We start from the raw sequence: 567,658 nt of genomic DNA on the forward strand, positions 1-567,658 counted from the left end.
CAACAGCCCCACTAAAAGGAAATAGTCCACTGCAGAAAAGCTAATTCCACTTCTACAAGTATTTATCTTGTAGCTGATAATGCATTGCTGGTTCTGAAGTCAGGTGCCACAACATAGATGAACATATGAAACTGCCTTAAACGGTCCTTCTAGCCCACTATTGTCCACTAAGAAATGCTTCTCCAAAAGTCTCAGGTACTTTTCTTTCCTAGCTCTACTTACCTGAGATTCTGTTACCTGGAGCAACCAGGGATGTAACCTTTGGTACATGAAGCATTTTTTCTCACTTTGATTTAGGTTCGGTATAAGACAGGCAATAATTAGATCCCTAGCCCGGATCTAAAATTACCTCAGTTGACTTCCTGCTTTCTTTCATCAACCGCAAAACAGACCACAAAAAGATGACAATTTCTTTGGTGGTTTTGGTGAGGCTAAATTGACAGAATAAACCAAAGTTTGCCAACATCTACTGTGCCGTTACCACAACTATTTCCTGTTTTAAGGACAAAAGGAAGTCATGGTGTCTTGTCACACAACACCACTTTGTAGAAAGAGCTGACAAATGCTTAATTAGTGGCAGCTGCATTCTAAGTCTTCCTGACCAATACATTACTAATATACGTTGATCCTGAAAAATATCCTTATTTATGGTCTGAATGATCAATGTAATAATAATGATGATTTTTTTATTTATACCCCGCCTATCTGGCTGGGTTTCCCCAGCCCCTGTGGCCGGCTTACAACATATGCGTGTTTTTAGATGCCCAGCTTCTTAAATAATCTACTCATCTCGGCAGTTATCCATTAGGTTGGATTCAGCATACATACTCCAGAACCCTGGACAGGATTGTGTTTGCTGTCTTAATTCTCAAAGCATGCAGACTGAAAGTGTGTCATGTGGGGAAATGAACCCTCCCTGCCCACCCTTTCCCCTTGCAACCAATTTTCAAAAGCCTTTTTTCGTGAGGCTCCCTGTCCGAAAATGAAGTAAGTCCTGTAGGGGGAACAACGGCTTTTTAAAAAGTGGACAGTGAGAAGAGGGTTCATCTCACTCACTCACTCACTCACTCACTTTGAACCCCTCTCCTATTATTATTATTTTTTTGGGGGGGGGGGGACTCTTTTCCGTCTGAGGCCCACATTCCCTTCCGAGCAACTTTCCACAGCTAGACATAAAAGTGGACCAAGCAATGAATACCTGTTTTACTTTTGTATACTAGGCTATTTTCTGCATGCAATCACACACACACAGTCATCTCTATCCTTCGTCCAAGCAAGCGAGAGGCATTATTAGAGCTAAAGGACGCATCCAAGCCACACAAAAAAACTTCAAGGCAGGGGCAGTGAGGCCTGTGGCCTAGAGACCTCTGAGGCCTGTGGCCTGGAGACCCATTTGTGGCCTCTGGAGACTGCTGGGAGCCAGATAGGCTTAGAGGGACAACATTCAGCCCCTGCATCTGAGGCTCCACATCTCTATTACAGAGAACCAGGTGAACCCAGGTGTGGCTCACTGATGCTGAGTTGGAAAGCCACGACAACCTCCTTTACAATGACTTCACGCGACTCCTCTCCCAAGGGCTATTTCTTGTGCCGCTCAATCCCATTTTTCAGTTCCTCCCTTTTTCATTCCACACATACACCCACCTGCTGCCAACTGGAAATAACTCCTGGACTCCTGGACAGGAGTACAGTGAGGTAGTACATAGCAAAGAAAATGGCTTCAAGTTGCAAGAAAGGAGATTCTGACTAAGGAAGAATTTTCTGATGGTAAGAGACGTTTTACAGTGGGACAGCCTCCCTCGGAAGGCGGTGATCTCTCCTGCCTTGGAGGTTTTCAAGCAGGGGTTGGGTGGCCATCTGTCATGTATGGTTTAGCTGAGATTCCTTTAGCTGAGATTCCTGCATTGAAGGGGGGTTGGACTAGATGACCCTTGGGGTTCCTCCCAGCTCTACAGTTCTATGATTCTGTGGCCTGTGGGCATGTACAAAGTCTCTTTTCCTCACCCCGCTGCTGCTTGCCCTCATGACAGTGCTCCCAAATAAGCCTCAGCCCTGATGCCTCTCTCTTTGAGGAACCATTGTATAAATATAAATATATAAATATATATATATATAAATATATATATAAATATATAAATATATAAATATAAATATAAATATAAATGAAGGTCAATTAGACAAGTAAAACTTTTGTGGAATTAAGCACTTGTTGCTACTTCCTCTGAGCATTTTTAAAAACACGGTTATGACTTTCCCAACATTTGGAGACAAGCTGTCTGGATAGCCACTGAAAAGAGATAACTAATTTAAGGAACAAAAGCTTGGAGCCTTAGTTGAAAATGCTTAACAAGAGTATCTTTACTCTCACTTTTCAAGTGCTGGTATTTAGATTTTTCTTGTTCACAAGGAATCAAAATGTTCATAGCTTTGAAAAGGAAGATCAGACCTACATAGGGACAGAGATAGGGATTACTAAGGTTTGATTCTATTGGCCTATTGGCACAATAATCATATAGCTCTAAATCCACCTCTCAAGTACCATTTTTTTCTCCACAGGGTGGGGATAATCCCATCATCACAACCTTGTGAATTAGGATAGACTGAGAGGTTCAGTTTTATACTGCTTTGACTCTTTTGGATGCCTCCCCAGGACCTTTTTGGTGAAGTGGCAAAAATGTATGTTATCCCAAATTATGTCTTAAAGGTACCTGTACTTTAATTTCTTTTCAGCAGAGCTAACTGCACTTCTCCAAATGTTGTGATGCAGTTCGCCAACCATAAAATGCGCACAGAAATACACACATGTTAGGGTAAAGTGCACTAAAAATGTGCATTGGTGAAAATAGCATACAAAGGTGTGTTGCATTAGGGGAAATTAATTGCAAAGGTGCAACTATTAGGCAACGTTGGATTCAAAGACGTGTGCATTAGGAGGAGAAATGTGTGTGAAAATAACATTAAAAAGGCTGTGTGGTTTTCTTGTTTTTAAAGTCACAAACTAATGAGGAAATGGAAAGAAGACTGGAAGAACAAGAAACAGAGAGAAACCAAAACTGACAAATTTGTCCTTCCCTTGAGTTCAGTGGGGCCTACTCCCAGGTGTGTTGCCTGCACATATCAGTGCGCCCAGTCTCAGTAAATATCTCCTCAAAAACTGACTATACATGAGAGACTGTTTGATCCTCCAGCTCCATTCCTGTCTGACGCTGCATTCTTAATGGGGTGGGTGGCAAGGAAGTATGACCGTTTTGTGGCCCTGTCTCCTTTTCTGCTCTTGCGGATGTGGCAGCCATTTTGTGTTTTGCTAATCACCCCATGGCAGCCATGTTGTGACTGCCGCAAATGACACTTTCTCAAAATTCTAAATGTGTCTACTGGCCCCAAAAGGTCGGTGACACCTGGCATATAGGATTGCAGGATAAAGTTGCAAAGCTTTGGACAATTACTTGGGAATCCCATTGAACATGGCAGAACTCTTGAGTTACACTGCTCTTGCAAGTAGCCTGCTTGTCTGAGCGGTTTTAGGCATCTTGGTCACAGGGTCATATTTTCAGAACCAGTTGCTGACTCTGGAACAGGAGCATTAGCTCTAACCGGCTTTTTTAACCTCTGAAGATCACATCTTGGTTTCCATAGGATGAAACACAGCTGCTGCTGTGGGCCCCCCCTTCCATTCATTGGCTATTAACAACCTGCAGTTAATGTAAACTTGGTTCATGTTATTTTTTAGAATGTAGGCCCTAAAAAAGTAGCCTGAATTTCATATCAGGCAGTCAACTGGGTTAGAATAATATTGCCGCAGCAGGCCACTGCTGACTAAGAATGCTTTGCTTAGCAGGGCCCCAGGTTGTTCCCATCTCAGTGATGTCATTTGTTATCCTGTGTGTTTTTATCTTAATTATTTGCCTTCTTCTCCTGTTGCCTCCTGCCCCCAACTCCACATTTCTGTGTGTATTGTACTGTCAGTCATTCCTGGCAAACCTGGCAGGCAAGCGTGCTTTTCAGGATAATAAATGAATATATTTTTAATGATATTAACTGGAAATAAGATAATGAAACCAGAGCCCCAGTTCACAAGCAACATGTTCCCTTTGCTCAGTCTGTCTTTGCTTACATCAAACAAGGCAGCAGTCTTGCTCTGGAATGCGATAGTAACTGTACATGCTTGGAAGTAAGCCCAAGACCCTCTGAGAGATCTCTGGGGCCCTGCTCCTCCTTTGCTGTTTCTGCCTCTTTACTCGCCCTCTCAAGCATGTGAGTAGTGAAAAGAACAAGGAGTAAAAGCAGATGCTCCTGCCTGCCTTTGCATATTCTTTTGGATAGTAGTGCAGATGGGTCTGGCCCTACCATTAGGCAAAGTGAGGCAACTGCCTTAGGTGACAGATTATGTAGGGGATGGGGGGGGGGGGAGACAGCAGTTCCTGCCTGTTTCTCCTAGGCCTTGCCTGCTATTACTGTGTTGCCAGTTGGGATCGGGGAGAAATTTTATTCAGTTCACATTAAAACATATAATCCATCAAATTCATACTTTCTGAAGCACAGCCATCCTTAGGAATTCGCGCTCATCTGAATTTTGCGATGCAGTTTTTCAACCAATGTTTACAAAAAGTGTGCACAAAAATGAGTATCTCAGTGAAAATAACATAAACATGCATTAATTTAGCAAAATTGCTTGTAAAAATATGTACATTAGACAAACGACATAACAAAATGTGTTTCTCTCACTAAAATGTTGGTCCTTTTGATGAGGGGGAAAATTCTTTAAAAATTAACAAATTTCTGCAGAAATTTGGAGAGCTGAATTTAAGGTGGGGGGAGGATGAGAATCTGGCAGACCTGAAATTGGCAGATCCTTCTATCTCTAGTTACCAAACAGCTTGCCATTGGCCACCTAGTCTGGCCTGCTGCCTCAGATATCTCATAGACTCATAGAGTTGGAAGGGACCCTGAGGATCATGTAGTCCAACCCCCTGCAATGCAGCTGTCCCTTAAAGGGATCGAAGCTGTAACCTTGGTGCTGTCAGCATCACAATCTAATGCCGAGGAGGGTTCTATCCTGTCATTAGCGCTCAGCCCAGCCAGCTTGTTTATGTGGAATGGGGATGGGGCACCCTCTTGTCCCTTGCTTTAGGCGGTAAAATGGCCAGCCCTGGGTGCAGATTGGTCCCAAGACGGAAGTGTAAGCAAATGAGTATGTGAGACTGTGGCAAAGAGATGGGCCCATTGAGCAAGGTGCATTTATTACAGTGCATGTACAGCCACAGTGCAAAAGCCATTCATGTTTTTTTAAGCACTCGGTCTAGATAGGAGATTGTTTTTAACTTTCCTGGTATGTTGTCCAACTCTTTTTTCTAACACCGGGTCCCTTTCTGATATTTTCCTGCCTCAGAAATGTCTGTGGTGTATTTCTCCACAAAATGTTTTCCTGCAGTACTCTCCACAGTCCCATTACTGGTCCCTGTCTTCTGAAGATTTGTTGCCACGGCAATTCTTCCTTCATAAGCCCTCTTTGAGCAGACAAGCAAATTACTGGCTGCCCAGGTCCAACAAATTGCTGATTTAATGATTGAACTGAATGTTCTTTGGTTCTTGGCTTCTATTGAAATATCCTCAGCACACATGCTTATTTTGCATTCTATGTCCTCAATTGCTATGCCTTTTGCAAATTTGTAGTATTATTATTGTTATTTAAAATAAAATTGTCATGTTATTGTTTTCTCCAAACTGTCTGGGAGGGTATAAAATAAAGCCTTCATGTCACATGTAATCAGTGTTGAAATCATACACTGATAAGAAAAATATAAACATATTTTGAACAAGACCAAATCAATTTCCATGATTTTTGCAAAAACACCAAATACCCCACTGGTTATATAATGCTGCTGTTTATCACCCAGGAGTGAGCTCATCATTCCAATTAAAGGAAACATCTTGTTTTGCTCTGCTATGTTCCACTACAACTGCTTAAATGCACACGTGAACAGTATTTTCCACAGCTCAGAAGCATTGTGATTTCATAAGGCTTGGACAGAATAAGATGCTCTGAACTGGGTCTTCCTGGACCAAAGATGATGAAGGCATTTCAAGTTTGTTCTTCATTTCTTAAAAAAATACATGTTTAAAAACACACCATAAGCTTCAAGTCCTTTCTAGCCCCCAAATTACATGACGGACAATCAGACACCCCCTCAGGGTTCCAAAGAAATAGCCCAAGTTACTCTAGTAACGCCAAACGTGCAACAAATAAGCATGTAAATACAAGAAAAAGGGGAGTACACAATAGATACATAAAGAGGAGGCAGGAAAGAGATGGTACTGGAAGCAAAACATAATTATCGGCATATGGCCAAACAAGGCATTGCAAGGGAAACACAAAATTCCCAGCCCCATATTTCTTTTACAACACTAATTAAGAGGCTGGGGGCATATTAGCAAAGAAGGATTTGATGATCAAAATGAGGGTGCTGAACTCTTTACCACATCTGCTTATTCTTCCCTGCAAATGCCTCCTTGGTCCCATGGAAGTGAGCTTCACTAAGGAAATAATGGGCTCAGGGCAGGGCACCTGCAGGGGGAAATCGGCAGGCATGGAAAGGGTTAACTACCTCCACCCTAATTCCTTCGTTCCTTCACCCACTTGCCGATCCTTTTCTGTAAGTGTCCCCACCTATACATTCTTATTATCTCGGCAAACACAGGATTGGGATAGCACATGTCCCCAAGTAATGTCTCCAGGTTCACTCATAGGTTCCTTTCAGAGACTGTCACTATTTTCTAGCAGCATCCATCCCAGTTGCACAATTAAAGCTGATTTGGAGCTCTTGTGAAACAAGCCCGTTTCCCGGTGTGGGTGGGTGGGGGGAATTGACATTTTGCAATAAGGGAAATGCACTGGAAAGTGTGGGGATAACTTGTGTGGCAACGTCATCTAACCTCCCCAAACAAATCAGAATGAATGCTCACTAAATAGCCAACATTGTCTAACCTCCCTGCAAACCAATCGGAATGAATGTTCAATAAACAAGTCATCTGTAGGAACCCATAGACAGACAACTAAAAGGTGTAGGGCTGCCTGTCTCCAGGTAGACAATTTGGCCTTTAAGGGCTGAGCCTAAGGGCTCCAGAACCACTTGAGGGAGCGCAAGTGTGTTAGGCTTCCATCCTAACCCCACATACCTGGGAGTAAGTGCCACTGAATTCAATAGGACTTACTTGGTTAGGATGGCACTATTGAGGAAATATCTACTGCTCTCTGCTGGCAAAGGGAGGGGATTGAGATTTAGCAGCTGTTGTGTGAGGGCCTTTCCAGACTGTCTAGGCATGATAAATGTGCTGCTGTTGTCCATTTGGGGCTTACAGTCCAGATGTCTTCCTTTAAATTTGCATGGTGGTATTGGTAGCACTGAATGCTCTGTTTTGTTTATTAACCTAGGAACATTTTATTCTTCCCCCAAATGTTGTATTCTTCCCCAAGTTTAGTGTTGTGGTGCTGGTGCTGTGGAATGCGGCTCCCTGTCATGGGAAACTTTTAACTATGCCCAGGAGTGACACAGCTCCCCGACCTCTGTTTGTTTATTAACATATTAATTTTTATATTTGTTTTATGCCCCACCCTTCCTCATGAAGGAGCCCAGGGCAGCAAACAAACAAGAGATTAGACAATCAATGCATGTTTAAGCTGTTAGAAAAAGAGGCAGAGGGCATTTGTGTCCTTTTAGTTAATGCACATTTCCTCCCTCAAATAATCCTGACTCTGGTTTGTTAAGGGTTGCTAGGAATTGTAAAAAGTAAACTACAGTACCCAGAATTATTTGGGGTAGGGTGGGAAAACATGCTTCAAATGTGTTCTAATGGTATTGTGTGTGTGTACCCAACTTTATACTACCAGATTACCCAAGCAAATGGCTTTCATTGGCTAACTACTCTCAGGAAAAGTTTCTCACATCTTACACCATTAGGCTGCTGGTCCATCTGCCAACTGAAAACTGCTCTCCAAGACTTCAGCCCCAACCATAGTTGAGAGATGGAGAAACACTGAGGATAATCTCACGAGGCAAAGATGACTAGTACAGATGGGAGCTGTAGTGTAAGCCATCTGGATGGCACCAGGTTGACGAAAGCCACCTCAAACTAAATTTATTTTGAGCCTCAGAAATTAGTTCTGTTACTCATAGAGTATATATTTAAAACATGTTGCTTTTCCCCCAAGGAAAGCATCCACTATTCAATAACATATTTATTCAATATATAATATAATATATTTAATTGGTGGCATTTTAGTACTGCTTTTTCAGTACCTTTTTCCAGTGCCATTTTGGGGCTTGCTTCTTCCTGCTGCCCCATAAAGTGGTTTGCAGAAAAATGGGTATTGTTGAAAACAGAGCTTCTTTTTTTTGCACTGATGTTGATTCTGTCCTATTTCTTTAACAGTAGTGAGAACCACAGTGTTTTGGATCCAGATCTCCAGTCTCATCCCTGACTGAGAAACTGCATCTGCTCTCCAGAAACAGCCCTGAAATGTGGACATTCTGTACTTTAGGGCCCAGGGAGAGCCGCCTGATGCCAAACAGGTGCATGTTGTCTTCTCCTATCTTGACAATGCTGTCTTGTACATGGAACTGTTTGCAAGGAAAGACAGAAAAATCCTAAGCAAAAGCTGCTGCGCTCACCACTGGCAGAGGACACTGTGCTTTGCTAGAAGCAAATATTTTTCTTATTAACAAGTGAACGAGAAGATTTATTATTGTTGTTATTTCATGCAAGTTCAATCAGACAGAGGACAAGGCTATCAACTGCTACTAGCCAAAAGGGTTAAGCACAGCATGCAGATGAAGAAATTGCCCATTCTGTGGGTCATTGTGCCATCTTGTAGCTAGAGCCCAGATGCGTGCATTCCTGCAACATAATTAACAGCGGATAATGTTTTGCTACCCTAAGCAATTCATCTTCACAGCAACCCTAAGAGGTAGGTAACAGCATCCTGTTTAGGAATTGTGTGTTGAAGAAATTTGCTGCTCCTTGACAATTTATCTGGGGTTCCTCAATGAGAAGATCAGATAGTAAATAGCTTAAATATTTATTTCAAGAGCTATGGATGGCTAGAACAGGGTTTCCAGCTGTTTTTGGACTACAGTTCCCATCACCCCTGACCACTGGTCCTTCTAGCTAGGGATGATGGGAGTTATAGTCCAAAAACAGCTGGAGACCAAAGTTTGGGAAACCTTGGGCTAGAGGGTCCTTTCTTGAATGAGCATTGATCAGTTTGTTGCCAAGCCGAATAGATGCCGTAAAACCAATGGTGACTAGCAGAGCAGGTTTGATGTGGGACACCTTGAGTACTAATGGATTCTTGAGGCTAGCCCAAGATAAAATGGTGAATTAGCACAACATGAATGTGTGACATTCTTTTAATAATGATCAGCATGTATCAAACATCTGGGGAGAGGCCAAGGAGAGAATGCAGCCAGAGGTCAGTGTGTTAAGAGCCATTATTCCACAATCTGTGCACAATCTGGGTGTAATGCTTGGTTGGGGATTATGTGAATGTATGTTGCATCCAAAATACATGCCTTTTTGAGCTCTGTAAGTGCAACACACTAAGGGTGTGTTCACATTATCGCCTTAGAACGCAGTGTTGTCATCCCCTCCCCAAGCGTAACTTGCCAACTCTTTCCCCTCTAGCTGTTCATGTCATAAGTTAGGAATGGCTTAAGGACTCCAATTGGTGCGAAGCTGGTTTGAGAAACGGCAGTATTTCGTATCAAAGTACATATAAATATTCATTTTTTGATAACGTCATGTGAACGTGGGTTTTAAAAACATGTACTGGAAACACAGTGATTGCGCTGTATGAACAAAGAGCAGGTAAGCTCTGAAATCAAAGCAGCATTTGAGAATCAGCACATATATTGAGTAGAATCAAGTAGTAAAATGGTTCCTGCTGCAGGTGGCAAACCTGCATTTTAAAAAAAATGTTCCACACAAACCTTACCACCTACATAGAGCTGGCCCTACTGTTTGACAAAGTGAGGCAACCACCCCCGGCAGCAGATGCTGGTGGAAAGCTGTTTCTCCTAAGTCTCCCTAAGCATTCTCCTCTGCTGCCTCTCTTGAGCCTCCTATTCTGGCCTCTGTAATTGACTGCTAACCTAAACTCTCATGCTCCAAAACTAGCCAGTGGTTCTGACCTGGAGAAGCTCACATGCATGGCTGAGGTTTTCTGATGAATGTGTTCATTGTTCCAAAACCCAGCAGGTGCAACTCAACTTCCCAATTTCTAAACCAAAAATTGAAGCTCAAGTCTATGCACTCTCATGTTCTTCTCTGCCTGCCATGCACTGCATTATTATACATTATAACTGCCTGCCATGCTTCGGAGCTTGATGCAGAGTGCATTAGTAAAACTGCTCATAACAATTGCCCATCATAATTTCCTTAAAAAGCAAAAAGCACCTTAAAGGTAAAGGTAAAGGGACCCCTGACCATTAGGTCCAGTCGTGGCCGACTGGGGTTGCGGCACTCGTCTCACTTTATTGGCCGAGGGAGCCGGCGTACAGCTTCCAGATCATGTGGCCAGCATGACTAAGCCGCTTCTGGCGAACCAGAGCAGCGCACGGAAACACCGTTTACCTTCCCGCCAGAGTGGTACCTATTTATCTACTTGCACTTTGTGCTTTCGAACTGCTAGGTGGGCAGGATCAGGGACCGAGCAACGGGAGCTCACCCCGTCGCGGGGATTCGAACCTCCGACCTTCTGATTGGCAAGTCCTAGGCTCTGTGGTTTAACCCACAGCACCACCCGCGTCCCAAAAAGCACCTTAGCAATGTTTAATAGAATGTTCTATATCATAATGGATCTAGTTGTGTATTAGAGAATTGCAGTCATTCAAACACATCCAGTTACATTACATATTTGTATGGGGGAGGTTATTGGGTTTTTTTTGTTATTATGGTAAGTTTTTTATATTTATATATATCATAAATTGTCCTGTGAGCTATGGATGAAAGGTGGTATAGATATTTAGTTACAGTATTATTAATAATATTGATTGATCCAGCTGTCCCCCAAAATCAATAAAAATAAGAATACATAGAAAACTGAGGTTCTGCCCCCCCCCCCAGAAGGCCTGCCCTCCCTAACAAAAAACCTGGCTACGCCCATGCGGAATGGGCTAGCCTTTGTAGGATTGCCCCTGTTTCTTGGCTTTTAAGATCAGCCTGATACATAGACATACATATTTATTTATATATAATTCTCTAACCAGTGTTTTTAAGTGGTGACTAAAAAAATTTAAACTGCAGGTCTGTTCCCTGAAAGTAAGCCTGATTCAATTGAATTACTTCTGAGTAGACATGTTTAAGGACTGAGCTATAAAATGTTGCATTTTTCCTTAGGCAATCTTATGTGCATACTTATTTCTGGTTGTAAGCCCACTGAATTTAGTAGGACTTCTATGCACGGCCCAGCTGTATCACTAAACAGAGATGTTTGATAAACATACAAAATATTAAGATAAATGTTGCTTGAAAGGAATGCTTGGTAAAACTTTGCTTACCAAGACCTTGGGATTAGGTTACTGACAGCTGTATTCCCAATTACACCCACATTAACACCCAACCAATCCATTTGTGACTCAGTTGCTGGCACTGCCTCATGTTACGAGAATTCAAGATTGGCTACAGAGTTATGTAAGTCAATCATTCTGTCTTGTAGTACAACCCTTCAACCAAATACTTAGGGTATAAGCATGAGCAGAATCAAGCAGATAAGTGATTCATTTGCAGAGGGAAATCACTTCAGGAGGACAAGATTCCAAAAGGATTACCTACTCCTCTGTTCCAGTTGTGCATGTTTCTTTGCAAATTGCTATGCTCTGAAAGGGCAAGCCATGTTCCAGCAGCTGATCCTTTGGCGCCACCTGCTGATAAAAGGAGGCTTGGGCTGTGTACACATTACCAATTGCTCTGGCGCACTACCAGAGTTTTTGAAGCGGTCTGCACATGACATTAGCCACAATCCTTATCTATCTGGTAATTTCTTAATACTGCTGTTGTGCATGTTCAAGGAAAAATGCATCCTTTTCCATCCAATCTGAAAACATAAGCCACATGCCCTTTGCAATTAAGCTGAGGTGTGCACATTGGAAAGTCATTGCACATGTGCAGACAATAACTTAATGAACAGGAGAAGTCTGGTGGGGAAGCCAAACAGGCAATGTACATCAGGTGAAGCTATCCCCACCCTTGCTCTGGTGTGGACAGCAACATGCAAATGTGAGTTGCGACAGTGCAGGAGAAAACAACCTTGCAGCCTTTTAAGCTGCCAACATGTAAATAGCCTAGGATGGCTTTTAAAATGTGGTACTTTTGGGGGGATTATTATTGGGTTATTGCTTTTATTTTTATTTTATATACCGTGGTCTTTTTATGTGAACCGCCCTGAGACCTCCGGGTATAGGACAGTATATAAATTCAATCAATCAATCAATCAATCAATCAATAAAAATGATGGCTTTAATAGGAATTCAGGCCGAGGATGCTGAACATCATGTAGGTTGATCACTCCTTGAAATCATTGTTCGAAATGCACATAATTCTAAACACTTTGGCACACCCTGCTTTGATCCCCTCTGAGTCTGCAACCCCATGCATACTATTGTGGGACTGAACTCCATGGGTCTTTTCAATAAGCATGCAAAGGACCCAACAGGTTTGGTTCCGCCCCCCCCCCATTGGCAAATAAGGAGCCGTTTCTTCTGTCCTAATTGCAGGTCTATGGAAGGTTCCAGGGTGTCCATGGAGATGAAAACACCCTCTTGGCAGTGTGCTACCTGGCAACAAGGGCCTGGTAGCAGCTGGTGTTTTGGTCTTTTCACCCAGCAGCAGAATCTGTAGCTCTGGGCTCTTTCTAGGCAGGAGAAGCAAACTTGGTGGGGGGCAGAGATGTGAAATGACAGAGGTTATTGTGCTTCCTTTCCATCCATCAGTAAACATCCAAAGAACCACTCAGTTCACACCAATAGCCATAATCCATTGCCGTGACTTTATATTTAATGATGGCTACCATCAGCACCATGTTTTGACAGGCTAACCTGCAATCTTTTGAATTATGGTGCTGGAGGAGACTCTTGAGAGTCCCATGGACTGCAAGAAGATCAAACCTATCCATTCTTAAGGAAATCAGCCCTGAGTGCTCACTGGAAGGACAGATCCTGAAGGATGAACAACAAAGTCTCTGAAATAATGCAGAAGGGCAGCACTTTTTAAAAAAAATATGCAAGGACAAACTCCCATCCTATAACCTGGCATTAAAATAATTCTAATATTCCATAAAATGGCACAAAATTTCAACATACCAAATGCTTACTTTTATCCAAGCTAGTTAACTTGTCCATTTCTAAAGATGGGGCTTTAGAAACATAATGCTACATAGTCAAAGTAATGTAGGTCACCTTCATGAGTCAGGAATGGATCCACTCCTGTGGTCAGGCTCTCAGCTGCTTGGCCGGGCACAGCTGTAGTAATGGCTCTTCAAAGCCCAACTCCAAAATATTCACAACTCTGACAAGCATCAGTCTTGACTTTTTTATATGAAAAATCAACTAATTTTTTTTGGGGGGGGGGAGAGAAGAACCCTCTGCTACAGAGCGTGCCTTCATGAAGTAGCACTTTGGTAAACCAACCCAGACCATGTCCTCAGAGCAGTCTCACAGCTGACTTGCTTAAGCAGGAACCAGGAGAGAGGTGATGAAATCTGTCATAGAAATGAATGGGTGACTAAGAGCCCATAGTCAGTCACCCAACCCAGGAAGGCAGCATTACAGGTTTAATCAGATTTGAGGTTTGGATCATCAAAAGACATTTACATTCCCAAAGGGGTGGTGTGTCTAGCTAATGCAGCACCACCTAAAACAAATAAGTGCTTTTATATCATATGGCTCTGAAACAGCAGCATGTCACAGAAACTCAGGCAATCTTCCAACAAGTAAAGGGAAGAAACAGCAATGGCTGCCATAGGGGTGGCTAGCCTGTGATCCTCTAACACAGTGGTTCTCAACCTGTGCGTCCCCAGATGGTGTTGGACTACAACTCCCATCATCCCTGAGCTCTGGCCTTGCTAGCTAGGGGTGATGGGAGTTGTAGTTCAACATCTGGGGGCCCACAGGTTAAGGCAGGCTGCTCTAACAGTTTGTTGGACCAACTCCCACAAGCTCCAGTCAACATGGCTAATGGTCTGGGATGATGGAAGCTATAGTCCAGGTATTCCCAACCTTCGGCCCTCCAGACGTTTTGGACTACAATTCCCATCATCCCTGACCACGGGTCCTGTTAGCTAGGGATCATGGGAGTTGTAGGCCAAAACATCTGGAGGGCCACAGGTTGGGGATGCCTGCTATAGTCCAACAACATGGGGGGAGGCACAGGTTCACCAATCCTGATTTTGGATGTCAACAACTACAAAGATGGACTTATGAGGGCTTTGTGCTGGTGACCTGCAATATGTGGCCAGTATTTGAAAAGCAGGACAATGGCAATAAACCTAGTAGAAGCAGCTGCTCTTGTACCTCTTCTCAAGCTATTTTTGCCTTTGTACTTAGAAAAGAAACTGACCATCACTTTTTACAAAAAGGTATTTAATGACCTTACACATACAAAAACGAACATGTAACAAAAATACCAGTTATTGATACTCGACCTAAGCCAAACAAGTTAAGATTGCTACCATTTCAAATATACTTCAAAGAATGCAAGAACAATTGACCGGAGGTATCCTATTTGTTTTTAAATTAACCTTTCACTGCATGCACAAGCCTAGTGCAAATAGTATTTTCAACCTGCAGAGATACTACCTGCTATGGGAAAAACACTCACATCATAGAAGGGTATTCACATTTCATATATTTACTTTACCAAATGTCAGATTCAGCTCCCAATAGCCATTCACTATAATGTACTTAAAAATTAAAAAGGTAGGTCTGGTTTAAAAGAGCCATGCGAGGTTCCCTGTTTCATTTCCCCCTCAACAGAAGCCATGTGCTATCCACAAGCAGGAGCCAGCTCCAAGAACACACTTATCAGCTTGTTTGAACAGGCCATTTCAGAGTCATGTGCAAGCACAGGGAATCTCAGGATGTTTTAGCCATCCTTCCTTGCTCTGTACCTGGGATCAAAAGTTCATCATTACTGACCTGCAGTGAATTTTGAACACACCTGAGAGAAAGCGACATGCTACCAATTATGGGGGTCACTTTTCCTGTGATTTAGGATATACCTACACCACAGAAATTTGTTTAACATCCCCCCCTTCCCACAGGGTACCATAGGAATTTGTCGGTTCTGTGATGGGGATGAGAAACACTCATCCAACATCAAGAATTATTTGATGGCGCAGTAAGGGAGGCTTATGATTTAAAAAGGTGTTAGTGTAGATATATCCAGAATATGGGCCAAAGGGCCTCCTTATTGTTTCAGTATTTCTTCCTAAATTCAGCTTGCTTCAGCTGAACCTTCCAATCCTGTAACTCAAGTGGAGACTGAAGCAAGTTAAGTGGGAAAAATAATCCACTGCTTCAACTTTTCCCTCCTTGCGTGATTCTATCAATCTCCATAGCCTCTCTCAGCTACTTACTCTGGTTTTAAGTCAAAGCACAGGAAAATCGTATTTAATACCAGCTCTTACATAAATCAGACCTACTATATTTGGAACACAGTGAGATGCTATCACAGTGGATCCATCACAGTAGAGCAGGACTAAATAACAATAAATCGTTATAAGAAAGGCCTTCCCATGCTCCATTTAAAAAGTTCACAGTTGCATGTCATGTAGGTATGGCTAGTTCCCTTCAGAATGTCTGGCTGATCTGGTAACATGCTCCCAGATTCAAATCCTAACAGTAGCATGTCACAAGCATTACATTCTAAGCAGTGAAAGTAGTTATTAGTTAATTCTGCCCTTTGTTAAAAGCTCTAGATGGTCGAAGACTGGAAGAAATTTAGAAGTAGGAAATCCACGATTCCATGTACTTCAGGTACTGGTGTACCCTTGCATATAATGGATCTTTAGCACCTTCTATTGTATTTTCTCAGTAGGGGGAGGGGAGAGAGTACTGTTCATTAAGTTACCTTGATCAATCAGCTGAACTCCTAAGTCACATCAGTTAATCATTTAGCTACCCATATTCTGACGGCTGTTCCACAGATGCTGGAGATCATACATTAATACATTCATTTGAAATAGGAGAGTTCAAGTTCAACCAGACCACAGGATAATCTTTAAATTGCAAGAAACTTAGTTACTCCCCACTCTAACTAAGAATCTTATAAGATTCCCAGCTCAGATTATAAGCTACTTCAGAGGATTTTTAGCAGATCTTTGCTAGCAGCCATTGTTCTTGTATTTTCCATTATAAAGCACTGAAGAGAACCTTCAGTGTAACACTTAAATAAAAAGTAGTACAATTTAAAAAAACAAAACAGAATATGGTCATGTGAGATCAAACGAATTTTCCAAACTGAAATTCTTCATATACTTCTATTGTCCTTGATCATGGCTCAGCAAGGAGTTAGTATCCTTATCAGTACAAAGTCTTATCCAGATGAGAAATGTGCAAGTAATAATTCACGCAGATTCCTTTTTTTGCATCAATGATTTGCCAGAGACTCCCACATCTTGACTTATTTCAGCTCGCCACAGTCAGTGATGACAATCTTCTTTGAAGGCTTCCCGCTTTTGGAGCCAAGGCTCTCGATTTTTTTCACAATCTCCATCCCTTCCTTCACGTGGCCAAACACAACATGCTTCCCATCCAGCCTGCAATGCAAACAGGAATAATATGCAACAGGAAAAGAAAACTGCAGTATGAATGGGAAGGAATCTAGAATGAGTTGACTTGAAACATGGGATGATTTTCTTCTTACTGAAAAGGTTTTATTCCATGCCAGAAACACTTAAAAAGAAATAATCACACCAAACCAGGAGGAATCTTAGCAATCAGCTTGGCATTGAGAAGCTACTGCTGTTAACATCTAATCCAGGGATTCCCAAACTTGGGTCTCCAGCTGTTTTTGGACTACAACTCCCATCATCCCTAGCTAGCAGGACCAGTGATCAGGGATGATGGGAATTGTAGTCCAAAAACAGCTGGAAACCCAAGTTTGGAAAACCCAGATCTAAGCAAGCTAGAATTACAAACCATAAGCTTGAAGTGATTTTGACACTGTTTTGATGTGGCATAAAAATTGACAGATATGGCCACCGCTATGCCTCTGTGAGGGCTCTTGTGCCTAAAGATGGCATTTCTGAGCAGATGGATTTGTGGACAACCTGTAGCTCAACCCTACTGGTGCAGCACTCAGACAGTTCAATAGTTTTGAGTTCAGTGTAGTCCAAATGGGCTCTATCTCAGCGTCTGATCCAACAATCTTTGCGAAGCTCTACTCTACTTGCTGGGGTGGTGGTGCAAGACTTTTATCAGACTAAAAGATACCCAGACATTGTCAGTCAGTTAAAATTGGGTGGGGTAGGAAAGACGACATGCTTTTCCCCCTGAATACATTTCTTTGGAGAGATTTACTATTTCAAAACTACCTACATTTAAAGTGGCAGTGGTTAGGCTGGAGCATCACAGAACCTTGAACAAGGTAGATTTAACTCTAGAATGTTCTGTGAGAACTGGACCATGAGAAGAGGGCACTGGGCTTCTACACAAACGTTTTTTGCACTGACACAGGCTGATGGATAGTGTGAGACATGATTTAAAGTCTGCATATTCAGTGCAAAGTTATTTGACCCAGCCCTTAGGAGAGCAGGTAAAATACCAGAGGTCTCCTGTCAAATCCCAAATATAGTGTTTAGCCTAATCAACCAAACAGTTAAGTCTCAGAACCTGACATGTGCTAAAGCTACCAAATGCCAGCAAGCAATTCAAGGCATTTTCATTCTTATGCACTCATTATGGGATGTGTTAATCAAAGTCACTCTAGCCCTCTAGCACTCTCTCACTTGCATGTTGCGTTGATTCACCACATGTGACGATGGGAGTGACTTTGTGCTCATTAAGTGTTTGACTAGCAGGCAGGAAAACATGATGCAGTGCTCTCGGCCCGTTTTCCTCCAAATATGCATTAGGCATGTAGGAAAGTTACGTATGGGAGACAGCAATGCTATCTACGCTTTGGCAGAATTAAATAACAGTGTTGAGGCTTGTACTTATCTGACTCTTCTCAGTATGTTGCTATACAAGTATATATTTGCTATTCCTATTACAGGTGCACCAAAAGGTTTATAGGCAGAAATGGAGCTTTCTAGGGGTTGGGTGAATGTTTTCTAAGCCACACGTCTCCTTTGTAGCCTTTATACTGGCTTTTTATGGCTGCTTTTCCTCATCTGCTTTTGCATAACATGGCATCACCCTCTTTCTGAATGGGACCATTATTCACAATTAACAGAAGAGTTCTACTTTACGCTAAAAAAAAATCTAATCCTGTACTGTTTAAGTTATTCTAATTTAAAACCAGAGCTTACAGGAAGCACTTGAGGAGGAGCTCACTTCTAAATGGAAATTAGCCGGAGCCAGTGCAACAGCTTTTGTTGTTGTTGGCATCAGTCTGTCTCGAGAAATAATCGAGTGTGTTGCTGGGAGTGAAGTCAAAACACTGCAAGAGCAGTGTCCTTTCCTGGGGCACAAGCCTGGGCAGTGTGTCTAGAGGTCCTAGGCTGCCCAGACAACAAGAACCCCCTCTTGGCCTCACCGATGTGGTTCAAAGGAAAGCAGAGTGATACATTTGGCACCAGCTTGGCTGCAGAAGTTGCCAGAAGGAAGCGTACAAGACACCATTCAACCGTCTTACGAACTCCACTCTAGATTTATGTAGGATTTGCTACTTAGCCTTTTCTTCTCCCAAAGATATCCCACAAGGCAGAGGAGGTTTAGGATCAGAGTTTTCCTTCTCCTAGATAGGCTACCTTCTCAAGTTGATGATCCTCATCTGCCTCTCACTTCCCTCTAAAGCAATGACTTAACTGCTTATTAAAATGTATAAAGCTCCTATAGGGCATTTTCACAACCTATACAATTCCATTTGCTTCCATCATGCTCCTTAGCAAGGATCACAAGCATGTGCAATTTGCCAAGCTTTGAGAAAGCCTAGTTATAAAAACAAGCCCTTCCACATGTGTGTTTGCAGAATGCTTACCAATCAGTTTTAGCTGTGCAAATGAAGAACTGAGATCCGTTAGTGTTGGGTCCAGCATTGGCCATTGAGAGAACACCTGCAACAACATCAAGACAGCAATGTAACTTCACTGTACAAGAACACAGAACAAAAAAACCTAACAGGCCATTCAAGGAGTTTCTGCATGAAGCCTCCTCTTTGTTTTAGGTCCTGCATTTGAAAAAACAAGAGAATGCTATTCTCCCGAGAGTTCACAAAACATGCCATTGTAAGCAGGCAGTAAAAAGATCTGATATTGTAGTGGAAGAATCAGACACTGGCTCTGGTTTATGAAAGAATTTCCGCAAGAGGGACCAATTAATTCTATCCCCTTTGCCAGGAATCCAAGGTTACCTCTTCCCACTTGTCTATAAACCGGTTGACTCTATTGCTTTTTGACAAACAAATCCTAAGCTCAGCTTGGCAAATGGCAACACCACACACATAGCCTATTCTAATTAAACAATGTAGATGTTAAAAGGATGAATAGCATATCCGACACAGAATAGCCTATCTGAGACAGAACTGCAACTTAACTACTACTTTTTGATGGGGTAATTCTGAGGATGAAGGGAACATATGAATATTGCCTTGTGCCATCTCTTTCTTTCGCTATTGAACATGAGGAACAAACTCATGCAGTTCTGAGCTTTCGGAAGATCGTGGCTGTCAATTTCAACACAACTAATAACTGACAACAGTTTCAAATTACCACTACCTGGCTATAATATGGCGTTTTAATTATGCTTGTTTAAAAGCTCTGTCCTAGAACTTGAGACTTAACAATACCAATGCAAATAAATCTTTATCAGATTTCCATAATCTGCTTCAGACATTGGCGTGAGGCCCAGAAATGCCCTAGTCATTCTCAGAAGCTGGCCTTCTGGCTCATGAGCTTACCATACGATCAACAACTTCAACATAGGCTTGGAAATTCAAGCGTAGGCCTGCCCTACCTCCACCATCCTTTTCTGCAAACGGAACATGCAAAAAGGGGGGGGGGAAAGAGAGAGAAGGGAAACTTTGCTTACCTGGTCCGATATGTTTAAGGGTGAAGTTTTCATCAGGAAACCGACTACCGTATATTGATTTGCCACCTGTTCCGTTGTGATTTGTAAAGTCGCCACCCTGGAAGGGATACAAGTTTTGTCAAAGTACATACACATAGCAACACATGCCTGTTCTAGCTGACTAACTTATGGCCAGATAGTACAATACAAAATACTGTATTTAAAGTGGTTTTAAACATCAGAGTTGCTAGCGCCGCAGGGTGGTTAGGAGACTGACCTACGAATGAGGTGAGTCCACACTTCAAATCTCACTTCAGCCTTGGACCCACTAAGCCAGGCATAGGCAAACTCGGCCCTCCAGATGTTTTGGGACTACAACTCCCATCATCCCTGACCACTGGTCCTGTTAGCAAGGGATGATGGGAGTTGTAGTCCCAAAACATCTGGAGGGCCGAGTGTGCCTATGCCTGCACTAAGCAAACCTCTACCCTTTGCCTCCCACCTGCTCCAACAGGGAGAGGCAGCGGTGGGATGGGGGCTCTGTTAAAGTGCTCCCCCCAGCTAAAAGAGCCCCGAACCCCGCTCCTGCTTGCATGAGAGGAGCAGGACCGTGGCTGCTCAGTTGGGAAGCGTGAAGCCTGCCCTTCCCAGGGGGACTCAGGGCTGGCTCCGCTGGGGGCAGGAGCTCATGGGGCTCAGCTGTGGCAGTTTCACCCAGCACCTTGCCAGCTGGGGCCAATGCAGCTTTTTTTCATCAACACAGTTTATTGCCACACTGACGTCTGGCTCGCAATACACTGCAATGTTGAAAATTCAACATCATCCAGCCCTAGCTGTCATCATTCCTGACCATTGGCCAAGCTGGTTGGGGGGTGATGGGAACTGTACTCTAACATCACCTGGAAGGCAACAGGTTGGGAAACGCTGGCCTAGATTAATGTACCTACAAGGACTTTGGAGCATCACACAACAACAACTTTGCACCCCAGGAAAGATCAAAAACTGCTGCTGAAAAATCGCATGCTTGGTTTGTTGTCACAGGGTCGCTGCCGTCATGCCCCAATGAAAAACTAGTACACTTTCATTTAGAGGAAAAAAGGTTCCTAAGATGATTAACAGTGGGTTATTACTTGGAAGGAACTGGGAAATAATTACATCAATACCTTGGTTATACCTGAACAAGTGTGAAAGCACACCCTATAATTTAGGAGCATTTAAATTGTCAAGGTTCAGTACCTCTAATTTTGCCAATTAGCTACGTCACAGTGACTTCACATTTTAGTTATGAAATGACAGGCATTCCTACTACGAGTTTAGAAGATGAATGCCACAATCTTAAGAGAGGCTTAAGATCAGGTGCCTGCTTGGAGAACATCATAAACTCAAAATATTACTCCTAAGAATCTGTGGGAGGGAGATAAGAGGCAGGAGTTAGGAAGAAGCTTGTCATAGATACTGTGACACAAGCACCTACTGACAAATATTCCTTCTTATTTCAACACTATGAAGGAAGACTATTTGCATGTAAGAACTACTCTTTCCCTTCAACATCACGTTCTGCAAACAAGGAAACTAGACACTTTGGTTGCAGCCCATCATTAAACAGCTTAGATATTTGTCCCTAACCCTAACCAGGCACCACTGCCAGTCCTATGCTGCCTTAGATGAGGAAGAAAAAGTACGCAGCTGTGGAAGAAGGCAACATTATTCCAAAAAAAGAAGAAGGGGAGAAAGGTTTAAGGCTTGAGTAGAACAGGAACACAGTCTTGCTTCTTTGCAGATTGTTTGGTTTCCAAGAATCTGAAGCCCAGTTACTCAAGATGTAATTATTTTAAGGGCTTTCATCTCAAATGCATTCAAAGCCATTTGGCTACATACATAGTTGAAATGCACCCACTATGTGCAATAGGAAAAGCCACAATTCTCTAGGCCACAGCAAAGAAGATACTCAGATTTAACTTTGTCTCCTTTCTTTAAATCTAGGATATATAGTGGGGAAACTGGTGCCTCCTCCTGTTGTTGAACTGCAACCCCTACCATCCCTAACCATTGGCCATGCTGACTGAGGCTGATGGAAGGTCCAAGAAGATTTGGAGGTTCACAGGTTTTCCACCATTCTGGGTGTAACTAAAATCCTTTGTGCCTTATTTACAGAAATTTGGGATACATCTGCATCCAAATTAGAAGGAACTGCCACCTCACACATGCTTCAAGGTAAACAGTTTGCTGACTCAGCTAATTTAACTGCAATTATACAACAAAAATGTATACTCTTTCCAGGTTTGGTGTGGTTAAAAGACACCTGTGATATTTCTCTTTCAAATATTTATTCTATTAATGCAAACACTAATGAAGATTATGATGTCAGAGATCAAGAACAAAAGATATACTTGCTGGTTTTTCTCCTACCAAAGCTCATTACAATTCCACACAAACAGTCAGCCCTTTTCCTAACAAATGGTCCCTTTAGTGAGACAGCCATTTGTTTTAGCAGAGGTAAAACAGACTAGGATTGTTTTCGTAAGGCTTCCCCCAAAGCAAACTGGGCAACACCTGTTATTTATTCATATTAAACAATGATTTTCTACCAACTTTCTAGATGTATAAGTCTTTTCAGATGCAGTGTTGAAATAATACTCTGATATACCCGTTTCCTGCATTTGAAATGCCACATATTGGCAGAAAACACTGCACCAGAGATGCAGTTAACAAACAGCACCCTATCCCCAAACATTGCTTAAACTGCTTGTGGAGGCTCCAGTGAATATAGAAATCGTGGAGGTAAACACAGGAAAAGGAAATATTGGGATCTGCCTATGTCTTCATTTAACTTAATTTTAACTACACCAATCGCAGCTTCCAGACTTCACTGTAAATTGCAGCTTTTAAAGTCCCCTCTTTGCCCTAGTGAAATTCATTGCTATTTGCCCCACCACCCAGAGGTCCTTGGAGAAAGGACACGACAGAAAACAAAAGGAAGTAATTCATTTCATTCCTTGGGAAATGAAGGTGTCATGCCTGTTACTGATGCTCCGTCTCTCTCTTTTATTTGATTGTGCCTGGTGGCTGGAGGACAGCACTTTGAGCAGTGATTTTCCTTCAAGTCCTGGTTTAGCCAGTGGTTGACAAAGTATCTCTCAGCCTGTTTTCCACCTCCCTTTTATTTTGATTCGCACGTCTGTCTGCTGGGACTGGCTTTCAGCAGATTGCCATAAAGGACTTGGCCTGCTACATATTAAATCCTGACCCTGATTCAGGTAGTCTGTGAATGATTTAGCAACCAGGATATCCACAAACATGCAAAGTGGATCCCTTCTTATAGAGCTGAACTCCTAAGACAGACAACTCTCCACAGCTGGCTGAAAGAGTTCACTCGCAGAAGCTGTCAGTTTGCCTCCTGTAAGATGCTAGCTCCACCACCCAAGTATACAGACTTTCTGAGAATTCACAAGATTATTACATGGCAACTTGACAGCTGCTGCTGCTGCTGAACACAGGGATACAATGCAAGAACTTTCCAGTGCTGCAGCAAAGGCTTTTCCTGGAAATTGCATTTCTTCCAATTACACCTCAGCTGCTCTTTCAAAACTTCAAGTGGCTTAGTAGAAACCTCCAGTTTAATTACCTGGCACATGAAAGAAGGAATCACTCGGTGAAAGGTGGATCCTTTGTATCCGAAGCCCTTTTCTCCAGTGCACAGCGCTCTAAAATTTTCTGAGGGTGGAAAGGGGAGAAGGCAGCACTGTTACTAACAAGGAAGCTTGACAACCATGGCAAAACACTTTGTACTGCTATACAAGCAATGAAAACACAATCCATCCAATAGTGCGTGCATCAATGCAATATTCTGAACAGATTTTTAGAAAGATTTTTTTTGGGGGGGGGGGAATTATACCAGGGTGTCTGCAATGATTCCTACATTTAGTATAAATCTCCTCCTGCCACTCCTGGTTGCTGAGATTTGCATACCTGAAATCTGTAAGGGCAAAAGGGCCTTGACATTTTAGGCATGCAAATAGCTGACATCAATGCTGTGCAATTTCGCAAGCTTCAATGGAGCTTCAGCTTCAATGGAGAACCTAAGGAAAGGTGGCAAACACAGGTCTGGACTATACCGCTTCAGGTTGTGGTGGGAGGCTGACATGTCTGAATGTACACAGAAAATCAGGGAGAAAAGGTTATTCCAGGTAACGCTTCTCTCCAGGGCGCTAGTTTTCCATATGCATTCCATCATGTCAATCCCCAACTATAGACCCCAACTCAGAAACAGGCTTACCACCTGAGGGGAAAACAGGTTTTGGGGTGCAATGCTGCACCTTGGCACTCAGGCCTAAAAGGATGGCCACAGCGCCCTGTTCCATCCCTGTTGCACAGATACTTCCTGCACCACACACTAAGGCAGCTCTAGAAGGGTCAGGACCAAGGCATCCCATGAAGAACGAAGGACTGCAGACAACAATGAGTTGTCAGCAGAATCCTAGTGCATTTGGTGGTAATATTTTAGGCATACCATGAAGCTCTTGACCACAGTATTGTTGTTTATTCTTAAATGTATTTGCCAATAGATACAGCTGGGCTGTAATTACCCTTCTTGGAAATTCTTACTTGCCTCTGAAAAAATTATAGTTGCCACATTTTAGGGATTCTTTGTCTTCTGCAAGAGGGGAAATGGGGCAAGCGCACAGGCACGCTCCATTGTGCGCAGGAAACTCTTGCATGTGCAGGATTCCAATATAAAAAGATGCTGGATTTGGCCCAATATTTGCACAAGCTTATCATCTTAATGTATTTTTGCACAGCTAAAAATCAACAGCAATGAATTGATGATGGGCACACAGACTCACAGAATGACGAGAAACTAAGGCTCACAATTACAGTTGCTCAATTAAACAGGTAGGTCTACTTGAACTTGATTTAAAACACAGTCCTATACCTGTCTACTCAGAAATTAAATCCCACTGAGTCCAATGAGGTTTACTCCCAGGAAAAGTGGGTATAGGATTGTAGCCCTGGTCACGTCACGAGTTTCTATGAAACAAGGACGTGAGTGCATGTTCATACAGATAATGTTCCTTTAAAGCTCCATGTCCAAGCAACCACTCTTCTTTTTTGCTCCAGAGCTTGCCCCATGAAAACCCTCTCTTTAGAGCTCAATCAAACAGTAATCCAAACAGTAATCCATGGAAAACTTGAATTGATATTTGCTCCAACTAAATGCTAAAAGAGCTGGTTTTTGCAGGGAAAGTTTGGGGCAAAAGAACAACAACAAAAAAAGCAACTTGTACACAGAGCTTTTAAGAGAGAACATGTGCCTGGAATGAGCAGGGCAAAAGGCAAGTGTGGATAAGCAAACACAGCAAGAAATGAAAAGATCAACATTGGGTAGGAGCAGAATAGAATCAACAGAACTATTCAAGTGAAAACTCAAGTTTATGTAAAATATGAACTTGGCTCGCTCAACAATTCTCTTAATTTTAGGATTCCAAAAAGTTGGGCGTATGTAATAGACAAAAGCAAACCTGGAAAGGATCTGTGCTACAAACAGGGAAGATAAAGTGAAAAAAAATTGATCTCCTTTATACGCCTTCCCTGCAACCACCTTGTTGACTAACTTTAAGACACTATTTTTGTTTCAGAAAAAGCATTTCAATTTCCCTTCATTTTCTTACCAACATTTCATAACCCTGAAAATTCAATAAGGAACTGGCAAAAGTATTGTCCTACCTGCAGTCTTTGGCACCACATCAGCTTTCAGCTATTAGGAGGAGAAAGAGAGAGAGGGAAAACACATTATCCAATGTAATATAAAATATATAATCCATTCTTTCAAAAAAATGAAACAAAATAACACAGTATTAGCTAAAAGCAAAAAGATCTAACCTGCACCAAGTACCAACTTTATAATTCTACGATTCTATGAAAAATTAGTCAGCTCAGCAGAATTACTAGAAACCAGAGCTACACCAGCATTCACCAACTTCCAAATTCTCTGACACATTCAGAAAGCCTATTACAAACAGCCCACAATTAAAAAAAAAAACCCCAGTAGTTTCATTTTGAAACTAAAAAGGAAGAGGAAGGGCAACAAATCTCCATGTGTGAAGATTAACACACACAGCATAGAAATTTCACAACATGGAATTTTACTGCATTATATCCTTTCATCAGTTAAGTACTGTAGATTGCACTGGAGAAGGAGTTGTTAAAGATGCTTGCAATTACAGAAGAAGCAGCCCTAGCTCAATGTATAACTTTTTCATTCTGAACACCCTTGCCTGTGACCTGCTTGCTTAGCATCATGTGATGTTGTCTGTGAGCCTACTCACAATCACCTGAGGGTGTCATTAGGTCAATTTAATGACACAGGGTTTAACACTCATGGTTCTTGGAAGTGATCCTGCATGTAATTGCCTGTGGGAAGATTACAATGGAATGCTTCTCCCACATAACCTTCCCAAGAGATTCCCATATGCATGACTTGGCAAGCATTTAAGATCATCTTCTAGAAAGGTACATGGAAAAAACAAAGGAGAACCAATTTTTATACAATACCATCTCCATGTGCATATAAGCTTAATCAGATCACTGACAGTTACTTCATGTGTGAGCTGCTCAGACTTGCAACCTACAAGTGTAGCCTAGTAAAAAAATTTTTTAACACACATGTCTGCCTTCCAAGACGTCTTTGCTTTTGGGAACCTCAAACTTGTGAACATTGGATTTGGGGCACAGAGATAATATGGAGTAAAAAAGAATTGGCTCTCAAAAAGCTTCTGCTCCTGTTTACGTGAAAGTGATTTTGACTTGTCATGTCCAACCACGCTTGGAGATAGCCTTGACATTATAAAGGATATCTCAAGGATATCTCAGAAAAAGGTATTAATTGGATAAAAGTTGCTGCACATATTTGTCTTTTCATATCTCCATAAATATCCTTGGAACAATTGAGTGTGATCCGATCATGAGCAAGCATTTCCAGACCGCAGTATTTGTACTGCCCTTATCATAAAAGGTATAATGGGCATATGTAAGAAGAGCCTGCTGGACCAGGCCAAAGGCTTGTCTAATCCCACATCCTGTTCTCACAGTGGCCAACCAGAGATGCTTGTGGGAAATTGGGGAGCAGAACATGAGCCCAAGAGAACTCTCCTCTCCTGTGGTTCCCAGCAGCTGGTATTTGGGAACCTTGCTGCCTCTGACTGTGGAGGTAGAGCACAGCCATCATGGCTAGTAGCCACTGACGGCCCTTTTGTCCATTAATTTGTCTAATCTTTTAAAGCCATCCAAGTTGGTGGCCATCACTACCTGTGGGAAAATGAGTTCCACAGCCCATGTGCTGCATGAAGATGTGCTTTTATCTGTCCTGAATCTCCCAACATTGGATGCCCATGAATTCCAATGTCAGATGGAGAAAAACTTTTCTCTGGCCACTCTCTCCATGCATAATTTTAGACACTTTGATCACTTCCCCTCTTGCTTGCCTTTTCTCTAAACTTAAAAAATCCCACACCCCGCAACCTTTCCTCATAGGGGAGTTGCTCCATCCCTTTGATCATTTTGGCTCCTCTTTTCTGATAACATGTTGACTCAGATAGGAAGGGTTGCTTTGTCTGAAAAATCAGCGGGGACTTGGATAGATAAAAGCATGGCCCTAGCTAGTACAACATCAACTTCACTCCTATTTCCCACAAACACTCAAGTCCTGCAGTTTGCGCCTAATATTTTGAAGATTATTTGGTCCGAAAGAAAACGTCTTACTTGCTTCCCCTATTCATTTTCTTTAGGACCAACATTGCAACCGTGTTTCTAGTGTATGTAAGATCTGTTGTCCAATAATCCCTATTGGAATATTAAATCAAAGACTCCAGGTGATGTCAACAATAAGTGGAGTTAAGTCAGTGAGGGAAAATAGCATCTCTCTTTGGTGTACCTGTGGGATCATTGCTATACATCCTGAAAAGAGAAGGACCCTGAGGTCTCCAAGCAATACATGAGGGACCAAAGACCTTCAACAACTTCTTTTAGCCTGTCCAATACAGTTCTCCCCCAAATTCTATTACACAGATATCATTTTCTCTCTTACTCTCAGTGTAAGCCACTAAATTAAGCTCGCCAAAGGAATTCATTTCAGACTAGCAGTCCTTTTGGGGGAGAGATTCTCTCCCCCAGAAAAATCACCTTTAGAATAGAAAGGAATTCACAATTCTAATAAAAATATCTTTCCCATTTGTAGGGCACATGCCCGAACCTGAACTTAATTCCTGATTACGGTAAGTTGTCTTGACACAAATGTGAGTTCATGGTTTGTTCCCTACTATCTCAAATTCAAAAGGTGCCATCCTATGGCTGTGTCAAGCTCTTACAGCAAAGGGTATGCAAAGAAGGGTTCTCTGTAGTTGCCAAATGTTACAGAATTCCCTTTTCTCTGGAGAAATGCCAATATCTCAGTTTCTGCCTCCAACAAGTAAACTTCCCTCAAGAGAACTCTGTTGAGAAGGAATGGGGTTAACTTTTATCTTGGAATATACATACTGTATTGGCATCAACAAATACATCAAAAGGGGATGAAGGACCCATATTTTCATCAACTAAATTCTTAATTGTTTACAGTTCATTTGCTTAGAACAAAGCAGGTTGATTTATTCTAAGTAAGTGCCCTTGGCTCAAGGAGACATCCCAAAAAGGCACATTGAAAAAAGCAACGAATAGTCAAGGCTACACTCTTCAGTAGTACAAAAGCTTAATGGGTATTCTCTAGGTTGCTATCTTTGGGGCCCCATTTTTCCCTGAAGAAATTCAACAATCTGAGTTAAAGAACTTTCACCCTGTTTGTTTTATAGACGCAAGAGCTTTGCTGATGGGGAGGGAGAGGGCGTTAACAACCCTACTGTAACAAGCAGACTGTAAATTCAACAGGTGGTGACTTTCTTGCCTGCTCCTTGCAAAGTGAGAAGAACTCCCTTCCAAGCTGCAGAGTTTTGATACGTGTCATTGGATCCCTTACACAACAAAAAAACAGCGATGTCTGTTAGCAACGCTGATACAGGCAAAGCTAAGCCCCTGACAGTATAACGGTTAGAGAATTGGATATGGGGGCACCTCACTCAGCCATTAAGTTCACTGGGTGACCTTGGGCAAGCCACCGTCTCTCTGCCTAACCCACATCAGGGGGTTGTCGTGGGGATGAAATCGGAGGAGGAGGAGGAGAACCATTGAGCTCCTGGGAAGAAAAGGCGGTCTCCAAATGCAATAAATAAATAAAACAAGTTCGGCTGCCCTCCCCGAAACGCTCCAAGGGCACCTCAGGGACGCGGGAAGGCGCCAACCCCGCGCCCCCCGCTTCAAGAGCCCAGGGAGGAGGAAGCGGCGCGTACCTCCAACACGACCCGGCCGAGGGGCTGGTTGTCCGCTCCCACGTCCAGGTAAACCAGCGGGTTGTCGTCGCTGTCGCCGCGCTTGTGGTCGCTGCAGGCACGGCGGCAGGCGCGGCTCAGGGCGCCCTCGGAGGAGACCTGCAGCAGCAGCAGCTCCCCGGAGGCAGCGGCGGCCCGGCACTGCTGAGGCTGCCCCAGGAGCAGCATCAGGCGGCGGGCAGAGCTGAGCGCCAACATCGCGGCGGCTTGCCGGCGCGGAGGAAGGAAGAAGGGAAGGAAGGACGGGCAGGCGGCACCAAGCAAGCAGTCCTTCTGCAGTGGCTGGAAACGGAGCCAAACTTCGGCGCGGTCGCTCAAAAGGCAGGCAGCCGGGCGGGCGCGCGTGCGTCTCTGTGCGGAAAAGCGGCCGGAACTGAACAGCCATCCGGCGGGCTCGGGCCCTTTTTAAGCGCTTCCTCCGCCTCCGCAGCGCCCCCAGAGGCGGGAGAGGGACGCACAGGGAGCGCGGCTGCGTGAAAGGCGGCGGCAACGGCGCTTCATTCTTCGTGGCTGATTAAGCGCTTCGCCAGGGTGGGAAGCCTGCTTCTCCTCCTTTTCCTCTTCTTCCTCCTTCTCTCTCCCCCTTTCCTTTTCTTCACTGCTACTTCCTCCTCCTCCTCCTCCTCCTCCTCCCTCACTTCAAATACGTGTTTTTGCTCAGGCGCTCAAATCTCTCCTCGGGCGCTTTCGAAGGTCTTGGCGGCCTTTGGCAAAAACCCTGCGGTTGTAAAGGTGTAAGGGACCCCGGGGGTCATCTAGTCCAACCCCGAGCAACAAAGGAATCTCGGCTAAAGTAATCCACGACAAGTGGTCATCGGCCCCGCCCCCCGCTGCTTATAAACCTCCAAGGAAGGAGAGTTTTCTCATTTACTGCCGCAGGTTTGTTGTGTGAGGATGAAATGGGGCAAGAACAAACGAACAAGGACACCCGAGGAAGCCGGTTGCCCATTACTAAAACAAGCGCCTTTGCTCACCCCCTTAATGTAGGGCAGAAATGGGTGGGAGTGGCAGCAGGTGCTGATAATGTAATAGGACTTTTTTTTTTTTTTAAGTCGGAACTTGCTAGAATTCAGTTCCTGCATCTCCCAGGTGGGAGCCATTACCGTTATAAGAGAGCAAGGGAGGCGTTCATGGGGACCTCCAGCACCCTTTTTTCCGGAAAAAAAGCACTGGTAATACGTTATTATCATTATCATTATTATTATGTGCTGTACACAACAATAGCAAAGTTAAAAGCTGTACAGAAGGTGGGCTCTTACAGTCTTAAGTTGGGCAGAAAACTAAAAATGGCCACCGTCTTCCTCGGGCTGCCAGGTTAAAGGGGTTGGGGGAATGCAGCTCAGGACTTTTTTTTGGGGGGGGGAGCATAAATGTAGAGATGGGGAACCAGTAGCTCTCCAGCTTAGGGCAGCCAAACTGTTAATACCAAGTAGCCCGCAACAATATTTTGCCAGAGAAATTGTGGGCCGCACGTTGCCTTTTCACTCTTTTGGGGTTGGGCTGGAGCAAGGCCAAAATGTGACCCCCCCCCCCCACTTGCCCTCAAGCTGCCTTCCCAAAGCTGGCAAAATGAGGCACCTCAGGCTCCCCATCTCTGCCTTAATGCTTCATTGAAAACAATTAAAAGTACGGGAACTTAAGACTTTCAAGCCAAATGTATTCAGGCTCTTTTTTTACCGTCAAACTCTTGACCTCTTAAGAGCTGCCTACCTGACAGGCAGAAAGTCAACTGGAGCAGCTTTTTCAAGGAGTGGTTTTGATGTATTTGCTTAATTTGTGTACTGTGTTGTGGTGGAAAGCTCAGAGCTTATGCCAGAAGAAAAAGATGGCAGCTGAGGGCCACATCCTTTAGACCTTTGGTGCTTTGTCCCCACCACTCATGATTTATTTTTTTAAGGACTGAAGGGAACAATGGTCTTGACTCTGTGCAGAATTGCTTTCGTTTGCGAAGGGGATGTTTCCTTGTCTGCATGGAGATTTTCAGGCATGACTAGGTTGGTAGTGGTTCTGCATTGGCAGAGGGATGGTCTGGTATAAGGTGGCAGTCAGTTTCTCACTAGAGTGGGCGACACTGGCTCTGCACTGGACTGAGTGGCAGTCCAGCAATTAGGAAGCCAACACAGACATGAGCAGTCTTACTAAATGAGCCATTTCATGAAGGTGAGGGGAGAGAGACTTTGTGCTGGCCATCAGACAATGGCTTTTTCCACCTGCCTTGCCCCACCGTCCAGCCCTAGCAGCCTTTCCCAGATCATGACTTTAGGAACAGCAGAAGCAGCTGGGAAGAGAGAAGGTCAGGGAAATTTTAAAAAATAATAATTTTATAAGTTGTGTGTCTTTGCTTCTCAATTTGTATTGTGTTATGCACGGTGACTTGCTGTTATTTTTAATTGATTATAGTTTAGAAATTATTTATTGTATTAAGAGCGAATTTCCGTTTAATTATTATTTGCTGATAATAATTTTTATTGTGTACTATTGCATTCTAATGGATGGTTGAATATTACTCTATTTGATATATGTTTATTTTAAAGTTATGTTTTTGTTATGACATTTCTGTGTTGGATCAGATTGTTATAAGGTGTGCGGTGTTTGTGGTTTCTTCAACTTGTGAAATTGTAAATGAAGCTCTTAAAAGGTTCTACCCAAGTAAGAGGCCCCTATAAATGATCTCTTCCTCTCCACACCCCTGTCATCATTGAGAATATCAAATCATGTCAACAGTCCCCACCCAATAGATGGGAACCTCCCAGTTTGCCTATTTATTTTGGTTTTATGTACCTAATCAAAAAAGAAAGAAGGGGAAGAATTATTAACTATTTCTCCATTTTATGTAGGGGAAAAACCGTGCTGTGTTTTTTAATTGTTTAGCTAATTACATTGCAGTGGTTTCCCTTGACTCTACTATTTCCAGGTGAAATTATTTACATATACTTTCTCCATTATCAGGGCTAGGCCCAGAGCTGACCGAACTGTATATTTGACCTTTTTGCCTGGAATAGTGAATTAAAAAGAATTAAATGGAATTTGAAGATATCGTGAAGGTTTTGTGAAATATACGATATATAAAGGCTGTTTTGTGCCTGTCATTCTGTGCATGATGAATCCCTTTCCTGTGCCTGCCAAGAATGCTGTGAGGGTTAGACAAGGTTGCAAGAGCTGTGCCTCTTGCTGAATTGGGGCTGTGCTTGCAGCACATCACATATAGATCATATATCAGACAATTACTTGTTTGGGAGTTGTGGGCTCTTTGTCCCTGTGAGAGTTGACTGTCTGATTGACGCAGCACACGAAGTGTTTAAGATGCTTTGGGGAAATGTCATGAGCAGACTAATGATATGTTATACGCTAGTGTGAAGAAGCACGTAGTTGAGAGTAAATAGTTTCTAATCATCACATGATATATGGCTGCAGTCATTTAAATATGTAAGAGCCAAAGCCGATAATTATCTGTTGTGATACAGTATTTATATAGAGAATAAATAAGTGAAACGTTCAGGGCTGTTTGTGACACAGCTGTTTATGACGTCATGCATTTTCAGAGCGCTTCACAAGGTGTTCCAAGTGCTAAAGCTCTTTCATAATCTTTTCAGTGATTCCTCTTCCTTACCAAGGTAATGATTTGGAAATTAGCCATGTAGCAACTACATTCCATTGTTATAAGCCACCTTTCCATATAATGGAAAGTTTCATTCAGGGTTTCCCAAACTTGGGTCTCCAGCAATCTTTGGACTACAACTCCCATCATCCATAGCTAGCAGGACCAGTAGTCTGGGATGATGGGAATTGTAGTCTGAAAATTGCTGGACACCCAAGTTTGGGAAACATTGATTTAGTTTCTTGTGCATTGGAATGACCAATACCCAGCCATCCTCTGTACTCAGGTTACAACACTTTTGAAATATGTTTTTAAATTTTTTAATTACTTATAAAGGTTGATTTAAAAATAGCTGGAAACGTGTGTTCCATATATCAGAAAGTTGTGAGTACAAGATGCATGAATTCTAGGGAAAGGTTCCAGAAGCTTTGCTCTGTGTGGCTCTTGAGCTAATATTTAACCAACTTCATAGTCAATGTGTATAGGAAAATACAGCTTTAAAATGGTCCTTATGGCAAGGACATCTGACACACTTGGGTCAGGATTGGTGCTTTCAGAGACCTTTCTAGCAGTTTGCTGTTGTGATTTGTCAGTCTCTTCTTTAAACATGTAGTTGACTTCATTGCCCCTTTCCATTTAAAAAAATGTATTTTAAGAAGTTTTTTATCAGTGACAGTGACAAATTTCATGTATTTTAAAACAAGAACTCCACTGTCAGTTTTGTTTAGAAATTATTTGATAGTCTGTCAGTGCCGCATCAGAGTACTGTACTGATACCAAAATTACTAGAGCTTTACTGGGGATATGGTGATTTATTTTATTTGTGTCATAAAATTTGATTGTAAAAAACCTTGAAGCAGTTTCCAAAAAGAATTAAATAATGATAAAATACAGTTAAAAGCAGCTATTTAAAACTTTAAAATTATAATCGGTGATAAGCTTAAAAAGGGTTAACACATGTGTAAACATTCTACATGGTAGGCTTGTCTGAACAAAAGTGTTTTTAGCAGGCACCCAAAAGAGTACAGTGAAGGTGGCTGCCTGATGATAAAGATTGTATGGCATTTGCCTGCTGTTTTGCAAATTCAGGGCATCAGTTAGGGGGGAAAAATAAACATTGGTTCTGAACGGGGGCTCCTTCACTATGACCTGTTCATTGAAAATTCACTCGGATTTGGCCACAGAAAGAAATGGATATAGACCAATTTTTGAAGACAAATGGATTACAAAAAATATCCCAAGAAAGTAAATTAATGTTGAACTATAAAATATCTGAACAGGAAGTAGAAGGTGCCATTCAAAACATGCAATTAGGCAAATCTCCAGGACCGGATGGGCTGACTTCTAGATATTATAGATCTTTGAAAGAGTGGCTATTACAACCTTTAAAGGAAGTCTGCAATGAAATATTGGAAGGGAAGAGGGCACCAGAGTCTTGGAAAGAGGCGTACATTACACTTATACCGAAGAAAGAGACTGAAAAGACTCAGCTTAAGAACTACCGCCCCATATCGTTACTTAATGTGGATTACAAAATTTTTGCAGACATTTTGGCCAAGAGATTGAAAAAAGTATTGATGGAAGAGATTCATAAAGACCAAGCGGGCTTTCTCCCGGGAAGACACTTGTCCGATAATTTGAGGAATATAATTGATATTTTGGAAAAACTAGAAGTGAACATAAATACTAAAGCAGTTTTGATATTTGTGGACGCGGAGAAAGCTTTTGACAATATCTCTTGGAGTTTTATGAAGAAGAACCTACAGGGGATGGGGGTAGGCCAAGGTTTTGAAAACGGTATAAGTGCAATTTATTCAGAACAAAAGGCTAAACTAATTGTAAATAATGTGGTGACGGAAGAATTTAGGATAGAAAAAGGGACAAGACAAGGTTGCCCAATTTCCCCATTGCTTTTTATATCGGTCCTGGAGGTTCTGCTGAACATGATTAGAAGGGACCGGTTGGTTAAAGGTATACAGGTCGGAGCTAAACAGTACAAATTGAGAGCATTTGCAGATGACTTAGTATTGACGTTACAGGAGCCAGAATCTAGTACCAAAAGAGTTTTAGAACTGATTCAAGAATTTGGTCAAGTTGCAGGATTTAAGTTGAATAAGTTAAAGACCAAGGTTTTAGAGAAAAATTTAACACCAATGGAGAGAGAGAGGTTTCAGAATGAGACAGGTTTAACAGTGGTTAAGAAAGTTAAATACTTGAGGATTAACATGACAGCAAAAAATGGGAATTTATTTAAAGACAATTATGAAAAATGCTGGGCTGAAGTGAAAAAAGATTTAGAAATTTGGTCAAATTTGAAGCTTTCACTGCTGGGCCGTATTGCTGCGGTAAAAATGAATGTATTGCCTAGAATGTTGTCAGCGCTGCCTCAGGTCCTAGCTCACAGAGGACCAACGCCAGTTGCTCTTTATAAACAAAAGTCTTTATTGTGGTTCATTGTTGGTTTGACATCCGTGGCGCGCAGCGCTACGTCTGAGTCCTTAGACCGGCGAAGCTCCGTCTGACTCCTCCCCTCCCCTACACCAGTTCAAGACCCGAGCTTTGCTCCACCTCTTCCTCTCCTCCTTCTGCTCCTTTCTCCTCCGGGTCCTCCTGTCCTCTGGGGTTACCTCCTTCCTACTTTCTTCGGAGGCGGATTCTTCTGACTCCTCCCCACCCTTCCGGCGGGCTTTAGGACCTGGCTCCCAATCCGGGTTTTCTGCTGGCCCGCGCACCTCCACATTTGAACTTGGCGCGCGCGCCCAGCCGCCTACTTTCCTCCTAACGGCTACACTGCTCCCCTCACTGCTTTCTCCTTCAGGGAGGCTGGCCGGACCTGCTCTTCCCTCCGCCCCCCCACTCTCTGACGGAGGCGTGGTCAGTCCAGCCTCACTCTCTCCTCCTGCAGGAGGCTCTTGTTTTAATCCTTGGGATTCTTCCCCCCCGCTACGCTCTGGTGGGGAAGCTACCCCTGATTTCCAGCTGCCGCTTGGAGACTCCCCACTGGCCCCCCTTGCCCTGCCTCTGGGGGCCCCCTTCTGGGAATCCTCTGATTCGCTGGAGAGACTCATGGAATCTCTCTGATCACTGGCATACCCTCCTGAGCTCCCCTCAGATTGTTCCCCTTCGCTCTCCATCTCCTCCTTCCCCTGTGGCTCAGCCCCTGAGCCCATGACAAATGTTGTTTTTGTTTCAAACACTGTAAATTGTGGACAAAATGGACTGTTTCAAGAGGTGGCAGAGAGATATTTCTAAATTTGTCTGGCAGGGCAAGAAGCCTAGAATAAAATTTAAAATATTAACAGATGCAAAGGAACGAGGTGGATTTGCCCTGCCAGACTTTAAACTTTACTATGAATCAGCAGCTTTTTGCTGGTTGAAAGAATGGTTGCTTCTTGAAAACACTGACATTTTGGATCTAGAAGGGTTCAACAATGTATTTGGATGGCATGCATATCTGTGGTATGATAAGGTCAAAGCACATAAAGCATTTAAAAATTACATTGTCAGGAAAGCATTGTTTAATGTCTGGATAAGATACAAGGACTTGTTGGAAAATAAAACTCCAAGGTGGCTGTCACCAATGGAAGCAAAAGCTCTGAAAAAGCTCGATATGGAGGCCAAATGGCCGAAATATTGGGAAATTTTGGAACAAGACGGAGATAGACTGAAATTGCAGAGTTTTGAGAAATTAAAAAACAAAGTGCGAGATTGGCTTCATTATTATCAGATAATGGAGGCATATAATTTGGACAAGAAAAATGGCTTCCAGGTGGAAAAATCAAAATTAGAAACAGAACTGTTAGAACCCAAAACCAAGATTTTGTCAAAAATGTATAACTTGCTGTTGAAATGGAATACTCAGGATGAAATGGTGAAATCTGCTATGATTAAATGGGCACAAGATGTTGGACATAACATAATGATGGCTGACTGGGAACAGTTATGGACCACAGGTATGAAGTTTACGGCATGCAATGCCTTAAGAGAGAATATTATGAAAATGATATACAGGTGGTACATGACCCCAGTCAAGCTTGCAAAAATTTATCATTTGCCCGATAATAAATGCTGGAAATGTAAAGAAACTGAAGGTACATTCTTCCACCTTTGGTGGACGTGCCCAAGGATTAAGGCTTTCTGGGAGATGATATATAATGAATTGAAAAAGGTATTTAAATATACCTTCTTGAAGAAACCAGAGGCCTTTCTCCTAGGCATAGTCGGCCAATTGGTGCCAAAGAAGGACAGAACTTTTTTTATGTATGCCACAACAGCAGCAAGAATACTCATTGCAAAGTATTGGAAGACACAAGATCTACCCACCTTGGAAGAATGGCAGATGAAACTGATGGACTACATGGAACTGGCAGAAATGACTGGCAGAATCCGAGAACAGGGAGAAGAGTCGGTGGAAGAAGATTGGAAGAAATTTAAAGACTATCTACAGAAATATTGTAAAATTAATGAATGTTAGAATGATGTTGGATAGAAATTAAGTGGTTTCCAGCTGTAATGCTTTAAGGGAATATGAAAAATGGGTTGTTAATAGGTAAAAATCTAACGTTACTATTTTAAGACCAAAGATTAGGATAAACAAAGAGGGTAAGGATTTGCTGAACCAACAAATTGAACTGGAATACAAAAAAGGGAGGTATGAGGAGGTCCGGGAAACAAGCTAAGGAAAAATAAGTAATGGAAAAATTGAGTGGTTTTTTTTAATCATTTTTATTTTGTATTTTGTATCTTTTCTTTTTTTTCTTTTTTGTCATTTTTATATTTACATTTGGAAAATTTCAATAAATATCTTATAAAAAAAAAAGAAAATTCACTCGGATTTGCCAGCGTTAAGCCTTCATGGAGATTAGACTATTCCCAGTCTTTATTGAGTATTCATTATTTGTCTGCAGGGAGGTTATACAACACTGAGGATTCATAATGGTTTGCTTGTGCAGTGTTGACAATTCATTTATCCATCCTTTTTCAGTGCCTTTTCCCATTGCTTCCCGAACCACAAAAAATCCTTTAAAAAAAATTAAAATTGGATTTGTTGTAGCAAGGCAACAGCGCACTTTCAGGAGTAATTTGGGTGAGTGGGTGGCATAGCAGAGCCAATACTGCTTACCAGTAGGGAGGAGGGTGATAGGACCATGTGCCCTCCTCAACTGCTGTTGAGTGCTTTAATTCACTTTTATTGCACAAATCTAAATTTCTAGTACAGTATGTACTTAAATCTCTCCTGCAAAACACTGAGAGTCTGAAGGTGACCAAAGTCTACATTGCTTTTGTAGTCAGTATTGAGGCAGGTAAGACATGGCAAGAGATGCTGGCTCTTGCATGAGTGGAGTAGCAGTGATGAAGCTCTGATGTCAGGGAGGAAGTGATACAAACCAGGGAAGTAAAGGTGTAGATGAGGTTCAGCAACTTGAGAGCCGCTCCCGAAAGGTAGCAGGTTTGAGACTACCGTCCCTGGATCTAGGGCGGAGGGAACAGTGACAGAGATATGAAAGATGTGCAATATGAAGCCTGTTGTACCTGAGAAGCATGATTCACATCTGCATTGTACTCTGCTTTTGAATGAAGAATTTTTCAAGAATTTCTGGAACTGTGATAAATTTTCCATACGCTTAGCTGTAGTGGCAGAGTCCATTATCATGGTGCACTGTTACTCATGTGCCAGAGTAGCCTCCCTTTGACTCCACAACACTGTCTGGTAGGAAGAGCCAGTCCATCTCAGTTCTTACCGCCTTTTAGAGGTGATTACTGGTGTTAATTGCGTCTTCCTCCATCACCCATTGCTCACATGGGTTCCCCCTCATTGATCAATTGCCCTTTTAGCTGTCAGTCATCCCAATTAAACAGCATAAAAAATGGCACCACTTGGTTGTTAAACTTCAAGCAAATTCAGAGGCTGCCCACTGCAGAAGTGACCATAGATGCAAGTCTTTGTTACGTTTATTTGCCTAATGTAGTTTTATACTAGATTACAAGTGGATGGCAGCAGGAAGAGATGATCATGGCAGGACACCTGTTGCCATTGGGCTACTTTACGGGGTTTGCACTGAAACAGCATGTTGCTGTTCATGGAAGGAATATAGCGCCCAGTTTATGTGAATATGCTGTAATATTGTTGCACACCACTGCAATCTCCGAGTGGTGCAAGATTTCAGGAGTTTCAGGTGCTCACCTGGGGTTCTTGTTCCCTTTTGGGAATGAGGCACAGCAGAGTCTGTGGGTCCTTTGTGATATATGGTTGATTTACACATATATACAACCTGAATCTATGAGGGAGGGGTTTGCAGCATCAACACTCTAAGGGGGTCTTACTCCTCCCATAGCTGCAGCCTTGGATTCAAACAGAGACCATCCATTGCTCTGCCTCTCTAGCTTTTGAGCTTGCTTCCTTTCTTCTATTGTGACATCACTCCTAACCTCTCAACTCTAGCTTTATCTGTTGTGGGCAGGGGGTCCTACCAATTTTCTGTCTCCCACCAAGCCCCTTTGATCCTTTAATGGCCCATTTCCTCAATGGCAATCACTTCACAAGGAAGCTAGCCTGGCTCAATTTACTTTTAACACTATCTAGATCCAGGTTTTAACCCCTCAAGCCTTTATTAAATTCTAATGCTTGATGAATCTGGGAATTATAGGAGCCTAGCACCCACAAACGCTTAACACTGTGCATGTGGTGGTGCAAAGTAGCAGCTCATATCTGCATTGTGGGGATGAGCAGAGGAAGCATGTCTTCCCTTGTGGATAATTGCCAAAATATGTATATATGTGAATAAATCTTCTAAAGCTTACTTCAGGTCTAATGGGCAGGATCCACTGAACCAGTTTAAGCATGCCCAAGGTCGTCTTGAGTGTGCCTGCGGGGATTTCTTTCTTTCTAGGCATGTCCCATGTCATGCCATAAGCTAGTTTTGAAATTCCTCTGATTGAAAAATGTTTTTCTGTGTTATATGAAGGGCTGCTGTTCAAGAAATACCAGCCCAAAGATTATTTGGGCACTCGAAACTTTTGTAGCTTCTTTGGATCCTGGCCTTACATGATAAACCAAGAAGAACCTTACATTAGCTTAGGTTTACAAGATGCAGCTCAATTCTGGAATAAAAAACAATGTTTATTATTATGTAACTAGTTATATGCCTAATCCAAACTGTGGGTGATGTTCAGCATTTTATAGCTTTTGTAAACAGAATAACACAGCATGCTGCATGGTGAAATATTTTGAGACAATTTCTAAATTATTTTCTCCAAGGAAAACATTTATCCGCTTAGGGTGCCGTGCCAACCCTTGGCTGGCAGCAGAAGGGACTGATGTAATGGTGCAGTGCATGCTGCATGCGCACAGCCCCAGTGCGTCTACACGATGGGATGGAAGGTGTCCCTTTGATGTGCCAGCTCCCAGGCTGTTGCAGCAAAGAGGCCTAGACTGGGCCCACTGCTGTAACGTGATGGCAGCAGAGTCCACACAGGATCCAGTAGAACCGGTGGAGGCCCAGTCCCAATTCTGAAATGCCCTGTTTGAGTTGCTTCTCCTAGTGGTAGCTTCTGTCAACTATTGAGCAGGCAGAATGGGGCACTGGCAGTAGCTGGCAGAACCAGGTAGGGCTGGGAGGAGAGACATCGCCAATCCCACAGCAGCCCTAAAATCCCGAAGCTTGGGTCAGCCTCTCCTCTATTCAGGATGTTGCTTATTCTATTCTAAAAAGGTATCGGATTGGCTTCAGCAAATCTCACAAGAGACCTTGTATAGATACAGACAGTTCCTAATTTTATAAATTTCATTTCCCACCTTAATGATGTTTCTTGGGCCCAAAACACTTTGGAGTAAGAAACAACTTGTGGTAAAACTGCAGCTGTTCTGGCCTCTTCCAACATCATCAACACCACACACACACACACACACAGAGTTTCTGGTCAATTTGCATAACCAGTTATCAATGTGGGAAGAGGAAGGCTGTGAGTGAGTTTCTTTGAAGCTAGAAACTCTTGCAGCATTTTTGAAAGGGAGTATTGGGAACAATTAGGAATCATTCTTCCTCATCCCTCAGAATTTGATGAATGACTATGAACCTGCTATCTGTTACTGGAAAGTCACTAGAAAATCTAGTACTGCATCATGCCCAACATATTGCACATAAAAGAGCAATAAAATTGAGTGGCACCTATATCTCAGAGGGAACCTTGACTTACATAACTTTGGCTACAATCCTAATACCAATTACTTGAGAACAAGCCTGATTGAATTCAGTAGGACTTACTTCTGCATAGACATGATTAGGATTGTGCTGGAAATGTTGAAAGGCAAGTTCAATAATCTACTCTTCCTCAGCCCTCCAAATTTGATTGAGGACTATGATCCTTCTACTTGTTACTAAAAAATCACAAGAAAATCTAGGACAGATAACTCCCAACACAAAAAAGTACAAGAAAATATAGTGGCACCTAGGACTGCTCAGAAAGAAGCAGACTTGCATAAGTAAATGTTGAAAGGCAATTCTAATTAGCCCCTCTACATAACAATGTCTGTGGAGAAAATTGCTACTAATTTTTATACTGACTGTACCAAATGCTATTTTTCCAATTGTAGAGGGAATCTTCTCTCACAATAATTTAGGTCCAAATTTAAGTCCTCAAGCTGAGTTTTCAAAAGAGCCATGCCAATATGGAACAAAATGTCCTGAGGTATTAATTCTCATAACAATCACCTGCCGAGTCATGTGGGAAAGCTGTCCTCTCCCATGTGGCTTTTGCACCTCTGTAATTTGTGTTTTGAGTTCAGTCACGTTGGATGTTCTCAATGTTTTGGAATTCAGGATGCTAAGAGCATTATATGATGTATGGAAACTCAGAGCTTTTGTGATTGCTGGATCTGGCTGGTTCTAAACTAACCAAGAGGATTTAAGAAAAGTCCAGGGGCTTAATCATTCAATAGAAGTGTGGTATAGAAATCTCTGTATAAATTAAATTAATATCTACTTGCACATTCATTGGTGCATAAAGAAAGCTGGTATGACTTTTTTCAAGTGCCTTTAACACTTGTGTAACAGACAGAAATTCAACAGGCATGTATTTTCTCAGTATGGAAGTCACAGCAATGTCATATCATTTTCTTGTTGAATTTCTATGTCTTAGGCAACTATTAAAGACACAGGAAAAGAGAAGATTATAACTAAAATAATTCTTAAAAATATGATCCGTAATAGTGATTGCTTTCTTTTTATCTGCTGCTATGCTAATCAATATCATTAACAACTTTCTGGGTTGTGCTTTGCTATCGGTTTGCTATAATGTCATCTTCCCTCTTGCCGCAACAAAGTTTGATAGAAAGATGTTAAGTTTTAAGATAGGGCTTTACAGTAACATCTTGGGATCACCTGCTTTTCAGAGGTGAGATAGCCACTTCAGCCAATAGATTTTGAGTACCTTGAAAGGTGCCAAACACATCTGAGCCATGGGGCACAATCTGCCAGGAAGAAATGAAGAACTATTCAAGAGCTTGTTTCTTTGTGTGGTGGGATGTGCTAGTTCTCCTTTGTGGGTACCAGTCTGGCAAACTTTTATACTGCTTAACAAAGCAAGCCCTTCCTATAGGACATCTTTTGTAGTTGGAACTGTGTGAGAGAAGACTTTAATTTGGAACTTGCTCAATCTCACATGAAAAACATCAGTTAAAAATAGGACTCAGTTAGACATTTCTGGGGAAAGCAGCACCTAAAATTGTGTGCTTGTCTACTTTCTACAAGGTAGTTCTACTTGCATCTCAACGTGCAACCTCTATTTAACAGAAATGACAACAGCAGAAACCAATGTATGTCTGCTTGCTAATGCCAGCTGTGACACACTTATATACCCTCCCCAACTGTCTCTCACCAAGCTTCTTTGATCCTTTAATGGTTAAAAGAATAGTAAGCAGTGTATTTCAGATACACATTAACACCACGATTGCACATGCTGATTACCTGGCTACCTCATAACCTGTTCTCCAGGTACTGTCTGGTGTGTGTAGGTTAGCACTTGTAATTCAAGAGTGCTCACTGAACCAATTAGCAAGCTGCCTTAGGCATTCACAGGTTATGCATCATCATCTCATATACCCAAGAATGAGGTTGCACAAAGGAAACTATAGACTAATAAATGAAAATAAATACTTTTGGAATCCTTTTGTTGGTCCTCTGGTTGTAGGCATGGGAACTTTTAGAACAAACCAACCTGAAAATTTAAAATGTAGGCAGCACTGGCCTAAGGATGTTTACTTCAAGTAAAGTCCCAGTGAGTTCATTGGCATTTCGTTCCTTAAGACTGCACCCCAGTCATAAGCAGGTATGATGCACTAACTTAAAGCCCCTTGAAATAATAGGGATGGTAGCCATAACTGCTTGTGTGAGTTCTAGGCAGTACTACCAGAATGAAACTAAAGTCGTTTGTGGGTTTCCAGTTTCTCATTGGGAACTCCCTCTAACCAGCTTTGGCTTCCTATTACCAAACTTACTGCTGACATCCTTGAGGTAAATCACAAAAGAGTCTCAAAAGATTCCAAAATGAAGTACCTAAACTGAAGTAAGCAACTTTTTAAATTTCTTTAAAAATGAATGTTCCTTAGCACACAGACACACGAGACAACCATCACAACTGGGATAAAAGAACTCAAGGAAGGAATGGGGAAAGGGAACAATTCGTGGAGTGGGGCAAAGAAGGGGGTAGGGTAATAAGGCCAGGGGTAATTTATTGAGTGTGGTGTGGTTAGCGTGCACTTACTGTGTTGACATTTGTTTAATTCCAGGCACTGTCAAATATCTCATCGCACATCTCTTTGCAAAAATGTCTCTTCCCGCCTTGCTCAGGGTAAAAGGTAAGTGTCCTGCTTCATCTTTACTTTTCTCTCAGAGTGAGAGGGCAAGCGTGTTCTTAATCCAGCAGTCTAGTTTAAGTGTAGGTACATTTCTTATGTTTAGTCCTTTTCATGGTCCTTTTTGTTTGTTTGTATCTCTAATGCTGCATAGTTTGATATTTTGATTATTTGCTGTAAGCAGCTTTGGGCACAACTCAAGTTGTGGAAAAGTGGCATATAAGTGAATCCATCTTCAGTCTGTCTTCTCCCTCACATGGCTATAAGCCTGGGGCCTCTTGCTCCTCACTCTGCTCGCTGTCATCTCTGTTGCCAGCTTCACCGCCTATCACATTTTCGGGAAGATAACCTCTGCAGCAGGGTTCCTGCTGTCCTTGTGTAGACTCCCTACTTACTGAGAACCCAGATCTTACACAGGTAGAGGCAGCAGCTTCCTGCTGCACAAGTCCCTTTCTCATCACGTGGCAGTCAGTGAAATGGGTGGAACAGGTGGGGTTCTCCTTCTCATTGTCCTGTGAGGCTTGATTGCCAAGGATGGCTTTTGCAGAAACCTATTTTAAATATCAAGAGGGCAACTTCTCCAGAATTTGAATCCCAAACATACCCCGTATAATGGTGGTGAGGTTAATGAAGCTTCCAAAATCATATGTAATTAACCTCCTGCATACCTCTGTCCAGATTTTGTACTGAAGAGAATTAGGTCACATGAATTAATATGCCCAGTTCAGAATTACATCTCTAGCAGATGCTAGCTGTTATGGGAAGGGCTGTGGCTCAGTGGGAGTGCATGTTTGCATGCAGAAGATCCCAGGGCATCTCCAGGGAGCCCTGCGAAGGACTCTTACCTGAAGCCCTGAAGAGCCAATACCAGTGAAAACATCCAGAACTAGATGGGCCAACTAGATGGACATATATCTGACTTGATATATGTCCACCTGGCATGGTATCATATATTAATAGCAGTCTGTTATCTGAGTTACCAGGGACGTGGGTGGCGCTGTGGTCTAAACCACTGAGCCTCTTGGGCTTGCCAGTCAGAAGGTCGAATCCCTGCAACGGGGTGAGCTCCATTGCTCAGTCCCAGCTCCTGCCAACCTAGCAGTTCGAAAGCATGCCCCCCCAAATGCAAGTAGATAAATAGGTACCGCTCCAGCGGGAAGGTAAATGGCGTTTCTGTGTGCTGCTCTGGTGTTGGTGCTCTGTTGCGCCAGTCATGCTGGCCACATGATCTGGAAAAACTATCTGCGGACAAACTCCGGCTCCCTCGGCCTGTAAAACGAGATGAGCGCCACAACCCCAGAGATGTCTGCGACTGGACTGTCAGGGGTTCTTTACCTTTTAATCTGAGTTACCAGTTCTTATTTAACCAAAATGGTACCACCCATGCAGAAGAGGGAGGGATCAGTATGCTTGAGAGAACTGAGAGGTTTGCAAGAACTACGCAAACTCTTGGGGTGGGGGCAGTTAAGGGGGTACTTAGAAAAACAACAATTCCAAAATAGTATAATGAGGACTGAGCGTGTTGAGTGGGCAAAGAATTGACAGTGCTGCTGCTGCAGGGAAGAGGATTGTCAGCAGCTGGAGGTGGGGGCAAGAGAAGAGGATTGATAGTGGTATGGTCCGTTGGCCAGACCATGCTGAGGACCCCTTGAAATCTGTATCAGCCCTGCTTCCTGTAGTGCAATGAATCTTTCCCATAGCCTTCTTTGCTATTCATCAAGTAAATATACAATTGTGTACATAATAGGCATAGAACATGATCTTCATTAGGACCAAGCAGTATTATAAATACCAGATAATGAATTCCAAGACCTTGCAATGCTTTTTTTTAAAAGAGAAGTAGGAGGAAGTTCAGATTTACAAAACATTTGCCCACTAGTCCATCCATCATTTTCCAAATTTATTTAAGAAAAAAAATAACATGAGCAAAAATGAGAGTACTTTCAGTGTTACAAGAAAGTATATAAATGTCTAGCAATAGTCAATCTGATTTTTTTAAATACAAAATAACCACATGAACACCTAATATACAGGTTTCATTTGAATACATATTTATTAGATAAATATTAGGTTGTCACATCATCTAACTACATACAGTTTTTCAAGACTAAAAATCACAATTATTTTTTTCTGACCAGTTTTAAAGTATGAAATGATTGCATTGTACTGTACATACAATGTACAAACAAAGACAATGGCCATTTTTGCATGTTAATTCCGATTGTACTTTTTAAAATTCTCCTCTGATCACAATATCAAAAAATTGTACAAAGTATGAATTTGGTTACAATCTTTTTTATTATTTAATCCCCTTATTTTCTTCATTATTTTTGTAGCACCCTAAAAATACACAGGTGATAAGACTAGTACATTTAAGCTAGTTATTACATGAAGGGAAAAACAAAAAATGCAACAAAATTCTTTTCACAAAGGATCCAGAGTATATTACAAGAAGTGAAACAAATGTGGAGACTTCACAAACGCTAACAAACAGGATTCATTTTCCACATAAGATGGAGCTTCAAGCTTTATTTTTTTCCTGCGAAATAAAAACAATGCACATTCCAAGGAAAATGAATGCATTTCTGTTAACATGTCTCTATTTGCCATTTACATATGTACAGATGTCCCTGGAGTCTCCACTGCAGACATTAGTGTGTTTTCATAATCCTCTAATAATAATTAATAATAACAACAACAATAATAATAATAATGTCTTGGCAGTAGAAGTATAAATCTCTGTGGGTTCTTTTCCAGGTGGGTGTCTATAGGGAAACAATTAAAAAAACAAAACCCCAAAGCAAATGCCCCTGAAACAAGGATTTTTTAAAAATAAAATAAAAAAACCTTTGGTGATATAATTTTGCCCTTCAACACAAAAACAACTAATTTACAGAACAATCCTATGTATGTCTACTCAGAAGCATTCATCAGGGTTTTTTCTCAGTTAACTGTGCATAGGATTGCAGATTTCTTAAACAACATTATACCAACTTGGTGGGCCTTGTTTCTGAGAAGACATGCATGGGGTTGCTATTTATTTAACAGGTTTTCTCCACATTATAACATGATGGCAGTGAGCAGATAAGAAAAAACCATCAACCTTTTTTTGTTTTGACTATCCTTAAACAGTCCCAGTAATTTAATAAGATGCTAATGTGGTCGTGTGAGAGAGAAAGTTGGGGGCATTCTGGGTTGACTTCACAAAGGCTGCCTCTTTGATAAATATGCCCTTTGATAAACTATTACGCAAGTACATGGCTCGATCTCAGCATCTGCTTCCATCCGTTCACAAACACAGCTCAGGTAGCCCTTGTGCATAGTCAATCTGTCTCTTTCTACTAATCAGTGTACATGAAATCCACAGCTGCCAAAATGTGCATTTAACTGTTACTAGAGAGAAGATTTCATCAAATGATAGAAAGCCTTATTATACCAAATATGTTTGTCTCAGGTGAGTCTCACCTTATGCCTCCTCAACAGGAACCTTTTTATAACGATGCATATTGATTGCCATCAGCAAAAGCTAAACAATTTTGACTTTAAAATGGTTCTGTTTCCAGTTACACAGAAACCCCCCCCCCCTCAATTTTCAAGTAACTAGTTTTGATAGATGCATATCTAACAGTGGAGGAGCAATGCTAAAAAATAAAATAAAATTCAGTGCTAGAAGCTGAACAGGCAAACGCACAGTATATGGCTTAACATAGGCCTACACAACTTGTGATCCATCAAACTGAATGCAACCCACCCACCATGTATTGTAGCCTACCAGTTGCTCGACTAAGAACATAACTCTGCTGGAGAAGGGCCAAGGTTCGTCTAGTCTACTAGTCTTTCACTAGTGGGTCTCACCTGATCTGAGGTGTGTCACAACAGGAGCACTATCACCATGCAAATATATGGCAAAAGATTAAGAAATGGATCCCCAAATGCATGTTTGAGGTCCTGGGTCTGAAAGGTTGAAGACTACTGATAGTCCATCATTCTGCTTTCACAGTGGCCAATCAGATGCCTACAGGAAACGCACAAGCAGGACATGAGGACGGCAACACTCTCCTCACTTGTGATTTCCAGCAACTGGTATTCAGAGGTATTTTTATTTTTCTTTTTTCTTTTTTGCTTTTTCAACAAACAGTGGAACCGGAAGCTTTATTGCACTACTGGTGGGCCACAATACATGGCAACGACAAGTGTGTGGCATTCGGTTTAGAGCTCATAGATTGTGTGTGAGAGGCTTTTTAAAAAATTAAGAATAATGTGTCAAATTATTAGCCTTAGCTGCTCATACAAATGATTTCATTGATTATGTAAATAATGCAGCAAAATGGTGCAGGGGGAAAGCTACTAAAATGAAAAGAAAAGAAAACGCATTTTTAATGGAAGGAAGCTCTAGACTTCAGTGTCACAGTGGTGTCCCATCTCAGTTGTGCCACCATATAATAGTTGTGGCACCAGGTGTCCAATAATAAAGATCCTTTGCTATGTATATACAGGATAAGAAACTATATTCTGTACTGCTTTCCCCTCTTCTACGCATAGGCCAGCATCCTTTTCAGAGGGATGTAAGTGAGAAATAGCTTCTTTGCCTACAAAGCAGAAGTCTAGGGTGATACAGGTTAGGACAGTCACACTTCCTAGCTCATAACAATTTCTTTGCTGGGCTGCTGAGGACACTGGCCAGATGTAGAATATTTGTTGAAGAAACTGATAGGGCTAATTTATCAGAAGGAAAAATTGATGCTCCCTTAGTCCAAGAACCCTTTACAAAAAGAAAAAGAAAAAGAAAGAAAAAAGACCCGCTCCCCCTGACTATGTATTTTAAAAACACATGTATATTCAGATTGTGAAAATGTTGAATATAATAATCAAAGACAATACTAAAATATTCACAAAAGGTATTTACAACAGCAATTCTTAAAATAATTGATCTTGCATAATGAACAGCGCTTCTCTTGAAAAAAGGAACAAAATAAAAACCTCAATAATAAGGGTGGGGAGGGGAAAGGTAAATGTAGGAACATCTCTACATAAAATGTTTACAAATTCAACACTCCTAACTGGAAAATAATATAAGAACTAAAACTGCCATTTCCTGTAATATCTACAGCAAGGTGCTGTCGACTAGCATATATATATAACAAGATGCAAATACAGCAGTGGTGGTAGATGCTAAGAACAAATGCTCAAAGAATTTACAAGCATGACTTTGGTGAGGAGAGCAAAATCAGAATGAAATGCACAGGTCATGCCATTCGCAGAGGGCAAGGTGGGTGGAGTTTACACACTGAAACCAACACGCAAGAGTTCCATCTGGCACAAAACGAAAGCCTACTGCTGAAATCAAAGATGGGACTATTGGATTGGATTCCGAACAAGGGGCGAAGCAATCAAGGTGTATTATCCACAAAAAGCAATATTCTGTACACAGTAGGCAGAAGATGAAATGTTGGCCCGCAAGGGCAAAGTTGGCACACATGCACGTCTTAACACACAGGTACTATACAAAATTTATAAAGAGAGAACGACGGAGAGGACGCAGAAATGGGCCCAGAAGTGACTGGAAGCTCATGCAGGAGGGAAGCAACCACATGAGAAGCACAAATACTACGGAAGCATTGTGGCACGAGAGCCTGCTGTACGGTGGTACCAAAGGAACTTACTGTTCCCGTGCCCATTATCCTTGGAAATATATCTTTTGAAAAGAAGAGGGAAAAGGTCCTGGCAGCTAAATGATACAATAAAACTGAAGAAGAGAAATAAAAAGGCAGAGCCACATAACACAATTTGGAAAATGCAAAGCAAACCATCGGAGGGTGGGGGGAGAGATAAGGTGACTCTTATTGCAAACGTCTCCTTCAATTCCAAACAATTGTGAACAGTTTTCCCCTCTATCTCTCTCCCCGCCCCCAAATATCTTGAAGTGAGAGCTCTTTTTCTCCACACTTTTGCTACATTTTCCTGTTAGGAACGGAGCAGTGATCTAACTTCGCAGGCTACAAAAATCGAGAGCTCTTGGTGATGGATCAACGGTTTACAGTTTTTCTCTTCTCCTACTTCATATGTGAATATGGTCTGCCCCCTTTTAATAGATGGCTGCTTTATTGTCACAAAAGGCAGTAATCTGAAACCAAATCCCTTAAGAAGAAGAAAAACAGAAAGGGAAAGAGAAGGACAGAAGAAAACAAGGTGTCCACGTATCTGTGTCAGAGCAAGGTAACTACCCTTCCTCTAAGAATAGTAAAAAAAAAAAAAGATTGCTACGATTTAGAAAAGCACACTTGCCATACCCTGGAGATTCACTGGACTCTTCCACAATGGAGAAACCACTGTCTTAAGAAACAGATGCCTCCCTTGGCTGCATTTTGTATTTTTATCCTACTTGTGACATCTTTATTGGTTTTTTTGTGCTTTTTGGTATTTGTTTTCTGTTTCTGAGTTTGTTTGGCTAGTCTAAATGTGCTGCCAAATAAGTTTTGTCCTTATTGTGTCCGACAGAAGTGTACTGGGAGAGGGAGGGAAGGAACATAGTGGAACAGAGAATACAGCATTAGGGCAGGAGGGAGAGAGAACTTAATGGAAGAACACAAGTTGGAAGGACTTTCTGAAACTGGTCGCTTAGCATAGTTCTGTTGCCTTTCTTCCCTTGCTGAGACTGGTTTCTACTGGGCTGCTTCTCTCTAGGCATATCCCAAAACTCTTTTATCTCTCTGCATAATTAACAAGTGAGGTTTTCCACAGCTGCACAATCGATCTGTGAAGTAGAGTGGCAGTCTGTGAGGTCACCACCTTACTGTCCTCTTGCTTTTCCCCACCGCAGTTGATGAAGCTTGACTCAAGCAGTTCTGAGATGAAGTTAAGTAGGGAGTGTGCACCATTTGCTTAAGTTGTGAGTGTGTCCTTGTGAAAAAAGGGTGGCTTGGGATTCCTCACCGTGAAGCTACAGACTTGTCAAACAAGTGTGAGGTGTTGGGGACAAAACACAGAAGGCTTCAGTTGTTCTCAAAAAGAGAAAGAAGGTCATCATTGCTATTGCTTGGTAAGTCAGGAGGATCCAAGTATGAAAGTAGCTCATCTGGATTCGTGAGTTCTGGAAGCAGCTGGAAAAGAAAGAGGAAATTTTGAAGGCAGCATCATCACAGGGGTGAAGTAGCTGGCAAATGGCATGTTCGCTCCACATTTGCTGGCAGATAAAGCTCTCAAAATGTGTCTGTAAATTTTCTTGATGGGTAGAGAAAAGAGTCCTTTATATATGATAGCCAGCCCCAATACAGGAAGAATTTCCACTCCAGCGCTACATGGCTGTTGGCACTGCGATCCTCCATGTAACTGAAGCATTATATGGGCTCCTGTGCCAAGAAACACTTTTCTGAGTGGCCCCCTCCCTACCATATAAAAAATTCTCTACACCTACAAAAAAATCGCACGTGGTGGGGGGAATCTAGCTCGAATCTCTCTCCCTAGCATGTTGCTTTGTATGCACAGGGGAGCTTTTCATGGGGCAGAGCATTCAAATATTCACTCCCACCTGAAAAGGTGCAGTTCAATAATACACAGGGCTTCTGCCCATTTGTTTTAGCTCTAGGACACTCTGACATGCCTTGTAAGTTATTTTGTGCCAAGGTAGTACTCAAGTGTGTGGCAGAAAGCCAAGATGAGGTGGTACAGCAGCCTCACAATATTATGGGCAGTTTTCCACTGTGGTCAACGTATCTTTGCCAGCCACTCTGAGAGCCTTTACAGGTAAAAAGCAGGTTAAAAATACTGCAAATAAATAAATATGGCATACAGATAATGCGGCACATTCTGTAAATGGCATCTATGAGCTATCACCACCTTAAAAGGTTAGCATGTATATAAGATGGTCTGTAGGGGTTTCTTTAAAAGTCACACACAAATATTCTGCATTTTAGTTTCAGCTATGGTACTTCCTAGGAGAAAGTGTAAATACCATGTACAGATTAATACGTTATGATCTCACAAACAATCCTATTGCTGGAAATTCAGAAATAGTTTGTTTACCCTTTGGGTTCTATTTCTGAAAAGGTTAAATTCCACAATCACTCGCCAACTAGTTAATATAGTTAAAAGTGAATCAATGCTGCCTGGTGTGACTATGTCCAGTTTAGCTAATATAACGTGTTCCCTTTGAATCATCTGTACTGTACCTTACAGCATTCCTGAAATACATGAACAGATGTAAGTCAGATACCCGTTGAATGAAAATATTTCAACTCTGGCTTGACAGTGATTCGAAAAGGCTTGCAATTATAATTCATAGTGTTCTCTTTAGCCAAGGCCACAGAGACTGTAGCTGTATAGTTGTCATAGCCTTCACCAACAATCTCATTTGTTTTCAGGGCACCCAAGTGACCAATATCCTTGGACAAGTAGAATGTAAGTTGATATGAAACTGTGTGGGTTTTTGACTGTAATGAAACCTTTGTATGGATGAGAATTCCCCACCCCACCCTGGCACACATTCTGGAGCACTTTTCTACAAAGTCTTTTGCACAGCTGGCTGCTTTTCTTCTCTTTTCTAAGATGTCCTTCTTTTTGCAAAACCTGTTCCTTTGTTGCCTATAGCTTATTTTGTCCTAAATAGCAATAGAATGTATGGTTTTCTTGTGGACTAAATGGCATCTCCTCCTCCTAGGAGGGAAATGCATGGTTTCTGTCGCTAGGTGCCAAACTACAGCACAACCTGGTAACAAGCCTTGCCATCTTAAAACACTAGTCGAGAAGGGAGAATCATTCAGATGTTCCCATTCAGAAACAAAACACATTTAAAAATGGAAACCTATACAAGTCTGCTCCCAGACTCAGCCACAGATTTCAACATTCTGTCTGTCGGAAGAAAAATTTCTCTACCACTCAGATCTTCAGCTTTTTAACAGCTGGTTGGCCCAATAAATTATAGAACTATTCCATTCTTTTTGAAAATCAAGCCTGATGACATTTAAGTCTAAATAAATATTTATTAAAGTGTTTTAAATAAAGTAAGTAAGTAGCTGATTGCTCAGGGTGGTATTCAACTTCTAAACCCCATCCCTTTTAAAAATGTATGTTAGTCAGATAAGTGCTATATAAACATCAATAATAACGAAAATGTTTTGTGGCCTATTTCTCACACAGAAAGCTTGTTTTCCCCAAACCCGGGCCCTGCCTACCCACCCTTGTCAAGGGAAAGACACCATTTGCGTGACATGGAGTCTGAGTTGTCAGCTGTAGTGAAGAAATGCAAGAAATAATGCATAAAATGAGGGCATGTGCTATGAAAGCTGTTCCTTTCTTTTTATTTTTTTATTTTCTTTTTCTTTTTATTAATTCCTGCAGAAACTCAAGGCACATTCTAAAGCAAGCAGATGACAGAATGACACAAACTTACATCCAGCGAAGGCTCCGGCATATCAGATGTCCCCTGCCCACCAGCCTGACCTTCTAAGGCTGAGGAGGGGTTAAAGGCCAGGTCATTGTGTGGATGGTTGCTAGGAGCGGCCTGTGGCGGCTGCCGGGACGGCTGGGTAGGAGGACCGCTGTGATGTAATGGCTGCCCTGACTGGCTGCTGGGATGAGGTACGTGCAAACCTTGCTGCATGGAACTATGGGACTGATCAGTGCTGCCGGGATGAGGGATCTGCGGAGGAGGAAAGAAGCAGGAAAGGAAAAGTGAGGCTACATGGTACAAGGCTCAGAAATGGCAGGGGGAGGAAATAAAATCTTTGTCACTCTAAATTACTTTATCATTAATGCAAAACTCATATTGCAAAATGCTAGGCTTGGACAGGCGTTTGCCGCCAGGGGGAAAATAATGTGCAGGATCATGAGCCCTCAGAATTTAGGAGGTGTCAGTAGAAATAAATAAATGCATGGGATAAAAGGTAGCTTCGTAGGGGACCAAAATTCTCTTTATCCAGATCCTGCCCTGAAATTGTTAGGGTGGTGGAAAAGATGGAAGTATACATTTACTTTCATAACACAGATCTTAATCATCTGGGAGGAGAATGGCTTTCTGCACATTTCTTTGGAGTGGGCAAACTTAATCAGTTCTGCTGTGGTTTTCATTTAGTCACATCTTCTGGGCAAAAAGGCATCCCCATCAAAGAAGCAGCTCTTGACAGATGCTTCCACAGCAAATTCACCTTAAGCCAATTAAGGTACAGAAACTGAAACATGGCATTTCATGTAGTTCTCATAAAAATAAAAATACCCTCCAAATATTGCTACTGGGCCACACACAGAGATTAATGAGCATGCATGTCTGTATCTAGTGAAACGTGTGTTTGTTTCCTCCTTTTGTCCAGGCCTCCCTTTAATGCCAGAGCATGCCTTGCAAACTGACTTTAGCACCATGGAGAAAAATAAGTGCATGAATAGTTTTAAAGGATGTCCCCTACATTCAGCTGACATAAAGATGCAAAAAGATAGCATGAGCACAAAAACACAATGCAAATGAACAGGAAGTGCAAGAATTCTAGAACACAGTAGACGTATTAATATAAAAGACACTTCTATAGTATGCAATTAGTTAAATTTGGTTACAATAAAGTTGTTTTAAAACTATCAGAACACTCAAGTAGGCATTCTTATATTTTAAGTAACTGATCATTGCAGTCTATACTGCACCTATTTTGAATTATCTTGGATGTGCCAGCAGAGGTTAAAGTTCTAATTCCTTCTGGGAAGAAGTTATTCAGTTGTCTATCACTGGTGATATCACTGGTGGCATTTACTCATTTAAGGGACCCAACCACTTTCAAAAACTAGGCCCTAAGATGGACTACTTGCTTCTTCCAACAAATCAATAAATTGAAAAGTGTTGGAAGTACGATGCTAAAACTGAGATATGCATCCTTAGAGCAGCGCCCATGTGCTTTGATATACCATCCTTGGTGATAAAAAAATGATACTAGGAAACAAACTCAAGTAGCAGGGTGGAAGTAGGTTTATATAATGCTGAAACTCAGTGCTTCACCAAATTATTTATTTTTAACAAAAACATAACCATATGAGAGTATTAGCTGCATACAAATACAGGGGGAAGATCCCGGGTTTCGGCACAAAAAAAAAAACCAAAAAAAAAAAAAAACCAGGGGGAAGATACATACAAATACATTGGCCAGTTTAGCATCAGTTCTTTTCTTTCTTACAGGTGAATGCTGCAAAATTGAAGACTTCCATGCCATCAGGTGTGAGAGAAGGCAGTGCGTGCTTATACTTCTCCATATTCCAAGAAACCAGCTCCTGGTGAGCCAATTTTTTGCTCTCTACTTTCCAAAGGGATTTAAAGGAGCACGGAGGCAAATAGCCCCATTGCACATGCAGACATCTCTAAGACAGCAACATTTAATTTGCCAGTTTCGTTTGGGGTATATAGTACCCTGGTCTGCAACTAATCCTGTCAAAGGGCCACAACTGCATGGGTGGGAAGATGCAGGGGATCATGCCTTCCCTACAAATGACCTGCTGTTTTGTTTTTGTTTTAATCTCCCTCTTTCCCCTCTCCATCAATATGTAAAGCAGGAAGTTGAGGGGGAGAGGCTGTGAGAGATGGAAAAGTTAAGTAGACAGTTTCCATGCTCCCTTCTGCCATCACCTGCCCTTTTGATTTCCTTATGTGGTTGTGCCAAAGGAGCAGGCTCATAAATTGGCCCTCCCTCTCTATACTTGGGGAGTTCAATGGACCTATAGCTTTTCCTTCATGCCTCCCTCTGCCTCTCACACCTGAGGAAGTCAAAAGGGAAGGGGTGATAGCAGTGGGACCTCCCATCAGTACAGAGAGAGGGAAGAATACAAAAAGTATGTGCTATCATTTGAGAAGCCACACATGGGCCAATACCCCGTATTACAGTACACTCCAAAATGGCCTGCTACTTAGATCCTTTCCTTCCCAGCCAAGGCTGGAAACTGAGGAATCGGGTATCTGCCCTTGCAGAAGCAGGAAGATAAGACATTTCCTTTACTAATCCACCAGTACAGATGCTAATAGGCTGGGAAGTTTTTTAAATAAATAAATAAATAAACAAACACTGGGTAAAGAACATTTTTGGAAGGGCAGAGTAGTAGCACTTCATATTTCCCCCCCCCACTAGACCCCCAAGATATAACAATAAGAGCCAGGTGTAAAATACATAGTCAGAATTAAACAGGGTGCCTCTGAGCTCTTTCTGAATCTAAGGTTTTGTTTTCAGGAAATTAACAGAAAGGAGAGCTTTCTTCATTTTATTAGCCTGATATAAGTAGAAGAAATGGGCTTGTTCTTGTTGAACGTTTGGGAGTGAGACATTCTTGCTGATCTAGTGCAGATTAGGCCTGGGTGATGTATCGCCCAGGACTGGTATGAGGGCAGATCGTGATGGCGGCTGAAACTGCCACCTCTCCCTTGGCGTTGGTAGCAGAGGAACTCGGGAGCGGTGGTGGTTTCATCAAAGATATACCACTGAATGAAGCTGCCATCACAGTCTGCCCTCATACCAGCACAGAGGGAGAAGCAAGCTGCATTGGTGAGGCGTGATACAGCTTGGCTGAGGAGTGTGCCACTGCCCTTCCTTCAGCCAAGCATTTTTACGGAGATCCTGACCCACCACTGGTTTGCACGGGGGGGGGCGGGTCCATTAAAGAGCTCCTGCTCACCAACGGAGGGAGCCCCATCCTTTTCCTGCTCACAGATGAGCAGGAAAAAGATGGAGCTCCCTCAGCTGGGTAGCGGGTTGCTTCATGTCCCCCAGCTGAAGAAGCCTAACGGAGCCTCCAGCTTGTGTAAGCTGGAGATGGGGAGGGGGCTCCCTTAGACTTCTGTGCCAAGGCAGCAGGTCTGCACTTGCCTCACCCGGGAGGGTGTGCTAGGTCTTTCCTCCCGGGGGAAGGCAGCCTTGCAAACAGAGCCTGACAGGTGTGCACTTGGCTGCAGCCACCTGGCTGATTCCCTCCATCCCCAGTGCCTGGAGCAAGCTGTATTGGCCTCAGCTCTTGGCCAATGCAGCTTGTTTTGATGTTGAAAAGCCGACATCGCCCAGCCCTGGTGCAGATCACCTACAGATTTACCAGTAGGGCAACTATCTACCCACTAGGATTGGGCGATGTTGAAACAAGGTGCATCGGCCCCAGCTGGTGAGGCGCTGAGAGAAACTGCCTCAGCTCTCACGGTGGGAACTGAGGAGCATCTTGTGGGCTGGGGACAATGCAGCTGCCCCCTGCCTGCTGCTCAGCTGTGGGGCGGAAGGCCCTGGCTTCCCAGCTGAGGGATCCCTTCCTGGAAACTGCGCTTCCCTCGACAGGGAAGTTTAGAGGAGCCTCACCTCCGGATCAGAGCCCCTGCTCTGCCTGGCTGCTCCTTTAAACTTCCCTGTTGAGGGGAGCACAGCCGTGTACCCCTCCATAGAAGAGTGTGGTGGAGCCTGCACCTCCCCAGCTGAGCAGCCCTTATCCAGCTCCTGTGCAAGCAGGAACTGGGTTGGAGATCTCTCAGCTGGGAAGCGGGAGCACCTTAATGGAGCCTGCCGCCGCCAGCTTCTACAGGCCACCAGCAGGTTGGGGACTCTGTAAAACTGCTTGGCTGAGGCAAGGGCAGCAACACACGCCTCTGCCAAGCAGTTTAAAGAAGTGGAGGGAGGAACAAGCTCACACCTCACCCAGGCAGCTTGTTTCAGTCTCTGCCGTTATGAGGGGCAGACCATGGTGACGGTTTCACTCAGCGGTATATCACTGAGGAAATCACTGCCGCTTGAGTCTCTCTGCCTCCAGCGCCAGCAGCTTGTATCTCCCTCAGTCGGGCGCTGGAGGCAGAGGGACTCGGTGGTGGTTTCACCAGCGATATACAGCTGAGTGAAACGGTCATCGCTGTCTGCCCCTCATACTGGTCCTGGGCAATATATCACCCAGGCCTACTACCCACTCCTGTTCTAGGCACCGTAGGGCTCCTTTGTGTGACTCACAATCCCCAATTGAGGAAGGCCTGATATTTATGAGATGCTTAAGGGAAGACATTACAGTAAACATTTACAGTGCTTGTTACTGGCAGATGTAGTTAAAGTGCAGGTGATTCTCGAAACAAGGTTTCTTCAGAAATCCGTGATTGGTTAATTTATTACTGACTGATTTATCATTTCATGTTTTAAAATTATGCCATTGTTCTTTATGCTAGTGTAGTAGTTTTGCTTTTTAATAGCTGTCAGCTACTTTGAAGACTTGGCCGGGCATAATTTTTAAAAAATAATTCACGAAGAAGAAACTGAGAAATTATATTACTTACAGGGTCCTGCATGGGGTGACTTAGAGGTTTGTCAAGAGCTGCCATGTTACTGGGCATGTCTGGAGGGTGTGACAACTGAGGAGGCCCATGCATGAAGTCATTCATAGAAGTTCCACCAGGATTCCCGTGTGGAAAATCAAAATTGCTGTGAGCTTGGTAACTGTTACCTAGACAGCAGAAAGAGAGGGAGAGTTACTTTAAAAGAGTACTTCAAATCCACACCTTTACCCAAACACACAATGTGATCGTTGTACAAAAATAAGAGATAAGAGCTCTTATCTTATTAGGAGTTAAGAACATTACTGCCTCTTCATAGTCTAATATGTATTCTGACACACACACATTATATAAGGAAAATATAATAAATAAATCATTGACTTGTAATGTGACTGCTCGCCTAACAAAATGATTTCTGTGGAATACATTGTGTTCAAAAAGCGGAACCAGCATGTGTCAGTTAAAAAAAAAAGGTTCAAAGGCTGCTTGCTCAGGCCATCTAATAAAAATGAAAATATAAGGAAAAATGGGATGGAGAAAGAGATGCAGACAAAAACATAAACCCCACATTTAACACACACTGAGGTATATTCAGCAGTGGCCAACTGTCCCTCAAACCTATGCTAAAGGTCTGGGTCTTTTTTCTTTATTTCATTACTCCTTGAGCATCTCAGTTAAATCTCTTAACTGCAATGGCAGCCGTTGTGGTTTAAATGCTGTGAACTAGGAACAGAACTAAAACTGCTAAGTTATTTCACATAAGCCACTGAACAGGATCATGTTGAGCTTTGAAATAATAGGGCAGCTTTGCAGCTTGCCCAGAGGGGATACAGTTTTGTCAACTGAAGAGCAGCAGCTTTACAACAGTCAAGCCAAAACAGAGTTTGATGGGACTTGAAGCATCTGCATCATTTGCTTTCCGGCACAAGCTCAATTTGAGGAGAAATTTAATCTCAGAGGAACAGAAGTCATTAGCTGTGTAAGACTATTTCCTGGGGAAGCGGAGGCTTTGATCTGTCATGTAAATATAGCAGAGCCTCGCTAATTCTCACTTTGCTAATCTGCAAACCGGCTAAGGCCGGGGTGCACCCCACTGAACGCAGTGGGATTGGCTTCTAAGAAATATACATATGATCAGGTTGCATGTCTTGCAGAGCTTAGCAGCCCCCGCCCCCTACCTTTCGCAGCACTGATTTAAGAGCAGGAAGCTCTTGTTACATGTCTCTTATGTACACATCACATTTTCTATAAGTTGTAACGCAGTATGCCGAAATGTGAAGGTTAATAATTAAGTCTAAATCACCCGTGTGAAACTTGTTGATTAAAACCTTGCTCCATGATGCCTCTCCGTGGGGACCAAAGATCAGCAGGCAGAAAGGAAGGGTGGCAATTTTGCTTAAACCCTGTCACTAAGCTTTTTTTGAAAAAAAGTATTTGTATTGATTTTTACTAAATATGCAAAAAATCATTACTGGAATTGTAAAGGCACACATTTCTTTAAATCATCTAGAACAATCAGGCAACAAAAAAGGAAGAAAAATAAACAAAAACACGCTCCCATTTCATACCATCTATTTTGCTGCATATACATCAACTGTCACCAACCTAGTGCCCTCCTGGCATTTTGGGCTACAGCACCGATCAGCCCCAACCAGCATGATCAATGGTCAGGAACGATGAGCGCTGTAATGCGAAACACCTGAAGGGCACCAGGTTAGTATGTATGTGCTTCATAAACCAGCAGATAAGCATCTTCTGCACTTCTCTGCATGCCTGCACCACTGTAGAATCCTTTAAATAATTGCATCTGATGCTTACTTCTTTTGTGACACATGGAAGTTCTCAAATAGCTCTATCTCCCCTCTCCCCACAGCAACATCAAGCCATTTTTATCTTCGCTGTGTAATCTCCCTTCCAAACCATAAACAGAACACCTGTGATCCCTGTCACTCAATTTAAGGACTGCCTACTGTTCTACCAATAGGATGCTTCACCAACCTGTTTCAGATCAACTGCCTGGAAGAGGAAGATATGCTCACAACTGCTTCTGAGGTGGGCAGTAGATGGTTAGTGGCAGATACTGTTTGATAGATGCAAACACACATACTCAAAACGTTTAAACCCACCTTGGTTACTGTATTCATTGGAATTGTTGCCGCCGGGTGGAGGTGGGATTGAGGGGTAAGGTGATGGGCCTGGACCCAAAGCTGCAATCATCTCCATCACATTAGGCATGATCATCTGGCTGGGACTCATGGTTTTAAACCTCTTGGAAGGCATGCCGTCTGGATCATCTTTGATGTGAATGTCTGACTTGATTGGGACAGGCCTCCAGCTGCACGTTGGGTCAATTGTGACTTCCTCAAACTCTGAGCTATAAAATAAAAGAGGTGCTCCACACTACTGTGTCTCTTTGATACTGTACACACACACACCCAAATAGAAGTTGCCATTCTTAAATTAGGTCCACAAACCCATTATCTGAAAAGCTCTGCTTGCATGGTTCTGAACCAACAAGCATGTCTGTTTACTCAGACAAATCCACAGCAGCATAAGCTCCTTTGTATAGCCTTGCAAAACTAGCTACGCTTTTCTCGGAACAAACATACTTTCATCTGCACGCCACTTCTCTCATTGGCCACTTAATAGGACTGTCATTGATGGGGTGAGGTTGTTAACAGCAGGTTAAATACAAAGTCGCTTTACTGGGCCAAGCAGGCAACCGATGTGCCGCAAGTATAACCCACGGTAGAACAGAATCAAAAACAAAGGGATTGCACATTTTCCAATGGTAAAGTTGCACTTACTTTTGTATAGCGTTCAAAATGCCCCACATATACTGGTCAACCTCCAGGCCCTCCAGCAGAGCTGTTTTACTGGAAGAGAAGATGGCACATTTATTTACAAACATGGGCACACACATGTTCATGACACTCTGTAGAACATATCTAAAAGTCCATCCTCTGCCCTGAAGAACTTACAAGTAATATTTTTTTCTAATGTTCATAATCTGAATTTAGATTGTATTTGCATGGAGTTCATTTTGGTGTGGACTATGAAGGGGTTTAATCAGTAATTCTCAAACAACATCACTTGAGGTCTGTAGAGTGTGTGCACTTGTGAAATTCTAAGGAGGGATTGGTGTCTGAGACAGGTGGGGTCTTTTCCCAATCAAAGCAGCAGGAGACTGAATGTTCCTGGTCGTGGGCCTTACTAATTCATGTTCGATTTGTAGAAAACCATCTAATCACAGCTTCAGATTTTGCAGAAAGTCTTAACCTCTGTCTTAGGTTAAGACAGAGACTGAAAGCATCTTCAGAGAACCTTTCCAATATCAGCATACTGCTATGGAATCCTTGTACATCATAAAGGGTTCCGCAGAATATGTAATGGCACACAATTCACACAGGCATTGGCCAGGGCTGTTTGATCTCATGGTATGAGCTGAAACAGTGCCCTAAAACACTTTCAACTCTACATTTTCTTTTCCAGTTAAGAGCAAAAACGCAGAATTTGTGTAGTAGTGGTTGGTTTTCTTTTAAACACTACTGTACATTTTGCGTCCTCAATAATTTCCAGCCATTCCCCCCACACAAGGATTTCCAAGGAAAAGCCTTTATGCATTCCAAACCATTTGCTCTTCAAATGTCAAATGGGTCATCTCTCGTAAAAAAGAAAATACACACCCTGAATTTTTAAAGTGGCCTCTCCTATTACTCTCTACGTTTTCATGCATCTTATTCAATCATCTCTTATTCTTCCTCCTCTTAAAACATATAATCTCAGTGGTTGGAAAAAAAATGGTTTAAAAAAAAATTCTCACTGCAACTTATAATGAATAGCCACACTTACTTGCATACAGGACACCTCCACGTCCCTCGTTCACAGTTCAGCTGCAAGTAGGATTCCAGATCAAAGCACTGTAGAACAAGAAGTCAGTGATATTAGCTACACAACTCTACTTTCAAATTGACTACTACTAATAATAAATTTCAAGTTCCTTGAGAATTAATAACAAACACACTAAGGAGGGAACAAAGAGGACTCATTGGAATTCATGTTCATGCTAAATTTATACTGTTCTGAGGATTACTTTGAATTTGTGATCGACCAGGAAAGAGAAGCCCACACCACCCATGTATGGTGCTCCATTAGGGGCTTGATAGTTCTCCATATTTTGCTGGGGTTTGCTGCATACTGTCAAGTGCTTGGCAGGCCACAGTGCACATTCAGCTGTCACAAGATGTGCAGGCCTGCATCAACAGGACAGAAGAAGGCATTCACCTGTACATGTTTGCAGTCGTGGCCTCTTGCCGGAAGCTGGATCCGCCGGAATGTGATCGGACACTTCAGGGACACTTTGATAGCTGTCTGCTCCACTCCGTCCTCACCATTAAGAGTTGCATTGCCAGAGGAGGCTGCCACGCTGCTAAAATTCCTCTTGACTGTTCAAGAAAGATGGTGCAAGGGGGTGAGAATACAATAAATATGGGGCACCATCTTAACATTGCTGCATGAATTCTGTGCCCCATATAAAATTCCCGAGACAGAATTGTTTCAGCCCTACATTTAGCTCATTCTATGAGCATAAGCAGAGAAGATATCACTCTACTCACTTTTAGTGATACAGTGCTCGGCTGGAAGGAGGCGTTTCTTTAGTAAGCCCTGAAGTACAGAGCGCACTGATGGCCGGTGTACTAACTGCAATACGAACAAATGTGACTGTGGGGGGAAAGCAAAGAGTCAAAATTAATTCATCTGTGTGGGGTACATCTGCCATTAAACAAATCAGAGATCCTGGCTTTGGGTACTATATTTCATGATGGAGAGGCAGCTACACAGAAAGGCACAGCTCCTACCTTTAGGAATCCTTCCACCCATTAAGATCATTAGGGAAAGCGCAGTGGTTCAAGTTCACCCCAAGAGATGCACTCCACTGTCTCTCGAGACAGATGGACGCCAACACCACCTCCCACCAGCCCCAGTAAATGTGGCCATTGACCAGGGATGATGAGAGTGCAGTTTAGCAACATCTGAAGGGCCTTTCCTACTAGGGATCTGATGGAACACTGCATCACACTAAAAGCAACAGCACATTTCTTTTTATACAGCCAAACCACAGAGTCAGCAGCCGCAGCAGGCCTGGTGTACTTACACAACAGCATGCTGTGACGGTAATTTGAATGGTGTTTCTTCCTGGCTGACAGACGTGCTTTAGATGCAGCGGTTTATGCGATGTCTTGTTGTCGCCACGTTCAATGGTAAGCGGAGTTGCGTTGACGCTGACCTGGACTGATGCTGGCCAGTTGGTGTTCATCTGTCTGTCTTCATGGTGATAGCACTTGAACTGTAACTCCAAGTCTGACCTGTTATGCAAGGCGTATGTTTCGGTTGGCATAAGCAACTGCTTTTCATACAACTGGGGCAAATGTCAATTTCCCCTTGTTTCTGAAAGCCGTGGATACATTTTTCTGCCCCCTTAATTTTGTTTTGTGCAACATGATACTGTTTTAAATTATTTGACAAATAAGCACATGATACACATCTTGTATGGGCTGGTTATTTACATAAGGAAGAGTGTGGTGTTATATATTTTGAGAGTAGTAATAATATCGATACTTTACAGTTCAATACGACTTTTCATATAGTTGACCTCAAAGTGCTTTACGCAAAGGTGGGCTTCTAAGCAGCAGAGAGGGGGAAAGGTGCGGTCAGGAAGGTCCTCAAGAATTAGGATTTAGAAATGAGAAAGTAAAATTTGTTACCATAATCAAAGAGTAAATAGACAGTCTCATCCTGCCTAAATCACATTCCCTTCTGTTCACCAGAAAGCAACACTAGAAAGGTGACCAGCAGAAAATAACTGACCCAAAAGTAAACACCATGCAGCAAGTACAAGCAGCAATCCTTTCCTGGTTGCCAGTTCAGTGTTTATTGCGAAGAAACACAGGCATTTAAACATGTGTGGTCCAATCACATTTGATAGTTCCACAGGTGTTTTTGTCATTTAAACTTGGGTACATCTTCTGCCTGGTTAAAAAAGCTACATTATGAATCAGCCCTGAAATGCCACTAAACATGAGTTTGCGTAAGGTACAAGTGCTCATGGCATTATCTCACTCTGCTTTAGAAACAGGTAAGAAAAACATAGGAAGGATAAAGATGAACTGAGATTTCATTTTCTCCTAATGTGCTGAAGCATCCAGAAAGAACCAGGATTACCTGTTGAAAGCTGAAAAGGAGAGCTGAAGAATTTGAAAGATGGCAGACCAAGACAGCAGATTCTAGAGCTCTGTGATTCCCAAATTCTGGCACAGCCAGGAGGCCTTTGGAAGCTTTTGCTTTCTGCTGCTCTTAAATGCAGCTTGTTGCAACCAAACTGGGGCTTGTGGTACTGAAACAAGCCAGCTTAATAACCTGGTTTGGACAAAATGATAAGCTGCACTTAAAGGAATCAGAAAGGAGAAGTTTCTGAAGTCCTCCTGGTTACACCTGATGGGATGAGGGAGATTGTGAGCCAAACACCTACTGTGACTTGTGCAGAAGCACAGCCGATCAGTGTTGGTTTTGGATCCATGCTAGTGGCTACGAGCCGCTATAAAGCCAGTTGCAGATCTGGCCCATCTGCGCCTTCATCAAGGGTTGTTCTCCCCACTTGGCTGCCACACAGTGGTGACAGTGTGTCCTGCACACATTGCCAGTGGGCCCCATCATACATTTGGCTCCCCAGAGAACATATGTTTGGCAAGCATAACAAATCCATAGTCCCTGAAAGGCTGGGCTGGAGAGCCAAAGGTGTATTGGGTTGGGGGTTTTCCACAAGAGCAAATTCCAATCAGATCTCAGCCATATGGTGCTTGTATAAACATAAGAAAAGCAACTTGAACTAGGGAGCCAGGAAGTATTTTTTTTTATATGTTTATGGAAATATAATGGGTGGAATGTTGTTTAGTTAGCTGGCTAGAATGGGACCTTTGAGTGAAGAGCAGGCTATAAATAACTGAATTAAATATATGCTGTTATTTATTAAACGTTTTAACAGTATTTGGCATACTTATAAATTATATCTACTGGACTGTTTTTGTCTTACCATTGTGAGCTGCTTTGAGTATTGCTGTGTATGGTAAAGTGACCAAAGAAAACACAACAAACAAAACAATAGTAAACATAATAAAGACAGTCTCAGCTACGGTTTCATGTCACTCATATCTCTTGCCACTATGACAGCTGGTGTGTAATTATGGAACAGCCTCTCCATGGCGGCTTACCAGGCAACACTGCTGCAGCTTGTGCTGGAAGCTAAGACCATCTTATTTTCCCAGACTTTTTATTTTTGAGAGCCAGATTTTGATAAGACTGGTGTAACGGTGCTGTGCTATATTTTTAGGCTATTATGCTGGGGTGGGGTTTTGTTTTTATTTTTTGTTAAAAGGCTTTGAGGTGTGTCCCCCCTCCCCAAGGTATGTATGTCATTAATACTTCATGTTTATCCAAAGCAAATCTGGTTGCCACAAAGTGTGGAGCTACTCTAAGACACTCAAAATCCTAACGCTTGGGTTCCTGGTCTGCCTGCTACTATGGTGGCTGTTAATATATGTGCAATATTAAGATTAAAGCAATAAAATTCCTTCCATGGTGTTCTGTGCTGCCTGGATAACTTGTGCAAGCTAAGAAGATGGATGTGTGCGCTCTCTCTCTGAACAATAGATGAGTGAACCACCACCGTCAACTTAAATTCTTAATTTTTTATGTCCTCACAAGAGAATTAAACACAATTTTATATTGGCATAAATTATTTCCAAGAGAAAAGTTGCACGATGCATAAAGTCATAATAAAATCCTGCTGCTATAGCAGAATCAGCTAGAAGCCAAATACTTCAATTTTAGGAAACATCTCCACCAATCTTCTTTCACCTGTTCTCAGCAAAGGGAGAGAGCCAGGACTTGTCTTAAAGGTTGTATTGTTGTCTGTTAGATTTCTGAAGGAGGTGTGTACATGCTTCCGAACCACTGATTTAATGCAGTCTGGATGTCAGAATGTGACCCTACTTCCCAAGGCAAAATAGGTTACAGCCCCCCCAGCCACCAAAGGAAGAGAGCATCTCGCCTGCTATTTTGTTCTCGAGCCTTCAAGGTCTGCCCCGCGCCACTTCACAAACCTACCTCCACATTAGCGTCTGATGCACCGTGGGCCGTAGGTGAAAGACATGGTTGCTGACCGCCAAATTGTGTTCCAGCCGGAAGGGCTCTAATACGACCCCGTCTCTCACAGGGAACGTCAAGCGCAGTTCATCGTTATGGTTGGCTGGGATCGAAGAGGGAGAGAAAGCGTGAACTTTCCCTTTAGCATCTGCAGTGCGATAACAACGCATATATTTATACTGGACAATATGACACGGCTCACTGATCTTTTGCTGGGCTGATCTTACGGCCTATTCTGGCATCACCCTTCCACGCACATGCATGCAGTGAGACTGGGCTCACCCGCACCAGCCTTGCCCCTCTGGACTCCTCACCATGCCTATAATGCAATGCTCAAGTTGGGAGTTCTGTGTTTGAGAATCTGCTATATCTGACTTTACCCATCCTTTGCTAATAACTGCAAACCTGCCCCCCCCCCCCCGCTTTCATCATCAGAATAATCCTGTTATATTCCCTCTGCTCCACTGCCCAGAGCAACCCTGTGGGGAAGGTTAGACTGGGACACTATGACTGGCCAAAAGTCACCCAGTGAACACTGAGACTCACTGGTTTCCCCAGCCGTAGTTCTTATCTATTACACCATGCAGGCTCTCAGTCACTTCCCTGCCTTGAGATACAGAACTTGCTTTTGTATAGGGCAGAGAAGAAAGTTTACAGGTTTGAGTTCACTGTGCACAGGGATGGGGAAGAAAGAAGTAATGTCCTAGTGACTCCGAGGATGAGCAGCTTGTTGCCCCTGGGCCTCAGAGAATTTTATCACAGTCCCACGGGTTTTGGCTTTGAACCCCAAGATCTTCTGCTTTCATGTTGAATGATAAATCTAGTTTTCCAGCCCATATGACTACAGTGGTACCTCTAGTTGCGTTCCGCTCTTGTTACGGACTTTCAGCTTACAAACGCAGCTACGCGCGCATGCGCAGAAGTGCTTGATCGCGCAGCGCACATGTGCAGAAAAGGGACTCTAGTTGTGGACTTTTCGGGGTACGAACGGCACCCTGAAATGGATTAAGTCCACAACTAGAGGTACCACTGTATAGAGATTTGTAAATATGCAGCAACAGTCAAACTCTTAGGTAACAAATACCGCGAGAATACAAATGAAAATAGTGTTTTAAGAGGCTCTTTGGACGTTACATTCCTTCAGGATTGTCGCTTGGCAGAGTGGCTTGCACCTTGCAGCCAAACAGCCAAGATCCTACAGTTACTTGAATATGGGATCCCCCAAGGTCAGGGGAGATCCTGCATTGGCACAACTGTGGGACTGCCTAGTGTGGCTGTGTACGTCTTCCTATAGTGGCAGGAGTGAGAGAGAGCACTTGAGAACCTGGCCTAGTATCACCCAAGGAGACTTTAAATAAGGCAAATAAAGGAATATATTTATAAGGGGGGCGGAATCCACCCTCCATTTCCCATTGCTGTACACTGCAGATCTCTTCCTCCATTATGACAACTTCAGCCTGATTCTATCTACTTTTATCCAGAAATAAGTTCTACTGATTTTGATTAGACTTGCTTCCAGACAAATATGCCAAAAACTGAAGCATTTATGTTTTCTTCTATTTAGTAAACCTTTCGTAAGGCTGCCGGTCACCCCATGTATCAATGGGCAATCAACATTTCTGGCTAGAAGGCAGCAAGCAGGCTGGTATTTACCAAGCAAAGTTTCTGTGACATGCAGTTTGTGGAAAGGAGAAAGCAGGGTTTTGGGAAAAACGTTGAGGAAGCTTCATTTTTTACTTACTTGGAGGTGGTGGTAAAGCATTGATATTTGGTTTAATGTCAGGTGGGAATGGCGGTTTGACATCTTGATTAGGGGACAGGTATGGAGGAATATTGCTCCCTGGAGTCATAGGTGGCGTGGGGTTTCCTGGAACAGGGGAGTGAGGGTAATTCGCCACAGGAACAGGCCTTGATGGCTGCAAAATGGTAATTGCAATTGAAAAGAGAAGAGAAGAAAATTATTGCAAATGCCCTACAGCAGTGGAATGTGAACTAAAACACCAGGTGATGCGAACATAGAAGTATTAACACAACACGCAATGACACAGGGAAGGTCTGTACAACTCTTGATCCACCATGTCAAATGAAGCCCACCAGCCATATGTGGCAGCCAACCAGGGACTTAATCAACACCCTATTTTGCTGCCTGCCTGGGATACTATAGTGCCTACATTTAAAATAGGAAGAAGCAACAGCTTCTGGCTGGCCACAATACAAAGCTGATGAGCGCACTTTGCTTGGTGGATTAAGCTATGCAAGCCTAACACAGGGAGATCTATAATTTGAGAACATTAGGACTTCCTGGCAGCTCTTGTCAAGCTGAGAAAGCTATTGCTCGAAATGTCACCGTAATCACACAATTACATTTTCTATAAGTAACAACCGCAAAACAGTTAAGAAGCGGGCCTCCAAAACGGTGAAAAACAGGAACACACTGAGGGGAAATAGAAACAGAAGTCTGGTGAGTGGAATTATAACCACAAAGTCCTGATAAGCTGAGGCAGAGTCTTGCAACAAAGCAAAGAAATGGAAACACAAAAAAGTCAGCATTTTTAAAATGGAAGGAGATTCTGCTGTTCAAAGAGGGAAGGAGCTCACGAAGAAACTCACAAGGAGGACTCTGAGGAAAGGATGGCAGCACTCAAGGGAATAACACACAAATGAGAACATAGAAGGTGGCAGCTGTTAAAATGGCAGACACCCACAGTCGAACAGAGGCAAAGGTAAGAAACTCATTGTCTCAGAAAGTACGTCCATCAAACCCATCATAGAATCCAACGCAACAAAGCTATTACAGTCCAAAGAAGCATACCAACTGGGAAAAATGTCCTGAGGAGAGTGGGGAGCCAATAGACAAAGAATTGCTTCCAAGTGGGCAGGAAAACAAGCTGGTGGATTCCAGGAGAGCCAGCCCTCAGTTAATCTTTTGTACCTTTGACCACAAGGTGGAGCCATACCCCTTGGTGATTACCTTCATTACCCAATGAGAGAAACCGCAGCCCTGCCTCTCTCTTACAAGTTTAGTTACAAATTACTGCACACTTTGACCTTATTATACTGTTTCCTCACTCCTGCCACCATCGTCCAGTGATGTGGGTGTGGAAACACATGCACTACACAAAACAAAGCTGGAAGGAAATAACTCCGTATGGAGTGAATGTTTTATTGACTCCTTGCTCCTTATAACTTGTGGTTCTATGGTCAGTGGTCTCTCAGATTCTCAGTGGCTCAGCATTGTAAAAAGCTCAACAACTTAAACCCTAAACAAAGTTCAACAACTTCAATCCTAAAAAAAGCTCTACAACTTTCACTTCATCACATTTGGCCCTCTTTGAAAAATGTTTGGGCACCACTGGTGTATGCTGATACCATACAAGTGGTGGAAGGAAAACTGGTTTCCCCTAAGCCACAGTTAGTTGGATGGAAGCAATGCCTCTCAGGAGTCATCCTGGTACTCTTTTGCATGTTTTACACCTCAGAAAGGGGAATGCTTTCGGCCAGGGGGTGCTAACCTGAGGCCTTGCAGATGTTGCAAGACAACAACTTGCACCATCCCTGACTAGAAAGGGGGAGAAATTTAGTTCAGTTTCCATTTAAAAGTGAAGTTTCCCAATTCACCCTTTCAGAAACAATGTCAGGACTGGAACAGGGGCATCCTTCAAAATTTGCATGCCTCTGAATTTTGAAATGCAGTTCTCCAGGCAAGTAATGTGTAGAAAAGTGCATATATCATGAGTCTGTATAACATACATGAATGCCTTATATTTGGGGAAATTGTTTTGGGAGTCCAGCAGCATCCAGAGAGAGGAAGGATGGTCAACTTTGCTTTACCCTCCAACATTCTGCATGAAAATAGGGACATTTGCATGGGGTGCTCGTATGTTCATGAGGAATGTTGATAGTAATTGCTGGTGGGGCAGAAACAACCAGTGGAGATGGAGGTCCTTTGGTAGCAAACCATCTGCTCATAATGGTCAATGAAGCACCAGAAGGAACTTGGAAGAACAGCATTGCATTGCCCAGGAATTATCTTTGATTCATCATGACTCCCAGACAGCTTTGATGCTCCATCATCCCATATACAGAACCATGTCATCACATCCATCCACACTGTAGTACATGGCAGAGAGAAGTGGAGAAATGGTTCAACATCACTGGGCTGGTGCATTTTACACTATGGCTACTGTTGTCCTTACTGTTTTAGAAGTGTTATAAGACATGGAAACTTGACAGATAATTGTGATAGTATCACTCCATTTCTTAATCTCACAGATATACAAACAATGCTGGCAAATATACAGATAAGCAACAGTTGTTTTATGAAACTTGAGAAAAAGAGATACAAACTTAAGTCAACAGGAACTTACTACATTTCAGGGTGGCCCAGCTTTTCATACCAAGTAGGCCACAAGAGTACATGGACAGGGAAACCGCAGACCACACACATACGCCGGGGGGGGGGGAGGGAACGCCTCCCCTCCAGCCCTTGCACTGACTTCCCAAAGCCAGGAAGGCGAGGCACCAGACTTTGGGAAGGAAACACCAGGCTCTTGCAGGGTCCTAGAGCCTTCTGCAGTCTGATTGTTTGGGTGTTATTCAACTAAGATTTACTCAGAGTAGGCCCATTTAAATTAATGGCCCTCAGTCGTGTTCATTAATTTCAGTGGGTCTAGTTTTAAGTAAAATCTAGTTGAATATAGCTCCAAATAGTCAACTATACTTATTTACAGATTTCAGAATGGAGCTTGTGAACTCCGATTAATTCCTAAGAGATGGAGATCAATGAAGGATCACTCTCACCTTGTAATACTGTCCCATGTTGACCGTTGGAGGAGGATATTGCCCTGTGTTTTGCTGGTTTGGCATCCTTTGTCCAGGGTAGTTGGGAGATGTCAGGGGTCTGGGAGGGTTGGGAGCAGGGTACTGACCAGGCTGGGATGGAAACTGGCTATTTGGTCCATACTGCTGGTTTCCATAGTTTGGCTATTGTGTAAAAAAGGGAAGGCAAATTAGAAAGTGCACCTCCAGCTGAATGCAACTGATCTCCCTATGTAGTAGAATTGACTTCAAACAAAAATGATCACAAGCAAATGGTTTGACTTCATTATACCTTGGCTGACACTTTCAAATGTTAGTGTGGTAATTAAAAACCTAAATTGTTTAATTGCCAGGCTCTGCTGAATATTAGCAAGTCCCATCAGCCCAATTGGAGTGCTCAGGCCAAGAAAGTGATGTTTCTGATGGTTTTAAGTGTAGGGCTTAAAAGAAACATTCATTTATAAAAATGGGATAAAATCCAGTCAAAGCGGAGCACTTTAAAGTCCAGTTTATGCCCACAATACTGTAAAACTTCCTCAAATTTCTCTCACTGAATTCAATGGGACTTAAAAGTGCTTAACTCTGATGTGGACTGTTCCTATTATAAATGATGAGGCATAATTTACTCACCATCAATTATATATTTTACAGCACCACAAAAACACTGATTTTCAGGAAGGGCAGTATAAAGCACATATAAATCTTAATAGCAGTGCACAGTCTGGAGACCTAAAATATATAACCATATATATCGCTGTGGAGTTGTATGCCTCACAGAGTAAATGAAATTACCATCAACACACATCCAGCCATGTATTAAATTTCAGTGACTGGTGCATAAACCATGTGTGAGTTTTTTTGCAAATTATCTATCATCCATATAATGAAATACTACTACTACTAATAATAATAATATTTGAACGCTGCCCATCTAACTCTGGGTGGCTTCCAACATATATATATAAACATAATAAAACATTACATGTTAAAAGGCCTCCCTATATAGGGCTGCCTTCAGATGTCTTCTAAAGGTTATGTAGTTACTCATCTCCTTGACCTCTGACGGGAGGGCGTTCCACAGGCGGTGGGTGCCACTACCGAGAAGGCCCTCTACCTGGTTCCCTGTAGCTTCACTTCTCACAGTGAGGGAATTGCCAGAAGGTCCTCAGTGCTGGATCTCAGTGTCCAAGCTGAATGACGGGGGTTGGCCACACTCCTTCAGAAACACATCATCTGTATAGCATGCATAAGAGCAGGAGAAGCCTCTGCTGCTACTCACCTCTCCTGGATACGGTCTCTTCATGGCCTGCATAGGCAAAGACTGGGGACGAGGGCCAGGGTAGGCTTGCTGTGGCATCCTTTGCCCGTGGTTGAAAGGATTCATTCCAGGCGGCCTGGGCTGGTTCATGCCCATAGGTGGCCCACTCATACTGGAAGGCGTCATGCCCGCTCCCATACTGGCAGGGTTCATGCTGCCTGGCATGGAAGCCGGGCCACGGGGGCCAGGCTGGTTCATGAACTGGCTGTTGTAAGCCTGAGTTGGACCCATCTGGAAAGAGGAACAAACCTTCAACAGAAGAAGAAAAAAGAATAAAATGCGACATGCATTTAAAATGGGAGGGGGAGCCAAGTTGAAGGGAGTCGGGGATATGTCGCATTTTAAAATCAGCAAATGGGGAGGGCGGTGGGTTCCTCCGCCTCTATTTCTGCTTGCGGCAGGTGTAACTGGAATTCTAAAAGTGACTAAAAAGTATGCAAAGGTTAGTAAGTTTCTCAGAGCCATGGGAACTCCATGTTGTGGCCTGCAGTATGTTGTATACGTCTACTTTTTGTTCTGTGGTACTTTAAAATAAACTCATAATAAGTGTAAGTTGTACACTTATTATGAGTTTATTTTGAAGTACCACATAATAAAAAATAAAGGAACGCACCACTACCTACTATAGTTAGGTTTTTCAAAATGGATAAAGGGATAAAAAGTCATGAGGTAAGTTTTGGGAGCAGAACCTGAGACATTCTGCATGCATAGCATGTTCTCTATCACTGAGCTTCCCCCATTCTTGGAGAATCACCCCCTCTTACTTTTCTCCATTTACTCCTACACTCTGCATCCTGTGGTTTAACCCATTGTCATCCCATAAGAGGACCCACACTCTTATTCCAACAATTGTGTTGCCCAAATCTGATTGATAGTCCTCCCTCAGGTCTCTTTCCATCTCCTTCAGAACCTCTTTATGCTTTTGCCTAATAGTCCTTCTGCATTGGCAGGTTTTCACAGCTCTCTGGATGTCATTGGCTTTGCTGCTCTGATGTCACAGAGCAACTCACCAGCTGAGTGCTTTAAAGGCTACACAATCTAAATTTTGAGGTACGTAAACAAAACTCTCTTAAACTGAATTGCTTCATCTAATGTAGTAAACCACTAACTTCCGAAGACTTCTTTGTCGGTGCACAACACTTGAATGGTCTCCAAGAAAAGACATTGAACCCTTCTATTCATGTATGTGTTTAGAGATGAAAGGGAAGAAATGCCACTGCTTCTTTTATAGGTCAGGTGGTTGTATTTTAGAACAAAGGGCTCAGGAGCAAAGGTCTAAGACTGGCTTACAGGGTGAAAAAAATCTCCAAGGTAAAGAAAACATAGCTCTGGTGCAAAACTTCAGGCCAGCCATCAAATGTATACAGTGGTGCCTCGCAAGACGAATGCCTCGCAAGACGAAAAACGCGCAAGACAAAAGAGTTTTCTGTTTTTTGAGTCGTTCCGCAAGACGAATTTCCCTATGGGCTTGCTTCGCAAGACGAAACATCTTGCGAGTTCTTGCGAGTTTGTTTCCTTTTTCTTAAAGCCGCTAAGCCGCTAATAGCCGTGCTTCGCAAGACGAAAAAACCGCAAGACGAAGAGACTCGCGGAACGGATTAATTTCGTCTTGCGAGGCACCACTGTACAAGAGACTTTCTCTTTCTTGCTTAATCATAGAATCATAGAATAATAGAGTTGGAAGGGACCCTGAGGATCATTTAGTCCACCCCCCTGCAATGCTGGAATATGCAGCTGTCCCATACAGGGATCAAACCTGCAACATTGGCATTTTCAGCACCATGCTCTAATCTAGGTATGAACTTTTTATTTCTCAGGCCTCTCTTCCAAGACCCTAAATGAGTCTAACACTTAAGATACAGATGGTGATGTTTTCTTTTCACTAGAAAGGGGAGCTTCATAGGTTTACAAGTATGTAAGTTCCTGGTGGTGAGCTAGGAAGCTGCAGAAAACATTGGGTTCAAAGAGTGGCTGAGCAACTAGAAGCTGGGTGTGTTAGCAGCAAAGATAGGCCATCTATAATAACCAACATATATATTCAGGAACATTTCTGCCCCTTTAATTCTTTGAGATATCTAGAGAGGGCTTTGCTTCAGACTCCTTCCTTTTGTGATGCAAAATCTTCAGAACACGGCTCTTTGTGGTAGCCTTATTTATAACTCTAAAACCAACATCCCAGAAACCCCTCTATGCCATCTCATTCCTAGAAGTCTGGTTGTTTTCTCTTGGGTTTTAAAAGTTATGGTGTTTCTTACTGCTTTCTTTGGTTTTAATCTGTTACACATTTATTAATTATGGTTTTTCCTCTATTTGACTTTATAGTTCCAATTGTTACTGACAGTATATTTAACTTGTCCACCTTTTTCCCCAGAAAGGGTGATTAATGTATTTAAGAATTAAAGAAAACGAAGGAGCATTTCCATCCAGCAATCACCTGCTTCTTGCATATGCAGTACATTCCAGAAAATGGACCAAGTTTTTGTAACTTGAAGTTACCAATTATACCTAAAGCATAATAAAGGGGAAATGACTCTATGCATGATGGGAGTAGCCTGGTTCTCTTACCGGTCCATACTGATTCATTTCCTTGTTCTGTGTTTCCTGAAGGGCTGCAACTGTTGCTGTGGCAGTAGCTGTGGCTGTAGCTGCCGCCGCTGCAACTGCAGCAGCGGCGGCGGCAGCGGCTGGTTGAGTGAAATCAGCAGGCGGCCTGGTGTGGGGTGGGATCCCCATTCCTGCAGGATTATTAGGGCCTCCTGGGTAGCTAAAGGAGGGAAATGCAATTAAAAGGCATCAGTGTTCGAGCTTGCATTTGGGACTATAACAGACACAATACCGGGGGGGGGGGGGGAGATGTGCAGAATAAAAGTGAGATGATACACATATATACCAATATTTGATAATCCCCGTACAGAGTTTAGGGAATTCTGCAACTGCAGCATAACTCTGGATGCTTTCAAATAGAACTGTTGCCCCCCACAGAATTGAGTCACTTTATACTTCTCTGCTGATTTCTTCTGCTACTTTAATTCTCACACCTCATTCTAGGTGGCAATCCTTTGCAAATTCTACTCTTCTCCCCTCCCAAGAGTATCCACTGCAAACCTACTATTTACATTCATGCTCAATTCCCAAACCCACCCCAGTCCCAGCTTTCTGATTGTTTTTGTTCCCTTTCATGAATTCTGTAACTTCCGTCCGCTGAGAACTTTTGCAGGGAATTGCTTTTATCCATCTGCATATTTTCTCAGAAATGTGGTGGCTCCAGAAAAATTCACCAGGCACCCCACCGCCACATCTTCAGGCAACCTGGAGGAAGGAAGGGCTTCCCCTCCTCAGTGGGGGCAATGACAGCACGTCGGGGTACTTGGTAGGTCTAGGTGCGCCAACATAGATTGATAACAACATCAGTCTGCATAAACATAAATCAACGAGACGTGCCTGAATTGTTTCTGAACGATGCAATGTTTTGTCAGATGAATTTTCTGTGGTGACAATTCGAACGCAAGCACAATATTGTTGGGCCTCGGATTCAGTCACATTCAAAGATCATTCTCTCATGCAAAGCAGCTGTACTTGTATCCATAAATATCCTTCTCCTCCTAGCTTAGCAAAATATTAATCATGGCTAAACTGTGGTTTGTGTCACAATTTCAGAGTTAATTAAAACTTTATTTTAGGTGTTTATTAGAGTTAATTGATTGACCTAAGTCATTTGGAAATCATTTCCTGCTACTGTGATTAATTTCCCTCTGAGTCTAGACAGCCTTTTTTTTTTTTAAAGCAACTATGTAGCTTTACTAGGCATAGTTAACTGTAACCCCTTCAGACTTTTTGCGTAAGCAGAAAAAAAAATTGAGGCATGATTATCCATTAACCGTACACTATACTGTTAAGGCTCCAGCTCCTATGTTTATGTCACCCTCTTCTTTCACTGTTTTTTTCAAGAATGCCCTAAAGCTGGGACTGTGATTTTTATTCCCTTATTGCAAAGGTGATGAACAATAAGAAAAGTGAAATTTCAGTAAGCTAACCATCTTATAATTATATATAATATAGGTTCAAAGACCCCATAACTACATAACTTTCAGTAAGACAACCATTTTATAACCATATTATAGAAGGACTATAATCTCTCTAGCATGTCAGATTTATGATAGTATGGGTCTCTTGGGGTCTGATCAGATTAAGAGACTGGAAGTGGCCCTCAGGTTTGCCTGTTCTTTTCCTCATCTTGGGATGATAAGTGAGCAACCAAACCAGAAATCACCAGACTTTATTTCCATATGCAGTCTCCATGTCCTTGTGAAACAGAATTTGATTGTTATTTCATAAGGCCAGGAAGATCAAATATTCAGATTAATGTGGTTGGTCCTCCCCACAGTGAGGAGTAGGCAAGAGAAACATGTGATCTCAATGCTCACTCCCAACTCAACATAGGCATGAAGTATCAGCTGAATAGGCTAACTGCCAAGAGTTTCCTCTGTATGCATCTATATGAATATGGCATTCACTACTAAATGTGGGTTTTAAACAGGGCTGGGGAACCTGTGGCCCTCTATATTCCTGGACTACAACTCCCATAATCCCTGACAACTGTCCATGTCAGCTGGGGCTGCTGGGAATCAGAGTCTCATAGTGTCTGGAGGGCCCTGGGTTCCCTATCCCCGACTTTAAGAATGGATCAGGCAAGTTCACAGAGACTCAATCCATTGGTGCCTATTAACTGTGAGAATTAAATGGATCCTCCATCTACAAAGGCACTGTATCACCCAATTCTGGATGTTAGGGGAAGCAACAAGAAAAGCTCATTACCATCATGTCCTGCTTGTGCCCTTCCCAAAGGCATCCAACTGACAATTGCTGCGAAAAGAATGCTGGGTTGGGTCTAGCAGGTGAGTTTTTATTTGCATGTCTTACTGAGCGGAGGGAGCGTGATATGCCTCTTAGACATGTGTATGTGGTCCATGTGTTGTATGGCAAAGGACCTTGTCATTTAAGATGCTCCTGCTTAAAATACATCCATTCATTGCCTACTTACATGCCTGAGAAGTGCCAGGTTCTGTTCTACACAAACCAGCCTTACCTTCCCCCAAAGCCTCCACTCCCTGGGTAGTTGGGCCGCCCATACATGCCCGGTTGTATGTACGGCTGATTGGAGCCTGCCTTGGCCGAGAACTGCTGTTGTTGCCCAGCAAACTGAGGTGAATTCATGCCAGGATTGCTGGTAGTCATCCCAGAAGCCATGGGATTTCCTCCTGGGTTCATAGGATTGTTAGCATTTGCCATAGGATTTCCCAGCACCTGGTTGAAAGAAGAAGAAGAAATGGAAGTGGCATCTGAACAGTTCTGACAGCTCTGATAGCAGCACTCATTCCGTTACAGGAGGTGTAACTCTGTGTCAGGTTGTATGCTTTTGTGCAGACAGTAGCAACTTCAATCTCTGGCAGATCCAGAGAAAGGATCTTTGGAGGGACCAGGGGTGGGGGTGGGGAGCCTGATATCTTGAAACACCGCTGTGGCTAGATGGACCAATGGCCTGACTCTGTCTAAGGCACCTTCCCTTATTGCTCTCCCTTATTATCTCAAGTCCCTACCTATCCAGTGGTCTAGAATCTCCATGAGATCCACTAATGTGTTTTACATTTGCAAAGCAAGAATGCAAATTCAGGATCTCTCAAAGGTTAAATATATAATGAATTGGCATTAAGTGATCGCTGTTGCTTCAGAACGTAAGGAATGTGTTGCAGAATAAGATCAAGATGCACCTAGTGCAGCTTTAGTTTATTTTTAAATCCCATCAACCAGCAATTACTAGGATATCCACTTGAAATCCCCTGGTGGACAGTGGTCTACCTTCTGCCCACACCTGCACTGAAAGATCCTAAGGCTACAGGACTTGTTGCCTTTGAAAGCATGGGTGTGCCTCCTTTTGCTGCCTGAGGTGAAACAGGAAGGGGCCACCCTGCCCTGCCCTGCCCCTGCCTCCTTTACCAGGGTCACACAGCAGTACCCACAAAGCGATGACGATGGTCAAGATCTCACAGAGTACACGAGGTCTCACAAGATTTTGGTGGGATACTGCTGGAAGCTGCCCGAGGCAGCTGCCTCAGCCTGCCTTATGGGCAGACAGACCTTGTTTGAAAGCCAAATTTAGGCACAATAGAGATGGATGGATCTCTCAATTTCAGTTTCACACAGTGCCTGGTTTTTCCAGTCACTTTGCAGTTTTCCTTTGTCTAATATACGCATCTTTGCAAGCAATTTCCCCATAGAATGCATTTTCATTATGTTAAAGATGCACATCTCTGTGTGCACTTCCTACAACGAATTGGAGCAGTGTGTCACAAGATTTGGAGAAGCACAAATTTCGGACACGTGAACTTGGTAGGCTTAGTGCAAGCCAAACAATCTCCCCAGCCTCCTAGGGCCCAGGAATTGTTTTCTTTTCAGCATCCAGCAGTTCTGCCTTATCTGATCCAAAGAATGGTTACCGAGGAGAGAAGCCACAAACTGAAGCTTACCTGGCTCTGGGAGGTGTTAGTCACACCCCATACTGTAGTGACCACTGAAAGGGAGCCTGGTGGTTGATTGGTGTTTTGCTGCCAAGGAACAGAATCATACGGGAAAGTCCCATCACTGCAAAAAAGAAAATGGGGAGGGGGGGGAGAAGAGATACACCTAGTATATAAAGTCATACTTTATAATTTAAAGGAGTGCTTGGGCTGGGTGGGAAGAGCAATCTTTTAATTTTCATTCCCCAGCCAATACACTAGCTTGGTGAACTGCCTGACAGTGATAACATTTACAAAGTTAATAGCTTCTGTTTGGTTGCAAGGAGAGCAATTGCTTTTGCATCAGCGAAGGGAAGAAATACGTTTGACAGTGAAGCACAAATGCATATGACAATGCTTATGGAGGTGAATGGCAATGAAATTAGTTGAAGCATGAAGAGTTTCACTTTTGAAACTATGCTACCTGCAGAAGTGGCAAATGGCAATAAATTTGCGAAAGTGGATTTTTAGCAACTGAAGCAACACATGAAGCAAAGTGGATGCTTGGATACATTTGCTTTGCCAATGTCATTTATTTTTAAGCTCTTGAGCCACCATGGCTTTAGCTCCCTTGTCCCAGCTCAATCAGGTCTAGACTCCAGCTCTTTCTTCCTGCACTGGCTCACAGCAATCCTTTAAAGGAACGGCAATTGCTACATGAGCTAAAATTAGAATTCAGAGGGCATCCTCTCACACATTGCATAAGCAGCACACCCAAAAACCCCTATTAAGTGTTCTATGAGAGCTACTGTGGTACACAGACTAAGAATCAGCTGTGAAACAGGAAATCTGCAATGAATTTACTAGGTAAGGGTCTTCTCTCTTTTGGTCCATCATCCCAAATCATCAATCTGGGGAAAACAACACTGACCTGCCTTACAGTGGTTGTTGTACGTATGCTGAGATAAAATATATTCAAAGCACTTTGGACATTCGAAAAGCGCTGCATAAAAGCTTTTATTACTATAAAACCCTGATGTAATAGCATTACATATTTTGTGACACATGATAGCCAGGATTATCTGCCCACCCCCACAATAAAATAAACTCATGCATACAGCTAAATAGATCTAGCCTCTCTTTCTGTGAGCTTAGGTTGATATAGACATAAACAACATGCTCTAAAAAAATCCCCATGACCTTGCTATGTAACTGATCACATATGGTAGAAAACTCTACAAATGTCACAATCCATTTGCATCACAAGCAGGACCTAGATGTATGGTTGATTCCAATGCAGCTCAACAGAGCTTTCTGGAGCACCAAATCTACAGGCATGTGCACAGTCAATCTGATGGGATAACAAGGAGAACAGGAGGCCTGCACGTGTCTCTCACCTCCCTCCTCTTGTATCAGGCACAAGAGAGAGTTGGATGGTGGACATAAGAAGCCCAATATTCTCCTAACATCTCATCATGCTGCCTGTTCACACATAAATGGGAAAGGGAATCAGGGCTGTAGGATGCTATCTTGGGACCCTCCATGCACCTGCAGATGTGAACAGGCCATGCCCGCAGGCACTATATCCACTTGTAAATGTATTATTATTTATTTACTGTATTCTCAAAACCTGCAACTTACAGCTTGGTCTTTGATGTGCGTCTGCTCTGCGTTAATTGGCATACATGCATATCATATTTTTAAACTTAAATAGGTGCAAGCCATTAACATAGGAATGTAAAATATAAAATTTCAAGCTTTCCAATATGTATAAATTAAATAACCTTTGAAGACAGGTATGAATGTGATGAATAAATACAGGGGTTATGGCACTGGACAAAGTCAAGCTATCTTTTTGTTGAAGTACGATTCTGCTAACTTTGGTTGCTATGATTTCCAGTGCTGGAGCACTTGAGGCTGTTTATTACAGATAATGGAAACACTCCTACTCAAAATGTGTGTTACATAAAGCTTGGAAATGAGAGTGTACGTGTAATAATTGAAAACCAGCAGTTAAGATTTCTTTGTACACAGCATGGGGATCTAAACATGGCAACAGCTCACAATCAAAATTGACCTAGCAGGTCCTACCTGTTGAAAATGAGCAATGGACAAAAATAAAAGTAACAATACAAATGGAATAAACAAACTGGATCGGAAACATCTTCTTAACCATGATACATAATTAAGAATGCAAATGTTTATTTTGAGGGCATCCCTTTGAAATGGATATTGTGCATGACTGGAGGGGATGCAATGGGAACAGAAACACAATTTAAAGGGTGTTTAGCTTCCTCCAAAACTTAAAACAGGCTGACTTGTCAAGAGTAACAATGGGGGAAGTTTTAACATTAACTTTCCTTTGGAGGACAATGCTATTGTGGATAATTTTATAACCTAAATAAGCATAAAGACATTGGCTTTCAACTTGTGTAACCTGAAGTGGATTGTACCAATGGCATCATCACAATCATTTTTTCTTTTCTTTTTTAAGAAAAAGGAAAGAAAGAGAAAACATAAATGTGGGCTCCATGTTGCAGATTGGGGCTAGAGGTGAACAAAAATGTTGAAGACAACCACTTTAATGCAACCTGAGACTTATAATAGGTGTTGCTATGATGAAGCTACATGAGACACCAAGGACTGAAAATAATCTGTTAGTCCGTCAACACTTTTATTTAGACCCTCATTCTCAGACTAAGCTTTACGTAGGGAATACTGCACACAACATGGAAATAGGTTGCACTGTGAATACTGAAACTTGCTATCTAGTAAAAGCTATCAAGTAAATGTGCCACGAATCGGGATACTAGTTTTTATACCACAGTGTGATTTTATGAAAACATTGTAGCAAAATCTTTCCATCAATAGCACAGTAAAGCACTAAAATCAAACAATTAAAGAAACTGCAAACAAAGTATTTGCTTGCAGTCAGCTGGGACATTAGTTTTCCTCATTGTCTGGGACCATAGGTTACAGCCAATTCACTTTTCAGCCTCCTAGCTGCTGCTTCTCCACTGAAGGGGTGATTTGAAAGCAGGAGGAGAGGTGCTTAATCCTTTCCCTGCCAGCTACTTCCCCACTGCAATTCTCCCTGCCATTTTTTTCTCAGCTGGAGTGTCAGCATCATGTTTCAGTCATGAGTCTAGAACAGTGGTTTCCAATTAGCTAAGTTCTGTGCCCCCCCCCCATTTTTCAGAAGCCAAGCCATGGAACCCCTACTTTTGCAAATTTTGATACCTCTATAGTAGCTTTTGTCATGCGAATGGTGCCACGGACCCCCTACAGACTGCGGACCACCAATTGGGAACCACTGGTCTAGAATATTGGCAAGGGGGGAAACAATGGAGTGGGGTGCATGGGGAATGGAAGAGGGTGTTTGAGGGTATGGAAGCCCCACTTCCACACACAACTTTTGTCTTCCAAATCTGCTTTTTGAGAAGAGGCACCTAGGCTTTGGAAATTTAATTTGGCAGCATAATGCATTCTATCAGTCTGAGTCTCTTAAGTGTTACTGCAACTGGTGTTTCCTTGATTCTTTTATAGAACAGTCTAGTGTCTATATGCTTCACTGTAGGGTAATGCTTTCACATATTCTGCAGTCCCTCTTCACAATGCCCACATTTACTGTGGTCCTGTTCTTTCATACCCCACTCCTGCAATTACCTGCTAGGCGGTTTGCTGGGGTCTCATGCTAACAAGATGCACTGCAGGTAAGCACAGCTCCTTAAACTTCCCAAAATCAGCTAAGAAAACTCCAGTGGTCATGGGCTGGAAGGTGGAATCAGGAGACCTGGGTTCAAATCCCTAGGCAACCCTAGACTCAGTGAATAGCCTTAAAAAAACCCTTTCCCAGGTTTAGTTCTCTATGTGTACAGCATAAATAATGGTGACCCATCTCATCACAGAAGTATTATGTGAAGATAAGTGAAGTAAAAATATTGTTTCTCCCCCTGGGGCTTAGTGGGAGGGCAAGACACAAGTCTCCATTCTTAAACAACTACCCCACCTTATCCGAAATGTCCTTAGGACATTTCTGTCTGACTTTGTGTACAGTCACTGTAACTGTTCCCTATTCACATTGGCACATCTTGGCTATGAAAACACCTTTGATCCGAGAGCAGCTTTTTGCTCTGGTGCTGTTTACCCACATGCCCCACTGGTAATGCCAGTGAAGAAGTAAAGGCAACTTTTGGTGAGCTTCCTTAGGATTGAAACATGAAGCATGGATTTGGTGGTACAAAGAGGGAGCTATCAAAGGACAGAGCACTGCAGAGAACTGTTCCTGAAGAACTAAATGCAGGGAAAGAACCTGGGGATGAATAGCTATGGGTAAATCTATCTAAGTATATGAACTATCCCTTTCTGTGGCTGATCCACAGAGAACAAGGGAGTCTTTTACAGCCTATTTCAGAGCCTGGCTCTTTAGCGCAAGCTGTAGAGACTCACGCTTTCAGCTCTGGAGGTCCCCGTTTCAATCTCTGGGGTCTGTCAAGATGGCAGCCGTCACATATGCACCTATGAATCAGAAGGGAAAGTGTAGGTCCAGAATAAAAATTGAAAGCCCTAACAAAGCACATTGATTACCCTGTTTTGCATGTGGTCCTCACAATGATGTCATCTATGACCTGGGGCTAAGTTATGCTTATAGCTACTCCAGACAATGGGCAGGCAAGCACTCACTCACTCACTCACTCACTCACTCTTGGCTTTCCTCACTTCATCCAACTTATTTTTGCTTTCAAACAGGAAAATTGCAGTATTATCTAATCAGCCTCCGTTACTTTACCACCAAAGAGGAAAAGGAGCACATTAGCAAATCACAAGGCTTGATAAATTGCTAATATTTTGTTACATACTCACTAACACACAAAGAATAAGCTACAGTCTGATATGTATCTACACGTGGAGGTGCTGTTCTGAAAATACCATATTCACATTGAGTTTTCCCCTGCAACGTATAATATTCCTTATCCCATGTCATGGCATCATCATGTGCCCCTCCCTGCGTTTGACAGCAGCAGGGGCAGACTTTGGTAATATGGTGTCCTGAGCAAGGGCAACATTTGGCGCCTCCCCCCCCCCCCAATATTTATTATTTTCGCAGTAATTACTTTTGGTGCAGTTGCTTTTTAAATTGATCTTCTCAGTAGGTACTCATATAAACTGTTGTTGCCATTTTGCATGCCCTGCGCAGGGGAACATCCCACACAACCCTAAATCCAGCACTGCCAGCAGCAGCCCATAGCATGGACTGGGAGTGAAGAAAGACACGGAATGCTGCAACCATGACACAAGGCCATCATTTCTACATGTTACAGGTATAAAGGGAGAGTACTTGACATGGGGATACCTATCATCTTGCTCATAATAATACTTTTTTTATTTATAACCTGCCCATCTGCCTGGGTTTCCCCAGCCACTCTGGGCGGCTTCCAGAATATGTAGTTCTGCCCCAAGACACAAAGGAAACACTTTTGCAGACTATGTGAATTGATGCGCGAGGAATCTAAAGACATCTGTGAAAAACAGTATTAATCTCAGAGTCACAACACTGGACATTAACCACTTAGCAGCTCTGATGGGGAAACAAGTAATGCAGGTAGTAAAACAATTGGAGAGTAGAGTTAATCCATAACTGTGAGGGCTGGTGCCAGAGGCTGGCTCAGGCAGGCATGTGCTGGAGTGCAGAGCATTCTGAAAGGCCCAGTGAAGTGATTGTGCCATCGTTCTCACTCTGCCTGGTATGCCAAGAAGACTGGAGGCTTTCTCAGAAGCAAAGTGAGAAACAGCACAGAGGACTAGAGTGTATGTGTATGACAGACCAGTTGAGCATATAAGCATGAAAATCTGCCTAATACCACTGGCTCATCTTGCCCACTGTTGACTACTCATTGAAAGCAGCTCCCCAGGGTTTCAGTAATGGGTTTCCCACAGCCTTGATACCCAATATCTGTAATTTGAAATGCCAGGGACTGAACCATGTGCAAGGCATGGGCTGCCTCAGGGAGCTACAGCCGCTGTCTCCGAAGTGAGAGCCTGATAGGGGGAAAGCAGGATGGGAGGTTAGGGGAAAGAGACAGAACTAGGAAAGGAGGCCAGGGGAAAGGTGGAGGACAAAGTGAGCACTAGAGTGGACCTGATCCCCATGCCAGGGGATACCAGGTATAGCCGAAGAAGACACCAGCCACATCTCTCCCTTATGCGTCATATGCCACTGACTGAAACCAGTGTACTGTGACCAGACCAGACACACTAGACTAGAGTGTTCAACAGGGAAGACACAAGATCTACCCACTCTGGAAGAATGGCAGATGAAGGTGATGGACTATATGGAATTGGCGGAAATGACTGGCAGAATCCGAGACCAGGGTGAAGAGTCGGTGGAAGAAGATTGGAAGAAATTTAAAGACTATTTACAGAAAAATTGTAAAATTAATGAATGTTAGAATGCTGTCAGAATGAAATTAAGTGGTTCTATCAGCAATGTCATAAAGGTCTATGAAAAAATGGCTGGTTAATAGGTGAGAATTTAAAGCTATAATATATTAAGTTAAAGGACTAAGACAAAAACAAAGAGGGAAAGGAATTGCTGAATTAACCAATTGAAGCGGAATACAAAAAAGGGAGGTGAGAGGAGGTCAGGAAAGCAAGGAAATGAAATGTAAGATACGAAAGGATAAATTTGTTTCTAAGTGTTCTTTCTATATTTTTTTTATATATACTTTGCATTTTGTATGTTTTTTCTCTTTTTTATTTTATTTTCTATATTTTTCATTGTCTTTTATGTAATTTTTTGTTTTTGAAATCCCAATAAATATCATTAAAAAAAAAATAGAGTGTTAAACAGGGACTTGACACTGAAAAAAAATCATTCTAAAGAATTGAACTATAAGAAACCTGCCAATATAAGATAAAACTAACTGTAATCCAACTAACTTTGAGGAGAGCCAGTGTGGCGTATTGTTTAGTGTGTTGAACTTTGACCCAAGAGACTTGGGTTCAAATCTATGATGAGCTGTGGGTGACTCACCTTTCCTTCGCCTAACTCCTCTCACAAGGTTGTTGTGAGGTTAAATACTGCCCTCATCCCTTTTGTGTCTAAATAAAATTTATAAATTACTAGAAACGTCCCTTCCTCACCCTACTCAAATTCACTGAGCTCAGGTGAGGACCTTGGGGTGCTCTGTAGTACATCCTGTTGCAAAGAGGTAAATGTAAAGTCTCTTCTGGAATTGGCTCCTTGCACTGCTCCTTTTATGCTGGGAATCCTAATCAATGAGGCAGCTCCTTCTTACAGCTCCCAGGAAGGCAACATTGCTGTAGGAACTAGCTGAATCCCTGACTCCTCCCAGGTTGCCTTGGGCTCCAGGCATTATTAGGGCAGCATGAAAAGCAGCAACTTCCTTGCTGCCAGGATAATGCCAGAACGGGGGCTTAGATGACAAGATGCTACAGAAGACATTTCTCTTGTCTCTGTACCAGTTGTGCAGAAGAGGAAACTTTGGCGCATGCAGCTTGACAAGTCATACTACCGCTGCAGGACTGAGAAAAAATTGTACTTGTCAAGATTCCATCTTTTAAAAACCACTGAAAGCTTCAAAAGCTTGGTTCTTTATTGCTGTGTTTTTCAAACTGTTCTTCAATGAGAAAATCAGGAAACGTGGGCAAGCTGCCCAAGACAACATCTTTATCACAACCAAATCCATCCCTGCCATGCAGAGCCACATGAGATTTTTTGGTAGCATGCTTCATTTAATGGGCTGGGCCCCATGTGCCTACTTTAAAACAGTGTTTCCCATTCTTTTTCTGACCACGGCCCCCTTTCAACCTTGTTTCCTTCCTGTGCCCCCCATGGGCATAGCCAAGGGGGGCAGGGTAGCTGTCCCCCAGTAAGAGATTCTGCCCATCCCCCTAACAAAAATCCTGGCTGCGCCCATGCCCCTGCCCTACCGGTAGAAAGGTAGCTATTTAAATGTTTTGCTTGTAAACAGAACATATTATATATATGTGTGTGTGTGTGTGTGTGTGTGTGTGTGTGTATATATGTATATTTAAATAATAAAAAAGTCAGCAGACAAACCTCACAACCTGAGAGAAAAAGTAAGGTAACAGACTACGTTTGGAAGATTTATTATTATTATTATTTGTTATATTACCCTTCAGTTGGAAGAGCCCAATCCTACTAGGAATGACAGCAGCACTCAATAAACCACCCTCTTCCTTGTGTTCATTTCACCATTTACATATCTGAAAACTTCAGATTTTAAATGCTGCAGCCTTCAAACATTCTCATTATTTACGGGTCATCTTGCACGTTTATAATAAAGCAACATATACTGACTCTTCTGAAAAGCTCTTCATATACACCTCAGAAATGAACTGCAGTGAACTACAACATACCAGAAGCAAGCTAATTTAAATTTTTCTGCACCATTTAACTGTTCCTGCTACTAGTACATCATACATTCATTTTAAGAAATTCCAACTGTGCTCAAAAGTTTCAGAGGAAGAGTAAGCTGACTTCAGGAAAGAAATGATAGAATTATCTGTACACTGAGCAACTATGAAACCAGACCTCTTTTACTGCGATATATGGTAACCAGGTCAATAGATTTCTCATGATTGTGAGATGCGAATTGCACCTCAGTGTGGTGTAGTGGTTAAGAGCGGTAGTCACGTAATCTGGGGAACCGGGTTCGCGTCTCCGCTCCTCCACATGCAGCTGCTGGGTGACCTTGGGCCAGTCACACTTCTCTGAAGTCTCTCAGCCCCACTCACCTCACATAGTGTTTGTTGTGGGGGAGGAAGGGAAAGGAGAATGTTAGCCGCTTTGAGACTCCTTAAAGGGAGTGAAAGGCGGGATATCAAATCCAAACTCTTCTTCTTCTTCTTCTCCTCTCACTTACACATGCCTGAAACATGGACTTGACCCAATACGCTGGAAAAGTCACAGGACATTAACCTTCCTGTTCACTAAAGAGAAACAGGTATATCTTAACCAAACCTGCCAGCCTCTTAAGATAGTGCATGATGAGAACTGTGACTAAGGGCTCATCCACACTTGGCTTTGTTTTGCATTTCTAGCCACAGGTCTGGGCTTTGCAGGTCTGTGTCTGAGCACTTTTTATTTTTGTTTTGCCCTGGCGCATGGGTCTGTGCCTAGAGAGTGTAGGGTAAAATATATGTGTGGACATGCCCTTGTTGTGCCTTTGGGGCCCTGCCTGCTTTCTGAAGTGGAGAGTTCCAGGATGACAATTCCATGAGAATTCAATTGGTGAATTCCTTTTGACTATTCCTAGAGTCAGACTCTTACACTTGGAGGGGGGCAGTGAAGAATTTTCCTTTAGGCAGTGACTGAGGTGAGGAAGTTGTCTTCTGCTGCACTGCAGCACATGGCTTCGTTCATTTGAACCAATGGTCCTGAGGTATTGGCCTTTTAAAGGCCTTTCTGAAAGGCAATGGGACTGGTTCTAGCCCACAGTGGGTTATCTGGGCATTTGCAGGGTCAGTCCGGGACATTTTGGTGCCCACACAGAGCATCTTGTGCAAGCCTTAACAAAACAAATGGAAAATGCTGAGGATAACTACTCTGGTAGATTATACCTTCTGTTGCTCCAAGTCTGGCCCTCAAAATGGTGGCTTCACCTTGCCTCATGGCAAGATTGTATCTTCTGACTGCATTAATATACGGCTCCAAAGAAAAGCAAAAACTTAACAACTCTGGAAGGACCAACCGAAAGTTGCCAAGTAATGAGCTACTAAGATGCTGTTGGTAAAGGGGATGCTGGAGGCACACCTGGCAATTCTTTGCAGATAAATGCAGTGAGTATGTCTAGGATATCTATCAATGAAATGAAAAGAGGAATTTCTTTTTTTTTACTATGTGCAGGTGAGAGATATGCAAATAAAATTGTTTCTGTAAAACTCATTCACATGTCTCTTACATGTACTTTGTTTAATCTTCATATAATAGAGACTTCTGTGTCCCAATCTGAATTATTTCTATAGTGTTCTATTCCTAAAGCTGTTTACAACCCTTATCTCTGTTATCCTCCCAGCAACCTTCTGAGGTGAGACTAGGATGTAAGAGAGTGAGTTGTCAAAAGCCAAACACTATTCTGATGGCCAGCTGGTGTGGTGTCGTGGGTACAATAACAGAGTTAGGCCAGGGAGATCATCACTCAACCATAAATCTCACTAGATGATACCTGTGCCTCTGCCTCTACCTGTGAAAATAAATATGTAATCATGTACATCACTCTGAGCTCCTTGGAGGGGGAAGTAGGATAAAAATGTAGTAAGATAATACTTCATGGTTGAGCAAGTATTTGATTCTTGGTTCACCATGTTCAATATTTTATCCACTGCATAAAATGCTCAAAACTATACACCCCCTTGGCCTCAGATTTGGTATATTTAGACCTACAAAGCCTAAGCACAGTATATGATGAAATACTCACATGTTTGACTTATGTGCTAAGGTATGCCATGTTAGCAAATTCCGCATTGCACATCAGACAGACAAACTATGTGGTTGCTCCCAGTATACAGCCACATTACTCCTCCCTTGGTGTTTTTTACTCCTACACTATGCTAAGTTGAGGTCTCATTCAAACCTGGGCTTGTGCTTAAGCTCTCTCCTCACTAATCACAAGCTGTAGCCAAGAACAAACTCACTGTAACCAATGCAAACATTATGATCCTTAGGTGCAACCTGCAGAGCACCTAGTAGAAACTAAGGCTGCATTCCCATGACAATTTAATCCACCATGATGTTTCCCTAACTGTTAAGCTCTGCACTATATTGGAGATTTCACTTCCGGAACTATTGTGGAATATAAGACTCCTTTCCATATTATCTGCACAGTGTTTTTTTTCTGGAAGCAAATAACACAGAAATAAGCACTAAACTTCCACTATATTCAACTAGAGTTCCGAAAGTGGCTTTTACATTGTGTGAAAGTTCAACAATAATGTGGAACTTAACAGTTAGGGGAAAGCCATGAAAACAAAATGAACTGGGTTGTGGACGTGGTCTAAGTCTGCCAACTCTTTCTATTAGAGAATGTTTTCAATGATGAAGCAAAAGTATGAGCACTGAAGCAAGAGTATACCATTCCATTGGAAATCGGGTTACTAAACATTGTCTAAACACTGTGACCACTGCAGCTTATTTCTCCCCAACCCCATCTGTCTCCCCTCTTTGCTTAACATCCAGCCTGATTTTATGGAGAACTCAAAAGGTTTCTCACCATTTTGTGATACTTTAGTTGACCCTAATAAAGACCTTGACCTAATGAGGTTGTTGGTATATCCATTTGGAGAATAAGATGCTATAAATCATGCAAGCAGATGGCAGAACCTGGCCCTCTTAAATTTAGATTAGGGAAAGAGATTGAAGCTTTATTTAGAAGCTCAGTTTAAATGATTCTGGATTTGGAAGCAAAGCAGTTGGGATCCAAAGAACGGCACAATTAGTTCTACGCACCAAAGGTCTTGTGTTTCTCAAACAGCAGTCTCCACTTTTGAAAGGGTCTTTCAAAAGCAGTTTGTGATATGGCACAGGTGTCTGCTGTTTAAAGCCAAAGAAGTCATCTGCCACTGGCCATGCCCAAGTTCTTGAGTGTGCCCCAAAGAACTCTTTAGAGCCCAGCCAAGAGTGTATAGCTGAGGCCAACCCCATAAACCCTTGGTGCCCATGTAAACTCTACACAGAAAAACATACACAGCATGCTAGGAAAATGATAAAACTACGTTGGAAAGGAAGAGAGTTGTTACAGAAAATGCACCCCAGATATTGGATTTATTTATTACCATACTTTCAAATTATGGGATAGAATCACCTGCCCCCCCCTTCCAAAAAAAAAAAATTCTAATGTTGCACTCAATTCCGGCATTCAGGTAGACTATACACATCCACACATTGCTACAGCCCCCCTACGGCAAATCCCACCTGCTATTAACATCCCACCTGTTACCTGTGTTCCAAAGACACTAAAAATGCCTCACAATCATTTGCAGCTTGACATACACAATTTCATCTTTATTGCATTTCACAGCATCAGCCAGCCCTGTTTCATCCATGATTTATTCAACCCATGTGCCAGCATTCAAAGGAAATTTCTCTGTTTACCCCGTTAAGTAGCAAGGCATTAATTTTACTTGCACTTATCAAAATACCTTAGGATTCTATATCCAGTTGATCCTTCAATAATGAGGATAACAATAATTTTAAAAACCAAACCAAGACACCCACCCAGTATTCTACCATTGCCTGTTGCCTTGGTAATCCAAACGCCCAGGAACTCACTGATTATCGGTGAATGGGAATGGCATTGTTCACACCGCAGTGCCTCTGCTATGTTAATGTGAGATAATGGCAGCCAGAAGAATCCTTTTGTTCCCAGCTTTGCTGTTTATTCATAGTGCCTGGAGGTCAGCAATTGCTACAACAATCAGGAAAGGAGCTACTGAAACAGATTCCACTTCTGGGTTTTGTTTTGTTTTTCTTTTTGCCTCCAAAACCAGAGAGAGAGGAAGAAGAAAAAAGCTCTGCACAGAAACCAGGGAACTGAAGGATGATCTACAGGGAGAGTGAATCAGAGAAGGTATAGCAGGCAGCATGAATGAAGGGTTTGATGGACTTGCGTCTGTAAATCCAGCTAGTATGCTAGTATGCATGCCCAAAGAACAGCAAAAATAGCATTTGAAAAGAAGAGACAAGACACTATTATTTAGCATTTTTGCCCCCCCTACATAAACCCAGCCATGCCATGCTGATTAATCTATTTTAGATTAATTTTAATAGCTTAATCATTTGCAGTAACTAACTTTTTATTGGAATCAGTTCTTTCCAACATTAATCTATTATCACATCTCTATTTCTATTTGTATTTATTTACATATTCACCAGCTTCATGTGCTGTCCTTTCAATGAGTTCAGTGTGACATATATGGGAGCTATCAATTTTTATCCTTAACAACAAGCCTGTAAGGTGGTATGGGCTCAAAGTGTGTGACTAGTCCAGGGTCACTCAGGAAATTTCCTGGCAGAGTAAGAATCTGATCTCCCAGATCCACATCCACTCAATGTGATGCTGCCCTTGAAAATGGCCTGGAGATCACAGCCAGAGCAAACTGCGACTGCCAGACTGATTTGGTCACTCACAGCTACATCACATCCGTTATAAAAGGTATGTGCTGGCTTCCCAAATGCTACCAAGCTGAATTTAAAGTTATAGTGTTGACATATGAAATCCTGAGTGCTGCGAATCCATTATCTGAAGGGGCAATTGTCTCTGCATTGCCCAGTCCATTATTTAGGATCTGCCAGGAAAGCCCTTCTTGCTATATGTGGAATCTGGGGACCTGGTACTTGGAACAGGGCCTTCCTGGTGGTGGCAAGCCAATTGTGGAATATTATTCCCTCAAAATCTGGATGATTAGTTTTCTGCATCAGCAGAAAACATACTTCTTCCTACAGGCCTTCAGGAATGGTGAGTGTGTCCATAGCCAAATGGATCCACCTGGTTTATTAGATGAATGAACAGATGAACGAACTGCATTTTGCCTGCTGGTTTAAAGATTTTTAATTAACTTTGTGGGGTATTTTATCATGTATTTTTATTGTCATGAGCTGCTCTTTTGCTATAAGCACCCCACACCCACACAGGCGTGGCTCTTGACCCATCAGGTGCTATCCCTACCAGACTCTGGCAAGGTGAAGCCATTTGCCTCGGCAGGCAGATCGGACCCCCTCCTTGCCGCTGTCAGCCCCACGGACCTTCAACCATGCTGCCACCACAGTGCTGCTGCCCTCACTGCTGTGTCCTTGTTGCTGTGTTGTGGTGGCAGTGCACACACAGCTTAAGGCAAGGGTGCAGTTGCGGTGGTGGGGCTGGAAGCAGGGAGGGGGCTGGCATAGTGGGGATGGGGACATCATTGGGGCATTTTGCCTACAGCAGCTAAACATCTTGGGCTGGTCCTGCTCTGCACCTTAGCTCCCAACTACATCCCTTGAATCCCTGAGTTACGAGTCCACCTGCTTCCTAATCTGATCTGCATCTTAGACGCAGGTAGATTCCTCATTCAAACAAACATGGGTCTTCATGTGTTATATGAGGGGGAGACATAGGGCATGCCCAACACATTATTGCTCTTGTTGTGTTCCTGTCTGGAAAGGGCCTGAGCATCACTTCATGTGAAGGAAAACCATGACTAGATTCACGTAACCATTTTTCTTGACTGCAAATCACTTACTGTCCTCAAAACTGAATTGGGCCATAAGAGGAAACCATTTAACAATGCTACAGCTCATTATTAGAATTCATATTTTAATATTTTCTTTCTCACTCGTTTTTTAAAAAATACAGATGAACAACAGCACCAAAGCAGCCTACCCCTTCGCCAAATAAGTATATTCTTGGAGTTAACATTTATTCACCCAACAAAATTAATCTTCTCAGTTAATGTTCTCCATGCTTGATTAATCTAGAGACTAGAGAATGCTTGATTATTATTATTTTTTTTTGGGGGGGGGAGGATGTAGGGGGACCTTAATGAAAACCACCAAGTCCCACCCCCTGGCTTCCTTTCAATTTTAGCCAAATTGTGCCCACCCTTTTCTAGAAGCCTTCAAAAAGTAGTAGGTAACTTGGCAATCAAGACAGCTGTGTCATCTTCACAGGAATGATTGCAAGCACTTGATTTCTGTAGGCTCAAATGTGTTGTGAATCAAGACCTATGCAGCCTCTCCGTTTCACTATCATTTGAGGAAAAGGAAGAGCGAAGCAGGTGCTTATCAAATGATTTTACCAAAAGAAACTATGGTTTACGTATTACAAGAATGCAGTAAGTCTACATTTAGCTTATGAATTGTAAGCACTGATGTCAGCTGTGGACACAGTTCCATTTCCAGGTCATGGTTCTTTCTGTATTTTTTTAAACCGTTATTGTGTTCTAGATATGATTCAACAAACCACATAATCAAAGGGGTTCTTCCTATGACTGGTACAAAAATATTAATGTTAATAATGCTAATAAATATTAAAGCCCCTAATTGAATTAGTAGTTAATTTCATCTTCCATTTAATTTTATCAAACCTCTGGAATCAAATCACTTGTATTTTTTTTTAATAAAAAAAAAACTTCATCTCTTTATTTTAATCAATTCTGATTTCTCTAAGAAAGCATCCAAATACGATCACTGGTTGTAAGGAAATTGCCATTTAATTACTATTGAAGGCAAATTTGGGGATGATAGGAGATAAAAAAGGAGCCAAAAAGACTTGCGATAACAGAAAATGCTGCAATGAGCAGCTGTGTGTTTGCAGACATTGTTACTGACACTGCAAAGCATTAACATGTGCTATACAAGCTGCAACAAGCACCTTACTAAGTGTACAAAGCACAACAGGATAAGGAATGGCTCTGAATGACTACTAAGTAGATGTTCTTGTTGAAACCAGGACAGGGTTTGGTGTGCGCCTGCCTTCTTTAATTTACAATTGTTTTTAAAAGCTTGATTTCGTCAGAAAATTATGCTCTAATTACCTGCTGCCAATTGAATTCACATTAAGCATGTCTAGGTCTCCGCCTGACCATGCAAAGGGTTGAACTACGGGTGGGGCACACAAACCCTGCCCCCAAAGTCTCTGAACCTACAAGTCTTCTCTTCCCTGTCTTATCAGGGTTCCTGATCATGGACTGGTTCAACGGAATGCACTTAGAAATCCCCTTCAGACCTTCATGCTAAATGCACAAAGGTCTGCAGAGAAACCGTGTAGTAGCTGAAGCAGTTGGAGCTGGGTATAACATTCACCCTGGTTAAAATATTGTCTCTGCCACATACTCTCTTGCCTTAGACAAGCCTTCTCATGCTCCTCTGCAAACTGACCCGGCTGATGTGGGGCTAATTTAGATAATGCATGGGAATTGTTTTGAACACTTCAAATGTACAACATAAATGCAAAATATACATGCTAGACCTTCCTTTTTCATCTTTTCATTATTTTTTAGGATCAAAAGGAATATACTGGGCACAATTCAGCAATTTTAATTTTAAGAAGTATTTTCTATGCTGCCCTTAATTGCAAGTGTAGTTTCCCAATGTAGTTTACACACAATCCAATGAAATCAATGCATACCCAGGCCACAATTTGTTTTCAGTTCTGTACCCCTTTTACAGCTCAGCACACATAACCCACAAGCTACTTGAACATTTATTCCGAGTTTAAGACTGTGCAAATCCTAAAAAACAACAATACTCCCAGTTCTCTCTTAAGATAACTTACTAGATTTACAGAAAAGCTTTGTCTTCTAAGAAACTCTGCCTCCAGAATTTAAATCTACTGGGGACCATAAAATACTTCAGAGACTGTTTTCTCTGAACAGACTATTTTCTGTTAATCTGGGAATTATAGCAATAATAACTGGTATATTTAATATAAACACCAGCAGCTGTATAACTGAATACTGTTACCTTAGACCTTAGAAATCACATGCTCATTATACAACAAAGTTTCTGGCGGGAAATGGTACAAGTGCAAAATGTTGACATTCTCACGTGAATGCTGATAATCTCAGATGGATGTGTGTGAACGTCCAAATGTAGAAATGTCATTACTTTTCAGACACTCACCACTGCATGCTGACAGGTGACTGTCAACATTTGAAGATGTATTATTGAGCTTTCAAATATTCACAGAATTTCTCTGACAATCAATCTGAATGTGTGAATGTCACCAAAAATTGGAAAGTCACTGTAACATATTGATGGTTTCAGGACACTAAAAAGTACCATGTTTTTTGCTCTATAAGACTCACTTTTTCCATCCTAAAAAGTAAGGGGAAATGTGTGTGCGTCTTGTGGAGCGAATGCAGGCTGCGCTGCTATCCCAGAAGCCAGAACAGCAAGAGGTATTGCTGCTTTCAATGCGCAGCGATCCCTCTTGCTGTTCTGGCTTCTGAGATTCAGAATATTTTTTTTCTTGTTTTCCTCCCCCAAAAAGTAGGTGTGTCTTGTGGTCTGGTGCGTCTTATAGAGCAAAAAATACGGTACATATTTTTTCAGAATTGAAAGATCTATTTATAATATCCTTAGAAAGAGGTACTGTGAACTCTTTAATATAACTGTTAGCTAGAACATGTGGATATCACTTCCTTGAGATCATGGCCCTCAATTCTTCTGCCAGGCACCCATCAACATTTGTGGCATATTTCATATATTTAATATTCATGCAACTGCCTGGCTGCCTACTTCTAGCCAGTGTGCCAAGCTTTCTTTGTCCTAGAGCTACCACCACACATATAGAGAGAAAAGGATCGCCAAGCTTCCATTCTGTGCAACTGGGTCTCTTTCCTGTAACTTTTGAGTATTTAAGAAAACATGCAATAAATATGCCCCTGGGAGCTTATGTCCTTGCTTATTTTTTTCACTCATCACTCAAATGTGCATGGGAAGGAAAGGGGCAAAAGAGAGGGGAGGGAATCCAGATAACTTTGACTAGGCAGCAGGGAAAAAAGGACAACACTCTGATCTTTTGAGTACAATTATAATGAGGGCAGATCACAGAATATCCTCAGTGAGAAGCTTGTAACAAAAGACCACAGAGAGAGGGAAATTTGATGGGTTTGGTTAAGTGACTCTCATGACAATGTGTGCTGTGTTAAAGTGGGGACCCTTCCTGCCTTGTGGTGTAACCTTGCCACCTTGTGCTGCTGATAGGGTTAAGTGTATGGAGGAATTGTGGATCAGCAAGTAAAACAGGAGAGTCTTAGTCCTGTGGAATGCAGGATCCTAAGTGGGTGGTGGGGCTAGAGCAGGAAATAAGGGGGAAGCAAGTGATACGAGAGAGAAAGGCAGAGAGAGGTGTTAGTGAGCTGAGTGGTCAAGGACTCTGAGCAGAGCCAAATGAGAGTGGAGGGTGCTGCAGACCCGCTTCCTTGCTGACTTCACCTCTGCTTTTTGGGGTACATCACCCAAAAATGATTCAGAAAGTTTCAGGTAGAGCTTACTTTTCCAAATGACCCTCTCGACCTGCTTGTTTGCTCAAAGGATGGAGCAGAGAAAGGGAAAAGAGGGCGCCATGTTGAAATAAGCAAGTTCTCCGAACGCCTTGAATTAACAGAAAGAAAACCTGAGATCTTTTTATTTAGGAGGGGAATATCTCAGGTTATTTTTCAAACCCAATCCAAGAGCTTAGGGAAATTATTTGCTCTGCCAACCCCACCCCTATACAAGCTAGTGGAGAAGTTTTCTTCCATTAGCTTAAACTGACAAGGATGGGGGAACCCTACAGGAACAAAACCTGAGGCTGAAAGAGGAGCTCCTTTCCTCCTGGCCCTTAGCATGTAGAGGGAGGCCCCTCTGCCTCCCACATCCTCAGATTTCAGCCATGCAGGGTTTCTAAACTCCCCACGCAAGCAAATGGAATGAAGCCACTCCATTAGCTTGCATAACTTTGGGGTGGGAGGAGGAGAACCACACAGGGCAAAACTATCAATTCTTCTCCAGCTTGGATTTCCATCTTAAGTGCCAAAGTGCAAGCATTTGGAGCCACTCACTCCTTTCCATAACCCCCCTATACTGATTGGTCTCATTTGCATGCAAGGCTGGCCAAAATCCATGGTTAGGGAAATTGGCCGATGAATGCAGTTGAAGAAATCTCCACTTGGCTCTTCACTTCCTAGAGCAGGGAAACATAACCCGGAGCAGCTGGTTTAGCGTTACGTATGAACCAGTACTCATGGAGAGAAACAAACCATAAGCTCTGGTTCACATGTTAACACTAAACCAGCTGCTCCTGGGTTTGTTTCCCCACTCCAGGAAGAGAGGAGCGGCTTGTGCATTGGCTCATCTCCCCAAGTATAATTCCTGGCTACCAATGCATCTGAACATGGCCATTCCACACAGATCAGAAATATAAGAAATAATTTACTAAATAAGAGGAATTCAGCAATGTGGAATCCAAAGAGGCTGAGGTTCAAGTTTGATCAGAACACATACTCATGCACTTCACATCAGTGCCTGGTACAAACGCAGCAGAATTATAGCCAAGCTTCCAAAGATGCTTGGATTTCTATCGCTCTTCCCTGCGTATAAAATGCAGCTATATCCCCTATTTAGCAGCAGGCATTCCAGTTACACCACCGATCACAGTAACTAATGCTGTGTGTGCTCTTGGAGGGCAAAGGCCTGCATGGGACTCACCTGTGTGAAAGGGAGGGTTTCATGGAGCTCATGGGCGGCTGCATGGGGAGCTTCCCAGGAGGGTCGTTTTGCCGACTTTTCTGGTGACGCAGCAGCAAGAGTCGTCCCAGCTCCTCACACCACGACGAGAGCAGCGCTGGAAACAAAAACACAAAAGCAGTTGGAAGAATGAATTCTGTATTACAGTCACGAACACACACACATATATGGATAAGAATATTGTTTAGATATTTACCAGTATAATGCTTACAATAAAAAACCCAAGCAACTCATCACCCCTGACCATTGGCTATAGTAGATGGGGCTGATGGGAGCTGGAATTTAAGATCATCTGGAGTGCCACAGGTTCATCTCTGATATAAACTGTTTTATTAAACTTTATTCTGAAGTATTCTGCTGTAATTTCATTTGCCTTGGTGATTAAAACCTTGGTCCACCAAAATTGTGTACCATAACCCTCTTCTTCCTTCATTTCTGTCCTTTCTAGCCTTACCACTTCATTTGAAATCAGAATAGTCTCCAGTTATTATTTAAAGCAATTTTTAAAATGCAAGGCCTTATTTTAGTGTTTAGCACCCTGAGAAACGACTACATTTCATGGGCTGCGCCAAGTTTTCGAAAGCAAAATATTTTCAGCATGAAAGGAAGGCTTTGGCAACTCCTCAGATACTCCCCCCCCCCCAATTTTCCACTGTCATGTCTTTCAACATAATTCTTTTGCCAGCTACATGGTCCCAGACAATCAGAGATCATGTAGTCAGCATGATGACGTCACAAACCCAGACAGATTTGGATATGAGAAAATGCCACCATGTCCACTGATTAAGAAGTTAAGAAACACCAATCTCACTAGTTGCTGGTCCCTGGTTTAAAACTGGGTAGGTATAACAACTGAAGGGGTTGCTTAGTGAGGAAGCTCACTGTTTTTTCTTTCATTTAGAATTTCTATATCCCCTCTTCACTTTTAGTGATTAATCCCTTAAAGACAGCATGCACACTATGCTCTGGACTAATGCATTTTAAGCACAGAGAACTACTGTGAGCTCCTTCTCTCTATTAGCCAAAGAATCTGTCAACAAGCATTTGATCAAATTGTGCTCACCCTTTATCCCTGGCACATTATTACTAATGTGCCAGCAACAAAGGGCACTCGCCCTCCCTCTTTCCCCTCTCTTTTATGTTGCCTGGAGATAACAATCACTATCTAACATTACACTGTGGCCACTTGAGTTCTGAGGGGGAAAGCAGGGGGAGAAATGAACAAAGTGTTCTGGAAAAACTGTAAATGCAGCCAGTGTTGGCATAAAAGCAAATGCAGAGCACCTCCACACAAGCTGAACGCAATTACGGTGGTGTCGAATGGAAACCATCCATCTTAAGTGTAGCTTTGATGCAAGGGGTGAGTTGTTCCTCAAATGTGAGCATATAATGCTCTCGACAAATAAAGATAAAAGGAGGAAGCTGTTATGTAGTGTAGTTTCACCCTGGGCCAACAGGGGGATACTGTATATAGTTTTCACTCAGGTCTGTAGATAGTTTTCACTCAGGTCCGCGGCAGTTATTTTAGGCGGGAACTCTGGGCTGTTGTGGTTACAATGTTGACAGCCGGCTGCCTATAAATACAGGCCGGCTGAGCTGTTCGCAGTTAGTTCTATTCCAGCTTACCATAATAAAGAGCTACTTGAAGAAATCGCTGTGCCGGCTGCTATGTCAACCCACCACCTAACTCTGGCGACGAGGATGGGATTGATGGACATCAGAGCACAGCCAGATGCGGCCAGCCTCTGAACTGAGCTGAATCACTGAGCTGAATCACAGAGCGAAATCACTGAGCGAAATCACTGGGCAGAACCAATTCAGAGCTGACTGTTCTGGCTAGAGCACTGTGTTCCATCCATCGCCCTTCACGCCGGCATCGGAATCATGGCTTCACTTGTGCCTCTACCGCCGTTTGCGCCAGCCTCTGAATCATGGGACTCCTACCTCGCTCGGTTCGACTGCTACCTCCAAGCCAACGAGCTGACAGAAGTATCACAGGAGCGGAAGCGGGGCCTATTCCTCAGCCTCTGTGGGCCTGAGGTGTTTGAGACGGCCCGAGCGTTGGTTGCGCCTGAAGCAGTCCAGGCAACACCATGGGACACGATCCAAGAGAAGCTCCGCAACCACTACGCACCAAAGCCGTCCAAGATTGCTGCCCGCCATGCGTTCTACCACCGGAACCAGGCAGAGGGGGAGTCAATCAACAACTACACCACCGCCCTGCGACAGGCTGCAATGCACTGTGAGTTCCGAGACTTAGACGATGCCCTGATGGATCGAATCGTCTGCGGGGTCCGGGACATCCATCTGCAACGGCGCCTCCTAGCCAAGCCAGACCTCACGCTACAGAAAGCCATTGAGGAGGCTGTGGCCTCAGAAGCTGCTGAACGCTCCGCCCAGGAGATCCGCAAGTCCAGCAGCCCGCGTCTTGCTAGGGAGCCAGTTCCGGTGCATCATGAAAAGGCCAGCAGTGAGGAGGCATCCTCCAGTGAAGACGATGACGTGCACCAGACAAAGCGGGAGCGCAGGAAGTTCCAACAGAAGTCCAAGGGCCAACCGGAATGTGCTGGCTGCGGAGGCAACCATTCCCGTGCCAAGTGTCGATTCAGAGACGCCATCTGTAGGAAGTGTTCCAGAAGGGGCCACATCGCTAAGGTCTGCCGATCGGCTCCGTCTGACACCCCCCCTTCATCGATTCGCAAGTCCAAGTCTTCACTCCAGTCTGCCAAGGAAAGTTGTTTCGCTCTCACCAACTGCCGCTGCCCGTCTGGAACCACGATTGGCCAAACCGACTCGCCTACGCGACGCAAGCTGAACGTCACGGTGCTCATTGAAGGAGCTCCATGTGACATGGAGATCGACACCGGGTCTGCCCTGTCCATCGTGTCATGGAGCACCATCAAAAGACTGGTACCCAGAGTGTCCAAAAGGCAACTCGACTCTCACCGCGTACACCTGAGAGACTACCAGGGAAACGACATTCCCGTGGTAGGCGTTGGCCGGTTCCGGATCGCCTTCAAGGATTTTTCGGGCCTGCTCCGGTTGGTGGTGGTTGAAGGTCAGCGGCCAAGCCTCCTAGGGCTAGACTGGTTTGATGCCCTCGGCCTGGAAGTCACCGGCATCAACTGCATCTCTAACGCAGAGACTGAGGGTCTGGTCAAAGACTTTGCCGAGGTTTTTGACGGCACCTTGGGCCAATATACAGGTACGCCCATCTCCTTTAGCCTTGATCCACAAGTCGCCCCCATCAAGCTAAAGCCACGCCGGGTTCCCTTTGCTCTCAAGGCTAAGGTGGATGAACAACTGGACAAACTGATCGCCCAAGGAGTTTTGGAGCCGGTTGACCACGCAAAGTGGGAAACCCCCATCGTCACGCCTGTCAAGCCAGATGGGTCGGTGAGAATCTGCGCTGACTACAAGTGCACGATCAACAAGGCACTTCAGCAGCACGCTTATCCGGTTCCTGTTGTCCAACACCTGCTGCATTCCCTGGGTGAGGGTAAGGTCTTCGCTAAGCTGGACCTTGCCCAAGCCTATCAACAACTGCCAGTCGATGATGCCACTGCTGAAGCCCAGACGATCGTCACCCACCGGGGGGCTTTCCGTTGCCGCCGGTTGCAGTTCGGGGTGAGTGTGGCTCCTGGCATCTTCCAAAGCCTTATGGAGCGTCTCCTGCAAGGGCTTCCGGGCGTGGTACCATATTTTGATGACGTCTTGGTGTCTGCAGACTCACACCAGCAGCTGTTCGAGCGCCTCCGTGCCGTGCTGACCAGGTTCCAGGAGGCCGGGCTCAAGGTAAAGAGGGAGAAGTGCCAGATCGCCGTTCCACAGGTAGAGTTCCTGGGCTATCTTATCGATGCCTCCGGTCTTCATCCAACCACGTCCAAGATCCGCGCTATCCAGCAGGCCCCCACCCCAAAGAACAAAACGGAGTTGCAGGCATTCCTGGGGCTGCTGAACTTTTATAACATGTTCCTGCCCCACAAAGCCACAGTGGCTGAGCCTCTTCACCGACTCCTTAGCACTAAGACGCCTTGGGCCTGGGGTCATCGGGAGACGGCGGCCTTCAACGCGGTCAAGGCTCTCCTTTCTTCAGACAGTGTGCTGGTACAGTACAGTGAATCCAGGCCGCTGGTCCTTGCCTGCGACGCCTCACCTTTTGGCATCGGTGCTGTCCTTAGTCACCGTTTTCCAGATGGAAGAGAAGCACCGCTCGCCTACTTTTCCAGGACACTATCTCCGACGGAACGGAATTACAGCCAGCTCGACAAGGAGGCATTGGCACTTGTGGCTGGAGTGAAGAGGTTCCATGAATACCTCTATGGCAGGACTTTTGACCTCATCACTGACCACAAGCCACTCCTGGGCCTCCTCGCCGGTGATCGTCCAACTCCACCGGTCCTCTCACCACGCATGCTGCGATGGACTGTTTTCCTGGCTGCCTACCACTACCGGCTCATCCATCGCCCGGGGAAATCGATGGGCCATGCCGACGCCCTCAGCCGTTGCCCTCTTCCAGCATTTGTGGAAGACCCGGCTCCAGCTTCATCGCTCCTTCTGATTGAGGATCTTCCGGCAGCGCCTGTATCGGCTGCCACTGTGGCCTCCGCATCTGCCCAGGATCGCACCATCAGCCGGGTGCTCAACTGGGTGTGGAGGGGGTGGCCACAAGGGCCTTTTGCATCGGAGTTCCAGCCCTTCGCAACCAGACAACATGAACTCTCAGCTCATCGTGGCTGCCTGCTGTGGGGAGACCGCGTCGTGATTCCCCAGGGACTCCGTCAGCGCGTCCTGGAGGCTCTGCACGTTGGCCACCCGGGAATTGTCAAAATGAAGGCGTTGGCTCGGTGTTACGTCTGGTGGCCTAATATGGACGATGCCATCACTGCCTGGGTGTCCGCCTGTCAAGCGTGCCAGGAGTCGAGGCCTGCACCACCGGCAGCTAAGGGACACACCTGGGAGACGCCAAAGACACCCTGGTCGAGGGTGCACATCGATCTGGCTGGCCCCTTTCACGGCCGGACCTTTATGGTAGCGGTGGACGCCTATTCCAAATGGCTGGAGGTCGCCCTGATGCCCTCCACCCTACCGAAGCTGTCATCCGGGTGCTGCGAGGCCTGTTTGCAACGCATGGGTGTCCTGATGTCCTTGTCTCTGACAACGGACCGCAGTTCACGTCAGGCACGTTTGAGCGGTATCTTTTGGGACTGGGCATCCGCCATGCCCTAACGGCACCTTTTCATCCATCCAGCAACGGGCAAGCGGAAAGAATGGTGCGCTCGACAAAAGAGGCACTGGCGCGCCTGGACCGGGGAGACTGGCATGAGCGGGTCGCCGAATACTTGTTCGTGCAACACATCACCCCTCATGCGGCTACAGGGAGGAGTCCTGCTGAACTGCTTATGGGCCGCCGCCTCAGGTCACCGCTCGACCGGCTACACCCAGACTTTGCCGTGGCTGAACCCCCAGGCTGTGCCAACGCACCACGGTCATTTGTCCCAGGAAACCAGGTCTTTGCCCGGAACTATGTGGGGGACATCCCTTGGGTGCCAGCCACAGTAGTGGGAGTCACTGGACCTCGCTCGTACCAGGTGGCACTCGAAGACGGACGCTTGTGGCGACGGCACATAGACCAGCTTAGGCGCAGGGTTGGGGACTTGGACACTACCGAGGTGCCCCCAACTGCGCTTGCGGCTCCAGAAGAGACACGTACAGATGGCGAGGCCCCACCTACACCTCCCTCACAAACTGCCAGCGTGGAGCCGAACCAAGCCGTTTCAGAACAGACTCAGACCACTCCACTTGCGGAGGCTCCACCCACAGCAGCGGATCCAGGGGAGTTGGTTCCAACGCCACCTAGGGTCGCACCACAGCCTCAGCGAGAACTGTGTGGCCCTCCGGACTTGGCTACCAGTCCCCGGTGGTCTGGCAGAGTTTCCAAGCGCCCAACTTATTTAAAGGACTATGTTGTTGGACAGGTATCACTGTTGGTCTAAGTATGGGAAATGTAACCGATATGCTTTTGTGCTTAATTGAACCATTACGCGTAGTGCTGTATATAAGGAAACCATTACGATTGTAACTAACGCCTTATCTCGGTGGGGAGGGGTGTTATGTAGTGTAGTTTCACCCTGGGCCAACAGGGGGATACTGTATATAGTTTTCACTCAGGTCTGTAGATAGTTTTCACTCAGGTCCGCGGCAGTTATTTTAGGCGGGAACTCTGGGCTGTTGTGGTTACAATGTTGACAGCCGGCTGCCTATAAATACAGGCCGGCTGAGCTGTTCGCAGTTAGTTCTATTCCAGCTTACCATAATAAAGAGCTACTTGAAGAAATCGCTGTGCCGGCTGCTATGTCAACCCACCACCTAACAGAAGCAGTCTAATGATTCTGTGACATGAATCTGCAAAGGAGTGCCAGTAAACCTGCTTTGCAGTGGGAGACAGACAAGGGGAAAAGCAAGAAAAGGAGTGGCAACAGCAGAATACCACCTGGTTACCTGAAAGAAAGTTTCCCCTCACCAGCGTAAACAAGGTGAGATCAATATCCATGAAAGTAAATATCTGATTCATATATGTTGCAACTGTGAAACGTAAAACATCACAGCATGGCCCTCCTTTAGGTAGATGCGTCATACATCTGTGTTTGTGGTAGGTGGCTGTTTGGGTTTTGTTAAAGGAAGAATTTCAGGGAAGAGAGATATTGGAATTACTCATTGCCATCTTTTACTTCTGGGATTTTTGGACATTTGTATAAAGGCAGAAATATTATGACACCCATGGTGGGGGGAAATGGCCTGCATGTGTTAGTAAAGGCTCAATCTTGGAGTACAAGTACTTGGGGAAGTTCTCTTTCACAAGCATCACAGAAATGAACAGGAGCTCTGCAAGATCTCCCACTCTGCTGTCCTTCAATGCAACATGAAGCACATGCCTCTCAACTGGTGTTATTTTATTTTTAATACTCATAAATTGCCTCTCCATGTTAACTATGAGCCCATAGTTATGCAGAGGCATTAAAAGCACACTGAAAACAGCTAAAACGAGCAAATCAGAAGTGCATTTAAATGCAACAACTCCAAAAACTGAGTTTCTCAGTTACGGTAATCCTCAGCAAAGACTGAAGGCGGCCAGCCTCTCCACAGAGGGCAACAACCAAGGCAACAGTTTCCTGTGCTCTCATTGGCTAGTGTTTCTCAGTTTTTGGCAGGTGTACTAGTTAGAGACAGAAGGGAACCTTGGCCCCCAGAATTCAACCCACATGTGATTATTCCTCCAAAGCACCTGTATTTCTTGTCCGCTCCCTGGTTATAATTACAACAACAAAATGGTCCAAAGCCACACGTCTCTTTTAAAATGTGTGTGTGTGTGTTGATTACACAGCAGTAATGAGGGGACATAAAACAGTAAATGCAACAATGCTCTTAATTTTTTTTTCTTTTTTTGCATGAGTAATTTATATCCTGAATGTATCTAATAGTGGGACTGAAAACCCTGCAAATAATCTTTTCCCCTACTGAAATGTGAAATGGTGCCGTTATTCCTCTTTTCCACCTCCTCCAAAGTCTTTGTGACTGAACATTAAATGAGCATAGACCGGAAACAAAAGCATATCCTATCTTCTCCCACTGCCGCAGAAGAATGACAGGGAGGAAACGTAAGAGTTTCCAGACTACTCTCTGCTACAGAAGCCTGCCTCCACTGTACCAGGCTGCATGTGGCCCAGGAAAATTGAATACACACAGGCCACCCACAGACCCATCTGATGCAGCTGGATTTTGAAGAACATGACCATGCTCTGCCCATTCCAGTAAGATGAAACAAACAGAAAATTAATTTGCAGATTGCTCTATTCATCTTTAGCATGCTTTAGCTGCCGCTTTTTAGGCCCCAACTGTATTTAGGCACATCTCATCTCATTGAAACTCAAAGCACGAGAAACTCAGTATCACACTATAATGAACAGATAAAGCAGCAAGCACAAAGGACAGCCACAGATGGTGCCAACAGTCAGTTTCTCCTTCTCACACAGAGCAGCCAAGCAGCTGCGTTTCCCCCATCCCCCCCCCCCTTATAAAACAGGAGCACAGATTTTACAGATGGACCCTCTCAGCTCTACTTTCTGCTGCAGTTTAATGCCTGGATTTCAGCCCATTGCTACGCTGCATTGCTTTCAGCATTGCAGAACTGAACATTAAGAACCATCTCCCTCTTGACATCCCTTAAATGAAGAAAGTTTTGGCTGAAGCACTCAAAGACAGCCTGATCTCCACCCCCACCCCACCCCAATCTTTCAGCCACCAAGGTTTCCCCTGTACGTCACAGGACAGGGAAAGGTTGACAGTTTTAAAACTGTGTGTATCTGAAGAAGTGTGCATGCACACGAAAGCTTATACCAAGAACTAACTTAGTTGGTCTTTAAGGTGCTACAGGAAGGAAGTTTTAAAACAGTCCTACAATAAATAATCTGCAAGGCTGATGGACACAAGAGGTGGCCAAGTCTTTTCACTTGATAAAAACTCAAGACATGGTCAAACTTGGGATGCTAACTGATGGTTCTGGATAAGTGTTTCATTTTGGGGGGATTAAGAAAGAAAACAGAGCTTATTTGTGTACAAACATCTACTCTATGCAACATTAAATATTGACAGTTGAGACCTGCTTGTCAAACAGATGAAAAGGGGAGCAATCGGTGGAGAGATTAAATACCCTAATCTATTTTGTGCCTAAACAGGTACAATCTTCAGTCAAGCAAGAAAGAATCTAGAGGTTCATCAGCCTGTCCAGAAAAGTGGAAGGATCAGACAGGTACAGGTTTTAATGGATTGTGCCACATATTGCATAATGCTCCTGCATACAGAAAACAAGAAGCCCACAGAGAGGACTAGGCCAGAACCCTCCTCTCTGATAGATGGCAAGAATTATAATTCAAATCTACAATTCCCCACCTCAAGACTGAAGTAGTCTTGAACCACAAGAGCTCCGTTCTTGGAATGAACAAAAATTCTAAACTACACCTGAAAATATTTCCCACAGAATAGTACAGTAGTCAGCTAAGTTTAACTCAGTGCAGATCTATTGAAATTAGTGGGCCCAATTTAGTTGATTACCACCCATAATTTTGGGGTGAACTAAAGATGAATTAAATTCATTTTGGGACAAAACTTTGAATGATTTCTAGTTCATCTTCCAGTTCACCCCCCCACCCATTATAGTATTATAGTTCCAATACTATGTTTAGATTAGGGCTATTAACTAATCAAATAATGTTTATCTTATTATTCACCTATCTTTTAACCAAATTAAAATAGTTTTAAAATGTAAATAAATTTGCATATTACCCCAAACCTCAACATATGTACCCTTTTGATATTAAAAGAAGTGTAAGACAATTGACAATTTAATACACAACTATAGCCATTGTAATTTCCAATTACAGTAGGCAAAATAGTTCGGAAAAATAGAAACAAGGGCCTTCTTAAACTACAATCCCACCAATGAAAACTTGCCCTTCTTGTTAAATTTTTCCTGAGCAATTAATCAATCTTGACATGATTGATCTACTAACTAAAGCTCAAAACCTTCTTTTTTAGAGATCTTTAAACAAGGGTGTGGTTCCCCCGTGACCATTCCTTCCTTTCAAAACGAATACTTCAAAATGAAGAGCTTACATCTGTTTTCATGCTTATTTTATGAAACAAAACAATGGGGGCAGTTAATGCCTTCAAATCAGAAGATTTAATAATAGACAGGGCCAATAAATTCCCCCTTTTGGGGGGGGGGGAGGCAGAACCCACGATGAATGGCAAAGAGGCTCAGTGACCAGAAGTTACTGCTAAATTTGCTAATGTGCGCCAAGCTAACACAACACATGTGACTATTGATTCTGGAACCATCAGGCATAGCTGCTGGGCTGGAAAACGCTGTGGTAAGCATCTATGAGAGACTAAATGAACGAACGGACTCCCTGGAAAGTGAAATACAGAGGCTCATGGTGCTAATCTATTTACCCATTATGATACCCTAGTATTAGTTACAGTTTATCACCTCAGTAAATTACCGCCTCTTGTTAAGAAACGTGCTTCAAGGTGCGACAAACTGTTATTTATAGGCGTACACTATATTTACAGCTAGAAAGGCAGGTGAGGAAGGGGCAGGACAGCAGCTCAGTCATTTCAATGCCTTTTGCTTCCCAGGAGACAGCGGGGAAAGCACAATAGGATTACAGCTTCTTGCTGCGGTTAAGCTGCAGCAAGAGTTCAATAAGCAGCACAGCACTATTTCCTTCTTGGCTGCTCCAGGAAATCTTTAAAGAAGATGCAAGGTTTGGTTGTGATAAATGCATCTCTGCATTGATTGCTTTTCATTCACAGCAAGTGGAGCCATCCAATGCTAATGGATGCACTGCTATAGGCAAAACAAACCAATAAATGCTTCCACCCCCCTTAATGGCACCCTTTACAGATGTGCAATCCTGCATACTGCACAGTGTACTTTATTCCATGGAAGATTGCTGAGCAGTTGCAGAAACGGTTGACACAGTTGCTGCATCACGGCAAAAACTTAAATTCTGTTTACAAAGAGAGAAAACAGAGCAGCTTGGGCAAAAGAGCGTTGTCCTGGTCACAAAATAGTTGCAACATTTTAAGTGCGATACTGGAAAGATTCAAAAAACACTGTCCATCAAGCACGTATTTCAAATAGCTATGCAACAAAAAATTATTTCTTTAACTTTCATCTTTGTTATTTATCCCTTTCTCTGAGGATCACGGAGTTATGGTGTTATACCTGGAAGTATGGCAGCCCTACAGAACACTTTTTATGAGTTTATATTATATAAACTGGATTGCCATTGTCCAGAGAAGCCAAAGTGGTGCCCTTCAGATATTGTCTGACTCCAACTCCCATCAGCCTCAGCCACTGTGCTCAGCTGTCATGTAGGATGGGAGCTGTCGTCCAGCAACAATGGGTGAGCACTGTGTTACCCCCGCCATACCCTACTGCCAAGAGGTCAGAAAACCTGGCAGACACCTCTGGACCCTAGCCCACTGCCTAACCTCCTCCCCATCTACTAACACTACTGATGTTCAGCCTGGGTTCTCAGCCACATAGCCGCTTGCTGGCTGTCCCAGACAGAATTTAGAGTCTAATGTTAGACTCTAATCTATATCTAGACCCATAAGTAAATCACTGTTGGAAGTATTTTCAAAAGATACTGAACAGCCAGGACTCCTGCAGTGCTTGAAGTGAATGAAATGGCAGGTGCTCAGGACCTTTAAACCACAAGCCAATTTTCTGTAAGCACCAATATGGATTTAAGAGCTTAACGGCACACACATGGATTTCAAAATTTGCTCTGTCTTCAGCAGATTACTTATATATATTACAATGGCAGAAGGGAAAGGGAGGACGTCTAATAATGGCCTTTGATATGAATTTTCCAGAGAAGTATTCCATAAACACACTGTATATGGCAACAATTATTAATACACCACTTCTTTCAAATGTGAAAATACAACGGGGGCGCATTAATTCCTATTAATTCAGAAGCATAACATTTCAAACGGGGAAGGGGACAAGTATTCTACTGCCAAATTCATTTTCTGAAGCATCCAGGCCTCAGCCTCTCTGACCTGAGCAAACCTTTGCCTCAGACTCTCTCAAAAACATAAAATGTTTGCTCTCCCTGTCAGTTCATGGACCAACAAGGACAGAATCAGGCAGCTTACTCCCATAGACTCCAATTCCCATTTCAGTCCACAGATCCTATTTGATACCACTTGGATGGGATGGCATCAGCATGCTCTCACGCCCTCTCTGAAATGGGAGTTTGAGTTGAGGCAGAAAGTAGCCCATATTTGAAGGGGGAATTTCCCTTGATGCCATATGGCAGGCACAATTAACAGTTTTCTGGCCTTAGGGTAACATGCGCTCTTGGGGGATGTATTTGAGCAGTGTGTATATCAGACCAATACACACTCTTTCACACACAAATTTGTCACATGAACACATATAGGGGACACATGGGCACACACACAGGAGCTGATCCATACATATCTTCAGAGGAGGAAGACAATTGCCCACTCAAATGATCAATCTGACGGCTGGGGGGGGGGGGCTTCACCCACTCCAGCACTGTCTACTTTTCCCTTCCTTTTTACAACTGATGCCCAATTTTTTTTGAGGGGGTGTCACCATCCTTATTCCTAACATCTTTTCTTAGAGCACCCTTACCCAACCCAGTGCTCTCTAAATCACGGGCAGGCAAACTAAGGCCCGGGGGCCGGATCCGGCTCAATCGCCTTCTCAATCTGGCCCGCGGACGGTCCGGGAATCAGCATGTCTTTACATGAGTAGAATGTGTCCTTTTATTTAAAATGCATCTCTGGGTTATTTGTGGGGCATAGGAATTCATTCATAATCCCCCCCCAAAATATAGTCTGGCCCCCCACAAGGTCTGAGGGACAGTGGACCGGCCCCCTGATGAAAAAGTTTGCTGACCCCTGCTCTAAATGTTTGGACTACAACCCCCATCAGCAGATTTGACAGCAGTGCTGGCTGGGGCTTCTGGAAGCTATACCTGATGGAGTGCACCAGGCTGAGAAAGGCTGCTTTGGAAGCTGCTGACTACAGCATTAACTGGGTATTGTGTAAAATCTCATCATGTGCTGCTTCATACACAGCCAGAACAGAAAAGAAGACAATTGATTTCTTGGGCAGCTCTGTTAACGCCCCCCCCACCTCTCTAATTGACACGGCATCTCAATCATTGGGGGGAAAGTGTGTACCTCTGAAAGATACAGATTCAGAGAAAGAGGTGAGATAGGAAGGCGGTATTGAAGAATGCAGAAAGGATTCCACATGCTTTAAACTGCAGGACCCAACATCTTCCTCCTCCTCTAGATTCTGAGGTAGGTGCCGGGTCAGCAAATACAGACATCAACAGCTTTGAAATTACTTAACAAGGCCAATTTTTCAATGGAAAGTGCTGGTGCCTTCTAACTCAAGGATGTGTGGATAACATACTCAGACCCCATTATTAAGAAGGAAAATATGAAGGAGAAACATAATTTTTACCATTCATTACTGCCACAGTGCTTGACCCAGATATAGTTTTTAAAATATCCCTGGCCTGTTTCCAAACCATCAGTGACATCAACATAGTCAAAGCCCCTTCCCTCCGAACTGCACAAATCAAGCCAGCTTATTTTGGTTTTTTAACATAGGCACACAAAATCTGAAGGAGCTTCTTCACAGCCAATGGTACTAGGGGCCTTTGGTAACCTATGAATTTATAGTAATTTGAGATGTGAATCAGAAGAAGTTGGAACATACATAATAAGTAATTGATTTGTGCTTTTATACATTTATATTCCAACACCCAGTTTCACTCATATTTGTTTCTGTTTAAGATTGTGAGGTTGGTCAGTGAGGTTCCTGGAATCATGGGAGAGAGGGCAATAAGGTATTAATCCGACCAGCTCCGTATTGTCAACTATGACTGTTACCAGCTCTCCAATTCTCCAGACATGGGTCTTTTCCTGCCGCACCTGAAAGATGCCAGGAATTGAACATGGAACCTTTTTCATGCAAAGCATGTAATCTATTACTGAGCCGTCCTCCAAACATATAGCCCACATGGCAAAGGCCAAGTGACAGAAGATGTACACCAATCACTGCTTTAAAAAAAGAAGGCCTGGTGGTAAACAGTGCCATTCTTGTAGGCAGTGTTGCATGGTAACTGACATTAAAAATCTGGCACTCAATAGCAGTTAACATGGCATATACAGTGTCCATATTAGCCAAGCTGAATAATTAGAACCAGACAGGCTGTTGGCAGCAAATGCAGGATGCTTGCCGAAGTTTCAAAGCATCCCTAATTAGGAGGCAGAGCAGATAATGAAAGACACAACTCAGCCAAGTACAGGATCTTAGATAATTATTATACCCAACAAAGGAGATAGCAAATGTAAGAAAGAGACCATATGCACACGTATGTGTTTCTATCAAAATATCACGGAAAGAAATAGTGTGGCAGATAAAACCTGCAAAGTATTACCAGTATGAAGAGGGAGTAGACGTCTGCTTTGTGCTAGAAGACAAGCCATGCCATTAGGCAAGAAACATAGGGTAGTTTGTTTACGTTTGGAGGGCTATTCCCATACAAAATAGGTATCAATAGTTGAAACAATAAAATATGGGGTGAAATGGGGGCATAAATAATGTAAAGCGTGTTCTCCTTCATGGAGGGCACGTGTTGCGGTGGGGGCCGCCAGGACACTCCAAAGTTGGGGGGCGGGCTAATTGATTGTTGGCCACTGATGCGATTGGGGCTTCCCTTGTTGTTGGGAAGAAATTAATGTTGCCATTTATTGACTGACAGCCAGAAATAGTAAAACTCCTTGCACGAGGCTAGGGCTTCCTCTTTTCGCCCGTGCATCAGATTGCCCGTCCCTCCCTCCCTAGAATAGGGTTGTTCGCTTTGACCTTGCTATGCCTGTCATGGGGTTGTCTGCTTTGGAGCGAGGGCCTGGTAGGAATTTTGTCCATCTGGCTGATTGGCTGGGGCCATTTGGTTTTTGCCTACTGCGTAGCAAATGGTCACAACTTGTAAGGTTCGCGGTTAGGCATTGGTTTATGGTTTGGTTGGTTGAGGGGCATGGATTGGCTGTGCCTGCGCCTCTAATGCTGCTGCTGCTGCAAGGGATTCCGTTAAAGGAATTGGGAGCTAACTACTGCTTGTCCACTCTGTCAAGGGGGCTTGGGCCATAGCAATGAGCTCCTGGTTGCATTTGGGGTGAGGGCAGGTTCCCTGCTCTGCGTAACCCCCAAGTGTATTCCCCCATTCTGACTTTCGCATCGTGCGGAATGTCAGTCTGTCCCCCATGGTGGGGGCAGATAGTCACAACCAATGCGTACGCAACCACTCACAAATTTGTATTTTAATAAAGTTGTGGCCAAAATTATGCCAAAAATCTTAAACAAAAACTTCTGTGTGATGTGTGAGTTATTGGGGTGGACCTGGGGACCTCGACACGCAAATAACTGTCCTGATAGGTTAAAGAATTCATCAAGGGACTTGAACCTGCATTACCTGGAAGCTGAACCTGTTGTGGGCATTCCAAACAAGGAATGCCTTGGTAGATCACCTAGTCAGCAGAGGAACTAAGATAAGACAGGTCACCTAGCCAACAGAGGGTCTAAGAGAAGAAGAAAGCACAGAAGGAGATCCCATGTCCAAATAAATGCCTGCTCTCCTCGTGCCCTCCTTGCCCTCCTGAGGATGAGAGAGAGAGCAAGCCCAAAGCCCACACCAAATCTCACATGAGGGGAAAATTCCAGGAATAAAGGAATATCTAGAGACTCAGAAAGAGAATCCTAGGATGGAGTTACAAGTCTGGTGGCAAAGCTGGATTGCTAGTCCCATGTCTACTGTCAAGCAGGCAAAATGGGATCAGACAGGTAAGAAGGTGGTCATTTTCCTCTGCAACCTGCCCCTCCCATCCACTTTCCCCCCCAATTTCCTGGGGTTCCAAATGCCCGGGGGAAAATGGGAGGGAACAGCTATGGGGGAGGTTGCAGGAGAAAAGTAGCAGCCGAGAAAAGGAAATCCTATATTTGACAGCAGAAATCTAGTTTGAACCCAAGGCTTCATTTACATATAACCTGGGATCCTTGGTTGGTCCCACAATGGGGAGAGTCTATGTAAAAGTTTCCACCCACATGGTTCTGCTAATAAAGAGATATTAACAAAATGCACACAAGTGACACCTGACCCTTTATACAACACCTGACCAGAGACAGAGCAACTACAGAAGAGGGAACTAGTGGTACCATGGGTTACATACGCTTCAGGTTACATACGCTTCAGGTTACAGACTCTGCTAACCCAGAAATAGTACCTTGGGTTAAGAACTTTGCTTCAGGATGAGAACAGAAATCGTGCTCCGGCAGCGCGGCGGCAGCAGGAGGCCCCATTAGCTAAAGTGGCTTCGGGTTAAGAACAGTTTCAGGTTAAGAACGGACCTCCGGAACGAATTAAGTACTTAACCCGAGGTACCACTGTAGATGATTGGTGGTAACCATAGGATTCCTTTCCCCAGGCTGCTGCTTTTCTTTTGCAATCCAATCTCCCCCCACCCCCTGCTTTACAAATATATTTTTAAAAATCTCTACAGCTTAATTTGTCGAACAAAAAATTTGCTCCCCCTGGAATAGGAATTTTAATTTGAGAACATGGCCTACGAGAGCACAATAGCTTAAGGCACTTGCTGAGGAAAGATTCTTATTTGCTAACATTTAAATAGGCTTAGCTAAGCATGGTAGGAGGAGCTCATTATAAGCACTGCTACAACATTCAGTCTGACAGGATGCTATTGATTAGAATATGAGAGACATAGTAAAGCAATATAACCATTAGGGAAACAGCTCAGATATTTCAGAAGAACGATAGTGCTGCCGCTCTTGGATCTCTTTGTCAGAGCAAGAAGACGAGACTAATGATTTCAGTGACTGTGCTTTCTAAAACAGAAGATCATTAATTTGATCTAGGCAAACATTTAAACACTGCACATGCTTCTTTGGAAGTGTTTTTTTTAAAAAATGTTAAATATGAGAAAATGAACATTTAAATGTGAAAATGATTATCTCCTTACCTAGAAAAGAGAATTTGGCCACAAACAAAACATACAGAAAAACTGGAGCTTCGTAAGACATATAACACAATACAATAGAATAGCAGGTGGGATACACTCTATTCCAACTTGTTCACGAAGGACTTTCTAGGGAGAAGCCCCAATCTGGTATAAATCTTGAGTATGTATGCACTCCTACCCCACCCTGACAAAAGCAAGCCGTGAAATGGGTTAACTGGGTTTATTTGAAGCTGACATGTCCTGATACAAGGTTTATAAAGCCATACATGGCGTAGTCTGCAGACAAAGTAGATAGAGAGATGTTACCCTCCTTTCCTCATTAAGACCAGAAAGTGATTGGTGGGAGATTTAGGACAGACAAAAGGAAGTACCTGTTCACACAGCACACAATGAATTAACAATGAATGGTGGCCAGTGTCTTTAAGCATCTGAGGGAAATTCAAGGGGAACAACAATGACCTCTCTCTGCCTAACTGGTTCCTGCCTCTAGGGGGAGTAAAACCTAACCTCAAGACTTCAAAACCAGACCTTTAAATCCCGAACATCCAAAATAAATTTATACTCTACTGGGGAACAGAGTCAAACAAGATATACCAGTCCCCATAATAAATACTTATTCACCCACATACATTAGCAAGGTATATAGTCCTAACCTTAAACACACGCACATACATGTACCTTAAACACACAACACAATAGGACATTAAGAATGATGCTGGTACATGCCGTCAAAAATATACACATTTAATAAGTTATACTTCTAGACTTCCTTGAGTGATTCAACAGAACATATTACATGTCTCTCATGAGCATCCTTTATTCCATTTAAGGATGAGAGGGGAATTATTATTGCAGATCAGAAATTGTAGAACAGTTAGAAAATTAAATAGAAAAGAAAATGACCAGTAATCTTCAAGACAGGCAAAATCACAAAGTGATCATTCTGGAACCTGAATTTTCATTTATCCATCTGCTTTATAAGCCTACCACATCCTAAAGATGGGGTAACAACATACAGTACTTTATATTATTCTCCCACATTCTCTTCTTTCTCTCAAATAAAATAGACAAGACACATATAAAAATCCACCCAAGTATCAATCATGAAAACCCAGCCAAAGGTATTAATATTCTATAAACTATAGATAGGTGAAAGAATAGTCTGCTAGTGTGTTCTGGAGACTTATAAAGGGGTTTGAACCGTCTCTTTTCCCCAAGCTGGTCCAGGACACAAATTTCCTTCTAAGTCAGAGCTTTCCAAACCTTTCATGTTGGTAACACACTTTTTCGACATGCATCATTTCCACGACACAGTAGTTCAGTTTTACTACCAAAACAGAGGTGAAACTAACCCCTTTCCAGCCCGGGAGGAGCATGGGGAGCGTTCGCACAACACACCTACACACTGCAGCCGACATACAGTTTGGAAAGCTCCGTTCGAAGTCCTCTGGCAGCATTCTTTTCATTTATTTATTTATATTTTAACTTATCTTTCAATTACAATATTGGGACATGAAGGGTGCTTAAAAAATTTCCAGTTTATATACAATTTTAAACAAGGTTTAAACACAGACTAACTGTGCGAGCCTATACCAGTTTACTCAGAAGTAAGTCCCACCTAATTCAATGGGGCTTACTCCTAAGTAATCTCAACGTCTTAGCATCCTAACATCTTAGCATCCTAACATCATGTTCAAATCCTGGTATTTCTATCTCATTCTGATGCTTGCACCATGTGCTAATTAAACCCCTTTTCAGATTGGTTGTCCACTTCCCATAGCTTCTATATACATTTTCCCTTCCCATTCATTTACTCTGTTCTAAGTAACAATGCAGAAGATTTATGCATTACTTGACTGAATGCCTGATTGCCCCTCTACGTCACTTAATTTCTGCCATTGCTATTTTCCACCCCACCACAGACTCTCTGTCTATTTATTTGATTCCTTTGTGAGCTGGTGTAGGTATTACTTTAGGATCCATATCCTGTTGGAGTAACTGGACATGAGAAGGAATTAATTTCCTTCATGTATGTAAATCACCCCAGGTGCAAGGTGAGCCAAGCCATTGCTTTGGTAACAACTCAGTGCCCTGACTATATCTGTGGTTAATGCATGCCAGCTCAGCAGTGTCTGTTGGTCTGCTGTTCGTCCGTCTCTGTGTTAGTCAGTTACTTTGTATTGTATGCATCTGTAGCTGTAAACCCCACAAGCTGTATATATATATATATATCTCTGTCCAGAACTGTTTTACTGAGACTTATCTTCTGCAGCAGTAAACTATCTGAACTGGTCTTTGCTTCTGTCTGGCGACTGGTACTGGGAGCAACTTACACTGCCTGACTATCTTACTTGAGATTAAATGGGTTTCCATCTTACTTGAGATTAAATGGGTTTCCATCTCCCACCATATATCATAAAGCAAAACTTGCTGTGTATGTTGGACCATCTGGCAAAGAATTTCCCTGCCAGCAGCAACCATTGATATAGATATGGATGGTAGTGGTTAACAAAATGACTGGATGGCAGAAGAAACTTTTTGGTTTTGGACTAATATGGTTGTTGTTTTTACCAAACCCCCAGGCTAGAACCCAACACTTTAAAAAACACGCATGCATTAAAAAGTATTATCGAGGACTGCACAAAGAACCATTTTAAAGGCATTTGAGTATCATTTTTGTTCCAGATTATCTACTACAACCATAAATGCCACAATGAATTGTCAAGTGAAAACATAACTGACCGGTATTGCAAGGGGAAGTAGGTAGGTAGGTAGATATTTAGTTTATCTGTTTTCCAAAGAAAGGAAGATGCGTGTATGTGAGATAATTAGAGGCCTTCAAAGAGGAGAGAATGAAAAGAATGAGTCTATTTAATTCAATGACTGGAAGAATGAGACTATAATGAGGCATAAAATCATTTTATAAAAAGGTAAATTGGCCTTTCATGTTCCAAGTAGTCACACAATAGAACGAACTGGTCATTGCTGTGGAAATTAAATAATGTAGCAGAACTAAACAGAGAAACCTAATACTTGAGCAAACAAAATGTTAATATTTCAGGAATGAGCAAACTGCTAATTTTTATGGGACTTTCAAGCCTGTGTGAGTGTGTGTGCATCTTTTGCAAATGTAGGAGTCAACCGAGCCCCCAAACTCCCTATTCCGTTGTTCTTATTTTCTCTTTTCAAAACATGAAATTAATAATTTTGGGGGAAAAGAGATATGAAGAATAAAAAATTTAACAATTATGAAATAGTTACAAAACTTTTTTAAAAACTGGAAAGCCATGAAGGAAACACAAATGCACGAGGAAACTAAATTTGGATGCAACATGCTCAGTGCGTGTATGGCCTGGGCTCCCAGTGATTAACAAAACACCTCTAGCAATTGAGAAAGACTTGAAAAGTGTCCTGGAAAACTATGAGAAACTATGAACTGAATTTTGACACGCAAAGCAAAATAATCATATAAATAAAATAAATGCCAACCATTACACCAGAGTGGCCTGTAAATCATTCAATTTATGTCCTTTGAAGTTTTGTGTTCTTTTTTTTCTTTTTTTGGAATATCCACATATGATATTTAGAGATTTTATATATATATATATATATATATATATATATATATATAACACACAAATGAAGACTTCACTACTGTAGAGGCCATTGGCTATTAGAACAGTACATTTGATATAGCAAGAGGAATCGGCTTCATCAGCATTTGCCCATGATATTCTGAAACTGCTGCTTTCAACAATACTAGAGAAGCTACTTACTGCCTTTTCAGTTGCTGGTAGTTACGTATGGGTGCCACCCCTGAGAGCACAACAATCACTGACACAATCTCAGTACAGGGAAAATATCCAATTACATCAGGAGGTTACACAGATATGCAGTTTTTAAGGGCCAAATTCAGTTATCCTAAAACAAACAAAACCCAAAAATAAAAAGTCTATTTAGCCAGAATCCCTCTAGAATGATGATGCCCAGGTCAAGGATGACCTACTGAGCATTTATAAATCTTGCATCATTACTGAAGATACATTGTGGAAAGAAACCCAGTGCTCTGTGAGTAAGTCCCTTTGGTAGGAATACAAGCAAAAATTGTCTGCAACTAAATGGAATAGATTCTTCCTAGGTTGTAAGTAAGGTACTAAACCAAATGTTTAGGAGATAATCAAACATGGTAGCCACAGGAGCAAGCGGTTTCATAGCCAGCTGCCATGTTAGTGATCAAACACTGCAAGGTGAGCACTCTAGGTCTTTGGCAACCGATGACTATGAAAAATCTGTTTGATTTCCTAAGTGAGGTGAAGTGCGAAAACACCCTTTTAAGTGCAGGTTTTCAAGTCACCTGCCCTAACTCTGCTAAGATTTTGACACATCTTGGATGAATTTGGCATGTAATTCCGCAGTAAATCGTAACAATTGTTCTGAGATTTATTGCTGTACTTTTCTTGTCTACATGATTATATCTTTGGCTGAAGCTTCCAGGCTGTAATTGTATGGTAACTCAATGTGTTTATGACTAGTGCTTATAACATCTTTGTTTCCTAAGGCATTCTTGTTTAACAAACAAATATATAGTTCATTGGTGAAGAATAAACATACTAACAGCGGTAGGTATAATGTTAAGGTATAAGCTTAGGAAAATTAACTGGGCAAACCAGGAGGAAATGCAAAATTCAGTGCTGCAGTTTTATCTTGCCTTATGGACAGCATGGTCAACCTGTCTCTGCTTCGTATGATGTACAAAAGAACACCCCATTTAAGCTCCACAGACTGTTAAACAAAATCAAAGTATAGAATTATCTTGCCTGCATCAATTTTAGATTAAAGCTTTTACTTTTTCTTTTCTTTTTTTGGCTCAAGGGTCACACTGAGGGTTCATTGCCCCCCTGGCAACCACAGGCCAGCAAACATCTATGCACACACTCACATGTGTGCATGAAGTTGCACACATCCATTTACGGTACATATGCACACACACATACACAAAGCGAAGGGAGCATACACATACAGACAGGCAGACGTGCGTGCACACATACACATTCATACATTCAGGTATGCAAACAAGCACACTCACTCACATATACACAAACAGAAATGAATTAATTGTCTTGGAATGGTTTCTTACAAGCACCAACAATGAATTCCAATTACAGCATAGTTACAATAATGATCATGATTTTCCTCCCCCTACAAACATACTTTTAAAATGTTAGTTGACACAAATTTGCTTGTGGGCTTACTCACAGGTAAGTGTGGCCTTAGCTGCCTTGGATTGATTTACAATGGTATCCGTGTAAATCATGCTTCTAAGTAAAAGACAACAGGTGGAATAGGTGCCTAGATCTCTCTTTAGAGTGGTTGGAGAGCAGAACCGGATGGGATGGTACCTTCCTGTTGTCTTTTCTACCTTCTTGTCTCTCTCCACCACCTTCTGTCTTTGCTGGGAGGGGCAATCTTCACCAATAACAACAAAGAGCAGTCAAAAGTTGCAAGCATTGTGATGCCTTCTGCAGCAATTGAAAGTGATTGTTGAGTTTTGGCTGCCAACAGCACCACAGGCAGCTCCTGATTAGTGCTATTAATATTGCACCTGGAAGCTGAAACACTCAGTTTTGGAGGACACCTTCTGGGGTGCTCCTACAAGCCCCAGTTCACAGAAAATTAGCTATCTGAGGGCAGTTGGAGAAGCCCAATGAAACACCTGACACATTTGGGAGGGAGAGGAAACTCATCCACCTCTGTGATAAGTTTTGGTTCAAAACTGGACCATATCATGAGACCTACTGTGGGCTGCTGCACCCAATGAGCCACTAACATTTTCTTTTTCCAATCAAGGATTTTGCTGACTGATGAATGTCTATTTGTACTGGTTTCAGGTGTTAATGTGTATATTTTGTCATTATTTTATTTCTTACTCTGTGCTGCTATGAATGTTACTAACATAAGGTGATACGTTTTGTCAGTGAAGGGAGGAATGCAATTGTTTATAAAGAAACAAATAGATATTGATAATCTGATTCTGATTACAGACAAAGATTAGCAGGATATGTAATATGGACACTTGGCACTACTGAGATTTGGCCTCCCAAAGTCCCTGATGTTGACAGCTTTAGGACATTTTTAACCCACAGGGTCAAATGGACAGGAAGGCTGCAGGGAGACATTTCACAAACTCCCTGTTTAAGAAAATCTCGTTGGTTTGGGGATTTTTTGGGGGTTTTTTTTAAAGCCTCGACTATTGTAATGCTGTAGGCACAGGGCTGTTTTTGAAGACCATTTGGAGGCTACAGTTGGGTCCAAGAAATAGTACTGTGCTTTGGAAAATGGACTAACAGATTCACACACAGAAAACACACAGCACAATCCTCATGAGACTATGACACTTCAGAACACAGGCAGAGGCAACCAAAAGCCTGGGTTTGTTTGTTTATTTATTACAATTTACTATGAAAATGATGACTATTTATTACAAAAGAATGTGACGGAATTCTCATCCAGATAAAAGCTATCTATTCTTAAATTGGGCTCTATGCAATAAAGCCAAAACATTCAACAGCTACCCTTATTCAGCAGGATTAACATTTTATAGCTTCACTTTGCTTAATGTATCATCTGTAGGAAACCGTGGCTGGGATTAACGAAGTATTAAATCAGGCAAAACATGAAATTCCGGAAGAGATTATAAAACTCTAGAAGTAGTGAGTGATCAAGCTTAACTGGACTTTGAAAACAGAGAAAGAGTTCTACTTGATGGATTTTTCATTAGATTAAAACCAGATATTTACTCACCATTAGAAGAGGGGGGAGGGGGGAGAAACCCATGATTACAGAAGCCAAATAGAGGGACAAAGAGACAAAGAGACTTTAGAGACTTGTTTGTCTCTAAAGAGATATTCCAAATGCTTTTTGAAACATAGTTAAACAACCAGCTGGAGGAAAAGAAGAACTGAATACTGACTTTATTAATTCATAGCAAAATCATAATGTAGGTTGATGCTTTAAGAAACAACCCCCTTTATATTTGTCAGTTTTCACATAACTGATTTTCCTTCTAGTGTAGGCCTCCACAATCTGCAGGCTGCCAAATGCTGTCCACAAGCAACATTTTATAACCTGCCAGTTGCTTAACAACCTCCCCCATTTTGCAGTTCTAGCTAAGCAACAAACCCTTAATAAGCTGCCACCCATAGCTGGTGGGCTGCATTGGAATAATGGGCTCACGAAGGCCTGCTCTAGAGGTGTTTTGGGGGGCCCCTAAAATAAGTTTATTTTATTTTAATCTCTCCTGGAGGTTTTCTGAGCCCTAAAAACTCACTCATTAATACAGAACCTGAATTGATCAAATGAAAAGAAAAAAATCTTCACCTCTCAAGTTTGATCTAATGTATTCAAGCCAGTCTACATCTCATGCAGAATGAGGTGGTAGAATTCTAAATAGCATCACTTCGGATGCAACTTCATATAAGGATTGCTTACCCTTTAAAGATGCAATACAAAACATGCTTAATTCTGGGTGGGAAATCACAGGAAAAGGTGCAATATTTAATTCACAATAAAGGGTACCAAGTAAAGCCTGTTTTGAAATAAAAATACATGGGGCAACTAAATACAGACAGGTGCAATGATACCATTATGTATAATACCTTTTAAGGCTCCCTGATTCTGCAATAGAAAGGAAGCAAAAGTTCCAAGAATGGATAGCATAAAAGAGAATGGTGGCTCTTGTATTTATAACCTGCTTGTAAGCTCCTTGGGGCACGTTCCTGCCTTGCTACACTGCAAATTGTCAAGTACATTGGATAGGGGCTATAAGAATGAATAAATAGCAACACTACCATCACGATCTACAACATAGCCATAGGTCTTCTGTACCCTTCAACAAGACTGCCAAAGGAACACTTTCCTTTCTCCCAGTAGTCCCCAGCAAAACCTTTTAAAACAGAGTTTGGCTCAGAGGCATTTTGGTGGGTTTTAAAATCAAGTGATCAAACCTATCCAATCTGCAGCTGCTCACGTGTGCGTGTGGCTCTGCTTGGGAGGCATCTTAAAGATAAGCTGCAAAGAGCAAGGAGCGTGATGCCCTCTAATGTTTTCCAAAGGTCATGGAACTCCAGTGTCATGAAATGATTACATAAAGAGGATCTGTAGATTCTTATCTCTTTGCAGCGTTTCAGGCTATTCAAAGCTTACTGGCGCACCAACCATGGCTTATGATATAACTAAAGAGATACTGCCAGATAACAGCAGAAATAATGACATGAGACAGGTAGCTGTTCACAGCAAGGCACTGAATAGGGTCTATAAGCGAGGGCTTGTGGGGATGAGCTGTGTTTGCCGTTGCAGAAAGTGGCTGCACAAATGAAGCTTAGACCTATCCTTAGACAGTTGTATCAAGACAGCAGCTCCACAGGCAGGGGCGTCACCTTTTGCATGCAAAAATTCTTGCATCCCTGGCTGTGTGCCTCTATATATTTGCAGATTTTGTTTCTTCCTGAAGGCAATGCTTCCTCACCTGTGCAGAGATCATCAAGGGATGCTGTGGAATCTGGTGCCTAAAATATGGCCTGATGTGAGAACATAATTAACAGAGATGGAGAAGCTCTGGACTAGCCAGTTGTCGACTGAGAGATTAAGCACACTTTCAGTCTTCTCTTCCAACATTTATCCGGATTCTTTTTGTTTGTTTTCTTAACAATGCATTTTTACCAGGGTATGATACAATCTTGGAATTACTTTTAGAGTGATTTCCCTGGTACAAGTGGATGGTGAAGACAGGAGGAATTAATTTGAAATCTTTGCCCATATCTCTGTATTCACTTATTTTTTCCTCTTCCTTTGCATTACAAATGATGCTTATCTCAGCAGCGCAAATCCAGAAGTTTGTACAGAACAGAAGAGACAGTGTACATTTGTAGAAAGTACGTCTGGAAGCTTTTAAACTTCCAAATCTTGTAAGTCTCCTGGAGACCAGGGCAATTAATTCCCTTTTCCCAGATAAGTTAGACTAACAGCAAATACTGTTACCAGGGAACTCGCATATATACAGTCATTCTCATCTCTCTCTCTCTCTCTCTCTGCCACCTTTGGAAAAACTCTGCTTGACGGTATTTAACAAATACCACCCTGTTGCAAATCTTCCCTTTGAGGACAAGCTACTTGAGAGGTTTGTGGCATTGCAGCTGCAGACATTCATGGAGAAAACTGATTATCTAGACTCATTACAAAGTTGGGGCTGGGACTGAATCTGCCTTGGTCACCCTGATGGATGACCTCTATCGGGAGGGGACAGCAGAGAGTGTATCTCTTACTAGATTTCTCATTGGTTTTTGATCACTGTATCCTCCTGGTATCAGAGGTATTGTTCTGCAGTGGTTCAAGTCTTATCTCCAGGGCTGGTTCCAGAAGGCAGCATTGGATGAGTGCTTTTCAGACCCCTGACTCTTGAACTGTGGGATGCTGCAGGGCACTACATTGTCTCCAATGTTATCTGACATCCACATGAAGCTGTTGGGAGTGGGGGTTTTTGAGCAACATCTGAATCAGGATTGGCTGAGAAGAACCTGGACTGGTGTCTAGATGCAGTGGTAAACTGCTAATAAACTGAGTCTGAATCCTGGCAAGATGGAGGCTCTGTGGGTAGGTGGTTTCTAGGTCTGGCAAGCTGGTAAATTGTCTGCCCTGGAAGGGGTCACACTCTACCTGAAGAAGCAAATGCTCAGTGTGGGGGTCCTTCTGCATCCAGCTCTGCCACTAGAGGTGCAGGGGGCGAGGATTGCCTTTTACCAGCTTCTGTTGGTAAGACAGCTATGGGCATTCTTGGATCTGGATAGCTTGACCACCACAGTTTTCCATGAATTGCTGAGCTCACAATTGGATTACTGCAATGTGCTTTATTTGGATGGGGCTGGTCTCGAATGTGGCAGCTAGGTTGCTGGGGGGGGGGGGGCAAACTACCACTAACAGGTAACATGTAACACCTTGAGGAATTTGCATGGGTTCCTAATCTGCTTCCGGGCCAGATTCAGCATGTTAGTGACATATAAGGCCCTCTACAGCTTAGAGTCAGGTTACTTGAGAGACCACCTTATCCCTTATTTAATATCAGATTAATTTGGGGCAAAAAAATTAGTGTGGCTGCCTGTGGTTTTGTGGAGTAACGTTCTTGTTCAAGCAACTGAAGACATTTTTGTTCTGACAGGCTTTCCTAGTTGGATAAATGGGTCTTTGACACAAGCATCTATTTTGTATTGTTTTAGTTTTGTTTTAAATAAAGAAGAAGAAGAAGAAGAAGAAGAAGAAGAAGAAGAAGAAGAAGAAGAGGAGTTTGGATTTGATATCCCGCCTTTCACTCCCTTTAAGGCGTCTCAAAGCGGCCAACATTCTCCTTTCCCTTCCTCCCCCACAACAAACACTCTGTGAGGTGAGTGGGGCTGAGAGACTTCAAAGAAGTGTGACTGGCCCAAGGTCACCCAGCAGCTGCATGTGGAGGAGCGGAGACGCGAACCCGGTTCCCCAGATTACGTGACTACCGCTCTTAACCACTACACCACACTGAGGTGCAATTCGCATCTCACAATCATGAGAAATCTATTGACCTGGTTACCATACATCGCAGTAAAAGAGGTCTGGTTTCATAGTTGCTCAGTGTACAGATAATTCTATCATTTCTTTCCTGAAGTCAGCTTACTCTTCCTCTGAAACTTTTGAGCACAGTTGGAATTTCTTAAAATGAATGTATGATGTACTAGTACATGTTTCAGGCATGTGTAAGTGAGAGGAGAAGAAGAAGAAGAAGAGTTTGGATTTGATATCCCGCCTTTCACTCCCTTTAAGGAGTCTCAAAGCGGCTAACATTCTCCTTTCCCTTCCTCCCCCACAACAAACACTATGTGAGGTGAGTGGGGCTGAGAGACTTCAGAGAAGTGTGACTGGCCCAAGGTCACCCAGCAGCTGCATGTGGAGGAGCGGAGACGCGAACCCGGTTCCCCAGATTACGAGACTACCACTCTTAACCACTACACCACACTGGCTCTGTGTGTATCAGTTTTAGGGGCTTTTAAAAACTGTATCAGTTTTAGGGGCATTTAAAAACTGTATTGATTTTACTTTGCCTTGAATCAATTGTGTAGAAAGCGATTCATAAATACACTAGTTAAACTAATTAAACAAAACTGCACCAGGGTTATTCATATTCTGCATCACAAAAAGAAAAATTCTACAACCTACACAGGTTTGTCGTATCAAATAAATGATAAATGAATGAATGAATGAAGGGCAGCAGTCAGCTATGCCACACACTAAATCCCAGCCTTCTGACTGCTGGAATTTCAAAAGGAATTGTCTCAACACTTTAAAGCCTATCCTGACAGTATAAAGGTCTATAAACCTTTATCTTCTTGAAGAAAAAAACACAACATAGTGTGATATCCAGGATACTGACTTGTGTGACTAGCACCAGTTTTACATCCTTGTATTTATGCAGAATTACAAAATACTGTATATGTAGTTGCAGGTTTATATGTATATTGGAGCTGGATGCATGAAATGCCTTCTTACAAAATGTTTTTTCATGAATGCAGATGTAAAAGCAGCTGGATCTGCAAATCCAAAATGAGAGGAGGCACAACTCTTCCATAGATATTCCTGCAAGCTTTTTGTAAGATTTTTGTAAGAGGTATCTGTAACAAGGTAGGTAATATATTCACACATGGGTATGAAATCACTAAATGAACTTATATAGAGATTGTATGTTCCATTGACAGGTCTGATTCTTTTAAAATTCTAATTCCATTACTGCAACTGGCAGCCTGCAAGGGCATGCTGTACTAACTGCAGGTCGGGAGGCCATGATACATGTTGACAAAAAGCATTAAAGGTTAAATAGATGCAAGCCTGTAAAACATTTCAAGCTGCGCGATGCCAAGAGCAAGCATTAAACCAGCAAACACAAGGCTATTCAAGACAGGAGAAAGCAACATTCCGATTTATCGTCCTGCACTCTTGATTTCACTGGCATTTCCATCTGGATTTACAGCATATATTGGCACACTGCTAGAACCCTAGGCACCTTTTACATCTACACTAGAAGTTCCCAGTCTTGTAATACAAATAGCAGGGGGCAGGCAATGGATGGGTTTGGAGGACGGGGAAGAAAATCTGGTAAGATAATAGTTTTGGCACAATCTTAAATGTAGCTGGAATGTACTACGTTGAAATGGTTCCAGTTAAATGTAGTTCTCAGTGGCTCTCCAAAATATTTTACAGGTGCCAAAGAAAAATTAGCTTTTTTAAAAGAAAGGAAAAAAATGATTAGTTGTCACAATTGCCAATAAAGAAATATAGGATACAGTTATATGATTTACTGAGTCAATAATAAAGCATACCAAGAGGAAAAGGATGTGTGCACTATAATTACAAAGTGTTCCATGGTCTAAATCAAAACAATTACAAAATTTTGTTTCAGAAAAAGAAGATTAAAAAGTAACCTTGAATTGTACTAAAGCCAAACACTTACACAGATCTGTGATACCCAATACTCCTGAGCCACCGGCGTTCGTATATAATATAGAATTAGACTCAATGGCAAAGAAGCAATCTCAAGCATTGACTCTGGACACTTTTGGCCTACTCAGTGGCAGTGAAGGCAACAAACAAGGCATACTTTGCTGCCTCCATTGCATCCTCACTGTACTGTCTGGCAGAGCTTTTCCCAGTAGCCTAGAGTGCTCCTGTTTAGGGTTCCAGTCAGCCATCCCTACAATCTTCCAATGACAACAACAACAATTTATTATTTGTACCCTGCCCATCTGGCTGGGTTTCCCCAGCCACTCTGGGCGGCTTCCAACAAAGATTAAAAATACATTAAAATCTCACACATTAAAAACTTCCCTAAAAAAGGACTGCCTTCAGATGTCTTCTAAATATCAGGTAGTTGTTTATTTCTTTGATGGGAGGGCGTGCCACAGGGCAGACACCACCACCAAGAAGGCCCTCTACCTGGTTCCCTGTAGCTTTGCTTCTCGCAGTGAGGGAACGGCCAGAAGGTCCTCGGTGTTGGACCTCAGTGTCCGGGCAGAACGATGGGGGTAAAGACACTCCTTCAGGTATACTGAACCGAGGCCGTTTAGGGCTTTAAAGGTCAGCACCAACACTTTGAATTGTGCTCGGAAACGTACTGGGAGCCAATGTAGGTCTTTCAGGACCGGTGTTATATGGTCTCGGCGGCCGCTCCGAGTCACAGGTCTAGCTGCCGCATTCTAGATTAGTTGTAGTTTCCGGGTCACCTTCAAAGGTAGCCCCACGCAGAGCGCATAGCAGTAATCCAAGTGAGAGATAACTAGAGCATGCACCACTCTGGCGAGACAGTCCGCGGGCAGGTAGGGTCTCAGCCTGCGTACCAGATGGAGTTGGTAGACAGCTGCCCTGGACACAGAATTGACCTGCACCTCCATGGACAGCTGTGAGTCCAGAATGACTCCCAGGCTGTGCACCTGGTCCTTCAGGGGCACAGTTACCCCATTCAGGTAATTGTTTGCATTACCCCTTCCTTCCTTCCAACCAACCAACCAACCAACCAACCACAACTGACATTAAAAGGCTGCAGAGCATGTTCATTGCTCATTGAGCCATATTTGGTGGTTTTTTGGTTTTTTTGCCAGCTCCGCTCACCCCAAAAAGTTTTAGTACTTCTACATACCTTGGGATTCACCCAGCATGCTAGTAAATCCCACTGTTCCTGACCATTGGGCATTCTGGCTAGGGCATATGGGAGGTTGGGGAAGGCTACGCTTTATCAGATTGGTTCTATACAGTTCAGCACAACACAGTAGAAAGTAAATGAAGGGTAACCTGAAAACCATATTGATACAACAATTATTTCCCTCCAAAACTGATATATGGCAGGGATTTTTTTTATGCCCCCCCCTTACTGATGAATGGCAATGTAATATTAATTTACCTCACTCAAAACAAATTAGTTTAAAAGACACACCAAATGAATATGCTTAATGGTGGCAGTGCACAAGCAAGTTTGTTAATTTGTCAGTCAGTCCAAACCAAAAGAATGGGCATGCTATAGACTGTGTCAAAAGCTTGATGAACAGACTGCAAATAAATCACTTTGTTAGCTCTGCCTCACATATTAAATTACACGTCATTTAGCAAGGGGGAGCGGTTTCTCATTTAAAGTGCCATTTTCCAATTGAATGTGATAAGAGCACTTGGGGACAGTGCACAATGATGAACTGCAGGTTAAAACATTTTAAACAAACTTCAATAAAAAAAATAAAAAATAAAAACAAAATCAAAAGATCAGATACATTAGCAATGAAAGTCATATTCTGTGCTCTGAAATGTCTGCGATTTGGTCACAAGTTCACCTGTTTTTATGCCTGCCCATCATCATTATTCTTTGCCCCCCCCCCACTTGCTAGAGGTGGGGTAAAGAAAGAGCTGCAAAATCCACTTTGTGTTACAATGGAGTAGAGGGGATGGAGAGTATTCTTTCACATTCTGTGGGCATCTGAGAGAGGATGCTGCACTGCTGATGTGCAAAGGAAAAAACCATCACCGTCTCTCCTCCTCCCTCTCCTCCTCCTCCTTGAATTGCAGTGAAAGGAGAGGGCAATGATCCAGATCCTTTTCATTTTGTAGTGAAAGGGGATGCAAGAGAGGAAACCATGCAGCCTTATCAGGTCCTCCGTGCAAGTGGACAGGTGGGTGGATCACACTTCTTCTGCAGGGTACTCTCATCTCAAGCTGGAGGAAGAGGAGATGGTAGACAGAACAAGCAAATGACCCTACTCATGCAGGACTTTATGGCCACAAGCCCATCACAAGATAATCATAATTGTTACCTTCCCTTAGTTATTAATTAAATTACTAGAAACTTTACTACTCTACTCTGAGGTCCTCTAATAAAGCAGGAGGTCCACTTTCACTCATAGGCTTGGCACGATCCCACAAGGTTCAGATCTCGAGATTCAGGAACAGAGCTTGAAGCAAAGGAATGACTGCATTCTGAGATAGGGGTGGCTTTCAGAGGAAACAGATGGAGACAAAGGATCTCACCAGGCTTGTCTGGGGGTGGGGGGAGCTTGTTGGACGTAGGGATGGGGCTAAGCAAACAGCAAAATATTTCAAGCCAAGTAAGAAAAAAGGCTACCCTCCTGGTGCTGTCCCTATATATTTACACCTTCCCCTGGAGACCCAGAGAAATATATCGAAGTTGTAGGTCAAAACCTAGGGCATTGCGATCATATGCACCAAAATCCCCTGGTCACATGACTGCATAGATCTTTTTATCCTAGCCCTTACAAAAGGCCAGCAGGCGCAATGGGAAGACTTGAAGAATACAGGAGGATTTGAGAGAATCCAAGGAGGGAAAGTAGATTTGGAGAGGACAAAACAAGGAGAGACATCCGCTGGAGCTGTTGAGCATGGGATTAGGTTTGGGGTTTGACATGACAAGTCGGCAGCAGCAAGCTCATAATTGTTGCTTTTTGCCAAAGTAGGCCTTGGGAATCAAAGTAGCAGGCATGTGGGCAAGGAGGAAGAGGAAGAGAATACGGGGGAAGAAGAGAGGAGGATATGAAAACAAAGTTACTGGGAAACCTATAAATACACAGAAAACCCTCCACAAACAAATGGGGCTGGGATATATAGGAGGAAGGACAGTAACCTTTTTTGTGGAATGAATCCAGGTGGATTGTATTTTCTGGGACTCTCTTTCAAGGGGGCTCCCTACAAAGTTGTCCCCTTTTCTGTCAATTCTCTTCTGCACTAGCCTCACAAATACATGCAACCTCCTTCCCCCTGCTGGTCCTGATGTTCAGTGAGCAACTTCACAGAGCCCATAATAGACACCTTCTGTCGGAGTCTGAAAGTGGCTATTAGTATCTATAGGAGGCCTGTGCAAAGCAGCAATTGAAGAACGAGTTGCCCAAGCAATGCATTTCAGGAGGTTCCTAAAATACCACTCTTGGATGAACAGCCAGCCTGCTGAGCTGCTGTACTTGGAACTGATAGGCTGACTCCGCTGCAAGAATCCTTGCCTGGGATTAGATATAGACTTTTAAATTGGTCTTCATGAAAAAGAACAATTACTCCTGTCCATTTCCCCTAATGCACTTTCATTAGGATAAAGAGGGCAGAGTGCCTTGCTGAGACTACTTCCCCTTCCAACTGGTTCTCTCTTGTTTTATTAATTATCCACTGAATTTATCAAAAATTCTCACATCCTTTCCAAAAGGTGCTGACGTTTTTGACATCTGCAAGCCTGCAGCTGGAAGCAGGACTGATGATGTTTTCACTGATAAAGTTGCAGGGAGTCAAGCGATACGAAGCTGCCACTCTTGTTTTGTTTGTTTCCTTGGTTCTGTTTGGCATGTGTCGTGTGTTTCTTCTGCCAGTCAGAATGGGAAGCAGCTAATTCTGTTGTATTTAAAGTTCATTTCAAGGCAGTCTGTTAATAAAATGCACTTAGATCACATCCTGACGGACACATCCTGGTGCCCAGTCTGCTATTAGCCTCCACTGCTAAGCAGTAGCAGTGGCTCATGTAAACTCCGCAGCTCAGCTGAATCCACTACCATACTATACTGTGCAAGCAAATAACTCATTTGTTCCCTTCCAGTATTTTCTGTCTTTTGCATCATAAACTAGATGTCATTCGCCCTTAAACACTGATCTAATCTACTGCCTCATCTGGAGTGCATAACAACCATGTCTAACAACAGATATAGCTTTGAATGGACAATGTGATCACCAAACCATTTGTAGGCAATAAGTCTGCAGATAGCAAGGAGAGTGGCAAAGAGCGCCAACGGACAGCTGCCAATAATCAGAAACACTGTGCTGCCCCAGGAAATTAAAAGTTACAAGCCATGACTGATATTGCACTATCTTGCCACTAAACACGTAGGAATAAAAAGATTGCAATTTTTAAATTTAATATGTTATTATTAATTATCTGATTATTTTTATTTTTATTTTTATTATTATTATTATTATTATTATTATTTCCTGCAGTAGTTGCTACAGCTATTGACTGCAATGCAGAGGTGTTATTGAGGGGTCATCTACACTTACCTGGGGCTCTGTGCTTTCTGAGTATTCCCCCCCCCAACACTTTCCCCAGGAAAATCTCTGTTTTACTGCTAAATCAGAGCAAATGGCAATCTGCAGAAAACCTGATTGCCGTTTGCTCCAATTCAGAGGTAAAAACCAGGTTTTCCAAGGGAAATCACCGGGACAAAAAAACACAGCAACCACCCCTGCTCAGAAACAGACCTGAGCAGCCCAGACCTGTGCCTAGAAATGCAGAGCAAAGGTAAGAAGGGCAAGGAGCCCTGACAGTGCTTATTTGCTACAAGCTTTACATGACTGGGTATGATCCAGGGAAGTGCATTGGTGGCTTATGCATTTTCTATGAAGAAAATGTACATGGCAAAGGCTTTAGCACTTACTGAGTGGAGGGGACAAAGGAGAGAAGACAATTTAGCCTAGAATACAGTCAAAACTGGGCCTTTAAACCTTGCTGAAGAACCTTGAATCACTGAATTTTTAAAGTTGGGAAGGATCCTGAGGATCATCTAGTCCAACCCCCTGCAATGCAGGAATATGCAGCTGCCCCATATGGGGTATCAAACCTGCAACCTTGGGGTTATCAGCACCATGCTCTGGCCAATTAATCTATTGTAGGCAAGTAACCTCTCCGACAGGGACGCTGTTGGTGCTGTGGGTTAAACGACAGAGCCTAGGGCTTGCCGATCAGAAGGTCGGCGGTTCGAATCCCCGTGATGGGGTGAGCTCCCGTTGCTCGGTCCCTGCTCCTGCCAACCTGCAGTTCAAAAGCACGACAAAGTGCAAGTAGATAAATAGATACCGCTCCAGCGGGAAGGTAAATGGCGTTTCCATGCGCTACTCTGGTTCGCCAAAAGCAGCTTAGTCATGCTGGCCACATGACCCGGAAGCTGTACGCCGGCTCCCTCGGTCAATAAAGCAAGATGAGCACTGCAACCCTAGAGTCTGCGACTAGACCTAATGGTCAGGGGTCCCTTTACCCTTTAACCTCTCCGACAGAATCTGAAATGGCATCCCTAATCTTTAGTAACTTTATATGATAAAGCAGCATAATAAACAGAAAGTAAACTTTCTTTCACTACCCAATCTTTATTCACCAAAGCAATTCCTTATTTTCAAATAATTTAAACCCGCAACACAATAGCCTGTAGACATTTTTATCAAGATTTTAAGATGGTGTAACCTTTTATCTTCATTTCAAGTCACTGAAAGCTTTTAACATCTGTTACTAGAATATACGGGTTTCTTTGAATAGGGCAGTGGGGCAAGGCCACTGAAATGCACTCAACAGAGAGTCACAAAGGATCCAGACAGCTGAGTGAATGTATTTATAATACACATGTCTGGACCCAGTTGTCTCAATGATGCAGCCAATTTATCCCTATAGGCTGTTCGTACTTACAATATATAAAATGCAATGTGCGAAGAAGCCCTCTACTTAAATACACACATTTCACTCAAAGCTACTTGCTTCTCCTGATAACCCAAATAATTGTGTGGCATGGAGCAATTTACCCATGCTTTATTGCGCTGCAGGTGACACATAGCGAGTCCTATTCTTCACCTTTCTGTATGAAAAATGTGTCACCGTGTTGACAATGGAAGTGATTAGATGGCCTGTGAATGCCCTCAATTGCGATCCAGGCAAAGGTAAAACTCATTCAGTCCCACTGATTCCTACAGGAGACAGTGCTTAACACTGGCTGCATTGTACCCTATGTTACCAGGCCAATCAGCGGACTATTAATTTTTCAAGAGTTCAGTCTGAACACAACTGAGCATCATCTGAAGAACAGATTAAAATAGAAACAGCAAATTTCCATACATGGTCAGAAGCTTGACGGCATAGTTTGGACATTTCTCCAAAGATAACCTTTGGGTTTGTTTATTCGTGAAAGAGGATTTTTTTTTGGGGGGGGGTGAAATGCAGAAAGAAGTTGTGTAAAGGAAAAGTCAGAAGTAGAGGCACCATTTCAAATTTCAGGGGAGATTTCAAAGTTTCCTTCTTGGATATATTCAAGACTAAACTGCACTGTATTTAAGATAATTCTTATCCTTCAAAATTACTATAGCAATATTCTCAATGCTGATCAAAACAATCACTACTCCTTTTCAAGCAAAGGGATTTGTGCCTTTGGCAGGCATGCCTATAATACACATCTACGTTATTCAAGACCAGATGTCTGAGCCCATAGCAGCAAGTTGGGCAAGTATATTTGAATGATTTGCTTGATAGGTGTGATCCTATTCTTACCCAAAAGCGGTGCAATGATCACAAAGATGTGGTAAATCACATATATATGTATGCATGCAATTGACTGGATTGCACAAGAGGTTGTGTGCATGGTTCAAGGAATGCAATGTTCTCATACTTTGTCTCAGCTTCCACTATGCAAATGATATTGTTGCAGACTTAAACATCTGGACTGGGCCTCAGAGTTCAGAATGTGTTAGTTGACCAGAAATATATATGCTCTTAAAGAGTAATGAAACGTGGTCTGAAATACAGGAGAGGGCAGCCCTTCTCTGCCTTCTTTTCCTTGCTCCTGGCAATAAGGAATGAAGAGTCTCAAGCATTCCTGTTTTTATTAGACTTCAGAATTGAAAGGCTGTCCAACACTTAAGAGCAAATACCTACTGATAAGAGCAAATTACCTTCTTCCTACAGATGTGTGGGTCGGGATACATATGGAGTTTGTCATAAACCTCAGATTGTGGTTTGGATATTTCCTCTAGGGCTTCAAGTTATCTCTCCTGCCCGCCCACCCCTAGCATATCATCTTGTATAGTGAAAGGATCAGAGATAGAACTATTGACAGCAGCAAAATGAGGTAGCAGGAAAATATCAGAAGTGAACTCCATTAACAGGGCATTGGAGACTGACAGGGTGCTCCAGGCAGTCAAATAGTGTTCCATGATCAATAGAATCAAATTCTGCTGACAGATCAAGCAATATCAAGACTCCATAAACCAGTGGAGTTTGCATGAATAAGTAAATCATTGCAGTCTCTTCCTGGAAGTCCTGGTGATATGCCCTGCTATGAAGACAGATTGAAATTTCTTAAGCTGCCAAATAACAGAAAGCACAACAGTATTACTGAAACACAATCAGAGCTGCAACTTAAAAGAGAAGAACCCAAATTTCAACTGATGAATTAGGAAGCACCTGACGTCACCTAGGACATTAGCACCATTTCTGGTGTTAAGACTTGCTCCATATCACAAACTGCTTTTTATATTCTCCTCAGACTCAAACGTAATTTGCCATGCTGCATAGGTTTACACATATGATATTTTGTATGTAAACCTAAAATACATAAAGTCTAAATGTGACACTTTACTATTCTGGGTTACCGTTTCCATTTGAGTGTACTCTCAGTGGCAAATCCAGGTAATGACCCTTTGAAAGACATTTCTGGCAGCAGGAAAAATCTCAGAAGTACAGCAAATGGTCAATCATTCATTATAATTTTACCACCAGGAGAGGTGCCATCTAGGATTCTTCTCAAGTCATCTCTGTTAAAGAGGTTTGCAGAAATTTCAGAGATATGGGCATCTGCCATATTTTTTTGGAAGGAGGCAAAAGTAAGACACGGAAAGAGTAGAGAAGACTAATTTCTCACACACAAAAATGAGAACAGCCACTGTACTTTCTGTAACATATCTCAGGTTTTACGCATTCTAAAAGTTGGCTCTCTCTTTTTAAAGTGAAAGCTCCGTACCTGGGGACTGTGGGTAATGGGTGAGGGCAGGGTGGAATCCATGATCAGAGCCAAAATACGCGTGTCTGCCTCATAAAAAAGTGTCACACTGTACATGCATCTTTCTGTAGCAGATATATGCACATGATGTCCTCACATATGTCCAAAGAGTGCAAACTTGCCTTTAGTCTGGAAAGAGGCACCTCTCTGTCAACCTATTTAACAGGTGTTAAGCTAAGGCAGTGGAAGGAAAGCGACGAGATAACTGGCCTCTAATCACATTTACTTTGAGCTTCAGCAGCAAGCTATGCCAAATGATATTATACATGTGGGATTTTCACTAATGCTCCATATTGCCCTATGATCTCATGGAGCCAATTTCTAAACCAAAAGTACCACAATATTATGATGTCAACTATATGAAAGAGGCCTATTAACTTTAATTAGTGCTTCTCAAAGTTTTTTTTTTAAAAAACCCTCTTCTGCTTTAAGCACCAACCATCTGTTCCACAGGTGGAGATCCTCGCATGCAGTTGAAGAACTAAACCAACATTGGCATTAGGAGAGTAAAAGTGCAAGACACCTTCCTATAATCATGCACAGGGAGACCTCATTAGAACAAAGCAGCTTTTTGCCCTAAGCTGACACTATAAAGTTTGATTCAGCCTTAAGCACCAGCTGCTGGGGAAGACCGCGACCACCAGGCCCTGCTTACAAGATTCCAGCAGCATCTGTCTGGCTGCTGTTGGAAAGAGAACGTTGGGTTAGATGGGCTTTAGCCTGATTCAAAAAGGCAAACTTGCATCCTTAATTAAGACTATGAAAAGACAGAGTAGTGGATTTACCATAGTCCTCAAAAGAGCCTAGGTGTGTGCCAGACCAGCTGACTGCTTTCATATGGATGATGAATGATGTGCTCCCCTCACCGCAGCTAAACAGTAATCACTGTATTATTTTATGGCACGTTTGTGTGCCTCTTATCATTGCAGAACGTTTTCGTTTCATGAGAGCCCAACCAACTCTTAAGGTTATGTGAATTTCCTGGCTCAGGGGCTTGTTCAGCTAATTCCAACACTTTTGATAACGGGCCAGCTTTCTTCAGACATTTATCTATCTTGGCAGCTCTCTGTTGGCTTGTTCAAGCCCTTTCCAGGGTGACCTATGGAACTATTATGAAGTGAGGAAGAGAAACACAGTCCAAGGATCATGAGGCCAGGTGTCAGTGTTCATCCTCCAGGCAGACACCCCCACTTTGGACCACATGGATAACAGGGATTTCACAGCCACCAAGCATTATTTAGGTGGTCCCTGGAATCCAAATAAATGGATTAATTTCTAATCTGTTTCTCTAAGAAATCAATTTTTCTACTGCAGCAAGAGATATTGGACAAATGACATCTTTAGTGGCCATTCTCCTAGCCACACAATATCTTATCCCCAACAGTGTTTTGCCTCCATCATTGCTTTAGTCACCAAAGTTGTCTCCCTTAACTGGGATTTTCTACACAATTGTGCACAAATAATCCTCTACGGCAACTTACTATGCAGCAACTGGAAACCAGCTGCTCTGCTTCGACCAAGGAAAGGAGAACACTGGGATCTCCCAGCAATAGATGGAGGAGGAATGGGGGAAGGTGCTGGATATAAAACTATCCATGGAGTTTGCTAAGGAAGAGGGAGAACTTCAGCTAAAGGCCCTGTAGACCATGGCTACAGGGTGGTGCAGATGAAACAATCACTGTTCCTTTTCTCCTACACGCCTTTAGGAGGAAGGTGGTCTGTAAAGCAGATGGGGCTCAAAATCCACACACTTCTCCTTACTGGATGGTTTATTGTCAGAACAATCATTGAATCTGCCCCTCTCTCTGAGGGATTCACATTTCTCCAAGGGGCACATTGCAACCGATCCAAGTTTACCACTGACTGCACACCTGATAGGGAGCCATGGGCCATCTGAGCTCTCTGAGGTACGTAAAAGTCTGCAGACATACTTTTCCTGCATTCATGTTCCACCTTCTTAGGCATTACACATTTAGGTGTACACCAAAAAATAAAATAAAAAATGTGATAGTTGAAATGTGTGGCTGTCCCTGACTTTCCTGGGAGGGGCACTGACCGTCAGGAATTTCCATTGTTTATTTTATAAGATCTAAAAATTGTGTGTAAACTTTATATAGGAGGATAGTGCAATGCACCACTTTCCCCATGGAAGATGCGTATCAGCCAGGTGGTTCTCACAGAGTTCTGTAAAATATGCATCTTTGCTTGGATAAAGACGTGTAAGTATCTTAAGACACAAGTGTTACATTCTCAGTAGCCTCTGAAGGACTCTGAAAACTGACTGATGGATACCTTTTGTGTTTATAAGCTCTTTTGCAGGTCTCCTGTTGGAAGAGCTGGGAAAATCCTTAAATTGCTCTCTGTGGTACTCTAAAGAGATGCTAAAGTGCAGGAGAAGTGCAAAGGTAAAATGCTTGCTGCTATAAAAAAATTTTTTTTTGGGGGGGGGGAATCAAATTTTAAAATTTCAGTGGTGTGAAAATGTTTCCAAGGATATGCTCCCATAGAATTTGGAACAATAGCATTATGCTGGACAGCTGTCCCAGTATGGGAAATACTCCCACAGGAAGTCACAATCAAGGTAAAAGAAAAGGTGACAGTGAAACTTGCAAAGAGTGTTGTTGCACCTTAAAGACTAACAATTTTTGTCAGCATCGCCCTAGAGCCAGTGCACCAACTGGACTCATGCACCTCAACCCCGACTGGGCTAGGCGAGCTGGGAAGCACCGCCAGAGACCTCCTTTCTCACAGGAACAGGTCACAGTGCTGTGGACTCACAGCTTAGAGCTGAGAGCACCGGATTCACTGTCTCAATAATACAGTCGTTGTGCAGCAGAGTTTTGCAGAGTCTTGCAGAGTATAAACCACTCGGAGAGCAGCTCTGTAGAATGTCTTCCTTTTATTCTGTAACTACAACTATGATACAAAACTATATACAGAGCTGAATATTCTAAGCATAAATCAATGCTACACTGAGAGTCTGCAGCTGCTCTAACAGCAATCTTATCTCTAGGATCTCCAACACTCTCACTCTCTCCGATACACTGACTGACTGTCTCTCACTCACACAGACAGACTGATATGTTGCTGGGCAGAATAAGTAGATAGGCAGGACACACCTCCTTCTCTCTGGAGAGTCAGCAGAGACCATCAGGAGATGATCAGGAGATTCTTGTGTATGGGAGGGGTGAAATCTCCTCAATTTTATCATGACATCAGTTTTCATAGGTTACCTTCCACTTCATCAGGTGCATGAAGCACTAACAATGATGCTAACATGCCTATCAGTTTAGGACGATTTCACAGATAACTTTTTTAATTTTACGTGTATCAAGTTTTGGGTGTGCGTACCTCAAATGCAATGTGACAGACAGGTGTTGCAAAGACATGTGCATCATATAGGTACACTGAGCAGAGAACTGCGACTGACAGTATCTCCCTGTCAAAGTGACAATACAGTAGGGGGAAATCAGAGTTTGCCATTGTGGAATGTGTGAAATAGCCTTTGAGGTAAAAGGAAGCAAAAGAAAGATAGTTTTATGAAGGTTCAACATCTAACTGTGTGTGTGTGTGTAGATAAGATAGCTTTTCAGTAAAAAACTCAAAACGGTGATGGTATTCTTGGTTTGACCTACAGCGATTCATTCTAATGCAGTAATGTGAATTGTAATTCATGTCCCTGGCTGCAAAATGTAAGGACTGCCTGTAGGTGTCAGGGACTGGTTGGATGCAGAGGGATGGTGGGAGGAACCAGCTGGTGAACCCCCAAGGGAAAAAGGCTCAGAGTCCAGGGAGTTTTGGTGGGACTAGGGTGAGTAGTCAGAAGGCGAAGAAGACTGGGAGGAGGAGGTGAAAAGGTAGCAGGGCTCAGGGGGCAGGGAGAGTCTGTGGCAGAGAGGCACTGAAGCAGCAGTGGAGGGAGGCTAGGAAGCAGAGGGGGGTCAGGCTTCTCCTGTGATGAGAGAGTAGTCAAGACTCATGGTGTTCTTGTAATATCTATTTTACTTCAAATATAAAAGTATAGCATGAGGGAGCAGGAAGGGATCCAAGCAACCATTACTAGTCTAGTCCTTAGTTTGAAAAAGAGATACAGTGGTACCTCTAGATGTGAACGGGATCCATTCCAGAGCCCCGTTTGCATCTAGAAGCAGATGTAACCAGTGACTGCACGCCTGCACACGTGCGCGTCGTTTTTTGCCACTTCTGCACATGCGCGTGACGTCATTTTGAGCGTCTGCGCATGCACAAGCAGTGAAACCCGGAAGTAACACACTCCGTTACTTCCGGGTTGCCGTGGAGTGCAACTCGAACGCGCTCATCCCGAAGCACATTCAACCCGATGTATGACTGTACTGTAATAGATTTTTGTAGATGCCCAAATCTGCTGCTTGTCAGCTACCTGGAAAAACTCAGCCTTTTCCTTTCTCAGGCCATGCTCCTAGCTTCAGAACTGTTTGAGCATGGTGCTGACACCATCAAGATTACAGGTTTGATCCCCATATGCGACATCTGAATATTCCTGCATTGCAAGGAGTTGGACTAGATGATCCTCAGGATTCCTTCCAACACTACAATTCTAATAAAAAGTGCTAAAGAGAAGGTGAAATATCTGACAGTTTGATACATGGAGCACACCTCTGTCAAATGAAAAGTGAATTAAGGTGAGCCTTTCATTGGTTTCTTACTGGGGGGTGGGGAGGAGTAAATCCTATGATAGCTCCTGCTGCCTCCCCACTGCAGAAATAAAATCTAATCCAGACTGTACCACATTTATTTGATCACAGCTTCATCCCTTCCCCCAGTTCATCCCAGTAAAGAGTGAGGGAATTTTTTGGTCGTACCATCAAGAAAATGATATACTGAATGTACTACAGCTTGGATCAGATATTACTCTCTCCTCATGTTTAGTAAGGGGCATGCATGCACCCAGGACTCTTACCAAGATGTCTGAACAATTCTGTGAGCTGTCATACATTTTATTTCAAAAATGTATAAAGTAAAACAGCTCTGAGGAGCCTAAGATGAACTATAATATGATAAACTGAAATAATGATCAGATCTGAATGGGAAAATGAATATATGTAAATATAGTCATCATTTTTTTAAAAATGCAATAGAGCAAAAACACGTGGATGGCTAGCTCACACTTTCAGGAAGTTCCCAGGGTGAGGCTATGCATAAGGATTAACAATGGTTCTCAATAGCTGGGATCACCAGGGCAAGAGCAGGTGATCTTTGCTTCCTACTAAATGAGCAATTGCCCAAGATTCATTCCTATGGGGAAAAGTAAATTAATGTACTTTTGGGAAGCACTTTTTCTGGCAAGGCAAATTTGGCCCTCCCCTTTGAAGGCTGGGTGGCTCAGCCTCTATGGTATACAGTGGTACCTCTGGATGTGAACGGGATCCGTTCTGGAGCCCCGTTCGCATCCTGAAGCGAACGTAACACACAACTGCACGTCTGCGTGTCATGTTTTGCCGCTTCCGCGCATGCGCGTGACATCATTTTGAGCGTCTGCACATGCGCGAGCGGTGAAATCCAGAAGTAACGCACTCCATTACTTCCAGGTCGCTGTGGAGTGCAATTCGAAAATATTCGTCCTGAAGCTACTTCAACCTGAGGTATGATTGTATGCGTGTGAGAGAGGTTCGATGTACTTTTGCAAGCAGAGTTCATACAGATGCACTGCACCTGAAAGCTTCCTGCCTTCACACACCCATGCTCCATCCATCATATCAATAGACCTTTTGCTGTGATGTACACAAAGTTTCAAAGCTTTGCCTCACAGGGCTCCCACAGACCTAAAGGATATCCAGTCCAACCCTTTCCCCTTGCAGCAAAACCTTCCACACCTACGCTAAACAAAAATCCCTTTTACAACTTGCTCTGCCTCATCTGTGGCATAAACAAGGATGCCTCCTGAAGGAAGTGCTTACAAAATTTAAGGAACGCAGGTGCTTCCAGACAACAAGCCCAGTTCATGCTACAGAGGAAGGCTGAAATGGTAGCAATCAAAATAAAACAAAACCTTCCCAAATACAGTAATTGTATTATATTGCTGGGGTGTGTGTGTGTGTGTTGATACTTCATGACCCTGAATGTAGTAGTGAGACTGATATCAGAGCCTGATGCCAAGAAGGTCTACTTGGCCCCTGTATCCTCAACCTGACTCTTGTTCCATCACAAAAAAGGGCATGTTTAGTGGGGAGACCCTCCCTCCTCCCAGGGGGTGGGGGAGATAACAAAGTTCTTAATAGTATCTTGATAACTGATTAAGATCTTTTGAAAGACTGTTTCCCCCTCACACTATTTTGCAAAACATTTCTTGTACTCAGTAAATGCCACATTTATATGATTCTTCAGCCTGACACCTGTTAAGACTATGATAGCTCCCCTTAATTTATTACATCGAAAGTTCAGTTAAAGCCACTCTGGGATGACAGGACTTTGCTAACGGCCATTAAAAGGCAAGAGTTTTTGGATCAGGCCCCAACTGGCCTTAGTTCAGCTATGCATCAGTTGCTGCTAATTGCATGACCTGCACGAGAACGCTGGAATGAATCCCACCCCTTCTAAGAATCAGGCCCCAAGCAATAGGAAAAAACAATGCTCTATCCAGCCACAGAAACCTGCAAATCAAGCTGTTTATTGCAAAGCACACCTACTTCACTCAGCAAATGGATGGAGGCTGCCAGTGCTGAAACTCCATCTCAGTTAAACGGTGACGTCACTCAGGTGCACAAACCAAAACATTGGCACAGCTTTCCCTAACATGCTGCAGCCCTTATTTTGCTGCTTGCTAAGCTAAAACTGAAACTCTGCAGTGCCAGATTTCGGGTCCTATTAAGGACTGATTTCTCTAGCCAGTTGTGAGCAATCACACTCCCCCCCCCCCCAATTCATTCAATACTCAAAACTAAAACAAAACACGTCCCTTGGAACAAGCATGTGGAATTCTAGTATCTCGGTTCTTCCAGTGACTGCAGATTTTAGGCTTCCTTAACAGTCTTTAAATATATTCATTAAATGTCAACAATACAAACTACACTCAACTTTTAGATACCTTCCCAGCTGAAACTAAGAAGCATCCTTGAAAGATTGTTCATGGAGGCATGTTTGCCAAAAGCCTGATACAAAGCAATTAATTTTCAAAATGATGGCAATGATCTTGAAAGAGTTGAAGCACAACAGTGCTGCCTGATATCCCAGCTGCTTGGTATTTAGTAATCTAGTAATTTTGGGCAGCGCAGACATGCTGAGGTTGAAGAGAAAGGCCACTGTAGCCTTGCATGCACTCTGTTCACCATGGTTACTAGCTAAATAAATTAAAGTATCAACATCTTGTCAAATACCTAGCTGCACAGGGCAGGGTTTCTCCCCTTAAAATAAAATCATCCTCAGACAAAAACACACACTAATGGGGGGGGGGGACCAACAACCGCAAACCACAAACACATATCCCAACCGCACTCACACCCCCAAACCCATATAGACTGTTTCACGAAAAATGGGAATGCAATCTGAACAGAAGCTGTATAAAAACATGCCCTAGTTTGCAAGTGGAGTCCTGTCTTTCATCCCCTTGTGCTGCCTTTGCCATCTGACAACACACTTCTACCCACAATGCTCTCTCTCTAAATCTCTCTCTGCCTCACGCACGCGCAAGCACGCACCCAGAGACATGCTCTCTCTCTTGCACACACACACACACACCTCGTCAGAGAAGCTGGAGTGAGCCCACACTCACACACAACACACATGCCCCCCCCCCGCAGATGCCAACTTACCCACAAGTTCTATTTCAGTCGAAACTGGCGTCCTCCACTCCCCAACCTGGAGGGGGAAGATGTTTCTCCCTCTCTTCTGTTACAAGGAGGGTGGGGTGGGGGGGAAGGCCACATCTATCTGAAAACACTTCTAGGCAGAAAGAAAGCATGTAGTTGCAGAACAAAGAAAGCCAGGGCTACCTTAATCTCAGCAGCGCAAGGCAGCCAGTAGCTATTTTTCGAGTCTGCTCTCTCTCTCCCCCCTCTCCGAGGGCATCCTGCGCTCTCGCTCTTTTTCTTTGCCTGTCCAGCTCCTGCACAACACACATCAATTATTCATCGCTTGTCTCCCGGTTTCCAGGCAAAACCAATCACAGATGGAGCCTTGCTAATGGGCTCATGCCGTACTTGCCAACAGGCTATTTGTGCTGCCAGCGACAACCCTCCAGAGACAATAAAGGGAGAATCAGGTTCAGCTTTAGAACTTCACACATCTACGCGGACAGACCTGAAACAAGCGAGGGGGCACGCAGTGGCGTCCGCATGACATTGCTGGGAGAGGGTGGGCGGGCGGGTGTCTGTGTGCAGCGCTTGCAAATATGAAAGGAGGCTCCATTAACAAAAAAGAAAAACACCCTTCTCTCTCTCCCCCTCCCCAACGCCGCTTGAAAGGACTGGAAAGAGATGAGGAGGGGGAGAGAAATAAAGGAGGGGGGGAATCAAACACTAGGAAAATTCTCACCTCAACTGCATGTTACTGGTATTGATGGTTTCCTTTTGCTGTCTCTAGTGGTCCATCCCTTTGCTCTCCCATTATACCCATCTATCACTTACGTGCGCACGCACACTCACACACTCACACAGAGATACACACAAGCAGACACAGCCACTTTGCCAGAAGGGAGAGAGAAAGAGAACGGGAGAGGGAGTGGGGTGGGGTGGGGGGGAATCCAGGCATCTCACATTTCAAACTTGCAAGGAGGGGTGGTGCTAGGAATATTAGGACAAAGGGTTGCTCTCTGGAACGCCGCCAAGAGGCTAAAATTACCCCCCTCGATCAATTAATCAGAAGCAACACTTGTTTGAGTGTGTCTAGCAAGCCATTAAGGGCGCCTGGTCAAAAAAAGGGCTTCTGTTTGGGAAAGAGCTGGTGTACAGGGTCTCCCCGCATCCCCTATTTAGAAATACTGTTGACTAAATCCATCAAACTAGTCAAGCTAATTAAGCGTCCAGAGGAGGAAGGTTCTGCTTTTTAGGAGACAGCAGCGACGTTGGTGGCTTCCTGCGTGAAGGCAATCAGCCCGCAAAAAGGAAGGGGAGGAAGTGGACACACGCCACCTGTACCAGAAATTCATATTGGCGTAATTCTGGCATGAATCACTGTTTGAAAGGACAAAACAAAGAGGGTTGTTGCCATTTCGTCAGCTAGTACACCTGAAAAGAAGATTGAGGTGGATGGATTTGGAGCAGAGCTTTCATTTGGCTGTATTTCTCACATCCAGCAGGTTACTCTCTGGGGAACATCCAGTATTTATGCAAACCTTTATGTGCTCAAAGCTCAGCACAAACTACATGTGAGAAGCAACTGCAGTCTAATTATTTGGCCTGCGTTCACACACGTCTGGAAGCTTAACGCAGGAAAGGAGCAACACACACAATTAGAATGGAAAAAGACACTTTTACTGCTCGGCCAAATTTACAGTAATTATGGCTTTCTTTGACCTAGTTGTCATCTGTTCCACATTATTTGCCCCAACCCATTCCCCAGATCCAGAAGTGACTTGTGGGACCATTCTTGTGTCAGCAGATTATAAAATGGGAAGCTGTCAAAGGACAGCAGAACATTTAGGATACTTCAAGGAGAGTTGTGTGTATACTATAATTCTGTAAGATCACAGGGTAAAGAACCCCAAAGGATGCAATGGGTCAATGGGTCTATCTACTAACCAGGGATGGCTGTGGGCAGGATTCCTGCATTTGCAGGGGGTTGGGCTAGATGACCCATGGGGTCCCTTCCAACTCCACAATTCTGTGGTGCAGAATAGAGCACAGAATTTAGGTTCTGGAATCTCAGCTTTTTAAAAAGCAATTTTCTAGCTCTTATGGCTCAAAAATATGCTTGATAATATGTAAACAAACTCTGAAGGAATCTCAGGAGAGGTGACTGTGTAGAATTTCAAGTGGTTGAACCACAGCTCCTTGTCCTTCCCATGACTATCAGAACTATCCAAATTTACTCAGTATATTTTATACAGGTCGCAGAACTCAGATTCCCCGCCCCCCACCCAGAATGAAATATGGATTGCTTGGAAACAGTTCTAAATTTATTTATTTAATTTACTAAATCTGGGATATGTGGAGCTGTGATGTGTTGTTTAATCCTCCAAGCAGTAGATCAGGACCCTATACAAGGCATGTCAGTGCAATTACTACTGCAGTATAAACAAATCTGACATCTAGGAAGGGATGCCTAAGTTCAGGATCTGATGTTTCTTACAAAAGCACATGATCCTGAACTTGTAGATGCCTTACCTAGATACTCAGGAGCATAAAGAATCAGGGTTCTGATGTTCTGAACAAGTGAGGAAGGTGAAGAATCATAATGGAGATAAAGGAGTCCTAAACCAATTTCACTGCCCCACAAAGGGATAGTACTTAAGAGAATAATTTATGGGCTAGGAAATCCCAGTGCCAGATATATATACCCTGTGGAGCCCCCTAGGCAGCAGAATTCTTGGGGGCCCCCTTGTAAAACTAAGAAAGCTTGATTGTAAAAAGGTATGGGGCCCATAGGCCTCTCTGCCTACAGTGGTACCTCAGGTTACATACGCTTCAGGTTACAGACTCCGCTAACCCAGAAATAGTACCTCGGGTTAAGAACTTTGCTTCAGGATGAGAACAGAAATCGTGCTCCGGCAGCGCGGCAGCAGCGGGAGTCCCATTAGCTAAAGTGGTGCTTCAGGTTAAGAACGGACCTCCAGAACAAATTAAGTTCTTAATCCGAGGTACCACTGTATTTGGCAGTCCAGCACTGGGAAGTCCCCAGTTCAAATTAAAGCTGTGCCAAATTTCCAGGAGTTTCAAGGTTTAGCACAAAGGTATTGCGGGGGGGGGGGGGACGTGGATGGTGCTGTGAGTTAAACCACAGAGCCTAGGACTTGCTGATCAGAAGGTCGGCAGTTCGAATCCCTGTGATGGGGTGAGCTCCCGTTGCTCGGTCCTTGCTCCTGCCAACCTAGCAGTTTGAAATCATGTCAAAGTGCAAGTAGATAAATAGGTACCGCTCCAGCGGGAAGGTAAACTGCATTTCCGTGCGCTGCTGTGGTTCGCCAGAAGAAGCTTAGTCATGCTGGCCACATGACCTGGAAAGCTGTATGCCGGCTCCCTCGGCCAATAAAGCAAGATGAGCGCCACAACCCCAGAGTCGGTCACGACTAGACCTAATGGTTACCTATACCTTTATTGGGGAGGGGCAACACTCCAGCTGAAAGGCAGGCCACTTCTGCCCCACTGCTGGTTGTTCTGGAACTTCTTCGCTTGACATATTACTTCCAAGATAATGTGACTCTCAACAGGAAAAAATAATAATCCCAGCCATAATTTACACTCTGAACAGCAGCCTCATCCAGACTAACCCTCAACACCCAAATTACTAATATGAGGATAAAGTTGGCCACCATGCAGGACTGTAGCAAAGGTTACTGAGATCATTTATAAGAAACACTTTGAGCACTTAGCAAGAGTACTATATTCCTCTTCAGAATCAAGATAGGAATATACTGAATATTTTTTCAAGAGAACGAATTTTGGATATTTTAACATTGCTCCAACTGTACAAATTATTTACAGTTCCACATACCATACCTTTTAACAAGACTTTCAATAATAGTTTTAATGAATTCCTTATACAAGGTTTAAATTTCAAAATGGGAATTGAATCCCCGACCTTTTAAAGAACAACTACTTGGCTTTCGTTTCAAGAGATTTTCAAGTTAAAAGAAGTCATGTTTTCTGTATGGAGTGAATGATTGAAAAGTACATAAACAGGAAGCCAATGAGAGCTTTCCCCTTCTCGGAGGGAAAAGTGGCAGTTTAAGTTGTGGCCAACCAAGAACCAGTCTTTCCTTGACACAGCATCCTGTGGTAAAAAACCCACTTCCTATCCAAGCGCAACCTTCAAAAAATCTATCAAGCCTTGCCACAGATGCGCTTGAATGGGCTATCTTGCCGATTTCAATTAAAAGAACAGAAAATTGCCAAGAATGCATTTTGCCTTTTTTCTCTCAGACTAAAAAAGCGAAGAAAGAATCTCATGGCACCTTAAAGACTAACCAATTTTATTATGGTGTTAGTTATTGTGAACTGTAACCCACTTCATTTTGGTGAAGTGGGTTCTAGTCCATGAAAGATCATAGCATAATAAAATGTGTTAGTCTTTAAAGTGCCACAAGACCCTTTAGTTTTATTCCATGTTTCTCCAGCTAACGCACCTACTCATCTGGAAATTGTTACAATAGAAAGGACCAGCGTCCCTTTGCAAGCATCTGCTGTACATCACAGGAATTGTTGTTCTCAATTTAAAAAATAAAATAAAACCCACAGTATGACATTATAACAGGGTATTTGGAATGCCACTCTTTTTTATTAAAACAGAACTCATGCTCTTTTAAAAACTATAATTATGTAGACATTAGAGTTGCTCAAGAGTGCATGCGGGAGGAAGTGAGAAAATGGGTGTGTGGGGTGGCCCTCCAAGACTGAAGTCTAAAATTAGGAGTTGAGCCTTAGCCAGGTCTGTGGATAAGCATATGTTTCAGGGGCTTATATACAGAGCCCTACTGATTGTTAGATCTTTCTGCAATTGATAAATGGAGTCATGACTCAGCACTAATCACACAGGTGTTTACAGGGCTGCTCCTAAATGGTTCCACTCATTGTGACAGGTTTGGGTCCAACAGACATTAGGAATGAAGCTTAATGTATGTATGACTAAGCTTTCCCCATCTAGGTGCTGGGTTTGGATAATAAGCGCATGAGGGAGGTGCACTCAACCAAAGTCTAAGCAACAGCATCATTAGGAAGAACTGAGTAACCCTATGACCCTAATCCTGCTCTACCCATGGGCAACTACAGCCAGGTGCAACAAGTAACAGTCCCAGATGTGGAAGAGAATCCCACAATCCCATCTGCCTCAAAGGACTCACGTAACTGGTCAGTGGAGTCGGGTAACCATCATAATGCTGCTGGGTCTGCAACCGCAAGTGGGAACTGTATCCACACATAGCTGCCCTTTCGGAAGCAGAGCTGGTGCTACCACTAGGCAGAGTGGTAGAGCTGCCTGAAGCAGCAGATGCTGTCCTCAGCTGCAGTGGAAGACACTATCCCATCAGTGTCTCCAATGTTAAGAGACTCAACTGTCAATCTGGTTGGGTTCTGTATCTGGAATTGGGGGTGAGAGGTTGCCATCTGGTCAGCCTCTAAGCACAGAATGTCTTGAGTAAGCCTTGGTTAGCTTAGCCAGTGGATGACTCAGGAGTGTTATCTTAAAGGTAAAGGGACCCCTGACCATTAGGTCCAGTCACAGACATCTCACTTTATTGGCCAAGAGAGCCGGCGTACAGTTTCCGGGTCATGTGGACAGCATGACTAAGCCACTTCTGGTGAACCAGAGCAGCACATGGAAACGCCATTTACCTTCCCACCGGAGTGGTACCTATTTATCTACTTGCACTGCATGCTTTCGAACTGCTAGGTTGGCAGGAGCTGAGACCGAACAACGGGAGCTCTCTAGGCTCTGTGGTTTATCTTACTTTACTCATTTTTAAATGGTACTTTCGCTAAGCCTTTGAAATGACTCCAACTGCCTCATAGCGCTTCTCTCCCATATCAACATTTATTCAGGTGGCATTGTACAATCAAGATTTATCTATGCAATCCAGAAGGCACAAGACTGCAATTCGCTTAAGGCCTGGGCCTCACCCACGGAGCTATGCAACTAAATGGGTTGATGGAATAAAGAAGCATTTCCCTATATTTTCCATACCATGGGCAATGAGGACGTTTTTGGGAGTCCCCTGCACCTTTCAATTACAGCATAAAATGCCTCGTACGATTCAGTACATCCTAACTCTCTCCCTTGCAATATCACCTCTACCAATTTCTCAGTCAATATTGAAATGGCACTCCTGTGCTCTGAAGGGGAGAGATCACTGGATGCATGGCAGCTAGAGTTTTTCAAGGTGTAGCTTCACCCCTTCATATAGCACACTACTTTGACTTAGCATACAGTTTGGGAATCCATTAATTCAGATGCAGAAACCACAGAGCCGAATACTCATCCCTGCCTCACACTTACCAGTCTCTTTTCAAAAACACACATACCCTTCCAAGATTGGACACTATCCTATGTCAAAAGTCAAACTGAGCTGAGACTTCTAAGGAGAAAAATTAAACGCATGATCCACCAGGACTTCTACTCAAGCCCCTGATCTTGCATCCCATTCATTTCCACCAACAAAGTATGTTTTTAATAAATTTATACCCAATACATACAATTTCCACTTTAGATTTTAAAATCTCTCTCTCCCCCAACTTCCTATGCAGTTATATCCATGGTCAAGTGCAAAAGTTCAGGGACGCTTCATTTTAAAAAATGCTTCCCAGTCCGTCCCCCCCCAACTCTCCTTCTGTCTCTCTCTCTTTTTTAGTTGAAGCAGTTCACAGTAGACAAATCACTTATCTAGAAATTATGTACTTACTTTTCCTTTGACAAATCTTCAGCAGGTTTCTAATCCCACCATGCCACTTGAAATATCACTTTCTGTGATGACATTTGAGTCACAGTTGTCACATGCACCAGGCACTGTAGTTAAATGGATTAAATCATACTTCATAGCACATTGCATTTTGGACAAGGAGTGGTTTATCATTGGTAGAAATTAATCATAACAGGTCTTCCCCCCTCCAGGGCAAATTCCCAATCATTTTCAAAGATTACTATGTTTAAGCTCCAATGACGACTGTGTGTCAAATTACATCATGGGAAATGTTGTCTCACAGGGATAACTATTTAAAAGCTCCCACTGAAGTCTTTTTATACCAGGGAGGAGTATATGTCTGTATTGGGGCGGAATATTGCCATAGAGAAGAACTGGGCCAAGAGTGATGATTAGCTCCAGAACCTACAAAACATGGCTTCTGTTTTGTAATGGTAGATTTTGCCTAGTTTTTGCCTTTGGATAACACACACAAGTACACACACACATACCCCAAACAAATATTTCATATTATTTTAAAGCAGACATATCCAAAATGTACACATGTAGGCTTGAGTTCAATAAAATAAAAAAATAAAATATTACTTATACCCTGTCCATTTGGCCAGGCCTCCCCAGCCACTCTGAGTGGCTTCCAACAGGATATTAAAAACACAATAAAACATCAAACATTAGAAGCTTCCCTAAACAGGGCTGCCTTCAGATGTCTTCTAAAAGTCAGATACCTGTAGTAGTTTATTTCCTTGACATCTGGTGGGAGGGTGTTCTACAGGGCAGGTGCCACTACCGAAAATACCCTCTGCCTGAATAAGTTACACTGTAAAGGTACAGTGGGGCAATTACAAGAAGAAAAGGTATGACTTTCCCCCTACATGGACATATACCCCACTATAAGAAAAATACTTCATTTTCACATATGAAGTACAAATGTTTTTAGTTCACTGGCTGAGCTGCAGGCTATGCTATCACAGTAGGAGGCAAGAATGCTTCTGAGAGTGCTCTTCTGTTCGAATCCTGCTTGTAGATTTCCTACAGGCATCTCTTGGCCACTGTGAGAACAGGATGCTGGACTAGATGGGCCACTGGCCTGATCCAGCAAGCTCTTAAAGGTAAAGGGTAAAGGGACCCCTGACCATTAGGTCCAGTAGTGGCTGACTCTGGGGTTGTGGTGCTCCTCTTGCTTTACTTACCGAGGGAGCCGGCGTACAGCTTCTGGGTCATGTGGCCAGCATGACTAAGCCGCTTCTGGCGAACCAGAGCAGCGCACGGAAACGCCGTTTACCTTCCCGCCAGAGCGGTACCTATTTATCTACTTGCACTTTGATGTGCTTTCGAACTGCTAGGTTTGCAGGAGCAGGGACCGAGCGATGGGAGCTCACCCCATCGCGGGGATTCGAACCGCCGAACTTCCGATCGGCAAGTCCTAGGCTCTGTGGTTTAACCCACAGCGCCACCCGAGTCCCTCTTAAACATTTACTTGTTCAGATAAAAACTCTCAATAATATAAACCAGGCATACACAACCTGTGGCCCTCAAAGAACCCATACCAGCCATATATTATTGCCTCACAAGTGTCCTGTAAGAACACACTGCCTTGCATTTGGTGTTCCAGGCAGGCAGGAGAAACAAGAGGTTTATTGAACTACGCATGGCTGGTAACCTGTGTTGGCTTGGTGGGTCACAAGCTGTATGCAGGTGCTGTGCAAATTCTTGCACAGTACTTCACGATGACAGCACTTGGCCTTTATATCTGTATACTAAAAAGAGAAAGGAAAAAGCAATCACATACGAAGCAGCCAAACCAATTGAGTATGGTTTTGAGTGGTGTCTGTGTTTCAAAAAAGATGAGACACACATTCACTCCAGAAGTAGCATGAGAATGAGAGAAAAGCAGGTATATTAACTCCGTGGGGTAGCAATGAGAAACTAAGTTTGTTCAGCAGTGAGTAGAGCTCCAAGAAACAGTTCCAGGAAATAAGTGATATTTATGTTTCCCCACTGCTCTCTTAAATATAGACTGTTCTAGGGAAATAAAATACCCCTATAATCATAATTTAAAGGCCACATATAAAAATGTATTGGCTTTTTCATGTCTAAGTATGTTTGTTTTGAAGTGTAGGATTGTAATGGTAAAAACTCCTATGGAAGGTGTCATAAGACACCTGGCACATTAAGCTAATGTGGTTAATGCACACTTTTTCCTGAAGTCGACTACAATATGGCATGTGAAGAAAAGATATGGCCTGCACCAGAGTCGTGGAAAGAAGCATATATTACACTTGTACCGAAAACAGAGACTGAAAAGACACAGCTTAAGAACTACCGCCCTATATCATTACTTAATGTGGATTACAAAATTTTTGCTGACATTTTGGCCAAGAGATTTAAAAAAGTGTTGATGGAATAGATTCATAAAGACCAAGCGGGCTTTCTCCCAGGAAGACATCTGTCTGACAATTTGAGGAATATAATTGATATTCTGGGAAAACTAGAAGTGAACATAAACACTAAAGCAGTTTTGATATTTGTGGATGCGGAAAAAGCCTTTGACAACATTTCCTGGAACTTTATGAAGAAGAATCTACAGGGCATGGGGGTAGGCCAAGGCTTTGAGAATGGTATAAGTGCAATTTATTCAGAACAAAAGGCTAAATTAATTGTAAATAATGTGGTGATGGAAGAACTTAAAATTGAAAAAGGGACATGACAAGGTTGCCCAATTTCCCCACTCCTTTTTATTTCGGTCCTGGAGGTTTTGCTGAACATGATTAGAAGGGACCAGTTGGTTAAAGGTATACAGGTCGGAGCTAAACAGTACAAATTGAGAGCATTTGCAGATGACTTAGTATTGACGTTACAGGAGCCAGAATCTAGTACTAAAAGAGTTTTAGAACTGATTCAAGAATTTGGTCAAGTTGCAGGATTTAAATTGAACAAGGTAAAAACTAAGGTTCTAGAGAAAAATCTAACATCAATGGAGAAAGAGAGGTTTCAGAATACGACGGGTTTAACAGTGGTTAAGAAAGTGAAATACCTGGGGATTAACATGACATCAAAAAATGGGAATTTATTTAAAGATAATTATGCAAAATGTTGGGCTGAAGTGAAAAAAGATTTAGAAATTTGGTCAAATTTGAAGCTTTCATTGCTGGGCCGTATTGCTGCGATAAAAATGAATGTATTGCCTAGAATGTTGTTTTTATTTCAAACATTGCAAATTGTGGGCAAAATGGATTGTTTCAAGAGGTGGCAGAAAGATATTTCTAGATTTGTCTGGCAGGGCAAGAAGCCTAGAATAAAATTTAAAATACTAACGGATGCTAAAGAAAGAGGTGGATTTGCCCTGCCAGACCTCAAACTTTATTATGAATCAGCAGCTTTTTGCTGGTTGAAAGAATGGCTGCTTCTTGAAAACACTGACATTTTGGATCTAGAAGGTTTTAACAATGTATTTGGATGGCATTCATATTTGTGGTATGATAAGGTCAAAGCACATAAAGCATTTAAAAACCATATTGTCAGGAAAGCGCTGTTTAATGTTTGGATAAGATATAAGGATTTATTAGAAAACAAAACCCCAAGGTGGCTGTCACCAATGGAAGCGAAAGCCTTGAAAAAGCTCAATATGGAGGTCAAATGGCCGAAATATTGGGAAATTTTGGAACAAGATGGAGATAGACTGAAATTGCAGAGTTTTGAAAAACTAAAAAACAAAGTGCGAGACTGGCTTCATTATTTTCAGATAATGGAGGCATTTAAATTGGACAAGAAAATTGGCTTCCAGGTGGAAAAATCAAAATTAGAAACTGAACTGTTAGAACCCAAAACTAAGAACTTGTCAAGAATGTATAACTTGCAGCTAAAATGGAACACTCAGGATGAAACGGTAAAATCTGTTATGACTAAATGGGCACAAGACGTTGGACACAACTTTATGTTCGCTGACTGGGAGCAGTTATGGACCACAGGTATGAAATTTACGGCATGTAATGCCTTAAGAGAGAATATTATGAAAACGATATACAGGTGGTACATAACCCCAGTCAAGCTTGCAAAAATCTATCATTTGCCCGATAATAAATGTTGGAAATGTAAAGAAACTGAATGTACATTTTTTCACCTTTGGTGGACGTGCCCAAAGATTAAGGCTTTCTGGTAAATGATATATAATGAATTAAAAAAAGGTATTTAAATATACCTTCCTCAAGAAACCAGAGGCCTTTCTCCTGGGCATAGTCGGCCAAACGGTGTTAAAAAAGGATAGAACTTTCTTTATGTACGCAACAACAGCAGCAAGAATACTCATTGCAAAGTATTGGAAGACACAAGAGCTTCCCACACTGGAGGAATGGCAGATGAAACTGATGGACTATATGGAACTGGCGGAAATGACTGGCAGAATCCGTGACCAGGGAGAAGAGTTGGTGGAGGAAGATTGGAAGAAATTCAAAGACTATCTGCAGAAACATTGCAAAATTAAAGAATGTGAGAGTGATGTTGGATTGAAAATAAGTGGCTTCCAGCTGTACAGGATTTAAAGTTATATATAGATCAAGATTAAGGATTAGGATTAAAAAAGTTAAAGGAAATGGAAATTTGGTTTTTAAGAGGTAAAATTTAATGTTATATTATATTAAGATTAAAGATTGGGATTAAGAAAGAGGGAAAGAAATTGCTGGACAAACAATTTGAACTGGAATACAAAAGAGGGAGGTATGAGGAGGTCCAGAAAATAAGTAAATTTAAAAATAGAGATGAAAAGGTGGTATTGTTTTTAATTGTTTTCTTTTTTTGTCTTTTGTTCTTTGTTTTTTTCTGGATTATGTATTGTGTACTTTTGAATTGTGTATTTCTTTTTTATTTTTTATTTTTTATCGATGTGTTCTTTTTATTGGAAACCTTAATAAAAAATAAAAATAAAAAAGAAGAAGAAAAGATATGGCCTGCACTGAAGTCTGACTACCTCATATCCTCTAAGCAGCCACTCAGATTTCTGGGATATCTCAGTCATTAAAGCTTTTAATCTCAGGGCTGTGGGTTCGAACCCCATGCTGGGCAAAAAATTCCAGCATGGGGGGGGGGGTGGGTTGGACTAGATGATCCTTGTGATCCCTTCCTACTCTAAAATTCTGTGAAGACTCTATGAAGACAGGCTATGTTGACCAAATGCCAACTTTGAAGCAATTCTAGTAGGGATGACACACATGTGGAAATGACATGAGAGATCTAAGAAGCTTAGAAGTGAAGCAAGATTTCCCCAAGGGTTTCCCCTCTCCCCCCCCCCGGGGGGGGCACATTGGTCCAATGTCATTCAAATCCCCACTCAGCCATTAGGTGACTTTAGCTAAGCGCCCATGTGTCAAACTGTGCACAATGCTAAAACATCTTGGAATCCCATGACTGGGGTTTAAATTCTCCTCTATGACGAGAGAAACGATGTAACTTGAGGTCTATCTGAGCTTACTTAACGGAAGGGTGGGATATACATGTCCTACAAAAATAAACAAAATTGATAGGAGTTTCATGTACAGTGAAGGTATTATGTAAAATGATGATAGGAAAAATAAATAATAAATCATTGGGGAAAAGAAAACACTTACTGAAGCTTTTTTGAATGCTCCCCCCTGAAAAAAAAATATCTAAGAATTTATGAGAACAAGATTAAAAACTGCAATTAACCCAGGCTTCTCTCTTTAGTAATTATTCATATACCTGTTTAGCCGATAATAACTCCTAGCTCCAGGCTGTCTGCCTGCAGTGCTAGGACACAGACAGGAACCTCTGCGAAATTGACTTCCCTGGCTACACTTGTGCTTGCAAGAGCTATTTTCAAGGGCAGATGTACAATGTTATATGGGTAAAGGGACAAGCAAATTAAAGATGGGTGTTCTGTTAGAAAAGTACTGAAGGCCTTGCGTCAGCATTTACCTCCATTTATAAGACTTCAGGGCTTTAACCCTTTGCTTTCTATTAGGCAAGTTGCAACAAGCAAGTTACAAAAACAAGACACAGTATCTACAATATTTTAAACAGAAACAGACAGGTTTTTTTTTAAAAATGTAATGTTTTTATTGATTTAATTTTTTCCCTGGTTCCATGAAGATGCTTCCATTTCAAATGCTATTTCAGCCTAGTCCCAAACAACTAGCAGACCTGCTCATACCATCTTTGCTGATGGTAAATGAAGAAATGAGTTTGCTTTTATTTATCTCCTTTTGGAAACATCTCCTTAGGACTCTTCCCCCACTTCCAGTTGTTCTGGTCTATATCACAAAGAGATGCCCACAAACCGACTCACCACCAGCTGGTCAAAAGGTTAATGCCCTCAGCCCTCTGGCATCAAGATATCCAGTGCCACACAAAACCCCCAGCCCTGAAGTCTTCAAGTAAATAAGGAATAGGAAGAGTCCCTTCCAGGCACTGGGAAAGATTCTTACTCTTACACGTTCTACATCAGAGGTTCCCAAACTTATCTGGCCTACCTCCCCCATTTCAGGAAAAAAAACATTACTCAGAGCCCCCCTGGAAATCGACCTTCTTTAAGTGAAGAAGCAGGGCTGTGTCACAGCCTGCTTGCCATTGGTCAAATAGGCGGGCAAGCTGTGATCCACTTCCTGAGCCTGAGTGAAGCTGAAATGGGTTCACCCAAGCTCAGGAAAACCTGTTGCCTTCAGCACAACTGCCGGATCCGGGGAAGGTTACCGACATGGCAGTAAGTGTCATTACGAAACATATACGAATGGGTTTTCTTCTTCTCCCACCACCTTATTTTTATTCAATGCCCCCCAACTGCACCCGAGCCTACTTCTCCCCTGGATCATTCCAGCGCCCCCCAGTGGGTGGTATCGCCCACTTTTGGAAACACTGTACAGTACTATATAAATGAAATAAGACCATGCACCAATCAATGAGCAATCATACCGGTGTAGAAATCAACCATGTCATTCATTCAGCCAGTCCACTTCCTTCAAAGGCATGGGAAGCAAGCATACAGCAGGGTCTTTCAGGCTGTTTAGGTATGGCTCCAATCACACAAAAAGTGTTTTACATAATTCCCCCACGCATTTGCTAATGAGCCTCATATTGCATTGGTTACAGCTGTTCACACTTATTACTCCCTTGTACTTGTGAAAGAAATGATAGGATACACTATTAATAGCTTTACTACATCTGCATTTGAATGTAAATACTGAAATACATTATATAGACGTATTAGATATTACAAAAATTCTGTACAGTACAAGGGTCAAGGAGGTTTTCAAAGTTTTCAATATCAGCAGATGCTAAACAAACTTCCCCCCAAACAAAAGCTTGGAAATTCTGCTCCTAAAAAAGAGCGCCCTGGATCAGACCATAGGCCTATCCAGGCTAGCACCCTGTTTCTCAAAGCGGCCAACCAGATAGAAATCCACTAGCAGAACATTAGGGTAATGGCCCTCCGCAATTGGTTCCTCATCAATTGGCATTTACTGCCTTGGATATTGAAGATAACCTATAGCTATCATGACTAGTAGCCATTTATAGCCCTATCTTCCATAGATTTCTCTAATCACCTTTCAACGCTCTCTAAATTGGCAGCCATTACCACATCTTGTTCAATTGTTTTTTGAAGTAACATATAGTGGCTAAGGGTGTGAACTGTGAGTCAAGATATCTAAACCACGGGTGTCAAACCAAGGACCGCGGGCCGAATCCGGCCCGCCAGACCTCGTCATGTGGCCCGTGCAGCCGCCGCCGGCCGCCAGCCTTCACCTTTTATTCTCCCTTTTTTTTTTTTACACAAGAAAGCCGCCTCTTCAGCGCATGCGCGGCAGCCTACAAGCCAGAGAACGTCTGCCCTCTAGCGGCGCCGGCCGTTCTACACAGGAAACCTCCACTTTACATGCATTCAGGAAACCTCCACTTGTTTTTATATTGAGTGCATGCCATCCTGTGATGTGACAGATCCAACGGCTGCCTGAACCCTTCTCTCCTGTACTGTAAGTCCTACAGATACAACCGGCCCTTTGAGGGTGACCAAACTGCTGATGCGGCCCCCGATGAATTTGAGTTTGACACCCCTGATCTAAACAGTGCAGATTACATGTTGAACACAAACTCACTAGGTCACCGGAGGTACACCAATATTTCCTCCCTCCCCCCCCCTCTCTCTCACACACACACACGTCTTACATCTGCAGTTAATAATACTGACCTGCCTCACTGGCCTACAGTAAAAAAAAAAAAGAATATGTAATGGAGGTATGTGAAAAGTCATCAAATGTTCTAATTAAAGCATTATATTGATGCTATAAATGATTACTATTGTTCCCTTTTGATTGATACAGCATCCACAATATGACACGTTTTCCTGTGTGAACCAAATTGAAATGAGGAGGAGGAGGAGTGTTAATTTCAAGTATGGGGCTTGTGCAGGAGACCTTCCTGGTTTGTGCCTGTGGTCTGCTAAAAACTATTGCTTTTGACACATATCGTTGCACAGCCATATCAAACCACTTCACGGCATAGTTTCCAGACAAATCATCTATTCCTTGACAAGTCTTGATGTTGTTATCTTCTGGGTTTAAGAGAGGGAAAACGAGGAAGCTTCTTAAGAGCTAATCTACCAAAAACATAGTGGCTATACAGAGAAATAAGTATCAAGCAGCCTGCATTTTGAAGCACTGGCACTCATGCATTAAATCATTAATGCCCAACATGAATACACGTTAATCGCCAAGTGATGGCAATATACATTGCTGTTTGATATAGGAACTGTCAGACGATTTAAAAAAAACGGATTGTGTTTTTTCCAATCACGTAGGAGAGATGGCACAGGAACAAACTCTGATGGTCGGCAGCCACTAAAAAAAGACTCCTGCCAATATTCTCTTGTCCAACTGGGGCAAGCAAGCCAAAAGTTCTTGCTCCAGGGTGAAACTGGAGTAAATAGTCAGGTTAAGATCTTCCAGCTTTTGCTTTGAAAAAATAAAATAAAAATTCCTGCTATCCATTCTTTCCAAAAATATGAGCACAGTAATGCTGGGTGGGAATGAGACAATACAAACCACAGATTTGGAGACCAAATACTTGGAAAGGGAACAGTGAATGAATTACAAATGCATCAGAACAGTGAAACTTTAATGAATGCCATCCTCTCACATAATATGCTTTCTTCAGGCACTTTGACGGCCTTTCCACATGTGGATCAACTGCAGAGGGAGGGATAAGTTCCAATGGAATGTGTACAAATGCTCACATATTCAGCATTTTGTGAAAACTATGATTTCCATGATAAGCCATGATTACGGGCTTGAATGTCTCTTCACCTTTGTTAATTGCTGCCACTGCCCCTACCTTTTATTAATTTTGTTATTGTTTTGCTTTATTGTTTGTTTTACTGCTTTGTTTTCACTTTAAACTGTAGTGGTGGTATTTGGCTTGTTCTGAATAGAATTCCCTCTATAAAATCTGCTTTGGCCTTATATTTGGAAACCCAAGTGGCATGAAGTAACTTCCACAACCTGGGGCTAGTGCACAAGTTGCAAATCCCTCCCAGTCAGAAATATCCTGGCCACAGTTACACATGCTCTGGTAATGTTGCTTTTGGACTAATGCAATGCATTGCATATGGGGATGTTCAGAAACTGCAGTTAGTTCAAAATATAGCTGCTAGGTTGCTAACTAGAAATGGCTGCATTAAACATATCTTCTCAGTTTTAAAACAGCTGCAGTGGTTGCTGATCCATTGCCAAACACAATTCCAAGCACTGGCTTTAAATGTTGAAATGTTTCATGTTAAATGTACCTAAAATTAAGCAGTTCTTGAGCAGGTGGTTGTGAACCAGATCTAGGCTCTCTTAGAAGAAACTGATTTTCTAGATTCATTTCAGTTGGGATTTAGGCCCAGTTTTGATACAGAAACTGCTTTGGTCGCTGAGTACAATGACCTCTGTCAGGAGAGACACAGGGGAAATGTGCCCCTGTTAATTCTCCTCTACCTCTCTGCGGCTTTCGATATCATTGACCATTGTATCCTTCCAGAGCGGCTGTCTGAGTTGCAGGTGGGTGGCAATGCTTTTCAATGGTCCCAGTGCTACTTGGAGGGTTGTTTCCAGAGGGTGATACTTGGAGAGTGGTAGTCAGCACTGTGAAATCTTCAATGTGGAGTTCCTCACGGCTCAATTTTATCCCCTTTACTGCTTAACATCTATATTATGGGTAGACAAACTACCCTGGGGGGCCGGTTCCGGCTCAATCGCCTTCTCAATCTGGCCCACGGACGGTCTGGGAATCAGCATGTTTTTACATGAGTAGAATGTGTCCTTTTATTTAAAATGCATCTCTGGGGTATTTGTGGGGCATAGGAATTTGTTCATTTTTTCCCTTCAAAATATAGTCTTACCCCCCACAAGGTATGAGGGACAGTGGACCGGCCCCCTGCTGAAAAAGTTTGCTGACCCCTGATCTATATGAAACCACTAAGTGCAGTCATCTGGAGTTTTGGAGTACGCTGTCAGCAATCTGCTGATGACACTCAGCTCTACTTCTCCTTTACATCTGCAGGTGTGCCAGTGGATGTGCTGGATTGTCGCCTTGCCTCAGTAATGGACTGAATGAGAGCCAAAAAACTGAAGCTCTACCCAGATAACACTGAGGCGCTGTTAGTGGGTGGTTCCCTAGACTTGATGGATGGGAGGTGGCCTGCTCTTAATGGGGTTACACTCCCCCTGAAGGAGGTGGTGCATAAACTGGGGGTACTTCTGGATACTTTGCTGTCGCTTGAGGCTCAGGAGGCCTCAGTGGCGCAGAGTGCTTTTCATCAGTTTCAGCTAGTGGCCCAGCTGCACCCCTCTGGGCAGAGATAGCCTAACCTCTGTTGTCTATGCTCTGGTAACCTCTAGGTTAGAGTACTGCAGTGTGTTATAAGTAGGACTGCTTCTGAAGACAGTTTGGGAACTTCAGCTGGTGCAGAATTTGGTGGCCAGGTTGCTCACCCTGGCAAGATGGTTTGAGCATATTACACCAGGGGTCCCCAAACTAAGGCCCGTGGGCCAGATAAGGCCCAAGGGACTCGTTTATCTGGCCCACGGCGACCCCCGCCACCCGCTCTTACTGACGCTGCGCTGCACGGCTGCCCACTTCCGGGTCGGAGGAGCACGGGAAATAGCTTGTGCACATGCACAAGCGTTATTTCTGGTGCACATCCGGGTCAGAGGAGGCCTGTGCACATGCGCATAAGCTATTTCCGGTGCACCTCCAACCCGGAAGTGCGCCGGAAATAGTGTGTGCGCCCGCGTATGGGCATGCGCTCCCCTGCCCTCTGCGCGATTGGCGCTGGAGACACCAGCCCAAGGCGCAGTAAGTTTGCTGACCCCTGTATTACACCAATCCTGACCCAATGGCTGCCAATTAGTTTCCAGGTCCAATTCAAAGTGTTGGTTTTGACCTATAAAGCCTTAAACAGCTCAGAACTGCAATACCTCAAGAACTGCCTCTTCCCAAATGAACCAACCCAGACACTGAAAATGAGCAAGAAAGAATATTTTTAAATAGTCACACCATATATTCTCCCCACACAGAGCCCAATAAATTGGAGCCACTTGTGCATTTAGTCACAAGGCAAAGCTTCCATTTTAGTTGCTTCCATTTTTGCTTGAGAGAGTCCCTAAAGAAAAAAGGCATGCACATATAATTGGTCCTTTAAACATACGCAACCCAACACTTGGTCATTTTTCACCAGATGTTTAACTGGTAGGAAGCAATTTTGAACATCTGCCACCAACATACAAGGAAGTTGTTTGAAGACCACATGAAACTGAGAAAAATTAAAGCACTTCCAATTATGTCACATCCTATGCTGTGTGTTTAGGAGAAAAAGGAAAATAAAAACCAGAATATTAATGCTGAGTCATCTGCCCCCCCCCATTTTTAAAGCTAAAATAATGCTAATAATCATCATGGTGATTTCAAATATGATTGAACTACAATTGAATATGAGGGCAGCATCCATTTTCAACTGGATTTAATAATGGAGAGTTATCCTGAGCAACCAAAGTTATCAAGCAGAACACAGACTTTCAAACAGGGCTCATATAGACAATGAAAATGTGAATATGAGTTCTAATAACTATACATTAATAGAAACTCAAGGATTTTGGGGGCCTTCAAGTCATGTACCCACAGTAGACCTGAAAGAGGCACAACATGCAGAAAGGAAGTAATCCTTCAATTTTCATATGTGCCGCCCCCTACACACACACTGAATGACCCACATATTCTATTTCATTTCTACTTCCTTAAGGAGTCTTAAATATTTAACTTGCAGGCTGTCAGGTAAAGATTAGAAGATGTGTGTAAATGATCAGAATGTTAAACACATTATTTTAACATAAAAGTGATGATTTATTTAGCTCTCTTACCTGCTTTCCCCTTTTGAATTAATTGCTGTTGATAACTTTATTAGCTTCACTAGCAGCCCATCAATCCCTCTGGCATGAATTTTACAAAGTGGAAGAAATCTGATATTTTGCAGAGTTCCCTCTCTGGTTAATCCCTTGGCTAGTACATCAGGGCAAATTTACAATGTTATTTAAGCAGAGAACAATGCTTAAAAGCTTAACAATCAGCCCTAGCTAATTTAGGAGGCTTTACAGAAGGTCCCATGAGTAGGCTTCTTGTGTAAGGAGAAGATCATAGTGTCCTTTGCATCTTCCCCTTGGGTAGGGGGGGAAAAACTAACTACCAGTTCCTTAATGAGATAAAGCTGGGGAGTGTGTTACTTATTTATTTATGTGGTATTAAAATATGAATCACAAAAAGCCAAATTAATATACAAATGCTTGTTTAAGATGGCCAGGCCTCTTTAAATCAAGTCTCTCCTACATTTCCCCATTCTCTCTAGTTTTTGTGAGGTTTATGGCTGCACAATGTAGCTTTCAAGGTACCAGCTAACCTCACAGGGGCCCCATAGCTTACATACTTTCCTATAAAGAGGTATCTATATCTGGAATCGCACCCAGACTGCCAGAAAAAGAGCACTGAAACCATTTAAACCACCGTGGAAACATGTGTGATGAAAATTTTACACACACAAATCTCCTTTTCTTTACACAGCATTTACAAATGCTAAATACATTTCATGTACATGAGCTGCAAGTGCTCCCTATTCTGATTATTGCAATTGTTATTTTTTGCTCAATGAGCCAGTACATATTCATTATTAAACATGTATGAACAAACATTCCTGTTTTTCAAAATTCCTAGCTCCAACCCCCCCCCCATCTGCCTTTAAAATCTGTAGTCATCTTTTCCTTTCTTGCCGTGAAAGGATTATAACTAGTCAGTGTAAGCTCAGCATTTTGAGTCTAAAAGCATCACTTTGGTTATGTCCATCACTCTGCTTTGTCATCATTCTGGCTTATCCGCAACAATAACTGGTACATATTCTTTCTGATGGTTGAGCCCTAGCTAAATAAAATAGCACATTTCCAGACCCACTGCCACCCCAAAAACCCCTCTTTCAGGACTTGATAATTTGAAAAGATTCCAAAATCACGTTGCTCTAGTCCTCAAGTGAGTGCACACTGGAAATGGGAGGTATGTCAGAAAAGTTAGGGATCTATCATAACAGGTTAGAATAATAAGTGAAAGACAACCATCCATTTAACAAAGAAAAACTGGAAGTTCTTCCATAATCCAGTGCTTTTTCCCCCTAAATTTTTTTTAGTGGTGCTCCCATTTTCCTACTCATATTGAAATACTACCCCTCAATGAGGCCAAACTTAGATTCACAACATGTTTAAGGGTATGTGTACCCCTGTGTCCCCCCCCGAAGAAAAGCACTGCCATAATCTATCAGAGCTCCTTCTCTAGGTTCCCCTGACCAAGAGTGTGTGGTGACAAGGAAGAGGGACTTTTTGGTGGTGACATCTGTTGTATGGAATGCCCTCCCCATTATGGTGCCCATAATATGATCTTTTGGGTAGCATTTTTAAAACTTCTGGTTTAAAAATTATTTTATCCTTCTGCATTTTGGCTGGCTTTTAGAAACATTTATCCGCATTGTTTAAAAAGAACAAAAAGTGTTTTTTTTTAATATAAAAAAAATTACACGCAATATGTGCAGCAATAAAACTGCTAGCACATTTGCAAGCAAAGCAGGGTTTCACATTGGGTGGGGGGCTGTGTGTTGAGATTCCTGCATTGCAGGCGGTCGGACTAGATGACCCTCATAATCCCTTCCAACTCTTCGACTCTATTAATAGGTGGTATATAAAATGTAATTTAAAAAATGTAAATAATGATGATAAAGTTATCAGGTCAGTGAAGGAGCCTCTGCTACTTCACAGTCACACAGGAGACCCTAGATCAGCCTTTCTCAACCTGTGGGTTCCCAGATGTTGTTGGACTACAACTCCCATCACCCCTAGCTAGCAAGGCCAGAGCTCAGGGATGATGGGAGTTGTAGTCCAACAACATCTGGGGACCCACAGGTTGATAACTGCTGCCCCAGATAGTAGATGGTTTTCAGCAATAGGGCAAGGCCCTACATAACTCCCACCAACTCAGCAAAAAACTGGATTTGACAGGATGATACATAGCACTTCGGAAGCAGTCAAATTTTCATGAGTACTTACTGTTTGGAGAAAGTTACATTTTGGATTGCAGTATTACAGAGAACACCCAGTTGTCTTTTTAAAATATCCTTTTCACATTGCGGTCTTGTATTTCAAGGCCATGAGGCTGGTTCAATATTTCCCAGCGGGAGACAACTACCATTACAAATTCCCAACAATTTGCATCTACAGATCTCATTTTAGACCAGCAGCAAATCATTTTTTCACACTGGGATCCTAGAAGCTGCTATATTTTTTTGTCTTAATGAAATTGCTTCTGCAGTAAGCACATCAAATAATATGATTTGTTAGGGTTTCCCCTCCATGATGGAAAAGCCATGATGTTTGAAGCGAAGAAGACAAATTTGATTTAGGAGAGCTCATCATACAGGAAACCAACTGTCCCACTTTTTACTCAGATATTCAATATTCAGAATAACATCCCCAGGGAAGAACCTGGTATGCTGAAGCCTCTCCAAAATGAAGTCTGAAATGAATGAAAATGGGTTCTTATACATTTTCATTGCACGAGGACTGGTGTGGCTTGTGTTAGATCAATTGGTTCTTTTACAAAGGGTCTTAGATTAACTGATGGAAGTTCATGAAGATGACTTGAAAATATGTTCTTTCCGACTTTGGAAAAAATTCTCCAAGAAACATGTCTTCCCTTATGTGAAATTACTGGTAGCTGTGATGAAAGGAAAGGAAGAATATAATAAAGAGACCGAGTGGTTTTTGTGTGTGCAAAAACATTGGACTGGTATTTTGTATTTCTTTGTCCCATTTAAGAGATATAGTGGGCTTATTTGTCAGTGGTGTTGAGAAGTGCCTTCAAAGTTTTATTAAAATCGTTACCAGTTTTTTCCATGCTAGTATTGCTATTTTAACTTTTGGATGCATATGCATTAACTCCATGACCTCTTCAATCAATCTAGGCTCAATCTATTTCCTCGTAATTTTTTTGTTGAAGTCAAAGTTCCTTCCACAGACCACCATTCTTTCCATCCTATTTCTCCTCCCTAGGCTTTCTAAGGTTAATTTGTACTCATTATCCCATCATGCATGAGAGAATATGGAAGATGCAGCTCATTATAATGGGACAGAGGGAGTTACACTGAATCTCCCTTCCACCAAATTCTTGCAGGCAAAGATTTAGCAAGTGATCATTTCAATCCACCTCCTGGACCTGTCCATGTTCTCTCTCCAATAATGTGCCCTCACTCAGTCTTCCTTCTCCCTTCCTTATTTCACATCTCCTTCTCTAGCCTTCTGCCTGCCCCACCCCTCACTAGCTTCTTAGCTTCACAGAGTCATTGCAGGGATTAACTGAGGAGGGGTATGGACAATCTACTACTCCTTGGAGAAAAAGGTGGGATATCAATGCAATAAATAAGTTCTTCTGCTTACCTGCTTGAGAAAGCTAGAGGGGCAAACCAGATGGAAATATCCAACCTGCCATCCTGTGATCACCACGTGGATCACAAAAAGCCTGGCAAATTTTGAACACGGCTCATAGATGTTATAACTCTGCTGATATGAATACCCTCACAATAATTAGAGCCATCAAATCTCTCTAGGCATAATTAGTGGCTGACCAGGGAAATATTACCAATTTACAGAAGTGAAAGAAATCCCCTTACCCCTGCCCCAGTGGTGATTAGTCTCCATAATACCTCACACCTGGTTGTGTAAAAACAAACGATTGCTTGCATGAGGTAATTTCCTATAAGCAGAAAGTAAGAGGGGCAAGCAGGTTAAGTGACCTAGCCAAGGAGACACGTTGTAGGTTAAAAGGAAAAAGGAGGAAAGGAACTCGATACTTATTGGCTTATCATACATTAGGACTCTATGCTTCTGACCACAATCATTCTTCCAAAAGACATTTATCCTGTTTAAAGCCAATGACAAAACTGAAATTGACTCTTTTAGCTTGAAGTGATTCCACACACAGCACTGACCCAGGATTTCAAACATGGAAAATTTCAACAAAGAGGCAAGCTCATACTATGGAATTTAGATCTTGAATCAGACAAAGCCAGAGAACCTTAGTTTTAAATCAATCTGTGTCATATTTGGCATTTCTGTTAGGAAACTGTTGTTTCTTTCATCTCATCCTCTGTCTGAATCCCGCCTTCAGGGTGTATATGCCCTCCCTTTTTACTGCCAGCATGTCATTCTCAGCATATTAAATTGAGACTTCTTAGAAAATTAACACACAAAACCAAAACAGAAAACCCACAGAGACTTAGTCCACCACAAACATAAGATTCTTCTTTCTTTAAGCCACGTCCCCAGACACACTCTAAATAACTTAGGAAACAAACAGACTGAACAAACAGAGCAACCAAGTTGTGTTAGTTTTTTAAAAAGTTTACTTCCACTAAATATTACAGAAAACCTATTCAAAACTCTGAAGGGCAAGGAGCAATCTTGAAAAATTACAGAACAATGGCCAAATTGAACACTGCCCCTTCCTGGATTGTCCCACTGAAGGCTGCAGGTAGAGCTTCATACATCTGAACAAAACCAAAAACACTGCAGATGGAAAGTTGGCATACTGAAGAGGCGGCTAAAATTCTTTTTTCCTGACATGGTTGCAGCACGGTGAACCAGTCAAAGATGCAATATGTTCCACCTAAAGTGATACAGGCATGATATGACTCTTGTGACTGTACCACAAGACACATCCTTTGTAACACTACCTAATCATATACATTCAAAACTACTAAATAGTATTTTTTTTAACAAAGCTGACAATCACAGTGATGATTCAGTGGCACTCCCCTCTCACTATATTAAAAAATTAATAAAGTCACTGACTCTATCAAGGTTGAAATTTGGCTGACATCTGAAGTGAGCTGAAGGAAAGAACAGAACTGCTATTTCTGCTATCAAACATCTCACATTGAGCCTCCTGTCCAGGTGGTCTAAGATTAATTTGCTTCAGTATCTGCAAAGGTACTTTCTCCTGCACATTCCTGCCCTGGAGCTGCTCCTCCCACCACCCCTCTCCCTTTCATCTGCCTGCAGAGATATCGAACAGTGTCTCTCACTGACAAAGCTTTCGTGTGTGATCTCATCCTGCACTCAGTCGCCTCGCCTGGCCCCTGCTTGCCCTTCTGCCAAGAGCAAAGCAGCACCAGGAGGAATGAACAAACGGACCACAGCACACAATCAAATTATTCTGTAAAACATTTAAGTATAGCAGGTTTATTTCCTTCTTTTAGCACCCACCCCATCCCAAATAAGTGCCAAAAGGAATATATCTATTTTTGCTGAGACAGATCCTTTGAAAGCAATGTATCACCTTCTGTTGTTTAAATATAGAGGAGGCGGACAATGCTCCTCTTCCATGAGCACAAGGGTGGCCAATACTGTGTACTCCAGATGTTTTGGACTACATTCCTGACCACTAGCTATGCTGTGGTCCACCTGATGAGAGCTGGAGTCCAATAACATCTGGAGGGTACCATGACTCTCCTCTAGCAATCTGAATAAGCATCTCTGGATGGAAAGAGCAACAGAGGAAACCTACTTTGGGGAGAATGCATGAACTTCATATTACAACCTTACACAGGAAATATAATACAATACAAAGGATATGCATGTGACTTTTGCTTTTATTGCCATTATCTCTGAATATGTACTCTCAGAACTGGGCTTTGGCACCTGAACATGCAAAGAGCTAACGTGTAAGTACTAGAAGCCTTGATCTGGTAGCTACATGAAGAATGGGAATTTCCTGAAGGAAGGGCCAATTCAAAGGCATAGTCAACTGGGGGCCAAGGTCTGATGCAAGGAAACTGTTAGAGGGAGGGCAGGAAGACTGATAAGGAAACTGACATCCTTCCAGCTTTCAAAGGAAGTTGGTATACTTGGATATACAGAGGGTCTAGCAGGCTGACAGGCAGAAAGCAAGCAGCAATAATAATGGATATTGCCTAGGCAAAGATACATGTCTGACCTAGAGGAATTTGTAGCATTGTGAGAAGGCACCAATGAGCTACAGAGTGGTGGGGAATGGAGTCATGCCAGGACCCAGAAAGACAATACTGTCCCTACTTCTTCCATTATGCAGTCTCAATGTGGCTCAATGAAAGAGGGAGGCAGGGTAGAGTCAAACAGTGTAGAGGTCTGCAGTGTGGAAGCAAACAAGCTCATGACCTACCTGCTGTGCGGTAACAAGCCAATGCCACTCACTAACAATTGTTTCAGGACCAAATGTCATGTGTATTTAGAAGAAGCTGTGTTTCATTTACCTTCAAGGTGGGAAATGTTGCATCTGACCTCCTGCCAAGAGAGAGGAGCAAGTCGAGCGCAGAGCTTGGGCTCTGCAGTGACTAAGAGGCTGGCGTTGAAATGGGAAATCAACAAATGCATTAAGTTGCCTTTGGCACATAATAGTCTTTCAGTCTCACTTTGTTCCCCCCCTCCACAATATGGAGGGTGATAATAATACAATTCCATCTTAAATGCACTGTATGATGTGCTTCATAGGTGCTGACTGTGTGGGGCTGTGAGGGCTCCAGCCCCCACAACATTCCCCATGAAGGGCCAGGGCACCCACATTTTTTTGCATGCCACGGGATCGTTTGTGCCTGGCATCAGCATGGGCTCCTGCTGAGCGTGCCCCTGAGGGAGCCCACTGCGCCCAGCCTGGCACACTGCCCAGCTTCGCAGAGGGGCGGCCAACTCCAGAGGACCCAACGGAAAGGCCCGACGATGTGCTTTGAATACTCCAAAACACTAAGCACTATTCTTGTTAATAAAGGAGGAAATGCCAAGGCTACACTGACAAAGTAGCAGACCATAGGGCGTAACACAGGCACAACTTTATTATATCCTTCTTTCAGGATTGCACTCTAATTTTCGAATGCTTGTTCACACCACTTGACTCCTGCCCTTAGCGTTCTTAAAAACAATTCAAATTAACCACAGGGATAACTGGGGATTAGCTAGGCTAAACAAATAAGACTTAAAACCATCACTTCAAAATCCTGGTTAGCAGCACAGATGACCCCAAAAGGAATTATTTCTTTACCAAAATAAGAAGAGCAAAGAGCTCTAAAATGTGAAGACCATTAAGCTAAAATGTGGCAGAATGTCCTCTTCTAAAAAAAGATCATAACTACACTAACATGTGTTTTCTCTTTGAAATCTGAGATAAAACACTTTTCAACATGGCACTCATAGAAGTTGATCATACAGGAACCAAAGTCTGTAAAGACTTGCAAATGAAAAGCAAACACTGCAATATTGATAATTATCTTGGGGAGAAGATAAGAGAGCACTGGTCAAAATACAGTACCTGGATGGGTTATTTTGGACGGGCATCTGGGAATGCCCCCAAACACAAATATATTTGTCCCAGATGAAAAGGGCAAATTTTGATTAATAGCAAGTAACTCTGATCGTAAGAGTAGCTGACTTCCTAGGATCCCTTAAATGTCAGAAAAGATCCAAAGTAGTTCAGGAGAATCACTTCAGGTGTAGTGTAGTGGCTGAGACCTTGAGCAGAGAATTTGCCAGTTCAAATCTTACCTCTATCCTGAACTTGCTGGGTGGCTGTACCCATCCCATCTTCTGCAATACAGGCATCATAATAATAACCTGCCTTACAGAGTTGCAAGGATCATGAACGCAAATTGTTCAAGGATTGCAAATGACTTCTTAAGAACACATTCTACAGTTAATGCCTGACATGACTAAAATTAAAAACAGCAAGTTAAGCAACTACCAAGTCATTAACTTATAGAAAGTTGCAAAATGGAAAGGGATTTGAATGAACGGGCACACTTTCCCACCAATTCTGTTGAATTAATTTCACTCCAATAAACATGGAGATTAATTCAAATCCAGCTCCATTATTGTACAAACACTTGGAAGCCATTTGTTGCCAATGGCAAATTAATTTTTGTCATGACTGTGACATTTTCCTCATGCCAGTTACTTTTAAAACATTACTCTATTAGAAAAGCTGGATATGATCTATTAAGAAGATAAGGAAGTTGATCTCCCTTGTGCAATGATGTTCTCTGAAGGCCCATCATGCTAAATACAGAGCTATTTGTAACAGTTCACACAACAAGCTCCCTGCGGAGGAAATGTTTTCCGAACTGGCAGCATAGAAGTAGCACAAAATGTCAACTCTTAAAAGTGACTGGTTCAAATAACAAAATTTCAGCTCACAAAAACAAGCACACTGCTGCTGCTGTATCAGTGACAAAGTAAAAATGACTGAGGTCTTGTCTTCTTAGAAAGGCGGGTATTGGGAAGTGCAGCTGGAAGTTTGCTGTCAAAATTTATCCTGATTTTTCTCTATTTAGCCTTGACTGTATCCACGTGAAAGTATCTCTTTACAACCACAGAGCCACAAATCTAGCTAATGTATCTATATTTCTTTCTGGCGACCAAGATGCTAACTGAACTCACAACCATTTCATGGCACCAGAAAAAAAGGCAGAGAAAAGCCATACACCCTAATTTATTTTCCCTTATTGGTCTGAGAAATAGTGGAAGAAAGACACGACGGGGCAGGGTCTTAAATACTAAAACATTAGTCTTTTAACTGATGGTTGGGCTCCACAAATGGGTCACAGCTATTTTTAAAAATGCAGCTCTTGTAACTTTCCTGTATGATCCACAGTGCAAAAACTTGGTACCATCACTCCATAGAATAGCTCACTAGGAAATTTGTTAACAGCCAGATTTAAAGGAAATACAATCATCTGTGAAGATTCTGTCCAGAGAGCTTAGTGCAGCCTTTCTCAACCTTGAGCCCTTAGATGTACTACAACTCCCATCATCCCTGATCACTGCCACAGGATAATGAATTGATAATAAATAATAATAATAATAATTTAATTATACCCTACCCACCTGGCTGGGTTTCACCAGCCACTCTGGGCAGCTTCCAACAACATATTAAAATACAGTAGTCCATCAAACATTAAAAGCTTCCCTAAACAGGGCTGCCTTCAGATGTCTTCTAAAAGTCTGGTAGTTCTTGTTCTCTGACATCTGGTGGGAGGGCGTTCCACAGGGCAGGTGCCACTACCGAGAAGGCCCTGTGCCTGCCTCTCTGTAACTTGGCTTCTCACAGTGAGGGAACCGCCAGAAGGCCCTCGGCGCTGGACCTCAGTGCCCGGGCAGAAGGATGGGGGTGGAGACGCTCTTTCAGGTATACTGGACTGAGGCCGTTTAGGGCTTTAAAGGTCAGCACCAACACTTTGAATTGTGCTCGGAAATGTTGTTGCAGTCCAACAACATTTAGGGACCCAAGCAGCCTGTGCAGAGCTTGTCTGAGGCCCATGGCAGGAGTCTTGTTCTTGGCAAGTTCAGCAGGCCCCTGGCAGGGACCCCGGCTATCTGAGCCCTTCGAGGCCCAGGAAAAGTGGACCTGGCTGTCTGCCCTCTCTACACAGGCCTGGACCCAAAGTTGAGAAAGGCTGGCTTAGTGACTAATGGAGAAGGATTAAGGCAGACATCTCTTACTCCAATAACCCAAGCTTGTAAATAGTCATTTGTGTGATCTTAGTAAGAATCTCATATAGGTGATTATGCTGGGAAGTTTATAAAATCTTCACTACCACCCCTTTTAGACTTCTTCTTCTTCTTCTTCTTCTTCTTCTTCTTCTTCTTCTTCTTCTTCTTCTTCTTCTTCTTTCTAGGGCACCTTTCATTTGATGATCACAAAGTAGTATACAACAATACTTTGGGAAACAAGCCAGGGTGATAAACACAATCTGAAGTTTCCTTGCTTCTCTAAAACATAGCTGTGTATCCACAGTTTATCTGGGTTTTACCTTTATTTATTCATAAACTTTAGGAAACACCTGGCATCCTGCAAATGTTTTGGTCGACATCACGCATCAGCTCCAGCCAGCTGAAACATCCCAAAACACCTGGAAGACACCAGCTTGTCAAAGGCTGTTCTAAATAACAGCTAATACTAGCTGCCATTTTTCTGGGTCCAGAAATAATGCTAAATAATGCTAAATCTATCAATCAGAATCTGCTCCCCGTGATCATGTTGGAAGAGGTGAGTGCATGAACCCAAGGCCTGTTCTTATAATGTTTGAACTGTAATTTAGCATTGTGCCCAAACTCAGTCATTTCATTACTATTAACCAGCAAACATGCATTTGGAAAACATGTTTGCCATCAAAACATGTAGTTCTGTCCAGAAATTAGAATCATAGAACTTTACAGTTGGAAGGAATCCAAGGACCATCTAGTCCAACCTCCCTGCAATGCACGATCACAGCTAATAAAGCATGTGACGTGTTTGTAAGCAAGCCATTTTTAACTCTCCAAATGCGCAGTCTCTTTCTATGCTAAGGGAAGCAGGAGACTTTGAAAGTAACTTAGAAGGGGGTATTTTAAAGGTCCAACAGTCTATATTTCCATGCTTTACTTTGCTTTCCTGCCTGCTTTGGGATTGTAAATTTCTGTTGGGGTTCTCTCACCAAATACAACTTGCCTCAAACCTGGATCTAGGCATCCAGGGAACTTTTATTCTTTCACCCAATTTTACGAAGACGTCAACATATGTATCAGAGACTCCTTATTTTAGAAGTTTAGAGTTGGAAGGGACCTCAAGGGTCATTAGCCCAAGCCCCTGCTAGGTAGGAATCACAGGTATAGAAGAACAGAATGAAATGGGAGAGTTGGAAGGGAAATTATTATGTATAAAGTTGCTGTAAGAATCATGTGAACAACCCTTAATATTTCGAAGTTCTTAGAACCAAAACATATTAAGAAACAACACAAAGTCCAGAGATAACCACATGTACACCTGAAAGCCTAACTGACATTCCTCATCACCACAACAGTCACACACATTGCTGAAGTTTTTCCATTTTTATTTGCCTCTCCAGTCACAATGAAACCTGCTCCTTAACTGCCATAGATATTGCCACCTTCCCACACATAAACATCATGTTTAAGACACTCATCTGCAAAAACTGATATGCAACGTTCACAACACATGCATGTTAACTGCAATAGGTTTAATTGTGCATCATGTTCCCCATTTGTATTGTTGTGCAATACAAAGTAGCATTGTTGCAAACCATTCAGTAGTTGGCTTAACTGATAAGAATATCATGTATCCACTTGTAGCAGCTTTTTTCATGGATTGGATGATAATGTTTTTAAACTTGCAGTGGATACTTATGTGGAGCAGGAAATCATATTTGCAACATCCCTCCTCTGGAAATGTCAACTGCCAAAAATGTCTGTCTGTCCAGTACACACATGCACACCCAGACAGCACTTCTCTGCAGCTGGTGTGGCAAATAAATGACATAGCCTGAGGAATACAGAAAGGGAATGAATGTCAGGGGTCCTGTTTCAGTACTTCATACTAGTAATGCTAAACTATATGGCAGAAGCCTATCCATTTCCTACAGCTGAGCAAAGTGTGTCAAGATTCTCTCTGTCAACAGGCAACTGCAAGAAAGAAAAATGGATTTTCTTACCAGCTGATTTTGGCGTGAACTTGTCTCTGTTGGCTGCACAAACGGCCAGCAGCCTGTATCCAAGGTCCAGGTCAAAGCCCTGCTGTGCTGCCACTCTGCTAACAACCTGGGAAGAAGGAAGAAAGGGAATCATTCACTGAGAGTTACTGCACAGTTGTAGCAAGTTAGCCAACGTGTTTGCAGCATCACCCGCAATATAAAGAACAGTACCAAGGAGGTTTGTTGCTCTCTCTTTTTTAAAAGTCACTGTGGTTTTCACAGCGCTTTTGTGAAGCAAGATGTGCATTAATTTCTTTCTCATTTAGCCACATTGCAACAACCCTGTAAAACAGGCCACTACAATTCCTATTTACATTCTGCAGGATTGAAGTGGAGAGTGTGAGAGCTGGCACAGCGTCATCCAGATTGCCCAGGAATGAACACGGACTGAAACTTGGGTCCAAGCCGATAACACATCTATCCACTGGAACACACCATCTCCCACAGCTTTACCAGCAGAGCATACACTGAATCTGAGAGCCATCATTTTGACTTTTTGCCATGAGAGAAAGACTCTTTAAACATAAAAACAAACTACCAAGATTTAAATGTAAGCAAGTTCTTAAAGGGAATTTTAATGGAGACAGCTGTTTCATGTTTCACTATATTTGAGACTTGGCTTGAGATCTTAACTACCAGACTGCACCTTAACTACCAGAATTGCCCTGCTTATATGCACACATTTGTCTCATCATTATCAGGATGGGAAGGAAGCTGAGGGGAAGACACAGCAGATTCAGGAAGATCTTAGGTACAGGTAAGCTTGGCAGTACGTCAGGTCACATGCTACTTTCTATCTAGGGAGAAGAATGGATCTCTGATGCTGCACAGAGAAATGCTTGTACAGGGTGAGACCTTTAAAAGAGGCCCTGTGGATACAGAGTACACATGTTCCACGGGGTCTCTTTTAAAAGACTCACCCTGGGAGAAGGCCTTTGACAACATATCCTGGAAATTCATGAAGGGGAACCTAAAAGAAATGGGAGTGGGACGGGGGTTTGAGAATGGGATTGAGGCAATATACTCAGAACAAAAGGCTAAACTGATAGTTAACAATGTGGTCACAGAAGAGTTCAAAATTGAAAAAGGTACACGACAAGGCTGCCCGATTTCCCCACTACTATTTATCTCGGTTCTGGAAGTGCTCCTGAACATGATTAGAGGGGATCGGCTGGTGGAAGGGATCCAGGTCGGAGCGAAACAATATAAACTTAAAGCGTTTGCAGATGACCTAGTTCTGACATTACAGGAGCCGGAATCTAGTACGAAAAGAGTATTACAATTGATTCAAAACTTTGGTCGAGTGGCGGGATTTAAATTAAATAAACAAAAAACCAAGGTATTGGGGAAAAATTTGACAGATACTGAGTCGGAACGGTTTCAGAGGGAGACAGAGTTAACGGTGGTCAAGAAAGTGAAATACCTAGGGGTAAACATAACAGCAAAAAATCTGAGTTTATTTAAAGATAACTATGAAAAATGCTGGTTAGAAATTAAGAGAGACTTGGATAGTTGGTCAAGATTAAAACTTTCTTTGTTAGGCCGAATAGCTGCCATCAAGATGAATGTATTGCCAAAAATGTTATTTTTGTTTCAGACACTACAGATTGTAGACAAGACAGAGTGTTTCCGGAAGTGGCAGAAAGATATTTCCAAATTTGTCTGGCAGGGCAAAAAGCCCAGAATTAAGTTCAAGATATTAACGGATGCGAAAGAAAGAGGGGGCTTTGCCCTGCCAGACCTAAAGCTGTACTACGAAGCGGCAGCTTTCTGCTGGCTAAAAGATTGGCTACTTCTTGAAGATACGGATGTATTAGATTTAGAAGGTTTTAATAATGCATTTGGATGGCATGCATATTTATGGTATGACAAGGTTAAGACAAACAAGGCCTTTAAGAACCATATTGTCAGGAAAGCAGTATTTAATGTCTGGATAAGATACAAAGACTTATTGGAGAATAAAACTCCGAGGTGGCTGTCACCCCTAGAGGCTAAGGCCCGAAAAAGAGCCAATATGGAGGCCAATTGGCCAAAATATTGGGAGATATTAGAAAGAGATGGTAACAATTGGAAATTGCAGAGTTTAGAGAAAATGAAAGATAAAGTGCGAGACTGGTTACACTATGCTCAGATTAAAGAAGTTTTTAAAAATGACAAAAAGTTAGGATTCCAGGTGGAGAAGTCAAAGCTGGAAACTGAACTGTTAGAACCTAAGACTAAAGTACTTTCAAAGATGTATAATTTGTTGCTGAAATGGAACACACAAGACGAAATGGTCAAATCGGCAATGATAAAATGGGCACAGGACATTGGGCATAATATTATGTTTGAAGATTGGGAAAGGTTATGGACCTCTGGGCTGAACTTCACTGCATGTAATGCTTTGAAGGAAAATGTAATGAAAATGATATATAGATGGTACATGACCCCAGTCAAATTGGCCAAAATATACCATTCGTCTGACAATAAATGTTGGAAATGTAAGGAAAATGAAGGAACTTTTTTTCACCTCTGGTGGACTTGCCCGAGAGTGAAGGCCTTTTGGGAGATGATATATAATGAGTTAAAAAAGGTGTTTAGGTACACCTTTACTAAGAAACCAGAGGCCTTCCTCTTGGGCATTGTCGGCCAGAGTGTGTTAAAGAAGGACAGAACATTTTTCATGTATGCAACAACGGCAGCAAGGATACTGATTGCTAAGAACTGGAAAACTCAAAATCTACCTACGCTGGAAGAATGGCAGATGCAGCTGATGGACTATATGCAATTAGCTGAGATGACCGGCAGAATTCGAGACTTGGGAGAAGAGAGGATGGAAGAAGACTGGAAGAAATTCAAGACTTATCTGCAAAAGTATTGTAATTTGGCTGAATGTTGATTGGGATGTCAGAGTAGAAGTAATTGTCTACCACTAAATTAGACTTAAGTTTAAACTATACGCTAATGATCAAATCCAAGATTATGAACAAAATGATAATTTGTTTGGAAATAATTCTTTAACGATGTAAGTGTGTGCGGGAGGCGTGGGGGAGTCCAAAGTAACGATGAAAAGATGTCAAATAATCAATGTTATTTGTTTAAATATGTTTATGTATTGAAAAACTTGAATAAATATATATTTAAAAAAATAAAAATAAAAGACTCACCCTGTACAAGCAGGGACTATTATTCACATGGCATTGGACCCTATAAAAATGATCAAATGTGCTCTTCAGAAACTCAGTTATTGTATTTAGAACAAAACATGCCAATGCAGCACAATGAAAATAAGGGAAACACATTTGATTTATTTTAACCACTTATCAAAATAATGGCTTTACAATGAAGACTACAGCTTTTATGTGACCTTTGGCCATGTCCTCCAACTCACAGCTGTGATCAGATCAGCAGAACCTCCAGAATCCAAAAGTAGCCTCAGTTCATACACACTATATCATATGTGTATTATTTCTGAGTTGCCCCAACATTCCTTTAAAACAGAAGTTAAAGATGAATAGTAAGACGTTTAGTGGCATTATTTTTCTTTTCTTTTATACCAAACCTTTATTTCCAGCTACACCCTATTCTAAAGAGCTTACAATTCAAGAAATAAATTGTTTTTGTCACCTCTGCTTCAATACGAAAGACCTTTGATGAATTAAAGAGGGCACTCATTAGTGTGCAATTATCTGTGTCCAACACTAGCTTGCCATAAAACAATGATAGAGAAGAGAATGGGAAACCAAGATATGTGATAACCTATAAATGGTAATGAAATTTTCCTATTCTACGTTAACTAGTCAGCACAATTGCATGACTCTTATTAATCTGAACTGCCCTCCAGTACCCACTTTTCCTAATTAACAATAAAGATTCACAACATGAATAACACTGAGACTGATGGATGGCTAGTTCATTCCTGTTGCAATTTGAAAACTAAAAGCTAAACATCTGCCGGGGAAGCGGATGTGTAGAAATAATTCCACTTTTGAATTAATACTCCCCCCACTTAGACTGCATCTACTGTTATAACATGCATACTTTCTGTGTCAGATTTGGTTTATCAGTATAGAAGGTGCCACAAAACTCTTGGTTAAAAACATCTGATTTAGTTTTCATGTTCATATTATCTTAGTGGAAGCAGTGTTTTCTTCTTAGTTTCAACCTAACCTCTGTCTTCCTGGAAAAAAACAGTTGAGAAAACATCACTTTTTCAAGTGCTGCATTCTTTATACCATCATTCTTAACTTACAGGGCAAGCAAAGTAGAGGAGAAAGAGTGTTGGTTGAATTTCAGTGTGAGTTGCATAGCATTATAGAAGTGACATATTTAAGCTTGTCTATAAATCAGCGCTGCAAATTACTCAACAAAAGTTACTAGCTCACAAGTCCTACTGTCCAGTCCGCTTATATATAATTCTTAGGTCACTTGGGGTCTAACAGAACCAACATTTGCAAAGCTTGCTATTTTGCCTGCTTAACAGAAGTCAGTTCTTAATTCTTTTTTTTTTTAAAGCAATTTATTAAATTTTACAATAAAAATAGACATAATAAACAATGTAACATCATTCTTAACATATTTTCACATTTTCTTTGGACTTCCTCACATCTCCCGCTCCCATTTTCATCGTTGAAACATTTTTTCAGCAATTTATCATCTTATTTAAAATCTTATATCCCTTCTATATTTCAAAATCATATAATTCTCAAAAGGAGCTAAGTTTTCACAGTCTTACTTATTTTCTTAAAAAAAAAAACTTCTAAATTTAGTGGTGCTCAGTTGTTTTAGTCTAGCATCTTATTTAGCATTCGCTCAAATTACAATGCTTTTGTAAATAGTTCTTAAATTTCTTCCAGTCCTCCTCGATCCTCTCTTCTCCCAGGTCACGGATTCTGCCAGTCATTTCAGCCAGTTCCATGTAGTCTATCAGTTGTATCTGCCATTCTTCCAGTGTGGGTAGATCTTGAATTTTCCAGTGTTTTGCGAGAAGTATCCTTGCTGCTGTTGTTGCATACATAAAAAATGTCTGGTCCTTCTTTGCCACCCCTTGGCCGACAATACCCAAAAGGAAAGCCTCTGGTTTCTTAGTGAAGGTATATTTAAATACCTTTTTCAGTTCATTATAAATCATTTCCCAGAACGCCTTCACTTTAGGGCAAGTCCACCAGAGGTGGAAGAACGTTCCCTCGCACTCTTTACATTTCCAACACTTATTATCAGACAGGTGGTAAATTTTAGCAATTTTGACTGGGGTCATATACCATCTATAAATCATTTTCATTACATTTTCTTTCAGGGCGTTACATGCAGTAAATTTCAATCCATAACTCCACAACCTCTCCCAGTCCTCAAACATGATATTATGCCCAATGTCCTGTGCCCACCTTATCATAGCCGGTTTAACCGTTTCGTCTTGTGTATTCCATTTCAGCAGCAAGTTATACATCCTTGAAAGTACCTTAATCTTTGGTTCTAACAATTCTGTTTCTAGTTTCGATTTCTCCACCTGGAACCCTAATTTCTTATCATTTTTAAAAACTTCTTTGATCTGAGCGTAATGTAACCAATCTCGCACTTTGTCTTTCATTTTCTCTAGACTCTGCAATTTCCATTTGTCTCCATCCTTTTCTAGTATTTCCCAATATTTTGGCCATTTAGCCTCCATATTGGGTCTTTTTCGGGCCTTGGCTTCCAAAGGTGAAAGCCACCTTGGTGTTTTATTTTCCAGCAAGTCTTTATATTTTGACCAGACATTAAACAATGATTTTCTGACAATATGGTTCTTAAAGGCCTTGTTTGCTTTAACCTTGTCATACCATAAATATGCATGCCATCCAAAGGTATTGTTAAACCCTTCCAAATCTAACACATCAGTGTCTTCAAGAAGTAGCCAGTCTTTTAGCCAGCAAAACGCTGCGGCTTCGTAATACAACTTTAAGTCTGGCAGGGCAAAGCCCCCTCTTTGTTTTGCATCGGTTAATATCTTAAACTTAATTCTGGGCTTTTTGCCCTGCCAGACAAACTTGGAAATATCTCTCTGCCACTTCTGAAAGCACTCCGTTTTGTCCAAAACCTGAAGTGTTTGAAATAAGAACAACATCCTTGGCAATACATTCATCTTGATAGCAGCAATTCGGCCTAACAAAGAAAGTTTCAATTTTGACCAACTATCTAAGTCTCTCTTAATTTCTGTCCAACATTTTTCATAATTATCCTTAAATAGACTTAGATTTTTTGTTGTTATGTTTACCCCTAGGTATTTTACTTTTTTCACCACATTAAGTTCCATCTCATTCTGAAACCGTTCTGACTCTGTATTAGTCAAGTTTTTCCCCAAAACCTTAGTTTTCTGTTTATTTAATTTAAATCCAGCCACCCGACCAAAGTCATTAATCAGTTGTAATACTCTTTTCGTACTGGGCTCTGGCTTCTGCAAGGTCAAAACCAGGTCATCTGCAAAAGCTTTTAATTTATATTGTTTCTGACCGACCTGAATTCCTTCCACCAACTGATTCCTTCTAATCATGTTCAATAGCACTTCCAGAACCGAAATAAATAGCAAAGGGGAGATAGGGCAACCTTGTCGTGTCCCTTTTTCAATTTTAAACTCTTCCGTAACCACATTATTAACTATCAGTTTAGCTTTCTGTTCTGAATATATCGCCTCAATCCCATTCTCAAAACCCCGTCCCACTCCCATCTCTTTTAAATTTCCCATCATAAATTTCCAGGAAATATTGTCAAAGGCCTTCTCCGCATCTATAAAAATTAAAACTGCTTTTGTATTTATATCTGTTTGCAAAAGTTCCAAAATGTCAATAATGTTCCTTGTATTAGCAAACAGATGTCTTCCTGGGAGAAAGCCAGCCTGGTCCTTATGAATTACTTCATTTAAAACTTTTTTAAATCTATTTGCCAAAATGTCTGCAAATATTTTGTAATCCACATTTAAGAGAGAGATGGGACGGTAGTTCTTAAGTTGTGTCTTTTCAGCTTCCGACTTTGGTATTAATGTGATAAACGCTTCCTTCCACGACTCCGGTGCCCTCCTCCCCTCCATAATTTCATTGCTGACCTCCATCAAAGGTTGTATCAAGTAGTCTTTCAATGTCTTATAGTACTTGGAGGTCAGCCCATCTGGTCCTGGAGATTTGCCAAGTTGCATGTTCTGGATAGCTTGTTCGATCTCCTGTCGTGTTATTTTAGAATTCAGGATTGTCCTATTTTCTTGTGACAATTTAGATAATCCATTTTTTGCCAAAAATTGTTTAATCTCAACATCATCTTGCGGCCCTTGAGTGTATAGTTTTTTGAAGTATCTCTGGAAACACTTTCTAATGTCCACTGGATTCTGAATGTTTTTTCCATCAACCTCTAAGTTTGTAACAGTATTTAATCTTTGTCTTCTCTTCAACTGCCAAGCTAGCAGTTTTCCACATTTATTCGCCGACTCAAACGTTTTTTGTTTCATTAATTTAACCTTCCATTCAATTTCCTGATTTATCAATTTAGAATATTGTGTTTGATAGAGTTTAATTTCTCTCAGAGTTGGCTGTGACTTCGGATTCACTCTTAGTTTCTTCTCTAATTCTTTTATTTTATCCAAAATCTTATCTTTTTTCTCATTTTGTGTTCTTTTCTTCACTGCATTCTGTTGTATCAAGAATCCCCTCATTACAGCTTTGCTTGCGTCCCAGATTATTCTTTTTTCCACCATATTATTCATGTTTATCTCAAAATAGTCCTTCAAAACTTTTTGGGCCTTCTTGGTAATTTCCTGATCTCTAAACAAATTGTCATTCATCTTCCATCTAAAGGATCCAGTTGGTAATAGTGTCATATCCATCTTTACTGCATTATGGTCGGAGCAGGTCTTTGGGCAGATTTCCACTTTTCTGACCTTAGGTGCCAGGCCTCTAGAAATCCATATTTGGTCGATTCTTGTCCAGGTCAGTTGGGCTTCAGAAAAGAATGTTCCCTCTCTTCCTAGTGGGTTCTTTGTCCTCCAAATATCAATCAAATCCATATTGTCAGTCATTTCAAAAAAGGTTTTAGGTAGTCTGCCGTCTTTTGTAACATTTTGACTTTGTGACTTGTCCATGTTAGTTGATACGACCCCATTCATATCTCCCATCATTATGATGTTGTTGTAGTCTAGATAGTCCAGCATTGTCTCCTGCAACTTCTTGTAGAATTCCGATTTCCCTTCATTAGGTGCATAGATTCCTAATATCAGCAGTTTCTCTCCTTGATATTGTATCTCAATAGCCAAAATTCTTCCATGTTCATCTTTAAATAGGAATTTAGGTGACAGGCTCTCTTTTGCATATATCACCACGCCTCTCTTCTTAACTTTGTCCGACGATACAAATTCCTGGCCCAATCTTTTATTTATTAACACTTTTCTGTGGAGCCTCGTCACATGTGTTTCTTGTAAACAAATAATGTCCAATTGTTCTTTTTTTAATATATGAAATATTTTCTTCCTTTTTTCCGGAATGTTACAACCATTAATATTCCAGCTCAACAGTTGCAGAGACATCCTGAACTATCTGGTTATTTTTCAAGGGGTGGTATCTTCTCAGGGTCTTCAGGTTCCACAGATGCTGATGTTGGTATTGGCGTTGCCTCAGGCCCAGAAGGTAGTTCAATTCTTTTTTGAAGGTCCTCTCCGTGTGTAGACAGGAATTTGTCTCTCTCTTCCAGTGTTCTCACTTTGACCTTTCTCCCTCTAAAGGTAAAAGATAATCCTTGAGGAAATTCCCACCTGAATGGAATTGCGTTGCTCCTTAATAGTTTAACAAGTTCAGAATAGGCGGTTCTAAGGTCAAGCAGTAGTCTTGGGATATCTTTATAAATTTCAATTCTTCTATCCAACACCTCCAGTGATTTTACAAAGTGTAGTCCCAAAATCTTATCCCTTTCCTCCTTTGATCTCAATGTTATCAAACAGTCTCTGGGCCTCTCCTTCTTTATGAATCTTCCAAGTCTGAAAGCTGACACAATTTTAAAGTCCTTTTCTTCCAAGTTCCAGAACTTGGAGAATTCTTTGGTCAAAAACTCAGTTAGATTTCCTTCTTCTGCCTCTTGTAGTGATCTAATCCTTAAGTTGTTCTCCCGGTTTCGCAGTTCTATCATCGAGAGATAAATCTGGTGTTCCCCAACTTGTTTAGTGAGTGGTCTTACCTCTTGCTCTAAATTTTCAAATCTTTGTCTGGTGTCCTCAGTCAATTTCCGATTTTCTGCTGAGGCCTCCGTTAGCTGTCCAATTGCTTGTGCATTCTGTGCCACTTGTGTGGTTAATTTATTTAGACATTCTGTATTTTTATCAATCTTTGCTGATTGCGCATCTGCTTTCTTGTCCAAAGCTTCCAATTTTTCAAAGATTTTGTCTAGTACAGAAGCAGATGCTCCTGAGGCCATATCTTCCAGTTGTAACTGCTCTGCTTCGCCCTCACCCTCCACTTCTGAGGGCAAAGTAGGCACAGATGATCTGCGTGTCTGTGAAGCTGAGGTTAGAGTTGTTAGAGTTGTTTGTTTAGCTCTCCCTCTTTTTCTTGTGCCACTCATTCCAACGTTATCTGTCAGTCAAGGTCACACTGAGTTGTTCCCATGGGAATGGAAAGGTCCAGAGCAAGCAAACAGCAAAGGAATCGAAAGTAAAAAGTGTATGTAAAATCACTGTTATAATCCAATCCTCTAGAGGGAGCTTAATCTGTCTTTCAGAGTCTAATTTAATGTCCAAGAACCTTCAAATACAAATGTTTAGCAGAGTTTATAAATGGTCACCTTGTTGCAGACAGTGCTTATTTATCTCCAAAAAGAATGTTTCAAATTTAAAAGGTCTCAATACCCTCAGATTGTTTCAAGTTCCAATATACAGTATCCAAATCTGCAGTACTGACAGCTCCCTTAGTACTCAGGCAGCTCCTGACTCTGGGTTTCACCTTTTAATTTGTAATCCAATAAGAGGAGGAAAGTCAAGTGCAAATAGAAATCCCAAATCTTTAACTTAAAGTCTTTACTTTAAAATGCAAGTTCAAATAGATGCTTAGATCTGTAAAACTTAAAGTCTCTTTCTTTCAGCCTCCACTCCTCCAGCTGATTGCTTTTTTTTCAAGTTCAATGGCTGCGGAAGACGGACTTCCTGCTTCCACGTCTCTCCGCTCACAGCCAAGTTCAAGCCAATTCAAGTTTCCCTTTTAAAATCTCAAATTTCAAGTGATTCAGTCTTTTACTCACAAATTAGTTGCTTTTTCGTCCGGATCCGTAATTTAGCAGGAAAAGGGATCAGCGCTCACCGACAGTAGCAGCGCGGCTTCGCTCCTCAGGCTGTGAAACAGCTCACAGCGCCGCAACCCCCCTCCGTGTTCCGGAGCCCCTTACGGGGTTCCTTCTACACTTGGAGGGTCGCTCTTGGCGCCCACCGAGCCTCAGGACCCCAGGCTCTTGCCGCCTGGGGTTTTCCGAAGTGGGTCTCCGCTTCGAGTTCTTAATTCTTAATAGCAAGTGGCTATGTATAAGCCTGCTATAAATTCAGGTAACACAATGCAAAAGGTTTAACAACTTAATCTCTCCTATTTAATCAACAGATTAAACTTTATTTATGACAAGGAAATCACTCTGGATAACATTTCTGTGGTGGTCTCTTTGAGAAATCAGGACAAACGTATTTTCAGTTCTGTGCAGGGGTGCCAACTTGAATAAAATACTGAAAGGGGGGGGGAGGTAAGTCTGCCCAGCATAATCAATCACATGATATGGTGCATGCATGCCATCTGAATCGCAATGCCCATCAACTAGGGGGGGTAGCCCCCTCAAATATTTTATTGGGGAGGGGGCTAAGACCCCCTTGGCCCCTAGGTGTAGGCTCCTATGGTTTTGTGTGCTAGCCTTCAAATTACTCTCTCTTCTTCAGTGATGAAGCAGTACAGTGGTACCTTGGTTTAAGAACAGTTTAGTTTATGAACAACTTGGATTAAGAATGCTGCAAACCTGGAAGTAGGTGTTTTGATTTGTAAACTTTGCCTTGGAATAAGAACATGTTTCGCTTCCTGCTGAGTGTGTTCCATTTGTAAATTGAGTCCCCCGCTGCTATGGGAAAGCACGTCTTGGTTTAAGAACGCTTTGGTTTAAGAACGGACTTCCAGAACGGATTAAGTTCGTAAACCAAGGTACCACTGTAACGCTGAATTCAGCCTTCCTAGTTACATTCACAGAAACGTTTCTAGGAAGATTTTTCAAAGACAAAGGGGGGAAAGGGGGAAGTTTAAGTCTCTCCATTCTTCCCCCAACTCCTTTCCGCAGCTCTGACATTCTAGGGGAATTAGCAATTCCTCGACTGCTTCATTAAAAATAAAGCAGATTTGAACACCAGGAGGTGAGCAGAAAAACATCCATGCCTGAGTTTTCTAAATCAAGAGAATCCTTAAACATCCTCACTAAAGCACAAACAAGGGTCTTTCCCCTGCCCCTATTCTAGCTTGCTGTTTTACAAGCTTGGGCTTCTTTTAGGGATGCAGAAAACATTGTAGTATCACCATCAGTTTGCTTAAAAGATTTATATATCAATCTTTAGATGTGCTTCTGGGATATGTTACAAAAAAAGGATAAAATACAAAAATATAAATGAACTATGCTAAAACAACATTAAAAAGCCAGGGAGGGGGTGCTTTGCCCAGCATCAAAAGGCAGAACAGGCAAACTTCTCTGGAGGCAGAGGCACACGGTGGAGAACCACCAAGGACAGCTTCAATACGTAGGCAAGTTGATAGTGAAGCAAAGCTTCCTTCAGGCAAAAAGGTGGGGTATAAATATAATGATGATTATGATGATGCCAGACTATAAAAAGGCTTTAAAGGTAGAGACTAGCACTATAAATTGCACTCAGAAGCAGATTAGTAGCCAGTGAAGTTCTTTATGCAGTGGTGTAATAGGTTCAAAATGATCACTTGGAAGTGGAAAAATAGAAGCGGCTTTCTTAATCGAATGCAGCTTTCAAATAGTCTTCAAGGGTAGCCCCATGGGCAGCCCATTATAGTAGTCAATCTGAGATGTTTCAAGGGCATGGATAACTGTGGTCAGGTTGTCATGACGATCAACCCAACTCCTCTCCACACAAAGCATTATGATGTCACAATGTACATAATACATCTTATAATATATATGGGATTATATGGCGTATTTGGTTGGCAATGTAATATGCTTCTATGTTGGGGATTCCCCATCCTCCTTCTGAGGTGGGGAGGTGCAGGTATTTGGGGCTTATTCTTGGTTTTTTATGTGAGAAGATAAGAGAGTGTAGTTTTCTCTGCCAACTGTGGAGTTGGGTTGAGGGGATCCAGATTGGGAGGGTTTGGAATAGGTAGGTTATTTTGATCATTTTGATCATGGCTATTTTGTCTGAGTGAAATTCATGTTATTCCATCTCTTTAGGTCTGTTAATTTGTCGCCACAGGGGCTTGTAGTTGTGGAGGTACAATTTATTGAGGTTTCTGGTTATTTGTACCCCTAGGTATCTGAACTTGGTGTGGCAAAGTTTTATTTTGGTGACCTTAGTGAGTTCTTTTTGGGTGTGAGGAGGGGTGTTGAAGCACATAGCTTCTGACTTTGTAAAATTTACCTGTAGGCCCGACACCATTGCAAATGTGTTGAGTTCTCTGATTAGGGAGGTTGTTGTTTATGGGGTCTGGTGTTGTGACCATTAGGTCGTCTGCAAAGAGCCCTAATTTATAGGTTCTGCCTTTTATTTTCACTCCCTTGATGTCTGTGGCTGTTCGGATTCAGATTGCTAAGGGTTCCAGAGCCAGGATAAATAAGAAGGGAGACAGTGGGCACCCTTGTTTTGTGCCTCTTTCGATAGCTATAGTATTAGAATCCATATTGTTAGTTCTGCATTTTGCTGAGGCTTGGGAGTATATTTGTTTGAGGATTTCTAGGAAGTTGGGGCCATATTTCATGTTAGTTAGTACTGCTGATACGTATTTCCACTCTAAGCAATTGAAGATGTGCTGTTGAGTCATTCTGCTCAAAGGAAACCTGCAGCTACTGTCAACTGCCTTGTGGTCAAAAAATAAAATAAAAATGGCTCTCACACTCACAAACTTGCTGAGAAAAACAACAACAACCAGGACAAAAGGACATTTAAACACATGGGTTCCAGGTGATTGAATATTGGGGGGGCACAGAAAATTAAATGGCAGCCCCCTCTAGCCTCCACCCACCCCGGCTACAGACCTGACTGCATCATGGATTCTTCCCATGTGACCTAGAACCACTGATGTCACAAACAAGTGCATGGAAGACAAGACATGGCAGAGCAGCAGCTGCCTCCTTCCCTTGGTCCACCTCTCTAAGTGTTGTCTATGCTAACTGGCAGTGGCTCTCCAGGGTGACAGACAGGTGCCTTTGCAGCCTAACCTGGAAAGAGGTTTGAACTGTATGCAAGGTATGTACTCTGCCAGTGAGCTACAGCCCTTCTGTCTCCTAAAGTTAATTAAATGCACCATCTTTGCAACCATGGCGCTGCATTCTAACTCAATTAAACTAGTGGGAAAGTTGGCAGCAGTTGCCGAACGAATGCTCCATTTGCTGCTTTATGAGATCAGAACCCTTAAAGTGCACTTATAAAATAGTCTGCTCTCATTATTCTACACTTAGAAGAGAGGCAGTCTTACAAATTAAGACTGGGAGAGACAACTGGCAGCTCAGGAGCCAAGTCTAGGCCCCAAGCACGGTCCCTGAACCCCAAACCCTGTTCCTTATGCATCTTAGCCGCTTCCTTCCAAGCCAAGGTAAAGGCAAGGGGCTTTTTAATCTTCTCCACCAGTGTGGACAGCAACAGATGTTCTCGCAACGTTGTCTCTTTATTATCCATCCCACCTGCTGGCTCCGGTGCTGGATGATCCAAGGCGTCAGGCAAATGAGAGCAGCTGCAGAGAGGGTTAATGGGCCCTTTGCCCTTAGCTTGGATGGGAGTCAGTCAGTGGCCAAAACCAATGCTGTTGGTCCTTGCTTGATCCAAATATGGAACCTGTTAAACATTAGTTGCCAACTAAGGCAGTGTTTCTCAGACTTGGATCTCTAGCTCGACTACAACTCCCACCATTCCTAGCTAGCACAACCAGTGGTCAGGGATGATGAGAGTTGTAGCCCAACAACAGCTGGAGACCCAAGTTTGAGAAACACAGAACTAAGATTTAAAACTCAACATATATATATTTCTTTTTCACAAGAGGGTGAAATGATTATAAGTTGAGAGATCCAAGCTGAGAATCTAGTATGGACAAGCAGAATGTGAAAAAGAAAAGGGCAATGGGAGTAGCATGACAAGGGAAGCTGAAGAGAGGTTTTCAGGCCTGAAAAAAGAAGGGGGAAGGATGAGCAGACTCTGCAAGCTGAAATTCCAACTCCATTCCCAGAAAGTTCAGAATTCAATTTCTCCCTAGTGCTGATCCCATCATAATGAAAGAATAGCTTGCAAATGAAGATAGAAGAAGTGGGTCTGATGCAAGCTGACAACAGTTAACTACACAAAGCAAATCAGCCCACCATTTTTTCCTCATTTCTGCAGGGGCAAAAACTGCTTTTCCACACTGCAGCCTGCAAGGGTTCCCTTTATATTTTCAAATAGAAAACTGATCACTTGGCTGCAGCTTTCTCTGGTTCCCTCATCACATCACCATATTGCTAGGAAAATGTCTCTTAACCTAACTCTCCTGCTAATCAAGAGTTTAATAACCGCTAATTACAAAACTCTCAGTGAATCTCATAAATGGTAGAAAGAGACAAGTGCATACCCCCCCTGCTGGTGTCAGAACGAATTTTTCCTCATTTAATTTTGCAAGCTTTTCAGTTACCGAAAAAATGGCAACCAGCTGCTAACTCATATTGTTCTGTTTTAAGGCACTTGAGTGTGCTTGAAATTATCTGAATATTTATTGTCTTCTCACGTTTCTACAATATCTCAAAGCAACATGCAATCAAATTAAACACATGTAAAAAGAACAAAAACACACGTAAAAAGAAAACTAAAAATACCAGCACTAAACCAGAATAAATGAAAGGTGGCAACAGAAATATTTGCAAATAAAGTTTGCAGGCTGGATGGTAATTTCAGTTTTCCTTTTGACAACAAATAAAAATTTAAATGTTGAACAAGAAATAAATCAGAAACTTTTATCTAATAATAACTTGAGGTATAATCATTAAATAACCCAATGTAGAAAAAACACTCTAGAGCATTGAACACATAACAAAGATTTAAGTAGATAAGGGAATTATGTTACATACATTTCATTTTGAATAAGGTTTCTAAAGAGAAGTCCTAGATATGGTTCCTTAGAGTCAGAGTTTTCTAACATATCCTTGCCCCAATATTCAGAGGCAAATGTGGCCATTCATTAAAAAAACCAAAAAGAACTGGTAACGATGTGTCTTTAGCTATAAGACAAATTGTTAAGTTTTGTTTGTTTCTTTGTTTCCATATTTTGTTACAAAAAGAATGTGTTTCCAAAAAACGTTTTTATGCCTATAAATGGTATTAGTAACACTCAAGAGGCAGGGATACTGTAAATGGAGGTGAGGCTTGAGAATCCAGGTTGCTTCTACACTAAAACTTTTTTCTTTGCACATTATGCCCTTTTTGTTTCTGCATTGTTCTCAGAGCAGCTGGGGAATTAGTGATGAATTGTTCTTTAATTAGTCAGCTTTTGTTGGTGGGGAAGTGCCTTACTAGTTTCCATTTATATTTATTTTTCTTTGAAACCAAACAAGCATTAACAACAATAACACCAACAATATTATTTCATTTATGAATCACTTCTCACGAGGCATCCCAAAATGATTTACAATATAATTAAAACATGCATAAAACTGTATAACACACACACACACATATAATAATGCAAGAATATCAGGAACTAAAGCCAACAGTCCATCCTATACCTCCTGCAAGGAACGGAAGTTGATGAATTAAGGGGCAATTATGGGGCAATCCCCAAGTTACAATGAACAGGAAGAAATAACAGAAGTGGAAGCTACAAGAAGAAAATGTTCAATTAAAGGCTCACTAGGCCTTACTAGTACTCTGCCTCTTCCCACTAGACAGGCTAGTGTTTAAATAGTGATTTATATTATATTATATTATATTTATTTTTTAAACAGATCTGAAAAACCATGGATAAACAACACATCAAACACTGAACTGCAGTGATTTGGCAATAGCAGCTTACAAGGCCAGAACAAACGTAGCTTCAGCAGTAAAGATGTGTAATGTACACACCATTTCTGTGTGGAGATATTACAGTTGGGTGTGAGAGAATAGTGGCTTTCCTGTGGCCATTCAGCAAGTCTGTGGCTATAGCAGCTTTGAACTGGAGACTTCCTGGTTCACACCACACATTCTCAGTCACCTTACCACAGCAGCTCACTTGCTGAATATGTTTGTGTGTACACTACTATGCAGTATGTAGTATTTAATATAATGGCACCGTCCCAAACACAGCTGGATTGGGTAGGAAAGGGGAGAGGGGAGACATAGGTGGAAGGCAGAGCTAAGGCTAATGTATGCATGGTCTAAAACAGGATTGTAAATAGCCACTCAACAAGTCCTCTGAGCCAGGTCAGAAGCCCAAGCAATGAAGATCAGAAACTACACAAAAGCAATTTCCTTTTATTTCGTTTAGGCCATATGAATAACACGGATATATATATAAGCAATGGGCTTGTAAACTTTTTCATGGACTGGTAGCTTTTTTTGACTGATTTGCAAAGCCAGTCAAAATCCCTGAGTTTAGTCCTAAAGCCCTGAGGAGGAACAAATCCACCTCTCAAATCCAACATCTTCTAACCTTTAATGATCTCTTACCCCACAACTTATAGGATGAGAAAACTCAGGTGCTCTGTTAGAAAAGGGATGGCGAGGTAAAGGAAGAGGAATAAGAGGGTAATGAATCAGTGTATTTAGCTGCACAGCCTCCACCTCCTCCTCCCCAAACCAGCCATCCTTAGGGATGCAGGAAGCAATTTAAAATGCCAGTGGAAAAATATTCTGCTGCACCAGAGTTGACATACCGTCAAACAGCCCATCAGACTCTGTTCAAAGGGCCTCTGGAACGCTCTCGGATCGCCACACCAATCCAGGAGTTCTGTGGCTGCATTGTGGAAGTTGGCAGGATTCTGTAAGTGCTGGGAGAGAAGGGAAATTAAATATAATTAGGTAAATAGATGCTCTCCAACTAAATGTGTTTTAGATTAGGTATTTTATAGGTACAGCTGGCACAGGTTATATACACAGTATCTAATTTTCTCTCTCACAGATATGTACCAAAATCCGTAACCAATCCTGGCACATAACGTCCAACTGTAGTTATTTGACCTGGCTGAATGCCACCATCTGTGCTTTGGCAACTGGACCCAACAGTGTTGCTAATATACACATAGCCTCAAAGTTCTGAAAATCACAATATTTGTCTGCATATTCTCACTAGAATCCTGATAATCCTTTCACACTATGTCTAAAATCAGAGACATAGGCTATGCTTACCAAGTACTCCTTTGTCTATATACAAAGTAATAGAATGAGTTCACGTCCATCTGTTCTCTTTCCTCTTCCTTCTTGGTTACAACATTGATATGCAAAATATGCTAACAGTTCAAAGCTGCAGCATACAAATTGGACTCTCTCTCTCATATGCCATATATCCATTGTGGTCTTTCACAGTACTGAGCCCTTTTTTTTTTTTTTAACCAATAAGCACTGCAAGGTGCAAGTAGATAAATAGGTACCGCTCCGGCGGGAAGGTAAACAGCGTTTCCGTGCGCTGCTCTGGTTCGCCAGAAGTGGCTTAGTCATGCTGGCAACATGACCCGGAAGCTGGATGCCGGCTCCCTTGGCCAATAAAGCGAGATGAGTGCCGCAACCCCAGAGTCGGCCAAGACTGGACCTAATGGTCAGGGGTCCCTTTACCTTTACTACGCATTTCTTAGCCAGTGAGATCTGGCTTCACTGGGTCTGCCTCAGTCTCCCAGGCTAACTAACCTGCCCATGCCAGGATGATGAAAGGTGGTGCAAGCCCTCCTGAGCTATTCGAAGGAAGGGAGAGGTACAATAGTAATAAAGTGGAAAAAATAATAAATGGAGGGAAACTACTGCATCTAAGTATTTCAGTGACGATGACATAAGTGAACATATTGAAGATTACAGAAGAAAGATCACACTGCTTCTCCACGCTAGCAGAAAAAAGAATTTATCTCCTATTATGCCTAGGAGGAAGAAGTGAATTTGTGCCTGATGGACACCTGCTGAGTTAATGCATTCTTCACTATCTCATTCTCTGTGGGACTGACCAAATCACAGCCATGTTCTACGGAGTTCGGTTTCTGCCCTTTTACATCAAAGTACTCTAACCATGAAAATTATTAAGAAATTTGGAAGATGGAAAGGATTTTGCCCTTAAATCTCTACATAATTTGCTTTCAAACCCCTTGAGAAGAGAGCACTGTGATGGATGTTTATATATTCCATCTCTTTCCCTATCTTAAGTAATTTCTACAAGGACTTGGTATTCACTTCAGTAACTAAAGTTCTGTATATTCCTTTGGTGCTTATACAGTAAATGCAAACATAATATGATATGTACCACAACAGAGGACTATACTGCATATATATCATACAATACGTAAGGGCCTACTACACAGTAACTTCAACTGGAAAGGTGGGAGCGGCAGTTCTGTGGGCTTCTTAACAGTCCGTTGGCAGTAATGCTCACTTAACAATGATTCAGAACAATTTTGGGGGGGTAAAGCCAATGCAGTTAAACTAGGGGAACACTAAAATACATTTCTAGAATAGAAAAGCCGTAGACTAGCTATATAAAAGACACATTCTCACCCCTACCATCTACTGAGTTGTTCTCCTGAGAAAGGAAACACTGCTATAGTTAGTAGTAAGAGAAACATCCACTTCTCCTTTTTGTTCAAATTCTGCACCAGGAAAATTATTAATCAGTAAAACTAAAATAAAGAACTATTCTTCTGCATCCTGTGGTGCAATTTGCATACTGTATCCTTACTCTTACCTTATCATTTTGACAGAACCTGACTTTTTAGAGGGAACAAAGAGTGTGGACAGTAGGCATATATAAGGAGATATAACTCAGCTAACTGGAGTGGCATAATTGTCAAATCTGAGCTGCGATCGGGAAGTCCCTTGGTTAAATTTCACTTCGTGCCCTAAGTTACTGTTCCCTCAGCCCACCATCTAAATAAAACATAATACTGTTAACTGATATGTCATAATGATTACCAAGGTAATGCAAGTTAAATGCTTTGAACATCTGCAATGCCTTACATAAATACTATTACTACAGAGGTGGGTTTAGGGCAGCATGACTGGTTCTGCCGCACTGGGTGCTGAGCCTAGGGGGTGCGCAGGGCACCACAACTATGACATAGTGAAGGCAGGAGGCAGGCATTGAATGTTGGCCTCGCACAGGGCATCGCTGAAATTTGAAAGACCCAAGTCTGCCCCGATTATTATGCTTATTGGTGTTATATTTTGGCAGGAGAATTTGCCTCTCTTCAAGGCAGTGCAACAAGTCGCCCCATGAATATAAACAGAGCCTGCAGGTGCCAGTACCCAAATATTTCAGTATAGATGTTGAAAAAGGATCTGTTGATTGAATCAGCTTAAACTCAGTGCTTTCCCACAGTAAATCCATAATGTAGACTCTCCTCAATTTCAACTTAGCTGCAATTTCTATGCTGAGCAAGTGAAGCCTATTTGGTATTAAGGCTTGTCTGAACTATGTGGGGTACTGTGTGTACAGAATACCTGGTGCTTGGTAGTCTGCTGAGCATTTTCCAGACAACATTACTCTAGCAAGAGCTTCTACTGTTTAGGAGTATTGTGTTAGGAGTGAGTATTATGATTCTGGACGTTCAAACCCCTATACTGAATTGCTGAAATTGCACTTTGCATTTCTATGTGCACAGTTCAATATATGTGAAAGTGCTAGATGGGATAGGAGTAATTCTGCAGGAATCCTGGGGGAAGCTGGGAAATTGTCCATGGAATTCACCCCACCCCCCATATTTTTCCATGTGAATTGTGAATGAATGCAATAGAGGTCAAATTGGACAAGTGGAATGACTACAATGGGCCTGTTCATATTTAACAAGCCATGGCTAAATGATTTACTGGGATTATGCCTGATTACTCTTACTTTGCTCCTTCCCAGGTGCAACTGGGAGCAGCCATAAACCATGGTTTGTTGTTATATCTGAACTGTGATCATAGTTTCTCCCTAACAAATCATTATCATCATAAAGTCAACAGCAAATCATGGTTTCATGTTGAGTAGTGAGCATGGTTTGTTCAGGAGACATAAACCATGATCCTGGGTCTGAACATAACAACAAGCCAAGGCTTAATGGCTTGGTGCTCCTGTTTGCAGCAGCGTAGGAACAAAGCACGAGTGATCCTGACAAGCCATTAACTGTGGTTTATCATTATGTGCAAACAAGGTCAATGTTAGCCAAAGTTCTAATTAACATTTTTTCAGGTGACTACCCCAAGGAAGCACACAAATTTATGTGCACAGCTCTTGAGGCTTGCTAAAATAGTATGTTAACAATTCTCAGTTTCTTAATGTCTTTTTTTCATAAATCTAAATGTAACAGTTGTCATGTCTTAAAACGCTTAACGTGATTTTCCAAGTGGAAAACTGAACATTTAAACCACACTAACTACACTTTATTGATTCTTTTTTCCCTAATCAAGTATTTCTGTTCAAATACTTCTGGGAAATCCTTTCAGGTGTTTTTAGTTGCGCTTACTAAATGTAAATCGAATAAACATGCTAAATCAAATCTCCATCAATTTAGGGTAGCAGAATACTTTCTGGAAAACTTTCTGATTCACTTTTTTCTGCAAACCGTACTTTGCTGAAAGTGAGGCTATTGCCTGCGACACCCCACAAGACTAGCAGCGCTACAGCTCCTCTAACCACCCCAATGCCATTTATTTGTATAGTACTTAAAAAAAAAAAATCAGTCAAGGGGGTGACTTCTCTCTTACTGCACTGTATTTGGAAAACCTTCATTAATATCCCTACCCCAAGGTGGACTCCTTGGCAGCGCAAGCTTCAACACGCAGCGTCTTTCGCTGTTGTGCATAGTTGGGGCTGGGGGTAGGAAGCCAGGATGCAGATGACTTGGCTGGATCAGGAGAAAGGCAAAGGCAAAGAGCCAGGGAGCAGGCAAACAGACCAGACAGTATTCAGGGAGACATGGGGCTGAGCAACAAGACAAAGGAAAACAAATGACTCAGCAAGGCACAGACATGAAGCTTGAAGCAGGAGCCCAACAGAAGCTGCTGAGAGACTAGAGCCAAAGAAAGCAAAGAAATTACAGTGGCCTCATATGAGCTTACATTCCAAGGCAGAGCAGATCTGATGGCAAACGGGGCACAGAGAGTGGGGGCACGCTGCAGGAGTGTGTTGAAATGTCTTAGAATCATAGAATTGTAGAGTTGGAAGGGACCCTGAGGATCATCTAGTCCAACCCCAGGAAAATGTAGCTACCCAATGTGGGAATTGAACCTGCAACCTTGGTGTTATCATTATTATTTTTTTAAAATAATATTTATTACTTTTCCAACAATTTGAACACACAACAAAATAAAAAGAAAAAAGAACAATACAATACAATACAAAAACACTACACAACACATTAAACTAACAAAACGAAACAAAAACAGTTTAAAAAATATCAAACAATTTCAATATCTTATCTTTCATTCACTTATTTCAGTGACCTCCTCACACCTCCCTTTTTGTATTCCACTTCTGTTAATTGTTTCAGCAATTCCTTTCCATCTTCCTCTGCTTTCTATCCTTTAATTATCTTAACAGATTCTAGCCTTATTTTTTGCTTTAATACTCTATTAATCTATTTATACTTAATTCCTTATAACATTTCTACTAAAGCCATATAACTTCATTCCAACATTTTTCTAACATTCATTAATTTTACAATATTTCTGTAAATAGTCGTTAAACTTTTTTCCAGTCTTCTTCCACCGACTCTTCTCCCTGGTCTCGGATTCTGCCAGTCATCTCCGCCAATTCCATATAGTCCATCAACTTCATCTGCCATTCTTCCTGAGTGGGTAAATCTTGTGTCTTCCAATACTTCGCGATGAGTATTCTTGCTGCTGTTGTTGCATATATAAAAAAAGTTCTATCCTTCTTTAACACCAATTGGCCAACCATGCCCAGGAGAAAGGCCTCTGGTTTCTTCAGAAAGGTATATTTAAATACCTTTTTCATTTCATTATAGATCATCTCCCAGAATGTCTTAATCCTTGGGCATGTCCACCAAAGGTGAAAGAATGTACCTTCAGTCTCATTACATTTCCAACATTTATTGTAGGGCAAATGATAAATTTTTGCAAGCTTGACTGGTGTCATGTACCACCTATAAATCATTTTCATTAAATTTTCTCTTAGGACATTACATGCCATGAATTTTATACCTGTGGTCCATAACTGTTCCCAGTCAGCCATCATTATGTTGTGTCCAACATCTTGTGCCCATTTAATCATAGCTGATTTCACCATTTCATCCTGAGTGTTCCATTTCAACAGCAAGTTATACATTCTTGACAAATTCTTAATTTTTGAATCTAACAATTCTGTTTCCAATTTTAATTTTTCCACCTGGAAACCAACTTTTTTGTCCAGATTGTATGCCTCCATTATTTGATAATAATGGAGCCAATCTCGCACTCTGTTTTTCAATTTTTCGAAACTCTGCAATTTTAATCTGTCTCCATCTTGTTCCAGAATTTCCCAATATTTCGGCCATTTGGCCTCCATATTGAGTTTTTTCTGTGCCTTCGCTTCCAACCTTGGTGTTATCAGCACCACGCTGTAATCAACTGAGCTATCCAGGCTAACATCCAGACTGGAAAGGGCAGGGAAAGAGAAGAATTAACACAATGGCACAACACTTTCAACAGACCAAGGCCCTAAAACACTGAATTCAAATGTATGTATGCACTGAGTTTTAAGAAGCCAATAAAAATAGAACTTTTGCAGATTGAAATCTGAAGGGCAACACAGAGGTAGGTAGAGAACCTACCTATAGTGCAGAATGAAGTTTGAGATGTGTGACAAGAGACACTTCTTTAAGCAGAGAAGACAAAACAGATGGTATCACATGCCAATATGTTTTAGATTCTGCACAAGAGCAGTAATAGTTCAAATGAAGAGCACTCAGGGCTCAAGTTATCTTATCAAGGCACAAAAGAATGACAGCAACAATATGGAACAAAATAATCACACTGCAAGCTCTCTGCTTAGCTTGATTTGCTGCTGAAGGAAATAAGTGCAGAATCTTAATATAGGATAATGCATATTTGGGGGCAGGGTATTTTTCTTTTCTTTGAAACATGTCAGACTCTGAAGACATGGAGCTAATTTGCCATATCTTAACTGCTCCTCAAAAGGAATGTCATGCAAATATGGCCTGTTTGAGTAGCAAACTACTTAACTATGCTAAACAAGTTACTGCATTTATTTATGGGATGCCGTGCCAAATTATGAAGGCTGACTCAAGCTGCCTGTTTGTTTTGCCCAGTTACATCTGCTCTGCTTCTTGCTTTAATTGAACTGCTAAACAGCAACACAACTAATGATGTGGGTGCTGAATGAGTGCGTTTGCATTTACGTCAATCAAGGGTCGCCTAGGGCCCCTTCATATATTGCTGCAGTGGCATGGAAGCTGCTTTCTGTGGGTTTTTTCCTCTGCTGCCACGGTACTACTTAGGAATCCCAAAACACATGGGTAGGGCCAATCATGTGGGCTGATGATCTGGTAGAAAGGACCTGTGAGGCTGGAGCCACACACATGCTTGCAATATTACTGGGGTGTTCATAAGAAGATGCCACAGGGAAGCAGCCCCAACATTGCCATGGAATGCCCTCCCATCAGATGTCAAGGAGATAAAGAACTACACAATTTTTAGAAGACATCTGAAGGCAGCCTTCTTCCAGGAAATTTTTAATGTTTGATGTTTTATTATGTTTTTATATGTGTTGGAAGCTGCCCTGAGTGGTTGGGGCAACCAAGCCAAATGGGTGGGGTATAAATATAATATAAAATAAGGTAAGATAAAATAAAATAAAATGAATAATAATTGTAATGTATGAAGGAACCGGTCGAGTAATAAAATTACATACACAGTCAACCATTAGGAAAGCAGTGGGTGCCAGCCTCTCCCCAAAACTACTTGAATGACACCTCAAATTCACCCATACAAACCACTCAGAAAGAAAAAAGCAATTGCTACCAATCACCGTCAACCTTTCAAAAAATCCTGGCATTGAGTCTCAGTGTCTAAAAGTCACCCCCCCCCCACACACACAAAAATGGAGGGAAGTAGTTTGTTTCTTTCAAACTGTATTTTTGCCACTGTCTGGCAGCAACATTAACAAAACTCTTCTGAGTGTCTGATGACTGGTGTCTGCTATTCCCATTCTCTATTACTTTACATCACAATGTAGCATCTTTCCAAAGGATTTTCTTGGGTGTGGGGATTGATAAAAGTGTAACCGTGATAATGGATATGCCTTTAAGCTGCAATCCTATGCAAACTTCCTTGAGAGTAAGCAATGGAGCTTACTTCCAAATAATGCGCATCTAGGATTTGGCTGAAAATAATGTCAAAGGGACTCGGGTGGCACTGTGGGTTAAACCACAGAGCCTAGGACTTGCCGATCAGAAGGTTGGCAGTTCGAATACCCGCGACGGGGTGAGCTCCCATTGCTCGGTCCCAGCTCCTGCCAACCTAGCAGTTTGAAAGCACGTCAAAGTGCAAGTAGATAAATAGGTACCACTCTGGCGGGAAGGTAAACGGCGTTTCCGTGCGCTGCTCTGGTTCGCCAGAAGCGGCTTAGTCATGCTGGCCACATGAGCCAGAAGCTGTACACCAGCTCCCTCGGCCAGTAAAGCGAGATGAGCATCGCAACCCCAAAGTCGGTCAGGACTGGACCTAATGGTCAGGGGTCCCTTTACTTTTACCTTTAATGTCAAAGCAGCTGCGATTCAGCCACCATTGCTAGTGAGCATCTGATCATGAATTTCGTGTGTGTGAGAGAGACAAAGTGTGGGTCTGAGAGAGAGTCAAATAAAATGTTAGATGTGAATATAATGGTTTTCTCTGGACCAAAAGAAATCCATAAAGGGCTTGCAAATCACTCACTGTAATTCTTAATGTAGCTTTTTATTAGTCCAAAGCCCCAGACATTAAGAAGCTGTGTTAGCAATCAGAGTACTGTGATCTCAACCCCCTTCCATTGTATGCACAGGAAACAGTTCATTCACAAAGTCTTTCCCTTCCTCACTCCCTGACATTAATTTCCCTGGCTACTACGGAACTAAAATGGGACAGCAGGCTGAGATACTGGAAAGCATTTTTGATATGGATGTTCAGGACACAATTCTTTGTATTATGTTTGAACAACATTTTGACCCCTAGACCCCTTTTAAAAGAAGGTAGGAAAGATGTAACACACCCTGTAATGCAATCTATCTGCCTTAACTATTGAGATACCACCACAAAACATATTACACACATTTATGACACAATCCTCTATGAAGCTTGTTGCAAGCAAAAGATCAAGCATGGCCTACAATGCAATATCTGAAGCAAGCCTTCTCAAAACATTGTATTTTGCTATTTTATTTCAAGTTAAACCCATGCAGACCCTGAATATTTCCTCTATAAGTGTGAGAGTATGCGTGATCAAATAGAAGTTTATCTGTGATCAAATGGAGGTTGGCAGAAGAATGGGTATGGGTTTTGAAAGGGGCATAATACCCAGTATTTGATACATTTAGCTCAATCCTATAAAAGGGAAGCACACTCAATTTAATGGGGCTTACGCCTAAGAAAAATAGTCCATAGGGGCTGCAGCCTATATACTCAAATCAGGCTGCCCAGGCATTGAATAAATGGATACCTTGGGCTCAGTCTTTCTGCTTTTGCTCAGGAGATGGTAGAAGCTCTCAATGACCAGAGCCTTCCATTAAACATGGAAATAATGACACTATCCTGGGATGTGCAGTCGTAAATTTGTTCTAGGCTGCACTCTTAGTTTATGCAGTGCAACTGTGAAGCCCAGCAGAAACCATAATGAACAGTGCACCTAGAAGTTGGCTCTACACAGGAGCATCTGCAATGTGTGAGGTGGGGGTTGGCAGAGAAGACTGCTGGCCAGGTTCACACATCACTGGTAAGCCAAGGTATGGCTTACCACCACACTGTAAATGTGCAGTGACCCAGTGAGAAGCTCACACCCACTTTGCTCCTTTGCAGGCTTTTTATCTCACTGTGGGACAGCAGCTAAGTCAAGATGTTTTGGCTTAGCATGCCATCTGAACCCAGAACACATGGTTAAAGTTTCTCCTCCTTAACCTCAATCTGTAGCACAAACCTTGGATACAGATCATGATTAAAGAGAGGCCAAACCTTATGCTGGATGCAGTGCTATGCTAAAAAGTCCTGGGAGGAGCAAAGTGGATGCAATTTCCTCCTCAGGAGCCAGCACATTTGTGCCAAGTCCGTTTGGCTTACCATGATGTGCAAATGCAACCAAAGAGGGGGATATTCAGTGAAGTTAAAAGTCTGAAAGCCTCTCCCACAGATGATACTGAGCTGAGCAAAAGCAAATTAATTAGGTACTATGTGAGATCCCAAAAGTGTTGAAGAAGTCAAGCAGCTCCGCTGCAATAGTCTAGTTATGAAGTTGAAGCAGATTTAGATTCTGGAGACCTGTGACAGTTCCTCTTCAGCAGCAGAATGCACAGCTCCTTACAGAAAAAAGATGCATTGCAAGAAGGTTTGATCAGTCACAGAATAGGTACAAGTCTGAGGACGCAGTAAGAATAGCAAAAATTAGAGAGTGATTAAAATTAAATTAAATTACAGGAGGAGGGGAAACCAATCCTGAGCAGACAAACTGGTCACTACTGCCTTACGACATTATTACAGTGAAGCAAGGAAGGAATTATATGACAAACTGCCACGATGATTCTAACAACAGATATTTGGAAATATATGAATGAGACCGAGAGTCACTTGTCACTACTCATCAACATTTTTCTTCAGTACCACATACCAACCTGAACTGCCCAAGGTTGACAAATATCTTCTTTAGGCAAGTGGATTCTTTATGGTTCAAAAAAGAAACTGATAATAGACCCCCCCCCAACTCCACCTGTTAAAAAAAGACAATGCTGCATCATGGCTAAGAACAGCAGCTGTGGCTCACAATAATCCTTCAAATCCCACTTCTCTCTCATTTCCCCCTCCCCAGCAATTTGAGAACAATACTTACAGACCACTGGTCTAGATTTGTGTGTCCTTCTACATTGGACTACAGTTTTAGCAGAGCTGGGTCCCTGGGATAGGGTATGATATAATCTGAACAAAGACACAACTAAATAAGGTCTCTACCACACAAATAGATTGTTAGCATGTTACCTGAACACTCCTTTCTGGTTTCAATATGATTCAACCTAAGCACACACAAAGCTGAGAAAAATTGGTCTGAATGGTCCTTCTTTGGGGCAGTGGAAAATGGGCTCATTTACGGTCACTTTGGCTTGAACCATGAACTCTTTTTTGAGGGGAACCAGGGGAGTTATCAAACCAGGGCATCATGCTAGCTGTGAATGTGACCACCCTACACTTTAGTGTGTACACAGCCCCCTCCTCAGTTGATCTACACAGAGTCATTGAGGAGGGGGGGTTATTACCCCTCTGAGTTCATCAAATGATCAATCGGAGGACTAGGGAGGGATGGTTTGCATTGCATCAGGGCTACCCCAGCACTACGGCTCCTTTATATTTCTTTTTGCCACCACTGTCAAAATTTGGTGGGTTCTTGATGGTTTGCATAAAAAATCCTTGGTGGGCTGGATAAAGGCTATCCGCTCCTGTTCTGTGTGCAGCTACTTCAAGATAATTTATTTGCATTTAAAAAGAAAAAGAAAAAAACCCTAGAGAATTAAACAAGTGCAGAAATTGAAAGGAAGATCTAGAATGTAATGAAATAAGACTTCAATTAGGGTAACCATGGATGACATATACTCGGTTCCCTCCTTGCCTCTGGGGTCAACCCTCTGTGGTACCACTTCACACACAAGGCATTTTTACCCCTCCTGCAGAAAGCACTTCAAACTGCCTGTGACTATTTCTCAAATGAATATATTTTGTTATTGTTAAGCATAAACAGTATTCCAGCAAACGCAGAGTACAACAGGAGGCATTTGAAATGTATTTAGTTCTATTGACTTAACTGCACACCACCTTGCTGCATTATGCATGCAATGCAACTTAACTGGAGATAAAACATCAGAAAATGTAACAGCAACCAAGACAAGATGAAGTGTGGATAGTGTCATTCTTTGGCTTAGTCACTAGATGGCACTGGGCTGGGTAGAGTCTGAAGTTTCATGTGATTGTTCTGTTCTTGACTGAGACAGCAAAATTCTCATCTAGCTTCCTATCATGTGTGTCTTTGAAAGCTTTCCTGACAAACGCTAAGTTAAAAGGCAGAGCCATAAAACAACCAAAATGTTTTATTGCCAGTGCCAATGCACATACAAAATCAAATAAAGGAACAGATGAAATTAAACACCGAACACCAGCTGGAAAAGGACAGTTCTTGTAGTGAATCTTATCTCCAACCAGTACCACTGGTGTCTTTGTCACTTTACTCTACCTCTCCTCCAAACCTGAAGTAACACACCCAGTTAAATCTTTAAAATCTCTAACAATATCTCCACATCACCGGTGAAGCTACCCACCAATTCCATTCTTCCTCATAGGAAACGTGGATAATTACTGAATACAGACTCTTTCTAACATAGCTCCACATCCTCCTCTCCTCTTCAGTCTAGATTTTTTAAAGGAAAAAAAACCACGCAGCAAAGCCTACCTGCCCAAGGCTCTCCTCCAAAACGTAGATTGCACGCAGACTCTCCTGTTCCTCGTTGCCTGCTTGCGCTAGGGAGCCCATGGATAGATAGTCAGTTGCCAACAGAGGCCTGGTCCTGGGTGCATTTTCCACCTGCTCTCGCATTTGGGGGAACAACTTTGGACTCGAAGGAACTTTCAAAGTTCCATATGGTTCGTGATGCTGATAAGCCCTACCATCTCTCTTCTTGGGAGCCATACCTTTTCTTACTGACAGCTTGCAAATAAAAACAGAGATGGTCCGTTCAGAGGGAAAATCAAACTCAAATTTCCAGGAAAAGGAGCAAAAGGCCACAGCCAGCAATGTAATCAACCATCTCAGAGCAATCAAGTCAGAGAGGAGAGGAAAATATTGTTGACTAGCAGCAGAACCTCTCCTTTACGGTTTTTTCTGTAAGTAGTTTATCCAAACAGGAAGTACCCAACCCCCTGCCTGCCCCTGCGAAATAGCGCTAGTTAATTCTTCGGGTTTCTGTGTATTTCAGTGGGGGGAGGGGGCCATGCCATATCAGCTTCTCTGTCAGTTAGAAACCAATATCCCAGAGCAGCAAGCATGAGGCAAGGTTTCTGGCAGCTAAGCTCTAACCTGCTCAAGAGGAAATGCTCTATTATGTCACACAGACTAAGTTTTTCCTATAAAGACCACCATGCATTGTTCAAAAACAACATGGGTGTTCCACCCACCAACTTGAAAAGGGCCTGATAGAAACAGCTTGACTTCCATACCACAGTTAATAAAAACTCTTCTGACTCTTAATAATAGATTCTTTTTTCTCTAGAATGCAATGCTAAAAATGCTTTTTGCACATTCTGATAACTAAAAAGGAAAGGAAGGAACTTAACAACTTAAAAGTTGCAGAGATAGAATAAATGAGATACATCAACAAACAGGCTCATGAACCATTCTTAATCACTAAAAGGCTTCTTTCTTGTCTCCCTTGGGTGAAGTTGCTCACTTTAAATTAGCAAACTGTGAACGCGTCAGAGAGCATCAAAGCAGATTAAATAATTTTTTTGAGGACTGTTCAGGACAGGTTTGCATGACTTTAGACTAGCAATGTATTCTGGACATCCAAGTGCTTGGCAACCCTGTGCCCGGTCACATTTTTGCAATTCAAGACAGTCAGGAAAAAAGAAACGCGGGTAGGGCGGGGAGAGAGATATGAGCTGCCATACGCAATGGAGAGCTGAGTTTGGCTTAGATCAGGCATGGCGAAACTTGGCCCTCCAGCTGTTTTGGGACTACAATTCCCATCATCCCTGACCACTGGTCCTGTTAAGTTAGGGGTGATGGGAGTTGTAGTCCTAAAACAGCTGGAGGGCCAAGTTTGGCCTTGCCTGGCTTAGATGATTATGAATTGCAAAGGCCTAGAGTTAAGAAAGAAGCTTCTCAATAAAGAAATTTTCAGGCTTCCAGGTCACAGAATGCTAGGGTGTCATGAACCGGCAGGACAACTGGGAAGCAGAAGAGGAGCCTGGCAAGAGGTATAGCTGGGACTGGGACAAACTGGGGCAAGCTGAGAATGGGGAGGGAGAGGTTGGTGCGGGAAGTACTCACGGGGTGCACAGGAACCAGAGCAGCAGGACTCATCATCAGAGCCAGAGGGGCTGCTGTCTCCACAAACATGGTGGGCTCTGAGGCACAGGGAGCAGCAGGAGGGATACTCCAGGAGCTGAGGCAGGCAAGGGCCCACAACCAAGCTCACTAGCTGGCCAAGTAAGGCTCACTAGCCCTGGGAGCAGGTGTGTGATTCCTCAGTTGGAGTAGGCTTAGAACAGGTGAGGGTCACATGCCTCATCAAGCCCAGGTGCTGCAATCAGTGTGCAAAGTATAAAAGGGCAGCAGAGCTGAGGTGCTGTGTCTACTCAGCTGCCCATATTGAGGGCTTTTGGCCTTGATGCTCCTGCATCGCTATGGAACTGTGCTCCGGTTTGACTCTGGACTGTATCCTGACTGCTAGACTTTGGCCTTGACTACTTGGATTGACCCTGAACCTCGTTTCCTGACCTTTGGACTTCACTTGTGTGGACTGAACTTTGGACGTGGCACGCTGACTTGCTGCCAGGTAGGCCAGGGGTTTAGGACATAGGGTGAGCCAATGGCCATCAGCCTGGCTCAGAAGTCGTAGCTTACTGATGCTAAACCTCATAGTACTGAGCTTAGACACAGATTCAAATTAGCCAGTAACAAGACAAAACACAAAATATGGCACTAAACTGTCATTTCCAAGGGCAGCTAAATCCTCAGTCATTGTTTGTTCTAACTCCTTGGTCTGTCTTCCCTCTTGCCTCTGAGCAAGATGGTTTTTTATTGCCTGATATATGATTTTTTAAAAAGTAATCTATACACTTAATCCAGAAGGCAGAAATATCACCTTAAATAAACAGCTCATATATGGGTGGGTGCATAGGCTGAGACTCAACATATTGTTCAGAAGACCACCCAACTCTACCTAGCAAATGTGAATACTAAAGAAGTTTTCTTCCTGACTTGAAGCCATTATCTTCACATTGCTCATCAACTGCCGGAGCCAAAGAGGGCAGCCTACCAGGATGGGAGATTCAACCATGGTTGGAATGTCAGTTGAATGCCTGTGATTTGCCCGAGAAGCCAAGAATGGCTGGCTGTTATCAGTGCAGCTTTCCCCTGAACATACTCTTATTGTTGGAGAAGCACATTCCAACAGTCAGCCAGATGGGGAAAGGAGACAAAGAATTTGTTAAAGAGGTCGCACAAAGCTAGGCAGACGCTAGGATATTTTAGAAGAGACCAAAACAACGTACAAGACATCTGACTGCTTCAGCATTGATGCCTTTGCTTTAAAGCGTGGGTGGATATTGACACTGAGATTAGTGACACCACTCCATGCCTAAAAGCACCAGTGAAACGGAATCAGATTTGACTGCATCTAAAGTTGACTGTACACTTCAGACTGAAACAATACATGTGAAACAGTCTGTCATTAAGGGCACGGATAAGTGCCATGTTCCATAACATAGGCAGCATCTGTGGAAACACATATGCCAGAGGGCTGCAGCAACAGCCCTTAATTTAATTATGTACAATTTGCATGTTTTATATTACTCCTAGTTTTACATAGTGAACATGTAACAACAGTCTAACTCAAACATTTTTACACTCGGATGTGGGGGGGCGGGGGTGGAAATGGGAATGCTCAACAGTCATGGAAAAATATTGATATACGAACCACAAACTCACAAAAGCAGGACACAATGAAATCTAGATCCTCGTTGCTTTCATTGTTTCTAAATATTTCACATTTTTCCAAACACATTTATAAATGTAACTTTGCAACAAAGAGATAAATTATGCATATGGTCTGGTCAAAATGAAGCACATTTTAAAATCCCCTTGATCTAAATTTCCCACTGAAATCAACAGGACATAAATGTGTCTGTTTGAATGGACCGAGTCCCTATTTTTTCCCTTGATGAATACTGTGATTTGTGATATTTTAAGACAATCCTGTAGACTGCAGCCAAGTACAGGATGGGATGGGAGTGTGAAACTGCACAGGTTGTATATTGTTCAATTCAAGACTTGATATATGCTTGGTAAATTTTAAAAAAGAGTGAAAGGCCAAACTACTTGCTAGAACTAGCAGAGTTTCATAATGTGAGGGAAACTGAACAAATCTTTATGTTTAAGTGCTCCCACTCGCCCTTTCCCATATGAACAAAGATCAGTTTCATTTTCAAAGATGCTTGGTTTGTTGTGACATGCAAACCATGGATCCTGGTTTAAAACAAATTCTGCTTTGTTTTGTCTTTTTGCATTGTCAATTACAAAGATCTTAAGTCAGAAATCAAGCTCTTTCTAGTTGGTTTAATATATGCCTCCAAAAAGACCTCTGAGCCTCTCCTTACTGCCCATTTATATATGTGAAAAATGGAAACCAACTTTCCAGAAAAATATCTTCTTTCCCCTGAGGCCTTGCCCATCGAGCTTGATGTATCAATCCTTCAGGCAGAGCAACCTCCCAGATCTGTGTGAACCAAACTTTCAGAGCGCAGCCTCCTGGCTGTTTCCAACATTAGTCATAGAACTGTATTGTTGTGCCACCTCCAAATGTGCTCCCAACAGTGCATAACTCCCTCTCTGTAGTACAACAGGGCCATGATTATAACCCCTGGTTTTTATGTAGCTTGTTTTGTACTTAAGCAGAATTTATGTTAAATCACAATTCCTAATTTTCTTGTAACAACAAGCCATGGTTCACTGAAAGCAAAAGTGAATCATAGTTTATTCCTTCTCCCAGTTTTGTGGAAGGAGGTGGGGTAGGAGCACATGAGCCCAGCACTTTGCCTGGGCTCCTTTCTACTTGCACATGTAACACTAAACTACGGTTTAAGGTTACGTGTGAACACATTCACTAAGTTGGATCAACTGAGTGACACAGTATGGATTGCTGAGATGTTGCCTAACACCTCCTAATATAACATGAAACAAGAGTCTAGGTTCTCTCAGAAAAAGGCTCCTGGTAACAGAGAACATCTAGTTATTTCTAGCAGGGAGGCAGCCAACTGTAATCATGCATCACACTGACATTTGAAATAGGGTAATATGTTGTTGTTATAAAGTGTGTGTATAATTTTAAAAACAACATATCATCCTATTTCAAATGTCAACGTGATACACACACACACACACACACACACACATACACACTTTTCCTAAGTGTTGAACATGCTGCACTCAGTAATCCTTATACCTTCCTGTAAACTTTTATTATCATTAGAATTACTATTCTTGAATAAGAGATGAAGGGGTGGAGGCCGTCAGAGCTTACGATTGCCTAGTATGGCTGACGTGAAATTTAAGCCAGAGGTTTTTTGGCTTAGACACCATTCTTGGAACCTCAAAACACCCTACAATGTCTAGAAATTTGGGGAGCAGCAGCCTCAAAACACCCTAGAAAGCTTGGCATAAAAAAGAAACTCAAGTAGTACTAGTACATAGAGCAAGAACAAAAATGTCACAAATTGAATACAGGACAACCTTGTTTTCATAGGGCAGTCCCATGTGTCCCTACAGGCAGACAATGCAAGGTAACTGCCTCAGGTTTTCTATAAGATTTTTATAAGGGCAAATAATGTCATATTTCTAATTGTTGTGCTTTCTGTTCTGAACCTACCCTTATATTCTGTCTAATTGGGGTTCTTTCCCTCTTGAACTGAAAGGGAGAGAAGTTACACAGTTCTAAAGGGAGTCTAAAAACATTACAGCAAATGTGCTGTCTGTGTGCCAGAACATAGTCTGAGCTAAAAAGAAAGAAACCTGCCTTGACCCTCTGCTGTAACCTGACTCACTTCAAGCAGAACACAGAACATCATTTATACCGTTCTTGCAGGGTGGGGGTGAGGGGGCCACGGAGGGCTGTCTGCCTCCTTGGAGCAGTAACTGCTGCCAACAAGTCTACAAAATGTGTAGCAACTGGAAGCAAAAGCAAAATTTGCCTCTTCATAGCTTCTACCCATGGTACTAAGCATATTTCATGGCGAAATTTCACACATGTTTTTAGGAAAATACTTTTAAACATGTTTAAGTAAAGGGGGGAAGTAGACTTGCACATAGAGGACAATGGCGTGGATTTGAACATACAGGACAGTGAATCCAAACTTTCAAGACAAAAGAGAGGAACATGAGAACGCAAGGCTCAATTTCACAGAATGACCCCAAATCCTAGGATTAGGACACAGGGAGAAAAACCTCTCTGTGGTCCATGTTTCTACACCAAGCACAGTTTTATGAACCTCTATCATGCCTCCAGGCACCTTCTTTCTAATTGAAACTCCCTCTAAACATTTTCCTTCAGGGAGTGCATCCTAACAATTTGGTCATTTAATCCACCCTTTTCCAGATCTATATTGTCTTTTTGAAATGGGTAAACCAAAACTGTAAGATATTTCAAATGTGGCTGCAACATGGATAAAGGCATTCTGATAAGTTAGTTTTCCATTTTATTTCCATTCCCTTTCCTAACAATCCCCATGGATCTCAGTATTTTCAGTGAGCTATCCACCTCCAGTCTTAAGATCTCTTTCCTGGTTAGTTATGCCACCAATTTACACCTCACCAGTGCATATACGATATTAGACATTTTTGCTCCAGTGCGCCTCACTTTAAACACATTTAAATTGAACCATATTTACCATTTTGTTTCCCATTCCCTAGTCTGAAGGTATCCTTTCACAGCTGCTCTTAACCCCTTTTGGTTTTGATCACACTCAGGAACATGTGGTGCACATTTGTTGGGGCACCATGACTAGTTGCAGTAACACATATGCACTGGTGCATGTCCATTGCTCATTTGGAAACATTTTTTATGCTTACAATAGTCCAACACTGGCATGGTGTGGTAGACAACATCCGACACCACTGAAGCCAGAGTTCAAATCACCACTCAGCTCACTTAAAGTGACCTCACACCACTCACCATTTCTTAGCTTACAGAGCTGTTGTGAGTGGTGGAGACATCCACGATGCCCCAAGGCCCTTGGAGGAATAGCAGAATGTGAAATGAATACTATTTATATATAAAAAAGCCTGTAATAAAATATAAAGATGCCCATTGTCTGTGTCAGCAAATGGCAAGACAATATATATTAACATTTCCATCCCCCACTTGAGAAATAACTTAAATGATTAGAAAATGTTCACAAAAGGATGAGGTTGTGTTCAGCTTTAATGGAGTTTCAAGATCAAGAAGCAGTGCAGTAGTTAAATAAGGTCTGTTACAACACAAACGCCATGAAGAGCACAGGCTGACATGCAATGTTATGCGTGCTTTCAACCGTCAGGTTTGTCTAATGACATGTCTTTGGCTTACCTGTTTTATGCACTGCAGCCGATCGTTGGTCTGCTGTATGTGCCTGTCCATAGAATTCATTTTGATTGTCTCCACTTGGATTCTACCTGAAAGCCATTAAAATCCCTCAAGCTGCAAGATATAAAAAGAACAAGAAAGATCATTAAGACGACAAAAAGTAAAATACAGTCCTGGCAACACTAAAACGAACGAGATGCTGGATACTACACAGCAGATGTTTACCCTTTGTGGTAGTTTTTTCTATTTAAAGGGAGGATGGATGCCCTCTTGAAAGCAATGCCTTTTCATTCCAACAAGTAACAATGACATCCCAAAGTCACATAATTCAGGGGTGGCTAGCTACAAACCTAGAGACACTCTATACTAGATCCCTTCCACCAATATTCCCATCATGTCAGTGCCATCAACTCTATCCCAAAGACTCCTCCTCTTTCCCTCCTCCTCTTCTTCCTGCTTCAAATCCAGCTGCTGGTTCAGCAGCAGGGAGGGGAGAGGGAATTAGGGTGTCTGACATAAATGTCACCACAAAATGCTTTCTGCAGGCACCTGGGATGGATACTAACATCACAACATACAACAAACTTCAGTTGTAAATTTACGTTGACGCTGTGTGCAAACTACCCCCCCCCCCCACAGACACACAGAGGAATCTGCTATTGGCCTATTAGTATTGCCACTACACTGACTGGTAGCAGCTCCCAGGGGTTTCTTTCAGCTTGAGCTTGAGAGGTTTTCTGTATGCAAAACAGATGCTCCACCACTTAGCTATGACCCTTCCCCACCCTCCACAAAATGCCGGGTTCCTATACCAAAGGTTGCCGAAGCAAAGTTTCAGCATAACACACCAGGAAAGAGATGTGTTAAATGGCTAGGAACCAAATGACATATTAGAGCTAGCACAAATATACCTGGGTGGAATACTTGGTGCGACCTACAGATAAACACAGTCTCTTGCAACAGACCTATAGATAAATAGTCCCAAATGTGGTGAATATGGACAATCCCGGGTGAATTTCAGCAATGCGAAAATAGCAATTTCTCCTATTTGTGTACGTTTTGATTGCCAATGTTACCAGTGTATACTTTCAGACATTCTCAAAAACTGTTGATGACATCCCCCAAATTTCAGACATTCATTGTAGTGTATATAAAGCACAACTTGGCTTAAAGAATATCATATGAAAGATGGAGCAAGCTTGTTTTCTCCTACCGCTGAAGGTAGGACACGAACCAATGGCTTAAAGTTACAAGAAAGGAGATTCCCACTAAATACTAGGAAGAACTTTGACAGTAAAAAAAATTCGGCAGTGAAGTAGACTTCTTCAGGAGGTTGTGGACTCTTCGACACTGGAGGTTTTTAAGCAGAGACTGGATGGCCATCTGTCATGCTTTAGTTGAGATTCCTGCATTGAAGGGGGTGAACTGGATAACCCTCAGGATCCCTTCCAACTCAATTCTATTAGTCTATGGCCTACACGTGCACCTGTTCATTTGCAGAACCCTCAAAGCACCTCAAAAATTTAATATTTGAGTGCAAAGCAGAAGTATTTACTTACACGATAAATTAACCCAGACACAACACCATTTCAGCAATGATCCATTTTAAATACTACAATTTGTTCATAGGGGATAGGAGATATATAAATAAAAATAGAGCCCATGCTGTTAAAAACAACAACGTCCCCTAAAATATATATCACATTTACACATGACATCAATTGGTTCATGCAGGAATTTTTAAATTGGGTAACTGAAAGGGGAGCAGCATCAAAGGCCCCTCAAGCTCTGCCAAACACTGTAGCAGTGATTCTCCCATACTTCCAACCAATCCCTCCATCCAAAATGCAGTTGGAATCAAACCTCAGTGAGTCTATTCCAGGGGTAGGCAACCTAAGGCCCATGGGCCCAATCGCCTTCTCAATCCGGCCCACGGACAATCTGGGAATCAGTGTGTTTTTACATGAGTAGAATGTGCCCTTTTATTTAAAATGCATCTCTGGGTTATTTGTGGGGCATAGGAATTTGTTCACCCCCCCAAAAAAAAAATAGTCCGGCCCGCCACATGGTCTGAGGGGTGGTGGACTGGCCCACGGCTGACCCCTGGTCTATTCTGACCCCTGTCAGATCTCAGCCCAGCTAACATTATCTATACAGATCTTCCCAGCTTAAAAGGCTTTTCTTTCCCTCCTAGTCTACTGCAGGAGTGAGAGTCAAAGAGGAGGTCTTGATCAGGCAATGGGACATTAGGGAGCAAAATGGCTTCAACCCTGATTTTGTGAGAAATGTCTCTGTCTCTCTCCACTTCCACCCAACTCTTCTTTCTCTGACCATTTGGTTTAACCATCTTGCTACATTATTCAGTGATTAGCTTAAAATTATTTAAAAGATCTGGTCAAAACATAGAAATCACTTGGCGAAAGCCTTGTTTTCTCCAGCAGTGAGATATTCCCCACTTCCATGCTGTCAGCCAATATTATCAAGCAACTCCTGCTGGCAGATTAGGGGGCCCACAAAGCAGCAGGGAGATCTAGCATACGTGAGGAAAATGGCTTGCACTTAGTAGTAATAGGCAAATAGAAAGACTGGGAACAAAAATTACAGAGTGGTTTGATCTTGCTGGTATAGTGGGAAGCAATTTGGAGAGGGCAACACTTGAAACCCAATTCCATGGTTAGTAAGAGCAGCCACTGCAACAGCAGTGTAAATAAATAGCTAAACCTCAATGAAATGTCTGGGTATAACAAATCATTACAGTGGTACCTCGGGTTAAGAATTTAATTCGTTCTGGAGGTCCGTTCTTAACCTGAAACTGTTCTTAACCTGAAGCACCACTTTAGCTAATGGGGCATCCTGCTGCCGCTGCGCCGCTGGAGCACGATTTCTGTTCTCATCCTGAAGCAAAGTTCTTAACCCGAGGTACTATTTCTGGGTTAGTGGAGTCTGTAACCTGAAGCATATGTAACCTGAAGTGTCTGTAACCCGAGGTACCACTGTATTACTAAAGGTGGTTCTCTTCCACCCAACCCCAAGGACTTGGGACAGGTAACAATTTAAATAAACAATATAATAATGCAAAATAAAGCAGAGCTGGGGAGCCTGCGGCTCTCTAGAAGCTGCTGGACTCCAACTCCCATAATTCCTTGCCAGGCTGGCTGGGGCTGATGGGAGTTGGAGTCTAGCAACATCTGGGAGGGCCGCAGGTTCCCCACTCCTGACTTTAAGGCATTTAAAAAGTGCATTATGTAAATTGTCCTAGCACAAGCATAAACAAGCTGGTCTTCTAGCACTAGGAGAGGGGAATACTTAGACTCTTATTTGGACAAGGCTCCAGGGAAATTTTTCTCAAACTTGTGGTGGAGGATTACTTCTTTCTGAGATGGTGATGGGGGCATGTCTCATCCCAGTGCAATTCTTTCCAAATGTCTGCATTTGAAGTGTGTAGGAATAAGACCCACCCATCCCATTTTCTTAATGTGTGAATGACTGATAGGAAGGAGTTAAGGGGGAAATTAAGCAACTTGCCAAGGTCTGCATCTTTCTTTCCAGAATACTCTGCAACAGAATACTCTTCAGTGGTTCTGTGGCAGCTGCAAAGATGCTGTTAAGTAGGCAGGTTGAGGTGGAAATGCGAGCTCTGAAAAGCTGAGTCAGACACCTTTGTATGCAGGTCTAGAATTTGTTCTAAATGCCATGGCAGTCTGCAGAGTTATTACAGTGTATTCCCTACCAAAGTACCATACCATGTACATTACACCCAACAACATCCTCTAGATGATAAATGTTAACATGTAGCCTAGTTCTTTGCTGGTAAAGGCTACAATGAAAACTCATTTTTTAAAGGCAGATGTGCAGAAAGGAGAGGAGAATGGAAAGGTTCTCCCTGATTTAATGGATTAGGGGCTATATCTTAAATATTCTTAATATCTGTACAAATGCAATGCAATATCATGATCAGACCCAGAGGGTGTATGTGAGAAAAGTGTACAAATCAGTGGCAAGCATTATATCTGAAGTAGCCCCAGGAAGGGTCACAAGGTAAAGAACTGAGAGCTGTTCTCCCCACCCACCCCACCCCCAGTGCACGTAGCTTTGCAATATCTGCTCCCTCTTCTTGCTACCTGGTAGTGAGCAAAAGGAAACAATAAACAGCACAAAAATCTATGCCTACAGACAGATGGTGAAGTTTCATCCGTCAGACAAAAATGAATAATTTGCTCTATTTCTTTATATGCTGAGAGGTGTTCGCAAAGGCAGATGATTGCTATCTATTGAGTAGCTTTGATTAAGCACTGAGCTAGGCTACAAACAGGATGGGAGGGGACTACCTTATCTAATTGATCAGTTATATAATCAGATAAGAGCTGGTTCAAGTTAGGGGGTGGAGTTAACTACAGACATGTATATGAGGGGGTTAAGAACAACTAATACATTTGAAGTGCCATTCCTCCAAGGCCTGCAAGACTTGCATCTTATGTGTACATAAGATACAGAAGGATTTTCACTATATTAAACCTGTCTTTGCTTTTTAAATGTGCAGATTTGAAAAAAATGTGAATTTAAGTGGTGGGTTTGGGCAAATAGGTCTTTAATTAAAAAATTAAGGGGGTGGCGTTAAATAACAAGCCCCACCAGTGGAAGCCTGCACAAGAACATCTGCTAATACAACAGGGCTGCCCCCTACCGTGTCCTCCAATTTGGCTCAAGGGGTCAGGATAACCCTTGGAACAGCATGCGAGGGGAGGAAAAGGCAGAAAGGTAGAAAGCTGGCACTGGTGATCTGCCTAGTGCTATGTTGAATTCCTCCTTAAACATTTCTCTTCATCAGCACAATATAGAGCTCACGACAATACACAGTGTACTCTCTTGGAGCAGCTTGCTTTTAATAGCAAATAAATATTACGTTTCAATTTTGAAACTTGTTCTTTTTGTTGAAACTTCAACCTTGCCAACAACTTGTGCACCTAAGGTCAAAAATTAAACGCTTACTCATGAGCTTAATGCACAAATATCAAGTATGAAAATCTTAATTAAGAAAGTAAATTTTGAAAGGAAGTCATATGTTTCTTCCTATGCGCATTCTGTTTTGCTCCCAAGTTAATTTAATATTGTATAAATGAATACCTATCAGGGGCTTATAAAAATTCTACTCTGAGCAACCATGAATCATCCCCACTGATACACACATCACAGATGATTTGTTTTGATCGGCTTCCAAAAGCTTTATTTAGAAAGAAAATGCATGCATTATTTTGGTTTCATAGTGAAAGACACACACAACCCCCCCCCACACATATTACATACAAATAAGTGTGTGTGTGTGTGTGTGTGTGTGTGTGTGTGTGTGTAAGTATAACACAGGTATATACCAATAGTATAATACAGGTATGTAGCATTTGTCAAGAGAGACATATTAATTTATATATATAAAGTGCACAAAAAGCTTGTTGACATTTAGAGGGCTTTAGGGGTTTACGCCTTTGCTTACCATGTCCCCTGGGAAGGAAAGAGTTTCTTTCCCAAGTAAGCCGGCAGAGGTCTCCCTTCTCTACTGAAGACGAGCGAGTTTCCATTCTCCTTTCACATAGCACTGCCTTGTGTTTCTTTTAAGCCTTTACAAGTCCCTACAAATCCTCTGCCTCTGCTTCCTAACAGGGAGCACTAAAACTGACACTGTCTGTCTGACCTTGTGGTTATTGATTAACTATCTCCCCATTCGCTGCCATCTTTCACACCTCTGGCGCTAGCAAATAGAGAGCTAAGGAGTAGCAGTCATACTCCATGACAGCTATGCTCAAAAAAGCCTGCCTTTGGAGATGTGGCGGGAAGTGCCGTTTGATCAAATACTGTTCTAATGTCAAGACTAAATACCACACAGATCCCGACAACTTGTACAGTTTAATATACATTTGCTGGGCCAATGCAGCACAAATAGCAACAAGGAGGGAGGTGGAATAATTCAGGGGTAACAGCAAATATTAAAATCTGAACCAAAAGCAAAAGACAGGGAAAGATGACAGGTTACGACTATTTAATGTCACTGATTTTAGCCATGATTGATATCACAGTATCTTTTAATATTGCATTCAAACACTATCAATATACCTGTCTGCCCTAGAAACTGGGGGTTAAATCTGCTGCAATATTAAAACTGCTTTCCATAGGCACAAGCAATAACAATGGAAGACAAAGAGTATGCAATTGAGTAAAATGTGGATCTAGGGAAGCAACTTATTTCCACGCAAGCACAAAACACAGAGGGCATTAAAAATTATTCATGCTTTGCATGTTAATTTTGCAGTTTGACTTTAATTTTCTTAACGAAAAAGGTTTTTAAAAGCTATTAGGTAAAAAAATGTCAAAAATATGTTTAGCCACTTGTACACAGTAAAAATATTTGTCATAATTGGACACCTGCCTGTACCTCTTAGGTACTTTGATCAAAAGGGTAGTGTGTTTGGGGCTTTCACAGGCCAACCAATACCAGGAGGGGCTTCAACTGTACCAAGTGCCTACTAAGAAGAGGTTCCTAGGTGAGTTATCAGAGAAAAGCCAAGTAATGGAGGCAGATTTCCACAGCTGCAGTTCAGAGAAAATGAGCTGGAGGACATGACTACCCTGCTTGGACTCAGGTGAAAAAATGGGGAAAGCTCCTGAATGTTGAGGATGGGAGGCTAAGTTCTTGTAGTGTGTGGTTTAGGATATAAAAAGTCATGGGAAAGGATCAAGCATGGGTAGGCAAACTAAGGCCCAATCGCCTTCTCAATCCAGCCCACGGACGGTCCGGGAGTCAACGTATTTTTACATGAGTAGAATGTGTCCTTTTATTTAAAATGCATCTCTGGGTTATTTGTGGGGCATAGGAATTCGTTCATTATTATTATTTTCAAAATATAGTCTGCCCCCCCCCCCAAGGTAAGAGGGACAGTGGACCGGCCACCTGCTGAAAAAGTTTGCTGACCCCTGGCTCAGACAAAAGTTACCACAACCCTTAAGAACTGCTAGGCTTTAACTCTCTCCGCATTCAGGTAAACCACCTGGAGCCAAGTGAGTTTTGTAAAGCCATTTTGTACCCCACCTGGTCTGAGGAATGAGTAAGGATAAGAGGTGTCATCTCCCTTCCGTAAACTCAGGGAGTACTTCCACACAATGTCTGCTCCCTAGTTCAGAAACTCTTAATGCCTATGAGAGGTTTACCTAAGCATCAAATTAAAGACAAAACAAATCTCTTTAAATCTGGGCAAACATGAACTGGTTAAAAATAAACTGGGCTTCATTTTTACCTTTAAATTTACCAGTATGTATTACCGCTTTGTTTCAATTGTCTTGCTTTACAAAAACCATGTGCTATGATCTCAGGGTATATGGGAAGATCATAAGTAAAACAGGCACATACAAAAGTTGTTCCAAAACTGAACATCACCACACCTATGTGTGCACTGTGCATGTCTGAGTGTGTCAAGAAGGTGATTGGATGACATGAATAGTTAATACATCAAAAAAACACTTCTTTTAAGTTAAGATCCCCCCCCCCCCGATGCACTTGGAATACCATTTCGCTTCAAAAGTTGTGGGGCTGCAAGAGATTTAAAAATCCACCCACAACAACTGGTTTATTCCCTTAGTAGAAATGGTACTTCAGAAACAAAATAAACAGCATGAAAATGTCAGGTGAAAGGTCATTTTAATCATTAAACACTTGAGGGGAAGAGGAAGTCGGTTTTAATAAAGCTTTATTTACCACAAGCAACTAAATAGCTACCGTGGCTGGCTTGGGGCTATTAAAAAGGGACCAGATGCAAGGCAAAGGAAGGACTTGTCATGCCAGGAGCCGGAGAATAGATATTTGTGCGATGCGGCTTTCTATTGTCACTCTACAAATGGGCAGTAATCCCCAGAAGACTTTCTATCATCTTTGGTCTCCGAGAGCAAGCAAGCGGGTTGTGTGTGTGTGTCTGTGTGTGTGTGTGTGTGTGTGTGTGTGTGTCTGCCCGCACGCAGTCTCAGCGAGGGGTGGGAATGGATTTATTTAATTTATGGTGGCTTGAGCTGTGAGTGAGGGCGGTCATGCTGGGCTGTGAAAAGCCTTTCTGCAGCCCTGTGCTTTCTAATTCTTTTCCTCCCCCATACATGTCTATTAGATACGAACTCCCCCCCCCCAGCCTCCGCCACAACGGTGGCACAACCCCATAAGCTTTGAAAAAAAGAAGAGATGACAGCTTGCATAAGCGAGCCTGCTGGACTCCGCTGGGAGCAGGAGCGGCGGTGCGCAGAAATTGTTCAATCATCAAGCACATCTGCAGTCTGATTACAAAAGCAAAAAGGTGGCGAGGTTGGCTGTGCGGAGCAGGCAGGCCTGTGATGTGACCTATGCTAGGAAGAAGGAATGAAAATATTACACACACACACACACACACACACACAGACGGATTTTTCACAGGGACACAGCAATGCTGCATCTCCAACCAAGTGTATCGTGGCTTTCAGTCCTTGCATGCTGGTCATTCGCTGGTGCAATAAAGCTTTGACTCCTGTCTTATGCCAGTGTTTCTCACCTCTGCCCTGCCGAATTAAAATGGATGGCTTTCATATGTACTAAAAGCAAAAGATCCTCATTCCAAGAAATTGCCCTGCTTAGATGGATGGGTTTTTCGAGTTTACCTCTAACCTCTCAACATGCAAAAAAGAAAGGAAAAAATATAGGTCCATTTGTTATTGATAATGGAGAGCACACAGGGCATCGGAACCCAGTATCTTGTAACAGCGAGAGAGACTGACATAAAATTAAAGGTGGAAGTGAGGTGTAAAAAATAAAAATAAACCCCAGCAACGTATGTGGGTACTGCCTGCAGGCTCACAGCTCAGTTGTATGGACTGCCACCTCCATGTGAGGCTTACCCAAGAACTGTCACAATGGCTGTTTTTCAAGCTTTCATTGGGGCTGCCAGGTATTAGAATTTGTAATATTGCAATTTGGGAGCAGGAGAAATGAACATGGCTGATTTCTTTACTCCCCTGAGTTTATATTCTACCTTTCTTGTGACAAAGCCAGACAGCACATCTGTAATACAATTTTTAAAAAAAACATTTCCCCAAAGCATGATAAAATGCATGTTTTAAGAGGAACAACCTTCTTTGATAGGGGCACTACATAATTGTTGGGGCCACCACAGAAATGTCCAAGACCACACACACGTAAGTATAGTCAGAGTAAGTCTAACCGTACCCTCTTTTGTTGTTTTTGCCTGGCAACCTTATCTTTCCCTTAACCATGTTTTCCAATGACACAGCAGATGGGGAAGAGGGAGGGAGACTAAAAGCAGTGTCTCTCAATGAGCTCAGGTAGAAGACTTTCCCACTCTTGCTAACATGGGGTGGTATTCAACTAAGTTTAACTCAGGATAAAAGGTAAAGGTAAAGGGACCCCTGACCCTTAGGTCCAGTCGTGACCGACTCTGGGGTTGTGGTGCTCATCTCGCTTTATTGGCCGAGGGAGCCGGCATACAGCTTCCGGGTCATGTGGCCAGCATGACTAAGCCGCTTCTGGCGAACCACAGCAGCGCACGGAAATGCCGTTTACCTTCCTGTGGTACTTATTTATCTACTTGCACTTTGATGTTCTTTCGAACTGCTAGGTTGGCAGGAGCAGGGACCCAGGAACGGGAGCTCACCCCGGGATTCGAACTGCCGACCTTCTGATCGGCAAGTCCTAGGCTCTGTGGTTTAACCCACAGCACTACCTGCATCCCTTATAACTCAGGATAGACCCATTAAAATCAACAACTGACATCACAGGGGATTCTGGAGAACCATCCTGCCTTATGGAGAGAAGAGAAGAAGCAAAAACTTGGGATCTGCCCACCATGTAACTCCCTGTGTGGCCCCTCACTCCCCTCTTCTCACAACTGCCACCACAGGGGCATCTGAGGAACCACTTTTTCCTGAGGAGAGGGAAGGAGCAGAAACAGGCTTTCAAAAAGGGTCTCTTGCCCATGCTTGCCTTTTTAAAAAATTCTATAATTGTCATTGATACTCATTGTTTCAATAGTTTTTTTTTTATAAACTGAGGGCCACCTGAAAAACAGTATATAAATAGATAAATGCCATGTTGATTTGAAGCTTCAACAGAAAATGAAGGGAAACCATTTCTCTGCTCTAAGCAGAAGAAAATAAGCAAATTAGTGCAGGAAGTGATTTGTGTCAGGTTTTGTAAGATGAGATTGTAACAGCTGAGAAAAATGCAAATATTTGACAGTACCTCATTTACACCCAGCCACACATTTTTCTGTTTACACATAAAACATTAAACTGAAATTGCCCAACATATTTTCCCCCCAACAAATTATAAGAAGGGCATTGATATTACAGATTAAATACTTGTAAACATACAATTTACCACATACATTCTACAGCTGCAACCCTGAAACTGTCCAATAGGTCAAAAATAAGTAAGCCATTTGGCCCCTTGAAATAGAAACCAAAGAAGAGTTGTTATCCTTTCGTTCTTCTGAGGGCCATGTGAGTTCCTATTAGTGCCAAAGATTCTGAAAGTACTATTTCTTCATTTACAAAGGGAGAGCCTCCATCACTCCTCTGTCCCAGCATGCTTTTGTGTAATCACAAGTTCTTTTTCACAAGGTACAGTTTTAGTCTGCAAGGAACTGCCTCCATCACCCGCTTAGAATAGGCCTGCCACCATGCGCCTTAAAATACTCCCATTTACAAAATTTCCTCCTTTGCTTAATATCCTAAGGAAGAATTCAGTAAACTCTGAATACACAATACATGTAAATCATTCTAATAAAAGTAGTACTCATTTTTGTTTTTTTCTGCACACTTTCAGCACATACATACTCTCTTCTTCACCATGGTTTAATCTATTTTGAGACTGAATTTGAAACATAATTCAAGGATGCTTATCCAGACAACCTAGTTGAATTGTCCAGACAGAAAAAGCCTGCTTTTCTATTCTCAGGGGCCCCTCTATTCTCCCTGCAGTGTATTTTCCCACACAAGCCAACTCCATCTAACGTGGCCAGGCTCTATAGTAAAGCTGATGCAACCAAGCAGTAAGAGCCTCACACCTATCAATCACATTCACATAAGCACATAGAAAATATTATACACAAAAAAGCTGCAAAAGAAATCATTGAATCAGAGTTGGAAGGGACACTGAGGGTCATCTAGTCCAACCCCCTGCAATGCAGGAATATGCAATTGGCCCATATGGAAATCAAACTAATGACCTTGGCGTTATTCGCATCTCGCTCTAACCAACTGAGCTACCTGTGCAGCTCAAAGAAGTGTTCCCTGACCTGGAATCATACCCAGGCCTCGGCAGTGAGAGCTCCAAAACCTTACTGAATGGTTCAAATGTGGAATCTCACAGTCTCTCACCATTTGTGAAACTGCGCAAGTGAGACTGTGACTTCAGATTTTATGTTGTTGTTGTTGTTTAGTTGTTTAGTCATGTCTGACTCTTCGTGACCCCATGGACCAGAGCACGCCAGGCACTCCTGTCTTCCACTGCCTCCCGCAGTTTGGTCAAACTCATGCTGGTAGCTTTGAGAACACTGTCCAACCACCTCGTCCTCTGTCGTCCCCTTCTCCTTGTGCCCTCCATCTTTCCTAACATCAGGGTCTTTTCCAGGAAGTCTTCTCTTCTCATGAGGTGGCCAAAGTATTGGCGCCTCAGCTTCACGATCTGTCCTTCCAGTCCTTTCAGATTTTATAGAGACTACCTAAAATTGCCTTGCTGGCCTGTGTTCTGGTCGCCTGACATCACTGCTCCCCCTCCCAGAGTAAATGACCACGTAAGCATCATGCAGAACAGTACACTTACTGGCATGGTCCAATTACACAAGCTGTTGCTATTCCTTCCTTCCTGTTCTGCAGCCCTTATATAGCATCATCCAGCTCTTTCCTCACTATGCAGGAGAGCCCAGCCGTCCACTCACAGCCAACTCATATTTCCCTTTTAGGGGTGTTTACCAACCACTTTATTCCTTCTCCTTGCCTCCCACCTTTCAGCCTATTTAGCTGCTTCTGGATTGGCTCGTGGCCACCCAGCAGGCCATGACATCATTTCCAGGTGCCAGCTGCTGCTCCTGAAGCAAGCAGTCCCTCATTAGATCAAAGCCAGGATGTGGGATTGTAGAATATCTGCTCATGGCCACATGATCAGTTTTGGTTAACCAGCTGCCATGCAGAATCTAAAACAATACAAATGCACAGGACGAGGCATGGTCATGCCTGGCTGTGTCAGTGCACAAAGCACATTGTGGTGACATGTCAAGTGGGTTAAGACTGGCATTGAGGTAAGCTAGTCCAAATGAATCTGGATACAAAAGTTACATATCAATAGCAGAAACTAGTGGTAGGAGAAACTATTAGCTTCATGATCTGATCTGCTATTGATTAAAGCTTGTGTCAATTAATTATAATTATATAAGCATCCATTCAACAAGCTGCTGTCTAAAACCTAAGGAAGGTTCAAAAGAGAAATCCAACACCCTTTTATTAATATTTTACCCAGCAACATAATATTTTACCAGCAACACTGACCTAATTTACAAGATTATTGTAAGAATTACTCAGTTTATAATGTATGTGACACTCCTTGAACATTCCAAAAACTGCTTTATAAATCACTATTACAGTGGTACCTCAGGTTAAGTACTTAATTCGTTCCGGAGATCCGTTCTTAACCTGGAACTGTTCTTAACCTGAAGCACCACTTTAGCTAATGGGGCCTCCTGCTGCCGCTGCGCCACCGGAGCACAATTTCTGTTCTCATCCTGAAGTAAAGTTCTTAACCTGAGGTACTATTTCTGGGTTAGCGGAGTCTGTAACCTGAAGCGTATGCAACCTGAAGCCTATGTAACCCGAGGTACCACTGTACTATAAAATGGCTAATATCACTTTTCTTGCTACTCTGTTCATGGCAAGCCACAGACCTACCTTTTCAGCAATACAAAGACACAAAAGATTCCAATGCTTAATCTTTGCTTCCTCCTCCAATTATCATCAACTCCCCCCCCCTCTCTCACCCCCCCTCTTCTATTACAAAAAATTCCTTAGGAAATAATCAGAAAAAGCTCCATACCATTAAGGTGCACCCACTAATACATTCTGCTCTTTCCACAGCATTCTCCTATTAGTAATGATTACTTTCCATGTTGTAAATCAGCAACAAACAGAACTGCAGATCTTTAACACAAATATTCCTTATCAGCTTGCTTGGGAAATGCAGCAATGCAATGAATTCCTCGGAACAGACAAGCCACCACCCTGCCTCACCTTCAATATTCTAACATTTGTGCTTCTTAATTCACCATCAGGTTATTGGCTGCCATGTTTACGTTGTCCTTGTATGACGGCTGCTCTTAAGTAGCCTACAATTCATACCAAGGCAGCCCAAGATATATTGGCTGTTAGCTTTGCGCTAATTACTAACCACTGAGCAATCAAAGCCATTGTTTCTTTTACTTAATTATCCACCCCCTAGAAAAGCAATACCATTAACCAAACTTAGCAGAGTTCACTGAACACAAGAGGTTGATTCCTAACAGCCATTCCGTAGAATCACAGAATTGTACATGGCACAAAGGCCACATATACCCAAAGCACACGCAAAGAGACATGGTTATGCACCCAAAATCAACCTCACAATTCATGCTATGCAATCCGGCATGCCACATTGTATCACAACTAGAGACAGCAGATGCTTTGCTGAAAGTTTGTTTTCATCAAACTGCTTGAAATGACTTGGATAAGCAAGGCAGGTCTGGGGCAGTTCATACATTTCTACAAAGCCAATTTCTAAAATGTACAAAACTAGCATTTCCAAGTCCCTCCCCCAGTACATGGAGGATATGTGAAACAAAGCAACACTTAAAATGGTATAGTACAGGGTTAACGTTACCACCGAATGCTTACTATAAACTAAGCATCACAGACAGCACAGGTAGGTAAACCCCTTTCCTCTACCCTCAATTATCACCACCAATTCGGTTTGGGGATAAAATTATTTCCTGGCCCCAAATAGAACACAAACAATGAACATGAACAAAATCCCACTCACAAAATATTCATAAGGGAAATCTAGCAAAGGGTACCTCCACACCATTCAAACTACTGTTCTATCACTATTAAAGTGGAAAGGCAAGATCTTAAAGTTGGTAAACATAAACCCCTGACCTCCCTGGGCATCTGAGGACAACTGAGGCATCAAAAAGCCCCAAGTAGTCTTCATAAATGTGTCCAGTGATTCTTGAATCCAATGATGAGCACTGCTCTCACAAAACAGAGAGGTTACTCCATAATTTTACATATTGGATACTTAGAGACCTCCTTCAGACTTCTAGACTTCTGGTCAAGTTGTAGATATTGGTTTTTAACAAACTTGAAAGTTTCAGTCTAGATGTGCTGTGCTGTCATCAGAAGGCTACGTTGGTAGAGCATGGGATTCTTTGGAAAGAAGACTCAGTACCAACCAATGAGGAGTGACAGACTAAACTAATGGGTTATGTTGAAACAGCAAAATTTATGGGAGCAATAAGGAACCAAATGGGGGGGGGGGGAGAGACTTTATCAAAGACTTGGGAAAAATTGTGGATTATTTGAAATGTTATTGTACATATATAAATTCATTAGCAGGATTAACTTAAACCAAACAGTTAAAATTAATGCTAAAGGAAAACAAGTGAGTAATTTGTAATTGAAGTACTGAAGGAAATGCCGTATTACAAATTAAAAATATAAGTGGGGGAGTGTAAAAATGTACATATTTGTTGGAAAATATTGGATTGTATTTTTGTCAACATATTTTTGAAAAACTGAAAAATAAAATTTATATAAAATATACCATGAGATTCTAAATCCCAGGGTCCTGGGGTGGAGCCCCATGTTGTGAAAAAGGATTCCTGCATTGCAGACTGTTGGACTAGATGGCTCTCATGGTCCTTTCCAGTTCTACAATTTTATTGTTCTAATTCTGGTTATACAAAAAAGGTCACTGCCTCAGACAGCATTTTAAAGGGATTATGCAAACTCATGGGGGGCAACTCTATAAACACCTGCTAGTTATAACAGCTGAATTTCTATGCTCAAAGACAATATAGCAGGTGATAAGGATATGAGGGCTGTGGCCTTCATGCTCTGCTCGTGGCCTTCTCATAGACATTTGGCTAGATACTGACAGAAACAGGATACTGAGGTAGATGGGCTCATGATCTGATCCGGTAAAGCTCTTCTAACATAGGTATTAAGCCGTTTGCTCTGAAAGCACCTTTCCGCAGGGGCTGTGACCATAAGAATCCCTGGGGTTTCATCTAGCCTCACACATTTGTGGCTACTGTCATGTTGTACAGCTGACATGCAGTGATGTGCCATTGATCATGCTGTCTTTGCAAGGCAAGGAGATGGATTAATGCACCTATTAGATGAATTAGGGCGAGCCGATAAAGGAAGTCAGGACAGGTCACTGCATATAATGGGAAATTGTTTTTAGACAACGGGTTTTAATATCCCATTTAGTTTCCACATTTCAAAGCTCATTGTGGATTAAAAATGACAGGGAAATTGTTGTAGACCCATCCACTGTTAGATCATAACAGTATGTGAATCAGAGTAAAAAGACATCAAAACTACATGGATAGCAAATTTGGTTAGAATTTTCTCATCCTAAACAGCAACTTTAAAGGCCTCTGGCTTGCCCCAAAATAAAGATGAAGGTTATTGCCTGGGCATCACTTTTGTGATATATTAAGTATGCTATTAGAAAAATGATGTGTCCAGAAGCCTTTACATGGATCACAACTAGTATGGGAAAGTATGGAGGCAGCAGAGACCACACAGTTCAGAGAATGAAAATGGGAATTAGTCATTTTAAAATTTTGTTAATTCCCTCTTTCTGAAGTGTAATATGGTGAGCAGTGCTCATCTATGGGATAAAACTGACTTTTTGGTCCTGAATGAACAGTTTTCTGACAAAAACACATAATACATAATGTCATAGGGATATAGTGTATATATAATGCTATTGTGAATAAAGGAAGTTGCCTTCTACTGAGACAGATTATTGGGACAAGAGAGCCCAATAATGCCTATTTTAACTGGCAACAGCTTTCCAAGATCTCACAGACAAAGGTCTTTGCCATACCTGTAACCTGAGAACCTCTAAGGGACATGCCACATTGACAGACATCCTTCTCTCTCCCATTTTCTTTCAGCTTCTACTACATCCATGCCTAAATGCTCTAGAAAATACACTACTCTTTTAAAGAATATAAAAACATTCTAAGAATCAAGTGATGTAGCTGCCCCCCTAACTGAGTGTTTTTCTCCTCACTTTTGCTCCTAATGAAGTATCACATCATATATACTCACTTGGTTCTCTACTTAAAGAGATGTATGTCTATACCAGTTTGTCTTTGTAGCCACGACTGCAGCATTTCTCTCAATATTGCTATTAATTGGAACGTGGTTAAACATTAGATCGCTGTTTATGCCAGAAAGCAAAAACGGACCTGGTGGCTGTCCACTAATTATTATCCCACCCCCACCCACTTGCTCTCAGATACATGCAGGCTGTATCTGTATGAAATATGGTAGGCAAACTAATTAAAACCTGACAGATTCCATCTTTGAGACAAGCCTCCCAAGATAACAATTTGCCTATCATTATGGAGGAGCTTGATCTCCTCACAAAGGCACCTTGTCTCCAACTCCCCAACTGTCACAGTAAGTGGTTTATATTATCACACTGACTGATTTACCTAGGCTAGGCAGTACCAAGTGGAGAGCCTTGCGCTCACCCCATCCCCTCTTTTTTTTTAAAAAAAACCCACAAAAAACAATAACTACCTAAAGTCAAAAGAATTGCTCAGATATGTTCCAGAGTGGGATGCAGGGGTCTGGTTTAGTTCTCTAGATAACCTCTTGTCAAGAGCGGGCACATTAGATAAGAGATGACACAGGCCTCAAGCATAATGTTTCTCTCTGTCTCTCTCCAGCTACTAATGACTGATATGCTGGCCTGCTTCTGAACCCTCCGGATCTCTTTGACCAATTGCTGGGCAAGTTAGAACTATTAGTACATACATGCAACAGTAAGGAGCAATTACTGAATTCCGTTATGCCCAGACTAGAAAATAAGCATTTACATTTTGATCACTACATAAAGCATGATTCACAACCTGAGAAGCATTCTACTTGTAGTATCCAAATCATGGAAGTATGTGTACATAGGAGGGTGAAGAAACTGTTTTAATGGTCAAGAGGCTCTGCAACCTCTTGTTGTCCATCCTTCTCTGACCTAGTTGCACAGGTTTGTCCTTTAAGGGTATGACCACAGATACACCCCTGTGCCATTAAATCAAACAATGGGAAATGAGTCTAAGACGTCCTCCTGCTTTCTACCACAGATATACACAGCTTGCCAAATTTTGTTTTTATGCATTCAGCTAACAATTATGTTATCGGGCAATTCTGACAGATTATAGGTAGATATGTATCTATATAGGAGAGGGGGTCATCCCAAACAGACTTGTCCAATTTCAAAATTGAACTTTTAATTCCTTCCCCACTTTCTGTGCAATCTAAATGTCAGATGTGCTGTGACTACAGCAAATGAACTGGTAAAAAGGTGTCTGTGGGGTCTACTGTGTGCCCAGTTAATTTGTACACAAACAGTGGTTCTTTCTTACCAGAGCACATCACTTACCAACTCCAACAGCTGGTCCTAGGACTTGTGGCCAAAGTATAGTCTGTGAATTAGCTCTTGTACATAAATGGTTGGGGGACTTGGGTATGTTTCACCTGGAGAAGAGAAGATTGAAAGGTGATATGATAGCCATATTCAAGTATCTGAAGGGCTGTCATATGGAAGATGGAGCGAGCTCGTTTTCTGCTGCTCCAGAGGGTAGGAACCAAACCAATGGATCCATATTTTTTTTTAAAGGAGATTCCAACCAACCATTAGGAAGAACTTTCTGACAGTAAGAGCTGCTTGACAGTGGAATGGACTACTTCAGAAAGTGATGGACTCTTCTCCTTTGGAAGTTTTTAAACAGAGGTTGGATGGCCATCTATCAGGGATGAAGGTAGATAAATGCTCCTTGTTACTAATTCTGGGCCAGACTGGCTAATTCTAGAATGGAAGAGAGTGGCTTAGCTCAGAACATAACTCGGTTGGGGACACTCTTCTCATGTTAGTGAAACAGGTGTACCACACCCCTCCAGAGAACATCAGTATGATGTGGACACCACACAAATACCAAACTGCACAGGCCCTTGACTTCCACAATTCTTCTTCTCAGAAAATGATTGCTGGTATACTAACTGGATATATGTGTGAATTAGTTTATTTACATGATGTATGGGAGGAGCGCTCACCTCCCTCCATTCCTTTACAATGCAAAGCCTGGTGCCATCTCACAGTATTGTATCTGAACTGGGCTAACGATGTCAGCAACTGACATGCTTGCCGCTGAAAATCAGGTTGTCATATTTCATGGGGGGCAAATGGAAAAATGGGTCTGGTGACTAGAATATTATTTTAAAGACTACCCCCAAATTCCAACTGCTGGAAACAATTAATTTGATATGTCCTTAGCATCACAAAAAGTGGGTACATAAAAAAATATATACTACAATCTAGTATATAAATCGAAGTGCTAATTTATTAGGATTTTCAGATTTCCAAACTTTACCACATACTGTTTACTACAGCTAAAAAGCTGGTATTTCTACCAGTCAAATTTGGGAGGGGGGATTAGGAAATATTCTCCAGAATTAATCACAATCAAATGGAACAGAGGAGAAAATAGCTACAGTTAGAAAAGTAGGGCACTTCAGTGCCCCTGGCTTATCCCCTCTTCCTTCATAACACATTCTTTTGGGAGGAGGGAAGGGAAAGTGCTACTACAGAACGATTCTCCAGTTGGCATTAATAAGTGCCAGGCCAGCTAGTAATCATGCCTTCTTAAATTTAAAATGTTCACAATGTTTCATGATTGCTGAGGTTAGAAGGAAGTTCCAATGTAATTGCACATCCTCACAACTGCTTTCCAAGCTTGTGCAGACGAAACCTTGTTGTCCATTTCAGCACTTTAAAAATGTTACACTTATAAAAAAAAAGGATTCCTAATGCTACACAACCAGGATGAAAACTTTCGAGATTATGATAATTTTCTGTTATTATTCCGCGGTCATGTCTGATACCTCCTTATCTGCCTCTCTCTTGCTAAAAGACATTTGCTGATCTTAAACCTGGCTTGAATGAATAGCAATTGTTCCCATTTGGTTTTCAAGGTACTTTTTTTTTTTTGTTTGTCTACCCCATTCACTGGCCTGAAATCAGCAAGGCCTCAGATGGCTGTTGCTATGGCAACCCTGTTCATTCAACACTGGAGTATAATGAAGACAATGTGTTTTCCATTTAGATGAGTTTTGGAGCAAAAAAAGAGAGAAGACTTCTGCTTAACAGCTCCACAGAATGCAGGGTAATATAATCAGGTTTTCTGTAGTACCAGTTACATCATGGTGTGCTCCTAAGAGAGAGAATGTTACACCCACATTTAACCATAATTATGGTAGTGGTCAGATTAATCAAATGTGAGATTGTATTTCCTATGTTTTAAAGACTTTGCCAAAGAAAACAGAAGGGAAATATATTCACACCGTATTGTATGTAAAAACGGCAAATAGCCCGTTAATACTTTTTCTACTGTTGATACTTTTTTGCCTTTGTGGACTTGATAACAGACACTTCAGATATTCCTTTTAATGTGCCTCTTTTCTCAATTCTTAAGCAGGAGTGGCATTTAAACAAAAATAAATGAGAGTGGTTCAGAACAAATGTATGTGAATAATTATTGATTTTAAATGGGCAGGAAACACTTTCCCCTCATTCTAGCATTCATTTGTTTTTCTTTGAACTAGTTAAATCCATATAGTTGCTAAGCAGAATAATATGTGATGGCAGAAAATACCAAGAAACCCAAAAACAATTCTGCATCACTGAAATTTGTGTAAAATCATTTACAAAAATTGTTTCCTAAAGAGCTTCAGAAGTGGGTTCACTCCTGTCACTTCCACTTTAAGGTCACTCTTGTCTAGTTTCCTAACATTTTATAGCTACTCGGAGCCTTTCAGGTGGCACGAAATATAAATTACATAAATAGTTCAGTTTTATCTCCAACTTTTAGGAACTTCTTCTATTTATCTATTTACATTTCTTTCACAATGCCATCCCAAGGACTTTGGATAGCCAACACCATGTGATTAAAATAAATCTTTATAAAAACCAATGGAGCATTCATTGACAGTCTTTCTATACATGCCTTTGTTGACACACAGATCTGAGTTTCATACAGATGCAAATCATGCTTGAGATAGAAACTTCATTAAACTATTAGAACAGCTGGACCAAGTCTTTAATTAATGTAACAATAAAAACCCAAATCTAGACATCTCGAGGATACCTGTGCACATACAAAAGTTCCAAGAAAGTGTCCATATCTGGATGCAAGTGAGTATCACCTGCAGTTAACAGTTCTCAAAGTTTCCTTTCATACATTACCATCGTGGTTAGGTTGCACCTTCCCTATGGCTTGATTCTACATTGGTCTAGTAATGTTTGAAAGGTAGAACCTCACAACGAAACATAAGGTACTACCTACAGCAGAGTCAGTAGCTCAGATGGAGATGATAGTGTCATATGCCACATCCTATCCCCAAAATGCTGGCCACAGAAGAAATGCAACCAGCGCATAACATGTTAACTGGCTCAAAGTCAACATCACATAGGATTTATTGATTTGATTTAGTTTTGATGATATCTAGCATCTGAAGGAAATGGTCAGAGGCTAGGACTAGAGGTGGCAATATTCTTCAGAGGGCCCTGCCTATACCCTCCAGTGGGACGAGTCATCAAGTTAACCAAATGTCCTCCAGTCCACTCTTGAAAACATATTATTATTAATTACTACTACTATTTATCTGCACTTCACCCTAATCCAAAGACAAATTACAAAAAATACACTGGGTCCTGAACATATACATCTCAGGTGTTAAAGGCCAGGGTAAAGAGATGCATAATAAAGTTGCCTCATACACCTCTGTGGGAAGAGAGTTCCACAATTTAGGGGCTGCCACAAAGAATGTCCTCTCTATGATTTTATGATTCCTGGGCCAACACCATCCCTGAGCTTCTGAGGGTGCTGGAACTATCAAGAAGAGCCACCTCAGCTGATATTAACACTTGAGAGGGTCTATAGGGAGGGATGCAGTCTTTCAGATATTTGGGCCCTGAGTAGCTGAGGGCTTTAAACACTTGAATTGGGCCCAGAAACAAACTGTCAGCCCATGCAGCTGTTTCAAAACAGGGGCTGTTTGTGAACCAAATGGAACACTAGCCAGTGATCTTGCCGCTGCATTTTGGATCAATTGTGGTTTCCAAGTCATCTTCAAGAGCAGCCCCATGTACAGCATAATGCAATAATTCAATCTAGAGGCTACCAAAGCATGGGATACAGTGGCCCCGTTATCGCTGTCCAAAAAGGCTAGTTACAGTGAACCAACTGTAACTGAAAAGGGGCACTCCTAGCCACAGAGGCCACCTGAGCCTCAAGTGACAGTACTGAATATAGGAGCATTGGGAAAGAACAACTTGAAAGAGGTATCTCTTTTTTTGCGTTGTTTTTGCAAAACAAGAGGCAGCCAACTGTTATCTGCTGAAAGTAGGGGCTGGTTCATATGTGGCATGTTTGCACAAGAGGTCCATTTAGTCCAGCATCCTGCTCTCAAAGCAGCCAACCAGATGCCTGTGGGAAGCCCACAAGCAGCACATAAGCACAACAGCTTATGCTCCCTGCAACTGGTATTCAGAGGCATACTGCCCTCTGATACTGGAATTGTTGGTGCTAGAACAATTCCCCTATGAGGAGAGGGCTCCTGTTACATTCTTATGATGAACACAACTTCCAATGGTGACACACGTTTGAATAAGACATCTGTCGCCTTCCTTCCCACACAATATTTTCTAGCGCAGTCAAGTTCACACATTTAGTTGCCATTGATATACAGTTTTTAGAAAAAAGGAACAATCATGCTTTCTCTTTATAGTTCACATATTCAATTAAGTGCAGCTACAGTTATTACATTTCATAGACACACTCATTAATGTAAGAAGGGCTGATTTTTATTTCCCTTGGAAAATGTATTCAGGCCATTTAGTGTTCCAAATAAAATGGGTACTGAACAGAAAAAAATGTGTAAAGCACAATTTCTCCCATTCAAAGAGCAATCAAGCCATATTTTTTGTACAAATGATCAGCTTCAGGTTACCAACCTTTTTAAGCCAGAGGACAACTGCAGAAGTAGGCAGTGTTTTGTTGATGGTACAGAAGCTAAGAAGTTTTTCATATGGCCACCATTTTCCAATATGGAATATTATTGCAAACAGTTGGGGAGGGGATCACAAAAATCTGTTTGGAGTGAATTTGTAAGGCATGTAACACAGCAGCAATCCTAGGTTTGCCACCAAACTCAATAGGAAACCACAGCCAATCCTGGCTCTCTAATGAGAATACCTGTATGATTTCAATTATCTTATTTTCACCTTTCACATTTTTTTAGGCGTACACTTGTGAAATCTTACATGACATACTGTGTGAGGAGGCCCTTAACTTCACTATATCTGACTGTTACCTTAGAGTACGTTTGCTAGAAACAGCAGAACACCACAAATCGTTTCTTTACCTTGGAACACATGTGGAGAATTGTCCCCACACTAAAATTTCAGCAATTTTAACACTGACTCACATTATAGGATTGTAGTAGAGCCGAAAATTACAGCAAATTTGAAAGTTGACACATTTTCTGCAGCATAGTTTGACTCTGAATATATGTAAATGGCTGGGAATCCCATAAGACTTACTACTCAAGCATAAAACTTGTGCATCTCACTGTGATCACCAAAAGGCTTCTTCACAACAAAATGCTTGCAAAACTTGATATTATGCAAGTCAGGTTTGACACACCATGAGAGATTTGGTATTCAATGTCATCCATATGCTTGCTTTTTCATCTCATTCTAAGGAATTCATGGAAATTCTGGTGCCTGAAATCAGTAATGGAGTTATGGGAGCGATATTATTGGTTTGTTGTTATTCTTATTTTTATTATGTATTCTGTAGTTTTTATGTTGTAATTTTAAGTTGTGAAACACCCTGAGGATGGTATACAAATTTAATAAATAATAAGAATAAATAATAATTTTAAAATGTCAATCCAGTGTGCAGCAGCAGTGAAAAAGGAAAATTCCATGTTAGGGATCATTAGGGATGGGATCAAGAATGAAATTCATCTCTGCAATATCTGATGCAACAACATCTGGAATACTGTATACAGTCCTTGTTACCACATCTCAAAAATGACAGTTGCTTTTGGGGAAAAGGTGCAGAAGGAGTCAATTAAAATGATGAGGAGACTGCAGGAACTCACTTATGAGAATTTTTTTTGGGGGGGAGGGGCAGGTGTTTATTTTGGAGGGGGGAATCAAGAAAGGGGTGATATAATAGAACAAGGCTACTCTTGTGGTGTGGAAATGGTGGAAAGAGTCCTATCCACATCCCATGCACAATATTAGATCCCAGGGTCATTTAAGGAAAGTCAAGGGAAGAGGATACAGGACAGACAAAAGAAGGTATTTCTTCACACAACCAACTATGGATGTTGTTGACACAAACCGTGATGAGAGCCACCAACTTAAATGGCTTTAAAGGGAGTTTAGACCCATTCATTGGGAATAAGGAAACTAAATGGTTACTAGTCAAGTTAAGTCAGACATGGCCAAACTTGGCCCTCCAGCTGTTTTGGGACTACAACTCCCATCATCCCTACTTAACAGGACCAGTGGTCAGGGATGATGGGAATTGTAGTCCCAAAACAGCTGGAGGCTGTTTTGGCCATGCCTGACTTAAGTATATACTGTCTCCTCTGAATGCCATAGCACAAAATAGGAACAAGAACAGAAAAGTTATTAAGAGAACGGCAAAGGAAGAGAAAGCAGTGTCTGTATCTTATATTCTCTTAACTGTACCTTAAGAGAATATACGAACTATATATATCCTTAGTTATGTATATAAATACATTACTAATGTTACTTGAGCAAACGTAAGTTGAAATTTAGAGACATACATCTGTTGGAGGTGTGGTGAATTTGGTGTCAATTTATTATTTTGAAAATTAGATTCAGTTAGAAGTTGTGGGAAGCAATATTGAGGTATATTGATCAAATTACAGGATATAATTTACTGGAGGACCCATTGTTATACTGATAAACTGAATGGAGAAAGATGATGTTGAAATTGTAACTAGCCTGGTAAATGCAGCAAGAAAGTCTATATTGTGGGGAGAGAAGATTGTTTCACTCATCAATTTTTTTAAAGAATCTGGGACATCACTACAATGACAAAATCGACACATTGTATACAAACTCAGCTCTCCTTTGTGGAACCAAATATATTTCCAGTTGGTCAATACTTATTTTATTTTGGAGCAATATATATCTCCTTATTCACATTTTTTTCTCTAACAAAATGTGTTTTTTGTAATAGTGTGTATGGACTGGAGTATTAAGATGCTGTTATTTGATAGGATTTCTTATTTTTGTATTCTACTTCAAACAAACAAACAAACAAACAAACAAACAAAACTCCAAGTTTATCCGAGAGAATACTAAAAGTTAAAGGCATTAATCACAGTAACCTTGGTTATATGCCCAGAACCTGAGATTTTCTGAACCACAACATTTTTCAACAAAACCTTCCATATTTCGCACACTATTCTACTTGTGCCACCCTTACGACCGCTAAACACCCAACCCAGTCTAAATCCCTAATGTGAACTCTTGTTAAATGGGTGTGACATTGCTTTCATTTGTGCAGTGTGTGTGCAGGTGGGGTACAATGTTTATAGTAGTGCACAGCAATAGAGATGGTTTAATTTCATATTGCAACACCCTAATGACTTTATTGTTTCAACTCACATTGTGATTTCAGCTGCTATTACCATTTAAACACCTGTATTATCAGAATACTGTGCATGAATGGTTTCTGGATAATTTACTTACATTACAAAAGACTAATTCAATGAAAGGATGTGTTATTTCTCTAACTGTTGCACAATTTCAGTCTCCCAGTATAACCTGAAATTTACCACTAAGAACAGCATATAAAGTTATACTGGAAGATACATGGTGTGGTTTTAATAAAGCAGGTTTCAATGAATAAAAATAATGCCGAACATATAAACATAAGGAATGAATATATATATATATATATATATATATATATATATATATATATATCCTTCAAGGCTAACAAAATTTTGATTCCAGTGAATGTTATCAATAGTATAAAAAACTGAGTTCCAATGAGAAACACACAATTGATTACTATATAATGGGTTTTGTTATTATTTAAAAACCTTTTAAAAAGTTTCACCACATTTATTTATTGTTCCTTTTTGTGAAGTTAAGGATGTAGCTGACTTGGCTGAAGCAAAGTTGGTCTGGGCTCGGTCATTGTTGGAACTGCTTGAGGACTCTATGCATGGGGAAGAGTGGCATATATACTAAACAAATATGATTTGGGTTTTAGTGGGGGGTGTTTTTTTCTGGTGAAACACATGGGAAAAAATTAAAATATTCCTCAATTGGTGAGCCAAAGAAGTTATTATGCAATTTATTTGTTTGGCTAACCAATACTTTGCAAGAAAGGCTATCTACAAGTTTAGCTGCAAGATGAATGATGAGATAAACTGATGAATAGACTTAAGAACATTAGAATAGACATTAGAAGAGCCTTGACAGATCAGATCATTCCCTTTACAAAAGTGGCCAGTGCAATACCTCCATTAAGCCCACAAAGAAGGCAAGGAGCCTTCCCAGGTTAGTTGCCCCCAGCATCTAGCACTCAGGAGACTATTACCTCTAGCAATGCATACAGTTCCATTTAGCTATCATGACTAACAGCTGCTGATAGACCTCTCTTCTGTTTATCTTCTAGACAAGGACTCATTGGGAAGAGGAAAATTTGGAGGGTGCGGCATCTGCTAAAGAGCATTTTGCATCCAGTTTCTGCCAGAATTATTGTTGATGGCTGCATATAAATTAACCACACACGTTAGCAATATTGTGAGTTAATGCGCACATACAAAAAAAAAAAAAACCCTCATTAAGATTTAGGTCCATTATAAGCCTTAATTAAGAATGACACGGTATTTCCCTCCCCTCTTTGAAGGAGAACACAGATACTTGTATCCCTAGTGTATTATAAATGTAAATATCTTTGCCTTGATAGAATATTCTTCTGCTGATGGGAATCGTAATGAAGTGTTGCTTCTGTGATCTCCACATATAATGCATTATTTTCACTTCAGTATCAAGAGACACTTTCAACGTTTTTCAAGTTAAATACCGAAGAAGCTACATTTCTAGGTTGCCTTGTGTCATGTTCAGAACGGGTCACAACGAGGGCTGGATTAATCAGTACGCTCTAGGCTAGGGCCTCCACCAAACAGAGGGTCAGGTTCTAATGTAACTATTTGAGAGAGTTTCTACAAGGATAGAGGCTTATGCTTCTCTACAGTATTTATTTGCCAGGCTTGTTTAAAATTCTATACAGTGCAAAAAAGAAAGAACGGGGGGGGGGAGGTTTTTCATTAAGCACAAACCAGGAGCAAGAGGATAGCTTCTAGTGTTGAGGAAATTTCAAATTTCAATATGAGGAAGAAAACATTCATGCTACATTTCATCATTCACCTTATGGGTCATCCAGCACGAGTCTCAATTTGCCAATAGCATTCGAAGGGTGAGAAAATATGTTAATTAGAGTTATACTTTCTTTCAAAGAGGAAATGCAGACTTTCTAAAACAAGAGAGCTAAAGAATGCCTTGAAGACAAGCTGGCAAATAAATTCATGAATGTTGCTACCCCCACTCCCAAATTATTACCCCCCCCAGCTCCTGTGCACACATACCTATATTAGTCAGCCTGGCTGACTTCCTGCCTGGTCACCCATGGCAAATTCTAAGTCACCATAGATAAGTAGGCAAGTGGCTACTTATAAGCCTTCTAAAAAGATCCGGTGCTACTTCAACACAATTTAAATAATTTGCTGTTCCTCTGAAATATTCACCAAAATGTTCAGACGAAACACAATATGATGATGGGGACTTGACAAAGTCACAAAGAAGGATTTCTCTCTCCACAATGCTACTCTACTATGCAGCAACCAAAAGCATAGAAGAACCAACATGAAAGAAAAGGAAAAGTATCGCTGTGTTGGCTCCTGCTCCATGCCATTAAGACATTTATGGTGCTTATCAGTAAGATATCCAGCTTTCTTGAAGGACAGCCCTGTCTGTCTCCTTTATCTCCAGCATTACATGTAATTGCAAGGACTTTTCTCTTTCATGCTGATCTTCTGTAAATAACTTAAGATTATTAGAGCTGATGAAGCAATCAAAAAAATTCTATTCAGTATTCTCCTTTATTATGGTCTCAGGAACCATTTGAATATGCACTGAGGTCCACTGGAGGTCCCCAGACCACAGTTTAAGAACCACCAACAGGGAATGCAAATACTTGCACATCACTTGGCCGGCATTGCCCCCTTCTCATCCTTTATCCACAAGAACACTACTATTCTCCCTTAGCCGTAATGCTGGTGTTGATATCCAAAAGCCCCTTTGATTATATCCTCAGACCAGAATGAGCCCGTTTAATCATCTGCTGTATTGTTCCAGACACTCGCTATTAACTGACAAAACTGAATTTGAGAAAGGCTTCCTTTATTATTGCTTTTCCCGACATCACTTCTAATTATTTTTTCTAGCACCATGGGGTTAAGGAAACACATATACACACTGAAAAGCCTACTGGAAGTAAAACCAGAGTCAAATTCCAAGCAATGAAATCCAGTCGGATCTGCTGCTGTCACCTTGTTTTCCATCAGGCCCTATAAATGACTGTATCTTGAGGTGCATTTGCATGCTACCTTGGCACATTGCTGCACATAAATACATTACAGTAGCAAGAAAGGATGGGAGGGAGGACTGGCGGTAAAATGCATTGTAAACACAGCCCTACATAACTGGGTTGTTTCAATGCAATCCCACTGAATCTATACAGGAAATTAAATGGAGAAAAGAATTAATGTTGATATGGATTAGATCTCTGATTTGGGGTACATTTTCTCTCACTCTTACTCCCTCTCTCATTGACAGCTAAGATTCACACAACACCCCAAGCTAGGGATTGTTCTCAGTTTGTTAAATGAGTAAGGTATTGCAACAAAAGGCATTTTAACCACCCCACACACTTCCATGGAAAATGTGTATTCTGTTAAACCAGAGCTCCAAAATAATATTCTAGAATCATAGAGTTGGAAGGGACCTCAAAGGTTTGTCCAGGACAGCTAAACCATGTGCCCAGGTTTAGAAGACATGCCAAGTAAAAACATGGTTTAACACAGTGCAGCATAGTAGCAGAACCGGTGGAGAAGCAAAGTAGCCACAATCTCTACTCCAAGATCCTGGATACTTGCTGGCTTGTGATATGCAAAAAAGGGCAGAGATTTAAATAGACATTCTCTCCCCACTCTTTTATATTGCAACTCACTAGCTTAAATGCTTCAGAAAAGAAAGAAATGTGATTTAAATTTGGATTTCAGAGATGAAATTATTCACAAGACTTGAGAAAATTAATTCTGATTGCTAAGGCCTGGTAAAGTAAATGAGCTTACCAGAAGCCAGTTAAGGCTCACAAAGGAGGAGGTCACATCCGAGTTGAGTATTCTCACATCTACAGAGACTCCTGAGAATCACACACATCTTCAATCATGACACCATAAAACAGACAATCATGTCATCTCATGCTAAGCTGAAGTTCCAATGTAGCTAAGATATATGACATAAAATGGCTTTTAACTTGGTTTCTAAAGGCATCACTAACATACCCTGCCCCATCATACATAGTTCGGTCCTGCATCATTTCATACAGTTTGGCAGGAGGACTTGGTCCTTAACAAACTTGAAGTGTGTGATTACACAATCACCTTTGAAGAGGACACAGGCCAGCTGGTACATAATATAATGCTTCATAAGCACAAAACACCTCAGGTTTGATATTTAACAAAGACTTTGGAGAGCTGAATTCAAGATGATAGGAAAATTACAGACTTTATTGGGCTAGAATGGACCATTGCTGAAGTACTTACTGTCAAGGCTGTATATGTAAGCACACAGATTCTGAGGGAAAGCAGAATCTTTTGGGAATCTTTTATCTTCTACTACTTATTTTGGAAAGTGATCTGATCATCCATCTGTTCACCATAGGTTCAACCACCTCTCAAGTGATCAGTGATAAATTTGCCGTTAGGGTTCCCAATCCCAGGGTGGTGATCACTGTCAACATTTAGACTCAGCCACTATTTTGAATCAAGATGGCGGACACAACATGATTTTGGCATGACTTTGCCCCCTTTTTTGGCAAAGTCCAGCCACCTCTTGAGATATGATCACAAAACACAACACAACAGTTCCTAAGGTGGAGGCAGCGGACTTCGTCACCATGTGGATACCAGGCACCGTTTTGAATGAAGATGATGGATGAAAACACAACTTTAGTGCGCATTTTCTGGCACAAGTTTGGCCACCTCTTGAGATATCACCACCAAAATCAGCATTAGGGTTCCCAAGGTGGGGACAGCAGGCTTCACTGACTTTTGGATGCTGGGTGCCATTTTGATTCAATATGGCAGACCAAAACATGACTTTGGCATGACTTTACCATTTTTTTGGCATAGGTTTGCAAGTGAAACTGGGCTCAAGGGTTCATGTGGTGGGGCTGCCATCTTCACTGATGTTTAGATGCCAGGCTCCATTTTGAATCAAGAAGGCAGACCCGAATGTGGCTTTAGTGTGACCTCATCTGATTTTGGGTATGATGGGTCCAAACTCACAAATTGTACTGTTCATTTTACAATCCCAATATTTGTGGGTTTCTCCAAATTCCCATGCAGTGCCAGGCACTCCCAGCTAATATCACTTTAAAAGGGAAGGGAAACAAATTCCTAACCTTTATGGCTGTGAATATAAGCTTTAAAATACATGGACTGAAATTTCAGAAACAAGTGGGGGGGCTTAATAAAATTTCCAGTGGTTGGGAAAAAAGGCTTCAATGCCCTGCAAAGTGCCTTCCCCTCCTCCCAACTGCCAAAAAGCAGAATTACACAAAATAAATTATGCAGATTAAAATATGCAGAAAATAAATCATGCCATTTGTGAAATTTGCATAATTCCAACAAGTCAACTAATTCAAGCTTTCTTGGTGCACAATTTGGATTTCTTGGGCTTAGAATCTTAATTTTTTTCATGAAGCCTGTTTATAAACTGAGAAAGGGACAAAGTTCACAATATCAGACATCATTTTGCAGCCTTTGGGTTAAACAATTGTAATGTTCTCGGTACTACACAACTATAATTTGAGAGAGAGAAAGAGGAATATCTCCCCGGTGTTTTATTCTAAGTCTTACACAGCATACAAAATGTCTTCTGTTCTTATCTTTATTCATTTTTAAAGAGTGTGACTTTTTTGAGACATATCTATTACTTATGTCTATTACTTTCAACCAATCAAAAATGTTTAGAAACCAAAAGTTTATGGGATATTTTACAGAATAATTAAACAGGCAAAGAATTATAATGTACAAGAAATCCTACCATGAAAAGTATTCTTGGGGCTATCTGAAACATGGCTGAACTATATCATAGCAACAGACTCCTTTAATTAAAAAAAAAAAAAAAGAACACTAATAGCAGCTATTTATACAGCATATTTTAAAGCCTCCCACATTCATTATCTCAGTAAGCCTTACAACAACCTTACAAATGTATGTCAATATTAGTACTGTCTCTTATTACAGATATGGGGCTGAGGTTGTGAAAGTAGCTTACGTATAGTTACCTTTAAAGTAGAAGCGCAGTTTGAACCAAGAACTTTGGCAGCTCACAGTTAGCCATACATACACAAACACAAACTCCCTCCCCTTGTTCCACTTAATTCCACATTCAAAATTTGCCCAAACTGAGGGGGAAGGCAACTGATCTGCCTTTCATGCTATACTAGATATCAGTATTTAAAATTTCCTCACAACTGAGAATATGGCCATTGTTTCCATTGGCCACTGGCATAAGGGATGAGAGATGTGTTCAACAGGCTCTCTGGAGCATAGGAAGCCTTGATTTATCCAGAACCTTACTCTAAGGAGTACTGAGTGTAATAGTTAATCCAGCCCTCTTAAATAAGTACCAATTACAATTAATGTGGTAGTTCTCTCCTACTGAGCAAAAGGGGTCCTCCTACATATTAAGCTAGATAATATATTTGCATTTTACTGCAGCAAAGGTCAGAATTCATTCATTGTCAGCAAACTACCAGCAGTCATTTACCATGCAGAGTGTCTGCCTCTCCACTTTCCTTTCTGGAGTTTACCAAAGCCAATATCTGATCTGTCCCCTTAGCCTTCAGTTAACCTTGTAACAATGCCAGTGCCCTGAAAGCAATCAGAATTGCTATTCATTGATTTAGTGAGAAGTCGGGTTTTTGTACCGGGATGCATTATCGTCTCAGCATTTTTAAAAGGTCTGTATAAAATGAAACTGATAAAAATCAGCTCCTAAGAGGTGGCTTGGGGAAATTTTAAAGGATCAGATTCTGTAAAAAGCAATAAATGGACTCCAAATCAGGGCTGGGTCCATGCAGTAGAGAGCAAACCACGTATAGCTTGATGGCCATGCTGGATGATGTCTCTGTTGCACTGGATCTTTTATCCAAGTCAAGCTGTAGCTTTTTCAGTTGTCCAGGCAAGTGTCAGGACCAGAAGGCTGAGCTATAGAGAATGCTGTGTCTCTCTTCCCCATCTTTATTGGCACTTATTTCAAGCTCCTGCCTGGAGTGGGGGGAGGGGGATTACCCTCCTTGAGGTAGTCAGGCAGTGAAGATTTAAAGGAGCTGGCTCTTTCCTCATTTAGTTAACAAATTACTAACACTGGTATATGCATGGGTAGATGAGCTAGTAGGAGAAGGGAAGCTTTGGACTAGCAATGTTTTGTAATTATTTGCAAGGCTTCTTGGTCTCTCATCTTCCGAAAAAGAAAACTCCAGCACAAACATTATTCTGCTACTCAGAACCTTTTCTTCATTCCTGAAACCCTTTATGAAGGGTTTGCATACCTTCCAGCCTTCGTATACTTGTGGCCCACATATCCCAGATGAAAATAGGAACATCCCAGTGCATGACTATGTTGTTAGACCCTCCAAGTGTCCCTATTTTCCAGGGACAGTCCTGGATTTACAGAAGCCATCCCAGTTTCTCATTTGATCCTGGAATGTCCCACTTTTCCTTAGGAGGTTCCTATGTTCACCGGAGAAATGTTGGAGAGAATGGACCGACCCCCGAGCCATCTAAAGGCAGCCCTTGTATGTTTTGTATGCTTTTATATGTGTTTGAAGCTGTCCAGAGTGGCTGGGGCAACCCAGTCAGATGGACGGTGTAGATATTAATTTTTTATTAATATTATTATGCAATAGGTTGTCCCTATTTTCATTGGAGAAATGTTGGAGGGTATGTGTTATTTATGGCTGCCATACATACAGATTTTTCCAGACATTACCAGGATTTCAAAGGCAGAGGAAGGTGGCAAAAGAGAGAAACTTTCTCATGAAAGTTAGCCTCTTGAAAACACAAAACCAACTTCCAGTGAAATTAGTCTCTGAAATATTCCTTAACTAACAAAAGCCAGGGATGAGTCCATTGCGCGTGGTCCATAGATACAGTTTCATATAATTCTATTAAGAGGCATTTTATTTCCTAACAGATAATTACATGGATTTGAAGAGAACATCCCTTTCTCAGAAACGGCCAGGCATGCTCAAATCTGGAGGCTGAGAAACGTCTGATGGCCAACACTTTAATGGATCATCACTCAGCCCTGCCATGTGGACGAAGAGGACCTCTGCAAAACTCAGGGAACATTATTCTCCTCTCCCAGCCAACCACTGGAGCAGCTACATACAACTGGCATGCACATAGCACTCTCAGTTTCCATATGGTTTTCAAAAGCAGCACGAACGAGGAAAGTCAAATAATCAATAGTTCCAACAGAGTACAGTGAAAAAGTTCCCTAGGGATCCTCAACCAAGTGTGATTTTGCGACAAAGTATCTTTCCATTCTCCTTGGTCGCTAACAGTTTGAGCCACACAGTTTCCCCATTAAAAAAAAAATGGGCCCAGAGAATAGAAACTCAAGGATAACTAATAGGAAACACCTACTCTCTCAGTGAATTAAACATATTATTCCTGAGTCAGTTCTGTAAGAAACAGTCCTATCAATGGAAGCCCACATACACCCGCCCACCAAACCTTGTTGATTTAGTACTTCATTGTCACTGGTCTGCAGTGAGGCTCTCAAATGGCCACTCTGAGCTTAACAGATTTATGGGAGAGTGGTCCTCCTCCAGTTTCCCCTACAGAAACTGGTGAAGAACTTGCTTGACATCTTAATTTTGTGGGCATTAATGTGGTGCCCCCTCCTTATCACAGACAGAATGCAAAGAAGAGGGAGGAATGAAAGACAGGAATGCATCTATAAAAAAGTAAGGCTTCACATCAAAGGTGCAATGGCAGAAAAGGAGAAGAAAGTCTGCTTATGGGCCAGAGTTATCTGAGGAAAACCTGGCACACCTGCATTTGCGCGAGGCTAGGATTCAGAGAATATGTATTGAAATTGCTAAGGGAGCATTGAAGCTTGAGAACCATTATTGTAGTTGCATATATTTCCTGAATATTTTTACTACTTATATTTTACTAACCATAGCTTTTCTCTATAACTCCATAGGTAACGCCATTCTTCTCCTCTGCCTGGTTTTATTTACCATTTAAAATTGCCACCCACACACTTCCCGTATAATCACAATGGGTGGTATTCAGCAACACAGACATTCAGCAAATGCATCTCCGATCCTCAGCAGGAGTCAGGATGTGTCTGGTATTTTCAGCTCTTCTGGTTGTATTATTCTCCTCCCCCAATGAAGAACAGGACAGAATGGCCTCATAAAAGCCATTTTGCTAATCCTGCTCTAATGACTTTGCTTGCTTTGGGAGAATGATGTCTTGAGGATAGGAACCACATAAAAAGAATTAGCTGAATTTGTATTTGGCAGATTCTTTCTTTATGTTTTGATATATGTAAAGGTATGCCTATAATTGTATATTGCAATATTTTATGCAAAGTAAACAGTCTTACATGCAGACACAGCCAGGTGTATTGGGGACCCTTCTTTTGCTTGGGCACCAGGGATCCTACACTAGTCTGGATTTTGATTTGTAAAGACTGATGGCCTGTCGCTACTTTATGCCATATACAGCTCTAGACCTGGGACAAAAATCTTATCTAGACTAAGAAGGTTCACAATATATTTGCTTGTATATAGCAACTTCAGTTTTCAAAACAGATTTACAAAAAAAAAATATTCATCTCCATCCATTTTATTTTATCTCCACTTTTTAAAAGAGATAAATAATAATAATTACAACCAACATGCAGGAAGTATGAAAAGGAACACTGAATTAAAAAGCTTCAGTCCACATTGTCCCAAGCAATGGTTTAAAGTTCTCCAAGAACATGCACATGTCCTGACCTCAACTGTTAGTTTCATTTGGCCTCCCCATTTTTTGCAAAAGACAAGACATGTCTGCTTAGTAAAAGCATTGAAACCCTGTACTGCCTGCCTATAATAATTGTATAATGGCTTCTTCTTCTTCTTTTTTTTATTATTCCCCTACGGAAAATACCGTATTTTTTGCTCTATAGGACACACCTTTTCCCCTCCAAAAATTAAGGGGAAATGTGTGTGCGTCCTATAGAGTGAATGCAGGCTGCACGGCTAAGCCCAAAGCCAGAACAGGGAGACGGAGCGCTGTGGAGCACTCCGTCTCGCTGTTCTAGCTTGCGGATGGCTGTGGAAAGCCTCTGCAGGGCAGCGGGGTGCCTTCACCCCGCTGCCCCGTGAAGGCTACAAAGGCTGTACGAAGGTTGGGGGGCAGTGGGAAGGCGGCGCACCGCCTTTGCGCTGCTCCCCGACGTGGTCTTTGGGGCTGGCGGTGGGGGAAAGCAGCGCTTCCCCCTGCCAGCCCCAAAGAGAAGATTGAAAGGAACCCAAAGCCTCTGGAGCCCAGTGGGAACTCCCGCTGGGCTCCGGAGGCTTCAGGTGAATGCACCTTGAACGCACAGAACGCACCTTGTTTTAGAGGGGGAGAACAAGAAATTTTTTTTTCCCCTGTTCTCCCCCTCCTATGGTCCGGTGCGTCCTATGGTCTGGTGCGTCCTATAGAGTGAAAAATACAGTATGTTAGTAGGACAGGAAAGAAATGTGAAGCAGTTTGATTGGAGCTTCAGCTCAAAGCATTTCCTGGTATCACCAGCCTAGGTGCCACCATAGTCCCTCCAAAGGGCAGTCACATTCCCCTCCCTTTAAATTAAATTAGCTACCCTACCACTCCAATATATTCACTTTGGGGTTTTCCTTTGTTTTAAGAACTCTTTTGTTAGTTACAAAAGAAGAGGATTAGGTATTATTACAATTAATAGAAAAATTTTTAATACACTGAAAAGATACTCGTGTCAGCAAACAAAGCAAGACACTGACAATAGTTTTCTCCACTATGGACCCAATACTGGATTATTGCAAGAGAACGATTTTGAGTGAAAGATTATCCTCTGGCTCGTGATCTGGTGTTGTATTTACTAGGCACTAACAGGAATGACATGATCTAAACTGACAAGCCTAGCGTGCTTATAACTTATTTTTCTTATTCTGGCTTTGCACTTTTCACTCTCCGTGCCCCCAGCCGCTTAGAAACACTATCTTTCTTTGGTTTGTGTTTTTTTTTAAAGGAGGCTTGGTTATTCATCAAAGCATTATTTTCATATGGGTGAAATTAGGATTTCATTATCCTGAACGCAGAGTTTCCCAAACGAGAGACAGCTCTCTCCAGAGACAGAAGGAGCCTGGCACAAAGTGGAGGGTGATTGGGTGGGACTGGAAGTATTTGTGTTTGGGACAGGACAGAAGAAAATGCAGCTGTCTGCATCTCCCAGTGCACTGCATATCTGGTTGGAGGTATACTGTATAAGTGTAGGATGTAACTGCAGCCTTGTAAGGTGAATCAGTCTAAATCCAAAGGTTATACATTTTGTATGCAAATCCAATAGGTCCAATATGCAGAAGCAGGATATGGTGAATTGATTCCTGTTTCCTTTAAAGAGAGAAGCTTTCACAGCAAAATAGACCAGAAACTATAGATTATTGTCAACTGAGACATTTAGGTAGAAGCACCCACTAGGACCCAGGAATATATTAATTTTGCTGTCTGAGAAGGGGCAGCCTTACAATTTTCTGCAACAGTTTAGAAACCATATATTTTCACTCCCAAGAGTGACTATGGTCAGTCAATATTTTAACCAATATTGCCTTTTAATATAACCACTCTTTTTTGTATAAAGTGATTGATTGTTAACTTTCGTGACCCATTTACTAATTTTCTGATTGTCAATTGATCTCAATGAATGGATCTCAATTTCAAATAATGTATTTTCTGTATGAATGCAAAAGGAGACTCATGCAATCAATTCACTGCCCAATATAACTCTTCAAGTTATTCACTTCCAGGATCCACTCAATATACCAATTTGATACTCATGAGGCATGACTGGTGGACAAACACACGGTGCATTGCTCGTGAACTCTAACACAATAACTTGTTAATGAAGAATAGTAGCAAGCCAGTATCTGCCTTTTCAAGAGAAAAAAATCTATTTCTGTGGCATCAGCGCTAGAACTATCATCTCTCACCAACAATAAATTTTATGAGAAAAGCAAGAAAAGCATTTTGGTTAAATGCTTGCACAAAACCTAATGTTCCCAGAAAGAAACTCAGAATCAACCAGCCGTGTTTCTTCACAGATCAATCTTTTTTTATTAATATTATCTAACAACATCATTTCACATAAAACACATTCAGAAATGTACAAGTGTGAATTTAGTTTTATTCATTTCAAAGAACATTCTTGCTTGAGCTAGCACATGGGTAGGCAAACTGTGGCCCAGGAGCCGGAGCCGGCCCAATCGCCTTCTAAATCCGGCCTGCGGATGGTCCAGGAATCAGCGTATTTTTGAAAGTAGAATGTGTCCTTTTACTTAGAATGCATCTCTGGGTTATTTGTGGGGCATAGGAATTCATTCATTTCCCCCCCAACAAAATATAGTCCAGCCCCCAACCAGGTCTGAGGGACAGTGGAGCAGCCCCCTGCTGAAAAAGTTTGCTGACCCCTGAGCTAGCATATTGGCAGAACAAAAGGTAGTGAAATAAAAGTCATCCATAGGAGCAAATGTTGTGTGTTCTAGATTCTCTGAGCTGTTGCACTGTAGCGGTTAAGAAACTGGCCAGGAGTTACGAAATTCTTGGCTCAAATCTCATCTCAGACATGAACTCACTAGACGTTGTTAGGGAATCCACTAGTCTCTCAAACATTGCTAAGAAGCGAGGCCTATCTTACAGGTTGTCATAATAATGTATGTGAAGTGCTTTGAATACTCAGGAAAAGCTCTGGATAAATAATTATTAGGGCTTTAATCAGTTGATCTACTAGATTAATCAATTAAAAGGGTTAGCTGAGTAAACAGAGGGAGTATTAATCAATGTGAATTAAAAGCACATTAGTTTATTTGAGGCTATTTTGTTTCTGATGAGTTCAGTGAAACAGGGCATGCAAAAAGGAAAGATATCCTCTCTAATAATGAGAGGAATCTTTTTCTTTCTTTCTTTTTTACTAGTTTACCTTGCACTTCCTTCAGCATGTTAAGGATTTACTTATACTGAAAGTCCGGAAACATGTGGTTTTCGTTTAACCGCATTGAATCAGTTGGTTAAAGGCAGATATTGAATCAATTGACAATCTTTAATACAAAAATAATGCTAGTAACAAAAATACAGTAATTTGCATGTCCATTCTTTCTATGCTACAGTGACACTGATGGATCACTGCTGAAAAAAGTCTACCTTTCCTATTACAATCTAGTTTCCCGTAATTGAGAGAGGTAGAGGGTTGGTAAGAACAGAGCCCACCGTAGGGAAAGGTGAGATGAGAACACGTGGGGGTCTTTTTAAAGATGGAAACAAATCATCTTACCGTATTTTTCGCTCTATAGAACACACTTTTCCCCCTCCAAAAATTAAGGGGAAATGTGTGTGCGTCCTATGGAGCGAATGCAGGCTCCTTGGCTTCAGCGATAGCAAAGCGAAGCCTCCGAAGCGCAGAAGGAGCGCTCCGTGCACGCTCTGGAGGCTACGCATTGCTTTCGCTGAAGCCTGGAGAGCAAGAGGGGTCGGTGCACACTGACCCCTCTCGCTCTCCAGGCTTCAGGGATAGCTGCCTGAAGCCTTCGGAGCGCAGTGCGAATTCCCGCTGCGCTCCGCAGGCTTCAGGTTCCTTACACTGAAGCCAGGAGAGCAAGACTCTCCTGGCTTCAGCAGAGAGGGAGAGCTGCGCAGCGCCCCTTCAGCGAAGTGGGAGGAGAAATGGAAGGGGCTCCATTTCTCCTGCCACTTCGCTGAAGGGGCGCTGAGCAGAGAGGGGGAGAATTTTTCTTTTTCTTTTTCTCCCCCTCTAAAACAAAGTGCGTCCTATGGTCTGGTGCGTCCTACAGAGCAAAAAATACGGTACTTACAGCAGAACACCTGAGTTGGTCTTCACTCTTCCTCAAGTTCTATGAAACCTTTCTCAGTTGTTCCAAAACTGTAGAAACAACTCATGGAAAGCAGTTGTGATCAGGATCACTGAGGCAACTTCCACCTCTGTCCTTTTACACAGGGATCATTTCTTTGTTTGTAGGCTCAGTGCATATACAACTCTGACCAGCAACAGGTTTTACAGAAGGGGCAGTTTCAAGAAAGGGCAGCAGAAGGTAGTAAGTGCTATTCCCACAACCGCTGCTCCCTTTGTCCCTCTCTACCACCACTGCGCTAGGAACTGAGGCGGGGGTGGGAAGAGCTGGTTACACCCAGTGGGTCAGATTCAGCTCCAGGACATGAAGTTGCTGATCCTTAACATACAAAACTGCACTGGGATTATGCCCAAGCCACAGAGGGTTTGAATGAACTAGGGGGAAAATGCCTGCCTCCAGAAGAGGCAAAGCCTACGCCTTTCCTTTGACTTCTTATCTTTTAATTGCACCTTCACGTTTTAAGGCAGCCCGGCTGGCCACTTAATAAAAGTGAAATCCTCTTTGAATAAACCTTTATACGTACAAATAAAACCCAAATGATACTTAAGGCACAAGAAACCACACTCAGTTCAAAATGGATTTATATTCCTCGCTCGCTGTTCTTCTCCTGCCTCCGCCCCCTCCCTCTGTGCAGCAGTGTCAGGTGTCAAAATCCCCTTTCAGATAAAGCCATGAACCCTGTCTACTAAACAGGGACCATTCTAAAGCAGATCTGGGGGCCCCTCGCCATGCTCCAACTGAGCACTCATTTTGAGCAAGCTTAAGCCCAATGATTGCTATCTGAAGAAACAGCTTTTGAACTACCATCAATTTCCTGAAGAATGTATCAGTTTATTGAGCAGAGCTTTTTCAGATTTCTTCTATCTTGTTCGATAGGATTACACCACACAATTTTTATGAGCTACAGTTAAAATACTGTTGTGCCTTCAAAAGCGGTTATTCCACCCACCCCCGGCCCAAAAAAGACTGTTATTTGTTGTTAAGGCTGCCAGGGACTCACTATTACAAAGATTTTTTCTTTCTTTTTTAAGGACAGGTACAACAAAACCCATGACTTGGTAATGTATTAGATAGAAACACTTGATTGTGCAGTATTGTATTTTATTTTTTGAGGGGTTGGAGCATAATTCCCACCACGCCATCTCATTGAACATGGAAGGTAATACCTAAACTGGGAAATCTGCATATTTATGTGACCGCAAGACACTGAAACCACTAGGGCCTGGATCAAAATATACTTTCTTATTTATGCAATGTAGTCATGTAAGTAAAATAATATGTTGCTTCTTGTGGTGTATTGTCCTCTGTTAACGTGAAAATCGTACATTAAATATTGGTGGTTATTGATGCCTTCTACACACACACACACACACACACACACACACACACAGAAACTTTCTTCTTGATCTTCTGCTTATGAGTTGGGAGAACAAAATGGTTCCTTCCTGCCTGCGCCACCAAGTGCGCATCCCCTTCCATGCAAATAACATCTGAGCAGGTGGGACATTTGAATAAGGCAAATATATGAAAAATGGGTGGCAAGCTTATAGCCATTTACAAATGGTTGATTCCTGGACTGTACAAGAGAAAGCAGTCAAGCTTTTTAGGCCTACTTATGTTAGATTCCACATATACAGTGCACACCACATTCGCATGCAGATCTCTGTGAGGCACACGTGTCTGGTTGGGAGGTGCAATCTACCCCTTCACATCCTACATACACAGGAGGAAGACTGCCTGATCCACACTGGAGAAAATGGATTTTAATATTCGGGATCAGAAGAGTCAGTGTTCAAATAAATGAGGAGTGTGGGCAAACCCAAGGCATGTCTCTGACCCTATTGCATGTGGGCAGAGAAACATACAGACGACCCCTATGTTTCTGAAAGTTAATATTTTTAAAATTGATTTTACATAAATAAAAAGCAAACTAAATAAAATATACAACTGCATTCACCAAAAACGAAGAGAAACTGCAATTTACGAATATTAAACAATGTTCATGTATTTATTCATTTGTGCCTTCGTATTATTTTTGTTCCATTACAAAGGCCTCCACTTATCTACAATCCTTGCACCAAAGTCTTTTGAAGTGTGAAACTTCTATTCTTAAAGTCTGCCAAACCCCTATGTTGTCTTCCTAGTAGTAGCTGATACCACTGCCCATAAACAAGCACTCCCTAGCATCCTCAGAGACAAAAACTTAACACATATATCTTAAAAAGTCAATAACTGAAAATTGCAATTTTCATTATTCAGAGGCACAGCAAAAATAACGAAGAGTCCTGTAGCACCTTAAAAACTAGTTTATGCCATAATAAAATTGTTAGCCTCTGGGGTGCTGAAGGTCTTCATAGTCTCACATACTATTCAGGTTCAGTGCTGGGTATTCCAAACAGCGAGTGTTAAAACACATGCACACACAATCAACAACAACAAAATGTGCATGCTCTCAAGTTGGCCAGATCCCTCGCAGGGTGGGTGTTAATCCAAGAGAAAACATGACAGAAGTTCCACTCTACAGTTTGCAATGGTATTGAGCTGGAACAGGGGATATGCTTTTCAGACTGCATGTTAAGCTAGCATGTACTTAGTACAAAAGTCTATCAGGTTATAGCAAAGCATGCTGGGATAAGTGGCTCATTGCAAATATAAAAAACAGAGGTTATTTGACACTAGCCAAAGAGCAGAAGCAGACCTAAATGTGGAAGTCCTTATATGAAGCAAACCTGATTTAAGTTGAATGGACATAATTCTGAAAATAAATGCCGAGTGTGACAAAGGTCCAAAGGAACTGCTGACACCTCCTCCAGGTCACAGCAGGAAGATAGGTTCTTAATTACAGTCAGAGCAAAACAAACTTCTAGGGTTTGTCAGGCAAAAGAGACAGCCAAGGATCAACCAGCACTACTGTTACCATAGCCTCTGGATTGTGCCAGGTTTTAAGGGTGTCCTGAGCTATACATACGAACCCCTCAATAGGTGATGGAGGGGGCCGTTCCATGATCTAGCTGTGAGACAGTTACACTGCTGTGAGGCCATCACAGAAAATGCTACTTCTTGTCAATATCAGTCTAACCTCCAAAACGAGGCAGTACATGGAGGAAAGCCTCTCCCAGTGCCTCAGAAGTAGGAGGATTTGTATGGAAGCAGCCATGCCCGAAATCAGGGGTCACCAACCCATTATGTATGATGGTGTTCACTTGTCTTTCTGCACAGGTGCCCCAGACTCTGAGCTTTCGTTTTTTTAAAAAAATGCCAAGCCTCTAGCCCTCCTAGGATGAAAATTATGGTGCAAAATGTGCAGGTACCTTTGAAGTGGCTTCTGTGAAATGGGAGCCAGAGCTTGTCCACACTTCCACTTTTCCTGTGCCTAGAAAGCACGACTATGAGTGGTTTCCCGCTTTTCCCGCAATTTCTAGGCATGGGTCCGAGCGGTTTCTTTAATTTCTAATATTGGCATAGGAATCAAAAGTTGTGTGTCTCTTTTGTAGGAAATGTATAGTTTTGTGCATTCTGCAATTTCCGTTTTTCATCCCAACTTCCATTCTGCAGAAAATCCGGTTGCCGCTTCCTCCAACTGAGTGAGAAAGAGCAATTTTCCGGGGGGGCGGGGGGGAGTGGTGGGACAAGAGGAAGTGTGGCCAAGCCCTGAGTGTAGTACAGCCATCCTGTATATTTTTCCTAGTACTGAGGAATATTCTGTGTGTGTGTGTGTGTGTGTGTGTGTGTGTGTGTGTGTAGTGTGTGTGTGTGTGTGTGTGTGTGTGTGTGTCTAAAATCAATGTTGTGGGATTTCCACACTCAGGACCAGCAAGTCATAGCTGACCTCTCATGAAAAGCATAAGGTTCTCATTTTGTGCTATGCCACATTTGCTAAGGCAGCCATTTTGTACTCTGTCATAATCGCCCCCATTGCAGTTATTCTGTGACTACCTCAGAATTCGAAATGTGCCCACTGGTCCAAAAAAAGATTGGCGACCCCTTCCCTAAAGTATTGGTTTGTGTGTGATTAAGTGCTCCATTCACTGAAACATATACAGATGCTTCTTATGCTGGAACTACAATAGAATTTCACTTGTCAGTTATACTGCAACGCTAGAACAGGGCAACTTAGTACCAGATGACCGCTGGAAATAAAAACACATATTAAGTGGGTTATATAACAAGTACATTTTTGGGTCAAAGCACATTCCAACACACTGGCATGCTTTCTGCAAATATCAAACAGCTCAGCACAGTAACATTAATTTGGTTTAAAAGCTTCATTGAGTCCTGTGGTGACCTTCATGTGCTCATGAAGCCAGTGGAATTAAAACCAGACTGGTTACTGATTAGCCCTTGTATTTAATGAACCATAAATTGGCACTCCTGTTACCAGTACAATAGTGTGGACAAAAATTAATTGCACAGTGTGCTTAACCCTTCAAGGCTCTTTGAGGAAAGTCCATTAGTCAATATCCTCATTGGAAGACGATTTTGCAAGAGTTGTGTTTTTTGCTTGCTTGCTTGCTTGTTTGTTTGCAGGGAAGGTTGCAATCTCTACACAGTGGATATGGGTCACATGATGCACTCAAAGTGTTGACTTAGCGTTCAGTTAGCTGCAGATGTAACAGATATCCATTATGTGACCCAGTTCCTCACAGATCCCACCGCACAGTAATTACAGAAAAATCACCCAGGCAGAAAGAAAAATAGGCATCTGAATCTACCTACCCAAAGATAACCACTGTTCTGGAGGTTTAGCACTAATTTTAGTATATAAAAAAGGTAAAGGTAAAGGACCCCTGGACAGTTAAGTCCAGTGAAGGCAACTATGGGGTGTGGTGCTCATTTTGCTTTTCAGGCCAAGGGAGCCAGCATCCGTCCACAGAAAGCTTTCTGGGTCATGTAGCCAGCATGACTAAACTGCTTCTGGCTTCTGGCGTAACGTGACACTGTGACAAGTGCCAGAGCTCACGGAAACATCGTTTACCTTCCCATCACAGTGGTACCTATTTATCTACTTGCACTGGTGTGCTTTCAAACTCCTGGGTTGGCAGGAGCCTCTTGGGCTTGCTGACTGAAAGGCTGGTGGTTCGAATCTGCGCAATGCTGGTGAGCTCCCATTGCTCTGTCCCAGCTGCTCCCAACCTAGCAGTTCGAAAGCACACCTGTGCAAATAGATAAATCCAAATTAAATTGGGGGGAGGGGAGGCACAAATATATAACTGTCATTATAATGCCAGTAATAGTGTGTAAACACTAAAAAATAGAAAGCCCTTTCATGCAACAGTACCTGTTTCACACTTCTGGGAGCATCTGGAAAAAACCTTTCAGTTTGCAGTGGCAATAAAACTACTTCTACTGACACCAGTAGCTGTGAAAATACCTCTGCTTCTACAAATGTTGAAGATAAAGGATAACTTTGCCATAGGATGTATTACACGGCTAGATTCTTATGTGAACTGGGAAAATCCACCCTTTATAAACCATCCTTTATCAAAAGATCCCAGGGCAGTGTAAAACATTAAGAACACATTTTACAAAGCACATTAATAAAAAGCATAGTAAGACAGCATGATAATAACATAATCAGAATTTACACACCTGTGTAAATTCTACAAATCTGCACAATTACAGGGAGTTGGGGAGGCAGGAAGAAAGATGTTGACAGCAACCTTCAGTATTGGTTACAGCACCCTAAGAATCCTAGCCTTAAAAGAAAAAAAGCAAGTTTTAGCCCTTTGGTAGTGTGGTGGCAATGAGATGAGGACCATACCCCATAGCCGCCTTTGACTGGACTTAACCGTCCAGTGGTCATTTACCTTTACCTTTTACCTTGGTACTCAATAGGACTTAGTGATCACAGGAGAAGATGGACATAATCTGCATAGCATCTTGGCCCTCTGTCATAACTAACAGAAGTAGAATAAATGATGCAAATTAAGCAGATAACTGCATTTTATATACATCAAAGAATTTGCCTTCATTTAGTACAAAAATTGGGTTGTCTTGGTACAGAATGGCGATTACTCATTTTTAAACAGCAGATAACATATTTTTGTAGCTCAGCAATGTAAGAAATAAACCCCACACTCTTAGACCTACTCTAAACATGCCACCTCAAAAGTAAGTCCCACTGAACCACGCTCTTTCTGCAGCATCTCTGTGCAAAATCTCAGCTACCTAGCAGTGTGGATGCAACAATTTGTTTGCTTAGTATAGAGTTCTGCAGCAATTCATTCTGGCCTTAATAATGTTCTAGCACAGCAATCTCATGGTTCAGGTTCTCCTGGCAAGTTTCTTAAAAGTCCAGTAGCATATATTATTTTATGGAGCATACATGTTTGTTTGCTTTTGAAAAGATGAGAAGCACTTTGTCAAAGCATAAATTTGTGGTGCAAAGCACTAATTAACATGCTAAATAAAACGGGTTGTTTTGAAAAATGTCTGTGTGCACATACCCCCAAATATAGGACTCATGCAGTTGGCCATGTAGTCAGGCCAGGAGTGTGCCCTCAAATGGGAATGTATGATGGGGAAGAAATATGGGGATACAATGGCAGCATGGCCAGGTATTAACATTCTGCCCCCTGAAATTAAATTTCAGGGAGTGCCTGCCTGCCTGGTTGCCACTGACAATCCCATACATTCAACAGTATTTCTCTGTCATAGCTTCATGTTTGGCTGCAGATACAAATTCAGCTGATGATAGCATCATCTCTATGCTCTCTTACCTAAACATCTCTCTTATATTTTGTCCTGGGGGGAAACAAACATAAATTATATAAACCCATGATCATAACTTATTTAGGGAGTTCATTTTGTGAAACACTTTTTCCCCCTTCCCTCGGCACCTTACACATAAGACAGAAGAACTCCCTCTGATACCAGCCAAGCAAATGTGCTGTCCACTGATCCGAGAGTGAAGATAAAATGAACTGACAGTGTAGTCAACAAATTTCATCCAGGCAGCATTGGCCACGTGCAAACTCCACATCTATAGCTTTAACTAAGTAGCTTCCAATTAAATCCCTAGACAGAGTAGCAATGCCTATTAAATATTTCTTTCCATTTTATTTAAGAAATATATTAGCCTTTCTTCAGCTGAAGTGCTTATCCACAGTTTGAATGAACAATATAAAAAGTACACCAAAACTGGTAACAGCAGCAATCAAATTCCAGCATTAAAAAAAATCATATTAAAGCCTAGCAACTTTCCCCCTGACATTAAAAAGAGTACAGGGATGGTACCTGACGAACCTCCCTTGGGAGGAAATTTCAAAGATGGAATACATGACTGAGTAGGCTCAGTCACAGCATGCCCGTCTGATGGTGATGGAAAAGACACTTGCAGAAGATTGCTTCGGCTGAATATTAGGACAGATTCCTGAAAGAGCCGGCAATCTTTTCAGTTCCCACTTCCCAAGCAGTTTAGGACTTTAAAGGGTTAGAAGCAACAGTATGGATTGTGTTCCTAGATGGCCTGGGAGCTGTGTAGCTACTTCAGAACTGTTAATATATGCTTCCTACTTCACCCAGTCCAGGCTGGTAACCAGATGCTGTTTTTTGCATGCGCTGTAATTTCTGAATAGCTGTCCAAGGAAGCTCCGGGTATGATGTGCTGCAATAGCCTAGGTGAGGTGCTACCAGAATATGGAGAGCTTGCCAAGGGGGATTCACAGTTAGCATATCAGCCTTAGTTGGTGAAAGGTGCTCCATGTCAGAGAGACCACTTGGGCCACCGCTGAAAGGACTAAAAAAGTGCACACCTGATCTTTCCAGGGGAAATGCCACCACACCCAGAACAGCTTAAACACCACCTACCTATAAGTGGATTTTACAAGACAAGAAAGATCACATAAAAGGTGGAAATAATAAGGAAATGTCAAGGAAATGGAACAAAGTATTGTCTGAATGCAGCCTGCATGTGCTCTGTGAAGAAACATACATAGACAAACAATTCACCATAAAATTCTGCGTCCTGCATACATTTTTGCAAATCTGGACCCATCATCTTTGACACAATTTTTCCCACCCCTACAAACAAAATTACAGAATCACAGGGCAACTGTCCTCAAGGTATGGATCCTAAAAAAAATTCAAATCCAGCAATTTCTCCTACACCACACAATATTTCTGTTTCCTTTTTCTCCTGAGCGTTTATTTAGATACATGTTAACAGTGAATTTGGCCACAGATGATATACACGATGGTCTGAAGCAGAGGAAATAGTGCTGCAACCCAAGGTGTAATTGTTATTGTAAAATCTCTAATCTGTGTATTTGGAGAGGAAAAAGTAAAGGCACATTATAAAATTCACCCCTGACTTTCTGCCAAATAACCTCAATCCTATAAAATGCCTCCTAATGATCCAAATGTGATGAAGTCATTTAAATAACATAGAGAGCTCTTCTAGCAGCAGATACTGGCTGCAGATAATGTGCAGCGAATAGGATTATGTTGCTGCTGCTAAAATATTTTTTTCAGGGTTGCTGCAGTTTTATATTTAATTCCTGAGCACAGTTGATTACTCTGTTCTGTTCTGATCACAGATGTGATCATCAAGCTGGTTTAATAAGGCTGGGAGAGAGAGGGGGAGAGAGAGAGAGAGAGAAGGCTGACAGTGCTATTTGGGAGGATATTTGCCCAGCTGTAGACATATTAGGTGGGCTTCGTTAGCTACTGCTAGGAATCCTTCAGGATGCCTTACAAATTCCAGTATGAACTGCTCTGACCTTCCAGACCAATATGCAGATATGAACTTAGTTACACAAAAGCTTTCCAGTTCCCAAATGTTCCAGCACTGTTCTGAACTTATATATATATATATATATATATATATATATATATATATATATCTAAAATGTGTTGAGAGGAAAATACTTTAAACATACTTCTGATGACAACCTTCTTGAACTTCAGAGAAGTGACCATGCAGAAAAGCTCTTGACAGGTTTTGCTATTTCATGAAGATCTTGCAGCCTTTCACCTGGAAGATGGTTTCCTCTCCCCTTGGGACAAGGGCTAGGAACCTTTTTCAGCCAGAGGGTCATACTCCCTTCTACATGCCAGCAGTGAACGGGGCCAAAGGCAAAAGCAGTCAAGGCAACAAATGTGAATTTTGCCTCTGTACAGGGGGCTAGTTTCCATGTGTATCCCTCATCATCCTAGCAACCAAGAGGCATTAACAAAAGTTCAAGGGCACATTCCAGACTGACAAAAACACTCAAGGAAGGTGAAAAGCAGCGCTGGTAACGCATGTAGCCTGGACAGAAGGAGTGACTGGGGAAAGTCCATGAATGGGAAGCTTAGCAAGCAGCCTACATTCCCAAGAAGGCAAAGCATATTCTCCTTGCCAAACCATAAATAATTATCTGGAGGACAAGGGATTCCTCTCTTCCCTCTTGCCAAAACATTGCATTCAGTTTGACTGAACAATAACCGCCTTTTTATTTAGTACATTTACATCCTGCCTAGGCCTGAGCGATACATCAATACATCGCCCAGGACCGGTATGAGGAGCAGACCGCGATGTTGGTTTCACTCAGCGGTATATCGCTGATGAAACCACCACATTGGGGTGGCGGTTCCGTGAAAGTGCTCCCCCGATCTGAGTGACCCTGACGCCTCAGCAGCACCGGATCCCTTAGCTGGGATCTACGCCCCAGCTGCGCGAAGCCCAATGCTGCTGAGGCATCGGATTGCTCAGATGGAGAGGGGTGTGTGTGGAAGAAACCTCCCCACCAGCCCATCGCTCAGATTTAAAAAGGGTACATTTCTGCTCTATGTGCCCCTACTTAATGAAGTAAGGCAGGCAACCACCAGGGAGAGCGCCTTTTCAGCACCTAGTCAAGACCTGTTTACCCAGGCCTCCTAAACAACTGATATAGCCTGGACCTTTCCGTTTCCAAATCTGTTTTTGTTGCATTAATCTAGCATTGAATTTATGCTTTTATGTTTCATTTTGCATTGTTTTCGTTGCATGCCCGAGAGAGGTATTTGTGTTACAGTGCAGCACACAAATGCCAAAATATAAATAAACGGATAGACCCTACGGATACAAAGAAATGCTTGGAAGTGTGTGGACAACTCTGGGTTAAATCTTAGAAATCGGAGAGGTGGCTGAGGAAGATTTACAGTGGCTGGGAGCTGGCTTTTAATATCCTACAGAGATCCTTGCTCCTTGCCAGGTACAAAATAGCAACCAAAAGCACACACACCATCAACAACAAAAACACAAAATAAATTATGAAAAGTGGCTTTATGTAAATATTTGTGAACTGCATGTAAATTATGCAATTTTTAACCAGTTACAAAATACAGGAAGCAGTCTTATACTAGCCGACTCTTTGTCAACCCCATAGAATCATAGAATCGTAGACTTGGAAGGCTCATCTAGTCCAACCCCCGGCAATGCATGAATCTAATCCACCTCAGCCCTGTCTACACGGACTGGCAGCCACTCTCCAGGATTCTAGGCAGGGTCTCCAATTTCTTCCCTGGGGATGCCAGCAGTTGAACCCAGGGCCTTGTTCATGAGAAACAGATGCTTTCTGAGCTACAGCCTTTCTCCACTAAAGACTAATTTCATTTGCTGCAAAATTATATTAGTACCCACAACTCTCAATATGGAACCTGCTCTCCTTCCTCTACATGTCAATCAGTGCTTCCTAGGCAAATATTTCTTTCCCATTTGGGATTATGTGGTGTGAGATGTGTCTGCAATGTGAGAGGCAATATATCAGTGTTGTATTGGTGCAACTGTCGGCGGGTCTTACCAACGGAAGGTGCAGCCAAGCCTTAAGATCAGTCAGGCCATTCATGTGGCAAGCATTTCCAATACTTTTTTTAAAAAAAAACAACTGAAGTAATGAACGAAGCGCAACCAATTCTGCACACCACTCTAAATTTCTACACCTGCCAGCTCCCCTCCCCTTCCCAACTTCATATTCATATTTATATAACCCACCACACTGGCAGTAGATTCTCTCACTTCCCCCCAGCCTTTCATACCTCTGTAATCACCAGAGAGGAAATTTAACACCACAGAACTAGATTAAAGGAAGGCAAAGAAACAGATCTAAATCAACGCAGAGAAAAGGAGCCTGAACTAAGATCCAGCCTGCATTGTGAGTGTGCACTGGAGCTCGTAGGAGAGGCAAGGAAAAGAAATTTATCCATGTGTTGGGACTGCCATACAAAAAGCTGTATCATTTGCAATATCAAGGCCCAGTGAAGTGTGTAAAAAACAAGCTGGACTTAAACAACTCAGGCAAGAAAGCAATACTTTCCGAAGAACCCTCTCTCAGCAGAGATTGGCAGCAGAACAAGGAAACAGCATGTGGTACAGTTCTTTTGGGTAGATCATATAATTTGAATGAAGCCTCACATTTAAAAACAAAGCAAACAAACCCACCAACTTTCCTGCATGTGTAAACTACCTTTTCAGGAAGAAAGCTCGGCTAAAGTACCACTCTTTGACATGAGAAACTACAGGCTCATCTTGCAATTATTTTACCACAAGTCTGCAATCCTATGGACACTTACACGGGAAAAGCCCCACATGACAGAGTGCAATTTCTTTGCGAATAAGTATGTGCAGGTCAGGCTGCCAATGAAGAGTGTTTTGCACTGTATCAACGTATTAGTTCTTCCAGACAAAAATTTACACCCAAGATTTAGTCAATTGTATATTCTGTGTTGGTCTGTTATTGTGAATTATTTCTTCTCTTTCTCTTGGGAATTTGTGGCGCAACTACATAAAGCCAAACAAAATACCCAAATATATTTTCTCAGAACAGTAAGAGTTACCATCAAAGGAAAAGCATTTCTAAAGGAGTAGGCGGAGGGCCAAAAAATATCTCCGTTTTGAAACCCCTAAGTAGGCCAGAGTTCAAGCCCCACACTTAGCTACTTCACCCAGTTCATAAATTCTCTTTCTCAAGGGTGAAAAAGTTCCAGCCTTATCCTGTCTAAGAATATCAGCCTATAATGACTACACTCAGCAAAGTTGAAAAGCAGCACAACTGCTTCCTGATGCAACCAATTTTGGGTATATTGGCATCTAGCAGTGTAGTGAACCTTATGCACAGAACTAGTTTGCCATGCCAGAAAAAAAGGACAACACGTTTTGAAAATAAGCCTCTCAGTTACGTGAATCAGACCTCAGTTGGTGTTTAGAGGGAGTCTCCAAAGAACTGTGTTTCCAAGTGGAAATGAGAGAGAGTTGGTCTGAATCTTAACTGCAGACTCCCAGGAGCTAAAGGAACGAATGCCACACTCTAATTTGACTTGGGGATTCCACATGGCAACAGCAAGACTTGGGGAACAGCTCTTCACTCTAACCTCGTTTGAGTTATCATCTTTTGTTTGCATTACTGCAGCTCTCAAGATGACAGCTATCAAATCAGATTAGTGGATGTTGCTTATGGTGACAAAAATGAACCGTTGAAGGATCGAACACACAGGAGGTTTGGTTTGCATGCTCAGCTCCCCATATTTCTGATGCTCTTCTCTTACCTTTGGTTAAATGTTTTTTGCAGGTTTTCGAAGCAACACGAAATCTAGCTAAACAAGAGGTGAAAGAGGGGGATGTGCACACACCACGAGCTGTGGTCCTTCTTCTAAACCGCCCTGAACTTTCGGAGGGAGGGGAAGGGAAATTGCCTGTCTTCAGCACAAGACTGCTTAAAAACACATTTCATCAACACAGAAAGAAACACTGCCCAATGCCACCTTGTTTTCAGTCTCTGAAATAAATATAAATACCTTACTGTCAGGTGCAGGGATAAAATGAGGAGGGGGAGAGCCGTGAATGCCACCTTGAGCACCTTAGAGGGAAGGTAGGATATGAATATAATGAGGAATTAAATAAATTGCTTCAAATCCATGACTTAGCTTGAACACAAAAACATGTGGGTACCAGGAGAGATGGCGGCCACTGTATTCCCCCTATATAATATTTGAAATATATCTACACAAAAAAGCTTGTTCTATCTTTTCCTGGGCATAAAGATGTGTCAGCTAACTACTTAGGCACTGAAGGAAATAACCTAAGCTGAAGCAGGCCCAAATATATCACTCTAGCATCTGGTAATGTATGATGATGTAGTTGAGCATCTAGAGCAGGGCTGTCAGTCATAAGATCAGAGAATGTTAACAGGCCCACTCGGATTGCAAATGTGGCCTGTGACACCACAGCTGCTCTCCACGAGAGACTACCAAGTTGATCAAGGGTCTGGAAACCTTATGAGGAACGGTTGAAGAAGCTGGATAGGTTTAGCCTGGAAAAGAGGAGACTAAGAAGAGATATGATAGCCATCTTCAAATATCTAAAGGGTTGTTTCATGCAAGATTGAGCAAGTCTTGTTTTCCCCTGCTCTGTGTGGTAAGACTCAAACCAATGGCTTCAAGCTACAAGAAAGGAGATTCCGACTAAACTCCAGTAAGAACTTTCTGATGGTAAGATGTGTTAGTGGAATGGACTCCCAAAAGCAGTGTTAGAAACTTAGATATGAAAGCTAGGAGCTAAATTGCACCTTAAACCTAGGTTATGGGCGCAACAATGGAATGTCTAGGCACGCTTTTTTATAACAAGAATAAAAAGCTGAAAATGAACTGCAGCTAAAATATTGTATTCATTTTCCACATGGTCTAGTCCTTCCCCTGCCCACCCCACCCCCAATTTTCTTAAGAGGGTCTCTTTTCCCGTCTTCAGAGAGTAGCTGGAAGTGGGGAGGCAGAAAAAGGTCCTCCTTTCCTTCCACTCTGTAGTTTTATTCTGAAATCTTAGGTGCAATACTGCACCCAGAGTTCAGAAACTGCTCACGCTAATGAAATTCCCTGTCACAAAATGCATCTAGAACAATGGGAGTTTCGAACACTGTCCAAGAAAGGTGATGGCCTCCCTTTCCTTGGAGGTTTTTAAGCAGAGATTAGATGGCCATTTGTCATTGATGCTTTAGCCGAGATTCCTGTATTGCAGAGGGTCCCTCCCAATTCTACCGATCTATGATTCCATTATCTCCAAGGCCAGGAATGAAGCCAATGCTCCTAGGAGGGCAACCTGGCTCACCAATAGTTGCAACAGCTGCTATTGATAGTGTGAATTGGAGGCAAGTGGGGTTCCCACTGGTGTCAGCCTGCGGAAGGCCCTGAAACAGGTGGGGAGGAACTGAGCTAGCCTGCGATCTACTGGATCCTGAGCTGGGGTCAGCTGTTATGCAAGCTCCAGGCTCCATAAAGCCTTGCCTGGGGTGGAGAAGATGGAACAGCTCTGCCAGTAAATGTATGGTTTATTCCATCTGTGTAAGTGACTGGTACTGCCAGAAGGAATGTCTAATGATTGCAGATGGATGTGGAGGTAGAAAACAATCTTGAGTGGGAGAGAAATCAGTTTGGTTAATAAGGGGAACAGGGGCTATACAACTTTCCTTTGCAGTAATTGCACCTATTACATTCTGAGCCGGCTGCAGTCTTTCACCTTAGAAATCAACAGTTTTGAATAAAGTAAAAACAAACAAACTAAATCTCTTATTTCTTAAAGTTCAACCCCTGCCTAGAGAGCATCAGGTACAAAAAAACAAAAAAACCAGACCAGCACATAAACAAACAACAGAGTACAAATTGTCTGGACAAGCAAGAACCAGCCACAGATTGCAATAGAAATCCACCTCTTTCCTTATCCACAGCAACCACTATTGCCTGTCTCTCAAAAAGCTCTGAAACTGACCAACCAATTTGCATCCAATGAGAGAGAAGCCACAAACTCACTGACAGAGCACATATTTGCATGCTAAAGATGTCAGATTCAATTCTTGGCATTTCCAATTTAAAGGATCAGGTAGCAAGTGATGCAATAGACCACTGTCCCAGACCTTAAAGATCTGTTGCCAGTCAGAGTAAGTAATATTAGGATAATTGGGACAAAGAGTCTGACCTGGATGCTTTTCATGTTTCCAGGTGCTCTTTTTTACTGGCTGTAATAATAGTTTTGTGCTTTAATTTTACATAGGTTACATGCAGATCCAAAGGGTTGTGCCTCCCCCCCCCCAGCCAGCCTCATGTGATGCTAAAGAACCTGAGCAGATGGCAGGCAGGACCAAGGCACATCTGCTTGCTAGGATTACTGTCATATTAGACTAGATCAGCCACTCACATCGGCACAAAACAAGCAGACATTCTTACAGAAAAGGAGCCTAAGGAGAGAAAATAGGGCTGTGCAGAACCTCAGGAATGTTTGACAGCACTCAAGGCCCAGCATAGGCCTGGCTAATATGCAACTATGCAGTGTTACGCTGAAGAGGTCTACTGAGCCTCAGGCATGTGCACTCCCTCATCCCCTTCCCCCCTTATGCACACAAGATGAGACATTTCTATTCACGGTTTTTAACAAACCACAGTTTCCCATTTTGTCTCAACACGAGAAACTGTGGTTCATCAAACAGCTTCTCATCTTCATCCCTCACATGGGGAAGAGGCAGAATATGAGCCATGAGCCCAGGGCTCCTAGTGCATGGTGTCGTTACGCCTGAAATGAATCATACCAATAGCTCTTTAACTAGTGCGTTTTCTGGGCTTTCTGGGGCATCCTCCCAGGGCCACAACTGCTATTATTTTTACTTTTGTATAGTACAGTAGTGTCTACACATCTCCGCCCTCTCAGTCCTCCATTCAGACAAGCAAGAGCCATTGTTATAGTCATAGTTCAAGGACACATTTCAGACAGGCAAAAACACTCAAGGAGAATGCAGAGTAGGGTGGTGATGGTGTGGCATGGGGAGGGAAGGAGGAGTGACCTGGAGTGAGTTCTGGTGGTCAGGTACAGAGCACTGGAGGGCTGCCTTTGGCACCTGGGCCTGCAGTTCCCCATTCCTGAACTATCATGGGTATGTGTGTGCATAGTTTCAGACCAAGGCATAATGCAAAAGGCATACCAAACCACCCCCAGCTAGGGCCAACATGCCAAAAAGTCTTGCTGTATCATTCAGACACCACTTTCTGCCATTTATCTATGGTGCCTCCAGGACTAGGCTGCTTTGCTCTGCTGCATGGCAGGGCCAGCTGTGTAGCGTGCAAGATATACTTATCCTTACCCTAATTTCTTATAATGGAGCAAGAATGAACAAATAACTTGTATGCATACAACTGGTCAAAAGAGAAATATCTTACCAGAGTGTTCCACGAGCACTTCCTATCTGGCGGCAGCTAATGACTAGGCCCTTTGAAGCTTCACATAACAAGATCCACTTTCCTACAATAAAAAGGCACATTATTACCAAAGGTACCAAGCATCTGCATGCTCACAATTTGATTGCAGGACAGAATATACAATGTCAAGTACCAAAAACTGCTGTTCTCTGTCCCTGACACATCTACTTTCCCTCAATGGCACTAGGATGGCTTGCCTGCTACCCACAATGGATCTCCCAATTTTTCTTCATCCTGTGTAGCAGTTTAATGGCACCCATGTCATGTTGGGGAGAGTTATGGCCACTCCCTTGAAGCCAGGATGTCCTCTACAAAGCTGCCCCATAGGGGTGTTTCATAAATCTTCCCTGCATACAGGTTGTATTTGTGGAACATATTTTTTTCTTGGGGGGGGGGGGAGAAAGCCTCATGCTCTTGTGCCAAACCCCATGTAGCGAGAACAGGCACCTACGTATGTGAATCCCTACACAAGCATGAGTATATACTTTCGTTTTGCAGTGGGCAGACCACGTGTGTGGGGCTGCCTGAAAAGGAATTTCTCCATAGGCTCCTAATCTCATTCAAGGCAAAAGTTCTTACATGCAATAGGGAAGTGTGGGTGTTTAGTTCCACAGAAGCAGGTTAAAAAAAAAGGGGGGGGGGAGTGAAGGAATGAAGGAACTCCAGGTGCTACAAATTAACATTTATTTGAGCTCACAGCAAATGCCATTTGTAGCACGTGGAATTTCCACTTCCTTTTTGGGGGCCTGCTAGTTGTGCCACTCCATTTCTGTGGCCATTCCATTGTAGCACGGCATGTACAGTCTATGTAGCAGGGCTTTGAGCAACCCTACCATTAGCCCATAGTGCAGGGGCACCCAATGTAGCTCTTCTCCAGGTGTTGCTGGACTCCCAACTGCCATCAGCTCCAGCCAGCATAGCTAGTGGTTAGGGATGATGCCAGCAATGGGCCAGGGGGCGGTACCAGGTTGGCTAGCCCTGCCACAGTCAATACGCTGCTCTTTCTTTTAGAGCCTCCTTTCCCAACCAGGTGCCCTCCAGACATTTTCCCATCAAGACGAAGACAAAGTTTACAAATTACCCTGGCAAATCACAGTTTTCTGGGGAAAGCTATTTTGTCAATGAGTTGCTTATAGGCAATTGGATTTCTATGTGCTGTTTTAGCAGCCAAGCATGGTCTCCTAGCAGGCTGTCTTCCATAGGTTTGAAGAGCCACAGTGGGAGAATGCCACAGAAATATTTATGAATTTTCAAACGACCATCGATCTTGACTAGATTAATGCCAAAAAGCACGATCCTTGTCCGGTCTTCTAGGTAACACTCCCCTGTCTCAAAAACAGCCTACTTGAAGGATCACCTACTGGATGGCTTCGATCTGTAGGACTTGCACTTCTACCAGGGGCATAGAATAGTCAGTCTGCATTATATGCTAGGAGGCAATCTTTCAGTTCAGCAGTGCGATTCTTTGAACCTCCCTGCCTCTTAATATTACATGGATACTCACTATACTGATTTAGATGCCAGCTACAAACATTTTGTTTTCAATTTGGTTATATATAACTAAATAATATAATTTAGTTAAATATATATATTTGCTTGAAATTTGCTAATATTGTTTGAAATGGCCCTGTCATTTACAACTAATACCTTATCAGTGCATTTTTTTTTATTTGGAAGCAATTATTTTCACTCAAGAGCAATGCTGACATGCTCCAAAGGTATCTCTGTATTCTCTTCCTTACCTACCATTACTGCTGATTAACTGAAACAACCCTAAATCTGAAGGTTTATTTGAAGCTGTCTACATAAACTGCCGGAGATATTTACTTTCTGTAAGCAAACTGTTTTGCTTGCCACCCCTTTCAGGTAAACTGCACATCTTAATGGGCAATAATATTGTTTGTATGTCAGTATGAATATGCAACAGCCCCTATTCTTTATACAGCTTCAGCACTACTGCAATCTTTGGGGTTTTCTGGGGGCAGCGTGTGCTTCCTGATCCAGCAGAGGGAGCACAGAAACAGCCAGTGGAGGCAAAGCAAAATTATAATTTGTGTTCCTTATTTGTAGGCGATGCTGAGTATTTATTACAGGGAAGATCTCTGTGTTGCAATAAAGCAGAGGGCGTGTTGTTCCTTGATCACAGAACCAGGCTCACTGCTAACATAAGACAAGGAAAGGTTTTGACGTATGTTTACTTTACTGGCCTGGGTGTCCAGCAAAACAAAGTGAATTGTTGCAGTTTCTGTCATCAGGGAAGTACAGATTTCTGAGCTACAGATTCTGCAGGAGAGTAATTAGACAGCCCTAACACAGTGAAGATGACAGTTACCAGGAACACCACAGTCAGGCAATGTATTGGGAGTAATTTTGTTGAGAGGAGATCAGAATCAACTGGGAACAGTGAAGAGAGCTCAGACAAGCCCTGGGTCAAATCATAGCAATGAATACAAAGTCAACTTAAAAAAAGAGGAAGTATATATTTCAAAGGTTAGATTGGAAGGGATATTTTAAGCACAAAACAAACCACAGGTTTCCAGGAAAGCAGATGTGGAGAAAATGGACTAGTGAAGAGCTAGCAAGTAGAAGGCAACAGTGGAAATGTTCCAAGCCCAAAAGGGGCCATGGAAAGATATTAACACAAGAGAAGCAGCACCAGGTCCTGGAAAGTAAGAAGTTTTGCAGCTGTGAAAAGATATGTAGCCAACAGTTGGAAAACATTTAGATTTTGTTCAGAGAAATTATAATGGTGCAAGGGGTGGGGACAGATACTCCCAGCCTCAACCTCTCTGGCACACTTTCCTCATTCTCCAGTAGCAGCACTATATCTTGATTTTATTGCTTTCTTGGTGTGTTTTATTATGTGCATTGATCCTTGATCCTGCCCTTGGATGGTTATTTTTAAGGGTGAGATATGAATGCATTAAATAAATAAATGCCACTCCTTTGCCTCATGAAAGGGCCCAAGAGAAGCATGGCCAGGATGCTCCCCAGAAGTTATTTCATCTCACCTCAGGTGGCAGCAACAGGGAGCCCTATCATCTGCCCCTCACTTCCAATACAGTTTAAAGGTGCAATTCTTCCTGAGTAGTGAGGACAGGAAATGCACCTGGAACACTCCACTGTGCAGTTTCCAACTTCCTATGACTAAGAAAACTGGTCAACCATCTTCAGCAGGTGCCCAGGCAAAGTGGGCCAAAGGATGGCAACACGCAGCCACATTTGGAACAGTGACACTTTCCCTGCACACTGTGTCTCCAGACAGGCTTCTATAGCACAGGGCAGAAGTGGTGGGTGCTGAACACCCTTAATCCAGCCCCACAAGTCACTTTGCAGGGACACAATGTTGTGCTTGACGCAGGGTAACTGCCAACAAATAAGTTCAGATACATCTGGATCCAAAAGGGGTGCTTTCTGCAATTCCAACTACTCAGAAAAAACGCCCACAAGCTAAGCCCCCTTAAAATGAGAGACATTCGTTTGAGGGACAGCATACCCAAGAGCAAAAGTGTGAAGGATCCGGGACACAGATTGAAGGGACATCATCTTTGTATTGCAAGAGTAAATATCAACTCTCTCCTAAGACAGCCTCATATAAAGGCTAGAAAAGATGTCGTTAATTCTTTCAGCAACCTGCGTGTCCTCAGAGAGGCCCTGCTAGGATATTGCAGGATCTGGTTCTCGGGTGCTTACCCAGAGAGAGGCAATCAGGCAAGCAGTTAATAAGGGCCTGTTAGCACATGTTAGACTTGGCACCAAGAGAACAGGTGGTGTTCCAGAAGAGTGGAGCTTCAGAGGCCTTCCAAAAAATCTGCCCTGAATACCTAGAGGCTTACAAGGATATATTTCTAGATGCACAAATCATTGCTCCAAGCAGGGTTGCCAGTTTGCTACCCAGAAATTTGCTCAGACCCTTTACAATTCCTCATGAAGCATTTGCAGCTTCTCCTGTCTCGGTCCCTCTCCCTGTTCCTTTCATTCCCTGCCCAGAGACACCCCCCTTCCCACATTTGCCTTCCTGGCTTTGTGGCAGGCCTGCAGCGAAAGGCAGATTTGGTATTGGGGAGGAGGGAGGAGGGAGAGAAGAGGACAAAAAGACCAGGGGAAGAACTCTGCAGGAGAAGCCACACATGCTTTGTCTCATCCTTCATCAGTTTTTGGGTTTTGTTTTTTTAAAGGTACAGACTGAAGCCCAGGATTGTAACCCGGCAATCGTGGTTTAAAACAATTCTTTTCCTGCACCCCTACTTCTAAGTCATCGTCATCATCATCCTAACGATAGACGAGACAAAGGGGAGGAAGGGGGTAGCTTGTGTGCTACGAAGAAAGGGCTGGGAAAATGGTCTGTACTAGCATATAAAACTTTAAGTGACCATTAAAGGGGAGGGGGCTGCCAGCCAACCACTCCTCTTAGATGCTGTCCCACAGTGATTGATGGTGAGGGAATTAGAAAAGGGCCTAGAGACTGTGAGGAGCCTGGTATGTCTCTGGGTGTAGCACATGGCCTGGGGACCCTTTACAGGGCTTTGATCCTATAAGCCTACAGTGGGTAACTATTCCCCTCACCCCAGAGCAGATACTTTGGTGCCCCTTCCACCTTGCCTCCTGATGGTCACCATGGCTCTCAAATGCAACTTCTGAAACTTTTAACCTTCTCCTTCCCAAAACAAATTCTGAAAAGAGGCTCCGAGCTGAAAGGGAAAAGGATTTCCAGTGGACAAAAGTCTACATTATTTTCTTTTGGTTATTTAGTTCACCCTTTAAAGGGTTTAGTTTAGAAGATCTAGCTTGGTGGAATATGCTCAAATAGTCATCTTCAGACCTGCATATCAATATTCAGGGTAAGCAGCATGCAGAAAACAAGTTTTTCTGAAGAGGCAGTTGGTGTTAACTAAACTGGGTAGCCAAGTTATTAAGTTTCAGAAGGTAAGGAGCAGCAGAACAGTGAATCAATCTAGTACTAAACCTTTTGTGCACTCCTGCCTCTTAGCACACCTATCACCCACACATTTCTACTACTACAGAAAGCTTTCGTGTCCTTGTCTGGCAGAGGAGAAAGTTCATACTAAGCTGGTGGAACAGGTTTTTAATGCCCTGTTGGCAAGGTGCTAATAGATGCAATGCTAACATGAACATTTTCCTCCTGTCGTAGGCTGAATAATATTTATTTATAATGCACTGGCTCATGGCAGAAGACTTTAAAAAAACATTATTTTTTGTATTTTAGTTTACATAGGTATATGATTGTATATAAACATACTGGAAAATACAAAAACATATTTCCCCCCTAGCATCCTCCACTGGGTATAATGTGCCTACGCTAATCACTGGTGGCACATTTATGTTTTTGACAGAAAAAAGAAACAGGTTTCTTTCAATATTCAAAAATCTGCAATAATTTTTTTATTCAATACAGGTAATCAGACAAATAACTGTCTACATGAATGAACTGAAAAATACATGAAGATTGAACAGCAATCATTACACATATCTGGGGAACCTATGGAACTACAGGTGGGGTTGAATTCCAATTCCAACAGACCCAGATCGTGTGGTCATCATCTGAGGCCCTTCTTCATGTGCCTTCTCCACAAGAGGTCTGGAGGGTGGCAACATCAGAATGGACGTTTTCTACAATGGCTCCCCGCTTGTGGAATGCTTTACCTAAGGAGGCTTGCCTGGCACCTTCATTTAGGTGCCAGGCAAAAACGTTTCTCTTGAACCAGGCCTTTGGCTGATTAACTATGGCCTTTTAAAATCAGATGGAATGTTTTTAGTGTATTTCTTTTTTTGGTTTGATATATCTATGCAGGGTTTTGTGTCTGTCTGGTTGCTTGGCTATAAGTTGTGTTGAGTTGCCCTGGGCTACTAACTAACTAACTAACTAACTAACTTACTCTAATTAGCCTCATCCTGCATGATCAAAGGTCAGTGAGGACTGGAGTTTTAGTCCACCAGCATTTGGGGTGGGCAGCACAGGTTTGTCATTTTTGCGATAGATGGCTGCTTTAAAACAAACATCTTAGGCCACTGGTCATATTGGTAGTATGGCACACAGAAGGGGATTTGTATGCAGTGCAACACTGGCCTGTACATCATGTTTTTGTTTTGTTTTTTAAACAGATTTCACAGGGAGAGGGTGACTAGCTGCAAATGCAGACACGTCTTCTGTAGTTTTAATGCTAAAGCAGAATAAGAAATTTCAGCAGGTGCACCTTTGCTCACCTTAATGTGGTAAGCAATTCTCCCTTCTTATCATTAAGATACAAGAGCCCCCCCTTTCCCTTCATCTTATAAACCTAGAGGAAAAAAGGTAAATGATGGTGATGATTTATTTTTTGTATCCCACCCATCTGAATGGATTGCCCAATCATATGGGCATATATGCTTTCTTTTTTTTTTTAAAAAAAAAGTCCTCTTCTTGCAGGTCATAATAAAAGATGGATTCTGTGATGGAAAGTGCTGTAGATCAGTCCTAAAAGGAACCAAATCTGGGTTTGAATGACCCCCCAAGAGAAATTACAGAGCTGGGGAGCTGCCACCAAGAATGCCTTACCAGGAAAAATAAATATGCAATATTTCACTTCAGGGTTTGGAGTATTCGAAATTCAGATTTTGTGTACGTCTCTATTTTGAGTGCATTTACCGTATTTTTCGCCCTATAGGACGCACCGCCCTATAGGACGCACCTAGTTTTTTTGGGGGGGGGAAATAAAGGAAAAAAATTTATTCCCCCCCCCCAGGCACGGGGCTGGCGCGGGGGAAGCCCGAGCTTCCCCTGACCCCAGCCCCCAGAACAGCCTGCTATCCGCAAGCCTAGGGAGCTGTGCCGGTCTCCCCAGGCTTACGGACAGCTGTGCGAAGCCCAGGCGCGCTCTTCAGCGCGCCCGAGGCCTCGGAATGCAGGCAGCTCTGCGCAACCCTCCAGAGCCCGGCGTGGCTTGGCTCCGGAGGGTCGCGCAGCGCTGCGCGGACCTCGGGAGGGCAGGCAGCTCTGTGCGACCCTCCGGAGGCCGGCGCGGCTTCGCGCCAGGCTCCGGAGGGTTGCGCAGAGCTTCCTGAAGCCTGGAGAGCGAGAGCCTCTCGCTCTCCAGGCTTCAGCGAAAGCCTGTATTCGCCCCATAGGACGCACCCACATTTCCCCTTCATTTTTGGAGGGGAAAAAGTGTGTCCTATAGGGCGAAAAATACGGTATATTCCCTTTCTCCCCAAAATGTTTCTACTCTAATTAAAAGACAAAAATGCCTAGCAAATCACACCTAAACCCCCCTCACACTGGCATGGATTAAAATGCAACAAATCCTGAATACAAATAATGTAAGATTTCCTTAAATTCACCTCAAAATTTGTACTTTTTGCACTATAAGGAGGCTGATATTGAACAACAATAAACATTGAAATTGGGTGAAGGAGATGCTGTCATTTATTTGTGGAGCATAAGAGTGTATTAATAGTATTACTCCCTTGTCAGGCAGTGTACAGCTCAAATAAGCAGCGCTGGGAGTAAGGCATTAGAGCTTTATGGAAAGTGCTACAAGGTTAACACAAGGGAATATTTACAAGGGAATAAAGACAGGAAGAAACCTTTGGGAGAGAATGCCCCTAGCCTGGGAGTTCGGTGATTGGGAGGAACCAACTATGCCCCCATTTCTCCCTAAGCAGTGCAACTCCTCTTCAGACTGAGCAGCAGACAGATCACAGAGGAAAGATATTTAGCTGTCCCTTAGCTGCCTGCCACTTAAATATGCTCACTTAATTGCTACCCATTGCCCTGCCTTTCTGGGTCCCACAAAGACTATGGCATTAAGTACCTGGCACTCATTTGGTTTCCAAGCTTAGCAGCAATGAGGTGCTTTCTGCATCAAAAAAAGAAGTAGTACAGGTCCCTGAAGTCCAGTCCCAGCAACCCAAAGAGGGAAAGCGGTGAGATTGGTTTGTTATGAAAGAGGGAGTTATCAAAGAATCCTTTGGAGTCACATAGCCTGTGTACCTCCCTCTCCTCCAGGCAGCAGAGAAGGTTCAGGAAATTAATTTTACTGAAGTGTTGACACTCTAGCCGGTTTGTGACTCAAAAGAATGCCCAAACATTTAATAAGCAGCTGCATTTAATCAAATTTCCCACAACTCCTAGGTGTGGGATAACTATGAAGCCCCTCAACTCAAATTCTTGGATGGTCCACAGATTGGCATGGTGCTACCTCTAAATCTGTACTGTGTTCCCCAAGAATGTTTGAGCAAGTTTCCTTTCTTCTTTCCTACTCAATTTTAGAAAGTCCTGTCTTACAGTACTAGTTAAATACTGATGATCAGACACTAGCCTTTTAAAATTCAGGGATCAGAGGTGCTGTTCTGTTTTCTAATAAAGGGAAAGGGGATTTGGCATACATATTGGAGGATCTCACCAACTCTCTCTCTTGCCTGAGAAATTTTCACATTTAAAATTGAAATAAACCCTTCCTACACTAACAGTGCTTTAGCAGTGTGATGAAAGTAAAAAGAGAGGGGAGGATACAGTTTTTCTTTCCTCATAAGTTTGGGATTCATCCATTGAAAAGTGATTGTCATAAGATGAAGGACAGACAAAGGGAAGAGTTTTTACAGTGCACGATAAATTCTGAAATTCACTGCCAAAAGATGTGGCGATGGCCACTAACTTGGATGTCTGTAAAAGTGGATCCAGGGAGGATGAATTTATCCATGGCTGCTAATTATGACAGCTATATGATATCTCCCAGTTGAAAGGTAGCATGCCAGTGAATATCAGTTGTTGAGGGACAACAACAAAAGTAGTTCATTGCCCTCACGTCCTATTTGTGAACTTCCAATAGGCATCTGGTTGGCCATTGTGGGAAACAGGATGCGGAACTCCATAGACCTTTGGTCTGATCCAGCAGGGCTATTCCTAGTGCATAGATAGCAGGCACGAGGACCCAGTGGAAGCCAAGGAGGGTACCAGCCAAAGCAGTGCAAAATGCTCCATGGCCATGCCACCATCTTGCCCTTTCCTTATGGGTTGAAACAGGAATAAGTAATGTGGGGTTATAAAACAGTGCAAATCCTGTGAACTTGTCCTTTTCAGCAAAACTGTGCAAGATGCTGTCCTGTGGTACTCCTATATGACCACTGAACTGGATTGTCTTTGTCAGAGTATATTGATTTATTGCTCAGATAAGCGTGAGGTCCGGCACACTTCCCTGCGTAGGCCTCTGCATTCCAATGTCCACATATCTGAGCATAGCAGAGATCGTCAGCGGCAAGAGGAAACTGCAAAAAAAACTCCCGTGCATTCTTCAGTGTGCTTAAATAAAGTCCACACAGGATCTTAGCAGCTAAAAGCAGTTTTATTTACAGCAGACTATCCATTATCTATCACAACGAACAGCATCGTGAAAACACGTCCTCTCTCCTCAAAAGCAAAAGTAGAGAGAAAAGAACAAAGACTTGAGTCTCTCAGAACTGACGCAGAAGTTCCCCCCTCCCAACAACAACAGTAGGCAGGGCGTACAGTCTGAGCTGTTTAACCCTGTAAGCTCAGGTTCTCCTCACACCCCCTCTCGCCCTGCACTACTGTGGGGAAAGTAAGTACAGAACTTACCCCCAACTCCAAACCACCACAAAACTCCCCATGACGCTGGAAGCTTAAAGGTTTGGTAAATCCATCGGCCAGGTTACTGTGACTGGCACAGTTCTTCAGTCGTATCAAACCTGACTGAACACTCTGACACACATTTTGGAAACGTATGTCCAGATGCTTGGTTCTGGCCTTAAATTGCGCAGATTCAGCCAATTTCAAACAAGGTTAATTGTCTTCCCAAACCGTGATGGGCAAGCTACAATCCCCATAGATCTCTTGCACCAAGCATCTACAGAACTCTAGTTCCTGGCACAAATCTGACAGTGCACTGAATTCAGCCTCAGTAGAAGACAGCGCAATGAGACTTTGCTTCCGGGACTTCCACCCAACTAGTGACTTCCCAAACTTAATCACCAACCCAGACAGAGACTTGCGGTCCTGCGAATTCGCCCAGTCACTGTCCGCATAGCATGTGAGCTTCGCCTCACCTTCAGCTGGCAGCTTAAGACAGAAGTCTTTGGTATGCTGCAGGTAGCGCAGTACCCGCTTGATACCGTGCCAAGCACTCACACTGGGCTTTGACGCTTCCCTACTTAGCAGGTTGGTAGCAAAGGCAATGTCTGGTCTGCTCCATTGGGACAGATACAACAGACTACCTAGAGCTGGATCCTGTGCTTTTGTATTGTCAACAAAGCAGAGTTTTCTGTTGGACTTGGGGATCCCGAACCATATTTAGGCCTGGCCTTGACACAGATTCCTAACTAGAATACCTACAGACGCTCTTTTTCCTTCAATTCATGTGAATGTAGCCACAGTTGCCCAGTTCAGCTTAGTTGGCACTAATACTTGGTGGGCATGAACATTCTGCTTGTGTCACATCAGGCTTCTCTTAGGCAGGGCTGACTGAATGCCCCAAAGGCTTGTTTGTTGAGAGCAGAAGTCGCCTTAGATGAAATAAGAAACTGTAGGCAGGAGGAGTCCTTCAGAATTAACACTTAAAAGCAAAAAAACTGCTAGTGCAGGTGACTCATCAGCTAGTCTGGCAACTTTTGTTGCTTTGAGAATCAGTGATGGGTGGATGACCAAGAAAGAAAGCCCAAATCTGCATGAACAAGGTTGATATGAAAGTCTAACAAGGGGAAGGGCAAGAGTGTTTCAGTGTCTTCTTAAACAGATTATTGCTACATAACAGCACTTAACCACCCACCTAAGTGCGAGCCTCAGTTTTAATTTTCAAATGAAAGTATCACTCATAGGTGCATAAATGCTGGGGCAAGATTAGACTTGCTTGTTTTTAACCATTCAGTTTCTCTCTTTCTCTCTGGTGAAATGCAATAAGCGTAACTTTGACACCAAAATTATTACCCTTCAAATCACAGAGGGTGCTTTTAACTTTGCACATAGCAATTATAGGCAATTGTTATTTTAAAGTGTGAAGGAGGACAAAAATATCCAAAAGACAAACTTATTTGATTGAAGGATTCCAGTCTGGGAGAGTTTTACCTGTAGATAAGCCAAGCACCATCTCCCCCCCCCCCCCTTAAAACACACTTGCTAAATCTATCCCAATTTCAACCCAACAAAAAAAGTAGAATCCAGAATCAGTAATGCTAAAAACCTTTAAATACTAAGACGTCAATACAACTAACAGGAAGTTTGCCAACATAGGGGAAAGATAATGAGTGGAAGGAAGAGAGAAATATATACTTGACTGGACATTAGGAATATGCAACTTGTTAATTCTCTCTGAAAGGTTCCATGTCACTGTTATAAAACATATATTACTTATTATTTCTTTCTCCTGTTATTGTTTTAAGTGCGCATAACTCTCTGCTTGGACTGCTGTGCCAAATAGGTATACCAAAATGTGTGGTAACAATATGCACCCTTCAGGTATATGCATTCCATCCCCAAGCTGCAATCACACAAACTCACACACCCAGATGGCTGTCATGGAGTCCTTTGTATATAGCAAAAACATCCAAGACAGATGGTACCTGAAAAAGCAGGTCCTCGTAAACACAAAGACCAATAACACAATTTCCATAAGGCACATGTATGTAGTGCATTCACAAATATCATATGCGTATTCTAATTCTCCTGTGTCAGCCTGCTAAATAAACCAGTGGCGTAGCGTGGGTTGTCAGCACCCGGGGCAAGGCAAGTAATTTGCGCCCCCTAACCCGTGGATTTTGCGCCCCCTAACCCGTGGAGCGCGCCCCCCAGATGTTGCGCCAGGTACGGCCGCCCCCCCTGCACCCCCACGCTACGCCACTGAGTGCCACGCTTAGCCTTTGTGGCCAGGAGCCATCGCGAGCATATTTTAAAGAGGTCTAGAAAGGGAGAACCCCCCTCTCTTTTCCCAGCCCCCACCCTCGAAGATGATGGTGGCGGTGAATTAAATTTGTATACCGCCCTTCATCCATATATCTCAGGGCGCTTCACAGCATAAACATGGCCGTTCACATCCTGCACCGGGTCTTTCCGCGCTCCCCACGATGCCCGCCGGCTACCGAGGAGAGACCCCAGACCCGGGCTTTGCGCAGGGGGGTGTCTATTCCCTCTGTGCGCCAGGTGCCTCCAGTGAGGCTGAAGGGCAGAGGGATGGGTGCTCCTGACAGATTTGGATTTTTATGACTTTTTTGTATTAGGCTTCTGCATTCTGGCCATCTTTTAGCGCAGTGTTTCTCAACTGGGGGCCATATGGCTCCCTGGGCCCTCCCCCCAGGATATTCCAAGGGGGCCACAGATGAAAATCGTGTAAATGGGGCGGGTACGGCACGAGACTGGGGGGGGGGGGGCAGAGAGAGAAGTGAGAAGTGAAGAAAACAGAAGTGACCTAGAGAAATAAACAAGAAAAAGACGTTGCTGTTTCTTTGCAAGAAGTGCTGCTAGAGCTGCAGAACGAAGTAGCAGCCAGAGTAACTTTCAGTCAAGAAAAACACCGTTTTTGGATAAAGTGTACAATATCTTTAAAGTTTCCACAGCTTTGGGATAAAGCAAAATTGTTTTAGTGGCATTTCCTACGTCTTACTTAGTAGAAGGAGGTTTCTACCTGGCCTGAGCAGTCTGAATGGCGGGGGGGGGGCAGCAGAGCGTAGAGGAGAGGGTCCCTGCCTAACCCCTTTCCCACCAGCCATTATCCAACTCAATATTATTCCAGGCTGAGCCTGCTTCTCTCAGCCCCGGGAAGCCATGAGTCAAGAGAGAGCCGGAGAGCCAGCGCTGAGAGCCGGAGCCAGCGGCGCCCCCTTCTGCCGGGAGACCCTCGCCCGCCCGCCGGCTTCCTCTCGGAGGGTTTAGGCGCAGCGAGGCCCCTTGGAGCTCTCCTCCCTCCCAGTCGGCAGAAGCAGCTGCCGCCTGTGGCTGGGCCGAGGGGATGGTGTCGGCGTCGGGGTGCGGAGGCTGCCCGTGCCCGGCCAGGCGCCGGTGGCAGCGTCGGCGCTGCTGCAGCGGCTGCTCCTCCTGCGAGCAGTGAGTGGAGCGCAGCGGCGGCGGGGGGCGCGCGCGCGCTAGGGGCGCAAGGCTGGCGGTGGCGGCGGGGAGCCCGGCGGAGGAAGGAACTTGTCCCTTCCCTCTGGACTCGCGCCCCCCCAGATGTTGCGCCCGGTGCGGCCGGCACCCCTGGCACCCCCCACGCTACGCCACTGAAATAAACAACTTTGCAGTGATGAGCGGGAGGTCTGGCAACTTCCAAACAGCCCAGACTCCCTGGAAATGATGAATTCTACACATCAATTACTAAGCTTCGTCACTAACTCAAGTGATGAAGTGCTTGATGAGGGCCGAGTGTCCAAAAGAAACCCACCACTCAGCACAAAACTGATTGCCCCAACATCTTGGCTACAATAATACATGTGGGAAATAGGAATTGAGCTTCATAACCAGGGGGTGAGTGGCTAGATGCAGACATTCCATCCCCAGGACCCCAACATGCAATTTGTTCAATTATAACAGATGATATTCAGAACTCTCTTCAAGTGATTTATCAAAGGAGAAGTTACGCAACTTGTCCCTCGACTGGTAGCCCTGCATATACATTCCAAGACAGGAAGGGAAAGCTTTAGGATACAATCCTGGGGCTTCCCTTCCTAATGAAATGCTGTCAGCTTGAAGAAATAGAATTTATGAAGAACTGACAATCCAATGAGACAGCTAGAAAGCACAGAAAATACTATAGGGTTGTTGTATGCCAATTTCCTTCCTCGGTCATGAAAATAATGGCTTGGGCCTCAAATACTGCAGTACAGCTAGAGGTAAAGCAGACCAAGAAAGAACGGAAAGAGTAGGGCTTCATTAGCCCACAAAATGCCAAGGTGTCTTGGAAAATCATGAACATCACCAAAATAGGTGCATTCCTATGCTAGCATTCTATCTTATAGTCCATCTAAGTTACTAACAGGGTGGCCTCTGCTAACTGACAAGTATTTCTCTGCAAAGAAGCCCATCCTATATCTCAAAAAGATCTGCTATATATTACAGGTTGTCAATTCCCGATAGATTCTACTGCAGAAAGAGTGTGAAGACAAAGCTCATTCACCAGCTATGCCTCCGGGGTTTTAACTGAGGTTTCAAGGTTTTAGCCCTCTTCTCGGGATTTCCAGGAGAAGCAGTTATATATCAAGAGCAAGAAGTCAGAAGCAATGGAAGCACACTTCCTCTTCCAGCTACATTCTTCTGGTCTTTTCTGCAGAAGAGGAAGGTGTAAATACCAATGAAATGAATGAAAGCAACTGAAAAAATATTGCAGAAGTAACAATGGTCCTGCCCTGAGCATCATTAAGAAACTTACCCGGCTCTGATGTTACTTGTACTCTCAGGATCTGAGCTTAAATGGCCTGCAAACCCTACAATTTACCCACAAGATTCCATAGTCCCCTGGTTAACTGGAGGTTTTTGTTAGTACTAAAATATAATATTAGCATTCTAACTGATTTTGGGGGGACATTAATTTGTAAATGTTTAGCAAACTCTACAAAATTGGTTGTTGAATGTTCAGAACTCTTATTTCTAAAGTAAATTATTTAAAGACATCCCACCTTGTTGCAGTTTTTTTTAAGAAGTTATGGGGACTCTGAAAACAAAACAGAGATTTTCGGTGAGAGAACAGAGTGCCTCTTTCACTGTGGCTGTCTCACTTACCGGAAAACTCATGTCAATGACAATTTGCCACACGAAAGCAAGATGCTGAGCCTGACAGTAAAAAGCAGTTGTGAAAACCTGTGGCGCTAGCTTCACCCTGCTATCATTCTCTCTATACACAAACATAGAGTTACATTGCCGTTTTCAACAAGGAACCTGAACAGATGGCAAGCCGGGTATTACATGCATGCTCCAGAGCAAGGCTTCTCAAAGAGTCACAGCAGGCCCCTCTAAACCGGAGAAACAGTGCAGAAAAAAGTAAAGATAATTAAGGCCAATTCACGTGACCGTTTGTGGGGGGACGGCTTATTTTCCACCGAGGCTGTTTTTTAGCCAGCTTAGCTAAACATAAAGATGGCAAAGAAATCCTTTGAGCTCTACAACAGAGTGATTTAGCAGGCTTCTGCCATGGCATCCAGATGCTTGGGCACTTCCCAAGGCGTTTCTGTCCACCCCAGCAAATATGGCTAGGGCTGCATTAGATCAAAAATCTGCACTAATACCTCAAAATAAGGCTAAAAAAAAGTGGGATTCCATGACCTGCATAAGTTATGTACATTTAACATAAGTACTTGATTTCTCTCGCTTTACATATATTATTCTCTTCTTGGTAGGCATAGGGTGGGGGTCAAAGGGCTCAACTTATGACCTTTGGAAATCTTATTCAGCCTTTTGAGATGTCCATATACTTCCAAGAATTTCCTTGCAGTCCTAGGGTAGTATGCAGTGCTGCACTAGTTAGTGGGGTTGTGCTGGCACAATGGGACTTCCATTTTCCCTCCCCCCCCCCAGCACCGAATCCACCTGCCTCAACCCTGGTGAGCTGATTTTGAGGGTGACCCAGGGGGCTGCAGGGGACAGGAAATGACTTTCCATTGCGTGCATGGAAGAAGTACCTTGCACTGGTGGCGCTACAGCACTGGATAAAGCCCATAGTCTAGTTTAAAAAAAATAAAATAAATAACAACAACTCAGATTTTCAAGAAGCTGAATTCTGTGAATTCTAAGGAAATCTTCGGTTGGGGGGGGTGACCATGGCCACAGAGGGCCCTAACAGAGGCCCCATTGGCAGAGGTGCAGGCCCCAGCGCAGTTGCCGTCACAGTGTACACCCCCAGCTCACTGTCATGACATGACGTCACAGCATGTTGCATGCAGCATGTTGCATGCAGGCAGAGTAGCAAGGCAGAGTAAGGTCTTTGAGCCTGAAGGCCCTGGAGAACCACGTTCAAACACTAGGTCAGCCTACATAATCAGATGTTAAGATGACAGCTCTGTGGGGAGTTCTTCATCCTTTAAAAAAAAAAATCAGGGATGGAAACCTGGCCCTCTAGATGTCCATTGGGTAAGGATTATGGGAATTGAAGTCCAGCAAGATCTGGAGGGTCACAGGTTCCCCACCCCTATTTTAAATTATTTTAATTGGTTGTCTTTATTTTTAGTACATTTATATATTGCCTTTTTTTATCAAAAAGATCCATGTGTCTGGTAGTTCCAGGTGGTCTTCCATCTTGCTACTGACTAGACCTGCTTGGTTTCAGCAAGGTGGCTGCAATGTGCCCCCTCAAACTTCCTCCGTGGACAATTCTGACTCAACATTGGAGTCCTGTACGCAAGCCCTATTTTTTCATAGAAGTAATTTTGCATGCCCAAGAGAGAGACTGCCCTATATTCATATGAAATGCACAGGAAATCAGAAGGGATGTATGTCCTATGTTTTATGGGAAGAGAAAAGCAACAACAAAACAGTCACACATCAAGTATTTATATAAGAATGATAGTTTCATTAATTACACAGAGACACATTTGCAGTGATTTTCCTTCAAATTCTCAGTCAAATGTGCAGATTTGCAGCACTTTGAACTGTGCTGCACCAGTAATTGAGGATGAATATTTTAAATCAGTCTTGAATCACCGTACTCCATATAGACCAAATGAACTAATAAGTTGTTCATGTGTAGACTACTAATGTACTTCCCCCTCCCCTTCCCTCACCCTGACAGATGGAGTGCAGTCTTGAAAATTAGATACATTTGCTATTGGGAATTTTCAGAAGAGAGACTTAAAGGATAAAAAAAACCCCTTCCTATTTATAAGAGAGCCAAAATGCCACAACAGCCTGTGTGTGCTTAAAATAAAAGAAAATGTATACAAACTAAAGAAGATGCTTATCCAAACATTAAAAGATTGTTATGTGCACATCACAGGAAACAAGTCCCTATAGTCAAATGGTACATTCTAGAGACCTTAGTAAGGGTGAATTTATTCCAAAATCTTTCTGCTGTCACAGCTAAGCAAGAGGACGTCATCACAGTATTTTCATCCGATAGGCACATGTCAAGTGATAGAACCGCACAGCTGTTTGCATCATCAGACTATTAACTTGGTGGGGAATGGGAGTTTTTGCAGGGAAGACAAACACTTGCCTGTATATTATTTCTTCCCTAATTAGACAAAAAAGCTCCCTGTTCTGGAAACGTCTACTGGAGGTCTGCCAAAGTCTCAGCTTGAGCATTTGCTAGAGGCAGCCCAAGGTCTTTGCAGCCAGGTAGGTGTGATAGCTCAGGATTAGTAGAGTCTCTCTCTCTCTCTCTCTCTCTCTCTCTCTCTCTCTCTACTATAGGTCAAAATGAACTACAAGATGAGGACAAAAATAGGCTTATAGATAATCATAGTTTATATATGCTGCCCTTTTCAGCGGGAGTTGCAAGTAAGTCGCATTCAGAGGTCTCATTGTGAATGTGATACCCCTCTGATCTTTAGGCATAAAAAGTAGAAGATAACTCAGAACACATTAACTTTCATGAATGAAACTTCCCTTTAAAAAACAAAAAAGGGCCTTTGAGAAAGCTCTTCAGTGAGATATTGATCACAATTTTTCTATAGGGCTTTTATAAAATAAGATGCATAGTCAAATCAACTCTATTTTATTCTGGAGTCATTAAACTAGAAGAAAAAATATTCTGCCAATTCACACTAGTATGTGGGTGTGGACGTAGGAGCTCTGCTTTGCACGCAACAACTCCAGTTGCATTCAGAAGTCTACATAAGCAGGTCCTTTACTATTCCTGTAAAACGTAGCAGCAAATTCTACAATGCAAGACAATGATGTGTGCTGGACGTTTAAGAGAATGAGACATTCAGCTCATATGCACTTATTCTACATATCCACATTTTGCCATATCGACTATGAGGACTAAGAGCTGACTTGCATGCATTTCATAGTAACTAATCTCCCTTTCATGCTTTTGAGTGGGCTCTATTAAGAGGGCCTTAGAACTCCCGGTCACTGCTCATATACCTCATGCTGCCTGTTCACTTCTTTTCTCCAGGAAAGGGAGTGAACAGCAAGAGGAAAATCTGCAAGCTCCGCATCCCTTGCCCTCTCCCCCTGGAAGATGGTGAGGACTGGGCCCCAAAGGGAGAGGTAAGCAAATGGGCAGCTGCAAGAATAGAATCATAGAATCATAGAGTTGGAAGAGACCACAAGGGCCATCAAGTCCAACCCCCTGCCAAGCAGGAAACACCATCAGAGCACTCCTGACATATGGTTGTCAAGCCTCTGCTTAAAGACCTCCAAAGAAGGAGACTCTACACACACCACAATAGTGATGAGGTCAGTACTTTGAGAAGTAGGGACCTGCAGACAGCATCTTGCTGAAGGGCAACACCAAACCCTGGAAGTAGTCCACAAATGAACTTCAGAACCTGCCCACTGAGTGTGGCTGATTGAAGATTTTGTTGTCATCTAGGACACCACCTGGCCATTTATTTCACACTGTGGTCTCTAAACTGGGCACCATGGCACCCACAGACACCCACCAATGCCCTGTTCCTCAGAACTTACTTCTTTTTTTTAACAATAAAACCCTTAACAAGCCCTTTTGAAGGGCTGGGACACCTGCTTTTTTGTTTAAGAAGGGGTATGCATGTTTTGCCGATTTGCGTGGGGAGTGTTGCCAGCTTTCATTCTGTGAAATGGCCATCTGTGGTGTCCGCAACCGTTTCCTAGATTTCCAAATGTGCCAAAAGGTGGGGCAGCCCCGATGTGACACATAATACAGCATTCAGTCCCTAGTTTTAGTTTCTCTTTTGCATGCCATATCAATCCAATGATTTGATTTCATTAAACAAATAATCATGAAGCTCTTCTTAACTTGATAGCTAAATACTATGTATTACAGATAGCAAGCCTCTGTCTTTTGTTTTGTCTATAAAGCCTGAACAAAGAGCTCCACTTAGTTGCCTCAACAAGAACATTATTCTTTAGTGCTGAGGAAAGATCAAAAACAGCAAGCAAAAAAGTTGAGACACATTTTTTTTTTATCATAGCTGAGCAGAAAAGTTGCTCCATGTTATAAGCCTTACTGCCTATTTCCCCCCAACACTGAATTAAACTAAGACTGCTGTCTCCGTTGCCTTAAATTATTAGCTAATTAGCCCTGACTAAGGGACAACAGTGTGTTTGTGCTGGCAAGCTGTGAAAAGAACACTTCAGCTGGGAAGATCAATGCCATTTTTTGTCCGACTTACAATAAGAAAGCTGCTGGCCTGGGTTATGAGTTTAAACCATCTTTCATTTGGCAGACAAGACGGTGATATTGACAGATCAATAGAGTAACTTTATGACAGGCTGCTGCTTCTGGAGATGGTTGAATCATATTAAAGAGGCATCATTCTTAAAACCGGGAAAGTACATTTGGACAAAAGCTACCTGACCTTTGAAAAAACTAACACAGTCCTTATATAAAAATAAAGCCATCAAAAGCATGCAGCCGAGCCTCATCAAGAGAGACTCATCCTTCAGGGACAGAGAGTGGGAGGAGAAGCATTATCTGTGCTCTGGTAGGAATAAACCAGGATTCCCCTAGTAGTATAAATACATATATTCATTTTGCAGACGACATCAAACTTAGGCACAGGCAAAGGAAGTTTGGGCCAATGAATGAGGTGAGTAATCTCTGAGCAAAGTTGTCATGAGATCACCTGCAACAGCCAGACCCTAAGTGTCCCTATTTCCTTGATTTAGAGAAGCCATGCCGGTTTCTGATTTGATCCCGAATGTCCTACTTTTCCTGAGGATGTCCCTATTTTCACCGGAGAAATGTTGGAGGGCATGGAGGGTATCGAGCCATCTGAAGGCAATCCTGTATAGGGAAGTTTTTTAAAGTTTAATTATGTTTTTATATATGTTGGAAGCTGCCTAGAGTGGCTGGGACAACCCACAAAGATAGTAAAATTACCATTATGGAACCAGACATCCCTCTTTTCATCGGAGAAATGTTGGAGGGTATGCAACAGCTAGCTTGGAGGATCCAGTTTTGTCTTTTGCAGGACTGAGAATTCGGGCCCTGGGAGATCTAGGGGTCCTGGAGGCCAAGGATAGCACTGCCACAGGGTGGGCTAAAGCTTTACAAGAGACTGAAAAGCAGTTTAAAGGCAAGTTCTTGACATTTCACAAAATGTCAACAAATGTACAGTGTAGCAATGATATCATACATGCATGTGCATTGCATTCAGGGTCCTAGACTGGTCTCATGTATCCAAGGTAACTCTCCCTGAAAAACAGCTGCTTCGGTATAGCACCTATACATGCATGCAACTGCAGCCACCAGTTCTAATCCTCTTGGTGGTGGTGATTTTTTAAAAAACCACTCAACTCCTTCCCTTTTGTCTACCTTCTATTGGGATGAGTAAACACCACCAGCCAAACTTTCAGGTTGTGCTTCATTGTAATTATACTTGCTGAGAAATTTTTCCCAATTTGCAATGGGTGGCTATGCTAAAAAATGAAGCTCCACCTTCATAAACACTTGTCACATGAGGCTACAAAGAGGTCAATTTCAAATAAAAATGCCTTTAATAACTAAATCTACTTTGGTGAAATGAAAGATTTGAACCTGTGTTCACCATTTTTTCCACTTCTTCATCCTCTAAATTTTTTCATTGCACTGCATAGGGATGAACTTTTAAGTTCCCAACTGCCTTTTGACATGCAGACTTCCAAGGATTCCAAACCCCCCCCCCCTTGGTTTCCACCCAGTGATTCTGTTCATCTGCCACAAAGTGAAGTACGCATGCAGATAATTCCTCTGGTGACTGACTCTGTTAGGCATTTTCAACAGGCTGTTTAGTCCTAGGAGCAAATATCCTGGGTTAGGTTTGGTAAAATGTAGGTTTCCACCTTAAACATTAAGAGCTGCTTTCTTTCCACAGAAAGTGAAACTGCTGGCACAAAATGTTCATAGTAAGTGATGAGGGTCGTCCCCCCCCCGCCGCTTTTAAAAAGACTCCTTCAGTGTGGCTTATTTTGCAGTAGTACTAATAGTGGTACTACTAACAGGCATTATTTTGCTGCATTCAGGTCAGCGATGGCGAACCTACAGCCTTCCAGAGGCTGTTAAGACTCAAATTTTCATCAGAAACAGCCAGCATGGCCACTGGTGAAAGATGATGGGAGTCCAACACAGATTCCCCATGCTTGTTTATAACATTAAAGATGTTTTGATATATAATCTTGGTAAATGTTACAACAGCCCAGTAAAATAGTATTGTCATTCACAAATTGCAGATGAAGAACTGAGGCATAGATAGCATTTTACCTAAGGCTACATAGCTAGTTGACTACATTGGAAAGATGTGAAACAGACACTTAGTGGTTCTCAAATCTCTGGGTCCCGGTTTGCATGTAATGCAAAACCAAACCATGACTTACTGCAAATCAGTAAGATAATCACTTTTCACTCCTCCTGTAGTCCCACTGCTGTCACCCTGTCAAGTGCGACACCATCCTTTGGCTTAGCTTAGTATTTGAACAAGGATTTGTGGTTTGTCTTGCTCCTGACAAGCTGTAACCAAGGTTTGCTTTTGGTTTACCACTTGTGGTTTGTCTAGGACAGACAAATCATGAGCCCGGGTTCAGAGGAAATGGTAATCCAAAACTATGGTAGCACAGCAGCAGCAAGACTGGGGGAAGGAGTGAAGCAGCTGCAATATTGCCTCATTCCCTCCCTAACCCGCAACCCTCAGCTAAACCATGGTTTGGGTTTACTGTTACATGTGAACTGGCTCAGTCTCTTAATAATTACATTACCACAGGGATGGAAAGTAGATTGAAATCTACCGATAGAGCTCAGAATAATTTGCAGTAGATCAGAAAGAATTCTGATTCTCAGTTTAACCACAGTAACAACAAAAGGGCTTTTCCCCCCTTCGTTTTATGTGAGGCTTCTAAGATGAAGAAAGCTGGGGGTGAGTTGAACATGAGCCCCACTGAGTCAGTGGGACATATTATTCATCATTTAAGTTAATTCTTATTGATTTCAATGGAAACTAAGTTCAAATAAATTAGACTGGATCCAACCCTTCCTTCCTTCCTTCCTTCCTTCCTTCCTTCCTTCCTTCCTTCCTTCCCTCCCTCCCTCCCTCCCTCCCTTTATGGTTTCCTAATAACAAAAGTTCTGTAAGCAGTTTGTAATGGCCTAGATTCAAAGTTCTCTGACTGCCAGTCCAAACCCTGAAGAATCCCACATTGAAGGTTCCACACAGCTGAAGACCACTCCCCAAGCATCACACTCTGGAGACGACCATCCAAGTATGACTGGAACTACTGCAAAGCTGCTCCAGAAGTATATCATGGTCAATGGTATCGAAAGCCGCTGAGAGGTCAAAGAGAATCGACAGGGCCACATTTTCCCTGTCTCTCTCCCAATAGAGGTTATGATACAGGGTGACGAAAGCAGTTTCTGTGCCAAAACCATGCCTGAACCCCAACTGAAATGGAACTTGAAAATCAATTTCCTGATTTCCCATCACTGACTCTGATGGATAATAGTCCTCTTAATGGCTGCTAAATGAAATTTTCCAGTCCAAACAGAATACCCGTTTCTGGGGGCTATTAACAAGGGAAGGGCATTTCCTTCCTGTCCTGCTTTTGAGCTTCCTGAAAGCACCTGGCTGTTATTGCTGGGTGCTGGACTAGAACTGTAGAATTGCAGAGTTGAAAGAGACCAAGAGGGTCATCTAGTCCAACCCCCTGCAATGCAGGAATACTTTTGCCCAATGTGGGGATCAAACCCATGACCCTGAGATTAAGAATCTCATGCTCAACCGACCAAGCTATCTCAGCTAATAGGCCTTTGGTTCAGCCTGGTTCTCTCTCATGCTCTTAAGCAGCTAGGTGCCCAGTGTTCTTTCAGTACTGATGAGGAACACGTCAGAGAGCTGTTGTTTTTAATAAGATAATCCACAAACCCTGTGAAAAATATCTGAGAGCCACTAACCCAAGCAGGAAGCAGCTATTCAGGTTTGCTACAATTCCAGCATATCATTGCTGATAGAAATTCCCACGAGAGTTTGTTAAGGAAAAATCTACCCTTACCCCCCCGTGATACTGACTCTTGATAGGAACATAAAAGTGTCTGTAAAACTGATCCCCTTGTTATGCTACCATGTCAAGCAAACATTTAAAAAATGAGAATCAGATTTAAGATTTTTATGAAGATCTCTCCCCCCCCCCTTATTTGCACAGCTAGAGAAATATTATTATTTAATATTATAAAACAAATTAAATGCACGAAGCAAATGGCAGGCTAAACAGTTTAATCCTAGCAAGATAGATAAAGGTCATAAATCACATCTTTCAGATGGATGAGATTGTGGGCATATTCTTTATTAAGTGGAGATAAATGTTCTCTTTCTCATTCCCTAATAGGTTATTCTTACGTAACTACAGGAAATGTTTCCAGGTCAATCTGGGGAGGATTTGGAAACACAATGCTAATCCTGGTACTGAAAACTTAAACGATGAAAGCACATTTCCTAAGTGTTGCACAACCGTTTAGCCACAAGCTGAAAAACTCCTGTTAAAATAGGACAGTGCCCAGCTCAAAATCATGTACTGCCCAGCATCCTTTGCAAGTGACCCCAGCAATACATTCTGCTGTGTACAATGCCGCAGTAAACTCTAACAATCAGAAGAAAAGAAACAAACCAAACCAAACCAAACAAGAAAATGCATTACGCTAAGCACAGATGGTGCTGAGCTTCAGGGCACCCTGCAAGGGGGAGGAGGGGGTGGCACTCGGCTTTATCCCTCTCCCCCACTCTTCTAGGAAGCAACTTCCTCCACTGCTTCTGAGCTCTACCTCTTTCTCTAACCTTCTCTAGCCATTGATGCTTCAGGCCAGACAGTTCCCATGGCAGCCAGTCAACAGAGCTGTGTGTATTCCTCACTTTAAAAAAAATAATAGCAAAAAAACCCCACCACCCGTACAATTCTGCATCTAGGCTGGCCAAATCACATGACGAGAGGCTAGATCTGTGACCCGTTTAACTGATGCAAATCTGCAGAGTTTCTTTTGTTTTGCATAATTTATTCTACAATACAAAATATATTTTGATTTTGCTAGTTATGGGGAGGAGCAAGCATGTCCGCCCCAAACACTGGAAGCCTTATTTAATCCTCTAAAATGCTTCTGAAATGCATGCAAGCATTGTCCACACATCCTTTGATGCAAAGTTTTGCAGCCATAAGGGCTAGCTTCTAAAAGATCCACAGTGTGGATTGCCACATTAATTGATTTTAACTTTCGACACCTTCTCCTGGGTTTATTATTATTTTTGTTTAAATTATTTTAATGGATATTCTTTGTATAAGGACAAGTTTAACCATTTTTATCCACTTTGAAATTTGATTTACTTGACCAGAATTTACATCATTTATATAACTATTTTAATTTCATGATGTTATAAGCTTACTGTTGCACAATATAATTCTTCTTCTGCTACTACTACTATTATGTTTACAACAACATAATCAGGAGGACAAGAAGTCTGGTTTTAAAAACATGAAGAGTGACAGCTCAGGAAACCAGATTCTCCACCAGAACCACAGTCTGCAAGTTTTCTACACTAAGGTTACCACACATCCCCGTTTTCCGAGGACAGTTCCCAGATTTACAATCAGTCCCCTGACAAAATCCATCTACAGTCAAACCTCTACTTACCACCGCCTCTTATTACGGTCGTTCCAAGTCGCGACCACGGCAAACCCAGAAGTAACCGGAGGGTTTGCCGCCGTTCAAGCAAGCGCAGGAGCGGCGATCGCTGTTCGCGCATGCACAGAAGTGGGCAGTCACCGCCCACGCCTGTACACAATGGCACCTCTCCCAGCGACCCATTTTGACCTCCAGGCAGACCTCTGGAATGGAATTATGGTCACAAATAGAAGTTCCACTGTATTTAGTAGGAAGTTGAAAAGTGTCCCTGGAGTCATTGAAAAAAATCTGGTAACCTTATTCTACACTCTCAAGGAAAGTGTCATACATACCCCAATGGCTCTTTGTTCTAAAACAGGGTGGTCGAACACACAGTCAAAGGGCTGCATGTGGCCCTCAATGCCTTTTTGATGGCCACCCTCCTCAGTCCTCACGCTGGCTTAGCCGGTTAAGTGAGACACAGGGCTTTGAGAAAGAAGGCATGAGGGCTCTGACAGGGTCTTAGAGTCCGCTCTCCTCCTTCCCAAAGCCTAGTTAGCTCTTTCTCAGCTTTGGGAAGGAAGTGGAAGAGCTCTAGGACCCTGCCAGAGCCTTGCACTTTCCCCCCAAAGCCCAGCACCTCACTAAGCCAGGGTAGGGCCATCAAATTTTGGACTTGCACTCTCTGCACCAGCATGCACACACAACAAGGCAGTGTGTAGCCCATGGGTTGCATGGAGAAGTACCCCTGCAGCCTACTCGGTATGAAAAGTTGGGCTGCCTTGTTCTTGAGACGTGGGAGGGCCCTGCTGTTATCCAACAAAATGGCCAGGCAAGGACAGCATTAAGCATTGGCAATAGCAGGGAGGAATGGAGATTAGCAATATGTTGGCTGCTCAGCATAACCGGCAGAGCTGGTATGAGGCACAAATAATCCATTGCCCAAGCTAATATATGTATTAGGCTAGACAAGAACAGATCACAAGGCTTCAAGATACATTCAGCGAGTGGAGGGGAACCTGGAAGAAAGAGAAGGTTGACCACTGGCATACCTCTTATGTCCAATCAGTGGCATTTTCTGACAACTGTGAAAATACACTGTTATGTCCAGTTTTAAGTCCCATTTTCCTTCAAGCAAAATACTAAAATAACTATTATTAATACCATTTACCAACAATCAACTTCACAAGAAAACATTTTGCTCTATCTTGATTAAATTCTTGTTAATAAACCTTTAACTGAAAAACCAGTCAGTCCCCATTAATATACCCATTAATGTTTGCAAGCATTCCAACTTTGCTCCCAAAACATCTACTAAACACGGATAAGGGAACTGTGACTATCTCACAGCATTTGTTTTCAGTTTGAGTCTGTTAGGCATGCCCCCATTCCAATTATTTAATTTCTCCTGTAATAATCTTTCAAAGATTTCTGTACATACACATTTCTAACTTCTAACACCTGGAATTGTATTATTATTATTATTATTATTATTATTATTATTAAAGAAAGGGGAAAAAAGAAGCAACTGCTGTTGGTTATAAGTTGGCAAATTTGCTCAGCACTGTATAAAAATAAAACAAAAATTTATGTAAGTAGAATAATGTTCTGGGGAATTCCGGTTACCTGGACACATGCTGTATTGTTTTTACCTTCAGAACTTATGAAATCTCAAGCCCTGAAAACCTTTAATAGATAAGGCAATACCTCCCAATCAAATCATTGTTATTATTGTTTGATTTAGCACTAATGGCACACCTGGCATAGGGGAATCTGATTAAATATGATTAGGAATCTCTGCTTTTTGACAGAATTAACTGATTAATTGCACCGCTCTCAGCACCAATTAATATTAAATGCTATTAACGTATTTTTATGCAGTATAAAAAGAGAGTCTTTTGGTGGAAGAAGATTATGTGAACAAAAGGCAGTGTGATTACATTTACTCGCATTCATCTCAATATGGTCCTCTCCATCTATTACTTAGTTATCTCTTCTCTCTCTCTCTCTCTCTCTCTCTCTCTCTCACACACACACACACACACACACAGAGGCAGGTATTTCAAGGTCTCAAGTACTGTAGCATTTTCCCCCTATTACCTGAGATTCTTTTAATGTGCAGATGCCAAAGAAATTGGGAGGTGGACCTTGGCGAGGAAACCATATCCTCTGCGATTGAGCAGTATCACTTCTCTTCTATATTCAGCTTGTGAGTTCATATAAAGTTGGACCCAGACTTAATTGTACTTAGACTCATTGAAATCAATGGGACATGATTTAGCGATGCCTAACCTAAGTCCCACAGGGCCCCTTTCAGTGGGTCTAATCTATGCATGACTAAGCCTGGAACCAACTGACTGGACTTATTTTTTCATTATATTATTCTATAAAAAAAAGGGTGCTAACTGGTCGCTTGCGGGCCATGTATGGCCCACCAAGAGGTTTGGGGTGGCCCATGTAGTTTTTGACATTTCGGTGGCACGTTGGCAGCTTTTTTTTTTTAATAGCAATCTTGTTCAAATCCATAGGAGAGGGTGGTGGCAACCCAGCTTAAAAGCTCATGCCATTGTCATGGTCACCTGTGCGTTCTGCTGAACCCAGCTCCCCAATAACTGCAAAGGCTGATTCACCGCCCTAAGCAGTGAACGGGAACTCCCTGCTCCCTGCATCCAGATCCCTTTCCTTCCCACCCTGTTTGCCCAGACTTCCAAATTACTATGCAGGAGAGTGGCCCTGAGTGACACAGTCATGAGAGGACTGTCAATAATGCCACCACTATTTTTTTTCTTTAGCAACATTCCAAAAGCACTGATTACACTGAGGGTGGGGAAGATAAGACAGAGGGGGGAGAAAAGTGAACAAAAAGGATCCACCCTCTCATCCTCTGCTATGTGTGTGAAATCTGAATCTGTGTGTATCTATATATCTATACAAGGGACACGGGTGGCGCTGTGGTCTAAAACCACAGAGCCTAGGGCTTGCCGATCAGAAGGTTGGCGGTTTGAATCCCCGTGACGGGGTGAGCTCCCATTGCTCAGTCCCTGCTCCTGCCAACCTAGCAGTTCGAAAGCACATCAAAGCTAGATGAGCACCACAACCCCAGAGTCGTCCGCGACTGGACCTAATGGTCAGGGGTACCTTTACCTTTATATACCTGTACAGAGCGTCTCCACCCCCATCGTTCTGCCCGGACGCTGAGGTCCAGCGCCGAGGGCCTTCTGGCGGTTCCCTCATTGCGAGAAGCAAAGCTACAGGGAACCAGGCAGAGGGCCTTCTCGGTAGTGGCGCCCGCCCTGTGGAACGCCCTCCCATCAGATGTCAAAGCGACAAATAACTACCTGACATTCAGAAGACATCTTAAGGGAAGTTTTTAATCTGTGATATTTTAGTGTATTTTTGGTTTCTATGGAAGCCGCCCAGAGTGGCTGGGGAAACCCAGCCAGATGGGCGGGGTACAAATAATAAATAATAAATAATAATAATAATAATAATAATAATTATTATTATTATTATTATATGTATGCTGTGGGAATGGGTACACAAACATGCAACACATGACCCTCAAAGGGGTGGCCAACTCTCAGCTATAAAGTATCATGTTATACAAACCTTTGCAACGCCACCTTTGCAGCCTAACATGAGAAATTACAGATTCACAATTAAGATAACGGTGCTGAAATGGGTCAGGGAAGCCTGTCATTATGGGAATCAGTCATTTAACAAACATCTTTGAGAGGGCCAGGTTCAAAATACCTTCAGCAGTAATGGGGCATGCAAGCAGGAGCTAGATTGAATTCCAACCGCAAAATAAAACCTTACTTTGTAACACAGCGTTTAGTTCCTATGCATATATTGATTCTCTTTCATTTGGATGGATTTTACTTTGGAAGCCTCTGAACCAGCTGTTGAATTCATCATAGTTTTGTATTAACCTACAGGCATCCTCTTCTAAAGACAGTATTGGCGCAGGTCACTCTTTTGATTTGCAAATAGTGTTACATTAAAGAGATACTCTTGTTATAAGACTCCCTTGCTTAATCTGAGTATTGGAAAAGAAAAATAAAGGTCAGTTGGAAAGCAGGTTCACGCCAGGATTTTCCCCTGCTAGTTAAAACCACATGGTACTAATAACTGTTTACATAATCCCCAAGAAACTTGCAGCAAATTGTGTGAGCTGAAACATGAACAGGGGAGTAAGCACCAGATTATGTTTAATGCAAGATATGAGCCACTATATATATCTTTTTTTTTTTAAGCTGTCAAACTGACTTTCTTTTTCTTTAGATCCTTCAAATGATTCTGTAAATTTCATGAAAACTGCTAACTTCTGAATGTCAGTCACCATGTTTGGTAAACAATCTAGATTCATGATTTAATAAGAGCAATTCTCTTTAGTTGTTTGTGCTGTTTTTAAAACTATTTTAACTGTTTTATGGTACGTTTGTAAATTGTCTTGAGACACTAATAATAGGAGGTGATGATGATGATTTTTATGAAGTCGAGCATTCCTAGTCAATTATTTGTGATTTCCAGGCTTCTCCTCCTTTACCACTGACTCCGAAGCTATCTGCCATGAAAGGGGCTGAAATGTACTATTAAAGATTAAAATGTGCATGTCGGATGCATCCTCTGTGCAGCATGGATTCCTCCCTCCACCCACCCAAATATGGGTGATTGCATCAACCTAAGGGATGCAGGTCGGCAGTTCGAATCCCCACAATGGGGTGAGCTCACGTTGTTCGGTCCCAGCTCCTGCCCACCTAGCAGTTCAAAAGCACGTCAAGTGCAAGTAGATAAATAGGTACCACTCTGGCGGGAAGGTAAACTGTGTTTCTGTGCGCTGCTCTTGTTCACCAGAAGTGGCTTAGTCATGCTGGCCACATGACTCAGAAGCTGTCTGTGGACAAACACCGGCTCCCTCAGCCTATAGAGCGAGATGAGCGTGCAACCCCAGAATCGTCCACGACTGGACCTAACGGTTGGGGTACCTTTACTTTACTTTAAGGGAAGTCATAGCAACACGTCAGGGTACTTTGATGCAGTCCGGACTACAACTAACAGAAACAGGGATCCAGAATAACAGTCTCATCCTTGAACCCTTACTGGGCAAAGGAGAGGATGGGGCCTTGGAAGACAGCATAAACTGAGTTGTTTGACAGTTGCAAGAAGAATGCCTGATCATTGTTCTGATGTATTGGATTTTTAAAAATATTTAATTTCTGAACATTTTTTAAATTTGGTTTTTAAAAGAGATTTTCTTGTGTTATAAAACAAACAAACAAGGAAAAGTATGAATCGAAAAAGGAGACACTATATGTAAAGTCTTTTTCACAGTTCGTTTGCATTTGGTATGGGACACTATTGTGATAGACATCTGGAGAGGGGAGAGGGAGAGAGATGAAGAGTACAGTGGTACCTAGGGTTAAGTACTTAATTCGTTCCGGAGGTCCGTTCTTAACCTGAAACTGTTCTTAACCTGAAGTACCACTTTAGCTAATAGGGCCTCCCGCTGCCACCGCACCGCCGGAGCACGATTTCTGTTCTCATCCTGAAGCAAAGTTCTTAGCCCAAGGTACTATTTCTGGGTTAGCGGAGTCTGTAACCTGAAGCATCTGTAACCTGAAGCGTATGTAACCCGAGGTACCACTGTAATGCTCTTTCATTCTATTGCATAGGGTTTGTGTTAGCATCACATGGATGAGTCATTTATTTATTTATTTAGGCATTGTGAGAGATTAGAGGGTCCAGAACTTGGTTACTTACATTCAGTTAGTTGCAACGTGGTTTGTTTGTATGTGTGAGAGGACTGGAAGAGAGAGAAGTCTCCAATTTTAACTCAGCACCATGTTCTAAGTTCAGTTCTCAGTAACAGCATGTCAACCAAGTAGATGTCAGTAATGACATTCCTATGAAATCTCTTGACAAGGAGAGGGCTATGAGGCACAATTTAGGATTAATCTCTGGCTTTTGATATACCGCTTGAGAGGAATAATCATATATGCATGTGATTCAAAGAGAAATGCAATCCAGAGCAGAGAAAAAATGGTGGGCAGATATTGCTGTATGGCTTCCAAAGGAAACAGATTCAACACTCTTTCCATGTTCAGTCTTTATAGTGGTGAAGGTCACCACTATAAAGAACTTTGGGGAGGGACATGAAGTCTATAAAAGCTAAAGGGACACATTTGGAAATGATTAATTGTTGTCTTCTACGAGGTGAAAATGAACAACTTGGGGGGGGGCCTTCAAAGTTAAGTTATAGGAGTCTCATGTTGGGTTCAGGCATTGCTACAATAAATAAGGAATCTTGACACTGAGCTAGGGCACCTAGGTGGTTCTATAGTAATAATAAAGTCACAAGGCTGAAAGTATACGTGTTAGAGACAGAGAATTTAGCCAAAACTGCCTTTACACATGTTAAATGTATATTTTGCATTATGTAATATGGGAGGAGCCCAGAAAGTGGCTGACAAATCCCACCAGTGTCAACTGCTAGTACCCAAAGGAAACAAAACATTTAGTTTTCCAGCCATTGTCCTGCAGAACTGCATTTAAAAGAGATATACAGGCTGAAAATATAAATAGCCAGTAGCCGTAAAAAATAATTCCAAATGGCTGGGTTATGGCTGACAGAAGTGTAAACACATCTGGCTTTTGAAATACTAAACAGAATAAAATAAAATCAGGAATGGATTCACCTTTCTCCTCATCATAGGTACTATAATATTACTATTTTAAAAAAATGAAAACAAATATTAGTTGTGCAGTATGCATACAATATAAGAAAAATGGCAAATTTTGGTACTACATAGATTGACTTTTATTTAGGTTTCATGTCTATCACCTTATTTAAGAAATGTATGAAATGCCTTTCCAAAGAACTGCTCGAGGACAATGTGGGGGAAAATGCAACAAACCAAAGGTTCGTATTGCACAACCCATTGTATTATAAGCATGAGAGGCAGTGAGCATCAGAGACAAAATCGAATGTTTGTGGCACAGTGTGAAGCCCATTTATCTTTTCCATGAATCTGAAAGTCAAAACAGGGTTTCAGCTCTCATGGCTCTGAACACAGCAAAATGAAACCCAGGTATTCTCATTATGACCCCTCCTCTGTACATACATTTGCAAACTATTTCCTCCATCCACCACTCCTACAGACCTGGTCTTAGCCATTTTGCTGCAAGAGGCAAAAAGGTCCAATTGCCACCTTTAGACTGATGCTTTATATTTTCACTCTTGAAGCAGGACCATAAGACCACTTCATGACTAGGTTGGCCTTCATTCTAGTTTTTGTGGAAAATAAAGTAGTCGCAATACAAAAAAGGAAAATAAGCAAAGGTAAGCCCAACTGATTATGTTTTCCAATCTAATCACCGAAAAAATGACTAGATTTTTCTTCTACTTGTGGCCAACTGAATCAACATATTATACCACAATTGTGTGAGCATATGTAAGAGGGGAAAAGTTTACTTGCAATGGATTAGCTGGTAGATTTTCCCGTTCTCCAGAGCCTCAGATCTCACAATCAGGGGAAGGAGCCCAGAATACATCAGGGTGAGTCATGCTGGGGGTGGGACAGAGATAATGTCTAGTGGCATCTCATATGCCATGGGGCAAACATGGGTGTGGCGCTAATAGCAGAAACTTACAAGCCAGGCAAAGCAAAGTGTCCCTTTCCTTTTCATGTATCACTCTGAGACAAGGTAAGTAAAACCATTTGAAGTTCAGGTCAGTCTCCAAAACCTGGAAATGCCAAGCCCTTTCCAAAAACAATCCTATGAATAGACTCAACAACAAAAAGACAGGATCTCTTTTACAGGTTTTTTTCCAAGGACGAGTGGGTGTGAGAACCTAACCCGTCTGGTTTAACTTTTGTAAAACACAGTATATTTGCTCAGAGGAGTTTTATGAAAAGTTATTCTTCTAACTGCCAAATGTTCAATCAGATTTAGGAAAATTAACTGGCCATTTATTCAGCACTCTTTGAATGTTCAGAGCTTTTCAAACCCAAGAAGACCGTAATTCCTACAAAACAGCTTTGTAAAGTGGGCCAGCGTTATTATTTCAGAGTAAGCTGAGAGACAGTGACTTGCCCAGGTTCACCTATAGCCAAGGTGAGATTTGAAGTGGGGGCTTCTCCTCCGGCACCTCCTGCTCCTATATTTATTTATACCCTCCCTTTTTCCCTGATGCGACTCAAGGAGGCTTACAGATAAAAACAAGAACTGCAATAAAAATAGCACGGCACCAGCCCTTTCATTAAAAGCAGGCAATTCCCTAAGACCTGTTTTTCTCCTTCACTTGCCAGCAGAAGGACAGCAAGGAGGGAGCCATTCTCTAGGGAGGGAGTTCCAAAGCTCCAATCTCACTGCACATTTAATCACCTAGGGTGGGACTCGCCTAACAAGCCCCATCATCAGATGCCCTGCACAAAGGCTTCCACATATGCAATGGAGCTTTCCCACCTCTCCTCCTCCTCACAAATTGAGTCAGGGGGGTCAGGAGAAGCCTCAGAGCAGCACTGGGGAGGGGAAAGTATTTTATCTGGTAAGCTGCAATGCTTGTGTAAATGGAAGGACTGGGATACTGCAATGTTGAATTTCATCCCCAATCTGTAACTCCTAGTGGGTTTTGTTGTGATGGGACTCACCACTATGGAGTACCAACCATATTTTAACAAACACATACACAAAGCACTGACAACTCCCATCATCCCTGACCATGCTGGCTAAGGCTGACAGGGAGTGGCAGTCCAATAACACTTGGAGGGCTGCAGGTTAGTTACTTCATATGCATAAATGACATTTCATCTAACCAAAAAAAAGAGGGGAGGAATGTGGGGAGAGTGAAATTAGAAACAGCCCCCAGTTCCTGGTATTATTCCTAGCTTGTCTCTCTATTTGTGAATAAGTTGCATCTTGTCTCAGGACCAGCTGCAGGAATAGACATCTACAGTGGTACTTTGGTTGTCAAACTTAACCCGTTCTGGGAGTCCGTTCGACTCCCGGAACCGTTCGAAAACCAAGGCACGGCTTCCGATTGGGTGCAGGAGCTTCTGTGTTGGACATTCGGCTTCCAAAAATGTTCGCAAACAGGAACACCTACTACCAGGATTGCGGCTTTTGGGATCCGATTTCTTCAGGAGCCAAACCATTCGACAACCAAGGTACCAGTGCACAGTACTACAGTATTTTAAAATGCTTACTCGGAGAACAAGAGCATTGTTCACTAATCACACTCCATATACAATACTCAGAGTCTCACATGCATATAGGGCTGCCACCAGAGAGCTATGGCAGAAGACATTCTGTAAGTGTTTGCTGCTGTTTCCTCTTCCACAGGCACACAGCGGAGAGTCTGGATGCAAGGGTAGGCCTCTGAATTTTTTCAAAGGCTTCATAGACCCAAACATAGCAGGGTAACATGCCACCAAAGATCAGTCTGATTTTGCATTCAGTCGGGCAATGTACCAGTGAAAGGCCCCATCTACTCCCAAGCTTTAGGCATAGAATAGATTGAGGCAGAGGGCCTCCTCGGTAGTGGCACCCACCCTGTGGAACGCCCTCCCATCGGATGTTTAGGGGATGAGTAATTATATAACATTTAGGAAACCTCTGAAGGCAGCCCTGTATAGGGAAGCTTTTTAAGGTTTAAGGTTTTTATATGTTTTAATATATGCTGGAAGCCACCCAGAGAGGCTGGGGCAACCCTGTCAGATGGGCGGGGTACAAATAAGTTGTTGTTGTTGTTTCTAATATTTCTAATGCTGCACAGATCTATCTATCTATCTATCTATCTATCTATCTATCTGTCTGTCTTGCTCAAATGTATTGCCCTCCCATGGCGCACCCCACATTCATCTTTGAAGAAAACTCATCCACCACTGCCCCTCCCAATCCCAATAACCAGATACTACCACTTGTACCAAAGAGACAAAAATAGCAATGTGACAAACGGCCAAATGCACACTGTGACACGTGCAGGTTTCTAAATAGCATCGTTCATGGTGTCCATGTGTGCTAATGACATTCCTTCTGCTTGACCCCCCCCCCTTAAAAAAAAACCAAAAACCCACAGCTTCCCTTTTAAGGGAGGGGAATGGCAGAAAAAGAAGGGGGAAGCAACTTCACTTGCTTGGAAAAGATTCAGCAAAGAAAATATTGGTTCTGTTTCATCACTTCACGAACCTCTCTTTTTCTTGAGGCATAAAGAACTAACTGCCCCAAGAATGTGACAAGGTTTGTTCTTTCCTTAGGACGTGAAATTTTCTGTTGCAGCCAAAGCACCTTAAAAACGTGGCAGTAGGTGCAAGAGCAAGAGGGCTTTCTGCAGGTGTCTTTTTAAAAGTTTGCCTATGAAGCCAGCTTGTAAATCGCCACTTGTACTTGATTGCCTGTGGCAACAATGAATGGCCTTTAGGTAACCAGTCAAGGAAGCTTTACAATAATTGGTTCCTTTTTTCCTTTTAGGCCACAAATTACAAACATACAGATGCTCCAGTAGGCAGGATAATACATTTTTTGCAGGTTCATAAATGTTGCAGAGATTTATTTGCAAGGCTACTGTGAAGTGTTGGCTACTGCGTCTTTCTTCTTGTTTGCACTGTAATAAATGCCGTTGTATTTTTCCCACTTCTCTACCACGTTTACTTTCACAGTTCACGTGACTAAAATGGAATGGTATTTCTTAAAAAAAACCTTAATGGTTTAAAAGAAGCTTTTGGTTGCAGAACTCCAATAATGGTTCATTTTATCCCATATTTTCTTTCCTGGTTAATCATATTTATTGGCCAGTGCTGGTGCAGACATACTGCAGCCAAACCTGTTAACCATGGTTAAGAACAGTGCTATTTTTCTAGAAAAATAGCTTCCGGAACTCACCATGAACATCTCTCTTATTCTCTTACAATTGCAATGGCGCCCACCTGAGAAGAGCCGGAACTGAGTTCTGGAAAGTTCTAGCCCGGGAAAAAAGCCCTGGTTAAGAGATTGAAAAGCAGGCTGCACGCTCACACAGCCCTTCTCCCAAGACCGTAGCTCACACATGAGCTCCCTCTTTCAGCCCTAATCGTGGTTAGGGCTGCCATACGTCCAGACATAGCTGGGATTCGACCCTTGCTGAAACGTCTGGGGAAATTGAGACATATGGCAACCCTAATCCTGGTTAATTATTATGCTGGCACCAATTTTCAGCAACAGGCAGTAGTAACTCAGAGTTACTAGAAATTAGAATTTGAAACCCCCTTCAGATTTTAGCTGAACATGAAACCTGGCGTGAATCGTTCTCCTCTCCTCTTCTTCCTGGTTAAGAGTTAAATCCATCTTCCCAACCCCACCCCTCATATTTAGACTACAAGCTCTTTGAAGCTACAACTTGTCCTTTGCTTATGTGACTTTGAAAAACACCGCCTATGTTGGTGATGTTGTATTAATCACAGACCGTCATATGTGCATTTATTCTATGTATGTGCATAAAGGTCTTTACAGAGCAGTGGCATGGCAGGAAAAAAGAAAAGGACAGGTCCCTCTCAGGTCACTGGATATGTTCTCCAGCCTGAGCTGCCTAGAGAAAAAAACAAACCTGAAGCAACAGTCCAGAATTCCTCTTGCTTACTGTAACATCAAGCGCAAGTTCTCAGCGTCTAAAAATATCTGCCAGAAGGACTTTTGTTCTCCAACCGCTTAAGGGAAAATCCAGCTGACAAAGCTAACGATCCACATAACACACCATTTATTTAGGGTGTATGCACAAGATCACACCCTTTTTATTCTGTATTAATTAATATCGAACTATAAGTACACCCCCTGCTTCCGTACAGATGATCAACGATGGAGATTAAAAGACACCAGTCCACATGTAAGCATAAAAGAAAGGCTGGAAGAATCCCACTGTTTTAAAGGCTTCAATTAAGTCTTAAAAAGAAGAATTCAACTGAGTTGTGGATTACCTAATTTGTGTGAACTCTAAAATAATTACAAGTTTAGACAACAGGTTTTGCCTGATAATAGATAGGCTAGATAACGGGGGGGGGGGGGGGGTGATATCAACCAGTTACATGTTCTCAGCATGAAAGAAACCATGCAATGCAAGGAACTGTGTTGGCCATTTCCCCGTATCTCCCCATTTCAAGTATTTTTGCAGTAAATTAAATGGCAGCTCACTTACGACCAAGGACATTCATGTACCATTTCACTGTAGTGACATTTGGTATTGGACTATGATCAAACCTAGCCATTGCAAACAAGAGCACATGACTAGTCCTCGTGGCTGTCTTTTTTTGCAAACTGTTCAGTACACCATCACAAGATCTCAGCTCCCTTGATCCTTCATTACAGCTATTACGTACTTTCACTACAGCACAGTTTGTCCTTTTGCTTTATTATTACACTATTTTAGAATTTAGCCATGTAACAATCACAAACAAAGAATCATTTATACGGATGTGGAAATGAGGTCTTTGTCCAATAGATGGCAGTTAGGATATGGTTACCAGATTTTTTTTAGTGAATCCAGGGACACTTCTTTGTTTTGTTTTGTTTTTAAAGCTGAGTACCAACAGGGAGTCAGTAGTGGGGATGGTGAGGCAAAAGACCCTGGGCCCAAGCACACATGCATATTGTATAAAGGTGCAAAGCCCTTCTTTTGCACCCTGTGTAACATAAATGCGCAGAGGTTTTTTGAAAAAACTGGGCAATGGCACGCCGCACGCCCATGACTCCCGAGCCTTCCCCAATCTCCTTCCCCCCCTTTGTTTTGACAGATCACGGGAGGCTTGGGAGTCATGGGTGGGTAGCCATTGCCCAGAAGGGGCCAGCCTGGTAGTGCGGTTGGCTCTGGCTGGCTTCAGGAGCTGCTCACAGCTCACTGCCGTGGTGCAGGAAAAATGGCGGGCGCCATGGCAGCGAGCAGCTCCTGAAGCCAGCCAGAGCCAACTGCACTAACAGGCTGGCTCCGGGTTGCTGAGGCTACCGCTGCCACATTTCCCGGGGACAGATTTGCAAATCTGGGGACATTGCAGGGACGGAATTTGTCCAGGGACAGATTTGCAAATCCGGGGACTGTCCCTGGGAACTGGGGGCGTCTGGTAACCCTAAGTTAGGGTATCAGATTTTGTGTGTGTGTGCGCCAAACTTCAGCTCTCTGACAAAAAAGATAGAAGATTTTCTATAGGCCAATCATTTTCCCAGGTCTCCAGAGCACTTCTTGCTGATACATGATCCATTGTTGCATTAGCCACGACTTCAGCCTGGAACCTCCTGCCCTGTGTGCTGGTTCCTCCTTTAGCAAGAAATTCACAGCTACAGAACAGGACTATCAAAGAACAGAACTACCCTCTTCAGATTGCATCATGGCTTCACCCCCAGACAGCTTATTGATTCTCCTGACCAGGGCTAGCAATAAATAATTCCACATTGGGCCTGGGCAACAGTTCTGGTTTAGATCTTGCTGATCTGGTTTATTACCCTCTTGCATTCACCTCGTCTGATACTTTCTTGCATCCTGTTCTTTTCAGACGGAATCCTGGCAAAGAGTGACTTGGGTTCCTCCTTTCTGAAAATACCTCCTTGAATCTCAAGCCATCAGCTCATCCAGCTCCCCAGCAATTATGACTCCTGATCCTGTAGATATTCACATCTGCCTGCCACCCAGTGTCAACTATCCACTCATAAAATGATGGTCCTGTAGTCATCCGTTCCTTTTCTTATGCAATTATACATGTCTTCCTTGAACTTTTACAAAAGCTCCTTTTCAAATTCTTGTTGAGGTTTACAGATCGGTTTTTCCCCTTATAACTAGGTTCAGCTCACATTCCCAGATTGTTCAGCCTTTGCCATCTACTCTGTTCTGGACCTCTCCAGTTCAGCTTTTGGGGCCCTCCTTCTCTCTCCTTTACTTCTTAATAAAACGTCATAGATCTCTGTTGGGTTGTACCAAGTCTCAGTGGAGTCCAGCATTGCTTCTAAAAGTTTTGAGCTACAGAATATTGTCAGGCCTCCCAGATTTAGTCAGCCATGAGTAGGGCTAGTCCTAGACAAAATTATGTCCGAGGCATGGAGTTGTCAATTTGATCATCCTTTCTAATACTGTATTTTGCATTGCATTGGTAGACCATTTCACAATTTTGATGTACCATTTACATGTGTGGCTGATCCCTAGCATATAATAAATTTGCACACAGGACAATCTCTTACACCCACTCACCATTTGTTGAATGGGCACTGATGCCGTAAATTTCCCTAACAATAATAATGGTGATGGTGATGATGAAGTAGCAGTAGTAGGAATCTTTCAATGCTGGCCTTGCAGACCAGTGCTGCCAACTTAGCAAGTAAAGATGAAGTGTTTGTATATTTTTGCTCATCTATTAAATGGAACTTGAGCAGGTAGCCTGTGACAGACACTTCAGTGCCTGGAGCCCCACATCCAGTATCCTCAGTTGGTAACTTGCTGCTAAATCCAGGTTTGCCAATAAGATAGTGGCCAAGGCTACCATTTTATCACCTGCATGTATCCTCCTGATTAAAGACTGCCATCAACAAAACTAACTAACATCAGACTAAAAGACTAACATCAACCAAACTAAAGATACAGTGCGAAGTTCCGTATCAAATGTGTTTCTTCCATTATTTTTATTTATTTCTTGCTCATTATTGTCATAGGAATAATGATTCCAAATTACATTTTGTGCAATTCATCATTATTAAAGCAAACCTTGCTTGAATGAAAATCAAATTAATTCATTCCTAATAGGAGTGCCTCCAATTTCAGGTGAAGCCAATCAGATGAGCAGGGTAAAAAAAAAAAATACCCAGCAAAGGCTTAAATACCTAATAGGAGATGAGAAATCAAACGAGAATTAATGTGGAGAAAACATAATTAAAAGAAAAACCTTGATTGAATTTAGACAGAATTGACATAACAGTGCAAATTAACTTTGTACAAAAAAGTATTCACTGAGAAAGCAATAAAAAGGCATTTCATTATTAATCTATATTCAAACAATAGAGCTGGCTTAATGTGAAACATAGAGTTTAATAGCCACAGTTTACAACGGCTGTCAGGAGTTGATGTTAACATTAGGATACCTAAATATCAGGAAATGAATCGTTAGAAATTGTATCATTAGAGGATTCTAGCAATGACAAACATATTTAAGAAGGATGTTGACAAGCTAGAACGTGTACAGAGGGCAACCAAGATGATCAGGGTCTGGAAACCAAGCCTTATCAGGAATGGTTGAAGGAGCTGGGTATGTTTAGTCTGGAAAAGAGGAGATATCATAGCCATCTTGAAATATCTAAAGGGCTGTCACATGGAAGATGGAGAAAGCTTGTTTTCTCCTGCTCTGGAGGGCTGCTGCAACAGATAGCTGTACAAGTCTTTGGGAGGCAGAGATGCAACAGGGCATCAGAGGAGGGAAGGAAGGAAAGAGGGATAGAGGCCAGTGTTGCCCGCGGCACCCCTGACCATCATTCAAGGCCCCCCCCAGGGTACTATAGCACACTGGTTGAAAACCACTGGCGTAAAGGAAGGACATAAGCTGGAGCTCCTAGCCTTCCCCAAACAGGAGATATTGTGGACTTCAGCAACCCCCAATCAGCCCCAGCCGGTGGGTCTATTTTAACTGGCAGTGGCTCTCCAACATCTTAGGCAGAGGACCTTCCCAGTTCTGCCACCCAAGATCCCTTAACTGGAGATGCTAACAAAAGTTCAAGCATTAAAGGGGACTTCCGGGGGAGGCGCCTCCAGCAATGGCAGAATTCCTCTGACTGGGAGGAATCTGCTCCATGGAAATCTGGGTCTGGCCGCCACGGCGAAGGCGGAGACCCGTTAAAATCACAGACGGGAGAAGCCTGTGAACGTGGGATTCGGCGGGCACCTCTTGCGCCTCCCCCACTCACGGGGAACCCCGGTTTTTGGGGCTCCGGAGCGACGTGGGGTGAGTGGCGCGGTGCATCGAATCGTCTGCTTCTTCCACGGAGCGAAGCCGCATAGCTGTTGCCGGAGAGTGCTGACCTTTTCCTGTGGACAATTTGACTTTAAAGTAATTACCCATGAGTAGAGCTGAAATGGAAGAATTGGATCTCTAAAAGTTTAATTTGGTATTGTAACGGAGAGGTTCAAAACAGGACGTCCGCCTTCCCTTTTTGTAAATAGACTGAGGCAATGAAGTTGCAAGCTGGAGTCCTGGAAGGTCTTTTGTAAAAGATCAAATTTCCAACGGTAAAGAACATTAAACCCCCTCTTGGAGGCAGGAGAAGAGAGGGGGAAGTTGTGGATTGAGTATGCCTGCGGGAGAGAGCAAAGAGGCTTAAAACACCGCTGCTCTGACCCTGGAAACGGGCTGCTAGTAAGACTGATTTTTTATTTTATTTTTTGGAATGTTCATTGACAGCGCTTAGAACGTTCATTGTTAGCTAGCTAAACAAGAGAAATACATTGTTTCTACTGTGTCCGGCTGTTTTTTAAAAAAGGAGGAAAGTAACTGAAAATTGAAACTAACTTCGAATTATTGAAACTGTGTTTAAAAGAGGACATATTGACCAATACAAATACAACCTATTTTCCCCTAGTGGAAGCTTTTGAAATTGGTTACTTTATAAGAGCTGGGCTAGGGGAATTTCCAGCTGCAAGATAAGAAAAGTGTGAGACTTTGGAATTGACCTTGAATCTCTTAAGTGTTATGGCAAACGGAAGGGAAAAAACAGACGGGATGTCGACAGAGGAGGCCTTAGTGGCTGCATTATTGAAAATAAACGATTCGCTGGAACAACTCCATAAGAAAACAGATGTGAGGAATGTGAAATTGGATGTTGCAAATATTGAGACTGATTTAATTGTAGAAAGTTTAAATAAGTTGGGACAAAAGGTGAATACCAATTCAGAAACCACCCAAAAACTGATACAGGAATCTACTCTGATACGGCAAACTGCAGATGAAGTCAGGGGAAAAACCCTTGCTGCTGAACTTAAGGTGGTACAACTGGAGAGGAGAGTCCCATCCATACAAAGACAACTTGATGAACATAAGCTGACATTCGTTATGATTGAACTTAAAGAAGAGCGGATGAATTTGGGGACCAGAGCCCTGTCTGAGTTGGAGAACGAAAGCCTGACAGAGTTTCAGGAGGTGACAGGACTAACATTGGTTGAGAAAGAGAGGTATTTGGGGGTTAGTATGACCGCCAAAAATGTGAATCTGCTTAAGAACAACTGTGAAGGATGTTGGATTGAAGAGAAGGGGAATTTGGAAATATGGACAAATCAGAAGTTGTTACTGTTGGGCCGAGTCGTTGTGGTGGGGATGGGGGCTGCTGTGTTGCTGGGGATGTTGCTGTTGTTTCAAACATTGCAAGCTCTGGATGGGATGGAGGGTCTTAGGAGGTGGCAGAGGGATGCTCCTAGAGTTGTTTGGCAGGGCAGGAAGCCTCGAGTTAAGCTTAAGATATTGATGGGTGCTAAAGAAATAGGTGGACCTGCCCTGCCAGACCTTTAAACTTCGTTGTGAACCATCTGCCTTTTGCTGGTTGAGAGAATGGTTGTTTCTTGAAAACACTGAAGTGTTGGACAATGGCAGATGAAGTTGATGGACTATAGGGAATTAGCGGAAATGACTGGCAAGATCCGAGACCAGGGGGAAGAGTCGGTGGAAGAAGATTGGAAAAAGTTTAAAGACTATTTATAGATATATTGTAAAATTAAGGAATGTTAGAAAAATGTTGGAATAAAATTACATGGCTTTAGTAGAAATGTCATAAGGAATTAAGTATAAATAGATTAATAGAAAATTAAAGGAAAAGTATGGCAAGAATGTGTTAAGATAATTGTAGAACAGAAAACTGAGTAAGATGGAAAGGAATTGCTGAAACAAATAATAGAAGTGGAATACAAAAAGGGAGGTGTGAGGAAATCGCTGGAAATAAGTGAATGAAATATAAGATATTGAAAATGTTTGAGGTGTTTTTAAATTGTTTTTGTTTGTTTTTGCTTGATTTGTTAGTCCATTTGTATTGTTTTTTCTTTTCTTTTTTTCTTCTCTGTGTTTGTAGTGCTGTGTTGGAAATTTTGAAAAAGTAATAAATATCATTTAAAAAAAAAAAAGTTCAAGCATTAAAGGTTTGCACTACTTAAAAATAAATACCCAGAGTTTAATAATGCTTCAGGCAAACTAGTGCAGAGAGTGCTGTGTTGTTGTTTTTAAAATGCAAAATGCGTAACACTTTCAACTTTAAACTGTTCATAGCATTGGGACTACACTGGGGTTTCCCCAAGTTAAATATGCAAATCCTGAAGGGAAGACACACATCCTTAAACACTCAGAAGGAACAAGAGCTCACGCTAACACACCCACCACTCACTGCTTTTCACTTAATGTGGTTTCTACAGGAAACACTAGAACACCAATGATGGAACCTGTATACTGTCAAAAATGTGAAGTGTCCCTTTTGGGGGCTGTAAAAGCAAAATACAGTGGTACCTCGGGTTACATACGCTTCAGGTTACATACACTTCAGGTTACAGACTCCGATAACCCAGAAATAATGCTTCAGGTTAAGAACTTTGCTTCATGAGAACAGATATCGTGCTCTGGCGGCGTGGCAGCAGCAGGAGGCCCCATTAGCTAAAGTGGTGCTTCAGGTTAGGAACAGTTTCAGGTTAAGTATGGACCTCCGGAACAAATTAATTAACCCGAGGTACCACTGTATTAGAGCCAGCATCACATCTACACAGCTTCCTCCAGGTCCATTTTGTGGGAGACTGTCCTGCTGCTGGTGGAACAGACTTCCCCATCTTATTGTCACCTTGATGCTTCTGCTCAAGGCCAGGAGGAAGAAAGGATTTGATGCTGCAGAAGTAGGAAATTACTTGCCATGTGGAGTGTGAAGCAATTGTTTTGCAGCTGATAGAAAGGGCTGTTCTCAGATAATCAGTGTAATTGTAACGGGAGGCAAGGAAGATGGGAAGGACAACCTACAGCCTCAAGACACAGGTAAATTGCAATCTGTGTGAATTATAATTCCATATCTATATCACATTGCATGCACATATCTACACCACATTTGGTTTAAGAATAAATCCTCAACCCAGGTATAAACTTACAGAGGGTACTCCAGTTATGTGAAAATAAGTTTTTCTCTGTTCACTGTTTTACAGATCATACAAACAGAATGGCTTCTTTTGAGGAACGAGGCATAGCGTTACAAACCAAGAAAGAAACAGATAAGAAGTACAATCAACAGGCCTGGACACCACCCTGAGAGCAAGGAATCCCATAGGGTTCATTTGCACCTCCTCTAGTGTGGTTTTCCACAACGGGGGCTCGGAACTGATGTTGTCCTTAGAATCACTCTGGAGAGATGATCTCAGGAGAAGGGAATCATCGCTAGCAGTTCCAGGAAGAAGATCAACACGCCAGAGAGCATGTTGCTCTCAGTCATCTTCCTTTTATAACATGATGTATTTATACCCAAGAGAGCTCTGCTCACATGCGGCAACACTCTGGGTCAGGCAGCAGCCTCTGTCTCCAGTCAGTTTAAATGCTAAGGCAGAGAGAAATGATACAAAGCCAAGCTCCTCCTGACACATATGGCAGCTCTCTTTTATAAGCAGAAAGGTCATGCAAGAACACAGAATGATTTGAGGTTCACATACAGCAGAGATGACTGACTGCTTTTTAAAAGTGTGGCTCAAGTCAGCTAACACATTTATATGCTAATTCGCAAGTGGGCTGTCCTCTCCTGGGCTTCTTTGGGATGAAGGGTGGGATAAACATTTAATAAATAATAAAAAGGACAATAGCTGCACTAGTAAAGGAGCAGTACAAGTAGCTGCTACGTTCACTAATAACAAGGCTAAGTAGGGCTGCCAATAGGTGGGTACACAGACTCTTTGCTTTCAAAAAAAAGAGTAAATCAAACATTTCTAATGAAAGTTATGAAACAAAATGTGGAGACAACTCTCAGGCTTCAGCAAGCAGCACCATTGCTAAGGACACTTGACCACTGCTACTAAGCAATCTGAGAAAGGAATGTTGAGATGAGGGCCCTTCCAGAGCAGGAGAAAAAAACACCAGAAACTGCTTGTTGCTGCTAGCTGAACAGTGGATGGTGGAAGATACTGGGGCATGTTTGTTTAAGCACTTTCCTCATTCCTACGTTATTTCATTCACACACACCTCAAATGCCCTGCCTTTACAGAAGAAAACACAACTGGCTAGCTTTGTACGTTTTACTTGGAAGTAACTCCCTTGAAATAAATGAAGTTTCCTTCCGACCAAGAAAAAATATTGATATTGCAGCACTCACCCCCTGACTTTCCATGTCTCTCACATAGCCACTACCAGTCTGTCATCAAAGGGCTGCTATTTGTTAATATGCAGTCACCACAAAATAAAAATATGTACAACCTTTAAAAGATATCTGAAGGCAGCCTTGTATAGGGATGTTTTAAATGTTTAATTATGTTTTATTATGTTTTTGTATATGCTGGAACCCGCCCAGAGTGGCTGGGGCTACCGAGTCAGATAGGTGGGGTACATTTTTTAAACAGGAGTTTGTGTGCATGGGACCCGATCCACATAATGTGTGCTGATCCCTGGAAATCCTGTTAGACTGGAGGTCAGCAACTGGCAATCTTTGAGCCATATCTGGCTACCTGAGATACTGCCTAGACTACCTGTTGCCAATCCAAAGACAAAAACAGGATGTAGAAGCAGTACAGATGTGGCAAGCCCCTTTGGGAGTTGGAATCAAGCCTCTTTGCCCTTCACTAGTCATATCCTTCCAAAAGTGGCCCTGCATCTCTCTCCCTGGAGTCTTTCAAATAAAACATTTGAAAGGGATGTAGTGCATCCCATCCAATTAGTCAACTTGTCAAAGCATCTCCTGACATGTCCAGCTTGCTGTTCCACAAGTTGATGTTATTGCTTTTGCTCTCTCATGCATCCTGGTAAAAGCCCTAGCCCCCTTCTTCACGGCAGCTCCTTACAGAACTCAAGATTCTTTCTACTGTTCTCAAAATACGGTATATTTTTTATTCTATTTAGAAATGTGCACATTTACTCCGAGTGGCTAAGCACAGTTCCTTCCTCCTGCAAAAAAAATGTGATCTTTATCTTCCTTAAAGCACAGATTCTGCATGGAAATTATGTGAGCTCAAGAGTCCTGAGAGTGTAATTGCTCACAACAAATGAACAGCTAAAAATCCAGGCAACCTAAACAAATAACATGAAATATTTGCTTTGCTAAATATCAACATATTAATAAGAAAGCATGCAATCTGTTATGGGCTGTGAGGAATTTCTCCTCTTTGCTGAGGCTGAGAAAGACAAACTACCCGACAAAATTATGTTTGGGAAATTCTTATCTAGAAAAAAATATACATGTTCAGATTGTACTGCTAGAAGGATAGTCACCTGTGGCCATTTGTGAGGTGGCCTTTAAAAAACTGCATCTTTGTGGGGGGAAAGGTTGTCAAAATGAAAACATTAAAGGGATGGTAACTGTTGACAACGTGCAAGTACTGTCTTATATCCAGGGGGTGCTGACCATCTAATCCCAAGATATATCCCAAGATGAAATAGACAGTTAAGGACCCTTAATAGTTCTGAACCTTTTTATTTGGTTAAACAAGATTCTGGTGCTACTTTGATTAATTGTTGTATGAATCAGCAAAAAAAGTTTCAAGCATTAATTGGTAGTTCAAAAAACCAAAGTTTCAGTTGATTAATCAGTGGGGGTCATTTTTAATCTGTGGGACTGAGAGTTAAGGGCATTATTTTACGACTATTTTACTTCTACTATTACAGGAAATTAAACGGAAAATGCTAGGGGCCTTTCCACCTAACCATTTGTGGTTGCTTTTTTGTTTAAACTGCAGGCTCATATCTTCTGTTTCTAAAAAATAAAATAAAAATGCAAATATCTGTAAATTTAAATCTGATTTTAATCAGATAAAGAGGAAACAATTATTCAACTAAAATTGTTTAATTGGATGACTGCCCTAATAAATGCACAGAAGATTGTGGCAAATATTGGGTTATGTAAGAGTTACCAACCTTTTAACCAGAGCACCATTTCAGCCACACAGAATACCCTATGCTGTAGCATAACTTTTGTTCATCTTACAAATTGTTAGAAATTCTTAAAAAATCAACTTTTATGTCATGTGGATTCTGTATCAGCACAAAGCTGGTACAAAGCTCCTATTGCAACAGATGGACCTGTCACATCAGCTGATTCTTAATTCCAACAGATCCATGTTTTAAACTCATTTGTGGGTGCTTTAAGGACACCTATCTTCATAATTAATATAAAAAAGTACACAAAATGTGCTATACAAGCTACTCTTGGGATTAGAAATTTTACCACAACATGGCTTTGCTGAAATATGGGGGACTATGTTTAAGTACTGGTACATCAATTGTTGTGCTACAAATCAGTAACTACAAGGGCAAAGCATCACTACCACAAGCGCATGCATCAGGTGAACACACTTGGAAATGCAGCAACAACCTATATAAAAGAAACAAAATATTGCAAATAACTAGTTTAAATTGTGCGTGGGGGGAGGGAAGAAGGGAATTTTAAAAACTCGGTGGATTTCACAAGATAAAGACTCAGGATTTTTGGCAAGGGAATGATTTTGTGGCTCACCCCCTCCACCAGTGTACCCTCTCACATTTGGGGGGGAGGCAGCACCTTCCCCCTAGAGACATCTGGCCTAATGATTACTCCAGGAGACAAGAAGCTAGAGAGAGTATGTGGGCAATTGCTTAGCAGCCATCCTCTTTTGCTTCAAGGTAACCTAGGCCATCTATTTATCTCCCTACTGCCTCTAACAACCATCTGTGTGCTGCTATCCAGTCCTCTCCACCCAAGCATGAAGATGACTTAATACTAAGCCACAGGAGCCAGCATTTCCCTACCCTTCAGTGGCTCATTCCTGAAAGTTATCACACAGCTCCAAACAAAGGAGTGATGACAACAAGAAGAAGTCAGCCTCCACAGAAGTTGATATTGAAAAGGAGTGTTCTGTTCCTAGCTAAATTAGCCCTTTTAAGATTCTTCACCAATGAACTTCATTCTATTGGCTCCCTTTTTTATCTTCTCTTTCACACTACAAATCTATCCTTTGTCTTCATTAGGAAGCAGACACGATGTTCAACTACACTAGCCATGTTGAAGAAAGACACAGGATAAAGAGACAGAATTGCCTTTCATGGTTAGACCAAGGTTCACTTCCAGTTTGTGACAAACCACTGTTTGCCATTTTGCCTCAACACAGCAAACTGTTTTGATATCAAAGCAGGATCTCAAAGCAGGTTTGGGACCCTGACTTGTAAAAAAAGGGGGGAGTGCAGAGAGTGAACAAGCACCAGGGATCTAGTTCTCATGGTGATTTTTATTCCAAACATCCAACACTCAAGCATGTATCACTTCCAAACATGCAAGTTGCACTCAGCTGTCATAGTTAATAACCATAGCTGGCTCCAGATGACAGTGAGATCAGGCTTTTTCTGAGATTCCAAGACCAGTAAAGGGCCCTCTGTCCTATTTTTACTTTGCATGGTACAACCAAGTGGGTTGGAAGCAAAAGAGAGAATTCAACTCATGTTCTCTGCTTCATACCAGTTAAGGAAACCCACTGAGGGTGCCTTTTCTTAAGACCACCAAAGTCCTAGCACTGCCTAAAAGCTGCAGATAGACCTACTCTCCATGAATCTGCCTAATTCTTATACAGCAGATACTTTCAAACAAAATTCAGAAGGTCAAAAAGTTAATCAAACAACATCAACAGTTGCTGCAACCATATTTCTGTAAAATAGACCCTACCTGTCATAATAAAAATAAACTCTCATAATCCACAAGGGACAACATAATACAGACACCTCCAAATTCTGAATTGTCAGTTTTTCATAGTGCAAGTGGAAATTTTACCTTTAGGTGGTTCAGCATTTAGGAACAAAAACTGCGGGTCTGATTAATCTCTCACTCAATACCAATGGTAAGATGTGCAACTTGATGGCAAACTCCCCAGGCTTGTTCTGCAAGGAGAAAAGTAGAACAAAATTTCTGATAAATTTTCTGATAAATTATCACATTTGTACCATGCTCTCCCACTCAAGGAGATGAGAAGAGCATTTTAGCCTCCCAACAGACTTGGGAGGTAGCTTAAGTAGAGACAGTGATTTGCCCAAACCCAAGGGGGAGTGATTCATTCAGTGAACCTTGCAGCCAAGTAGAGCTTTGAACCTCCCGGAAACATTGAAACAGAGCCCTCTAGCTATAACACACTGGCTGAAAGTTCTTCTCTGCTCAGTGGCAGAAATATAGAATGTTTCTCAGAAGGATTTGGCAGAGACTCTTCTCTCCCCATGTGCCCAACCTAAACCTGTTCCAAAGAGTTGGAGGAACCCCCATAATAGATTTAAGGGGTGTAAGGGAAGACGAAATTTCTTTGTGTGGCCAAATGTCCTTGCACTAGCAGAAGCACATTGCTGAACACCGCTCAGGGCTTTTGCACCTCCATCAACTCTGATGGTTTCTAAGCATCACATGAGCAGTAAAGGAGCTCACCAATGCAGAACCACTGGGCTACCTTCTTATTTAACTGATCTAGTATTTGATTTAAATAAAAAAACTCCAGTGTCTGACAGAAGGCCTAAATCAAACTGACAACGCACAAATGGAATTTCTCATCTTTGGACATATGTCTAGATTTGCTTTAAGAAAAAAACATTCTGGAGGAAACAGAACTATTAGAAGCTAGTTGAGAATATCCAAGTTCCTCCCATTCAAGGTGATGAAATTCTCAGAACTGCAAACTTTAACCAGTAGGTTAACTGGTTAAATGGCAGCGACAGGTAGGTGGCTATATCAGTATGGCACAATTTGTTGCTGATTTTACACTATGTTGCTGCTGGGGATATACTGTAACTGTAACATAGAATGTAAAAAGAAATGCTAAATCTAACCCTTCTTTAGAGGAAAGGGTAAGTGGCAGATTTTATTCACTTGCAACTATGTTAACACTTCCTTCAGTGTCTCAAAAAGACAGCCGCATCAAAGATTTGGGTTAGAGGCTCATTTAAATTTAATCAATCAGTTCAAAAGGTCATGATTACTCAACTAAAATTCATAAATTGGTTGACTATATCTTAGTTTGGGGTGTGCATCTGCACAATGAAAATGCTAAGGCTCAAGAATTTGTAGGCATCTGCATTTTGAAAGAATTAAATACAGAAGAATCTAGGAGGTATGAATGTCGCTCCTAATACAATTCTGCCACTTCTGTACTTTTCTTGCCTTTGAATGCTAAAATATTCTCTTGCCAACTCTCAGCATAGCTGCCTTTCCATCAAACAGTCAGAAATGTTCAGGGGCTGCTGATCTGTTGCCAATACTTGGGGCCAAGGAATTATGAGAAGGTGCCTTTTTAGCCAATTATCATGTTGTTATTTATATTACAGAGCAATGCAGGAGGCTCCTGCATGCTAACACCTTCACTTACAGTTATGGATAGATTTTAGCAGCATTGTGGCTTTACAAACTTTCTAAGAAAATCCCTTTAATTTCAAATTGAATTAACTTCAGATCAGGCTGCTTGTGCCCCTGAAGGTACGTATTTTCTACCTTTTGTTATACACATGGGAAGAGCTGGGTGATGGAGTAAAGCTTCTACTGGACAGATGTGTTGCAACACACCAGAGCTTTCTATTCCTTTGCTGCTCTTGCAGCCATTCAGCACCTTGACCATGTTCAGAGGACCAGATACTAGCTTAATTAGTGAAGCTATCAACAAATCTGTATATTCACATGCAGCTCTTTCATTCCTGCTTCACTGCTATTTTTGTGCAAGCAGGAAAACAAAGAAGCCATTAACCACAGTTCCCAGTTTACAGGTAACTGAAAACTATGGTTAACTGTGACTTCTTGTTTTGTTGCCCTACTTGCATGAAGGGGCTGTATGGATATGAAGTTTGCCCTGGCTTATTAAGCCAGGATTTTATTGTGTAAACCACATCACTATGCAGCAGCAAAGAGATTTGCCAATGAGTGTGCACTTGAAGGGGAGCTATAGCCAGTTCCTGGCTCTCAGATGAATGAACATCCAAATAGTTGGCAGGGACTGCTGCAGCAAAAATGAGTGTTGAGGCATCTTAAGTACTAATAATGAGCTTTCACAGGCTCATTATGAAATACTTTATCAGATGCATGATGCACACATTTTCAAAAACAGACTAGTTTCATATACACATTACATTTTCAGATTTACATGTAAAAAAAATCAAAGATCAACAACACTTAGTTATACCAAAAGGCAATCTGTGGTAGTTCTTAGGTGTGCCATCCCAAATTAAAGATTTTCAGAGCTGAAGAAGTGAAAGTGGAGATAGTATTAGAGAAGTCAATGAAGAAGAGGAGGAGGAGGAGGAGGAGGAGGAGTTTGGATTTGATATCCCGCTTTATCACTACCCAAAGGAGTCTCAAAGCAGCTAACATTCCCCTTTCCCTTCCTCCCCCACAACAAACACTCTGTGAGGTGAGTGGGGCTGAGAGACTTCAGAGAAGTGTGACTAGGCCAAAGTCACCCAGCAGCTGCATGTGGAGGAGCGGAGACGCAAACCCGGTTCACCAGATTAGGAGTCTACTGCTCTTAACCACTACACCACACTGGACCCAGGCTTAGGAAGGCATGCATGCTTTTAGCATGGAACTAAGAGACAGGGAGAAGGCCAAGGGACTGGGAACTGAATTTCATATATTAATAAGCAATAACTGATAAAAGTCTTTGGCTCCTGGTAGTAGTGGTAGTTACAGTGTTTGAAAAATCAACACTTCATTTATAAGGTTGGAACCAGTTAACTGTAGCAAGGTAGATCTCTGACTCGATCACATGATTTAAATTGTTTTCTGGAATTTGGTTTCCTTTTTTGCTTTCCTAATTTTTCCAAACCACTTAGTTTCTCTTCAAATAATAACAATAACAACAATAACAATAATAATAATAATAATCCAGCACATTATTTCATTACATGGGACACAAAAGTTTGCATTTGATGGAAATGGTTCCCTTCAAGTGAAGCCTCAACAAAGCTTCCTTGTATATTAAAAAACCAATCACTTCTAAAGTTCTTTTTCTTTTCTTTTTTCTTTCAGAAAGCATGGAAGGGAGATAGCCTGCAACAAAGGCGACTACATTTTTGCAGGACTCGATTGACTTTCCAACAGTGTGATTAGACCAGGAGAGCACAGCTGCAACTTATAAATGCCCAGGCAGGCACACATGAGTGGCGTCTCATCTAGTCTGCCAAAATTCCAAGCAATTAGAACAAATAACACTTTCAGCTCTTCTGCAAGTTACCGGGATGGAGAATAAACACCACCAGTGGAGGAGAACCGTCGGGTGGGAAAAAGACTTCTTGTTTCATAAGGGTTACTTTAAAAAAAAGTTATTTATTTTTAAATTTTCCATCAGAACAACCAACCACTTGCTTGCTCACTCCAAAGCGTGGCAGTCCCCATGTCTCCAGAAAAAAATGGAGTTTGTTTCTTCTTCCATCTTACTCCCAGTTGGCCAGAATCCTACTTTCTTTCTGATATTGTTACTCCCGGGAAGAGGTAAATAAAATGTGGGTTTTGAACTGGAGTACAGTACTATATAGCAACCAAAAATCCTTAACAGAGAGTCTATGTCCTTAACAGACACTTGGATATTGCTTTCTTGTCCAACACTGGCCCAATTGGACTTGAAGGCAGGGAAGGGGCAAGTTTTTAATTTTCCTCTCTTCTCTTCTAGCAAGCCTAATGGCATTCTGCAGACACCCTGCCCAATTTCTTCAGCAGGTGCTACCCAATTTATGTGAAGTGTTGCCACCACAAGGTCAAATGGAATAGGTTGGGTTGGGTTTCCCCCCATTGCTCTTACAGTTCAATGCTATCCTTCCCTCCCAAAGTTGCATTTCCATTTGCAGTATGAAAAAAAGTGGGGGAGGGGGAGTTTGCACGTGGATTGTAACTCAATTTGTATCATTATGAAAAGGTTAAACCCGGAGTTGAGTCTCTAAGACGGTTGGGTGATGCCTTGCACTCCTCCTTCTGGCAACTCTGCAGCCAAGCATCAAACACATCCAAATTCTTATCTGGCTCAGATTAAAATCTGATCCACTCACTCAATACCACCCCCCAATAAACAACCTTTCCACTTCCCTTCCTTTAAATATCCCACATACCACAAGAGCTGGGGCAGCATTCCAGCACCAGGGGAGTGAGAGGAAGGGGGTCTTTAGTTTCCTCCCTGTGCTAGGACATAGGACCCCCCTCCACAACCCTTAAGGAGAAGGGAGGGAAGGAATGGTGTCTTTCCCCTCTTACTGCAGCTGCTGTCACTGGCTCAGTAAGGCAGTCTTTTAAAGAAATAGAATGGGGGGGTGTCCATTTTTGTAGGCTGCACAGCTAGGATGGTGGATCTGATTGTCTCGGAAATAAGCCAAGCCATATTCTGCTTCATTGTTTTTAAGTAGCTGAGTTTATTTTCAAGCTAACATCGTACTGGCATGACAGGGACTTGCCCTTCTCTAAGAAACAGTCATCTTTAGGTCCAGAGGCACTGCAAGTTCTGAACAAGAAGAAAACAGGATTAGCGTAGTCAGTATGGCTAGAGATTAGCAGTCACATCCTAGCCATGTTCTCCCACTGATTCCAATGGGGCTCAACTCTCAAATGAGTATGCATAGGACTTCAGCCTAATCCTATGCATGTTTGCCCAGTGTATCCTGTTGAGTTGAGTGGGACTCCATTCAACAGCAAATAGTACAGTGGTACCTCTGGCTACGTACTTAATTCATTCCGGAGGTCTGTTCTTAACCTGAAACTGTTCTTAACCTGAGGTACCACTTTAGCTAATGGGGCCTCCCGCTGCTGCTGCTGCGCCACTGCTGCGCGATTTCTGTTCTCATCCTGCAGCAAAGTTCTTAACCCGAGGTACTATTTCTGGGTTAGCGGCGTCTGTAACCTGAAGTGTATGTAACCTGAAGCGTATGTAACCCGAGGTACCACTGTACTGGTAAATATGGGAAGAGAAAGGGTAAAACAGCCAGCTGAACTGTTCAATACACTGTTACATGTGACTCTTAGGCTAACTGCAAAGTTAGAAGGAAGCCAGGATTATGGGTGAAGTTCACCCTTCAGTGGCTTGCACAGCCCTCTTGGCACCAAAGTAACCAACTGTCATCTTCGTGTTAGATCATGCAGTTACTGGGAACGAAGCCCCTCTCTAACAGTGTTGGGAAGATCCACTCCAACACACACACCGCAGAAAGGATTTTTATACTGCAGCCTTCTCAAAATGAGCAAGTGCCAATTTCTACTCTGTTAGGACTAGTAAATTTTTATGTTTGTAATGTGTGGTTGTCAGAAAGAAAATAGCAGGCTTCTTGATGAAAAGCCCAAGGTTGGAAGTACAAAATAGCAAGGCAAGGAGTTGCTTATGGCAAAAGCTGGGTCTGTTGATTTGGTTTTAGATTATACCTCTTCAAAACCTGAAAAGATGTCTCAATAGGGAAATATCCATCATTCAGACAACAGCCTCAGACAGACCACAATCTGATAGCTGTCAGTGCCCCCCACACACTTCTGCCAACCTATTTCCCCATATTTTATTGTTTTATACACACACAGAGAGAGAGAGGGCCTTTCCTCAAACAACTGACAGTTGAAAGTCACTTTTCCTGAATTAAAATTGGTATCCCACTTCTCTTTTGCAATTTGAGGTCAACAAAATCAGAATTATAACCATCCTCAGAGGTACTCACTTTCTATGTTTTCCTACATGCCATACAGACATGCACTGGGGCTGCACACCTACCAACTAAGGCTATTTTTTCAATATTATCTAGATATGTTTACAGCTATGAATCCCAACTTTAAAAATGGCGTGGGGACATATCAGGTTGCCAACCCAGTAGGTAGGTATATCCTGCATACTATATAAACATTTTAGAATGCTGACTTCAAGTTGCTGTGCTTGAAGTCTATCTGCCACTGTTACTTCATCTGTAACTTTGTTTTATAAATAAACCATATAAATAGGTTCCCTTTGATTGCTCAGAGCATGCAGCATTAAGTGCTGGGGCATAGCTTTAGGCATAATTGTACAACTGAATTCATCAGCTGCCTAATTATCATGCATTTTGCATTTATTTCTGCCAATTAGAAAAGGAAGAAACTATTAACAACTTTTACATAAATACCGTATTTGTTCTCTGCAAAAGACATGAGGCTAATTTGCCAGCGATTAACCGATTATCTAATTTTATAGCTGTCACTCTATAAGATGCCACTTACCCCACACCCAGTGGCAAACAATAAAAAAGACCCCAGAAGTTCTCTTTCCCCACAAACCCCTCTGATTTCTGACTTCACCATGCCCTGATGAAGTTGCATGGCTGCTGATCTCTTATTTCCCCCTCCTACCCTCAGTAAGGTGATTTGATCCATTCTTCGCACCATTGAAACTCTCAGGTTTTCTTTTCCCAAGTCTTCCTGAAATTCTTTTGAGAGCATGTGCTGGACATCTTTTCCCCATGTCTGAGAGCACCATTTTTGGAACACGCACACACCCTGATGCATTGAGTGCAGCACTCCCAGCCAGAGCCAAACATTAATTACCCAAATTAAAATGGTAGCTAGAACATGCAAATTCCTATTCATATTTTTTAAAAAAACAGGTCCTCAATGTAGAATATGCTACATATTATGCATGTTTACATCTTTTTTTCAGGAAAAAAAATTAATGCCACAAAAGAGGCAATTTAGATCACAGATTTTAATGGGTTCAGTGAGGGAAATTAAAAAGGAGAATAGTATTATTTCTTCATTCCTCCTGGGTAACAGGAGGGCAAGAATAAAAGAAGCCAAGGCCTGCTTACCAATGGATACAAAGGACTTTACAAGCAGAAAAGCAAATAATTACTATGTTTATCTAAAAGTGTTCTAAAAGAGTAGGTATAAATCCCGCCACTTGGAATGATTTCCTGTCAATTGTAAACGAAGCAATTAAGTTTATTTCACTAAAACAAATTAATGCATATGAGGCCAAGTAAAGGGCAATCTCTACTTTTGTAAATTATAAATTTGTTTAAAATTACTTAAGAATATCCTGGGGGGTGGGGTGCATTAATGTTATATCCTTCTCTCCTCATCCAGTGGTCTCATCACTCTTGAAGCCACTTCTCCACCTCTGCTTGTCTCACCTCTCTTGATTCCCGGTATGTTGTCACAGCAGGGCAGGAAGTTTTTGGCATGTCTAATTTTGGGGTGTGTGGTGGGTAGTGGTGGTGGTGCCCTTAGGATTTATAAGAATTTGAAATTAATCTGAACTTAGGTGTGTGTGTGTGTGTGTGTGTGTGTTTCTTTGTTTGAAAGAGAGATAGATATATTTTACAACTTGTACTTTATAAAGTATACATTACCCCCTACTGATATAGCTTGGGACAGTCTAAGAAATAGTAGGTTTGTTCATATATGGTGCGGAGGGTGGGGGTGGAGGACAGGGTTTTAAATAAGATTGAAAACCAGTAAAGCTTCCTAGCAAATTGTTTGTTTGGAGTCAATGCACCAAAGCCATGTACAAAATAATGCTTTCCTAATTGCCATTTACAAATCAATTGTTTTTACGTTCAGAAACCACCTTTAAGCACTGCTGAAATACCAGCCCTCCTCTCCCCTTGCCTTCTACCCACTGAGCACATTCAGCCTTTGATTGCCTGGTTGCTGGTATCACTCTTTTGCGCCAGGGCAGGCCTGGGAAGCATAATCACAGGTCCGGTATCTAACACTCCCATTGATAGCTGGGTTCACTGCCAAATCTAATTTGTATGGAGCACGATATGGAGGCAGATGGAGAGAAAGGGCCACCATGTGAGGCTGCCTTTTATTCTGCTCACTAGCCTCAGCAAGAAGCAGTTCACTGCCTCTTTACAAGCTAATGACACTGAGGTTCTTGAGCATGGCCAATAATCCTCCATCAAGACCTCCTCACTGCACTGCGGAGCTGAGTTAGGTCAGGGACCCCTCGGGATCACAATTTCCAGAGACGAAAATGGTGAAAATCGGAGTTAACGGATTTGGCTGCATTGGCCGTCTGGTCTGCAGAGCTTCATTTAACTCTGGAAAAGTTGAGGTTGTGGCCATCAACGACCCTTTCATTGATCTGAACTACATGGTCTACATGTTCAAGTATGACTCCACTCATGGCCGTTTCCGTGGTGATGTGAAGGCCGAAAATGGGAAACTTGTGATCAATGGACATGCCATCACTGTCTTCCAGGAGCATGACCCTGCCAACATAAAGTGGGGCGATGCTGGTGCGCAATACGTTGTTGAATCCACTGGTGTTTTCACCACCCTAGAAAAGGCCGGCGCTCACTTGAAGGGCGGTGCCAAGCGTGTTGTAATCTCTGCCCCATCAGCAGATGCTCCCATGTTTGTGATGGGTGTCAATCATGAGAAGTATGACAACTCTCTGAAAATCGTCAGCAATGCTTCTTGCACCACCAACTGCCTGGCACCCCTGGCCAAGGTCATCAATGACAACTACGGCATTGTGGAAGGCCTTAAGACCACAGTCCATGCCATTACAGCCACACAGAAGACTGTGGATGGTCCCTCTGGGAAACTGTGGTGAGATGGCAGAGGAGCTGCTCAGAACATCATCCCAGCTTCCACAGGTGCAGCAAAGGCTGTTGGCAAGGTCATCCCTGAGCTGAATGGAAACTCACAGCGATGGCTTTCCGCGTCCCAACTCCCAATGTTTCTGTTGTGGACTTAACATGCCGCTTGGAGAAACCAGCCAAGTATGATGACATTAAGAAGGTTGTGAAGGCAGCCTCCGAAGGCCCTATGAAGGGTATCCTGGGATACACCGAGGACCAGGTTGTCTCCTGTGACTTCAGTGGTGATACCCACTCCTCCATCTTTGATGCTGCTGCTGGCATTGCTCTCAACGACCACTTTGTGAAGCTGGTCTCCTGGTACGACAATGAATATGGATACAGCAACCGCGTGGTAGACTTGTTGGTTCACATGGCATCAAAGGAGTAAAGGCAGAGTTCCATTTCTTAATTTTCTTACAACTCGGCTCTGTATCTTGCAGTAAGAGGCCTTCTCTTGTTCCACCTGCCTCTGAGGAAGTGGAGAGGCTGGAAGAAACTTGACTGTTTCCGTAACATCTCCCCTCTCAATAAAGTCATCACTGTCTCAAAATATATATATATATATATATATAAAAATCCTCCATCAAGCAGTGGCGTAGCGTGGGGGGTGCCAGGGGGGCCGGCCGCACCGGGCGCAACATGGGCGGGGGGCGCGCTCGCACTAGCAGCTCTCTGCCTCTACTAAAATCCACGGGTTAGGGAGCCCGCGCTCGCTCGGCTTGGCGAGGAGGTCGCGGAAGGGGGAGAGCGAAGCCTTCTGCCGCGGGCAAAAAAAGGAGAGGAAGCCGGGTGGGCGGGCGGGCGGGCTGGCTGGCGGGGGTCTGGCTGCGCCTGCTGCTGCCGGTGCAGGGCAAGGCAAGCAGAGCGAGGAGGAGAGAGAGGGGAAGGGGGGGGAAGCAGCTAGGAAACACTGCGGTGTGGAGGAGGAATCAATTAAGGAGAGAAAGCGAAAAGCCTTGGAGAAAGGGAAAAAAGGAAAGAAAAGAGGCAGCTCCAGGAGAGCGCGGGGGAAAGAGAAGCCTCGCTGCTGCTGCTGCTTGGGAGAGTAAATTACTGTACTTGCCTTGCCCCGGGTTAGGGGGCGCAAATTATTTGCCTTGCCCCGGGTTAGGGGGCGCAAATTACTTGCCTTGCCCCGGGTGCTGATAACCCACGCTACGCCGCTGCCATCAAGCATGCTTTGCCAGCATTATAGTTTTCCTCGGGGTGTGGGGTGGGGAATGTATCTTGAACACTGATCTGGTGGCTAAATATTATGTTTTAGGGTTGGGTGCAGAGGGGGGAGGGAAGCAATATGTTATATACCTGGGGTATGCAACCTCAGGCCCGGGGCCCGGATGCAGCCCAATCGCCTTCTCAACCCAGCCTGCGGATGGTCTGGGAATCAGCGTGTTTTTACATGAGTAGAATGTGTCCTCTTGTTTAAAATGCATCTCTGGGTTATTTGTGGGGCCTGCCTGGTGTTTTTACATGAGTAGAATGTGTGATTTTATTTAAAATTCATCTCTGGGTCATTTGTGGGGCATAGGAATTCATTCATTATTATTTTTTTCAAAATATAGTCCGGCCCACCACATGATCTGAGATATGGTGGACCGGCCCACAGCTGAAAAAGGTTGCTGACCCCTGTTACTTCCTCTACATTCTTTTAACAGCAGCTTTTACTATATACTTCTGCTCTAACCTTTAGTGTGTGTGTGAGAGAGAGAGGTAGATAGATGATGAGATGATAGATAGATAGATAAGTGCAACGGGTGCAACTAGGATAGGTGGTTATTGCATAAGAACATAAGAAGATAAGCCAAAACCCCACTCAGCCTAGCATCCTGTTCTCACAGTGGGCAACCAGATGCTGTGGGCATCTGCTGTAACCAGGATCTCTCCCCACTTGTCATTCCCAGCAACTGGTATTCAGACACATGCTGCCTCCAACAGTGGATGTAGAATACAGCAATAATGACTAGCAGCAATTGGTCACCCTTCAAAATCCTGCTTCTTTTGCCAGCCCTTCCAAACTCTGAGATGAAATGCCAAGTCGGTAGAATTATCTTGTAACAATGCAGTCCCCTTCTATATCCCAGCCTCACTTATTTCTGTCTCAGTTTATATCCCAATGTATCCAATTGGTTTCAGGAAAACAAAAACTGTTAATTAATGATAGTGCTAAAGACTGAGTGACAACAAATATAAACATATACTTCAAAATAACTCCGTGCGTATTTTCCCAGAGATTAAAAGCCCCCAGAAGATGCTTGGCTCAGAAAGAATTCCATCCTAAACAAAATTCTAGATGTGAGACAAGCCACCAAGAACTCACATTTGGATCATTTGTATTCAGTACATGGAGTGTATTATCAAGAAGGATATGTAATTTTTATGGCATGGTAAGGCCAGAGCCTAAAAGTATCTGGAGGGTTATAAATCACAACCAGCACCTAAATCCAGTGGGTTTTTTCTGAGGGAATTCAAGGATATGCAATACTGGCACCTTTTTTTCTAGAAGAAAAGCCTATCTAAATCTTTCCCAGATTATAATCCAAGGCTCTATTTCAGGCATAGGCAAACTCAGCCCTCCAGATGTTTTGAGACTACAATTCCCATCATCCCTGACCACTGGTCCTGTTAGCTAGGGATGATGGGAGTTGTAGTCCCAAAACATCTGGAGGGCAGAGTTTGCCTATGCTTGCTCTATTTGGACATCACACCAAAGCATGGTGAAGAAAGGTTAAAAATGATTTGGCAAACTATTTCCTCCATTTCCAGAGGATGCTGCATTATGGAGATGGTGTTGAATTTAGGAAGCTGAGGGTTGAGAGAATGTAAAACAAAAGCAGGCAAGTCTCCCAAAATCATGGTTTGTCAGTAAGATCTTCTAATAATGTTATTGGCCAAGAAACAATGTGAACTTAAGTCTCCATAGACTCCAACACTCTGTTGGTTATACTGGATTAGCTCTCATGAGTCGATAGTCCTTTGTTGGTTCTTGTGAACACCATTGTGTAACTATTGCAGTGCAATTGGTGCCAAATACCAAGAAACATTAAACAGATATTGCTGAGGACACACAAACAAAAAACACTTTAAAACCCTCAAAATTTTAGCATTTTTTTAAAAAAGACAATGCTTATATTCGGTCTTTTAGGTGTTTTTCTTGGCTAATCAAAACCCACACTTGTGCCAAAAAGCACCCTCTCATCAGTGACTTAACTCTGCAAGGTGAGTTTTATGCTTTGCTCTCTGCTCCAATACACACAGCACATTGCAAGTATGGAGCTGTGCTGTCAGTTTCCAGAGCCAGGATACCAGAGACCATGCCTTTTTGTGAATGAGAGACTGGCCTTCTAGTTTTGATACTTTGCAATGGTGCTATAATCCAGGTATCAGCAGCACAATGCTCCATCATAGTGTAAAAAATGGTTATTGCAGATTATTATTGTCCACCATGCATTTAACACACATACACACAGCTGGAAGCTAAGGACCATGTGGTGAGGATGATTGATGGCATGCAGCAAACAACAGCCAACAGCAGCATAGCACTCCTGTCAGGCTCTATAATGCAGCCCCCACAGCTGCTGCACTAAATTCTGAGTTGTTTAGACAAGGAGGGAGGAAAAGGGAGAGTAGCAAAGGCAGGATGTTTACTACAATGAGATTTACCTCCAAAGCAAACTTAACTGGTCCACGATGGGCAGAAAAATTGTTTGGAACGAGAATAAAAACAAAAGAGTGGGAGAATGTTGCAACTAAAACTATTTTGGGTCAATTTAAAATGTTTTAAACGAGCTGTTGGAAATCAAAATAGAGCAGCATGCAAATGAAAGTGTTACCTTCTCTGCACTGGGAACTAACCCTTCACCTTGTTTTTAGTTTTGAGTACATTAACCAAGTAGCAGTTTTGGAAATCTCTCTTGCAGATAAGATGCTCCCTCAGGACTGTATGGGGAGAACAGCAGCAGCAGTCCTTAGTCTCACTCTCTTTTCTCAGCCAAACAATGGAGTCAGTATTTCCCATATTTAAATGAGAAGTCTTGGAACAACTTAACTCTCAGCTCACGCTAACAACAACAACAACAACAACAACAACAACAACAACAACAACCAATCTCCCAGGGTAAGAGAGCATCTTACTTTTAAGGAAATAAGGTCTCCTGGTTATTAATTCTCACAGTGAGGGCAACTAAAAATGGAAGGAGGAGTCAAAAGTCTGAGGGCCATTCCTGATGTATGTACTTCCTGGACAAAATCCAGGACCAAGGGGGCCAGTGGAAGAGGAGGGAGACCATCTGAACAGTACCACTGTATGACCATCTGACTATCCTGTAAAGCAGGGGTCAGCAAAATTTTTCAGCAGGGGGCCAGTCCACTGTCCCTCAGACCTTGTGTCCCTCAGACTATATTTTTTGGGGGGGATATGAATGAATTCAAATGCCCCACAAATAACCCAGAGATGCATTTTAAATAAATGGACACATTCTACTCATGTAAAAACACACTGATTCCCGGACCGTCCGTGGGCTGGATTTAGAAGGCGACTGGCCAGATCCGGCCCCCAGGACTTAGTTTTTACCTCCCTATGCTGTAAAGCCTTGAGAAGCCTGTGAAGTTGTGTGAGTTGGATTGTTTGGGTTCAGTATTTTAAAGCTACAGTCCTAGACATGCTTACGAAAATGTAAGTCCCATTGAATCAGATGGACTTATGCTTGAGAAGGCAAGCTTCAAGTTGCATGGTTAAGTCTACATTCTGTGGCTATTTTACCTTTTAGTGGGGGGGGGGCACTCAAGCCCAGGGGCCAAATGCAACCCACCCCTCTCGTTGGGACTCTTCTAGGCTATGGCACCTCCTCAGTCAATACTTCCTTTCCCCAGGCCTCACACTTAACCAAGCCTACTTTGCACCCTGTCTTGACAGGAATGCACCCTTGAACTGTTGCTTGTCTGGATGGAGGACAGTGTGTGGAACACTAACCTTCCCCACAAAAGGTCAAAAATGCATTTGTTAGTTTCATCCACTCCTCTGACACACACCCCACTGGCACCCCTAGGAGGGAATATGGCCCTCTGTATGAAAAATAAAATAAAATAAAATAAAAATTTATTATTTATACCCCCAGCCACTCTGGGTGGCTCCCAATGGAATATAAAAAACACAATAAAAGATCAAACATTAAAAACTTCCCTAAAGAAGGCTGCTTTCAGATGTCTTCTAAATAAATAAATAAAAGGTTGCCCACCCCTATTTTAGGGGATTAAAAACTAAACGCGGGTAAATTTATTTGCTTAGCATAGACAGCAAGTTAAAAATGAAGTCTTGGTAATAGAGATTGCTTTTTTAAGAGGGGGGGATTTGTGAAAAAATAGTCAAGCAATTATATTAGCAGGTAAACTGACCACATACACCCCCCCCCCGACTGAGGCATCCCCTTCCACTTAGCTGTTTCTGCGATCAGAAAGAAAAAGAAAAAGGTGGTGTTGGGAAAGAACAGTTGAAAACCGTGAAGGAAAAATCAAAGTCAGCATGTAGCACACCAATTATTCTGACTTCAAGTCCACAGAATGTAAACATTAAGGGCATACTGTCAGGGCGGTCAGGGGAGGGCTTCATACTGACTGCCATTACTACTGAGAATTGGGTTCTCTTTGGTAAAAAGGTTGGGGTCTGACCAAGTTCATGGCCTGCCTGACAAGCCATTGCTGACCTCAGCTGGAATATTCTTTCAACCCTGCAGCCCTCGCCTCTCTCGTGCTTAGGCTTTCTCTCTATCAGTCTCTACGATAGCTCACGTTCCCGTGTGGGTACCATTTTACTTCCATCAGGAGCGCAGGCTTGTTCCAGCAAGAGGAACAGAAGAATGGAAAGCGGCCAGGAGCTGGAATCTTCCAAGAAGCCACAAAATTAGTCTCTCCAGAGATCTTGATGCAATTCATCAACTGGTTTCTCTTCTCTCCGCCCCCCCCCTTCCCTTTTCCTTCAGGGCTGTGGGGCAGGAAAAATCAATGGGATTTGTGCTGTAAAAGTGATCATCATGACAGGGGAAAACTCTGCAACAAAATTGATTTGTTTAAATATAACACCACAATTGAGCAGCATGTGTCAGTAGAGGAAAATGAAGGGGGGGAAAGATGAGGGAAAGCTCTCATGATTTGCCACAAAAAGCGCAATAAGTAATACACTTCTAAGCTATGCCAACAAAACTGATTTTCCTTGAAGCAAAGAAAACAGGTTTCCAACTTGTTAGAAAAAGAAGGAAGAATCCACTTTTTTAATGCACCAAAGAGAAAAAAGTACAACTGCCAATTTCTGTGGAGAAGAACTGAAGGACAGTGTAGTGAAGAGTGAGGTTTCTGATGTTTCTCCTTGCCTCTGTATTTTGCCACAGTGGACTGTAGCCCATTAAAGCTTATGTTTCACCACCCCATGCAATTGTACACAGCTTAACAATAGAGTCCATTTTAGATTATCTTTGCCATCGTTGCTGTGAGTACCCTAACAACAAGGTCAGAATCAGATCTATCTTCCACAGAAAACCATATAAGAGCCAATTAGGAAGCCATACTCACTATACATTCCTTTGCTAACCTCCTACCCCATCCTGCAAATAAACAAAAAGATTATAGAAGAGCCCCAAAGACTTTTCCAGCTATGAAATCTGGCTTAGTTCCCACATATAATTGAAGAAGATACTCAGAGCAACGTGATGCCTTGCACTGATTGCAACAGGATGAGCTGGGGCTCTCATTTCAAAGATCCTTTGCACCACTGTCTTCTCTGCATTGCTCTTTCAAAAAGAAAACATACGCATGTGGCGTCCATTGGGAAGGTTTCTGACAGCAATTGTCAATATAGCCTGTTAGAGTTGTTGTGAAACTTTCTATATTAACTCTTTTTATATTAAGGAGGAACGTGCACTTAATGGAGAGAGAGAAGTTTTAAAAGTAGTGGCATACATTTTCAAGGGTAGAATAACTGAGGAATTGGCTGGTGCTTCTCAGAGTCTCTAGGAGCAACGTGAAGGCTGTAGTGGTCTTAATTGTGAAAAATGTTGGACAGATACCCATGCTTGAACTCTTTTCAGAGGGAGCATCTGAAGAACTAGGTTGATCATGGAGTGAGCACAATGAAATTCTGAGGCTAATTAAAAGCCACTAAGTCACTGGATCTAGATGGCATATATTCAAGACTTCATTAAGAAGTCAGATGTGAGGTTTTTGTTCTTTGTTCCAGACTCCTGGAAAGCAAAATAATGTTGATCTTAAAAGGGGGAATCAAAGGGAAGACATGGTATTCCAGGTGAGTGAGGAAAAAAGTTTATTCAGCATAAATTGGCAGAAAGTATCTCTAAAGCCAAGACTGTTATATCAATAGATTGAAGAACAAGTCTGACCAAGGAAGAATTAGCATGGCCTTTTCTGGTTAAGGGAAGTCCTGACTCATTAAGCTTTTCAAATTCTGTGAGAATGCTGGCAAACATCTGGATAGGGATGAGCAGATGTGGACTTCCGTTTTTAAAAAAACAAAGTTCCCCTCCAAAAGCTCTTGGAGTTAATTCAGTGGTTTTAAGATATGAAGAGCAAAACAAAACAAAAAAAGGAAGCAGTACAGTGTTAGAAACTGAGATATGAAAGCTAGGAGCTAAATGGCACCTTAAATCTAGGTTATGGTCACAACAATGGAATGTCCGGGCACACTTTTTTAATAACAAGAATACAAAGCTGAAAAATGAATGAACTGCAGCTAAAATATTATGTTCATTTTTCACATGGTCACTCTAGTCTTTCCCCTGCCCAGCCCCCTAATATTCTTAAGGGGGTCTCTTCTCCAGTCTTCAGAGAGTAACTGGAAGTGGGGAGGCAGAAAAAAGCTCCTCTTTTCCTTCTACTCTGCAGTTTTAATCTGAAATCTTAAGTGCAGTACTGCACTGAGAGCTCAGAAACAGCTTGCGCTAATGAAATTCCCTATCGCAAAATGCGCCTAGAACAATGGGAGTTTCGAATACTGAAGCAGTGGGTAGAAGAACAAACTATTCTCACAACAGAGAGAAGACATAGGTGGTGTTCCCTTGCCCCAAAGAATCTATATCGGAAGTGGTGCTATTTAATTTGTTCACAAATGATATGGAGTCATATGGTAAGCAGTGAGGTGGCCAAATTTGTCGATAATACCCAATTATTCAGGAGGGACTGAACTGTCCCAAACCAGCTGCGAAGAGCTCCGAAATGATCTCTGAATCCTGTGCAAAAGGGCTATAAAATGGCATATGAGATTCCCTGAAAGAAGTGCAAAGTGATGCGTACTGAGGCAAACAATCCTGATTTCACATATGGCATTAGAACTGGCAGTGATCAACCCAGAAAAGAGGTATTGAGATTGAATTAATAGGCCAAGAAAGCATCAACATGGTGTGCATTAAATTCAATGATGGGTTTATTAGGAGCAAGATTTAGAATGATCAATATAATTTATGCCTAAATTATTCATATGCACACATACACTGCAGCTGCATTTCAAATACTCTGAAGAGTTCTGGTTGCCCTCAGTTGGAATGTGTAACACCTTTACTGCACTAGTTGCTGCTGCACGTCCAAGCTCAATTCAAAGCGATGGGATTTGCCTTCCAGCCCTCAGCGGTTTGGAACCAGGCTATCTGAAAGTACTGATTTCATCCATATTAACGTGCCTGCACTTTGAGAATATCCCGGAGGCCCTGTGAAATCAATTCCAGTAGATTGATGAGTACAACAGATAGGGTTGCCTTCTCTGTGATGGCCCCATGCCTGGGGAACTCCTTTCCAAGTGAAGTCTAACTGGCCCCATCAGGCTTTCAGGATCCATTTGTTTAAACCTGCATTTGCATAAGTTTGATTGTGCCACTCTTTGGTTTGGTGCTATATGATCATTTGCTTTGCTTTCTGTACTATTATGCTAAGATTACATTATATTGTTAGTACTGGTTTGTTGGCATTGCATTGTAGTCTTAATTTTTATGGTGGCTTGCATGCTAGAAACAACCTTGAGAGGGTTTGACCCGGAAAGGCGGCCTATAAATATTTTAAATAACTAACTAAATAAAACATTCAAATGTAGCGCAGGAAGCCCTGGAGCCTTGGCACCGGCACAGAGTTTTCTGGATCAGCTTTGTTCTTGAGCTTCAGCACGTTTGCTGGTTGCCAAACCATTGCAAAGTGCAGGATATTTTACTGGGTGAAGACTTTTAACAGCCCAGTTATGACCAGGAGGCTGCTGCTCTTCTTGATGACAACATGTCTGATACACACCAGACTAAAGGGGGGGGGGGATAAATTATCCTTCCAAGTGTTATAAATAAACCTTACGATGGAATTTATTTCACAACACCAGTAGTCCGGCCTCTATTTCACGGGATTCAGCCTACGGCAGCAGCAAAACAAAGTAGTAGGAAAACAAGAGCTCTCAGCCTGTCCAAATATTTCCAGAGCAGCGCTTATGCAATCTGCAGAACATTAAGTACTCAAGAATTGTGCTCTGTTGATAGGTGAAAGAACACGTTTGAAAAGCGACTCCATTTGCCAACCAGCTTTCAACAAATATGTACACAAGCTGTGCCTGCAGACTCTTACTTGCAAGTCGCCACCACCTCCTCCGCCTCCTCTGGCTGGAAATATTTCATAATGGATTATCCTTTTTACATCCAAGTCAGTCAATGAGAAACAAGCAACAGAAAAGATAGCACTTTTCAGGAAGGCTGAAATTTCTATTTCCATTTTATTTAGTTTTTTTAAGTAGGTGCCAGGTTTTACCAAGACATTGCACACAGCAGCCCCCTAGATTCGAAACCTGTGCGTGCTGGTTACAGAAACAGCGTCTGCGTGTGTTCAGAGGCTGGGAGAGGCAGCTGCAGGGACCAAGCACGGGAAGGGTTTTACACACCCTTACTTGCCCCTTTGCTGCAAATCACACTTTCTCCCTGCAGCTTTCCAGGTGATCATCCTTCAAATCTCAGGGCTGTCAATAGATTCCGGAGCTGAGCACTGGCATAAATTAAGCTCTGGGTTTAGGTTTCATAAAAACCTAAGGAGGTTTTTACTGAGGACTTCAATGGACCCATTCACACACAACCTCCTTTGACAGAGTCAGTTGCCTTTGGTACAATCAATATTACACACACACACACACACACACACACACACACACACACGGCACAATCAAGTGGGTGCCTTATGTCCAATCATCACCCCACTGGAACAGAAGATTGTGACTGAGTAGGGGTGGCCTATTATAACAGATATGCCTGTGCCTGAGAGGTCTGGCCTAATTATGGTAACAGAGGAGATAGGATCACAATACCTCAAGGACTGCCTTTCCCCATATGAACCGACTTGGACCATCATTTGAGGCCATTTTTTGTGTGCCTCCTCCATGAGAGGTTCAGAGGATGGCAACACAGGAACGAGCCTTTTCTGCAGTGCACCTCCAGATACGTCCAGGAAATAACACTGAACTAGACAGATACTGAATCAACTCGATTGTCTGTCATGGTAGAAGGCAGCTTTCTATGTTCCATTTGGAACTGACTCCAGGGTTGCTGGAGGTGTCTCTCAAGTAGGACATTAATATGTCTGAACCAGAAAGGTCTATGGGCATGCAGGACAAAATTATCTATCCCTCCTGTAAGTGACCACCCAAGAAAGCATATAAGGTTCCAGCTAGATAAATATAACCAGGTCCCTTTCATGGGAAAGCCTGTATAGTTTCAGAGGAGGCTTGGCCATGTGATGCCTTTGAATCCATATCAGAAGCCAAGGTTGTGCTTTGCATTTATTTAGGGTGTTTATATCCTGCCTTTCTTCCAATATGATACTCAAGGCCACATGTACTGGATTCCCAGGCAGTCCCCCTTCCAGACATAGTCCAGATCCATACACTGGTGCCCTTTGGAGATCAAGCACCATTTCAGGCAAAATTACCTTTATGGAGAATACAGTTTTCCTGCCCTTAGGTAAAGGTAAAGGGACCCCTGACCATTAGGTCCAGTCGTGACCGACTCTGGGGTTGTGGCGCTCATCTCATTTTATTGGCCGAGGGAGCTGGCTTACAGCTTCCAGGTCATGTGGCCAGCATGACTAAGCTGCTTCTGGCGAACCAGAGCAGTGCACGGAAATGCCATTTACCTTCCCGCCTGAGCGGTACCTATTTATCTACTTGCACTTTGACACGCTTTTGAACTGCTAGGTTGGCAGGAGCTGGGACCGAGCAACAGGAGCTCACCCCGTCGCGGGGATTCGAACCACCGACCTTCTGATCGGCAAGTCCTAGGCTCTGTGGTTTAACCCACAGCACTACCCGCGTCCTTTATGTGCTTCTTAAGGGGGGTTACCCTATTTTGTCTATGGCTTGAACAAAGTCAACTGTCTTTTCCTCCATGCTGGAAAATTTCAAATCCAATACATCAAACAGGTGAAGGGGGCAGGGTGAGTGAAGCCCAGCCTATGTATGCAAGGAAGTCCACACACAAAAGAAACATTTAAGCTCTTAAAGGCTGTGTCAAAGCTTTACAAGCCTTGCATTACTCTAGCAAATCTTTAAACAGCCAGGAATGGTGACAGTGAGTAAACAAAGGATTTTTCTAGTAATTCATTAGCAGGGTTATGTGCCTGAGGGACAGATTACCAGCACAATTTACCTCAAACAATCTCCTGCCAGGCTTCAACCAAGAGTGGGAAAGAAAGGGAAAAAAACCCACATTTTACAAATGCTACAAACCAGAGCATACCTTCAAGTGATGTGAAATTGGTTACTGGGCCAATTTTGAGTTGTGATAGGAGTATGTAAACTTTCAAGTTAGCACAGAGTTCTGTCTCAAAAAGAATGAAAAATGCTATGTAGCATAAAACATGCACATTCCTAACAAAATGGATTGGCTCTTCAATGGCTGGCCCTTTAACTCTTCTAAGGATAGCCACATTAGTCTGCTGAGGCAAGAACTACCAAGTCTTGTTGCACTTCAAAGATTTACAGATTTCTTGTGGTAGATTTATTCCCTGCTTGGATTGGAGTCCACTTTGCCTGATGCATGAAGTAGTTCCCTTAGTTGGCTGACAGAGAAAAACAGTTTGTAAAATAGTAGGATCCAAAGACCATGAAATGCAAGAGGTATAAAAGTTCAATTGTTTGTATTTTCTTTATTAAAAAAACAAACATTTTAGATGAAGCTGGCTCTGGTCTATGGAAGCTTATGGCATAATGAATGTATTGATCCTTATAACAAGACATTGTAATGGTGTATTTGTAACACTAAAAGTTTTGATTGTAGGTTTGTGTGGGTTTTATATTTTTAAACTGTTATATGTTGCCTCAGCAGAAACACAACATATTTATTGTATTACGTTAATATGAGGATATCACCTTATCCATTTTTGATCTTCTCCTTTCTGGGATCAACATGCTACTACATTCCACACAGTTCATGCTTAGGAGCATGAATGCTCTCTTAAACATATATACAAATGCAACATCTGCACACAGAATAAATGATGCAAATAAATGTATATATAGTTAGCTACTTTGAAAACTATATGTTAAAATAAGTTATGAAGATATCTGAGGAAATCAAAAGGTTTTGGCAAGAGCTGCAGCATCAGAAAGCAAGAAAGGAGAGGGAAGGCTACAGAGCTTACGTTTCAGTGAACAGTAAGGACAAAATTGAGTATTAGTCATGAGATAAGCATGACCACTAGAATCCCTAGGTAGCCTCCTTCTGGCCTTAAGCTAAACTAGTTTGGCCCTCACCCTGCATGGATAAACATACCTTTGTTATCCCTGTCAACGCTGTCTTTAATATTGTACAAAAAACAGTTTTTGTGATGTGTTTTGAAAACGAACCCTTTAAAAATAGAAGACATGAAAAGACAAGGAAAACTTGGACCAATTTAAAAGCTAAATAAAAATGATGTGTTGGCTTTTCTAAACTTGTACTGAAACCAAGCATTTAATCAATATTATGGATTACCCATTGGCCTCAACTCGTAGTATTTCTGCAATCGTGTTTAATGCCTATTATCACGCTCTTTATCAGGACATTGATCTGCTAGCTTTCAAAAATGTTCTACCATATTCCAGATTATTTTTTGGCATGAGTGTGTGTGTGTGTTTGCATGCCCCCTCCTCCCATTGCAGCATCCAGACTTGGTCGAGAGAAGAACGGTGACAGCCATCACCACTGGCAAGCAAAACAAAGCTTATGGCAAGAGCCATTATTCCTGGGTTATTATTATGGAAGGAAGAATGCATACGAAACCTAATCCATCTCATACAATGGCAAAGGTTTGCATTAAACTCTTTCAAAGCACTGTTAGATAAAGAGACTTCACCCTGAAAAATGTATCTGAAACACATATGCAAGGTTTCCTTAACTATACATTCATTTCATCCCTCTCTAAAAACAGATATTTCTGAAAATAACCAAGAACCTATCCAGGTACTATTTTGATCCAAGGATTCTACCAAGAGCGAGATTGTGAAATTCTAACCTTCAATAAGCAGGAAATTATGAGAAGCGCTCAAAAACTATTTAGTGAGTGAGATCTCTGCTTCATATGAGTTCTCCTGCTTCATATGATACATTCTACTCATGCAGGAAGCAGAGTAAGGTAGGAGAGGCAAGTCTGAGGCTGTTCTCAACTGTTCCCAACCTCCCAACAGAATCTCAGAGGCAAAACTGTGACTGAAGAAGCCCAAAAAGTCCACCTACAGATTAAAGAGTAACAGTTCTATGCCAGCATGAGCTTTTCAGGCAGGACCCTATGTTATCAGATGCATAAGCTAAGGTCTTCTAGTGCCAAAGAGAGATTAGATTCAGTGGTAGGAAAGTATCTCAAAGTTGGGGAACCACAACTGTGAAGACCGTATCCTGAACCACCATCTATCTCACTTCTGAGGCACTCTCAGGTGGTTGCTTCCTGATGTTCTAATAATTCAAGGAGTTCTTAAATATGGCCTCCACATCAATCTTATCAATTCCTACTAAATTTAAATCATGGCACATAGCTAAACATTTAGCCATTGTTGCACTCCAAGAGAAGAGATGACAAACTCTTGGGTAGGTAAATGAGGTACCCATTTCATGGAATCTGTAAGCACTCCACCACTGTGAGGGTCTTTGTGGCTAGTTGGTGCTAACTTCATTATGGAAGACACTAATGAGTATTCATTGCAGCCAACATGCAACACTCACAGCTTAGGGATTGAACACATACTCTGCATTCAGAAGGTCCTAGAACTGCTTCAGTCTTCGGCATTTCCAGTTCAACAGAACCTGAGCTATTGGGATCCTGGAGAGCAGCTGTCAGTTATACTGAGCTGCTAAGGGTGAAACTTAGCATTAGGCAGTTTCACATGTCATACAGATACCAAGCCAACTATAAAATGCCCCACTGTCTGCCATAGTGGTTTAGGCCTGTGAGGAACTGGCAGAAGCCCTTGTTTTTCCAAATCTTTTCTTGTGTCCTGTGGCTGCTGGCATTCAGAAACATGTACACTGCTTTCAGGTAATATACAGACAGTCCTTGTCTCTTAAGTGTAAGATCTTAAAGACATGAGGGAAATAGGCGTGAGGAAGCTGACTTTCAAAAGTGTAAATGAAGTGTATTAGGAACTGTACTGAGGGTTAGCAGCATGCCCTTCCGTTCATTGAAGGCTTTCAGACACAGTTCATTCACACATGGATTTTCATCATTAAGTGAACACCTGCATGTATGAAGAGGTCAGGAATCTTTTTCTATGGGGTCAGTTCACACATTCTACTACTGGACATCAAATGTACAGTAATCAAGTGGTGAAAAACCAAGGGATGCATGTGTGAATGCAAACGTGGGGAGCACTGGCAGAATGAAAGATAAGCATCAGTATCTTTATGACAGCAGTAGCTCCTAAAACCTGAGCTGCTTGAGGACTTGTGCTTTCTTTGCTCCTGGGAATTTAATACTTTAAATAGCTACAGGCAGCTTGGCATTTGGAGGCGGGGGTAAGAAAAAGGGGACCCCACTCACTGCCACAACTTGCACCTTAGTGCCAAATCATGATTGGATATATTTCTACAGTTCACAGACATGCATTAACTTTATCCCTACAGGGCTTTAAAGGACCTTGCATACCAAGGGATTCTTATGAGCAAATTAATAGTTAAGAGTCATGCATTTAAAAGCCTTGTTTTAAATCAAGTCATAAGTAAATTTTAAATGTCTCTATTCCAGACTGGCATTAAAGCATGACAATTCAGTAATAACTCAGTAATTATTTCAGAGTTCCACAAAGAATATAATTTGCCTCTCATAAGAGGGTACAAGCTCCAATTGGCTGGACTGTATGGTGTACTCCCCACCCCAAGGCCGCCCAATTATTTCCCTAGCAAACCATTAATATCAGAGAATGCTGAGGGAATTACCACAGCCCTCAGAGACTCTGCATTCTGCCCAGTTTAATGCTGCAACTGATGTTCAGAGGGATCACATGAAGGGGACTGGTTCATTTTAAAGGCTTGGGGGAGTTAATGACCTTCTGCAATAAGGACTCACTCAATGCTTCATGGTGGACTTCTCCACTGTCAAATGTTGCCTGAGTATACAATGCAATACCACACTGCCCACAGTCCAAGGAATAAAAAAAGGAGAAGCTTAGACATTACTGTGTTCACATACAATAATCAGGCCACCAGGACTTGCTCCCCCTGAAGCCAAATGCAGCCCATCACCATGGAATGTGGCCCACCAGCAGCTCTCAAAATCTCCTGCTTTTGATGGCTGCAAGGGACTGCTCACCAAGCACCAGGCTGGCCATCCTTGTGATTTCAGCTTGCTGGGTTCTAAGTTGTGCAGGAGTCCTGTGGAGTAGCTTTAGAAACTCAGATATATATGCTAGGCACCAAATTGTTCCTTAAACAAAGGTTACAGTTGCCAAAACGGAATGTCTAATTTGGGGGCAAGATGGCTCTAAAGTCTTATTTTTCAAATGATGGACTGACAGTGATTGATTCTCAGGTTAAACAACTAACTAGTTCTGATGAGCTAGGTTAAGAACATTGAGAACTTAAAGAAGGAACGTCCCTTGATCCAGGGACAGTCCACATATATACTGGCCTATTCAGACCTCTTTTTCTTAATGGTGACTGCTCCTGCTCAGGCTGCACAGAAAAGGCAATTTGGTTCCAAAAATAACTGATAGAATTCTACAGGATGGGGCATCAGAGTGTGAAAACAGCTCAGATCCAGTGATCCCCAGAGGGTGGAGAAGTCAGGTACCATCCTGGCACCCAAACATCTTCACTTGGTCACAAGTGGCTGAAAGACAGTGCCTGGCTAATTTTGAACACTGTCGTGCAGATGTCATGGAAGAAATGGCCCAATCCACAGGAAGCATGGGAAGAGTGTGCCAGAGCTTGATGAGCCCAGGTGGGTTGTAGGTGGTGAAGGTGGGCTCTCTGACAGAGATGTCAGAACCTGAGGGAGGCCACAAAAAAGCGGTCTGTTTCAAATGCTTAAGTTTTAGAAATATACAATTTAGTTTTGTAATGTGTAGCCACTAAACTCATTTTTTAAAAATTGTAACATGTGAAGCAGCCTGGCTGCTTTTGAGTGTTTCGTCATACAAAGAGCAGTAGGTTTGCTTGTGGAGCTGGGCTATCCTAATAGCATTACAAACTGCCCTTGCCAGTAGGATCAGGTTGAGGCTGCACCAAGGGCCCAAAAGGTTTTACTAAATGGTAGGAAACATTTCAGGGAAACACAATACAGCTAAAATGCAGGGCATATTTCCCTCTCTGCTACTATACAGTAGTTTCAAGAGAATTTTGCCTTATGCCAGGGTGTGAGTGACACACACAAAGATAACAAAACTATCATATACATCTCCAGATGCAGAGATAAATCTGGAATGCATTCTGGGTAACGTAGGCCAACTTCCACAGCATTACCTAGCAGTGTAGAAAAGAAATCGCAGCCAGACAAGGAAAAACAAAGAATCCATGGTGCCTTTCCAGTACCCAGCCATTAGTCCTTGTAAGGCAGAGTGTGGATAATGCAAAACAAAAGTCATTATATTTCTAGAGCTAGAGAGCTGGTCTACTTTGATTACTATGGGCTGGTTTGCATGTCACAGTAAGTAAAAGATAAAACATGGCTTACTGCGAATGAGCAGAATGATGATGCACACCACTTAAAATCACTCCCGCTTCACTCCAGCCTACCTGGAGGTGGGAGAAGCAAACCACAATGCTCAGCACTGCCAAGCCAGAGGGTAAGTTTGCATGGCTACATCATTTGGGCCTACACATGTTGGACCCAGTCCACCACCTAGCATGCGGTTGAAGCAAAAGAGATATATTACCTCCCACCTTGCCCCCACAGCTGGCTAATTGTTTGAGAAGCTTAGGGACTGATTGATAAAGAGCTATACTCCATTCTCCTCCAGATGGACAAGGGGGATCATGCCCTACACACAGAGGTACATAAGACATGGATACATTGTCTTTAAGAACCATTCACACACAAGAGAAAGAATATCTGCATATACGCAGGGCTATCTGAAGAGGTGTGCAGTCTGAAAACAAAGCCTGCCAAAAGCTTCCTCTCTCCTTTCCACACAAATGGCACACCTCCCTGAGCAAGACACATGTTGCTTCCAAAAGACACCATCACTTCTTTGCAGTGCCGATGGCAAACTGCTGGTCCACTCCAAGCCGCAAGTGCCTCAGACGAATGTAGCCTGCATTTTGCTTACTGCTAATAATGCTGCTTCACTTCATTAAAAGCTGCTTATAATTTTATGCACTCTTGTTTGATTAATTAACCTCTGGTTAAAATGAATGAGCTCTTGATTTAGGGATGCTACTAATGTGACGCTGGTGAGCCATGGATCACACACTGGTGAGCCATGGATCACACGCTTCCAATCATCCCTTTTTATTACCAATGTGGTGTTCAAGCTTCCTCCATCCAGCTTCCCCCTCTTTCTTCTCAAACCAAGCGACAACGGCATGCAAATGCTATTAGGGTGATGAGGGGGAAGATGCCATAATCCACAGCTGACCTAAAAATGTACAAGCCCTTTGCAGTCAAGAGTCTGTGCCATCAATGCATTAACACAGATCACAAGCACAATGTGGGAGAGGCAGGGGGGAGGCAGAGAGAAGAAAGGGACCCAATGTGTGCAGAGCTGAACGATTTGCATGTCTGAACTCCGAAGCCTGGGATTTGTTTTCAAAATAGGAAAAGCAACAGAAGTGAAAAGGAGGCATATTTCTATAAAACGAGAATATCCATTATATGTGCTGTCCATAAAAACAGAGGCCCCCATTTTGCTTACATTAGGGATCAGCAATTGGGGGCGCCAGGGCCCAATCAGGCCCCTTGAGTCCCAGCACTCTATGCCCCATTTGCCAGACCAGTTGCAAAGGAGTGGTATGGGAGGGATGGCTGTGACAATGGGACTTTCAGGCAGTCTATTTTGGGAAATGTTGGGAGGGGGAGTGCTATGCTTGACTTCCTCAAAGTGACCTTGCTGGTGGAGGGAAGGGAACTAGTTGTTAAGGGGGAGTCTACAGCCTACTTTTCTGGCTATGCTATTCTCCAACCTGCAGAGGAAGATTGGGGTGGCAAAAACAAGCATAAAGTGTGAGTAAATGGTGACTCCCAAGTTGTAAGTGAGCATGTGCTACCTCACATGGTAGAACATGTTCACGGTTTACATGCCATGGGTGTTAAGTCTGGGTGCCTTTCTAGAACATCTACAAGCACCTTAATTCCTTCTCTGAAAAAGGGAAAATTAAAAAATCTGGAACTCTAAACTGTTGATACATACAATATAGGGCAATTACGTTTTTGGTGAGTGCTAAAGAAACATCCTCAGCTTTTTGATCAGTGTAGCAGGCTGGGGAAACTTAAAACAAAACATAATGGTGATGGTGTGCAGGGCAAGGGGTACTCAGGCAATGATCTATGGAGTGATAATGCAGGTGTCAAGAAGAACATAAGGCTGGCAAGTTCATTTAGGCAGAGTCTCCATACTGCAATGTTACATCAATTTAAGCACACCCTCCAATATTATACAAAGAAAACAGTGTAAAAAAATTAAGAGAGATACAACTGATAACTTCAATTGAAGAAAGTCTGCATATTTTACTACCGCAGACAGTTGTGTGACAAATCCATAGCAGCAAAGCTTAATGATTCCTTGCTTTTCCTACTTTATATGAGAGGCATATGGTCCAGCCTATTAGCCAAAAAGTAAGGAATTCAAATATTTCCATGTCAGTCAAATTCATGGAGGAATTAATGTTCATATCATTTTAAGCTATGGAATATCTGTTCATTGCTGAATATAGTGACTCATCAGAATCCGATCCTAAGCATGAATGAAAATCTATCTTCCAAATTCTCTCCAAGAATGTAATTTCCTAACCTTCTAGCACACATCCAGTCTCCTCCACAAATCATGGGTACAGTTGCACCAATTATCACCATCAATTCTAAAGTGCCCATAATACATAGATAGGTGTTGTACATTTGAAAAACAAAACTCAAAGTAATTGATTTCTGTTTAGCATACTGACAATGCTTATGTTTTCCTTAAGTATTTTGCCAGTTACAGGCTAAGGGTACTTGTAATACATACTCTATTAAAGCCAAGAGGTGATTTGACTTGAACTCCTATCTAAACAGTGTACGTATGGGTGTGTGATATATATATATCTATATAGACAGCAGATGACTGTTTTTTTCTAGGTTACCCCAGCAGTGGTCAGCATTGCAGCTTCCCAACATGACACAAGGGAGAACTTTGTTGCTGGGACCCCTCATAGACAAAGAAAGGAAGGGGGAATTCTATGCTTCAAGGTATTGTGGCTTCAAAAGTCTCCTATATCTCTTTTCCCCGACACTACAATGTGCAAAAAGTGTGGCAAACATGCTGAATGGGTAATGCACACAGGTGAGCTATCCCTGACATGAGTGAAACAATCAAACAGCTGGGATATGTGTTTCCCACAATAGAGACAAAGGGTGGGGATGCACTCTCACTGGTATGTAAGCAAACTGTGGCTGAATGCCAGGCATCCTGTCCCAACCACTGCTTCGACTTGCCATACTCTTACATGTACCTTCGCTTGCAGAAGAACAGCTTGGCCTCAGATCTGCGTGACGAAAGAGGTCATGCAGGTGTTGTGCTTTGCTTTCAGTCGCTGAGTTCATGCTGCCTGTGCCATGGCAGTTTCTGTTATGCAGGGCACTGTGGCTTTGCTGTGCCTAGTGGGATATGTGTTATGTGTGAAATGGGACTGGGATAAATCCTATCACTGTGAGTGTATTGGCTCCTACATTAGCTGCCTCATACAGGGCCAACATCGTCATGCCAGCCCATGACTGGGGGGCACCAGGAATGTTGCCATGGAGGCAGCAGTTGTTTCAGCCTGCTGCTGTTCCAGCAGTGTTGCCACAGGGTGTGGCCTTTGTTGTTTGAGTCTGTGCTTTTTGTAGCAGCCGTTTTCTCTCGGCTTTTGCGGTGAGCATGTGTAGGATGATGACTAAGTTACGCCAGTGTTGCATCAGTGTAAGGACAACAGTGTTGTTTTGGCATGGCTGCAGACTTAAACACTTTCTAAGGTAATATGCTCTACAATGGGACTTTCTGATGAGACACGCATGGTACTGCACTTTAAAGTCTTTATAGTGCAGCATCACGCTTGTCTCAGAAGACTTTATATAGTGCAGTACCATGGGAATATTCCCAAGCAGATGCAACCTTATCCTGTTCCTCTAGAGACAGCCTACGCCAGCTTCTCCCAAACAGCAAGTTAGGAAATTTTAAGGCCACAACAAGTGTTAGCAGTGGCCCCTTCTTAACTGTGGTTACAGGATACATTGGTATCAACATTAGCTCCTGGGATAACCAGGAGTCCCATTGAACTAGGATTCAAAACTAGTATTAAACCATGCCTTTGAATCCTACTTAAATGGAAGCCCAATCTGGTCTTAGCCTTGGCAAATATAAATACTGATGTGTCCTTTACCTGTGTTTGCGAGGGAAGGAGAGGAAAAAGAAGGAGCTCATACTCCTGCGGCTCTTTCCCAACCTCATAGCTGCAGTTAAAAGGAAACTAGCATTGGCTCTGCACCAGCACATCTATGAATCCAGAAAAAAAAACATCAGAAGCTCTCTCTGTCGGTTGCATTTGTATCCCACCCCTCTTTCCTAGCAGTTTATCCCAACATACCGCAGGTTATAAAAATATTTCACACATACATTTTTTCTGATCATTGTTTCCCCATTTGTTGTTTCACTGTACATCTTTGGAGTTTTTAATGTGATGTACACACAGAGATACTTACATGAAAGGTGGTATATATTTCTAGTGAAGAGATAATGCTTGAGATATACGGGTAAATGCTTTTGAATGTTCAAGAAACTTTGCATACAGTATTGAGTTGTAATCCTTCCAATAACGTTGTAAGGTAGGTAAAGTTTGTTACTGCCATATTTCAGACAGGAAGTGGAGATGGGAGGCGACTGTCTTCCATGGCAGAGGAATATGTGAACTTCGCTATCCAGTCTTTTTTCTTAGACCAGAGGTGACCAATCTGTGGTCATTTAGATCAGGCTTCCTCAAACTCAGCCCTCCAGATGTTTTTGGGCTACAACTCCCATGGTCCCAGCCAGCATGACCAGAGTTCAAGGATGATGGGAGTTTTAGTCCAACATCTGGATGGCAACAGGTTAGCGATACCCCTGCCTGAAACAGTATCCTACACCAGGTCTTAACCCATGTTATGCTAGCAACCCTGTGAAATACAACAGGTTGAGAGACAGGAGCTTACCCAAAGCAACTCACTGAACTTCTTTAACCAGTGCTGGCTTTATGACATTGTCATGCCTAAAGCAGATGTGTTTAAAAAAAACTTTTTAATTTTTTTACTCTGCATATCCCAGGAGTACCCACTGCCTTAACATGGCTGACCTGGTGCCTGGATAGGAGACCACTGAAAATCCCATATGAACTGTCCTCATGCTCTCTGAAAGTAAATAATAAAGTGAGGGGGGGGGGTTGGAATCCTAAAACAGGCCTCCTACATTCTTTTATTTTTTTGATGTTGGAAAATTGGAGGTTACTCACCAAGAAACTATGACCACTTCTTTCATGGCAGTGCTTTTATACAAGGAAATGGCTATAAACGCTGTATCACAAATGAAAAACCACACAGTAGAATTTAGGAAACTATGGGGCTCAAGCCAGGCGACTTAAATGGTGAACAAAACTCAGTTGCTGCCTTTGAATTCAGCACTGCTGGCATCTCGTTACAAAATGACATATCATGTCAGCAGCAGGATTAAGAAATTATTTCTCTCTTTCTCCATTCCCATGCTATAGGAGTTGTTGCGTCACAAATTGATGAGGGTAACTGGGGACAGATGATGGACATACACATTATTCCCTTCCTGTGATCCCTCTCCTATAAAGAACAAAGCAGGCAACTTAAGTACACAAACTTCTCCAGCTCATATGTAGACCACAGATGGAGTGATGTTTTTCACCCTGCAGATTCCATCAGAACTGCATATTTATCTTGTACTGGCGAGAAAGAATAATCAAGACAGACCTTTATAAGTGATAAAGGAAAAGAAACTTGCCTATTTAATCTCAACAGTTTTGTTTTCCCTAGTCATGGATTCAGGGTAGACACTGCCTGTAGTGCTGTGATCTATATCTATATCACACACACCACAGGACACCTTTACAGATCTACACTTCTAACTCATTAACAAAAAATCATATGATACATTGCAATTGCAAAAGCTACAAACATTATCTTAGTAATCAATAGACTTGTAAGCAAAGTGCTGCAAATTATGGCTGGCTTTGGGAGCTGACCAAGGCCTGTGTTCACCACTCACGCTGCCTCCACTATTCAAGTGGGGGCAGATCACATCATACTGAGCTTTGGAGGCATTCCAGCATGGCCAGGGCCCAGTACAACCAGAAGTGCAAGTCTCTCCCTACTTTACTCTCCAGCTGAAAGGGGAATGGGTTCACCCCCTATTGTACTGACCCCAGAGGTATTCAGAAAGCAGTGAAATGCCTTGCTGAGGCTCAGTGCAACCTCAGTAAAACAGACTCCTCTGTGTCTGGAGGGAAGCCATGGTATAGATTAGCAACTAATAGTTTGTCTCTCCGGAACGAACCAGGAGCTATGAACAAAGAAGAAACCTTGGCTTCCTGCTCATGATATGTATGTCTTGAATGAGACAAAACACAAGATTGGGTTAGAGCATAATTCTAACCACAGCTTAGCCTTGGATAACATAGCTGCAGCAGGAGGGGGAAAGGGTGCGGTGGTCACAACCTTCATTTTGGGAGCCTACACATTTGCTAGTTCTTGCTAAGGTATGATTTAGCATAGCATTGTGTGTGAACTGGATCAACAGCTGCTTTTATCCAAGGCCACCTGGTACATTTGCATCCAAGTAAGGTTTTGACCAGGGACTTCCCAGCTCAGAGCTCATCTTCTTGTTAACCACAGTTACACTTATACCTGTTAGTACAAGGGTCAAGCAAACTTACTGCGCCTTGGGCTGGTGTCTCCAGTGCTGATCTGGTGGGCCGGAGGGCGGGGGAGCGCGTGCCTATACGCGTGTGCACACGCTATTTCCAGCGCACTTCCAGGTTGGAGGAGCACCGGAAATAGCTTGTGCGCATGTGCAAGGGCCTCCTCCGACCCAGATGTGCACCAGAAATAACGCTTGTGCATGCACACATAATGCTTGCGCATGTGCACAAGCTATTTCCAGTGCTCCTCTGACCCAGAAGAGGACAGCCGCGGAGCGCAGTGCCGGTAAGAGCAGGCAGCGGCAGTTACCGTGGGCCAGATAAACGAATCCCTCAGGCTTTATCCGGTCCGCAGGCCTTAGTTTGGGGACTCCTGTGTTAGTAGGTACAAGACAATGGCAGTCTAGTGATCTGTGGATCACTCTCAATAGAAAATGCCACCAGCTTTAGCAAAAGTGTTTTTGAGTCAAATCTGGAGACTCCTGCTTAGATGAAACCTTTTAGGAATTTAAAAGGGAAGCAAAAAAAAAAAGAAAGAAAGAAAATCAAGAAGACTAGTGAAATATTTGGCTTGTGGGGGTGGTGCCATACATCCCTAATTTTAAAGATGAGCAGCAAAGGAAAAATAAATAGCACATTCTTAGCAATGGAAAGCAACGAAATAACTAGGTCACGGCAAGGGACTGAAATTTGCCAAGGATCTTAGCAAAGCTTATATGGTACTTCCCATATGCAGCAAGGCTAATCTTAAAGTGATGCTTGTGGAATTTCTATCAGGCTTGAATTCTGAATTTTACAAGTTTTTACAAGTTTCACTTTGTAGAGAAAACACTATGCAAATGCTAGCTGTCTATACATAATGGTGACCTTAAACCGCACACCCAACTCACGCATAAATATTTGTTCTTATCGGCAAATGATCACTGAGAAGACAGCCCTACATTGCTGCAATTGCCCTCAGAAATGGTTTGTGCTTGCCCAATTAGGAATTTCAACTTCAAACTTATCTCAAAGGTTTGGTTTAAAATAAAATCCAAACACTAAGTAAATATCCTGCTGAAAGGTTGCTCTAAGCTTTCGGAACGCTGCACTTGATTTATGTAACAGCACAGAAAAACACAAACAAAGCAGGCTTACCACACCAAAAGATAAGTTATTAGAGACACTGCTTAACATACCAGAGTGTCACACACCTAAAATATGTTAGCTAGAAGCAGTATCACCTTTCAGTTTGGAGATTGCAGAGATATAAATGAAGGTTAAGAAGAAGAAAATACTTCATTTGTGTGTTTTTTTTAAAGTGAAAAATAGTGATTTTTTAAAATTCTGAACAAAGTACTTATGATGGTAAAAATGGTAAATGTCCCTCCTAATAGAGTACGGATACATTTAAGTCCCCTGCATATGCCATCTGTTTCCCAGATCATCCTGTGACAGGGACTGGCACCCTTGTCTTCATCAAGGGCCATATTTTTTCAGGGGGTAATCTGTCAGTTGGTAGAGTGCTACATACAAGCACTGGGCAGGATCAGCCCTTTTCACGCTCTGCCACTTCTCCCTTCATCTCTGCCACCTCTCTCACCCACAGCCACCATTTTTCAGATTACACTGAGGGAAGATGTGGCCGTAGGGCTGCTGCTTGCTCCCATGTGCGCTATGGAAGCCCAGCAGCTCAGCCAAAGTCTCAAGAGGTTTCTGCTGCCTGCTCCTTCAGATTCTCTCCCCCCCCCCGCCCCGCCACAATACTATGCTGACATACAGCTCTGCTTCTCCATAACATCTGGGTCAGGAGAGGCTGTGCATGATGTGGACCACTGTGGTCTGTAAACAGTGGTGAAATGGATGAGGGCCGGGGAACCCTGGGGAAATGGAGGCATTGTGGATTGGTGGATCCTGTGTCTGGGAGACTGGCCAGTCCATGTTCTAGATGGTCAGTTGGGGCATCCCCCTTGAGCCATCTTTGTCGCTGGAGGCTCAGGTAGACTTGGTGACTAGAAGTGCTTTTTTGGTATGCCATCTATGGCCACTCTTGAACAGGGATAGCCTGGCCATGGTGATTCCTGCATCAGTAGCCTCAAGGCTTTATTGCAATGTGCTGGGGCGGGGAGGCTAACCTTAGGCCTATGTCCAGTTGATGCAAAACATTGTGGCTAGATATGAACAGTCTATTGCAGGCATAGGCAAACTCTGGCCCTCCAGATGTTTTGGGACTACAATTCCCATCATCCCTAGCTAACAGGACCAGTGGTCAGGGATGATGGGAATTGCAGTCCCAAACATCTGGAGGGCCAGAGTTTGCCTATGCCTGGTCTATTGCCAGCACACAACATTAGTGCCCAAAAGCTTGCATAGGCTGCCCCTATGCTACCAGGCCAGGCTCATGGTTCTTGCATTTATTTAGAAGGCCCTTAACAACTTGGATCCAGGGTATCTCACAGACCACCTTACTTATATCCCTGCTCAATCAATCAGTCTGGAATTGTTTTATTTATAAAGCTGGCCTGAAAATGCACCCGCCTTTTAGGATATATTTCTCCCTCTATACACACTTTCCCATAATCTATTGAACTCTGTATGTGCAATACATGAATTCTTTCCCCTAATACATGATTTCCAACACACACTTTTTGATTGGAGAACTGCACTGCAAAATTTGGAAAAGTGCAAATTTTGAAAGATCTCAGGTTGTATATTGTTTTGTGAACTGCTAATTCCTCTCTGCATCCCTAGCCACTTTGGCTACATAAGAATCCTCACTTGAACAATGAACTTGCTAGTTGTATATAGGATTTCAAATAAGTGGTATTGTCAGAACGCCAGAGAACTGGAGGGACCCTGGTTAGAAAAACTAGTAAACCAGGCACCAGAAGCTCAAAAACGTGGATAGTCTCACCTGTATGATTTTGCGGCAGCTTCAAAGGACCCAAGAACTAGAAATGAACTCTCCTGGTGATGCTAGATTTTTGCAAGAGCTGCCACCCAGGTACGCAGATCAGCCCAGACATGCACACTCACTCATCTAGTTACCAATTCCAGACACATCTCCAGTCTGAATGAATTTCAGTCTTACAAATTTGCTCCTTCAGATCAGCATTTTTTCTCCCTTTCCTCCCAAACCTTTTCAGTTCCTTCCAGTCTCTGTGGTTCATGGACTACCTGACTAAAGCAGAAGGTACCTTGCATTTTTAGTCAAGATTTTGGGGATCAGTTGGGTGGTGGGTGCTTTTTTTGGTTTTTGTTTTAAGAGTGTGAGAAAGGGAGGGACATATTTCCCTTCTCTCTCTCTCTCTCTGCAGATTAAGTCTCCTGCAAATTTGGCACACATTCTTGCATAAGGAAGTAAGAGACAAAGCAACAGACAGGTAATTACATGGCATGAGCTTCAGGGAAATCCAGTTGGCTCTGGAAGAAGCCTTCAATGGCCAGCTGGTTCCCAAATGCTTCTCAAAGAAGGGCTAGTCCTATAAAGCCTGATGCTCTGTTCTAGTACACAAATGACCAGCTATAAGAGGCTGAATAATATTTTTCCTCATTTCCCATCTTCTTCACTGTGAAGCAAACAGGAAAGACTTTCCCATATTCACCTACTTCTATTGACACCCAAAGTGTGTTGGGGTGGTAATAATATTTATTCTATATGGTACACACACACACACACACACACACACACACACACATATATATATATATATCCGACTGAAAGTGCACAATTACAAATTACTTCCCTTATTACCAGAAGCATTGCTCTTCACAATATTGCAAACGGTTAAAAGGAATGCTTCTTAATGCTTGGAAAGGATTATGGACAGGATTTTCAGAAGGACCCTTGTGGAAAACCAAGTGTCAAATCCAGGATTCCCCTCTGGTACCCTTGAGAACATCCCTCTTAAAAAACAAAAAACACCTGCCCAGTATAATCAGGCATAAAATACACTTACACATCTTGCCTACAAAATGGGAACCCTGAAACGCCATACACTTGTCTACAAGTGTCTACAGAAGCACATCTGCAGCTAAAAGCCTGCAAAGGCTTCAGAGGAGCAAAGTGGAGAAGGACGGCAATGATAAATGGGTGGGTTAGCTATGGAAATTAAGTGCACCAAAGTTAAATAGCCAACAAAAATAATTATTAGCTCACTTTACATGCATTCACAATTCTTGTCAGCGGCTAGTAGAGGAAACAGTCTGTGACAAATGCCGAGCTGGGGGTTAACTGTGTCTTCATGGGTATGGCTGGTGGGAATGCTTGAGAGTGTGCATTGTATGTAAGGGAATGTGAAGGATGTGTTTGGGATATGTTACACTGGGACAGAAGTAGGTTGTAGCTGCTGCTCAGTTATTTTGTCTAGTTGCTAATGATACTTTAGACCTGGATTTCTTTTTTGTATTTTTGTATTTAACTTACACATGTAAAGTTGTTCTTTTGTTTCAGATAATATTTGCCTTACTGTTAATTATTCTGCTTGTGTTTTTGTAACTGAATTTTGTTTGTAATGTTTTATTTTGCCGATTGCTTTTTGCATTTTAACTTCTATAAATTGTGGTTGTTGGCATCCCTCAGTCTTGAGAAACTATTTCACTGAGAATCTGTGAAGATGTAAGTATCAGCAGAAGATCCCACTACTAGGCAGGTTGCTCATAATTCAAAGATTGATTTGCTGACCTTGCAAAGTATTAAAGGGAAAATAAGTTGCCCCGTCACATGTCTAAAGGAAAACACGACTTTTTCTTTACAAATCCTGAAGCAAATATTTTTAAAGGAATTTGCCACCAATGAGAAAATGACTTGTATAGAAAGAGAAATTCTAAATAAATGTAAAGATATTTAGTGGGCCTTTCTTGACCTTCAAATATATGTGAAGGGGGATATAGTTTTATGAGAAAAAGTTTGATGACTTTATTCTGGACCAAATATTTTGGAAGGCAGTGTTACTTTGTTATATGATTCTGTTTCTAACCAATAAAAATGAACTGTATATTTGGATGTTATATGTTTTGAAGTGAGTTGGTATAAGACTATTCACTATAATATTGTATTAGTTTTGTTGTTGTATGGCTGCTGATGTGTTGTGAGTCACTTTTGGAAGATTTGCACGGAAAAGTAGCATGCAAACTGAAGTAATAACTACCACTACTCACCACCCTGCTTAAGATATTGGGAGCAGGCTTTTGGTAAGAGGCAGCCCGTTCCACTAAGTGCCTCTTTTCCACTTAAGATTTACATCAGCATCTCAGCTAACCATGAAAAATGTTCACCAGGGTCCCCCTTAGCTAGGATTGGAAGCTAGTTAAGGACATCTAGTTAGAACCAGCAGAGAAAATATTTTGCTGGAGAGAAGAGGAGAGCAGGAACCACATGATTCTGAATGATCTCCCAGCATTATGTCTATACTAGCCCTCGAAAGGAATGCTGTCCATGCAAGGAATACAAACTGGAATGTGTGTACAAAATGTATCAAGAGCCCTGCCTCCTAATACATAAAAAGTATTAAATATTGTAAAGGGAAGGAAAGCAATTAATGTAAGCTCAGAAGTGACGTATGAATAAAAATTTCTGCACAGACAAACTAATCTAGATCTCATCCATTGCTCTTCCCTGCCCCATGAGAAAACTTAACAGGAAGAAACTTAACAGGCAGAACACCTAAACGGGCAAATAATTACCTTTTAACTCTCTGAAGAGGTCACCATCAATTAGCTTACAGGAGCTCTTAACAAACAGGGAGAAAAGGTGGAAGGGAGCTGGAAGTGATGCCTGAATCCACAATGCACAAGGTTTTTCCTAATAGAAACATAAGGGGGAAAAGAAAGTAGTTAGCCACCCCTTTTCAGGTCTTTTGATAGAGCATATGATAACCACTAAAAATGGAAACAATGATAACACAACATAGGCTGGGACTCAGTACTACAAAGATCCTATTTTATTACTGTATCGATAACACACATTTTAACGCATTTAAAGTTGTATGTATCTTCAAGACCAAATTTCAGTTAGCTAATTGTTGTAGAAGTACCTTACCAAATGTCTTACCTCTGTTAGGCAGACCAAGGTGTTTATATATATTTCACACACACACACACACACACACACAGAGAGAGAGAGAGAGAGAGAGAACCCTCAACACGTGCATTTAACTTGTGAACATTTAGCTTTACACAATAGATAGATAGATAGATAGATAGATAGATAGATAGATAGATAGAGTGGGTGGAAAGGGGGTAGGGGTCCAGGAGGAAAAAGACTTTGGCAATCACACCTGCCATTGCACCCATTGTGTTTTGACTATATGCAATTCTGGCTTTAGGCACAACCCCCAGAATGTAATCCCTAGGTGAGTTGAGGACTTGCTTCATGAGTTGAGGGACGACACATATATGCAAAGTGCTTTATGACCATTCTCTTAGTCATCCCTGCCAAAACCTTAAGAGGTAAGTGATTAATATTCTGATTTTACAGATGAGGAACTGATGCTGAGTAATGGTGGCTTCTTTCCTAAGGCCACCCAGGGAGAGCCTCACCAATATCTGACCAGTCCAAACGCAGCACCCCAATCAATGAACCAAATGGCAACTCAACTTTCCCAAATTGACCAGTGTTGACATAATAAAAATGCAAGTAAAAGAGCCGAGACAGACAGTGTAATCAGTGATACATCCCTCTCAATTAAACTGTTATAACACTAAGATGCTTTAGGCGATATTATGATGAAGTCTCCCATGACCTTAGACAGAAAAAAATTACACAGATACCTAGGTGGCAGAGCCAGTTTATAATTGCTGTGCTAGTTAAATCTAAAGTGCCTCAACATTTGTAGGTTTTACAGCACAATCCTACCCTTGTCTACTTAGAAATGTGTCCCATGGAATTTGGTGGGGCTAACTCCCAGGTAAATAGGGCTAGGATTCCAGTGTTAGTCTCCCATCGATCAGAGAACAAAAAGAGAGGAAAGATACTACCTACTAAGCATCCTTACAGCACATCACAAATATTCTCATCACTTCACAAATATGGTTCCAGTAATCCTTAGAACCAGTGTCCACTACAGGCATTTGGGAATCCCTCAGTGGACCTCCCTCAGAATGGGGCCTCCTTCTGCCACAGTCACTGCTGCCCATTCATTTGGTCTTTGTCCCTGGAACAATTCTGCACAACCATTCAGGGCAATGACCCCTCCCATATACAGACAATCATCATCTCCTTGGCTTAAATGGCTGTCTCCATCCCCTACTCAATTTTTTCAGTTATGAGGATCAAGAATACAAGTGGCCACCCATACTCATCCAAGCCCCTCGTGCACAACCTCGAGCTGCACCGACTGTAACTCATCCAACAAAACTGGATCAAACGGTGCTCTGGATACCTTTCAAGGTTCATCAACAGAATCACTGTTGGGGCATATTTAAGCAACCTGAAATGCTTCACACTCAAAAAAACACAGTGGACCGCTGTCAGTTCCACAGGTGCCTTTGGACCAGCATGTCAAAGGCTTGGCACCACCAGAGAAAACTCTGCTGTATGGCACAAAGAGGATGCAATGGAGTCAGCACAAAGTAATTGTTCTTCCAGAGTTAAAACCATGCTCAAGGTGGCAAGAAATAAAATGCCCAAAAGTACCCAACCTAATAAAACAATTCCCACATCAATCATAATAAGATCTAAAACAAAGAAACACAAACTTAATATCGATAACAGCAACAACCCTCACCCACGGCAACACCCCAACCCCAGCCCAAGATTCTGTTCAGTGGCCTCAGCTTTTGCAGCTGGAGTCAGACAGACAGACCCCTGGTACATTGGGGGAGAAAGGTTGCTAGTCCATCACAACAGATAAGGTAGAAGAAGGTTAGATTATTGCAATGCGTTATATGTAGGGCTGCCTCTGAAGACAGTTCTTCTCTGCATGGCTCCCGTTTGTGGAATGCCCGCCGGAGAGGTACCTATTTATCTACTTGCACTTTGACGTGCTTTCGAACTGCTAGGTTGGCAGGAGCAGGGACCGAGCAACAGGAGCTCACCCCGTCGTGGGGATTCGAACCGCCGACCTTCTGATCGGCAAGTCCTAGGCTCTTTGAGAAGCACTGGGCTAGAAAATCCCAGAGAGATACAGTGGTACCTCGGTTTACAAACAGTCCTGTTTACAAACTATTCGGTTTACAAACTCCACAAAACTGGAAATAGTGTTCCGGTTTGCAAACTTTACCTCGGTCTACAAACGGAAACCGAATGGTGGAAGGGCACTGGTGGTGGGAGGCCTCATTAGGGAAAGCGCGGCTCGGTTTAAGAATGGATTTGGTTTAAGAATGGACTTCAGGAAAGGATTAAGTACGTAAACTGAGGTACCACTATATCTGCAAACCAATCAGAACTATCAGCCTCTGGGTCCCCCACCACTATGGAGAAAAAAAAGCCTCTGAAAGCCTAAATCTCAATAGGAAGGGATCCAGCCATGACAAGGGATTATTAAACTAGGTTAAGTTTGTCATGCAGATATGCCTTGACAAAGTAGTCACCCTTTTCTATTTAGTGTTGAAAACCTGGGTCAGAATAAAGATGATTCTGTTAAACAGCATCCACAATTTAGATCCAAGCAACATTAACTATAAATAGTAAAATCAAATGTGATGTGAATTAAAGAGCTGGCCACACACCATCATATATACCTAAAGTGACCTCAATTCTCCAAGTGTCAGTTACTTTACAGCCAAAATGCCATCACCCGCCTATACATGAGACTGTGGTGCATAGCTGTCAACTTTTCCCTTTTCTTGCGAGGAATCCTATTCGGAATAAGGGAATTTCCCTTTTAAAAAAGGAAAGGTTGACAGCTATGCTGTGGTGTTTCTTCTGAAGTGAAGTCCAGGCGTGTGCAATAGCAATATAATGCTTATTGGCTTGGGTGGGTGGGAATGACAAAAAGGGAGAGGGTGGTGGAATTCAGTGTTTGGGGCCATTAACACTGAATTACACTATGCTGAGACATTTTACATTGTGCCATAGTGCAGTCTTTATGAAGCCAAAACAGCACCACCCACACCCAAAACCTTTAGGGGAGAAACCCCTCCCTCAATTGGAAACAGTCCAATGAGAACTGAGCGTGCTTAGTGAGTATGAAATGCTGGCTGACTGTTGGAGGAGATGGAAAACAGAGGGCAGGGGAGAAGCAGAGAATAATGGAACGGACTGGCAGGAGTCCTGAACAGCGCTACATAATTTTGTTGAAGGTTCTGCTTGATGTACCCTACAAACCAACCCATTTTCCACCAACTTGCAAGACTATGGAAGTTCAGTTTGTTAAGCCACACACCTATATGCACGGACACCCAGCGTACCACAAGCAAGCAAACAAAAATTAGAGAACAGCGTGTTAAGCATGACAAGAGAACCCAAAGGTTCAATCTAATCAAATTTAAGCGATAATTGAAGAGAAGACAGCTGTGTTCACAATCCTCCTACAAAGATCCGCAACTGTAAATTTTTCTAATGGGTTTAGTCCAATCATTTTCCTAAGCCATACCATTAGCAAAAATGAGCCTGCAGCCAAACCAGCATGAGCCAGGATTTCATTAGAGCTCATGCTGAGCAGGGTAATTTCTGGTCAGAGCTTGGACCCAGAGAACCAAAATTAAATCAGGTGCTTTTTGAATGTGGGTTTGGCAGCACTTAAGATTCCCTTATTCAGATTTATAGCCCACCATCACCCCTGCAGGCTCACAACAGCTCACAAAACATTTCATCTTTTATGTGTCACTAAAAATATACCAAATATGTGTATATTTTCCACTAAAATCAACCCTTACACCTACACTGTAGCACTAAAAACCCTCCCCAAATAAACACACAGCTCAGAAGAAAAGCTGAAGCATAACCTCTTGCAATAATGAACTCCACAATCACTGAGGACACCATTCTAAGTATCCTCAACTTCACACCAGATGCACTGACAGGCTCGGTGCTGTTACGAATTACGCCAAGGCAGGCAACCAATGTTACATGTTCCTACCACCCCTCGCTCACTGCACGAGACAAGCACTATGATGAATTCAGGTCAGTCATGGCCCTTTGAGGGGACTGCTGCTAAATCCAATTGCACTGAAGAGTGGTCACTTTTATAAAAAAAAATTCTTCCTCACCAGCAATATCCAATGCAACATCCTATACAGTATATTAGGATATGGGTTCTGGGTCAGTTAAAAACAGCAACAGTGTCACTCTGCCTGACCAGCTACCCTCACTAAGCCTCTGAGAATCTGATTTCTACCTTTTCATCTACATTTTTGATAATATTATTTTAGTATATTCAATTAAGTAAAACAGGTGCCCTCCAAATGGACAGACTTCCCATGGGGAGGGGGAAGAGAGAAAAATGGTGTGTGTATCTGATAAATAGAGTAAAGAGATTGTGTATTCTTAAGAGTACTGCAAAAACAAGGCTAGAAGAAATGTTTTAGATTTCGGTTTAGTTACCCGGCACTAATAATAATCCAAGAAAGACTGACAGAAGATGGGGGGGACGCTTTAAAAAAAAGATAGACTGTGTTTTGGAAATATATCAAAAAAGTGAGAGGGGGGAGGAAAAAACAATGTAGGAGATTCATACAATAGAGTGAAGGGAAGCAGAAGAGAGCATTGTATAAATATACTATTAAGGAGATGTGGGAGAAATTTATATAGTACAACGAAGCATATGCAAATTTGTTCTCAAATCAAAAACAAGCTGGGAATGTAGAGACAGCAATAAGGAAAAATAAATAAAAAAATGGCCCATTTAATTCTGCTTTAAGACATCAGACATTAATAACAGTCCACAGCAGTGACATAAAAGGTGTATATAAAAAATAAAATTAATCTAGGAACGCCAGGCTGCATATAAAACAGAAGACAAAATTGATCCTATGTTGCCATACAGGCAATAATGATAAATAAGCTTACAGTAACATTGTACAATAGTATAAACATTGAAGATAACTGCAGGAATTAAAGCGGCTTGTATCCAGAAAACAGAATTACAAAAAGGCGGGAAAATGCCAAAAGCAGAAAGAGGAGAGGCCGTCCAAGGCGTGTATGTGAGTGTACAGATTAGCAAACAGTAGATCTGAGGAAGAATTCTAAAAGAAATCAGTTATTAAGGAGAAGAAAAGAAAAAAGCTGAACAAAATGAACGTTCAGCAAAAGCAGGGAGATGTAGAAAACAGCTGTGTGACAAAATTTATTGAGAATAGCAGGACACACTGAGTGCTGTTGTGTGTCAAAAACAAAAACACCATCCTTCAGAGTGGCACACATATCAATTCTGCTATAGGCAGTATGATACACATGTGTCAATCTTACTCAGCCAAAACATTTCAATTCTGAGGAAAAGTGATGACAATTACATCTGCCCGAGCGCTGTTTCAATGGAAAGGTCGCAGTCCCTTTAGTACAGTACTCAAATTTGGAGGGGGGTCACAAAAGGAGCTTCCGAAAATGGCCATTTTCACTCACATCCTGACAAATTCACAACTGCACCATTATAGCTGATTAGGAGGTCTTGTGCAAAAAACCCACTTCCCCCAAAGATCAGACCTTTTGCAATAAAGTGGCAGGAAAATGCACTGCAAATTGTGGGATAACCCTGGCTTGACACAAGATCCTCTAACCTGGGAAACAAACCAAAATGAATGCACAGTCAACCAAACTGGTAAACTTCTTCTTTCATAGCATGTACTAGATAATATTTACCAGCAGAAAGAACTCATTTATTCTGTATTCAGGAGCCAATTTTAATATTCCACCTAGAAATGGTGCTTTCGGGTGGGGCGGGGGGGTTGACAGACAGGTAACAGTGTCTTAGTTTGTAACAAACGTGTATCCTGAAGATCTGTCTTTGTCAGCCAGAATGCAGTTATAAATGCTACATACATCAGAAGCAAGCACAAATAAATTCAAAAGAAAATATTTGCTATACAGCGTAGCCTTACTAATCCAGTAATAATCATAGATGCCGAAACATTACAGGCACGGGGAGAGGGAAATACTGCAGCTACAGTTTGTAAATGCACAAGGGTGGGGGGAGAAAATCCAGATATTTCACCAAGCTTTATTGTGAACCTAAATGAAGCCTACTATTAGTAGAAGTAAAAAAAGGAGGTTGTAACAAAGACACCAGCGCAATATATACAAGGCAGTGACACTTTCCCCCGTGTCTCCACTAGCTCCATAATAAAAAGCAAGCATTGCATTATTTAACACTATTTTAAATAACTGTCAATATGTATTATATTTGCCTGTTTTGTGCCTCAGGTAGCACCCTGGGGAGATGTCTTTTATCACCGCATCATAAAGTTGCCCCACTAAAGCTGCCACCTTTCAGGTAAAACTCTTGCCTCTGATTCAATGCTGAGCTTTTACTGTCAGAAGAACTTGGGTGGAACATTCCTTGCCAGGCTCCACCTCCATCTATAACATCTGTTATTTTGATGGTATTACAAACAATGTCTGCAACTTACAGAACAATCACCCTGGCAGAAAGAAAGCAGTTTCCATCTATAACAGAGCAACGTATTTTGCAGTGGTGTCTTTTTTGTTGCTCTGCTGTCGACTCCTTTCACGAGTGTCAGAATATCTGACATTTCCGTGGATCTCAATTCCTTACGTTGCAATTACGGCAGGTCTTCTTTAAACTCTGCCCATCACGAAAGGTGAGGGGATTTACAATTACTTCAAAAGTCAGACGCACATACTTAAGAGGTTTAAAGCAAACCATGTTTTCTAGCTGAGGCAACTTTGACCAAAGTCCATATTTTTTAATAAAGCAGACAATGGAGAAAGTTTGCTTTATTATTGCGATCTGCCGAAAACCACAGTTCCTTCCCATATGCATCCTTTTCAGAAGTAGCCGTTATGTTTCCCACACAGCTGTATTTCCTGCCACCATCAGCCCATAATGACTGCCAGCTGTTTCTCACAGAGCCAGTGGACAAACGTCTGACCACGCATAAACCAGCTTTGCAATCAGGTAGTCATTGGCTGCCAGCGAAATTAATTTCCTCTTACTATCATGAGCTGCTTGACATGATTGCAGGTATATTCTTGGTGGGGGAAAACTTCACAGTGTGATGCTGCCTTCTCAACTAACCTAAGGAGAGAGAGATCGAGAGATCCTGCTGCACCATGCAGTAATTATTCCACCTGCTTTCATCTCCCTGCTCACCATCCTCAAGGCAAGAGCTGCCACTGGATTTCATCTACAACAACATTTTGGGAGTGGGGAGGGAAGAATGTCAATTTCCTGCCCGGGCAAAAACGACCGAAGAATTTTGAGAAGAGCAAGATGAGGTTTGGAAATTATCAAATGCCAATTTAGGAGCACATTAATGGAGGTTTTCGGTCAAGCTGTGTTGCGGGCATGCTTGTAAATAAATACCATCTGCCTCTCGCTAAAACTGGACGTCCACTTGGGAGTCCAGGGCAGGCCAAGCTGATAAGATTGGAGCTGCCGCTAATTTCTGCCTGTGGTTAAATTCAGAGTCAAACGTGGAGGTAGCAACATTTTTGAGGGAAATGACTCTGAATTAATGCAGATGGAATATATGTCATGTAGGGATAGATGACTGAAGGAGGTTTCACTAGCCCAAAGCCTTCACTTAGTAAGGTTTTAGGAGATGAGTTGGACTTCTGCATGAACACAGTACTGAGGAAATTAGATGCTAACTTACCATGGCGTTTACATACCCACTTCTTTAGCCAGTCAAGTGTTTCCCACAACTGCTGTGGGAAATGTTGCCCCTGGCCCCTTTGTCCAGATTTCTGATCAAGTGATAAGTGTGATAATATTTCCCCCATTAGTTGGCAGGTTCATACAGACAACCACCTTACTGAGAGCCAGTGTGGTGTAGTGGTTAAGAGCGGTAGACTCGTAATCTGGGGAACCGGGTTCGCGTCTCCGCTCCTCCACATGCAGCTGCTGGGTGACCTTGGGCTAGTCACACTTCTCTGAAGTCTCTCAGCCCCACTCACCTCACAGAGTGTTTGTTGTGGGGGAGGAAGGGAAAGGAGAATGTTAGCCGCTTTGAGACTCCTTAAAGGGAGTGAAAGGCGGGATATCAAATCCAAACTCTTCTTCTTCTTCTTCTTACTGTGTGGTAATATTCACACAGTGAAGGAGGCTGTGGCTCAATAGCAGAGCTTTTTCCTTGCAAGCAGAAGGTCACAGGTTTCTCACAGAAACTCCAGGTTGGACTGCAATGACCTCTGCCTGAAAACCTGGAGAGCTGGTGTCAGTCAATGTAGGGAACACTGTGCTGCGCAATTCTTATGTACTATTTGGTAATTGGTAGCCCAAATTTCTTCATTAGAATGATTAGTTCTAAATTTCCCCCTCTGCTTCTCTACCTGCTCCCCCACTCTGGCCTTGGGAGAATTTACTCCTTTGTCACTTGCAAATGCTTACGATCATTTTCAACTATTACTTTGGAGTGTTTTCAGTGGGGGTTTGGAACTGGACACCTGCCTATTTTCCAGCACCCCTTTACAGTATATGTCCTTTACAGTCCAGTGTGGTTGCTATAATGTCTGCAGTTGCTCCCAAGCCAAACCAGATATGTGAAAGGCCATGTGATTTGGCTTCCTGGCATGTTAGCAAACCATGCCAGCTATGGGCCTCTCAAAAAGGCCAGGCATTGCTTGCATGGTTTGTAAAGATGTCAGGAAGTCAAAGCACTTCGAGCAGTCTTTACATGTACCTGGCCCAGCATGGAGGCAGTCATTTATACTGTAAGCAGCCCTGCGATCCTCAGATGAAGGGCGGTACAGTGGTACCTCAGGTTACATACGCTTCAGGTTACATACGCTTCAGGTTACAGACTCTGCTAACCCAGAAATAGTGCTTCAGGTTAAGAACTTTGGTTCGGGATGAGAACAGAAATCGTGGTCCAGCGGCGCAGCAGCAGGAGGAGGCCCCATTAGCTAAAGTGGTGCTTCAGGTTAAGAACAGTTTCAGGTTAAGTACGGACCTCCGGAACGAATTAAGTACTTAACCTGAGGTACCACTGTATATGCATTTAATAAATAATATAATTATAATAGGTGCTTTTTCTCTTAAAAAACGTTTAGGGGTACTCTCGTTTTCTTACTCATACAGTCATACCTCGGGTTACAGACGCTTCAGGTTGCGCGTTTTCAGGTTGCGCACGGCGCTGAGCCCGGAAGTACCGAAATGGGTTACTTCTGGGTTTCAGAGCTCATGCATGCGTAGAAGCACAAAATGATGCCACGCGCATGCGCAGAAGCACGACCCACGCATGCGCAGAGGCAACAATGCGGGTTGCGAACGCTGCGGGTTGCGAATGTGCCTCCCACACGGATCATGTTAGCAACCCGAGCGTCCACTGTATTGAAATACTGCTACTCAATGAGGCCCAACTTAGATTCACAAAATGTTTAGGGGTGTGCGTACCCCCAGAAAAAAGCACGGATTATAATAATTATTGGGGGAGTGGTATCTATAAAAGTAAAGGAACAGTACATATGAATGGGGTCCAAGAGCATTTCCTTTGAAGGAAAGGGGAAAAGGAAAAAACACAGCAGGCATTATGGTTCAAACTACCAAAGAACAAAACGAAACAAAGTGATTGCGAAACATTAGGCCTCTAAGAGAATACATGGCAGAGCAGGATAGACCAGAAAACAAATGTCACCCATGGAATGGCAATTTATTGGGGATTCCTATTGTTAGGCTTATGACAACACTTTCCATTATAAAGCTAGAAGTTATGGCTAGCACAGACCTTTGTTTACCTTTATAACTGTTTTTGTTTTGCAATTCAGAACATTATTTTGCAAGATCGTGGAACTGGGGGGGGGGTGGTGTATTATTTTTGGTTAAAATATTTCTATTAAATGTTTTAGATTTAGTGTTCACAAAGAGGGACAGTGGTTGATTCCTCAAGTTCCTCCCAAAGAGCATTTTAATCATTAAATCTCTGAGCCTGTTTAAATCCAGGCCAGGTTTTTGTGTGTGTTTTTTTAAGTGTGGGTACCATTTCTTAAAAAACTCACAGTAAGTGCATTAAATTATTGATAGCCATTAAACAGGGGAGGGGGAGAGAATTAAACCAGCTCTCAGGTTTTATCAATCATTAATGCAGTTTCCACTGGAGCATCTCACTGGGTAGATATTGCATAGCGCAGTACACAGAACACAAACCCAGGAGGCAGGAAGGGAAAGGGGGGGAAAAACACTTGTGGGCTCAAGATACAAGAGGTGGAATGGAAATTTTTGTTTGACGCAATTAACCCAGCCAAGAGCATATACACATGAACCTTTCAATGCAGGGCTAAGAAGAGTTGAATACTCAACCAGACTGAAAGTCATTTTATACATTATGTGATAGCAAACTTGGGTCTGTCAAGACGTGCACATTCTGTGTGGAGCTGCGGCCAACCTTGGCTGTCTGATGAGTTTACCTGTATGACACATGTATTTGCAAACACAAGTTTTCCATATTTGGAAACAGACCTTTGGCTACCAAAAGTGGCAGAACAAAATTCTCACACTTAACTGAATGAGACTTAATTTTGATCACAGTAAATTGTCAAGCTCTTTCCTTCCACCTTTTTCTCCCCCATCTCCTTAGGACAATTCACTAGGACAATGCATCCGAGACGCCATACACTTTCTGAGTTATACTAGTTAAAACTTAACTTTTGCAGTAATAATTACTCCAAACATTAACTGGTAATAGACTTTCGCTTCCACACTTGCCAAGGTAGCAATGCCAATCTCAGTAGAGCTTTCTCGTTTATGTTTACAGGTAATGAGAAAATGGGAGCAGTACGAAGAAGCGGCAAGAGAAGGGGGGGGGGGGGAGTAGTAGTTTGTGGTGCAGCAATAAAACTGCGAACACATTTGCAAAGCTAAGCAGGCCAACCAGATATTCTCTGCAGGCAGCATTCTAGACAACCTCACATTGGAAGGCCTATAAAGAGGCCTAAAGGTCTTTTGCAGACCCTCCAAGTGTCCCTGTTTTCCAGGGACAGTCCCAGATTTACAGAAGCCATTCCAGTTTCTGTCCCGCTTTTCCTTAGGACATCCCTATTTTCAGCGGAAAACTGTTGGAGGGTATGAAGCCAAGGAGATAAGTATCTATGCAACCTTTAGAAGACATCTGAAGACAGCCTTGTATAGGGACTTTTAAAAATGTTTAATGTTTTCTTGTGTTTTTATATATGTTGGAAGCATATATAAATGCTTCCAATGCTTTTATATATGTTGGTTGGAGCAACCCAGTCAGATGGACGGGGTAATAATAATAATGATAATAATAATAATAATAATAATAATGGAGGAGAGGGAGGAGGAAGAATAAGTTTCTATTTTTATTGGAGAAATGTCAGAGGGTATTCTATTGGAGGACACAAACAAGCATCAAAAGCGCAGTGTAAGGCTGCAAAGTTGTTTTTTAATGCACAACTCACAATACACACCACTCGGACACCTTGTAATTATTTTAAAGAAAGGAAGAATAAAATACAAACTCCCACTAATACAGATTTTGTAGGGGTTGTGTTTGGGTTTTTTTAGTTGGCCTTATAAAGATATTGTCCTAACAAGGGTGATGGAGGAAAATGAGATCATTTTCTACTCCCTCCACAACAAAAAACTGTACCTATTTGTTTGGCAGACTTAACCCACTCCAGAGGGACTTCTGAATCTGTGGATGTCATCCACTGTAGCAAAATGGGAGAAGTTACAGCCACTTTTAGGTTCCCCAATATAGAGAATGGGGAGCACAACGCTACATTTTATACAGTGGCTCAGAATCAGAAGCGCAGACGGAAGCAAGGGGAAACACAGAGTGCATCAGAAACAGATTGGATTAAACAAAACGAAACAAAAACCACAAGTATGGATAAAATGCAAATCTTGGAGCCCATGCACTCTCTTAGCATATAGCTGTATCCCCCTAACTAGAAACATTCTGTAGAAACAATTTCAATTGCTCCCCTCAAATCTATATTTCTTACTTCTACCTGCATTCCACCCTCCTGCTGAGGGGTTCAGAGCAGTGGTTAGCCTCTCGCCAACCCTGTGAGGTAGGCTAGCAGATAACAACCACTTGCCCAAGGCCTCCATGTAAACTTCACAGCCAGTTAGGCATTTAAACACAGTCCTCTCAAAAGGAAAGCTAGATCTGAGGGTCATTACAACATTGTGCATCTGTAAATCCACATCTCTCATGGCTTCTGCATTTTCATCGGAGTTTTGTGGTTGTGGGATACTTTATTATGTAATCTGCCATATGTTGTAAAATATAATGCTTCCTCTATCTTTCTCTGGATGTATGCTGAATCGTGTTCTAAAACCTCACCAATCATCCTTCTGAACACACACCTGCCTTGTATCCAGATTGCCACCACAGCGGTGCCAGGAAGACTGGGCCTTGACAGACACTGTTGGCTATTGTTTCTCAGCCAACTGCACTTTGAACCTTTCGTTGCACCTCACCATGCTATTTCATAAAGAGTATTTCTGCTACAGACTACTAGTCAGGAAGTGTGAAAATACAGAGAAACAAACGCAACATGAACACGTTACCGTAACATTGGGCTGCCGTGCCCATTTTTCAACATTATGTCATTTAGGTAGTTGCAATGTAAACCTGATTCCAAGATCAGAAAAATTGCCTTGCGATATCAGGCCAAGGTCCATCCATCAAGCCCAACATTCTGCCTCCAAGAGGAGCCAAGCAGATGTCTTTAGAAGAACAGAAGCTGGGCATGGATAGATCACCCCTCTTTATTCCCCAGTGCATTGAATTAAGAGGTAAACTGCCCCTGCAACTGGAAGGTCCACTGTGCTATCATGGTAAATAACCATTTAATTCACACTGTATGGAGACACAGAGACAGATCTGAGCTTGCCACTGAATATAAATTCAACACAGATTACAGCTCCAATCGTAGCTCCCTAACAAGTATACCTGTACATTATGCGGTTACAAAAATACGCTTTTCTCATGTACATTGCTTTAATGTAAATTGCTAAGCAATGTAATGTGTGAAGAGGTCTCCAGTGCCAAATAGTTTAAAGAGGTAATTCACAATAGACAAATGACAATCAGCAAGCCAAAATTTGCACTCAACTAGTATATAGGATGGGGGACGCGGGTGGCGCTGTGGGTAAAACCTCAGTGCCTAGGACTTGCCGATCGTATGGTCGGCAGTTCGAATCCCCGTGGCGGGGTGAGCTCCCGTCGTTCGGTCCCAGCTCCTGCCCACCTAGCAGTTCGAAAGCACTCTTAAGTGCAAGTAGATAAATAGGGACCGCTTTATAGCAGGAAGGTAAACGGCGTTTCCGTGTGCTGTGCTGGTGCTGGCTCGCCAGCTGCAGCTTCGTCACGCTGGCCACATGACCCGGAAGTGTCTTCGGACGGTGCCGGTTCACGGCCTCTAGAGCAAGATGAGCACGCAACCCTAGAGTCGGACACGACTGGCCCATACGGGCAGGGATACCTTTACCTTTTACCTAGTATATAGGTATCTTCAGTGTATCTGAAGAAGTGTGCTTGCACACGAAAGCTCATACCAAGAACTAACTTAGTTGGTCTTAAAGGTGCTACTGGAAGGATTTTTTTATTCTAGTATATAGGATGAGTCTACTTCTGGTCTCTGTCACTCTCAGTGTGTTCATGTCTTAATCCTGTTCCATTTCTTATACTATTCTGAATATGTTTCCTTTTTTGCATTTTGTTGAATTTGTACCCTGCCCTTCTTCCTTCAAGGAGGTCAAACATAGCACAAGTGGTGTTACTCCATTTGTATCTTCCCAACATCCCTGGCAGGAAAGCAAAGATGAGATGAGAGTGTGATTTGTCTGAGGCCACCAACTGCGATTCATCATTGCACAAAGATCTGAAATCTCAGCTCAACATATAATAGTAATATGAGTTTCACTTACATTATCACTGTCATCTTAACAACAGCTCTTCAAAACATGCCAATTTATCCCTATATTGCAGGCTGAAGGGAGGACAGGTGGAGGCTTAGAGTCAGTGGCTTGTCTAAGGCCACCTATTGAGTTTGTGCTTGGGGTAAGATTTGAATGAGCCGCTTCCTGCTTTACAACCTACACATGGCACTATGCTGTTCCAGTTCTCATCTAGATTCTGCCCTCTAGCCAGTACATGACTCTGTCCTAGAACGACTGCAGCTCAGACTGCCAGATTCAAGAAGAGACAAGAACAGAAGGAAAGGATCCAGCTGTGGAGAATCTCCTTCCAGCCCAGCCGCTGAAAGCACAGGAACCTTGTCCTCTGGGGAATCCGGCTATCTTAACTGCAATTTTCAATTTTTCCCTTACAAAGCAGTATTCCACATTATTGTGGGACAAATTTAATGAAGCTTGTAGTCGTAGCAAGTCATAACAAGGACACAAGCTTCCCCCCCGCTACGAATAGATAAGTCCATGACACCTACTAAAAGGAAGCTCTGTTCTTGAGTTCTTTTCTGAATAGAGGATCATAGAATCACAGAATTGTAATGTTGGGAGGGAACCCTGAGGGTCATCCAGTCCAACCCCCTGCAACGCAGGAAAAAGCTGCAGTGGCAGTTCTTGTAGCTGGACTCCATCACTCCCTTATTAGTTAAGCAGGGTGCCCTGCATGGATGCACCTAGTGCCAAAATAACCAGTGTGGTGTTGTAGTTAGAGTGCTGCACTAAGTCTTGGGAGACCAGGATTCAATCCAAACTCAACCATGAAGCCCACCTTGGGTGACCTTGGGCCACTCACTCTCAGCCGATCCTACCTCACAGGGCTGGTGTGAGGAGAAAACGGGGAAGAGAACTATGTATGCCAACTTGAGCTTGGAGGAAAGATGGGATAGAAGTGTAATAGATAAAGAAATAATAAATAATGACAATAAAGCATGTTTCAGGAGGAGGCAGGTGCTGGGCAGGGGGAGAGAAGGTTCATATTTAAAAGAACCTAAATGAGAGAGGAATGGTTTAGCTGTGTACATGCCCAGCTGGAAGATGCTGGGGACAAACGATGGCAATTGAAGGCAGCATGCAGGCGCGAGCAGAGGACACCTAGCCTGAGAGGAAAGGGTGGAACACCAAGCAGGGCCTCAAGATGCATTGTGGGGAGACAAAGAATGCCTGAGTGGAATGTCTGCCTCACTCACATTCCACTCAGTCAATGCCACCAGAGACAAAACTGTTATTCTACCAGTTCAAGATAGCGCATATTTTTTTAAAAAGGGGAGGGAGGGGAGAAAGAGATAGCGTTGTTATCTGAAAGTGTGGATTGTGCAGTTCCACATTTCTGAACATGTGCAGAGGAACAAACGAAGTTGACAGTGTTTCAGAATAGATGGGGAACATGGAGGATCTATGGGGGGAAATGCATTGCTTGAGAAAAATTAGACCACGGGGAGGCCAACAGTTGTTTTGACAGCTCAATAAATCTCGAAACATGCACCTACCCATTCACAACTGCTGCAGACTTTGTGAAAGAAAGAATAGCCATAGGACTGAAGGAGACAGAATTGGGGGAAACTAACAGTGATGTAAGATAGCCTAGATGAGAGCACATAGGGCAGAAGGAATAAAGTAAAGCCATCAGAGAAAGAGAGTGAAAAATTAAAAGAGGAAGCAAGATGGAAATATTGTGAATAGGGAAGAGGAAGGTAAAAAACAAGGCACTGACAGATAGATAAGGAATGTAAGACAGCAACCAGTATTTTTATTTTTTTTATTTTGAAAAAAATAAAATAGAAACCAGTAATATAAAATTGTTGTTATACAATAACAACACAAACTAAGTTGTAGAAATTTTAGCAGAGAGTCATTCACAATTCTATATGGTTCTCTATGAGTGTGTGCGCATACGATCATGTATTTAAAAAATAATTTTAAAAATATTATAAAGAGTAATCAAATCAGCAAAGCAAATATACCTAATGAATAGGAAAAGGGTGGGGGTTCTGGCAAAATACACCAAACATTTATTTCATTCACTGGGCTTCATTTCTTTTTACCTAGTTCCTTTCTCACTTAAAAAACCACTGCATGTTTCATGGGAAAGCAGATAAACTAAAGCAGTGTTTCCAAAAGTCTGATACTTATAGCACACTTTTTTCATTTATATCCCAATATGCAGTACAAACAGAATTCCCAGATGGCTTACAATTAAGATAAAACCATAAAATGACCTGCAACCCAATAACTAAAGAAAACTCAAACTAAAATAAATCAGTTGTAATTAACTCTAAAAATATATTAGATCACACAGACGCAAAAGGGATAAAAGGCTGGGCACCCAGTATGCCTCTATAGTAGAGTTCCACAAGTGAATTGCCACCACCCAAACTGGAGATATCCTTCACACATTCACTTGCAAACCTTTAGGGCAAAAGTAATCTACTCACAGAAGTGTCTGCCCATTGCAAATTTCTACACAGTTTTCTAAACCAGCTGCATCATTCTAACTAGAAAGTGGAAAGATCAGGGCAGTGATTTGTGCACAACAACAACAACTGGCAGTTCCCTCTATGGACAAGCCATTATCTGTATTTGGAGTGATTGAATGATCGAATACCATGCAGTGTAGAGGCTAACCAGGAGGTAATACAACCAGAATAGGGAGTCATGCAGAGGCAGTCGAAAGCCTCAGACTCATGGAATTTTCCTGCTTTCTTGTAGTAAGCTAGCAGTCCTTTTGTGGAATGTAATTTGGGAGTTAAAGGAACAGTCTCCAGGGTCAATCAAATTTCTTGTGAGCTTCAAAAATGCAGCTTGTCAAAAAGCGTGACAGCCTTGGAGCCTATCAAATGTTCAGCCTTTTCAGCAGCCTTGCCAAATGCGAACACCACTGTGCAGTTATTGTGACAAGCCACAGCAAGGTGAGCAAGTCGATCATCTGGATTCACTCAGCGTGTGGGGACAGGCAGGAACCCCTTCAAGTTCTCACAAACAGTACACTTGGCATTATTTTATCTGCAAACCTATTGCTCAGCAGGCAGTTTGCATCCATTCCTGCTGGGGGAGACCTGGGGGAACACCAGGGCATGAAAGATCCAGCTCACGAAGCTTTGTGAAAGACTTTGCAGAACAATATAGTGAGTCGGGAATAAATTAAGGAAACAGAAGTCCTGTAAAGAGAATTCGATAGATTGTCTCTAATATCCAATGAAGTATTATGAACTTCCCTAAACTGGGCTTCCTGACAGCCCTTAATGGAACATAGGGAATTTCTGCATGGATAGCACACGCTCTATCAGAGCACTAAAGTCAAGGTGTATCTGCCTTTCCCTCCACAGTTAAACTGCTATAGACCTGAAAAAAGTAGTGAAACTTGGAAGAACTCTGCTGAGATCTGTTCCTGTGTAAATTCAATGCATTTGTGGCATAGAACGTTATGCTGAAATTTTAAAATTAGCAAATTATTATAAAACAAATAAGCAAGAATGTGAGAGTTAACAGATACCCTACAATAGCGACACTATTGTTTGTCAACATTGCACTGTTTTGCTTCCAAAAAAGTCACCTAACAAATGGGAAGCACACCCAATTGTTCACAAATTTCCCTGAACACACATCTAAAAGAGTACAGTGGTACCTTGGGATGCGAACGGGATCCGTTCCAGAGCCCCGTTTGCATCCTGAATGCAACGTAAGATGCGACGGCGCGTCTGCACATGCGCGGGTCGCGTTTTGCCGCTTCCACGCATGCGTTTGATGTCATTTTTAGCGTCTGCACATGCGCGAGCGGCGAAACCCGGAAGTAACGCGCTCCATTACTTCCAGGTTGCCGTGGAGAGCAACCCGAACGCACTCAACCTGAAGCACATTCAACCCGATGTATGACTGTAGATTGTTGGACTAACTGCAGCTTCCAGACCAATCGTAAGGGAGGCCCCCACACCACAAAAAATTGCCACAATCAAATATTTAGGTTTCCAGGGAATGGACCACTGTGGCCACATTATCCCTGTCCAAAAATGGCTGCAGCTAGTGTACCAAACGATGCAGGTAGAAGGCACTCTAAGCCACTGATGGCACTATAGCCTCTAGTGACAAAGATACCGTAAATCAATGAATACTGCTAGGCTAGGAATCTGCTCCTTCAAAGGGAGTGTGACCCCATACACAACAGGCAAATGGCCAGTTTCTTGTCAGGATTTAGTCTCAGTTTATTGGTCCTCATCTAGTCCACCACTGCATCCAGACACAGGCACATCCACTCTGCATTCAGAAGTGACAAAGCTGAGTTTCATCAGCATACTGAAGAAATCATGTTCCAGATCTCCCAGTGGCTGCTACCAATGGCTCCATAGAGATGTTAAATAACACTGGAACAAATTCTTGGCCTGTGCCACCCCAAATAACACTGCCAGATCGTCAATGTTACTCTCTTAAATTGGCCCTGCAGGAAGGAGCATAACAACTGAATAACTTATTTTTAAATATTTTTTTTAATAACGCAATGCTGAAAAAATCAACTTCTGTAAAATCTTGCAGCTGCTTTCTAAGTACAAGGCTGGATATTAACCATCTGAACTAGAATGATCAGTTTCTGAACTAGCAAGGCCAATGCACCCACCTATCACTCAAAACCTTCTTGAGGCATGTTTTTGTTTTTAAAATTTATCCAGCTTACCAGGGAACGAGGGGTGATTAGCAGTTTACAGCTTCAAAAAACAACCCCCATAAGCCACCAAGATTAAGCGTTTGCAAAGTGGGTTCAGTGGGGCAGACAGACACTTTAGAATAAAAGAATAGAGGTGTCTCTGAGCACATGCTCAGACCAGGAATCTGTTCTCATTATCAAAACTGAGCTCTCAGCCTTTCCTCACACAAAATACATTTGAGTTTTTTCTTCATTTCAGCTGCCAGAGAAACAGGCAGACTTATAGTTGTTGCTCTTCTCAAACAGTGAGAAGTCAGAAACCTTCACTAATCTGCTAGTCACCCAGAGATCTACTAGGAGAACTTGGATCTGCCTTACGTCCACACCTTATGCCCTAAAACCCCCACAAATCATAGTTAAAAGGGCTTTAGTACTGGACTAAATTCTCTGGTGGCAAAGACGTTATAAAACAGAAAGAACAGAAATGAGGTGAACAGGCTCACTGGACTTCATCTTACTCCACCAAGTTCTTCAGTAAAGTGTATTGATGCCCTAAAGGTAAAGGTACCCCTGACCATTAGGTCCAGTCACAGACGACTCTGGGGTTGCAGCGCTCATCTCTCTCTATAGGCCGAGGGAGCTGGCGTTTGTCCGCAAACAGCTTCCGGGTCATGAGGCCAGCAGGAGTAAGCCGCTTCTGGCGAACCAGAGCAACGCACGGAAATGCCATTTACCTTCCCGCCGGAGTGGTACCTATAATAATAATAATAATAATAATAATAATTATTATTATTATTTATTTGTACCCCACCCATCTGGCTGGGTTTCCCCAGCCACTCTGGGCGGCTTCCATAGAAACCAAAAAACACTAAAATATCACACATTAAAAACTTCCCTGATACCTATTTATCAACTTGCACTTTGATGTGCTTTTGAACTGCTAGGTTGGCAGGTGCTGGGAAAGAGCAAGAGGAGCTCACCCCGTCGCGGGGTTTCGAACCACCGACTTTCTGATCGGCAAGCCCTAGGCTCTGTGGTTTAGACCACAGCGCCACCTGTGTCCCACCCATTGATGACCTAAATGATGTCAAATGCATTCTGCTATACACACCGCACTTCAAAGATCAGTACTTTGTGTATGTACACATGTGTTGTATATGGAAAATGTATCCCAGTTCATCTGATTCAACTGAATGTTCCTCCTGTAATCATCTAAGCAGTTATTATATATGTGGGGGACAATTCTTCTCCACCAACTTTCCAAACCATGCCTTTTTCTCTACTGCTTGCAGTGATTATTTTCCCTTTTGCTGCTTCGCTGGCACTTAAAAAACAAAACACCTTTCTGGTGTGATTATGGCCGGTTGCTATTATGGATAAATCTATTTCCAGTCTGAATCACTTTTGCATGTCTTCACTCATAAATTACTTCTATCCTGTTTCAACAGAAATCCGGGGTTTTTTATTTTAAAAAAGCTTTATGAAAATCCCTATTTTAATATGTATTGACACACATATTACAACACACAATAGTATTTACATAACTATATACTCTAAATACACAAATTTCCAAAAATGTATCTTATCCTTTAAAATGTGGGTTTTTAATTTTTAGGTGGAAATTGTATCACAAAATCTGGAGATGTGCAAAAGCTGGTGGATAATTTTGTTCCAATCCGCATGCTAGTTCAGGAGGTGTGTGTAAGGCTGCTTTGCTTCGGAATTAACAGAAACTGAATTTCTCAAACACCCAAACATTCCCAGGTCCCAACCCACCATTTTGCAATGGCACCGCAACAGAGATTCTCTATCCTTGTAGCCAGTCTGATTAATCTTTCATGAGACTGAACAGCAAGCTCCATAAAAGAAAGAAACAAAGCAAATCTTATTCTCATCTTCCTCCTTCCCCCACCTCCTTTTCCCCTACAGGAAAAACTTGACCTTAAAAAGCCTGGTCTGCTCAGTTATTATACTATTCCTTTGTCTTCCATCTCAAACAGATGAAATCAGATGCAATTCAAGGCTAATTCAATCTCTAATTACCTTAGGATCTTAATGGTCCTGATCTTATATGTTAACATTAATTTTATTATGTTAGATACTTCACGGATGTGCCATTCCTTCCTAATCTGGACCAGCTCTTTGCTGTAATTTTTAATAAGAGAAAAAGCATCGGGGGGGGGGGGGACAGAAGAAGAAAAATGTCACATTAACTCATGACAACTTCTACAGACAGGCCATGGATGAAAAATAAGTGGCCCCATTTCTCCACGGAAGACAGGCTTGCTGTTCCTTGAACAAAATAATAGAGCAATAACTTAATACAACATTAGCTGTTTGGCTGTATTCCAATTTAACGCACAAGGAGGAACAAGATAATTAAATAAAACAAACAGTGAGGATTTAAGCCAAGTGTCACTCCCCCTAATTCCAAAATCAGACTTTGGGGTGGGGGGAAGAGGTGAACATACACATAAGGACATATAGAACGAAACATTCATTATCTTGACACAAGAGATATCCTTTTCATTCGGAATTTTGAAAGAAACTTTCAAATTCCCCCCCCCCCGAAAAATAACAAATGAAGGAATTGCAAAATATATGCAAATTAAGGAAGATTCTGATGAATTTGTGTACATTTTAAATCCTTTGCGCTGCAGATTTTCCACTGATTGGAAAAGTAAGGCTCCCTCACGTTTCCAGGACTTTTGGTAATTAAGAGAGGGAAGGCACACACAATCCCACTCTTATCTCCAAGTCCTGCATTTTGAGGTTTCATAATGTAGTAGCTTTATTATTTATTACATTTTTGCTGTGCTCTTCCTCCAAGGAGTTTTGGACAAGGTAAACTCATTTTATCCTTTGAATAACTGCTGTTTCCATTTTGGCAAAGGAGCATGGACCTCACTGCAACTTGTTTTAACTTGTCGCTGCTAACTTCCAAAGGAAGATATGTAGCTCTTTCAAACACAGGGCTAGAGTGTATATAGAGAACCATTCCCTATGGAACCTACAAATGTAATGTCAGAAATTTAGATCATGGAAATCTCTGGATACCAGGTTGGCGACATCTCCATCTGGCTGGCCCCTCCAGCTTTCTTAAGCAGGTAAGCAGAAAAACTTATTTATTGCTTTTATAAACAAACCTTTTTCTCCAAGGAATACATGGTTCACCTCAGTTAACCTGTGAAGTAGGCTAGAGGCTGTGACTAGCCCAAGGTCACCCAGTGAGCTGTGTGACTGAGTGGGGATTTCAACCCTGATCTCCCAGATCCTAGTCTGACACTCTCCAGCCTTTCTCAACCTGTGGGTCCCCAGATGTTGTTGGACTACAACTCCCATCATCCCTAGCTAGCAAGGCCAGAGCTCAGGGATGATGGGAGTTGTAGTCCAACAACATCTGGGGACCCACAGGTTGAGAACCGCTGCAACCACTACACCACACTGGCTTCCTAGAGTACTTCTGCTATGGGGCATAGATTAAGTAGGCAAATAAATATGAGGGAAGCAAAATGTCACTTAGAGAAAGATCTGGGAAAAAAATCCTTGAAGTTTGAATTTGTTTTATTCTGGATTGTTTTATTGGATGCTTTAATGTACTGTAAACCATTTTGAGATTTTTTTCTGTAAACTATAAAGCAGTATAGAAATGAAATGATTGATAATGATAAATTCAACTGCAAAAAGGCACCTGGACATTCTTTTGTGGCAGCCATAACCTAGGTTTAAGGAGCCATTTGGCAATTAGCTTATATATCTGATTTTTAAACATTGGTGGTAGGGCAGAGGGCATGAATGCCAAAAGTAGCAGAGCCAGAGAAACTGTTATGCAGAGCCAACTAATTCTGGTTTTGCTCCCATCCTCCTCGCTGCTGAATTCTATAAAGGCAACACCGAGGAGGAGGAAACTATGTCGCCCTTTGGATAGATGGGTTGTAACTAAGGAGGCAGGCGGGTGAAGGCTGGCTGATGGCAGTGCCTGGTTTGACCCAAATTCAGATTGAAATGTATACGGCAACAAATCTGATCACAAAAAGGTTTAAACTAATTGGGTTTTCCCTGATAGCGATGGTTATTCAACTCAGCAAGTAGAAGTACAATAGTCAACTTTTTCCCTGGAAGCCAAAAGGTGTTATGTTTGGGAGCTGGAACCGATCAGTGGAAATATATTTCTTCAGCCACAATGTAATCGACCAGTTATACAAACCCACGGCATGGTTTGGCACAGCTGGCAGACACAACGAAGAAAGGAGCCAGAAACATAACAACATGGATATTACGGGCCAAAAGAAGAAGAGGGGGAAGCATTGGCCAAATACTTGAGGAAACTTGCCCAGCATCTGCCTTGGCTTAAGGCAATGCTATTAGCTCCTCATTTTGGTGAGAATTAAAGTCACTCTAAATGGGTGGCAGTTGGATCAAGCAATTATTGGCTGGGGCTGAAGAGGCAATCAGTACTCATTGCTTTCCAGGCTCCTTCACCCTATGACTCATCTCTCAAAATATATGGAATATCCATGAAGCTTGAGGAAATAGGAGTGGGGAGAAGTGTGAGGTTTCCTACTGCAGGAGACTCATTCTTTTATAAACAAATCAGATTTTTAAAACCCAACCACCAGACTCGTAATGCAAATCTGCTCTGCAATGTGCCCTTGGCAAAAATCAGCCCTGATATATTCCACTACAAACTGTGAGCAAAAATATTAAAATAGTTTATCCCACTGCTAGAACAGAGTTCATTACCTAGAAATTCATGTTAGAACCCACAATTTTCCTATTCTGATCACCTGAAAATAAAAATGTCCATGACCACCCATTATACAAGCATGTGTCAAACACTTGTATTCAGTGCTTTTTTTCTGGAAAAAAGGTGGGGCAAACTCACAACAAAGTTTGCTTGTTTGTTTATTGTGAGACCAGTCGCAGTGCCACCCACCCACCCTTGACAGTGTTGAAATGTAAGATGTGACTCAAGCATTGATTTGGATTAGAAATGCCCACAACTTCATTGTGTACAGACAGAGGTGTATTTTTGCCTCAGGCATTGGGTGTATATCAGTTTGAACACCCTCAGACAAAAAATAAAAATTAATTTTTTTAAAGGTAAGGGAACTCAGTTCCCCCAGAGTTCTTGCCCAAAAAAGCTGCTTCTTTCATTTCAACACAATGGAAGCACCAATGGCTCACATCATTCCACTCATCTCTGCTACTCTGAGCCTCCTGGATATCTCTTGTTCACTCAGAAGCTTCCTTCCCATTCTCCCTTGCTGTCCCTCCCCACTTGTGCTTGAAACTTCATGCTTCAAATGTCACCTCTCTCCCCATCTTCCATCAAATCCCTGAAATTTACAAATAAATGTTTCTTTGTCTTCATGTTCATCTCTTGCTACCCCCTTTATATGCCTCTCTTCCCTCTGACCACCATCACAGTCCTCATTTTTTTTGTCAGGCAGGGGGGGGGAGCTCCCTTGTCATGTTTTGTTTCTGATATGCTATAAAACACATCATAAACGCAGCATAAAATGGTATTTTTAAAAAATATATATACTCTTAGCTTTAAGGAATCCTCATGAATGCCAGCATTTGTTAGGGGCAAAATTCGGCTCCACAACAGTCCTTTAGCAGAAAACACAAAAAATATAGAAAAGTTGTGCATTTGTGCCCCACTCACCCAACTTTGTAACTCAAATCCACTTTAGTGTTCTCTTTCTCTCACTTGCAAACACACACACTTTCTGAACTGTAGCTTGAGGAATGCATTTCTTTTATCTCAAACTCATCACTTCCAAAGTATTTAAATGACAGTTTGCTTCACGTTTGTACAGTCAACTAAGGGGGCTGTCAAGTTTGATGACATATTAGTTTGTCGCTTCTAACAGACATAGCTGTATGAACAGATTAGCCGAGACTACATAATTTAATAAAAGTTATCACCTATTCTTCCTGACACCGACAGATATTCCTCATCAGATCTTTCTGTCTATAGTAGAGACAGTCGGTGACAGATAGGGAGTCCATTTAATTCCAGCTCAAACACATTTCCCCAGTAAATACATTAGAAGGACATTCAGAGACCTTTTCAACTTTGTACAGGATGAGAATTTAAGTGCATATTTGGTAGTTCAACTACAGCCAGCTCATAGCCAGTAGATCCAAATAATTAGCACACCAATTTTACAGGGTCACCTGAACAGTCTGATAGACCTTCCTGCACCATTAAGCATACCAATACAGTGGTACCTCGGGTTACATACGCTTCAGGTTACATACGCTTCAGGTTACAGACTCCACTAATCCAGAAATAGTACCTTGGGTTAAGAACTTTGCTTCAGGATGAGAACAGAAATCGTGCTCCGGCAGCGTGGCGGCAGCAGGAGGCCCCATTAGCTAAAGTGGTGCTTTAGGTTAAGAACAGTTTCAGGTTAAGAACGGACCTCTGGAACGAATTAAGTACGTAACCAGAAGTACCACTGTAGTCTAGGATGGATGAGGCAACTGCTGCAAAATAGCTAGAAGGCATCTGATGCAGTTCTACCTTTGAAGCTAACCAAATTTGGGAATCCTACAAAGCTGCAATCTCTTGGGGGGTAAAGGGCATGGTAGCATCATAACACAACAGGAGTTCACCAATGACAATTTGTTGTTGTCATCGGGATCTTCTCTAGCATCCAGTCCCCCTTGACACATCTCTCAGCTGCCCATCTGTAATATGGGGATAATAATAATAATAATAATAATAATAATAATAATAATAATAATTTATTATTTATACCCTGCCCATCTGGCTAGGTTTCCCCAGCCACTCTGGGTGGCTTCCAAAAGAATATTAAAATACTGTGATACATCAAACATTAAAAGCTAACCTAAACAGGGCTGCCTTCAGATGTCTTCTAAAAGTCTGGTAGTTGTTGTTCTCTTTGACATCTGGTGGGAGGCCGTTCCACAGGGAGGGCGCCACTACCGAGAAGTCCCTCTGCCTGGTTCCCTGTAACTTGGCTTCTCGCAGTGAGGAAACCGCCAGAAGGCCCTCGGTGCTGGACCTCAGTGTCCGGGTAGAACGATGGGTATACTGGACCGAGGCCGTTTAGGGCTTTAAAGGTCTGCACCAACACTTTGAATTGTGCTCGGAAATGTACTGGGAGCCAATGTAGGTCTTTCAAGACCAGTGTTATATGGTCTCGGCGGCCGCTCCCAGTCACCAGTCTGGCTGCTGCGTTCTGGATTAGTTGTAATTTCCGGGTCACCTTCAAAGGTAGCCCCAAGTAGAGCGCATTGCAGTAGTCCAAGCGGGAGATAACCAGAGCATGCACCACTCTGGCGAGGCAGTCCACAGGCAGATAAGGTCTCAGCCTGCGTACCAGATGGAGCTGGTACACAGCTGCCCTGGACACGGATTTAACCTGTGCCTCCATGGACAGCTGTGAGTCCAAAATGACTCCCAGGCTGCGCACCTGGTCCTTCAGGGGCACAGTTACCCCATTCAGGACCAGGGAATCCTCCACACCTGCCCGCCTCCTGTCCCCCAGAAACAGTACTTCTGTCTTGTCAGGATTCAATCTCAATCTGTTAGCCGCCATCCATCCTCCAACCGCCTCCAGACACTCACACAGGACCGTCACCGCCTTCACTGGTTCTGATTTGAAAGAGAGGTAGAGCTGGGTACCATCCGCATATTGATGAACACCCAGCCCAAACCCCCTGATGATCTCTCCCAGCGGCTGCATGTAAATGTTGAAAAGCATGGGGGAGAGGACAGAACCCTGAGGCACCCCACAAGTGAGAGCCCAGGGGTCTGAACACTAATCCCCCCCCCCACACTTTCTGAACACGGCCCAGGAAGAAGGAGCGGAACCACTGTATGACAGTGCCCCCAGCTCCCAGCCCCTCAAGACGGTCCAGAAGGATGTTATGGTCGATGGTATCAAACGCCGCTGAGAGATCCAGCAGAACCAGGAAACAGCTCTCACCTTTGTCCCTAGCCCGCCGGAAATCATCAACCAGTGCGACCAAGGCAGTTTCAGTCCCGTGATGAGGCCTGAATCCCGACTGGAAGGGATCCAAATGGTCCGCTTCTTCCAGGCGTGCCTGGAGTTGTTCAGCAACCACTCGCTCAATCACCTTGCCCAAGAATGGAAGATTTGAGACTGGGCGATTGTTGGCCATCGTGGCCGCATCTAAAGATGGTCTTTTAAGAAGCGGTTTAATAACCGCCTCTTTCAGCGGGTCTGGGAAGGCTCCCTCACAGAGGGAAGCATTCACCACCCCACGAAGCCCATCGCCCAGCCCTTCCCGGCTAGCTTTTATAAGCCAGGATGGGCAAGGATCAAGGAGACAGGTAGTTGGTTTCACTCGTCCAAGCAGCCTGTCCACATCCTCGGAGGTAACAGATTGGAATTGATCCCACACAATTTGACTAGACAGGACTCTAGCACTCTCCCGCCCCAGCCCTGCTCCCACGGTGGCGTCTACCTCTTCCCGAATCTGAGCAACTTTATCTGCAAAAAACTTTGCAAAATCATTGCAGGAGATCATGTGGCCCGTACTGGGCTCCGATGTAGCAGGTGGTTCCGCTAAATTGCGGACCACCTGAAAAAGTCTCCTGCTGCTGTTTTCTGCAGATGCAATAGAGGCGGTGAAGAAAGTCTTCTTCGCCATCGCTACCGCCACTTGGTAGGCTCAACATTGAGCTCTAACCTGTGTCCGGTCAGCTTCAGAATGGGTCATCCGCCACCGGTGCTCTAGCCGTCTCAACGATTGTTTCATTGCCCTCAGATCCGTGGAAAACCACGGGGCTGTCCGGGCTCCATGCAATCGGAGAGGGCGCTTCGGAGCCAAACAGTCAATAGCCCTGGTTAACTCCACATTCCAGCGGGCCACCAGGGAATCAGCTGAAAGGCCATCAACATGGGATAAAGCATCCCCTACCACTCTCTGGAAACCATTTGGATCCATTAAGTGGCAGGGGAGGACCATCCGAATCGGTCCCACCTCCCTGCAGAGGGGAAGGGTCGCGGAGAAGTCAAGTTGCACCAGGAAGTGGTCTGACCATGGCACTTCTTTCATTTCGCTTTTACTTAGTGTCATATCATCAACATCCATGGAGGTAAACACCAGGTCCAAGGCATGTCCGCGGCTATGGGTTGGGCCAAACTTATTCAGGGACAGCCCCATGGAGACAATGCTTTCCATGAAGTCCCGAGCGGCCCCTTGTAAGGTCGTGTCGGCATGGATATTAAAATTCCCTAGGACAACCAAACTAGGTGTCTCCAGGAGAACATCCGCCACGACCTGAAGCAGCTCAGGCAGGGAATCCTTGGTGCAGCGGGGAGGTCGGTACACCAAAAGGAATCCTGTACTGCCCCTATTGCCCAACTTCCAGAACATGCACTCAGAGAACTGGGTCTTTCCAACAGGATGCCTGGTGCAAACTAATGACTTCCTAAAAATCACAACCCCCCCTCCCCGCCCACAAGGCCTGGGTTGCTGTGCGTAAGAGAAACCTGGTGGACAAGCAATGGCAAGAACAGGCCCATCTGCTTCATCCAACCAAGTCTCTGTTACACATGCCAGGTCAAATCCTCCATCCATGATCAAGTCATGGATGGCAGTGGTCTTATGAATCATTGACCTGGCATTGCACAGCAGCACCTTCAGGTCATGTGGGTATCCCTTGCTGATTCTAGTATCCGTCCGGTCAGGACCAGACCCGGAGACAGGGACAGTCCTCAGACAACGACTAAACCTGCCTCCTCTGTAATGACATGCTCTGGTCTTAGTGTAACTCCTCCTCCTACCCGTGATCACTGAGATCGGTTGTCCCAGCGCATCCCCCTCTGTGGAACATGCCCCAGCCATTTTGTTGGCTGGGACCCACTCCCCGGCAGCCCTGACCCCTCCCCTTAAGAACAAAATAAGACCTTAAAACGATAAAAGAAAACCAAAAAACCCCCCAGAAAACAATACAAATAAAAAACTATAAAAATTACAAATCCATCAAAATCAAACAAATTCCCAACTAAACATCCATCCCACCCCCATCCCCGTCCCCGCATATACAAAAATAATAAAATAAAAAGGAAAAGGAAAATTTTAAAACATTTTAAAAAGAACTCTGCGCCCCTCCGGATCCCCCTGGGCCGCAGCAGCAGTGACAGCAACCGTCCCTGTGAGGCCTGTCAGGCCCCGCCCTGGGCCAGGTAGGTGGTAAGTGGCAAGAGCAGGGCCCTCAGACACTCACTCAATAAATATTCACCTACTTTCCAGGACAGGTCATCCAAACACCCAGGAAAATGGTTATATAAAAGCTAAGACTTGTGACAATACTAGCAGAGCCACGTGAGTTTGGGGCGGGGGGAGAGCCAGCGAAAGCCATAAGCCAAGCACTTAGTACGGCATTCTTTTATTTGCTTTATAATTTTCTTCCACGTACACACAGTTGCTGATTCTACAGTTCCAAAGGAAAACGAGAACAGATGAGAGGTGAATGATTTATTTTAGGACTGCAGAAGGAGCCAAAATTAATTTGCTTAAGACTAATTAGGGAACAGAATTAGCCTGTTCTCTTTTCTACCGAATCTAAAGTTTTCAGCAGGGCAATCTTATTTATTTATTGCACAGCTAAATTTATTGGATAATGGTGGCACTCTCCCCTTCTGCCTTCTTGTTACATATTTACCAGTTATTTTTTATAATGCAGATCAACCATGGATTTCCATTTTCTGAATACACTTGAGCATAACATTTAAACGTGAATGAAAAATATGTATGATTTTAACCTTCAGCAATCAAAACAAGAAATCGTCCAGAGATAGTTAACTGTGTGTTATAACTGATGGCACAGATGTATTTAAATTCTTAGCTAATATCCAGACTTCAGCTTATATAGCTCAATGTAGATGTTGACCCAGTGTGTGGCAGCTTTGAAGAAAGCAAATTCCATGCTTGAGACCATTAGGAAAGGAATTGAAAATAAAACTGCCCGTATCATAATGTCATTATACAAATCTATGGTGTGACCACATGTGGAATACTATGTACAGCTCTGATTGCCTCACTTCAAAGAAGATATTATAGGAGTTAGGGGGGGAATCAAAAATGGGCAACCAAAATGATAAAGGGGATGGAGTGACTCCACTGTGAAGAAAAGTTGCAACATGTGGGACTTTTTAGAGAAATTGTGATTAAGAGGTGACATGTTAGAAGTTTGTAAAATTATGCACGGCATAGGAATAGTGGACAAAGAAAAGCTTCTCTCCGTCTCTCATAACACTAGAACTCATCCAATGAAGCTGAGAGTTGGAAGGAAGTTTCGAGAAAGTACTTCTTCACGCAACACATAGTTGAACCACAGATTCAAAAGAGAATTAGACAACTCACAGAGCAGACTGTTATCAATGGCTACTAGCCATGATGGTCACGCTCTGCCTCCACAGTTGAGAGGCAGCAACGCTTCTGGATACAAGTCACTGGAAACCACAGTAGGGGAGAGGGTCTTGTGAAGCCACAAATTCTTAGCCCAAATTCTTTTCACCACTATTTCAAGAACAAGCATGAGTACAGTGGTACCTCAGGTTACATATGCTTCAGGTTACATACACTTCAGGTTACAGACTCCGCTAACCCAGAAATAGTGCTTCAGGTTAAGAACTTTGCTTCAGGATGAGAACAGAAATTGTGCTCCGGCGGCGCAGCAGCAGCGGGAGGCCCCATTAGCTAAAGTGGTGCTTCAGGTTAAGAACAGTTTCAGGTTAAGAACGGACCTCCGGAACGAATTAAGTACTTAACCCGAGGTACCACTGTATTGGTAGAAATGCAAGCACATCTCTGTAATGAAGTATCACTATTCTTCAGGCACACCACAGTTCAAGCGATTTTGAACTGGTTCCCACTTGGACAAAGTAAACTGGAAGGGAAGAGTAGTGTTGTTTACTTATTTGCCTTGAAGGGCAGTATTTACACAGCACTGTTGATCTGTGAATGGGAGGGAAGTTAAGACATACTCAAAGTTGCATCACATTCTGATATATAATGATTGCAGAGCTGTCCAGAGAGAGAGACAGAGAGAGTTTTCCAGCAGAAGACTACAGAGTTCAGCTAGTAGCTCTGAAGCAACAAATTTGAAGCAACTTCTGCTCCCTCTTATTGTGGCTGTTGCCCTTTGCACCCATGGGACCTCAGTAACTGTTTCTTATTGAAAAATTGAGGAGGCAACAACCTAGTTTTTCAAAATGAGCATGTGACTAAGCAGCCGGGATGCCAACCATATTGAAGGGTATGGAAAGTTCAGCCAGTTTGACACTCTACCATGTGCAAAGAAAGAGAGCATACATATATTCACAGCTCTCTACTGATGTTATACTGCTCACAGACACTGAAAAACTTTCCTCCCCAGTCCCTAAAAAAAGAGAAAGGAAAAGAAAAAGAGCTCAGCTTAGGAACTTATTTCTAGTTTTGTAGCCATCACTTTTTAGTGGCAACTGATCACACCAATCACTCAACTGGGTTTGCTTGGCAGCTTGGGCAAATATTCTGTGAAACCTTCAGAAGGCTGTCCTCCAAACCGTCGAGCATCTTCATCTCAAACTTTTACAAGCTGATTAGGTTTTTAAAAACGTCAAAGCACTGCCTAGCAAAGTAGAAAATTCTCAACCCATTTCAATCTAGACTGGAAGTGCCCAATACAAGCAAATCTTGTCTAGAAACAGGAGTAGAGGCTTCAGGAAGAAGCAGAAAACCAAGGTGTAAGAAGTCATGCAGTTGGCAGAAGACAATGCTACCACCAAGTCCATTGCATTTTCTGCTGCAAGGAGGGGCACCCATATGCAAAGGTCAGAGGGGGCAGGGTTTCTGTTGAGGCAGGTGATTAGCTGTGGGAGGAGCTTATCAGAGCTTGCAGGGCAGCAGTTGAAGAAGGAGCAAAAAGGGTTTTCTTGTGTGTGTGTGTTTCTTTGTGGCTGGTTAGCTGCTCTCCCTGTGCAAAGGTCAGAGGGGGCAGGGTTTCTGTTGAGGCAGGTGATTAGCTGTGGGAGGAGCTTATCAGAGCTTGCAGGGCAGCAGTTGAAGAAGGAGCAAAAAAGGGTTTTCTTGTGTGTGTGTGTGTGTGTGTGTGTGTGTGTGTTTCTTTGTGGCTGATTAGCTGCTCTCCCTGTGCAAAGGTCAGAGGGGGCAGGGTTTCTGTTGAGGCAGGTGATTAGCTGTGGGAGGAGCTTATCAGAGCTTGCAGGGCAGCGGGGCGCGCAGTTTGATCCATCTTTTAGATTTAGGGGAGCTAGTCTCAAACGTTTGTTGGGGGAGACCTAGGGTTTTTTTGGGGGGGGGAGTTATTTGTCCTGTCTTCACGCTTTTTATGATGGAGGACCGCTGTAGCCACCCCCAACGACACGTTCTCAAGATGGAGGGGGAGGGAACAGCTGCAGTCGCCTGCGGTTCCTGCGCAATATTTGCCATCTTGCCAAAGGTTGCAGGCAGCTTTACCTGCAGCAATTGCATGTTGATTGCCCTCTTAAAAGACAAAGTCCAGCAACTGGAGGAACGTGTAGCTACGCTCCAAAGAATTAGAGAGCTGGAGCTCTTCTTGGAAGCAACAGAGCACACCATCTCCACCAAGGAGGAGACAGGGGACTCGCCTGAGAAGGAGGCTAGTTCACCAACACAGGAGCCAGATATATGGAGAAACGTGACTCAAAGAAGTAGGAGGCCCAGGGTTTGCTCTGATTGTTTAGAAATACACAATCGCTTTGAGGTCCTCTCCCCTAGCATGGAAGACGAAGAGCAGACTCCATTTGAGGATCTCTCCCTCATTACAGTCAATCAGATATATGAAGACGAGCAGCAAAGTCAGTCCTCAGGGAATGTGCAGGTGACCTTGGAATGGACAGCTCACGGAAGAACCCCGACCAAACCTAAGAGGAGGCGTGTAGTGGTGATAGGGGATTCCCTACTGAGGGGAACAGAAGCAGTGATCTGTGGGCCTGACAAGATGTCTCGGGAAGTGTGCTGCCTCCCCGGGGCTAAGATCCAAGATGTAACTGAACGACTGCAAGGAATCATAAAACCCACTGACAACTACCCCTTCCTCTTGGTTCATGTGGGAACCAATGACACTGCAAGCAATAGCCTCCAGAAGATCAAAAGAGACTACGAGGCTCTGGGCAGGAAATTGAAGCAATTAAATGCACAAATTGTCATCTCATCTGTCCTCCCAGTTGAACGACGTGGCCCAGGGAGAGAGGGAAAAATAGTGGAAGTGAACAGCTGGCTTCGCAAATGGTGTAAACAGGAATGGTTTGGATTCTTAGATCACGGACTGCAGTTTCTTGAAGATGGACTTCTGGCAAGCGATGGGCTGCACTTCACAACGGTTGGGAGAAATGTTTTTGCCAAAAATCTCAGAAACCTCATCAGGAGGGCTTTAAACTGACTAATGTGGGGGAGGGAGACAGTGCTCCTGAAGGTAGGAGTCTATCAATTGATGAAGATGATCATCCAAATGTCATAGACCAAATGGAGCAAACAGCACACAGACCTAGTGGTGGGAGGAAAAAATCCTTAAATAAGAGACACGGGGGAATGATTAATGGACTTCAATGTCTGTACACTAATGCGCAAAGCATGGGAAATAAACAAGATGAGCTTGAGCTCTTGGTACAGCAAACTAAATATGACATAATAGGCATCACTGAAACCTGGTGGGATAAGTCCCACGATTGGAATGTAACAATGGAGGGATACAATCTATTTCAGAGAAACAGACCAGACAAGAAAGGAGGAGGAGTGGCGTTATATGTCAGGGATGTGTATACCTGTGAAGAGATCCAAGATTTAGAACCTCAAAGCCAAAGTGAGAGCATTTGGGTAAAAATTAAGGGAGAGAAGAATAACAGTGACCTCATTGTGGGAGTTTACTATAGATCCCCAAGCCAAACGGAGGACATAGATGATGCCTTCATGGAACAGATAGCCAAGCATGCAAAAGGAAGGGAGATAGTAGTAATGGGGGACTTCAATTACCCGGATATTTGTTGGATGTCAAACTCAGCCAAGAGCATAAGGTCAAACAGATTCCTCACTGGCCTTGCAGACAACTTCATTGTCCAGAAAGTGGGAGAAGCAACAAGAGGAACAGCCATTTTAGATCTGGTCCTAACCAATGTTGATGACCTGGTTAGTGGGGTAGAAGTGGAAGGATCATTAGGCGCGAGTGATCATGCTCTTCTGAAGTTTACTATACAGCGGAAAGGAGCAGCCAAGCATACTAGGACTCAATTTCTTGACTTTAAGAAAGCCGACTTCATAAAACTTAGGGAAGTGCTGGGTGAGATCCCATGGACAGTAATGCTAAAAGGAAAGGGAGTTCATGATGGCTGGGAGTTTGTTAAGAGGGAGATAGTAAAAGGACAACGTCAGGCAATACCAATGAGACGGAAACATGGAAGGTGCCTAAAGAAGCCAGGGTGGCTATCTAAAGAACTTTTAACTGAGTTAAGATTAAAAAAGGATGTGTACAAAAAATGGAAAAGGGGGGAAACCACCAAAGAGGAATTCAAACAAATAGGCAGCACGTGTAGACACAAAGTCAGAAAAGCTAAAGCACAGAATGAACTCAGGCTTGCTAGAAAGGTTAAAAGCAACAAAAAAGGCGTTTATGGGTATGTTCGTAGCAAAAGGAAGAACAAAGAAACAGTGGGGTCACTCAGAGGAGAAGATGGTGAAATGCAAACAGGGGACACAGAAAGGGCTGAACTCCTCAATGCCTTCTTTGCCTCAGTCTTCTCCGATAAAGAAAACAATGCCCGACCTGAAGAATTTGGAGCAAATGATTCAGCAAAGGAAACACAGCCCAGAATAACTAAGGAGATAGTACAAGAATACTTGGCTAGTTTAGATGTATTCAAGTCTCCAGGGCCAGATGAACTGCATCCAAGAGTATTAAAAGAACTGGCAGATGTGATCTCAGAACCACTGGCAGTCATCTTTGAGAATTCCTGGAGAACAGGCGAAGTCCCGGCAGACTGGAGGAGGGCAAATGTTGTCCCTATTTTCAAAAAGGGGAAAAGAGAGGACCCAAATAATTACCGCCCAGTCAGTCTGACATCAATACCAGGGAAGATTCTGGAGCAGATCATTAAGCAAACAGTCTGTGAGCACCTAGAAAGGAATGCTGTGATCACCAATAGTCAGCATGGATTTCTGAAAAATAAGTCATGTCAGACTAACCTGATCTCGTTTTTTGGCAGAATTACAAGCCTGGTAGATGAAGGGAACGCAGTGGATGTAGCCTACCTTGATTTCAGCAAGGCATTTGACAAGGTGCCCCATGATATTCTTGTAAAGAAGCTGGTAAAATGCGGTCTTGACTATGCTACCACTCAGTGGATTTGTAACTGGCTGACTGACCGAACCCAAAGGGTGCTCATCAATGGTTCCTCTTCATCCTGGAGAAGAGTGACTAGTGGGGTGCCACAGGGTTCTGTCTTGGGCCCGGTCTTATTCAACATCTTTATCAACGACTTGGATGATGGACTCAAGGGCATCCTGATCAAATTTGCAGATGACACCAAACTGGGAGGGGTGGCTAACACCCCAGAGGACAGGATCACACTTCAAAACGACCTTGACAGATTAGAGAACTGGGCCAAAAGAAACAAGATGAATTTTAACAGGGAGAAATGTAAAGTATTGCACTTGGGCAAAAAAAAATGAGAGGCACAAATACAAGATGGGGGACACCTGGCTTGAGAGCAGTACATGTGAAAAGGATCTAGGAGTCTTGGTTGACCACAAACTTGACATGAGCCAACAGCGTGACGCGGCAGCTAAAAAAGCCAATGCAATTCTGGGCCTCATCAATAGGAGTATAGCATCTAGATCAAGGGAAGTAATAGTGCCACTGTATTCTGCTCTGGTCAGACCTCACCTGGAGTACTGTGTCCAGTTCTGGGCACCACAGTTCAAGAAGGACACTGACAAACTGGAACGTGTCCAGAGGAGGGCAACCAAAATGGTCAAAGGTCTGGAAACGATGCCTTATGAGGAACGGCTAAGGGAGCTGGGCATGTTTAGCCTGGAGAAGAGGAGGTTAAGGGGTGATATGATAGCCATGTTCAAATATATAAAAGGATGTCACATAGAGGAGGGAGAAAGGTTGTTTTCTGCTGCTCCAGAGAAGTGGACACGGAGCAGTGGATCCAAACTACAAGAAAGAAGATTCCACCTAAACATTAGGAAGAACTTCCTGACAGTAAGAGCTGTTCGACAGTGGAATTTGCTGCCAAGGAGTGTGGTGGAGTCTCCTTCTTTGGAGGTCTTTAAGCAGTGGTCTCTTCCAACTCTATGATTCTATGATTCTATATTTTCCGGCACTGTATACTGTAAAGCTTCAGGGAAAGGATTGGAGACCCCTAGAAAACAGTTACTTTTGGAATCAGCTTGCTTGTCTCTGTTCTTTACTACTCTGACATATTATTACTGTACTTTTAATGCTCTTTTATAATGGGTTAATTAACATTTTTTAAAGTAGGGGTTACTTGTCAAATGCCTGATTTGTTATTAAATTATAGAGCGAATGGACAGAACAACAGCTCAACAAAAAGACTAGACCAGGGCAATCCCACAGACCATAGCTACCTGGCTATGTATTCCATCCAGCCGGTAAATGAGCTGTGTTCCAACATAACCTGCCTTATCAGTATTTGCTCTTAGCAAACCGGCTCTATTTATTTTTCCTTAAACCTCCAGATAGTTGTCCCACTTTCCATCCATTTATGCCCTCCTGACCTAACCTTGCAAAAAAGGCTGTCATTTGATCTTTACAATAACTAACAAGCAAGTGCTAAACTTGGCCACAGGAAACATATATTCCCCATCCAATTTCAACCGGTGGTACTTGTGTTCTTCTGTGACACCGTCATCTCTAAATTGGGTTAGGTGGTGCACACTTGGATGGGACCCTCCATTGTATCACTTCCATGGCTATCAGTGCTGTGCGATTGCATCCTGATGCACACTCTTCTGCTGCAATTGTAGAATTTGACTGGCACCCAAAATTTGCCAGTTTACTCTGATATTTGTTTTGTCCTCATTGAGTTCACCCTTCATCCTAGCCAACTCCACAGAAAGCTGCCATACCATAAGCTGACTTCTTGGTGGAAAACATAAATTTTATAAATGAAATACCTTTCTGTCTTTCCACAGATGCTGAAAACAAAATATGAAAAGGAATAGTCAATTTGGAAGAAGAAGAAAATATTTTACTAAAAATAGAAACCAACAAAACTAAACTTGTAGATGATGATGATGATAAAGCTGAAAAGAAGTTAAGCAAAACAATGTAAAAAAGCAACCAATTAAATGGTTTTAGAAAACAAGTTTGCACCATCTAGTGAAAGGTAAGCGATTATGAGACCTACTTGTCTTTTTTACTGAGGCAGCTCTACAAAGCAGAATATTCTCCTCTGTACACTGTTAGATCTTATATCTACACACATGCTTGCTATTAAACTATACTGCAAATAATCAGTGATGTCAGTTTTCTGGGGAAATAATTGCAAAACTTATCATGCAGATTACAGTAATTTGCATCAGAAAAACTCCACATTGCACTGGAAAATTTTCTGGAGTGCGGGGCTAGCCAATGTGGTAGATCAAACAGGTAGATCATCTGTGGTAGATCCCTGGTAGATCACGGGCTCCCCCCAAAGAAGCTCAAGAACAGGGGTCAGCAACCTTTTTCAGCCGTGGGCCGGTCCACCGTCCCTCAGACCTTGTGGGGGCCCAGACTATATTTTCTTTGGGGGGGGGGGTGAACGAATTCCTATACCCCACAAATAGCCCAGAGATGCATTTTAAATAAAAGGACACATTCTACTCATGTAAAAACAAGCCGATTCCCGGACTGTCTGTGGGCCAGATTGAGAAGACGATTGGGCCACATCTGGCCCACGGGCCTTAGGTTGCCTCCCCCTGCTCAAGAACTTTGGCTCCCCTAAGAAAAGCTCAGTATTTTTGCCCTGCACCCCCACAAGGGGGTAGATCACTGCCAGTTTTGAACTCAGAGTAGATTGCAGTCTCTTGGGAATGGGCTACCCCTGTTCCAACTCCCAGCAATGTAGGAATCTTTTGGCCCAATGTGGGGCTTGAACCTGTTATGAGAATTGTAAGGTCTAAGATATAAAATAAATGTTCATAAATGTACCAGGCAAACATATACATAAGTATATAAACTATGTGTCTGAAATAGTACAGGAGAACAGTCATCACCATCCTGCCTTAAGGGCACATTTGTATATGAATAGGGTGAGCCTGTAGGAATTAAGTACCCGTATTTTTCACTCTATAAGATGCACCAGACCACAAGACGCACATAGTTTTTGGAGGAGGAAAACAAGAAAAAAAATATTCTGAATCTCGGAAGCCAGAACAGCAAGAGGGATCGCTGAGCAGTGAAAGCAGCAATCCCTCTTGCTGTTCTGGCTTCTGGGATAGCTGCGCAGCCTGCATTCGCTCCATAAGACGCACACACATTTTCCCTTACTTTTTAGGAGGGAAAAAGTGAGTCTTATAGAGCAAAAAATACAGTATTTATCATCACAAAATAATGGCCAGGCTGTCCAGGTAAACCCATTAACAGCCAGGTAAACCTATCAACAGGTTTCCTGCCAGACCGCCTCCTCTGCTGTAGACCGCCCCTTCTGTGATAAATGTATGATGTATTAAGGGGTGGTCTTGAGCTACAGGGGGGCAATTTCAAAAGTCTATACAGTATAAGGGCTTGCACACCATTGTTCTGGGTTCCTCCTCCCTCCTGCGTGAGGGGGTGTGTGAGCACCCTGTTGCAACAGTTTAATAAAGATCAGGAATACCAGCTGCTTTGCTTCTCAATATTCTCTGGTTGACCTCTGTTATTTTCTCCTACCGACAGGGAACCTACATAGTAACTCTATACGGGCTCTTGGGTACCCCATAAAGGGAAAAGGAGCAGTATTTTCTTATAACAAACCCAAGACCCTGAGATTAACAGTCTCATGCTCTACTGACTGTGCTCTCCTGCGGGCTTGTATATAGCAAACCTAGCCAAAAACTTTGGAACTGCCAAGCTTGCCCAATACTGTATTTGCAATTGGCATCCATTCATTGTTACTACTTATGAAAAGGGGGGGGGGGGAATCCACGGAAAAAGTAAGTGGTTCACCGATGTCACTGCAACTTACTTACTGAGAAAAAACTACCCTTTGCTATTCTTTTATCACAAGGAGTTCAAAACACAGCAGTGTTTACACTGTACACAAAAGCTTATACAAATTCTGTGCCAAGGTAATTCAGACAAATTCTGCAGTTCAAGACTGTATGCATGCTATCTTACCATGTTAGTGTTTTATTTAATTTCCTAGTTACTGGAAGAGGCAGGGAGCTGTGCTCTACTCCCTGAAGCTCTGCTCCCAATAACTAGAAGTTTTGTTCAGTCACCTGTTTGGCTTCTGAGATCACCTGCACAGTGTGGCGTAGTGGTTAAAAGCGGTAGTCTCGTAATCTGGGGAACCGGGTTCACGTCTCCGCTCCTCCACATGCAGCTGCTGGGTGACCTTGGGCTAGTCACACTTCTCTGAAGTCTCTCAGCCCCACTCACCTCACACAGTGTTTGTTGTGGGGGAGGAAGGGAAAGGAGAATGTTAGCCGCTTTGAAACTCCTTCAGGTAGTGATAAAGCGGGATATCAAATCCAAACTCTTCTTCTTTTTCTTAAACATCTACCTGCAGTCAAAAGGACTAGAAGATTGCTTTGAAAGAAAAGGAAAACAGTTTCAAGAAACCGATTCCTCTGCCCATATGGTGTTCTTTTCTCCCTCATTTTTGGGCACACCTGTGGTACATTCACATCCCTGTTAAAGGCTTTGAACAGTGCAGGTGATAGATAACGCTACCTCCAACTCAGTTTATGAGGGCTGCCTTTCCTAAACACGGATACACAACAACCACTGCTAATTTTGAAATGAAAAAAACTCTCCTGTGGGGAAATTTGAGCAGCCCATTGGAAACACAAACAGCAGCTCTTCGTTTTAAAATCATATTCCCAGTGCTAAGCATTTAAAAAGCTCAGTTAGCACTGCAGCCACCCAGAGAAAACGGCAAGGAAGGCCACAAGTGTAGTGAGCACAAGACACAGAAGCGACAGAAATTGATAAAACCTTCATCACATGCCTGACACCCCATATATCAAAGCCCTAAATCTCATTCTCTGCTTGCCTCCAATTTCCATCAAAGCCTGCCAGCTGCACATTTATTGAGAAGTTTGTGGTCTGACAGCCACTGTATTACCAACATTAATGATGCATCAGTCTCTAGAATTACTGGGGAAACAGTCCAATTGATTTTATTATTATACACAGTTCCTCGCATTTCATTTTCTGGCGGCTTCCTACCACAATTTTTAGCAATAACCAAAACAGTTAAATAGCCAACATGCAATACATCAGGGCTCAAATTTGGTTACATTGTATTATTTCACTCCCTCATTTCTCAGCATGAAATCACAGGCCCATCCAGGCACCCCTGGGTTGGCGATGAGTTATTGGCCTACCACTGATTTACTTACATACTGCAGTGCAATAAAACAGAGCATGCTGATAGTTACTCTTCCAGTCTGGAGGTCCAAAATGGAACCTGTAGCTGTGAAACAGAGTTTCACAGAGTACTTGAAAACAGAGGTGGCCAAATATTTTGGGTCAAGACCCCTCAAACATTCAGAGGCCCCACAGAGGTCATCCAATCTCCTACAACAAAACCATAGTCCACTGATATTAGTAACCCACTAGTTTTAATAGCCTGCCCTACAAGTTTTTTACTGGCTCATATAACCTGCTAGAGGAGTAACAGAATTAGTGGCATACAGAGAGAGGGGGGGGGATGGGTGCCTAGCTAGGGATTCAAACCGAAGCCATTTTAGTTAGTTGTTAGCCAGTTGGCTAACAAATCCTGGATAAGAAAGGACTTGGTTAGTGTTAACCACAAGGTCACTGCCAACATATATTTTAAACACAATTAAAGGTGAGAGGGAGAATTTTATGAGAAGTGTGTGAACTTGTGGTCCACCTCTTAGCTGCGGTTCAAAGGTTAAAGCCATCAGATGTACACTATTCAGAGTCAGTTGACTATGCAATTCTCAAAAACTGTTTTAGAGTACAGATTGATGCAAATTATATGATTCAACTAGGTCAGACAATTTAGTTTTTATTATTGCTGTAGATCTGAACAGCAGTTTCAGTAAAACCAAGTTAATAGAATTAGTGCAATGGGTATTATTTTTAAAGAAAAATGTGGCGAGTGGTTTTAGAAGCTGAATCATATGCAAATACAACATTTCCCTACAGATTTTTCTCCCCCAGTCACAGAAGTGCTAATCACGGCCTCTAGAAGGTAATGTGGGATGAGGGGATCTATTTCATCTCTTGTTTGTTCGATTTAACGGATGTGCTCTTAACTTCTTGGTTGTAAACTGCATCGTTATCGGTCAAGCAGGAAGTACAGATCTTGTTTCTTGTAAAAGCAAGCCAGTATAAATTACAAATGGTAAGAGGTTGCTCTGTGTGGCTTGAAATAAGAACTCACCCTGTAGCATGTATAAGGGAATGGAAGGAAGAGGGACAATAAGGCAGTAGTTGTCTTTAATAATAATGCTTCAGAGGTATGGCGGGATCCTGAAAGATTTCCCCTCCTCCCACAATTAAGCTTTCTCTTCTACAAATCACCAAAGTACGACTCAGGAGTATCAAGTCCCCGTTTTAAATTGAGTTTCATTTGGTACCCCTCGAGATCTTTTTTAAAAGTGGTATTGCCAAGACAACAATTAGGCCTGTGTGTGATTTGAACTGATGTGAGTCTAGAGACTATGAGTGTTAACAGCAAGTTGGATACAGTAGTTTCTAATCTCACTTTTGCCACAAACCCAGCTGATGATCTCAAACAGAGCACTCCCACATCTGCAATAAAGGATGATAGTTCTAGTCTCCCTTACATGGTTGTTGTACAGACTGAGATAATGTATGTGATATGCTTTGAACACTTTAGAGTGCTATACACAATCCATATAAAATACTACACCGTCCTCTGTAAAATCCTACATAGTCCTTAAAAACTGTGCAGGAACCCAACGCTCACTCTAGGGATACTCAGAGAAATTTCTGTCGCATTTGGCCTTCACCCTGCCCCATGAGATCAAGGCTGCACATGCAATTATTCAATTTTATCCTCAAAATAGTATGGAGAGAAACAGCCTCACATCATATTGATGGGAACACAGAACTCCCCAGTCCAACACTTCTATTTACTGAACCACCACTTGCTTTGAGTGTGGTCAAAGGAAAAGAAATGTGGAAATGTGTAATGTGATGCTGGCAATTCATACTACAGTTAGAAGCAGGAAAAAAGATCAGATGAATTATTATGACTAAGGGTACATCCGCACTTTCATTTGTCTCATGGTTTCAAAGTCATGGGTCCAAGAGGGTTGCTTTTTTTATGGTCCTGCCACTTGATCAAATTGCAATCCATAGAAAATTTGAATGATGTTTGTTACGATTCAGCAGAAAAAAAGCAGATTTTCCCAGTGAAAATCCTCTTGAACCCATGACTCAAAATCACTTAGAATTACAGGACAAATGAAAGTGTGCATGGGCCCTAAATTTATATTCCTTGTCTCCCAGAGGATTTTGGGAAAGGAGCTGTTTTCAGGAGAATGCCCACCGAAAACATAACATGCATTTCCATTCTGGAATCTACACTCTCCACCCTCTTCCAGCAGCTGTCCATATTTTTGAACAATATTCACTACTCTTAACAAATAAACATTATTATGAGTATGGCAGGGTCATTTAGGATAAATATTCAGTTCAGGACAATGTAATCTCACATCCCAAATCACGATGAGACAATTTCAATATGAAATTTGCAATAAATACATGACAAACCAGTCAATTGTCCCAGTCCATCTTGGACATTTGCAACATCTAACAGCTGCCCATTGTCCAATCTAGTGGTACCAATTCTTAGGCACTACAAATCCTTCTGATGTGAGGTCTTCTCCTGTCGATCAAACACTAGCTGGAGTAAATTGATAAAAATCACCCTAAGTCAAATATTTTATCTCTCCTGTACAGCTGGAGTGGTGTTAGCCAGTCACATTATTGTTTTGGATTTTTCTTAAACGGGAAAAAAACATAGAATGAGGCAGCCTAACTGCAAATGTACTTAATATTCATGAGATCCTGCTAAGCATCTGATGAGTTTCTCTCTTCCCCTATGTTTGATTTATTGGATCTTTACCTAGTTCAAGAAGCAGCTGTATGGTGCCTTCTGTTATATGTTTAGCACACCGAGTACTATAGACAAAGGAATGTGAAACAACCGTCTAGAAACATAGCAGTGAAAGGCACCTGAAGGTTATCTCATCCAATCTGTGTCTTTAATTCTGGGTCCCTCCAAACAGTGAGCCCCCTGGAGCCCACAGAAATGGGGAAGACGACAGTGTGCCATGGGAGTGGCCCCAGCAACAGGACAGGTCAGTTGTAAAGATCAAGCAAATGAACCTAGCAGGGAGGGACAATGCTGCAGACCACATCTCTGGTTTATTACAAAGGTGTGTTTAATCATATTAACCACACCAAAATGTTGTTGTTAATAATGATGATGGTGATGATGATGATGGTTTAATTTATATCCCACCCATTTAGCTGGGTTTCCCCAGCCACACTGGGTGGCTTACAACGTATATAAACACAACAAAACATCAAACATTCAAAAACAAAATATCCTACACAAACCAATAAATCAATAGAAACCAATATTAACAACAACAACAACAATAACAACAACAATAATAAACAGTTTACAATTATACCCTAATTAAAATAACTGGGTGTCATTCCTCTTCTCCTTCAATGTTAAAATCTACTGCCTGAAATCTACTGCCTAGAGCAAAATATACATCAGAAGGCTTAGTTTGGTCAGAATTGAGTATATACTTCCAAAGTTAACACTAAATAATTACTTCTGGTAAATGAGCACCATAGCTACCAGAGGGCCGTGGAAATTTGTGTCCCAGGCTTTTTGGATTCGTCTACCCATGTACTAGCTGAAACCAAATTATTGGTTGCCAGATGTTAAATATATTGGCATTTTTTCAGCTCTCTTACTCCACAACCTTAGAAAAATAAAAACTGTCTTGTGGGATCAGAATGTTTTCTCAGCATCCCATTTCCAATTATGACCAGCTAGATGGAAACCTGCAAGCCCACCATGAAAACAATAGCTATGTATTTGTGACCCCACAACTAGCATTCTGGGACATAATGCCTCTGCTCTATTGGTTAATCATTATCACCAGTTATTTGTCCAGTCCCCATTTAAAGTTCAGCCAATGGTTGTCACAACAACTTCCAGCAGCCAGTGTTAGAAAGCAGCCAGGAGCTAGGAGCATTTTGCAACTGGTGTGGATCCAATTGCGATCACACGGAGGTCCCTGGATGCCAGGTTGGTTACTGGGGAAAGCAAAATGTCACTTAGAGAAGGATCTGGAAAAATTTCCTTGAAGCTTGAATTTGTTTTATTTTGGATTGTTTTATTTGATGTTTTAATGTGTTGTAAACTGCTCTGAGATTTGTTCTTTAAAATATAAAGCAGCAGAGAAATGAAAACCATGAAAATAACAACAACAATAGATTGCACTGCAAAAAGACAAACAAAAAACAGCACCTAGACATTGCACTGTAGTGACCATAACCTATGTTTAAGGTGCCATTTGGCAATTAGATTACAGTGGTACCTCGGGTTAAGTGCTTAATTCGTTCCGGAGGTCCGTTCTTAACCTGAAACTGTTCTTAACCTGAAGCACCACTTTAGTTAATGGGGCCTCCTGCTGCCACCGTGCCGCCAGAGCACGATTTCTGTTCTTATCCTGAAGAAAAGTTCTTAACCTGAAGCACTATTTCTGGGTTAGTGGAGTGTGTAACCTGAAGCGTATGTAACCTGAAGCGTATGTAACCTGAGGTACCACTGTATATATCTGAGTTTCTAACACTGGTGGCAGTGAATTCTATATGTGAATTGTGCTTTGTGTGAAGAAGTATTTTCTTTTGGCTGACTGTTCTAAGTTTCCCGTCAATCGATTTCATTGAACAACCTCAAATTCAAGTATTGTGAGTGAAAGAGAGAATATTGTCCCTAAATCCCTATCATGTCAATCCTTGATGACAATTCTTCAACATTTTATCCAATTCAGCTCTTTGATAAAGATTAAGAGTTTGAAAAAGTTAACCCTGATCCAGAGTGAGTGACCGATATGAGAGATTCCCCCACCCCCTTTCATTCTGCTTCAGCCCTCAAAACAACTTTACAATTTACTACGCATTCAAGAAAGTTTGCACAGCCTTAATCTGGTCTGATAATCCGTTATTACTTATAATGGCAATAACAATTAGACTCCAGGGAATGGACAGGAAATAAGACCTAGGGGACGTATCATAAGCCAGTAAGAGTCCAAGACCCACATCCTCGAAGTTTGCAAGTGCAGAATGCTGTCATGACAACCACATGTGGAAGACACCATGTCAGACAGAAGACATCTTATTAATGACAGCTTATGTCAAACAAACGGCTTCTTAAGAAAAGCAGCTAATTATCTGAAGACATGAATTCTACAAGGACGTAAGAAATGTGCTCAGCACTACTTCCCATCAGCAGATTAATTTAAATCCATGTGACACTCCTATTTTCCATTTAAGTCATGCAATGCTATAAACACATTATAGCAAACTTGGAAAGCAGGTCTACATTTTTAAAAAAGGGGCAAGAAAAGAAGTTGCCACATGCTGGAAGGTTATTGCTGAACATGAACTTGCCATCATGGTGCATTGGGGGAAGTGTGGGGCACACAGGGGAAGGATGGAGGAAGCCCCACTGAGCTAGCAGACAGCCCTTGTACTGGCTTCCGCTAGTGCACCAAGTTGCTTGGATCCGGGCCTAAATCTTAGACCACAGGAAGCTGCCTTTATACCAGCTGAGGCCTCTTCCCTGAGGCCTTTCATCTCGCTATCTTTTCTCCTTTATTTTCCAGTATTCTCCTGTGTATGACCTCCACACTTCAACTCAGCCCTCCTCAGCTACCCAAAAGTCTCACGCTCTTTTAATTGGTGTCATCCATTCTCCCTTGCTGCCTAAAACTCCCTCCTAGGTACACATTTCACATTTCCCACCTCTTTCGCCCCCCCCCCCCATCAGATATCTGAAAACTCATAAATGCTGCCAACCTTTTGGCTTCATACCAATAAAACCTAGGGGGCATGATTGGGCTGTTTTTATTATGTAAACCACCCTGAGATCTACAGGTATAGGGCGATATATAAATTTAATAAATAGTAGCAGCAGCAGCAGCAGTCAAATGCACCTAAATTAAAAGCAGCATCTGCTCACCTTCATGGCATGCAAGCCTGTACAGTGGTACCCCGGGGTTACAGACGCTTCAGGTTACAGACTCCGCTAACCCAGAAATAGTACCTCAGGTTAAGAACTTTGCTTCAGGATGAGAACAGAAATCGCACGGTGGTGGCACGGCGGCTTCAGGTTAAGTGGTGGTGCTTCAGGTTAAGCTAAAGTGGTGCTTCAGGTTAAGAACAGTTTCAGGTTAAGAATGGACCTCCAGAACAAATTAAGTTCTTAACCCAAGGTACCATTGTATTTCCACCCTTCATGATCTCCACTCTCATTCAGATTGTAGCTCCTTGGGGCAGGGGTTTATCTTTTTGCTTATATTAATTATCAGTACATAACTGATGCAATACTAATAAAACAAAACTTGCCCCTTGAAAGTTTGGTGTCTCTTAACAAACTGATGGTATAGTTTGCCAAAACATGTCTAACTGGCTTGATTCAGACACACAATAATATTGAGCGGAGAAACTGTAGCGTGCCATCGACCTCTGCAGCTCCTCTGCAGTTCTTTGCCCTTTCCTAGTGCTCTTAGGCACCTGAGTTTTGCTTAAGAAACCATGGTATCATTGTCAGTCTCCTGGGATGTCTGTACTTACAAATTAATTTAAAGAGCCCTTCCAAACCAAACTATGAAACCAGGATGGGACCCTGGTTTGGAGGGGGCCATAAACCACAATTTTCTGGTTCAGACATCACAGTTTAAGAAACCACGATAACTTTGCTGAGGGGAGGTGCCAGAGGAATGGGGCAAGTGGACACATGGCTGGTTCCTGGGCCAGAAAATTGTGTGTTATGAAAGGGAGACGACCACATCTGAACCAGGCAATTATTCCCTGTAAATTTCAATATCAGAAAGGTGTCAGTGGAAAGCCAGCACTGCTACCTTTCTCCAAATTTAATCACCCTCTCATAAACCTCAGCAGTATCTTGAATAGTTTTCAATAACTGATAACGTAACATGACAGGAGACCATTATGAACTTTCTTAACCCTGGTACCAGTCTGATCTCAAACACATGTCCTAAAAGACATTCAGGAGATATCTTGAGTTCCTTGCAACTTATATAAGGATAAGCTAACTTAAATCTACTCAACATCTGAATGGACGCCATCAAGATAATGGTGGGATAACTTTGAGACAGAAGGCAGAAAAGGATGGCCAATTTAGTCGCCTTCGCTAGTATCACGTTCTTCAGTTGTTAATGAGCAAATGGACAAAGTGGGAAATAGATAGTAAACTTTGAAATAAATTCAGCAGAACAGTAAAACTATCCTTCAAAGTGTTGGTGCTGACCTTTAAAGCCCTAAACGGCCTCGGTCCTGTATACCTGAAGGAGCGTCTCCACCCCCATCGTTCAGCCTGGACACTGAGATCCAGTGCCGAGGGCCTTCTGGCAGTTCCCTCATTGCAAGAAGTGAGGTTACAGGGAACCAGACAGAGGGCCTTCTCAGTAGTGGCACCCACCCTGTGGAACATCCTCCCACCAGATGTGAAGGAAATAAGCAGCTATCTTCTCTTTAAAAGACATCTGAAGGCAGCCCTGTTTAGGGAAGTTTTTAATATTTAATGCTGTATTGTTTTTAACACTCAATTGGAAGCCATCCAGAGTGGCTGGGGAAACTCAGCCAGATGGGCAGGGTATAAATAATAAATTATTATTATTATTATTATTATTATTATTATTATTATCCTTCCTACTGCATTGGCTGACTTTAGGATTAAAAACCATAGATTCTAAATGTTTTTTTAATTCTCAAAGCTCCAACAAGAATTTTACCCAGTGCCCTCAAAAAACCAATATCCACTCCACCTTAAAGACAGGTATTCCCTTCCCCCACCTCCATTTCTGGATTGGCTATTAGTGTGAGTTCTGTGGAAAAATTGTCATGCTCACATCCTATAGGCTTTTGAGAATAGTTAGGCATTCTTTCACTCTTTAGATCAAGCTGCATGTTATAGGATTTGCTGCCTATTTAAATTGTAATTTGGCTGTCTTAATTGTAAAATGGCTGTCTTGCCATTTATATATTCCATCACTTTCATTTCATATAATAAACCTATTTCTCTATTACCTTTGTGTCAGAACTTCTTGTTAAGGCCAAACATATACACATAATGGATGCACATCATACTCTAGCAAAAGATCCCAAACCTCTTGGTAGTGTGTGCATGAATACACATGAGTGCTGGGCATGCATATGGATTCAGACCAGTGATATTTTTCTAGAAAAATGGTGTTGGAACTCTCCATGAACACCTCCCTTGTTGTCTTAGAATGGCAATGGCGCCCACCTGAGAGGCGCCAGAACTGAGTTCCAGCAAGTTCTGGCTGGGGAAAAAAAGCCCTGGTTCAGACACCTACTTTGTAACAACTTTGTGCTGGTTTTCTACACCTGAATGTAGGCATTCACTTTCACTGCTGTTTGGTACGGAGGGCAGAAGAGAGAGTGAGCAAGCAGCTTGAACTTCTGAGTGGTGATAAATAAGGTTTGTTGGCAAAGTTAACTGCAGTCCTGGGACGCGAGCCAAATCTCCCTTAACAATAGGAAAAACACTACAACTCTAACATTCAAAATATTATTTAACTTGTAAAGCCTCCTTTGTTGCAGTCTCTGCTCCTGAATGTCAGCCGCATTCTGAAGACAAACTATTTCCTCTTAAGCATGTACAATATTGTCAGAGTTGTAAAGGAGCAGTAATAGGAGAACCAGGCACTTGAACCAGGCTTGGGGGTGGGGTGGGGAGGTGCTTAAAATGATTGCAGAATTCTTAAAAGCTGGTAAAAGGCTTAATCCTGTATAATGATTTACAAAGTGACAAGTAAAATAGATTTACAGTGACAGCTTGAAATGAGACCAACATAAATAAAATTACCGCTCACCCTTTTTATGGCTGGAAACATACACCAATAGGAAGGGCGCTACAGAACCAATGTAACCATGTCTACCCGCACTCCCCACAAGCTGGATCAACATGGGGCAAGGGAAGTGGGGCCAGAGGTGGGGGGAGAAGGAGAGGGAGAGAGGAGAAATCTGCCAGCCCATGAAAGCTATTTCTGTGGGCAAAACACACAGCCGTATGCCTGTAGAAAACAAAAATCTGGAATTTAGCAATCTCTGCACAGCCCATTTAGATAAAAATGCATACTACGGCGTACTTACAATTAACCTGCTGCAGTGATTTGGGTTTACTGATCTGGTAACACTGCATACCTTGTATACAAGAGCAGCCCTCCTGGATCAGAGCAGCTGGTCCCTGCATCCTTTTCCTGGCAGAGACCAGTCACGTGCCTCTGCCATGATTTCAAGGAGGACATGACGGCAACCTTCCTTCCCCATCCTTTCTCCCCGGCGTCTGGTATGCTGTCTCCGAACATGCAAATGCTCTTCAGCTACCTTGACTAATAGCCATTTACACAGTGGCTATTGTATAAATGGAGCAGAAAAGCAGAGCACCAATAAGATCACTAATTATTACTTGGGCTGCAAGCTGTAATTAATACAGCAATCAATCAACTCAAGCGCTAATTGCAGATTTAAGTTCCCCCCACTTAAATCAGTGGGGATGACAACAAAACACCCAGAACTCTTGAAGTGCCCACCATTTTGCAAACCAGATATGCATGCCAGCTGCCTACTCTCCAGGACAGTTGTTGTTGTTGTTGGGCAGGGGGGAGGGAAGTGCCCTGGAGAGAATGGACCCTGCTTTCCCGTCCTTTTATTATGTACCCAAAGCTAGCAACTAAACATTTTTTAAATGAGGTGTTTTAAGGTGCAAGAAAGAAGGCTCAGAATTGACAATATTTTATCCTCCAGGCCCCATAAGCTCAGGGCCCCTTACCATGACAATTGCATTTGCTGCGGCTACCATGCAAAGCATGGAAAGTGTGAAAAGTCTGTGCACGTTCGGAACATGCAATGGGCATGCGTGAGGCAGCCCAGTTGGGGCTCCCAGGCATAGGTATATGTTTATTTAATGATTAAGCAGAGGGCAACTTCACTGTAGCCAAACATGGTGCAGTGGTGCACAAATCACTTTAAACCACAGCTAAGCTTAAAAATAGATTAAAAGTGAACGAGCAGCATGCAAGTGCTTTGGGCTAAAATGGTGACTGTTTTGGTCCTCTACCACTCATCCACTACCAGGAGCTTAGCCATGGTTTGGCATCCAAATCTGGGTTTATGGATTGTTTCCCCTAAAGAAGCCATGAACAGTAAGCCAAGAGCAAACCTTGATTACAGATCGTGGTTTGTTTAGAGAGACACAGACCATGAATGCTGCAAGTTCAGACATAACACCAAGCTAGAATATGGCATGTTTCCCAGCAGGAGGTGTGAGGCAATTGCAATTTAAGCCCCATGAACCAGCAAGCTGCATGCTTCCCTTCAAACTATAGCTATGCTTAGCTATGGTTTAAATATATGCAAACCTGGCAACTGTGAAGCAGCACACATTTTGAGAAGTCTAGCAAGTGACTGAGGTTCTTCTGTCATGATCCATCATCTTCATCTAAAAGACCCAAGCCGAGAACTGAGACAAGAGTCAAGTGCCCATTTTTTTACCCTGGTTCTACTCCAGGGTGATGGCCAACATCTGTAAAAAGAAAACCTGGCAACCCAACTTGTGTATATCAGGCCTCCTGCGCTCCATGTTCCTGCCTTGCAAGATACATTTGCAGCTCCTTTGTTGAGGTCGCTGTCTCTCAAACTGTGTTTACACAAGTGCCAAGGGTGAGTTTTCTTCCATTGAAGCAAACTCAATTCAGCTTCCAGCTGTGCGGCAAAAAGCATTTAAAGGCACACTGGCTAAGAACCAGCTGCTCTTCTTTGCCTGCATTGAATTTCTGTCAGATGCACTGTGTGCACAACCAACCTCTCTGCATTGCTCTGAACTCCTTCCTCTGGAGCCCTGGTCCTTCTGGGGGAGCTGACTAGAGAGAAGATGCTGCACTTTGGCAAGAAGACCATTTCTCCAGATTAATCCCTCCACTTTTACCCAGTGCAGAACAAACAGATTTTCTCCCTCTTGCTCCCTACACAATCTCTACCCTCCCAATAACCTCTCCTACCCTCTCATTTCTGTTTTGGGTTGCTACACTGTTAAGGTACATTGAACCCACTCACTGGCAGAGGAAGAGGAGTGTGGGGGGATCGCACCGCCCCCGGCAGCATGATCCCGGTGGGGTGCCATCGCAGCTGTCCCCCTGCCCGCGCTGGGTGCCACGCCCCCGGGACACACCCCAGCCCCACCCCCACCTGCTCTCTGCACCCCCAGTGCCGGAGCATGAAGCTCTGCCACTGAACCCACTATTGCTAGAAAAGAGCAAGAGGCCAGTTATCACTGTTCAACAGGCTCTCTTTCCACATACATGCCCCCAACCCTGGAAAACAAATGTGGAGGGTAAGAAGTGAATGAGAAAGCATATACACACGCACACCGCACACACACACACACTCTCTCTCTCTCTCTCTCTCTCTCGTCAGGAGCTCCAAATCCATGCATGCTTAGAACTATGGATCAGACCAAGTGTATATCTAGTCTAGGGTTGTGTAGTTTTGAAGAGCATTTGGCTGGGACCGAAGAGGTCCCAAGTTCAAGTCCCACTCAGCCATGACCTTAGGTCATTCTCTTTCACCCTCAAAGGGTTGTTGTGAGGATAGATTTTGGCAGGGTGGGCGAGAACCATGTATTATTATTTACTACCAATAATAACAAGAACAATATTTCAATTTATTACTTACTCTTCACCATAAGGTCACCCTGAGAATCTCAGAGGAAGGTCAGGCTATAAATGTAATAAATAAATGCATAAATAGTTCAGCAGTTTTCAGCTAAACAGATGACCCTGGAAAGCTCACAAGGAGAGTAAGACAAGAGAAAGCCATTCCTTCTTGCCTGTGCTCAGCATCTGATAAAAGTATAGCACCTCCAAATATGGAGGCTGCAGTAAGCAGTCATTACTAATAGCTGTGGTTCAATCTATCCTCCACAAATTTGCCTAATCCTTGTTTAAAGCAATCTCAGCTAGGAGGTCATCACCATCTCTTGTGGCAATAAACTTAATATTTAAAATATGCATTATGTGATAACCAGCTGCCTCCTCCTCCTAAGCACCCCTTAATTTCCTTCCACCTCTCCCAGATTTATAGTCCAGTGAAGAGTGTGGGAGGACTGAGGCTGCAGAAAAAATAAAGGATAAGAGCCCCTGAATAATCAGTGGCTTTGACCCATTTACGTTACAGGTTAGGAGACAGACCTATTCAAGCAATTACATTACTCAATATCCAAAAGCCCTTTTAAAAAATCACAATTAACTAACAATGACCAAGCAGTTTGAACAAAAATACATGTTTGTTAATTGAGAAAAGCTTCAACTCAAGGTATTTTATCATCAGTACTGTATCTAACACACTAATGTGCCTTACGTTCTGAGTGTGATGTTATTAGTATGCCTGTGCCTATGAATGGAAAACTGAGGCTTCGGAAATGGTGATTTGCCCCCCTGAGATAACTCACTGGAAGGGAATGGTAGAATTTGAATCCAGGGGTACCTGATCTAATGCACTGTCTACTAAACCTCATTCAACCACAGAAGAACCACCACCACCATGGGTAATCCTGTTCATGTCAAACACTGCACCCTTTGATTCAAATGCGTATACATCCATAATGACTGTGTGAAGCAGCTCCATGAGACAATATGGAAATTCTGTGGTATTTGAGATGTGATGACTCATTCACACATGGAAGCTGTTGAGTGATGATCAGGGATGTGTCAACAGGACTACTACTGCAGACATTCGAAACCATAGTGAGTACCTCCAGGAAGCCAGCACCCCTTGCAGACCTTCAGGCAGAGTAGGGGAAGCCGTCGATCTCTTGGGGATGCTCTAGCTCTGAATCTCCTGCATCAAAGCTTCCTGATTATGCTTATTTGAGGAAAAAGAAACCACCACCCCCATTTTGGACATAAACACTAAGCTGGAGAACATGGTCCATTGCTCCTTTGCTGTCGCCATCACCTTGTTCGTGACCATTTTAAAAAATGGACACCAACGTAATACGAAGTGTTTGCACGCATCTATATTATACAGATACACTTCTCCAGAAGTCATGGTGGGCTGCAGCTCCTTGATGGATGGAAGTATACATAGGGAGAAATCCAGGTTTGCCTCTGTGGAATCTATGAAATGGACCTCTGCTGTATAATATTTCAAAATTCCCAGCACCTACAGATTTTCAGTATTTGCTTACTCCACAAACCAAGTGTTGTTGCAGCAATTACATTACAGCAGATGTTAGTAGCAACTCCCCTGGTTAAAAAACCCAAAAAACCCAAACTTTGATATATAAAAAGGTTTTAATCACACATTGTGAGAACAAAAATAACACCCTCATTTTAAACAACAGTGAGATTTGACTTCATTCAATCCACGTTTTCAATTCAAGAATTTCTGAAACATCTTAAATGAAATATTTGCCAAGAGCAAGTTCTTTCTATTTCTTCAGCCAAGGCAGGTGCATCTGAAAGTTAGGTGCTTCTCTATAAAGCATTCTTTGTCTTTTAAGAATATATCTGAAGCCACTTAACAATCCCTGTTGCGGAGGGGGGACCAGAGTCTTTAACTGGGGGGGGGGGGACCAGACATGTACTTCCAAAAGTGAACAACGTTTAAACGTAAGCAATAAAGTTGTGCATCTGAAAAATTGCATCCCACACTCATCCCCAAAAGGTGCTCTCAATTTCTCACAATGTATCACAAAAGAATAATTAAGATGTGCAACAAAAATTCAGCAATAGATGCAGCAAGCTTTCTGACCATACTTATAAGAACGTCAATCACATCCATCTCTCTCTCTCTCTCTCTCTCTCTCACACACACACACACACACACACAGTGGAGAAGTATAAAAGCTGGGGAACAAAGTGTTAGAAACAGGATATATAAGCTAGGCACCAAATGGCCCCTTAAACCAAGATTACAATCACCAAAACGGAATGTCTAGTTGCCATTTTGGGGCAAGACAGCTCTAAAGCCTTGTTTTTCAAATGATGGACTGGCTGTGGTTGATTCTCAGTCAAACATCTGGCTAGTTCAGATGTCAACACTGAGCTAGGTTAAGAACTATGAGAACTTAAAGAAGAAAGTTCACTTTACCCAGGGACAGTTCACCTATAGACTGGCCTATTCCTACAGGATGTGATACGAGTGTGTGAAAACAGTCGAGATCCAATGATCCTCAGGCATGCACCTTCAAATGGTGGAGATGTTGGGCACCATCCTGGCACCCAGGCATCTTCACTTGGTTGCAAGTGGCCAATAGCCAGGTACAAAATGCGCCTGGCAAATTTCAAACACTGGGAACAAAACACTGCACTGTGTTCACCACTCCACTCCATAGGTGGCTCTCTTGCTTCCTTGCTCGCTCCCCGCTGCCTAAGCTCCAGAGCATCACAGTCATGAGCCCCAATGTGGTAAGTCAAGGGACAGAAAAGGAGGCTGGGCATAGTGGGGAAAACAATTCCCTAATCAACTTTGTCATGTTCTGATTTTGATGCCTTGATCTTCAGCTCCCATGCTGTCTGACTGAAAAACGGACAGAAGGAAGTGATTAAGTCTGCTTCCTTGTACAATGGCCCTTTACTCACCCTTCAGAGCAACTAGGGTGAACCCGATACCCATCCTTATCTACTTGTATCACTTCCCCTAAGTCTGACCCTCTAGCAGCCCCTCCCTCAAAAATTAGCTCTGTGTTACTTCTTTTCACAAAGATCAGGGCTATGTGCAGGTTGCATTTCTGGAGTAGTGCAGAAGCTGGCAGACAGCACAACACTAAACATAGATTTCAGCTTCCTGGGAATCTTAGCTGTCATTTCTTTTCAGAAAAAGAGCAAGTTTCTGGACTTTGTGGTAGTTAAGTCATGCGTCTTTTGAAAATTTGTGTGAGTAGCGCCTGCTGAAATCTCAGAAGCCTGAATAATGGCTATCCCCCCCCCCCCAGTGGTTGGGAGAGGGCTTTCAGGGCCCTTGATGTTCCCCCCACGACTGGCAAAATCAGAACTAACCTGGATGCAAAACAGCAGAAATGGAGGAATGCATTATGCAAAGTTAAGAGACATTATACAAAATGTGCTTGATTTGTATAATTTATACAGGGCACAGAGTTCAGGTTAAGTTTATATTGCCTGGAATTAGAATTTTAAATTTATAGCGCAGACTACACACAGCCCATGACTAAGATGGAGCCAGGAATGCAGAGCCTTCTCCATCTGCAGCAGGAGGGCTGCCCCAGGCATGTACCTAGGCAATGTCAAGGCCATGTTCATTCCCTGCTTAGCATTTAAGCACTGACATTTCTTCTTTACTCTTGACGTTTCTGTTTCAGAAGCAATAAGGGGAGGGCACCAATATTATTTGCTCTTTCCCAGCCACAACTGCACCCTGACCAAATAATTGAAATGCTGGGACAGGTGGACCTGTGGCCTTCGAGATGCTGTTAGGCTTCTTCACCCATCATTCTTTGCTCATTGGCTATGCTGGCTGGGGCTGATGCAAGCTGAAGTCCAGCAACATCTCAAGGACCGCAGGTTTCCCACCCCTACAACGGAGCTTACTTAGATGTTCCTGGTGGTTTGTGCCCAGACAGCAGAACAAAACACAAACACACACACACACAGAGAGAAGCTGTTTTAAAGACAGCTGAAAACAATCCATAATTGCCCCAACTGCTGAGAACTGTTTTCTACCAGCTTCCTAGACAATCATCTGAAATAAGTTTTCAAATGAAAAAGAGTCTCGATTTAGTCAATGCACCTAATAGAAAGGAAACGCCACCATTAAATGCACCATGAGTAAAAATGAAAGTCCATAATCCTGTAGGCACACCACATCGAGCCCCAAAGCGACTGCACTTCTCTTAATTGCCTAGCCGTGACTGGCTGTGCGATGGGGAAAGTCACCTACATGCGCTGGGAAAGGTGGTTTCTGAACAGATCAGAAGCTAGAGCAATAATTCTTACCTGGAAAGTGCTGTTTGCAGCTGCTCCGCGATTTGTCAGCACACACACCGCTCTCTCCTCATGATTTATGATGTTCTATCCAGCACTGAACCTTCTATTACTATTCTCATTTATTGCCTGCAGCTGTCACTCTTATCGGCAATTCCACAGTTGGTTTTGTAGGTGAAAAATCAAAAAGGTATTTAGAGCACACACCCAGAGACACCGTTTTACTCAAACCAAATCGGCAGGCTGCATTAAGTGGTGTGAAGGACTTGCAGAGTGCAGCCACAAATTTGGGCAGACATTAAACGCAAGCGCAGCAGCCAAGACTGTGCAGCCTCGGCCTGGAAGTGCCCAATTCAAAACTTGTTAGGCGGCCTTAGGCAAGACACAACAACCACTCCACCAAGGGATCCGTCAGAAAGGAAACAATGGTGGTCTCCCTTACAGGGATGTTTTAATGATTACTGGGGAAATGCTATATAAATACAGCTAAAGATCTCCATCAAACAACACTATACACACTTCAATGTGCAAAAAGAGCAAGATCATTTCCTGTGTCATGTAGATCGAAAAGGAAGTGCTCTACCCATCTGAAGTCTATTAATATTGATAATAAAATTTCAATAGCATGTTTAGAGGGTGCTTCACCTGTAACCATCGCTGCACTGAGATTCTCTCTAGCTATAAAAAAAGCACAGTGCATTTGCAACCGTTTTCACATCCCTAAAACAGCTACAGAAAAGCAGGTTGCTAAGAACTGCCATTTCCCCAAGCCTTAGCAGCAGTATCAAAAAGCAACTCAAACAAGCCCACCCGGGGAACAGGCCACCCAAGGAAATCACAGCAGCCAATAAGGATTTGAGCCTATGATTCTCCGGCTTTGGTGTTGTGGGTGGGCAAGCAGCAACCGTGCCATAAGGAATGCATGCAAAGAGATATTGTGGCACACCTGGGGAGGAGGAGGAGGAGCCCATGACTGCCCTCAGCATGGAGTCAGGCCTAGGGCTGCCATACATCTGGATTTTCTGGTGCTTAGCCCAAGCCTCCTTGCTTCTTCTGTGGGACATCAATCCTTGCTCCCTGGAGGCAAACACCTTATACTGTATTACTTTAATGGCCTCACAAGCTTATTCAAGATATACTAAGCGCTGTAATCAGTGGCCTGGTCCATGCATAAAGTTTAACCATTGCTTAGCATTGTGCACATGAGCTGAAAGGAGCCACCACAAAACTGGTCATGCAGAAGGAGGAGAGGGGAATGGGGAACATGCGAGGAGAGCTTCGGTAAAGTTTAGTTTCATTTCCCCAGAAACAAAGCTTGTTATTTGGTTTCGAGCAAACTCTGGTTACTTAAACAAGCCCACTTCATAAACCATGGTTTGACGATGGCTTGCTGAGAAGCAGAACAGAGTGCCCTTTAAACCAGAATTTCTGGTTTATATGCACCAACAAGCCAAGTTTCATGGAAAGTGAAATTTAACTCTGCTGAAGTTATCCTTCCAGCTGTGTGAGGAGAAGGGAAGGGGGAGCATGTGAGCCCAAGACTCACAGTGGCTCCTTTGCACATGAAACACTAAACCATGGTTTAGCTTTACATGCTAACACAGTCAGTGTGTCTTCATTTCCTCTTAATTACTAATCTTTGCTATACCATCATGTGCATACCTCCCGTTTGTTGCCTGCTAAGCATCTTCATTTCAAAAATAACATTTTGTGATAAACATTTTGCCAAAGTCCTAAGCATGAAATCCTAAGAAATCCTAAGCATGTTCACTCAGAAATCAGTCTTGCTGTGTTCAGTGCATCTTACTCTCAAGTAAACAAGCATGGGATTACATGGCCATCTGCTTAAATGTTTACCAAAAGTTGTTTTAAATAATGTAAATTAACACAGCACTAGAATGTGCTTGCCGCGTTTCTTGTGCTCCCTATTCTAGTTACTTAAAAACAACAAAAAGAGAATCGCAAACACCTGCCAATCATTACATTAAACTAATATGGGCGTAGGAGGACTTCAATATTGCCAATCTGACGGCAGGGGGAAAAATCGTATTTCAAACTAGACTCAGATAGAAATACGATTTAACCCATGAGTAGAACAAAATCTAACTTTATTCCCTACTTTGCAGCCTATTGCATTTACAGTTTAAAGTGACACAATTTTGCTATACTTCTTGAGTGTGTGCGTGGCAAGACCAGGCTACTAGCCACATTCATTATGAATCCCGTGCACTCTATTCATTTTTTTAAAGGCATTTAATCTAATATTCCATATTAAATCTAAAATATTACAAATTGTTACATCACTAAGGGTGAACCAGAGAGGTGAGGGGACAGAAAAATCCAGGCTGGTGTGGGTGTTCCCCAGCAACAACACCATCTGCCACCCAAGCCCTCACGTCTCTGCAACTACCTAAATAAAACTGAAATGCGCCACATTCATGAATGCACTGCAAAGCAAAATGGGCTTCTGAAGGCAGGTCCACCCCACTTGCTCCACAGCCAAATGCACAAACTGAAGCCAAGTAAAATCCCTGTATTTGAGGCCACGTGAAAATTCTGCTTGTGGTAGCTCATTAATTCAGGATGGCCATCTCCGGAATATAATGTGCATTTGTGAAATAGCCCTTAGTTTCATACTGAGGGGTTTCAGGGTTAACTTAGCGAATGATACAGTTTCCAAACACTGGAACATGACAGAGGGGACCCTTGAGGTGGGAGCAAGCGAGTTCTGAGTATTTTGGCTTCTGGGGTGAGAGCAAATAAGGCTGCTTTAGCCAGTCGCATAAACAAAGAGACAGGTCCTTGCCCCAAGAAGCTCACAATCTCTCAAGCAGAAGCAAGACAGGGCTGAAGCCTCGAAATGAAGGGCACCCATTCATTCTAGCCCAACCGTCTTGCAGCGAACTTCACACAAGACAACCTTTTAGTCTCAAAACAAGCACTAAACATGGAGATTTCATTAGAGCATCATGGGGAATTCATTTAGAATGTGTCACATCACAGTAAAGATCAATCTTCATTAGACAATTAACACACTTATTAGGTTGCAAGTGGAGTGATGATATCGTCACAAGCTAGACGAGGAACTGCAGAGCAGTCAAAAGACAAAATGGAAAGCAGCTGCTGCCGCAGCCAAAGTTACCAACGGCTAATTCTGAGTTCACTTTGTATTTCAAGAAGGGAAGTGGTCACAAAATGGCTGGAGAGACATAACTCAGAAATTTTATTTTTATTTATTTTTATTTATTACATAGGCCTATGTGTGGACTTCAAACCCATTTTTTGCAGGAACTGCTTTCCATAAAAATGATGTCACAACTGAAATGGCCTTCAGTAGCTTATCGCTGACTTTTTGAACCATACCCATGCTTTGCTGTTCTGCTTCTTAGGCAATATAAGCTATCTGTCGTTGTTGTTTTTACCTTTTTTCATTATTTTATTTAGTTCTGGTGTCATATACATAAGAATTAAGGTTACCCAAGCAATAAAAACCATCTTTCTATGAGAAACTGTCCTCCCTCATTCTGAAGGATAGCACATTTGACAGTGGCACATTTGACAGCAAAGCAAGATTGTGGCAGTGCATCTTAAACTCAGCAAGTTCACAGGCCTGTCTGAAATGTGGTACAGTATTGTGTATACTAACGCTACACATGTATGTGGTCAGGAACTGTGCTTTCACAGAACGGGCTGCTTCAGATACAGTGCCAAACCATATTTTAGCTTTACAGGAATGGGCCTGCTGTATACTGAGCGTTTCTCCTCTGCCTGCAGCACACACTAGGAGGAAGAGAAGACTGAAAGAATAATTCCAAGGTTTAAACTAAACCGGGTTTGTTGCTATATCCAACAAGTACAAAATGTATTTAGTTTAAGCTACTGTTCACTCAAACCAGCCAAGATCAACCTGTGGTTTCTAATACTGGTTTGTTCTTATTTTAATAAGCCACCATAAACCAGTCACAGCTCCCAGTTAAAACACAACAACAAATGGGCAAGGACCTGCAGGTGCTTCCAGTCTCCTCCTCTAGCACATGCCATAGTTTAGCATTACATCTGAACAGGGTCATGCAAGCCTGCCCATGTAGATAGTATGCAGGTGTGCATATGGCAGGTCTTGCCACCGTGATCCTATGAGCACTGGATTGTGTGAAAAGATGGTCAATAAATCTAGGAACATGCATGTTCAATCATCATTAATTAATTCAGTATATCACTCACCTCAAAGTAAAAAAAAGCAGTGTACAATAAATGTGCATATTTCCTCGTCCCCACATCAGCAGCTCATTTGTGCCACTTAACTGAGCTCAGTTGGCATATCTGACTTTTATTTTTTTAATGAGCCAGGATATACATGAGAAATGGGAAATCAGAAAACAACAGAATAGCCGAGTGTCCTGGTGGTTAAGCAAGTATACCCGCAGCCAGGTATACAGCCAAAGCACTCTTTAAAAAAATCAATTCCAATTTTTATTCTCACATTATTTCTCATCACAGCAGGGAATGCAACCTCTGTTGCCCCTTTCTGTTTCATGAACTGTTGAGTAATTTTAAAACCAGGCTCAGTGTAGGGTACAGAATAGGCCTGTTTTTCACAGAACACGCATTGGCAATGCATTACCAAGCTATGGTTTAGTGTTGTGAGCCTGAACAGAGCCTAGGACTCACATACACTCTGCTCCCCCAGTGCTGAAGAGGACTTTGCCAGAGTTTAGTTTCACATCCTACTAATTCTGTCTTGGCATATCAGAGGAACCAATCTCCTGGTTTAAGACCAACTGCGGACTGTTTCAAAGCATGTCAATTTTAAACTATGGTTATGAAGTCAACTTCCTCAGCTGTTCTGTATCAGTAAAAAAAGGTAAAGGTTAAGGACTCCTGACAGTTAAGTCCAGTCACGAACAACTCTGGGGTTGCAGTGCTCATCTCGTTTTACTGGCTGAGGGAGCCGGTGTACAGCTTCCGGGTCATGTGGCCAGCATGACTAAGCCACTTCTGGCGAACCAGAGCAGCGCCTTCCTGCCTATTTATCTACTTGCACTTTGACATGCTTTCGAACTGCTAGGTTGGCAGGAGCAGGGACTGAACAATGGGAGCTCACCCCGTCATGGAGATTCGAACCACCGACCTTCTGATCAGTAGGCCCTAGGCTCAGTGGTTTAGATCACAGCGCCACCCGCGTCCCACTCTGTATCAGTACATGAGGCCAAAAAGTGAGAAGGGACAGGAGTGTGTGTGCAGAAGCATAAGCTCCACCCACAACCTTCCTGTCTTACACAAGATGAGATTCTAAATCCTAGGTTTGTGAGTTCAATCCCCACGCTGGGCAAAAGATCCTGTGGTTGGACTAGATGGTCCTTGGGGAGTCTACCATTCTATGATTCTAAGGTAGCATTTGGGCATGTTAGAAACTTTACCACAACTGGAAAATGACTAAAAGTAGTCCACAAGACCACTTTTCACAAATGTGTCTTCCCCATTCCCTTTTAAAGCAGTCTAGATTAGTTGCCTTATCCGCCATGAATTTGTCTAATCCTATTTTAAAGCCATCCAAATTGGTGGCCATCATTGCATCACTTGGGAGTGAACTCCGTCGTTTCCCTATGTGTTGAGTGAACAAGCACCTTCTTTTCTCTTTCCTGAATCTTCCGACATTCAGTTTCATTAATGTCCCCAAGTTCTGCTATTATGAGAGAGTGAAACCTCTCCCTAACCAGTTTTTCCACACTGTATATAATTTGATACACCTCTGTCAGGTCCCTCCTTATTCACCTTTCTCTAAACCAAAAAGCCTCAAATGTTGCAACCTTTCCACATAGGGAAGTTGCTCCAACTCCTTGTCATTTTGGTTGCCTTTTTCTGAATCTTTTCTGACTCTGCAACAATACAAGGCAACTACAACAACACACGATATTTGAAGTGCACTTGCACCATCAATTAGTATAATGGCACGACAAAGTTTGATTTTCAACTCCTTTCCTAAGGGGGCCTCCAATACTGCACAGCTCTATAATGTCTCTCTCTATTTTTCTCTGAAATCTCTCCCCCATTCTAGCCCAAGGAAAGCAGAGGTGCTGCTATGTTGGCTCATAAATGATAAATTTACACGTCGTTTCTGAACCAGCTAGGCAGGATTCTCAGCCTTCCCTGGGCTGTGGAGAGATGCCACTGGAGCTGTGCAGTGGTGCAAAGGCTTAACAGCATCTCAGCACTGAGGAGGCTGAAGATAGCCTGCAGATAGTTGTTTGGGCCAAAAGCACCATTTCCCCACACAAGCTCTCAGGAAGGAGCACTGCAAGTCAGTAGTCAGGATATCCTGGCCTGTCTTTTTCTAGGAGCTTTTCAGCAAGGGTAAGCCACACGTCTCTACCTTCGTAAAGCTGAAAGCAAGGAGATTACCGTATTTTAACTAGCTGCTTGAACTTACAACCAGCATCCACTCCCAAGGCTGCAAGGGAAGTTTTAGACAGGTGGGACAGACAGATCAAAGCCAATATCAGAGGCAACATTGCAATGGAATCTGTACAATGTGCATTGGGTTATCCCTATCCTTGGAGCTTAACTTAAAAGTCACAGAAGCCTTCAGAAAGAAGTAAGCAGCAATCAATGTGCACCAGAATAGAGAGATTATATTTTAAAAGGCCACAACAAATGGAGGAACATTAAGGGACCTATCACTCAGGCATTATCTGAAAAGAGCTCCTTTGTCAAACCTTGCATAGACCCATCACATGATCAAGCCCTTATAACTTATGACCCATCATAAATTATTGCAACAGTGTTAGCAACTGGTATCCTTGGGCAGCTGCCAGCGCCTTGGTACATTGGCAGAGTCCACTGCTAATTCCTGCCCTGGTTTCCCTTTAATTTTTTCTTTTTTGGGGGGGATGACACAATGGGCAGTGCTAGGCAACCACAGCTAGCCCCCATTTACTTTCCTCAGTGTGGCATTAACTCTGAGGTATTGTGGGAGATTTAACTGGGGCATTGTGGTGCACTGCTGTCAAGTAAACACGCAAGGCCACTGAAAAGGGGGACGACTAGGAAGTACTTTGCACAGAGCTCTCTAGGACCTAGAGCTACCAGCCAATTAAGCAATTTCTATTGAGTGCCTGCATTTTAACCAATTAAGCTTTTAACTCTAAGTGTATTGACTTATATCTCGCATTTTGTTCAGTACGTTAGCTATCTTCAGTACAACAGTACATGTCAGTAACAAAGTCAACCTCAAAAAACAAGTATAACTTTAATGCAATGCCCCACCTGTTCAAAATGTATTCTCAGAGATTAAAGATGGCCCCCACTGATTATCATAATCTAAAGCTAATTAATCTATAACTTCAGCCCAAGCTAAATATCAATAAATTCCACTCTAAAACTACCTTAAGATATAAAAAAATAGAGAGAAATTTCTACGCCAGGGATTGGGTTACCAACCTTTTTGGGGGGACCATGGGCATATTTGCAACCTGGAGAACTGGCAGTCAAGAACACATTGCAACCTATGTTCTATTGGCTGCAATGCAATGCTAATGGCCTATAAGCCAATGTGACATCAGGCAAGATCAGCTAGAAACCATTACTCCTTCAGTGGGTGAAGAGAAAGGCAGAGACTTAAAAATGAGAGAAAGGAGTTAACAGGTCAAGAAGGAAGGGATTGTTCAGCTTGCTCTGGAAGGAAGCAGAGAAAGCAGCCTAGTTCTCACTTAAGGTAGTTAACCTGTTTTTAACTTTTCCCATTTGGGACTGTAGGGGGGTCTCATGTAGCTGAATACTCTTATCCTTCACATATAAAACTAGTGTGATGGTGAGAAGACTTAGGTTGCAACCCTTTCTCCTGAGAAATTAATCCTCTGTGTTTATGGTTCCACATGGGTTTCCATGTGTAAGAGGCTCCATTTACAGTGGTACAGCTTAGACTAAATTTACCCCTCAGTAAGAACTTGGTGGAGCAATGAGGCAGAACAGCAGGTTGGACTGCAGAACGAATTAGGGGGAGGAAGTTGGGAGCATTGCTTGATCTTAAGAGCCCTGGCTGGCAACTGGTTTTTAAAAATAGGAGATATATTTTCAATTGTGCATTCAGTCAATTGAGCATGAGAGATAAAGGGACAGCGATATTGGCTACATTTACAATTCACTGCATGCCAAACACAGGCAAACTTCTCTTTGGACCACCCACCCTGCAGCAAGCAGTGACGCAACATCAAATTCTGAAATGCAGGCACTCTTCATGGCAATTCCCATAGCCACATCCCTTCTTATACAACAAAAAAGGGAAGTTTTGAGCAATGTAAAGTTTGAGCAATAAGGAAGAGCAACAGGATTGCTGGGAAGAACTACTAGTCACGAAGACACAGGGGAACATCTGCAAACTAGAGGCTATCCTTACCCGACGTAGCACTTTTAAGAATTTTTCTTCAGAAATCTTGTGAACCGGTGAGATAAAGGATTTTTCACCCATTCTCCCCACCGTGTTTGTGGATACGTCATAAGAAAGATTGTAAGAACTGCTTCCATGGGGATTAATTTAGACCATTTCCGCTCTGCTAAGCGTCAGCTGATCTGCTCAGCTTCTTTGGTGGGTTTCTCTCCAAGAAAGATTGGCAAATCCTGCTCAGGGACATGACATCATAAACCACACTGTGAAATTAAGTGGTGACACTCAGTCCCTGCTCTCCCACACCACGGAGTGTGAGCTGCAGCAGAGTCATTCCACCTCTCAAGTACTCATTATCTGGCATTGCCCAAGGCTTGGCTCATACAGGAGAGAGAATAGTTGAGGTAGGCTAAAGAGACATTGACAATGCTTCTTGCCACTCATGCCCAGCCCTTGATTTGGGTCTTGGAGGCCCTTCAAGGCTCTACCAAATAGTCTGTTCACTGGGGGGGGGGGAGAGATAAGTCAAATTGTTTTTAGCCTGTGTCATGACTTTCAGAGCTTCTTGGACTTGGAAGGTACCAGTTGCCTAGTCCCCTCCCAATCAGGTTCTTTTGCTGGGAACACGTAGTCCTGCCACATTTCTGCATCAAGTATAATAAGATAATTCAATTACTCCCAGTGCCTCATATGAGATGACCATAGATTCTCTGCATAAGTCACTCCTCTGGACATGCCTCCTCCCACATGGGCCACACATCTTGAACAGTGACCCAGGAAGAAGAAGAGGAGGAGGAGGAGGAGGAGGAGGAGGAGGAGGAGGAGGAGGAAGAGTTTGGATTTGATATCCCACTTTATCACTACCCTAAGGAGTCTCAAAGTGGCTAACAATCTCCTTTCCCTTCCTCCCCCACAACAAACACTCTGTGAGGTGAGTGAGGCTGAGAGACTTCAGAGAAGTGTGACTAGCCCAAGGTCACCCAGCAGCTGCATGTGGAGGAGCAGGGAACCGAACCTGGTTCACCAGATTACGAGTCCACTGCTCTTAACCACTACACCACACTGACTCTCTTTTCATGCAGAAACTCCATGGGGCAGGTTCTTCTGAAAGTGTGCAAAATCCATACCGTTACACACTCTAAATTCAAACATTTTTTCAGGTATTAAGATAGAGTGTGCCTCCTGTATTAATTAACATTCCCCATGGGAAAAACTATCTGCATCAGTGTTCATGGCCAAAATGTTTAATAGATTCAAGCATCTACATCAAAAGAACAATGTCAAAGAGGTTACAATGGATATGATAACTAATGACACTAATGACAAAATAAAAACAAATAAGTCACCAAAGCCAGATGGCATTCACTCCCAAAGCTTTTCCGAAGGAACTCAAATACTAAAGTGTATATATTGTAACAACACAACAAAAATCATTCGTCTCTTTAAAAATAAACCTTTGACCTTTCTCAAAAGGAGCCCAAGTATGTTTGTTGTGTTCAAAGTAATATATTTCGTAGGGATCCTGGAAATAGAAGGAAATAAAGTGCAAAAGGATACAACCTAGGATACAGAAAGTTGCTGGTGGGGCTTATACCAGCTTTCATTACCCCAGGGAGGAGATTTTCGGTTGGGATCAGATATGAGAAACCAGGTACAAATCTCTACTCAATTATGAAACTTAAGGGTAGACAGGAACAAATCACCCTCACAATGGAGTGCAAGACATTGCTTCTCAGAATTAAGTCCCCCTGCTATCAATGGAGCTTGCACCCAGCGAAGTGAGTGCAGAATTGCAGCCTTAGTCCACCTGTCACGTGTGTTGAGTAGATGAAAAGAAGTACCCCAAGTTCCATGGACAGTGAATGTATAAAAATATAAGATAGTGTAAAGCTCACAGGAAATAAAAACCAAGAACTGCATGGCCTGCCACAGTGAAAAGGGCAAATTCAGTGTCAGGAATTATTAGGTAACAAGCGTCATAATGAAGTCAACGAGGTAAGTGGGTATAGTGTTACAGCCTAAAAAACCACAGCAATTTTATTTATTTTTATGACTACCTTGCTATGTTTGTAACTATATAATATTTTTCATATTGCCAGCTGCCTTGAGCATTGTTTTAATTGTGGAAAAGCGGCATACAAATAAAATTATGGTGATGATGATGATTTACTTTCAGTTTAGAGATTCAGTCCACTCCCTGCCCCGAACCCTGCAATGTGACTAAGCAGGACATGATAGAGGTTTAGAAAGGTATAAACAGTGGATGCAAAAAGGCTTTTCACTCTCACAGCATTAGAACATGGACTGGAGTCATCCAGTGTAACTGACTGACAGTATAGGGATCAGGAAAGACAAAAGAAAGTGCTTCTTAGCACAATGCACAATTAACTTACAGAGTTCACTACCACAGGATGCAGCAATGGCCACTAGCTTAGATGGCTTTCAAAAAGTATTAGACAGATTCGTGGAAGACAGGCCTGGCAATGCTCATTAGCCAAGATAATTAAATGCAACTTCTGTGTTTGGAGACAAGTTTATATCTGAATAGTTGCTGCTGCAGAACTCACAAAAGGCAGTTGTTGTCTTTATGGAAGGTCTTGACCCTTTTAGACCACAAACCTATAACTTGCGTACCTTGGAGTAAAGCCTCATTTTGGGCTCCCTCAAAACATCTGACTGGTGAGAGCTGAAAACATTATGGTGGACCTTTGGTCTGATCCAGTAAAGCAATCAGAAGGATGAATGCCAGATTTAAACAGCTTTCCAGATTAATATATTTAGAGCTTAGCTTAAGATGTTATGCCAAACCATGGTGTTTACTAACCATAATTTATTTTTCCCTGCTCAACAATCCAGCTTCTAGGTTCAGATACCTCTAAAAGCACAGTAGTGGTTGTAACTATGGTTTGTCAATTCAGACAGCATAACAAACCATAGTTAGCACAAACCCTAGTTTACTATTCTGGTTTGTCCACTGAATGAAATCAAATCATCATACTAAACTATTAAGCTCCCACAAGCCTAGCTTGACATGTTTTCTCAACTGAGCTGTTGTGATTCCTAAAACAGTCTGAAATTTCTTGAAAGACTGATACCCTCTCCTGCTTTGGAGCAAGGGGATTCCTTGGCTTCTGTGCTGATGAGGCTCTCAGAAAAGAGGAAGAGCAGGGAAGGTGGAGACCAGACAGTGGAGAAGCAGGGTCTTGGTAACTACCAATTTTAGATTGGCTACTAAGGCCAACCAAAAGTTGCGGAGTCCTCATTTTAGCAATAAAGGTGGACAAAATGTAGAAAACCTGAATGTGACTGGAAAAGTGGAAGAAGAGGCAGCTAGTTATGTAGAGAACAAAATGAACAGCAATTCCTTCCCCTAAACCTGCTGTTTAAGAAAAAAAACTACCAGGTTTATGTGCATCTCATAATATAAGATTGGAATGACGGGGCAGTCGTGATATAGTCAATACCACAAGTCTTGGGGCATTTAACCCACTCAGGCTGTAACTGGTAGGGAGGAAAAGGTGTCCACCTGTCCCAAGATAGTATCCTGCTCTGGAATTTCCTCCACCACCTCCCAATTTAAGGTACCTGCATCTTCAAAGGGGGGCCTTCCCCATAGATTAAGAACCATTAGATGAAGACACACACACAAAAGTGTTACTTGTGAGGAAGAATAATGAAACATGCAACCTTGATTTTGTTACTTTCTGGGCAAGAGGTATTATATTAAAAATCCTCACAAACAAAAAACTCAGCAGCAGCTTTGACAGTCAAATACTTTTATCAAAATAAGCAGCCATACAAATCTTTGTACACTTATTCTTATCAGCAGAAACCAACTGTCATAACTTTCACAACCAGCAAGCAGCTCTTCATCTTTAAACGTTTCTGAAATCAAGTGTCTGTTTCTGACCAAAAGCAAACCGTACTCGTCTTACATAAGTCATTAACAACACGGTAACATTATCTTTGTCATACATAAATTATAGTGCATCTTCAAGGTAAGACAAGCTCTTTTAATTTGATTGCGCTTATTCCATCTTTACACACATGCTAAACGTTTCCTAAAATTATCACAAGATAAAAATGTCTGCCAACATCCATCTTTCTGAGCTTAAAAGAAACAAACAAACATGCACAATTCATTATGTTTGGCAGAACTACCACACACCCAACCAAAATCATGTTGTCAGACCTATTTCCCAGGCAGCAGATGACAGGGGTAAAAACAGGAAACAGGAGCATGTATTGGTTTCAGAGCCCAAATACCAAGCCTGACTTGGAAATATTCCTGACCTGACCTGGTTTATTGGAGGAAGGAGAGTTCCTTGGCAGTTCTCATCTTTTGGCCAAAGCAGAATTGGGACACAGGCTCAATCTCTGCTCAGGTCACCAGTTCAAGTCCACGTTGGAAAATCTGCGCAAACTGAGAACATGTGCAGAGGTTGAACATGCACATTGCCTGGTCTCCAGATGATGTCCAAGAATGAGCATAAGAGTATCAGGTAGCATACTTGTAACCCAGTCAGGGTATACATCCTCACATCTTAGGAGACATGAATTTTGCCCAGCCAGTTTGGAATCTATGCATATCATTTAGGCCAAAGGAAGCTAAGCTGTGATGCTGTTGTACTCCCATGAGCCCTGCCAGCATAATCAATGGTCAAGAACAATGGGAGTGGTGGTCCACCCACAGGTCAAGACACTCCCAATCTGGAGAATGTACAAAATACATCTGATTTGTGTACATTCTCCACCATCCACTAGTGCATTTAACTTCAACCTTTTCAGACCCAAGACCTACTTTTAACCCAAACATGCATGTGGGAACCTATTTCTTAATCTTTTACCATATATTTGCATGGTGGTAGCGCTCCTGTTGCGACCCACCAACTGAAGACCAGTGCATTAGTGGCTTTCTATACAGTCTGGACAATTTGGAACATTTCTTGTTCGCATTTCAGTCTATATATTAATATTCCTTAATATGCCTATTTATATTTCATTACTAAAATACTAATCAAAAAGACAAATGCATACGGATAAATTAGACTAAAGATTGTTGCCTGTCTCATACTACATATTATTGCCTGATTCATGGGAAACATTGTTTCATGCCCAGGAGGAGAAGAGAAGTATCTGCTTCTGATTTTAAACTAACCACAGTGTGTTAGTGAAAACAAGACAGAATCTGAATATCAGGACGCTCGCTTGGTGTCTCCATCCCATAGGTCTGTGGAGTATATGGCCACCAGAGACGGGGCCTTCTCTGTGGTGATCCAATGGTTTTGGAACTTCCTGTAGTTCAGATCTGTAACACATGAGGGTTTGGGGAAGGTCCTAAAGACTTGAAATTTTTCTATGTTTTTAAAGGTTCTTGTTTTTATCTGTAAGCTGTCTTGAGTCCCATCAAGGAAAAAGGCATTGTATAAAGTTGTTGTTGCTGTTGTTGTTTGAACATCAGGAAGCCTTGATTTCCTGCAACAACAGAACTGAGTCCCTGTGTTTGTGCTTAACCATTATTTTGCTACTTTTAACAATATTAATGGGATACTTCATTAAGGTGCAATTACATGATGTTGTTTTGCGGCCAGCTTGTTCCCAAACTACGATTTGCTAATAAATAGTTATGGTAGAGTCCGTTTTAGGATTGGGGGGAAAATCAGTGTAGGATCACCTCTCAGTCCCTACTTTATGTTAGCCTTTCAGGGAGCAATGAGTGTCATGGACAATGGAAAGACAAAATGTATACCCTTCCCATTTCAAAACAAATACAGTGTCTGAAAGATTGGTTGTGATTCCCACAAGGTGGCTAGGCTGGCAAAAGCAAGTACTACCTGAATGTTTTCCTACTCCAGCAAAGCAGGCTTGGAGCAAACAGTAATGTCTCTGACCTTGTAACAGATATCAAGTGGGGAGGAACTGAATGCTGCCTCTGAAAGGGAGATAAGATTCCAGTGCCAAGCAGGGAGCAAATCACAGAATGGGTGGTGTGTGATTTCAGCAAGCCAGGCTATAAAGGACTGCAGAAAAGATGCCCTCATATGAGGACATCTGTTTTATAAATCAGCTTTCCACCAACCCCCGACATAAATGTTTAGCTGGATGAAAATCAAATTCCTTATGCAGACAAACTGTCAGGATTGTCAGCCATGATCAAGCATCAACCACAAGCCCTCCTCACAAAGACTCAATATCTGCAGAAAACCATACAGGTCTTCTAAAGCCCAAGAACCTTTGCCCCATGTACCGTCACCACCCTTTCTGGTCCTGGTATAAACTTCTCCTTCATGTGGGCAGACTTTAGCCTGATCTACGCATGCAACGGAAGTGAGGAACTATAAACCTAAGGTGATAGAGTGGACTGTGCCACTTCAGACTGCAGTGTTTTTTCTCTTTTTTATTGCAGCATTTTTTTATATTATTACTATTATTGCCTGTCCAGAAGAATTCCCTGAAAGCAAAATTAACAAGACCAAATCTCCCAAGACAGCAAGGAGTACTCTAACACAGCTATCCCTCTGCTATGCTAGTCCCTCCCCGCCGCCCGCCACTTTAAAATCTTTCATTCTTAAAGTCAGCAGAGGTAGCAAACATTTAAAAGTAACAAAATCATTCTGATTCTTACTACAAAAAAAAGCCAAAGCAGGCCAGCACTGTGTCCATGGATTACAGCTCCTGAGGGTATCGCTGATTCTCTTCAAGGAAACCATGGAGAAAGAAAGTGAGAACTCTCTATTGTTCCTGTGTGTGTGTGTGTCTGCTGCGCTAGTTTCCTCCTTGGAAGAAGATACTGGAGTATTGAATAGCAACATTGCAATTATTATTTCATTTACGGCATCCACTTCCATTCTAAAGTGGCATAGTCTGTCCTACCCTGCATTCTGCTGCTTGTGTAACGGAGCAAGGCCATTGTCAGCACAACTACACACCATAGTCTTGCTTGGCCTGTTCATGAAAACCTACCCCCAGTCACCCACTCAGTTTCCCCCCAGTTCTATGAAATAGCAAAATAAGATTCATTAAGGTGTTCTGCGGGGAAGCATGCAGCTTAGTGGGACACAAGATGTGCAGGCATGACCTCCAATCTTGAATTTGCATATTCCTACAATATCTATGCAAATTTAGGTTATTCCCATTTTACGAACTGCAAACCAAGGCAGATATACAGCACGTTTTCAAATGGACCAAGCCTTCCTAGTGGTGCAGCAACAAAACCAACAGCACATATGGTTCAAATTGGATGGGGGACCCCGTGTTGAGATTGCTGTGCTGCAGGGCGTTGAACTAGATGACCCTTGAGATCCCTTACAATTCTGTGATTCTATGTGGACCTCATTCATGTAGAATTATTATTATTATTGATTTAATTTGTATACTTCCCTATATCCGCAGGTCTCAGGGCAGTTCACAATATGGCAAACCATCCACTTCCGATCACAAACACAAGCTCAGGCTTGAATGCAAGGAGAAGAGATTAGCAACTTCTGGTGCTGGGTTGTGGCAAACCATAGTTTCCCATTTTGCCTAAACCTGACTAACTATGATTTGAGCAAAAACAGCATCAAAACATGCTTTGGGTTTCTGCTTCCTTGGCAAATTGTGGTTTCCCACAAATCAGCAATGGAAGCTTCTGTTCTACTTTTTGGGAAGGCGGAGAGAAGAGCTTAGGGCACAACGCCTCCAAATCTCACAGGCTCTGAATTCACTGCTGCTTGTTTGAACAGATTCAACAGCATCAATATTAGGAAGGCAAGTTTATCAGTTATTGTTAAGGAATAGTGGGGGGGGGGGGAGGACATTTCCTGCCGAACATTGTACTTGGAAAGAAAACTGACATATCGGTTCCTACACAGTATGTTTGATTCCCCCTTCTGCAGTAAACAGAGCAGTCTTGGTGGGGGACAAAGTTGATAAAGTGGACAAATGCAGGGAGAATTGTCTGTATATTAACCATGAGAGTCAAGACGCATGCCAGCACCTTCACAGAGAAGACATTCTACACCTATAATTCTTGCACAAGGTAGCCAATAAGATGCCCTCCTGGTGCTGGAAAGCAATTCCCAACAGCCGAAGGATGATGGGAGATGCAGCTCTAGACATCTGGAAGATACCACAGTGGCTATCCCTGTCCTAGAGTTTAGGAACATCAGAAGAGGCTGTGCACCGGAATTTCTCCTGTTGAGAAAAGGACAAATTCTGCTGTTTGGAGCAGGATCATTCTAGTAGTGGCACTGCAGCTGTGGAATTTCCTCCCCAGGGAAACCCACCAGGCTTTCACTCACTGTAGAGTTTTAGGCAGCTTGGGAAAATATTTTTTTTCACTTAGATCTTTAGTTCATGAATGCTTTTATTAGGCTATGTTTTTGCTATTTGGGCACCTGTATTTGTTGATTTTATATTCATCTTCATGTTTAGCCAGTTATTGGTTTAATCTGCATACCCTCTTAAGAAGGCACATGTAAAAAAAAATGGATTGTGAGAAAATTAAGAGCTGATTAGTGTTCCGTACTGCTCTTGCAATTACTTGGACACATGTTTTATTTCTTCTGTGCTGTAAAACACTTATTTGCTTGTTGGGGTTTTTTGGGGGGGGGGGTATGAGACCAAATTTCAGAATCCACCCCTCCTATAACCAGTGTTCCTTGCGGAAAGCGTTGCCTACAGTTGTATTCACAGTTAGGAAGCATTTTTACCATACAACCTAACTCTGTTCTGAAACCATTTCCCCCACTGCTTTTTTCTCCTTCACTTGATGACAGTAGTAAACAAATCTGCAGACTGAACAGTGGTCTGGTGAGCTTCCTGAAACCCAAACAGGAGGAACTCTCTCATTCAAAGGAGTATAGTACTGCAGCAAACTTCAAAGATTTCTCTCTGCATTCTTGGCCACTCACCTGAGGACCCCTTCATGTAACTAGAACAGCTAAAGGAAGCTGTAGGATGCTCATGCTAACTTCTAGCCATGTCAGTCCCAACGCCATGCCCTTTCACATACAAGAACAGCCATGGCTTGATTTCCCTTTTTTGGCATGTCACTGGAAGTCTAGCTGTAGGTTCACAATGCCATGCCAAAAAGCTGACCCAGGCTGTACTCAATGGCGGTTGTGTGCACACAATTGCCTCACCACAAGCTGATGCCACTGGAAGTCAGTGTGAGTAGACGGGAAATGGTTGCTGCCAGAGGATGAACCCATCATGTGAACACCATGCAGTTGTTAAGAACATGAAATCCCAAACCCCAACAAGCTTTGGATAACCAGTGCTGGCTGCATTTTTGTCCCACTATACATGGTGCTGGAGGAGACTCTTGAGAGTCCCATGGACTGCAAGAAGATCGAACCTATCCATTCTGAAGGAAATCAGCCCTGAGCGCTCACTGGAAGGACAGATCCTGAAGCTGAGGCTCCAATACTTTGGCCACCTCATGAGAAGAGAAGACTCCCTGGAAAAGACCCTTATGTTGGGAAAGATGGAGGGCACAGGGAGAAGGGGACGACAGAGGACAAGATGGTTGGACAGTGTTCTCGAAGCTACTAACATGAGTTTGACCAAGCTGTGGGGAGGCAGTGGAAGACATGAGTGCCTGGCGTGCTCTGGTCCATGGGGTCACGAAGAGTCGGACACAACTAAACAACTAAACAACAAACAACACCACAGATGTGACTAGATGCAAAGGAGACGAGTGCTTCTGTACCATTAACAACTAAGTAGAAGAGCATTTAATCAGGTGCATCTCTCTGCCCACACCTGGGCATTACAAGGCACACCTTCCCACCCCAACTTCTTTTTCATCTACTATTTCTCCATGCTCCTGGCAGCATATATGATGTGACCCACAAATGATCCTGCAACGTACGTCAAGCTGAGCAATAGCAACTGGCACAAGGTGAGGTGCATGGCTGAGAAAGGAATCTGAGCCCAGGTCTCCTTGGGCTGACACTAAAGTCACATCCACACCATACATTTAAAGCACTGTTATACCGCTCTTAGCAGTCATAGAGAATCCTGGGCACTGTAGCTTGTTTAGGGTGCTACCCTCACAAAGCTACAGTTCCCATCACCCTTAACAAACTACAGTTCCTAGGATTCTCCATGAAAGTTAAAAGTGGTATAATAGTGTTTTAAATGTAAGGTGTGACATAACTCTTAAAAGGGACAATAGCCCCACTGTCCTTTGCATCTGATCACCCAATATGGGGAGGGGGGGGGTGACAGGGCATTTCCCTCCCTTCTCAGCCAGAGCTGTGACCAAATCCTATTTTAATAATCTAAAGCAAAACTCACCTCTACAGATTTTCCCCAATGAAATTATCTTTGACAGTCCCAGGGAAACCATAGATTCATATTCACAGAGTGCAGAATATATAAGCACATTCACTTGGTCAATACATTAATACCGAAAAGTCATTTTCTGCTGTCCTCTGACCCATATATTTTCACCTAAACTGAAAACAAAGCCAATCAAATTAGCTCAAGTACTTTTTTAGTCATTGCACTCACTCAATTCATAAACTGTATATGTACATCAAAGTACATACATTTCTTCATGTGGTAAAGTTATGTCTTGCACCTCCAACTCCCAAGAGTTCCTAGGGTGCCACTCAAAACAAATGCAATGCAATCTTCCACTGGTGGGCCTTTAACAGAGTTGGCAACATGTTTTATAATGGTGGTTGTTCTGCCTCTGCTTGCAAATTCTAATTAACTAAACTGTTCCAAACTTATTTATCTTAATGAACCATTTAAGATGCCAAAAATGTATGTGGGGTGGCGGGTCCGTGGAAAAGCAGCTTGAGTGTAGCAGCTACCACTACATCTAAAGAGACTTTTCAAAGCCTCCTGACAACAAAGACCCAAGTTTAGGAATAATAAAATCCAAAGAACCCATTTTTGAGACCTATGATACCTCCATCTTTCTGGTCATCAAATATCGGAGCTCCAAACCCCACAGGATTATAAAATTTGACAGTGGAGAATCATTCAGTACAAATAAAGCAGGTGTGGTAAGACCAGTAGTGCCTCATCCCATTATTGTACTGAGAGAGTGAAAAGTATATATGGTCCCGGGTTTGCATCAATGTAGCTATCCTATTATTTGAAACACATACTAAAACTGCACAAGACCTTACAGTCTCGCTCCACAGGGCTTCCACTGATAAAATCCCCCTCCTCCCCTCTCAAACACTTGGAGAAGGGGAGGTGCAAGTAGTATCACAAAAATCTTTGAGAACTCTGGCAGTGGAAGAAGCATTACATCAAGAGCAAATGTAACACACCGGAAAAAAATTCTGAGTAGAAACATATGTAGCAGAATTTTACTACTTAGAATTCCATAGTAACCCCTCTTTGGGGGGGGGGGGGATGATCCACAGAAGACACTTGTGTCTTGCCTTTCAGCAAGATACACAGCATTATTCATTTTGGCTTCCCCAGCGTGATCTTAAAAGTGTGCACAGGCTTAAATCTTGCACAGCAACAAACTCAACACACTTTTGTTGCTTATGCAGCAACAAACTCCTTTTGGAGAAAAAATTCTTTCACAGATGCATATTGGACACACTAAGCAATACTCAGTTAATACCAAGCTCAGTAATATTATTAAAGTTTTTTTTTGCTTTTTTACAAATGTCAAGTGTTAGGGACCACAAGCACTGCAAATCAATGGGATTCTCTCCTAAGTTTCCTCATCAAGTAAGACATTAAAGTCAATTGCCCTTTTACAACGAAAGCAAAATCTTCCCTTCAAGTTGAAATCATTTAAAAGACTGTCTTTGTTTATGACAGATATCCAGATCTGGCAACTAAACCCTGTTTTCCACAGAATTTTGGTGTTTCTGGTGTTGCTTTCTGCCTTTTTTATTTTTATTTTTATTTTTTTTGCTAGTGGGGGGGAACAGGGAAGAAAACCTGAACAAAGAAGACTTGAAAGAACCCAAGCTAATTTCTAGGTTTGAAATCACCAAATTTGCCAGTTAAGCAAATGAAAACAGTTCTTAGTAACTTGTGGTGGCTGGAAATTGTTTTTAAAAGTTTTGGGCCTAATCTCTAAATGTAGTAATTATTGCACTCATGAAAGCCCATTCTTGTTTAAGATCCCTCCCCTCAAGAAGACTCAAACCTTACACAGCTTTTTAAAAAGTGTCCCGCACCCCCTCCCCCAATAGCCTCCATACTCTGAAAACGATCAACCAAAAGCTTGCAACCAGTCTGAAAGTCACACGTGCTCCATTGCAAGACCTTGCTTTCAATGTGTCTTTTGTTTGATGGCTGGTGTTTCAACATCCTCAATCTGAACAGAAAAAGGTCAGCCCTAGTCTTCTGGCATTCATAAACCTGAATCAGGCCCTGCCAAAGGAAGATTGATGTTGTAGTAAATTTGCCTTGATCAAAAGCAGGGACAGTTGGAGGCAGAAACCAACTTTGCAAGATGAATCTCAATTCTCTCCTAAAGGGAGAGACAATAATGCTTAGAAGCATGTGGTTTAGCTAGACCCTTCAACAAAACCTTTCCCTCAGTGATATGTGCATATGTAGATTTGGGGGAGGGGGGAAAACATCTACAGCAGATTTGCAAATAGGTCTACATTTTTCTTTATAAGCCAAACACACAGACCGGTGTCAATCACTTATAGCTTAAAAGGAAAGGAGCGAGGAGGAGATCTTTCTCAAAACTTTCCTGGATGGTCACAGCCACATTTTTTTAATAATATAAATAAGAGGTTTCTCCTGTAGAACTTTAAATTTTTTAAAGATGCAGTAACTAATACTTCACAGCAGCCTTGCAAACATTCACTGAAGTTACCAGCCTGTCTAAAAACATTCCTGCCTTAGACGTTTGTGGCCAAAGAAGAATGAGAGCCAATCTTTAAAAAGCTTCCCTGTCTGATCGCTTGGAGGCATTTCTTACTCACCAGAGGCATTTAGGCAAGTGGCTATTTACAAGCCTGGGTACACTAACTGGGGAAGTAATATAACTTAAACCACCCATACGTCAAGCCGCTAGTCCTCATTGTTGATGGTTTGTTTGTTGCTTTATTCCCAAGGCAGGCCACATTTCTTTTTATGATATACATCCTCACAAGTACTCTTTGAGAAAAGGTAACGCTTTGAGGAGAAAGCAGCAGAAGCCAAGAGACAGCAACCTAATCCAGCAAGTCCACGGCTGAGCTTCCACTTGAACCTTGGTCCAACTCTAGCCCTTTTAAGGCTAGCACCAGGCTGGGCTTCCATTATCCCAGTAATCCTCCCTTGTAAACTCCCCCCCCCCGCCCCCAAATATCTAAAAAGTAATCATTACAACTTGGTGGAGGTGACTCCATCATTAACCTTTCCAATTCCAAAGGCCAAGTCCCATATTGCAGTTTAAAGGCGAGCTATGAGTTGCTAAACATGCTTAAAAGAAAAAACTGGCAGCTGGAAGCCCCACTTATCTAGAACTTGGGGCGCCAGAGCTTTGAACAGGCTTTTTGCCCTTTCAAATTTGATAAGCCCATTGCCTCACTGAGGCACACACTTGTATTCACAGTGCCTAAATAGCCATTTCATATTTGAAAGAAAGCACAGCTAGGTAGCACCCCAAGACTATACCCAGGCATTCATCTCTTCCCCCACCCCTCTACTCCTATTCCTGCTCTCTTACTGTCTCCTGGAAACCTTTGAGAGGGCATTTGTTCAAGCTGCCAAGTTAAATCCTCCACTCTCATGTCAGTCTGGGTGGGGGGAGCAGTCAGAACACCCAGTGTCTCTTAGGCCTGTTGAAGTCAATGCACAGATACACACTATTACTTTGGCCCTGGAGAATCATTAAGCCCTTTCAGATCAGTAACTAAAGACCAACATGTATATACAGTGCAGAAAAGCAGACTGTGGTGATGACAGGGGGCTGAGACTTTAAAAACTGGCTACCGTCTCAATTCCCTCTGTGACTGCAGGCTTACACATTTCCCAGCTACACAGGCTGTAGAACCACAATCAGGCAAAGAAAAGAAAATATTGTGTGCGGTTGTTCTCTTCCTCCTCCTCCTCCTCATTCCTCAGTTATTTAATGATGCTCATAATTATTAAGACAGAAGAAGGCAACAGGCATCTCAGAAGGTCTCCCTCCTACAACCAAAGTTAGCAACCAGATTAGAACCTTCACACGTGCGCCCAACACACACCTATATCCAAAAAAGTTTTCAGGGCAGGCGAAGAAACCCGACCAAGGAACTTTTAGGTCCCCTCCCATTATCTTCCTTTGGAAGTCGGCCTAGGAGACCTGCCCAAAAAGTTCGTGGCCAGGAATCCAAGGCTCAACTCAGATGGCTCCTATTTTTAATGTTTACATTCCTCAAGTGCCTTTTAACTGCCATGTTGCTTTTCGGGTTTTCTTTCTTTTTTTTTTTTCTTCCTTGCAGCCAGCTATAGCCCAAACTGCTCTCCCCTGAAAACGATTCCCTCGTTCCCTCTCCGCGCGCCCACCCTCGATTCACAGTACCAAGAAAGCAGGGGCTAGACGCTCCCCCCCCCCGCCCGCCACCTTCCTCCACTGGCTTCCTGGACAGATGAACGCGAGAGGGAGGGAGAGACGGGGGAGGCAGAGAGAGGGAGAGGTGGGGGGAGACCCTCCCCGCGCGCCCCTCCTGCCCGGCGAGAGAGGCCCCAAGTCCCAACTGGCTTTCAGAATCCAGACACAAGGAATTTGCACTCGCTCCGGCTTCCCACCGCCCGGAAAAGAAGCTCGGCGCCCCCTCCTCCCCCTCCCACCCACCTTTCTTACATCTTCCCCTGCAAACCCTCCTCCGGATCGATCGATTAGGCTCTCGCCGGGGAGGATCTTAAAGGAATCGCCTTTTCTCAAAACCAGTTAGCAAAAGTAAAAAAATAAAATAAAAAGCCGGCCAGGAGGGGAGGAGGGAGGCAAGGAGGGAGGGCAGGGAGAAAGGACAACAAAACAAAACCCCGAACCAGAAGCTCTCCGGATTATTTGAAACCTTCCTTTGTTTTTAGGGCGCAAGATCGCGGCTCCAACCCCTGCCAGTCAAGGGGGCCGAAATTAGGAACGTGGTTTGGGCTCTTCAAACTTGAGACGCGCGCACATAAAAAACACCTTTTGCCGATCTAGATGTATATAATTGTATAGGTCTCCTATCTTTTGCACTCATTCCGACCCACCCACGCTCTAACGTGCGCACCGCTTTTCGGTTCTTTTTTTTAATAAAAGCGACCCCCGGTAAACGTCTGGCTTCTTCACGCCTCCCCCCCCCCTTCACGATCGTAAGATGAAGCAATATATTAATACAGCAAACTAAGATTCAAGTCCATCCGCCTTTCTCCCAGGATCTCCCGGGTTTTGCCTCTGTCTCGCGAACCCCCCACATTGCCAAACGTAGAAACACAAGCTGCCCCTTTAAGAAGTCTTCACACTGTTTTCCTGGATTTCTTCTTCTCTGCCCCCCCCCCGCACCCGCGCCGCCGCCGCTTCCAATCTTCACACCAAACATAAAACATATCTATGGATCTCGGTGTATTTCCTTATCTCGTATTTACTTCCATTGTTTCTACAAACCTTGGCCGGAGTAACCCCCACTCCCCTCCAAAAAAAGCACAAGGAGATGTAAATGAACTGAGAGACGAAACTTACCTACAGACTGGGGGGAATGAGCAAGGCTTGCAAGAAGGAGAAAAAAATCATACGGAAGAAAGCAGGCAAAGCAAAATATTCCCTCTTTCCAGTGGATCTGCTGCAGGTCTGGTTCAGGTGGCTTTTTAAATTTTACTTTTAAAAAAATCTCTTATTTCTTGCCTTTAATATATGTATATATATATAATCTAAATTTAAAAAAAACCTCTCACAGACAGTGAAAAGGAGCTCAGTGTTAGTGGGAGAATAAGTGAATCAACTAGCAGAGAGCAGAGCAAGTTGAAGTGTCAAATTACATTGGCTATTTTATTACCAAAGGGCCCTGCTTCTGGCTGTTGGCAAAATCTGTCCCAGATTCCTATCTGAAAGGGAGCTGTCTCTCCTGGAAGGAAGCTTTTTCTCCCTGCATGTGCCTGTCTCCTCTTCCCCCCTCCCCGCCACCCCGCTTCCCACCGCACCTTCTGACCACCTAAAGTTAAAATCTTTAAGAGCCAAGTTGAACAACGCAAATAATTGTCTTTCGAGATTTCCCCCTCCCCTCCCCGCCACCCTCATCAAAGGGAAGAACTTCCTGTCGAGAGAAACCGAGCGCGGCGCGCACACCATTGCCCGACTGTTTATAAAAATTAATGAAGGGGGGTGTGGAGGGACACAGACACACACACCCTTTTGCAATTTCCAACCACCCCCCCCATAGAAAGACGTCCATAATCCAGTGCACTTTTAAACTGGCAACGTTTCCCAGTCTACACGGCCATTTAAGACCATTGTTTTACTCTCTGCGTGTGAATGGAAACCAGTGAGCTCTAAACATTTTGTATTTTGACACAGTCCTTGCGCGCGCGGGGGGGTGTGCTTTATAGATACATTATAGGAGGGAGTTTTGTGGGTTTGTTTTTTTTTTAACTAGAAAACCAGCAGCTTAATCCACGAGCCCCGCACGGTGTGTGCAGCCTGGACCTACTTACTAGGAGGTAAATCTCATTTAGGTGTAATAGGGCTTCCTCCCAGGTAAGACGAGCAACCCGTCGTCGTCGTCCCCTTCTATCCAGGAATTTAACCCACTTGAACCCAGCTGTGATTTACTTCTGAGTAAGCGCCAATAAAATCGGAAGGGGGGTAGCCAATGGCAGGAAACGCGTTGACTTTAAATGTATTTTTTTCCTCTTTAGGAAAAGTCCGATCCTTTAAGCGGGATTTGCAAGACGCCCAGCACAGAGAGGCGGAAGGAGGAGGCGAGGATGTCCCTAAATCTGCACAACACCCGGATCTTCCTCTGACAAGAACCGGGAGCGGGGAGAAGAGGGGAGTGGAAACCAGATCCCGGGAGGAGGAGCTGCGTGTGTGTGTTTTAATAGCAGAGCCCCGGTAGCGAGGAGGCTGGCTGCTGGGTCTCGATGTTAATTGAAAGAGAGGTTTGTGGATGTGCGCCTTTTTTTGTGAAAATCTCCCGACTACACAAGAGCTCTCGCTGGGGCTCCCTCGTCCTCCTTGCCTTTAAATTCGCAACCCGATCCAATGCCCCGTTAGGCGGCGGGGGAGCAGGCACACCGGCTCTTCTCTTCCTCTCGCCCTCCACCCCCGATTTTTAAAAGTATTTTTGGCGCGAGTCCCTTTTTTTGCAGCAGCAGCAGCCCGATCCCAGCGCACGTTTTCCTCGAAAGTCAGCGCCGGGTTTTTTTTTTTAAGTGGGGCTTGCTCTCTGCCCCCCCCCCTTACGCGTTTCACACACAGGGCTTGCATACAAGTTTAGGCGCACAATACCACCATCAGGCTGCCCTGAAAAGCTGGCGGATTCGGATCAGCGGAAGAAGCGAGGAGTTAATGAGCTCCAAATGGGGGGATTCCAGCCGGGTCTCCAATAGATAGATTGATTTAGATGACCACGCCAAATCGTCCTTGTCTTCTAAGAGCCCCGACCCTCCTTACCATCCCTTCGCTCCCTGACAAAATATTTGCAGGCCTAGCAATGTTTTACGACGAGCTATTAAGAAGTCGAATATATATTCCACGCCCGTCGAGTCCAACGGGGCTTGTTAGATTATGCAATTGAAGAGAAGCGATTTAAAGAGCGCCCAGGCTCCGCCCCGTTTCTCTTGGGGGGAAAGAGGGAGGAATTGATTTTGAAGCAAGTGGGGGGGTGGAATTATACACCCAGCTATCCCGGTTAACAGACACGGGGCCCGGTGCATCCTTTACTCGAAAGTAACAGAGCTCAGGGCCAAGTCCTATTGAACGCAAGGGGCCTTACTCCCGGGTACGTGGGGTCCGGATCCCAGACGTGGGTCTCACGGTGGGTGGGCTTACTCCGAGGTTCAGATTCGCAGCGTTCACACTTGGAAGGAGGCCCAGAGCTGCGGAGTTTTATAGTGCTCTTTATATGATCCGGCGGGACTTCTGCATTTAGGGTACATCTTGGCAGCGCTGCGCTTTAATTTCCGCAGATGGATCAAAGAAATCTCGAGGCGTCTTTTCAATCCTCTTTGCAGGGGGTCCTTTAGAGCTGCCGTCGCAAACCTAGCGCCCCCCCCCCCCCCGCTGTAGCAGACGGAAGTTGTCGTCCGCAACATTTGGAGGGCGCCAGGTTGCCGACGGCCGGGTTTCCCCGTGCTCTCTGACACCGCATCCCTTTCCCCTCAATTAAAGACGCCTTTAACCGATACAATCTGACTCCTCTTCCTTGGCAACCCCCCTCCCCCCCAACCTAAGTCCTCTGCACCCCTTCAAAATAATGCCCATTTAAAGAGTTGGATGCCACCCGAACCGAAGGAGAGCGCCTGTTGATTTTATTTTTGTAAGAGTTACCTACCCACGCAACAATCTGATGTGCAGCCCGATCCGGTGTTTATTCGGAAGGAGGTCCCACTGAGTTAAAAGAGATTTCCAAGTGAAAAGGCGTAGCGTTATCTTTACTTGGCAGTAAAATTCACGTCACTCGGTGGAACCTCCGGGCAAACAGCAGGCTACATATTGTGCTCTGAAGGGCTTGAATCTAAGTCCTGAGTAACACCGAGATCCTTACTATTGTTAGCTAGAAGTTGAGCCCCATTGAGTAGATTAATACTTATGATCAGGCTAGAAATCTACTTAAATTCAAATATTGAGATCTATGGAGGAAGGGCGGTATACAAATTTAAATAACAACATTTCAGGAAAACTGGGTAGTGGTTCTTTATTTTCTCTTCGCCTCCCTACTATTCATTCACCCCAACGGCCCTACGGTACAGATTGCTATGTTCCTAATTAACCCTAATCCCGAATTCCCAAGACCAACGCCAGTATTTCTGCCTCCCCTTTGCTTTTGTGAAGGGGTGTCTGAAAAGCCCTACACCAGAAAAGAGGGCTGTGTGTCTCTGTGTGTTAAGCTGTGAGCTCTTGGAGGACCAGTGGCTGAGTTAGGACTACGCAGGTCTTCTGGTCTACACAAATAAAGAATAAATACTGCCAGCAACTCAACAGCTCCCATCATGTGTGAGTGATACACGAGGGCCTTGGCTCCGTGGAAGAACATCTGCTATGCATGCAGAAGGCAGTCCCAGGTTCAGTCCTCAGCATCTCCAGGGAGAGACCCCATCTGAAACCCTAAAGACCCACTGAAAAAAAATCTAGAAAAAAATCTAGATGGAGCAGTGGCCTGACACGGAGGAAGACAGATTCCTAGGTTCCTATCCTGTGTCTGTTTACTCCACAGTAAGTTTTGCGGACCTCAGTGGGGCTTAAAAGGTAAAGGGACCCCTGACCATTAGGTCCAGTCATGGCCGACTCTGGGGTTGCGGCGCTCATCTCGCTTTACTGGCCGAGGGAGCCGGTGTACAGCTTCCGGGTCATGTCAGCATGACTAAGCCGCTTCTGGCGAACCAAAGCAGCGCACAGAAACGCCGTTTACCTTCCCGCCAGAGTGGTACCTATTTATCTACTTACACTTTGACGTGCTTTCGGACTGCTAGGTTGGCAGGAGCAGGGACCCAACAATGGGAGCTCACCCCGTCACGGGGATTCGAACCACCGACCTTCTGATCGGCACGTCCTAGGCTCTGTGGTTTAACCCACAGTGCCACCCACGTCCCTATTCAGTGGGGCTTACTCATCACTAAATAGGCATTGGCTTGCGTGCACTCAGGAGTGCCATTTTGAATAAAATACTGGGGGGGGGGCAAGGAAGCCCTGCCCCGCATAATTGATCATACAATGAGGTGCACACACACTATTTGGATGGCAATGTCCATTAATGGGGAGGGGGGAGCTCAAAGATTTCATTGGGGGTGCCAAAGGGGCCTCTGCCCCTAGGACTTGGCTCCTATGGCAGTCCCAATGGTGCCAGGGGTTCTTGCCTCCAAGTAAGCACGTAAGGAGCTGGGCTGCAATCCTACAAATTTACTTAAGGGCAAACCCCCATTGCTCTTACTTTCAGGCAAACATGAACAGGATCGCTTTCTGGAGGGTTGTTTGGGGTGGACAGGCTTGCCCCGTTCGCTAGTAACGCGTTAAGGGTGTGCGCGCGTGTCCTTTCCACCCACGAGGAAGGATAAGTGTCTTTCCCTTGCCCTGTTCCATCCTTAAAGCAAGGGAAAGTTCCCCGATGCTAACTGCAGCCTGCCACGGCTCCGATCCGGAGCTTGTGGCGCTATCCCGGGCTCCGCGTTTTGCAGGCAACCGCCGTGTCAGATGGAGAGCTCTGAATAACAAAGACAAGTTTGAGAGCAGCCGCAGCCGCAGCAGCAGCAGAGCTGGCTGAGTGACGTCAGGGAACAATGCCTGTGCCAACAGCTTTCCCTCTTCGCCACACACGCACACACTCGCACACGCACACACAGCAGCTCCTCCTCGGTCACACAAACAGGGCTCTGCTCTCGGAGATGCAGATCCTTAAAGGGACACTGGCCCTTTATGCCCCTCGGCTCTCCAAAGAGGAGCTTCTTTTTGCAAGCTCTTCCCACCTCCTTCCCCTTTATTTAGCCAGCCAGTTGAGCCTGGCTGCTGCTCTTGCTTTTAATCTTTTGAATCGCCACCTCGCTTGCCACTAATAATGCAGGCGAAGTTGTGTGTTAAGTGGGGACATGTCCCCCACCCCCAAAGGAAAATACAGTGGGATATTGTTTTCGTCTGGGTGTGTGTGTGTGTGTGTGTGTGTGTGTGTAGATAGCTGCTTTTTCATATGCCTGGTTAAGATGCTGTATTAAGACATAATTACAGATTGGTTGTTTCCACCATTAAATAGATATTTAAAAGTTCTCAGTCCTGCAACTTTCCCCAGACGTGATGGCTGAGCTTTACAGAGTAAACTCTTTCCAAAGAACTTTGTGAGCATAAAAGTAATTCTTAAGTAATTGATTTCCAGAGGGCCAGCCCTGTCAGTCTCTCGCAACAAAAGCAACAAAGAGTCTTGTGAGACCTTAAAAGACTTAGCAAATGTTATTCTGACATAAAGCTTTCAGGGACTGGAGTCCACTAGTCCACAAGAATTTAGGCAGTAATAACATTTGCTACTCTTTAAGGTGCCACAGAACTCTTGCCTTTGCCAACTAATTAAGTAATTAATTGTTTAATTAAAAAGTAGCCTGAAACCAAATAATTAGCTGGGTACTTCAAATTAATATGTGACATCTGCCCCCACCGCTCATTTTGATAAACTGCTTTGAGGTTTTATTGCAATTGTAGAGTCACAAAATTGTAGAGTTGGAAGGGACCCAGAGGGTCATCTAGTCCAACCCCCTGCAATAGGAATCTAAATATCTTTTGTCAAATAAATAAAATTAAATAAAGTTTGGACCTCATCACCCCTTTACAGCTGGCAGTGTACAAAGATAACAGAAGCCACAATGGGCAGGATCCATTATTATTATTATTATTATTATTATTATTTACTATGATCTCCTTTTGATGATTAAGTGAAAAAGTGGGATCTAAATGTATTAAATAAATAAATGAAACCTCCCTGTTAGGGTCCGAACTCTAGAGCAGCCTCCCCCAACATGAATGACCTCCAGCTCTTTTGCACTACAGCTCCTATCCCCCCTGGTCATGGGACACACTGGCTGGGGCTGATGGGAGTTGTAGTCTAAAAAAACAGGTTGGGAAAGGCTGCTCTAGAGCTATGTAATGATGACTCCCTGGTCTGCAACTCTTCTGAACAGGCCTTCCAAACATCCCTTGCCTACTCACTTCCTGCCAGCAATGCAAAACCTCTCCTGGCCCCTAGACCTTGTGTTGCATTTTTTGACCGAGTCCTGCTTTCAACTGGGCGCCACCTTTCCTCAGCACCATGCTTCCACCACCCATTGTCCTCAGAGCCACCCTGTCTCTGAAGCAGCCCACCCGGACGTTCCTTTCCCTCCACACATAACATAGACTCGGTGGTGGATTTTGGACTTTCAAATTTCAGCGGCGCCCTGTGCGACTTTTTGGTGCCCCCTGCCTCTTGCACTTCATTCTGCATCACTGTTGTGACGTCAGCACCCAGTGTTGCCAAACTAGTTGTGCTGACAATTTTCACTATGTGGCCGTTTTAAATTGTTCTTAATGTTTTGCTTTGTTGTTTTTTTTAAAAAATATATTTTTACTTATTTTATTTTTACTTGTATTGTTTTGCTGCTGTTTGTCTGCCTGGGCTCCCTGCAAAGGGTGGGATGGAAATTTAATAAGTAAATAATAAAGCCCTATCCTGGTCTCAAGGACCATGAGAATTCTTCATTCATTCATTCATTAGCATCAATTCTCTTCCTGCCTCAGTTTCCTCCTTTTGCCCTCTACTGGCTCCTTCATTTAAGGCATTCTCAGCAAAATACCTTCCGGAGTCCTCTTCATAGGTGCTGCCACCTGTGGAGAGGAGGTGCCTCCTGCTTCTCCTCCTTGCTCTTTGGTTGCTCGCCCAGAAAGGTGGTGGGTGAACAAAGCCAGTGGACTGCAATGTGGAGCAGAAGCAGCCACCATCGCTGCCTTCCAAACACGTTCGAGGAAACTTTTGCCCAATGTAAGCAGCGTGCAGAAAACCAGTGTCTAATATAAGCAATGCACAGTTGGTAACCCTTTTACCATCTATGGAAGACCTATTCTTTTCCTCAGATATAATCAGTTTTTAATGGTAAATGCAAATGGCATTGTGTGCCATATTACCATTTTCAAAGCATTTGCGCGCAGTGCCGCAAGTTTACAAGGTGATTATTTAATGAGCATAGTGCTTAGCAACAAGTTCCAATCTAAGAACAAAACTGATACGGTTAAGTGCCTATTTCCCCCTACCCATCATGTTTCACTTCCAGCATGAAGCACTCTTGTTGATTAGCGTGGCAGACTATGCGCCCTGCTGCTGGGGTACACAGATCTCTTATGGCACAGATAGATGTAACTCTTATTCTGGGTTAATCTGGAATAACTATCTTGATTATTTTTCCTCACCTTACTCATATGACCTAGCACAGTGGTTTCCAAACTGTGCTCCTGGGAGCCCTTGGGTTTCTCAGAAGTTAATCAGGGGTTCCTCAAAGAGAAGATCAGGGATGGTGGTGATTGGATTGACTGACTGATTACTAGTTCCATCCAGCGTGAATTACCTACAATTGTTAATAGGATTCTGGGCACGGTATGTTCTATGTTGGTCCCTATCTAACTGTGCATGCTATATACCATTTAATGATGATAATAATAAGGATTGATTTGAATACATCAGGTCAGTCATTTTAGTGAAATGGCCTATTGGTACATTCAAAAGTTTTTAAGCACTAGTTAAATGAGCAAGTTTTGATCATTTTCCTTCCTAGTATAGTTCTTTATAACACTAGTACAGAAATCTAGTTAGTTGGAGGTGTCAATCTCTAATTTTAGGTGATTTGTCACCTGTCTTCTTATCCATTTAATAAATTAACTGATTTAATTTAAATAAATCTGCATATTAAGAAAACTTCAACATAAATGCCCTATTGAGATATTTGAGGAAGTGTGAAACAATGTACAATTAGGCTAATTAATGCTGCTACTCATTGTTAAAAGGAATTTTCAAAGTATTTTGTTCCCTATTGAAAAAACACACCAGAATCACAACAGCCTCCAAAATGACTATTAATCTCAGCTCCATTAGTTCATACTGAAAGAATTGCACTGGCTGCCAGGTGCTGTTTTTGCGGATAAAGCTTTATACATTTTTGGACCAGGATATCTGAAATATCATCTCATCCCTTATATACCCAAACTGATCACTGCACTTCAGGTGTGGGCCTTCTGCATATACCATCTTATCAGGAAGGCTGTTCCACACAGTGGAGGAATTGGGCCTTTAGTGGTGGCACCTATCCTTCCATTAAACCTCTTGCAGAAGGGGCAACAAGAGAAGGGCTTCAGATGATGAATCCAGGGTCCGGATATATTCAGTCTGCAAATGGTGTTCCATTAGATGCTGGGGTCCTGAGCCCAGGTTAAAACCAACATTTGTAATTAGGCTTGGAAACATGGGCAGCCAGCACAATTACGCTAGAACTGGTGTTAGTCAAGCCATTAATTGATCAGAACTTTAGAGGTACAATCTTGCTGCGCTCACACACTGAAAGGAGTGTATGATGCTGTCCAATCATGACCCGTACTCCGGGGGCATTGTACTGGCAGGGCCATCTCCTCACTGCTAAGTGGAGCAATATCCACCAATATCAGGCTTTGCTGTGCCTCCCTTACAGATACAGTGGTATCTTGGTTCTTCCTGCACTCAACTGGAAGTCACGTCAGACATTTGGCTTCCAAAAAACATTCTCAGAACAGAAAACTCCCTTCCGGGTTTGTGGCGTTCAGGAGCCGATTTGTTCAGGAGCCTAGCCGTTTGACTACCAAGGTGCCACTGTACTCCTAGGTTCATTCTCACACAGGAGAAATCTACTCTCAGGCAGAGAAGTCCAGAAGCATGAGGGAGTATGAGCTTGCAGAGGTTGTAGGTAAAGTGTGCAAGGTTCCACCTCAACCTTGGAATGAAGAGCCAAACAGTGATGCTCCATGCCTGCTTCGTAGCTATGAACTGGAACGGGAGGGCTATACAAGATTTCACACTATACAAGATTTCACTTCATCTGCTAATAAGGATGCCCAGGTTCAAGACAAGAGGGTTCTTGTACCTTTAACAGTTGTGTAGAAGAACAAAGGTCTGTATAGTTAAAGCTATGGTTTTCCCAGTAGTGATGTATGGAAGTGAGAGCTGGACCATAAAGAAGGCTGATCGCCGAAGAATTGATGCTTTTGAATTATGGTGCTGGAGGAGACTCTTGAGAGTCCCATGGACTGCAAGAAGATCAGACCTATCCATTCTGAAGGAAATCAGCCCTGAGTGCTCACTGGAAGGACAGATCCTGAAGCTGAGGCTCCAGTACTTTGGCCACCTCATGAGAAGAGAAGACTCCATGGAAAAGACCCTGATGTTGGGAAAGATGGAGGGCACAAGGAGAAGGGGAAGACAGAGGATGAGATAGTTGGACAGTGTTCTCGAAGCTACCAGCATGAGTTTGACCAAACTGCGGGAGGCAGTGAAAGACAGGAGTGCCTTGTGTGCTCTGGTCCATGGGGTCATGAAGAGTCGGACACGACTAAACGACTAAACAACAAGAAGAAAGAGAATGGTAGGAAAGGAGGGAAGCAAAACTTTGCTCACTGCCAAGAGCTCAGAAATAAATCCTATGCTTACTTGATCTAAAGGTTTTTTCCTCCCTGGATTCAAACGTGAATATATATGTATATGGGTGGCCAGGCGCGAAGGAGGGCTCCTGCACCTTCCACAGTTGTCAAGAAGATGGGAAGTCAGCTGAAATTCCTTCTTTGCTGCAATTATTAAAAGTGCAGGAGCCCTGTCGTCTTTTGAATTCAACCACCTTACTACTGGTTAAAGTTTGCAATCCTACTCCTATGCTGGATGGTTCTGCAAAGTTTGTAACCTAGTGACAGCATGCCAGTAATTTATGGATAGACCATATCTGATTCAGGTTCTCCATCAATGTTTTCAAGAGGCCCCGGGAGTGCTGGGATAACACTATCACAGCAGCCAGATCTTACTGAAGTATAGTGGCTCCTTCCCTTTTATTTTTACACTTCATTGCCCTTCCTTTGAGATGAATATAAACCCCAATAATTTTACCCAGCAGTCCAGAGATTAAAAAGATGGATACTGTTTAGTCAACGTGAGCTATAAATCACTGCCTTTGGTGCCCATTATTAAAGCGTGGGATGAATAAACCCAGCCTTCTTAAGTAAGTGATGATGACATTGTACCCATGCAGTCATTTCATTATAATAACACAGATGATATGCCATTAGCATCTCACCTTAATAGCATATTAATTTGCAATTAATTTTCTTTTCTTATTGAACAATCAACTTGCTAACGAGTCACAACTTTAAGGGAATGGCTCAACAATTCTGCAAAGACTTCAACTGGGGAACTTGCAGGTCTGATAAGTAAATGGTCGTTTCCTAGATGTGTTTATAAGACTAGATGGCACACTTTCACTTGGTATTTAGTAGGGATGGGTGACTCTGTCCATTTTGGTTTCTTTCTGTTTCTCATTTTTCCAGTCCTAGGTTCAGTTTGCCACATTTCCACATCATTTATGATTTTTTCTTTTTGAAGTCCTTATGAAAATTCTACTGCATTTTAGTATAAGTATCTTCTAATTTACACATTTTATATGCAATTTTGCCTAGTAAGCATTAGGAGAAATAGCTTTGCGCAAATATGTGTAACATTCTGGAATGTTATTTTGTTAATATATGCATTGTTATGAACACGTTGTCTCAGTAATCACATTTTTCTATACACTACGTGGCTGGAAAACAGCACTGCAAAATTTGGAGAAGTGCAGATTTTGATGGATGGATATGGGGTTGTTGTTCTCCTCATATTCTTTTGGAAAGTACAAATTAGGTAGTTTGCTTTTAAATACGCACTGAATCAAATTACTCCCCTATCCCCAGTACATAGTCTAGGAAAAGTTAATCATGAATGGCTGCAATCATTTGTACACTTACTCAGGCTCAAGTCCCAATGAAAATGTAAGAATTGCCATGCTGAATCACACCAAGGAATCACCCAGTCCTTCACTCTGTATCTGACAGTAGCCAATAAGGTGTGTCTTGGTGTTCATAAGCAGATCATGAAGCTGGTGGTCATTTTCAAGAGATATACTGCCCTTGTGCCTGGAGGTTCCATTTAGCTGTCATGGCTAGCAGCTATTGACTCCATACCCAATCCTTTGAAAAACAAAAACAAAAAACCTATTCAAGTTATTGGTTATCCTCATATCTTGTGGCAGTACATTCTGTAAGTTAGGAATCCCATGTTAGTTGAATCTCATTCCACAGTCTTCCATGGGAGACACAACACAAACGTAAGCATGTCTACTCAGAAGTGAGTTGCACTCAGCTGGGCTGTGCCTAGAATTTAAAGATGATGATAAGGGCAATGAAGCTGAATGTTGGAAAACGCAGGACAGAAAAAAGGAGGCATTTCTTCTCTCAGTACGATGGGATTTAATATGTTGTGATGGCCACCAATTTGGACAGCTTTAAAAGAGGATTTGACAAATTCACTGATGGTAAGGCTATCAATAACCACTAGGCATGATGGCTCGGCTCTGCTTCCATGGTCAGTGTCAGTCTCTTTCTGACTACCAGTTTCTCTTTATCTGATACAGCATGGCTCTTATGTTCTCAAGGCAAAGCAAACATTTTATTGCTTATTTTATTGCCTGTCTTGATTCTCATTCTGAGTAGTATGAAGCAGCTGAATCTACCCATCATTTTAATATTCCATAATGCATGTGATACAGTGTTGCTTTGGTGCGTTGTGGGAAATTAAAATGGTGGCTCAAAGCAGCCACGTGGTGCTGCTGCAAGCGCTGTTGACGCCTGCTGCTGTCCAGTGGCGGCAAGTTAACTCGCCAGGGCTCAGTGATGGAGAAGAGAGCTCCCTAGAAGACCCCTTACCCCTGACCACCCCCTTCCCCTCAAACCTAGATCCAGCCTTGTTTATATTGGAGCAGCAGATGATAGCCACAAGGGATAATAAAACCTGTAACCAGGGACAGACACATCAGAACAGCTTTCCTGAAACAACACTTTTAGGGAAAGGGGCAATTTAGGAGTCAATGTAGTTGCAAAGGCAAATCAAAGGTTTTCCCTTGCAAGGAGAATCCTTGCTAGGCCAGATCAACTGGCTTTTACAAGGATCAGAGGTCATCTCCGCAAACCAATCCTGTCTGAAAGATTGTAACCGATAGCAGTGTCTGCAGCCAGCCTTGAAGCCAGTGTGCAGGCTTCAAATGCACCGCACTACTAGTGGTTCAGTAGTGTTCTGTCGGTGTGGTACGACTGAGGCCCTCTTGAGTAAGCAGAGACAGACAACAGTGCCAAATCAAGCTGCACTCTGTGGTGGGTCTAGCCACAAGGGGACCCGGCTGATTCTGCTAAACTCATTTCTCTCATATAACAGAAGACAGATTGGAATCCTTCTCCCTAGAGAACGGTGCGTTAAACCAGAGCTTCCCTTTAACCTCTCCCCCCTCCCCCCCGCTAGCCACCCCCTCTAACCAGCTGCAGTCTTAAGTTATTTGTTTGGCTGTGCACACTCTCATTATAATGAATTCTGGGCTTGTAGTAACAGTGAGTAAAGTCAACTGCACAATATTCTAGCTTTGTCGCAATGGCTATTGCTGCAAGCCGAAAAACGTTTGCTAGGAAGGAAGTCTCACGGCATTCAGTAGTGGAACTTATGGAAGAGTAGCCATGCTCAGGATCACATGTCAACCATTCCTGAGGACACCCTCACCAAGACTTGAGGAGGATACTAATTTCTTGGCACTCATGTCCATAGATGCTAATTTTCCATTCATGCTTGACTGCATTACAAGTATACTTGGGTAGGGAGGGGGGAGAAAGTTGATTCAGTTCACATTTAAAGGTGTAGTTCATGCTTTCCAAAATAATATGTGCACTAAGACACAGCCATCCTTTGAAATGTGCACATCTCTAAATTCTGTAGTTCTTTGGTCAAGTGATGTGCATTAAAATGCATATACAAGGGTAAAGAGTGCCTAACAATGTACATATTAATGACAATAACCTGCATTACATTATGGGAAATCGCTTTGCAAAAATTATGTATAATGGGCAAAATTAATTGCGTACAAAAATGTGTATTTTAGGAGATATTGGCACTATAATGCTGATGAATTTTTATGAGGATTTTATAATAATGATATAATGATAACTTAAAATTCACAGGGGGCAGGTGAAGATCTCAAGGGCACTGCTGCACCCATGACTGCCAGTTATGATTACACACACACACACACACACACACACACACACACACATATCTGACTGGGTGAGCCCTGCCGTAATATCTGGTATCTGACCCTGGAAAATCATTGTTTTTATTTCGTCTTTCGGAAAGATTTTTGGGGTGCCTTTTTAAAGCTTCAGCTCATCATCATTTGGGTGTAATCTTCGACACCTCCCTTTCCATGGAGGTGCAGACTGCAGCTATAACAAAGGCAGCATTTTTTCATCTCCGCCAAGCTAAGCAGTTGGCTCCTTACCTCTCTCGCCCTGACCTAGCCACTGTGATCCACGAGACGGTCACCTCCAGACTGGATTATTGTAACTCTCACTACGTGGGGCTGCCCTTGAGACTGACCCAGAAACTCCAGCGGGTGCAGAATGCCGCAGCAAGACTCCTTACGGGGTCCTTGCTGCGAGATCACATTCACCCGGTGCTATACCAGCTGCACTGGCTCCCGGTGGAGTACAGTATCAGGTTTAAGGTACTGGTTTTAACCTTTAAAGCCCTATACGGCCTAGGACCCTCGTACCTATGGGACCACCTCTCCTGGTATGTCCCACAGAGGAACTTACGATCTTCAAACAAAAACATCTTGGAGGTCCCAGGCCACAGAGAGGTTAGGCTGGCCTCAACCAGAGCCAGGGCTTTTTCGGCTGTGGCTCCGATCTGGTGGAACTCTCTGCCACAAGAGACTAGGGCCCTGCTGGACTTGACATCTTTCTGCAGGGCCTGCAAGACAGAGCTGTTCCACCAGGCCTTTGGCCAAGGCACAGCCTGACTCCCTCCTTTGGCAATCTTCACAGAACTCTAGCCCAATGGTTGCTATCAATTTGATTTGAATTAATTTTATAATGAAATGATTTTAGAATGTTGTATTATTTTATTGTTGTTAGCCGCCCTGAGCCCGGCTTCGGCTGGGGAGGGCGGGATATAAATAAAAATTTATTATTATTATTATTATCATCATCATTTCAGATTTCAGTCTTCTCCCTCTTCCTCTCCTGCATGTGTATGGCTGTAAAGGTATACATGCAGATACAAAATGCTGGTGCACCGCTTCCTTTCCTCCAACCGCCCCCCCAATCAGTGCTGATCCAGTCAGTAAATGAACACGAACAGCAGGCAGAAAAGCTTCAGCAACGTGTAACAGTGGGAGGAAGGGAGCTCAGCCTGTGATCCTTGGTGTAAGAATACAGGCACATCCCTATTCCCATCTGTTAAATGTGGGAGGGCATGTATGTAACAACATTAAGCAACAGTTCAGGACAAAAAGAACAGGCAAGTATCGATTACATTTACAGGAGAACTTTCAGAGCCTGATTAACCTAATCTGAAAATACGCTTCGTTAACAAGCCTGTTCTTGTGCACACACCAAAGTGTCAGGTGAGCTTTAGTGACCTCAAGAGTCAGAATTTTCCTTTTAATCTCTCCCAAATTATGCAATCCAACCCTACATGTGACACCAAACCAAGCAGGCCCAGCCCAATCTGGCATGTGATTATTAAGAGGACAGACAGTGGAAGTGAATTACAGCTAAAGAGGCCTTGTGGTGAAGATCATCTCATTCCAGATAACCACACACACACATACACACACACATTATGATTCAGCAGCAGCAAGAAAGCCAAGGAAAATATTAGAACAATTTGACATGTTTCTTTTTATTGAACTACAGATTTAGTTCACAATGAAGGTGTCTGTGGCTATGTTTTCAAATGCATGCCACAATAAGCATCATGATTCAGTTACTTTTTAGATTAAATAATGGTCTAAAATATGAATAAACTAAGGTTGCCATTTTTTTTTCTTGAGAATACCCCTGTGTATTTTAATAGATATAGAGCGGTCAGAAGCTCCACAGGTGAAGCACTTCTTATCCCTGCATCTCTCTTATGGAGGAAAGGCATATCTGTTTAATTTCTGCCTATTATGCAGCTTTTAAAAGCACAAGGTCCCTGCCAGGAGTAACGTGAGGCAGTGTGGTGTATTGGTTAGAACAGGAGTCTCTAACCTTTTCAGAACCAGCACCCACTTTTTACCCAAACATGCATTTGGGGACCCATTTCTTAATCTTTTAACATAGATTTGCATGGGGAGAGCGGTGGAATAAATGGAATATGGATGCGCCCCTGACTGAGGTCTTGCCTTCCTCCATGTTCCTCCTTACTAGCCTTCTTTCTATCTAAAACCCTCCAAATATTGCAGTATTTCCTTATAAGGAAGTTGCTCCATCTCCTCAACCATGTTGGTTAACCTTTTCTAGACCTGTTTCAGCCCCACAATATCCTTTCTCAGGTGAGGCAACCCGACCTGTACACAGTATTCAAAGTGTGGTCTCACTATTGATTTTTATAATGGCATTATGTTATTGGCAGTTTTCTTTACAAACCCTTTTTTGCTGCTCCCTAACAGGAAATTAGTTTTTGTCCTAGCTTCTGCACACTGCGTTGACATTTTCATCGAGCTATCCACCATGACCCCAAGATCGTTGTCCTGGTCAGTTCATAACCTATGAAGTTAGGAATCGTTTTTGCCTCAATGCCCATCACTTTGCACTTGCTCCCCCTGAATTTCATTTGCCATTTTGCTACCCATTCCCCCACTTTGGAGAGATTCTTTTGGAGTTCCTTGCAATCCCACACCTTCAATTCAGAGTAATTTTTGATATACTAACATATATATATATGGGGCAACCATTTGGCTTGATAAAGTTGTTTACAATTATTCTAACTGGGTGAGGTTTTTAAATAAAAGATAAGCACATTGATTACCCCCAACCAATTCATATTATTCTAAATTATTATGATTTAGAATAAATCATGGGTTGCTACTTCAGATTTCTCCACTGTCTGCCAACAACAACAAAAATGCAGCTATTTTAAATAATGTTGCTTTATTGTTGGGAATATTTTTGCATTACATATGTATATGCCCAAACCCCCATGTTCGTGACCACTGAATAAGACCTTCTGATCAAGACACATTTTGTTTTTTAAAAAATAATCTATGTTTGGGGGTCTTATGTTTATATTTGTTTTATAAATCTTCTTTTTCATATTGGCAGCACAGCATTTCATTTTTTTCTGATCCCAGTTTGCTTGTTATCGCTATGTTTTGCTTAACCAGTTTTGCTTAATTCATGGTTATTGGGCATAAATTCATCCCAGCAAATCAGCTGTGGGTAAAGCCAGGCACAAAGGACCATTGTACCAATGTATTTGATACCCAACTCATGATGAGGGTTGATTTTTCTTATTATCTGCGAGGCCAATCTATGTTAGCAAATTGCCAACGGGGTGAGTGCTTTAAATATTATTTATGAAAGGACATGTTCAATCCCCTCCCTGCCATAAAGTTTACTAAAGGATTATTAGGACTCTATTGTAGCTGGTAATTGTGTAGGCACACATGATAATTGCATGTATTTGCACTAATTATGTAAATGCACAATAATTACTTAAGGGCTTTCCATGGTAGATTTCTGGAATATGTATGGATTTGTCACTGGAGCAGAGGGGATTGTCATGGAATGCTGGTAAAAAAAAAAATAAACCAAAAAAATGGGATGAGGGATGGGTGGACATTTAAGATGTTAAAACAGTTTTAAAGAGATAGCACTGTACTAATGAAACATTTGGCTCTAGAGATACAGACTACCCAGTTCTGTTTCTCTAGAAAGTTGACTACAGTTTTCCACTAAGGCTAATTCACATGTCTGCCACTTTTGAACCTTATCAGGCTCCATGTGGTTTGATTTCATTCTGGCCTGTTTCATCCCAGCTACTGCCAATGATTTATTTTTTTGCACTGCCACTTTAAAAATCATAATTGTTGGTCACTAAATGACATTACTGAGGCTCTGCTACACAGCCATAGCTGAGTCTAGAATTGGTGCAGTGCCGGGGCTAAGAGAGGTCTGTGGTGCAAACCTTGCCTCACACTAGCTGGTGATGGTATATCTGACATATGGGGACAGTAATGCTGACCTACTTTACAAGGTTGTTGGGGAGATGGCTGAGATAATGTATGTGAAGTGCATTGGACACTAAAAATGCTATGTAAACAACAGTGTCATTGAGGTCAGGCGCTAGAAGGAAAATTTCCTGGAAGATGGTGCTTCTCCTTATGCTGGGGCCACTGTTCTTTTAGCACCCAGACAACACCCCTATATTGTATGGAAGAAACATGCAAAAGATGGGGATGGGGCAGAGCACACATACAAGTTCAGTTGTCTCATCTGCACATTATATTTCAGTGTACACCTATGTCTGAATGTGCACATCTTAGGTATACCTTAAATTAATGTATCACGTGAAATTTCCTCTGCATTGGCCCTATATAAGAGAAAGGAACGAGCGAGTTTGTACACCTGTCATTTACAGATGTTACAATATTCTTTCTGGAGGGAAAAAACAATATTTTAATGCGGAAAATGTCAAAGTCATTTTACGCTGAGCGTATCTGTTCTTCAAATGAGTTATGTAAGGAAATGCTTAATGGCCAGAATTCATTGGAAGTGTGGTTTGCGGTTAAGCCTAAAACTGGGAGTTAAGCGATGTGGGCACTGGGCTTTTCTCTGTAACGTGCTTTTTTTAAGACCGTGGGCAAGACCCTTCAGATAACCACATATGTGCCACATATGAGCCTAGTAGTTTTTAGTGGGGTGATAAACATATGATTAGTTTCCACCTTTCACCACAATCTGAGTGCTGCAAGGGTAGGAGACCTATTTGGATGGCCTACCCATCAAAGGATTCAGATGACATCTTTGGGGCATTTTCCTTCTGACATGTCTGCTGGTTCTGTTGATGCCAAGGTCAAATTCGGGAATAGGGAATTAGCCTTGGTGGTAGTTACAATGAAGTTTTACGCAGAGTAAACCTGTTGAAATTAATGGACCTAACTTCATCATGTTCATTAATTTCAATATATTTCCTCTGAGAAAAATGTAGTTGGATACCACTCAGTAACTCCTAGATGTCCTCTCCCAAATACTAGGCCAAGTTTCCCATCATGGTAGTCCTGGATAACAGCTCACACCCACTTTGCTCCTCTACAGGCTTTTTAGTTCAGCATGAGACAGCAGCTAATCCAAGGTTGCCCGGACCTGGGATTGTGGCTGTCTCTCAACCACAACCTGTAACCATAGGAAAAACAGATTGAGGAGGAGAGACCGTGGCCATAATCCTGGTTACGACAACATGCTAAGTCAAGCCTTAGCTTAGTAGCCACACTACACTGACCTAAAAAACCCAGGGGGGTGCAAGGTGGCTGTCATCTCCACCTTAGGAACCAGTATGTTTCCCTGTTTGCACTTAGCCATGGTTTGGTTTAGTGGGATGTGCTAACATAGCCACAGAGTTCAATCAGTTCTCTAGTTTTCTAAGGATAGTGACTAGAGTGCAAGTGGCAAAAAAACCCTTGAGATTAAAGCCCTTTTTAGAGCCTACTCTGTGACAAAAAAGTCTATTTCTCTACCAACATTTTACCACTCAGTTGGGCTCATCCAGACTTGGGCTTGAGTCCCGTGCCCCACCACTTTCCCTAGGAAAACCCAGTCTTTAGCAATAAATCGGGAGCAAACGTCAGTCCAGAGAAAACCCAATTGATGTTTGCTCCGAATCAGTGGTAACAATTGGGTTTCCCCAGGGAAAAGTGGCAGGGCAAGGACAAGTATGCAAGAGGTGAAGTACCAGCTAGCATGTACAGTGGACCCTTGAGTTACGTACCGTTCTGGATATGTAACTTTCGGGTTGCGAACATGGGAAACCCGGAAGTGTATACTTCCGGGTTTCGCCCCGCACGTGTGCGCAGAAGTGCTCTATCACGCCACGCGTGTACACAGAAGCGGTGCCTCCAGTTACGGACTTTTCAGGTTAAGTACAGACCCCTGGAACATATTTAATTCATATCCGGAGGGTCCACTGTATAGCTTTTCTAGGCAGTAAAAAGTCTTATTATGCTCTGGCCTGCAGAGGGAGTTGGTGGAACCTCCAGAACAGGCTTCCTCAACCTCGGCTGTCCAGCTGTTTTGAGACTACAATTCCCATTATCCCTGCCAACTGATCCTGCTAGCTAGGGATCATGGGAGTTGTAGGCCAAAAACATCCGGAGGGCCGAGTTTGAGGGAGCCTGCTCCAGAAGCTTGCACTGATCAATTGCAAAATATTGTGCAGAGATGGTTGTATTTCCCTGCTGCCTTCTTAGGGAAAGCTGTTGCTTCCCCTCAACCTTTGCAGAAAGAGAATTGGAGAAGAAAGACCAAGGAGAAATTTTACATTTCGTTTTCTTCCTTAAGAACTGCCATAACACATAAATAAATGAAATCAAATCATAATAACTCTTTCACTGATTTTTTTTTAGTTACGCTGAAACAAGGTAACAAACCAAACCAAACATTATTTTGCGAGCTGCATTGTAACATAGGAGACCATTTTATTTCTTGCTATTTTTGATGCTATTGCTTCTTGCAATAGCAAGAATAAAAAGAAAGAAAACCAGGCAGCTCCCTTGAGGGTAATTGATGACCTCCTGAGTTTTTGCACTTCTTCTCCACTCCACCTTCTCTAAAATTCTTTTGAGGGAGCTTTCTTTTTTAAAGCTGTCACATGGTATATGTGGAACAACATATCCAAGAAACATGGATGAGGCTATTAAATGAATACTGTAGATATTTTTTTAAAAATAATAAAAAATATATTTTAATCCTCTTCTGAAATAAGAGGCAAGGGTCATATTCCAATAACATAGTGGAGATGGATGTAACATTTGTAGAGCATTTGGGGTGGTTTGAAAATGTTCTCATTGGTAAATGTACGTGCAACTTATATTATTATTAGTAACAATACAATGGAGCAGGCAAACCTGTCTAAAACATTGGGTGAGGAAGGATAATAGCCAACATAGCATTCAACTTGTTAAAATGGAAGTGTGAAGACAGCTATATATTCCGAGTGTGTCAGGAGTGGTTTGTACACTGCATTCTGAGGAATTTGTTTCCTGGGCAAAGAAAGTGTGTTCAAGCCATTTCCACCCCATTTAGAAATTTGTATCTGTCTTCACCCGAAGCTTGTAATGAAAACTGTAGAGCCAGAAGGAAACCAAGCTCACACCATGGGTGAAGAATCTGCAGAGAGTTTTCTTTAAATATCACATCAGGCCTCACCCCATGGAGCTAAGCATGGTTAAGGAGTCAATTGAAATCAATGGGTTTAACCATGCACAAATCTTTCCTGGATATGGCCATAGTATGTTTATGTATTGCATATACATTTAGTTTCTGCCTTTTGTGCCTCTTGAAGTCTGTAATGATTTTATTGCTGGCTGTTATTTTGTGTGTTTTCTTCCATGTAGTTCACAAAACCAAGGCGCACACTTCATGCTATCTAATCCAATTTGACCTTTGTCCTCTACTCCCAGAGGAGGAACACCAACCTAAGCAAGCTTGAATATGCTTGCTTTTTGTTAGAAAGGAAGGAAGGAAGGAAGGAAGGAGAAAGAAAGAAAGAGGGTGCTGAAGAAAAGAAAAGCTCTTTGATATTATGAGATGGAACTTCATTACTGTGGATTCTTTGAAAGCAGCCACTGAAAAGGCTAGGTGTACATGATCTTCAGCTTAGAATGTGAAGTCTGAAGGATCTACACTTACTTTGAGACAGGCTGCATGGTTCTGCCAGACAAGTACTAGGGTTGGTATAAGTATACCTAGGTTTGGCGCAAATCCTTGCTCAATCCTGAGCTCATTGGTTCAAGTCTCCTTCAATTCTCTTTCCCATCTGCAAGTGGAAATAACAACTACAAACCTCAAATAGTTCCAGTGGGAAGCCAGCAAGTTAGGAGTGGCCACATGAGTTCCTGCAAAGAATATTGGGAACTGTAGTTTAAGGGTGCTTGGGACTGTGAGGGCTAAACTACAATTCCCAGGGTGGGGGAGGAGGAGTCATGTGCACTAAATATATGCCGAGTACACAGCCCACGTCTCCTTGCTTTCCAGGCATGGTCTGCGCTTTAAAGTTCTGCGTCCAAGTGCCCCCTTTCCTCCCCCTGGAGCTTTCCCTGTGAAAGCCCACTCTTTAAAGCTGACTTGGAGCATACAGCAATCTGCAGAAAACTTGAATTGACCTTTGCTCCAATTCAACTTTAAAGAGCAAGTTTTTGCAGGGGAAGTTCTGGAGCAAAAGAAAAAGGGGGCACTTGGACCCAGAACTTTAAAGTGTGGGCCCATGCCTGGAAAGAGTGAGGCAAAAGGTAAGTGTGGATAAGCCCGCATATCACCATGTTTGCTGTTCAACTCAGACTTGAGAGGAACTAGCCCTGTTGTATATCAGGGGTGTGTGTGTGGAGAGAGAGTCTCTTCCTTTAAATTCCTGGGAGTTTACCTCAGTGAAGACCTCTCTTGGAAAATCAGTACAAACCAGGTGGTTAGGAAGGCCCAACAGAGACTCCATTTCCTCAGGGTCTTGCGAAAGAACAATGTCAAAAATTGAAGATCTCCTTCTACTGGGCCACAATAGAAAGTATCCTTTCATACTGTATAACAGTGTGATATGCTGGTTTGACAGCAACGGACAGGAAGTCCCTACAGAGGGTGGCAAATACAGCACATGACATCATGGGCTGTCCTCTGAGTTCACTAGATGACATTGTGGGAGACCACTGCCTCAGGAGAGCGAGGAAAATTCTTAGGGATGACTCACACCCTGGCCAGCACTTCTTTAATCTCCTACCTTCGGGCAGGAGATACAGAAGTATAGTAAGCCGCACCAATAGGTTAAAGAACAGTTTTTATCCGTGGGCTGTTAGGCTGCTGAATGGAAAAAAATAGTGGTGTAACTTGACTTCCGACAAGCACACAGAGCGCGAACAAGACTGAGTGTATGTGGGGGGAGGAGAGGGGCTCGTTTAATTTCACTGCACACAGGTGGTGTAGTGACAATAAAGGTTTATTATTATTATTATTTATTATTACTTGGCTGCCCGGTCACATGACCAAGATGAATGGGCTTAGGATCCAGCCTAAGCACCCCCTGCCCAGTCCCACCCCCCACCCCTGGGGCACTCATTTTCTAGGGCTTATGCCAGCAAGATCTGCCAACTTGGCTCAGCTGGCTGTCTTGGCTGAGCTAGGATGAAGGAGTTACACCATAGTATCTCTGGCCAACCAGGAATATGGGGCCTTCTGCCAGTGTAGCTCAGCTGCACCAGGAGTCGGCTGGATCCTAACTTGCTCATACTGGCAGATACTGAGTCTGGATGTCTAGAGGCTTATATCTGGAGTGGTGGCAGTACTACCTAAATTTTGGAGCTGAGGTTGACACTTTACCCCCGTGCAGGCTGGAAGCACACAGCAGGCTCTGTGACATGGACCTTTTAAACAAGTTGCCGACATCAATCTCCTCAAGAATGTTTTTTATAACATGTTGTTTTAAAGCTTGTGCTCTGTTTTTATCGTTGTAATGTTTTATTGTTACTGTGTTAACTTTATTGATACTTTGTTTTGTTGAAAAAAAGTGTTGAAAACCAGACTATAAATTCTCCAAGTAAACACAATTAAAAACTGCTATCTACTCCATAGCTAAGATATATTGTACATCTACTTTTTATCCTTGCAGTAATACTATCAGGTTAATTATCAGCAACATGAAACCACTGAATTATACTACAACAAGAAGAGTTTAAACAGTATCACTTTAAACACTATCTGAGACAAAGGATTTCAAGCACATTACATGTGTGAGTTGCCTTGCCAATGCCAGGATGGCAGCATCATCAAGAATTGTTCTGTGAATTATCACTGTTAATTATATAATTATCACTGTCCATATGATTCTGAATTTCAAACCAAGTGTACATATACATATAACTCTGGATTACACATCACACATTTGATTACTGTGGTCCACAAAAGCTTATGCCCTGATGAATTCGTCAGCCTTTAGGGTGCCACAAGACTCTGTTGTTTTTTGTATCAGGTTAGTCACCTTTTGAAATATACTCAGAGTCGAGAGTGGATTTCATGCTCTTTATTCAGCTCATAGTGGTGAGGAGGAATGAAAGTTCCCCCAAAGTATCTGCTTTATATACATTATTTACACAATGGGCTGCACGTGATTGGCTAATTCCGGAATTCTCCTGTAGGCCAATCAGGTTGTGGATTCACTTCCATCTGGAGCTGGATTGGGTGGCTCCTGCAAACCAATCATACTGCTGCATTGTTCTAGGACCAATCAGACTGCTGCATTTTGGATCCTATTGTTCTAGGACCAATCAGACTGCTGCATTTTGGATCCTATTCAACTCAGTACATAACACCTTTATTCCCATTTTACAAAAACAGAGGTCAAGAGACATTTATTTGCCTAAGGTCAGTAGGAAAGTCTATGGCTGTTGAGATATGTATGTTTCTTCCCAAGTTCCACACTCCAGCCACTGATTACATCCCACCTTTCAGATCCAGGAGATATCTCCTGTTTCACTTATAGATGTGTGATCACTGCTGGTATGGAAGCTGACCTCTGGAGCTGGCCTCTTGAGGCAGCAATTTCTCAAATGACTTCTACAAAACCACAAATTAAGAAACACAAAATCGCTCTTGTTATAGAAAAGCTAAGGCGTGATCATATGGGTACTACTGGCCGGGGAGGGCGGGGGAAAAATAAAATTTATTATTATTATTACATAGAGGCCATTGCAACATTTTAATTGGTAGCATGAAGAATAGAATTTTAAATGCTGTCTCTAATGATGTCATGTTCTTTTTTTGTAGCTACTAATGCTGCCTTTCTTTAGAAGCATCTAGGATGCAGAAAAATAATGACTTCAATGATACTTTTAAAAATTATCATCATCACCAAAACCAGAACCCCAAGTCATGATTCTCAAACAGTACTGAAATATCCAGTCTAAATATAGCAGACGTTTTATTACCATGCCCCCCCCCACGGAAATTGTTAAGTGAAATATCTACTGCTATAACAATACATCCCCCTTTGCAAAATGCACATAACTTACACTGCTTGATTTCCATCATTTTCCTACATGGACGGATTATTCCACACCCCAACGATTGTATCATACCACCCAAAAAACTCCTCCAAGGAAGTCTACTAATTCTTGAGCAGGACTCAAGACCATGTAGTATGATCAGACGCTGTTCATTTTCTGCCACATCCCCCCACAAATTTATATGAGGCACTGAGCAGCTTGGGGCAAGCTGATACCTCCATGTTATGACTGACCACACCTAAACTGAATGCAGTATGGCTGGAAATGGTGCAGAGTAATAAATAATAATAATAATAATAATAATAATAATAATAATAATATTTATACCCCGCCCATCTGGCTGAGTTTCCCCAGCCACTCTGGGCGGCTCCCAATCAAGTGTTAAAAACAATACAGCGTTAAATATTAAAAACTTCCCTGAACAGGGCTGCCTTCAGATGTCTTTTTAAAATAGGATAGCTGCTTATTTCCTTCACATCTGAAGGGAGGGCGTTCCACAGGGTGGGCGCCACTACTGAGAAGGCCCTCTGTCTGGTTCCCTGTAACCTCACTTCTCGCAATGAGAAACTGCCAGAAGGCCCTCGGCACTGGATCTCAGTGTCCGGGCTGAACGATGGGGGTGGAGACGCTCCTTCAGGTATGCAGGACCGAGGCCGTTTAGGGCTTTAAAAGTCAGCACCAACACTTTGAATTGTGCTCGGAAACGTACTGGGAGCCAATGCAGATCTCTCAGAACCGGTGTTATGTCATCCCGGCGGCCACTCCCAGTCAGCAGTATAGCTGCCGCATTCTGGATTAATTGCAGTTTCCAGGTCACCTTCAACGGTAGCCCCACGTAGAGCACGTTGCAGTAGTCCAAGCAGGAGATAACCAGAGCATGCACCACTCTAGTGAGACAGTCTGTGGGCAGGTAGGGTCTTAGCCTGCGTACCAGGTGAAGCTGGTACACAGCTGCCCTGGACACAGATTTAACCTGTGCCTCCATGGACAGCTGTGAGTCCAAAATGACTCCCAGGCTGCGCACCTGGTCCTTCAGGGGCACAGTTACCCCATTCAGGACCAGGGAATCCCCCACACCCGCCTGCCCCCGTCCCCCAAAAACAGTACTTCTGTCTTGTCAGGATTCAGCCTCAATCTGTTAGTCGCCATCCATCCTCCAGCCAATTCCAGGCACTCACACAGGACCTTCACTGCCTTCACTGGCTCTGATTTAAAGGAGAGGTAGAGCTGGGTGTCATCTGCATACTGATGAACACCCAGCCCAAACCCCCTGATGATCTCTCCCAGCAGCTTCATATAGATATTAAAGAGTGTTAGCACCAGGCCTAAATCTGAGGAAGGAGCAGGAGAGAGGAGGTGGTCTACCCACCACAGACCAGCCAAAGCACCTCTTCCTATAGGTAGCAATTCCATGCCCAATTTTAGAAGATACCCTTGTCCTATCTTCCCATGGATTTCTTGCTGCACTGCAACCAAAAAAAGCAGTGGACTGAAGTAACCTTGCTCTCAGTGAGTCATCTGGGGTAGATTTATAGCCAGCCATTACAGAGCAACTTTCCACCTGTGATTGCACAGATGAAAACAGTGACATTCTTTTGTGCTTGTTCCAACCTAATTTCACCCCACCCCCCTGCACATACTATCAAATATTGCTGAAGGCTCACGGTTGTATTTATTTATTTTGCAAAACCCTGTTCTGCACTGATTTAAAAGCAAACACAGCAATTATAAGATCAAGCAGCAGCATAAATAGTGATGTTCCCAGCAACCCACTTCCTTATTCTTCCTTAACCAGAATTTCTTGCCCTATATTTGATTTCACCCTCTCTCACCTGTAGTACAAACTCACCTTTCCCCACCCAAACCCGAGTTTTAGGTTAGCACAATCAATGGTTCTCAAGCTCCCCACCCCACCACTTGAAAATTGCTAGGGATCCTAGTGGGCCACTTAATTAATATGTTTTGTTCTACAGTGGTACCTGGGGTTAAGTACTTAATTCGTTCCAGAGGTCTGTTTTTAACCTGAAACTGTTCTTAACCTGAAGCACCACTTTAGCTAATGGGGCCTCCTGCTGCTGCTGCGCTGTCGGAGCACAATTTCTGTTCTCATCCTGAAGCAAAGTTCTTAACCCGAGGTACTATTTCTGGGTTAGCGGAGTCTGTAACCTGAAGCATATGTAACCTGAAGCGTATGTAACCCGAGGTACCACTGTACAAATCAAGTCACATACATAGTTCGTGTTTTAATAGCCATATGACCAGGTACAAATATCCTTTTCAGTTCCACGATGTGTCTCTAGACCACTTGAGCAAAGCTTGCAAACGCCCTGTGGTTTGCAGACTGCAGTTTGAGAATATTCTAGTTAGAGGTTAAGTTGTTATAAAGAAATCCATATTATTTGGAAAGCTGAGAATATATGCATGAGAAGATATATATTTTAAGTATGCATTGTTAAAAATTATAACCCCAGTAAAATATTTAGAAAGACAGAGGGTGCTTAACCCAAAGAACAGAAATATGGCTGAAATCTGAGACACTGTCCTATTTTTTCTACAGTTCAAAGTGTGCCTTCCTTGCTGCAGCATGTGAAATTGCAGACTGGGTTCTGAATGGTGAGCTAGTTGTGTTCAAGAAGGTGCAGTTCCATGCATGTGAAGAAGAGGTACCAGGAAGCAGTGGCGGAGAGCAGGCGGGGGCGGGTCCTGGGGGCGTGGCATGCCGCCTGCGGGGGGGTGTCACCGAGCGCATGGGGGGGGGAAGCTGCGATGGCAACGCACCGGGATCATGCTGCTGGGGGGAGTGCGCTCCCACCGCACTCCTCTTCCTCCGCCAGTGCCAGGAAGTTCCTGATTATGGGCCCACTTGGAACAGGTCTTAGAGGTGACAACAAAACGGAATTGCAGCTGAAAATGGCCACCAAGTACTGGGTTTCCCCTCCTCTCCATGTAATAATATTACATGGACTGTTTCATGAGAGTGCCAGCCCCACAGCAGCTGTTGGGAAATACAGTCCATGAAGATACCACTTCACACATTTCCATAACTACATGTTATGGTGAGAAGACGGGAGAACATGATATGGGAGACGTGCTTTTCACACCAACCCTGTGTTCCCTCTGAGGCACATGGAGAGCTGTGGTTCAAACACGGAGACACTGGATTTCACAGCTTTTTCCAGACAAATTTGCTCCCTCTTAAAGATGCAATTAGGGAAAACAATGGAACCAGCCCTAATGTGACCACTCTTTCACCTTCCTCACTGTGTATCATCTAACATCTTTAAGCAAAATTAAATTCATTCATGCAGGGAGTAAGAATATACATGCGCTCTCTCTCTCTCTTTCTCTCTCTTTCTGCTCCTGTATTTAAATGAGGCCACACCTACCCCAGCTATGCAGGCAATTAGTAAGAAATTCACACATTATCCTGGCATTTCCTTGGAAAAAATCATGTACCATGAATATTTGCACTATGACTCAGAGACATACCCTAAAATATTCGGAAGTATTTGTAACAATTAGCTATTGCTTTTCCCTTCTAGGAAATGAGAAGATATACAATAGATAGCACTGAAGTCCCTTTGCCTTTTTAATTCTAGATTTTTTTCTCAGCTTTTGTTTCAAGAAAGGGGAAAAGCCAATTCTGTGAAAGAGAAATGAAGGCAGAAAATAAATGGATTTTGCTTTTTATCTTTGGAAAATTAAACATTTACAAAAGAACACCCCAGGTTTCAATAACGAAAACAAAAGATCCTTCCAGTAGCACCTTTAAGACCAACTAAGTTAGTTCTTGGTATGAGCTTTCGTGTGCAAGCACACTTCTTCAGATACCTGAAGAAGTATCTGAAGAAGTGTGCTTGCACACGAAAGCTCATACCAAGAACTAACTTAGTTGGTCTTAAAGGTGCTACTGGAAGGATTTTTTTTATTTTGACTATGGCAGACCAACACGGCTACCTATCTGTAACTGAAAACAAAAGATGTATAACTGTGGGCTGAACTGTATGTGATGCTAAATGTGTTGCTTGAAAATCAGGTGACCAGATACTGAGGAGGACAGAGGTACGATGAGCATCTGCAAAGTAAGATGCAGTTGCCCAAATACCTAGACAGATATTAAAAGAGATAAGAAACCTCTTATACTTTAAAAAACAAACAAACAAACAAACAAACCTATTTTCATTAATCAGAAACAGTGACAAAAGCCACAATCTTATACAAATATAGTTGGGACATATGCCCCATTAAATTGAATTGAGTTTGCCTCTGTGTAGACATGTACAGTGGTACCTCGGGTTACATATGCTTCAGGCTACATACGCTTCAGGTTACAGACTCCGCTAACCCAGAAATCACGCAGCAGTGGTGCGGCGGCAGCGGCAGGCCCCATTAGCTAATGTGGTGCTTTAGGTTAAGAACAGTTTCAGGTTAAGAACGGACCTCCGGAACGAATTAAGTACTTAACCCGAGGTACCACTCTATAGGATTGCACTGTAAGACAACCTAGTGATGTTGAAAAAATTGGCTCCTTTTCCCTTATGGGGTACCCAAGAGCCCGCATAGAGTCCTTAAGTGGGTTCCCTGTCAGTAGGAGAAAATAACAGAGGCCAACCAGAGAATATTGAGAAGCAAAGCAGCTAGTAAGCCTGATCTTTATTAAACTGTTGCAACAGGGTCCTCACTCACCACGTGCAGGAGGGAGGAGGAACCCAGAACCATGGTGTGCAAGCCCTTATATAGACTATTGAAATTGCCCACCTTGTAGCTCAAGACCAAGCCCCAAAACATCATACATACACAGAAGGAGGTGGTCTACAACAGACATCCTGTCTGCCAGAATACCTGACAATGGCCAGTGATTGCTTACTTGGGCAGCCTGGCCATTCTTTTGTGATGGTAAATACTTTTAACTCCTGAATCCAGGTCACAGGATCACCCTTTTAATACACAAAGATGCCCTAAAGACAGGTAAGCAAAAGACAATGGAGAGGCTTTCCCATTTCCTTCTTCCTTGCAGAGAAAAATTTGAGGTCAATTTGGGAGAGTCAAAATGGTTTCAGGATTGCTCTCCCGTACTATTTATGAACATTTATTTTATACACAGTGGTACCTCGGGTTACATACGGTTCAGGTTACATACGCTTCAGGTTACAGACTCAGCTAACCCAGAAATAGTACCTTGGGTTAAGAACTTTGCTTCAGGATGAGAACAGAAATCGTGCTCCGGCAGCGTGGCAGCAACAGGAGGCCCGATTAGCTAAAGTGGTGCTTCAGGTTAAGAACAGTTTCAGTTTAAGAACGGACCTCTGGAACGAATTAAGTACTTAACCCGAGGTACCACTGTATATGAGACCTTAAGTTCTTATAACACTAGTAATGAAGAAGGCATGGTTGTTAAGAGAGCTATAGAGAGAGGGCTTCAAAGTCTCATTCAACCACAACTCTCCCTTTGTGACACCCAAAGAATCTTCTGCTTTTATTGCTATGGCGATGGAGGGGCAAATCATTTCTGACTACACTGGGAACCTAAGATCTGTTGCGACAGAACCAAGGAATTAACAGGCCAGGTTCTGACTAAGCACACTGGTTTTCTAATCCACCGTTAATTCCTGTGAGTATTTGTGTAGCAAGATCTGTGAGAGTTCATGTGTGTAGAAATAGGCAGCACTGCAGGATTCTTTCTTTATTTGGATACTCCCTCTTAAGTCAATAAGAAAATCTTCCCTGCAGTTTCACCCAAGTACATTTTTTGGGGGTTGGTTGTTAGTGGGAAACACTCATTTTGAAAGAGGAAATATTAAGCAGACTTGAATCGTTTTGACCATACAGCATTATGGCTGTCAGTCATTTAGAAGTTTTTTATCTGATTAATTATCTGTCTAACCAATCAATTAAGTGTAAACAAATGTGCACATTACCATATTTTAATATTAATTCTGGTTTGAGCTATTGAAAGAAATGCAAGGTAACTTATAATTTAACAAAACAGAAGCTACATTTTATTACTTCCCCATTTATTTTCTATTACAATAGCACATGAAGAAAATGGCTTCCAAAAATAATAGTCTTTAAATCATAACCGCACTGATTAAAAATTGCCCTTGATGATTAAAACTACCTCAACCAATTAATCAACTAAAACTTTGGTTGCTTAATCTACCAATTAACTGTACTAATCTTATCCATTAATTTTATCTACTAAGGTTTACACCTTGTAAATAACACTTTTGATTTTAGAACTGATAGATGAATCAGGTGGTTACTGTGTTTTCCCAAAAAGGATAATGTAAAGGTAAGTTGAATGGCAGCCAGTACTTTGAGTTCATTACCCTTTCACATTTTTTTCACAATGTCAGGAACATTCAGTGGGGTCTTGGACTTGGGGGGACGCTGGGCAGAGTTTCAGCTTGATAACCACCACTATCTTGCTCTACTAAAGGAAGGGCGGGGGACTGCAGGGAGACAAGCCACACAATGAAATCAGACGAAAGTGGGCTAAGTAAGCCCCACCCCTACTCCTCTAATTCAGATTTGCTTACTTAGAGAAAAGAGATCTATTCTTGGTGGCTAAAGATCAGAAGGTCGGCGGTTTGAATCCCTGCGACGGGGTGAGCTCCCATTGCTCGGTCCCTGCTCCTGCCAATCTAGCAGTTCGAAAGCACATCATAGTGCAAGTAGATAAGTAGATAAATAGGTACCACTATGGCGGGAAGGTAAACGGTGCTTCCGTGTGCTGCTCTGATTCGCCAGAAGCGGCTTAGTCATGCTGGCCACATGACCCAGAAGCTGTACGCTGGCTCCCTCGGCCAATAAAGTGAGATGAGAGCTGCAACCCCAGAGTCGGTCACGACTGGACCTTATGGTCAGGGGTCCCTTTACCTTTACCTTTTAGGACTGACACAGTCATAAGCTCCCATCCAGAATGCATATTCTTTTCAGATAAACATTTTGGCTGTGTACACCTCACCTGTTTCCCCAAAGAATCCTAAGAACTGTACTTTGTTAATATTTCTAGTCAGATATAGGTTGTACTGGGACCTGCAGTTTCAGGAATGTAGTGAGCTGAGACAAGTTCAAACAACTGTTGCCCAGTTAAGTTCAGTATGTGCATTTAACTTGTGTGCATTCAGCTTTACATATGTGCCCCTCCCCAAAAAAGGTGGAGTGAAAAGTGGTGAGGTTTTGGAGAAATGACTTTGGCTATTCCACCAACCATTGAACCTAGTGTGTTTTGACTATACACGATTTTTGCTTTTGGCGCAATCCCCGGAACGTAACCACCATGTAAGTTGGGGACTTACTGTATACATAAGACCAGCCCAACGACAAGGTGCACTTGTCAGTCTTGTGCCAAAGCAATCTAGAGGACAGTGTGTGTTTGAGGTTCCCTGGTGACAACTTATTTTGAATTCCAGCCTCAGCATTTGAAGGTAGCCTGGTCGCACAGCCACCTTTTCTTGCTGCAGGATGACATAATAGCAGATTTAATGAGAGGACACTTTCTCTCTAACGACCTTCACAACACTTCACCCCTTCGTCAGTGGAACTATGTCGGTCTTCAAATATTACACAATGCCAAGAGTTTGGTAACATTTAGCTAATGGTCAGAAAGGAGGGATTCACAGATATTCCCCAGTGTTTTTGACAAGGAGTGTAAGGCACTCACAGAGCATTTAGTTTGCCTATTTTAGCACACTGGTATAAATAATACATATACATATGGAGGTTTTCGAAGAAGCAAAAAGCACAAATGCATGAGGTGAATTTAGGCCCTCACCGAGTGCAGAAGGCTAAAATCTAAGCAAAACCCTTCTGTTCTTTCAGAGGTAATGGGATGTAACAAGATTTTTTACAGCTGGAACTTGCTGGAACTCAGTTCTGGCACCTATCAGGTGGGCACCATTACCATTCGAAAAGAATGAGGGAGATGTTCACACTGAGTGCCGGCACTTATTCTTCTAGAAAATAGCACTGGTTGTCACAGTTCTGAGGGAAAGGCCTAAAGGCATACTCGGAGATGATTCAAGAAGTGAAACAAGTCACAGATCAAAAAGTTAAAGTTGTGAAGTGACCATCTGAAGCAAACACTTGGTTCAAGCTTGAGGTTTTTTGAAAGTCCCTTCTATTCTTTAAAAATTTAAACCCATCTTATTTCTTGTTTGCCTTGTCTTTCTGTTTCAGTGATGGGGAACCTGTAGCTCTACAGATGTTGTTGAACTACAATTCTCATCATCTCTGACCACAGGCCCTGCTGGCTGGGGCTGATGGGAGTTGGAGCCCAATATCTGGAGAGCTGTGGATTCCCCAACCCAGAAATTTAACAAATTTAACAAATAATTTTATTGTTATATTTGTTATGTAACAATAAATGTTCTGCCTTTTAATGGTCTCCTAAAATCTGCTGCTTGAGGTGAATTACCTCACTCTGCCGGATGTTACAGCTGGCTATGTTTTGCATTTTAGCTTTGTTAAGTTTTTTTCTGAGTAAAAACTTCTATAGACAGGAATTATAGACATCCATATGGCGCAGAGAGTCTTCTGTGGCATGAAGTGTGGACATATCCCTCTGGGGATGAGGGAAAATATTTTGGAGTTATATGAGATAGCATTGTCACGTGGATCCAGCTAGGCTCTGAGTCTTGTTGGATTAATAATGCTTATGTATTGTGGTAAAATATATAAGCTCAAACTCTGAGCACAAATCAACAAATAGTGTGACTCAGAAATCAACCAAAATCAAAATCAGCAGAATACCTTCCCAAATAGCCATTCCAAAGAAGGCAAAGCTACGACCTCAGGTTATTTTCCCCTTAGATACCAACCTTGGCTGCATACATATCGTACATTTAAAGTTACAGATAGGTAGCCGTGTTGGTCTGCCATAGTCAAAATAAAAAAATCCTTCCAGTAGCACCTTTAAGACCAACTAAGTTAGTTCTTGGTATGAGCTTTCGTGTGCAAGCACACTTCTTCAGATACACTGAAACAGAAGTTGCCAGATCCTTCTATATAGTGAGAAGGTGGGGAGGGGTATTACTCAGAAGGGTGGTGGGAATTGGAGATTGGCAGATAGCTGAGATGAGCCTGCTGACGACTCTTAACGACTGTAATAGGTCTTACAGGAAAAGGCAAGGGGTGAGAAGGTGAGAAATGGCTTAGTCATGTATAATGGGATAAGAATCCAATGTCTTTGTTCAAACCAGGTTTCTCCATGGTTTTAAGTTTGGTAATGAGTTGCAATTCAGCAGCTTCTCTTTCCAGTCTATTTCTGAAATTCCTTTGTAGTAAAACAGTTACTTTGAGATCTTGTATAGAATGTCCTGGGAGATTGAAGTGTTCTCCTACTGGTTTCTCTGTTTTGTGATTCTTGATGTCAGATTTATGTCCATTTATTCTTTGGCGTAAGGTTTGGCCTGTTTGTCCAATATAGAGAGCTGAAGGACACTGTTGGCATTTGATGCCATACACAATGTTAGATGATGAGCAATTGAATAGTCCCGAGATGGTATGTGTGATGTTGTTGGGGCCGGTAATGGTGTTGTCCGGGTGTATGTGGCAGCAAAGTTGGCATCTGGGTTTATTGCAGGCTCTGGTGCCAGTGTCCGTGTTAAGTCTGGTTGTAGTATTATTGTGGGTTAGGAGTTGTTTAAGATTGGGTGGCTGTCTGTAGGCAATGAAAGGTCTTCCTCCCAGAGCTTGAGAAAGAGAACTGTCATTGTCCAGGAGAGGTTGTAGATCTCTGATGATGCGTTGTACTGTTTTAACTTGGGAGCTGTATGTGATGACTAGACCCAAAAAAGAAAATAACAGAACACCTCTAGTCATCACATACAGCTCCCAAGTTAAAACAGTACAACGCATCATCAGAGATCTACAACCTCTCCTGGACAATGACAGTTCTCTTTCTCAAGCTCTGGGAGGAAGACCTTTCATTGCCTACAGACAGCCACCCAATCTTAAACAACTCCTAACCCACAATAATACTACAACCAGACTTAACACGGACACTGGCACCAGAGCCTGCAATAAACCCAGATGCCAACTTTGCTGCCACATACACCCGGACAACACCATTACCGGCCCCAACAACATCACACATACCATCTCGGGACTATTCAATTGCTCATCATCTAACATTGTGTATGGCATCAAATGCCAACAGTGTCCTTCAGCTCTCTATATTGGACAAACAGGCCAAACCTTACGCCAAAGAATAAATGGACATAAATCTGACATCAAGAATCACAAAACAGAGAAACCAGTAGGAGAACACTTCAATCTCCCAGGACATTCTATACAAGATCTCAAAGTAACTGTTTTACTACAAAGGAATTTCAGAAATAGACTGGAAAGAGAAGCTGCTGAATTGCAACTCATTACCAAACTTAAAACCATGGAGAAACCTGGTTTGAACAAAGACATTGGATTCTTATCCCATTATACATGACTAAGCCATTTCTCACCTTCTCACCCCTTGCCTTTTCCTGTAAGACCTATTACAGTCGTTAAGAGTCGTCAGCAGGCTCATCTCAGCTATCTGCCAATCTCCAATTCCCACCACCCTTCTGAGTAATACCCCTCCCCACCTTCTCACTATATAGAAGGATCTGGCAACTTCTGTTTCAGTGTATCTGAAGAAGTGTGCTTGCACACGAAAGCTCATACCAAGAACTAACTTAGTTGGTCTTAAAGGTGCTACTGGAAGTACATTTAAAGCACATTGAAAACAAACACATCCTAAAATAATCATGGGAACTGTTGTTTATCCCTCACAGAGCTACATTTCCCAGCACCCGTAAAAAAACTACTGTTTCCAAGATTCTTTGGGGGATGTGCTTTAAAGGCATGATGTGTATGCAGCCTTTTTTTCTGGCACATACTAAAGACTCCTGACATCTTTTAATTCTTTATTTATTAAATTTATTCCCCACCCCACCCCACCCCTCCTCCCAAAGAAGCATAGGTTTTTGTGGGTGGGTTCCTACAAGATATTCTATTTATCTGACATTATAATAAATTTGCATTCTTATGGAAGGGACCCCGAGGGTCATCTAGTCCAACCCCCTGCAATGCAGGAATCTCAGCTACATCATACGGAACAGATGGCCATCCAATTTCTGCTTAAAAACCAGCAGTTGATGCTAGTAAATAAATGCACAGCTGCACACATGTACACACACATATACAGTGGTATCTTGGTTTACGAACTTAATCCGTTCCAGAAGTCTGTTCTTAAACCAGTGTGTTCTTAAACCAAGGCGTGCTTTCCCATAGCAGTGGGGGACTCAATTTACTCAACAGGAAGCCAAACTTGTTCTTATTCCAAGCCAAAGTTCACAAACCAAAACACCTACTTCCGGGTTTTCAGCGTTCTTAATCCAAGTTGCTCATAAACCAAGGTACTACTATATATGGATATTCTAAAGACAACACAACACAAGTCCCCAGTCCCCAGTCTCTCATCCAAAGGAAACTAAAACGTGGTACGCTTGGTCTTCTTACTATTCAGGGAAGTAAAGAGTCAATAACAATATTCACACCAAGAATATTGGGTCATATAGTATTTGTTGCTGGAATTCTAACAACTTGACATTTCTACTTGATACATATGATGATGCTCAAAAGGAAGGTTCTAGAAATACTGTCAGCAGCCCCAGGCTCTCTCCATCACAGCTTTTCAATGCATGCAGACAGTAACCACCTCTGGGTGAAAAGATGTCCTTTCCATATTTGAAATAAAGTATGAACTGACAAATTTACTGTGTTGCAAAACACAGGCAACCTGTTTCAAGTTTTCTACATTTCATTATTTTTACAGTGCAGTCTGATGCATGTTTACATGGCAGTAAATCTCACTGCATTTAAAGGGATCTACTAAACAACATTCCCAGTCAAGTATCCCTAGGACTGCAGTTTTCAATGTCCAATTGAACAAACCAGTGCTTTGATTTGGGCAGGCTCCTTTTTCAGAATTCATCCTACTCTAATCTGTGTTCTTCCCTACTTTCCTGTGAGGCCACCTTTCCAGTTTTCCAATTTCCATTTCTTTCTGTACAATGACCTGGCTGCTAGCATTTCTGATTGCTGCTATATAGATGAAAAATGCAGGCTAATGGATATAGTTATTGTGGGGAAAGCATCCCACTTAGCTTGAGCCTGTCGTGGTGTTTCACAGTTGATGTTTTATTTGTTGTGTCCTCTGCTGTCTCCCACACAATGGACACCAAGAATGATACTATCTATATAGTTTGTTTGCCTGATAGTATAGTGATTTTGTCCTGCAGTGCAATCTCTGAAAATCTAACAGACTACGGCCAAGGTAGGAGTTCTTCTGCTCTCACAATTCTGAAAAGCAGGATGTCTATATTTAAGTTCCAAGTTAACTCTGTACAATGGACTGCAACATGTGCAAGAACCCTGAAGTAAGGCCACATCAATGCTTTTTTGCATTGTGGAGTGGTTTGGAATCACCTGAGTTTTGTTACAATCCTTTTGTATGCAACGTGTGTTACTCTGGTTGCAGCTCAGGGTGAGGAGCAGACACTGGCCTTCATTGCACGCTAAGAAAATGATTTATGGTTAACAGAATCCTGTAGAGCTGATTTGTTGCCCCTTTGAAGCATTCCTGAAAAATTAAAGGACTCGTGTTTCACAGTTTAAGAAAATTTCAAAATCACTGAGCCCCAAATCTCTGGCGAGTTTCTGCTCTTCATAGAAAAAGCCACACACAATGGCCTCTTTTCATCTGCCTTCTCTGGAAGACTCTCTTGGAAACTCTTGCTGCTGCTAAGGAAAGCTGTATGACTAGCCTCAGCTGAGATCTTGCCCTCTCTTTCTGGTGAAAGTTTATCCCCCTTGACCTGCTGGCTGGCAATTCTAGGAACCTTAAATTGAAGTGCAGAGGAGGTAAGCTGCATAAAGAACAGCCACTGGCATGGTGGAAGGATCCTTCCTGCTAAGGATCTACCAAAGCGGCCCGGCCAATTCTGATTTTACTCCATAGTCAGCTGTTTTCTTTCGACTTTTCCTGATAGGGAATGAAAACCAAGCTCTGAAGAGCAGGCTTGGGCTCCAGGTCTGACTTGGCCTCTGTCTGCTTCCACTGCTGCTTGGCCTCCTCTCCCTTTCCTGCCCAATTTAAAACCGGCTTCGCATTTCACACAGGGTGATGACACTGCTCTGGCTTGCACTATTCCCGATACCTCTCTCATGCTGTGCGCCTCTAAAATCAGGAACAGAAGTCCTCTACAGAGAATTAGGCACAAAATGTCTTCAAATGTTTTCCATAAACAAAAGAAGGAAATGATTAGCTTTAAGGGATTAACCAGTCTTTCTGCAATATGTATGTATTCAGAAGATCTGGAGTTTACTTGTGCCATGGAACCAGGATGAACCCAGAAGCAGACAAGCTCTGAAATCATTTTCTAAGATTCCTGCATTTTCTATTTTGCAGGAGGGCCATTATGCTCCTGTCCTGCTTGCAGGCTTCTGGTTGGCCACTATGTGAGCAGGATGCTACATGATCCAACAGGGACTTTCTTGATTTTGAAAGTTTATGCAATGGGTTTCGGTTGAAGAATTAGAAGAGGAGGTGTCTGTTTGAAAGATTTGGGGAGTTGAGGGCCCGATTCTCGACTGAACCTCCCTAAACCACACAAGCCTCCATTCTTGATTTCTGCTCCCTTTCCCACACTTGCCATGCTGTTTCTGATTTTCTTTATGGAATAAATAAATGATTCAGCAACTAGGGTAGGGCTGAAATGGAAGGGTACAGGGGTACCAACTTGAATAAAATATTGTGGGTGTCCAGGTCAGTCCTGCCCCACATAATCAATCACATGATGCAGTGAACACACACTATTAGAATGGGAATGCCCATCAACTTTGTGGGGGGCCGGCTCACTCAAATATTTTATTGTGGGGGCCGAAGCCACCATCACCCCTAGTACAGTCATACCTCTTGTTACGTTTGCTTCAGGTTAAATCTTTTCAGGTTGCGTCCCACGGTGACCCGGAAGTACCGGAAAGGGTTACTTCTGGGTTTCGCCACTCGCGCATGTGCAGATGCTCAAAATGACATCATGTGCAGAAGCAGAAGCAGCGAGTCGCGACCCGCACAGATGCGGGTTGTGTTCTGCTCATGTTGCGAACGGGGCTCTGGAACGGATCCCGTTCGCAACCAGAGGTACCACTATAGCTGACTCCTATGGAAGGCTATGTCCTATTCCCTGCACTTTACAAGTTTGTCCAGCTGGCCCTGGAGTCATTGTATGGAAGTGGAATGAGCAACAGTATCACAATCCTACAAGTGATGACCAGTCAGATCATTTCACACCATTAGAAATGTTTTCTGTAGCCTTTGTAGCAAATATTTTCTTTTCTCATGGTTTACTATTCTGCTCAATGCATGTGCCATTTGAGTGCTCATGAAACAATTTAGCAAGCACATGAAAGCAAGGAACCTTCTCTTGCATAACCACCACCAAGATAAGTTGGAGCTGCATCATGAAACAATCTGATGCATTTCTGAATTTTCCAACAGCTTTTGCCCAAGGTGACTGTTAAACTTGGGACACAGGAACAATTTAGTCTTTTAAAATATTGTTCTGAACTATTCCAGAAGGTTAGTATAGGGACATCTAGGGATGTGCCCTTCTTCCTGCCTCTCCAGCTAAAAATTCTAAGGGGCCCTTGAAAGTTGTTCTTCCTCTCTCTCTCTTCCAGACAACCAGCAGCTAGCTGTTCTGAATATTGTTTGCTGTGTTGTTATATCACTTCTGAGTGGCTCCAGCAAATCTTACAAGTTCTTCCAAGATCTGAGGCTCCTTCAGATGACCTGTTTATTGAGCATTCATCCTGATTTGCTTGCACAGAGCTTATACAGAAGGTAAACTATGTCTCATCCTCACTGAGAATTCATTCAGATTTGTTTGCGGAGATGTTATATGGCAATGAGCATTCATCCTGCATTAATTCTGATTTGCCTGCATGGCATTTATATGTCTCCCCATTAAACATTCATTCATTCCACATTTTTCAGAGCATTTTGCCAGCACTTTCCCAATCATAAAAAGTTTATTTAAAAAATAAGTAAAAAGTAGATTTGTCGCCCAAGGGAGACAGAACACTTTCATCCACTTTAATTGTGCAAATCTAAATTCCCAGGATAGTGCTCGAATATTTCCTGCAAAATTCTGACTGTCTGGTAGGGACAGCTTGTGCATGTGGGGAAATAAGATAATATAAACAACTTTCATCACAGTTCAGCCTCCATGTTTCCATCATGGTGAAGGGGTTTGCAACTAAGGATCTGCCCAGAGAGAAAGATAAGCTATCCAATGCTTGGGTCCTAGTGTTGATGGTGAATCTGTTTCTTCTTGCTAAATCAGACCTTTGGTTCAAATCCTGCTTCTAGAAAAAGGTTCTCCATGTCTTCCGCGTTCTAACATCTGGTGCAGGCAGTACCAGGCACTTACGTCATCAAGATAAATAATTGTGAAGAGCCCTTGGAAGGAAGTTGCAGTATTCATGCTATGCTGGTTGTTGACAGGTTCTGTGACAAATTGGGAGAAAGATAAGTAGAATGATTTATGATGAACAGGTGATGACTGCTTAAGAAATGAACGGACCATTTCTATGGCATGGACCACTTTTCTGCATGAGAGGCACAGGTAACTGAAGAGGTGAGTTATGTAGCACTAAATCAGACTCAGTTGTGCAACAGATTCAGTACTGTGATTGCAGTGGGTCTTCTAGGTGCTTGTAGTCTCTGAGTCTTTTCACATTCAAAATCCACATTCCATCAATAGTAGGAAATGAAATAAATAAAAAAGACTGTAAACTTTTCCAATACGCAGTAACAGCGGCACGAATACTTCTGGCCCAAAAATGGAAACAGGAAGAATTACCGACGGTTGAAGAATGGAGAATGAAATTGATGGACTTTGCAGAATTGGATAAATTAACAGGGAAGATTCGATATTTGCGAGACCATAAGTTCATCAAAGACTGGGGGAAATTTACAGATTATCTGAAAAGTATATGTGATGAACAGACAACGCTTGTAGGTTTTCAAGATGTTCTGTGAAAATATGAGGAATATTGTAAAAAAGGGAATAAGACTGGGGAGGGTATATTTAAAGGCAATAGTAAAATTAAGAAATGCGTAAACGAAACAATTAAAATGGAAGATTGGCAGAGAAACTGAGGGAAGTCAAAAAAAGAAGAATTTGTGATAAATTGTGATATGGTTGTATAAATTTGTATTTGAAAATGAATAAAAAATATTATAAAAAACAAAAAACAAAATCCACATTCCATCAGTAAGATATATAACATTCTTTCCTTAAGAAGACCCCAAGCTTGTAGAGTAAGATGTGTGATATATTATTAGAAAAGCTGCTAGTGATGGCTTATTATCTGTTTCTTTAAGAAATGGTATACCCTGCCTGAGCAATTACAAATTCCCTAAGCTGCTTACATTTGTTTTAATGACCATAATTTCTAACTAGAAAAAATCCTGCTAATACTAAACATCAGAAAACAAAACAACAGCAAATAACGCTGGAATGGTAAAATCAGAGGCAAAGTCTCAAACTCAAGAAATTAAAATGTATTATGATGGAGGATATGCCCGGGGGAGGGCAGACTGCACTGTTTTCTTCTAATGACATAAACTGTGGAAGTTCATGTATATACCATGTCTGTTCAAAGGTTGTGTCCTTCAAACCCATGTGTTCCGATCAGTACATGAGGCGAATCCAAACTGCTCCTGTTTTTTAATACTGTTATGAGTTTATGGGGTGCCTGGACTCCCCTTCTAATTCCTGGACCCTGCTTCTCATTTCTGGGTTCCAGACACTGGATTTAGCATGTTAAACTATAAGCCAGGAGCCAGCCTGGTAATGGCCCATAAGGATGTGTGGCTCTATGCCCGAGGGCAAATGGAAGGAGTTCTTCTCTCAACTCAGAATTAGTTACACAGACAAAAGCCTTTGAAGGAGTTTTAGAGTTAGAAGGAGGGCAGCATTGGCAAAGATGTTATTCTTATTTCAGACAATTCCAATAATTAAGGGGACAGCGATATTTAAAGAGTGGCAAAGAGCAATTTCAAGATATATCTGGCAGGGTAAGAAGCCAAGAATTATGTATAAGTTATTAACGGATGCGAAAGAAAGAGGCGGCTTCGCCCTGCCAGACTTGAAATTATATTATGAAGCTTCATGTCTCTGCTGGTTGAAAGAATGGATAAAGTTAAAAAATACTGAGTTATTGGATTTAGAAGGTTTTGATAACAGATTTGGCTGGCACGCATATCTATGGTGTGAGAAAAGAAAGATTCATAAAGGTTTCGAAAACCACATCTTTAGAAGATCTCTCATAGAAATATGGGAGAGATATAGAAGTTTATTAGAATCAAGAACTCCCCACTGGCTATCTCCGTTAGAAGTTATGAGTCTTAAGAAAGTCAATATGAGGGGGAACTGGATTACATATAAAGAATTGATTATAAAGGAAGGAGGAAAATGGAAAATGAAATCCTATGAAGAAGTGAAAGAGTATGTGTATGATTGGTTGCATTATTATAAGGTTAACGAAATGTTTAAAAAGGACTTAAAAGAAAGAGGTTATGAGGTAAAAGAATCGAAATTTCAAATAGAAATAATAAACAATGAAAATAAAATTTTGTCCAAGATGTATAAAATCTTGCTAGAATGGTATACAAAAGATGAGGAAGGTAAATCGGTTATGATACACTGGGCCAGAGATTTGGGTTATAATATACAGTTTAATGATTGGATAAAACTGTGGAATGAAAATATAAAATTTACGGCATGTACTGCGTTAAAGGAAAATGTTATGAAAATGATTTATAGATGGTACATCACACCTGTGAAACTGGCAAAAATGTATAAAACATGTAATAAGTGTTGGAAATGTAAAGAAAAAGAAGGAACATTTTATCATATGTGGTGGGATTGTAAGAAGGTGAAGGGCTTCTGGGAAATGATATATAATGAGATGAAAAAGATGTTGAAATATACGTTTGTTAAGAAACCAGAGGCTTTTCTTCTAGGAATAGTAGGAAATGAAATAAATAGAATGGACTGTAAACTTTTCCAATATGCAGTAACAGCAGCCAGAATATTATTGGCCCAAAAATGGAAACAGGAACAACTGCCGATGCTCGAAGAATGGAGAATGAAACTGATGGAGTATGCTGAACTGGACAAACTAACAGGAAAGATCAGATATATATGAGATCAAAAGTTCATTGAAGACTGGGGAAAATTTTCAGACTATCTGAAATGTGTATGTGATGAGCAAATAACGCTAGTGGGATTTCAAGAAGTTCTGCAAATGATAGAGGACTATTGTATTGATGAAAACTAAGTGTGTGAAGGTTTATAAAATGCAATATAAAATTAGGAAATGCGTATTTAAAAATTTGAATAATGGATGATTGTCAGAGAGGTTGAAGGAAGTCTAAAAGAGAAAATATGTGATAAATTTAGATTGGATACTATAAATGTATGTTGGAAAATTTATTTTTTTAAAAAAAAAATAGAGTTAGAAGGAGGGCAATTGTTTTTAGAATTGCAATTGAGGATGCTGTAAGCTAGAGAGGAAAAATGGCAGTCTGTTAAACGTAGCAAGCTGAGCAAAGAGACAGAGGGCCATGGCTGATTTCCCCAAGACTGAGGCCATGGGAAAAGCAAGAACCTCCTGGAGTGTAAAGCTGTGAGCCCCTCCATCATTGACTCAGGTTGGATATATGTGCGTATAAACCATATATCATAAAGACACCACAATCTCCTCTGTGCCTTATTTCCAGAGGAAACACAAACCCTGGGTAAGCGCCTTGGTTCCTTTGGAACCTCACACCACTTGGAGACTGGGGTGGCATGTAACAATATTTTCAAAGAACAGCCATTGTATTCCACTCCCAATAATCCTTGGTGCAACCTAAAATCTGTTTTGCACTCAGCACCTGAGGTTAGCCACGTGGCAATGAGGACCTCCTCTGTCATGGCATCCCAACTCTGGAACATTTTCCTAGTGCTCTGGAACATTTTCCTAGTGCCTAGTTTCACCAAGTGTAGGGGCCTGGTAAAGACTTTTTTCAAAAGAAACAATCCCCAGGCTGTTGTTGTTTATATCCCAAGATGTTGTTTATATCTACAACATCTGAGCTTATTTAAATTGTATTAACTTTTTGGTGTTTGCCACACTTTGGGCTTCTTTGGGAGGAAGGAGGGATAGCTCAGACTCCTACTCATCTCAGAGTCGTTGCTTCAAGCCCCACTTTGGGTAAAATATTCCTGCATCACAGGGGGTTGGACTAGATGATCCTTATGGTCCCTTCCAATTCTACAGTTCTTTGAGTCTGTGAAAGTCAATAAGTAACAAATACATAAATGTCCACATCTGAGCAGGCGTCTGGTACGGTACCTTGCAAGAGTATTACTGTATTTTTCGCCCTATAGGACGCACTTTTCCCCCTCCAAAAATGAAGGGGAAATGTGTGTGCGTCCTATGGGGCGAATGCAGGCTTTCGCTGAAGCCTGGAGAGCGAGAGGGGTCGGTGCGCACTGACCCCTCTCGCTCTCCAGGCTTCAGGAAGCTATCCGCAAGCCTTGGGAGCTCCGCGGGAGTTCCCATCGGGCTCCCAAGGCTTGTGGATAGCAGACTGCATCCTGAAGCCTGGGGCGCGCTGCACAGCGCGCCCCGGGCTTCGTGCAGATATCGGGTAGCCCCACAAGCTCGGGGGACATCGGGGAGGCAGAGCGCCGCCATCCCACTGTTCCCCAACCTGGTTTGGAGGCTGGCACTGGGAGAAGCGGGCTTCTCCCCAGCGCCAGCCCCACAAGCTCGGGGGACAGATATCCGCAAGCCTGGGAAGACCGGCGCAACTTCCTGCCGGGCTCCCTAGGCTTGTGGATAGCAGCCTGTTCTGGGGGCTGGGGTCGGGGGAAGCTCGGGCATCCCCCGCCCCAGACCCGTGCCCGGGGGAAAAATACCCCCCCCTATTTCCCCCCCCCCAAAAAAAACTAGGTGCGTCCTATGGGCCGGTGCGCCCTATGGGGCAAAAAATACGGTAAGTTGAACATGGACACATCCCTATACACCAGGGAGTAAGTCCTATGGTAATCACCCAATGAGCAGACATGTGCAGAATCACACTGTAAGTCAGTTGAGGCTTGTGCTAATAAATCTGTGTAGTTTGTGTAAAATTCATCAAGGAACCCATTCACCTTTAACAGCACATTTTGAGCCCGATTTCCCTTCTTCCATTTCTGTCACCCACGCTTCACATCCAGTCAGCTCCACTCCATATGTATGGTTTAATAAATAAATATTTATACATGCTAAATAGGCTAGAGAGAGAGAGAGATGATAGGGTTTTGTTTCCCCCAGAGGAAGGGTGTTCTGAAAGTGGGACTGTTGTTTTCCCTGTTCCCCTGGTTGCTCCTCCATGCTGCCGGCTGCTCAACTAACGGTGGCTGCAATTCTGTGCACACTTATCTGAGAATAAACCCCACTGAATGCAGTAGACAGACAGACTTACAAGCTGACAGGCATAGGGTTGTGTTGAAGAGTGAGGCATTCATAGCTGGCAGGCTGGCTGCTGGGGCATCTTTCCAAATGCTGGAAAGGCGAGGCTTTGAGCTAACAGGAAGTGGAATCTGGCCCCGCCACTTCCCAGAGCCTGGGAAATGATATCAGGAGCCATTTTACAAGTCCAGGTTGACAACTGCAGATGGGGGGGGGGGGAACTTTTTGCAGCAGGCTAGATAGACTTTGCAATTTTTAGCATGCTGTAATTATGGCTCAGTTGGCAGAGCATGAGGCTCGTAATCTCAGGGTTGTGGTTCAAGCCCCACATTGGCTGAAAGATTCCTGCATTGCAGGAGATTGTGTCCAAGGAAGGTCCTAGAACAGATAATTATCTGTTTAATTATAATTAAACAGCCAGGCTGTGAGCATTTAGAAAAGGATGCCGTGATTCCTAAGACCCAGCATGGGTTTCTCGAAAATAAGTCATGCCAGACCAATCTGATTTCTTTTTTTTTGATAGAATTGCAAACTTGGTGGATCAGGGAAATGCTGTGGACATAGTGTATCTTGATTTCAGTAAGGCTTCTGACAAAGTCCCCCATGATATTCTCGTGAGGAAGCTGGTAAAATGTGTGTTGAAAGAGGTAAGCGTTTGACGAAAGAAGAATGGCAGACAAAATTAATGGACTACGCAGAATTAGATAAAATGACAGGAAGGATTCGAAACCTGTGGGACCAGAGATTCACAGAAGATTGGAAGAAATATACGAACTATTTGAAGAGCAACTGTAATCAACAAATTACGCTAGTAGAGACTACAAGAAGTTTTGTAAGGAGAAATGTATGAAGCATTGCAAAGTAGAGAAAGAATAGAGATATTAGTTATGAGATTTAAATGTAATAGTGGAAGTAAGAAATGTATATTAAGTGAATAGATTGGAAAATTTTCAGATGTGATTGATGGAAGTCAAAAAAATGGTATAAGATATGAAAGTATGTTTAATTATTGTTGAAAATGATATGTTGAAAAACTAATAAAAAAATTATAAGAAAGAAAGAAAGAAAAAGAAAGAAAGAGGTAAGCCTTAGGTAGATTCGTAGCTGGTTAACTGACCGAATGCATTAATGGTTCCTAGTCATCCTGGAAAAAAGTGAGAAGTGGGGGGGCCATCTGTCAAGGATGCTTTAGCTGAGATTCCTGCATTGCAGGGGGTTGGATTAGATGACCCTTGGGGTCCCTTCCAACTCTATGATTCTATGATTCTAGATGATCCTCTAGTCCTTTCCAGGCCTACAATTCTATGATTCTATGCTAATGTGATTGTTCTCTCTCTCTCTCTCTCTCTCTCTCTCTCTCTCACACACACACGCAATTTTAGTTTGCATTTTTTTTTTTTTTTTTTTTTGCTGTCTTTATATTGGGCTATTCTGCCCCTTGTAGACAGGTTTTCATGTTATTTCAGAGACCCGCCAAAAAAAAAAAAAAAAATTGACCAGAGGTGAAATGGAACAAAGGAAATATGGAGAAGAGGCCCTTTAACAGTTTAAATAGAGGAAACTTCTTTCCTTGCTTTCAGAATTTTCATCCTTTTTCTCCCTTCATATGATTCACTTACATGGCCTTGGTCTTTATTTAGTTTGAGGCCACAGACATTAATCATCCAAACTGAATCTTCCTCACCATCAGCCATTACTTCAATATCATCTGTAAAGATCAACTGAACAGCCATTATCATTTGGTACTTGTAAAATCTACCACAGTTATGAAATAATAAGGGAATAAATGCTTGCCTTTGGGTGGAATCCAACTTTTATCTAAAGCGATCTGCTACACAAGAGGGAATCTGCAATTTTGTCAAAGTCCTTCAAGTGGATTAGGTCTACCAGTATTTTCTGATAAGGTTACTGTCAGGGACTCTGGGGCTTGAAGTGTCTAAGGCTGTGAGTTACTATGAAAAGTCTGTACTAAGAACCCACTTTGAATACAGAAAAGTCTAGGGGTGCACAATAGTGCCCCTCCTCAAAGTGATTGGCAGGAAGTATGAACCCTCTGGATTGGACTATAATATAAACACTAGGAGCCTAATGTTCTGCCTTTGGCTGCACACACACCATACATTTAAAGCACATGATTTACCCCAAAGAATCCTGGGAACTGTAGTTCACCCAGAAAGAGCTACAAATCCTAGTACCCTTAAAAATTATAGTTCCCATGATTCTTTGGGGGAAAACTGTATGCTTTAAATGTATGATGTTTATGCAGCCCTAGTCTGAATGAGAGAACAGTGCTTTCTGTTTGCTGCACATTAAATTCTAGCAACTAGCTCAAGTCACCTCACGGACCCTGAGTTGGAGACCCCCCATGGCTAACAGGCCATACATAGCCAGTCATCAATTATTATTGATGCTATTATTTTTATTATTATTATTATGTTATTAGCAAATGTAATAGCTGTAGTAACGATATATAGTACATTATGTAGAGTAACTTCAACAAATGCTAGCTCCAAGGAACTTACAGTCTAAATTCAAATGGCTGGAAAGGACGATAGGATGGGGCAACTTGGCGTCCTTTTAGACAAGACTTTTAATGTGCATTTGGGGCAATTTATGCTCTTGAGGATATTGAGATGGTCATACATGCTTCCGCTTTTAGATTTGTGCCCTCATATCTTTCTCGATGGTCACACGGCATCTCTGTGGGGTCTGTAGTTCCCCCTCAACCACAGCCAAATGTTCCATTTTAAAAAAATCTCACTTTTGTTGCGCTATAGTGCTAGGGTGTCACAGCAATATGATGACTTTTTGGTATTGTTGCCACTCCCACATTTGTCCAGTAGATGACGTTTCAGTGGAAATGAATGGAGGCTTAGCACAGCAATCACATATTTGTGCTTTTTTAAAAAAGTGGGGTGGGGAGAGATTGCACTAGGGCTCTTTGCCACATTGCTACTATCAGAGCTGTCCCGCTCTCTTTGCTGCTGGATCAGCTGGTGTTTACAGAGCTGGCTTGCAGGTAGAAAAGAGGAGGCGTGAGGGATGTCATTGGAGTAAGGTGGCAAGCTAATAGTGAAGGCCATGTTGCATTCCCCTCCTCCCATCTTTGTTCCTTCCTTTGCTCTTGGGGCTATGATTGCACCTTTGCCTGCCTGTGGGGTACATGGAGAGAGGAGGAAGAAGACTAGCAATAATGAGGAGCGGCAGCAAGAGTGGAAGGATTTTTAATCTTTGTTGGAAGCCGCCCAGAGTGACTGGGGAAACCCAGCCAGATGGGCGGGCTACAAATAATAAATTATTATTATTATTATTATATTATTATTATTTTAAAAAATCATTACAGTTTTTAAAGTGGAGTGTGCGGTCCAATTCCTGACTGCATTTCCTGCCCCATCCCTAAAGTGAGGATCCCTCCGCAGCCTCCACTTGCTTTATTCCACCTGGAATAACAGCTATTTTCCTTGATAGAAGGGGGAAGTAAGGAGACAGTTATGGGCAGTTCAGGAAGGCAAAATGCATAGGTGCTACGGCTGCTGTTTAACATCTGTTAAGCCTCCGTGATGTGCTAAGCACCATTAGGTAACTAAATTTTGCCCATGAAATTAGGGGTTCAGCTGCAGACTGTAGAAAAACCCCAATTACAGAATCAATGATAGAATAACACTCCAGGATCATGGCTGGGCCAGCTATCTTCATGAATACATTCATGGCATTTCTGGTTGGGATTAGAGCAAGCTGGTAGTAGCAGTGGGCTTAGGAGGACAGTGGCTTTAATGTAACCACCACAGAGCACACCAAAGATGTTCTTCTGACTTTTCACCCTGGCTAAGCTGTACACTATGATTCAATTAGATCTCTTACATTGTTCACTGACTTTTGGTAAATTACACCTTTGATTTCTGGTCCAATGAAAAGGTGCTAATTACCTTTTTAAGTGCTCGTTTAATGTTCTGCAGTGACATAAAGCATTAGTGCAGCAGACTTGCGTGCAGGAACCTTCCAGAGTGTTCTCCCCCACTGCTTTGTTTAATCAGCCTTTTCCCATTTCTGCTTTCCTTTTCTCCACCCCTTCAAGGCCCCTACGCGGCTAGCTCTTCTGCAGATGAATAAATCTACTATATTGTTTGCTGAAATTGGCTGTCTTTTAGCATAATGAAAACAGAAACAGATCAGGGTAGCCTGGAAGATTCTCTCCCATTGTCACATTCGGTATTTTACTTCCTGCATTCCCAATTGCCAGTATTTCTGCATCCACCAACTCCACACAAACAGAGTATTCTTCAGCAAATCTTGCTGAAGTCACAACTTGCAGAGTCTGGATAACATCCACTAGATGATAATGTAGGTTGCATTGTGTTTCCCCTCCTATATTACTCACAGGCATGTCAATAGAATTTGGAAGGCTGCATTTTTCAAAGCTACTAGATAAATAGGCACTCCTAAACTTATTTCCTTTTAAATATCCCGTTTCAACCAACAGGGTTTGCTGCCAAGGAAATATGCTTAGAATGGTGCTGAGGCACTTCTATGTAGATTACTTTGTAAAGTGTCTGATTAAGACTGGTCCAGATTTTCTAGCAGGATCTGCAAGTATGGTACAGTGATGTTATGTGCCTTACCAGATAAATCCTTGTTGCAGGAAATACTTATCCTGCGGCCTCATCCGCAAACATATATTTTATTAGCTGGCAGATCTTCCTGCAAAGAATCCTGGGCCTTGTAGTTTGGCAAGGAAATGGGAATTCTGTTAGTAATCTCTAGCTCCCTGTCACACAAATTTGCTACTAACCTCAGCATTACGTATGAAGAATGACCATTGTACTAGCTTATGTCTGTAGTATCAACATGCCTAGAGGTTCTTTGTGTTGGCACTCCTTATTTGTTGGAGAAGCTTACATCTGGAATTACACTGGGGCTACATGTAACATTGACCTCATCAGAGTGTTTAAAGCCATGCCACCTTTTTTGTAGGTGCAATTGTTCAGGAGTGTCTAACCCCTGAGCAAGGAAAGGATTCTTACTAAGGCTGTGTACACTGAATTACTGGCTTAAAACACAGCTAAAGGTAAAGGTAAAGGTACCCCTGCCCATACGGGCCAGTCTTGACAGACTCTAGGGTTGTGCGCTCATCTCACTCTATAGGCCAGGAGCCAGCACTGTCTGCAGACACTTCCGGGTCACGTGGCCAGCGTGACAAGCTGCATCTGGCGAGCCAGCGCAGCACACGGAACGCCGTTTACCTTCCCGCTATAAAGCGGTCCCTATTTATCTACTTGCACTTAAGAGTGCTTTCGAACTGCTAGGTTGGCAGGCGCTGGGACCGAACGACGGGAGCGCACCCCGCCGCGGGGATTCGAACCGCCGACCATGCGATCGGCAAGTCCTAGGCACTGAGGTTTTACCCACAGCGCCACCCGCGTCCCACAAAACACAGCTAGGTGGCTCTTTTACTCAATTTGGATCAAAGCACTGTTGGGGGGGGGGGAAATGCATCAATATGCAGTATTTCACAAGAAACAACAGGACATATATTGATTGTGGCTAATGGCACGTGTATGCCACTTCCAAAACCAGCAATGGGAGTGCACTGGATGAGGAGCAAATGGGTGTGCATGCAAAGCCTAACTACCACTCTGCCTCCAGCACATCCTGAATTCTGTCCCGTTTCCCCCTTGAGCTGGTGGAGCCCCAGCGGTATTGTTAGGTTTCTGTATCTCACCTCCACTCACTACAGGTGTACGTTGAGGACAGAATCACTGTGTTACTAACTGACAACATTTGATAAATGACATGCAATTGTGTTTTGGCAGCTGACAGTTTACGAGATTTCAAAGTTGACGCTTGCCAAAATCAAAGCCTTCAAGAGGTTCCAGTGGAAAGCTTTTGAATTTCAGGCTGTCAGGCAAAATGTCACATGCAAAGCCTGGCCACCTTCCAAATTTTGCCATTCACATTTTAAGTAAATTTTCATTATTTTGGAATACTCATTTCAGATTCAGTATCGTGCACTAATGGCATTTTCTCCTTTTTGGCAAATGTCTGATGGCCAGTTTCCCAAAAGCAGGGATCTGACAAAAGATGAGGTGAGAGAACAGAAGCCAGAATCCTGTTGGAATCATGGTGGTACATAAAGCACCCTGTAGAAACTCAACAGACATTCACAGCACATGACATGGATGTAGTTTAAACACTGGTTTTTTAATGCTTTTAAGCACAATAGCCACTTTTATTCAGTTCTATGCCATTTAGGACCTGTCTGTTTAAGAGATCATCTTCCTCCATACAAATCTCACAGGCCTTCCACAGGTCTGCCTTCCAACAGGGCAAAATTTCAGATAGCTGCCCCCCCAAAAAAATTAAAATTGGAGCTGTACTTCACTCTTCCTGCACCTAAGTCAGCATTCCCAAATCTGGTGCCCTCCAGATGTTTTGGACTACAACTCCCATCAGCCCCAGTAAACACATACTGGCTGACTGGAGAACAGCAGGTTGGCAAAGGCTGCCCTAAAGTGTTCCTTTAATATGCAAGAGCAAGAATTAACTGCCTGTGGAGGGACTTGCTCTGGTGCTCCTGTATGAGAATTACCGGTCGTTTCTGGTTCCATATCCTGGTTTTTAAGTGTGAAGAGCCTTGGGAATAATAGTACCTTTTCCTTTAAAAATCTTCTACTTTTAACTTAATGACTTCCCCTCTTGTCACATACAAAGCATTCCAGGGTGGAGTTTCCCTCACTAGCCTGATCCGTCAACAGAAGAGGATAATCTTTTCCATTCACACCTCTTAATTCTACTTACCTGGGCTGCTGGAAGTAACTAATTGTTCAGTTCATCTATGTAGGTGATGAAACTCATGTGACTGGAGTGTAATGAAAGATCCCCCTGGTGATACTGGTCACTTTTGCCTGGTTGATTCTCAACCCTGTCTCTTCACTCTCAGGGCATAAACATGGGGCAGAGTAAGGAGGCAGTTCAGGAATCAGTAGTAGGCCCCTTACCGTGTTTTTATTCATCCCGGGGGGGGGGTGTGGTGTGGTTATGGGGTGGACAGGCAGGGGGACAAGTGGTATAACAATGAAATAAATAGCATTTTGACTCACACTGTTAAAGCTGAGCATATGCTCCATTTAGTAACTTGGGAAGGGACCATTCTTCTGCCAACAGTTCTGTGAAGAAAGGCATCTATAAATCTATGACCGGACAAGAGTTCAGTAGAGCTTGTGTATCTACACATATGCATGCTGATGTTCTTTCCATTAGATTTCTTTTTAAAATTTACTCCAGCTTATTTTATTATTGCTTCTAAAGAAGATTACATTTGTCCTAGTTTGAACTTGGAATATAATTTTAGTTTAATTTTTAACTGAGCCACAGCCCTCTGCTTTTTTTTTTTTTTTTAAAGAACTGTCAGATTGTTACACAAGAACTGGAATGGCTCCCTTCAAACTTCCTTTGCTTTCATGCCTCCCTTTCCTTCCCATAAATTTCCACTGTGACTTGACACAAGGGTTATTCTGCTGGTGAAGCAGGGGGAATTCCACTGAACTGCGGTGGAATCTTTGAAATATTTTGGTATCTGGGGCATTTTTTTTCTGGATAAAAATTGGAAGCACACACTACACTACCCCATACTTAAAAAGTAAAATAAAGTACACACATATTGTCTTGATTAGCTCTCAAAACTATAGGCAGGATACATCCTTCCTGCAACTATCCAGATAGCACTGCCTGCTGGTGTTTCACTGTCCTTTTGTCCTGCCGCAGCTCAGGAATATTAATTTGCTTTCTGAGCAATGGTGATGCTTCAGGGACACTTCTGTGCCTGTCAGCTGAAGTATTGGCTGCATCAAAGAATCCTGTGTGTCCTTACTGTATTTCTCAGGATGATGTCAATGCTCATATGCTGGCAGAGAAAGAGTAATCAATATGGTATTGGGCTTCCTTGCATCAGCAGTTAAGAGTAGTTGTGCACCCAGCATAGTGGCTTTCGATGCAATCCTATACGTATCCGCACAGAAATAAATCCCACTGAGTTCCATGGGACTTACTCCTAGGTAGGTGTGTATAACATTGTGGCCTTCATTTTTCAAGGCAGCCTAGTTCCCCTCTCTTGGTACACTAGTATGTCCTAGCACATAGTTTGGGAATCATTGCTTTAAAACACAAGGGGGAAGAAAGAGGGAACCATGACTTATATAATTGTAGAGTTGGAAGGGACCCGGAGGGTGCTCTCATTCAGCCCCCTGCAATGAAGAATATTTTAAATTATGATGTATTTTAAATTATGATGTAGCTAAGTTAGTTGAATGTTAGTCCCATTGAAATCAACAGAACTGAGTCATTTCTGTGAGAACTAATTTCAACTAACTTAGCCTGGATCTATCCTAAAGTACTTGGGTCATTCCATTTCCCTCTTTCTTTCCCACTTCCTTTCTTTACTATCCCTCTTCTTGACTTCAGGTGAGTGGGAGGAAAAGCTGTTTGGCTGTTTGTTTGTGTGTGTGAGAGAGAGATGTGTAAAACAGAGAAGCATCTTAAGGAAGTGTTAGGGCATGATTGGGGAACTTGCTGCCCTCCAGATACTGGTGGACTACCAACTCTCAGCATCGCTGACCATTGGCCATGCTTGGTCAATGAGAAAAGATCAGCAGATCATCAGTCATCAGTCAAGTACAGATATAAAGTTAGTGACTTATCTTAAGAGTACTGATTTATGCAGAATGACCTGCTTTTTAATTCTGTACTGGCTAGTTTCACGAGCTAGAAAGAAGACACCAGGGAGGTGACAAAGGGCCAGGGGGAAGTGCCATAGCTCAGTGACTTAGCATCTGCCTTATATTTAGAAAGTCCCAGGTTCAGTTCCTGGTGTCTCCAGGTATGGTGAGGCAAAATGCTTGTCTGAAATTCTGGACAGCAGCTGCCACCTAGAGTAAACAATGTTGAGCTAGATGGAATGATGGTCTGACTCAAAGTATGACAGTTTCTTATGCCCCTGTGTCAAGCCTGTTAAGAAGGGATCTTGAATGGCTGTGATATACCTGGAGGAAATTGCCCCTGAACAGAACAGAACCAGCAGCCTTTCAAAAACTGTTGGGACTCTACATGCTCCTTCTGTTATAGTACTTGGATCACTTTTGAACCAGCTTCTTCAATACCATCATTTGGCCATCAGGGATGAGGACATTCTAGCTCAGCCGAAACCAAGCCAAGCATTCTCTTGACTTGCAAGCTGCCATGGTAGTGACAGGAGGAGGAGGTGAAGGTAGTTATGATTAGATGGGCTCAGGACATTGGACATACCATCTTGATGAGTGAGTGGGAAACACTCTGGAAAATAAACATGAACTTTGCAGCATGCTACCATTAAAGAAAACATGTTAAAGATGCAGTATAGTTGGTATCAAAACTTTCAAATATATATAAAAACATAGCAAACAACTGTTGGCTGTGCAGGGAAGGTGAAGGAGATACGTATCACATGTGGTGGACATGCAGAAAGATTAGAGAGTTTTGGAATCTCATTTATGATGAGCTGAAAAAGATCTTTAAGTTAACCTTCTTAAAAAAGCCAGAAGCCTTTCTGCTTGGAATTTCAGGTAAAGACATTCCAAAAATCTAAGAGAAAATTGTCTATATGCAACGGCTGCAGCCCGAATACTGATCGCAATGAATTGGAAAGGGGGGAAAGTTCCAACCTTATCAGATTGGCAGTGCAAATTACTGGAATATGCGGAAATGGCGCAATTGACTAACAGGCTAAGAGGTAATACAAGACAATCATTTATTCAAAATTGGGATATGTATAAGAGATATCTACAGAATTACAGCGGTACAATATCTGTGGCAGCATTTGAATGACCCTTGTCTAAACGAACTGTTAAGAAACAAGAAAAAAGGTACGAATTGTTGTAAGAAAGTATTAGGAATTACAGAAAGAGTAAGGTAATAATGCTAAGTACATTCATCACCAGAAAGGTTATATGCATCGGGAAATGATAAGAAGTCTATTCTATGTTAGCAAAAAGATAGGAAAAAAGAGATTGCATAAATTTAATTTAAATTTAATTTTTGTAAACATATATAAGATTATTAGTACATGATTGTTTTCATCTTGGTATATTGTGTATATTAACTACGAATTTCAATAAAGTATTTAAACTGGGGGGGGGGGAGACGTCTGGGCTTGGCAGCCAGTCTCCAAGTCAACACCTCCAGCCTTACAGGCCCCAAGGAGATGTACTTTGCCATGGAGAGCTTATGCTGTTTGCCTGGGTGCCTCTCTGCTTCTTTATGCTCAGCATGTCTCTTTATAAATAAACAGTTATCGTAAAAACAGCACACGTCTCCAGTGCTCTCTCCTCACAAGGAAACTAAATTCTGTGTAGCACTGCTTCTGAAACTTCTCACTGCTTGGGGAAGGAGGGAGTGTGTAACACCATTATTGCAAGAGACAATGTGGCCTGTTAGATTTCATTCAATTATTAGTTGAAAGGGGAAGCCTTTTTTTAGTTTAGGGTGTGCATTTGCCACAGAAAAGAAGAGATGAAGGCTGTTTAGGCCCTGCAGGAACCAGCAAATATTCCTTTTAATAGCCTATATGAGGCCCCACAAGTGGAGCTTCCTTTTGCCTATATTTAGAAATTGCCAGTGCACAGAAAGAGCATAAATGCTTGTCCATTGTCTGTTTCGTTAACATAGTTATTTGGATGGATGCTGGATCCATCTGTTGTGCTGCCTGCTGTCTTACTGTTTAAAAGGCTGATACACCACACATGGCTCGTAGGAAGGGAGCCCTGAGAGCCGACAAGGCTTCAGTGCTTACGTCCCATTCGATTATCTTCATATGAATTAAACCATTTCCAGAAGGGAATGCATTTTGCTTTATTTATTTATAGTTTGATTCTGTGCAACAATGAAATCTGTAGCTTGTTGGAGCAAGGGAAGAAGAAATTCCACCAGCGAGATCTCTGCCACTCATCTTACATGCAGGACAAATTGATTTTGAGGATGTTGATGCTTGTCAGCGTTACTGTTTTAGATTTGTGGCTATGTGTCCTGCTTTCGAATGCCATCTATCTGTGACTTCTATTGTGTGTTTTCAAAGGTGTCTAGTACAGTAGAGAAAATGAGCTGCTATGAAAATAAGAATGCTCTGTGAACTCCTGGTTCAAATCTTGCTTCATCCCTAATTCACTGGGAAGCCTCAGACGAACCGCCATCTCAGCCTTAGAGATAATAAAACTAGACTATTTTACAGGGCCGTTGTAAGGATTATTGAGGGCTTGTGAAGTGATTTGTGTGTGATTTGGTCCCTGTGAGTGATGGGGGGGGGGGAGCGGGAATTACCACAGGGACCCTCCTTGCTTTCTGTCACCAGCAGTCATAACCCAGATAAAATAGATTATTAGCCTGGCAGCTTCCCTTGTGAGGAAGTTGCACAGAATGAGTGCTGCTACAGAGATGACTACTCAGAGCTGCCAGCCTAAATTTAGGTGGTCAAGCAGGGCTTTCTACAATGATTTATGGATTGCAGGGGCACTTTATGGGTCAAGAGATTCCTTCTAGCACCCTGGCAGCGGTCCATTTAGGGCTTTGGATTTAAGAACCAGCACCTTAAATTGTGTTTGGAAGCAAACTGATAAGCAGTGTCAATTTTATATAGGGTTAAAGGTAAAGGTAAAGGGACCCCTGACTGTTAGGTCCAGTCGCAGATGACTCTGGGGTTGCGGCGCTCATCTCGCTTTACTGGCCGAGGGAGCTGGTGTACAGCTTCCGGGTCATGACTAAGCTGCTTCTGGCGAACCACAGCAGCGCATGGAAACGCCATTTACCTTCCTGCCAGAGTGGTACCTATTTATCTACTTGCACTTTGACGTGCTTTCGAACTGCTAGGTTGGCAGGAGCAGAGACCAAGCAACGGGAGCTCACGCCGTCACGGGGATTCGAACCGCCGACCTTCTGATCAGCAAGCCCTAGGCTCTGTGGTTTAGACCACAGCGCCACCCGCATCTCATAGTGCCACCTGCGCTATGGGTTAATGTATTCCAAACATGTTCCAGATCATGTAGACAAGACAATGCACACAAGACCTGCTCTGACAGTTTACCAAGCATAAGTAAGTCAGGGTCAGAACCTCCTTCCATTAACCTTGCCCCTCCATGCATTCAGTAAACACAGATGGTCTTATGCACAGGGTTATTCTCGGTCTACCTTGTTCCAGGACGCTGCCTTCAAGCAGCTCATCAAGCTTTGTCCAGACTGTCAACAGATGTAAAACCTCTATAGCACCACTGACTCTCAGGAGCTGTGCCAATTTGCAAGAGCTATAAGCTAGGGTTTGACCCAGGATCTGAGAGCAAACGTGCCTGGCCTGCTGGTTTCAATGATCCTCAAACTGAAGCCACTCCTAAAAATCAATTAGACAGCACTTTGTTTCTTATCACAGTAGCAGCAACCACAGCACTCTCCTGGAAATGGGAAAAAAGGGCAGAGGGAAATAACCACAGAACAAAAAGACAGGGGGAAAAATATATAATCTGGGATAATCAGCGGACTTTCTGGGATCCCAACCGCAAATCCTTTGACAAAATACAAGAAGACAGAAGGGACTTGGTTTCAGATGAAAAGTCAGCTAAATAGGTGAATGAGTCCCCTTTAAACTGTCATCATTAATTTGAGCCAAACTTAATTTTAAAAAGCTAAACCAAAACAGCTGGATCTAGGAAGTGATGCTGACCTCTGCACTGGCTGTTTTCCTGTTCTCCGCTCAGTTGATCATCAGCTTCCACTTAAAGCAGACTAGAGGAGCCGACACGCTAGCTAGAATCTGTTATTTTCTGAATATTATTTTTTGACATTATCAGCTTGAAGCTAACTCCATTTCCTGAAAAGGAAGCTCTCTTGAAGTATCCTCTTTATTGGTTCAGCTGAAATATTTAGGTTCCAATCCAAGAAGCATTATGCCAAAACCAATGGGATGCCATTTCACCAAATGGCTGGAATGAATATGGGAATGTAGTCATAGTTGGAGAAGAAGCAGGACCTTTATGACATCAGCCACCATTCACCCAATCCCTGCTCTTATCTCAGATATCTTTTCCAGGCATGCAGATTGGCTCTGAGCTGAGGGTGGAGATCCATTAAGGTGGAAACCACCATCTGCACAATGTAACACTCACACTGTGGGTTGTTTACATTTAGCAGAACATATTTTGTAAAGCTGGGCCTGGTTGCAAGGAAGATGCAGAACACAAAACTTCTGCTAGGCAGGAGACATACGGCCATCTGCTAAAAAACCTGCCTTTAATACTCCTCCTCCTCCTCCTCCTCCTCCTACTACTAATTAAAAAAACAGCTCTGCCCCAACAGCCTGCAGAGGTGGAGACTAACCGTTAGGCTACCGCATCCTTTCCTTTGTGATTTGTTTAATACATGGTAACATCCATTTAGGGCTACTAATGTCGCATGGAGCTCCAGCTCTCATTCTTATCATGCTAGCATGCTGCTGCTTTAGCACGGCCTGAATTTGAAGAGGTATTACAACTTGCATACCTCAACTACTCCATCTTTGAAGCTCAGTATACACCATCAGGTGAAATTAGGCTGCAGTTCAGCCTGGTACCTAGCCGCACATACAGCTTATAAACATCTATTTTACTATAAATATAATTTTAAATAAACAAGATATAAATAAACAGTTCAAAAAAGAACACCTCCTATTGAGTACTCAGTTCATGTGGTAAGACCCAATCAGTCTTACCCCATTGTGTTAGCACTCAATAAAAGAACTGCTAATTATTTTAGTAAGTGCAAGGGCCAGCATTTTTTAATTGCTTTCTTGATTATAAAGAGAAGCATGACGGCCTATCATTAGAGCAGAGAGGCATTGACTATATCAACACCGAATTTTTATTACATCGCAAGTATATAAAACAAGAGCTTTCTGTTTTGGTACTGTACGCTTTGCACCATATCGACTTACTTTTATTGATCTTTAATAAAAAATGTATAAGTTGAAAGTGTTTTCCCAAACGGCATAAATTAATCGTTATTGCTCCACAGAAAACAAGAAATTGCACTGCAGTAATTAACATTTCCTGGCACCTAATCTGAAAGAGCGCATTGCAAGAAACAGGCCTCAAGGTGTTGCGGAAGTTTAAGAATGCTGCCAACACTAGCGTATGCCTGTTCACCATTCTTATCCCTTGATGCCAAGATCTTTTTATATAAGTGGGCATTTTTGTTTTTGTTTTTAAATGCTAGTACCCTTCTCAGCACAAGCTCATTGTCAGTGTTCAACTCAGCTCAGGTCTGGGAGGCTCACCCCGTTGTCCTTAGCCCTGAGGAGTTAGCTAAAGAGCAACAAAGCATTTGACTCAGGAAGCCAAGTTGGCTTTAATAATCAGTTAGGCAGCAATAGAAATGTCAATAAGAGTGAGACATACTGTACAAAGCAGAAGGCCATAGGAGTGTTGATTTGAAGACATCTCATACTGCAGGTTTTCATCTCATCTAGGGAGCTGATATAGGGAGCTGGCTGGAAGCCAGCTGGAGCCTGACAAGGGTCTAGCTGGATGGTCAGCAAGACTATATTTTTTCGCCCTAGGCTACCAGCTTCTAAAATCTAGGCTTTCATAGCAACCTGAAGGTCAATAACTACTGGTTGCAATGTTGTTGTTGTTTAGTCATTTAGTCGTGTCCGACTCTTAGTGGCCCCATGGACCAGAGCACGCCAGGCACTCCTGTCTTCCACTGCCTCCCGCAGTTTGGTCAGACTCATGCTGGTAGCTTCGAGAACACTATCCAACCATCTCGTCCTCTGTCGTCCCCTTCTCCTTGTGCCCTCCATCTTTCCCAACATCAGGGTCTTTTCCAGGGAGTCTTCTCTTCTCATGAGGAGGCCAAAATATTGGAGTCTCAGCTTCAGGATCTGTCCTTCCAGTGAGCACTCAGGGCTGATTTCCTTCAGAATGGATAGGTTTGATCTTCTTGCAGTCCATGGGACTCTCAAGAGTCTCCTTCAGCACCATAATTCAAAAGCATCAATTCTTCGGCTATCAGCCTTCTTTATGGTCCAGCTCTCATTTCCATACATCACTACTGGGAAAACCATAGCTTTAACCATACGGACCTTTGTAGGCAAGGTGATGACTGGTTGCAATAGGAACCAACTAATAGTCCTTTAATTATCACCACAAAAACAAATCATATACATTTCCCCCTCTTTTGCAGTGGTGACCTTGAGTATGAAATCATTGAGGATGTATCTCCAGCTTTGATACTTTGCTGCCATCCAGGCTGTTCCTCTGATAAGATGCTATGCATCCTTTCCTTATTTCTTTTCTACCTCACCTCTCTGGGTTAGTGTGTGTGTGTGTGTGTGTGTGTGTGTGTGTGTGTGTGATTTCTTTGCTTCAAGCCTTGCTACTCTGCCTGGCTGGGAGGCAGAGCAATTTTTTTTTTGTTTCCATTAGCAATGTGCAAACTCTACTCCACTCTACTTCTATCTGGGCTCCTAATTATGAGCTTTCTCTGAGAACGATTTTTTTATATATAAAAAAGATCTTTTCTGAGAATTCTAAATTAGCTCATAATTTTCTGTCACATGCATATTCTTGAAGCGTTGTTAGTAACATCAAATGGTCTTCTGGCAACTTAGACCAACAGCTTTATTCTGACATGTTCTTTCAGGGTACATATATGTATAAACCAGAGGAAAGGAACCTTCTGGATGCTGGACTACAGCTCCATCATTCCCATTGGCCATGGGGTTGATGGGAGTTGGAGTGTAGAACATCTGAAAGGCCACAGGTTCTCCATCCCTAATCTAAACTAAATATAATAAACACTGTGGCTCATCTGCACTATACGTTGCATGGACAATGGTCAGTCTGATGGGACTTGTAGACCACAAAATATAGAGGGTACCAGGTTGGGGAAGTGTGCAAATAGCTCAAGAGGAATCAGTGCTAAAGCTGACACCTGTATGACATTCAGTCCTGTCCCAGATATGGGTACTTGGGTATCAGCCCCACAAATTTCACTGCAGCTTACTTCAGCACATGTGATTTCAGCATCAGAGTACCCATCTATCTCTTCAAAAGCAAATTAAAGGCTGTGTATACCTTTAAATGGGAATGTGGGTGGCACCGTGGGTTAAACCACAGAGCCTAGGACTTGCTGATCAGAAAGTCGGTGGTTCAAATCCCTGCGACGGGATGAGTTCCCATTGCTTGGTCCCTGCTCCTGCCAACCTAGCAGTTCGAAAGCACGTCAAAGTGCAAGTAGATAAATAGGTACCGCTCCGGTGAGAAGGTAAAGGGCGTTTCCGTACGCTGCTCTGTTTCGCCAGAAGCGGTTTAGTCATGCTGGCCACATGACCCGGAAGCTGTACACCGGCTCCCTTGGCCAATAAAGCGAGATGAGCACTGCAACCCCAGAGTCGGTCACGACTGGACCTAATGGTCAGGGGTCCCGTTACCTTTATACCTTTAAAGCATATCCAAAACACATTCTTCCTCTCAAAGAATTCTGGGCACTGTAGTTTGTTATGGGTTGCTGGGAGTTGTAGCTCTGACAGGTAAAATACATTGCCCAGAATTATTTCAGGGAAAGAATGCGCATTAAAGGTCTAATGTGAATGTGGCCCCATTCACAACATGTCTTTAAAAAAGCCCATAGATAATTCCTCTATAGGGATGTGGCATAACCATTCTTAGTATAAGCTGTAGGAAAGGAGAAACTGGCACAAACAAGGTTTAGTTACATCAGGATTAGATCACAGTATGTTGCAAGTGTGTCCATTTAAAGCCCTAAATGGCCTCGGTCCTGTATACCTGAAGGAGTGTCTCCACTCCCATCATTCAGCCCGGACACTGAGATCCAGTGCCGAGGGCCTTCTGGTGGTTCCCTCATTGCGAGAAGTGAGGTTACAAGAAACCAGACAGAGGGCCTTCTCGGTAGTGGTGCCCACCCTGTGGAACTCCCTCCCTTCAGATGTGAAGGAAATAAGCAGCTATCCTATCTTTAAAAGACATCTGAAGGCAGCCCTGCTTAGGGAAGTTTTTAAATATTTAATGCTGTATTGTTTTTAACACTTGATTGGGAGCCGCCCAGAGTGGCTGGGGAAACTCAGCCAGATGGGCGGGGTATAAATAAATTATTATTATTATTATTATTATTATTATTATTATTATTATTATTAGAGAACAGTTGAAAATGGATGTTTGGGGTCCTAGAAATTAGGGTTGTATCCACACAAAACCCATGATGTTGTGGGTGGGTGTATTCCCTGATCACAACCACCATTCATTCACCCTGGGTGAATGTGCAAGGAAGAAAAGGCGCAGATAACCTGATCAAGTAGAGAGAGTCCAAACAGGTATGGAGCAAACACAACACCCACTCCTAGAATCATAGAATCATAGAGTTGGAAGAGACCACAAGGGCCATCGAGTCCAACCCCCTGCCAAGCAGGAAACACCATCAGAGCACTCCTGACATATGGTTGTCAAGCCTCTGCTTAAAGACCTCCAAAGAAGGAGACTCCACCACACTCCTTGGCAGCAAATTCCACTGTCGAACAGCTCTTACTGTCAGGAAGTTCTTCCTAATGTTTAGGTGGAATCTTCTTTCTTGTAGTTTGGATCCATTGCTCCGTGTCCGCTTCTCTGGAGCAGCAGAAAACAACCTTTCTCCCTCCTCTATGTGACATCCTTTTATATATTTGAACATGGCTATCATATCACCCATTAACCTCCTCTTCTCCAGGCTAAACATGCCCAGCTCCCTTAGCCGTTCCTCATAAGGCATTGTTTCCAGGCCTTTGACCATTTTGGTTGCCCTCCTCTGGACACGTTCCAGTTTGTCAGTGTCCTTCTTGAACTGTGGTGCCCAGAACTGGACACAGTACTCCAGGTGAGGTCTGACCAGAGCAGAATACAGTGGCACTATTACTTCCCTTGATCTAGATGCTATACTCCTATTGATGCAGCCCAGAATTGCATTGGCTTTTTTAGCTGCCGCGTCACACTGTTGGCTCATGTCAAGTTTGTGGTCAACCAAGACTCCTAGATCCTTTTCACATGTACTGCTCTCAAGCCAGGTGTCCCCCATCTTGTATTTGTGCCTCTCATTTTTTTTGCCCAAGTGCAAAACTTTATATTTCTCCCTGTTAAAATTCATCTTGTTTGTTTTGGCCCAGTTCTCTAATCTGTCAAGGTCGTCTTGAAGTGTGATCCTGTCCTCTGGGGTGTTAGCCACCCCTCCCAGTTTGGTGTCATCTGCAAATTTGATCAGGATGCCCTTGAGTCCATCATCCAAGTCGTTGATAAAGATGTTGAATAAGACCGGGCCCAAAACAGAACCCTGTGGCACCCCACTAGTCACTCTTCTCCAGGATGAAGAGGAACCATTGATGAGCACCCTTTGGGTTCGGTCAGTCAGCCAGTTACAAATCCACTGAGTGGTAGCATAGTCAAGACCGCATTTTACCAGCTTCTTTACAAGAATATCATGGGGCACCTTGTCAAATGCCTTGCTGAAATCAAGGTAGGCTACATCCACTGCGTTCCCTTCATCTACCAGGCTTGTAATTCTGTCAAAAAACGAGATCAGGTTAGTCTGACATGACTTATTTTTCAGAAATCCATGCTGACTATTGGTGATCACAGCATTCCTTTCTAGGTGCTCACAGACTGTTTGCTTAATGATCTGCTCCAGAATCTTCCCTGGTATTGATGTCAGACTGACTGGGTGGTAATTATTTGGGTCCTCTCTTTTCCCCTTTTTGAAAATAGGGACAACATTTGCCCTCCTCCAGTCTGCCGGGACTTCGCCTGTTCTCCAGGAATTCTCAAAGATGACTGCCAGTGGTTCTGAGATCACATCTGCCAGTTCTTTTAATACTCTTGGATGCAGTTCATCTGGCCCTGGAGACTTGAATACATCTAAACTAGCCAAGTATTCTTGTACTATCTCCTTAGTTATTCTGGGCTGTGTTTCCTTTGCTGAATCATTTGCTCCAAATTCTTCAGGTCGGTGCTGCGATAAAGATGAATGTATTGCCAAGGATGTTGTTTTTGTTTCAAACATTGCAAATACTAGATAAAATGGAGTGTTTCAAGAAGTGGCAGAGAGATATCTCTAGATTTGTCTGGCAGGGTAAGAAACCCCGAATAAAATTTAAGATATTAACTGATGCTAAGGAAAGAGGTGGATTTGCCCTGCCAGACTTAAAACTTTATTATGAATCAGCCGCCTTTTGCTGGCTGAGAGAATGGATGCTTCTTGAGAACACTGATGTGTTGGATTTAGAAGGTTTTAATAATGTCTTTGGGTGGCATGCATATCTATGGTATGATAAGGTCAAAGCACATAAAGCGTTTAAAACCATATTGTCAGAAAAGCACTGTTTAATGTTTGGATAAGATATAAGGATTTGCTTGAGAATAAAACCCCAAGATGGCTGTCACCAATGGAAGCGAAGGCTCAGAAAAAGCTCAATATGGAGGCTAAATGGCCGAAATATTGGGAAATTTTGGAACAAGAGGGAGACAGATTAAAACTGCAGAGTTTTGAAAAATTAAAAAATAGAGTGCGAGATTGGCTTCATTATTATCAGATAATGGAGGCATATAATTTGGATAAAAAAATTGGCTTCCAGGTGGAAAAATCAAAATTGGAAACAGAACTGTTAGACCCCAAAACTAAGAATTTGTCAAGAATGTATAATTTGCTGTTGAAATGGAACACTCAGGATGAAACGGTGAAATCTGTTATGATTAAATGGGCACAAGATGTTGGACATAACATTATGATGGCTGACTGGGAACAGTTATGGACCACAGGTATGAAGTTCACGGCATGTAATGCCTTAAGAGAGAATATAATGAAAATGATATACAGGTGGTACATGACACCAGTCAAGCTTGCGAAAATTTATCACTTGCCCGATAATAAATGCTGGAAATGTAAAGAGACGGAAGGTACATTCTTTCACCTTTGGTGGACATGCCCAAGGATTAAGGCTTTCTGGGAGATGATCTATAATGAAATGAAAAAGGTATTTAAATATACCTTTCTGAAGAAACCAGAGGCCTTTCTCCTGGGCATGGTCGGCCAATTGGTGCTAAAGAAGGACAGAACTTTCTTTATGTATGCCACAACAGCAGCAAGAATACTTATTGCAAAGTATTGGAAGACACAAGATCTACCCACTCTGGAAGAATGGCAGATGAAGGTGATAGATTATATGGAACTGGCGGAAATGACTGGCAGAATCCGAGACCAGGGAGAAGAGTCGGTGGAGGAAGATTGGAAGAAATTTAAAGACTATTTACAGAAACATTGTAAAATTAATGAATGTTAGAATGATGTTGGAATGAATCTATGTGATTTTAGCAAAAATGTATCAAAGATTTAAGAAAAATAGACTGTTAATTGGTGAAAAGAGGGAAAGTAAACTTATATTAAGATCAAGATAAATTTTCAGGATAAGAATTTTGAAGAGAGGGAAAGGATTTGCTGAAATGGATAATTGACTTAGAATACAAAAAAGGGAGGTGTGAGGAGGTCAGGGAAACAAGCATAAGAAAAATAAGTTATGGGAAGGCTCGATTTGTCTTTTTTTTGTTTGTTTTTTGTTTTTGTATGTTGTTTTTAAGTGTTTTTATTTTCCTGTTTTTTATTGTGATGTGTTGTTTTGCTATTGTTTAATTTGGTGTTTTTTCTGTTTTCTTTTGCCTTTTTGTAAACTTAAAATCTTAATAAATACTATTTAAAAAACAACAACAAATTCTTCAGGTCGGGCATTGTTTTCTTTATCGGAGAAGACTGAGGCAAAGAAGGCATTGAGGAGTTCAGCCCTTTCTGTGTCCCCTGTTTGCATTTCACCATCTTCTCCTCTGAGTGACCCCACTGTTTCTTTGTTCTTCCTTTTGCTACGAACATACCCATAAAAGCCTTTTTTGTTGCTTTTAACCTTTCTAGCAAGCCTGAGTTCATTCTGTGCTTTAGCTTTTCTGACTTTGTGTCTACACGTGCTGGCTATTTGTTTGAATTCCTCTTTGGTGGTTTCCCCCCTTTTCCATTTTTTGTACACATCCTTTTTTAATCTTAACTCAGTTAAAAGTTCTTTAGATAGCCACCCTGGCTTCTTTAGGCACCTTCCATGTTTCCGTCTCATTGGTATTGCCTGACGTTGTGCTTTTACTATCTCCCTCTTAACAAACTCCCAGCCATCATGAACTCCCTTTCCTTTTAGTATTACTGTCCATGGGATCTCACCCAGCACTTCCCTAAGTTTTATGAAGTCGGCTTTCTTAAAGTCAAGAAATGGAGTCCTAGTATGCTTGGCTGCTCCTTTCCGCTGTATAGTTCTCCTGTGGACAGAAGGATCTAGAATCAATCTAAATTGAATGTTGAGGACGAGAACAAACAATTCTGGATGGAGGAAAAATGACATTTTTGTGCTACAAATGGGTTAGTGTGAGTACCACCCTTCTCATCAATTTCATGAAGAATTCTGCCCAGATTTTCTTCAGATTTAGGATTTAGAATTCTTCAGATTTAGGATTTGAATTGGAGCAATTAGCCAGAGGGTCAAAATCCAACCATACTGTGGTACAGTATGTGCGTCTCTCACTACCCTTCCCCTGCCATATTTTAGTGGATGCACAGCTGTAGAATGACTTACATTATTTCTCACTTCTCTTGTGTCATTAACCAAGATGAGAGTATAAGCAGAGGGTGGGTGGGGTGGGGAGATTTCTGTCCCCACAGAAATCTTATTCATATGTTTTATTATATGCTGTAGCACGGGCACCACTTTAGTTTAATGGCGTGTTGGATGATGGTACAAATTTATAGCTAAAGGTTTACATCACAGACAGCTGGAATGAATAACAATAAATTAATTTAAAGTGCTAGAAAAGTGCTCCCCATAGTATATGGTGCCTATGTGCTCCAGGCCAATAATTTATAAATGTGTGTCTTTTATAATCCTGATCTAAAGTCTTGAAAGCAGCTAGTTAAAAAGCAGTCACATGACATAAATTATTTTTTATTAATATTTCAGTTGTGTGATAAGGGTGGGCACTGTGGCCATTAGCATGAGGTGGCTTTCATTTATGGCCCGAGCACTTGGAAGCGTGTAACCAAAACTCAAAGATATCAGCAATCGCCATGCTTCAACCACCATTTGCCAATGAGGGATGTAGGTAACATACTAGGCACCCAACCCAGCACAAATCAGTTGTGCTTAAGTCTCCTTGAAATGAATGGGAGCTGCACAAGAGCAAAGGGGAATTTTCCTACAGGGTTCTCCCTCACAAAATATATGCGAGTTCAGATGCTGCCAACAACTCAAGCGGTAAAAAGAAGCAACTTTAAGGGGGAAATACTGTGGAGAAAAGGTACAATTCTCTTTCTTGCTTAAGGGCATAAGAAGAGGCTGCTGGATCAGGCCAATGGCCCATCTAGTTCAGCATCCTGTTCTTATCGTGGCCAACCAGTTGCCTCTGGGAAACCAGCAAGCAGGATTCAAGCACAAGAGCCCTCTCCCCACCTGTGGTTTCCAGGAACTGGTATTCAGAAACATTTCTGCCTCCAACAGTAGACAGTGATTGCAGATTGCTGGCTCCCAGTTCCCGCATGGTTACACACATTCTGCAAATGCGTCTATCCTGTTGTCAATGAGCTATCCATTGTCAATTCTGAATTCAGTGAACTGGTTTGCAGAAGATGAGCAGCTGATAATGGAGTTGAAATGACTATTCAGATGGCTTTGCCCATGAAAGAACTGTAGCTCAAGACAGGCTGAGATCCTAAGTCCAATTCCATCCTTATCCTCTTACCAATGTTTACTCCTTAGTAAATACTATTGATTTCACTGGGACTAATTTCCAAGTAAATATGCTAAGGCTTGCAATGTTACCCAGTGACGGGCTTAATTAAAATCAATGGATCTCTTCTTTCCACCTCAATATTTTTGGGATCGTGGTAAAAAATTGAACATACAGGCACAGCAAGTAAGCTGAGGAAGATACATCTGAAGGTGATTTTGACTTCCTTTAAGAGGAGAGCATCATCTCTCGAATGATGTCACAGGATTAGAGAAAAGTCTTGCCTGCAGGCAAACAAATGTGTGTGGAAAAGGGTGGCAGGAATAGAGGCAAGCCAGAAATTGGCAGCTTTTAGAATGAGGCTGAAGTGTTGTTGTTGCTCTTGTTATCATCCTAGCAACCAAATGCTTTCAGTTAAAATTCTAGAGAAAGGATGACTCTCCTAGTGCTTGCTATTCACAATGACAGACAATGTGATGTGGTGGTTAGAGCCACTGGGCCTGGGAAGACCTGGCCAGGGCCAGCTTCAGGGTTGAGGAGACCCAAGGCAAGATGTTGTCTGGTGGTTGTTCTACTACAGTGGGTTTGACGGAGGCCAAGTGACGGGGATTTACTGTATTTTTTTGCTCTATAAGACTCATTTTTTCCCTCCTAAAAAGTAAGGGGAAATGTGTGTGCGTCTTATGGAGCGAATGCAGGCTGCGCAGCTATCCCAGAAGCCAGAACAGCAAGAGGGATTGCTGCTTTCACTGCGCAGCGATCCCTCTTGCTGTTCTGTCTTCTGAGATTCAGAATATTTTTTTTCTTGTTTTCCTCCTCCAAAAATTAGGTGCGTCTTGTGGTCTGGTGCATCTTATAGAGCGAAAAATACGGTACTTTGGTGGACACAGAAACTCCAGGTGGTCATATTTTTTTGTGACAGTATCCAACTAAATAGTTCCACTAGTGCAAGGATTAGAACTAATGTGATGGGGTCCCCCCCTCTTCCTGTTGTGCATGACCTGTCTGTCCCTAAATTTGCTCCAAAAGGTTTGGGGAGCACCTAGAATCAAATTAGGGGGTATATGGGGGGAGGAGAGGGGAAGAAAGTTTCATTGCACAAGGAGATATTCTTGCACCGACAGAAGGTTTTGCTTAGTGTTGCACTGAATGCAACCCATAGTTGTTGTCTGGAACATAAGGGGGGCACGGGGGTGGGGACTGGCTTCACAATGTCCTGGAAGCTGAAAACAAAGGTGGTGGTTGCCAGGACCTGTTAATGGTAGGGCTCAGGGCAAGCATTAAGGGTTGGGTCTACCTGGGTTCTGGTGTGACAGCTGCTGCCCAAGAATGCCTGGTGCTGATGCCAACTCTGGCCTGAGTTCAAATCAGACAAGGGATGTGCATTTGTTTCTTAAGAAATGAAAACATGAAACAAATGGGGTCCATTTGTTATTAATTAAGAAACAAATGCCAGAGTCATGAATGAATTCAGAATATCTTCTATACATTCGTTATCCTTTTGGAACACATTCTTTTCTCCTTTGCTGCTGGGATAGGTCAGTTGAAGGTTACAGGAAGGAGGGAGAGATGGCGTGGGGAAAGAGGGGATTGGCGCTGTAAACTGTTGAGCCTTAAGCTCAGATATGTTCCCTTGCGATTAGTTGTTAGTTACTTCTAGTTTGTAGCTTACCAATTCAGATACTAGTTATTCTAATTAATGTCTGTGTGCTTTTTTGACTGCATATAAAATGTGGACTCCTTTACCTCTCTGTCTGACATTTGACAGGTCTGATCCTTTTGCAAGTCAGCAAAATGCCTGAAAATATAATACCAGTTGGATGGAAAACACAGCACTTAAAGGCAGCAGAAGAGCAGCCCGGTCTCCCGTTAAAAGCAAAAGAAGAATGGGAATGAATGGGAATGATGAAAATGAGTGTGGTTTTTATGGACCGAATGAGGTTTCCAGTAAATGGACAAATGGAATAATGGAATAGTTCCCTCTCAATCGTGATTCCTATAAAATCCTCACTTGCTATCTCTCAGCCTAATCTACCTTCAAGGGTTGTTGTAAGGATTAAATTAACAGGGGAATAAACTGCCCTGAACTACTTGGGGGGGGAAGGTGGGCCAGAAATACAGTATAATACATAGAGGTAGGGGAAAGAAAGATTTAGTAATGTTTCAGTGCACATGCCAGGAGAGTGTGCATGGCCGGACAGGACTGATTCACACATGCATGACTTTCATATCACCTTAGATACAATGCTTTTCAATGGAGTTCATGCGTTTGGCTACCAGATTTTTTTAAAAAAAATTTAATTGTATTTATTTGATTAATATGCAGACCACCTTTCATTCATTTCGGATCACAAGGCAGTTCACAATACAGTAATGGCAATAAAAATAGTACATATAAACCCTTAACCACTGAATGTTAGATAAGAAAGAAAGAAAAATGCAATACAGATGGCCCATCAGTATCACTCAAAGGCCTGGTAAACAGGTGTGTCTTGATAAAAAAAATCCTTCCAGTAGCACCTTTAAGACCAACTAAGTTAGTTCTTGGTATGAGCTTTCGTGTGCAAGCACACTTCTTCAGATACACTGAAACAGAAGTTGCCAGATCCTTCTATATAGTGAGAAGGTGGGGAGGGGTATTACTCAGAAGGGTGGTGGGAATGGGAGATTGGCAGATAGCTGAGATGAGCCTGCTGACGACTCTTAACGACTGTAATAGGTCTTACAGGAAAAGGCAAGGGGTGAGAAGGTGAGAAATGGCTTAGTCATGTATAATGGGATAAGAATCCAATGTCTTTGTTCAAACCAGGTCTCTCCATGGTTTTAAGTTTGGTAATGAGTTGCAATTCAGCAGCTTCTCTTTCCAGTCTATTTCTGAAATTCCTTTGTAGTAAAACAGCTACTTTGAGATCTTGTATAGAATGTCCTGGGAGATTGAAGTGTTCTCCTACTGGTTTCTCTGTTTTGTGATTCTTGATGTCAGATTTATGTCCATTTATTCTTTGGCGTAAGGTTTGGCCTGTTTGTCCAATATAGAGAGCCGAAGGACACTGTTGGCATTTGATGCCATACACAATGTTAGATGATGAGCAATTGAATAGTCCCGAGATGGTATGTGTGATGTTGTTGGGGCCAGTAATGGTGTTGTCCGGGTGTATGTGGCAGCAAAGTTGGCATCTGGGTTTATTGCAGGCTCTGGTGCCAGTGTCCGTGTTAAGTCTGGTTGTAGTATTATTGTGGGTTAGGAGTTGTTTAAGATTGGGTGGCTGTCTGTAGGCAATGAAAGGTCTTCCTCCCAGAGCTTGAGAAAGAGAACTGTCATTGTCCAGGAGAGGTTGTAGATCTCTGATGATGTGTTGTACTGTTTTAACTTGGGAGCTGTATGTGATGACTAGAGGTGTTCTGTTATTTTCTTTTTTTTTCTTTTTTTTTTTTTTAGTTAAAACAGTACAACGCATCATCAGAGATCTACAACCTCTCCTGGACAATGACAGTTCTCTTTCTCAAGCTCTGGGAGGAAGACCTTTCATTGCCTACAGACAGCCACCCAATCTTAAACAACTCCTAACCCACAATAATACTACAACCAGACTTAACACGGACACTGGCACCAGAGCCTGCAATAAACCCAGATGCCAACTTTGCTGCCACATACACCCGGACAACACCATTACTGGCCCCAACAACATCACACATACCATCTCGGGACTATTCAATTGCTCATCATCTAACATTGTGTATGGCATCAAATGCCAACAGTGTCCTTCGGCTCTCTATATTGGACAAACAGGCCAAACCTTACGCCAAAGAATAAATGGACATAAATCTGACATCAAGAATCACAAAACAGAGAAACCAGTAGGAGAACACTTCAATCTCCCAGGACATTCTATACAAGATCTCAAAGTAGCTGTTTTACTACAAAGGAATTTCAGAAATAGACTGGAAAGAGAAGCTGCTGAATTGCAACTCATTACCAAACTTAAAACCATGGAGAGAACTGCCTTGTGATCCGAAATGAATGAAAGGTGGTCTGCATATTAATCAAATAAATACAATTAAATTTTTTTTAAAAAAATCTGGTAGCCAAACGCATGAACTCCATTGAAAAGCATTGTATCTAAGGTGATATGAAAGTCATGCATGAAAGTCAATAATGAAGGTGATTGATACATCTCCAAAGGGAGGAAGTTCCACAGCAGGGTGCCCTCACAGAGATGCCCCTGCCTGGAGTCACTGCGTAATAGGCTGCTCCCCTTGGCAGAACCACAATAAAGATTTTTAACTGAGACACTAGTCAAGTGAAGAGAAAGCAAGTGAATATATGAATCAGGCTTATGTCTGCTTCAGATTTTGATCTTAATTATTACTTTAGACGTATCTTTGTTTTTCTAAGCTTTTTTCCTACCCCAACCATTTTACACATCTAACAAATGCATAAAGAATCAAGCAAGCAATAACCCATCAAGAGTACTCCCTAGGCAATTTTATTCCCTTTAGTAAAAATTTGGCCTAGTTAGGATAAGTACTGCATGCTCAGTGCTTACTGTGTGATGCTATTGCTTTGATGGGTCCGTAAGACCCATAAAATCTAGAATTCAAAAACACTTTGTTTTGGAATTTCATAGACTTAACTGGAAGTCCAACTGTCCTTTCATTTTGCATATCTTTGTACTCCTACATGCAGGTGCGGGAATGACAGCTAAATCAAAATATTCAAACTCTCCATATTACTGTATTAGTGTTTCTCAAAATGTGGCATTCAGGTGATCCTTCCAAAATGTAATGAGGGAGAGTGAGAACAAGCACATTAGCTTTACCCCCCCCCCAACATGTTGGAGGGACAACTTCTGAAGAAGAAAACCAGGGTTCTGAATTGCATGGGAAGCCTCCCCAAGTAGACCAAGTGGAAGGGGATGAGGATTACCTAGGCTAAGGTTACTAGATGTCCCTGTTTCCCGGGAACAGCTGCCGGATTTACAAATCGGTCCCCTGACAAAATCCATCTATTTAGTAGGAAGTTGAAAAATGTCCCAGAATTCATTGAAGAAAAAAAAACTGGTAAACTTAAGGCTGAGCTAGCACCTTCACCCTCCCTCTTTTTAAAATGTCTCTGCGCCTTTTTAATTTCAAAGACTATTCAGTACAGCTGATAGTAATCATCACAAAACAATCACTAAATAATAAAACAAAATGAACCTGAACTGAAAATTACCAACACAGATAGAAAACTGAAACAGCAAAAAACCTGTTCTCCGTTCAATACAGCAAATGATCAATACCATGTCCACAAAGGCCTTCCTAAACTGCCATGTTTTGACTACTTATCAGGAAGCCAATTGTGACGGAGCCCAGTGGACTCGGAAAAGCCATTCCACCTATGGTGTGCAGCAGCCAAAAGGATAGAAAACTACCAATCAGAAATGCTAAAGTAATGGAATGCCTGCATTGGCAGGGGTTTGGACTATATGACCTTTAGGGCCTCTTCCAATCCTATGCTTCTGTAAAGGCCCCTTTTGCATCCTTGCTTGCCAAATATCAGATGATGGGAGCGACAGAGAATGAGGCCTCTGATGTAGATCTAATTATATAGGTATGAATATATAGGCAATATAAGTTGGCCTCAGGCTACTTAGGGTGTTACAGATAGGGACAAGTGCTTCGAAACAAGCTGTCTGCCAAGAAAGAAGATACAAGTTGGGGTAATATATGCTACAACCAGTGGCGTACCGTGGGGCCCCCCCAGAGGGGTGGTTGCCCTCAACACAAAATTGTTAGGGGCGTGAAATTTCAACACCCGGTGCTGTCTCAATACAGCTGGGCTCCGTTGCTTCCATTGCTGGGCTCCGTTGAAAACAGTTTCTCCATGCGAACCAGGAAGTGACCTCTCCAGACAATGGAATAACTCTTCTTATCTCTGTGGCATTAGGCAGTCAAATGCACAAGCATGCTCTGTCCATTTTCCTCCCTCCCACCCCCTCTTTGCGGCCCCGGGCACTGGCAACCCATGCTATACCACTGGTACCAACTAGTCTGCTCCTGTTCATATTTTGACAGTGAGTTTTGAACCAACTGACATTTCTGAATACCCTACAGCTCTATGGAGTCCAATCTGGATGCTTCTGAAACATGAATAACCAAAGTTAGACTGGCATTGGTAAAAAGCCACCTTTGGCCACGACTGCCACTTAACCATGCAAGAACATGTATGTCATTCTGAACTCCTTGGAGGCCGCTTATAATACAGTGGTACCTCGGGTTAAGTACTTAATTCATTCCGGAGGTCCGTACTTAACCTGAAACTGTTCTTAACCTGAAGCACCACTTTAGCTAATGGGGCCTCCTGCTGCCGCCGCGCCGCCAGAGCACGATTTCTGTTCTCATCCTGAAGCAAAGTTCTTAACCTGAAGCTCTATTTCTGGGTTAGCGGAGTCTGTAACCTGAAGCGTATGTAACCTGAAGCGTATGTAACCTGAGGTACCACTGTTTAACCCCTTCTCCTCAAGTCGGAAGATGGTGTACCTTTGAATAGCAGATAGCGGGGACCTGAAATGTTGCCTTCAGGCCCTGCTTGTGAGTTTTCCAGTGGGCCCTGCTGGGAGCAGAATATTGAGCTAGATGGATCTTTGGCCTGATCCAGCAGGCCAGTTTTTATACAAACTTGTGTTTGTGACTGTAGAGCGAGGAAAAGGGGAAGCGCGGGAAAAGGAGAAACAACATATGAATGGGAATGTGAAAGTAAGGGAATCTGAGCATGTTTGTAACAGAGGAAACAGCCAGGAGGGGCCAGGAGGGAGGGAGAGGATGTAGGAATGATGGGCTAATAGAATGACTGCAGTGACAGTCATGCCACACAAGAATAGTCGGCATCAGGGAAATCAGTTAAAGCTGTATTGATTCCCTTTAGAGGTGAGAGAAAACAGACACAGTCAGCTGCCAGGGAACAGTTTTGCACAGGAGCTGCACAGCCTCTCGGCTGGTTTTCTTTTATTAATGATTTTCCTTTCCCCAAAAAGACCACCGACTTAAAAATAAAATGAAAAAGAAGCAGGCCCCACCACCTGCCCCCCTCTCGTTGCCCCTCTCCTTTTAGTAATAGGAGATGCAATCAAAGCAGGCCCAGGGAAAAGGAAGTAGTGCATTCAGAAAGCCAACTGTACCCTCCGGCAACAGAAGAGGAAAGGAAAGACGGATAAAAAGAGCCAGAGTTAAAGGGGGAGAGAGGGAGGGAGGCGAAAACCCAGCCCTGGTGCTTTCTTCTTCTTCCAAGCAGCGTTCACCTAATCAGCTCCAGAGCGCTCAGCTCACAGTACTAAGGAAACAGAACACATCAAATCCATATCACTTCCCTCTTAATGGGGAATGCTCATCTCGCCAGTCCTCATCGGAAAGCATGTGATTTCTTTTTCTTTTTCCTTTCTCATCTTGAATATGCACATGGAAAAGAAATTAGGCCAGCCCTTTTTATTTCACAGCACAGCGTGCATGCGTATGTGTGTGTGTGTACATACATACACACCTCAACATTTTACAGATGAAAACAGGGATACGCTTAGGTACTTGTATCATCCGTATTCTGCTATACTAATGATCTCCCTCTGAGCCCTTCAGCACCACACTTAGTCAGACATTGCTGTCGGTTCTCCTCTGACTACCGTATGCAAAGCAAACCTGCCAACATCTCACAAAGGAAAGCGGGGCAACTATTGAGTAATTCACACAGGTCTAGTCCCACACCGCAGATCTAAGCCCCCACTCCCACCTGCTACACACATTACTGAAAGCCTTTCTTAAAATGTCTGTATGTTGTAATTGTTTACTCTGCAACAGCCTATCCTGCTGTGATAGTAAACTGGCTGCAATAATTTCCTTTTTTTATTTAAAAAAAATACAGTTTATGAATGCCTAATAGGGTGTTCAATATCCCAGTGGAGCTGACTGCACTTACCGCAGAATAGCTGCAACTCAAACACATCCAGTTTGTTCTCCAGCCTGGTATGTTAATATTGGTCTCTCCTGACTGCTGTTTTTAGGAGTGTTGTTTGTTATATGCTAATTTTTAGTATTTGGATTTTGGATTTTTATTGACAGTATGTATTTTCATTTTATTTATATTCTAGCTTTGTGATTGTTATGGGTTTGTTTTTGTATTTTTACATTTGTATACAACTTGCAGATTATTCTTATTATTTCAATATTGTGGTCTATAAATGGATTAAATAGATAAATATTTGAAAATATTGTATAATGTATTGTTTTGTAAGCCACCTTGAATTCATTATTTGGAAAATGAAAGGCTCTTAGATTTTGAAAAACAAAAACTGAACTGAGCAAACAGTTACTATTTGGACAGGTGAGCAGAAGACTTGCAATTTTTTTAAAATAAAAAGGCATCTTTATATCGTCCACATTTAAGCACTTCCTTTGTAATCTGGATTTTGTGATCTCTGAAATTTCTGAGTTTGGGTAAAGTTGTGATAGTTACATAGACAATCTTATTAATGTAAAAAGAAGTGTTTTACATAATTTTAGTTTATAAAAAATTGCTGTGTCAAGTCTTACAGTTGTATTTTTGGTACAGTGATACCTGTTGGGTTTGGAACTTAACAGGTTAAGTTGTTCCCATGATGCCTCAACATTCTGACGTCAGCTTTCGAAGCTGGGAGGAGCTGGGAGGAGTTTCGGTTCTGTTCCTCTCTCGGTCTCTGAGGGAAGAGGTCGCAGTTTGGTCATGGCTGCGGTGAGCCCAGGAGATTCCTGGGGAATGTCGGAATAAAGAACTGTAAATAGACAAACCGGGCTCTGTGTGTTTGTCTGAAGCTAAGTGAAGCTACGTGACAGGTTTCGCTGCTGTGTTCAACTCTGCTGAGGCGTGACTGGAGAGCTACTGGAGACGGAGCTGAGTGGCGCAGCTGGGAGGAAGCGCGCCGGGCATAAAGAGCTAATTGTGGACCGTAAATCAATTAGCGGGGTCACGCCAATAAATCAATTCCACAGGTTATGGACCCTTAATCACCGATCGTAAAAGTGTCACAGGAACGCTTTGAAGTTGCGGTTCAGAGCAACAGAAGTGCCGGAATGCGTTTGAAGTCTGCGGTCTGAAGCAGAGACGCTGGCAGGAGTTTTTGCCTGTTGCTAGGAGGCAAAGGAGTAGCTGCGGAGCTGAGAGCAGCAAGAAATCGTTTCCCCACGGACGGGTGCCGGATAAGCTGGTGAGTAAGCTTGGGGCCCCGGGAAGACGATGGCAGACAGCCAGGTCTTGGAGGACGTTCCGATTGAACAGCTCACTCTAAGAAGTTGAGCAAGGGCTGCTGGGAATGTGCTGGGATGTGCTGTGAAGCTTCAGCAGGAGACCAGAGCCCTGGAGAAGTATTGCAAAAGCCTAAAGATGGCTGTTGCCCCTGTTCCTGATGTTTTAGCCTCAAGGAGTGCTAGTGAGCAGATCGGGGGGGGCGAAGGATTCCAAAGGCAAGTGTAAAGGTTTGTCCACTGTGCGTGCTGGAGTGGAATGTCAACAAAGCAGGTTCCCAGAAAGCCGCAGTGGGAGCCGGGCCAGAGGGGGCGGAGCTGGCAAGGAGTGCTTTTCCGGAAGAAGGAGAAGGAGGCCAGCTGGGAGGAGCCCCGGGCAGTGTTTTTCCACTGGAGTTCGTCGTTGCTGCCCATGGAGAGCGGAGACAGCTGGGCAGGAAGGAGGTCCCAAGGTCAACCAGCTGAGTTCTCATGGGAACCAGTCTCGGAGAGGAGGCCAGCGTGGGAACGCAAGGGAAAGACGTGGTTCAGACGCTGGGGAGGGTTGTTTTCTTATCACTGCTTCTATGGCAACTGTGAAGAACAACTCCAGCCAGGACACGGTGATGCGCTGGGTTTTGGATACTACTGTCAGTCGTCACCTGATAAGCAAGCCTGCTGGCGAAATGCGGAACTGCAGGGCTGTTTCAACAGGACACAACTGTGATGTTAGCAGACGGAATGAGAAAGTCGGTTTCTGCTGTGGCTAACATGTTTTTTTCTCCTTTACAGGAGGAGCTAGAGGTCTACGTTGTGCCGGGACTGAATTGTTGTTTGTTATCTGTATCAGCTCTAATGAAGCAGGGATACGAAACAGAGGGGGGAAACAAGTGGCCAACGTGAAAAGGGGGCAGAACAATCTCTTTGTTCTGGAGTCACCTCTGGAGGGTGGTGGGAATGCTGGAAAAGCACAGGCGCAGTGTGCTAAGGTTCCCAGTCATGTGCAAAAGCTGCACAGGTGCACAAAAGGGTACAAACTCCGGAAATGTGGGAGGTCCCTAGGGTGCAGGGCATGCAAGGGTGCACAGGTACATGGTTTTCCCGGGTTTGGGAGGGTAGCCAAAGAGCCCTTTGAGCTCTTTGAGGCAGGTGGTCCAAAGGTTCAGGAAATGATCTTCTGTGGATATGATCCTGCAACCAATGGGTGGAAGTTTGCATACCCAGAGGGTGATCAAACCAAGCTGCTGGTCAGTAAGCAGGCTGAGTTCTGTGAACAGGATGGGTGTTCAAGACTCAGGGATAGTCCTGATTTTCTCTCAGAATGTCTGTCTGATTCTGAGGAGGAAAGGGAGGCAGAGGCTGATCCCGGTGATGGGGACCAGGTCCAGGATCAGGGTTCAGAACCCGGTGATGGGGACCAGGTCCAAGATCAGGGTTCAGGGCAGGTCTGGGCATCTCCAAAGGTTGTGAAAGGAGTGTCCAGGTGTGAGGCTTCATCTCCGGTTAGCGTAATGGAGAAAGCTCACAAACAGGGTGTCAAGTCAGAGGGGGAAGGATCTGACGGAGAAGACACAACTGCTGGCCCAAATGGGTCAGTAGGGTTTCAGGTCACAAGTGCGTGGAAAAGTGTCGCACAGTGTGATTCTGGGAGTGTTGAAGGGGTTCAACAGGTGCCTGGGAAAGATGCCGGGAAGGGGCACAAGGCAAAGGGAAAGGTGTTGAACTCAAAAAGGTCTTGTCAGAATGGTTCGGCAAGAGGGGGTGTTGGGTTTGGAACTTAACAGGTTAAGTTGTTCCCATGATGCCTCAACATTCTGACGTCAGCTTTCGAAGCTGGGAGGAGCTGGGAGGAGTTTCGGTTCTGTTCCTCTCTCGGTCTCTGAGGGAAGAGGTCGCAGTTTGGTCATGGCTGCGGTGAGCCCAGGAGATTCCTGGGGAATGTCGGAATAAAGAACTGTAAATAGACAAACCGGGCTCTGTGTGTTTGTCTGAAGCTAAGTGAAGCTACGTGACAGTTTTCGCTGCTGTGTTCAACTCTGCTGAGGCGTGACTGGAGAGCTACTGGAGACGGAGCTGAGTGGCGCAGCTGGGAGGAAGCGCGCCGGGCATAAAGAGCTAATTGTGGACCGTAAATCAATTAGCGGGGTCACGCCAATAAATCAATTCCACAATACCTTGGTTTTCTAACGTCTCTTTTGATGAACATTTCAGTTTTTGAACGCCGTAAACCTGGAAGTAAATGCTTTGGTTTTCAAACACGCCTCGGAAGTTAAACATGCCACGCGGCTTCCGCTGAGTGCAAGATCCTGAGACCTAGATGTCGGTTATTGAGTTTTCGGTTTTTGAATGTTTCAGCATTTGAATGGGCTTCCAGAACGGATTACGTTCAAAAACCAAGGTACCACTGTATTTGTTTCCATGATAATTCTGATCTCATCAGTTGTTGCTCTCATTTATTGACACCTTACTTATCCAGCTTTGTTATGATTTGTGTTCATTTCATGTTTTGCCTAGATGAAATATTATTTAGGTAAGGGGTTTCTTTTTAAAGAAGAAAAAATATTTCACTGATGTTATTTATAATTATTAATATTTTATAGTGATATAATATAGTACCATGATGAAAAACCCTCTGCTCAAAATATCTTGAATTCCTGCAAATTCCGGCTGAAACAAAGCCCTGAGTGTAGCTGATGGGTCTTAAACCCTTGGTGACTTAGGGACTTCCCCTGCATGTGAAGACATGCTCTGGCAAATTGAGCAGTTAAGACCAATAGCGGGTCCATCAGTCAAGAAGGCAGTTTCTGCATGTGCTATTGAGGGAAATAAGGGGCAGAGGGGGCTCATCAAGCTGGGAAGGAAGTCCACCTAGGAGATGGAAAACTGATCCTAAACGTCTGCTGCCTTGCAGTTATACCCATTCATGAGGAAGACTTCAGAAGTAAACCCTAAGGAACAATCTGTAGCTGCTGCCTTGTCCCTTGGGGAGCCCAAGACCTCCATGCATACTGCCCAGGCATGCACCCCAGAGATGTTTTTGCTTTGTTTTGTGCAGCAGCCCTTTTGGTGTGTATGGCAGCTGGCTGGCATCACTGCTCAGGGCAAGCGGGTAGAAGCCAAGCTACCTCTGCCATTATGCTGCAGAACAGCTGCCATGTCCCATACCTGATGCAACTTCATCAGGCTGCTGATAGGCTGCCACGGCCCCTTTAACCATTCTTCATTGACTGACTAGTACGTGGCCGAAGCTCAGTCCCTTATTGTGGCTGCAACACTGACCAGTTCATTTGCAATATGTCGCACACAGCATAATGTTGCCTTGTGTTTTAATATAGAATGCTGGCAAGTGTTTTAATCTCTTTTCAGGTTACGTTGATTTTAGTTATCTTTTCAATATTTTAAAATATCTGTCTTGACTGTCTTTTATTGATAATGTTGTGTGTGGTTGCTTTTTTTTTTTTTTAGATCACTTGGATGCTTTATTACAACCAACCAATATGGACATTTTGTTAAATAAATAAGTACAATGCTTCCTGATCCAGGGCTTGCAATTGCCCACTATGGATGGCTGCATGTTCAGATCCTAAAAAGGAGCAAATTAAAGGGAGAAAGCCAGAGCCTCATTCAGCAACTAACCATGAACTTAAAACACAAAAAACAAAACAGGTTAAGCTGCTCCCTGGTCTCCACTTGTTATGCATCTCAGCTGCTTATGAGCCAAGACAGTGACAAATGAGAATCAGCAGTTGAGGTGGGGTCTAGCCACATGGGATCAGAGTGGGTTAAATAGCACTTGGCCTATACTTTAGCTCTTGCAGAAGAAAGTTGCTAATACAAAGTTCCTTAGGGCCAGATGGGAAGACCCTAGAGCCCCATAGCTACTAGTTATCTGCACTGAATTTAGAATGGCCCCACTGACTTCAAGAGAGATTGATGTGGTTTGATCCAATCCTGTCTATTTGCCACTGTCCTACTTTCACTTTACATGTACAAACATGAGAAGGAATTCTTATCAGCTCCTAAACATTTTTAATTTGGGTGCCAGTTTTCAGAACCAATACCTAATTGTTGGCAATTCTAGTTTCCAAGGCAACTAAATAATCCCTGCAAACACTGGGAGGGCAATCCTGCTCTTATGGCAGAATTCCCACTCCCTTTGGCGGCTTTAGGAATTTATCCCAGGAAACCAAATGTACATGTGCCGGAATGCTGTTAATTTTAATAGCATCGAACCCAAGCTGATGCATTTAGGAAATGATTGTACATACAGGTAGGTTCCTAACTTCAATCTCATATGAGGAAAACATCTTTAGACAAACACTTCTCAAAGATTTGCTGCAGGAAGAAAATTTCTGCAATCCTCTCATTCACTCACAAGCATTTACTGATTTCAACACTTCTCCCACTTCAAATCAGTTGAAGCCCATAGCTGATGCAGAGTTATGGCATTCCTCAATTTAGGAAAAGTATTCTCCGATTAGATGCAAATTATTATTTTTTATTATTTTTATAATATGATCAGTGTGCACAGCACTTTATGAGGTAACATAAGCAAAAATTAAATCCCCAAGAAGCTTACTTTCTCAGTTTGGGGTTTGTGTGAGGTGGTTTTTTTTTGGGGGGGGGAGTGTTTGCTATAACAGAGCTCCTTCACTGGGGCAAAACAACAACAACCACCCTTGGAGCTCTCCTTCAAAACATTTACTTATCTCAATAAATGCTCTGCCAGAATTGATACTGTGGGACTTGAAATGCAATCGTTTTAGATTTATAACTATTTATGGCCACATATTTCATTAATAAATGCAACACTCCAGTTCATTGTTAATTGAAAAATGAGCCCATTACTTATTCTCATTTGCAAAGCCAGACCGAAATGGCAACAACCGGAACTTTGTTTATACCCTGTGCTTCAAACAATTATATTTAAAATCTTAGAATATTAGTCCAGATATACAGGAGAACTATCATTTTCTGAGCCTCTGAGTTTACCTTGACTATAATCCAGGCAAAGAAAACACTTTTGATTTCAGTGTGTTAAAGATGTGCTTACCTATTTTTCACTGAAACCAAGGAGACTTGCAGCACAATCCTATGTATGTTTAGGCAGATGTGAGCCCCTCCCTGCGTTTAAGTGCTGCCTATAGGTTTGCAGCCTTAAATGTGCTTCATTCTAGTTGCATAGTGTCCTCTGCTCCTGACATGTAGAAAATTGTATTGATTGCTGCACTTTGGTCTCACCCTTACCCATCCTTTGCTATAATGTAGATTATTACCGGCAATTAGGGTTGTGTGGGTATGGCTTGGTTTCCATCAGTCTGTTAAGTCTTTCCTTCCTTTTGTGTTATTATTTTAAAAATATATTGTTAAGAACAATGCAATTGAGTATCTGTGGGCTGGGATCACACCTAATTTGTAAGTAAGCATGTTTTGCATTTCCGCTACTATTTCCCAATGTGCAAATTACTGCAGCTCACCTAGTGAATTTCCACAATTACTTAGTATTGAATGGGAGCAAAAAGTCTGCAGACTTCTTCATCTTTGAACAAGTGGATAAGAAAGCGTTTAAGTTTTAAGGATGCTCCCAAGAACAAGCATATCAGCTATGCAGGGGGACTGCAAGCCATCTTTCAGGGTTTTACAATTTCATTTCAGCAGGCATTGCTCATCTCTTTGCAGCCATAATTGCTAGAAATTTGCTTTTTAAAACCTATTGCTTATAGAAGATTTGTAAATGCAAAATTGTTCCAATCCCAGCCAGGTTCCTGCCATGGAAGTGCAAGGGTTTATGTTTCCTTGGGAATATACTGAATAGCTGAAAATGCTTACTACATAATCAGTGAATCAGGATGCTTAACTCAGTCAGAGGGAAGGTATTTTGGCCCAAGATGTGACTCAAGGGAAGAAACGTTTCTTAGATCATCCAAATGGTGAGTGAATGCTATTACACCCAGGTCCTGCTTTTAGGGTTCCCATAGCCACTTTGGTGGTCGCTGTAAGAATAGGATGCTGGACTAGATGGGTCTTTGGTCTGATCCTGCATGATTCTTCTCATGCTCTTAGAGCAGAACTCCTAACAAGCCACTTAAATAGCACAGAGGGATGCCAAAGAGAAAAGACCTGATGACATTTGCTGGGCAAACCGAACGAAAACTGTGTATAATTTGAAAAGAAAGAAACTGAGAAGCTTTTGTCTTTCTTGGATCAGGCTTTGTACATAGGAGGGAGACATTCAGCTAAATATCGTGTTATGAATTGGTGGGTGCTAGACACCCTAAATTCCTGGGCCTAGTAAGTGTTTAATTAAGGCTAGGAGTTAATACTGGGTGCCAGACCAGTATATATTGAGCCGGTGTGTATTAAGCTAGCCCCCTTTGTATTAAACTGTATGCATGATACCTAATCCCCCAGAATTGGCAAATGTTAAGAGCTAATTAAGGAGACTCTTGAGAGTCCCACGGACTGCAAGAAGATCAAACGTATCCATTCTTAAGGAAATCAGCCCTGAGTGCTCACTGGAAGGACAGATCATGAAGCTGAGGCTCCAATACTTTGGCCACCTCATGAGAAGAGAAGACTCCCTGGAAAAGACCCTGATGTTGGGAAAGATGGAGGGCACAAGAAGAAGGGGACGACAGGATGAGATGGTTGGACAGTGTTCTTGAAGCTACAAACATGAGTCTGACCAAACTGCGGGAGGCAGTGGAAGACAGGAGTGCCTGGCGTGCTCTGGTCCATGGGGTCACGAAGAGTCGGACACGACTAAACGACTAAACAACAATTAAGCTAGTCTAAGCTTCCTCTGTTCAGGAAATTGCAGTTGGAGTCCAATAACATTTGGAGGGCCACATTCCCCAGCTCTTTCCTAGGCCATAGGTTGTTTCCCTTAGACTTATGTAACTAATTACCAGCTTATCCATCTTGTTGCTGACCTGACAAGTCTTACAACACCAAGTAGATCCACCATTTCAACATTATAGTGTTCATTTTCTGCCTTTGAAAACACAATCTTTTTTTGGCTGGGATTGGAGCAGAGGATAAGATGGTTCATAACACATTGAATTTTTGTTTTTCCTTTGTTATGAAGTAACAAAGCTATTTCTGCAGAAGCTAGCTCTTTGTCTGTAGGCAACATCACAATGGTCAAGGTGATAATGTGCCTTCCTGAGGAACCACTGTTTGAGCATAGTGCTAAAGATTTGTGGAAGGACAGCACATCCTTCTCAAATAATGAGTTGTCCAAGGCTGCAGCAGAGATGAGTCCTCATTTATGGAACTCCAGGCATTTCATCTCATACTAAATGGCATTTCCCCCTGTTCATAATATACCTATTTATTGTTGCCTGGAAGGAAGCGCAACACTTGTACAATAATAACCTCTTTTCTGTTTCTGTTGATTTTTCTAGGTTCCTCATGCCCTAACCATGCCAGGTCAAAAGTGGAAGGACAATTACTCCCTCTTCCTAAAACTGATTGGTGTCCTCCCAATGTTACCAAAGGCTGTCCTAGAGTATAATTAAGTGCTATACAGTGGTACCTCGGTTTATGAACTTAATCTGTTCCGGAAGTCTGTTCTTAAACCAAAACTGTTCTTAAACCGAGGCGTGCTTTCCCTAATGAGGCCTCCCACCGCCAGTGCCCTTCCACCGTTCAAATTCTGTTCTTAGACTGAGGTAAAGTTCTCAAACTGGGACACTATTTCTGGTTTTGCAGAGTTCGTAAGCCAAATCATTCTTAAACCGGACTGTTCTTAAACTGAGGTACCACTGTACAGTGGTACCTCGGGTTACAGATGCTTCAGGTTATGCAATTTCGGGTTGCACACCGCACCAAGCCCTGAAGTACCAGAATGGGTTACTTCCGGGTTTCAGCGCTTGTGCATGCGTAGAAGCGCTGAATCATGACCTGCGCTTGCACAGACAGATCATGTTCGCAACCCGTGGTTCCACTGTATAATTAAAGGTTGTTCTACACATTACACAGCAGCAAACCTTGGTTTTCAACAGTGTGTGTGTTTGACAGGGTGTGGTAGTTAGTCCTAACTCTTTGTTGAGTACATTTAACTTTCTCCTTCACACTAAACAGCTTTAAGTGTACACCTAAAAAATCCTCAGTGAACCAGTCCTTAGTTAGACCAATGGCCCACTACATTTTCAGGGATGATGGTAGTTGTAGCTGGGCATAGTTTTCTCACCTCTGGTTTAGCTCCACACAAGTGTGCTACTCACTATGCTTTCAGTTCCCCATATTGCCTGGTAGGTGTGTTCAGTAGCTTGCAGCCACTGTCCATGGTTTAAACTCATTTAAGTAGCCATCTTCAAGCCAATAGTGTTTTCTTTCCCTATTAGCAAAGCAAAGACTAGAGAAACCATTACTTCCTCAATTAATGACCATGATACAAAACAGTTTACAGCAAACATACAGCTTACTTTCTCCCTACATTACATACAGGCAACTCCCAATTAATGCGGGGGTTACGTTCCAAGGCACCACGTGTTCAAGCGAATCTGCATATATTTGAACCACCACTGAAAAAGTCTGCAGACACCTTGTTCCACCTCTGCCCTGTTCCCCCCCCCTTTTTGTGACCTTTTTGGGTCACTTCCAGGTTTTGCCGGATACATGCATGTGCTGCTGCACACATATCAAACTTGCCTAAAACAGTCACTGCCTGTATGTACATTTTATTTTAAAAACAAAACACAAATAGCTAGCTTTGTGATACAGTCGTTGTGGTTTAGTCTGTTTGCCCCTTTCTTCAGGCGGGTAGCTTTGCAGGTAGGCCCCAGGCCTCCCTGGCAACCAGCCTATCGCAGGCCAGATTGTATTCCTGCCGCCAAACGGGTCAACGGTGGCAGGAGTAAGGGGGCGTTCCCCTGGGCATGGAACCAACCGACCAATTGCAATCAGACACGCTCTCTGAAACATATGCTGGTCAAAATATGTGAGTGGTTTGGCAGCGAGCCATTAATGCCTCAATTGGCAGATAGGCATTGGGTAAGCATAGTCTTGGTTGGAGGGGAGGTTGTAGCCTCTGCCTGCCCCTCCACAGGTACGGGGATCTTATTAACAGGATTCAGGAGGAGTAGCTTCTGTCTGATGCCCAGATGGGGGCTAGGGCCATACCACTCCTCCAATGGGAACCATTTGGGGGAGGCCCAGATTTGATGTAGGTCACAGGGCATGTCCCGTCCCCCCCGCTTCACCCTTCAAAACACTCCCAGCAGACAGGAGGGAGTGACATGCACAGTTACTTACCACAATGCCTATGACCAAACCTCATATTTGTAACCAATAAAGTTGTGTCATTATTTGATCCTAAACCAAGTATCTTGTGTAGTGTCTAGTTATTTACATCTTGGGGAAGAGGGTGGTCACGGGGCCTCGATACGCAATATGATTACAATTGTTTCCTACTAATTATAAATGCAATTGATGCTGGTGCTGTTACTGTTGAGACTTCTTCCTAGATAACACATGGCTCAGAATTGAATAACCAAGGTGCTGCTCTGCATTGGTGTTCTGGTGCTGGTCAAAATCCATAAATCCAGCAATATGTCCTCCTGCCAACGAAAACAAGGCCTCTGAAATCTGAACAATGCTGAGGGCAAAATGCTATTGTGCAGAATAGAGTTAGAGATCTGACAACTTTGTTTTAAAAAGAGGTATGTCTAGCATTGAGGATTTGACAGCAGTTTCTAGTCCTCCTGCATAAAATTACTCACCAGTAGTACAGGAACAAAGTGTGTGGGAAATAAGTGGAGGAATGCACAACCACTAGCTATCACTCACTAATTGCCAAGGTGTCTACATCCTGATCATCTGTGAGAATAATACACCTCCAAGACTTGATCAAATGTTGGTTCCCAATAATACAGAGGTTTGTCATTCCTGATATACAAGGGGTGGTGTTGGTTCTCGTAACTCATAGTGTGTGTACATCATGTTGGTTTTCAGTCTCCTGCTCCCTTTACTCTCTAGTTATAGGCATCCTGTGTCTGGTGAGTTAGAGGCCAAGAGGTCCTGCATTGAGTTCCTGCTTTCTATTAAGCACAGCTATTTGGTTAGTAACCAGCCAGATAAACAGGACATTATCCACTGATATGCAAGCTAGGAAAGCTCTTCTCTCTGCACCATGGGAATAGGAAGTACTCTGCCCCATGGGACTAGGTACATTGATACCTTGGTTTACAACCATAATTTGTTTTGGAGGTCTGGTTGTAAACCAAAACAGGTTGTAACCCAAGGCGCGCTTTCGCCAATGGGGCCTCCAATTTTTTTAAAAAAATTGTTGTAATAAAAAAAGGGTTGTAATCCAAAAAAATGGAGGCAGTGAGAGATTTTACTTTCTTGGGCTCCATGATCACTGCAGATGGTGACAGCAGCCACAAAATTAAAAGACGCCTGCTTCTTGGGAGAAAAGCAATGACAAACCTAGACAGCATCTTAAAAAGCAGAGACATCACCTTGCCAACAAAGGTCCGTATAGTTAAAGCTATGGTTTCCCCAGTAGTGATGTATGGAAGTGAGAGCTGGACCATAAAGAAGGCTGATCACCGAAGAATTGATGCTTTTGAATTATGGTGCTGGAGGAGACTCTTGAGAGTCCTATGGACTGCAAGAAGATCAAACCTATCCATTCTTAAGGAAATCAGCCCTGAGTGCTCACTGGAAGGACAGATCCTGAAGCTGAGACTCCAATACTTTGGCCACCTCATGAGAAGAGAAGTCTCCCTGGAAAAGACCCTGATGTTGGGAAAGATGGAGGGCACAAGGAGAAGGGGACAACAGGGACGAGATGGTTGGATAGTGTTCTCGAAGCTACCAGCATGAGTTTGACTAAACTGCGGGAGGCAGTGGAGGACAGGGGTGCCTGGCGTGCTCTGGTCCGTGGGGTCACAAGGAGTCGGACACGACTGGGTGACTAAACAACAACAAATCCAAAAAAAGGGACACACACTTGACATGGCTGTAATCCAAAACGGTTGTAATCCAAAACAGTTGCAAACCAAGGTACCACTGTACAATTTATATGTTATTAGTTTAGACAATATAGTATGGACAGCCCAATCACCTAGCAATAATAATCTAAAGATATGAAAGATGTAGTGTAGTATCTATTTTCCTCCTAGGACTCTCCCCCGCAACCCCCCGAGTAATTTGCATAGCAGCATTTTTAAAGGAAGCCATTATGCCCGCTTCTTACTATTTTTCTATGGTTTTGAGGCCAAATCAACAATGACATCAAAAGTTGAGACACACAGTTGTAAACATGTTACCTAGATTCTGTGCAGAATGGCTCTTTCTAATGTAGCTTGGCACTTGATAGTCATGATGAATAGTCATTGACAACCAGTGGCTACTACCCTGAGCTCTAATAGCATGTGTCACATCTTACCTGCTGTTTGGCTGGGGGCTGCAAGAAACAGTTTTTGCATTTTGAATGTAAACAAGAGAAAACCCAGCATGAGATTGCAACTTGCTTGGAAAATGTTGCTCAAAGCTTTGTGGCTCGCAAAAGCAGCCTGCCTGGGATATTGTGGCACTGGACTGATGTTGCTTTGGGATTAAAACTGCCTATAGGTCTACTTGCTTCCCATCTGCTACACCTGTATATTTGTAAATAAGGTTAACTACAAAAGTCACAATTCATATTTTCTCCCCACAAGAAGATGATTTGATACAAAGCTGCCCTGGTATATCCTTCTAACAAGGCGAACTGCAAAACAAAACTGGAACAGCAAACCTCACACTTTGATTAAGAAAGAATGGACAAGGGTTATCCATCATAATGTCAACTTGTGGAACTGCTACTCACAATCACATACACTTTGGAAGCAGAGAGAGACTGTATGGGGCCATTTATCCAGACAAAAAAATTCACATAGATTGCAGCACATGGTGACACCTGGCCTCCCACATGCCATTAGCCCTACTTGTGAAGGGCAGATATGGAGCCAGAAAGGGCAGCCCCAAGCCCCTACAATAATAATTTAATACCGGTTCTCATAGTACCTGATTAGGGCTTTTGTAGCCAAGGGAGCTCAGTCCTAAAACATACTGATTGGCATTCCCAGTATCAAATGAACTGAGATTATATTGAAATGTGACCATTGGCAGGTGCTAAATGCCTTTTGCCAGAGATGCAGGGGTAGAATCACGGCTGTGTCACAAACAGGGCAACTTTCAATCTGGTATTGGATGTCAAGTCTGCATGTCATTCTTGCTTTCCCCCCTTAGCTTTGTGCCTGTGTTAGAAGTACGACAGGCAAGATGTGCATCATACTGTACAGAGGTCAGATCCGAGATGCCTTAAACTAGCACCAGACCTGCCACAAAGATACAGGGCAGACATGACCTGTTTCATTAAAAAGGCCTTTTTACATGAATAATGTAGGATTAGTGGTTGTCTCAGCTGGTTGTGTCTGCGACTGCTTCAGAGACGAAAGAACCTGAACCCCAAATCAGGTTTGGGAAGATTAAGCTTTATGGTGAGGGAGTGACAGGGTTCCATAGGAACAAGCACTTCAGTGTTTTCATCCTCACTGAATCATGTTTTCTGGTTTCTGACACCACAAACTGTTTCCTAATAGCCTGGCTACATCCCTCGTAGCTTGACAGGTTTAGGAGATTAGAAGTGAATAAAAGCTTTACTTAGAGAACTGCTCCAATGGTGGTGATGTCACTAGCTTAGAGAAGAGAATGCTACCAGGTACTATCATTTGCTTTTTCCTAGTGCTCCTTGTAAATGGAAAGGGCAGGGTCAACACGGACAATTAAATACTGATTCAAAAACAAAGCACTGAGAAAAACTGTAAAGCCTACTCAGAATTCTACACGGTGTCCACATTTTGAAGAAGGAACGGGAAAAAGGGAGGCAGAAACCTATTTAAAAGGGAACTTTTAAAAAAGAAAAGAGGAGAAGAGAGCAAATCGTCCAAATGGCTTGTTGAGGCAACTTAAATGACGACAGTGGACTTCTGCCAGGAGATAACATTGGAGCAAAGTTTAATTTTCAATTCCAAGGCATACTTTAGGACAAAATACATTAAGATGATGTTACTGCAAGAACATAATCACTACCATAAAAGCTTCTTCTTTTTTTAAAGTGTCTGTAAGAAACCTCAAGGACACAAAAAAATTGAGGTTGTGGGAAGAGAGAATGAAACTGAAAATTAAACCATTATTCTAAGCTTATGAGAAACCAGGGATGCACTTATTTTTCAGACTGGAATTTCCTTTTGATGTGCTGCATCACCAGCTCTAGGAATGAGCATGATAAATAAAAAAACTTACAATTATGCACCATGGCGAGCCACATTCTGCAAAAGGAAAAATTTAATTCTGTGACTTCTGTAAATTATGAAAATTCAAACCAAATGTTCACAATTTCTTGTACTTTCTGCAGTTTATTTTCCTGCTAGTCAGGCAGAGAGGCAAATAACCACTATACAAAATACTAATGCCTCAGCCTCTGACCCCTGGAAATCCTTCTTTCTCTACCTTCTGGCTTCTGAAGATTTTACTATGCATTGCCCATGTGCACTGTAGTCATAAAAGCACTAGAAACTTCCTTTTAAAAAGAGATAAGTTTCTAAGGAAACTGAACTATGTAGACGATGTCATGTTCTGTGGCTTTTCTTTGCTCTTGCAGAATTTCGGTACTGTACTGTATATGCACAATTCTGAATAGATCCTACTTAGAGGTAGCTTTCAGGGTGCTATATGGGTGGCACTAAATTCCGGAGCCCTAAACAAATTATTTGGTTTACATGCCACAGTTGTGCCTCTGGAACTCCCATAAGTTGTTTTTTTGAGGGAGTGAGAATCAAATCATGTCTAATTCATGTAATTCATATTGTATTCAAAAGGATTTGAATACTTGAGAAAAAGGTGACCTTTCCTGCCCTGCCAATGAGTGGTAACTGATATTGAAATAAACAAAGCAGCTATCTCATACCTTAATCTAAAAATCCCCATACACATTGAAGTTCTGCCAATATATACATTCAATAAATTGGTTTAAGGAGAGATCACTAAGCAACTAAACATTATTTCACTGGTTGGGAACCCTAAAAAGTAGCTACTTCCTGTGGCTTTGCTCTCAGGCCTGGGCGCTGCTTTGTTCATCAGTGGATAGTGAGTGTTACCCAGGAGAGAAAAGGCAACTATATTTTCAGTGTTCAAAACGTTGGCAGGTATGTGGATGTTCTCCAAAATGCAGGATCAACAGCAGATGCCTGAACATATGGCAATGCTCACCACATGTAGCCTGTCTCCCATGCCACAAATAGTAGAAAGAGAGATTCTGAAGAGGCAGCACTTTGGAGTTGCACAAGCTCCAGGGATCCCTGTTTAAGAAGGGACCGTCCCTATTTATTGCTACCTGTCCCAGGTAAATCACAGTCTGCTTGAGAAAGGACATCCTTTTCAACATTTTGTTAGAATGGAATGCTAGAGCTGCCATTCTTGGGGCTTTAGATACTTCTCCCAGATTTCTAGATGTGAATCTGAGTGAGTGAGTGATGGATGCATCTTACATCTTATTTTATGATAAGAATGCATGTGTAAAAAAGGGAGAAACATTTCATCATCTGCTTCTTCTATGACCCATCTCCTGTGTCCTGATCAAAAAGACTTCCTGCTGCAGCCCTGCTACCCAGTGAAAATGTCTAAACAGTGGATTGGTAGCAGTTGTGTAATAATGGATGCAGCACAACTATGATGTGCACAGGACTGCAATGCAGTTTCCAATCCACCCAATTGGGAATTTGCAAGTGTAGTGCCTCTGCTGAAATCAAGGTGCTAATGCAGGGGTGGGGAATCTCAGGGCTTCCAGGCCTCTTGACTTTGCCCTCAGGGCTCTTCCCAGACCAACCCCACCCCCCACCCCCAGCCAGGCCACAGCACTTTCTGCATCAGCTCCTTGAGTGCTTTTGCCTGGTGGTAGGAATGTGTCATTGAACTCTTGCTTGCTTGGAAGGAGGATAGAGATTTGTATGTAGAAACCTCCTATTTCTGCAGTGCTGTAATGTTATCTGTACCAAGGTACAGCACATTCATTGCTGTGCTCATTTTTGCTACCTCTCCTAAAACAGGTATGTGGCCCCTGGAAGGTTGCCGATGAGGGAATGTGGCCCTTGGTTCACCACCATGGTGCTCGTGTTTAAATAAATAATATTACAATATTTCATTTTATTTTATTCGGATATGGAATAAATAGCTTTCATTTTTCCAGTAATGCAATGGTGCTCTCTCTCCTTGTCCAGAATTGTTTAACTGTTGTAGCATCCCCCACTACCAGGCCTCCTGAATCTACAAAGGTTTTTCTGTTTTCTCTTTCCCCCCTTTTTGATCAACTATTATATTTGCAGTGATCAATATGGGGAAAACGTATCTGCATCTTTTGTACGACATCTGATTTGCATGACGTTTAAAATCATATTACGAAACATTTTCTTTATGCTTGCTGGGGTGCAATGTCACTGAAATAAGGTCTCCTTTTACAACTTTAACTCCACTGAACTTCTCTGTGTAAAATATGCATGATGAAATGTATTTTATGTAGAGCATACACATGCTAGCTACCATTTCACACACTGACATGAGCATGGTTCAGTTTGTTGACTACATATTACAAGCTGCTCTTTTTAAAAAGCTTTCTTTTTAACCCGAGGAACAAATTCCCTCTGTTTTAAATTGCTGCAGGAAGAGGGAGGTGAAAAATAGATTTCAGCTACAAGGCCCAGGCAGTAATCTCTGATGTGAGCAAGGGATGCTACAAGTACACTACTAGTGTGTACCTTTTTTCATCTGTGAAATATTAAGCACTTAAAGCATTCTGCACCTTGGGAAACAGTTCCTCCTGCTTGTTAAACTAGGCAGTAAAGGGAGACCATGAGGACTCAGGACCAGATAGTGCTGGGCACACACAGACACACTCACACCCATCTAAGAATCAAATGATTAGGAACTAAAATATCTGCCCATCTTAAGAATTACAAGTCGTGCACAGAAAAAAATTCTATTACACCTCAAATTCATATCCAGTTATTCAGCTAAAGCCAGGTCACAGATGTCCAGCACTAGACTAGAGTCTGCTTTTGCTAATCCAGTATTAATCTGTCAGTAGAGCTATGTTGGCTTTATTATTGGTAGGGCCCTAACGGAGAGACTCGGTTGCTCAGGAAAGGCAGAGCCAAACTAATATTTGCTTTCTGATCAATCCCAGTTCTCCTGATGGGCTGCGTTGGGGGTATTCTCAGCATTCAAAGACCCTCAGTTCAACTACCACTGCAGTGCTCTGCCAGGAGAGGGAGCTGGGACTCTGATATTCAATAGCCTTTGATGTTTTCTATGCCCATAATATGATGGTGCTTGTTATGATCATTGAGTGTTCACAGATGTGCCAGGGAAGATTGCCAGATTTTCAGAAGACCAGTTCCTGAATGCACAAAGCTACAGGGAGGAACATTTCCTGAATATTTTGTTTGCCAGCTGGGTTGCCACCCATAACCTTTTGGCCGTTATATTTTAGACAGTCCACCCAGCACTAACTGGTTGATCTTGGATTCTGGGTTTTTTATTATTACTGTGATAAACTTCATTGTATTGTTATCTTTTGTAAGCTGCTTTGAGAATCTTGTGGGCTGAAAATGAAGGGCACCTTTTTAAAGAAACAGATTAGTAAATAAATTCATGTTTTTCTTTCCAATATTTTTCCTTTTGCAACAAGTCATGATCATATTTCTCAAGATAATAAATAGAAAACACATGATTATGATACAGTCTGCCTATATTTATTTGTGCAGGTACAAATTTCAATCCATTCTGCCATTTCTGTTTTTGTTTTTTTTAATGTCTATGAGGTAGAAATACAAAAATTGTAGGGGCAGCAAAGATGCTTGAACAGCAAGCATGCTTGAAAAATAAGGATAATTTGTAGAATTATTTTAATGCAATTGCTTTGAAGATGAAAATTGCTCTTCAGGATAATAGGCCACAATGATCACTAGGTATTAGTGACCTGTTTTCCAACTCCTTATTTAAGAATTAAAACTAAAACAATGTAATCCATGGCTATACTCTCATCATAATAAGCCCCTTGATTTTGCCCCTTGACATGGTGAACAGCTAGACTGTCCATAATTTGTCATGATAAATGCTGGCAACCTTGACACCAACTGGGAAGAGGAGATATTTGAACAGTTACTAAAATAAGCAAATAAGGAATTAGAACTAGCTGGGGCTTTGTGACATTATAGATTTATCCAAACCTAGTTCAGTTTAGTCTAACTAAGAGGTTTGGGTGCATACTAGCAACTCCTGATTCATCTCTTGCCTCACTCAGGTAACCTTAACAGGCAGCCTTAGGCCAAGCACTTTTGACCTATTAAAACCAGAATGGTCTGGACACAGCATACCTAACAGACTGCTTTCCTGTCCTTTGTCCCATTAGGGGAAGGGCCATATCTCAGTTGAAAAGCATCTCCGTTGCCTGCAGGAAGTTCCAGGTTCATTCCCTGGCATTCCAGGTAGGAAAACTCCAGAGAGCCACTGCTAGTCGGTGCAGACAGCACTGAGCAAGATGGACCAATGGTCTGATTCCGTATGAAGGAGTTTCCTATGTTCCACTGCAGCCCCTAAAGTGCAACAAGAGCATTCCATACATTCACTGTGTTACGAGAATATTCTATGAACATAGGTTTTCCCCCCCACTAGTTTATGTTTATGTTTATGCAGATCTTTCACATATTCAGGTAGATGCTGGTATATACTCTTGTGCAATAAGACAGCAGCTTCATAGCCCACACAAAGGAAGTGGGTACATTAGGATAAGCTTAGTTCTGGGCCAAATCTGAGTGGCATGTCTTTGCCTCGTGGCGTGTGGCTCAACTGAGCTGGAAATGGGGAAGATCTGCCCACACCTTGGATTCTGCAGGAACCTATGGGAGAAAGCTCTCCTGTGGACTGCCACAGGGGGGAGAGGGGGAAGAAGCCTTCTCCCTTGGGTCTAGTTACAGGTAGGTAGCCGTGTTGGTCTCCCTTGGGTGTTCATGTCATTTTGTCCTGTGAGCTTCTTGCCCACCTGCCTTCAGGTCAAGGCCTTGACAGAGTTGGCACTTGGTTGGGGTTTATTTGCCTTTCCCTCAGCAAAACTTATTGCTTTCTTTTGTTAGGCAGAATAACATTGTATAAAGGCAGAAATGGCATTGGGCAGGATCAACATAGTAAAGATGGGCCCCCATAAGTGGTCTGAGAGGAGGATTGGCCATGGAACCCCAGAAGCTTGGGCTGGGCTCTGACTGGCTGGAATCCTCACCCTGGTTGCCCAGTGAGACCCTGAAAGCTTGCCTTGTACCACGACAGGGTTCAGCACTAGCTGACTCCCATGGAATGCATTTGGTGGGGTCCATCCTCAGCAGATCCCATTCCACCCGCTTGGGGTGAGTTTAATGAGGAACTGATCCTGACCCTACTGCTATGGCAACCCTTATCCCACCTACTGCGTTCCATAAAAGATTTGGCCTGATTTCATCCCAGCACCTGGTGTACTGCCTGATCATATGCTGCTCTTCTGGATCATGTAATGCGCCTGCCAGGGCTAGCTAACAGCAACAGCTACATTGCACTTGTGCACTCAAATGCACATCAAAAAGAGAGGGCATTTTGCAATAAGAATAGTAATAGAAAACTACAGTGGAAAATGCCGGATAACAACCATTTCATGTCAACATCATATAAACTCCACTTAATTTTGTGTGGAAATAAATTGGGATGATTGTTCAAAATGTGATTTGTTTGGAAGTGACCAAAGAGAAGCATTATCGCTGGCTGCTCCAAAACTGTAGAATTTCTTTCCTTGAGAGATCTACAAAAGTCTAGGCTGAAGTATTTTTCATAAGTGCTCCAAATCCTTTAAGCTGCCAATTTGTGACTGGGGTAGAGTATTTTAAGTTCTGTTTTTAAGGTTTATATTCACAGACACCAACAGGGAAGCAGTGGCCCTCCGGATGTTATTGGACTCCAGTTTCCATCAGCCCCATCCAATGTGGTCAGTGGCCAGAGATTATGGGAGTTGTAGTCTTAACAACATCCAGAGGGCCACAGGTTCCCCATACCCATGTAAAAATGAAGTACTACCCAACCTGAGGCTTCCTGCAGAGACAGATTTAGGGGAGCAGGACTGGTTCAGTTGCACTGGGCATAGAGCCTTGGGGATGCCGCAATTATGATGCAGAATGGGGTGGGTGAGAGGGGAGTGCAGAATTTTAGTGTTGCACAGGGCGCCACTGAAATTTAAGACTCCAAGGTCTGCCACTGCTTCCTGCATTCCAGGGGGTGTAGGTGTGGCTACTGATCTAAATAAGTGAAATGAAGAAAGGACTAGGGAATGGTTTAGAAATAATCAATTTTATCCTGGGTTGAAGGTGGAAGTAGATCTCTGCCCTCCTCTCCACCCAACTTCAGTAGAAAAGAATGATGTGAAATGTGTACTCACTATCCCTGGAGCTTTCCTTACAAAGAGGCTTAGGATAAAGAATGAACAACCACAATTTCCCATGCTAGAGTTATGATTGCATACGCTTATACTAACTAACAATTTATTACATAAGTACGCTGTCAGGAGATATATTGGCCCCAGAGGCCTTTTCCAATCCCAGAATCACCCCTTCTTCCTGATGCAGAGTTCCTGCCAAATCCCTGCGCAGCCAGAGGGAGTCTATGTAGGATCTTAAGAGACAAGAGGAAACATGTACTCACTAGCAAAAATATTAGTGCTAAATCATGCTAGTGAAACCATGTTACTTAACATAATTCCTAATGCAACAGCTTTTCCTGGTTTCAGTCTGATCCCTGTGAGAGAAGACAACAGGTTTCAGTCTTCTTCCTTTCTGTTATTTTAGGAGGAAAAGGAGATAGCCCTAGAATAGCTTAGGTAGGGTTACAGGGACACATGCCCCAGACCCCATCTAGACAGGAGTATCACATATTTTATGGCATATATGTTGACAGTTATTAAAATAATACTCTTTGCATACATCTATAAAACAGATTAACACACGAAACAAAGAATGGCAGCAGTCTGCTTCATCAATGAAAAATTTGAATTTCAGCAGCAATATCTTAAAAGAGCAGAACTATTCCTAAGAGGCTCAGTGCCAAATTTTGCTTCTGGGAGTTGGTTGAAGCATGGAATTAGAAGTCTTCCATTTTTAGCCTGGTTGTATGTTAAAGGAGGCAGCTAGCCCCACTGATAACCTTGAGAATTTTGGTGAAAATGTCTGCATATGAATATTTTGCATAGTCTTATCCATATTGTGTGTGTGGCAGGGGAGCTCCTTCCATTGATTGCCTGGGCTGGGGTGGTGGTGTGAAGTATTCAGTTGCTCAGGGGATTCAATAGCTTTCAGTCCTGTGACGGAAAGGAAATTTGTTGGTTAGACTGAGATTGAAACCTTACACGGGGCAGGCTAAAGATGGGGACTAGTTCCTGGGACACAGAGCCAAGAGACCCAGAAGAAATGAGACATGAGGTGATGGAAATTAACTGAGAAAGAGTGATCTGAAGGAACGATAGATGGTTTTAACAAAAAGGGCAGAGGTGACCTTTCAAGGACCACATGCCAGTGGTGGGTGGGACCAGAGGCAAAAGTGGGCAGAACAACGAATACAGATTTAGCCCTTGTACAATGGGCTAGTTTCTACATGCACTCACGCACCTTTCTTGATCCTTCATCCAGGCAAGAAAGAGACATTATCAGAGTTCCAGGATCCATTCCAGACAGGTAAAAGAATACTCAAAGAGGGTGCAAAGTAGGGACAGTGAAGAGAGAGGCTGTGGCTTGAGGAGGGCCTAATAGAAAGGCCTGGAGAATCACATTCAGTCCTTAGACAAGAGGTTTCTCACTCTTGGACTGCACCAAGAAGGAATTTTGGAATGACTTCACAAAGATTAAGGCCGGAAAGGGTGATCAGCAAAGAGAACAAGTCTGATTTAACATGGTTAAAAGCCTAAACCAGAAAGAGAAATTTTGTTAGATGGAACTTCCACCATCAGTTCAGCACTGTGACTTGGTAACCCCACAAGGCAATGCCTTCTGAAGATGCAGGGAGTACATTTATTTAGTTTGAAAATAGAATGCCACCTTTTTGCCATAACTGGTATTCCCGGGTTCATAAAAACACTGGGGTGTGTGTGTGTGTGTGTGTGTGTGTGTGTGTGTGAAACTCTACATAAATAACAAAAGAGCAGTTAAAATGTTAAAAAAGCATAAACAAAAGCCAATCCTTAGCAATGTATTTAACATATTGACTTGAATCTTAATAACGAGACAGTTATTGGCTGCAGGGCTTTAGGTATATTTGCTACTGTGCCCTGAGCAGATCAGGAAAGGAAGGGCAATAAACAGGAGTCCAAGGGACCCTTTTAACAGACTGTACTCCACAATTTAGGGGGACACGGGTGGCGCTGTGGGCTAAACCACAGAGCCTTGGACTTGCTGATCAGAAGGTCAGTGGTTCGAATCCCCGCGACGGGGTGAGCTCCCGTTGATTGGTTCCTGCTCCTGCCAACCTAGCAGTTCGGAAGCACGTCAAAGTGCAAGTAGATAAAGAAGTACTGCTCCGGCAGGAAGGTAAACGGCGTTTCCCTGGGCTGCTCTGGTTTGCCAGAAGTGGCTTAGTCATGCTGGCCACATGCTGGCCAGTCATGCTGGCTGTACGCCGGCTCCCTCGACCAATAAAGCGAGATGAGCGCCACAACTCCAGAGTCGGCCATGACTGGACCTAATGGTCAGGGGTCCCTTTACCTTTACTCCACAATTTAGGGGATATCAGGTGGAGGCATGGCACCTACTTAGAACCATGGCTCCTTCTACACAAGTTTTAGTGCTTTTCTTTACTGACCTGGTGAAAAGGGGGCTACACTTATTATGGGGATATTCAGTGGATGGGATTTGCAATACTGAAGAGTCTAGTTCAAGCAGAACTCATCCCACAGTAGGAAAAAACCATAACTATTCATTTGTTGCAGCTACATCTGTACACACCTTTATTTATCTTTCATTGGTTGGAAGATCAGTGTGGTATAGTAGTTAGCTCAAAGAAACTTAGGCTGAAATCTCTTCTCAGCCAAGTGTGAGTGACTTCGGACCAGTCACTTTCTCTCAGTCTAATCTTCCTCACTGGGTTGTTGCGAGGGCACACTTGGGTGAGTGAAAACTATATGTGCTGCCTTGAGAACCTGGTAGGATATAAATAAAACAATAAACTAAAATATCTGATTTGTGTTAGTTTACTTTTAGGTAAGTGCTTCAATTCAGTTCATCATTTTGGTTGCCCTTTCTGTATTTTTCCCAGCTCTGTTATATCCATCCTGAGATGGGCCAGCCAGAACTGTGTACTGCATTCCAAACATAGTTGCAATTGAAATGCAGCAGTATTATGCACATGTGTTACATATCACGAGCATGATTTAAGAGTACTTTAAGAAAACGGAGCCAAGTCAAGCATGCCTGTGAGTCTGTGCAAGTTTAGGCCTCTGACAAGATTTACTGCTAGAACTCTGTTGGCTTTGGGTGGGTCTTGGCTATTAATACCTCTGATTATTAACCACAGTAAACAATATAGCCAATTGTACCGAAAGGAAAGGATACTTGATAAGAGGACTCTTCTGTTGGGACAGGAGACTCTGTGTCTGCCCCTCCCCTTCCCCTTACATGGAAACAAGCAGCAGAAGAAAGCAAACACAATGTGCTTAATGTATTTTAAAGAGAGTGCTGTGTTGTAGGAGAATCCTCTTTACATAAAATCAAAGGTGTGTAACAGGAGGGGGAAAGAGAGAGAGAGAGAGAGAGAGAGAGAGAGAGAGAGAGAGAGAGAGAGAGAGAAGCTTTGGATTTTCTCTGTCAGTGACAGCTTCATGTTTATTTATTTGAGCAAAAGGAGCAGATACCAAAGCAAAGACGTGCTAATTTTATTCCCAGATCAAATAAAGGAACACCGAGCATGTTCTCATCAAAGTCAGTGATTACTTTAGGGGGAGCTAATACAATGAATGTTATTAAATGAAGCAACCTCTTTAAAAGGGCATCTCACATTAAGGATTTTAGCATAAGTAATATTTTGTTGTGAAAGTTTATGCAAGATGAAGTCTTCAACTGGAGGGATGGAGAACCCTGTCAGCTTTGAGAGACTCTGGGTGTTTGCCTGGAGCACTCTGATCCTAGCCAGTGTTTTTCCACTGTTTACCAGGCACATGTTAATACATCTTTGCAGATGGATTTTCCACAGCCAAGCCAATCAATCCTTTTACAAATGGACAGGCCTTAGCAGTGCTTCTTCCTGTGCAACACACATAAACATTGCAAATAACGCTTAGAGAAACAAACTATTTTTTAAAAGCACATAGACAACCCCCCAGGCTGAGACAACTCTACTAGAGTGTACAGTTTGGGTCACCACACCTCAGGAAGTATACTGTAGGTCCTGGAAAAAGGCAACCAAAATGATCAAGGTGCCAGAGCAACTTTTCTATGAGGGAAGGTTGCAACATTTGAAACTTTTAAAACATCAATTCTGACGGGCAGATGGAAGCTGAGATGGTAGGCTGAGACTGCGTTTAAACTTTTGACTGTGTTAAACAGATGTCAAAAAGGGGGAGATTATGGGATCTTATGTTTTTCAGCACTGTTTCAAATATTTCACATTATTCCCTATGCTACGTGTTGTATAGGGTTATTCTCCCTTTAAAAAGCCAGAATGTTGACAGTACTGCTGTAATTCCAATGCTGCACTTGAAGAAGTAGGTTATAACCTATCAAAACTTAGGATGTATTAAAATATCTTTAATTCACTACTGAATTAATACTTTACATTTACACAAAAAGGCTTTTAATTGTCATACCAAATCTTTTATTGATATGTTTAGGTACTAACTGCTACCAGATATGAAAAAATGAAGGAAATGATTAGTAAAGGCAGACGACAGATACAAGATGTGTATAACAGATCACTATCCTGCGTGGAGCTCCAAGAACACTCTGTGACTTCATCAGTGACTTGGATCAGGGCAAGCTGTATGTGTTTTTGTGCTTCCCTTGTGTGCCAGAAGTATCCTTAGAGCACATCCATATTGTTCTTTGTCTTCCAGAGTCTTCCAGACCTTACATTTTACTCCAGTATCCATAAGCTTGGTAACTATTGTTTTGTTGAGGTGACATTTTGGAAAGAATGCATGGATCCATGAGTGAATGTGTGTGTGGAGATGATGCCCAATTCTGACCTCCATTTGCTGATAGCCCTTCTGCACAGGGGGCTAGATCTTAGGGGCTAGTGAAGGCAATTTCAGCAAAGTAGAAAGGTTTGCTCTTAAATATGTTACAGAAATGACAGGGGGGCACATCTTTAAAGATATTACAATGTTACAAATATTATGCCTGAATGTATCCTTTCAACTTGACAGCTCAGGGAAGATACCGTGCTTTAGAAACTCATGTAAAATCAGTAGTTTGACCGATTCTCTTCATTCCAACGCCACTTTATCCTTAGAGAAAAGGACTCCTTTACCTTTCCTTCCCACCATAATCCATCCACAACACCCCACCCAGGGAGTGCCCACGGGTGGCAATCTCTGGGCTGATAGCTGACCATAAAATCCCAAGAGATCATCCCTGGACTTGCCACAGGACAAGGATATGTAAAGAGTTCTATTGTTCTTTGGTGATAGGTACTTGAGAGGTGTTAAGAGAATTGTCTGGACATGTTTGCCAAGGCTGAACTAGTGTAACCCCTGGCTACCCGTCCCCTTTTGTGACATATGTCAGTGATGCAAAGATGATGTATCAGTGATGCTGCATGAACTGTATTCTGGGTGATTGTGGGAAGTTTTAAAAGCCAATGTCACCCCATGCTTGGGGTTCTTACTCCTGTGGGGACCTGTTGTGCAACAGTAAAGATAATGGTCTACTGACCGCTGTTTTGCTCCAAATTACTTGGCTGGAACGTCCTTCTTTTACTGTCCACATGGACCCGTGGGGGACTTGGACCCCGACGAGCTGGGCTGTTGAGTTTTTCCTTAGCAAATATAAGAACATAAAATAAAGTCCTGGTGGACCAGCCCAAAAGCTCATCTAGTCTAGTGTTCTGTTCTCTCACAGTGTTCAACCACATGCCTATGGGAAGTCCAGAATACGAGGGCAATAGCTTTCTCTTGCTTATTATCCCCAGTAAGTGGTGTTCAGAGGAAGACTGTTTCTGATTTCTAAACCACTTAAATATTTAACAATCTCTAAGCAGTATACAAAAATACCATATAAAAACAATAGCATGGTTTCAGAAAAACAGAGATGCAACATAAAAACCAGTAAAACACTACTACAAAAACAGAAATTCAGTATTATCAGAGTCCAATCTTATGGGCCCAAGAAAGCCTGGGGAAAAAGATATTTATTTACCAAATGTCTGAGGCAAACAGGACAAACCTTATGTTTAGAGGCAGGGATTATTATGTATAAGAATAAATTATATGGAACAAGCAGGGATGGATTAAAAACAATATTAGCTGGCAGAATGATTGCTTTTCAGTCTCTTACTAGTATGTATTGTATGAGGAGAGAACTCACACTGGCAAACTACAAGACAAAAAGCTGTTGTGTTGATTATGAGAAGAAAAACTGGGTCATCAGCTGACACAGTCAGGTGATGCAACTGGAAGAAGGGCTCAGAAATACCATTCTTTTAATGCCAACACTTTGTATAAATACGGTACATCTGCCATTCTAACCCTCTCTCCTTGCACTACATCCTAGAAGCAAAACTTTAAATAAATGAAACAGCAGCAAAGTCTTTATGACACCATTTCTCCAGCAGATCCAAGTGTTGTCCAAAGAAGGATTACTCTGATTAATCTGGTTTCGCAAATAAGGAGCCAAGGAGTGAAGGTGGCACAATGGAAACAAAGATTCCAAACCAAGATTTTCAAGAATGTGTTCAATAGTTTTACCACTAAGCTAAGCTTCAACTTAGTTTGGAAGGCTGCTATCTTCTATGCTGTGACCTTTGATGGAAGTCAAGACAGAACTGATTTCTTATATTGTAAAATCCCCTATCATCTTATGGTAAAGGGCAGGCAAGAAATCCAAATCATAATCATAATGTAAGTGAGGCCAACCTGATCTCCCCCTTGCCATAATGTTATTCCTGGAAGGGAAGACCTCTCTGTGGCCCTTGGTTCCCTTGTCAGTCAGTGGTCCTGATGCTCTTCCTGGGAAGGAGGGAGGAAACAGATGGAAGGAAGGAAGGAAAACTACATTGTGGCAGGAAACGGAAAGAAAATGGAGGGAAAACTTCTAGTGTTGATGCAGTATATCGGATATGAATCCTGTTTTAATTTAGCTAGCAGCACAATATGCAGCAGTGTCTGCATTTTTGTACGGTCTGTTATAATTTGGAATGGGGGAAAGCCTTCTGAGTGTGTGCCAGGCATATACAAGAGCCGCACTTCACTTCTCAAGGAAACCTCCAATAAACTTGAGAGTTCATTAAGAAGCTCCAGAATGGACTTTTGTGTGCCAAATTCTTTTTGAACTCTGGGAGGTCACATTTTCCTGCCATTCAGGAATTTGCTACCATATAAAACATAATAACCAACCTATTGTAGCTGCTTTGTGTGGATCCTTTTGCTACACAGTACTAAAGAGCTGTGCCAGTGGGTGTTATTGTAATATGTTTATTTACAAACATGCAAGTTGAACTGAAGGAGCAGGCAGACACCTAGCTTGACAATGCTAGTCTTTAAAACAGCATCAGCCCTCCAAAAGCAAACAGCATGCACTAGGAATCCTGCCGTCAGCTGAAATAATTTTGGCTTCTGTCTCCTTTGGTGACTGCCTTCCAGTGCCCAAACCCCCATGGAGGTGGAGCGAGTTACAGTTTTCTCTAGCTAGTAGCCATTAGCCCCCATAGCTATTAATGCACATTTAAGCAACTTACTTCTAGCCATCAGTGTCCATTAATAAAGCATATTTAGCTATTAGCCAGACAACAGCCTAAACATATCTCTGCACTTGACAATAGACAACAGCATTTTCATTACAGTATTATTTCATGTTCTCATATAACTGGTGTGAAATCCCGGGATCTGCTTTCCTTGTGAGTAGAGATTACTGGAAACTTGAGACATTTTTACTATATCTGTTTGTTTATACATATCTGAGATGACCAGGGATGCACCCATTCAGGTAAAACTAGTCTTGCAACATTAGTCTCCCTGGGAAGCAATCAGACTCTGGTTTCTTCTCTCTTCTCCAGTATGATTAGAACTGGACAACTCTTTCCATTAGCCTCCTTCTGCAGCCCCTACCCAAGCAACTGGCACTGTAGCCACTGACTGTCAAAGGTCAATTAAAACTAGCATCTCCAGCTACCAAGCTACACTGAAGCCTACAAAGAAGGTAATCTGGTTGCTTTGCAGGTCCCACATCCATTTGATTCCTGAAATACACTTGAAACAAAACCACCTCTCTCTAAATCTCATTCCTTCTCTTTCTCTTTGCACACACATACACTTCCAAATATGAGGAAGTCCTAAGAAAAAAGCTTTTCATACACATCCTTGGTGAAAGGTGACAGAGGAAATTATATATTTCTCTTATTTTTGGCACCATACCACAGTTTTATAACCCAGATGACTTTTTCAATCAAGAGGTTTGACATATGATTTTAATGTAATCATGAAAAAGTCCAGTGATTCAGCAACCTGGGAAAGGAAAGAAGGGAGGGAGAAAGAGGATGGATACAGTGGGAAAACATCCAAGTGAGGCCTCAGAGGGGTAGAAGTTATAATAGAATATGCATGATTAAAGACCAGGAGATGTCCAAATTTTTAATTTTATTAAATTTAGACACTGTGAAATTATGAACTGGAGAGGGAAGCCTCTAGCAAATTACAAGAGATAAAATTTATTAGCTCTGATTTATAGTCCATTCTGTCTCTTAAGACTGCCTTTACATGTTACATGGTTGATGCTCCTTCTTTGGCTGCTCCCATGGGGCTCATGGTAACATATATTCTTCTGCCCATGTGGTCACAGTGGGTTGCATGGTGATTGATGACATATTGTGCTGATGATACCAGGCTGAGTTGATGGCAAATCACCAGTGTGCTTCATGACCTGGCAATCAGCTCTAACTACACAGGTAGAACAATGCAGTTTCCAGGGAACAGTTTGAAGGCATGAACAAGTCCAAGGGCTTCCTAGGTGTGGGAAAAATGAAGTGTGGACGAGCCCTAAGGATGGTCATCAGAGAGGGGCCACTAGGGGCGCATCGTAAGATGGCTGACAATAACATCTCTCCGACCCACAGGGGGTAATTAGGAGGCTGTGATGGGAGTAAATAGCCTCCCTACCCCCCCAGGATTGTGGGGGGGGGGCTGCCCGTGCCTGCTGTGCCCTATACCACCCCCGAATTTGAGGGGATGGGGGCACTAGGCAGAATGCCCCCCTGTGGATCTCGGCGCTCCTGGACGCCGTCTTTGATTCGCGCCGCTAGCTGCAAGAACTTCAAAAGGAACAATTAGGAAGAAGCGAATGCACATTTTCAAGGATGGAGGGGGAGTAAAGACTGCTAACTGAAGAGTTCTCTGATAAACAAGAAGAGTCGGAAGAACAAGAATCAATCATGAGAAGACAGCTAAGACTCGGTATGGCAAAGGGACTGATGGGAGAGGGGGAAAAAACCTTTCTTTCTTTCCTCTATGTGATAAAACAAGAACCCCCCCCTCACAAGTCAGAAATGCCGCTTTAATGACTTAAGCTGTGGATTTACGACTGTGTGGAGATAATTTTTCTAACCAAAGCATGTTTTAAGAAGAGCGTGGAAAGTTTAAGAGCTCTGGAATGACGCAGTTAAAAATACCGTCGCCATATTGGTAAGCTCTGTCGGAGGACTTGAGTCTGGGAGGAGGAAAAGAGCTGTTTTTATACTGTGGGTGAGACTCCTCAGTGGGACTCAAAAACGACAGATCCTGAGATTAATGATGGAAAGAGTGATGTTATTTATGAAAGTGATGATATATGGAAACCATCACGATATGAGGATTGGTCGAATGGAAAAATCCACACAGGATATAATTGGTGTTTATCTGCTTAAGGAGATTATCAGAAGAGATCATAAAGAAAAAGAAAAATGTACGAATAAGATGAGATGTGGAAACAGCAAGATAAGACTGGATAGAATTATGAACTTTATTTGGACTGATTTGGATATGAACGCAGTAGCAAGAAGATGATCGGAATCCCCCTTCGGATCTTGAAATATGGGTCCCCTCAACAAAAATTTAAAATTTGGCTTTGTAATTCGGAATTTATGTGATGTGATTTGATTTGATTGGTTGGTTAATAAAAATTATTTTTTTAAAAGAAAAAGGATGGTCATCAGTGCCTGGACTGAAGATTACCATGGTAACCCTATGCAGAGTACCTTGAGTTTCATGGAAGAAAGGTTAGGACATAAATATATTCAATCAATATTTGTTACCAGGAGCGGCACAGGAGTAGCTATGGAGGCAACAATCATGTCATGTGTAGACCTACAAAGGTGTAGTGAATATTTCCTAATGGCAATCCTCTCCAATAATCATCTTCAGGTTGTAATTCCTCATATGTTGTGGTTATTCCCATTTTACAAAACTAAGGCTGAACAGCCCCATTTTTCTGCACAGCTACTCAAATGTCCATAATTGTGATGGGAAATGTACATGTGTTTGGAGGGTCTATATGTTGTGGGGACTGTTGCAATGCGTATAGAGACACGGTTGGCAGAGTCTGGGCCACTTCTCAGGGGTGAAGGGCAGATATGACTTTCAAGTACTCTCTCACATCCATTCACTTAGACTACAGAAAATAAGTACACGTGGTGGCCATAATAACCTGTCTGAGGAGCAGAGTTTTACCCCCCCCCCCCACTTCCCAGAATTCAGCCCACCTACTTTGTTCCATAGAACTTCTTGGAAACCAGTCTAGCCCAGGCTTATATACCTCCACTGTCAGTTTTGTTTCTTGGTCATGAATATGACTCCTTGGGGAGCTGGCTTTTCTACAAATTGTTTTGGGTTTGCATTCCTTATGGAGCATCTCTCTTGTGTCATCCACATTCCTTTCTGTGCTTCCATGTCTAACACACATTTTGTTTTCCTCATGTTTCTGCATCAAATTATGCCATGGCAACTGCATTATCCCCTTGGGAGGAGGTTTGGAGTTAGGTTTGTTTGTCTGTCATTCTCCCAAAGGGAATTCCTCCCCTAAAAATTCACACAATAGCTGCACTTTTGTCCCCCCCCCCACTACAACAAGTAGTGTGACTATCTCTGAAATTTGTATTTATTAGGTTTTTATATTTTGCTTTATGTAATATAATCTTCTCTCTTTTTTGTAAGCCAGTTCAATATCTTGCTGCCTAGGTGCCTAAAAAGATGTGAAATAAATAAGTAAATTGTCCTCCTGTATGGATGCCAACAGTTTTGCTTGTGAAAAGAACGAAATGTGTCCCTTAGTATAATGTCTTAGTGTTGTAACAGCACTCCAAAGCAGAGACCCTGGGATTTGTTCCTTATTGGGCAGAGACATGGCTTGAAACAATGCAAATCATGGATCTGATGTCCCAGATGGGCACTGATCCATGCTAAGCAACTAAAGCAGGCAAGGGCTAAGCCTATGAAATGACATTCCAGTGGGGCTGATTAAAATGTAATACACACACACATCCCAAACACACAAAGGACATTGGCATAGACTTCTGGGTAGCAGTATGCTTCAGCTCCTACTGTTAGGGTCTCACTGAGAAGTGGCTAACCCTGGCCAAGGGGACTGATATAACCCCCGCCTCCAGTACAATTTTTCCCCTGAACCCCAAAGATCCTAGTATTTGGGCTGCAGCAGGAAAATGTACTTTCAAAAAAATTAGACACAGCCCTGAGGCACTTAGAGAAACCTCTCAACCCAAGCCAGGACTCTGATAGAGATGCAAATTATCCCCTCCCTAGTCATCGTAGCAATCATTTCATGAGCTAGGAGGCAACAATAACCTACTCCTAATTTGCATGGATCAGAGGAAGAATGAGCATATGCAAATGTGGGGTGGCCATGTGCATTTTTGGTAACACCCACTGGTGGCATGTAGCTCAAAGAGGGATGGTCAAGAGTGAATGTAGCCCTTGGTCCAAAAGTAATGGTTGCCCCCACCTGCCCCAGCCAGGATCTAACTGATATCATAATATCGAGTATTTCCTTGCCGTCCCATGTGGCAACAGGTGATGTGGAGTGATGGCTAGGGAATTGCTCAGTGTCCTGATGTCAGGGCCCAAAGTAAGCTAAGTTCAGAGGGGGAGAGGAACTTGACATGGGAGTGTCATTTTGGGAAATTGCCCTGTATTTCTGATAATACGTTTCTCCACTGATGTTTAGCAATGAGACCAGAGAGATTAATGGCTGATTCAGGATGACATGTCTTACGTTCATAAATTGGTATAAATATGTTAACTTGACTGGGCATGTGTTAAGTGGTTCCTGTGTTTATTGTACACTTTGGGTGTTCCCTTGCCTCTGTCTTTGCTCTGAAGCCTGCTCTTCTCTCCACCTTGCCTAAATGACAGCTTGCGTGCCACGTGAGGTGTTTCCCCCTCTTTATGAATGGAGCTTTTGCTTTGTGACTCATAGGTAATGGCAGTGGGTGGGGGGAGACTACCCCTTTACCCAAGAATGTGCTAAAACCCTTGCAGGGCAGTAGCAATGGAATAATGTGTTCAATTTAATAGCTTCACATCACGATCTGCTACGGTTAATCTGGCACATTTGCAACACCACCAAAATTTCTGCCCAGACCAGATTGATATTTGGGGTAGGCTTTCTATAATACTTGTCTTTTACCCTCATTAAGGTCTTTCTTTCTTTGGTTTTGCATCAATTCTCCTCATATCTCCCCCACTCCAAAACAAACAAAAAAAAATCACCCAAGCATTCATCCAAGAAAGATATTGGTTGCTCCAGGATCTTTGAGGAAGTGTTGTCAAGTTCTCTGTTTGGAATCCTAGAGCCTCAGAATTCTCAGGCTTGGCTCTGCCCTCTTGTGGGGAAGCAGAGAGCAAGTGGACTTTGGAAATGTCCATCATAGCCTCCTTCTGCAGGATCCTTCTCTTTCACTCACAACAGCAGCACCCTAAGTCACCGCAGAAAAGTTCCTTGGAGGAGTGCAGCTTAGTGCTTTTTCAAAATCTGACCTCCAGTTTCTCAAAAGTTTTGTTCTTCTGAGAAAAAGGCTTCCATTTCCTCTTCATTCTACTTGAGAAGTTCTTTAGAATTTCAGTTTTGAGTTTATCTTTTTGCTGGGAAGTGACTGTGGGTAGTATGTGTGCATTTTCCTTTTCTGTAAACATTATCTAGCACTTTGCAACCTTTCCAACTGTCTGCATTCCTGATCTGAAAAGATTTTCCAAAAACTTACCGGTACCTCTCTTTCTGTCTCTCTTGTACACACTCTTGCCCCCCAACAATCAGGAGAAACTAATTTACAGGGTGAAGCATGAGACTGGGGGAAACACTGTGATCTCAGAATTACTGACAGAGAAGGAAGGTCTTTGGGAGCTGGGCGGTGTGCCCCACCTTCACCAAGATGTGGGTCTGTGTCCAATAATGCTTGCCAGGAGAAAGCAAGAGCTAGGTTTCTTCAGAAACACTCCTAACTTGGCCAGTGGGATATTTGAAAAGAATTTGTAGGTTTTAGCATTGAAACTTTCCCCCTGCAGGATGCTGAACCAAATGGGCCATTGGCCTGATCCAACAGGTTATTTTGCTGTTACTACAATATCTTTCTCTTCTTCAGCCACCCCCTGCCCTTTCTGGACTATTTGAGGTTCACTGCCCTCAGGGAGCTCCTTCCAGTTTTTAGCCTGCTCCACACATACCCCTATCTATAAGCCTGTGGAATGATTTAATTCCCACCAAACAGACAATTTGGCTTTCCCACAGAAGGCCAAATATTTTTGAATATTGAATATTTTTTGTGGTCAGCTTTGGACATTCCAAAGCACCACATCAGCTGAACCAGTTGGTGACAGAGGCTTCACAGCCATAAGTACAATTTCCCTATAGTTATAGGTAGTTATATGTATTCCCTACATACTTTTTCTCGGGCCTCAAAAGAAAACCTTCCTTCGCTCTTTACAATTATGGAGTAGTACTGTTCTTTAGCTGAAGCTTTTGTTCATTTCAGAAAAAGATTTATTTTTCCCCCTCCTGGATTGAGAGGGATGTAAAAAGAGCAGATCTTGAAATGTAACTAGGAGGGCAGGGCTTCTTAAAAGTATTCAATTGTCTAGGGAAAGGAGGAGGGAAGATACTTTGCTGACCCTGACCACCCATGCATTTACATTCACAAAGAATTTTAAACCGCTCTGTGGAAGATTTACAGCAGCAAAAGGATCATTGGAAAGACATGCTCATTACACACGCACACCGAGTATAACATTCCTCCCCTTTCTTCCCACTACAGCAAACACTTGTGTCTGTCAGTGCTTCATTTCAGGCAATTTGTACATCACTTTTTAAAAGCAACAACAACGTTTTTGCTTCTGCTGGAATCCAAAGAACTTCTGATTTCAGAAAGGCAAACTTCCCCCTTAACATTAGTTTATTTGAAAATGAGTCATGTTTATCTGTGCGTTAATCTTTTTGCAGTGACGATAGCTCAAATGTTCAGAAATTACTTGAGTAAAGAGGAAATACTAAAATCAAAATAAGCTCATTTAAAGATTAAGCTTGTTTAAAATCATTGTGTTAAAAACAATAGCATTTTTTAAAGCTTTGAGCAATGCTTAAAAACACACAATCTTTTTTTACAAGATACAACTTACCTTCAATTCCCACTGCCAACTCCTGCTGCCACCTCAAGTGAAGGCTGATTCACATTGTCCAGTTTCGAGAGGGTAGTAGCATAGCGAAGCCATGAACAAGATCCTCCGTCTGCCATGAATGAAGCTATCCTCTACCTCTGGAAACTATTTTATGATGACAAGTGTTTGGCAGGTTCCATTCACAGTGACGTTTGAAGAAGATGTTTGGGCTCTGGGTCATGGCATGTGATGATGATGATGGTGATGATGGTGATGACGATGCCATTTTGCCACAGCTGTGCCACTCTCCTGCATCCCAGCTGCTCCTCCATTTTCTCCAGGAGGAAGGATCACATTCCACATAGGCACACTTTGGAAAGGTTGCTGTCTAACCTGTCTCTCCTTGCCATTGCCACCTTGCTTGCTTCATTCTCTAGCCACTGTCCATTTTGAGGGGAGTCTGTCAGGAATACGCTGGTTTCCTCAGCCTCACTCAGATAAACACAAATTTGTGTATTTACTGTTTCATTTTCTGCAGCCACCAATTCACTAAGAATGTTGTCAAAACCTCCCAATGGCTGGTACATTAGGTTTAGGTGCAAGATGGACACCAGCGCTAGAGACAGGATGAAATTTTAACTAAGTTTGGTGGGGCCGTTTTTTTTTTTAAAGGAATATTATACACATAAGGGAATATCACAAGGGTCTTCAAGGTGCTTGTTGACAGATTTTGAAGATTCAAGATACACTGTTGCTGGCACCAGCCTCTAAGCGGTTTTTACCTTGGGCCAAATTCCCTAAACCCAACAAAATACAGCACAATCCAGTCCAGATACCAGGGACAATCTTCCGAAGCCCAAAGTTTTTCTTGTTGTACTTTGGACAGTTTAGTCAATTTAGGATTTTCACTTGTGTAACCTTCCTCTGGCAAGACTTTTACACAGGGCAGCCTCTCAGATTAACTCAACTACTGGCTCCCTTCTGATAGTCACCAGTCACGTATTAATAACATTCTGGGTATTCATCTATAGGCCTGAGTTTTTCCCTCAGCTATTCCCAATAAACCCCCTTATTCCCTCCGTCTCACTTGTTTTCCCAACATGGAAGTCACTGCTGGTAACTGAAAAGGGGAGTAGGGAGCGGGGGTTGGTGCAGTGCAGGAACTGTGGCAGAGTCGAATCAATAGGGCGTATGTATTTGTTCAAAACGTGGACACGATTGCATCTTTTATCATTAAGATGCTGTCTGTCTGAAGTGACAATACTTGCATTGTACACCAAATTATGATAACCATTTCCCCCCTCCGTTATGCCCATTCACAAGTTGTGTCAGAAATGTGTGTCACAAAAAAAAACAAAAAATAATGAATAAGGGTGCGTAATATGCACAACTGGATCAAAACGATGCTAAAAAATAAATAAAGGAGTATGTCAGTTTACTGAGTCTTCACGAAGGTCAGGATGCCTAGGTTTCTGAGCAGCTTTGAAAACAAACAAGTTCAACTGATGTTCCTTATTTTGCTCAGGGGAAAGCATTATAAATATGTTTTTAGAAAGTCGGAAGCTTCTCCACTTTGGAGACTGTTGAAAATTAGTCTTGCATTATTTCATGGTTTTGTATAATGGTTTCTGCATTCGCCAACAACACGGCAAGGTCTACCCTTGAGTAAATCCCAAGCAAGTGCTCAAACAAAACAAAACCTCAAGCTTGGCTGTGATCCTATACTCACTTACAAGGAAGTACGGTAAGCCTCAATGAAATCAACAGGACTTAATTCTGCTTGTACCATCATAATAGTATATTTTTTGTGCCTGCCAAACAGCCATGTCATGCTTATGACAATATTTTATTATTATTTAGTCTGTGAATTTTATATTTGACTTCACTTAGCAATGTTGGGCTTGGTTTTTTTTTGAAATGTTAACTTTGTGTTAAATATGTATTCTGTACTTGACCTCCTTTGTAATGTTTTATTTTGAAATCTTTAAGATAATATTTTAGTTTTCTGTTAATTATGTTGCTTTGGCTGTATACTTTATATCTGATTTTCTTCAGAAATGCTTGATTCTGGATTGTTTTATTGATGTTTTAATCTGCTGTAAACTGCTTTGAGATTTTTCTTTAAAATGTGAAGCGGTATAGAAATGAAATAAATAATAATAATCTCCTCAGCTGACAAAACCCCAACCATCAAGTTCCAGGCAATCAGAGCCTGCTGTCACCCTGACCAATCAGAATGCAGTTACCTGATCCAGCCCTGCCTAATAAATTCTGAAAACAATCTCTCTCTCTCTCTCCTGTCAGAACATGTCACTGAGAACTACTACTAAGCAGGCTTGCATTCTCACAACAGCACAAGGCCTCAAACTGTGACAGTCCCAGAGTTCCAAGCATTTTTATTTGTTCCATGCACAGCCATAATCAGACATATATGCAGTATTTCTCCAGAGAGTCCAGAGTCTTTTAAGGGCCCAATCACAGAATTGTAAATTGGAAGGGATCCAGAGCATCATCTCTTCCAACCCCCTACAATGCAGGAATCCCCACAGCCATCCCTGCGGGGGCTTGAACCACCAACCTACTGATTAACAGCAAGATGCACTGACACATTGCACCACCTTTGAACCACACCTAGTCTTTGTATAGTCTAGAGTAGGCCAAAAATGGTTGTGTGGTTGATAAGATTCCTCAAATCTGGCAGAGAAGTCTGAGTTATGTACAAATTTGATGAAGGGGAATGGGAGCTCAGCAATATTCTTGTGTTGCTCTCATTGCAGGATCTGATTTCTTTCCGCAGGGCCTGTAAGACAGAGTTGTTCCGCCTGGCCTTTGGCTTGGAGCCAATTTGATTCCCTCCCTCTCTTTCTTTCTTTTTTCTTTTCCTTTCTCCTTCGATGAGGCTACATTTTAATATTTTAATGTTTCAATATTTTAATGTTGTATTTAAATTTTTGTTTTTAAGTTGTAATCATTCAACTTGTTTTTATTATTGCTTGTTAGCCGCCCTGAGCCTGGCCTTGGCTGGGGAGGGCGGGGTATAAATAAAAAATATTATTATTATTATTATTATTATTATTAGTAGGATCTGACTTGCCATTTTGGAGGGCTGCATCCTAAGTTATTAAATGGAAACAAATGTACATAGGGTGGCCATATTTCAACAGTGAAAATCTGGACAGAAAAGTTGTTGAGATTTTTTTGGGGGGCGGGGCAAAGTTGAGCTATTTTTTATGGAAAATCGGCAAAAAGGGCATTGCCAACATGGGCTAACATATGTCCAAAATTTACCAGACATTTAGCAGATTTCATGTCCAAAATTTACCAGACATTTAGCAGATTTCCTCTCAGGCACTGCTAGAGACAGCTGTATTCCCAATATGTCCGAGAAATCCCGAACGTATGGCAACCCTAAAAGTACAGTAGAAAAAGCGTGGGCAAGTGTAAACAGTTCTTGTGAAAGGTTATAGGAAATCATGGTAAAACGAAGTGGGGCTAAAGTGAAAGCAATGCTCATTTTCCAGCTTTGGAAAGGATGTGGCAAAGCCCCCCAAATTAAATATTGATGGATAAATACAGTTAAGTTTTTTAAAATGTCGGTGGCAATAATTTCAATGACAACTTTGTAGTCAATTGCTGTGTGTCCTTCTCAGATTACTGTAGGAGTATTGCTGCATTTAAGGGTTTAATGGCCATGGAACAGAAACTTTCACAGGAAGACGATGTCCTGCTGCTACATAAATACGCTTGATTAATGATGCAGACTCTCTCCTCTTCTGCAGCTGATGGAGGGGTCTGCAGCGCCAGTCATTCACAGGACAGTAGATGTCACCTAAAAGTGGAGTGTGCTCATGGTAAATTTACCATGAGATGGCAAACAAGGCTCATGGAGTGGCATTAGCTGCCCCATGACTTCATAGTACTTTTATTGCTTGGTTATTATTGATTGCTGGTTACCTCAGAAAACCTTCCACACTTAGCCCTTGTACTGGCGTCCTGCTGAGGGCGAAGACAGATGGAACATTGTAAGAGTGACAGTGGTGGTTTAATAGTGACTTTACAGCTCTCAAAGAACACTTTTCTTCCCCTCTCTTGGTGTGAGCTCTGAAAAACACATTGATTTTTTCCCAGGTTTTCAGCATGGTTTCAGCAAGCTCTGCAAACATGGCCTTCCCCTTTATGTACTTTTAACAATACTTTGATCTGGTGAGGTGGATTCCCAGTGGTAGACAAGAACGCATCTATGCTTTTTTTCAATACAGAATCTTTGCCACCAATGGTTGGCTTCATCTAATCAAAATAATGGAATATGCCAAATCTACTGACCGAAAGAGATTGATTGGTCTGAAAGGACCCAGAATTTATATGTGCAAAATTAAGTCGGGATGTGTGCACAATGACCAGAATGGTCAAAGTTTGTAAAATCTTTTACATTACAAATAGATTACAAAATCTATTAAATTATAATGTCCATCCTGCCTTAAGGCCTGGTTCTATAGGAACCCATGGCGTTGCTACAGATTCTGGGCACCCAGAAAGACTAGTGCTTTTCCTGCAACGTATTTGTTGTACCTACTACATTTGTAAACCAAGAACTATTCCAAGAAGATCAAAAGTAGTTTACACATGTTTCTTTGATCTCCCATCCAGGCAGCATCCAGGGTCAGCCCCTCTGAGCTTCATATGCCTTCAGACCACTGTCTGGGAGCAGTGAGTGCTATGGTAGCGCTCAATATCTTGGGTAATTCTTCTAGCAGTTATTGCTGGGAAACAGCTCCTTTGACTAAATTTGCGAACAGTTGAAACCTTTATATAGCATCGCGATCCTCCCCGGAAGACTGGCTTTTTCTTTTTGTAAACAGTGTTGAGGCTTTTTACAATCAAGTGGGGTATAAATTTTTATGAAAATAAATATAAATAAATGAATACATAAATTTAAAATCCCAGTGGCATTTGGGATGCAGCCCACCCAGCCTCGGGTGACAGTTTTGGATGAGACTTGTTCCACCAATTGCAACTCTGGCGTCCATCTCTTCCCTGGGTGCCCTTCCTTCTCCTGGCTTAATGTCCTTGTTACTCCTTACTGGAGACAGGAGATATGCACTGGGGCTGCTGCACACTAACAGCAATGCACCCTTGAATTCCAGCAGTGTTTCCATCCAGCTGGGGTTCTTGTGCTGAGGGGTGTCCACGGTGGTGGAACACCAACCAACAGTATATAATTTGTTGATATTACTAACTTCCTTTTGCTGAAGGCTCATCCTAGAACGCAAACGAAAAATACCCAGAGGCTCTTGCTAGTGATCCATCTTTTTCTTAAGATCAACAATCATTTACGGTGAATGCATCCTGTTACTTGACGCAGGATATCTTGTTAGTTTAGGGAAGCAATAACAAAAAAGCTAACCAGTGCTTTCTTGAGTTGCTGGGGAGATTTCCCCCATTTAATAAACAAAGACTACACATTCTCCTTAGAAATAATCAAATGAATTTCTCTAAAAGCTAAACTTAACAGATATTGTTATGTTGAAAAGTTGTGTACTTCTGTCAGGTGCTTAAGGCTGCAGTTCTACTATGCATGTGTTCCTGTAAAGGTAAAGGGACCCCTGACCATTAGGTCCAGTCATGACTGACTCTGGGCTTGTGGCGCTCATCTTGCTTTATTGGCCGAGGGAGCCGGCGTACAGCTTCCAGGTCATGTGACCAGCATGACTAAGCTGCTTCTGATGAACCAGAGCAGTGCACGGAAACGCCGTTTACCTTCCCGCTGGTACCTATTTATCTACTTGCACTTTGACGTGCTTTCAAACTGCTAGGTTGACAGGAGATGTGTTCCTGTGCGTAAGTCCTATTGAACAAAGTGGTACTTACTTCTGCTTAACCATGGCTAGCAAGTGTGGTTAATCTCTGGCCATACTGACTGGGACTGATGGAAATTGGAATGCAACAACATCTGGAGAGCCCAAGATTTGCCACCTCTGTTATATAGGTTTGTGTTGTGTGTTACTTTCTTGATCAGTGCAGGTATGCCTGTAAATCAATGTCTCTTACTGGAGGCAAAAATTCTAGAAGTGACCCTCAGCCTCAGACATGGGAGCAGAGAATGCCGATGACTTTCATGACAGATGCAATGAAGGATCTGAGGATATCTCACGGGCATGGCAGTTTTTGCCCTTCTAGAGTGTCCTATTAGCTTACTTGCTGGGGGCACTGGGAGGCACCTGCCTTTTCGCAGAGGTTCTGCTCTTTGATTGCAGTTCGTTATGGTCTGGATTCAGTGGGTTGACTTGTGAAAGTACTGATGGGTGGATGGATGTCTTCTGGCAAATATTTTTTTTCTCTATTTCAGCACTCTGTGGAAGACAGATTCCAGAGCAATTGGATTGTCCCAGCTGAGTTAAAAAAAAAATCCTTCTCCCATTCAGAAGCTGCCTAATGGAGACATTCATGACTTGTCAAAGAATTAACATGAGGGAAGATTCTTTGCACACACTCCAGACAGGCTATTTTTAATACTAGGTATATAATAAACCTTTATTAGCAATTAGAGGTCAGTGAGGTAATGACATGTTCAAGGCAGAAGCTGAAATTGCCATTCACCTTGAATTTATGCCAGCTTTATAAATGTCTTCCATGCTTCAAGCTGTTTCCCCCCCTCAACCTTCTGTTCTGCCAGTGAAATATAGAAGCAGCGTATGGCAATAATGGTGTTGTCCCTTCAAACAGAGTTTAGAGCTTATTTATTATGTATCCCAAAAAGAGCTCCCTTCCATTTATCTTCCCAACAGCCTGTGAGTTAAGTTAAGGTGAGAGGTGGTGACCAGCCATATGAGCTTCTGATATGGCTACTTTGCCAAACAGGTAGTGTGTGTCTTGTTAGTACCCACCAGCCATCAACGTACATTAAAGAAATATCTTCTAAGTCATTAATGCTCTCTGGGGAAGCTTCTTTAGCTATTAAAGACGAGAGAATAATCTCATTTGATGGCCACAAGAATACGATTTCCTCTCTCTCTCTCTCTCTCTCTCTCACACACACACACCCACACCCACACACACACCCACACCCACACACCCACACACACCTCCCACCCCCTCCTTCCTCACCTCTCTCTCTGCATCCATCTCCCTCTTTCCCTCTTTTTCCACTCTGCAAAACACGGCCACAAAGCTGCTAGTATGATCCACTGTAGATCAAGTCACAGCCCACTAGCTGTAGACCAGTGTAGCAGATTGCATTCTAATATGAACAACATCCCTATTCCTTCTTTTTAATGGCAGACCAGTACCTGCTGAGCATCAGCCATCCACTTGGAAAAGCAAAACAACTCCCCCCCCCACTTTTCCCCCCACAAGCAGCATTATTATGTGGATGCAGCCACTGTGCTGGAAATCTTCTGCTGCTTATCTCCCTTTTGCCTTGGAGACCAGCTCTCACACAAACCCATTTGAATAAAATATCTTGTTTATCTCCAGGAAGATTCTGCCTCTAGGAATAAAAATTAATGGAAGGCATCAATAATCAGAAGGGGGGGGGGAATGTATGTGTGTGGAAACTGTTCACATTTCCCTATCCCTTTCAATTGATAATGGGGATGTTATTCCAGCATCTTTCCATCTGCAGATAATTGAAAGGAAATAGCCGCAATAATGAAATCACCACTGATAGGTGACAAATCAATTCATTTATGACACTTTCGTTGTCACGCTGAGCCATTTTATTGCTCAATGGAAGCCTCTTAAATTAATAAAAACTGTTAAATTCATAAAATGCCATGTACCAAATAAGGGGATTGGGGTGGAGGGAAGTTTGAATCATTAAAGGAATATAAAACTAATAAATGCTGGCTTCAGATTGTCTGGGGGGGAAAGCCTGGCTTTTAAGGAAGATACAGAGTTATTGTAATAAGCTGCAATATATCTTCACTATATATAGCTGGCTAGTTGGTAAGAGGCCCGATTTGCATGTTACATACATAGAATGGGAGCAGGGCAAATTCAAAGCATTCACATCGCATGTCATGTTAGTGATGTTTTGTGGTGTGTTTGCTGTTTAAATAAAATGTGATTTAATAGCAAGAAATTAAGCTTTTACTACATCTTCTCTAACACCATTTAACTCAACTGTGAATTTTCTAACACAGTGATGCTTTTGTACTAAGAAAGGAAATCAGGGAGACTTTCCAATTACATAACAATTAATCCTTCTCTCTGCCACACCTCCTTAGATAATTTGTGCACATTTTATCCATTCATGTTGCTCAGTATATGTGAGTAAGCCATCAACAAAGCTATGATATAGATATCTTGTCAATGATACCACACAGGCAAAGGACAAAGTGGGAGGTGTCCAAAACGGTGACATTTTATTTGAAGATGTCTTTTCCATCCAATGCTAAAATCCAGCAAATTATAGGAGGTTGAAATATCATTTTGGTTTGCATTACAGCAGCCCCAAATGTATTTCGTCATGTTGGAAGAGAAAGCAAATTGATTCCAATAGAAACAGCCAGGAAGACTTTCCAACACATTTAGTGGAAAGAGCTCATATTAGGAAGTTTAGCCTGAAGACAGTAGAGTATGGCCAATTTTAAATGTGATTTAGTTTATCATATAGCTCAAGTTGCTTGCATAGTCTGGACTGAAGCAGCAAAGGTTACTGGAAAGGTTCAGCTGGGAATGAACCTGAAAATCGCTTGCAACATGGAACAAATTGAAAATGTCCACTCCCAAACATGGCCCTCTGATGCTGCAATTACACTCCAGATTGCTGCTGTGCCAGTCTTCTCCCTTGCCAACTTTCCCCCTCTTCCTCTTTCATTTATCTCCTGCTCCATTCTGTGTTTTTGCCTTGATAGGTGCCCTATCTTATTCGTATATATCTTTAGGTGCCAGGTGAAAACATTCCTCTTTTACCAGGCCTCTGGCCTCTAACCATCTGTGGCCTCTTGGAGTGGGTGGGGAATTTAAAATGCTTCTCTCTTTAAAAAAGTTTGTATTATTATTAGTTTATTTTATAATGTATATAAAACAGAGAGAACAATTAGAGCAACAGGAAAAAATTGAAAATATAATAAGAAAACTATATAACAAGCACACGAGTTGCACGCGAGTCAAAATAGCAAAATCCCAATGTAAATACAGTCATACCTTGGGTTAAATATGCTTCAGGTTGAGCGTTTTCAAGTTACGCTCCGCGGTGACCCGGAAGTAATGGAACGCGTTACTTCCAGGTTTCGCCGCTCGCGCATGCACAGACGCTCAAAATGACGTCACACGCATGCGCGGAAGCGGTGAATCGCAACTTGCACATGCGCAGACCCAGGTTGCATTCGCTTCAGGATGTGAATGGGGCTTCGGAACAGATCCCGTTCGCATCCAGAGGTACCACTGTACATTGGTAGGATTTTAAGAACACTTGTAATTTTAGAAATAGTATAGGAAATCTGAGGTTAGAAAAAAAATGGAGTAGAAATGATATGCAGTTGATAAGAAATTTAGGGAATCAGGAATGCGAGTGGGGGAGGGGAGTCATGGGATTCAGAGAATCCCACTTTATGGAAGTGATATGGTTTTATGTATATTTTTCTTTGTTTATGAATGTTATTGCATTTGTTACTTTTGTTGAAAACTTTATGAAAATACTATAAAAATAAAAAATAAAGGTCTGGAGTGCACGTCCCTTCCATATCCCCCTCCCAAAATAATAATAATAATAATAAAATAACAAAATCCAAGTAAAGGTGATCAAGGTTATCAGATCATTGTCTTTAAAATGACGGCACCTCTGTATATGTCAAAAGGAATGCCAAATCATATAAAAGGTACCAAGAGATTCATGATTTTCTTCATTATAGGGTTTAAATGTATTTTAAATGTATTACTTTAATGTACTGGGGGGAATGTAATGTATCTATGTGGGTTTTTGTTTGTTTATTTGGTTGTAAGGTGCTTTGAGTTGCCTTTGCAAAAAAAAAAAAAGGCAAGCATTAAATTTAACTAATAAAAATAATTCAAACACGATGAAATCAGGGTCCCACTGGCAGTGTGCATGGGGGAGAAAGTTGATTCTCCTTCAACCCCCTCTTCAATGCGGCTTCCAGCAAAATTGGTTTTGAACAGTTTTATAAGGTACTCTGTAAGGTGTCACAGACTGGCTGGATACAGAAGAATAGTAGGAGGAACCAGCTGGGGAACCCTGAAGGGATGAAGACTCAGAGCCTGGGGATTGGTGGTGGGACAATGATGAGTGGTCTGAGGGAGAAGAGGAAGAAGACTGGGAGGAGGATGTGTCAGAAGCTGAAGAGGTAACAGAGCTTAGTGAGCTGGGAGAGTCTGTGGCAGAGGGAAGTCCAGAATCAGAGGCAGGAGAGGAGGGAGGCCAAGAGGCAGCAATGAGTCCAGCTGGTGAAGAGTTACAAGTGTCTCCCCCTCCTACTGTGAAAAGCTCCCTTCCCCCCGTTCTCCCAGAACCAAGCGAGGCATGAAGAGGGTGGAGGAGAAGTTAGCTTTATGCAGGCACAGTCTCAGATTGCTTGGAGAAAACTCTGGCGAGGAGGGGACTTAGGCAGCTGTGGGGAGGCAGGGACCTTCAATCTCAGCAAGGGGGCCAGACCTACCGGAGATGAGTTGCTGTGCTCATTAGGCATGACACTCCTGTGCAGATCCTATTTTTGCTAATAAAGAGTTGACTCCAAGTTGCTCGGTGTGATTTCCTGCTGGCTTGCTCCTGCTGGAAGGGAAATGAGTAACGGTATTGGTTTTAACATCTCATGTAAATCATCTAGGAATTATGTATATTTAGCAAAATAAAAATATAATAATAACAATAAATAAATAAATAAATAAATAAATAAATAAATTTCTCATACTGCAAACGAGGCGTTGAGGCTGGGATAGATTGGCTTACTTAAGGCTCAAGGTAAAGGTAAAGGACCCTTGACAGTTAAGTCCAGTTGCAGACGACTCTGGGGTTGCGGCGCTCATCTAACTTTACGGGCCAAGGGAACCAGCGTTTGTCTGCAGACAGTTTTTCCAGGTCATGTGGCCAGCATGACTAAGCCGCTTCTGGCACAATGGAACACTGAAACCAGAGCAGCACACGGAAACACCATTTACCTTCCCGCTGGAGTGGTACCTGTTTATCTACTTGCACCTTTTGGTGTGCTTTTGAACTGCTAGGTTGGCAGGAGCTGGCACCAAACGATGGGAGCTCACCCAGTTGCGGGGATTTGAACCGCCAACCTTCTGATCAGCAAGCCCAAGAGGCTCAGTGGTTTAGATCACAGTGCCACCCATACTTAAGGCTACTCATGAGTTAATGACTGGCCATGTCCTGTCTAACATTCCTCACCACTAGAATGCGCCAGTTCTGTATTAGGGAATCCTGCTATTGCAAAAACACTACATGACTTGCAAGATCCCTTTGGAGCAGGGATGAGGAACCTGTTGTGCTCTGAATGTTGTTGGACTCCCATCAGCCCCAGCTAGCATTGCCAGTGGGTGTGGACGATGGGAGATATAGTCCAGCAGCATCCGCTGGGCACTCTGTTGCCTATCCCTGCCTGTCATTTGCATCCCCTACCCCTCAATAAAGTGTTAAAAGAAATAGGAACGTCGTTTGCAACAGCAATCTGAAGGGGAGGAGGCCAATCAGCATATAATGAGACAAGTGGCTCCATACTTGACAATCCAGCACATAAAACAAGTGTCAAAAGTATTTGACAGCACGAAATGAGACTAAAATGTTAGCATTAATTGCTAGTCAGTGCTGTATTACCAGCCCCATAATCCAAATCAATTACGAGGATTTGCACCAGTTGTGAGACCTTAAAGAAAGGGGGGGATTTTGGAAGCCTGTCAGCTTGAGGGTGTCATTACTTAGTGGTGATATGACTGCACGAGGTTCTGATTGGAGCATAGAGGGTGTCACAGCCGCCCACTTTCAGGGCTGGAAAGGAAAATCGGCACAATCAGAATATTGTAAAGGGAAGCTGACAGGTGTAGTGCTAAACAAGGTTGGTTTGAATAAAAGATGCACTTCCCACATAAGGATCTCAGTTTGCTCCGTTTAAAAAAGCAACATGGTTAAATGAAAGCTACCTATGGGTTCTGTCAAAACAGTTATCAAAAATTAGAGAGACTAATTTTTCCAAAAAAAGTTGTATAATACATATTTTTGACACATTTCTTTTCAGCAAGTGTAATAATGATCATTCGTGCAATTTTCTGCCTTGATTAATTTAGTCAAAGTGGTGACGTACTGTGCCAACGGCAAGGAGAAAAACTTCCCAATTGATGCTAGGCACGTTTATTTAGAACGAGCAAATCCCATTGAAATCAGTGGGACTGAACTCTGCACACTCATGCCTAAGAGTAGCCTGACACTGACTTTGACACACTAAACAGCCACCAGGTCTAAATTAACAGAGTCGGGTGGGAATTTCTTTCTAGTAAGGGCTACAGCTTCTCTGAGGAAACTTAGAATGGGTCTCTACCCCGTTTCACTAAATTGATAGGTCAGGATCAACTTCATTGATAAGAACCCTCACCCACTTTCCCTCGGGCCCTGCCCACCACTGGAATTTGTGCTCTTGGAAGGTTGACTGCATTCTGTTGTGGGTGTTGTGGGGGAAAGTGGATGTCAGGGACTGGACTGAGGAGGAATGGTGGAGACTGCCGCCCCGCCCCCCCCCCGCACTTCACAGAGAAGAGGGAGACGGTATAGATTTACAGTGGTTTGTAGAAGGTCACAGTTCAGAGGCTGTAGAGAGGAGAAGCTGGGAAATATTGGGAGAGGAGCAGGAAGAAGAAGAAGGGGAGAGACAGCTGACAGACCCAATGTCTTTAGAAAGCATTCCAGACCCTCCCCTTCCCAGGACTTGGCGGGCATTGAAAGTAGGAGAACAGAAAGCTCAGAGGCAGAAAGTACAGATCAGCCAATGTAGGGGTGACATAGAATAGGAGAGACGGAGGGGGTGGGGCTTTACTCAGAGTAATGCCATTATCCAAGAGAGCTGGCATTTCTACGTCTCTGTGAATATTGAATCAAAGACATTGGTAAGAGCTTCTTGTCTTTCCATTACTGGCAGACTGCTGTGAGGGAGGGGGATCAGATTCCCTGAAGCCTGACTGTGGATAGACCAATGTATATGGCTCATACTTTTGTACAATATTAGGCTAGATCTAAAATATGTAAGTTTTTGAGCTGGTTTTTGGGAAATTTGGTTTTTGGGAAACTTCCGACATGGGTTGCCATATGTCCAGATATTCCTGGACATTTACACAATTTCCGCCCAGTCACTGTTTTGGATGGACGTATGGCAACCCTAGGCTACGTTCCAGCCACACAAAAGCCATACGTTTCTATGGACCCTCCCACCTCATTCCATCATACATTCAGACTAGCAAGAGGTATTATCACACTTCAATGACACATCATCATCATAATCATTATTATTATTGTTGTTGTTGTTTACTGCCTTTCACAGGGCAGTTTGCAATGTAAAAATACAAAATGAAAACATAAAAGCAAAAGCAAAACACGTACACCCCTCCCACAGACACATTTAAAAGTCCATAGAATGTTAATCAGCCCAAGGCCCGGTTGAAGAGAAAATTTTTTGCCTGGCGGCGAAAGATATGTAATGAAGGGGCCAGGTGAGTCTCCCCGGGGAAAGCATTCCACAAATGGGGAGCCACCGCAGGAAAGGCCTGTTCCTGTGTTGCTACCATCTGGACCTCTCATGAAGTAAGCACCTGAAGAAGGATCTCAGATGATGATGGCAGGGTCCGGCTCAGTTCCTCAGGGCCCAGCAAAAGCACTGGAGGATAGTGTGCAGCAGGGTCAGTCTGGAGTGTGGTCTGGGGAGGGACATGGCCTGAGGAGATAGTTGCATTTCTTCTGCAGGTCTGAGGCTCAATGTATGCACTGCTTTACACTGTGGTCCATATGACTAGCTAATGAAATGTCCATCATTATGAAGAGTCAGGAAAGTGTTCGACTGGATATAACAGGGACCCATTGATAGCAGTGGGTGGGGCACGAGTCAAGTTCTCCATCCCAGGGGCATATGAAGGGGGGGAAGGGGGTGGTTCACCCCGTGTGCCACCCTGACGGGGTGTGACAAAATGGCAAGCAGCACTCGTCACCGCGGGGCCCGCAGCATGCACAAGCCACGCGTCTCAGCGCTCGCAGGCTCTGCGCTGTCCGCCCACCTCCCCCCCAGTTGTAGGGAGGTTGAGGCCCCACTGCGTACCCCGTTCCCATGGGTGCCACACGCCCCATCTCGTCCCTAGGGGCACAGTCTTGTCCCTATGAGCGCCTAGCGCCCTGCCCCTGTGTGCGCCACACGCCCCATCCCTGTGGGTAGATCGCCCCACCCCAGGTGCCTGAAAGGCTTGCTCCACTGCTGCTCCATCCCAACATTTCCCCAGATTCCACTTATTTCCTCCACATCCCGAGATCTATGTGAGAACTGCCCCTCTGCCCCATATGATAGCTCCACCCATTGAACGGCATATCCTCACCCCTCTTTCTGTTGCTCTGCATAGCTCACACCGTGTTCTTGGTCCTATTTGAGTGTGACAAAGATAGCTCATGCAGATGATGTTGGTGCAATAGATATTAGGGGTGTTCATCTCTGCACTTTGTGTGTACTGAATAATGAGGCAAATCAGAGTTATGTTGGGGGGTTTTTTCACATCACTGAGTTGGTTCACATTGTTACCAAGGCAGATCAGAGGGTGTTCAACCTTCTGGAAAGTCTCTTGTCTTGGTTTTTCCACGTTAAAAGGGAAGAAAAATATTCATTCCTAGATTCCTCAGGAATCTAATAGGGGCAAAACAGACCTTCAAATTTAACGGATCAGGTTTGGACCCATCCCTGGGACGGCACAGGGTAGATCTGAAGCAGATAGGACTGCTTCTAAATGCTCTAGCTACAGGTACATCTTGAGGGCATGGCAACCCCCTAATACATATAAAGAGATAATCTATGAAAAGATGTTGGGTGGTCAGATCTCTACCTGAGATCCATCTTGCAGCTACATGGAGTAGTAGGGCCTTTTGTGTGGTGGCACCTGCCAAGCAGAACACTTTCACTTTGGAAATAAGGCATGTTTTTGGATTAAACTAAAACTGTTTTTTGTTCACTTGAGCATTGTCAGAGTATTGATGCTGGTCATTTATATGACTGGCCACTGTGAAGCAGTAGAACTGCATTTTGTGCTGTTTTTATATTGTTTTATTAAGTGTGGCGTGCTGTTTATTCCTTTGTATACCGTTTTAGGTTAGTTTAAAGTATTAAAGCAGTTTATATGCATTTCCAGTAGTAGTTACTAAATAATATGAATGCTATAATAGTTGCTAACATTTGGGTACAATGTGGGGCGGATGGGGGGCATCAGCCCCAATCCACAGTGGAACTAACAATGTTTATGTGCTCACAAGTGGCTTTGCCTTCTGTTTGAGGCCTGTACAGTGATTAGACCCACAAGACTTGATTTCTGCCCTTAGAAGCTTCTAAATAGACTAGCAGAACAAAATATTGATTGCTGAGCCCTTGTGACAGCTGGGCTCAGATTCAACGACAAACCTTGAGCCCTACTGAAAATTGTTTTTATCGAGCTACATAAAAACCTGATTTAGCAGAGTTCTCGAGTCCTGCTGTTTTGAACCCATTTTTCTTTCCTCTAAACGCATCTCTCTGAGGAAATTAATCTCTCAGGAAAGAACAGGCAGCTCACCCTGAGCCAGGAATTCTGTGTAAAGAAAAGGAAGCTGGGGGGGGGGGAGATCAGAGAAAGTGTGAAAGCTTAAGAGCCTTTCTAATGCAAGAATTACAGGAAGGAAATGTACAAATGAGGCCTGGAGAGCAAACTCCTGTTTGTGCTTTTACAACTCTGAGATAAGAGTGGTCCGTCCACTGACAACCTAACGTAGGCTACAGAGACAGCTGAAGTCCAGTGAGTTCCTGATGTGTCTGCAAAGCCAATATTGTTATTTCCATTATACGTTTTTTTTCCTGTGCACGATTACATTAAGTAGTTAGATTATATTAAGCAAGCAGTGCTGAAAGCAGTCTCCTTCAGACATTTGTCCTAAGCATTCTTAAAGTAAAAGCAGCCCACATGCAGATCTATGACTGAGGATGTCAGACCTTTTGCTTCAGAACCAGTACTCTTGAGGAACTCTTAAGGTTTCAGTACTCTTGAGGTTTCAGAAGAAAAGGTGTGTGTGTGTGTGTGTGATGTAATAATAGATATATAATGGTGTGTTTTTTTAACAAAAGATCATGAGTTGCAAGCATAACCTGCTTTTCAACCCTGTATTTACTAGTTAAAACCATGTGACTAGATAGCTACAAATACTTTCGCTGTAGTGACAATAGGTCCCTTGATGGCTCGTTTGTTTTTTGCCCTGCTGGCAGAATGACTGGGTTGATTGTCCATAACTTGTTAGGTTAAAAAGTGGCAATGATATTTGGATGACCTGCCAATATTCTTCCTCATCTCTCCATTGCCATTCATTCTCTCTCCTGGTTTACTAGGGGCAAATCTACACTGGTCAGTTATAATGTTTAAAATGCGTTATAAAAAGGTGACACCAGAGAGCGCTGTAGAGCAGCGATCTGTCGTCAATGGGAAATTGCATTGAGAGCTATATTACGTTCTTTTTGTAACGTTCTTACAGGTCTGTGTAGATCCAGCCCTAGTTTGTTCTTTCTTAATAGAGACAGTTGTGCCTCAGACCTCTGTAAGATATGCAGACCTTTAAGCCCATCATGCTTCTTGTGGCCTGGACCAGCCTAGAAGCCACCCAATGCCCCAGAATACATAAATTACCAAGAAGGCTCCTGGTGGGTTGGGTTTCTCCTGTTTGGAGCAGGGTGCAAGAACACAACCCCACTACCCTGCCCCAAATCACATCCACAACTCCTCCTTGCTTCCCCAGACTAGAGATTATGTTTGGCTTAGATGAAGAGTCCTACAATTTAGGATACATCGAGCAGGGGAAATCACCTCAGAAGGATGGTGGCTTTTCTACTGAGGGAACAATTTTAAAGTGTGTAATGTAAGGTGGAGGTCAATCAAAGACCCTCTCTCTTAAAAACGTGAGTGATTTAGCCAAGAGGATTAAATCTAAGACATCGGCATAAAGTTGATGAAGATCTCTCCATTCAAAATGCTTACTGCACGTGCTGCGAGAAGGCCAAAAGGGTTCCGTATTTTAGGTGAGAGGTCTTTCAAGATGGCAAACACACGTTAATGAAAAGCCGCAATGTTTCACAAACTGGCTACCTTGCAAATGGCTGGGAAGATATCTGGCTTTAAAATAAAATAAAATCTGCAGAGTTTACCAAGAGAACAAGGAAAACACTGTCAGGGTTCTTCTGTACTGCTCATTTTTTTGAGTAGTGGAAACCGGATGCAAAAAAAAAAACCTAGGCTTGCTGCCTACTTAGAATTTTAGAGACCCAACAAGAATTTAACCCTCTTGGAACCTGCTGGAACAGGAGGATGCAAAGCCAGAGAAAATGTGTGCATTCATGGTTTTTGTTATTTCCTAACTTTCTACAATATGAGCTTTGGAAAGAGAATAGAAGGTAACCTTTGTGTCGGGAGGGGTTGCTCTCTTTGGCACTCTATCCTCATATTCATAAAAATAAAAAAATGCTTTCTGTCAGCAGTTAAAGTAACTATCACATGCCCAGAAACATTTCCTCCTTAGAGCCTTCAAAATGTATTTCAATAAAATTAACCTTCCACACACTCAGAGGCATCTATTATTTACTTATTTATTTCAATTTCTAGCTCGCTTTTCTTCAAATCCAGGTTCCCAGGGTGTTTTACAACATAAAACACAAATACATGTTACCTCAGGTTAAGAACTTAATTCGTTCTGGAGGTCTGTTCTTAACCTGAAACTGTTCTTAACCTGAAACTTTAGCTAATGGGGCCACCTGCTGCCGCTGCACGATTTCTGTTCTCATCCTGAAGCAGAGTTCTTAATCCAAGGTAATATTTCTGGGTTAGCGGAGTCTGTAACCTGAAGCATATGTAACCTGAAGCGTGTGTAACCTGAGGTACCACTGTACTATTAAAATGTAAAGTCATTACAAAAAGAACAAAGAGTCTTGTGGCACCTTCAGGACTAACACATTTATCATGGGACAAGGTAATATGTCACAATAAATGTGTTACTCTTTAAGGTGCCACAAGACTCTTCGTTGGGTGTTTTTTCTGTGGAAGACTAGCATGACAACCATTCCAGAAATAAAGCAATTAAAACATTGAATGGAAAAAGACAATATCACGGTACATCAGATGCACAACTAACCACTTTACAGCCGACCACATCAGATCACCCCATACAAAAGCCCGGGTGAGTAGGCATGGCTGTAACCAAAATGTAAACAGAGATTTTTTTACTTTTGTAAAGAGACAGTGCTTTTTTTCTAAAAAATAATAATGTTTAGGGGTACTCTCATTTTGACTCAAGATAATCACCATTTTATAGTTCACATCAGGAAATATAAATACAGTAAATGGACAAAAGTACAAAGATTCACAAAATGTTTAGGGGTATGCGTACCCCTGCACCCCCCTGAAAAAAGAGGTACCAGACTTTTTGAACACAAGAAAGTGGAAGCCCTAATTCAGAAGGTGGCACTTTGTTTGGCATGGTAAAACGTCCCAACTGAGGTCATATACGGCATCAGGGGTCAGGCAGGTGAGAATTGTTTTTGGGATATAGCCTCATTGGCCAAATTAGCATCCCTTCTGGGCCTAATGTGGTCCATGGATTGGGGGCTACCAACTCCCGCTTATACAGTTGCACTGGCTGTTGTGTTTCTAGGCATATTTCCAAGTGCTTCTGTAAGGCCTTAAGTGTCTCGCAGTCTGGCAAAGATGCCCTTTTCTGCATGTGCCTGGCCAAACCCTTGCTTCTCTCATTGTCTGTTGTTTGGTGAGCAGTGACCACATTTTTAAAGGCATGACATCTCATATCTGAAGGGAAGCTTGCCTGGGACCAACTTTGATATCGTTTTAGAACAAGGCAAACACTTTTTAAAATATATGAGTCGCCCTGGCCTTTCAGAGTGTTTTATAACTGGGTTTAATATTGTCTTGATAACAACCCTGAATTTTTATTTTACTTTATGGCTTTTGCTGCAGTTCTGCTTTATTCGGAGCTTTGACGGTATTTGTTGATCTTTTAAATGGCATGCCATCCCATAAGCCTTGCACTTATAGGGTGGCCTATAAATTGATTAACTCTCTGCCTGTCTGTCTAGGCCAAGCTACCACCCAAAGTGCTTTCTAACACACATAAGGCACCCTGGCCACCTGGCCCACATTACCAGCATCATCTCAAATACTTTTCCCTGAATCCAAGAGCCACACACAAAGACCAACTGCCCTGAAACCTGCTTTCGTACTGAGCACACATCCCTTCATTCGCATGCTAAATTGTCTACTCATGTTCTAAAAATACATGTCAGCTGAGACCACAGCTAATATTCCTCTGTTAGTTTGATGAGGTAACAGCAGCTATTTACGGGCATTCTTATACTTCGTTGTATTGAAGGCCACTGTCCCTCTGTTTGCTCATTCTTTGCAAACCACCACATTCAGAGCCTTCGTCTAAGAGACTATTTGAAAGGCTTCCAAATGAAAGCTGGTACATTTTGCCCTTTGTGACTGCAATCTAATGAAGCGAGATGCGCAAAAAACAAAGAACCAGGCAGAGTGCACGAGATTTCCATCACAGCTTCTTGCACAGCTGAAGAAGGAAGCTGCTTTTCCCGTTTAAATGTGAAACGAACAAGGGGTTTGCCTCTTCAGCTTGTGCTCAAACTTTTGGCATTTCACCTCATTGTTTTCCTTATGCATATTGGGGGATTGGTAAGCTCCAGGCCACAGCTGAAAAGCCTACTTTTAAAATATAGCAATTTAAGGGAGTTGGATGAGCATACATAGTGGGAGAAGCCCATCTAATTTCATCATAGTTGGTCCCTACTCTGTTGCAGGCCCAGGTCATGTTTGCCAACATCTGATAATTCAAATAAGAAATAAATATGCTTCTCATCCTGACCTAGTTCCAGTTCTAGATCTAAAGGTCTGTACCACTCACATTCTCCTGACTCAGAAGTGTTCCTCAAGGAAACTCATGTTCCTCACTGAAAGTAATTCCAGTAGAACCGGATCAAGTATTTGTATTTATTTAGATAAATCTGCTACATATGCATTTCAAGGTCAAACCATTTATTTAGGTTGGCATAGAGACTTATGTAAAAGGACCCCTGGACAGTTAAGTCCAAACAAAGGTGACTACGGGGTGTGGCACTCATCTCACTTTTCAGGCCAAGGCAGCCAGCGTTTGTCTTCAGACAGCTTTCTGGGTCATGTGGCCAGCATGACTAAACCGCTTCTGGCATGACGGAAACCAGAGTGCACGGAAACACTTTACCTTCCCTCTGCAGCGGCACCTGTTTATCTGCTTGCACTGGCATGCTTTCGAACTGCTAGGTTGGCAAGGAGCTGGGACAGAGAAACGGAGCTCACCCCGTCACGGGGATTTGAACCACCAACCTTCTGAATGCCAAACCCAAGAGGCTCAGTGGTTTAGACCACAGCGCCATCCGCGTCCCTAGGCTTGTGTGTACATAGCTTGTACATGGCTTTTGCTGAATTTGTGTACAAGGTGGGGTAGGGCCAGCAGCCACAGCCCCACGTCCACCTTGAATGCACCTTTAGATGAACATTTGAACACTACTTCACTCTCTCAGCCTCTCATGGTTGTTGTGAAGATAGAATGGGATAACCTTACAAGAACCGGTCTGAGCTTTTTGGGGAATGAGTGGGCGACAAATGCAACCGATAAATAAGTCAGCCCCAACGATGTCAACATTGGCTAACGTTGCCTGGATGACAACCAGCAACCTCAGCTGCCTGTTCCTCATGTCAAGGGAGGGTGCTCCTTTCAGACACCCTCCCTCACCAACCTCCTTTTCAGTTTGATCATCGCAAATGAGTCTTTGCAGCAAAGCTTAAAGGTGTTTTGCCTCCTGAGTCCTATCAAGGCATCATTAACTGGGTGCAAAAACATCTGAAATGAAAAGGCAGCTATGCATATTTTGTGGGGCTTAGCATATGAGCCTACAGAAACCACCATTACTGCACACCAGATGCATCCACCCCACTAAAAACCACACTTGCTTCCGCCAAACAGTCTTTTATAGCTTTTGGCTACTTCTCCTTTCCCAGGAATGACCTCAACCAGCTGTAGCTGCTTGGCTTCTTTGGGTTTGGGGCTCGCAAGAACAGTGGAGGCAACTCAAGTGGTTTTTTGTGTGTGTTTCTGTTGTCTTCCAGCCATCTCATGTGGTTTTAACTGTCCCCTGAGCAAGTTCTCTTTTTTAAAATTAGAGCAAATAACAAGGAATAGGAAGCAGCCCTGTTCTGAATCAGAACACAGATCCATCTAACTGACAGGGATCACTTCCAGCCCTACTTGAAGGTGTCAGGTATTGAACCTGGAACCTCATCATACAAAACTCCACTGCTGTACCACTGAGCTAAGTAGCATATCTCACTTGAGATTTGTCCCTGTGCCAGACGTCCCTGTTTCCTGGGGACAGTCCCTGGATTTACAAATATGTCCCCGGACAAAATCCATCCCTGGAATGTCCCTGGATTTCATTTAATGTCCCCGGATTTATATTTTAAGTGTTGTAGATTTATTAGTAGGGAATGAATGTTGCGTGATTGATTCAATGGCACAAGACACATCATATGGGGACTTCTGGCGAGGCAAAATGGTGGACGCCACGGCAGCGAGCAGCTCCTGAAGCCAGCCAGAGCAAACTGTGTTATCAGGCTGGCTCTAGGCTGCTGAGACTGCCGCCACTACTGAGGGGGAACTGGGGTTGCCTGGGGCGTCAACTGGGGGAACCACTGACACACACACCCTGCGACCCAAATTGAGCTGGAATCAAGAGCGCCCGGCCACCTGGCCGACTGCCCAGTGGTGCTCTGGGGCCAGGAAAACCCTAGACCCGACGCAGGGAGAAGGAGGAGAGGAGAAGGAGAAGGAAGAGAGAGAAAGAGGAAGGAGAAAAAAGAATGGAGCCCCGACCTTGCTGCGCCGCTGCCGCCGCCGCCGCTGAGGAGGAGAGGTAGGAGAGCACCGAGAGGGCGAGGACATGTGGCTGAGCCCAGGCCCCACCCGAGCCTACTCCATGGAGGCTAGTGCTCCAGGAGAGCAGGCCGGGGCCCAAAGGAAGGCCACACGACAGAGGAGACCGCAGAAATTACTTCTTTTCTTTTTTTAAATTAACTTTTTAAAAAATATTTTTCCCTCTTTTTTTTTTTAAAAAAAGTGTCCCTGGATTCTTTGAAAAAAATCTGGTAACCTTACTTTACTGTCCCCCCCTCTTGCACCTTTAGCAGCAGCCTGGGGGTCAAACTTGATAGGGCGACAGCAAATCTAGAGAGCAAATGCAAGCCACAGTTTTTCAGCTTGAATTTTCAGTGGTTGGAGAGAGCCAAAAGGAAGCGGGGCTGCACCGGTCGCATGAAATTCCCTCCCAAGGCAAGCAGCAGCTTGGGGAGAGGGTTCATAAGTAGAGGAGGGAAAGGGTTAAACTCTCCCTCCAAACCTATTGCTCTCTGAAGTTGCTCACCCTCTTAAAAACATGTACTTTAGTTGCATTCATGCATTTAATGTCAGGTCTAGTTTGGCCATGTCAGAGCCTTCCCCTCAAAGAACTTAGGTTATTAGCATTTCCTGAAGAGACAGAATGCACAAATGTTTCCCACATTTCCATACACATGGGATTTTTTTATTTAAAAAGTCATGTAAATTCACCAGCATTTTATTGTGAATTTCTTTAATGTACACATTTCTGCCTAATATGCACAATTTTGCAAAGCATTTTTCCCCCTGATGGAAAGCATTTTTGTAAGTTATTTTCACAAATATATGCATTTTAATGCACACATTGCTGTAGTGTTTGCATTTTGTGCATGTGATTTCGCTAGAGAACTGCAATGCAAAACCTGGAGAAGTGTGAATTTCAAAGGATGATTGTGTTTCAGTTTGTGTGTTGTGCATTGTGTATGTGATCCGCACTGTGCAGAATAGGTGAGTTTGCCTTTAAGTGCAAATGGAATCAGATTTCTCCCCCTCCCATAGCGCCAAGTGCATAAACTCACTTTGCTAATTTTTGTTTGTGAAACGTAGAAGCAGATTCTAAACAGGAGGTGCAATAAAGCTTTTTCTTTATGGGGAGGGTGGTAGTTAAGTTACGAGGAGTCTCAATATGATGCCTTTAAAAAGCTTTTATGAAAATTAAATGTTGATATTTATGTTCTTAATATGTTGAAGAATCGTTGGGATATTTGGCATAGATGGGGCCATTAAGAAAATATATTGAGAGGGCAAAATCCATCAATGTTCTGCAATATGAGTGTCAATAGTAACTAATCATACATTCCCCTCATTTCTGGCCCTGCATGTGCCATACAGCTAATGTGTCAAGAGTGGTCTTTCTTGGCGTTTGGTTCAGGAAATCACGGGGCGGCTTTTGTTCCCAGCTCCCTAGAGCGCAAGCCTAAAGTAATTCTGCCAACTTCAGTGGAATTGTATCAGTGGGACTCAGATCAATATCTGTCCCCAGAAGGGTAGCAAGAGGTGATTTTCCTTTGCTTGACGTGCGAAGCAAAAGGGGTCAGGCCAGGGGCAATAGTCTCCCGAGAGGAGGCGGCAGTGAAAATAAAAGCAGAGAAGTGCTCAATCAATGTTGGTGCATTTAAGGTGGCATATCAATTTGCACAGCGCAGGCGCCACTGGAAGCTGGCAGCAGTGCCACCGTTTATCCAAATAGGTGCTGTTTGCGCGCTGTGAACAGCAAGGACTCCTCTTGTGGCATATTAGATCCCTTCGCCCATTTAATTGTTTGGGCAGCTGTTTGCATTCTCTGACGAAAGGCATGCTCGACTCTAACTAAGCTTAAGCAACCGAAATAGCTTGTGTTCTTTTTCTGTTTGCCTGCCTTCATTTTCTCTGTTGCAGGCCACCTCTAACATTAGATATAGTGAGACAGCTTAGCGGGGGACTGCTTTGGGACAGGGGGTGGTGGCAAGGTGGCAAGAGGACAGAAGTGTCCCCTGTGCCCCTAAGCAA

At 42.6% G+C, this 567,658-nt stretch overlaps 2 protein-coding genes, 6 long non-coding RNA genes and 1 pseudogene across 26 annotated transcripts; 5 read left to right on the forward strand and 4 right to left on the reverse strand.

Moving 5' to 3' along the window:
- Positions 1-14,616: 14,616 nt before the first annotated feature.
- PPIF (peptidylprolyl isomerase F) lies at positions 14,617-30,035 on the reverse strand. The gene is given in 7 exon segments (XM_081007680.1): positions 14,617-16,810; positions 19,195-19,270; positions 20,244-20,340; positions 23,848-23,936; positions 25,947-25,977; positions 29,597-29,971; positions 29,973-30,035. Coding segments are annotated over 7 exon segments (852 nt in total). The 5' UTR covers positions 30,021-30,035; the 3' UTR covers positions 14,617-16,674.
- LOC308478248 lies at positions 20,347-60,453 on the forward strand. 3 transcript variants are annotated; one of them, XR_013986966.1, is made up of 10 exons: positions 20,347-22,436; positions 25,022-25,115; positions 28,456-28,492; positions 44,020-44,088; positions 48,086-48,178; positions 52,446-52,482; positions 53,422-53,661; positions 54,155-54,242; positions 55,238-55,332; positions 60,207-60,453. It is a non-coding gene; the product is annotated as an uncharacterized lncRNA (long non-coding RNA). The 3 variants fall into 3 exon arrangements; XR_013986967.1 differs by lacking the exons at positions 20,347-22,436; positions 25,022-25,115; positions 28,456-28,492; positions 48,086-48,178 and adding an exon at positions 30,071-30,166; XR_013986968.1 differs by lacking the exons at positions 20,347-22,436; positions 25,022-25,115; positions 28,456-28,492; positions 48,086-48,178 and adding an exon at positions 30,454-30,514.
- Positions 46,114-433,042, reverse strand: ZMIZ1 (zinc finger MIZ-type containing 1). Of its 16 annotated transcripts, XM_081007651.1 has the most exons (26): positions 432,650-433,036; positions 352,218-352,335; positions 314,210-314,316; positions 265,536-265,617; positions 228,188-228,282; positions 210,466-210,576; positions 191,641-191,754; positions 174,550-174,655; positions 98,379-98,514; positions 83,615-83,683; positions 79,196-79,310; positions 77,758-77,975; positions 75,237-75,435; positions 72,633-72,920; positions 71,336-71,518; positions 68,277-68,451; positions 66,497-66,683; positions 63,489-63,699; positions 62,950-63,055; positions 62,618-62,778; positions 62,186-62,253; positions 61,141-61,209; positions 60,460-60,707; positions 58,337-58,503; positions 53,474-53,722; positions 46,114-51,185 (listed from the first exon to the last, which is right to left on the reverse strand). In XM_081007651.1, exons 6-26 carry the CDS (start codon positions 210,523-210,525, stop codon positions 51,078-51,080), a joined length of 3,237 nt encoding a protein of 1,078 aa, XP_080863777.1. In that variant the 5' UTR covers positions 210,526-210,576; positions 228,188-228,282; positions 265,536-265,617; positions 314,210-314,316; positions 352,218-352,335; positions 432,650-433,036; the 3' UTR covers positions 46,114-51,077. The 16 variants fall into 16 exon arrangements, with proteins under 16 accessions (XP_080863777.1, XP_080863780.1, XP_080863768.1 ...); XM_081007654.1 differs by lacking the exon at positions 228,188-228,282 and having other exon boundaries at positions 72,633-72,902; XM_081007642.1 differs by lacking the exon at positions 228,188-228,282.
- Positions 187,575-190,851, forward strand: LOC308478282. Its single transcript, XR_013987017.1, has 2 exons — positions 187,575-188,014; positions 190,732-190,851. It is a non-coding gene; the product is annotated as an uncharacterized lncRNA (long non-coding RNA).
- LOC308478226 (glyceraldehyde-3-phosphate dehydrogenase pseudogene) lies at positions 322,298-323,536 on the forward strand (annotated as a pseudogene). Its single transcript has one exon. The product of its transcript is annotated as a glyceraldehyde-3-phosphate dehydrogenase pseudogene (transcript).
- LOC308478026 lies at positions 385,469-386,564 on the reverse strand. The gene is made up of 2 exons (XR_013986821.1): positions 386,172-386,564; positions 385,469-385,686 (listed from the first exon to the last, which is right to left on the reverse strand). It is a non-coding gene; the product is annotated as an uncharacterized lncRNA (long non-coding RNA).
- Positions 415,632-417,113, forward strand: LOC308478288. The gene is made up of 2 exons (XR_013987023.1): positions 415,632-416,358; positions 416,805-417,113. It is a non-coding gene; the product is annotated as an uncharacterized lncRNA (long non-coding RNA).
- A 29,436-nt stretch (positions 433,043-462,478) lies between the features above and the next one.
- Positions 462,479-473,253, forward strand: LOC308478266. The gene is made up of 4 exons (XR_013986999.1): positions 462,479-462,571; positions 471,685-471,847; positions 472,511-472,643; positions 472,818-473,253. It is a non-coding gene; the product is annotated as an uncharacterized lncRNA (long non-coding RNA).
- Positions 472,017-477,983, reverse strand: LOC308478287. The gene is made up of 2 exons (XR_013987022.1): positions 477,530-477,983; positions 472,017-472,513 (listed from the first exon to the last, which is right to left on the reverse strand). It is a non-coding gene; the product is annotated as an uncharacterized lncRNA (long non-coding RNA).
- Positions 477,984-567,658: the final 89,675 nt, after the last annotated feature.

The sequence above is a fragment of the Podarcis pityusensis genome, assembly GCF_964106645.2.
Source record: "Podarcis pityusensis genome assembly, chromosome: 5".
Classification (NCBI taxonomy): domain Eukaryota; kingdom Metazoa; phylum Chordata; class Lepidosauria; order Squamata; family Lacertidae; genus Podarcis; species Podarcis pityusensis.

Excerpts from the sequence above, each read along its gene's own strand:
- ZMIZ1 (XM_081007653.1), bottom strand. The coding sequence starts at position 210,525 with ATGAATTCTATGGACAGGCACATACAGCAGACCAACGATCGGCTGCAG. Across the intron at positions 83,684-98,378 it reads AAACCCTCCCTTTCACACAG|GTGCATATGTGACGGCTGCC; the intron begins GTGAGTCCCATG and ends TCTGATTCATAG. Across the intron at positions 71,519-72,632 it reads AGAGACCGTATCCAGGAGAG|CCAAACTATGGAAACCAGCA; the intron begins GTGAGTAGCAGC and ends TTTACACAATAG.